Source organism: Bos indicus, chromosome 12 (genome assembly GCF_029378745.1).
Source record: "Bos indicus isolate NIAB-ARS_2022 breed Sahiwal x Tharparkar chromosome 12, NIAB-ARS_B.indTharparkar_mat_pri_1.0, whole genome shotgun sequence".
Classification (NCBI taxonomy): domain Eukaryota; kingdom Metazoa; phylum Chordata; class Mammalia; order Artiodactyla; family Bovidae; genus Bos; species Bos indicus.
In genome coordinates this window covers 18,641,011-19,094,388 of record NC_091771.1, presented here as the reverse complement: position 1 = coordinate 19,094,388, position 453,378 = coordinate 18,641,011, and the positions used below count along the sequence as shown (strand labels likewise).

Genomic DNA, 453,378 nt, shown 5'->3' with positions numbered 1-453,378 from the left:
AAATTCCATATATATGCGTTAGTATACTGTATTGGTGTTTTTCTTTCTGGCTTACTTCACTCTGTATAATAGGCTCCAGTTTCATCCACCTCACGAGACAGCAAAAGAGACACTGATGTATAGAACAGTCTTTTGGACTCTGTGGGAGAGGGAGAGGGTGCTATGATTTGGGAGAATGGCATTGAAATATGTATAATATCATATATGAAACGAGTCGCCAGTCCAGGTTCGATCCACGATACTGGATGCTTGGGGCTGGTGCACTGGGATGACCCAGAGGGATGGTATGGGGAGGGAGGAGGGAGGAGGGTTCAGGATGGGGAACACATTTATACCTGTGGCAGATTCATTTTGATATATGGCAAAACCAATACAATATTGTAAAGTTAAAATAAAATTTAAAAAATAAATTAATTAAAAAATAGGTCTAAAGTGTTGAAAGTAAACCTATATATATATAATATATATATTTAAATATATAAAATATAAAATATACCTATAATTTATATAGTTATTATAGATATATAATTTTATGGTTTACCTTATATGTGAAAGTGTTTAGTCACTTAGTTGTGTCTGACTCTTTGCAACCCCATGGACTGTAGCCCACCAGGCTCCTCTGTCCATGAAATTCTCCAGGCAAGGATCCTGGAGTGGGTTGCCATTCCCTTCTCCAGGTTTAACCCAGGGGTTAAACCCGAGTCTCCTGCATTAGGGGCAGATTCTTTACTATCTGGGCCACCATATATATATGCATATATATATATAAATGAGTTTGAGCAAGCTTCAGGGGTTGGTGACGGACAGGGAAGCCTGGTGTGCTGCAGTCCATAGGGTTGCAAAGAGTTAGACATGACTCAGTTACTGAACTACTTACTACTATATTAAAGTTAGAAGTTTAAAATTTTATTTAAAAATTATAAAGTTAAAATTAAGGACGATTAAGCAGCTTTGGAGAAGGTGATGGCACCCCACTCCAGTACTCTTGCCTGGAAAATCCCATGGACGGAGGAGCTGGTAGGCTGCAGTCCATGGGGTCGTGAAGAGTCAGACATGACTGAGCGACTTCACTTTCACTTTTCACTTTCATGCATTGGAGAAGGAAATGGCAACCCACTCCAGTGTTCTTGCCTGGAGAATCCCAGGGACAGGGGAGCCTGGTGGGCTGCTGTCTATGGGGTCGCACAGAGTCAGACACGACTGAAGCGACTTAGCAGCAGCAGCAAGCAGCTTTCTTTTTTTCCTGAACAGTGTCACTATATTTTTCCCAGTAGAAATGATGCCCCCAGAAAATAGAATTTTCAAAACATTGGCCGGTCAGAAGCCCTTGCTTCTGTAGCAGATCCTGATTTGGATCTGGAGCATCAGTGATTTGGCTCTCATAATGGGTGACAACTCTGCTTTCCGGCACATTCTTTCATTAAAATGTCAGGAACCAAGCTGGGGGTTGTGATTCTCTCATCTTACCAATGAAGAAACAGGCTCAGACGGGATAAATAATTTGCTCATGATCTTGCTGAGGTTTATAATTCATCTCTTTCTTTTTTATCACATCGTGTTACTCACCAAGGAAGTGCTTTGTAAATGGCAAGCATCTTATTGTGATGACTGATATCATCAGGCTGCTATATTTAATAGGAGGAAGCAACTGGGAAAAATCAGAAAGCTAGGCAGCACTGTGTTGTTGAGGTTACTGTTGTTTTGTTCGTTTGTGAGTCTGTGGTGTGGCTACCGTGGTCTTGCAAGGGCTGTTTGTGTGTGGTAAGGGGTACCACACCTTCCTTGTATCAGGAAGGAAATACTCCCCCAAAGCCTCCCAGTCAGTTCTAACATCTCATTGTCCGAGAGGATGAAATGACTTGGTTTGGCCAGGCAGGGTTCACCTCTGAACACACTGTCTCTGTTTCTCAATAGCTGAATAAAGTTGCACTAGTCTAAGCAAGAAGGAAGTGAGAATAGTGTTCAGTGAGCAGCAGTGTCTGCTGTATTTCCCCAGCATTCCATGGTAGAAGGTTGTCTTCTTACAGCACATGCTTTGTTCCAAGATTGTCTTTAACAAGAATTATCAGTGTGTGTGTACGGGGGTGGGGGGAGGGCATGTCCCAGGTGCTCATACTTGGTTGCTTAGATAGCTCAGTCGTCAAGTCCAAAGAAAAGAAATCAAAGGAAATGCTGCAGTAATTCTTGCTTGCTGTCTAGCAAATGAGAGACAGCAGAAGAGTGAGCCTGGAATCGTGAGGCACCATCATATAGCAGGAAGAAGGCAGATTGACGAACTAGAGATCTGAATTCGAGGCCCAGATCTGCTACTTCTATCTATGTTGCCTTGGGTCAGTTATTTAATCTTTCTGAACCCCATTTTCTAATCTGTAAAGCAAAAAGGTAGGACTAGGTCATCTCTAAATTTCATTCTGCTCTAATATTCTATAAATACAATGCGATTTTTTGAACTTTTTTACATTGGCGTGTAGGTGGTTAACAATGTTGTGACATTTTCAGGTGGACGGCAAAGGAACTCAGCCATATATATACATGTATCCATTCTCCCCCAAATTCCTCTCCCATCCCGGCTGCCACAAAACAGATTCAATGCAACACTTTATTGAGCAGCTATGAGCAGTGCTCTGTATACTCTATCAGGTTTTTTTTGTTGTTGGTTTTTTGACTGTACTGTTCAGCATGTGGAATCTTGGTTTCCTGACCAGGGATCAAATCCAGGCCCTTGGGAGTGAAAGCATCCTAACCACTGGACTGCCAGAGAATTCCCCAATTAAAAAAAGTAAATCTTTCAAAATGCATCTGCATGCTTTATGAATGGGAGAGGTCAATGTTACTCATGCTTATGGAGACTAGGATATCATGTAATAGAATTAGATACAGAGTATAATATTGTAGACTCTTTAAGTGTCTGTATTTAGCATCACAAAGTGTACTTTGAGTTATTATCACTTTGGCTGACTTGTGTTTTACATTTACAGCACAGCTCATCTTCCAGACCTTTTCCATGTTTCTAGTTTCCATTTTACTGAAAACACCATCTCTCCACCATGGTGGAGCTGGGGGAAATTTTTGTGCCTGTCTCTCTTTGCTCTCTCTCGCTGGCTCTGAACAGAAATAGTATCTTGGCAGTGGATCTTTGTCACTTAAAAAACACACAGGAAAAGGAAACAGCAGTGGGTGGTCTGCTCTTTGAAACTGAGAAAGATCTGAAGAATGTTAGCTTCGCACTCAAGCTCCTTCAGCTTCTGCTTTTACAATATTTGCAGGAAGTTTCCTGACACCGTGGCCAGAGGCTGTCTTGTGAAAATACACAGGAAGGCTAATGTGGAGGCCAAGAGAGACATGTGTGATGAGCTTCAGCCTTGGTCCAAACAGGAACTGATGGCAGGGAGGTTTTGCTACTTTTCTTCTAAGGTTGTTTTAATATGCAAAGTAGGCCGTTGGCAGCAGCTGCTATTCAATCAGCCACATTTCCTGAACTGGAGAGTGTATTTTTAGTTGGCAAGAAAAAAATCACTTGATTAGGAAGGAGTGTGGAAGGTCACTTCTCAGAAACTCCAATCAGCACTTGAGACTTTTCTCCATTTCCCAGATGACTTCCTGTCACTCTGGGCAGCAAGCAGCAAAGTGTTTACTTCGATTTTCTTCTTTTTATTAAAAAGCATTACATAAGTGATGATGAATATATTCTTCTGTATGAGAGTCAAACAATATAAAAGTCTACAAGGTGTAGCTCCTAAGTTCAACCCCCAAATCACTACTCCCCTTCTCAGAGATCATTAGAATCCACAGTTCAATGTATATTTTTGCAGTTATCCTTCTATGATAGGCTTATGTATTTTGGAACACATGTCTATTTTATTACTTATTTTTGTTTGGTTGGGCCTTTTGTTAAATGTAATTGTGATGTCTGCAACTTATTTATTTCATCTAACAGTGTGTCTGTGATTTCTTCATGTTGGTACATGTACCTAATTATCTGCTAGTTAGTCTATATACCTAGTTGTCTACCTAATTATCTTCTGTTATTATTTTAAATAAGAATTTGTTAAATAATGAGAAGGCTGTAAGAAGTATAAGACTAAAATGCAGGAGAAATTATGTGACTCTGAGATTTGCTTGTCAAAGGAGAATAAGTGGCTTGGAATATAAATATAACAAGATTGGCCATAAATTGAAAATTGTGAAGCTAGGTAGATCAGGGGTATATGGTATTAGTCTTTGCATTTTACATACATTTGAACTTCTCCATAGTAAAATATTAAAAAAATAGAAGAGGTATAAATTATATATAAAATTATATAAGAGATATAAAACCTCTGATTCTGCCATAGCTCAGAAGCTTCTGGGACCTTGTCAGTCTCACAGTTTTTTTCTGCAAGAATTTGAAAGTTGCCCTCTCTGGAAGCCTCTGTTACCTGGGCAGATGCACATTGCCCTTGCTTTTCCCTCATTGTGCTTTGTATGTACACCCCTGAACACACACAGCATAGTCACTCATATACTCACACCTCAAAGGAAACATCGTCCTAAACTGAAGTTTTTTTAAAAAAGAGGTATCACTGATTAAGCCCCTCACCTGTATCATACATGACATCTACATTAGTTTATGAAACAAGTGCAGATCTCACTAAGAAGGAACATAGATGAGGGCTCCCAGGGAAAGATGAGCCATGGAGTTTCTGAACCTGACTTTAGCTCCCTTGGGAGTTTTGTAAGAGCCCCTTCTGGGGCAGCTGGTGGGCACAGCCCTTCTTGGGAAGCATACAGCTCACTGTGGTTGGGGTAGCTGGCAGGCCTTAAGTGTGGGTCAGTACTGGTTATCCGTGGTCACTGGGAATGGACTGCTCTGTAGTTTTAGTTCTCAGGAGCTGGCGAATCAGAATACCTCTTGGGGTGCATCCTCAGGGAGTGTCCTCAGCTGATCCTGGCTTCGGGGCGTAGAGAGAAGAGGGAGAGACTTCATCAGCACACATTCAAGGCCTAGCAGCTACAGACGCGAATCTGAGCCAGGGTGGCCTGGGAGCGTTTTCCTCCAGGTAAAGAGAGTGTGATGACTGCAGAGAGCTTGATGGAAACAGCCCTCACTGAGCCTCTAAGAAACGCCACCTCGGTTGAAACTGGTCACTCTCCACATGGTCCGCACATCCTCTGTGAGATCCCCTTGAACTCACTCCCGTGTTCGTCCTCTGCTTTGGATTCCAGGTTTTCCCCTTTCTTGGGTCAAGTCACTCTGTTGTCTTGATGGAGCATGTTTTCTTGGATGTGTGGGAGGTACCATTTTATGAGACCTTGAATCTCTGAAACTATTTTACTCTAGCAACCAATTTGACAGTGTCGATGGGTATGAAAGTCTAGGATGGAATTATTTCCTCTCAGGACTTTTTGTTTTGTTTTGGTTTTGGCCACATTGTATGGCATGTGGAATCTTAGTTCCCTGACCAGGGATCAAACCTGCGCCCCTTGCATTGGAAGCACAGAGTCTTAACCACTGGACCACCAGGGAAGTCCCCCTCTTGAAGGCGTTGCTTCTTTATGTTCCAGCATCCACTGTCACTGTTGAGAATCTGAAACCAGACTGACTCTCGATCCATTAAGTGTGACCAAGATCCATTAAATGTGACTTTTTTTTCTCTCTGGAGATTCATAAAATCTTTTCTTTGTTCCAGGAATTCTAAGATTTCATAATCACGTGTGTTGATATGAGTCTCTTTTCATCCATTACACTGGAAACTTAGCAGGTCCTTCACTCCGCTACCTACTCCTAGAAGTGAGTTACTCTCAGTTCTGGGACGTCTTCTTGATTCTCCTCTCCAGTTTTTATGTCTCTTGCTGGAAATCCTATTATTTAGTTGTTGAGCTCTGACTTATTCTCTAATTAAAAAACATATTTCCTTTTCCACACCTTTGCTCTTTTTTTGGCCATACCACGTGGCATTGGGAATCTTAGTTCCCTGACCAGGGATGGAACCCGTGCTCCCTGAAGGGGAAGCTCGGAGTCTTAACCACTGGGCCACCAGGACAGTCCCTTACACCACTGCCTTTCCGTTCTACTTCCAGGAAGATTTCTTCAACATTATCTTTTAACCCTTCTGTTATATTTTCTGGTTTTATCTATGATTTTTTTTGTTTTTGTTTTTTTTTTTATGAGTGACTTCACTTTCACTTTTCACTTTCCACTTTCATGCATTGGAGAAGGAAATGGCAACCCACTCCAGTGTTCTTGCCTGGAGAATCCCAGGGACGGGGGAGCCTATTGGGCTGCCGTCTATGGGGTCGCATAGAGTCGGACACGACTGAGGTGACTTAGCAGCAGCAGGAGGTTAGAGATATGCCTTGGGGAAAAGGATCAGATAGGGGGTTGGGGGCGTGGGGGAACAAGTTTCTAGGTTCTGAGGGAGGGTGATCCCGGGTCCTGGAATGTTTGGTCCTAGGGAAGAAAGGATCATGGCGGGGGCGGCGGTGGGGGGGTAGGTTCCTGGGTCTTCTCAAGGCACTGACTTGCATCCAGTCCCGCATGTGGCTCTCCCAGACTCATGGGGATGCGAAACCCGGCCTGGTCTTCCTCCAGCATATGAAGCAGCTCATCCTCAGTCAAGTCAGCTGGTGGAGGGATGGAGGGAGAGTGACAGATGTTGATGAAAACCTTCCCTTCAGCTGAGTTGGTCTTGATGCAGAAACCAGGTTGAGGCTGTATCTGTGTGGATTCCGGTCTGCTTGTCTGGGCTTGCTGGAGCTCCTTGGAGGCCTGCAGCAGCAGCTTCTCAAAACGCCATGTCTCAGCGCCCATCGTCTCTGCATCGTTCAGCTCCGGCACCAGCATCTTCGAGTCGGCCATGGCCCTGCAACAGACCTAGGCGTCCTCAGCAACCCTGAAGTGGGGGAACCTTCACCGGGAACCGAACTCTGAGGCCTGCTTCCCGGCCCTCAGCCGACTCCTGACACCCACAATTCTGTACGAAGATCTGCGAACCTGGCCTGAGACTAATTTCACTCAGACCAGATACTGCGTCAAACCTCTCGGGAGCCAGTATCTCTAGACTAAGTCTTTATCTATGATTTTTAAAAATATTTTCAAGGGCTCATTTTTGTTTTCTGACTTTTTGAAAATAGCGTGCTCATTTTGCATCATCTCTCTGAGTTTCCATGGAACCAAGCAGAATGAAAACAGGAGACCCTGAATCAGAAGACAAATGGGGTAACAAGCAGAGGGGTCATGTTCTTATTTTTTGAGTTGGGGTCTGATTCCTTTAAGGGAGCATGCAGTCTGTTTCCTAGCAGGGAGCCTGCTTCTACCTGGATCCTGTTTGCCACTTTGGAGCAGAATGCTGTCTTGTCAGTATGCACAATAATTGCATGGGGACCAAGTGAAGGAGCACAGAGCGCTCACCAACGTAGCCTGTACGGTGGGCTATTAGAAAAGTCTCAATAATTATAAAAGAACGGGGGGCTTCACTGGAGGTCCAGTGGTTAGGAGTCTGCACTTTCACTGCCGAGGGCCTGGGTTCAATCCCTGCTCTGGGAACTAAGATCCCACAAGTTGTGCCTTGTGGCCAAGAAAAAGATGATAAAAGAATTGAAATCACACTGAGTATACTCCTTAGTGTGACCACAGGGGAAATAAGGTAGCATTCCAGGTGGCTTAGTGGTAAAGAATCCACCAGCCATCGTTCGATCCCTGGGTCGGGAAGATCCCCTGGAGAATGAAATGGTAACCCACCCCGGTACTCTTGCCTGGGAAACCCCATGGACAGAGGAGCCTGTCAGGGCTACAGTCCACGGGGTCACAGAAGAGTTGGACACAACATAGTGATTGAACAACAATAAGAAAGTAATGGACTGATACGTAGAAAAGCGCCCCCCGCCCCGACATTTTTGGAAATTAAATAACACACTTCTGGGACTTTCCTGGTAGTGCAGTGGCTAGGAATCAGCTTGCCAGTGCAGGAGACACGAGTCTGCTCCCAGATCTAGGAAGTTCCCACATGCCGAGGAGTAACTAAGCCCCAGCACCACTACTTCTGGGCCTGTGCTTGTGAGCCTGCAAGCCGCAACTACAGAAGGCCACGAGCCCCAGTCTGCTCAGCAACAAGAGAAGCCACCGAAATGAGAAGCCCACGCACTACAACGAAGAGTAGCCCCTGCTTGCTGCAACTAGAGAAAAGTCCGCGCAGCAGTGAAGACCCAGTGCAGCCAAAAATCAGTAAATGATTTTTTAAATGGAAAATAAATAAATAACATACTTCTAAAACACCCATGGACCACCTAAGAAATTGCAAAAGAAATTAAAAAATATCTTGAGCCAAATGAAATACAGTATATCAGGATTTGTGGGTTACTGCAAAAGCCTTGGAAAACTCTTACACTTAAATGCTTATATGAGAAAAGAAAGAAAGATGTACAAATCAGTGATCTGAGTGCCAATCTCGAGAGAAAAAAATAAAAGCAAGCTAAATACAAAATAAGTAGGAGGAATAATAAAATAGAATGGAAATCAATTAAATGGAAAAAACAGAAAATTGAGAAAGTTGAAAATATTAATAAAGTCAATAAATTGCCGATAAGACTGATGAAGAAAAACAAAATTATGAGGAACGAAAAAAGAGACATCATTGTAGATTTTAGACATTAAGAGAAATGATGAGAATTTTTTCTAATTTATTTTTAATTGAAGGATAATCCCTTAGACTGCAAGGAGATCCAACCAGTCCATTCTGAAGGAGATCAGCCCTGGGATTTCTTTGGAAGGAATGATGCTGAAGCTGAAACTCCAGTACTTTGGCCACCTCATGTGAAGAGTTGACTCATTGGAAAAGACTCTGATGCTGGGAGGGATTGGGGGCAGGAGGAGAAGGGGATGACAGAGGATGAGATGGCTGGATGGCATCACTGACTCGATGGATGTGAGTCTGAGTGAACTCTGGGAGTTGGTGATGGACAGGGAGGCCTGGCATGCTGCGATTCATGGGGTTGCAAAGAGTCGGACACGACTGAGCGACTGAACTGAACTGAATTGCTTTACAATGTTGCGTTGGTTTCTGCCACACATCAACATGAATCGGCCATTGGTATACATATGTCCCTTCCCTCTTGAAGCTCCCTCCCACCCCATCCCACCCCTCTAAGTTGTTACAGAGCCCTGGTTTGAGTTCCCTGAGTCATAGAGCAAATTCCCACTGGCTGTCTATTTACACGTGGTACTGTATATGTTTCCACGCTTCTTTCTCCACTCGTCTCACTCTCTCCTTCCCTGCCGTGTCCACAAGTCTGTTTTCTATGTCTGCATCTCCATTGCTGCCCTGCAAATGGGTTCATCAGTACTGTCTTTCTAGATTCCATAGATCTGTGTTAATATACGATATTTGTCTTTCTCTTCTGACTTACTTCACCCTGTATAATAGGCTCTTGGTGCGTCCACCTCATTAGAACGGACTCAAATGTTTTGATGAGGAGAATATTATGGACAACCTTATGCCAATAAAACCAACAACTTAGATGAGTTGAATAAATACTATTTAATGAATAAGCTCTCTTTTTTTCCTGGCTAACTTAAGTATCACCTTTGCTGCTGCTGCTGCTGCTAACTCACTTCAGTCGTGTCCGACTCTGTGCGACCCCATAGACGGCAGCCCGCCAGGCTCCTCCGTCCATGGGATTTTCCAGGCAAGAGTACTGGAGTGGGTTGCCATTGCCTTCTCCGAAAGTCTCTATCGTATTCTAATTCATATATTGACATGGAAACCTGGGTTTGGATGTTTCTGCCTTCTGTATTCCATTCCATCATTTGACTTCTTCCAAGAGCCAGAGTTCCAGGGAACAAGTAGGGAGCTGTATCACCCTTTCTATCCCAGCCTGAGAAGTCACATTAGGCCACTTCTGCTTTTTATTGGTTACAAGCAAATCATAAGCCTACCCAGTTTCCAAGTGAGGATACACAAACTCCATCTGTCCATAGGAGAGGTGCAAAAACATTTGTAGCTTTTTTTTTAAATCCATGCTATCTTTAGTGGTAATACATCTAATGTTTTCATTCAGTATAATATTTTCTGTCAGTTTTGCACAAATATCCTTTTAGTAAAAAATGGAGGACCTCTCAGATTAGATTATGGTCAAATATATACATAAAAATGGTTATCATTTGTTTTTCTCATAGAGAATTTAGCGTAATTCACAGAGAATAGGTTTTTTTAACCATCTTATTTATTTATTTATTTATTTATTTTTGGCTGTGCTGGGTCTTTCCTTAGCTGTGGCACGTGGGGGCTACTTGCCAACTCTGGTGCTCAGGCTTCTCGTTTTGGTGGCTTCTTTTGTTGCGGAACACATGCTCTAGGTACACAGGCTTCCGAAGTCGCAGCTCGTGGGCTCAGTGGTTGGCGCTCCCTGGCTCCAGAGCATGCAGGCTTCAGTATTTGTGATATATGGGCTTAGTTGCTCCGAGGCATGTGGATCTTCCCAGAGTGAGTGAAGTCGCTCAGTCGTGTCCGACTCCTTGTGACCCCATGGACACCAGGCTCCTCTGTCCATGGGATTTTCTAGGCAAGAGTACTGGAGTGGGTTGCCATTTCCTTCTCCAGGGAATCTTCCCGACCCAGGGATCGAACCCAGGTCTCTCACATTGTAGACAGACGCTTTACAGTCTGAGCCACGAGGATCTTCCCAGACCCTGGATCAAACCCAGTTCTTACCCACTCTACCACCAAGGAAGTCCTAAACAACTTTAGGACTTTTTTTAGATATCACTTTTATTTTGATAAATGCAGGGACAGGGCAGGGAAATGTCTGCTTGGCGAGTTACAACATATAAAGCTTGTATATTGCTAAAACTCTAGGAAATGGTGAACTCTGTCTAAATTCTGGCATTCCTTCTTCCTAGGGATGTGTTATCCATATTCAAAGAGTCTTTAGAAATCTCCATTGCATGATCGGGAATTCTGTCTTCTAATCTGGCTCATTGATTCACTTCTGAGTTGTTGTTGTTCCCTTGCTAAATCGTGTCTGACTCTTTGCGACCCCATGGACTGTAGCACACCTGGCTTCCCTGTCCTTCACCATCTCCCAGAGTTTGCTCAAACCCAAGTCCATAGAGTTGGTGATGCCATCCAACCATCTCATCCTCTTGTCATCCGTCCCCTTCTCCTCCTGCCTTCACTGTTTCCCAGCATCAGTGTCTTTTCCAATGAGCTGGCTCTTTGCCTCAGATGGAGTAGACTGAGATTAATCTTCCTAGTTGTTAAATTTGTTTCTTTGTTTGTGAACACCAAAGTAAGTAATCCTCTTGTGAGAATGCCTAGGCCACGTTTTAAAAGTTGGTCACCCCTGTAGTAGGATCAGAAATATTGCAGTGGTTTTTAGAATTGGGTGAAGAAATGTATCCTGAAATTAAAAAGTACTTAAACCTATAGCATTGACAGAGCTGAGTGTGAATTTCTTATCAAAAGCATTATCAAATCTAGGTTGGTTAAATAAACTAGAAGCAAACACAGTAAATGGGAATAAAGCATTTAACAAACGTTGAGTTTTGGCCCATGCCACACGGTGGCAGGCTTACTTTGTGTTATGCTTCCTGTTCATGAAGCAAATCTCAATGTTTGGATTTAAGTCCAGGAAACCACATCTTCCGGAGAAGGCAATGGCACCCTACTCCAGTACTTTTGCCTAGAAAATCCCATGGACGGAGGAGACTGGTAGGCTGCAGTCCATGGGGTCGCTAGAGTCGGACACAACTGAGCGACTTCACTTTCACTTTTCACTTTCATGCATTGGAGAAGGAAATGGCAACCCACTCCAGTGTTCTTGCCTGGAGAATCCCAGGGACGGGGGAGCCTGGTGGGCTGCTGTCTATGGGGTCACACAGAGTCAGACACGACTGAAGCGATGCAGCAGCGTAGCAACCACATCTTCTAGGAAGTTAACTTTTAGAAAGAATGGCATAAGTTATTGATTTGTCAAGACTATGTTTTCTTATAAAATGTTCTTTACAACCTTCCACAGGACATTCCACCTCTAGACCTCAGTTTCTTCATCACTAAAAGTATGGGTTTGGATTACTTACAGTTCTAAAATCATCCTTTTCTTTTCTTTTTTGTTAAGTCTTCGTTGGATTTATTCAATATGGCTTCTGTTTAATGTTTTCGGGGTTTTTTTGGCCACTAGGCATGTAGAATCTTAGCTCCCTGACCAGGGATCCAACCTGCACACCCTTGGAAGGCGAAGTCTTAACTGCAGGACCACTAGGGAGGTTCTAATCAATTGCCTTTTAAACAAATTTAGATACCTTTTTTATTTTGATAAATGCAGGGAGAGGGCAGGGAAATGTCTGCCCTTTTATAACCTCTCTTAAAACTAAAAATAGCCTAAACATTCTTAATTTCATCCATACTGCAGTTAACTTGATAAGGAATATAGCTTTTCAGTTAGATTGCCTAGATTTGGATTTGAGTTTGTCATTTATACTGTTCATGGGGTTCTCAAGGCAAGAATACTGAAGTAGTTTGCCATTCTGGAAACAGTGACAGACTTTCTTTTCTTCGGCTCCAAATCACTGCAGATGGTGACTGTAGCCATGAAGTTAAAAGATGCTTGCTCCTTGGAAGAAAAGCTGTGACCATTTTAGACAGCATATTAAAAAGCAGAGACATTACTTTGCCAACAAAGGTCCATCTAGTCAAAGCTATGGTTTTTCCAGTAGTCATGTATGGATGTGAGAGTTGGACTATAAAGAAAGCTGAGCACTGAAGAATTGATGCTTTTGAACCGTGGTGTTGGAGAAAACTCTTGAGAGTCCCTTGAACTGCAAGGAGATCAAACCTGTCACTGCTAAAGGAAATCAGTCCTGAATATTCATTGGAAGGACTGATGCTGAAGCTGAAGCTCCAAAACTTTCACCACCTGACACAGAGAACTGACTCATTGGAAAAGACCCTGATCTGGGAAAGACTGAGGTGAGAGCAGAAGGGGACGACAGATGGTTGGATGGTATCACCGACTTGATGGACATGAGTTTGAGCAAACTCCGGAGTTGGTTATGGACAGGGAGGCCTGGGGTGCTGCAGTCCATGGGGTCGCAAAGAGTCGGACACGACTGAGTGACTGAACTGACTGAACTATGTCATTTATTAACTGTGAGATAAGGGACCTGGCCTATCAAATTCCAGCTTCCTCATCTTTAAAGGACTATAAATTATACTCCTTTCGGGTGGATTTGTTAGGATTATATGGGGGGAAATGTATGTATGGCAGAGACTGGGCAAACTATTCATTAAATCATTCTTTTTGTTCCTGGGCAACCAGCTAAACCACATTTCACATCATCACCTGCAGTTAATTGTGGTTGTATGACCACATTCTGGCTAATGGAATGTAAGAGGAAGAGGTTCCTGCTACTTCTAGGCTCAGCTCACAAAACCTCCCATTGTGATCTTCACTGTTCTTTCAACTTCTGCAGTTTCCAGGAAGCTACTTCTTAGATGGCAGAGCCATCACCTTTAGGAAACGGAAGGGAACTTGGTCCTGAAATGGCGTGGAGGAGCGCTTCATGCCTATTACCAACACTCATTAAGGACTTTACGTGACTGAGAAATAAACCTCGATTTTGCTCAGCCACTGATATTTCTCTAATCTGGCAGCTGTCATTAACTAAAATAGCACTTAAAGCACTTATCACAATACACCTGCTTAATTAATATTCAGTTCAGTTCAGTCACTCAGTCGTGTCCGACTCTTTGCAACCCCATGAACCACAGCATGCCAGGCCTCCTGTCCATCACCAACTCCCAGAGTCCACCCAAACCCATGTCCATCGAGTTGGTGATGCCATCCAACCATCTCATCCTCTGTTGTCCCCTTCTCCTCCTGCCCTCAATCTTTCCCAGCATCAGGGTCTTTTCCAATGAGTCCGCTCTTCGCATCAGGTGGCCAAAGTATTGGAGTTTCAGCTTCAACATCAGTCCTTCCAGTGAACACCCAGGACTGATCTCCTTTAGGATGGACTGGTTGGATCTCCTTGCACTCCAAGGGACTCTCAAGACTCTTCTCCAACACCACAGTTCAAAAGCATCAATTCTTCGGCAGTCAGCTTTCTTTATGGTCCAACTCCCACATCCATACATGACCACTGGAAAAACCATAGCCTTGACTAGACAGACCTTTGTTGGCAAAGTAATGTCTCTGCTTTTTAATATGCTGTCTAGGTTGGTTATAACTTTCCTTCCAAGGAGTAAGCGTCATTTAATTTCCTGGCTGCAATCACCATCTGCAGTGATTTTAGAGCCCAAAAAAGTAAAGTCTCACACTGTTTCCACTGTTTCCCCATCTATTTCCCATGAAGTGATGGGACCAGATGCAATGATCTTCGTTTTCTGAATGTTGAGCTTTAAGCCAACTTTTTCACTCTCCTTTTTCACCTTCATCAAGAGGCTCTTTAGTTCTTCTTCTCTTTCTGCCATAGGGTGGTGTCATCTGCATATCTGAGGTTATTGATATTTCTCCTGGCAATATTGATTCCAGCTTGTGCTTCTTCCAGCCCATCGTTTCTCATGATGTACTCTGCATATAACTTAAGCAGGGTGACAATAGACAGCCTTGACATACTCCTTTTCCTATTTGGAACCAGTCTGTTGTTCCATGTCCAGTTCTAACTGTTGCTTCCTGACCTGCATATAGGTTTCTCAAGAGGCAGGTCAGGTGGTCTGGTATTCCCATCTCTTTCAGAATTTTCCACAGTTTATTGTGATTCACACATTCAAAGTCTTTGGCATAGTCAATAAAGCAGAAATAGATGTTTTTCTGGAACTCTCTTGCTCTTTCGATGATGCAGTGGATGTTAGCAATTTGATCTCTGGTTCCTCTGCCTTTTCTAAAACCAGCTTGAACATCTGGAAGTTCATGGTTCATGTATTGCTGAAGCCTGGCTTGGAGAATTTTAAGCATTACTTTATTAGCGTGTGAGATGAGTGCAATTGTGCAGTAGTTTGAGCATTCTTTGGCATTGCCTTTCTTTGGGGTTGGAATGAAAACTCATCTTTTTCCAGTCCTGTGGCCACTGCTGAGTTTTCTAAATTTGCTGGCATATTGAATGCAGCACTTTCAGAGCATCATCTTTCAGGGTTTGAAATAGCTCAACTGGAATTCCATCACGTCCACTAGCTTTGTTCCTAAGGCCACTTGACTTCACATTCCAGAATGTCTTGCTCTAGGTGAGTGATCACACCATCGTGATTATCTGGGTCATGAAGATCTTTTTTGTACAGCTCTTCTGTGTATTCTTGCCACCTCTTCTTAATATCTTCTGCTTCTGTTAGGTCCATACCATTTCTGTCCTTTATCGAGCCCATCTTTGCATGAAATGTTCCCTTGGTATCTCTCATTTTCTTGAATAGATCTCTAGTCTTTCCCATTCTATTGTTTTCCTCTTTGTCTTTGCATTGATCTCTGAGGAAGGCTTTCTTATCTCTCCTTACTATTCTTTGGAACTCTGCATTCAAATGGGTAGCTTTTCACAGCTATTTGTAAGGCCTCCTCAGACAGCCATTTTGCTTTTTTGCATTTCTTTTTCTTGGGAATGGTCTTGATCCCTGTCTCCTGTACAGTGTCACTTACCTCCATCCATAGTTCATCAGGCACTCTATCAGATCTAGTCCCTTAAATCTATTTCTCACTTCCACTGTATAATCATAAGGGATTTGATTTAGGTCATACCTGAATGGTCTAGTGGTTTTCCCTACTTTCTTCAATTTAAGTCTGAATTTGGCAATAAGGAGTTCATGATCCGAGCCACAGTCAGCTCCTGGTCTTGTTTTCGCTGACTGTATCGAGCTTTTCCATCTTTGGCTGCAAAGAATATAATCAATCTGATTTCGGTGTCGACCATCTGGTGATGTCCATGTGTAGAGTCTTCTCTTGTGTTGTTGGAAGAGGGTGTTTGCTATGACCAGTGCGTTCTCTTGGCAAAACTCTATTAGCCTTTGCCCTGCTTCCTTCTGTACTCCAAGGCCAAACCTGCCTGTTACTCCAGGTGTTTCTTGACTTCCTACTTTTATTAATTAATTTTACTATTTTTAATTTATTTTATTAATTAATATTAGATATTATTAATATCATGACTCTTAATAATCGACCAGGTGGATTCAGGGGAGGAAGGGGAAGGTTATTCTGGAAAATGTCTTTTCTTGGCTCCAACACTTTGTGATATTTGAATGCTTTTGCTCATGCCTATTCCCAGTTTTCTCTAATGAAATGCTATCTATCTTAAAGTCTCGATTAAATGTTGCATATTCAGTCAAAGACTTCCAAGGCATCCTGGTTGGAAATGATCCTAGTTACACTGAACTGTAACATTTATACAATACAAGCCTCTTCACCTTTGCTGTCTTCTACAGTAGGATGGCATCACCGACTCGATGGACGTGAGTTTGAGTAAACCCTGGGAGTTGGTGATGGACAGGGAGGCCTGGCATGCTGCAGTTCATTGGGTCGCAAAGAGTCAGACACGACTGAGCGACTGAACTGAACAGTAGGGTTTGGCATCCCTGGTGGTCCAGTCAGTAAAGAATCCACCTGCCAATGCTGGAAACATGGGTTCCATCCCTGGGTCAGGAGATCCCCTGGAGAAGGAAATGGCAACCCACTCCAGTATTCTTGCCTGGGAAATCCCATGGACAGAGAATCCTGGCAGGCTACAATCCATGGGGTCGCACAAAGTCAGACACGATGTACTCACTGAACCTCTACCACCACAGTAGAGTTTATTTTCAGGTGGATTTATATAGCTTCAGTTCAGTTCAGTTCAGTCGCTCAGTCGTGTCCGACTCTTTGCAACCCGATGAATCGCAGCACGCCAGGCCTCCCTGTCCAACACCAACTCTCGGAGTTCACTCAGACTCACATCCATTGAGTCAGTGATGCCATCCAGCCATCTCGTCCTCTGTCGTCCCCTTCTCCTACTACCCCCAATCCCTCCCAGCATCAGAGTCTTTTCCAATGAGTCAACTCTTCATATGAGGTGGCCAAAGTACTGGAGTTTCAGCTTCAGCATCATTCCTTCCAAAGAAATCCCAGGGCTGATCTCCTTCAGAATGGACTGGTTAGATCTCCTTGGAGTCCAAGGGACTCTCAAGAGTCTTCTCCAACACCACAGTTCAAAGGCATCAATTCTTTGGCACTCAGCTTTCTTCACAGTCCAACTCTCACATACATACATGACTACTGGAAAACCATAGCCTTGACTAGACAGACCTTTGTTGGCAAAGTAATGTCCCTGCTCTTCAATATGCTTTCTAGGTTGGTCATAACTTTTCTTCCAAGGAGTAAGCGTCTTTTAATTTCATGGCTGCAGTCACCATCTACAGTGATTTTGGAGCCCCCAAAAATAAAGTCTGACAATGTTTCCACTGTTTCCCCATCTATTTCCCATGAAGTGATGGGACCAGATGCCATGATCTTCGTTTTCTGAATGTTGAGCTTTAAGCCAACTTTTTCACTCTCCTCTTTCACCTTCATCAAGAGGCTTTTTAGTTCCTCTTCACTTTCTGCCATAAGGGTGGTGTCATCTGCATATCTGAGGTTACTGATATTTCTCCCGGCAATCTTGATTCCAGCTTGTGCTTCTTCCAGCCCAGTGTTTCTCATGATGTACTCTGCATGTAAGTTAAATAAGCAAGGTGACAATATACAGCCTTGACGTACTCCTTTTCTTATTTGGAACAAGTCTGTTGTTCCATGTCCAGTTCTAACTGCTTGCTTCTCCCTAATTAGACTATAAACTACCTGGTAAGAGAGACTGTGTTTTTCTTTTTTCTTTTTTTTTATTTTGTATTGCCACCAGGAAAGAGTAGAGTATTGTGCAAATAATTATTGATACTTGACTCATTGGTGAAAAAAAAAGCCCCAAGTAGTAAATGAGATTCCTTCTAGCATTTTTTTTTTCTTTTGGCCACTGTGCAGCATGTGGGATCTTAGTTCCTGGACCAGGGATGGAACCTGTGCCCCCTGCATGGGGAGCATGGAGTCTTAACCAGGACCACTAGGGAAGCACCCCTCCCCAACATGTTGGTATATATCTTTCATGGAGTTTTATAAGAATGAAGAACAACAACTGAGCACTAATTCATTGTTGAGGGACAAGAGTGGCAGATGTGGGTATTTTATGGTCAGTGGTTTTGGTTAGAGGAAATTTATAAAGAATAAATTAGTACCTGATTTTCCATTTTGAAACAAGGATGATTTTATATATACTAGTTAAACTTATTTTGGTTATTTGTGGGGGTTTTTTGGTCATTTTTTCTTTTTTTCATATTTGCTTAAGATGTTTTCCTTAAAATTTTTTAAAGTTATAGGTGAAATTAACATTGTATATGCATCATAAGGAACTTAGAATATTTAATTCTGAATCGGCCTTTCATCTTCAATTTGATTGCTGTGTAGTATTCTAGTTTCACCCTGTGCTTTATCCTCTAAAAATTAGTAATTTTCTATAAGTATTGTTTACTTAGATTTACCAATGTAATCTACTAATTTCTTTACTCATTATTGATTCTTGTATTCGAATCCGTCCTCCTTGATTTATTTTTCTTCTTTTTGCAAGGGTCTGTGAGTGGAAAATTTGCTTAGTCTTAATTTGAATGCGTCTGTAGTTTTTTATCTTTATTATCTCCCTCCTCACTGTCAATTATCACCTGTGACGGTTTAGGTGACTTACCCAGTGGAGGGACTCAGACTCTCAAAACTCATGAGTTCCCGTTACTGTTTATCACGCCCTTCTCAGGCTGTACCCACTGCTCTTGTCCATTTGTCGTCAGAATTTCCCAGGACAGTAGTAAGAGAGGTTCAAGTTGATTATCTGGGTGCCCCAGTACAGGCTTCCCTGGTGGCTCAGACAGTTAAGAATCCGCCTGCAACGTGAGACAGCTGGGTTCGATCTCTGGGTTGGGAAGATCTCCTGGAGAAGGGAATGGCAACCCACTCCAGTATTCTTGCCTGGGAAAACCCACGGACAGAGAAGCCTGGCGGGCTATAGACCATGAGTCGTAAAGAGCGACTGAGCAACTAAGCACAGCACAGCACATTGTGTAACAGCAGAACATAGCTCCACTGCCTCTTGGTGATTAGTTACCCTCACCAGGACCTTACTCTTGCCTGGTGGTCCCTGACACAGGGGCCCAAAGTGCCTGAGCGGTGGTGTAGCTTAAAGATCAGTGAAGACTCTTGCTGTGTTCCCTGGTAGAAATGTTCCCCCTCTGGGAACCAAGACCTGGGAACCAAGCCTGTAGTTACAGTTGTGAGGATGAGAAAGCAGAAATTCCCCACATGGGTCACCAGAATCAATGGTAAATAGGGCCACTCCCTATTGGATCTCATTGGATCTCATTTCCAGGTTTCCTATTGAGGATAACAGCACCACATAATGGTGATCGATTTAGAGCATTTTACATCCTGGAGGGGGTAGCACCCTGTCCTCATAGGGTATCATCTCCAAGATGGCAATTCAGCCAAGCTTTTGGCCGGCTGTTCTGTTGTTGACCAGGCCAGTCGCTTCAGGGTGCTATACCATGGGATAGGTCCACTGGATTCCATGCCCTTGTGCCCACTGGCCCGCCTCCTTGGCTATAAAGTGGTTCCTGGATTGGATTTCATATTTAAGAAGCTCTTTCATCTGACTAGGGACAAGGAAGCAATTCTAAACAGTGTGTTGGGTCACTTGTATACGCAAAGGTGATCTTGTGTGGGAGTGGTGTTGACACCACGAGAGCAGCAGTCTCACGCCTGGTCTCATGGCTGGTCCAGGGAGCGAAGCAGGTTTTATCTTTTTATGCCACCTGTTCAGCAAAGCATCTGCTTCAGCGCAGGGGAAGATATGAATCAGGGGAGCCATCTCCTTCAGCCAGGGCTAAGGTGCTTGTTTATTTAACGTGTTTGCGTGAGGGTCACAGGGAATTCGTCTGGTTCCTGGGGTGAGGGTGAAAGGGAATTAGAATTAAAATTCTTTTCCAGGTCTCCATTACCACTTCTTTCAAGCTTTTCTCCCCATTGTTTGCCATGTTTTTTCATCCCAACTGTAAGAGCAGAAATTATCCCCAAGGTAGTTTGATAATAAGGACTAAGGTTGTAGAGCTTGTTGTCACTGATCACATTCACCTGCTTGGTTAAGCTCATTGAAGAATCTCCCTCTAGATAAATTCTACCTTTTATTACATTTGCACAATCCTAGAAATTATGTCATCTCAAGTCTCAAAAACAATGATGTTGTTTTGAGAATGCCAGACAGATTTTCTGACTGTGTATTATATAAACAGGTAAGCAATCTTATATAGTGATCTAAATGTTCCCTAGTTAACCTTTATAAGAGTTGGTGGTTCTCTGGTTTATTTCTCTGAATCTTGACTAACCACGAGAAGAGAGAGGCAGAGAAGAAAAGGCGGAGACTATCTGAGTGCTCCCAGCTGTTTTCATTCTCTCAGGAGAAATAATATTCAAGTATTTAAGGAAGTAAGTGAAATCCCTTTTAATTTTGCTTGCTGAATATCAAGAACTTCCCAGTGACCTGTGAAAGACACGCGTCCACCTAGGGAACCTTTAGAAGACTTCCTTGGCCAAGAAAATTGTGTAAGAGGTGCATTTAGTCATGCATTAGATAGCCCAGCTGAAGGAAGTGGGGCTGGTTTGGCTGACCCACGCCTGACCCAAATGACACTTGGAGTAGAGGAGCACAGTGGAGGGGGAGGGGGTAAACAAAAGATGGTGTTCGGAGTTTGCATTTACCGAGAGATTAACTTTTGAAACGAAATTCTGCAGCCTCCGAGAGTGCTTAGAATGGCTCTCCTACGTCCCATCCCACCTTAACCTTACATTAACTATATTTCATTAGTTTACTGACAGACACTTCTTATCAGCATAGTCCTATATTAGCACAAACACCGGGATGGGGTATTCCCTGCTGCCCCCACCTCTGGAGATAAGTGCCCAGTTTCTTCCTTAAAGAACTACTGGTAAATGGAGTTCTTTTGCCCTGCAGGCAAATTTAGAGGGCCCTAAGATAATTTCTTTTGGAACAAGTAATTTTGCTGTTTTTAGGTAACAGTTACAGAGAGCTTTTGGAGCTGGAAAAAAAGAAATCACCCAGCAACAGGGCACAGGCTAATTTTAGGTGAAAAGACTATAATTTGTCTGATGGTAACTTACTAAATCCAATAAATAGTCCTAATAAATATCTGATTCTTTCAAGTACCTTAACGTTAACCTAATTAGGTGTCCTTTGTTCCGGGTGTAAACAAGGTCATCGAGTCCAGCTATGCAGGGTGACTCCCTTTTCTTAAATAAATAACACAGTTTCAGGCCTCCCTATCTTTGAACACATTGCTCTCTCTTCTGGAAGGGCTTTCCTTCCCTTCTTCATCTAACTACTTCCTGTCCACCTGAATTTGGTCAAACTTTTTTCTTAACCCCCTGTCTAATTCTTGGTGCCTCATTTGTGTTCATTTAGCATTCCGTATCACACTTTCATCTTGGACTGGAATAACCAAACTACACCTTCTTTGAGATCCACAAGCGGTCTTACTAAACTTTTCATTCTCTCCACAAGCGGTCTTACTAAACTTTTCATTCTCCAAGATTCTGCAAACACAGCATCTGGCCCATGATAAGCAGTGAGTGCTCAGGAAATATTGATAACCCAAACCCCAAACTCCCATTTTTTTCTCAAACACGTTTTACAGAGAAACTGACTTCAGGGTCTTTGAGGAAAGTAGACCTCTTTTAGAATACTCAATGAGTGGCTGCTACCTTGGGGTCAAGCCACTTCATTCAGTGCAGATTGAGGGTCTTTATATAAACCTTCACTCCGTGGTATTGAGGAGCTACCACACTGATCATCACTCAGGGGATACTGAGGGCATCAAAGTAAGCCCAGAAGTCTTGTTTTAAAAGAGTTTATAATCTAGGAAAGAAGACAGGGATAATTTACTTCTTACCAGAATTGAATGGAACCTTCCTGAGCAATGTGAGATTTACGTATCAGAATAGGTACACTGTCCTAGAAACTACAGCTGACACCTCTGCGTGAACTTCAGTTGCTGCTTCATCAGGGGGAGGATGCAGGGTAGGAAGACAAGAGTGGGTTTTGACCTGGATTTTGAAAGATGAGTAGGAGACTGATACATACTGATACGGGTTGTTAAAGATAACAAGAACTGGACCGTGGTTAAGGAAGTAAGAACAATAGTTTATTCAGCAACTACTGCAAAGCGGAAAACAAACCTCACTATAGAACTGGACTCAATTCCCTTGTGGCAATAGCTTGTGATCAAAATCTGTTTTTACTTCTTTAACTACTGCTGGGCTCTGGTTTTCTTTATGGGAGAAGAGGGCATTCAGGGAATCTCAGACTGAGGCCAAAGAATGAACAAAGAGGAGTAAAGCAACTTGGGGAAAACAGTAAGTAATCCAAAGAAAATTGAGCAGTCAAGGGAAGCAGGAATTCTCTGCAGCCAGAGCATCGAGTCGTGTTGAGTTAGCTCTGGAAGATGAGGAAAAGTAGGCATCTTTTAGTAGATTAGCTGAGCTGTTTGGTGATGCTTAAAAAATGGTATGTTTTCCTATTTAAACGGGAAAAGTAAGTTTGAACAAAATTGCTTGGAAAGTTATGTTGTGCCAAGAAGTTGGGACTTTATATTGTGGAGCCAGAGAGTTTCCCCAGAGCTGCGCAGTACTTTATAAAGGTGACTGCAGTCTCCATGCCTTTCCAGGTGGCTCGGTGGTAAAGAATCCGCCTGCCAATGTAGGAGATACGAGTTTCGGATACCTGGGTGGGGAAGATTCCCTGGAGAAGGAAATGGCAACCCACTCCAGTATTCTTGCCTGGAAAATTCCATGGACGTGGCAGGGGTGGGGTGGGGGCTACAGTCCAGGGGGTCACAAAGAGTTGGACAGTCTGGACTACTGAGCATGCACGCGCGCACACAAACCACAGACCTGGTCACAACGGATGACAGACTGGATGGAGCAGCAGATCGCATACTCACTTTCGGCCTCAGTTTTTTTTTTTTCATTTATAACAAAAATAAACAAAGAGACTTTTGCCATCTTAGGTCCCTTCCCATCCTGACAGCCTGCATCCGAGGTACCTCTGCCTTCCTTCCATTACCCGGGCCCTGTACCTCCTCCCTCCCTGCTTCCTTCTGATCTTGGTGCAGGGGCTACTTTCTCTATTCCTGGGCCTTAGGTGCTTGTCCACCGGTAGATTAAATGAGAGACGGATGTTCGGGTTTGGGGGGGGCGGGGGATAGACTTCTCTGGCCTTTTGCCCCTGGCAGCACCCCTAAGTAATGCCCCCGTGGGCAGACGCGCTTTGGGGCCGGGAGAAGGGTTTCCAGCCGAATATGCCCTTCCTAGGTCCCTTTCGGGTGGCTGGACGGCCCCCTCCCCACGGCCAATATCCAGAGCGAGGGCGGCGGGAGCAGAAAGGCAGGACAAAGCCGCTGACAGTGCCGGCAGTCCCCGAGCGCGACAGGGACTCTCCGCAGAGCCTGGGGGCCCCACTCGGCTTCTCGGGGAGCCCCCTGCCCGCTGGCCCGGGCCGAGAGCCTCGGGGCTCCCGGCCCGCCCGGATCGCGGATTTGCCCGAGGCCGGCGGGCGGCGACGTCACGTGAGGCGGCCCGGGCCGCGTGACCCGGCGGCCCGGCCCCCGGCGCCCCCTCCAGCTCCGCCCCTTCGCCCGCCACTCGGTAGAGGTTCTCGGGCCCCGACGTCTCCGAGGTCCTGGCGGCTGGGCCTGGTGGGACGGCGCGCGGCCGCGGCTGGCTTCCCAGGTACCCCGGCGTGGCGGGGAGGCTGGGCGCGGGCCCGAGCGCACGGAGGCCCCTTCTCCTCGCTTCGCCTTCCCCGAGGGCCCGGCCGGCGCGCCCCGTTCCTCCTGCGCGCTCCCCCCGGCCCGGGTCCCCAGACCCCCGGTCCATCCGGCGCTGCGGCCAGGCGGGTGATGGGGCGGCCGGCTCCGCGCCGTTAGCGCCTCTGCTAGCGTTTCATCCGAGGAGGAGGAGGGACGGGGTGGGGGAGAAGCTCTGGAAAGTTTTCCCGGGTCCCTCTCTTTCGGGAGCTGCGGAGACGACGTTTTGCTCGGAGCTGAAGTCTGGCACTGCTCTGGGCGCTGGTCTGCGCGCAGGAGACCTCCCCTCTGACTCTCCCGGTCCTCCCTCGGCCCTTGCCAAGATCTTCGCATCTGCTTCTAAGCCTCAGTAGGTCGCCATACTCTGCACCGTCTCCCTTTCCTCCGCAACACGGAGTCCACCAAAGGGGTTTTATTTAATAGGGACTTTGGTCCAGCAGTGCGATGAACTGAGTGAAAAGACATTTCTCTAGTCCTGCCTCGGTTAAGCTGCCTGCTTTATTTAAGATGACCGTCTAGGCACTCTCTATTCTGCTCTTGTAAGTGACTTTTTATGTTTATTTGCACGTGAGACACTCCGAAATCATCTGCTGCAGAACTCTGCATCTGAGGATTATAGTTTTATAAAGCAGTTTCATAACACTTAAGAAAACCCAGATTCATAGTCTTATTTGGTTTGGGCTTATTCTTTTTGGAGGGAGGATTATAGCTCTCGGAGGCAAAAACTGAGTTTCTGAAGCTGGTGTGTGTTGTAGACTAGAACATGAAGGTATCGAGGTGTATAATGCTGAAAGGAATGGGGAAAATGATTTGAACCTGACAACAGTGTGTGATGTGCTTTAAATTTTAGCAAGTATCTATTTGTAGTGAGCACAGGTGAATTTCATCTCTTTGGACTGCCTTCAGGGTTGAATAGGTATATTTAGAGTCTGTTAATATGGCAGTTAATCTGTGGAATGGATATCTTTTAATCCATTGTGCAAATACCAGTCCATTTATTAATACTTCTAGACTAGTCCTTTTTTCCTACCCTCCCTCCTTTCTGTTGAAGAGGAAGGGTATTCATCTTTAAAGAGATTTCTTCTGCAGTGATTTTTATGTGATCCAAACCATCAAGTTCTGAGAACTTCAGAAAGCAGGTAGCTATAAAAATCAGTGCTATCAAGTTTGCGGCTTAAAAAAAAATTCTTTAAAATTGTTTAAAGAGTTGCCTCTGTGTTCTATGTCCAACAAAAGCTTGGCTTCATTTTAATAATCAGCAGTTCAAGCTGGGAAGTCCAAGACAGTGTCCTCTTTTATCTGAAAGTCAGAGTGGGGAAAATGAAACAAGGGAAGTGAAAGACCTTCATTATCATGATTACGCTGCTCGTTCTGTGTGTACTGCATTAAATAGTAAGACAGGCAGGGAAAACAGGGTTTGGACCCTCAAGGAATGTCGAGTGCAGACAGACATTGAAGAAGAATGTACATCACCTGTAATTCATATCATCTAAAGAGAACAAGTTAATATTTGGGGTGTAAGTCCTTTTAAAAAAAAATTTTTTTTTGAAGTCTAGTTGCTTTATAATGTGGTGTTAGTTTCTACCATACAGCAAAGTGAATCAGCTATATGTGTACATATATACCCTTGTAAGTTCTTCTTACAAAAGAGGTATACTGGATTGCTCTGTTCAGATAGTGAGATTTCATATTGTAAAAGGTACTGTGATACTCAAATTGAGTCCATTCCTGAGCCTAGAAGAGCCAGTAGCAAAGTTGAGTAGCCAGATCTATTTGATTCTTAAGTTTGGATAGAAAGAGTTAAAATAGCTGAGGTGATCTCTCTTCATATATATATATATATTTAGTATAGATATGTTTTTAAAAAATGAGATTGTACCCATGCATACGTAATATATTGTAAGTTGTGAAATGACTTCAGAAAATGATGAATCCCATCCAGGGAAGGTTATACTCAGACCATTCCTGAAGTCTGATGGTCTGTCTCCATCCCACAGTCCCAGAAGAGAAGATTCCATGGCTTTTGTGAGCTTAGCATCCCAACGGGGAGAAAAGAATATTTTTGCCCCAATATTCTTTTTGATGCTTAAGACAAAGTTTGAGTTTTGGAAATAAATAAAGTCTGTACCCTGTCTGGTGCTTCAATCCTGAATTCAAGTGGTATCTTGAAAACATTCAGAAATACTGTCTACAGCTGTGGAAGAGTGTTGCAGAGGTGACTGCCAGCAATTTCTCCCATCCCTCCACTACTGTCCCTCCTCCCCTCAAGAGATGGAGTCTGTTTCTGCTCCCTCTGAACCTAGGCTTTCCATGTCACTTGCTTTGACCAGTAAATGTGGTAGAAGTGCTGTGAGTCAGTTCTGGACCTAGTCCTTAAGAGCCTGGCAGCTTGAGCATTTATTCTCTTGGGGGCCAACAGCTGGTATAGAGGCTTGAACTAGACTGGGTGGAGAAAGACCACCTGAGGAGGTTTATGTGAACGAGGCCTGGCCTGTTTCAACCCTGGTTAAGTGCCCAGTGCCTGCAATCCCAGCTCAGCCCACTTAAAACACAGAATTGAGTGAAATAACAAATGGCTGTTGTTTTAAGTCACCGAGTTTTGGGATGGCACGTTACTCAGCAACAGATAACTGAAACAGCGTAGCACCTCGTGCAGTGAAACCCTGGGTATGGATCCGGTTCACGTGTAAGGCCGTCCCAAGATGGGATCCACGAGCACACTATTGTGGTCAACATACGCAGTGGCATGCTTTAAAGATAAGTCTCTCAGTTAATTACATCTTTATTTCATATTACATAGGGATGCACTAGTTGAATTAAGTACAGTTTAATGAAGACTGTGGCTATGTCTGGTTGCTCAGCTGGTAAAGAATCTGCCTGCAGTACAGGAGACCTGGTTCAATTCCTTGGTTGGGAAGATCCCCTGGAGAAGGGATAGGCTACCCACTCCAGTATTCTTGCCTGGAGGATTCCACAGACAGAGGAGCCTGGTGGGCCACAGTCCATGGGGTCGAAAAGAGTCGGACACGACTGAGCCACAAAGCACAGCACGGCACCTGGCTGGCTATGTCTTGTACTCTCCTAGATGATGGTTAAGTCAAAAGACAGTTTCTTTTGTGTAATTGGTTGTTATTTGTATATATGATTGTTATTATCAGTCTTAACACTTGGTGATAGCAGTGTCTGACATGTTTCAGAGGAACTGCCCATTGCTGAGATGTCGGATGTGTGGTGTTCCTTGAAGTTTGCCACTTGATGAATGTAGCATCATCATCATGATTGTAGTCCTAAGTGCAGATGTAAGATCTGCCGCAGTGAACACAAGTCTGGAAAGTGTTTTGCTTTCAAGGGTCAAGGAGAGTGAATTGTATGCAAGCTGTCATTTCTAATGAATATGATATAGGACTTCAAAAAAGCACTGATGGATTTTACAGGGGCAGTTCTTACTGCCTTTTAAAAAAATTATTTATTTATTTGGCTATGCAAGTTCGTAGTCTTGGCATACAGGGTCTTAGCTGTGGCACATGGAATCTGTTAATAGTCCCCTGACCAAGGATGGAACCCCAGCCCTCTGCACTGGGATTGGGAAGTCTTAGCCACTGGACCACCAGGGAAATCCCATTATTGTCTTAAAAAAAAATCATCTGAGCAGCTTTTCATTCCAATTCTGATTCAGTTAAAAACAAAAAAAATCCGAAAAACCCTCTTTTCTGGAGAAGAAAATCTCATTGGAGATCAGATGAGTGCTTTTATAGACTTATAGCCTCCACCTCCACTGGACTCTGTATAGCATCTTTTTAGGTTTCCCTGGGCAGTGTTCTTTTCCATCCTCCCCCCCTCCCCTGCCCCTTTTTAAAACATTTTTTTAATTTTTTTGATGTAGACCTTTTTTCAGAGAAGGCAGTGGCACCCCACTCCAGTACTCTTGCATGGAAAATCCTATGAATGGAGGAGCCTGGTGGGCTGCAGTCCATGGGATTGCTAAGAGTTGGATACAACTGAGTGACTTCACTTTCACTTTTCACTTTCATGCATTGGAGAAGGAAATGGCAACCCACTCCAGTGTTCTTGCCTGGAGAATCCCAGGGACGGGGGAGCCTGGTGGGCTGCCGTCTCTGGGGTTGCACAGAGTTGGACACATCTGAAGCAACTTAGCAGTAGACCTTTTTTTTCCCCTTAAGTCTTTATTGAATTTGTTACAATATTGATTCTGTTTTATGTTTTGGTTTTTTGGCGATGAGGCATGTGGGTCCCTGGCCAAGGATCAAATCTGCACTCCCTGCATTGGAAGGTGGGGTCTTAAGCACTGGACCTCCAGGGAGGTCCTACCCTTATTTTTTATAGGTTTGCTCCATCTTCTGTTGCTACCTCCCCTCTTACTTTCAACAGAAAGCCTTCCCTCTTCGTTCACAGGGAGAATTTATGAAAGAGAATGCGCTTAGATAAATATCAAACCCACAATGAGATACCACCTCACACCCACTAGGGTGATTATGATGACAAAGACAGACAATAAGATGGAGAAACTGGAACCCCCTACATTGCTGGTGGAACTGGAAAATGTAGACTCTCAGTAGCCAAGAGAGAACAGTAAAGAAGGAAATTACCTCCAACTTTTTAAATTCCTTTTCATCAGATCTGTCCTTCACTTTTCACATGCTCTCAAACCGTTGCAGCCTGGCCTTATTCACTCACGGCCTCCCTGAGGCTTCTTCTTCTTAGAGTTGCCACTAATTTTTGGTAAATGGAACAGACGTTTCTCAGTCCTCACCTTGTTTGGCCTCGCAGCAGCATTTGACCCAGACACTGCCTCCGTTGTGTTCCTAGGCTCCTGTGCCTCTTCCTGTGGTTTTCCTCCTGCTCTGCCTCTTCCTCCCGCCTCTGTCACGAAACCCTGCTTCTCCCTTTGCTTTTGGAGTTCCTTTGAGTTCTGTCCAAGACGCTCTTCTCTTCTCACTCCACACGCTTTTTCCTGAGTGATCTCGTGCCAGATTTCCAAGTCTCCAATCCAGATCTCTTGCTTTTTAAAATTATTATTGTTATTTTTTGAAGTAGAGTTGATCTGCAGTGTTAGTTTCAGGTGTACAGCAAAGTGATGTGGTTATACATTTGTGTACCTGTCTATACAGCTCTCTTTCTTGATCTTTAGATTTATGAATCTGTCTATTCTACATACCCACTTTGATATCCCACAGGTAGCTTAAATGCCCAGAGTAGAATTCCTCATCTCCCCCTGAAACTTGCTGTGTTCTCTCCCATCGTGAGTGGTTGTTAAGGATCCCTCACTGCCTGAGCCGAGTGCCAGAGTGTGAGCCTTGGCTCCGCCTTTCCCTGATGTAGCTTCCTCCTCCCATTCAGTCAGTTGCAGAATGCTTTTGAATCTGTCTCTGGGTTGTTTTCTCCACTTCTGTTTACCTGGCATAGACTTCCATTCTTTCTTCCCTGGTTACCGCAGCCACCTTAGGCCCTGGGTGTGTCTCCTCCGTCATCCCCATCTAGTCTCTGCATTCTGTCGAAATTTCCTTCACAGACACACATCTAATCATGCCACTTCCATGCTTAAGTTCCTTTGGTGGTTACTTGTTGCTCTTTGGATGGACTAAGCTTTTTGGACACACTATACGAAGAGCCGACTCATTGGAAAAGACACTGATGCCTGGAAAGATTGAGGGCAGGAGGAGAAAGGGATGACAGAGGATGAGATGGTTGGATGGCATCACCAACTTGATGGATATGAGTTCAAGCAAGCTCTGGGAGATGGTGAAGGACAGGGAAGCCTGGCCTGCTGCAGTCCATGGGGTAGCAAAGAGTTGGACACGACTGAGTGACTCAGTAGCAACAAGCTTTTTGCAGCAAGCATGGCCACGCTGTGGTTAGCATCTATTTCTGTGCCTTGAAACCACCCCCCGCCGCCCTGATTCCATGAAGTTCTGCTGGGGGCGAGATTGGCTCTGTGTCTTGTTTACCTAGAGGACATCCAGTAAACACTTACAGAGTGAATATAGTGTGCTTCTGCCCATCCATTGCTGGGATTGTAGTTTGGCTTTAGGCCATCACAGGGCACAGGGATACTCTTCACGCAGTGGAGAGTAGTAGGTGAAATCATTTTAGAGATGTCCCCGGAGGAGGGGTTCATGACACCAGAAATAGATTTGAACTTGGGCCCATCCATTTTTTTTAACTATTCACTTGTCTATTTTTATGCAGCCTATTTTGCTAAGTCTGCATGCTTGGTGCAACAAAGAATAGAAGCATAGAAAAAAATTATTTGTAGTCATGGAGATTTCTGGTTTCCTTTTGAAAATAAAAGTATGTCATAAAAGCAGCATAACTTCAGAACCCTAAAGTTATCCTCTTTTGTTGCTAGTGCTGTGTCCACTTGGGTGGTTTGCTTTGCTAACCTGAGTATGTGGCTTCTGTAAAATGATTTCTTCACTTACAATGAAGGGGCTGTCAGATTGCCAGGTGTCCTAGAAATGCCTCAAGCTTCTGTGCAATAACATGATTGCAGCCTCTTGGAGGATGAAGCTTAAGAATCGCTTCCTGAGGCCATTATTGCACATTGAGCTTCAAATCAGGTAACCTGTTGGTGGGTGAGAAGTAACAGTTGTCTTCTTCAATGAGTAATGGACTTGAATGAAGCTGATGAGGCCAAAAGGAATCGCAGTAAGTGTTAGGAAATTATAAGAGAGCAGTCATGCGGCCTTTCAGTGAAGGTAGGAGGATTACCGTGTCACCTGCACAGAGGCGTCTTGATGAGGGCTGGCAGAAACCCCTTTGGAGAACACTTCATTCTTAGGGTCCCATAATCTTTGTGGAATTTGTCAAGTATTTGGGGCATTCTTTCTTACTCTCATTCTTGAGTGAGTGAGAGTCATTCAGTTGTGTCCGACTCTTTCAGACGCCATGGACTGTAACCCACCAGGCTCCTCTGTCCATGGGCTTTCCCAGCCAAGGATACTGGAGTAGGTTGCCATTTCTGTCTCCAATTTTCATTCTTGCCACACAGCAATACTGCAGAGAAGAGAAGGAACAACAGTTGTTCCAGCTGTTTCAGTATCAGTGTCTCAGCCAGTCTCTGAAACTTTGCTGTTTTGCAAGACTTATGTCAGAGAATAGACGAAATAGTTTTAAAGTGTATTTTTTAAAGGGTGAAGTAGTGAAAAGAATACCAATTTATCATTCTATAATTGTTTTTAATTTCTTATTAATTTGACTTGAATTTTTTAGCCAGTGCCCTTTCTTTCCCAGGATCAAGGCACCTGGGAAAGGTAATTATTAGTGTTTCTTATGTGTATTATTTTGTTGTATAAGAGTTTTGTGTGCAAATAAATTTGTGAAAGTGTGGGTTAAATGATTTTAAGTAACTTTTTTTTCACAGAAGTAAAAGATACTTACCAGTTTTCATCAATTAATAGCCAGACAAAAAAATAAAAGGTAATTACAATTGCAAGCCATGATGGAAACATGATTAACCTAACAGTATAAAATAATTACATAACAAAAGTGTTTTTTTATTTAAAAGATTTTTGAGCTCATTCTCTGGAGGCTTGTCTGGACCTGGGAAATACGTTTGGTGTCGAGATCAGTGTTGTAGCATCTGCTGGGTCTCAAAAAGCTCATCAGAATAAGTGCAGAAGAGAACAGTAAGAGTATCATGTGGCTCTTCTGTAACTTCAGAGGTTTTTTGAATTGCTTGTGTTGTAGCATAGCTACAAGACACAACAAGTTACAATAAAATTGTGCTTCAGAAAACTTTACCCCAAGCCCTAGAATTCCTCTGTTGGAAAGTCTTCCTAGAGTTGAAATACAATGTACTCCAAAATGGGGAAAGATGGCCACGCCCTAAATCTTCTGTGTTCAAATGGGAACTTACACCGATGACAAAAGGAGGCTATAAAAAAACACTTGTTCCTGCAGGAAACCTGGATGAGCTTCACTGAGGAAATGCTTTCATGTTGTCATATGCTGGAGAGAATTTGACTTTTGGAACTTCATATAACTGGTTTCTCGGAGATGTAATTTTTATATAGTTGTAACTGTTGTGCGCATAATTTTTTTCCATTTACAGGTATCACCTGGCCTGTGTGTTGGCATGTTTGTCTCATTGCTTACTTACTTCTTCCACTTATATTTGCATTTTAGTTTTCCACTTACTAGGATTGACTTTCCGTTAGTCCTAGAGTTTCTCAGAGGCAGGGGTCATAATTGTATTGCTTTATGATTTTCCCCAGAATTATTGGTATGTGGGGTCAGAAGAATGAATATATATTATCATTTTGTTGACATTATCAAATGGTAGTGCTTTTTTGTAAGACATCGTGGACTTTATCAATATCTCATTAACTATAAATAAAACCCTATTTTAAGATGGCCTAACAGCTAAACTTGGAGAAGGAAATGGCAACCCACTCCAGTGTTCTTGCCTGGAAAATCCCAGGGATGGTGGAGCCTAGTGGGCTGCCATCTCTAGGGTCACACAGAGTTGGACACGACTGAAGTGACTTAGCAGCAGCAGCAGCTAAACTGATAATTAAAATCATTACCCATCCAGTTTATGAAAATAGAGAAACCTTTACTTGGGATCTTCAGTTTGTATTATAAGTGCTCTAAAGTTTTTTCAATTAAAAAATCATTTTTCATATTTGCCATGACTGTTTCTGGATGTCGTCTAAACCTGGCTATGGCTGGTATGCTGAGGAACACATAGGGCATTTTAGATGGATTGTTCCAACACTCAGAGTCCTTCCTGTTTCCTGTGAGGATATCAGCTTCCGTGATAAAGAGTGATACAGTCTCACTTCATGCCCCGAGGATGACACCAGCCAGAGGAGTCAGAGTCTGGGAGCTAACCAGTTCTGCTGGGTGTCTCACTCTGTTATAATCTCTTTTCCTTAGCAAGCTTTCGGGTGAGCAGAAGACAGGTTGCGGGGGTGAAGTCCCATCTGTGACATCAGTCTCTTTTGTGCCAAATACATCTGGGTAGAGTTCGGGGGGTGAGGTCTTTGTGGACGCCGAGGGCTGGCTTACAAGGCGACCCTAAATTTCTGGTATCGTTTAGTATTGAGACCATTATTTGATCAGCAACTTTCAGTATGAAAGTTTTCCTGTATTATTTTCCTCCATTTCCTGTTTTTTAAAAAAACTCTAAACATTTTCAAATATATTTTTGCTAGATCAGTAAAACAGTGCCTTCCCCGTACCTTCCCTTAACACTCGGTTCTTAGGGGGATCAGAAGATTGGCTGCTGCATACTCCTCAGTCTCCAGGTCTAATGCAGGTTTCTATAATTGGAAGGTCTGTGTCTCTCCTCTTGATTGAATTTGCTTTCAGAGAGTGCAATGAAACAACCTTTTCTTCCCCATGCCACCAACTCTGAGGGACAGTGCCAGTTGCTAGGAGAAGCCAGCCCAGGGAATGTGATACAGGTCTGTGGTCCTAGTGCATACAGAGTCAGTCTGTGGCAACACAGGATGTATATTCGTGTTTTTTTAGGATGTATTTTCTAGTGGCAGAGATAATACAGAGATCTGAGTGGGTTGGCATTTTATCCTTTGAGAGTGTGAAAGTCGCTCAGTCGTGTCCGATTCTTTGCGACCCTAGGGACTGTACAGTCCTTGGAATTCTCCAGGCCAGAATACTGGAGTGGGCAGCCTTTCCCTTCTCCAGGGGATCTTCCCAACCCAGGGATCAAACCCAGGTGTTCCGCATTGCCGGCAGATTCTTTACCAGCTGAACCATAGAGGAAGCCCTTGAGAGGGTTAAACTCTTTAATAATCTCTGTTTCCATTTGTCTTTTTTGTTCTTTCATGTTTATTTTATATCCATATAGCCAAAAAAAAAACACAAAACATTGATTCACCTATTAATGTACAATGAATGATAATTCATGCTGAACATATCAGTGCTATTTATGAGAAAGTATTTCCTAAAGAAAATAATGGCTAAAAATAATGTTGCAAAAAAAAAATCACTATCTTGTTGAACTTCACGAGTAACTATTTAGCGTAAAGGGCATGCTAATTACAACTCATTCTTTATGATTATCAGTCAAGTCCTGGAAGGACCCGTTCATCATAGCATTTAGTTTGGTCTAGTTTGAATTGCTGTAAGTACTGGAAAGTTCTAAGGTTATATTTCTTTTATGAGTAGAAATGTTCCATTCACAATTTCCCTAACCTGAGCTTGCTTTCCCGAGACAGAATTATGACTATACTTTTCCTAAATTATTTTTTAGTTCTGAAACTCTTCTACATTTAACTTTTAAAAATAACATGCTTGAGTTTATTAATACAGGCTTGGTAGAAGCCCGTGGGACCTTTCTTTGATTTTTGAAAATTGTGGTTAAAATATGCATGACATTAAATTTAGCATTTTAAAACCATTTCTGAGTATACAGTTGAATGACATTAAGGCCATTCACGTGGTCATGCCAGTGTCACCACTCTCAGTCTCCAGAAGTTTCTCGTCATCTCTCCTGAAATTCTGTATCCTATTTACTAACACCCCATACCCACCTCCGCCAGGCCCTGGCAACCTCTTTCTACTTTCTGTCTCTGTCAATTTGAGTACTCTAGGTATCTCATGTAAGTGGACACATACAGTATTTATCCTTTTGTGTCTAGCATATTTTACTCAGCATAATGTCTTAAGGGTTCATCCTTATTGTGTGTTAGTATTTCATTCCGAGGCTGCATAACATCCCACTGTATACATGTTTATTCATTCCAGTGGGAACATATTTTGTCTGTCCGTTCATCTGTTGATAGACATTTGAATTTTCTATCTTTTGGTTGTTGTGAATAATGTTGCTTTGAACATTAGTGTACAGCTGCCTGCGACCCTGCTTTCAAATCTTTGGGGTATACCCTAGAAGTGGGGTTGCTAAATCATATGGTAATTCTGTGTTTGATTTTTTGAGAAACTTCCATAATGTTTTCCATGTTGGCTGTTTAGTTCAGTCGCTCATTTGTGTCCGACTCTGCGACCCCATGGCCTGCAGCACGCCAGGCCTCCCTGTCCACCACCAACTCCTGGAGCCTATTCAAACTCACGTTGGCTGTAGCATTTCATATTCACACCTTCTACACTTAAGTTTATATTAAAAATTCATTTTACAGATTTGCCAGAAGCATTCTGTCCCCCTAGGTAGTGAATTGAAGGTACAAATACCTCTTAAAACTTGTAACAGATTAGGATAAACATAGTTAAGATAACTAAATTTTTATTTTCATTTAAAATGCTTGTTTATTTTTTATCACAAAATATGTATTACAGAAATTTGGAATATAGTTAAGCAAAAAAAAAAAATCACCTCTATCTTTCTAGAGAAGTACATTATACATGATACTTAAAAAATTGTATTCTTGTTCTATATACATTATACTTAAAATTGTATTCACATAGTACATATTGTTTTATTATAGAAGTCTTCCAGAGTACTTCTGGGTTTTGTGGGTCTCTTGGTTTGTTTTTGTTTTTCTCTTGGAAATAAGCACATAATGTAGCTTTTGGTCAGCATCTTGCCTTGTAGTGCCCACTAACGTAGGATGGAAAAGCACTGGACTGTCGGCCTTAAGACACCTGGTTGTCACGGTTGTTCAGTCGCTGAGTTGTGTCCAACTCTTCTGAGACCTCCTGGACTGCAGCACACCAGGCTCCTCCGCTGTCCCAGAGTTTGCTCAGATTCATGTCCACTGAGTCAGTGATGCTATCTAACCATCTTATCCTGTCATCCCCTTCTCCTTTTGTCTTCAGTCTTTCCCAGCATCAGGGTCTTTTCCAATGAGTCGGTTCTTCGCGCATCAGGTGGCCAAAGTGTTGGCACTGCAGCGTCAGTCCTTCCAATGAATATTCATGGTTGATTTCCTTTAGGATTGACTGGTTTGCTGTCCTTGCAGTCCAAGGGACTCAAGAGTCTTCTCCAGCACCACAGTTCGAAAGCATCAGTTCTTCAGTGCTCAGCCTTCTTTATGGTCCAGCTGTCACATCTGTACATGATTACTGAAAAAAACGATAGCTTTGACTAGACGGACCTTTGTCAGCAAAGTGATATTTCTGATTTTTAATATGCTGTCTAGGTTTGTCATAGACAAGGAGGAGGTAATGGCAACCCACTCCAATATTCTTGCCTGGAGAATCCCACGGACAGTATGAAAAGGCAAAAAGGACAGCCTGGCTAATCACCGCTGAATACTTTACTAAGGTACATACTATCCAGGGTGGCTTAGGTTGAGTGGACCTAGTGAACCTAATGTGTGTGAAAATTCTTCCCTGTTAGTGTCACATCTTCAGTACATTCATTGGTAGAATAACTTCACAAGTTGCTATTTGAAGCATTTAATTTGTTTTTGAAAACTCCAGAGTGATGATTTAAATGAAACATAGTTAAACTGTTTATGTTCCTCTACAGTGACATCCATACAGTTAGATGAAAACTGTTAGTACCTCTGCTTCACATTTAGGCACAGTTAGTAGATGTCATAGGACATCAGCATTGTCCTAACTAATGCCGCTTTTCCTGTGATGGATCCTTGTATTTCCCAGTCATTGAAAGTCACAGGGTTCTTCATTCTGGTAAGTGCATGGGTGCTAAGTTGCTTCAGTGATGTCTGACTCTTTGTGACCCTATGGATTGTAGCCCATCAGGCTCCTCTGTCCATGGGATTCTACAGGCAAGAATACTGGCGTGGGTTGCCTTGCCCTCCTCCAGGGGGTCTTCTGACCCAGGGATCGAACCCGTGTCTCTTAGTCTCCTGCATTGACAGGCAGGTTCTTTACCACTAGCGCCATCTGGTATGTCTGATACAGATTTCATAAAAAGTTAAGTGGTTAATTTTTAGTGATTCTGCCTGCTTTGGCTTTTTTGATTAACACTTTATAGTTTTGTGATAGAGGGTGGAATGTTAAGTCTTTGAAGTTGATAGAATTATGCTTCTTAGTATGATTTTCTTAATAACCAGTGAAGATACCACTGCCCCCAGGAAGAAGAGTAATTAAATGTCTCACCACAGTAATCTAACTAATGATGACGATGGTCATTCTGAGCTAATCAGAAAATTCTAGTGGTATTTATATTTGCATTGCACTGCCTCACTAAAGACACACCTCGAGCCCAAGCTCAGGACTGATTTGTGTCATGGGCAGCACAGGACAAGTGCTGGGTTTTGATAGCTCCACAGAGCTCTTAGAAAACCTTGTTTCGGTTCTGAAGATTCCCTGTTCATGTTATCAGTTGGCCAGGTTGAGTCTAGTCTGATGAAGACCCACTCCGTGCCTTGGTCCACAACCCAAGGGTATTCTTTGTGTCACATGCTCTTATGACCTCTCTGAGGATGAAGGACACATGTAGTCTTCAGGGCCTGCCTTCTCAGTGGTTTTTGGGGGAATGAAGGTTCCAGTGACATTCCCAAGGTTTAACCAGGTAAATCCAGACAGAGGCATTTTGGGGAGTTGGGGGATGGATTTTTATTTTTATTTTTTTGGAGGTAAATTTCTTTTATATTTGAGGCATTTTGAAAAGATGCTGGTGTACATGTCTGAGACAAGGTAGTCAGAAGGAAGCCGTGTTGGGAGCAGTTCAGCCTTTGAAGGACTGATTGATGTTCTCTGTAAGAAGAGTCTCAGGAGTGGGTGTTGAATCCTGACTGCCCCGTAACCTGGGGAAGTCATTTCACCTTTGAACCTCTTTCATTACCTGGTGAGCGTGGATTATGGTCTCTTCCTTGTGAGGATATTGTGAAGATTAAATGAAATAATGCCTGTGAAGCTACCTAGCACAGAGCAGGTCCTTGATCCTTATTAGTTTCTGACTCCCTGCTCTTGCTGGTTTCGTTACCAGGAGTAAATTGCTTGCTTGGCTAGTGTCACTGCCTTTGTTTTCTCATGTGTTCAGAAATCCCTGGAGCTTATTCTTTGCATCTTGAACTGTAGATTTTTACAGAGCAGCTTTTTGGAAAACCCAGGCTTAGGAAGGTTATCACATCCCATGGATTGATTAAAAGTAAACCTGGGACTAGAACCCAGGCCTCAGGGCTCCAGTCCTTTGCACCAGGCCAGGGTTATTGGTAATGCTTTCTGCTTTTCTGAGGAGTGTGGGCATGGAAGATATATGCTTTGACTTTTTTATTGACTCTCAAGTTACCAGCATTTGGAGCAGTATCTCATAAAGCTTCAAGTCATTTAGCATGCATAAACTCAGTTCGTATAATGAGCTATCATTATGCACGTTAGCTTGATTTTTTTTTTTTTTTTTAGCAGATCACCAAACCCTTAGGGCAGAGCTGCCTGTAAACTGATTAATGACTTCAGAATAATTGCACTGCTGTCAGGAAATTGTATGACTTTGAATGGTAATATCCTTTTGTGTTATAATTTTAAAGGTGGTGAATCATATTTTTGGCTGATATAATTCCCCATTTAAAATGTAATTGTATGTTACCATAAAGTATTAAATTTTGACACAGTTTGATATAGGTTTTGATTTAGTTCATATTCTAGAAGAATGGTGTTTGGATTTTCTTGGAATTTATGTACCTGCTTGTAGATATCCCCACTGTTTCATTTCTTGTGTTTTTCTCCCCTTATTTTGTAAGAGGCACAAGGCAGACCATTTGGGGGGGCATCCTTCTGTTACTTCTAAAAGCCTTTAAGACTGTCTTCTTAACATGCAAAGAACACTTCTAAATCAGGAACTAAGAAAAGAATGACAGTCCAGTGGAAAAAATAGTGACTTTATGTAATAGGATGACACCTGGTCTCTTAATCATATGAGACCGAGAGGTGAAGGGTGCACACGCTGGCTCCAGGTGGCATGATTTCAGGTCCTGAATCTTCCACTTACTAGTTTGAGCAAACTCTTAAAATCCCTTTGTCTCCATTTCCTCGTCTGTCAAGTGAGGATTAAATGAATTAATAAATGTAAAATAACTTGGGACAGTATTTGGCACACAATACTCAAGAAGTGTTAGCTGTTGCTATGATTGTGATTATTTAAAAAAAAATTATCCCAACCTCACTCATCCTATGAGAAATTCAAGTTTAAACAAAGCTGAGACACGTGAAAACACACTGTGAGCAAGGGTGCAGGTGAAGGGTGGTGCCGTACGTGGATGATTCTTTTATATTAATATATTGGTAGTGCTTTCAGTTCAGTCGCTCAGTCGTGTCCGACTCTTTGCAACCCCATGAATTGCAGCACGCCAGGCCTCCCCGTCTATCACCAACTCCTGGAGTTCACTCAAACTCACATCCATCGAGTTGGTGACGCCATCCAGCCATCTCATCCTCTGTCGTCCCCTTCTCCTCCTCCCCCCAATCCCTCCCAGCATCAGAGTCTTTTCCAATGAGTCAACTCTTCGCCTGAGGTGGCCAAAGTACTGGAGTTTCAGCTTTAGCATCATTCCTTCCAAAGAAATCCCAGGGCTGATCTCCTTCAGAATGGACTGGTTGGATCTCCTTGCAGTCCAAGGGACTCTCAAGAATCTTCTCCAACACCGCAGTTCAGAAGCATCAATTCTTTGGCGCTCAGCTTTCTTCACAGTCCAACTCTCACATCCATACATGACTACTGGAAAAACCATAGCCTTGACTAGACGGACATTTGTTGGCAAAGTAATGTCTCTGCTTTTGAATATGCTATCTAGGTTGGTCATAACTTTCCTTCCAAGGAGTAAGCAAGCGTCTTTTAATTTCATGGCTGCAGTCACCATCTGCAGTGATTTTGGAGCCCCCCAAAATAAAGTCTGACACTGTTTCCACTGTTTCCCCATCTATTTCCCATGAAGTGATGAGACCTGATGCCATGATCTTCGTTTTCTGAATGTTGAGCTTTTAAGCCAACTTTTTCACTCTCCACTTTCACTTTCATCAAGAGGCTTTTGAGTTCCCCTTCACTTTCTGCCATAAGGGTGGTGTCATCTGCATATCTGAGGTTATTGATATTTCTCCTGGCAGTCTTGATTCCAGCTTGTGCTTCTTCCAGCCCAGCGTTTCTCATGATGTACTCTGCATAGAAGTTAAATAAGCAGGGTGACAACATACAGCCTTGATGTACTCCTTTTCCTATTTGGAACCACCATATCTACTACTGCGGGCAGGAATACCTTAGAAGAAATGGAGTAGCCATCATGGTCAACAAAAGAGTCCGAATTGCAGTACTTGGATGCAATCTCAAAAACGACAGAATGATCTCTGTTCGTTTCCAAGGCAAACCATTCAATATCATGGTAATTCAAGTCTATGCCCCAATCAGTAATGCTGAAGAAGCTGAACGGTTCTATGAAGACCTACAAGACCTTTTAGAACTAACACCCAGAAAAGATGTCCTTTTCATTATAGGGGACTGGAATGCAAAAGTAGGAAATCAAGAAACACCTGGAGTAACAGGCAAATTTGGCCTTGGAATACGGAATGAAGCAGGGCAAAGGCTAATAGAGTTTTGCCAAGAGAACACACTGGTCATAGCAAACACCCTCTTCCAACAACACAAGAGAAGACTCTACACATGGACATCACCAGATGGTCTACATTGAAATCAGATTGATTATATTCTTTGCAGCCAAAGATGGAGAAGCTATATACAGTCAACAAAAACAAGAATGGGAGCTGACTGTGGCTCAGATCATGAACTCCTTATTGCCAAATTCAGACTTAAATTGAAGAAAGTAGGGAAAACCACTGGACCATTCAGGTATGACCTAAATCAAATCCCTTATGATTATACAGTGGAAGTGAGAAATAGATTCAAGGCACTAGATCTGATAGATAGAGTGCCTGATGAACTATCGATGGAAGTTCGTGACAGCGTACAGGAGACAGGGATCAAGACCATCCCCATGGAAAAGAAATGCAAAAAAAGCAAAAATGGCTGTCTGGGGAGGGCTTACAAATAGCTGTGAAAAGGAAGAGAAGCGAAAAGCAAAGGAGAAAAGGAAAGATATAAGCATCTGAATGCAGAGTTCCAAAGAATAGCAAGAAGAGATAAGAAAGCCTTCCTCATCTATCAATGCAAAGGAACAGAGGTACTGGTTTAGCAGAGGACGATTTAAAATAGCTGTTAAAGGTAAAAGAGCTATTAGATTTTGACCCTGCTGTTCCACTTTTAGGAATTTATCTTAGAAACATACATTAAAAAGACATGTATGTATGCAAGCAGTAGTTTTCAGTGTTGTTTATGTTAGCAACAGACTGGTAGTGACTTATTTCTGGTGGGAGACATTTAAATTGTTAAATTCATATAATGAAATGTGCTTTTGGAACCACTGAAGAGAGATGACGTACATGTGTTAATGATTCCAAAGATGTACTCTTAAGGGGAAGGGGGAAGCTTTTACCCCCACACCCCCACACCTGCCATGTAAGTCTGCACTGTCTCTGGAAGGAATTAGAATCAACTGTGGTAGCAGTTGCCTTTGAAGAGAGGGTCAGGGAGGGGTGGTAGGGAGATTGACTTTCCTGTATCCTTTGGTACCATCTGGAACAGAAAAATGTTAACATGCCTAAGTGTTAGTTTTTCCCCTCTCTGAAGTCCTTTATGTGCTCCCACCAACACACACACACACACACACACACACACACACACGCACACACGTGTGTGTGTGTGCATGTATATATACCCTCATGCACACTTTTCAGAACAAATGTTAGTCCAGGGGTCCGACTGTGCAGTGATAAAAACCAGCCTGTGCTGGTGGTGGTTAATGCTTACTGAATATGCACTGTGATCCTTGGGGCATTGCAAGCATCTTACTCTTCTCATCCAAGCAGGTGCTGATGAGAAAAACCTCCCTGGGTGGTGGAAACTGAGGCCCTGGCTAAGTAAGCCCAAGACCCAGGGCTCTCCTATAGTTGCTCGCAGAGGTGCTGGTGCCAAAAAGACCTTGACTCATGAATCTGTTTTTAGAGATCTAAGAGAGTGAGTTGGAAGGACCATCAAGAGTTCTGAAAACTCATTAGAAAACCCTGGATGTGTCTGTCAACTCTTTGATTCTATTTCAGTTTCCAGAGGTGAGAGCCAGAATGGAAACTCACCTGGCTTGATAGATTTTTGTGCTTCGTGCAGCCCCCTGGAATCTCTAGAAATACTTTTGAACCCTCAGAGAATTGGAGCTATGACCAAGATTCTTTGTGTGAAACTTCTTGAACAGATCAAATGTGTTTTACGGAAATTGGTAGATATCTCTACCTTGTATAGGATGCTCTTTAAGCTGATTGCTACTTGCCTGAAGGCTGTAGTTATCAACTCTGACACCATGATGAGGGTGAATTGGCTTATCCTTGTGCGTATAACATTTCTCAGTGTGAAATGCAATGTGGTCTGTATATATGTAGAAAAGGTAGTCATATAAATTATGCATCGAATATGGTACTTTTCTTTTATGGTTTCATCCAGTAAATCTTAGGCTACTGCTTCTTCATATTTTTGCCACTCCAGGCTGTTGAGGGATGTTCCATTTCTATCAGTAAACAGTGCCTCATTGGGGCAGTGGTTTTTCTACAAGGGACCCAGGGGTCTTTTAGGGTATGCTGGGGGCAGTAGTGGAGAGTGGGAAGGTAGAGATAAATGATCCTGATTTTTATAACACACACACACACACACACACACTCTCACACTCTCCTAGTTGAGGTGAGAATTAACTCTCTTAGATGAATATTGTAAGCTTTAACTTTATCTCATCACCCTGGAGGCAGAAATCCCTGATGAGACCTTGATTTCGCTGGTTGGCATGTCTTCTCTTCGTTTATCTGCTGTCAGATTGCACGTAAAACATGCCCGTGACCAGTGAGCCCTGACTTGTAAGCAGACACGACAGACAGCCGGTTCTAGCCCGTGGTTCTTCTCGTTTCAGGAAAAGGCACAGCTTCGAAGGTGGAGGAAGGATTGGACACGGTGCTGGGGAACGTGAGCCGTCCACTTAACCGAAAGTAGGTGGTTTATTCCGAAATCAGCTTCTGTTTCCTCTTTATCAACGTGGTCTTTTTCTGTTTCAGTGAGTGGCTGTTTAATCTCTTCTGGAACCCTCTTTGTTTGTTACAGCAGAGATGTCGGCTCCTTTGTAGGAATTACTTGAAGCCAGAGTCATGGTGGACGTGGGAAAGTGGCCCATCTTCACTCTGCTGTCGCCTCATGAGATCGCGTCCATCCGGAAAGCTTGTGTCTTCGGCACCTCAGCCAACGAAGCGCTGTACGTCACTGACAGCGATGAGGTGGGCCTCTCCCAAACCCCAGAGCTTCCTTCTAGGGCTTTCCGGGAGGTTGAGTCTGCCATGTGCAGACTGAGAAAAGGAGGGCAGAAGGAGAACCTGAAATCCAAAAAGATGCTGTGTCTTTGATGTAATTTGTGTTTTCCTTCAGTTTCTTGATTTAATACCCCTCATCCCTGCTGCCCTTCGAGTTTCATTGCTTGTTGTTGCCCAGTAGCTTAGTCACGTCTGACCCCCTGACTGCCACATGCCAGGCTTCCCTGTCCTTCACCATCTCCCAGAGTTTGCTCATACTCATCTCTATTGAGTCAGTGATGCCAACCAACCATTGAGTTTCACGGTACAGCCAAATATTATAAAACTTAAGTAGGCAGCAGCAGTTGCATTTTAACAGCCGTATCAGTCTCTACCTATCTGCTGAGCGGTCAAGCTGAGCTGAAGCGCGTCTTATGTTCAGGGTGGAGAAGGGACCCTTTGTGTAGCTGAAGGCCAAGTGACTCAGACAGAACTGTTTGTCTCCCAGGTCTTTGTATTTGGACTGAACTACAGTAGCTGTTTAGGAACTGGAGATAACCACAGTACACTTGTACCCAAAAAGCTGGAAGCCTTATGTGGAAAGAAGATTAAGAGTCTTAGTTATGGGAGTGGACCCCATGTTCTTCTCAGCACCGAAGGTAAGTGGCAACAAGTTCAGCTTCTTCTGTTTGTGGGAAATCGAGTGGTTAATTCTAACCTAAGAGGAGGTAGGGCTGTGCCACATACTGAGTTTCGAATGCTTTGTTTCTTAATTTCTGAGAGGAGGTACATAAAACACGTGAAAGTTATTAAACACTTCAGGCTCCCCCTTGGAACAGCCGTCGGATGACTTTGATTTTAAGCAAACATCTGAGGTTTTAGACGACTTCTGTAAAGTTGTGGAAGATGACCCGCAGCAGACGAAGTGGTCCGTCAGCCCAGTTTTTCAGTGAGTTTTATTGTAGCATGGCAACGTCCAGGTTTTACTTGGTACGTTTTTAAAAACACAGGTGATACTGGTTTTACTTTACTAGTGTCATTTCCGTATCTTGAATTCAAGAAGCCTCAGTTCATTTCCTGGCATTCATGTGGCCGCCATATAGAAAAAAGCTGGGGTAGATTCTTCCTGCCTCCCTGAGACCACCAGAGAGGCCTCTGTGTTCTTCCCAGGCTGTTGATCTGCACCGTGGGTGCCCGGAACTCCCTGAGTCTGTCATGCATAACCCAGCTTCTTCCCTTCACGTTTTAGGCGCATGAGTTCCTGCTCTCTAGCTTTTTGTTGGGTAAACTAGGGTGCACGCGGGTGCGTTTGCGTCTCTGCCTTTCTGTCTCTAGCCTGGGGAATCACGGCTTCCTTGGGTGTAACCACCGGTCTTAGTATTGAGCTTTTTAGTTGCCTTTGACTGCCGTTGGAATCCAGCCGGGTTCTCGGCATCTTCCTCAGGCTGTGAGGTCCAGATGTGAGCATGACTAGTAAGAGTGTAACTGGCGTGGAGCATAATGAGGTGATTATTCCGCCTCTGAGTTGTGTGATCCTGCCTTCTGGCATCACGTGGGCCCTTTCAAGCAGCTGCTGCTTTGCTGGCTGGCTCAGCTTGTCATCCATTGTGACCTAATGGTTTAATGTTTTCCTAACGCATTAATTTTTTAACACGGCAGTTGACTTCCTACCATAAAGTACTGAAGCTTTTTTTTTTTTTTTTTCCCCAAGAGCAAGCATATTAAAACATATGCATGACCTTGGGAGACTTAACTTTTGGAATTATTTTTAGAGTTCAGATCCTGCAGTTTTAAATATCTTGAATGTTATAATTAAGATATAAATAAGCAGAAAGCACAAATATAAGTAACTGATTTTCTTGTGGGAGTAGTCTTCTTTTTGTTTTTAATTCAGTTTTGATTGTTGTAATACATTGTACGTATATATGATACATGATATATAGCATGTCTAATGTATGTATAATATATACATTTGTGTGTATTTTGTATCTATTTCAAGTAGTCATATAGTTCAAAAACAATTTAACACTTTAAACCATCAAACGTTGTATGACTTTTAGTAAAAACCAGCACGCAGCTTCATCCATCCTTACTCTTAAAAACCACTCCTTTTTAACTCCTTCAGGTGTGTTTTTCTGACTTTTAATCTCATGTTTTTAAGTTAATATGCTTATGCTGTTGGTTTTGAATGTTCATTTTAGGCCTTCTCCTGTGACTTTTTGTAGCAGCAGAAGGAATTGGCACTCTCTCTGATGAGCCTGATTAGCCTTCCGTCTGCTTTCCCTGTCAGCATAGTGATGTCACCACGTGTCCACGTTCAGTTTTCATATTCCCAGGACTCGAACAGTGTTATTTACAGCTGAGCCATTCTCCTTTCTTCCACAGCTGTCTGCTTTCCTGGGCTTACTTTTCTCCCCATCTGTCATTAGCACGAGCTGGAAGTCCGCTGTGTCGCCGCATTGCTTCTGGGCACCTCTGAGCCCGTCAGGCCACTCTAGGTCACCCCGTCCCCCGGCTCCAGCCTGGACTGGTCACTCTAAGCTGCTGCACACCTTTCGTCCTAGATCTTCATTTCACCATCATCCTTGGAAGTCTCTTCACCTTTGTCCTTACTGAATCGCTACGTTTTGTTTACCATGTCTTCCTCCTCAGATTATACCCTCATGTGGGTGAGACACATTTTCTCGTAGCTTCCCAGAAAGGGATATGAGAGAAGTCTTTGAGACACCGTCTTAAAATGCCTTTATCTTCCCCAGGCAATTGATCCCTGACTTGTCTGCACAAAAAAGACAAAACAACAACAAAACAGCATTTTCCATGCCAATCCTTTAATAGTGTTTTGAGCATTTGCCTTTACTACCTGGTAGGCAGAGCTCAGTCCAGAGTAAAGGGTCTCTTCCTGGTAGGACCCATTTATAGCCCCCGAGGCTGCTGGCATTGTTCCAGTGTAATCCCCTTGCCAGCTCTGTTCGGGGGAATTTTCCCCATAGCCTTGTAGTCTCTCTTGTTGACAGAATGGTTCTTGTGCCTGCATTTTGTGGCTCTCAGGTGCAAGAGGAAGATGTCTAGATTCAACCTGTCTCTTCATCTCTGCAGGCCCCAACACCCATTCAGTTCATGGCCCCAGGAGGCCATTCCAAGAGAGTGCACCAGACGGTCACTTGGTGGTTCCCATCACCTTCTCGTGATGGGCGTGGACACGTCCTACTGTAATGTGCCTCTTTAATTCCCAGAGTGATCGCATAGGGCCATGCCCCACGTGGGCATCCCTTTTCCAGTCCAGTTTCCATTGCCCATCCACCTGACCACACAGCCAGGCCATTGGTTGCAGCCGGTGAGTTGGTAAAGACCCAACCACAGGGGCTTTTCCGATTGCTCAGTTTTTGCATCACTGCTGGGAAAACAGCCTGCAGTTCAGCCACTGAGCTGATTGTTCTTGCCTCCTTCAGTCAGTCTTGCCATCCACTGGTTTTAATGTGGCCACTTTCCAAATGGGAGAGTGTCCATTTGCCTTGGAACTGCGTCTGTAAGGCCAGCAGCTCTTGGTTGCTTGGTTAGAGCTTCACAGGGCACGTCCATAAGGTAGTGGGTTCTAGCAGCTTCTCAGCCGGCTCCAGAGTTGGTCCTCGATGAACAGAGGCTGCCTGCTTCATGATACAGCAGGCACCTCCCCACCTTACCCCAGCAGTATGCCCCCTCCGGGTAAAACATTTCTGTAACCCTCTGGGCGCTGCCTTCCTTACTAGAGTGCTTCTCCAACGCCACCCAAGATGATGTGGGTATCTCAAGTTTCATGATTATTTTATGTCCTTCAGTCATTGAGGAATCTCATTTACCACCCAGGCAACTGATTTCCTCTCAAATGGTGAGCAGCATCTGGGAAATTTCTGGTCTGAAATCCCAGTGGTCACTGCTGGGAGGTGCTCCAGGTTGGCTGTAAGCTCCTGGTGCAGAGTGCAGGTGGCAGATACTCTCAAGGTCATGTCTGAGTCAGTGCCTTTCCACCTTTCAGCAATGGGAGAGCTGCCACCCTCTGCTAACTCAGACATACCTGCTCTCATGCAGGACCCCACTTGGATCCAGCTGTCTTTTGGGCAGTCTTACAGATGGGGCTTCCCTGCTGGCTTAGTAGCGAAGAATCCACCTGCCAAGCAGGAGATGCAGGTTCAGTCCCTGGGTCGGGAAGATCCCGTGGAGAAGAGAATGGCAACCCACTCCAATATTCTTGCCTTGGAAATCCCATGGACTGAGGATCCTGGTGGGCTACAGTCCATGAGGTTGCATAGCATCGTACACGACCGAAGTGATTTTAAAAAGCCTGCTGTTAGTCCCCAGAAACCATCTGCCTTTCCCGCAGGCCACTGGGCAATCTTCAGTCGTTCAGCGAGTACATTGGTCCCAGCGCCCCAGCTTGAATTACAGTGGTGAGCTCTTCTTGTCCACCGTGTGTTCTCTCTTTAAACACCTGTTTGGGCTCAGGCAGTTCTAGGGGTTCCCAGCCAGTGCCCAGTTAAAACTGGCCTGAGGGTGGATTTCCACACCTCATGTTTTAGGTAGGGGAAGCAGTCCCCAGTCAGAACTAATATCCATCCAGTAATACCTTCAGGTAAGAGAGACAGGACCACCTCACTCGGAGTCTGTTCCAAAACCCCACTTTCCATCCAGACTGTCACTTGACTCCTGTCCGCTGTTGCCCGTCCGCATCCTCCCATTCTAAGCTTGGCTGTTAAGACTTTACCCGCAGGCTGTGGAAGCACAGTGCGCTGGTCCTCTCTCCCCCTGGCTGTTTCACCCACACAGGGGCTTATGCCTTTGGGTGCCTGGCCAGCGGTGGGGCCAGAAGATCCTGGCCTTTAGGTCAGTTTTTATCGTGATCATCTTTCTTATCCTCGCCCCAGGGCATTCCGGATCAATTTTCTTATCTTAATCATTACCTTCTAGCTTTTTGAAAAGTGAAAAGTTGCTCAGTCGTGTCTGACTCTTTGTGACCCCATGGACTGTAGCTCACCAGGCTCCTCTGTCCATGGGATTCTCCAGGCAAGAATACTGGAGTGGGTTGCCATTTCCTTCTCCAGGGGATCTTTCCGACCCAGGCATTGAGCCCATTGGGATTGAATACAGGTGTCTCCTGTATTATGGACAGATTCTTTACCATCTGAGCCACCAGGGAAGCCCTTCTAGCTTTTTAAATGCCTTTAAAACTGGGATAAATAGAGTCGACTTGTTTGGGGCCCTTCGGTGTTAGAGACCAACATGGGGTCCCTTTGGTCTACCAGACTGTGACAGTGCCATGGGCATCCCTTGGCTTCAGTTCCATCAACATCCCTCGTCTGGCACGGCTTAGGCTCAGCCCAGGAGAGCACGACCACACCACATCGATCAGTTGAGCCAAGGTGGAGCAGGGGGGAGGCACGGCGAGGACAGTCACCAGAGGGGCCGATTTAAGCCTCACCGGCAACCTCTGCCCCCCACCTCGCCTCAGGCGAGAGCGGCCCATGACCCCAGGAGGAGAACGCCTGACACGTGGAACGGAGCCCACAGGGCGGGGGTCGCGTCTCAGCCTTCACTGGGTGCCTGCAGCGGGGAGCGCACAGGGTAGAAGACGCATGGCGCCTCGCCCCGCCGCCCTCGGGTCGCCCGGAAACTGGAAGTGGCACCACAAGTCGGGTCAGCCAGACACACCACACAGGAGCTGGCACACAGGCCCAGGCGGGTGGCTCCAGTGGCAAGGGCCGAACCGGGCACCAGCTGGCGGCCCGAAGGCCCAGAGCCCCGCGTACATCCAGAGACCCAAAGTCCTTGGCGGCGGACACCGAAGGAGACCATGTCAGCAAATGCCTTTAAAACTGGGATAAATAGAGTCGACTTGTTTGGGGCCCTTCGGTGTTAGAGACCAACATGGGGTCCCTTTGGTCCACCAGACTGTGACAGTGCCATGGGCATCCCTTGGCTTCAGTTCCATCAACATCCCTTTTATTGATCCCACTCGGTAATTGAAGACTTTTATTCTGCTGGGTTGGGTCCCTTGTTGCTCTCCCTTTGTCTTTCTCCATTTTCATAATTCCTTTCATGTTCTCTGTAAGATCCATATGAGGAAGTTGAGATAGCATATTGGATAAGGCATCTCAAACAATTTGATTTTGTATTCAGAGGTGAATACCCCAGGTATCGTAAAGCCAGTCCCACACGGCTTGCATATCAGCTGCTTCATCTGGGATGTTCCATTTGCCATTAGTAGGGGAGTTGGGAAATCCGTCTTCTCAGGATAAACACACTACTGTGGCTTTTATCCAGTCCACCACCTTGGCAGTCTCCTTGGGAATAACCTCCTGGGTCACGCACAGCCACGTGTGATGGTTCAGTAGAGAGCAGTGGGTCCTGCCTCAACCCACACATGCTCCTCCAGCCTGCAGCCTTGAAAACCACAGACACAGCCCTTATGTCAGTTGCACACACAGCCTGTGTCAGTAAAGGTTCCTCAGGAAGCCCATGACATCAGCCCTCAGAATGAGCCAGTTCCTGCACGCTGTACCCCCTGCCTTCGGTTGTTTCTTGGTTTCCCCTTCCCCTGCTGCTGCTGCTAAGTCGCTTCAGTCGTATCCGACTCTGTGCGACCCCATAGACGGCAGCCCACCAGGCTCCCCCGACCCTGGGATTCTCCAGGTAAGAACACGAGTGGGTTGCCATTTCCTTCTCCAATGCATGAAAGTGAAAAGTGAAAGTGAAGTCGCTCAGTTGTGTCCGACTCTTCACGACCCCATGGACTGCAGCCTACCAGGCTTCTCCGTCCATGGGATTTTCCAGGCAAGAGTACTGGAGTGGGGTGCCATCGCCTTCTCCACCGCTTCCCCTACGTTAACTATTTTCTCAGTTGACTCAGAGGTAGTAGAAGTAGTTTCTGTTAATCCTACATAATTTTCTCGGCAGCTTTGAGGCAAATGGCTGAAGCTCAGATTGACCCAAATCTGAGTTTGAACCAACATCAGGGGCCCAACCCAGCACTTACTTTTATTTTCATTTTGGCTGTTATATATGAAATAAGCAGGGAATTGTTCATTTAGCGTGCTGCTTATTTTGCATTTCCTTATGTATCTGTTGAGCCAGTTCCTTAGGAGTTGGCTCTACTCCCATTTCTAAATTGCGTTGGTAACTTTGACCTTTAGTAACTGATCACAGCATGGCTGCAGTTTCATACCATGGTGACTAGGTAGCTCTCCGGGAGTCAGAGTTTCCTCATTCTTTGCTCTTTAATCTCTTTGTCTTCAAAAAGCAAATGTCTGTGAGCCATTTGCAGGCTATCCCATTCCTGATATCAACTAAATAGAGAGTTCTTGGTTGCAGTGTGTGTGTGTGAGAGAGAGACAGAGAGAGAGAGAGAGACAGAAGGTGTTAATTAATTCCTAGACCCAATCTGTGTGTACATGTATGTATATAGGCATTCCCACACCAAGAAGTTCAGTTCAGTTCAGTTCAGTTCAGTCGCTCAGTCGTGTCCGACTCTTTGCGACCCCATGAATCGCAGCACACCAGGCCTCCCTGTCCATCACCAACTCCTGGAGTTCACCCAAACTCGTGTGCATCGAGTCGGTGGTGCCATCCAGCCATCTCATCCTCTGTCGTCCCCTTCTCCTCCTGCCCCCAATCCCTCCCAGCATCAGAGTCTTTTCCAATGAGTCAACTCTTTGCATGAGGTGGCTAAAGTACTGGAGTTTCAGCTTCAGCATCATTCCTTCCAAAGAAATCCCAGGGCTGATCTCCTTCAGAATGGACTGGTTGGATCTCCTTGCAGTCCAAGGGACTCTCAAGACTCTTCTCCAACACCACAATTCAAAAGCATCAATTCTTCAGCGCTCAGCCTTCTTCACAGTCCAACTCTCACATCCATACATGACCACTGGAAAAACCATAGCCTTGACTAGACGGACCTTTGTTGGCAAAGTAATGTCTCTGCTTTTGAATATGCTATCTAGGTTGGTCATAACTTTCCTTCCAAGGAGTAAGCATCTTTTAATTTCATGGCTGCAGTCACCATCTGCAGTGATTTTGGAGCCCAAAAAAATAAAGTCTGACACTGTTTCCCCATCTATTTCCCGTGAAGTGATGGGACCGGATGCCATGATCTTTGTTTTCTGAATGTTGAGCTTTAAGCCAACTTTTTCACTCTCCACTTGGACTTTCATCAAGAGGCTTTTTAGTTCCTCTTCACTTTCTGCCATAAGGGTGGTGTCATCTGCATATCTGAGGTTATTGATATTTCTCCCGGCAATCTTGATTCCAGCTTGTGTTTTTTCCAGTCCAGTGTTTCTCATGATGTACTCTGCATATAAGTTAAATAAGCAGGGTGATAATATACAGCCTTGACGTACTCCTTTTCCTATTTGGAACACCAAGAAGTAGTGCTTGGATATTATCAGGGTGTCTAGGAATTGCACACAATTCTGATGCTATCTACGCAGAGATAGAATCAGATTGCACAGGTAAGAGGCTCAGTCCCACAACACCACCCTCCACATGAGATGCTGGTCTTGAGCCCAGGTTGTTACCTGTGCTTCTGATTAACCTGCTGCAAATCCCAGGTTCCCTCCATCTCTCCTCGGGCTTTGTGGGTTTTTGTTTTTGTTTTTGTTCTCCACCATGCCATGTAGCATGTGGGATCTTAGTCCCCGACCCAGGGGTCAAACTCAGGTCCCCTGCAGTGGAAGCGCAGATTCCCAACCACTGGACCACCGGGGAATTCGTGCTTTGGGTTGGATTAATTTGCCGGAATGACTCAAGGAACTCCAGAAAATCGATTTACTCACTAGATGACTGATTATTATAAAAGGATATGAATCAACAGCGTGAATAAAGGAGCCTCCATCCTTGTAAGGCTTGGTGTCTAACACAGTGGCATGTGTAAGTGTTCTGGTTCTCCAACATGGAAACCCTCTGAAAAGGGGCCAGACAACTGTCCCCTGAGGTTCTTACGGAGGCTTCCTTATATAGTCATGATGGCTAAGCCATCGGCATTGGCAGTTGATTCAGCCTCCAGCCCTCTCCCCTCCGACCCACTTACCTGGTGGTTGGTTCTCCTGGCAACAGAGATGCCAGGAGATAATGTTCTTGTTATCAAAAGACACCCTCATCATTGTCAGCTCTAAGGAGATTCCTCCGGTTTGGGGAGCTGTGAGCCAGGGACTGTGGATGATGACCAAGTATACAAGAGCAATGTATTTTTGTAATCTGGATGACCAAATACATATTTCTTACAAATCACAATGTCACTAAAAGAAGTAAAGGTTAACACGAGTTGTACAGAGTCTGGGAGGAAAGTTCCGGGTCGGCTGTCTCTTCTCTGAGCTGACTGTGTGTGTGTGGCCCTCCTTGTGTAGATGGAGTCGTGTATGCCTGGGGCCACAATGGCTACAGCCAGCTTGGGAATGGGACGACCAACCAAGGCCTGGCACCCATCCAGGTCTGCACCAACCTCTTGATCAAGCAAGTGGTTGAAGTAGCTTGTGGCTCGCATCATTCAATGGCTCTGGCAGCTGATGGAGAGGTAAGTGCCCTGCTCTTATGCTTTATTGTTACTTTTATTTATTTTTAATTTTGGGGGGCCATTCCTCAAGGTGTGGGAGATCTTAGTTCCCTGACTGGGTATCATGCTCCCTGTAATGGAGGTGCGAAGTCTCAGCCACTGGACTGCCAGGGGAGTCCCTCGTTCACTTCCCTGTAGCTCGAAGGGTAAAGAATCTGCCTGCAATGCAGGAGACTTGGGTTTGATTCCTGTATTGGGAAGATTCTCTGGAGAAGGAAATGGCAACCCATTCCAGTATCCTTGCCTGGAGAATCCATAGACAGAGGAGCATGGTGAGCTACAGTCCATGGGGTTGCAGAAAGTTGGACATGACTGAGCAACTAACACACACAAAAGACATATAAAAGTTACCGTCTTAACCATTTTTAAGTGTTCAGTTCAGTGACATGATGTATACTCACGTTGTTTTGCAGCCATCACCACCATCCATCCACAGCACTTTCATCTTGCAGAACTGACCTCTGTGCCCATTAAACATGAACTCTCTCCTTTTAGTTCCAGCCCCTGGCAACCCCCATTCTGCTTTCTAAGAATTTAACCCCTCTAGGTACCTCATATGAGTGGAATCACACAGTACTTGTTCACTGTGACCGCCTTATCTCACCTAATATCCTCAAGGTTCATCCATGTGGCCGCATGTGGTGGATTTTCATCCCTTTTTAAGGCTGACACTGTTTCATTGTTTATCTGTTTTGTTTATCCATTTGTCTGTTGATGAACATTTGGATCATTTGTACCTTTGGCCATGTGAAAGTGCCTTGCCTTTTTTTTTTTTTTTAAAGACCATATTTGTACTTGAACTGAATATCATGTGAACATAGCTGCCCTGGATACATAGCTAAAACCACCGTGAGAACAAGCTCCTTCTCTAACACAGCCTACGTTGTGTGGTCTGGAGCACTCTTTTGAAGACAGTAGACTGAATTCTTAAGGCAGTTAAGTCTCTTGCTTTTTGCTCAGATTACAAATCAGATGTGTATGACAGTGTTCTATACTGTCGTTTTTTTAATGACCTCTCCCCGCACCCTACCCCCAGGTCTATTTTGTTTTTCAGTAAATGTAGTGATGTCATAGCATCACTACCAACATTCCAGTAGGTTCTGTACAGCTTGATTTCCTGTCCCCCCCCAGCCAAGTTCCATGCATATCTTAAATGTCACTCATCCCGCTGGTTCTATCGTCTGGTGTCTTGTGTCATTTCGTTCCTCTCCATCTCTATCACCTTAGGTCAGGCTTGGCCATCTCCTGGACTGTTGCCATGGGCTCTTCTGTTTCATAGCTTTTTTTTTCTTTTTTAAAATATTTACTTATTTATTTGGCTGTGCCGGATCTTAGTTGCAGCATGCAAGGACTTTAGCTGTGGGATGTGGGATCTAGTTCCCTGACCAGGGATCAAAGTCAGGCCCCCTGCACTGGGAGTGCAGAGTCTTAGCCACTGGCCCCCCAGGGCAGTCCCGATCCCATAGCTTTTACATTGGTGTACACTGTGCAGTATAACTTCTCTGTCCACTGTGTCTTCGGAAATAAAAGTCAGATTCTGTTGTTCCCTGTTTAGTCCTTCAGAGACTTTAGAGTGATTTCACTAAGTGGGGTGAGCAGCTCGGTGAGATAAAGGTTTCGTGGCTGTGATGTGCTGGAGCCAGGCCTTGCACACAGCCCTGCTGCATGGAATCTACTGTTCCCAACCTGTTTCTTGGTCAGTGGAACCCCAGTCCCCATTTTTTTAAAAAACAAACGGCAACTGCATTGGTAGAGAACTTGGGCTATTTGAAAAGAAGTGCAAAAGAATGACGGTTGAAATTAGAACTTGCTAATTGTGCAGCGTGCATTCCTGGTTTATTGTAACCTTAAGCATATGCTACTCTGGGAAACTGGTAAATATAAATATTTACACTAGCTAGTCCTGTGAATCCAGTTAGTGAAGTGAAGTGAAGTCGCTCAGTCGTGTCCGACTCTTTTCGACTCCATGGGCTGTAGCTTATCAGGCTCCTCCGTCCATGGGATTTTCCAAGCAAGAGTGCTGCAGTGGATTGCCATTTCCTTTTCCAGGGGATCTTCCCGACCCAGGAATTGAACCCAGGTCTCCCGCATTGCAGGCAGACGCTTTACCGTCTGAGCCACCAGGGAAGCCACTTAACAGGAAGTAATTACTTTGAGGGTTTTTTCTTTCTGTGCCTGTGAAATTAACCTGTGCCACATGTACTTTTTAAAATATCAGTGTGAGTTTCAAGACAGTCCATGGGCAGCCTCAGACATGTGATCTTAGGTAGAAAATGCTGACAGAGGAGAGAGAACAGAGACTCATGGAAGCCAGAACTCAGGATGTGTGAGGACCGCTTGCCACAGGCAAGTGATGGGGTGAGAGGGGTCCTCACAGATCTTCCTAGTGATGGAGGAAGTTATCTCCTCTGCTGCCAGCATCTGCCCTTGGCTCATTCTCTCTGGCCACACTCTTGTTTGACAGGCTCAGTTAATAATTAACTTGAAGGGATTTTTCATTTTGTTTTTCACCTTTAGCTTAGAGATCCATTTGTGTCTCTCTCCATTAGAAATATGGTTTTCAGGCTGTGGCTGATCACAGGCAAAAAGTAAACAGGATGCAGTTGAGGAGGGGAGCTGCTTGGAGATGACAGCCAGTGAGGACTCAGAAAACATTATCAAGCACAACTCAACATTCTAGAGCAGCAGTTCTACAGTTAAAAATAATTAAAAAAAAAAAAAGAATTTCTTAACAACCCCATGTCATTCCTGTAGGGACAGGCATCTCCTTAATACTTGTGAGTGTGACTGTGTTAAGGAAGTGGAACTGTGATTAATAATTGTAATGATGGTGGGCTTGTGTCATCAGGAAGGGTCTATAGTATTGCCCACTGGTGATTAATGAGATAGAGGAAAGTAAGTATTGTTTGAAGGATTTCCATGAGGAAAAAAAAAAAAGACTACACCCAAAGAGTTAGGCTGATTTTTGTTCATATCACTGATACTTACGTGGCACATACCTCATTTCCTTTGGATGCCAGATTTAAAAACCATGAAGAGCTACTAAAATTGTAGTGGCTGTGTAACAGTGTGGAGAGCGCCGCTAGACTGCTTGGGTTCATATTAGTAGTAAATCGTATTTACTAGCTGTGGAATCTCAAGCAAGTCACTTGACCTCTCTGTGTTCCCGTCTACACGTATACAATGGGGATGATAATAGTATTAATACCGACCCCAGGGTCATCTTTCAGGCTTCCTGTGAGGGTTCCTGTGTGTGAAGCACTTAGGACCATTGGCACGCTGTAAGGACTCATTCAGTGGGTTTGTTTTGTTTTATGATGATTATCGTGTGTTAGAATTTTCACCCTTACTCTTCTTTCTTCCTCTTTTATCCTTCTCTTGTGTAGGTATTTGCTTGGGGCTATAACAACTGCGGCCAGGTGGGGTCAGGGTCCACCGCAAACCAGCCAACTCCTCGGAAAGTGACAAACTGTTTACATATTAAGAGGGTGGTGGGCATCGCCTGTGGTCAGACCTCGTCCATGGCTGTTCTGGACAATGGTGAGGTGAGCGGTCTTCGCACCCCCCTTTCTCCTGTCCTTTTCTTTATGAGGTACGGGCTTAGATCATGGAAGGAAGAGTGCTCTGATTTGATGGCTCCATGGATAGTTAACTGATAGAGGTGCAACCACAGGCTGTTCACTCCTCATTATGAATTTTTAAGTTCCAAGGTTTATCTGCAAGTAGAAGTTGAATGTGTTTTTGCCAGATTCACATAGCCCGATGCTTACAGGCATTTGTTTGTGATTTAATGTAGTAGATGAAAGAAGTTGACGTTACCGCTTTCTTCTAATGAAAGAGGACTCTTTTTTTTTTTTTTTTAAGTGAAAGCTGGTTTATTTAGAGAGATAGACATTCCATAGACAGAATACAGCCTGTCTCATCGAAACACTCTGCAGACCGAGTGCGGGCCACCTCAGAAGGTGAGAGGCCCTGTGCGCTCTTTAAAGTTAGCTGACGGTGTTTATAAACACTGATGCTAATGGGCATGAAGGCTCTGTGCCTGCTGGTGTCTGCAATGCTTGCCCCTAGGAAGAAGCAACTTGCAAATGCAGAATTTTTCATCCTGATGGTTATTAGCTACTTTTAAAAAACCCACCTTTCAGTGATCCTTGACCACAGTCACCTTTGAGCTGATGGTTATTTCTATAAAATTGTTCTGGTTGCAGCTTCTACTTAAATGGACCTTTTACCACTTGTATGTGTCCCAGTGCACAAACTTTACTCCAGGATACTTCTCTGAACGCGAATGTACGGCATCCTGCATCGGGGTGTGAGGGTGCTATAGAGTTTACTGAGTGCTCAGCTCTGTTAGCTGACTTTCTGAATCAAGCCTGATATTATGCTGGATGACTTCTGAATTCCTTGGGATAGTCATCTAACATCCTCCATCCCAGTATTTTCCACTTCTTTCTTTATTTATTTTTTGAAAAACTTTTTTAATTTTTAAAAGTAAATTTAATTTAAAAATTATTATGTGATTAATTCAACAAAGGAAAACAAATAAGACATATGAAATAAAAAGTGAATGCCTTTCCCTCAGTTTTTTAATGGCTTGATGTATATCCTTTTGGACCTTTCTCTATAAATAGTTACATATGGGTGAGTATAATTACCTACCGCTTTTCTCTGCCAGTCTGCACCTTTTCTGCTTTAACAGCATAGATGTTTTACCTGGATCCATTGGCAGACCATTTATAGTTGCTTCCATTATAACCATTATAACAGTTGCTTAATTTTCTTTGTATGGATGTTGGTTTTCCATGACCCATATCCAGAACTCTTCTGATGGGCATTTCAACTTTTTTTTTTTTTTTTCATATTTGGCTATTAAAAACACTGTTGCACTGATTTTCTCTGTTACTGTTTGTGTGTATATCTTTGTACACACAAGTATTTCTATAGAATAATTTTCCAGAAATAGGGTACATTTTTTGATAGCTCTTGCCAAATTTCTCCCCAGAAGGTTCAAACCTGTTAGACTTCCGACACTAAACGTGCTTTTGGCAATATCTTGCTAGCACCCTGAACTCCTTGTCTCCTTTTCCCCTTGTCACAGGGATGTGGAAGGCCCTCACCCACGCCCATTTGCCCTGCGTTGCCCTGGGGTGTGTTGCCACCACACCTCGTGTTTCTGATCTGAGCCAGGCCTTCTGTCTGTTCCTGGCCAGGACTTCACCCTTTGCACACTGGCTGTTCTCAGCCTTCAACAGTCACTGTCAGACCTGTGCCCGGCTCTGCTGCTTTGAGCAGAGTGAGGGAGAGGCAGGTTCAGGAGATAAGCAGGTGGGCTGGCTGGACCCACCTTGGGTGGTGGTGGGGAAAAGACCAGAAGGAAAAGTAAAGGCCAAGGGATGAAGGGCCCAAACACAGACCAAGGAACGTGAAATGCATCCATGGATCTGCCACTGAAATATTCCAAAGCAGAGATTTGAGCAGCGTGACCCCTCTTGCTGCAGGCGTCTGAGGGGTCCCCACATCCTCCTGTGTCCCCTCCTTACACCTCTTTCCTCTGTCCCCTCTCCTGTGCTCCTGCCGTCACTGCCTTTGCTGGACCCCCATCAGAGCTCACTATCTGCCAACGGGAGATGAGTTTATGTCTTTGAGGTCTTTCTGCCTCTGGTCTTGCTCACCACAGTCACCCTTCATGTTGCTGCCTGCAAGATAGCTCCAGAATACAACTTTAATCATGTTTATCTCTGCTTTGGAATATTTCAGTGGCAAATCCATGGATGCATTTCACGTTCCTTGGTCTATGTTTGGGCACTTCTTCCCTTGGCCTTTACTTTTCCTTCTGGTCTTTTCCCCACCACCACCCAAGGTGGGACCAGCCAGCCCACCTGCTTATCTCCTGAACCTGCCTCTCCCTGGGATGAAGGTATACCTTCATCCGCATCTACCCTTTAGCCAGATCTGAGCATCTACCCTGCTCAGATTTCTGCTATCTAAAAAAATCTTTGCTTAACTTTCTTCCTATGGCTAAGTCCTTTCTCCTCTCTACCTGTAGTGCCTTGATTATATCTCTACCCCAGCACTTGCTGTCTGGCTGCAGAAGAATTGCGTATGTCCATCTCCCCTGTTCACCTGCTTCCAAAGACTTAATTCCTAGTACTTCTCAAAAAATCCTGAAATACAGTCAGTGGTTAATAGTTGTTAATGAGCCTTAGGTTCCTCTTATAGCAAGCAAGAATTAATGACTCGCCCAAGGCTATCCAGCTAGTAAGCTCTGGAGTAGAAGCTGCCGGATTCTGTCATCCCCATGCCTGAAACATCTGTTTGGAGATCAGTTGTAGGACCTCATTCACTAGAATAAGAGTGTTGGAAGTGAAAGAAATCTCTCATTTGTTTAGACGGATTTCATTTTTATCTCTTTCCTCCTACCAGCAGTTTTAAAACCCTCTTCTCCCCCTTTCTCTAAGGTGTATGGCTGGGGCTACAACGGCAATGGTCAGCTCGGCTTGGGAAACAATGGCAATCAGCTGACCCCCGTGAGAGTGGCAGCTTTGCACAGTGTGTGTGTCAACCAGGTATGTGTGGTGGGCTCCTAGCTGCTGCTCCCCGTCTGTCTTCCCTGCTCTGACTTGGAACATTGTGAGAATTTAGATCCCGGACCAGGGATTGAACTTGTTCCTCCTGTAATAGAAGCATGGAGTCCCAATCATTGGACCAATAGGGAAGTCCCAGAGATTCACTCTTTTAACCAGACTTGTTGAACAGTACCCTGTGCCTTCATCTGCCACATTTATATTCTCCCTAAATTCCCATGATGAGAAGCAAGACCATGGTGCTGGCACATTGGTCTTGATAATTTGAAAAGCTACTGGGAAAAAGCCAGTAGTCTCAGGTATAGGCTTTTCGAATGCTTTTTTAATGTTCCAGAGAATGTCAGTCCACATCTGATGATGAATTGGCATTCTGCAGGAGCTGGCTGTAATCTTTAAGTAGATGTTTCCCCTGCCCTTCCTGTTCTCCTGTTGATGGTAACCATGTAAATTTACTTGCAGATTGTCTGCGGCTATGCACATACTCTAGCACTAACCGATGAGGGCTTGCTCTATGCCTGGGGAGCTAACACGTATGGGCAGCTGGGAACTGGCAATAAAAATAACCTGCTAAGCCCAGCACACATCATGGTGGAGAAAGAAAGGTAACTTGGCGGTACCATGTCTTGGGATTGTGTGTGCATGGGGACTTGGGCCTGTGTGCTGGAGCGCTGGTGTTTGGCTTTGTAGCTCTTCCGTTCGTTAACGTTCTCATTGTGAACGAGAGTGCTGTACCAGTCAGCGTGAAGGTGAAGTTGACATGATTCTCTTGCAGCTTTCTCAGATGACCACCCGACATAACCACCGAAAGGCATTCATGCATTTTGGTGTATTGCCTGCAGACTTCCCAGTAGGGTCTGTCACCATGTTGAAATTTAAAACCTATTATTTTCCCTTTGAGCCAACTAAACTTTTAAATAAAAAAAATCTGCCCTTGAAAGGCCATTATCTGTTTTAATATTGATTTGATTTAATGTGTGTTACTGGAATAGATGCTTAAGTGTTTGTTGAGCCATATTGTGAGTTCTTGCCCACTAAAGCTTTAGGATGTTGACTTCTAATTCTGGGACGCCACTTAAGAAGCATGCAGAGAAATGTAGTAAGTTTGGCTTGATGTCCCTTTGGATTGGGATATTCAGAGTCCATGACCCCTGGACCACTGCTTAGTCAGCCTAATGAGCGTTCTGAGCCCCGATTGGGGGAAAGAGAGAAAGTTGTATGTGTAAGGAAATGGTTTATTGAATACAGGATTTTTTGCTACTGGGTAAGCCCCCAGAACTGCCAGGACATTTTTTTCAGTGTCTACTTTCCTCATTTACTGTGGTTGCTAGTCCGTTTTCCCAGGTTTTCCTCAACAGTATGCATTACTTGTCCTAACTCAGAATGAGCTTTGGGTGAGAACAGGGCACCAGGATGAGTGTAACCCAGAGCTGTTGCTCCAGTCTTTTGGTTTTGTCCGTATGACCTGACAGCTAACTTTCCTGGATCCTGGGCTCTTTGAGATGTTCGGAGCACAAAACTTTTACTTACCCTGTGTGGTGCGCTTGGGCTTCTGCAAAGCAAACATAACGTGCGTTTTTCTTAAAACTCTCCAGGGTGATAGAGATCGCGGCCTGCCACTCAGCGCACACGTCGGCCGCCAAGACGCAGGGCGGCCATGTGTACATGTGGGGCCAGTGCCGCGGCCAGTCGGTGACCCTGCCGCACCTCACGCACTTATCCTCCACCGACGACGTGTTCGCCTGCTTTGCCACGCCCGCCGTCACGTGGCGCCTCCTGTCTGTGGGTGAGAGAGAGCTCCGGCTGCCCGCCCGGACGAAGGGCACCGTCAGCGGAGCGCTGTGCCTGTGCGTCTGCTGGCTGTGGGCTCCGTCCGCTTCAGAATGCTTTATCCTCCTTTAGCTTTAAAACCCTTCCCCAAATTAGACTTGCATGATACTGTTTATTAAAATGCTATGGAATATTATATGAATTTATTATTTCCTCCTCTTGGGTGTTTTCAGTTTGAGGTGAAATTCACATACAAAAATGAACCATTTTTAAAGTATACAATTCAGAGGCATTTACTGCCTTCACCATGTTGCTGAGCCAGCATTTCCATCAAGCTCTGCAGCATTTCATCACCTTAGAAGAAACCCCTATACCCATTACGCAGTCACTCCCCATTCTTTCTCCCCCCCAACCACTGGCAGCTACCAATTTGTTTGTTTTGTTTTGTTTCTATCTATGGATTTACCGGTTCTGGATGTTTGCCTTAGGTGGAATCTTACCATGTACAACCTTTTGTGTCTGACTTCTTTCACTCAGTGCTTTTGAGACCCATCCAGGTTGTAACATAATACGTGTCAGTGCTTCTTTTTATGACTGAGTAGGAGAAGGACATGGCAACCCACTCCAGTGTTCTTGCCTGGAGAATCCCAGGGACGGCGGAGCCTGGTGGGCTGCCGTCTATGGGGTCGCACAGAGTCGGACACGACTGAAGCGACTCAGCAGCAGCAGCAGCAGTGTTGTGTTATATATATAGACCACAGTTTGTCATCTATCTGTTGATGGACATTTGGATGGTTTCCACTTTTTGGCTATTGTGAATACTGTTGTCTTGAACATTCATGTACAGATATTTGAGTGTGTACAAATGTTCTTAAGTGCTTTTGTAATACTGAATTTATCATATAATTTAACGTGAACTTAAAAAAAAATGAAGAACTTGTTAACTTTGTGGAGTTAATTCCACTTTTTTTTCTCCTTTTTTCCTTTCAACCAACCTCAAACTTTTTTTTTCCTTGGAGGAGAGCTAAGGAGAGATATTATGAAGGATAGTGGGGGACTTACCTGGTAGTTAAAGACTCTGTGCTCCCACTGCAGGGGGCCCAGGTTCGATCCCTAGTCAAGGAACTAAGATTCCACCTGCTGCACAGTGTGGCCTGAAAAAGAATAAAAGGATAGTGGAATTCAGGGTGATCTTTGGTTACGTCAGCTGTCCCTTTTCTGAATACTGTCTTCCTTCATGGGCCTGTTGTTGATCGAAAATGTGAAGCTGTCATCAAGCTGAGTAGCCATTAGCAGGATAATCTTGGTCTCTTTTTATTTCTTTTTTGTACCTTTTAGCCAGTGTATTTCTTTTTTTTTTTTTTTTAGTGTATTCTAAATGTATTTTTTCTAAATTGTTCTTTTGTTTATAATGCAGAGGGAATAAAGTGAGCCAGGAAACCCTGTGCTTGAAAATTAATACAGCTGTGACAGCATGGGGTTTGGTTGCTCAGCAGTTGATACTGAAGGTCTTGTAAGACACGTCCAGCTCAGGTGCGTCAGGCAGCTGGGGCTGTCCCATCAACAGGTGACCAGTCTTTGTGGTCATGGGGAAAGATGTTTAGGAAAAGTAAAGCTGCTGCTCAACTTAAAGAAATGGAACCTTTCCAGATTCTCTAACTGTAATTCAGTGATTGTTTGCAGTGAATGTTGTGATTAGAGAAAATTTAGTTCATAGGACGGGACTCCTTGGCCATACTCACACATATGTATAGACCTGTACACATTTTCAGAGTCTCATATACCTGCCTAACCTGGACCTGTTTATGAAAGGGTTCTTGCATCTTAAAATCCTCATCTTGAAAAGACATTCTTTTCAGACCAAATGTCCTACCATTTTCTATTAAGTTTGGAAAAAGTACAGTCACTAAGTATATCTCCAGGTGACCTCTTTTCCTGTCCACCCTCTAAACGTCAGAAGTGTTTGCTTACTCACAGTTTCTGATCTCAGCAGAGTGCTGGGAAGAAAGTCAGAGGATGAATGGGTACCTCTGAAGAACAGTTTCTTCTCTGGAGGGTGATACTAGTTGCCAGAAACCAAGGTGGTCCAGCCCTTAGGACGAGATGCAGGAGTTGAGGCTCTGAGAAGAACTGTGTTCTGGGTGGGGAGGGTGGGTAACAATCTAGGCTCTTGGACTCTTTGCCCATCTTAGTTATTTCCCATCTTTTCATTCACTGGGGATTCAGATTACAGGGTCAGGTTTTTGAAAGAATATCCATCTTTCCTCCACAGCCAAGAGAGCTCTGCGTCGTCAGGATCGGAGGGGAGGCTGTAGGTTAGAGTAACAGGGCTTAGGCACATGGTATTTCCTTAGGAGAGTCTGATAACAGAGCTCATGGAAAGCTCGTTGTTAGGTTTCAGCCTAGCTTTTAGCAGTTGCCCCTCTGTAAGAGTTGCCCTGGTGACAGCAGCTGCTGCGTCCTGGGGGAAGTCCTCATTTTGGGGAATTGGAAATGGGTCTCCTGCCTCAGTAGTACCTTCATTCAGCAGTGCCAGTGAAGGTCTCTGGAATTTTTAAGTTTCCCTGTTAGCCAGCTGCTTCTCCTCTTTTCCTTTGTTCACACATGTAAAGCACAAGAAAGTGTTGCATGAGTTTGTACACACGCCTTTAGTTTTCATGATAACACAGTTCTACTTACATGTAAGAATTAAATGTCCTTGCACCTTTTTATCAGGCAGTGTGACCACGGTTTAGTAAAGCCACTCCTCTTTTTTTTTTTTTTTTTGCCACTCCTCTTAAGTACACATTCCTACTAAGTAAATTTGCTCTGCTTTCAGATAGTGTGTGAGGATTATTGTTTGTGCTGCATTGATTTTTAATGTTAAGAACGATGTTTAGATGCCAGGTAGGGAGGGAAAAGGGTCACCCTGGGAAGGAACACTGCTCTAGCGTGACCACTCAAGTGAGGAATGTGTTTCTTAGGACTCCTTGAATTGAATTTACCAACTCCTTGAAACTACCCTAAAAGCAGAGCAGAGGTGTCCAAAAGTGCTTCAGTGAAGGAAAACTGATCAATTCTCACCCTTAGATGAACACTACTCAAACTTTCGAGAGAAGAGTTTAGGTAAAATGACAATCTATAACCTTTTCTTTTCAAAAAGATTTTTTTTTTATGTGGACCATGTTTTTAAAGTCTTGATTGAATTTGTTACAACAGTGTTTCAGATTTATGTTTTGTTTTGTTTTGTTTTGTTTTTTGATTTTAGTTTCCTGACTAGGGATCAGACCCACACCCCCTGAGCTAGAAGGTGAAGTCTTAACTTCTGGACCAGGGAAGTCCGCAGAATACACATTTTTAATGTCTAGCTTAGTTTGGAAGACCGGTTTTTGGCCTTTCCAAATATACTTTTTTTTTTAATTAATTTATTTTTTTATTGAAGGATAATTGCTTTACAGAATCCAAATATACATTTTTTTTCTTATAGTTTAGAAGGCAATGGCACCCCACTCCAGTACTCTTGCCTGGAAAATCCCATGGACGGAGGACCCTGGTGGGCTACAGTCCATGGGGTCGCTTAGAGTCGGATACAACTGAGCGACTTCACTTTGACTTTTCACTTTCATGCATTGGAGAAGGAAATGGCAACCCACTCCAGTGTTCTTGCCTGGAGAATCCCAGGGACAGGGGAGCCTGGTGGGCTGCCGTCTATGGGGTCGCACAGAGTCGGACACGACTGAAGCGACTTAGCAGCAGCAGCAGCAGCATACACTTAGCGACATTTGGGTATCACCAGCTGCTGAGACCTTCTCATCTTGGGGACATCAAGAGCTATCTCCTGTGTCTGCAGTACCTTCATTCAGTGCTGACGACGGCCCCTGGAATTTTTTGTCTCCCTGTTAGCCTATGAAATTTAATTTAATTTCTATGACATTGATTTTAATACTGGAAAGTTGATTTGTCGAGTAAGGGGTGAACTCTTCTGAGAAAAATCTAATGGAATTATCCATCGTGCTAGTCAGTATCTTTGTGAAGTCTTTCAAAGCTTGAGCACCTGTGTTAATGTGCTTGCTTCCTTCAGAGCATGAAGACTTTCTAACAGTTGCAGAGTCACTGAAGAAAGAATTTGACAGTCCAGAAACTGCCGATCTGAAGTTTCGAATTGATGGGAAATACATCCATGTCCATAAAGCTGTTTTGAAAATCAGGTATTTTCTCTTAGTTTAGAGTCATCAGTAACCTTACTCTTTTGCAGTCTCCATTTCCTTGTTATCCCACACAATGGAGACTAATAAGAACTAATCTTGGGAGTAGAGTGAAACAGCACACTTAATAATTTTGCATGTAGTATCAGTCCACTCGTTATTGAAAAGTTTTGCGTGTATGTTTGTGTGTGTGTGTGTGCGCATGTGTACACTCATGCGCCTTTTAGAAAAAGCATAATGTGGGAGTATTTTTCTGTATTGTTTGTTAAATGAAGTAGCTCATACATAATTATTTCCATCAAAAAAATTGTATATAGCTTTAAGAAAATACAAAGGCCCATCAGTGAAAAGTGTATATGTCTTCTTTTAGTTAAAACTTCCAGAGAAGGCAGTGGCACCCCACTCCAGCACTCTTGCCTGGAAAATCCCATGCACAGAGGAGCCTGGTGGGCTACAGTCCATGGGGTCACAGAGTCAGACATGACTGAGCGACTTCACTCTCACTTTTCACTTTCATACATTGGAGAAGGAAATGGCAATCCACTCCAGTGTTCTTGCCTGGAGAATCCCAAGGACAGGGGAGCCTGGTGGGCTGCCGTCTTATGTGGTCGCACAGAGTCAGACACGACTGAAGCAACTTAGCAGCAGCAGCAGCAGTTAAAACTTCATTTTCCACAAGCAGAAAACTTAGGAATACTGGACTTTCTGGTCCTGAGAGACAACTAATTCCCAGTTGAAGAAATGTTCTCTAAATATGGTACATGGCAGGAGTTCTTTGTATAAATGTGAGGGAACTTTGTATTAATTAATAACTGGATGATTGCTCACTGAGGCTGCCATTCGAGAGAGAGGCACATAAAATCTGACCATTGAGAGTTAAACTGGCCATTTACGAGTCTTTTTTCAAAATTTAGTTTAACATCTATTTACAAAATAACATGTTTTTAGGGAACTAAAATGCTATGTCATTCATTGCTTTAAAGGAGTAAGTGTCTACACCAAAGTAGTAATTGAAAAGGTGAAGGGGAATTGTTTCTGTCTGAAGACCTGTGGTCAGCCCGTCGGATTTTCCTGCATAGTGTTCTGACTGAGTTCATCTATTAACCCTTGCCTGCTGCTGCTAAGTCACTTCAGTCGTGTCTGACTCTGTGCGACCCCATAGACAGCAGCCCACCAGGCTCCCCCGTCCCTGGGATTCTCCAGGCAAGAACACTGGAGTGGGTTGCCATTTCCTTCTCCGAAGCATGAAAGTGAAAAGTGAAAGTGAAGTCGCTCAGTCGTGTCCGACTTTGGCGACTGCATGGACTGCAGCCTACCAGGCCCCTCCATCCATGGGATTTTCCAGGCAAGAGTACTGGAGTGGGGTGCCATTGCCTTCCCCAGAACCCTTGCCTAGACAACTGTAACTTTTTCCCTCACAGATGAGGTAATTTCCTTTGTAAGTGGAGCCATTCTTTCAGTATTCTGAATGGATATTGAACATATATTTGTGTTTTTCTACTGTAACTCATTTTAAAAAGGATTTGAAAAGATGATTTAAAAAAAAATCATGAAGTATGTTATACTTTAAGAAAATCAAATATTCAGAAATCAGTTCCTCATTTAGGTGTATCTGTACATGTAAATACAATACAAAAAGACCTGTTTAGTTTTTCTTCAAATATGTGACTATCCTAGTGAGTGTCACAAATAAATTGGTAACAGGCTTGGAAGAAGAAGGGGAGCAGATGAAAGAAAAGGAACAAAGTTGGGATGGTGGCTGTTTTGAGGATGAGTCAGAAAAGAAGGAAAGTTGTCATGTACAGTAATGGAATAAAAATCCTTTTGAACATAATCCAGTTAACTTTTAAAACCATTTTAAGAATGTGCTGATTACAAAAATGGTGATTGCAAGAATGTGCTGGTAACATACAAACACTGAATCATTTGAGTGGTATTGATACATATCACGGAGAAGGCAATGGCAACCCAGTCCAGTACTCTTGCCTGGAAAATCCCACAGGCAGAGGAGCCTGGTAGGCTGCAGTCCATGGGGTCATGAAGAGTTGGACATGACTGAGTGACTTCACTTTCACTTTTGACTTTGATGCATTGGAGAAGGAAATGGCAACCCACTCCAGTGTTCTTGCCTAGAGAATCCCAGGGACGGGGGAGCCTGGTGGGCTGCCGTCTATGGGGTTGCACAGAGTCGGACACGACTGAAGCGACTTAGCAGCAGTTAGCAGCAGCAGATACATATCAAAAGTTTGAACAGTCACTTTTGAATTTCTTTTGAATTTCATTGTTTGAAATGCCCTTCTGTATAACATCTTTTAAACAAAACAGGTAAGCAAAAGCCTTATCTGAATGAGGTCTGTCAGATGCAAACAGTGGTACTTGTTGAAGCGCTGGCTACTTTGAGGCTATGTATAGTTCTTACTGTTTTACTAGGCAATACCTTAAAGAATGAAAGTGAGTGTATGTAAAAGGTGAATATAAAAACCCTTGCATGTGGAATATATTTTGGTTTTTGTACGTGGAATGAATGTACTACTCAAATAGAGTAACCATCCCTGTAATACTTGTTCATGCTTGCTCCCACCGCCTTAAGCAGGTGAGTTTTGCTGTTGTGTTTCAGGTGTGAGCACTTCCGATCCATGTTCCAGTCTTACTGGAATGAGGACATGAAGGAGGTGATAGAGATAGACCAGTTCTCCTACGCCGTATACCGTGCCTTTCTCCAGTACCTCTACACGGACGCAGTGGACCTGCCCCCGGAGGACGCCATAGGTACCAGCCGCGCTGGGACTGGCCACGGCACAGGGTCAAAAACATGTCTCCCAACTCTTTCTGGGCTCACCTTGTGACTCAGCTGGTAAAGAATCGGCCTGCAATGTGGGAGACCTGGGTTCGATTCCTGGGTTGGGAAGATCCTCTGGAGACGGGAAAGGCTACCCACTTCGGTATTCTGGCCTGGAGAACTTCATGGACTGTATAGTCCATGGGGTCGCAAAGAGTCAGACACAACTGAGCCACCTTCCCATACTCTTATAGTTCAATTAGTTGCTCAGTCATGTCCGACTCTTTGCCATCCCATGGACTGCAGCACACCAGGCCTCCCTGTCCATCACCAACTCCCGGAGTTTACTCAAACTCATGTCCATCGAGTCGGTGATGCCATCCAACTATCTAATCCTCTATTGTCCCCTTCTCCTCCTGCCTTCAATCTTTCCCAGCATCAGGGTCTTTTCCAGTGAATCAGTTCTTCGTGTCAGGTGGCCAAAGTATTGGAGCTTCAGATTCAGCATCAGTCCTTCCAATGAATATTCAGGACTGATTTCCTTTAGGATGGACTGGTTGGATCTCCTTGCAGTCCAAGGGACTCTCAAGAGTCACCTCCAACACCACAGTTCAAAAGCATCAGTTCTTTGGTACTCAGCTCTCTTTATAGTCCAACTCTCACATCCATATGTGACTCCTGGAAAAGCTATAGCTTTGACTAGATGGACCTTTGTTGACAAAGGAATGTCTCTGCTTTTTAATATGTTGTCTAGGTTGATCATAACTTTTCTTCCAAGGAGCAAATGTCTTTTAATTTCATGGCTGCAATCACCATCTGCAGTGATTTTGGAGCCCAGAAAAATAAAGTCTGACACTGTTTCCACTGTTTCCCCATCTATTTCCCATTAAGTGATGGGACCGGATGCCATGATCGTGGTTTTCTGAATGTTGAGCTTTAAGCTAACTTTTTCACTCTCCACTTTCACTTTCATCAAGAGGCTTTTGAGTTCCTCTTCACTTTCTGCCATAAGGGTGGTGTCATCTGCATATCTGAGGTTATTGATATTTCTCCTGGCAGTCTTGATTCCAGCTTGTGCTTCTTCCAGCCCAGCGTTTCTCATGATGTACTCTGCATATAAGTTAAATAAACAGGGTGACAATACACAGCCTTGACGAACTCCTTTTCCTATTTGGAACCAGTCTGTTGTTCCATGTCCAGTTCTAACTGTTGCTTCCTGACCTGCATACAGATTTCTCAAGAGGCAGATCAGGTGATCTGGTATTCCCATCTCTTTCAGAATTTTCCACAATTTATTGTGATCCCCACAGTCAAAGGCTTTGGCATAGTCAACAAAGCAGAAATAGATGCTTTTCTGAAACTCTCTTGCTTGTTCCATGATCCAGCAGATGTTGGCAATTTGATCTCTGGTTCCTCTGCCTTTTCTAAAACCAGCTTGAACATCTGGAAGTTCACAATTCACATATTGCTGAAGCCTGGCTTGGAGAATTTTGAGCATTACTTTACTAGCGTGTGAGATGAGTGCAATTGTGTGGTAGTTTGAGCATTCTTTGGCATTGCCTTTCTTTGGGATTGGAATGAAAACTGACTTTTTCCAGTCCTGTGGCCACTGCTGAGTTTTCCAAATTTGCTGGCATATTGAGTGCAGCACTTTCACAGCATCATCTTTCAGGATTTGAAATAGCTCAACTGGAATTCCATCACCTCCACTAGCTTTGTTCGTAGTGATGCTTCCTAAGGCCCACTTGACTTCACATTCCAGGATGTCTGGCTCTAGGTTGGTGATCACACCATCGTGATTATCTGGGTCGTGAAGATCTTTTTTGTACAGTTCTTCTGTGTATTCTTGTCATCTCTTCTTAGTATCTTCTGCTTCTGTTAGGTCCATACCATTTCTGTCCTTTATTGAGCCCATCTTTGCATAACATATTCCTTTGGTATCTGTGATTTTCTTGAAGAGATCCCTAGTGTTTCCCATTCTGTTGTTTTCCTCTATTTCTTTGCATTGATCGCTGAAGAAGGCTTTCTTATCTCTCCTTGGTATTCTTTGTAACTCTGCATTCAGATGCTTATATCTTTCCTTTTCTCCTTTGCTTTTCGCTTCTCTTCTTTTCACAGCTATTTGTAAGGCCTCCCCAGACAGCCATTTTGCTTTTTTGCATTTCTTTTTTCTTGGGAATGGTCTTGATCCCTGTCTCCTGTACAATGTCACGAACCTCATTCCATAGCTCATCAGGCACTCTATCTATCAGATCTAGTCCCTTAAATCTATTTCTCACTTCCACTGTATAATCATAAGGGATTTGATTTAGGTCATACCTGAATGGTCTAGTGGTTTTCCCTACTTTCTTCAATTTAAGTCTGAATTTGGTAATAAGGAGTTCATGGTCTGAGCCACAGTCAGCTCCTGGTCTTGTTTTTGCTGACTGTATAGAGCTTCTCCATCTTTGGCTGCAAAGAATATAATCAATCTGATTTCAGTGTTGACCATCTGGTGATGTCCATGTATAGAGTCTTCTCTTGTGTTGTTGGAAGAGGGTGTTTGCTATGACCAGTGTGTTCTCTTGGCAAAACTCTATTAGTCTTTGCCCTGCTTCATTCCGTATTCCAAGGCCAAATTTGCCTGTTACTCCAGGTGTTTCTTGACTTCCCAGTTTTGCATTCCAGTTCCCTATAATGAAAAGGACATCTTTTTTGGGTGTTAGTTCTAAAAGGTCTTGTAGGTCTTCATAGAACCGTTCAACTTCAGCTTCTTCAGCATTACTGGTTGGGGCATAGACTTGGATTACTGTGATATTGAATGGTTTGCCTTGGAAACGAACAGAGATCATTCTGTCGTTTTTGAGATTGCATCCAAGTACTGCATTTTGGACTCTCTTGTTGACCATGATGGCTACTCCATTTCTTCTGAGGGATTCCTGCCCGCAGTAGTTGATATAATGGTCATCTGAGTTAAATTCACCCATTCCAGTCCATTTCAGTTCGCTGATTCCTAGAATGTCGACATTCACTGTTGCCATCTCCTGTTTAACCACTTCCAATTTGCCTTGATTCATGGACCTGACATTCCAGGTTCCTGTGCAATATTGCTTTTTACAGCATCGGACCTTGCTTCTATCACCAGTCATATCCACAGCTGGGTATTCTTTTTGCTTTGGCTCCATCCCTTCACTCTTTCTGGAGTTGTTTCTCCACTGATCTCCAGTAGCATATTGGGCACCTACTGACCTGGGGAGTTCCTCTTTCAGTATCCTATCATTTTGCCTTTTCATACTGTTTATGGGGTTCTCAAGGCAAGAATACTGAAGTGGTTTGCCATTACATACAGGATGGATAAACAACATCCTACTGTATAGCATGCGGAACCATATTCAATGTCCTGGGATAAATCATAATGGAAAAGAATGTAAAAGAAAATATGTTGTTCAGTCAGCAAGTCGTGTCAGATTGTTTACAACCCCATGGACTGCAGCATGCCAAGCTTCCCTGTCCCTCACAGGGAATATGCATTTGTCTCATGATATGCTCCGGGAGATGGTGAAGGACAGGGAAGCCTGGCATGCTGCAGTCCATGAGGTCGTGAAGAGTCAGACACAACTGAGCAACTGAGAAACAGCATGGTAGAGTATATAAGTGGATAACGGAGTCGCTTTGCTGTGCAGCAGAAATTAGCACAACATTGTAAATCAACTGTACTTCAATTAAAAAAAAATTCAGGAAGTATATATAGATATCACAGTTAATAATTATGGACACAGTTAATTTATGACTGTGGTCTTATTTTACTCTTTTAATCTTGAAGTGTAAGTTGCTAATGAATTAAGCGTATCATTTTGGAAACACAGGACAATTCGATTTTTTCCTCTTCCTTTGTACTATAGAAGAAATTGTATAAATGGAGTATAGGAGAGGTGTGTTTGGGAGGTGGGGAAGGGTCGAACTTAGAGAATTTATTTAGTAAGATTGAGAGTACTGTTCCCTAAGAAGCTCCTGCTGACTTATCTGTATAACTGTCTTCACCAAAATGAAATGTCTGTAGATGGTTGGAAACTATTATGAGCTCCATTAAGCATCCCATACTTTACTTTCAGGTCTTCTGGACTTGGCGACATCCTACTGCGAAAACAGGCTGAAGAAACTTTGTCAGCATATCATCAAGCGAGGAATCACCGTGGAGAACGCCTTCTCGCTGTTCTCCGCTGCGGTCAGATACGACGCAGAGGTAACGTAAACCAGCGTGCGCAAACACGCCGCCCATAACTCCCCGGGGGCACCTTCCCCCCTTTTTTTCTCATGGGACCAGGAACATGATGAGTGACTTCACTTCTGTTTAGGGAATCACTGAATGGACTGACCCCTAAAAAAATGAAATCTGGCTTGCTTTATTCTCTGTTCACAGCTTCAAAAATGGTTGTTTCTCCTGTTTCTACCTAAGATAGGAAACTGGAGTCCCAGCAGCCCCACTGCAGGTTGGAATATAAAGAGCCACATCTCATGGGACTAGCAGACGGCATGTGATATTTCAAGTATTTCTCCAGGCGAGCGTAATACATTTTTTCTCAGGACCCACTGTGCTTTTGCCCCACTGTTGCCCTGTCATAAGCCAGGGCTGCCCTGTGATTTATCCCTGTGTTTGCTCTGAAGTTCTGTCATCATCTAATTGTCACTCACGGTTATTCATGGATGAAGAGCCTGCTCTGGACTCCTTTTTGTTCGGTGGTTTTTTATACAGGATTGATTCATGGATCTCTGGAGAGTCCCTCAGTGAATGGGCTTTGGGAGCCTGCAGTTCTTTGTGTGCATTTTCTGGAAGTGAAGAGCCATAGTACCATCAGAATGTCAGCTCCCTCTGCGTAGGAGCTGTATCCCGTTCATCTGTGTGCCTTGTGCCCAGCACATGGGTGGCCAGTTTTTGAACTGAGTGAACACGGAAAGGATGCATTAAGGATAATTAGGGAACTGAAGGCTGAGATGGTTGGTTTCATGTCTTCATGGAGAATAAAAGTCAAAGAGCAATAGCTTTGGTTGAGGTGTCTAGCTAAGGTTTGCACCCAAAATGACACAGTCAGTCTTTCATTTTATCATCATGTGACCAGGGAGATCACCTGGTGTCAGAGAATTTACCAGACTCATGCAAAGATCTGCAGCCGCGGCCTTGGAGATGTGTTGGAGGACAGACTGCATCTTTGCTGCATTTGGGGATCAAAATGGACCATTATGTCTTGGGTTTTCAAAATGCATCCTATTTTTATTTCAGATTATATTATGATTATAAATATTTGATGAGGTCAGATATAGCTGATTTTCTCTGTGGCCTTTTCAACAGATGGGATGATGATCAAAGTAAATCATTTCTAATAGGAAATGGATGTCTAGTTTTTTTCCTACCCTTTCTTTGTCATCATGAACATCTCTATTAGCAATGCTGTTTCTTCAGATTTTATTTCCTCCCAGTGATACAATTTTAAATTGGTCCATGACTTTTCACTTCATTTGGCAATTGACTTTGAACCTTCTGTGTCTCTCCATACTCCTTCTCAGTGCTCATGAGGTCTGTGTTCTTGGGATAAGGAGCTTGCTGACCAAAACCAGTCAGGACCACCTGTACTGTGCTGCGTTGCTTCTGTTGTGTCCGATTCTGTGCGACGCCATGGACTGTAGCCCCAGGCTCCTCTGTCCATGGGATTCTCCAGGCAAGAATACTGGAGTGGGTTGCCATGCCCTCCTCCAGGGGATCTTCCCCACCCAAGGATCCAACCCGAGTATCTTTTGTCTAACCTGCATTGGCAGGCAGGTTCTTTACCACTAGCGCCACCTGGGAGCCAGGACCACTGGGGCAGCAACTCGACTCTCATTGCTGGAAAGTTCTTTCTGACCTTCAGCTAAAATCTACCCCAGAAAGTTTATGGAAGATGCCGTATGCCTACCCAGGCCAGGTCATTTCCTTCAGTAGTTTTCACTTTTCTGATATAAAGTACATTAGAGCTGTCCCTTGTTTGAGACCACAAACATGCTTCACCAGAGTCTGTCCCATTGGGGGCGTGTAGTTGGCACTCAGAAGTACATGCTGAGTTAAGTGAACGAATGAATGTATTTGAAACATGTCACCATAAAGTTGTACTTTAAAAAAAATTGTTAAACAATAACTCATAATCCTGTAAATTTTATGTATTCAATGTAGAGAAATTAGAAAATAGAAGGCAAAAAGCCTTCTTTTTAGGTTGAATTATTTTTTATTCTGTTGGGAGTTATATAATTGACTAATGTACCTTTACGTTTTATTACCTTAATACTGTAGAATGTAGAAATACATACATTTAGAATATAAAAATGAAGCCCACTTACTATATCTGTTAGTTGATTGGAAGCTGCTGCTAAGGCAGATTGGAAATTAGCTGCAAAATCTGTTATTTTCAGTGATTCAGCTTAGGGACCCTATGTGACTTTTCTTTCATTCTGTGAAAATGGGAGGGTGGAGACTCCCTGCCTCTCATATTTCTTCTTTTTTCTATAAAAATTACTGTGGTTCCTCCAGGCTTCCTTTTGACAAGAGAATTTTGAAGCAAATGTACATATGTTAAAAAAACAAAAATATATTGACTCAATAGTTGTGAAGATTTTTTAAAGTAAGCTAATTGTTGTGGAACCCTTATATTATAGATGCATTGTCAAATTTTCTGCAAATTTTTAAAAAGTAAAGAAGGACTTAGAGAAAGAAGACTTAAATATTCCTATAGTACAAACCTGAATGAGTGTTGATATCAGGGGAGAAAATGTGTATAAAACATTGTCTCGAGATAGTCCTGATCATGTTTTAGGTATAAACATTTTGAAATGCTTCTATTTATACTGTTTCTTTTTAGGAAATTTTTGTTTTCTGTGTCTGGTTGAACATTAGAAGAAACAGTTGGGGAGTTTTTTGTTTGTTTGTTTAATCAGATTAGAGAACTTTCCAGAAAATACTACTTTCTGAGCAGCTATGTCTTAAAATTTTGCTTTTGGTGGGTAGAAATAAATATGAGCCAAGAATCTAATTACAGAATTGATTTGGGGACATGATTTTTTTAAAACTTAGTGCTAATGCCAGATGATCAGCATTTACTTCTTTTCTTAGGAGGTTAATTAAACATTTTTTGTGATCAGTAGACTACAGAATATTTTTTGAGTGTATGTTCAGTCACTCAATCATGTCCGATTCTTTGTGACCTCATGGACTGCAGCTTGCCAGCCTTCCCTGTCCTTCACTATCTCTCAGACTTCGCTCAAACTCTTGTCCATCGAGTTGGTGATGCCATCCAGCCATCTCGTCCTCTGTCGTCCCCTTCTCCTCCTGCCCTCAGTCTTTCCGAGCATCAGGGTCTCCTCCAATGAGTTGGCTCTTCGCATCAGATGCCCAAAGTATTGGAGCTTCAGCATCAGTCCTTCCAGTGAATATTCAGAGTTGATTTTCTTTAGGATTGACTGGTTGGATCTCCTTGCAGTCCAAGAGACTCTCAAGAGTCTTCTCCAACACCACAGTTCCAAAGCATCAATTCTTCGGCCCTCAGCCTTCTTTATGGTCCAACTTGCACATCCATACATGACTACTGGCAAAACCGTAGCTTTGACTCTACAGACCTTTGTCAGCAATGTGATGTCTCTGCTTTTTAAAAATGTTTTCCAATATGGTGAAACACTGAAATACTTTCTAAAAAAGAAAATCAAAACCCACTTTGATATGGAATGTTTTTGTACTTGATGTACAGTTGATCCTTGAACAGTGAAGGGGTTAAAGGTGTATAATTTACAGTCAACCCTCCGTGTATGTGGTTTGTCCAAATCCCTGGAGTCAGTCAACCTTGGATCCTGTAGTGCAGTTAGTACGTGCTGTTGAAAAATATCACCCTGGCCGAGTAGTCCTTCTGCAAAATGTCTTAGCACTCATGTATTTTAGCCTTGGGCTGTTAACACTGGATAAGAACTCCACTGAAAGCTGCAACATCATTTTAAAATGTGGGTTTTAAGACTGTCGATCTTCCATGTTTTGTTACTAAAGAAAATCTGTGGAAAGAAAAACCAAGTTATTTTCAGAGTGTGTACAGTGATTGGAATAACGCGATGTTTAAAGATTGAGAATGAATTTATAAATGTAGATCTTCCTTCCTAATTAGAACAAATCTGCTATTTGATCTGCTTCAGAATCGCTTTATAATAATTCCACCACAGACAGTCATAAACATGGACTTTGCTTTCTGAAACACCAAGACTACCCATATTATGAGATTCCTTGAATTTACACCCTTGCCCACTTTTATATTCCATAGGCTTGAGAAGGTGCTTAGGAACTTTTCTTACCTCCTGGCCAAATACTCCTTGTCCTTCTTAGAATTTTTTTTTTTTTTTTAAGTCCAGCAGTCCTATTATAGTTGACTTATTAGTTGGGTAAGAGTTGCATTTTTTCCCCTAGGTAATTGAAGATCTGATCATTTGCATATTGAGCTGAACAAATCATGTAGGTTCTTATACTATTTAAGAGTTCTCAGAAGGGCATTTTTCTAATTCACATATCACCATCAGCAGCACATGGGCTCAGGTTGCTGATTGAATCTGCTTGACTGTGCAGCTCTCTGGTTCATGGAAGTGAACGTGCAGATTTTAATTCCTCTCTTCAAGTGCGTTCAGCGCTTCCTTTTCCGAAGATCTGCCTAACCACAGTTTAATTAGTTATTTAGACAACTCAGATTTAGATTACTTTCAGTATTCTTTGGAGAAGGCAATGGCACCCCACTCCAGTACTCTTGCCTGGAAAATCCCATGGACGGAGGAACCTGGTGGGCTGCAGTCCATGGGGTCGCTAGGAGTCAGACACGACTGAGCGACTTCACTTTCACTTTTCACTTTCATGCATTGGAGAAGGAAATGGCAACCCACTCCATTGTTCTTGCCTGAAGAATCCCAGGGATGGGGAAGCCTGGTGGGCTGCCGTCTATGGGGTCGCACAGAGTCGGACATGATTGAAGCGACTTAGCAGCAGCGGCTGTATTCTTTAGTTAGCCTTTCGGTGTTTGAAACTATTAAACATTTGTTGAATGCGGTTGACCCTTGATCAACGTGGGTTTGAACTGCATGGGTCTACTTATACGTGGATATTTTTCAATAGTAAATACTACAGTACTGTTAGATCTGTGGTTGGCTGAATCTGCAAATATGGAGGGCCAACTATAAATTATACTTGGGTTAACCCCCATGTCGTTCAAGGATCAACTGCACTGAGAAATCTCACCAAACTAAATGGAGGGGAAGACAAAGCAATTTGATAAAACTATTTTCATAGAGTTGTGAACTGACAATTTAGAAGCCCCATTTGTATACCTGGGGCTTCCCTGGTGGCTCAGATGGTAAAGAATGCCTGCATTGTGGGGGACCCAGGTTTGATCCCTGGGTCTGGAAGATCCCTTGGAGAAGGGATTGGCTACCCACTCCAGTATTCTGGCCTGGAGAATTCCATGCACAGAGGAGCCTGGTGGGCTACAGTTCATGAGGTTGCAAAGAGCTAGACATAACTGAGCAACTAACACTTTTCACTTTGTATGCCTGTGCTATATAAAAAAGTTCTTAACAGTTTATACCCCAGGTAATCTATACAATTAATAAACTGAATAAACTGGCTTTTTCATTATAATACAAATATCTTTAATTCCAAATTAGCAGATACAGGAGTGGTTAAGTTTTTTTTTTTTTTTTTGACTTTTTATTTTGTATGGGGTAATAGTAGAAGGGAGTGGCAGAGGATGACATGGTTAGATGGCATCACCGACTCAGTGGATGTGAATTTGAGCAAACTCCAGGAGATATGAAGAACAGAATAGCCTAGCGTGCTGCAGTTCATGGGGTTGCAGAGAGTTGGACACAATTTAGTGAGTGAACAGCAACAACAAGTAGCCGAGTAACAAGAGATGCTGTGATGGTTTCAGGCGGACAGTGACGGGACTCAGCCATACGTGCACACGTATCCATCTCCCCCAAACTCCCCTCCATCCAGGCTGAGAAGTGGTACGGTTTTGCAGTGCCAGAATTTAATTTCACCTTTGAACTTGAAATTGTATAATTAAAATTTAAATACCTAAAGATCCATATCTGATACATGACATGGTTTGAAGGACTTTTTATGCTGTGACTGGGTCCTTCTTTCTCAGATATATGTAGATAATAAACTAGTTATGTATTTTTGATAAATTAAAATGTGACTTTCATCTTTCTATGGGATGTAATGTAGTCCCTAGAGCTGTTTATTAACCATTGAGTTATAATACCAGGAGTAGTGCTTTCTCCTGAATAACAATGTGAGAGAGAGTGTTTTATGTTGTAGGGCATTCAGCTGTCCATTTAGCTCACCAGGAATCTCTTACTTCAAAACAAAACAAAACAAAGCCATGGATCCAGAGACTGCGCTAACAATCTAAATGTGTTTTCAGTTATCTGAGAATAGAACTCTGGCAGCAGCTGGCTGAGAGACTTCAGATGTGGTTTCTCTCTTCCTGGTTATATGACTGGAGAGGGTGCTTCTTTCAGCAAGGGACAGAGAGACTCGTAGAATGAGGAAGCATTTGTTTGCAGGGGTCTGAAAGGGGCATTTCTGTGTGGAAAGCAGCCCTTCCCCACCCTGCCTGATATTCTCATTTGGTGGGAGCTGGGATGCAGGAAGCCAAGACCCTACAGTTTAACTGTTGTTGGGATCCTGGTCTGGTAGAACCCTGAATATTGACCTTCAGTATTGCTGGCCAGGTTACAGAAAGCGAGCTGTCGGACTTCACCTTTGTGCACGTTCCAGGTTACCTAGTTGATGTAATAAAAGTATGTTCCAACGTTTGAAGGAACAAGGTCACAGTAGCATTTTGCTGGGGTGAAAGCATGTCTTAGCACAGGCACAAGTAGGCTCTTAAACTCTCGGTTTGCCACTTGTGTGTGAGACTTCCGCTGTGAATGTTGGTAGCTGGTGACCCTTCTCCTCTGATTGACCATCTGAGAAATTAGTGTGGTGGGAATTATAGTGTATTACTCCTTGTGGCTTTAAAAATGAAGACATTTTTATATAGGAGAGCATGAAAGTGATTTTAAGGTCTTGGAATTTTTATTTAAAATTTTTTTAATTGTTTTTTTAGAATTTTTATTTTTAATGTGTCACTTTAGGTTGATCATTTCATCATTTTTCTGTTTCTGAAAAGTCTTTTCTTCCCTTGAACCAAATGACCCACATCTTAATGCTTTTCCCTGATGCTTGAATGTAGTAAAACATATTATATGGACTTAAGTTGCTTTCAACTTTTTAAAACCATGTCTTCAAGTGACTGGATTATGTGGTAATTGTGAAGAAACTGCACCCCTACATCCCACAACTCTGTGTGTGTTTTGAAGAGTCAGACCTGAGTAAGGGAACCATTGCTTTTACTGTGTGATGAGAAAATAGTTGGTATTTTTTCTGCCTTGTACCTGTGGTCATGTGTTTGCCTAGTTTGAGGTTTCTGGCCTCAAATCTCTTCTAGGGGAGGGTGAGAGCTTTGGGGTGAGGGATCTGGAGAGAAGGAATTCAATCAAAGTTAATTAAAAAAAGGCCTCTTCTTGTTTTTATTTTTGTTGTGTGTGTCCAGGATTTAGAAGAATTCTGCTTTAAGTTTTGCATCAATCATTTGACAGAAGTCACACAGACTGCAGCATTTTGGCAAATGGATGGCCCTCTCCTAAAGGAATTCATTGCTAAAGCCAGTAAATGTGGAGCCTTTAAGAACTGAAGCCCAAGACTGCTGGGTTTTGTGTGAGTGCTCTGGGGCTGGTGAAGGCGTGTCGTTTGTGCTCTATGAGGGATGTAATTCTGCAGGTAAAAAATAACAAACCATCACATGTCTTGCTCACATTGGGATACAGCTCTCTGTGTAGGGATATGTGAAGAGTGCACAGCTCTTCCTGAACCCATTTTAAACTATTTCCAGATGTGTGTATTTTGAATGTGACCTTAACATTTGGCTGGGACATTGTAAAGGGGTGAAAGTTTTGCTAGTTGGTTGTTTTTTTGTTTTTGTTTGTTTTTGATTAGAGGAACTTCTAAAGTTGGAAGCGGACGTTTGTGGCAACTCTCCTGGCTCATGTATCGGCAGCCCTTTTGCTCCCAGGAGTTGGGATAGTGCACGAATTGTGAGAGGCGTAGAGGCCCCCCCGCCCTCCCCCGCCAGAATGAAAGGTGCTGACTTGGGACTTGGCTGAGAGCTGCATTAGTTGCCAGGTCTGTAGCCTCACTTTGAAGGGATAGTTAAGATCGTTTGAGGTTTTGTTTGTGTTTTTGCATCATTGATGACTTTTTTTAACTTCAAAATGATATTCAATTTAATATAAACCTATTGAAATGGTAATTACACAAAGACGAATTTCTCAGTTAGTCAGGGTTTCTCTTAAGGCTTAAGTACATGCAAGAGTAGTAATGTAGAACTATCTATGAAAAATTAATAATGGAAGAAACTTCACTTGGGTGAAGGTGAATATTTTATAAATCAGAGTCTCCACTTCTAACAGTGTTTTATTAAGGTTAAATTTGAGAACCCAAATTTAAATGCCCCCACCTTTTCCCCTATAAATGCTAATCATGTAAGAGGATAATAGTGATATATTCCTCATTCTCTTGCTTCCTAAATCATGGTTGCTGAATCATCAGATTTGCTATGTCTGACTCAAATAAGTAGTTCTTAAACCCAAGTTTCTTACAGGACTTAACAGAGTTTGTTTTGATTGGTTTTTATCTGTGCCAAATACCACCATACATTTTGCTTATTTGAAATTTCACCAGCTTTCACATTTGACTTTCCTTTTGGTCGTGTTAGGTATAATATTTAGCACAACTTGACTTTGAAGAAGGATCTGAATTAGGGGCGGGTGGTCTGGTTATGAAACGTGGCTCTGGGAGTAAGAGTGTTCAGTGTGTGTCTTTGCAGCTTGCTTCACGTGTCTGTGGAGCTTGCTTGGAGAGCAAGGCTTTGTTTTTCTCTCTGGCCAACAGACTCATTTCTCTCTGTGGAAGCTCCCCTGGTGAACTGTTTGCTGTTTGGAAGGTCTCCCATCTGAATTGAGACTAGATACATTTTCAGACTCAAATGAACAAGAGGGTGAAGAGATGCTGCAGCTACTGTTTTTAGCAAAGTTTCTGTGTGTGTTGGTGGGGGAGGGCCCAAAGATGGGAATTCATTGATGGGGGCAATAAACACAAGCCCAGAAATCCCAGCCCCCTTTCCTTGACCGTGTTGCAAGTGATCAAAGCCCAGTGAGTTACTACATTAGGATTATTACTGCAGCATGATAGAATTTTCTTACTAGGTTGAGAAATGTACATTAATTTGATTATTAGCCATGATGGGTAGTATTTATAACAGTCACTCTCATAGGTTATCCGGGCAAAGCAAGAACTTCAGTGTGTTTACTATTGCTCTTACTTGAAAAAAAACACTTTAACAAAAGCACAAATTAACGTAGTATATCCATTTCCATAGATAGTTCATTCATTCAACAAATATTTGCCGAGTTCCTAATAGGTGAAGAACCACTTCTCAGATTACTGAGTTATTTGTATGAGTATGTATTCAGTGAAGAGAACAGGAAAAAGTCCTTCAGAAAGTACTTGTGTGTATGTGTTTTTTTTTTAATTATGCTCTCTTATTTTTCTACCTGGTTTTGTTAATCACGTCAGGAGATAAAAACTATTCTTTGAGTTGTTTTCTTCATCAGACATAATTATGAAAGCCGAAATATTTGTATTTCTTAAAATAGCCCTAAAATATACTCTTGAACTTCTTACTGGAACATTTGATACTCTAGTTATACAGGTTGTATTTATGCAGTGTTTAGAGTGACATGTTAATAAATAAAGCAGTCTGTTAAAATGGGCATCTAGAGTTATCTTTTCCCTCTCAAAAATCAATAATATGCAGCCTTAAAAAGGAAAGAAATTCTGACACATGCTGCCACTTGGATGAACTTTGAGGGTGTTATGCTCAGTGAAATAAGCCAGTCACAAAATGACAAGCCCTTTATGATCCCACTTACATGAGATCCCTCGAGCAGTCAAGGTAGATGGTTGTTGCCAGGGGCTGGGGGAAGGGGTCCGAGGGGTGATTACATAATAGGTTCAGAGTTTCAGTTTCGTAAGATAAAAAGTGTCCTGTGCGCAGATGGTACACGACAATGTGAATGACTTAATGCTGCTGAACTTAACCATGGTTAATACGCTAATGTGTATTTTGCAATGAAAAATTTTTAAAAAAGCAGTACTCTGATTCTTGGATATTAGGCTAAAAGCAGGTACCACTGTGAGCATTTCCCTGGTGGCTCAAAGGGTAAAGCATCTGCCCGCAGTGCGGGAGACCCAGGTTCGATCCCTGGGTCAGGAACATCTCCTGGAGAAGGAAATGGCAACCCACTCCAGTATTCTTGCCTGGAGAATCCCCATGGACAGAGGAATCTGGTCGGGCTACAGTCCCTGGGGTCGCAAAGAGTCGGACACGACTGAGTGACTTTCAACTTCACCACGAGCATGCTGTGTCTCAGCTATGCCCCAACCCCAGAAAATAGGCTCTAGCTTTATTCCTGCTGAAAGACACTACAGTTGAGCCATCACAGCGAAAAAATATTAATATATCCGGATCCTTTGGGGGACTAATAAATGAGGGGTGAGACATAGTCCCTGTCCTCAAGGAATGTGAAAATTGTTAGGAGAGAAGAGCGAGATTTAGGAGTAAACACCGTAACATTTAGAAACAGCTTCTCGTAAGTCATTGAGAAGAAACCCCGTCAGGTTAGTGTGAGAAGTACTCGTTCTGAAGGCCCTGTTGGTGCGGCACGGGGGCACACACACTGTCCTTTTAGCCCATTTCCAAAACAGGTGAGCGGCCCAAGCAACGGCTTAGAGGTGGGGGCTAACACGCCTTTCAGAACGTTACCGTAAGCAAGCTCGTTTGGTCAGAATGGAAAAAATAATCCAGGGCTCCTCAGGCAGCAGTGTTGGCAAGGGGAGGCCATGTGGACACGTGTGGTGTTTGTGTGTGTGTGACGTGGATGAGAACAGTTATTTCCCACGATGCCAGGCCCTGTGCTTCACAAATATTTTGTTTTTGTTTTCTGGCTGCGCTGAGTCTTCGTTGCTGTTCGAGGGCTTTCTCTAGTTGCGGCACTCGGGAGCCTGTTACTCTTAGGTGCGGTTGCACGGGCTCTCATCGCAGTGGCGTCTCTTGTTGCAGAGCCTGGGCTCCAGGTGTGCGGGCTTAGCAGTTGGGACACTGGCTTAGCCTGGCGTGTGGAATCTTCCCTGGCCAGGGATCGAACCTGTGTCCCCTGAACTGGCTGCTGCTGCTGCTGCTAAGTCACTTCAGTTGTGTCCGACTCCGTGCGACCCCATAGACGGCAGCCCACCAGGCTCCCCCGTCCCTGGGATTCTCCAGGCAAGAACACTGGAGTGGGTTGCCATTTCCTCCTCCAATGCATGAAAGTGAAAAGTGAAAGTGAAGTCACTCAGTCGTGTCCGACTCTTAGCGACCCCATGGACTGCAGCCTACTAGGCTCCTCCATCCATGGGATTTTCCAGGCAAGAGTACTGGAGTGGGGTGCCATTGCCTTACAGCAGGCAGATTCTTATCCAACGCACTACCAGAGAAGGCCCCTATGTTTTCTTTTTTAATGCCCACATTTTTGTACCATAGACTAGGCAGAATTAGGCTCAGATTAAATAATTTTTTCAGCAGTAAGCGACTGCAGAAGTACAAACCCAGGTTCTGTTTTCACTTGTCCAACATTTGCCACCTGATGGCTGCCTCGTTCTTGTTGCTCTGTTGTGCTGAGTTACCACTGTGAGTGACCAGTGAAATCTGAAAGTAAAGTGGAGGCCAGAGGGTTTTTTAGAAATAAACGTCATGACATGAGAACTGTTCCTCAGATAAGCTTTGCTGTAGGATGTAAGATCGGGGAGGCAAGCTGAAGTTACAGCAGCATCTAGACGGGGGCAAATCTTTCTTCAGCAGGTCTAAGGTGGAGCCTTGGCTTTTTTATTCAGGTATAGTTGATTTTAGTTGATTTATTTATTTATTTATTTTTTCCAGTTTCAATGGATTTTTTTTTTTCCAGTTTCAATGGATTTTTTTTTTCCAGTTTCAATGGATTTTTTTTTTTCCAGTTTCAATGGATTTTTTTTTTCCAGTAGTTGATTTATAAGATTAGTTTTAGATATACAGCATATTGATTCAACATTTTTATAGCTTATACTCCATTTATAGCTATTATAAAATCTTGGCTATATTGTGGTACAGTGTATCCTAATAGCTTATTCATTATAAAACATAATAGTTTGTAGCCCTTAATCCCCTAATGCTGTGTTGTGTCCAGCCCCTTCCCTCACCCGACTTGTAATCTCTAGTTTGTTCTCTGTACTTCTGAGTCTCTTTTCTGTTATAGTCACTAGTTTGTTTTAATTTTTAGGTCTCACATGTAACTGAAAACATACAGCATCCGTCTTTTTCTCTGACTGATCTCACTTAGCGTAATACCCCCCAAGTCCATCCACGTTGTTGCAAATGTCAGAATTTCCTTCTTTTTGATGGCTGACTAGGACACACTCACACCCACATCTTCATCTGTTCATCTGTTGATGAACACTTAGGTTTCTTCCATATCGTGGCTAGTGTAAATAATGCTGCTGTGAATACTGGGGCATTGAACCCGGGCCACGGCAGTGAAAGCCCAAGTCCTAAGCACTGGATCACCAGGGAACTCCCCTACTTATGGTCTTTTTGAGGATACCCATTCTGACAGGTGTGAGGTGATACCTCATGATACTTTTTGCATTTCCCTGATGAGTTAGCAGTGTTGAGCATCTTTTCATGCACCTGTTGGCCATCTATCTCTATGTCCTTTTTAAAGAAATGTCCCTTTTGGTCTTCTATTTCAATCAAGTTGGGTTTTTTTTTTATGTTGAATTATATGCGTCATTTACATGTTTTGTATATTAACCCTTTATCACTCATATCATTTGTAAATATTTTCTCCCATTCAGTAGGTTCTTTTTGTTCTGTAGATGGTTAATGTGTCTAGACTGCTGTGTCTAGATCAGTGTTTCCTTATAGATTTCCTGTCTGGATAATCTGTCCATTGATGTAATTGGGCTGTTAAAGTTCTCCACTATTATTGAGTTGCTGTCAATTTTTCCCTTTATGTCTGTTAATATTTGCTTTATAAATTTAGGTGGTCCCGTGTTGGGTGTCTGTATATTTCCATTGTTATATCTTCTTTGATCCCATGATTGTTACGTAATGTCCTTCTTTACCTCTTTAACAATCTTTGTTTTAAAATCTATTTTGTCTGGTACAGTATTGTTTTCTTTTGATTTCCACTTGCATGGAATGCCTCTCCTTCTTTTAACTTTGTCTCCGTGTGTCTTTAGATCTGAAGTGACTCTCTTGTAGGAAGCATGTTTTTATATCCATTCACCTAGTCTCTGTCTTTTGATGAGAGCATTTAATCCATTTATATTTGTAATTATTGGTATGTTTGCAATTATTGCCGTTCATTAATTGTTTTGTAGTTCTATTTGTAGACTGTTTTTGTATTTATTTATTTTTTCCCTTCTTTTGTTCTCTTTCCCTTGTGATTTGATGATTATTTTTAGTTTATGTTTGAATTTCTTTCTCTGTTACTGTTTTTTGGGGTTTTCGTTTATGGGTACCATGAGGTTTTTGTATAGCTGCTGCTGCTGCTAAGTCGCTTCAGTTGTGTCTGACTCTGTACAACCCCATAGATGGCAGCTCGCCGAGCTCCCCGTCCCTGGGATTCTCTAGGCAAGAACACTGGAGTGGGTTGCCATTTCCTTCTCCAATGCATGAAAGTGAAAAGTGAAAGGGAAGTTGCTCAGTCGTGCCCAACTCTTAGCGACCCCATGGACTGCAGCCCACCAGGCTCCTCCACCCATGGGATTTTCCAGGCAAGAGTACTGGAGTGGGGTGCCATCGCCTTCTCCTTTTCTATAAGCAGTCTATGTATATGTATATGTGATTATTTTAAATTGTTGATCTCTTAATTTCAGATGCATTTTAACAGCCCTACAGTTGTACTCTCCTCCCCTCATGATGACTGTTTTTGACATATATTTTGAATCTGTTTGTCTTGTCTGTCCCTTCTTTTTGTAGGCATAAATGATTTTTACTGTTACTTTTGTCTTTTCTGGAGAAGGGCATGGCAACCCACTCCAGTATTCCTGCCTGGAGAATCCCAGGGACAGAGGAGCCCGGCGGGCTACAGTCCACGTGATCACAAAGAGACAGGACTGAGCAGCTAACACTAACGCTTTCACTTTTTGTCTTTTATCCTTCCTGCTAACTTTGTTCATGAATGATTTACTGTCTTTGCTGTATGTTTGCCGTTATCAGTGAGTTTTTTCCTTTTATAATGTTCGTGTTTCTAGTTGTGTGGCCTTTTCTTTTCCACTAAAAAGTTTCCTCCAGCATTTGTCGTAAAGTTGGTTTGGTGGCACTGAACATTTTTAGCTTTTGCTAGTCTGTGAGACTTTGGATTTTCATCAGATCTGAACGAGAGCCATGTCAAGAGGAGTATTCTTGGTTGTAGGCTTTTCCCTCTCATTTCTTTAAATACGATCATGCTACTCCCTTCTGGTCTGCGGAGTTTCTGCTGAAAAGTCAGCTGATGTCCTTACGGGAGTTTCCTTATAAGTAACTTGTTGTTCCCTGTTGCTTTTAATATTCTTTCTTTATCTTCTGTTTTTGCCATTGTAGTTACAGTATGTGTGGTCCTCTTTGGGGTGATCCTGTTTGGGACTCTGTGCTTCCTGGACTTGGGTGACTGTTTTCTTTCCCAGGTTAGGCAAGTCTTTAGCTTCTGTGTCTTCAGGTGTATTCTCGGGCCCTTTCTCTCTTCTCCTTCTGGATTCTCTATAATATGAATGTTAGTGTGATTGTTACTGTCTCAGTGATCTCAACTGCCCTCTTTCCATTCTTCTTTTCTGTTCAGTGGCAGTGATTCATTCCCACTACTGTCTTCAGCCCATGGACCTGTCCATCTGTATCATCTTAGCCTGCCATTGATTCCTTCTAGTGTGTTTTCATTTCAGTTATTGTATTCGTCATCTTTTGGTGGTTCTTTATCTTTTCTCTTTTTTAAGAACTTCTGATTTCTCACTCTGTTCATTTATTCTTATTCTCAGTTCTTTAGTCATCTTTATGATCATGACTTGGAACTCTGCCTCTGCTTCACTCTAGGATTGTATCTTTCATCTGGGATGAAGTGTTCCTCTGTCACCTCATTTTATTTAACTTACTGTGTTTATTGCTGTGTATTGGGGAGGTTGGTTATGTCTCCTGACTTTGGAGAAGTGGCTTTTGGTAGGGGGTGCCCTTCGGTGTGGATCTTTCTGCTGTGGCAGGCTGACCACTGAGGGCTGTCTGGAAGGTGTGGCTGGCCTCTGGTCTGATGGGTTGCCAGGCCCTGCCTTGTACAGAGGCAGCTGACCACTGGTTGGCAGGTGGATCACGAGGCTGTGGAACTCTGCGAGGCTCGCCCAGGGGCTGGTGCTGGCTCATTGGAACCAGGAATTGGGTCCAGGAGATTCTGGAGCTGGTCCTGCCCCCTGGTGGCTGAAGCCAGGTCCTGGAATCTTGCTTCAGGGCCCTGGGGTCCCAGAACTGGTGTCAGACCCCTGGTGCGTATGGTCAGTTCCTGACACAGCTGGCTACAGGGTCTGGGGTGTCTTTTTTTTTTTTTTTTTAAACCTGTGCTGGGTCTTAGTTGCGGCATGAAGGATCTTAGTTGTGGCATGCGAACTCTTAATTGTACCATGCAAACTCTACTTCTCTGACCAGGGATTGAATCCAGGTCCCCTGTATTCGGAGTGTGGAGTCTTAGCCACTGGACCACCTGGGAAGTCCTGGGTTGGGGTGTCTTGAAATTGGGTTTATCTCCTGGTGGGCGGGGCTTGGGCCCATCTGGTCCTGGGACTGGTACTGGCCTGCTGGGGGGTGGGCTGTGGTTGTCCTGAGGCGGGTGAGGCTGGTCCCCAGGCTGGAGCAGGCTCACTGGTGAGTGGGCTGGGGCTCCGGGGAGTCTGGGGCTGATGTCTGCCCACTGGTGGACAGAGCTGGGTCCCAGTGTGATCAGGTCTGCTGTCTCTGCGCCGGGGCCTGGCCCTGTGGCAGGCAGGGCTGTGTCCGGGGAGGCTCTGGGCTCGGGGGTCTTAAGGCGGCAGGTCTGCTGGTGTGTGGGGCTCTGTCTGAGGTATACCAGTTGTTCTGCCTGAGGTATACCAGTTGCTGCTGCTGTTTAGTCGCTGTGTCCAACTCTTGCAGCTCCATGGATTATAGCCCGCCAGGCTCCTCTGACTGTGGAGTTCTCGAGGCAAGAATACTGGTGTGGGTTGCCATGCCCTCCTCCAGGGAATCCTCTCGACCCAAGGATTAAACCACACCTCCTGCATTGGCAGGTGGATTCTTCACCACTACGCCACCTGGGAAGGCCAAGGTCTCCCAGTACTGGTACCTGTAGGCTAGTGAGCAGGGGCACGGCTCTTACTGAGGCTAAAGCTAGAGGATTCCAGAATGGTGTTGGCCACTGGTCTACCAGCAGTGTCCACGTGGTAGAATGAGCTCCCAGAAACGCCGGTTCTGTGTTCCAGGTGAGCTCCAGTCGCCTCCCAGCTCTCAGGGAGACACTTCACGATGAGCAGGCAGGTCTGTCCCAGGCTCTTTTCAAATTCCTGCTTGTGCCCTGGAGCATGAGTTCCTGTGTGCAGCCTTTAAGAGTGAAGTCTCCGTTTCCCCCTGCCCCCTGGGACTCCCAAAGGCAAGCCCCACTGACCTCCAAAGCCGAATGTCCCAGAGGCTCAGACCCATTGTTCCTTGGAGAGAACCTCTCTGTGGGTCACTCACCCCCAAGTCTTGGTCTTGACTATATTGTGTGTTTGCACCACCACGTATCTGGTCATGGTTCTTTCTTTTTATCTTTAGTTGTAGAAAAGACCGTTAGGTACCTTCGGTCTCTTTGATCCATAGCAATACATAGTTGTGTGTGTGTGCGTGTGTTCACTCAGTCTCTCTGATCCATAGTAGTTCTTGGTGTGTGTGTGCACACATGCTCAGTCGTGTCCGATTCTTTGTGACCCCAGGGATTGTGCCCTCCAGGCTCCTCTGTCCATGGAACTTCCCAGGCAAGAATACTGGAGTGGATTGCGACTTCCTTCTCCAGGGGGTCTTCCAATCCAGGGATCCAACCCACATCTCTCGTTTCTCCACCATTGGCAGGCAGATTCTTTACCACTGACTGTACCAGCTGGGCAGCAAGTTGTAATTTTGGTATGCCTGTGAGGTGAGGTGAGCTCAAGAGTCTTTCTGCTCTGCCACCTTGTAATCTAAAGTATATATACATACATATATATTTTTTTGGCTTCTGTAGTTTTTCCTCTGATGATTCTGATGTGTAGCCAAATTTGGAAACCACTAAGATTTTGCCCCCGGTTATTAGTGACTTGGGCTGGGGTTGCCACTACAGCAGGGATGGACATGTTCTTCATTTACGTCCTGCTCTTCAACAGGTATTTTTTGAGTGTGTTATGTGCCAGATACCATGCTAGGGACTCAGATCAAACTCATGCTGAAATGTAGCCCTGCTGGGGATCAGATAGTGTGGTAAAAAGGTAGAAACGTGAATGTGAAGTTTTCAGAGGTCAGACATAGAGGACATAACGTCTGAACTGTATATTGTTAGGTTGAGAAAAACCTCCAGAGAGGCCGGTTTTAAATGTTTATTTTGAAGATGATATTGTACTCACGTGGTGACTGTGGATGAAGAGAAATTTCAAAAGCAGACAGGTTTGGTAATGTATAATATAAAAATTTATTATATCAAAGAGGCATTATGGACTGGAACTAGTCTCAAAAGATAAAAACAGTTTATCCATTTAACGTTTACTGAGCATGCTAGCTGCTGGAAACGTGACAGGGAGAAAAACAGGAATGGGAGTTTCTGCCCACAGGCTGCTTACACTCCAGTGGTCGAGGTGCGATACAGTGGCTTACCCCGAGAAGAGACGTGAGCAGAAAGGACGATCTCGGTGAAGACCTCACAGCAGAGCGTGCAGAGGCCCTGGCGCAGGAGGACCTGGTGTCCACTTGGCTCACCGGAGTGGGGGAGGGGAGGAGGCCACTAAAAGATTTTTAAGAGCCATGGGAAGCATGGTCTAATTTACTCAAGTAGACTCTGAGGAATATCTTACTAGTGGGAGAGAGGTAGAAGATGACAGTAAGGAGGGGGAGGCAGATGTACCCATCAGCAAGAACAGGTAAGAGCGGGCAGGGACCAGAGACTCCCCGGGGGCCTGGTGCTGAAGGTGTGTGGCTTTCACAGGCCAGTCTCCAGCTTTCACCCTGTTTGCAACTGTGCTCGATTCCTGGCTTAGGAAATGGTGCTTCTTAAGAAGACAGGGAAGAATCTGAAGTGGAACTTGACTGAAGCCCAGAGCACAAGGTTTGTTTTAAGTCCTGGAGTAGCTCAATCTCTTCCTTCAGCTGCCGTCGCCTCTCTTCAGATTGATGAATTTGATTCTCTATCGCTGTGAGAAGGAAGGTATTCAGGTTACTCAGTGCTTCTGCACATCATGTACTGCTTCTGGCCGCTTCTGAAAGTGCTCAGTGCACAGCCCTGTGCCCCAGTGAAAAGGGCCCAGTGTCTTGTGAGTTTTCATGCCTTTGCTTCCTCTTCTAGTTCAGGATCGAATTCTAGTATTTATCACACTTAAGGCGGGTCCAGAACTCTTGAAAATTTTGTATACAATTAGAAAAGGTAGCTTCTGTGTATCTTTGAGGACTTGAAAGCAGCACCTGTATAACCTTCATGCTGCACATTATCCATTTATTGGGAGAGGATGTGGTTAGACTACCGAAGGTAAGGCAGATCTTTCAGACAAATGCATCCTAGTTTTAATGTTACATAAAAGCTTCTGGCTTTATTTAGAAATAGGAGTGCTTTTATTGTGGCAACTTAGAAGCTACTTTAGTTAGGCTTTATGAATTTACACTACTACTCAATGGCAATGTCATTTTTTTTAAACGTGAAAATGGAAGAATATTAAAATATATACATACATAATCTTTTCTTAGAGTATCTGTATATCTGTAGTTAACTTTCTGGAACATTGGAAAGGCTGAATTAAGCATGAGAGTTACCCCTTGGAGCGTCAGAAGTTAAATCTTCTAAGTTGGTTCTCATGCAATTCCAAATAGTGTCTGCTCCTAACAGTGTCTCTTCCTGGTGCTCACACCCCGCAAACAATACCCTGTACTGCTCCCAACTGACTCACCTTGGTGCTGACATGTGCTAAACATGTCACTTTAATACGAAAGAAAAATAAACGCAAACGAAAGTCAAAATACAAAATAAAGCAGTGCTTTCAAAAAAAAAAAAGGTACTCCCATTAGAAGTATGCAGACAGTCTCAAGAGACTGGTTAAAAAAAAACAAAAAAACACCATTGTTGGTAAATTAAAAACAACATTTTCCTGCCGATTATAAATGTAACACAAAATTCAAACAGAAATGTGTATTATGAAAACAAAAATGAGAAAGGCTTGTGCATACTGAGAGAGGAGTATGAACTAATATTTTCTTCACAGGGAAAGTATTTTAATATGTTTGCTGAAAAGACAAATACATCTCTGGAAAAGAACAGAGTGTAGGCCATTGTTTGTTTTCAACTTCAGGGGGAGCCCTCTGCCCCAAACCCTGTGCCCTCCGCGCCTGCCTGGGATATGCAGGGCACAGCCTGGCCAGCTGTGTGTGGCAGCCTTGGTGGGGAAGTCAGGCAAGACCCATCAGTGTGGAAACTTAGCCTCTTTCAAAGGCATCTGAAACAGTGGTGAAAGGACCACTGCTCAGTGTTTTATGGGAAAATTATGTCTCTGTTTCCAGCAGGTTTTTTCAAAAATTTCTTGGCGGTTCTTTTTTGATGATGAACTTTAGAATTGATCACAACTTTCCCTCTCCCCCATTAGATTTGAAGATTAATGTTGGCAGAATTGAAATGTATACACATCACACCAAGTGAGAGGGAGACGGTGGCCTCATGATTGATATCACAGCCTCACCCACTCCTGCTGGTGTTCAAACATGGTGCCCAAATACTTCATTCTGCGGTCAATTTTTTTTTGTTGTTTCTACTTTTTTAAATGAGTTTTTTTCTGATTAGGAAAGTATTTTGTGTCTGTATTAAATGTGGAAAGTACAGTGAGCACTAAGACAAAAGAAGTTACTGTAATCCAGCCACTTACGGGTACCTGCTGTTTCCATCATGTGCGGTTCTTCTGTGCACGTGTCTCTGTGTATATGTGTGTTCCTTCTGGGTGAGGGCTCATGTTTGTAATGGGCTTTTTAATTGAATGAAACTGAATTGAACATTCTTCCAGAATAGGACTTTGATCACCTGACTAGTGTTATATTATTTTCAGTATGGAAGTATTTATGAACTCTGCTGCTCAGTTATAACTCACATACCTGCTTGAAAGTTTACAAGTGTGTCTTCAAACAATCTACAGTCAAAAAGTGAAGTCCCGATTTCTTCATAGTCTGGAGGGAGAAAAACATTTTCAGTTTTATATAGACAGAAACACCTCACAGAGTAACCCCAAATAAGGAGCAGCACACAGAGCAGGCACCCCCTGCAGCCTGCAGCAGCAGCCGCCCCAGGGAACTTGCTGGAAATGCAAACTCCTAGCACCTTCACTGGATCAAAAAGGAGCCACCGTGTTAACAAGCCCCCCAGGTGGTCCTAAGGGGCATGCTCAAGTTCACATGTGCTTGATCTAGAGACAAGAATAAGCAAACAGAAGAATTTAGTGCGTGATCTTTGGCAAATGTTTGCTTATAACTTCACTTTTTGGTTTTGTCCTATGGAAAAAAAATCCCTTTCAAATAATCATATATTTTACATTGTTCCCTAAAATACAGTCAGGCTTTTCCTTTTAAGACAGCTATGCTGCTGACCACCTGTGCCGTCAAAAATCCAGGCTAAACTTTATAGCCAGCCCCCCAAATATGCAGTTCCTCGATCTGTGGTTTTGCATCCACAGATTGGGTAGTATTTTATTGTGTAGTATTTACTGAAAAAAAAATCAGGTGTAAGTGGGCCTGTAAAGTTCAAACCTGTTATTTAAGTGTCAGCTTTATTTACTCACTCACTCCTTTAGGCTTTCCCTGATGGTGGATGAGCGTTACTAGATCATACATGCACAGCACTTTGGGCCTCCCTGGTAGCTAACTGGTGAAGAATCTGCCTGCAATCTGAGAGACCTGGGTTGGGAAAATCCCCTGGAGAAGGGCATGGCAATTCAGTCCAGTATCCTTGCCTTTAAGCTCCTAACACAGCTTAGAAGAAGGGTACGTGGCTATATACCTGCGTGTACAGATGGAACTTAAGCCACCAAAAGAGCTGTTTCGGAAAGGCATCTTTAAACCCAAATCAACAAAAACGTTAAAATCTCTTTATGTTTTATAGTTTAAAAAAAAAGGCAACTAGCTTTTTAATGAACAGAATCTGAGTCAAATCAAAACTAACATAATGAATGCCGTTCTCAGATCTTAGTAGTGAACATGCTCAGTTGCGGGGAGGGGGCAAGTGTGTGAATGAATCTAGTTATGAACCTCTGGGAAAAAACATTAAAACTTCCAGGGCACCAGGCTATTTTTTTTTCTTTTACTACATTAATGAGTTTGTGAATTACTTACATCCTGTTGACTTACAGAGATCTGGATGAATAAACTTTATTAAAGAATGAGATAAAGAAGGAAAAGAAGAAACAGCATAGAAAATGTGTACTTCAGGGGGGTGTTTGTTTTGTTCACGATGTAGGTCTGTGAGACATCTCTGTATGTAGAAAATTTGTTATTTCAGTACCTGATTCTGCAGTGGTCTCATCCATGAGTCTTTCCTGAATCAAATGAAGTTTGTCTAATATTTCTTCAAATAAAGCGTCAAGAAGCCCTGCTTCTTTACATTTCTTGAGAAAAGCAGCTTTCACAATTGCATCTAAGAATAAGAAAAGAACTTTAGAAGGACATGGTGCGTCTCGGGGTAGCCATCCCACACACACTCACTCCTTCAGGCTTTCCCTGATGGTGGATGAGCGTTGTTAGGTAATACATACACAGCACTTTGGGCCTCCCTGGTAGCTAACTGGTGAAGAATCTGCCTGCAATCTGAGAGACCTGGGTTCGATCCCTGGGTTGGGAAAATCCCCTGGAGAAGGGCATGGCAATTCAGTCCAGAGGGGCCTGGCGGGCTACAGTCCATGGGGTCACAAAGAGTTGGACATGACTGAGTGACTAAGCACAGCACAGCACCTTTATCTTTTCTTCTAATTTCACCATAGCTCTTTTTTTTTCAAGCTGAAACAATGAAATGTTATAAAAAGGGAAAACAACTTCTCTGCTTAGAATAATGATGTAAATAGAATTTTCTAAAATTTAGCTTCAAATCTTTGAGATAATAGTCTCATTTTTTTTCTGTCACAATTGACTGTTGGTCATTATGGAATATCTATTTCCTTAACTGGATACTGGAGTGGGCAGCCTTTCCCTTCTCCAGGAGATCTTCCTAACTCAGGGATCAAACCCAGGCCTCCCGCATTGCAGGTGGATTCTTTACCAGCTGAGCTGTAAGGGAAGTCCATTTCCTTAACAGAAAGGTAAAATTACTGGCTCAGCCTCCTGGGGTGCAGGGAGGGAGGGGATTACAGGGTGAGGGGCGGCGTGTCACTGGATGAACTCGGGCAACCCTGGGTTCTGTATCCTTTCCTAATCCTGAAGAGCTGTGGACCATCCCACCCTGTTACCTTGATCTGTTGAGATTTTGATGGAGTGGATAGTCATGACAGAAGATTTCTACTCTCACAGTTCACTACTACAAGTCCAGAAGAATAAAGTAGGATACCAACTCTAAAATTCACAGTAATAAGTACTGTAAGCCATATTTGTTACTGAAAACTTATAGCAAACCTGTGTGTCTGCCGTCCTTTTCCTTCTTCAATGCCATTCTCTCAGGTGGCTAGGAGAGAAGAATCAAAACTACTTTACACTGATTTTTTACTGTTGATACTTAATACAGTAAGTCCTCTACATATGAACAAGTTCCAGTCTGAGAGCGCATTTGGAAGTCCAATTTGTTTGTGATTCCAACAGTTAACCTAGGTACCCAACTAACACAATCAGCTATACGGTACTGTAATAGGTGTAGAATACTTTTCACAAAAATAATAAAAACATTTTTAGTGTTACAGTACCTTGAAAAGTACAGTAGTACAGTATAACAGCTGGCACACAGGGGCTGGCTGAGTGGAAGGAGGAGCTACTGACTGGAGAAGGGAGAGGAGGTGGGAGATGGTCTAGAGCTGAAGGGTCGGCAGTGGTAGGAGGTGGAGGGCAAGCCGCAGCTTCACTCACGCCTGAGGTTGAGGGCACAGGTTCTGGTTCCTTGCTGGATTCAATTCTATCTACCCTCTTGAAAAAGCGATCCAGTGTTGTCTGGATGGGAGCTCTCTTTTTCTCGTCACAGGTGACGGGGCAGCACGGGACTGCGTTCTGAACGGCTGCTGCAGCCTTCGCGTGCCGTTCTACGTTCGGGTCCTGTGCTTGAAATAAAGATACTGTACTACTGTAGTCTCTGTACTGTAAAGTGCACAGCAGAACCACCCCCTGTAGAGGGTGCACACAGGTGACAGTGTACGCCAGACAAGTAACCGGCTTATGTGACTGGACGTGCCAACACACGTCCTCGTCTTTGAAAGGGTGCAACCTGAAGGTTCATATGGAGGGGACTTACTGTATTGCATAAAATGAGAAGTTTTATCAAATTCAGTGATATGCCTACGGTGAAAGTCACGTCTATAGGCATAAATATCAAATGTATTTTTGTGTTGTCTAACAAAACCTTAAGAGGTGTAATAAGCCCCTCTTGTATAAAGGGTGAGAGGTGAAGGCTACTGGCTGATATTAATTTAGCTTATATGAGCTACTGCAAATCCCCAAAACATTTTCATATGCTTTACCCATAACAGGAATCCAGAAAATTATGAGTCACGTATTAGGGCAAATATGGATCCTGTAGCTGGGAAATACTTGGCTAGGTAAGGATGTTCCATGTACCATGTGCGCTCAGATCCTCACTGATTTGGTACCAGGGCACGTATTACAGGAGCCACGGGATGGTCACCTGGAGGTTATGTGCTTGCACACCCAAGACACATCCGACTTCTCTTTTGTATTCATCTTACCATCTATCATTGTGTCACCCAAAATTCAGAATGGTTTAAAAGACTGTATGGAGAAAATTAAAGCTGTAATAAAATGAAGTCAAATTACCTGTACATGATGACGTTTACTTCTTCCTCTTTTTCTTTTCACTCCTGAAAAGCAGGCTGAAAAACAAATTATGTAGACACTGGAATTTGTAAAGGAAAAGACTAATGCTTGACTGCATAAAGTGTACAAAGTCAAACTTGGATATGTCAGACTTAAGACTAAATGTCTGCAAAACAAATGACAAAAGGGCAAATTTTTAAATATAAAAAGACCATGTGAATCAATATGAAAAAGGGCAGCGTGGGCAGAAAAGTGGGCAAATGGGGGGCTCTGGAGAGGAGGGTTCATTAAACAGAAAAACAACTTGGGTCACAGGACTGATCAGAAGACAGAGAAACACACTCAATTTCACCCAAAGTAAAGATATTCAGAGGAAGACAATTTTTCACTGGACAGATTAAGATGAAGATGTTTAATATATAAAGTTTGCAAGGATTTGGGTCATCGTGTGTACTGCTGGTGTGGCCTCTAGAAGATAACTAGCCAACAGTTAACCCAGAGTTTCACTCTGCATACGCTTTGACCCAGCTATCTACTTACAGGAAGTCAAACAGTATGGTTACATACCTGCACAAGGATGATTCCAGAAGAATACTACAGTATTTAATGTGATAGAAAAAGCTGGAAACAAGTGGTTCAGCTATACAACTGAGTAAGATACACAGTGGAAGACTATGAAGCCTATTTTAAAAAATGAGGTAAGATCTACTCACAGCCACTGACAGGGAAGAATCTCTAAGATACATGAAGTGAAAAAAGCGAAGGACAGTAGTAGATATGTTTGTATACACAGAACACTTTTGGAAGAATTAAAAAAAAAAAAAAAGGTTTCATCCAGGGAAAGGATTCATTACAAATGGTATTACAATTTGCTTTTGGAAACACATTATGGTCATCTTTTCCTGTCAGTAAACATTGATTGACAGTATTTTTTATAGTATATCTGATAAGTTGAAAGGCTAATGGTTGAAGAATGAGGGTAACTCATAGGTTTAGAGAGCATTGTTTAACACCGCACAATGCAGCTGGCAGGACAGGGAACTAAGCCTTTACCCAAGGGCTGACTCCCATGAACAGACAGCATTCCGGTTAAGTGTCGGCAAGACGGCTGTTCCAGCAGAACACAAAGGCTACCTAACTCTAAGCAGCCAGGACCCACTGTCCTCAGAACAGAAATGCTAATCATGCATTCTTAGGAAAATCGCATTCAGGGAACATACAGCAATTGATACTCATTTTAGAAGACGAATAGTCACAAAAGCCACAGCTTTTTACCATGTCTTGGTTTGGTCTGCTCACTGTAGTGAGAATGGAAGACACCAGACAAAGGCTTCACCGATGGTAGATCTAGTTACAGAGAGAAATTTAGTCCATTATATACTGCACAGGGACCAACAGCTTAATTTTAAAAGTATTAAACATGTTAACTCAAAAACTTGTATTTTAACTTACTGAGGCCAGTACATCAGATTATTCCATGTCTTACCTAAATGTTTACCTTTTTTAAACCCACAACACTGAATTTTAGATACTTACCATTTTGAGGGTCAGCATGTTGTTGGCAAAACACTCTGAAAACATGAAATTTCAGAGAGTCAGATATTTTGATTTATATTTTTAAAGTATTACGCCTATTGCTTTGTAACTTAAAAGGGAACTAACCTGTTTTTCATGAGGGCTTAACCCTAAGTATTTATTTTAAAAACAAAATTGCTGGGCTTCCCTGGTGACTCGGTGGTAAAGAATCTGCCTGCCAATCCAGGAGACACAGGTTTGATTCCTGATCCAGGAGGATCCCACGTGGCCTTGGAACAACTAAGCCTGTGTGCGCCACAACTACTAAGCCTGTGCTGTAGAGCCTGGGAGCCGCAGTTACTGAGGCCATGTGCCCCAACTGCTGCAGCCTGCTTACCCTACAGCCTGTGCTCTGCAACAAGAGAAGCCATCACAGTGAGAAGCCCCCGCTTGCCACAACTGGAGAAAAGCCTTTGCGGCAAAGACGACGCAGCACAGCCATAAATAAATAAAATCATTAAAAACAAAACTGCTGGGATTTCCCTGGGTTGTTGAGTGGTTAGGACTCTGTGCTCCCAATGCAGGAGGTGAGGGTTTGATCCCTGGTCAGGAAACTCAGATTCCACATGCTACATTAGCATGGCCAAGGGAAAAAACCCCAAAACAAACAAAAAATCGCTGCTCAAGCCTGCATTCGTGATTGACACACATCAAGTGCAGATGGAGCCCATACCAGCGTCCCTGGTGCTCTTGAACCACGTGGACCATCAACATGGTCTCTGCAGGGGTGAGTGCTGATGACATATTTTAAACAATATGTTTATTACATAGGGGTCAGTGGGATTTTACTGTATAAAGATCCTGAGCAATCCAACAGCTAAGGCACAAATTTTCATCAGACTATACAAAGTTGCTTTTGCACAATAAGCACAAAATTGGACTTCCCTGGTGGTCCAGTGTTTAAGAACCCACCTGCCATAGCAGGGGACACGGGTTATTAATTCCTGGTCCAGGAAGATCCCACGTGCCACAGGACATCTAAGCCAGCATGCCACAACTACTGATCCTGTGCTACCCCAGCCCACGTGCTCCAACTGCTGAGCCCATGCGCCCAGAGCCCGTGCTCTGCAACAAGAGGAGTCACCGCGATGAGAAGCCCGTGCACCGCAATGAAGAGCGGCCCCTGCTCTCCACAACCAGAGAAAAGCCTATGCAGCAACAAAGGCCAGGCGCAGCCAAAAAGAAACAAGAAACTGAAACTGCAAGTTGCATGCATTAATCTGCGGGGCGAGTAGTTCTCTAACTCCACAGACATCGCCCCCAGATCTTTGATCTTCACAAGCCTGGAACTGATCAGCCATAGAAGAGAAGGAAGAAGTGCAGCTGCAGCAGAGGGGTGCTCTGAGTGAAGGAGCTGCCCTGGCCCCGGTTTTTTCTGCAGCCTCTGTTCCTCCTCTGCCCCCAGATCTTTAAGGTGCTGACCCCCAGATGCAGGGTCCCCCGCGCCTAGGAGAATGTATGAATTCTTCCCATCTTATACCAGTGCCCGCCTCCTCCATGCAGTTCTCCCAGCAAACCACCCCCCATCCCCAATCAATATTAATCTCCTCATCCTTCGGATTCTGGTATCTCTGAGCACTTTTGTTTGCCAGGTATACTTAATTTTTTATGGAAAATTTCAAACAGAGAGAAGTGGAGATGTGATGAACTCCCATGCCCCCACCCATTTTCAACAATTATCAACTGAAGGCCAAGCCAGCTTCACGCAAGTCCCCTCCTGCTCCCATCCTGCCACAGGCTGATAGTTCTGACCTTCTGGTTCTCCCATGAGGTAATGGGTTTAGTCCACATCTTGTTCCTCTTTATATCACAGCACATAACAACGGGTCTTGTGCGTGACAGGCACTCTGAATGTTTCAATTCAATAAAAAATCAATGAAAGTTCACCTGGTACTTGATAGTGTCAGTCGCTCAGTCGTGTCCGACTCTTTGCGACCCCAGGGACCATAGCCCGCCAGGCTCCTCTGTCCATGGGATTCTCCAGGCAAGAGTACTGGAGCAGGTAGCCATTCCATTCTCCAGGGGATCTTACTGACCCAGGGATCAGACCTGGGTCTCCTGCATTGCAGGCAGATTCTTTACTGTCTGAGCCACCAGGGAAGCCTGATACTTGATAAAAACTATGACAAAAAAGGATTATTTTATGGAGTCTCTCTTCAGTGGTTCTAATATATGATCAGTATTTTTTCAGACTTTAAGGTATAGCAGGAACTTCTTTTTGTTTGACCTTGTAGCTCTGCTAATAATAGTCTTTCACAGTGGGTGTTTCAGGACTTTGGAGAAGTCATAATAAAACAAGCTCTTTGGGAAGGTAAGTAATAAAAGTGAAAGAATATTACAACCCATGGGTTTCTCTGTAAATCAAATATAAAAAATATAAAATTAACATATTCATACATTTCCTGTCTAGTCTCAAGCAAGAAAATACCTATGGAACTTGTAAAATCAGAAGTCAAATTATTTTATAAATTACTTTAGACTTTTTGGAATGTTAGGTTTGCCCATATTTTGGCATATATGGCCCCTAAGCTTAAAGAGGATGTGGTGGCAAAGAGCAAAGCCTCTGGAGCCCTTTAGCCCAGCTCTGCTACTTACCAAAAGTGTGGCCTGGGTACAAATCACTGTCCCTCAGGGCCTCAGTCTCCTCATAATAGTATGGGAATAACAGTATCTACCTTACTGGGCTATTATATGAGTTTTAAATGAATTAATCTTTGCAAAGTACTTTGAAGTATTCCTGGCATAAAGTAAGTGGGTTATAAAGTTAGTGTTGGAAGATTTTGATAAAATTGGGGGGGGGGGGGGGAGTCTACCCTCCATATGGAATTTTAAAATATCATTTAGGAATGTAATAGATCTTAAAAAATCGTATTAAAAGTAACCCTCTGGGAGGGATAAATTAGGAGTTTGGGATTAGCATATATATACTACTATATATACAACAGATAGCCATCAGGACCTACTGTAGAGCTCAGGGAACCCTGCTTAGTATTCTGTAACAACCTGTAATGGAAAAGAGTCTGAGAAAGCCTGAGCTGAATCACTTCTGTACACCTCACACTAACACAACACTGTAAATCAGCTATACTCCCAACTATAAAATAATAATCCTCTTAACACTGATCCTATTATTCAGATACTGTGACTGAAAAAAATGTATATATTTCACTGAACTTTAAAATGTCCAGGACTTCCTTGGTGGTCCAGTGGTAAAGAATTCACCCACCAGTGCAGGGAACACAGGTTCGATCCCTGGTCTGGGAAGAGTCCGCATGCTGAGGGGCAGCTAAGCCTATATGCCACGACTACTGAGCCTGTGCCCTAGAGCCCGTGTACCCGGGGCCCGAGCTCTGCAACGAGAGAGGCCACCGCAAAGAGCAGCTGTCTCAGCAACTCGAGAGTGGCCCCCCATCGTCACAGCTAGAGAACGCCCGTGCGCAGCAACGAAGACCCAGCACAGCGAAAATAAATAAAATGTCCGGTTCAATCAGAATCTATTCACATGCCCCCGAAGAAGTGACAGGTGTCTCCCTGGCTTGTCCACGCTAGACCACCAGTCTCTGTTTTACTCCATCTCATAACATTAAAAAGGTCAAAACTGTTAAGACCATTATATAACTTTCTTCACCTTTATATAACATATTCTACACTGCATCTATATATGAAAGAGTTCACTTACAATGACCTGAATCAATTAACAACTGGCTTACTGATTTCCTCTGACTAAACTGTATAATGACTTAACTGACATCTTTCATCAGAAGGAAGATCAAGTTTCTCCGGGTAAAACAAATACACTTGTAGTAGATTTGAAATACACCTCACTGTGTAAAAATTAACACGACAGAATAACTGAAAGACAAGGAGCAGGATCTCAAAGCCAAAACAAGTTTTTCTTCAAGGACTTGATGTCTGATAACTGTACTTGCTGCCTAGTTTGTCATTTTCAGAGGCTATAGTGAAGAGGGTGGTGACATTAGTGGGAAAATGCATCCATTTGGAGACAAGATGGTATAGTGGGGACCTGTGACTAAGAAGGCTCCTTCCTGTTTGCAGACAAGAGCGAGTGTGGACTGGTTCCCAGCCTTGTGGCCACCTGTTAGGTCACTTGCGCCCCTAAGACAAGCAGCACTTTCTACCAGGAAAGACACGGTGCAGGAAGAGCAAACTCCAGACAAAACCAACCCTGCTTTCCTTCTTACAACTATTGTTACTGTTTAGTCGCTAAGTTGTGTTCAGCTCTTGGTGACTCTGTGGACTGTAGCCCGCCAGGCCCTCTTGTCTGTGGGATTCTTTCTCCAGGCAAGAATACTGGAGTGGCTGCCCTGCCCTCCTTCGGGATCTTTCTGACCCAGAGACTGAACCCACTTTCACGCACTGGCAGGTGGGTTCTTTACCACTGAGCCACCTGGGAAGCCAGGGATGGTCTTTTGAAGTCAGGTTCCTAACCGGGCATCTCCCAAACCACATTCCTACTTGGAAAGAATTTGTATAAAACTAGCTTTAAAAAGTCTTCTCTTAATCTAACCATTCCATATTCCAATCCACCCCTCCCCCAAATGTGGCTTTACAACAGTTTTATTAAATACTTATAAATTCCTGTACGTCCATCAGCTTGCAGAACTGCGTGGTCATTCTTGGCACAGAAAAAGTGGTAATTCTTGAAACAGGATTTTAAGTCACATCCCACGGTGGCTCCTTTTTTCCCGCAAAACGTGCATTTCTACAGAAGAGGAGATTTACTGAGTAAGCACCTGCTTTTTCAGAGTTTTTGTTGAAAATTAAAAGGCAAGAGGTCATCAAGTGCTATTTTTAAGCTGGCTGCCCTCATGTCCTCAGTTACAAACACTGGGTCCTGACATCTGGCTGCTCGTTTTGGAATTTCAGCACAACCTCAGCTAACTGGAATGTTTTATAATGATCTGATTCTGTCCCCTCTCTTTAAGAGATTTCTAAAAAGCAGGGCTAGCAACACTGCCTGGCTCTAGGCAAGAGGTTCTGTAGGTGACACTGAGCCTGTGGCCAAGGGCAGCTCCAGGGGGTGCCCAAACAGCTGTGCCATCTCGAGCAGGCTCCTTCCCCTCTCCTGGACCTGCATTCTTCCCTGGGGATAACAGCGCGTGTCTTATAGACGCTTGACTGAGGAGACATGAGAGAAAGGAAGGGAAACCTCTTTGGCATCTATGCAGAAAGGCCAAAAATGTAAAAAAAACAAACATAAAAAACCTTCTGAAGAGTAAGTTTTTTCCTTACTTCAATTCATTTGATCTCTTGCCTCTGTATTAGTCTATTGGCCTGATAGGAAGGTGGGGTAGAGATGGCTAGAAGGACAGAAACCTAACCGTTTGGGGGAATCTGAGCCATGACCAAGGCTGGTTTATATCACGCTCTGGCTGCACGAAGTACAAGCGCAAGGTAACCACCTAGCAAAACAGGAGAAAGCTCACACAGTATCCCAAGAGCAGCACAAACAACTCTAAATAAACAAAATGCAAATATGGGAGAGCAATTAGATTGTGCGGAAGGCAGGATATGAAGTCAGAGTACAAAGAATGATCGTTTAACGTTGGGGGGGCATCTAACTAGATGCACAGAAAAGAAGTAAGAGTAAGATCCCTACCTCACAATATATTTCTCAATAAATTTCATGTGGAATAAGGCTTTATATAAAAAATAGGTTATTTTTAAAAACCTACTGAAATCTGGAAAATATGAGAAAAGAAAAAAAGTATAGTACTGAAGTGAGGAAGGCTGTCTAAGCAAGGCAGGAAACTCAGAAGCCACAAAGAAAAAGACTGATCTGACTACATAAGAAAATGTAAGCGCCACCTTTAAGGTAATAAGATACCATAAAAAGAAAAAAGGAAGACTGTTTGCTGCATAGTTGAAAATGGGTTAAGAATCTACCAACCCACAGAAAAACGGGAAGAGGCAAATCACACCAGAAATACAAACAGCTAATAAACATCAAATCAGAAGACGCTTGCTCCTTGGAAGGAAAGCTATGACAAACCTAGACAGCGTTTTAGAAAGCAGAGACATCACTTTGCCGACAAAGGTCCACACAGTCAAAACCATGGTTTTTTCCAGTAGTCATGTACAGATGTGACCGCTGGACCAAAAAGAAGGCTGAGTGCTGAAGAACTGATGATTTCTAATTGTGGTGCTGGAGAGGATTCTTGAGGGTCCCTGGGACAGCAAGGAGATCAAACCAGTCAATCCTAAAGGAAATCAACCCTGAATATTCATTGGAAGGACTAATGCTGAAGCGCCAATACTTTGGCCACCTGATGCGAAGAGTTGACTCATTGGAAACGACCCTGATGCTGGGAAAGACTGAGGCCAGGAGAAGGGGGCGACAGAGGATGAGGTGGTTGGATGGCATCATCAACTTAATGGACATGAGCAAACTCCAGGAGATAGTGGAGGACAGAGGAGCCTGGTGTGCAATTCATGGGGTCACAGAGTCAGACACATCTTAGCAACTGAACAATAAACACTGCCTCACTGAAAGACCACGGAGTCCCTGTTGACCTGGCAGGCTCTCTTCTAGGACAAGGGAAACAGGAGTGGATAAGGTACCTGCCATTATGAAGTAAACTTTGTGGTGGAGACAGACAATGATCAAATAAAGCCAACTTTAAAACAATGACATATGCTTTGTAGAGAATTAAGGCCAAGTGATAGAGTGTCTCTGGTTCCCTATTTCAAACTGGGTGGTCAGTGATACACAGGGCCTCCCTAAAGGGGTGACATTATAAGGGCTCCTAGTCTACATCAAAGCAGAGGTAAGGACATCGTCAGCAGAAGGCCTGTGTTCTTGTGACAGAAATGAGCTTCCGTACTGGCCAGCTTACAAGAGGGACGGGTAGTGTTGCTGGAACAGAGGGGACGCAAGGGGGAGAGTCTGAGCTAAGATCCAGGGGGCAACTGAGGGCTTGGACATATGGGCCTTATGAACCACAGTGATGAGCTGCAGTTTTATCTTCGTGCAAGGGGAGCATAAACACGCGTAAAGACGCTGTTCTGGCAGCTGTATGGAGGATGGGCTGGGAGGGGTGGGTGGGAGAGAAAAGCGGGACAGGTATCCACAGTGTTCAACAACCATCTGAGAGAGTGGGGTCAGACCCCACCCTGGTGGATAGGTGGTGGTGAGAGAGAAGAGGAGGGCGCAAGATCTATAGGGTGATGCTAATGGGCTTGATGCTGGGCTGGGGCTGCGGAGCAGATGATGGCGGACAAGCGATATGCTATTTGCAGAGGAGAAGCAGACAGCTGTGGATGGACTGTGTGCAGGTATGTGCAGGGGATGGAACTAGTTTTTTTCTGGGCCAGTTTAACGGGAGATGCAATTAGACATCCAGGTTAAGTATGTCAGGCTGGTCTTCAGGGCTGGAGATAAAAAGCGTCCAGGGATAAGAGTGGTCCTGAAGCCACAGGAACTGGATGAGGTCATGGAGGAAGGCCGTTCAGATTGATGAAGGAACCCAGCACAGGGCCTTGGGCACTCCAAACCTCACAGAGGGTGAGCAGAGGAGGAAAAACAGCCCAGGCACCTGGGAAGCAGCCTGAAAGGTAAGACATCCCAGCAGAGTATGTCCGGGACGTGAGAAGAAGGAAGTGCTGCAAGATGCAGGGCAGGGACCGGTGTGAGGGTCCTGCCGGAAGGTCACCTAAGTCAGACAAGTGACCCTGTAACTGACCAGCTTTTGGTGTATGAGGGAGGATTTTTTTTTAAAAGAAGACATGATCAGTTGATCATGTTTATATGCTGATGGGAATAATCAAGTAGAAAGAGGGGACGCTGATATGAAGGGACAGGGGAGGAAAATGCAAGAGCCTAGTCCTCAGGGAGCGGGTGGGGGGCAGCGGCTCCAAAGCCCAGGTGCAGGGTTAGCTTTGACAGGCTGGAGGTCTGGGGACAGCGGGGTGGAGTATTTGGGAGGAGTTCTTGACTAATCGCTTCCACCTTCTAGGTAAGAATCAGGCAAAGAAATGTATACCACCAGGAGGGTACCCTAACTTCAGTGATGGCCTCCAGGTGTTTCTGATGTATCAGTGTTGTTCATCAGTTGTAACAAATGTCCCCTCTCGAGGTGGGTGGTGTTGATAAAGGGTGGGGCGGGATATGGGAACTCTCTGTACTGTCCCCTCAGGTTTTTTTGTGAACCTAAAACTAAAGTCTTATCAAAAAGAAAAACAGAACCAGGACTTCCCTGGTGGTCCAGTGGCTAAGACTCCAAGCTCCCAAAGCAGGGGGCCCTAGTTTGATCTCTGGCTGGGGAACTAGATCCCACATGCTCTAACAGTTCACACGGTGCAAATAAGACCCGGTGCAGCCAAATAAATAAATAATAAATATTAAAAAAAAAAACAAAACACCAAAACCCAACAGGCAGAGTCATCACCTTGGGAATGAGAAGTTGGGGTGGGGCAAGACTTAAAAGACAGATGAGAGGACATGAATCAGTTCGTGCGGAGGGTGAAGTGCTGACGGTCTGTTTGAAGTTTATGGCTGTGAATCTAAGATCAGTGAGAACGTCTGTGGGTTTTCTCGGGTTAACTGCTGGGCTGCCAGCACTACTGAGCTCCTGCAGACATCATACAGACGTGCTTCCCCAGGGAGGGGTTCTGCTCCGTGAGCACGGAGGGCGCCCGGTGGGGCGGGGAGGGCCGCAGGGGAGTGACGGCTGTGCTGGACTGTGGCCAGAGATCACGGAAGAGCCGCTGCAGCTGGGCTAGCCGGGAGGCCAGGACAATGACTTAGGAGGGGAAATGGTCAACTTCTCCAGGGGTCGGGGAAACGCAATGTAGAACTTGGTGAGACTGGCAAAAATCAACAAGGTCTGTGACACTCATTTTTGTCTAGGGCTGGGAGAAGCGCTCTTTCATCCACGAAGAACAGATGTATAAAGTGGTATAGTCTTCCTGGGGGTCATTTTGTCAGAACGTTTCAAAGATTTTAAAGGGAATTCTCTCTGACTCAGCTGTTTCTGGGACTGTGCCGCACAGTACCGCTCACACCAGCACATAAGGGTAATGCACAAAGACGTTTACTGAGGCTTTGCTGTTCCAGTGGAAACCGGAGTCAACTCACCATCTAAGGGCAAGGGAGTGGCCTCACACCTTCTATTACATCTATATAATTCTGTGAGGTCAGTAAAGAGAATGCCAGGGAGAGTCCTATGCTTGTGGTTCTATGAACACACCGCATCTTCTTTCCGGCCTTCCATAAGCTTTTGCACGCCCTGTCCCCTCTCTCTGGAATTCCCCGTCTTCATTTTCACCCCCACCCCCAGCGCAGAAGGCTTCCTGAGCCCCAGCTGTGCTGAGCTGCCTGCTCACTGAGCGCCCAGAGCAGGCACATCTCAAAGTGCATCGGGTGCTGCGGAAACTGCCCCCGTATATGCTGACATCGCACAAGGACTCAAAGAATGTTTTCTGGATCACTAACCTGACTGTGGGTTGTGGTGGTGCTGAGCGTGTCAGTGCTTATGCTTACTGTACTGCTGTCTAAGCTGTGAAGGGTGCTGTCACTGGGGGAGTCTCCTGCAGCAGCCCCGGGAGGGTAACTGCCCGGGGTGCTTCCTTCCCAGGGAGCTGACCCCAGCTCCAAGGGTAGATCCTGTTACGAACGGTCGCCTCTAGCAATTGGTGCAGAAAGAGAAATGCGGCCTAACTCAGCTTTCAGGAGGGCTGTTAGGCCATGCTTGGGGAAGAACTTTTTATAGACAGGAAGACGAAAGCCTGATGCTTCAGCAGCTGCCTGTGGCCACCCTAAGATCACAAAGGGACCAGCTGATGCTGTGGACAGCAGGGTGAAAAGGATGATGGGCCCTTGATGACATCATTGAGCCCCTGAATCAACCAACGGTGAAGCCAATTTTTCCTCTGGCTAAGTGAGAAAATGAGCCTTCTTTTTTTAAAAGCCAGTCTCAGCTAGAGTTCCTTCTACTTTTAGCCAAAGCATTCTGACTTGTTATCTATTGATACTTTGCTGATGAAATACATTGTAGCTTATTTTAAAATATTAATATATTCAATTGAATGTAAGTTTCCAATACAGATCCTACTTCTTTCAGCTTTCCAAGATACATCTGTATCCCTGGTTTATTAATCAAATAGACTTTCTTTTGAAGGCATCCCCAAGGGTTTGTTCATCTTTCTAAGAAAATCATTCATACTTACCAACTTCCTTCCTCTCTTGATTTCTTTCTTTACTGATTCCACATCAAAATTTCTATCATTATTAGATGGATCATAGTCCTCACATTCCACAAGTGCCGAGGAATACAGCTGCAGATTGGGAAAAGAAAAACAATCCAGATTATGTACAAAGAAATGTTGAGAGCTACAAGTCAGAAAATGGTACCAAAAAAGTGTTCGCCAGGAATGGAAGCTGACAAACTTTCGGGGTGTGAGAGCAGACCTCAAGCCACCCAGCTTTTCTCTGGGAAAAGTCCTGATGCCCGGGCATGTTTCACACTGCCTAACCCTGACCCTCAGTGGCTAACTGGATTTGGTCAAGGCCCAGATCCCAAGCTGGGCCAACCAAAGTTCCTATTCTAGGAAAGTTAAATAGGCTCTGAGGCACACAGTCAGAGAAGAGAAAGCCAGTCTACTGAGAGAGGGAAAACAAAAAATGAGGGCTAGACAGGACACCCCAGGTTCCTAAGGGCTTCTCAGCTCCTGTTTCTTGGCCCTGCCTCTGGAGCTGCCTTTAGGAGCCGCAGAGTGGCTCTGCAACTCTTCACAAAGCCTCTTATGTATTCAGGTTGGCTTGAGTTTCTAAGAGCTTTTGGATCCAAAAGAATCCAAACTACTTCCTAATGAAAGACCAACATTACAGTATTTAATTTATAAAGCGCATGAAAAACATAAGAAAAACATTCTGACCTGACATAGGCAAAGATTTCTAATAAAAGCAGAAACTATAAAAAAGTTGTCAAGCTGGTCGGGACTTCCCTGGTGGTCCAGTGGTTAAGAATCCACCTTCCAATGCAGAGGACATGAGTTTGATCCCTGGTCAGGGAACTAAGATACCACATGCCATGGAGCAACTAAGCCCATGCGCTGCAAAAAGAGACTCCACATGTTGCAACCAAGACTCAAAACAGCCAAATAAATAGATAAATATTTTTAAAAGTTAAAAAGTTGGAATTCATCAAAATTAAAAGTTTTTGCTCTTTGAAAGACATTGCTAAGAAAAAAGAAAGGCAAGCCAGAAATTGGGAGAAAATATTTGCAATTCATATACCTGACAAAAAACGTATATCTAGGGTACAGGAAAAACTGTTGCCACTCAATAAGACAATACAATTAAAAATGGCCAAAAGATCTGGACAGACACTTCAGAGAAGAAGAGTTACAAATGGTGAATAAGCACATGGAAAGATGCTCAAAATCGGTAACCCGCAGCCACAGCCACAATGAGATACCAGTACACACTCACCAGATCGGTTAGAATTAAAAAGACTGAAAAATAACCAAGTGTCAATGCCGGTATGGAGCAAATGAAATGCTTACACATTGTTGGTAGAAGTATAAAATAATGCAGTCACCTTTAAAGTTAAACATACACTTACTTTATGACCTAGCATTCCTCTTCTAGGTATTCACTCAAGAAATAAAAGTGTATGTCCACATTTAAAGAAGGCAAGAATATACAATGGAGAAAAGACAGTCTCTTCAATAAGCAGTGATGGGAAAATTGGACAGCAACATGTTAAAAAATGAAATTTGAACATCTTCTCATCATACACAAAAATAAATTCAAAATGGATTAAAGACCTAAGTGTAAGATGGGGCACCATAAAACTCCTAGAAGAAAACACAGGCAGGACACTCTTTGACAAAAAGCAATATTCTTTTTTATCTCCAAATGCAAGGAAAATATAAGCAAAAATAAACAAATGGGACCTAATTAAACTTAAAAGCTTTTGCATCAACAAACCATCAATAAGACAGAAAGACAACCTATTGAGTGGGAGAAAATATTTGCATATGATATGACCAGTAAGGGGTTAAAATACAAACAGCTCATAAAACTGAAGATCAAAAAACAACCTGATTAAAAGATGGGCAGAAGATCTGAATGGATATTTTTCCAAAGAAGACATGCAGATGGCCAAAAGGCACATGAAAAGATGCTCAGTATCACTGATCATCAGAGAAGGGCAAATGAAAACCTGAAAGAGATGTCACCTCACACCTGTCAGAATGGCTGTCATCAAGAAGACTGCACATAAATGGTGGTGAGGATGTTGAGAAAAGGGAACCCTGTGCATGGATGGTGGGAATGTAAGTTGGTACAGCTGCTATGGAAAACAATATGGAGGTTCCTCAAAAAAAACTAAAAACAGAACTATCATATGATCCAGCAATTCCACTCCTGGGTATGCATCCAAGGAAAATGAAAACACAAATTCAAGAAGATGCACATACCACAATGTTCATAACAGTGTTATTTACAATAGCCAAAGTGTGGAAGCAGACTAAGTGTCCATCAACAGATGGACGGAAAATAAAGATGTGCGGTGTGTGACTCTTTGTGACCCCGTGGACTGTAGCCCGCCAGGCTTCTCTGTCCGGGAATTCTCCAAGCAAGAATACTGGAGTGGGTAGCCACTTCAGAAGATTCCTTCTCCAGGGGATCTTCCAGATCCATGGATCAAACTCGAGTCTCTCTCACTGCAGGCAGATTCTTTACTATCTGAGCCACTAGGGAAGCTCCTATATGTATATATAATATATACACACACACATATCTATGTATGTATGTATGTGTATATTTAGTATGCACACACACAAACGCACAATGGAATACTCTTCAGCCATAAAAAAGAATGAAATTTTGCCATCTGCAACAACATGGATGGATGTGGAAGGTATTATGCTTAGTGAAAGAAGTCAAAGACAGTACTTGTCATCACTTATATGTGGAATCTAAAAAAATAAACTAGTGATATAATACACAAAAAACACACCTACATGAAGACACACAGTCAGATGTGCACAGCAGAGTTATCTTAAAATTCCCAGGTGGTGCTGGTGGTAAAGGACCCACCCTAATGAAGGAGACACAAGAGAAGCAGGTACCATCCCTGGGTTGGTAAGATTCCCTGAGGAGGGCATGGCAACCCACTCCAGTATGCTTGCCTGGAGAATCCCATGGACAGAGGAGCCTGGCGGGCCACAGTCCATAGAGTTGCAAAGAGATGGACACGACTGAACCAACTGAGCACAGCACACAGCATAGCCCCACAATGAAAATAATACATATGTCTATCAACAGACGAATGAATAAACAGATTAGGACAGATCCATACAATGGAATACTATGCAGAACTAAAAAGGAACAAAATACAGATACAAGAAACACCATGGAAGAATCTCCAAAGACTGTTAATGAGCAAAAGATGCCAGACACAAAGCATACATACTGGTTCCTTTCATATGAGATGAGAAAGACAGGTTCAACCTAGAGGTGCTGGGGCTGGGGGGGAAGTGGTTACAAGGAGGCATGAGAGAACCTTCTTGGGTAACGGAAATGTTCTACATCTTGATGGTGGTAGCGGTTACATTGGCAAATACGTGAATTCATACTCTCTGAACTGTACACTTAAAATGAGTGCTTTTTAATGTAAATTGTACCAACAGGGTTAACTGAACATACAAAATGAACATTAAGAGTATATTAGGATAAACATCACAATCAAATAGTGTTATTCTCAGAATGGCTTAACAGCAGAAAATAAACAAGCACATATCTTATAGTAACAAATTAAAAGGAGAAAACTTGAGACATGAAAACCAAACATATCAGAATCTTCTGCTATAAAGAAAGTTATTGGGACACTTGAACCTGAAACCTGAGTGGTCTGAGGATCAGGTGATAGTAATATATTAATGCTGAATCCCTGATTTTGATGGTTACATTGTGATTATGTAAATATCCTTGTTTGTAAAAAAGACACACTAAGTGTTCAGGAAAGATAATATATCGTGTCTCAATTTCCAATGGTTCTGTCAATGAAAATAATCAACAAACAATCTATAATAAGAATGGATTTGAGCCAAATGAAGGCCTAGCCCGGAAGTCCATTTCCCAGATTACTCTAAGAAACTGCTCCGCAGAAACACTGTTTCTAGTACAGTTTTATACCTTGTTAGAACAAAGAACATTAAACAAGTCAGCGTTACATTTCTTCAAAATTATTTTTAAAAAAAAGAAGAAGAAAAAGAACAGACCAGCACATACGCAGTGAGTCAGTATGACCTTGGTACCTGGGAAGGGAGGTTTATCATCAGCGAAGGACCTGTGTTGGCATGCCAGGAAGAGAGGCATTTAATCTTTATTTTTAACATGGACTTTTTTTACTTCTGGTCAATGTCCCCTTATCTCTAACAAATAAAGCAGATGTACAATGTATATTTGATAGGCCACAGAAAGACTATTTTAGTTAGCATAAAATTCAAGTTAACTCATGTATAAGCCAGAATGACTTTCCTGTATCTCAATATGTGAATAGTTCTTTGATCCGTTCCAACAAAAAAGATTCTTTGTACTGTATGTGCAACTTTTCTGTAAGTTTGAGATTTAAGAAAGTCAAAGTATGTATATAAAAAAAGAAAGCATCTAGCATTGTGCATGCCCAGAGAAAGAGAGGGAAAGAACCCAGAAGATCATTACAATAGATGCAGAAAAAAGCGATTCATAATATTCAATACTTTAACTTGTAGAAAACTAAAAACAAAAGGGAGCTATCTAATTTTAATAAATTGGAAGTATTAAAAACTTAAATACAAATTTAATGATAAAACCTAGAAGCATCCCAGTAATATAAGAACAATCAAGGCTCACTAAAATGCTTCTAATCACCAGTATAACAAATGTTCTAGAAAAATGTGGTAAAATAAGAAAAAGAAATTAAGAGGCCCAAAAATTTATAGGAAAAAAAAGTCTTCATTTATAGATGAGGACTGCCCAAATAAAATATCCAAGTAAATCTGATTTTTAGATGCAAGAATTTGGCAAGATTTTTGGATGAGTTAAAAAAAAATCAATAGTGTTTGTGTATATCAATTATGTTGTCTAGTTGCTAAGTCACATCCGACTCTTGCAACCCTGTGGACTATAGCCTCCTCTGTTCATGGGATTCTCCAAGCAAGCATACACTGCAGCAGGCTGTCATTTCCTCTCCAGGAGATCTTTCTGACCCCCAGATTGAACCTGCATCTCCTGTATTGGCACGTGGGTTCTTTACCACTGAGCCACCCGGGAAGCCAGTATACCAATAATAGTCCATTTTAAAAATGTATTAACAAAAACAAAACAAAAACCAACGCAGGAATAGACCTGACCCAAAGTTCTGACAAAAATTGTTGGGCATTTTTGAAATTCATAAAAGATGTGGCTAATTGGAGAGACAGCCCTGTTAATGGAAAGACATATTGTGAGGGTGTCTATTTTTCCCAAATTTATCTATAAATTCCATAGAATTCCAGTTAAAATTCCAATAGAAATTTCTGTGAAACCTGATAAGCTGATCTCAAATTCAAAGTGCAAAAAAAATAACTAAGGCTTATCGTAAAATCATAGTAATTAAGAGCATTGTACCAGCTCAGGGATACATAAGTGACCAATGGAACAGAATGGACAGCCAAGAAAGATATCTGTGCCCATATGACAATACTGTTAAGAGCAACAGGTAAGGATGAAGGTTCAAGAACTAGACATCTAGGTGAGAGTCCTGGCTCAGTCACTTACAGCCCTGCGACCTTGGGCAAGTCACTTAATCTCTCTGTGCCTCAGTTGTTCCACCTTTAGTTTGAGCGTAATTACAAAACCTCCGTCTTAGGGTAGTGGTGAGGGTGAATAGTTAAGCACAGGTAAGCTCCCAGAGTATCACCTTACACACAGTGGACACCAAATCATAATAACAATAACCATTATTATCACTACAGATCAGTAAGGAAAGGATAGTTTGTTTTTTAATAACAGTGCAGGAAAGTGAAAGTGTTAGTTGCTCAGTTGTGTCCGATTCTTTGCCATCCCATGGACTGTAGCCCACCAGGCTCCTCTGTCCATGGGATTCTCCAGCGAAGACTGGAGTGGGTAGCCATTTCCTTCTCCAGGGGACCTTCCCAACCCAGGGATCGAACCTGGGTCTCCCACACTGCAGGCGAGATAGAGCTGGGGGAAGTAGTTAATCACATGGAAAAAACAAAAAAAGTGAGAGAGTCAATTCCTAGGTAGGTTGATAAGAAGTCCAGGTTACTCAAGGAGGAAAGAGGGGGCTGGAGTGCCCAAAGAGGAGAAAAGGACAAATGTTTTTTTCTACACTGCTTTGTCTTAGTCAATATAACAATGAATCTTGCTCAAAGACATGTTTCTCCTTAACAAGAACCTTCTGACTAATCTTGTTATCTTAAGATGTATGTTGTGGGAGTGCATCTGTAAGACCCTTTATTATAATAAGGTATATAGCGCCCTTGCAAAGACCAGTGAGTGGGGTACTCTCCACCCCCCTTCTGATGTCTGTGTCAGAAGCTTTCTCTGTCCCTTTTTCACTTTAATAAAACTGCTACACAAAAGCTCTTGAGTGATCAAGCCTGGCTTCTGGTCCCAAAGCTAAACCATCTTCAGATACCAAGAATCTGGCATTGTTCACCATAAGCTGTCAAAAGTAGATCCCTGTTTTATATGGTAATCTAGATAAATTCAGTTGCATCAAAAATATCACTTCCCTTAATTATTTCAATCTTTCCTTTAGCTTTCTAATTTGTTGTTGTTTAGTAGCTAAGTTGTATCCAACTCGTTTGTGACCCACAGACTCTAACCCAACAGGCTCCTCAGTCCATGGGGTTTCCCAGGCAAAAGAGGGAGTTGCCATTTCCTTCTCCAGGGGATCTTCTCAACTAGGGATCAAACCCACATCTCCTGCATTGTCAGATGGATTCTTTACCAGTGAGCCACCTGGGAAGCCCATAGCTTTCTAATTTACCTCAGTCCTAAATGAGCTGTTTCTAAATCCAAAGGCATTCTTATTATCAACAATAAACTGATTAGCATAAGTTAAAAAAGAAACTAAATGAGAACAACACAATTTTTAAACTTTTTGGGAAACAGAACCTTAATATGGAAAAGAAATTTTTAGGGTGAAAATCCTACAAATTATAAAGGAAAATGATGAATGTTAATTACATTACAAGCTTCCATGCAACAGGAAGCACCATAAATAAAATCAAAAGCCAAATATATGATAAAGCATTGAATGTATTTTTATGTAAATATATGTAAGTGAAATTAAGATCTCAAAAATAAAATGTAGTCTCTGAACAGAAGTCACAGAATCAACAAACAGAACTGCAAAAAGAAAGCAAATAGAACCACATAGAAGAAGCACAGCAAGGGAGGTGCAAGCCCACTATGTCATCCAGGAACTGCAAATACAAACAAGAGACTATCTCACACCCATCTGAAAGGAAAACATTAAATTTCATAGCATCATGACAGACACCAAACCACAGACCCAAGGAGGAACTGTGAAGAGAAAGAAAAGAAAAGCTACAGGCTGGGAGAAAATACATAAAATATATCTGTCAAAGGACTTCTATCCAAAATACAAAGAGCTCTTAAAACTTAACAACAACAAGCTAATTAAAAACTGGACAAAAGATCTGAACAGACAACACCAAAGAAGATACACAGATGGCAAATAAATACATGAAAAGATGTTCAAAATCTCGTGTCATCAGGCCACTAATGATTCAGATACAAACAACATGAGCTCACTCATTTCGGGTGGGGATGTAAAGTGGCACAGCCACCGTGGAGGACAGTTCGGCAATTTTGTACACAATTACGCACACTTTTACCAGATCTAAATAAATAAATAGATCACACAGCACTAAGTGTTGACAAAGAAGAACAGTGGAAGTCGAACTTGGCGCAATCCCTTTGGAGAGCAGTTTGGCACATTTCTCGAGGCGCAGAATGCACTCTTCCTGAGCCCAGCAGTTCTGCTTTTTGCTAAGTGCCCCCCAGATCAGAGGAAAGCTCCCATGAATTAGGAGACCTATCCAGGGATATTCATGGCAGCTGGTCAGTCACATAAAAAACTGGAAAACCCCAAATGATCATTCACTTTAATAGTGATTATACGGACTTCCCTGGGGGTCCAGTGACTAAGAATGTGCCTGCCAATGCAGGGGACTTGGGCTCGATCCCTGATCCAGGAAGATCCCACACGTCTTGCAACTAAGCCTGTGCATCACAACGGCTGAGCCTGCGCCCTGCGGAGCCTCTGCTCTGCAACAAGAGAAGCCCCAGCGCTGAGAAGCCCATGTACCGCCAACTAGAGAGTGGCCCCTGCCTGCTGCAACTAGAGAAAGCCCAGGCGCAGCAACGAAGACCCAGCACAGTCAAAAGATAAGTAAATACTAAAGAAAAACAAAATCATTTTAAAAAGACTAATTACAGTCATAAAATGGAATACTGTAACATTTAAAATTAAAGATTAGAGCTACTATCAACATGGATAAGTCTCACTAATCCACAGAATTTGATAGAAATTCTGTAAAGTCCAAGAACATATAAAACAATATCATATTATTGTTTAGAAATACTTAAATATGTGGTGGAAGCATAAAATTAAAAACACAACATAATAATAAGTACCAAATTTGTGTTGGTGAAGGAATGCCACGAATGGGACAGAGAAGGGAGAGTCCTTAACTATCTACGTTGTTTTTCCTTAAAAAAAAAAAAAAGCTGAAGTGAGTATCATATAATATCATTTAATAAATCTGGGGTAGACATTTTATAAATGTCTATGGGTATCTGTTACATTTGAAATATTTAAAGTATCTTTAAAGAAGCTTCTTCACCATAATTCCTTATGTTTGATCAGTTATAAATAAAACCAAAAGTAATCAAAAAATATTACTATCTGAAACTTTAAAACGAGAAAAATATGCTCCCCAAATCCCCACTTAAAAGCCCAAACCATGGGCAGCCAATGTGTTGTTCTTTGTTGTATTCAAAGTACATTTATCTATTTCAGGATGTCCTTCCCTGAAGGACTCATGTGTGTTCAAACTTACCAAACAGTTTTCATGAGCAGCTATATTCTCTGACTGTGCAAAGTACAGGACACTACACTCGAGGTCTTTGGGGCAGAGCGCGCATATCCTTTTTTGCAACCTTTCTGCAACCTGGAAGACACCTACAAAGTAACATCCCTCATGAGAAATGGAAAAGTGGAATTCCTTGGTCTGTAACTCCTCCACCCATCTGAAAGGAGAGGGCTGGGCACTTGTTTTTAGAAGAGAGTCTTAGCTCCCAGGGAGAGAAAATTCGGGACCCAAGTAGAAAAGCACCTTTGCAATTATTTAAATTTTACTTTTGCATTTTTTTAATGGCTTAATGGAAAAAAAAAAAAGAAAATATTTTATTTAAAATGTCCAGGGACTTTCTAAAAACTAAATAAATAAAAGATCTAAACATAAGGGACAATGGGGTTCCCAGATGGCGCTAGTGGTAAAGAACCCGCCTGCCAATGCAGGAGACATAAGAGACGCGTTTGACTCCTGGGTCAGAAAGATTCCCATGGAGGAGGGAATGACAACCCACTCCAGTCTTCCTGCCAGGAGAATCCCATAGACAGAGGAGCCTGGTGAGCTAACAGTCCACAGGGTTACAAAGAGTCAGACATGACTGGAGACACTGAGCACACACAGACATGAGGAAACCCTTTGCCTGACAAACTTTAGTAGGAATTTAAATACAAAGTTCTCACATCATTTTCCTGCCCATAGGAAGTTCTCAATTATAATCATTGACATTATAAATCAATTGTATTCAAGAAATAATGCTCTAACCACCTATAAAAAAGAATTTAGATTCTTATATTCAAAAATTTGGGATGAATTAAAGAAGTAAATGAACAATGTACTTAAATGTGATGTAATCTAGCATTATAATAAATTAGGAGAGAAAGATACATGATAGGAAGCAGATTTTTTTTTTTAAGAGAAGAATGAAGAAGGGAAAGAAACAGAGAGAGAGCTAGGAAGAACAGGGAAGAGTCAGAGACGGAGAAAAAAGCCAGCTGTTCCCAACAGCCCACTTGGACGTACCAGTGGGAGACAACCTTTACTCTCTAATCTATTAGTTTGCTGTTAATTTGGCCACAAGCATCCATGTAGTATTTCTTCGCCCTTTCCAATGCTCATCCTCTTTATTCATCTGGTTTTCCATAGCAGAAAGCACTTTCAATTTTACCTTCAAATTTTAGTTCTGAAACAAAACTTCATTTAACGGTGAAAGGGTTTAATTTAGATGAGGTTAAACTGCTTAAGCACTTCTTAAAAGTCTTTTTGGTTACTCCAAAGTGGAAGATCTCGCGGCACCTCTCTTAAATCAGACTTGGCATCTCACACTGTCCAAAGACCTCACTTTGGAGCTAGCCTTTGTTTCACGTTCAGATGAGTTTCTTCTTTAATTATCATGTTTCCTGGATTGGAGTTCTGCTTAGTGGGGCTACAGATGAGTGATCCTCCTGCTCCTATCAACCAAGAAAACAGGAGTGGGCGAGACCGAGAGAAAATGCCTCAGATGAAACGCAACCAGCGAACTGCTGCTTTTCATTCCTCTCCAACTACCACCGAGTTGGGAGCACCTCTTTGTACAAGAGTCACTGTGTTGAGGGCTCTAGACCAGCGCTGACTGTAGAAACACCATGTGAGCCACAGGTGCAAATGAAGAATTTCTAGAAGCCTCATTTAAAAAAGCAAAGGAGGGACTTCCCTGGAGGTCCCATGGTTAACACTCTGTGCTCTCCATGCAGGGGCATGGGTTTGATCCCATTGGGGATCTAAGATTCCACATGCTACATGGCAGGTCCCCCTCAAAAGGAAATTGGTGAAATTAATTTTAATAGGCTTTATTCCATCAAATATATCCAAAATACTACCCTTTCAACATTTAATCAATAAAACAATTAATTCATCCTTTGTACCGAGTTTTGAAGTCCAGTGTGTTTAGTGCTTACTGCACGTCTCAACTGGACAACCCACATTTTCAATGCTCAAGAGGCAGAGGCAGACGGTGGCTACTATATGGAAGATATGGTACAGATGGAAGAAGGTACAGCAGAGAATATAAAAGAAACATAAGACAGAACTGTTGCCTGCAAGAAGCTTACAAGGTAAACAAGGAGACGCAGTAGCAACTAGGAAAGTAAAATAACAGAATACCTGGCACAGAGTAAAGTAGCTGTTGAGTAGGAAAGAGCTCACTTTGGAGCTAGCATAAAATATGTGCTATGGTAAGAGGAGGAAATGCTCCCTATAGGATGGGGTGCTGGCAAGGACACGGATTTGAGCCGGTACAACCTGGAGATGAAAAGGGGAGTCAAGGTGGGAGGGACGTTGCAGACAGAAGCACAGACGGGGGAAGAGGCCAAGAGGTCTGACTGGGAGACAGCCGATCAGCGGGACTGAAGAGGAGAGTTCGTGCAAAGGAAGCTGGAAAAGAATTTGAGGAACAGATGGTGAAAGGCTGCCAGGAAGGATTTTTGAGGAGGGGAATAACATGATGAAAGAGTTGTCTTAAGCTCCATTTCAGTACAAGGAGAGAAATACAGTGCACCTGGACAGAAGGCTGGATGTCATAATGCTGTCTGTTCTATCTCAAGTAAGGGCAAACAAAAACATGCTGCCTGCCATCAAGCCATCAGCCACTGCAGCAATACCCCCCCCCCAAAAATGGGGTGCCCTCAGGGGAATTCAGGATGGTGAAACCAGAATACTTGCTCTAAATACCTACAATGCATTTCTAAGGAATAATTTCCATGAGCCCAGATTCTTGCCTCTTCCCATACTTAGAAAAGCTCTAAAATCATTAACTTGAGATTTTGTTATTAGCAGTAGTCTTCTGATGTTCAACCACATGTTTGTTTTCAGCAAAATCTACATATCCTGGCTCCTCCCTCACCTCTTCAAAGCAGTTCCTGACTCTGGCTCCCAGGCTACAGTCCTGAGTAAGGTCCCCACATGAAACAAAACTTGCAATTTTTAGGTTGTGTTTTTCTTTGGTTGGCATAAGTTTTAGATTTAATACCATTTCAAGTTAAATCTCAAGAAGGTTATTTTAAAGAGGTTTAAAAATGTATTATTTGGAAGAATAAATGATTATGGGCAGTGAACAAAACTTAGGGAAAAATGAGAGAGTGTCTGTCTGATTTTAAGACATACTATAAAGGTACAGCTGGGACAGAAAGTTAGATGACTGAGTCAAAAAAGAATACAAAGTGCAGAGAGAGATGAATCATCATCTCTAATTATGAATATAGGATATCACAAGGTGGCATTTGCGTTTCTTCTCTGGCACTGACATCCTTAGCCCATTCTTCTACTGGGTTAGTCACTATTTCCTTCCTCTTTCCTGACTTATAAGAGCTGTACTGTCTCCTGGTTTATCCAGGCTCACCATCACACATAGGAATGACTCCCAGCAGACATGTTTGTACTATGTGACTCTTTCCCTATGCAGCTGACAGTCCTAGAGGACCTACCTGCCCGTCCCAGATATACAGAATTCAGAATAGAAGATTTTAGTTCAGACTGGGCTGGCTTCTTGAAGAAGGAGATGTAAAAAACTGAGAAGCTGTGAGTGTGGCCATCTTCTATCCCATTAGCAGGAAAACTGGACCAAAGAAAGAGAAGAACAAAGCAGATATGCTGAGTGCTGTCAAAGTTTATGAAGACTTTTCAGGCCCTGGTTCCTGGCTCTTTCTGGAAAACACAACAGCATCCATGCTCCTGGGATGAGTCTGGTCTCCCTGCTTTCCAGTTATAAGCATCCCTTTTGCTTAAATGGTATCAGGTTGATTTTGCACTATTTGTAGCCAGCAGGCCCTAGTGAACACTGCCACTACCATGGCCTGATCTGTGTGTGCAGGCACATGTGCACCTGAGAGTGAGCTCTGGCAGCAGTGTGGAAAAGTGGACTGCCTTGCCCTCACTGTCTTTTATCTGGTCCATTCTGATAAGCTCATGTCCCTCCTCCTGCTTTCCCTTGTCACACCTCCACTTCCTTCTTCACATTGCTGCCAGAGAGGGCTATCTACAATGTCCACTGTCCATGTTTCTTTCTTGCTAAAAACCCTTCTCTATCACCTGGAGAATAGAAACCAAGCTCTTTACATGCAGACTCACTGGCTTCTTCAGTACGTGATGAGCACCTATTATGCATCCTTTTAGGCACTAGAAATAAAGCAGGGAATAAGATGTGAATTTCAACACTCATGAAACTTACATCCTAGTAGTAGAGACAGACCCTCAAACACATTATTTTCAGGTAGTAGTAAGTGCTATGAAGAAAAGCCGAGCAAGGGAAGGAGGGTGAGATTGATGAGGGACGGGGGACGGCTCTTCTAAACAGGGTGGGCAGGCAAGGCTGTCTGTGGAGGTCACCGCTGAGCAGAGATTTGAATATGGTGGGGGTTTAGAGGACTCACAAGGCAGAGAGGGGTGGCAGGCATCAAGATGGGTAGGGACGGGATCAGATCAGGACACGGGGTACACGGTAGCCACAGTAAGATTATTCTGGAAGCAATGAGACTACTGGAGGGCTTTGAGCAGGAGAATCATATTTGCTTTTTGTTTTATAAGGTCCTTTTGGCTACCGTGCAGTCCTGTCTGTACGAGAGGCTAGAGTGGAAGCCAGGAAACCCACAGTCTAGGCCTGAGATGATGGTGGCTTGGATGGTAGTGAGAGAAGTGGCAAGAAGAGGTCAAGCTTGAGATACATTTTGTTGACAGAACTGACTGGTCTGCCTAACACGTGAGGTGGGAGGCAAGGAGGAAAGAGCGGCACTGAGTGTGGCACTAGGGTCTTGGTCTGAGCACCTGGGTGAACGGAAGGGGGAAGGCTGCTAGTGGTTGAGTAGGTCTGGAGAATGTGGGTGTGTGCAGGCAAACAGGAGTTTGAGATCACTCCAGGCATTGATTAAATTGGTTATAGGAGTCTGGAGTTTGGGGGAAAGGTCGAGAAACAACCTCATCTCCAGTAACTCATCTTGCATTCTGTATGATCACTAGTGCTAGTGTTAAGTCACTCAGCTGTGTCCAACTCTTTGCGACCTCATGGACTGTATGTAGCCCACCAAGCTCCTCTGTCTATGGGATTCTCCAGGCAAGAATACTGGAGTGGGCAGCCATTCTCTTCTCCAGGGGATCTTCCCGACCAGGGATCAAACCCAGGTCTCCTGCATTGCTGAAAGAGTCTTTACCGTTTGAGCCACCAGGGAAGCCCACTAGCTAAATGCTCGCTGGCTAAAATGAAATAGTCAACATGTTGCTTCACTTGTGGCTGCCACACTTGATGTTTTGTGGCTGGCGCCTTTATTCGAGTCTTCATCTCTGGACTGCCCTTTCACCCTTTCTACCCCTGGGTGACTGACTCTTGCCTTTTAAAACGAAGACAGGGTGTCCCCTGAACACCAGGCTGAGCTGAAGGAGCCCCTCATTTGCGCCTCTGTGGTTCTCAGCAGCTCACACACGAGTTGCCTATTAGATTCTCTAGGGCAGGGTCTGCCTAGCTCATCACTGTATTCCTGGCACCTGGTCCTGAGCCTGCACTGGGAAGAAGGTCTACACGGGTTAGAAGACCCACACCTGTTGAACTGCAAGAAAGCTGCCCCCTCAAGAGGCTGCTGTCTCACTTAAAGACAGGGCCACAGACTTGAACTACTAAATGGAAAGGAGGGCATGGTTCCAAAACATTACATTCTCTGTGAAGTTTCCAAACTGCTTCCTGAAACCCAGCCAGCCCCACCCCCTCTCCCCGCCCGGCTTCTCCGGTGGCTCAGCGGTTTAAAAATAAATAAATAAATAAATCCGCCTGCCAATGATCCGCCTGCCAAGATACCCTGGAGGAGGGCATGGCTACCTACTCCAGTATTCCTGCCTGGGGAATCCCTTAGACAGAGGAGCCTGGCGGGCTACAGTCCATGGGATCACAAAGAGTCGGACGCGATTTAGCGACTAAACAACTGATCCTGAGACCCAACTGACCAATCCCTTCAAAAGGGGTCCACCTCCAACCTAGCTCCCCCTTCCCCCGGGCACTTCTCCGACCGCATTGTTTTAAAAGCGGGTGGAGCCGCGCTGGGAAAGGAAACCCACAGGCTTTTCTTTCGCTTTTCCCAGCTGGCTGCATTCCTAGCGCTGTAGGACCGCAGTAATGGGCTGTCCCATCTGCAGTGGGGGAGGCAAGGCACACGGTAAACGGAGGCAAACGATCGCCCCTCCGAGAGGCCCCGGGTAGTGGTCTGGGCGCGGGGCCGCCGGCGGTGGACGCCCGGGGGCCGCGGGGCAAAGACTTCAGCGCGGTCTCGGAGTGGGGGCTGGCGACTCCCGTAAGGCGGCGACCGGAGAGCTGCCCTGGGCCCCCACCGAGCCCCATCCGACCGCCCCCGGCGCCGTACTCACCGGTCGGGAGCGGGACTATGTCCCGCGCGGCCTGGGCCTCGGACCAGCTGGCGCCGCGGGTCGACTCGGGCGCGGAAGGCCCCGCCGTGTCCATGTCTGCGCGCTGCGTCCCCGCCGCCGGAAGTCCGCTTTGGCGAAATCAAGCTGATGGATTTCCCCTACCGGGGAAGCGCACCGAGGCTTTGCAGACGGCTTCTCTACCTCCGAGTCTGAATTCGAACTGCTTTTAAAAAAAAAAACGAATCACGCCAGGCGCTCCCCACCCTGTGCCCACTTATCCGATGGTCGGAGGAAAGGTGGCCGAAGCCCCTGGACTCAGCTGGAGAACTGATGGGTCTTCCTGAGGGATTACCCGTTATTTTCAAAAAGCCGTTATCACGTGGGGCTTCCCTGGCGGTCCAGTGATTGAGACTCCACACTTCCACTGCAGGGGGCCCGGATTCAATCCCTGATTGGGGAACTAAAATCCCACATGCCATGCGGCACAATCAAAACTAACACTCCCCCCCCCCTCCCCCCCCCCCCAAATATTAACAGTGCAATGCCAGTTTCCAGTGGTCAGCCATTATTTCACTCACACACACCCCAAGTTTGGGCTGAATAGGTCTATCACAAGCGGAGGCAGAATTAACAGTACAATGCCAGTTTCCAGTGGTAAGCCTTTATTTAGCACCCATAATGTACACAGCACCATACAAGATGAGGTTTCTGGCGCACGGAACAAATACACAAAAGAACATAGACGCGGGTAATTAAATCTCAGTTACAAAATAAGTTGCTCTGTAAAAAAGAAACATGTAATAGCTGGTGGTTTGCTGAGGCAATCAAAGGAAAAACTTCTTGAAGTCTTGTTTTTTTGAGCAGGTTTTGAAGAGAGGAAAGGAGGCAAATTGGGGATAGAAAAGAGAAAGTGGTAAAAAGGATAACTTAGTCTTGACCAACACACATGAATTACAAAAGCAGGTGTGTGCAGCAGCAAAACGAGAGAAAAGGGCAGGCTCTGGCAGCAGTGCTTTGCCTTCAAGCGGTAAGACTGACTCATTGCCAGGCCAAAAAGTCCTAAAGAGACTGAAAAAGAGATTGAATAGCTCAGCTGGGCCAAGTGAAGCAGGTGAAGGGCCCCTTCCCCCATTCTCAGATCATAATCTCAGCTTTTCAGTGTTCCACTCTTGAGGAGGAGCAGACTGCCAAGATCACTAAGGAGAGCCTAAAACCTGAAAGACAAAGACCAAAGGAAAAAGAAAAACAGAAACCTTGCAGGTCACAGAATATTCAGGAAGAAAATATAGGCATGAATGCCTGTGTGTGATGTACTATATAAATAGTATTTTCCAAGAGATAAGATACTGCAACCATGAACCAAAAATAGGATACTATTGAAAAACAAAATGTTCAGAGAGCTCTAGAAATAAAAAAATGAGACCCCCCCCCCCTTCAAATAAACTAAGAAACCAAAAAACCCACCACAATAGACAAATTGGAAGATTACGTTGAGGAAATCTCCCAGAAAGTAGAGCAAGAAGACAAAGCTGGAAATTAACAGAGAAGGTAAGAAAATCAGAGAACCAATCCTGGAGGTCTACTGTCTGGGTAACAGGAATTCTAGAAAGAGAGAACAGATAAGTTGTCATTAAAGAAACACTTCAAAAAAAGGACCCTAAGAACAAAGTTTTCAGATTGAAAGATCCCACCAAGCACCTAGTATCAGGTATAATAATAGACCTTTACTGGGAACAGAACGCTGGGTCAGAGAGATTGCTGTAAGGTTCGAGAGAGAGAAAGACTGGTCACAAATATAAGAGAGAAAGAATGGCCTCTGACTTCAAACAGTCACTCTGAAGGCCAGAGGTGAGAACATTTTCAGATTTCAAAGCAGCAACACTGGAATGTAGTAGGTATGTTCAAAATTGGGTATGAAAGCTACTCACGAACTCTCTGCCCTGCCAAAACAGCAATCAAGTGTAAGGGCAAAAGAACATGTTGAAACATATAGTCTCATTTTTTCCCTTTCAAAAGGTATTGGACGATGTGCTTCACCCATAAAGTGAGAGTCATTCAGTTGTGTCCAACTCTTTGTGACCCCATGCCCATATGTGGCAGTAAATTAATGAAAGGAGAAATAAGGGGATTTAACTAGAAATAGACCTGACGTTGGAAAGACAAAGGGAATCTCTAGGATGCTGACGGGAGATGACAACTGGGAACAAGTACAGATGAAGGAGATCAAGATGTCAGATCTCTGTACAAATCTCCCATACTTTTCAAGTGTCATTTCATTTCAGTGCGTTGCCTAAAATTCGTGTATCTTTACTGTGACTAAATTAACTTCTCAGCTTTCCCCATTTGTCTATGGCTGTCGGGTTACAATTTCTTGCTCACTTTCCTAGCTCTTTGGTTTTCCACTCTCTAAACTACCTTCAAGTTAAATTTTTATTTATTTCAGTATTTTTAAGAAATTAAATCCGGTACAAACTTAGATTCTTGTTTGAAAGGTGCTGCTGCTGCTAAGTCACATCAGTCGTGTCCGACTCTGTGCAACCCCACAGATGGCAGCCCACCAGGCTCCTCTATCCCTGGGATTCTCCAGGCAAGAATACTGGAGTGGGTTGCCATTTCCTTCTCCATTGTCTGAAAGGTAACCAAAGGTAATTAAACCCAGAAGCAAGCTGAGAAAAAAGAAAAAAACAAACCCTAAAAAACCCAGAACTACTTCAATTACTCCTTTTTGAGCTAGTATTCCTATGCTGGTTCCAAGGGTGGGGAGAACTTCCTGACAGCCAAATGTACATCTTTGTTATAGATAAAGTTAGTTTTAACTCTTGGAGGCTCTCACCCCCTTTTCACTAGATGATCATGGTCAGGAAACCTACAGCAGAGTAAATCTTTCCCTTTTTCTCTAGGAAAATAATTTGCACATTATGCCCAGGAAACTCCAACGGTCTGTTTCAGACTTTTTCAACAGAATTGTTTACAACAATTCTTGCCCAGCACCATCTCTTCTGGCAATAAATAAGCCACATCTGACTATTCTCTCAAGTTTCCTTTTCTTACGGTTCTACTCTGTTTAGAACAAAAATATTTCAGCTCCTCCAAGTTTGTATTCCCTCTTTTCCTGTGTTTGTATAGAAGGAGTGAAGAGAATCTGTGGAAAAGAGGTTTCATTTCAAAAAATGTGCCAAAACTTTCCCCTAGGAGAGTTTTCTCTTCTTTCTCACTCAAGTGGACTGACGGGACATTATTTCATGGAGCTTATCCAATTAATTTAAAATACTTGGAAGTAATTTGCATAATATTAATATTCTTCAGGTTCTGATGCCCAGCTTATGGCTCACAATGGTAAATTATTTGCCAGGAATTAAACATAAATAAATTTTGCAGGTAAAGAGGTGAAATTTGGCCCTGTGGGGCCCTGAAAGTCAAAGATAATAATTACAAAAGCAGTAAGAAGTGCTGAAATTAACTATGACATTTGTTCTTTTGAATACATAATTTACAAATAAGTTACAAATTATATAGTGGTATTTCATATAAAATATATACATCCATTCTACTCATGTATAGTTGAAGAGCAGTAAGAATAAAGAGATAGACTATGCGTATGAAAATGTCCCTATTTTGTTCCAAGCATTTCTAAGTAATGAAAATAAACTCTCCCAATAAGGGTAAACTGAGAGGAATTCTCTTGACAGATCGTAATGTAAATTAATTCCACTGACCACAGGGGGTTCTTTTGCATGGCCCTAGGTTCAGCTTGATCAGCTGATTTCATGAGCAGGTATTAACTACAGATTTATAATATTTTTCTTCTGCATTTATTAACCCCACATTGGCAGAGGATTTCTTTCTCAGGCATAGTCCCAGCTTCATAACCATAATCCCATGTTAGTTCTGTTCTTGCTTTCACATACCTAGAAAGTAGAAATTTTAAAAATAATCATAAATTATCCTGAATGAACCACATTTGATTATAATCAATTTTCATATTAACATCATTAACCCTCCTCAACAATATGGTTTTCTCTCTCCAACATCCACTACTTAGGAATGCTCTTTTTATTTGAGTTTTATTTCAAATCTACTAAAATCCCAAATAAGAAGAAACTTGTCAATATCCACAAGGGAGGAAGTGTGTTTTTAAAAAGAGTGGGCCCCAGCAATGCACTGAGGCCCGGGGAAGTAATCGGGGGTAGTTTTGACTTAAAAGATGTAGCATTCTGCATCATTTATTCTCTGAACTGAACTGGCTGAGACCTGCCATTTTTAGCCTTTTTGGACATTAATTCTAAGAGGAAATAAGAATTAAAATTTCAACTATTTAAAATTTTATCGCCTCTAAACAGTTTGGGATGACTGAGTATTCTAGGGTACCAGAGAGTTGGGGCTATAGCATATATCTTCTTTTAATATTTTTGTACTGTTATTTTTATAGTCACAATTTCAAAATTAATCATATTAAAAAAATTTTCAAACCTGTTGGTGAAGAACGCCACCAAGGGAAAATTTCTGTCATGTGTTTCTACAAAAACATTCTGTACCAAAAGATTTGGGCAACAACTATGCTGTCAACAAAAATAGACAAATACATGTTAGATATAGCATAAAGCCTGATACATTGTTCTTTGAAGCATTAGAATACCATTCTGTTTCCAACACATCTTTTTTTTTTTTTTTCTGACTAGTATGCGAAATATCATAGCTCATTACAATTTTGATGGTAGGAATTCATTCAGAAAGCCGTTTTGACATTCTTACATCTTGCCAGTAGAAATGCAAAATAGTAAAAACTCCTATTTATCATTATTATAAATGCATTTATCTTTTGATTCAACAATCCAGTATCTGGGAGTGTATTCAACAGATATATCTGCATATGTATCCGCATAAGATAATTTACTGAACATTGTTTTCAACAGTAGAGGTTTTGAAGCAATGCAAATGTTTATCTAAAGAGGATTATTTAAACTTCTGGATAGCCACACATTGGAATCATATGCGCCTATAAGCAAAAAAAAACGAGGAGCTCTGTGTACTCATACAGAAAGATCTCCAGGGTATATTGTTAACTTAAAACACAAGGTGTAGGACACTGAATGTAATATGCTCTTTTAGGTAAGGGGTAGGAATAAGAACACATCCTTACATTTACTTGTATTTGCATAAAGAAAAACTATAAGAATATACCAAAAAGTAATAAAAAATGATTTTACTATAGAGGGTGAACAAGGGCAGAGTACATTATTTTTAAAACAAAACAAAAAGTTTAATATGAAGAATATGTTATGACCTGAATTTTACATCAAACAGATCCTTTGGAAAGGGTATCTATGTAAGTAATTGATTTCTCTGCTGAACACAACCATTATTTATTGTTTTTCCAAGGCTTCTAACATGGTGATAACTATCTCCTATCACCACCATTTCAGTGTTATTTTGCTGCACATGAGCTGTTATTGCTACACAGTCATCTATCACCAGATTCATAAAAGGATCGAATCCCAGGAATATTCCTCAGACACATTGACCACTGTTAGATTTCAATGGTAACTTCCCATCATCCATACATTTTTTTTCAGTTTGAGCCTGGTAAGCTTTACTCAGGGTACCTACTTGGCAGCGTCAGAGCTGCTGTGAAACAATTCTGTTTGTATTTTCTAAGGTGTTTTATTTAAGTTTTTAAATCATGAGAATGGATTATCTATGTAGAAAATTAAATTTAAAAAGACAGAAAAGCCTTTTTTTCTCCTCCTATAAACAAGGGGGGATCCAGCTCGTGAGACCAACCATATCATTCCAGTGCAGCCACTATTCAATGTAACTGACTGGAAAGAAAGCCACCACCAGTCCTTTGCTAGGGATCATTCTTTACTCATCTCCTGGCTCTCCTGGCATGTTTAGTAGCTTCCAGCATGTTTGGCAATAGTGTAGAAGTAGTGAAAGTGCAGGAGACCCAGGTTCGATCCCTAGGTCAGGAAGATACCATGGAGAAGGGAATGGCAACCCACTCCAGTATTCAGAGAGGATTCTCTTGTTAACCAAGTGTCCTTCTAACTGGGAGAGAGAAAAAGAAAAAGGCCAAACAGATTTCTCTAGCAAGGAAAAAAAGTTCTTTGGTTTCAAAGATTTTCTAACTTGAGAGTACTTTTTCTTCTGATGGCACATGAATTACATGTAAGATTATCATGAAACATCAAACCATTCAAATGTCACATTTTAAAGAGGTGTTGAGGGAATTCCCTGGTGGTTCAGTTCTTATGTCTCTACTTTCACTGAGAGGGCACAGGTTTGATCCCTGGTCAGTGAACTAAGATCCTGTGAGCCAAGTAGTACAGCCACAAATAAATAAATAGGTCTTGGGTTTAGCAAAGGAAATACATAAAGGAATCTTGGGCTATGCATGCTTCCCATTATTTTAAGGGAAAAGTCAAAGCTGCCCATCCCACTAACTGAACCCCACAGAGAGTAAGAAGAGCTCTGATACAGAGCAAAGAGAAAAATTAAGGCCATATCCAGAGATCAGTGAACCTGAATGGACCTTTCCAAAGGATATGCGGAGGCTATCATAAAGTTCCCATCCTGCTTCCACGACTCCTTGTCACCCTCCTGGGTAGGATAAGTCAGAACAAAGTGGAGCCCAGAGAGGAGGAGGAATGCAGGTGGCTTCTGCACGGTCCAGCTGGCCAAAGACAGGACAGTCTATACAGACACTGAGACTAGTGGTGAAGGTATTTTTCTTTTTTCCCCTGGAAAATTTCTGGGACTATACATTCTTTGAAAAGCATGTATGATGGTAGGAGGCAGGAGAGATGAGACTGGCAGTCTGATGGGAAAATCTAACTCCAATTCCACCCTACACAGTAGTTATGGCCAATAATACAAAGTTTCCCTCTCATCATGAAGATGCCAGGAGTCTTAAGTGTCAATGAACCTTGTGAAGTGAAAGTTGCTCAGTCGTGTCTGACTCTTTGTGACCTCACTGACTATACAGTTCATGGAATTCTCCAGGCCAGAATACTTAAGAGTGGGTAGCCTTTCCCTTCTCCAGGGGGATCTTCCCCACCCAGGGATCGAACCCAGGTCTCCCGCATTGCAGGCAGATTCTTTATCAGCTGGGCCACAAGGGAAGCCGAAGAATGCTCAAGTGGGTAGCCTATCCCTTCTCCAGCAGATCTTCTCGACCCAGGAATAGAACCGGGGTTTCCTGCACTGCAGGCAGATTTTTTTCCAACTGAGCTATCAGGGAAGCCCAATGAACCTTAAATCAGAGAAATCATAAATATTCCTCTATATAAATGAAAATAAGTCTCATTACATATATCCCAAACATATACAGAAACAGCAAATGACTATGGCTTAGGAATAAAAAAAGAGTAAGATAGTAAAATGCAATATTCTGATAAATAGTTTTCTGTACTAAGCCACTGCTGCTGCTGCTAAGTCGCTTCAGTCGTGTCTGACTCTGTGCGACCCCAGAGACGGCAGCCCACCAGGCTCCTCCGTCCCTGGGATTCTCCAGGCAAGAACACTGGAGTGGGTTGCCATTTCCTTCTCCAATGCATGAAAGTGAAAAGTGAAAGTGAAGTCGCTCAGTCGCGTGCGACTCCTAGCGACCCCATGGACTGCAGCCCACCAGGCTCCTCCGTCCATGGGATTTTCCAGGCAAGAGTACCGGAGTGGGTTGCCATTGCATTCTCCAGTACTAAGCCACTAAATCAATCAAAATTTAGTGAGAGCAGTAAAACATAAGTGCTCCCAACTAAATTTTTTTAATAGAGGCATTTCTGAATAAGACATTCTATTATATGACACAAAAGAAAAACTTATTCTATGTGCCCCATTGTTTTTTTTTTTTTGAAGGAATGCATCTTAAAAGCCTTTCAATAAATATATATATATTCTTACTTATAATTTCTTACAGTTTCTTTAAGCAAATGTTTACTGTGTGCTAGATACCGTTTAAGCACTTTATATATAATACATTTAATCTTCACAACACTCTAGACAGTTATTAACTCCATATTATTGAAATGGGAAATACAGCCTGGAGAGGGCAAGTAAGACGTCCAAGGCCATGTAAGTAGAGGCCTGGGATTCTAATCCAGGTAGTGTGGCTTTGGAACCCGTCAGTCACATTTTCCTCATGATTTTGTGAAGAAGCCTAGGGAAAAAATGTGTTTAGATATAAGAATCTCAGCCCACATACTCACATTAAGGAAGCGGCCCACATTTCCTTCTTTTGTGGCATCCAATAGAAAAACATTCCCTTTATTGAACTTCTCTAGAGAATCAGATGAAGCATCCTTGGTTTCATTCGGTAACTCTTTACCACAAAAGACCTGCTGGTTTTGACATGCTGGAGATTTTTCCTCTTGGGGCTTTTGTATTTGAACCTCATTCTTGTTATCCAGTGTGACTGCTTGGTGACATGTGTCCCCTGGCGGAGTGTCTTCTCTACACTTGGTTATATCTATCACATCGGAATCAATCACAGGGTTGTCTTTACAATCTTCAACTTGGTTTGAGCTTGAGTCCTCTAATAAACATTTTGGAAGAATTGTCAGGGAATACAAATGGCTGAGCAATACTGCTGAGAGTAACAATACTAATTAAGTGCAAGTTATGTTAATTATTGCTAATCCATACAATGTATTAAGGTACACAGTACTTCAATTTTACAAATGAAAACTCTGAGCTTCTGAAGGCTTAAGGGATTCACTCAACTAACTAGCAATAATAATGAGAATCAGAAATATCTGATTCTGAAGTCTACCTTCTTTCTACTACCTAACAGTATCTTTTTATGAATCTGTATACATGTTGCTTCCTGTTACTATAGTTAAGCTCTACTCCTTACAAATTGACTTCTCTTCAACTTTGGACTCTGCATTTAAATATATATATATTTTTTAAATATATTCTAAACAGCTGTAACAGAGAGGGTTTAGGGAGCATTTTAGGCCTTTATGATACCAATGAAAGGCTGGGGAAACCCTGATTAAGAGTCAGCCGCTCTAAGGCCCAGTAGCAACAACTACTGCTATGGGTTTTGTATATGTGTTTTTGCTAGATGATCATTCAGTAATTACACTTTTACAAACAACAATACTTTAGAAGATGAACTGCTTATTTTTCTTATACAGTAATGCAAATAATTTTCCAAAATATTCAAAAGTATGAATGCCTGTCAAATGGAATAAGTAAAATTATTTATTGTTAAAAAGTCATTTGTGCCTCCCAATTCAGTGGCAGAAAGAAATTATACTTTTCTAAAATTAATGTTTTTGATGTAATCATCACTGTTTCTGGCTGCTTTTTCCTATCATAGGTTACTTGCAGTAATATTAATAACTGATTTTTTAGTGCCTGCTATATGTACTATAGTGGTCAATGAAAACAACAAAAGAACCAAGAGCAATAGTTCTCAGATGACTTTCATACATTAATGGTGATATATGAGACTGTTGTCCCAAAATACACATCTTTGACATAAGAACTATTTTGAGCTAAGGGCAATTTGAGCTAAGCAGTAATACAGGGAAAGCTCTCAGTCCTCTCCTCTCTCTGCCTAAAAACAGGATATAAATTTACAAAGGTGTCCCTCTTTCTGTTAATACTAGGAAGGTGGGGAGTTGGGGGTGTATATGCCAAGGAAGCCCAAAGGGAGAAGAGGCCACGGTCAGTCAGTTCTTCACAAAGGGCCATGTCTCAGCAACATCTCCCCACTGAGGGGTATACTGAGATGTAAATGAACTCAAGTCCAGTTTCGTCAGGTTTTAATATTAAATTGGCTTCCCTTGTGGCTCAGCTGGTAAAGAATCTGCCTGCAGTGCGGGAGACCTGAGTTTGATCCCTGGGTTGGGAGGATCCTTGGAGAAGGGAAAGGCTACCCACTCCAGTATTCTGGCCTGGAGAATTCCATGGACTGTATAGTCTATACCATGGCAAGACTGGTAACACTGAAAGATGAGCACTCAGGGTAGCAATATTTTCACTTTTTGCTAAGCATCCTCTGGGGCAGCACTGGCTGGAATATTGCAGGAGAATGTCATGTCTTTATTTTTAAAGGAGCCTAAACAAAGAGTCAGGAAATGGCTGCGCTGGGCAGGGCTTCCACAGCCAGAGATGGCCTGTGAGTTGTCCACGCTATTCTCCTGCCCAGCATCAGGTCACGGTTGGCATCTAGACCAGGGGTCAGCAAACGTCTTCTGTAAGGGGACAAACAGTAAACACTGTGGGCCACCATCTCTGTGTGAGTATTCAGCTCTGCCACCATAGTGCGAAAGCAGAGACAATACTAAATCAAGAGTGTGGCTATCTTCCGATACATTTAGCAACACTGAAAATATAATTTCCTGTAAGTTTCGAGTGTCACAAAGTATTATTTATCTTCTCATCTCTTCTCAGTTATTTTAAAAGGTAAAAATTATCTTAGCTTACAGGCCATACATAAACTGGTGGTGAGCTGGATGTGGCCCATAGATCACGGTTTGTCGACCTCTGATCTAGACGTAGAGAAAGCCCTGTGATGAATGCAGCATTTTTGTAATAGTGTCTGAAAAAATGAGCTATGAGTATTGAGCATGAGAGACAAAAAGCAGAAGAGGCAGACAACCACAGAATGAAACAAAGCCTACTTCTCATTTCCTTGGCTTTAGAGTTCAGATGTACTTGAGCTGGATTAAGTTCCCCATTATCTTCTGAGGTGACAGACTCTGAGGAAGTAAATCCCTTAAAAGAAAACAAGGAAGATGTCTTTACTTTCTAGGTTAGGAAAAAGAATTTAAGTTAGCAGTAAGGCCTCTTTCATCAAGTATCAATCTTCATAGGCTGCAGCAATTAGATTAGTTTTCAAAGACTCAAAGCTGATACCCCGAGGAATCTCTGACAGGATGGAGCCCTTTTAGCTGTGTTCTACTCCCAGGCACTTTCATGAGCCACAGCTATGACAATTATAAGGACTGTCAAGACATTCTTGAGGCATTATAAATTCAAAATAAAATACAAATATATCCGTCGGTATACCTCAATTCTGATACCAGATGATAAATTTGGCTTCCACTGTAAGATGTGCAAAGATTAAAAACACTCTTTGGGTAGTTACTTGAAAGAAAAGGCTAAAGGAGCTGCCTATCTCCATGAGTTGAGGACACTGCAATCACTTTATATGGTAATGATAACTTTCAAAAAGGGGTATTAGGTTTAGCACAATGCTTGGCACGGAACACATTTGACCATTATTATTCTTTTCCATGGACTTCAACGTTCAACATGTGTTGAGCACTTAGCTGGGTGTCAAGCATTGTGCTACACTACGTTTCTGACATTATCTCATTTAACCCTCTTAATTCTGACATAGAAATTATTATTCTAATTTTTCAGAAAAAGAATTGTAGACAGAAGACGTTAACCAGCTAGTTAAGGTGCAGTGTTGGAGGGCAAACCAGGTCTATGTGATCTCCTGGCCCAATCTTCGCATAATGATGTGGTATTAAGGAGTTATCTTCTGTATGTTACTAGGCAGAGGGCAAGTATTTGTGTACCACCTACGTTAGAATTTTTTTTTCACCAACAAGCCATGAACTACCATTTTGTCTGCCTGTTCTGTTTCTTGCATCATTCTCTTAAGTTATAGTCTCTGACTAGCTATTCTTCTCAGGACAGACTGCAAAGTGTATCTTCACAAGCTATCATGTAAAGTGCTGCTTTCTGGATGACTCTCTCATTAGACTGCTTCTGTTCTTTCTCCTACATCTCACAACCATATCTCCTCAACCTAAATTACTCCATCCTTCTTTCTTATGTAACACTATCACTTTAGCTTCTTCCATGAATTCTTACACTGTATAGCTCTAAGTCTCAGTAGAATACACTGTCAGATCATGATCAACATTCTCCTTCTGTATCTAAGTTGGGAACATGCCAACCGTTACTTAGGATACAAAGTCATTAAAAAACATAGTCCTAACACTTCAACAGCACCACATTACAAAATAATAAAAGAAATCCTACACATCATTAACTAACACAAACAATTTGAATTAAGTAGTAATGTTCTCAGAAGGGCACCATCTATGTTTTACAGTTTTTACCATATTTTTCCCATTGTGTTGAATAATGACGGTCTTGGTTTTAGGACTTCTTATGACAGAATGATATCGAATTCTTGAAATGCTGTTATATTTCATTCCTCTGAAAAGGAAAACAAAGTTATTCTGTAAATCACTAAAAATGCTCTTTATTGTGCCCCGAAATATAGATAGCATCAGTTATGTAAATATTCATTAGAAATTAATCTAAGTTATAACACCTATGCCTACTCCTCACTAGAATAGTCATATTTTAAAGCCAATCATTCTGGAAGTATATTTAAAAAACGAAGAAAACCTTTGCAAATAAAATGGTTATAGAAAATAAAAAGAACTGCCAAAGTCATGACATCCATAAACAATCTGATTAAAGTCAAAGTTTTTAAAGATGAAGTTCCACAGATGGAAACTGAGAAAATACAGTATGTTGGTTAGATTTTTAAATTTAAGTGCCCTAGATTTCTCAGTGTGAAACTTACAACTGGGAAGCAAACTGATATACAGGAGATACAGAAGTTGGAGTGGAAAACAAGAAAGAAGAAAAAGAACTACTCTTAATTGGTATTAAACAGTATAGGTCAATCTTGACTGGGTTCCTATGATCTCACTCACGTAATAGGCTCTTTGGTATTATTATGGAGCTTAGGTGGATACTCCTGAGTCTCCATACTTCTAGGACGTGCTTCCAGTTCTATTGGGATAACTTCAACCTCACAATCTGCAACTTCTATTTTCCTCTTTCTGGAAAACATATTTTTCATAATATTCTCTTCTTTTCCATTTTCATCAATAGCATCAGGTTTCTCAGTGTCAGATCTGCTTAGTAATCTTCCTAAAAGAAAAAGTAAAAGAGCTAAATATGACAAAAAGTAATACAGTTACTAAGCAACAAAAGGGCACCTCTTCTGCTCTATTAGAACCGTGTATGGAACCTCATTTCTAGAATGAAGAGAAACATTAATTCATCCAAGAAAACTACTGTGAGAAATAATAAAAGACCAAGAAGAGACTTCGTATCTTCCAGTACATGAAAAAACGTAGGAACAAGTATTTGTCTGAAGTGGAGTATCACAGAAGACAAGAGATTCAGCTACAATATAAAACAATACAGATCAGAAAGCACTCTAGAAAATTAGAGAGGTGAACTCTAGTCTTACAATTATAGCTTTTGTGTCTAGTTATGAATGCTTTTTCATTTAAAAACTTTATTTATAAAGTGATGTATTTAAATCTGTGGTGATATGTGCCTGTTCTCTTCTTAAGCCTTAATGTAATCAAAATGTTAGTCTGAAGTTTATGCATTTTCTTTCAAGGAACTTAAAATTACAGTTAATAAGTCAAAATTAACAGCTAGATTAGAGAGATACCCTTAGGTGCATTTTCTAGCAATGCAGATAAAGTCAGTAAATGATACTTCCTGGACACCATCTGGCATTTTATGGTAAGCTAACTTTTATCAAAGAGTTATTTTGAGAAACATGAGAGACAAATGTCCAGGCAAGTTGTGCAGTATTTGTGTCTGTAAGTGCGATGTGGCAGGGATCCAGCCGTGACCGTTCTGAACTCTGAGGATTCTTGCCCTCACTAAAGTGAACCTGGAATTCCAGATGAGGAGGACTGCTCTGGTCCCTGCTGCCTGGCACATCTCCTTCAGACTGCCTTGATAGCCACATTTCACCAACCTTTCTCACTTCGTGGTACACACACAAAGTGAGGACTTTTGCCTAACACTCTGGGGTAAAAGGAAAAGACTACTAGAGATGGACCTGTCTGGGCTGTGGGCTATAGCCTGAAAGAATCAGTAATTTGCATAACCGTTAACACACAGAGAATTGATGCTTTTGAACTGTGGTGTTGGAGAAGACTCTTGAGAGTCCCTTGGACTGCAAGGAGATCCAACCAGTCCATTCTGAAGGAGATCAGTCCTGGGTGTTCTTTGGAAGAAATGATGCTAAAGCTGAAACTCCAGTACTTTGGCCACCTCATGTAAAGAGCTGACTCACTGGAAAAGACTCTGATGCTGGGAGGGATTGAAGGCAGGAGGAGAAGGGGATGACAGAGGATGAGATGGCTAGATGGCATCTCCGACTCGATGGACGTGAGTTTGAGTGAACTCCGGGTGTTGGTGATGGACAGGGAGGCCTGGCGTGCTGCGATTCATGGGGTCGCAGAGTCAGACACAACTGAGCGACCGAACTGAACTGAACTGAACACATGGTGGGGAGGCTTTGCTCAGAACATGGGCAACTCTCTATAGAATCCCTGAAATGGAGTGAACTGCCTTGACTGATTTGGAGAAGGCAGTGGGGTAACCCACTCCAATACTCTTGCTTGGAAAATCCCAGGGACAGAGGAGCCTGGTGGGCTGCCGTCTACAGGATCGCACAAAGTCGGACACGACTGAAGCGACTTGGTAGCAGCAGCAGCAGCAGCCTTGACTGAATCATCACCTAAAGGTATTCATTATAACATTAACTTTTGTTAAATTCTAATAGCTCAAGATGTTGACGAAGACAGTCTCTGACCAATAATCTTTACCTTAGTAAATCATTTATTTTTCTATTTAAAAGTTTTCTTACTTTACCCCGAAGCATCTGCAGCCACAGAGACCAAAAACACATCTCATGCAGTAACCCAAGTTTTATCCTTTAGCCTTTCTTTTCTGGAACACCTGGTACCTCTTAACGCATGTCATCCCTTCAGTGCTCAATTTCCCAGTCACTTGCCTTCCTCTGATACTCCTCCTATATTGTTGCTCTTATCCTTGCTATAAGATCTCAGTAGCCTTGACTAGTAAAATGGAGATTCAGAAATGTAGATCTTACCACAGCGTAATGTGAAAGTAAACCTTTGCTTTACCTGAATAAATGCAAACAAACGTCCCTCTGTCAATGTCATCTAGACAGCGCACTCCCCATCCCTTCTTCTCAGTTTTGAACACTTGTAGCCTCACTTGAGGTCCATGCTGGACAACTCGGTTTTGACATATTCGTCGATCACACTTGCATAATAGGCTGCATTCATAAATGCTTGTCAATAAAATATACAAGAGAAAATCAATTAGACAAATTAAAAGCAAAAGCACTTTCTATTGCTACCTCGCTAATAATCACTGAGGGAAAGAGACTAAGTGTGAAGGCTCCCAGGGCTAGACTGCCTAGTTCCCATCACAGCTCCAGCACTCACTAGCTGTGTGCCCATGGATTTAATCTCTTTGTGCTTCAATCTTCCATTTTTAAAATGGGGATTATATGGTACTACCATACAATATGGATTATATGGCATAAGGTGGTTTTGTGAAGATTAAATGAATTGGGTAAGTCAGACAGAGAAAGACAAGTATCACCTGATATTGTTTACATGTGGAATCGAAGAAAATGGTATAAATGAACTTATTTACAAAGTAGAAATAGAGTCAGAGATGTAGAAAACAGACTTAAGGTTACCACAGGGGAAATTTGAGGGGGGAAGGGGATAAATCGTTAATCAGGGTTGACATATACACACTGCTATATATAAAATAGACAACTAATAAGGACCTATTGTATAGCACGGGAACTCTACTCAGTACTCTATAATGGCCTATATGGGAATAGAATCTAAAAACAAGTGGATAGATGTATAACTGAATCACATTGCTGTATAGCCACAACTAACACAACATGGAAATCAACTACATTTCAATAAAATTTAATTTTAAAAAAAGATTAAATAAGTCAGTATTTACAAGGTGCTTGAGACAATGCCTGGCACAGAATAAGGGTTAGCTCTTTTAAAATGTCTCCCAATGTCTAAGAAGGGAAAATCTAGTAAGAATACTTTTCTGTTTGTCTTTTAGCAATAACCACCTTGAAAAGACGAAAATTCCCAATTCTCAGATGACCTCTGCACAGTGTATGTCTTAATGGGGAAATGTCTACCCAAAGTAAGCTAACCCAACAGGGGTAAGAGTCAGAGGAAAAGCAGATGAGTGTCAAGTACAGTCTGCATGTTACCTGTGTGCACTCTGACTTCCATTTCCAAAAATGATATACAGGCTTTAAAAAAAATTCTTTAATTTAGATTTTTGGTATAAGAAATTAATTCCAGCTGAACTATTTAAAATCCTAAAAGATGATGCTGTTAAAGTGCTGCACTTAATATGTCAGCAAATTTGGAAACTTGCCAGTGCCACAGGACTAGAAAAGGTCCGCTTTCATTCCAATCCCAAAGAAGGCCAATACGAAAGAATGTTCAAACTACTGTACAAATGTACTCGTTTCACATGCTAGTAAGGTAACGCTCAAAATCCTTCAAGTCAGGCTTCAGCAGTACAGGAACCAAGAACTTTCAGATGTATAAGCTGGATTTAGAAAAGGCAGAGGAACCAGAGATCAAATTGCCAACATCTGTTGTCGGAAAGCAAGAGAATTCCAGAAAAACATCTACTTCTGCTTCACTGACTGTACCAAAGCCTTTGACTGTGTGGATCACGACAAACTGTGGAAAATTCTTAAAGAGATGCGAATACCAGATCACCTAACCTGTCTCCTGAGAAACCTGTATGCAGATCAAGAAGCAACAGTTAGAACCAGATATGGAACAATGGACTGGTTTCAAATTGGGAAAGGAATACATCAAGGCTGTATATTTTCACCCTGCTTATTTAACTTATATGCGAAGTATATCATGAGAAGTGTCAGGCTGGATGAGTCACCAGCAGGAATTAAGAATGCCAGGTGAAATACCAACCACCTCAGATATGCAGATGATACAACTTTAAAAGCAGAAAGCGAAGAGGAATTAAAGAGCCTCCTGATGAGGGTGAAAGAGGAGAGTAAAAAAAGCTCTCTTGAAACTCAAAACCCAACAAAGATCATGGCATCTGGTCCCATCACTTCATGACAAACAGATGAGGAAAAAGTGGCAACACTGACAGGCTTTATTTTCTTGGGCTCCAAAACCACTGTGGACAGTGACTGCAGTCATGAAATTAAAAGATACTTTCTCCCTCAAAGGAAAGCTGTGAAAAACCTAGACAGTGTATCAAAAAGCAGACATCACTCTGCCGACGAAGTCTGTATAGTCAAAGCTATGGTTTTTCCAGTAGTCATGAATGGATGTGAGAGGTGGACCATAAAGAAGGCTGAGGGCTGAAGAACCGATGCTTTTGAACTGTGGCAAAGAATTGATGCCTTTGAATTGTGGTGTTGGAGAAGACTTGAGAGTCCTTCGGACTGCAAGGAGATCAAACCAGTCAAATCCTAAAGGAAATCAACCCTCAATATTCAATGGGAGGACTGATGCTGAAGTTGAAGCTCCAATACTTTGGCCACCTAATGCAAAGAGCCAACTCAATGGAAAAGATCCTGACGCTGAGAAAGACTGAAAGCAAAAGGAGAAGGGGGCAGCAGAGGTTGAGATGGTTGGATGGCATCACCGACTCAATGGATATGAATTTGAGCAAACTCAGGGAGACAGTGAAGGACAGGGGAGCCTAGTGTGCTGCAGTCCATGGAGTTGCAGAGTCGGGAACAACTTAGCAACTGAACAAGAACAACAAATAAGAAATTAAGCATTCAGTTCAGTTCAGTCGCTCAGTCATGTCCGACTTTTTGCGACCCTATGAATCGCAGCACGCCAGGCCTCCCTGTCCATCACCAACTCCCGGAGTTCACCCAAACCCATGTCCATCGAGTTGGTGATGTCATCCAACCATCTCATCCTCTGTAGTCTCCTTCTTCTCCTGCCCTCAATCTTTCCCAGCATCAGGGTCTTTTCAAATGAGTCAGCGCTTCGCATCAGGTAGCCAAAGTATTGGAGTTTCAGCTTCAACATCAGTCCTTCCAATGAACACCCAGGACTGATCTCATTTAGGATGGACTGGTTGGATCTCCTTGCAGTCCAAGGGACTCTCAAGAGTCTTCTTCAGCACCACAGTTCAAAAGCATCAATTCTTCGGCAGTCAACTTTCTTTATAGTCCAACTCTCACATCAACAATATTTATAAGACTAAATAGGCCACAATGATAAAGCACCCTCCTTCAAAGATATAAACACCCTGCAACAAATCCACAGCGTATCTTACCCAGTAGGTATCTGTCTCTCTAGTCTTTTATATTTATATCCAGTGGTTATTTTATTATTTGACAAGGGGCAAGTCTTGGCATTCCTTGCTGTCAGTTGAAGACATGCACATTTTGTTCTAGGAGGAAGACAATGTATGGAGAAGTCAGAATAAAAAAGCATCAAGTTAAGAGACTCTCTTGACAAAAGTATAAAGACTATAATTGTATTTAAAACAGTTGTTTGGCGCATGGACAGTCGAGACTTCTTCCCTAAATAAAATACACCTCTTTGAAAGACAACATTTACCAGAAGTTCATAAATAATTATAAACTGCCCTGTACCTCGACTTGCTCATGAAATAGTTAACTATGAGTTTTAACATTTCAAAATGAATTCCTTTCATTTCCTATTCAGCAGAAGCTTCATTGTGAGAATTTTCCCAGGTCTGCCCTCCTACAATGGATAAACTTAAACATGTCAAGCTCAGAAGAACTTACATAGTTTTGTGTATGTTTTATATTATCTCTGTCTCCAATGACATAAAAATAGATTGAGGAGACTGATGCCATGCATCCGGCTATTTTTCATAGCACTGCTAAGCAGTAAACATGAAAACCTAAAAACAAATTTCCTCTCTAACTACTGAGATGACTATCTAACATGACAGGGACTTAACACTCTATAGGCGTAAAGAACCTGGGCGTCTCAGTTACAAACCTGATGTGTGACTACTGGTTAAAAATCTCTGACTCTCATCTCCTGTGTTAAACGGCAAGTGACTTAGATTGTTTCGTCTATGATTCATTTCAGTATTTTTCTGTATATATACAATACATGTCAGAGTGGTAACTACCGTTTGCAACAGAAAAAATAAGCAATATATTGACTGACTTGAATTCTATTTACAGATGTAGAAATCTATTGTTGCTTTTTCAATATAAGTTTGTTTGCAAAGTTTACAAAGTACAGACAACACAAACAATAACAAACACTCATTTTGACCAGACAGAATCAGCTGTCATCGTTTTGTCTAGTCCTTTCTCCGATGTATATACAGCTGACCCTTGATTAGCACGGGTTTGAACTACACAGGTCCACTTATATGTGGATATTTTTCAATAGTAAATAACACAGTACTACCTCATCTACAGTTGGATGAAAACTTGGATGTGGAATTATGGATGCGGAACCACTTATGTGAAGGGCCAATTATGTTACATGTTGTGTTTTCGAGGGCTGGCACCCCTAACCCCTGCATTGTTCAAAGGTCAACTATAATTTACAACATATATACTGTATAAATGATCTTCTTTAAAAAAAAAAAAAGATAAAACTAAGCTCTTAAGAGGTTTGGTGAGGCATCCTTTATACTTTTGCATATATATTTACCCACAAACAATACAATGTATTGTTTTAAAAAATTACCATAGCTATTATCCTACAACTTGTCTTTTCATTCAATATAATGCTTTTGAGATCTACCTTCTTAACTTTTCCACAGCATTTAGAATCACAATTAAACTGCTTCTAGTTTTCAATACAACAATGCTGCAACATCCTTATTCTTATGCCCCTGTCTAAGCATCTTTTGGGTAGCAGCTTTCAAATATTTTTGACTATGACTCATAGCAAGAAATGTCTTACATTTCTAAGAAAAGATCCTACAAGAGGCATGCATATTTATATGTGTGTATATGTAAAGTAAGAAATAGCAGTCACATATAAGTACCTTATCACTGTACTTCCTGTACACATGGTACTTCCTGTACAATTTAATTTTTAAGATTCTAGTTACAGCCCTTTAAGTGATTTTACATCCTACTAAACTTAGAGCTTAATGATGCTAAAGCTGAAACTCCAGTACTTTGGCCACCTCATGCGAAGAGTTGACTCACTGGAAAAGACTGATGCTGGGAGGGATTGGGGGCAGGAGGAGAAGGGGACAACAGAGGATGAGATGGCTGAATGGCATCACTGACTCGATGGATGTGAGTCTGAGTGAACTCTGGGAGTTGGTGATGGACAGGGAGGCCTGGCGTGCCGCGTGCTGGGGTCGCAAAGAGTTGGACACGACTGAGCGACTGAACTGAACTGAACTGAAACTTAGAGCTTGGAAAACAATGCTCTAGGTAGAAAAATACTATTGCTGAAAAACAGGAGTGCATATCTTCAACTGCTGTGTAATTGTTTGAACACCCTCTTAACACCCCCACCCCCTACCATATAACTGGCTTGTTACAGAATTCTAGTTTTATATTTATTTTCCTTCAGCATTTTAAGCTAATATGCCTTTTTGTCTTCTATTTTTGATAAAAACTGCCCTGTCAATGTATTTTTTCTCTTTTCCATCTGCTAGCATATTTATTCTTTGCCCTAGATACTTGCAAAGTTGCATCATGATATATTTAAATGTAAGTTATCTTAAGATTTTTCCCTTCCTAGTACACAGTAGGCTTTTTCACTCTGAGGACTCCTATCTTTCTTCAGTTCTGGAAAATTCTCAGCTATTGTCTCTTTGAATGATGCTCTCTTCTCAGAGGTATGTTGGAATTTCTCACTGACCTTTCATATTTTTTAACCTCTAAGTTTTTTCTCCTCATATTTTTATCTCTTTGCATTCTGGGAGAACTCTTCAGTTTTGCTTTGCTATTCACTGATTGTTTCTCCAGCTATACCAATGCTACCACTTAGTCCCTCTACTTAGTTTTTTATTTCCATAACCATATGCTTTATTTCCCGTATTTCTAAATGGCTCTTTTACTTATACAGTATAGTTAAAAATAATCACCTCCTCATTCCATGGATATTAATATTTTATCTCTTTGGACATTTTAAACATACCTATTTTAAAGTCTCCTTCAGTCACATTCTACATTTATCTCTGATTCCTCAGGTGTGAACTCTGCCATTTGTTGGAACTTAGGCTGCCTTCATGATCCTAAATGCCTCTGTGTGCTCTGACTATGCGAGATTACACTTCTGTACAGGTTACTCCTGGGTGTTCCTCTACACTGGCTGCTCTGGATCCGACCTATGGGTTTCACAGCTCTAAGCCTGGTTGTTATCAATACAATTATACAATTGCAGGCCCTGTTATTAGCCAACCTCCTAGCCTTGGGTAGGTCCCTGTTTCTGCCCCCTTTCCCTGAGAGCTCGGTGCCCACTCTCCACCATGCATGAGACACGTTTAATTCCCATTCCCGTCAGGATTAGAATCCCTGGCCACAGTGCTTGTGTCCAATTCCAGATTCCCGTGAGCCTCAGCTTTTGCTTATTTTGTGACTTCTCTTGTAATTTGTGACCAAAAAAACGAACATATGTATGCTGGTGGTGCACGTTACATGGGGATTAGTTTCTATGGTCTAAGGCAAAAATCACACACCATCAAAATTATTCTTGAAAAACACCTTGTTAAACTAACCATAAAGTTCAGTAAACACTGTCCAACCCAACAGTTAGTTTTTTCCTTTACACTGAAGGAGACTGGGCTTGGCCAGATGTAGACAGGTTAGAGGCAACGCTTAAAAACAACCTGTATTTAAACAGAATAAAACTTGGCACAGTGAGAGGTTTCCTCTATGACAAAACCTAAAGCAACTGAGCCAAACTGTATTTATGTACCTCATCTCACACTCCTAACTGACAGGATGGTTAAAAACTACTATCTATACAATTTAAATTAATTCTGTTTATCTCTCTCATGCATTTTCTTTTTCCTAGTATAGGCAGCTACATTTGCATTAAGTTAAATGTACATATTGCCTAGGAAATCCCATGGACGGAGGAGCCTGGTAGGCTACAGTCCATGGGGCTGCTAAGAGTCAGCACGACTGAGCGACTTCACTTTCACTTTTCACTTTCATGCATTGGAGAAGGAAATGGCAACCCACTCCGGTGTTCTTGCCTAGAGAATCCCAGGGACAGAAGAGCCTGGTGGGCTTCCGTCTGTGGGGTGGCACAGAGTCGGGCACGACTGACTCGACTTAGCAGCAGCAGCAGCAAATGTACATATAATGCAACTCTGTTCTACCGATGCAAACCTACAAATACCAGTAAATTATACACCTTTAAAACAAAATGGTTTTCAAAGTCTTGATATATTAGAACATGTTTTCATTTTTTTATGGAATGTCAATTTTAGGATCAGGACAGGCACCATTAACTGTCTAAAAAAGGAGCAAGGAAAAGATATGTGAAAAGTAAAACATGACATATAACAGTTAAGAGCATAGGAGAAGGAAATGGCAACCCACTCCAGTATTCTTGCCTAGAGAATCCTGTGGCCAGAGGAGCCTGGTGAGCTGTTGTCCACAGGGTAGCATAGAGTCGGACACGACTGAAGCGACTTAGCATGCATGCTTGCACTGGAGAAGGCAATGGCAACCCACTCCAGTGTTCTTGCCTGGATAATCCCAGGGACGGGGGAGCCTGGTGGGCTGCCGTCTGTGGGGTCGCACAGAGTCGGACATGACTCAAGTGACTTAGCAGCAGCAGCAGCAAGCAGCATAGGTTCAAATCCTAGTGCTTAAATTTGTTGACCTTACATTTGGTTTCTCAACTTCCTCATTTGTAACATGGAAATAATATTAACTACTCCATAAGACTTTGTGAGGACTAAACAAGAAAATAGAGGGAAAGCACTTGTCACAATGTTTGGCACAGTTACACAGCATTAGCTCTAATTATTGCTATTAAGAGTTACAGTAACAGATTAAGGGAAAAACTTATCTCTGCAAGAAATAATTCCCAAATAAATAAAATAACAGGTGAAGAGTTTCCTTCCTATTGCTAAAGAGAGAGTGCATCTATTTTCAATTCTTGATGAACTGGTTTTAGATAAGACAGACAAACAAACTGATACACAGCAGCATTTCTTGACAAGTGCCCCTACATTCAGAAGATTTTTTTGAAATGCCATGTTCTTCTACTCACATGTCTATGCAGCCCTCAGAACAGTCACATGAATCAGTAAACATGTTGGAAAAGCTGTTTAGATAATATGCTCGTGGCCACATAGTCTTTCTGTACTTAAACTGTGGAAGTTTTCTATTGTCAATTTCATTACAGAAAGAAATGGGCACCGATTCCACGCCATTGCTAATATCCACATCAGAAACAATTTCTTCTTCCTTTGGGTAATTCCGAGTCAACTGAGCATAGGTATTGAAAGAAAAGTTATCTGTAAATAGAAAGTTACACTCTGTCTCAAGCAGGTAACGAAAAACTTCCTCCATGTTTCGCAGACTCCTTCCACAAGGGGTTTTATAACTCACGTGGAGTGCTGAAGAATGAGAGTTTGTCTTCGCGTGTCGTCTTTGGAAATGGCATTTGATTGGTAGCTGCAGAGGGTTTTCCCCCTTGAAGGTAAATGGCATTTTCATCAGACAGGAGCCAGAGCACTGATGCTTTTGGTAAGATAAATTGAAAGAAGATTCTTTTTCTCTAAAGTCTGCAACTTTATTTTCCATAGGGGGAATTTCCTGGTTTTCTGTAGATCTGTTTAAAATTAATTATTTATTAGAACCTCAAATTTATAGCACAATTCCCCATATTCAAAAAAAAACCACTAAGATGATATTTAATTCCTATATTAGTTTCTTCTCAGACAACATGAAAATAAGCCAGACCCTGAAATAAAACATCTATGTTTTGCAGTTATAGAAAGTTATGTAAGTGTTTTTTTTTAATCTTCTTCTGAGCACCTAATACATGGTATTTTTTTTCTAGCACCACTTCTTCAATGAGTGTCCAATAATTCAGTTCAATTCTGGCATTATCTACCTGGAGTCAGCATCAGATTCCACAAATTAAAGGGTTCAGTCCCATAAAACTGCCCCCAATCCAGATGCGAAATGCAATTTCCAGGTCACCACACTTCTGACCAATCCATGAGTTCCCACAAACTCCTCCTCTTTGTTAATGGGCTGGAAAGACTCACAGACTTCAGGAAAGCACTTTAACTACTATTACCAGTTTATAATAAAAGATGCACTCAGGAACAGCCAAATGGGAGAGAGGCATGGGGCAACGTAGGTAAGAAAGGGCATGGAGTTCCCATATGCCCGCTCCAAATGCACCCCCCTCCCAGCACCTCAAAGTGTCTGCCAACCAGGAACCTCCAAGAGCCCTGTTGCTTTTTATACTGGTTTAACTGCTTAAGCATGAAAGATTACATCACTTGCTACTGGTGATTATCTCCACCTGCAGCCTTTCTCCCCTCCCTGGACGCTGGGAGGTAGGGCTGCAAGGGCATCAAAGATTTCTTGAATGCCTGCTACGTGCCAGGTGCTATGAAAACAAAGATGAGAGCTCTGTGATCAAGGAACTTACATTCGTGGCAGAGAATTAAGTATTTATAATAAAGTATAAATGATTTTATGAATAATGCCATGTTAAATAATGTTATGGAAAGACATCTAATCTTTTATTTTTCTGATTTTAAGGTTTCTAATTTTATAATTAATTTTTTAGGTTTGAGAGTTCAATTTCATCTGGAGTTTATATTGATGTAACATGAATATCTAACTTAAATTCTCCAAATGATATCCAATTGTTCTAGAGTCTTTTACTGAATACTGTAAAGAGTCCTTTCACCTAACTTTGACTTACTAGCTTAATATCTTTAAGTTTTTATAAATACACAAAAATGTTCTCTTATTTTCTAGACTCATTCTGCCTTTCGATTGAATTCTTTTTTTTTCTTTTGGCCATGCTGTATGGAGTGTAGATCTCAGTTCCCCGATCAGGGAAAGAACCCATGTCCCCTGTACTGGGAACATGGAGTCTTAATCACTGGACAATCAGGGAATTCCCTAAGTAACAAATTTTTAAATGAAAAACATGTATTTTCATTTTCTAGTTGCTGGAACCATCCTGAAGCCTAGTTTAGATATTGTGATTTCCTTCACTAGAGCTATGAGCAGCAGCACAGTGGCCCTAACTCTATCATCTTAGCTTGAAACTCTTAACATTTTCTAAAAAAACACTATAACGTATGGATAATCCAGAAAATATTTCTATAGTGTTCATTAAAATCATTGGTTTTCTGGTAATGGCTTCTTTTTAAGAACACTATTCATCATTCTCTTCTTTTTCTCAACCATTTGCCCTTTTCTTCTACATTTTGGGTAATCTTATAGATTCCAGACTAAACCTTTGGGTTCCTTAATAGCAACTTTCACAATGAATACTTTCTTAAAAGAAAGTTTGGGGTAAAACTGATCACTGTACTACTATTTACATTAGGTAATATTTAGAATGATCTATCCATCCTTAAAGGAATGAATAAATAAAATGTATTTTCACATTATGGAAATCCAAACAACAGTTAAAGGGAATGAAACAGATCTATAACACAGCAAGCAACATGATTAGATCTCAAAACTAATGCTGAGTAAAGTAAGAAGGTACATATATGAATATTTACGTAAAATTTAACAACTATAAGTAATAGCACTAAATATTACTTATGGCTATGTAAATATTAAAAAAATGAACTAGAGAAATAACTGATGACAGTGACTGCTCATAAAGGCAGAGAGGAGAACAGAACTTTGTCAGGGTGAGAAGTCAGGTATGGCTCAAAGAGACTACAGTGTTTTGTTTTCTTTTAAAAAAAGACACTGGAAGCAAATACAATGAAATGTTAATAGCTGTTAGTTCTGGCTGGTGTTAGTATAGTTTTTGCTATACTCTTTTATATGTTCTCAATCTTAAAAATTCTCAGAAAGATAGTAAAAAATATTGAATGAGAATGCAGCTAAAAGATCAATGCAAATCTATCATATCCATGGACTACAATGCAATAGCACCTAATACATTAAAAATGAGGGAAGAAACAAAAAAAAAAGAGGTAAGGTTATGATTTTCCTTCAATAACTTCAATCTATCTTAGTAGTTTTTAAATAATACTGGGGGTACATTCCATAGTAAAAATATAGTCTATTATCCATTTTTTGCTTTGTTCTTCCATTTTGCTTTGTTTTTCCATTTAACTTCTATCTTCTTAGCCTAGTCCATTTTAATAAGTTTTTGATTTATTTACTTTGGTATTCAGTATTTCCTTCTTTTTTAAAGACTGTGCCTGGAATTACTCTTTCCTTATTATTAAGTGCCAAGTTCCTTTCTACCACTTTTTCTTATAAAGCATTATAGTATATTCTGAGCTAGGAGCACTACTATTTGTCTACCTGGGATATATATACCTTTGGCTTTATTCCGTACTTACTGAAATAAATTCTCTTAAGCTCTCATAGCTTTGTTCTTTGTTTTGTTCTAGACTAATTTACTCTTGAGTGATTTACATAGCTACGGTGTGGCTCAGAGGGTATAGTGTCTGTCTGCAATGCAGGAGACCTGGATTTGATTCCTGGGTCAGGAAGATCCCCTAGAGAAGGAAACAGCAACCCACTCTAGTACTCTTGCCTGGAAAATTCCATGGATGGAGGAGCCTGGTAGGCTACAGTCTGTGGGGCTGCAAAGAGTCGGACACAACTGAGCAATTCCACTAGGGTTGTATAACCAGTAAACTAAGTGTTTCATTTCCCTTTTCAACTTGATTTTGAACTTTAAAACAAATAAATTATGTTTCAAGCTGGGTTCTGTGGCATTCTTTTCAACAAAATGTCATCAATTTATTTCTCCTATTTTTGGGGAAGGGGAATATGAAATACTGATGATTCAAGAAGTTCTTTGTTATGAAGGGATTAACTCAGCATATTTTCAAGAGAAAAAATTGTATCTGGGGTATCCTTAGTTCTAAAGTTTATTAAAAGATTTTATTACTTACAGATTTAACAAATAACCTATGTAGAGAATTATGAACCTACATAAAATACACAACTTTTAAAACTTTTCCAGAAGGGTAGGGGAAATGGATGGTTAGAGAGTTTGGGATGGACAGGTATACACTGCTATATTTAAAATAGATAACCAACAAGGACCTATTGTAAAGCACAGGGAACTCTGCTTAATGTTATATGGAAGCCTGGATGGCAGGGAGTTTGGGGGAGAATGGATACATATATATGTATGGCTGAGTACCTTTGCCGTCCACCTGAAACTTTCACAGCATTGTTAATCGGCTATACTCCAATACAAAATAAAGAAGATTTTTTAAAAAAAACTTTTCATGGGAAAGAATCCTTTTTTAATATATTTTCCCCTGGTGGCTCAGACAGTAAAGCATCTTGCTTACAATTCGGGAGACGTGGGTTCGATCCCTGGGTCGGGAAGATCCTCTGGAGAAGGTAATGGCAACCCACTCCAGTACTATTGCCTGGAAAATCCCACGGACAGAGGAGCATGGTAGGCTACAGTCCGCAAACAGTCAGACACGACTGAGCAACTTCACTTTATCTACTCTTAGGTCAAATGATTAGCAACAGTAAATCGCTTTCTGGGAGCAAAAGCACTAACAACATAAATAAATTTAACTTCTATACATACAGAGAGGTGCAGTCTTTTGGAAAGAAGTCTTCATATGATGTCGAGGGCAATGAACTTGACTTGTTTTCTTCTGCGTTCTTGGTCACAGATCTATGATCTACATGAAAAAATTACGAACAAGTTAAAAATGAGTCACTGTAATATCTAACTAATAACTCTATTAACTAGAGATATAAGGAGCCCTTAAATCTGAAACCATTAAGGTTTCAAAATTGAGGCAAAAATTAGGTATCAACATTTTCAAAAATATTAAGAAAATAAGATAGGATAAAATAAGACATAGAAGAAATTTCTACTGCAGAAATTCTAATTTGGCCCAAACTTTATCTGAATTTTAATCATCCTTTAAAGCAAACATCAAGTATCCCTATTTCTGCTTGTATTTTACAGAAAAAATAGTGTAACTCTCAGAGACTCTATTAAGGTAGCAAAATAGGAAGCCTTTACGTTTCTCTTGCTTTCTCATTATTCTATTACTTTCTATTTTTGTAGAAGAGGGAAAAGTATTTGGGCTGCTCTTTTTGTCTTTTCATTTGTTCATTCATAGTTCTCTTAGTCTCCCTTGTATCTTTCTGCACTTAATTTCATCTTGAGCCAGGGTGTCCCTGGTTCGTTCTTGTCGCTGTGTTTTCCAACTTCACCTATTCTTACTCTCTAACATGACTTCACTACACAAATAAGCTATGCAGTTAATGGAAAAAAGTCATAGATTTCCTGCTCTTATTTTGGGAAAAAAAAAAAATGAATATGCAGAACAGTCTATGTTTGTTTTTTAAAAAATTGTTTTTAATCATGCTTTTTCCTATGCAGTGGTAGACCTTAATAAAAAAGTGATTCTCTTCCTGCCTTATTATTAACTTGCACTGGTCCTTCAGTGTAGACCAGTCTTATTAAACAGAAAAAAAAAGTTTAAGAAAATAAAAGAATAGTTTAAGTTATAATCCAGGGTCATGTGTGTAGATGCATGTGTCGCTTCAGTCATGTCCAGCTTTTTGTGACCTTAGGCCACCAGGCTCCTCTGTCCATGGCATTCTCCAGGCAAGAATACTGGAGATGAATACAAGAATATTTGCCATGCTCTACTCCAGGGGATATTCCTGACCCAGGGATCGAACCTGCGTCTCATGCTTCCTGCATTGGGAAGCAGGTTCTTTACCACTAGTGCCACATGGGAAGCCCTAATCCAAGGTCATCCTTGGCTAACTGGAAAGCAAATATCCCTCTTTAGTTACTGAGGTAAAAAAAGAAGATTTAAAATCTGATAGATGAAGAGAGCTACAATAACTGATTAATAAATAAGTTTCGGCCAGTGGCTAAGACTCTGTGCTCCCAATGTAGTAGGGGGCAAAAGTTCAATCCCCGCTTGGGGAAGTAATAACCCAATGCCACATGGCACAGCCTTTAAAAAAAAAAGTAAGTTTTTCAAATTAAGAATTTCTGATTTTTCCCAGGAAATTTCTTTGAATGAGCCATATAATGCCATACTAACAGATAACAAATATAACAAAGGTATATAAGCATAGTCAGAAACAACATTTACCAAAAAACATGGAGATTTTATATTAACCATTAGATAAGAGGAGAAAGGAGAAATAATTTCTTTCAAAAAAACAGTATCCAGTTCTTTGTATAGGGATCAGATCAAATCAGATCAGATCAGTCGCTCAGTCGTGTCCAACTCTTTGCGACCCCATGAATCGCAGCACGCCAGGCCTCCCTGTCCATCATCAACTCCTGGAGTTCACCCAGACTCACATCCATCGAGTCAGTGATGCCATCCAGCCATCTCATCCTCTGTCGTCCCCTTCTCCTCTTGCCCCCGATCCCTCCCAGCATCAGTCTTTTCCAATGACTCTGTATAGGGTCATTGTATAGGGACACAGCAAATATTTATAGAATTATACACAAGCAAAGAAAAATCAAACGTAAATTAGTGGTTTGGGGAGTTCAGGCTGGATCTGGGATGGCTTGTTTTGACCTCAACACCAAGTCCTTTTGTTTCTCCCAGTCTTAGTATTCCTTTTAAAATAAATACTAATATGAAACCTAAAGTTTAATAAAGTTACTATGAAGTGTTTAACCCCTACATTTGCTAGTAATGTCACTACATAATTCCCTGATTACTTTAAAAACATTTGCTAGCTCTACCACTAGCAAACATATACTTCTATTTTGATAAATTTATTATACTTCAGATGAACATATAAAAATATGAAACCAGAATACTCTGCATTTCTACTAATGAAATCACTACTTTAAAAGAACCAAGACAAAAACCCAACTTACTTTCTTTTACTGGGGAAGATTATTTAGAAAGAAAAAAGCTGTTTAGAATTATTTCTTCTTACCACCTCTTGCACTTATAGGGTTCTCTCTTAGAAAACTAATCTAACCCCTTAAGGGTATGTTGATTCTAAGTACTACTGTAGGCCACTGGGAGAAAGACTGTTTTCTTGAAAGAATGTACTCTCTTCTGAAACTTTACATTAGCGACTGAAACTGAAAACATTTCTGAATAACAAAACCTTTCTTTAAAATAAACTGATGCATATACACAATGGAGTATTACTCAGCCATTAAAAAGAATAATTTGAATCAGTTCTAATAAGGTGGATGAAACTGGAGCCTATTATACAGAGTGAAGTAAGCCAAAAAGAAAAACACCAATACAGTACTGCATATATATGGAATTTAGAAAGATGGGAACCATAACCCTATATGAGAGACAGCAAAAGAGACCAGTCTTTTGGACTCTGTGGGAGAGGGCGAGGGTGGGCTGATTTGGGAGAATGGCATTGAAACATGTGTAATATCATATGTGAAACAAATTGCCAGTCCAGGCTCGATGCATGATACAGGATACTCGGGGCTGGTGTACTGGGAAGACCCAGAGGGATGGTATGGGGAGGGAGGTGAGAGGGGGGTTCAGGATGGGGAATATGTGTACACCTGTGGCAGATTCACGTTGATGTATGGCAAAACCAAAACAATATTGTAAAGTAATTAGCCTCCAATTAAAATAAATATATATTTTAAAAAATAAAAAATAAACTGATGATGTTAAACCATATTTTCAGAGATTTAAAACTCTAAGGCTCCAAATTATGACAGTTAAAATGATTACAATCTGTTGAAAATATTTAGCAGTATTAAAATTTAGAAAATGTACTTCCTCAACGCTTTAGCAAATTAGTGATAGTCTAAGATTTATAAGCTAGTGATTCTGATAACTTTTTAATTAAAAAGTTTTTAAATTGAAGGATAATTGATAGACAGTGTTGTGTTTGTTATATAGCAATGTGACTCAGTTATACACACACACACACACACACACACACACGTATGTTCTTCTTCATATTCTTCTCCAATATGGACTATTATAGCATATTGAACGCAGATCCCTGTACTACACAGTAGGACCTTGTTTTTTACCTACAATAGCTTCTCAATTTTTCTTTTTCTAATCCTAGTACATCATCTTTGTTCAATTCCTTTAAAGTTGATACACTGATGTTCTAATAATAATCTAGAAATGAAAAAAGTTTCCATCAATTTATCTATACCAAAATATATCTTTCTAGCATTGTTCTTTACACAAAGCAGGTTTACAATGGTTTGGAGTCTTGGATTCTGTTTGTGCTTCTTATAGGAGAAGCTTTTTTGAAGAAGAGATACATTTGTTCTTCCTGAGAGGTTTAATAGAGTGTGCATTTCCTATCTCTGGATGGGCAGGACTTTTCATTGACTAGGAACACATGATTTCCATAACTTACCTATATGGATCCTGCAGTTTTATCTTAAACTGTCTTTGCTTAATGCAACATAATTAAGGCTGGCTTGCTTCAAAGCAAGAAAACAGCAGAGAATATTGTAGGTTAGGATTAGAAATGTACATACCCTTTATCAATGTTGAATTGTGGTTTATAATTGCATCTTTTACTAGAATCATTGCTTGGATGTATTCTGTTAAGGAAGGGAAAAAAGAATGAAAACAATCAGCAGCAGCATCACCTTTATTCAAGATGTCAGCTCCTGTGCTATGCAATTCACTGACACATACTTTATCTCATTCAATCTTTGGAACTCCTCTGAGAGGTTTTTATGAGTATCTACTTTAAAGACAAAGAAATTTAAAAAAAAGAAATTAAAAAAAAATAAATAAAGACAAAGAAATTGAAGCTTAGAGGTTAGTAGCTTACTGTTTACTTCAGGTCAATCAGATAGGAAGAGGTAGAAGTGAATTCAAACCTAGATATATTAGATTCATGAAGGAATGAGAATATTAAAATGAAAGACAGTATTAATTTTGTAGACAAACACACAACAGATTAATGTCATAGAATATCCAAAAAGAATTAAGAACATCCTGGGGAAAACAAAGAATAGGAGGGGGGAAATTTTGCTTGAAAATCATGTATTCTGATGGAATGAAGGAAGTTTCCATATAAAAGTCTATATTCTACAACTACCTGGGCTGAAGACAAACAGAAAAAATAAAAACCTGGATGACTGAACTGACTGCCTACGTAAAATACAAGGTTTGCTCTCTGAAGACTACTAACGCAAATGCTGTTTAAAGCAGGCAAAACATATCCATATATGTCTAAGCTGTCTCTGAAAGATTGGGTGATGGATAATCTGTTGTATTTTTCTGTATGTACCAAATGTTCTACAAGGAGCACATACTAGTTTTGTAATACACCCCTTCCACCCCCGCATAAAGATAAAGTGAGGAAGAGAAAAGTAGCCTGAAATAAAGAGAGATTTATTTATCTATTCATAATTTATTATTCAAAATAATCATCTTCATCCACTTTTACAAGTGTTCATGCTGTGCTATGCTAAGTCACTTCAGTCGTGTCCGACTCTGTGTGACCCCATAGACGGCAGCCCACCAGGCTCCCTCATCCGTGGGATCCTCCAGGCAAGAACACTGGAGTGGGTTGCCATATCCTTCTCCAATGCATGAAAGTGAAAAGTGAAAGTGAAGTCGCTCAGTCGTGTCCAACTCTTAGCGATCCCATGGACTGCAGCCTACCAGGCTCCTCCGTCCATGGGATTTTCCAGGCAAGAGTACTGGAGTGGGGTGCCATTGCCTTCTCCGACAAGTGTTCATAGTATAAAAATGAGTTTTTATAGAAACAGAGCATATACACAAAAAAAGCAAACAGAACTGATGTTAGGTTCTTAGAAAACAAAAGAAAATATTTTGACTTTTAAAAACAAATAGCAATACTGGAATTAGAACTAAACTGTATTACCAGTGGGTAATATTTAGCATTAAATGTGTTGAAAGTTTTTATTGCTTCATACCTTTATTTGTGGCAGACCCATCTTTGATCTTTTGTTTCAGTGACTGCAGCACATTTTGCACTTGTTCAAATATGAAATCCACTTTCCCATCATCTTCCAGCTCCATCCAGAAACTTTTTGCATCACCTAAAGAAAAAACAGGTGAATAGCCTAAGAGCTCAACAGACATAGACTGTAAATTTTCTAAGGCACATGCTATTAAAAATCCACCTGGTTTCTAAATAAAATCAAGATTTAATTGGGCTATTACTTTCCTTCAGGAAAAAGATTTTCGTCACTGTTTCTTCTTTTCTCTTTTGGCCACACGATCTTAGTTCCCTGACCAGGGACGGGACCCGGGTCCTTGGCAGTGGAAGTGTGGAGGCCTAACCACTGGAGTCCTTGGTCACTATCTCTTTAGAAAGAATGAAAAACAAAGAAGATGACCTAGGCATCTCCCTTATTTCTGCTAATGAAAAAAAAAAAAGTGTTGAAAACGTTAGTGAAACTATTTCTTGACTGGAAAACAGAAGGAATGATTTCATTCTGGGGTGGAAGCGGGCGTACTTATGGACAACTATACATTTAAATTTTTTCAAGGATGTAACCTCCAATAAGTATGCGAGTGGATGGTTTCTGAATGAAACATCTCAACAAGTGTTGAAATAATGAAATATCTAACACTGATGCTTTTAAAAATATCTTGGCTATCAACTTTTTAATAGTTATGTTGACTGAAGAAAAACAATCTAAAAGCTGCAAATTATGTTTTATTTGGGGAACTACTGAGGACTACAGTCTGGGAGACAGCCTCTGAGATAGCTCTGAGAAACGGCTCCCAAGAGGTAAGGGAAGAGTCAGAATAAACAGTTTTTGCTGAGAGGTAAAAATAAAACATGCAATTAAAGACTGAATGATTACTGCCAATCACAAAGAACAGACGTCTCAATTTAACGATGTTAGTGCTTTTTTACGTCTAGGGAGATACAAGAGGCTGGGCTCACTGAAATTATTCTTCGGATATGCATCTTAACTATCTACGTCAGTATCTAGTTTTTCTACCTTCTGAATTCTCCTCAGGGAGTGCCACTAGGGCTGCATGTAGATGTTGGCTTGATGGCAGGCAGCACTCATTATCTTCTGAAGTGGCAGGCAATATTTTTTGTTCACAGTGACATGAGGCAAAATAATGTTTAAAGCTTTTATAAAGTTATATAGATAAACCAACATTTCAGATGCTCAGCAAACTAACACTGTAATTAAAAATTTCCATCCTTTCACAGCTGAAAACAGAAATGTGAGAAATGCGATGAAAATAAACTGACAAAAGTCAAATCTCACACCATGTTTAAAAGTAATAAAAATACCCAAAATGTTAAACACAAATTATTTCTAAAATAGATAACATTAATGTATAAAATGCTTAAAATGAATTGGACCTTAAGCAAAGGAGGAAATGCACTGTAGACAGGTCACTTGAGAAGCCACTGGGAGGATTAATGAGCCGACAGCACAGTAAGTTGACCAAAAAATACATTTTCCTTCATAAAATTTAAACCCAGAACCTCCCAGTTAGTAACGGTGGGGAATTCTTCAAAAGAGGCTTAGACTTCAAAGTCCCAACTCTCCCTGGCAGTCATCTTACCCAAAGGGGACCTCTGGCTAATGAGGGCCGCTGCTCTCCAGCAGCCTCAGGAGGAGCACTGCTTCCCTGTTAACTCTCTGGCCTATTGTGTACTACACAAGACTAAGCCTACTTTTAATTCCCCAAAGCACAGTTCAGACAAAGGTTTCAACACTTAAAAAAAGAAACACAATGTGAAAAGGCAAAAGGGATGAGAAATGATGTTTTAGAGAAAGGTAGGGGCTGTTACAAGGAGGGCCTTGTGTGCCATACTAAGCAACCTTATTTTTACATGGAAGGCAATGGGGAGCCACTTAAGAGGCTTAAGCATCTTATCATTATGTCATTAATTTGTTTTTAAAAATCTCACTCACGGGGCAGTGGGAAAAGGGAGTCAAGATTGATTTCTCTGTTTCTGATTTGGTCAACCATATGTATAATACTGGTATTATTTGCAATAGTGAATAAAGGTAGAGCAACAAGTGAGAAATTCAAGCAGCGTAGGTAAAGTGGATATGTAGGTTCCAGAGTAAGATCTGGTCCAGCTATACAAATTAATTTTGGAGTCAATAATACAAAAATTCTTGATTGAAGCCACAAAGGAGATGTGATTAGAGAGAATGCGTAGAACGAGAAGGGTTTTCTGTAAAACATCAACATGTAAGTGATGAGAATAAGAAAAAGGAATCATGGAGACTGAGAAGAAATATAGGAGCAGATACTTGAGTTGAAACTCAAATCAGCAAACTAATACTGCTGCTACTCGCCTCTAGAAATGAAGAATATCATCTTACAACTCCACTGTCTATCCAAGCTTGCTCCATTATTCAGCTAGATATTAAGATTTATTGCAAGAACATAATCATGAAGAGGTATGCACCACTGCAAAGAAGGAAGACAAGCAAACTATACAGTTATACTGTATGTCTTCTAATCTCACATGAGCTAGAAAGTCTTTGTAAATAGGCAACACTTATGAATCACATTGACCTGAGCTCATTTAGCAGATGAATATTTATGAACTGCTTACTAAACACATTGATAATGACCTAGGTACATGTATATGTATGTATTTATATTTCTCCATCCATTCCTTGAAGAGCTTCAGGGCAGTGGTCCAGAGAATCTCTAAGACACCTTCGAGCCTGTTATTAGCAAAGAATAGTTTATGAATTCTTGGATATTGGGGCTTCCTTGGTGGCTCAGATGGTAAAGAATCCACCTGTGATGTGGGACACCTGGGTTTGATCCCTGGGTGGGGAAGATCCCTTGGAGAAGGGAATGGCAACCCACTCCAGTATTCTTGCCTAGAGAATCCCCATGAATAGAGAAGCCTGGCAGACTATAGTCCATGGGTCAAAAGAGTCGGGACATGACTGAGCGACTAAGCACAGCATAGCACAAATCCTTTCAGACAATACACTAGGTCAAACTATTTTAATAGTAATACATTATTTGCCTTTTTCTTCCCTATACTGACATTAGCTGATGGTTCAAAAGCTCTGGTGAATAAAAGTGCTGGAGCCTTAGTGTGAATCAAGGCAGTTGCACCAAACTACCAGTAAGCCATTGTATTGTTTACCACCAACTTCACTCAGGGTCCTTGATCAGATCAGATCAGATCAGATCAGTCACTCAGTCGTGTCCGACTCTTTGCGACCCCGTGAATCGCAGCACGCAGGGCCTCCCTGTCCATCACCAACTCCCAGAGTTCACCCAAACCCATGTCCGTTGAGTCAGTGATGCCATCCAACCATCTCATCCTCTGTTGTCCCCTTCTCCTCCTGCCCTCAATCTTTCCCAGCATCAGGGTCTTTTCAAATGAGTCGGCTCTTCACATCAGGTGGCCAAAATATTGGAGTTTCAGCTTCAACATCAGTCCTTCCAAGGAACACCCAGGACTGATCTCCTTTAGGATGGACTGGTTGGATCTCCTTGCAGTCCAAGGGACTCTCAAGAGTCTTCTCCAACACCACAGTTCAAAAGCATCAATTCTTCGGTGCTCAGCTTTCTTTATAGTCCAACTCTCACATCCATACATGACCACTGGAAAAACCATAGCCTTGACTAGGTGGACCTTTGTTGGCAAAGTAATGTCTCTGCTTTTTAATATGCTGTCTAGGTTGGTCATAACTTTCCTTCCAAGGAGCAAGTGTCTTTTAATTTTATGGCTGCAATCACCATCTGCAGTGATTTTGGAGCCCAGAAAAGCAAAGTCAGCCACTGATTCCCCATCTATTTGCCATGAAGTGATGGGACCAGATGCCATGATCTTCGTTTTCTGAATGTTGAGCTTTAAGCCAACTTTTTCACTCTCTTCTTTCACTTTCATCAATAGGCTCTTTAGTTCTTCACTTTCTGCCATAAGGGTGGTGTCATCTGCAGATCTGAGGTTATTGATATTTCTCCCGGCAATCTTGATTCCAGCTTGTGCTTCCTCCAGCCCAGCATTTCTCATGACCATGGAAAACCATTTTTACTTAAAAGAAACACTAATAAAAATTATGGTTTTCTGACTGGGTGTTTGGTACACATTTTCTCAAACTTGAAGTACAAAAGTAATGGCAGTCATTGCTAATGATAAAATTCAAGCTACCAAATTAAAATTGAAAATTTAGAAAACTTGTATCTGCCATAAGTTTGAAAGGTTCTCACTGATTCATCAATTTTTGATGATTGATAGCAATATTAAGAAATGTAATTTTAAAATATTGTGATTAAATGTGTCAACATTTGGAAAAATCTGCATAATTCATTGCACCAATGCTTTCCAAGTGGCTAATGCATGATGTTATAAAATCATACATGTGTAAGAGACCCATTCAAAGTGCAAGACAAATCCATGGATTTTAGTGTAACAGTGTAAAGAAAGCTCACTGATAGGAATTCAGATTCCACACTATAACTAACCTTGAAGGAATGACTACTTGTTGAGTTTTGTAGTTGTATCAAATAAAAATTTCCATCATCATCTGAGAGGCTATTAAAAACTTGTCTGTGTGAAGCTTCGTTTTCTTTATATATTTACCCCAAAGCCTCATATCACAACAGACTGAAGGCAGAAGCAGATATGAGAATCTCTCTTCTATTAAGCCAACTATCAAAGAGATTTGTAAAAATAAAAAACAGTGGTTTTCTCACTGATTTTTTTGTTTCAGAAAATAGTTCTCTCTCACGTAATTTATATTAACATGTTGGGTTTATTATTTTAAAAACATAGGTCAATTACCATTTTTGAAGCTTCTCAATTTCTTAATATAGTAAATATGAACAGATATGAACCACATAAACAAAAGCTACTGAGGGTTTTAAATACTTTTAAGAGTATAAAGTAGTCCTGAAACCAAAAGAAGGCTTGAAACCACTGGTCTAAATAACTGTCCAGTGAATTAGGTACTACAATCTTTGTAACAATTCACCTATTACACACATGTTAAAGGGTAGTGAAACCATTCTGTACGCTACTGTAACGGTGTATACATGACATTATGCATTCATCAAAACCCACAGTACTTGAAAGCACAACGAGGGAAGCTTAATGTATGCAATATCATTTAAGAGGTCAGGGATCCCAGGAAGGCATGTATACACAACTCTGCTGAAGGGCTGGGTGGAAAAGATGCTGATTGAAACAACTTTGGAAATAAGTGGACTCTAAAACTACCGGCAAAAGGAACTTGCACAAGCACTGAGGTTTCCGACCTCGGAATCAGTATATACTTCTGATACTGCTATACATATATATGGGAATTAAGCAAATAAACAAGTGGATAACAGATAATGGGAATTTACGGATAAGCAAGGAGACTAGGTTAGCATACCCATGTGGTAATGGATTAGAGCCAGAAACATCAGTATAAACTCATGTTTAACTTAGTATAGTTAGAGATGGTTACATACAGAAATATTTATAGATACGTGCAAATACAATTTATATATATCTTGCTCTGTCAGTTGAGAGGGCCTATAATCAAGATACCCCAAGAGCAACAAACACACCTACTGCCCAGATCTTGGTTTGTAATACCATCCTCCAATAAAAGGAACCAGGTAGGCTCATTCAAGAAACAGCTCATTCTAGGAAGATGGCAGGAAATATATGAGATCAACTTGGAGCATCTTTTAGTACCAGAAAATAAGAAAGTGCTAAAAACCAAAAACAAAGAACAAAACAAAAACCAACTGCACTGATGGGGTATGTCAAAGGGGGAGGAGCCTGACTGAAAGAGCTCCAATGCCCAATCCTGGGATAATCTGAATAACAAAATAAAAAAGTACTGGATTATAACCCCAAATATAAAATATGTATCCAAGAATCTATACTGATATAAATACATGACTGAATAAATACATAAATTGGGGAGAGGAGACCAATCTCTCTTGCAGAAGAATTTTGAATAATAGTGTGAGTATCCTGCTCTCAAAGAGGAGGAGTATGACTTTCCACTCCTTAAGTATGGGCTGTACATAGTGATTTCCTGTCAAAAAGTAAGTAGGGAAATGGAAGGAAAAAGAGAGCAGTAATTTACAGTGGAGAAATCACTGAACATGATGTCAGCCAGGCTCAATATCAACAGGTGAGAAATCATGTTGATAACATGCACCCTTGACATTATGTGGTAAAAAATGACACTTTACCTCTATGGTCTTTCTCCCCCAAATAAAACAACCCCAGGTCTAATCATGAGAAAAAGAAATATCACTCAATAATTCTGATAGAGGGGCATCTTATAAAACACTTGGATACAAAATCTTACAAAAACAATATGTCTGAGAAACTGTTGTATCCAAGAGGACCCTAAGGAAACATGACAAGTAAATGTAATGTGGTATCCTGAATGGGACCCTGGAATAGAAATAGACATCATGTAAGGAAATAAGAATAAACTATGAACTTTAGTTAACAATAATGTGTCAGTAACAATAACTGTAACAAATGTTATCAGCCAAATGTTAGATTTTAATCATAGGCAGAACTGGGTGCAGGGAACTCTGTACCAGCCTTTCAATTTTTCTGTAAAGTTTAAAGTTTTCTAAAAAAATAAAGTATAGTTTTTAAAGTACATTAAAGTACTGACTAAGCATTACAGATACATAATTAATTATAAAGTCCAAACTGTTGTTCCACGAGAATAAATCCTTAATTGTAATTCAGGAAAGTCACGTGCAATGAAAAAACTTGAAAATTCGACAATTCAACTTCATTAAGTAGTCTATATACTTTTAAACATAGTTTAACAATGGTTTTTCAACCTACCATTTTTTTCTCCCATCTTTTGGCGCTGCTAACAAACATCAAATTCTTTGAAATTAACTTTATCAAAGAACTGAATCACTTTGATTGTAGAATATAACTGGAATCCAACTGTGGTCTCTGAAATTTGCAGTACTCAAAGAAAATATATTATACTGTTTTAAGCCGAATATTCTTTGACACCTGAATTTTAAACAGTGCTTGAAGAAACTTTCAGAAATGATTACTAGTCCAACTTAATGATCACTCCATGAATCCTTATCAAGTGAATACATACAGTTGTATCAGATCATCAACAGTATCTTTTTAAAAACAAAAATCAACTCCATCTTTTGGTCCATGAATACATGAAACATTCTGTAAGGAAACAATAAGGAATGGTAAATGGCATATTTGAAAATAATAAAATATATCAGAAAAAAAGGGCTGTTGTAACAATAGCTCTATCTTTTAAAATAGCATGAATCATGAAAAAAGAATACATATTAACTGGAAAAACATGCAAAATATCAACATTACAAATATTATAGAAAAATTCAAAACTACCTATTTAAAATATATGTTAATTAACATAAACTATCTCCATTTCATAAACCTTTAAAAACTTTTAAACGGGGCTAATAATGTTAATTACTTCAAAAGACTGTTGTGAGGCTGACTTAATCCCTTAGAATAATACCTGGCACATTACAAAGGACTCAATAAATGCTAACAGTTATTATTATTCTTTCCGTATATATACTTTAAAAACAAAATTTGAATTTTAGTATATATAAATTTTTATAATTTTCATTGATAATATATCTTGCACTTTCTCTCATCATTAATGTTTTCCTATAATATGACCTTTTAAGTGATTGTACAATATACTTTGGTCAATAATCCATTAAGTTAAATCATACTAAAGAATTTTAATAATTAAAATGTAGTAAGTTATTAAGTAAACTTCTATATCAGACATTTAGATTATTTCTATTTTTCCAATACAGTAAATAATGATGGAATATACTTTATGGCTATCCCTGATTATTTCCTTAAGATACACACTTAGAGGCAGAACTAAAGGTCAAAAAGAGGTCAGCACTTTTAGTCTCAGGATGTTAGTCAACACATGGTAAATTCTTCTCCTACTCCCACACCGAATTCACAGAAATCTTAATTTTTTAATTAAAAATATAGAATCATGCTGAAAATAAAAAGGAAATTATCTATAGACTGAGTCTGTGGGACCTCTCTGTGGAAAGGAAACAGATGGGAAGTTGCAAAGATAATGCCAACCACAAACGTACCATGGCAAAATAAAGAGCAGATTCTCTCACAGGAGATGAGTATATACAACCAAGAGTCATCAAACATCTGAAAAAAGTTACACCATGGAAGAGACTTAACAAGCCCACCAAACTGATGAATTGAATTGAATTAAAGAGAATTAACGGAGCATCCTGAAAATAATTTTAAAACAAATATTATTGTATTTAATATAAAAGAGCTAAAGAAATAACATACAATTCCGAAAAATAATTAACTGGATATCTTGGATATAAAAGTAGTTGTTAAATAAACTCAATAATTAACAGTCACAGTAACAGATTCAGATGAAGAGCCAGTTAGTAAGCTAGGAGACAAAGTTGAGTAACTCACTCAGAATACAGAGCAAAGAACTGGCAAAAAAAAAGGGGGGGGGGGGTAAGTAGAAAGAAGACAAGGCAATAATGATCAAAAAATTCTTATAACTGGAAAACACATAGGCCACTAATGGTCCACTGAGTAACAAAATAAACTTATCAATACAAACCACTAGACAAACCATGGGTAAACTTCAGAACATCAAGAATAAAGACAAAGCCTCAGAAACTTTCAGAAAATCTAGATGATTTAAAATGAACGTTTATCAAACTGGTAATCAGACTTCTCATCAGAAATGTCGATGCAAAATGTTAAGGGAAAATAAGTCTGAATCCAGAATACTATTCCAGCCACCTTATGTTTCAATAGCAAGAGTTTAAAAACAAAAAAAGACTCTTACAGACACTCAAAGAGCCATTCAGAGACTCTGAAAGAAATGAAGAAGTACTTCATTAATAAAAACTAACCTAGAAGTACTGAAGTAAAAGAAACAAAAGTGAGCAAATACGTAAATAAAACACATTAATGCTAGATTAAAAACAGATTTAAAGTGGGTTTTAATGACAAATGAAATAATGCTAGAAAATAAAACCACAGGAAACGGTTTTTTTTGGAGGAGGGACGGAAGGGGATTGTAAGATTACAGAAAGTAAAGTAAATCATACTAAGTTCTTTGTAGAGAGGATATCAATACGAACTAAATGTATGAATTGCATTAAAAATATAAAGGTGACACATTGTAAAGCAACTATCCTCCAATAAAAATTTTAAAAAATGTAAAAGTACAGTATGAAAAAGAAAACAGAACAAAGAAAACTTGGGGCTAACCTCATTTAAAAAGAAAAATGGAAAAATACAAAATACAAAAGATAGGAATAGAAACATCGTAAAAAAAGAGGATGTGAAAAAGGCCAATTATGTTAGTAATCACAAAAAAGGTTTTCTTCAGTAAATCTGCAGAATATTGTAAAGCATAGAGAAGAAAATTTAAATCTTTCATAATCTCATCATCCAGAGACTACCAATTTAACTTTAGATTGTAACAGTATTTAAAAATTTGTTCATATTTTCCCTTCTTTTTCATTTTGGCAGGAAAATAGTGTTTCGCTTCGATTTATGGTTCGTTTTCACCAATAGGCTTTTGTGAAACTGTGACCATTTCTTCTGTTATGTTTTAACAGTGATGACAGTAATGAACATTTATTGAGTATAAACCATGTGTCAGGCAGGCCTCTAAACACTTCCCGTGTTCTTACTAACCTGCGTAACCTCACGAGGGACAAACTGCAGCATGCCTGGTTTTTCTCACAAAGAGGCTAAAGCATGTTACACTGTACATGGCAAAGACAAACTAAGGAACCAAGCGGCCTGCTTTCTGAGCCCGTTTTTGATCCTTTTAATCTACCGCCTCATTCTTAACTCACTGCAGGATTTCACTTGCTGATGAGCACAATTACGTATTGTTTATTTTATTTCCTACCTATTGGGGATAACTACCTATTGGGTTGTGGTTAATGAGAGGAGCTCTGAGCATCTGCTCTCAACTCCGTGATCTTGGGGAAACGATTTTATTTATTCAGCGTTTCTGTAGTCTTACCTGTGAAATGGGTCAGTGGTTAAACCACCAAGTTCTGCTTCTGGATTTTGGGCTGCAGTTCATTTTCCGCAGCCCCCATTACAGCTTCAGGTTCCCAGCTGCTTTAGAAATCACCTCTCAAGAATGTGTGCAACCGGATGACAAGAGACTGAAATGCGGGGGGTGAGAACTCAGGGCGCCCGCGGTCCCCCTCTTCAGCTCGGGACTGAACACGCGTCAAAGGGAGAAGGGGGGTCCCAAGGGCTGGGATCCAGGCGGCAGAGAGTTCCGCCGCGTTCCCTGGTCCTGGACCGAAAGAGCCTTCGGGAGGGCCACCCACGGCAGTTACATTAGCTCAGCTAACGCTTTCCACGCAGCCCGCGACAGTCGAAAGCTGCGCTCCGCCCGCCACGCTGGCGAGGCTGAGTTCCCCGCGCGTCGGACTCCTCTCCCACTCCACGCCGCCGAGAACCCGCGGCCTCAGGTGCCCCCTGGCCGGGAAGTACTTCACCGTTTACTAGACCTCACCTCAGCCAACAGTCCCGCCTCGCCTCAGCTGGGTATGGAGGACCGCCCATATTTCTAAGGTCCTTGAACCCAAAATGGGAGGAGTAGGACATCGACCGCTCCCACTTCCCAGCCCCTAGCTCATTGGCTGCACACCCCCACCGGATTCCGAGCGCGTACAGCCTGCAACGCCTTAGAGGTTCCGAGCACGTACAGCCTGCAACGCGGCGGCGCTTCAGCGCGCCGCCTTCCGATTGGCTGTCAGAGTTCTCGGGTTGTCTCGCGCTCTCCGACTGGACCAATGCGGATATCCACAGTCGAGAGGCCGGCATCGCTGGAGTGGTGGTGTCTGTTTCCTCTGGTAGGTGTTTGGCTGCCATCTTGTGTGTGGCTGGGATTGGGCTGCTGGGCCTTTGGAACCTTCCTCAGCGGTTCAAGCTGTAGAGCTGTCCTGAAGAAGCAGTGGAGGAAAGTAGGGGCCTTAGGAAACAGACCTGGAAGCTTCTTACCTCCCTGAAAGGGAAAGGTTTTCCTGGTCTGAGTCTCAGCCTTGACTGGAAAGAGAGATAAATGATGGAGGTGATTAGGATCACAGGCTTTGGTTTGTTATTGTCAGGGCTTGGCGTGGACTCTGATGCTTTAGCAGTGATCCCTTGGGTTCCAGGGAACTATTCTAGTAATCGTTGTCTGCGAAACATTCTGACAGTCAACCCTCTATACTGACAAGGAAGGTTGTCTGATGGACTGCCTGATTGAGAAAGGAACAAGACTGGTGATGGAAGAGGAGAGAGGGAGATACGACTATCTTTACGAGTCGAAAGAGACGTCTTCGTTTGATGTCGTTTGCGAGGGAGTGTTTTGCTCCCTCTAAACAACTCATGTGTTTTGCTTAACCTCTAAGGCCATCCTTTGGAAGCCGTGAGCCCCAGCTTCTGCGTTAGGGCAGTTTTATTCATTAGTGTACAGCCGGCACTCCTGCAGTGGTTGTTTTTTTTAAAGCTAGAATGTGGATGGCCTTTGCAGAAACAGAAAGCGAAGGAAGAATTTTGTCAAATCTTGGTTTTCCTGATTACGATCTGCTGAAGATTTGGGAATCTCAGGGTTAGCTTTGGCATGCTTGGTGGCTTCGTCCTGGGTAGGTAGAGGTTTGTGTAAAAGAAAGCATTTTTAACTCCCAAGCTCTATGAGATGGGAGGACAGAGGCAGGAATTACCTCCTTCTCCTCTTTATTATTTTTAAAAATCAAAGTAGAAAGCTTGCTTGGTTATTCATTTGAGGGGGAAATTATCTCAGATCCGAAAACCTAAAAGGCTAGTATTTTATTATTAACGTTAGCAGTTTTGATACTGAGAAGAAGCGAAGATACTGCCTTGAGTTTAGAAATCATTTATCAAGGCTAACTGGTAACCCAATCAAGTCAACAGTGCCTTGTATTTTGTGGCAGGAGTATCAAGGAGAACAGCAGTAAAATGTAAAATAAACAATTGAAAATTAATTTTCTTTAAAAATTTTACTTTTTATCCATGAATCTTAAAAACTTAAGTTATAAGAGTTCAAGTATCAGTAATTTATTATGGAGTTGATGGCTTAGGTACTAGGTGCCTAAGGAATTTTGGTATCTGTGGGGAGTTTTGGAACCAGTCCTTGGCTCTGGAGAACTATATAGGCTATCAAAGGGACTAGTGGCTAACAAACACCAGTAACAAAGTAGATGCTCAGTAAATGTTTGTGAAAGCCTTTGGATAATGATAACATGGTAATAGTTCTTGGCATATATTCAAAAATTGTTGAATGAATGAATTAAAAAATACAGCAATTGGGAGGTATGGATATACTTTTTTTTTTCAGTTCAGTTCAGTCACTCAGTCGTGTCTGACTGTGTGACCCCATGGACTGCAGCACGTCAGACCTTCCTGTCCATCACCAACTCCCAGAGTTCACTCAAACTCATGTCCATTGAGTTTACTCAAACTCCTGTCCATTTTCTTTTCTTTAGCCTAACTAAAAAATAACTTTTTAGTCTGCTTTCCAGAAAACTTGACCTTCAGTTTGTTTTTCTTTTCCAATTTATACGTTAGAATAATACTAAGGACAGGTTCATAATCCTTTTTTTCTGAGGTCTGTTTTTGAGATCCTACAGTAGAGATAATGAAAATGAACCTTTTAAGTAATAATGCTCTATTTGCCATTTTTTTCTTGAAAGTATCCAGTCTCAGTAAATGATGCCAAACTTATTGCTTTCAGTCTCTTCTGCTGAAGAAAATTTATTACTCTTCTATTTTTCTTTTTAACACAACTTAAAGTCAAAATACTGTGTTTACATTTACTATAGTGCATAAATATGTTCTGTATATAAGTAATTTTAAAATAACAAATTTGGTGAGTATCTGCAGACTTTTGTTTGAAGAATATACTTCTCTAGATTTCATAATATATAATCTGAAGATCCATAGAAATGTTTTAAAATAACACTTTTGCGTGAACAATGTCAAGTGATGTTAAGTAAAAGTGATTTAACTTTGATGTTAGAGGTTATTTTTTAACGCAGTCCCATATACAAATGAGAAGGCAATGGCAACCCACTCCAATACTCTTGCCTGGAAAATCCCATGGACGGAAGAGCCTGGTAGGCTGCAGTTCATGGGATTGCTAAGAGTGGGACACGACTGAGTGACTTCACTTTCATGCATTGGAGAAGGAAATGGCAACCCACTCCAGTGTTCTTGCCTGGAGAATCTCAGGGACGGGGGAGCCTGGTGGGCTGTGTCTATGGGGTCGCACAGAGTCGGACACGACTGAAACCACTTATCAGTAGCAGTAGCAGCAGCATATATACAAATTTAGATTTTTTCCCATTATCAAGTGATACATAGTTTATAAAAGAAAATTTGATGACACCTTTTAAATATGTTTTGTGACTGAATGTGGATTAGAATCTAACACGGCATTTTAAAAAGTCAATAAAAATTGTTTTCAGAACCTGTTTGGAATTCTTGCATTTGGTACTTAAAAATGCCAGAAGGTTTTATGTGTGAAGGTTTTAGAGTGATGATAAGCATTTCTTTTATATTATTATTAGAGTTGACTTAAATATTATATAGTTGCAGGTGTTCGTTGCAATTCAATATTTTTATATATAATACTTAATACAAAGTTAATATAAAATATTGACTATATCTTTTACTGAACCAAACGTGAGTCTGCTCACCTGCCATACAGCAAAGCCAGTTTATTGACAGTGCCTATGGTAAAGAACAGAGAAGGCAATGGCACCCCACTCCAGTACTCTTGCCTGGAAAATCCCATGGACAGAGGAGCCTGGTGGGCTGTAGTCCGTGGGGTCGCTAAGAGTCAGACACGACTGAGCGACTTCACTTTCACTTTTCCCTTTCATGCACTGGAGAAGGAAATGGCAACCCACTCCAATGCTCTTGCCTGGAGAATCCCAGGGATGGGGGAGCCTGGTGGGCTGCTGTCTATGGGGTTGTACAGAGTTGGACACGACTGAAGTGACTTAGCAGCAGCAGCAGCATGGTAAAGAAAAGTGCAGCGATTATTGCAGGCCCTAATAAGAAGTATGGGCAGCTCATGTTAAAAAGAGCCAGACTTCTGGGTGGTTTTCAGGGGATCGGTTTTAAAAACAGCATTTCAAGGTGAGGGCTGCAGAATTCATGACTTTCTTCTGATTGGTTGGTAGTGAGGTAACAGAGTGATGCTTCAGAAGTCTCCATCGTCAGCCTTCCGGCCCTAGCTCATCTGGGGTCTAGTGCTTGAGGATGTAGTCACCATCCTCCACCTGCGTGGGGAGTTGGGCGGGGGGCTTAGTTCCCTGTAAAGATAGCCGTCAGCTTGTTATGTCTGTCCCTTGAGGAGGAACTAAGACTCTGCTTTATCACTGATTTATTGTCATTACTTTTCTAGTTTAACTGCTTTTCCTTTGTTTCTGCATTCCCTCATTTTCATAATTAGTAACTGCCTGTGCCTGCTCTTTGGAACTCAGGGAAAGCCTGGAAGACTAAAGCCTTTTTCTACAAACACAGAAATGGGGAACACAGAGGGGGGCTTTTGTACCAAGGAGGGCCCCCAGGAACCTGCTTTGTTTCAGTACCTCCTTTTCTTTGATACTGCTTAATCTTGAGGGGAACAGGTGGGGACAAGAAAGGAAATAAAGTTCTGGTTGGAGAGATTAATCATAAACTCAGCAGAGGAACTCAGTTTTAGGGGGACTCAGTTTCATATTCTCTGTGCTATGCATTACGTTCTTGTAACTTTTTAGTTTTATACTTAGCAGTTTGTACCTCTCAATCCCCTTCACCTGTTTTGCCGCTTACCCATACCTCTCCTCTTTGGTAACCACTAGTTTGTTCTTTGTATATTATCTGTGAGTCTCTTTCTGCCTTGTTACATTTGTTTTATTTTTCGGATTCCATATATAAGTGAAAATACAAGCACTTTTTTATTTAAAAAAAAAACATTAAAATGTGATAGGTTTTCCTCTCTGTAACTAAATTGCATATAACCATCCTTTTAAAATTTATTTTGAAGTACCAGAAATACTTTGATGGGCTTTGGAATTAGTTTTGACCATGTAGATGTCACTTTAGGGGGAACATTTTGAAATTTTCAGAAATATTTCTGTATTCTTCATTAATTTGATGTGTTTTACCATTATTTTTCTGATATTCAATAAGGTCCATTATGGGAATAAAACAATGTGACTAAAAATAAAAAATTATTTAAAACTTATAAAGATCATTCTATTGTATAGCTCAAAGAGCTATATTCAATATCCTGATATAAACTGTATTGGAAAAGAATATAAAAAATGTATACACATATAGCTGAATCAATTTTCTGTATGACAGAAAAAGACACATCATTGTAAATTAAATATTTCAATTTAAAAAAAGAAAAAAGAAAACCTGTATAAAAATCAAAATGACTACCGCAGTTTGTGCTTTTCAGCTAATCAATGGAACTGATTGGATGTCTGAATCATGAGAATGTCCATTAACTACTGAAAGTGCTTCTGAGGTAAACACATGGTACATTTATACTTCACTTAAAAGAAATGTTTAAATTATTATATATTTAGGGTTTTTTTAAAAGCATAGGGGAATTGAAATACTACTTCCTTTGAAATCTCACTTGTTCCTGCTGTTCATTTTTGTGTAAATGAGCCCTATCTCTTAAGCACTTAACACACATGTCTCACAGCCTTTTGACAATTAGATCTATTCAATTTATGTACTACTCACCCTCTTTCATGTTCCTATCTTGATTAATGGCTTTTCAGTGGCTCAGATGTAGAACAATATTCTTTTTTTTTTTTTTTTTTTTTATGTCTGAGAGTCCAGACTTCTTTAGAAAAAGTGCAGCTTCACTCGCCCCAACTCGCCCTGTGTATGCTGGGTCTACCTGCTTGTAGTAAGACTCATATAATGGATTTCCAGCGGGAATCTGCTGGGAAAGGGGGATGAGCGGGGCCACCATCTTCCCGCGGACTCGGGCTCCGAGCGCCGGCGGGGAATGGGGCGGGGCCGCGCGCGCGCACTGGTGCGAGGGGCGGTGCGCGCGCAGCCGAGCCCTAGAACAATATTCTTTTGTCTCCCTTTTGCCCAATTTTATAATCTGTAACTTCAGCCTCCAAATGGCTTTCTTCATTTTCTACTATCACAGCCACTGTCCTGATTTATTTTAGGTCTTTTCTTTTTCTTAACATTTAATATGCCATGGTAGTATTGCTGCTGCTGCTGCTAAGTCGCTTCAGTCGTGTCCAACTCTGTGCGACCCCATAGACGGCAGCCCACCAGGCGCCCCCGTCCCTGGGATTCTCCAGGCAAGAACACTGGAGTGGGCTGCCATTTCCTTCTCCAATGCATGAAAGTGAAAAGTGAAAGGGAAGTCACTCAGTCATATCTGACTATTCGCGAGCCCATGGACTGCAGCCTACCAGGCTCCTCCATCCATGGGATTTTCCAGGCAAGAGTACTGGAGTGGGGTGCCATCGCCTTCTCCGATGGTAGTATTGACAAAGCCCATACTTCTTAACCTTAAATTTGTATTAGTTAAGACATAAGTTTGACTTCCATGACTGCACGCATGGAGAAAAGACCAAGTAAACTTGGAAAGAAAATCAGATAGGATTAGATTTTTTAGCAGTGACATTTTATGCCAGATGTTAACAAAGCATGGTGGTAGCTCAATGGTAAAGAATCCTCCTGCCAATGCAGGAGATGCAGGTTCGATCCCTGGATTGGGAAGATCTCCTGGAAAAGGAAATGGCGACCCACTCCAGTATTCTTGCCTGGGAAGTCCCATTGACAAAGGAGCCTGGCGGGCTGCAGTTCACGAGGTTGCAAAAGAGTTGGACACAACTTAGCTACTAAACCGTAATAGCCCAACATGTTTTTAAAATTCAAGGAAATAAATATTCCATTTCTCACCAAACTATTAAGAATTCAGGACATCAACAAGCATTTATAAACATGAAACAACTCAAGGAATGTTGTTCCTAGGATCGCTTCTTGAAGAATATCCTGGAGAATTTCATACATAATAGTGATTGGAATCATAATATAGTGATAGGATGGTATGTAAATGTTATATAATCTGATGTTAAAATACTACAACCTACAGAAAAAGGGAGGAGGAGGTGAGTGGAATTGCAAAGTAGAATAGTGGTCACTTGCTTCAAAGGAATGAGCTGTAAGGAAAAGGATAATGCTTGACGCTGACCGATGGGCAGAAACATGTTATAAATAAGTATACGTACTTAGATGTGAAGCACTCATAAAAGTGTTACAATACGAAGTGCAGAAGAGGAAGTTACTAATTTTATTACTGCTAATAGCAGGGTGTCTTAAAAAGGGTGGGGGAAAATGAAGAGTATTGTATAAAGCTATTACTATAGAGTTAACCCCTGATAACAAAATACACAACACTCCCCTAAATGTTAAAAGAAATACCTACCCTAAAAAGAGCAAAGAGAACAGACCATATAATGATGTGAACACATATTCTATATATTTTTATCTGTACACACACAAAATGAATAGAAGGCGAAGCATTATCTCACCGCAAAATATATCAGATGTATTAATAAATGTGTATGGCTCAACTTAATGATTGTTGTATATGAAAGATACAGTTGTAAAAATCATAAATAAAGGGAGTTAGTAAATGAATAATTTAAAAATAATAAGAGTGTAAGACATCAAATATAAATTTTTTAGAAAGCAGGGTTCATCATCTTAGTATTAAGGCAGAATTTAATTGAAAAAGTATTAAGGTGAAGGATATTATAAAATAGCCCTTATAAAGCTAAGGGCTATATTTACAATAAAGATTTTTAAAAATATCTATTTACCAAATGACACATCAATAGATATAAAGTAGAAACTGCTAGAGATGTAAGAAGGAACAGAAGCCTGCTAATAATAGAAGACTTTAACACGTGTCTCGTCGTAAGTCAGGTTAAGTGGACCAGAAAAATCCATAAGGTAGCTCTTACAGATTTGTATCAAAGTCTGAATCCATTAGTAGAGAATATATCTTCTCAAGTGCACAGAGGACAGTTATAAAAATCTATATTAGACCACAAAGAATATCTTGGTTCCAGAATACAAAAAGTCAAAATTTTGATCACACATAGTAAGTCAAGAAAATAATTCAAAAATTAAAAAAAGAAAACCTGGCTCAAGGTTTTTGTAGGATACTGGTAACTTTCTAAATCCAAATCTCTCCATATATCCTTTTAGAAAACCACACAGATCTATAAGGATCGAAAAGTAAATTACCACCACCCTTGCCTAACTATGCTATGCTATGCTAAGTCACTTTAGTCAAGTCCGACTCTGTGCGACCCCATGGATTGCAGCCTAACAGGCTCCTCCGTCCATGGGATTTTCCAAGCAAGAGTACTGGAGTGAGGTGCCATTGCCTTCTCCAGAAGAGTCTATAGATTAATCTATAAGTAGAAGGGATGGTGCCAATGATGGAGAGATTTCTCTATAACTTGTTTGTATAGTTTTGATCTTAGAATCATGTATGTTTACATATTCAAAAATAAAGAGGTAGAAAGAGAAATCTAAAAAGGAAATAAATTTACATAACTATAAAGAATTTTGATGACGTAGCCACTCAAGAAAAGGAACAATTTTAGTAACTTTTTCTTTTAAATTTATTTATGGCTGCACTGGGTCTTCGTTGCTGCTCAAAGGCTTTCTCTAGTTGCGGTGCTCAAGCTTCTCATTGTAGTGGCTTCTCTTGATGCAGAGATGAGCTCTAGGGTGTGCAAGCTGAGTAGTTGCAGCTCATGGGATTAGTTGTCCCACAGCATGTGGGATCTTCCCAGACCGGGGATTGAACCGATATCCCCTGCATTAGCAGGCAGATGCTTAACCACTGGACCACCAGGGAAGCCCTAATTTTAGTGACTTTAGAACATAAATTCTAAACTGTACCTTGGCCCTCTGCATCTGCAGTGTCAACCAACCACAGATCGAGCATGTTCCGGGAAAAAAAAAATTCGAGAAAGTTCCAAAAAGCAAAACTTGAATTTGCCCCAATTTATAGAGCATGTACATTGTTAAATAATATAGAGATGATTTAAATTATATGTGTAATGTGCATATGATATATGCAAACACTATACCATTTTATATAAGGGATCTAAGCATCCATGGATTTTGTTGTCCATGAGGAGATTGGGCTGGAACCAGTCCCCCATGGATAACAAGAGATGACTGTACCTTAGTGGAATATATTCAGTAGTATAATTGTTGTTGCATTGCTATTTTTGAAGTATTTTATGTCTATTGTTGGGTAAAATAAGTGTTGCAAAATAAGTGTTGCTGCTGCTGCTGCTAAGTCATGGCATTCGTGTCCGACTCTGTGTGACCCAATAGACAGCAGCCCACCAGGCTCCCCCGTCCCTGGGATTCTCCAGGCAAGAACACTGGACTGGGTTGCCATTTCCTTCTCCAATGCATGAAAGTGAAAAGTGAAAGTGAAGTTGCTCAGTCATGTCCGACTCTTAGCGACCCCATGGACTGCAGCCCAGCAGGCTCCTCTGTCCATGGGATTTTCCAGGCAAGAGTACTGGAGTGGTGTTACAGAATATTAATTCTTGAACAGAGCCACAGTAGTTTATCAGGGCTGTGACTTAGAAAATTTAGCTTGGAAAGTCCTTTGCTATATTGAGCAAAGTGGAAATGAAGTACAAAATTACACAGAAAGACAGCTAACATAACAGAGTGCAGGTCACAAGGCAGGCTTTGTGCTAGGCACTATATATATATATATATATATATATATATATATATATATATATATATTTGACTCTTAACAGGTGTCCTTTGAGATTTGTGATACTATTTTCATAAGAGGATCAGAGATGTTGAGATTTAAACCCAGATCTATGTGATTCCAAAGCCTGTGTTTTTTCTACTACATTATTGCAGGATATATGCATCAACTATTGAGAAGAAAGAATATCAAGAGCTAAATGTTCTATTTAAACTGTAGTTGCTGCTCAGAAAATAAAGATGCCGACCCAGAGTCAGTGGTTTATACGTTCTTCATGCAAGAGCATTATACTAAAGGAGAGAGTGTAAGTTTTCTCTTATTTCTAATGGGAAAATGTAAACATACACACATGTACACGTGTACACCATCATATGGATATTGAGAGAAAAATTGTATAAAAGTTGCCATTGATGACTGAAATTAGTGAAAGATATGAACTAAAGCTATGGCAAAGCAGAAAAGAAAAAAGAATCTAGTAGTCATGGGTTTTCATGGTGCTTTTATCAGCAAAAAACCTTTCAAAGCTTCCCTTTGTGATATTTCAGAGCTCTTCTAAGCTTTGCACAACCTTTTTGTACATATTGAAGATGTGTAGTTTAGAAAATACTAGTTTAGATAAGGTGGTTTCCTCCTGTGTAAGGTGAAGGCTGATAGGGATTTCAGCCATATTAGAGTTCCTCTCATCCATACCACCCTTTCACATTTCTACTTATTTCCCCCAATGTTGAAATATTTTTATTTGGTTCAATACTACTTTTTAAAATGTCTACCAGTTAATCGGGGTAGGCTATTTTGATTTGATTTATTTCTATTGATCTATGGTGATGATGAAAATTCAATTTATAATTCTATGTACCTAATAACAATAAGAAAAAACTGTTAAAATTTCTATAAAGATTTTTTAAATTAAGTTTTTAGCTTTTCTTTTTGTCAGAACCTGTGTTGATCAGTGACTGTGGTGAAGGCTGAGAAAGTTGAAGCAAAGCTGCAGGTGATACAAACTACTAAGGTAAGCTAACATACTAGATTGGCCAAAAAGTTCATTTGGGTTTCTCCATATCATCTAACAGAAAAGCCTGAATGAACTCTTTGGCCAACCCAATAATAACTCAGTCAAGATTATAGGTGCCCTTGACAGACTTGTAGACTATCCTAACACACTAAAACAAGATTTATCAGGAATAATTATATATCCCAATTTAAATTGTACAAAGCAATTGCAGAAGTATTAAATAGATTTCCATTTCTGAGAATATGATAGAGAAAAGAAAGTGAAGTTGCTTAGTCGTGTCCGACTCTTTGTGACCCCATGGACTGTATGCAGCCTGCCAGGCTCCTCTGCCCATGGGATTTTCCAGGCAAGAATACTGGAGTGGGTTGCCATTTCCTTCTCCAGGGGAATCTTCCCGACCCAGGGATCAAACCCAGGTCTCCTGAATTGCAGGCAGACTCTTTACTGTCTGAGCCACCAGGGAAGATCATGATAGAGAAGACGTCCATAAAATATGTAAAAGAGTAGATTCCATATTAAAAAATCCTTTAAAATAAATGGATGAACCTATAAGAAAACAAAGGAAACTTTCTGGGGCTAGAAACCAAGCAAGTCTATTCTGTGAGGTAAACAAGCGATGAAATCACTGAATACTTTGGCGGCATCCATCAATTTCTGTTGGCATAGAAACTTGTACGTGGAGAAAAATGGAGACTTGGGGAAAATGCCTTGCATTCTGCAAAGTGTAGGGGGCCTGTCAGAGACCATCCTGGAGAAGCATACAACTCTAGGTGGAGTTGAAATCTCCCTGAGCAATTCATGGTTGCTACTGCTAAGTCACTTCAGTCGTGTCTGACTCTGTGTGACTCCATAGACAGCAGCCCACCAGGCTCCGCTGTCCCTGGGATTCTCCAGGCAAGAGTAGTGGAGTGGGGTGCCATCGCCTTCTCCGGAGCAATTCCTGGTTACCAGCTCACATTTACTTGGATTTGAGGCCTTATTTTATACTATTTTCATGGTCTCTTAAACTCTACAAGTAGAGAGTTTTAATTTATAATAGACTTGGGTCTGTGACAGTTTTCAGAAACTGTCACAAATCCTCCATAGTGAGGATTATCAACCTAGTTATCAAATAATCATAGTTAAAATTCTAAAAAATAAGCTCATACACATTTTTTTTAAAATCACAAAACACAACAAGAGAGAAAAAATAAAAATACTTTGAGCTAGAGTCAGCAGAAACCAGAACTAAAACTTATCTACAGATATTTCAGCTATTAGAAGTATCCAATATATAAGATAAATATATTTAATAAAGAAAAGAGGGATTCTAAAATATAAAAAGTAACAGACTATAAAAATGGCCAGGCACACTAAAATAAGAACAAATTAGGATATCAGAAATGATAAACCCCATAATAAAACTAAGAAGTAAAGGTGTTAAACCCAGCATATAAGGCACAGTTAGAAAGAAACTATAGTTGACCTTGTGAATTTTTTTCAAAAAGTACCTACTAGAGTACTACATGATCTGTGGTTGGCTGAACCCACAAATGTGGTTACTGCAAGTACAGAAAGCTAATTGTAAAGTTAAACATAGATTTTTGACTGCATGGTGGTTAGTACCCCTAACCCTCCATTTGTTCCAGGGTCAACTGTGCATAGAAGGCCATACACAAAGAAAAAAGATACAGAAAAAAATAAAAGAAATTGTGAGATGAGTTAATAGAATAACAGGATATAATTTGTGCAAGAAAGTTAATACTAAAGTAGAAAAGATGAACTTCTCTACAGAGAGAGCATCATCCCCTTTGTAAGGAGATAAAAAAAAAAAGAACTAATTTCATTTAGTAAGTTCCCCAACTCATCACATAAAAGTCAGCACTTCCTCCTTGTCTTACTTGTTGATTCAAGACAAAGAACATAGTAGAACAGGAAAGTGATTCGTAATTTTAAAAAAATCAGTTGTAGATTTATTCACAAATATTTGCTGAGAATAAAGCAGGATAAAGCAGTGAACAAAACACACAAATTCCCTCCCTTTAGATTAACTTATGTTCTAGTGTCCTTAAAGTCAGTCAGGAAGTGAACATCAAGACAACAGCATGCTTTTTCCTTTCCTTTTCATTCATAACTTTCCTCAGCATGGGATTATAATGGAAATCCAGGAGTCTGCAGACTGTATCATATTCAGAGGATACAATAGTGTAGAGTGTGTACATTATGTGTATCAGAGCCTACATTTTTTTTAATGCCTATTTAAAGAAAAATATAGCTGCTACTTTTAAAAAATGAAACTTCCTATTTACAAATGCTATGGTAGAAAGCTCAGTGTTTTTCTTTTTAAACTAGAACATTTATTGAGCAACTAATTATCGAAACCCTTAAGACCAACTGGATGCTGCCACAGCTCCTCTTTTGGGATTCAGTTCAGTTCAGTTCAGTCGCTCAGTCGCGTCCGACTCTTTGCGACCCCATAAATCGCAGCACACCAGGCCTCCTTGTCCGTCGCCAACTCCCAGAGTTCACTCAAACTCAGGTCCATCGAGTCGGTGATGCCATCCAGCCATCTCATCCTCTGTCGTCCCCTTTTCCTCCTGCCCCCAATCCCTCCAAGCATCAGTCTTTTCCAATGAGTCAACTCTTCACAAGAGGTGGCCAAAGTACTGGAGTTTCAGCTTTAGCATCATTCCTTCTAAAGAACACCCGGGACTGATCTCCTTTAGAATTAGGTGATGTTATTCAGGAATTCAAGCCTGAATCTGCTGTATACAACTTATAGGTACCTTATTTAACTAGTGCCAGTGGCGTTTCTTTTAGCCTTGGCACTCCAGTTATATTTTCTCTTGCACTTGGCAGGGTAGTCACATTTGCCACAGATCGATTTATGTCAGTAATAGGACTTAGAGCTATGACAGCGGTACAACATGTGTCTTACTGTGACATTTTCCGAACGACGTTCCCTTCCTCATCTCGCTTCTGATTATTACAGAAAAGAAGAGAGAAAAAAAAAGTAATCCTAAAAACAAAGAAAATTACTCTAAAATTTTCACTGTATTTCCTTCTGATTTTATCTGCATAAAAATTATATGTGTATGCTGCTGCTTGGACATGCAAATGGCTGTGTATATTGTGGTTGTTATTGTTCAGTCACTAAGTTGTGTCCAATTCTTTGCGACCCCATGGACTGCAGCCCACCAGGCTCCTCTGTCCGTGGAGTTCTCCAAGCAAGACTGTTGGAGTCAGTTACCATTTCCTTCTCCAGGTTGTATGTATATATGTAATTAAAAGTGAATTTGATGTATGTATATGGGTTTCCCTGGTAGCGCAATCAGTAAAGAAACTGCCTGCAGTGCAGGAGTCCCAGGTTCAATTCCTGGGTCTGGAAGACCCCCTGGAGAAGGAAATGGCAACCCACTCCAGTATTCTTGCCTGGAGAACCCCATGCACAGAGGAGCCTGGCAGGCTCTAGCCCATGGGGTCGCAAGAGTCAGACACAACTTAGTGACTAAACCACCACCACCACCATACTATATGACAGCTGATTCCCTTCATTGTGCAGCAGAAACTAATACCATATTGTCAAACAGTTGTATTCCAATAAAAAATGAATTTGAAATACTCATGTATTTTATCATTTAATTTTTATTTAGCATATTTTTCTTATATGAATATATGAGCCTTTCAAATGTTTTCACATTTGAAAATGTCGAATGTCATTTGTCAAATATCAAATGTCATGTCAAATGTCATATCAATTTGTCATGTCAAATGTCAAATATTTTGACATTCTATTAAATTCTGTAATAAAATGGTATCAGAGCAGAATTTATTCATCCGTTTCTTTTTTGTAGCTATTCCAGGCTTTCCTATCATAAATAACATTGTATTACATCACTGAATATCTGGTCATATTTCTGATTACTTTCTCAGACTAGCTTTCTGTTAGTAGAAATGGTGTGTTAAAGAGCATAAACATTCTGAAAAATTGCTTCCTAGAAATATTCTTAGTGATTTTATTTTGCACAGCAGCATATGAGACTTTGTCTCACCGCATGGCGGTAGTCTATGTTTTAAAAAATCTTTCTTCTATTTCTTAGGAAGATTCTGTTTCTTATAACAGTTATGCTTCTTTTACTAAGGTGAAAACTTTCATCTACATTTTTGATTCTGTGTTGAAATGGAGAAATTGTCCATCTTTTAGTAGTTGGCACAAGAATTAGTTCACATTTTCTTTGTAAAGCAAGAGACCGTTGTGTGTTTATATTTAGTACAGATTTTTTTTCCATGTGGTCAGTAGTTATTAATAGATTGTAATTATTTCTCCTGTTCTAGATCATGTTTTAGAAGTCTTTAGATTTATGGTAAAATGTGTTTTATAAAGAAAATGGAATCCAACTATAGTTACTGAACCAATTCCATAGAGATTTTTCCATTCAGCATGAATGTTTTATTATAAGTTCTATGTATTTGTTTGCTGTCAATGGATTTGTTGGAATCTGAAAATTAAATATCTTGTTTAAAAGGACTTTCCATTATCAACAAGCTTCAAAACATAGAAAGGGACACTTTGAGACAAGTTTCCCTTGACATTTTAAACTGAGTAATTTATAACGGAAGGTTTTCTTTCTCTTCATTCAGCCTTATCTTTCTTTGTCCTTTCTGTGTTCTTTTTAAATCCTGTTTTCTCCTTGAATCCTGTTTCCTCCTTGGCTCTAGAGCACCAGCTTACAAATTGTACTTTTAAAGATTTATAATAGAAATAATATGATTTTCCAACATAGAATTTTTCATGTAGCTCTGATTTCAATAATTTGTAGCAAAGTGAAAGTTTGTAAAAACTTGGAAAATTAGAAGATGACATACTTTATAAAAAGAGCAAACATGGGCTGAGAGTTGTTTAAAAGCTATATTGTGTTCGTAACTGACTCAAGAACTTTTCATTGAAGTATCAACTGTGGAAAAAGTAGAAAATGGCTCCAGCACAGAAGGGCAGAGAAATACGAGACTCATCACCATCTGACCCTAGTTTTATAGCACTCAGCCCATCTTTGTCGGTTATGATGCTATTGTACATTATACCTGAGGGTTCCATGACTTCTTTCTTACGTCATTCTCTGTTAGTCCTTAAACTGGAAGCTGGGAGAACACCACAGCATGTTTCGTGCCTAGATGGTTTTTGTGGTGCAGTTTTAAGTGAAGTGGTAACCATTGCACGTAGAATTGGATGTACGTGAATTACAGCCTTTAGCTTTTCTTCTTACTACATTTATGTGTTTTTGTAACCTCACTTTTCACTCTGCTCCAGTGCACATTCTGTGGCTTCACTCTTACTCTCCTGAGATGATTTTGAGTCCTTCTGAGAAAATGGAAGCAGTCATGTGCTTTGTAACTTCATTCCTCTTTACCTGGACAGTTTCTTTACTCACTTTCTCTTCCTTTTTCATTTTAGAAAGATATATATAATTCTTTGTGGGGGTTAAACTTTCCATTTACAGTCTTGATTCCATCTTCTGTTGTGGGCTTAAGACTCTTGCCTCATTAATTGTCCTCTTCTTATCTTGCATCTTCCTCCTATCTGTTCCACCCACTCAGTCTACTGAGAGTTCAAAGTTAACAACAAAAAAGCAACAAAAATCCCTTCAAGCTCTCCTTCTGTTCCTTATCAAATGCTTGGAAACAGTGTTATATGCTAGTGCCTTCATCAGCTCATCCTTAACCTCTTGCAGTCCTACTTTTGCCCTGGACTTGTTGTTGTGTGTCAGGAACTGCGAAGACTCTGACTTTTCGTTCAGTGTTCTGGGTGAGGCAGCTGAGCCATGCTACCTAGATCTGAAGCACTATTACCAGTTTCCCAGAAGGACTGGCTAGGAGTCCTCTTCCTGCTTTATGCTATGCTATAGTGCCCATATGAGGCTTCCCAGGTGACTAGTGGTAAAGAACCTGCCTGCCAGTGCAGGAGACCAAGGAGATGCAGATTCAAGCCCTAGGTGGTGAGGATCCCCTGGAGGAAGACATGGCAACCCACTCCAGTATTCTTGCCTGGAGAATCCCATGGACTGAGGAGCCTGGCAGGCTACAGTCCATGGACTCGCAGAGTCTGATACGACTGAAGCGACTTAGCACGCATGGTGCCATATGATCTGGTGATCACAACCTGGCTTTGACCTCTCTATCAAGAAAAACACAAAAAGGCAAAATGGTTGTCCGAGGAGGCCTTACAAATAGCTGAGAAAAGAAGAGAAGCTAAAGGCAAAATAGAAAAGGAAAGATATACCGATTTGAATGCAGAGTTCCAAAGAACAGCAAGGAGAGATAAGAAAGCCTTCCTCAGTGATCATGGCAAAGAAATAGAGGAAAACAATAGACTGGGGAACTCTAGAGATCTCTTCAAGAAAATTAGAGATACCAAGATTGCCGGGAGAAATACCAATAACTTCAGATACACAGATGACACCACCCTTATGGCAGAAAGTGAAGAGGAACTAAAAAGCCTCTTGATGAAAGTGAAAGTGGAGAGTGAAAAAGTTGGCTTAAAGCTAAACCTTCAGAAAAGGAAGATCATGGCATCTGGTCCCATCACTTCATGGCAAATAAATGGGGAAACAGTGGAAACAGTGTCAGACTTTATTTTTTTGGGCTCCAAAATCACTGCAGATGGTGACTGCAGCCATGAAATTAAAAGATGCTTACTCCTTGGAAGGAAAGTTATAGTTATGACCAACCTAGATAGCAAATTCAAAAGCAGAGACATTACTTTGCCAACAAAGGTCCGTCTAGTCAAGGCTATGGTTTTTCCAGTAGTCATGTATGGATATGAGAATTGGACTGTAAGGAAAGCTGAATGCCGAAGAATTGATGCTTTTGAACTGTGGTGTTGGAGAAGACTCTTGAGACCCCCTAGGACTACAAGGAGATCCAACCAGTCTGTTCTGAAGGAGATCAGCCCTGGGATTTCTTTGGAAGGAATGATACTAAAGCTGAAATTCCAGTACTTTGGCCACCTCATGCGGAGAGTTGACTCATTGGAAAAGACTCTGATGCTGGGAGGGATTGAGGGCAGGAGGAGAAGGGGACGACAGAGGATGAGATGTCTGGATGGCGTCACTGACTCAATGGACATGAGTCTGAGTGAACTCCGGGAGTTGGTGATAGACAGGGAGGCCTGGTGTGCTGCGATTCATGGGGTCGCAAAGAGTCAGACATGACTGAGCGACTGAACTGAACTGAACTGAAGGGAACATTTCATGCGAAGATTGGCACAATAAAGGACAGAAATGATAAGGACCTAGCAGAAGATATTAAGGAGAGGTGGAAGAATACACAGAAGAGCTATACAAAAAAGATCTTCATGACCCAGATAACCATGATGTTGTGATCAGATACCTAGACCAGACATCCTGGAATGTAAAGTCAAGTGGGCCTTAGGAAGCATCACTACAAACAAAGCTAGTGGACATGATGGCATTCCAGTTGAGTTATTTCAAATCCTAAAAGATGATGCTGTTAAAGTGTTGCACTTAATATGCCAGCAAATTTGGAAAGCTCAGCAGTGGCCACAGGACTGGAAAAGGTCAGTTTTCATACCAATCCCTAAGAAAGAAAATGCCAAAGAATGCTCAAACTACCACACAGTTGCACTCATCTCAACGCTAGTAAAGTAATGCTCAAAATTCTCCAAACCAGGCTTCAAAAGTATGTGAACCATGAACTTCCAGATGTTCAAGCTGGATTTAGAAAAAGCAGAGGAACCAGAGATCAAATTGCCAACATCCGCTGGATTATAGAAAAAGCAAGGGAGTTCCAGAAAAACATCTACTTCTGCTTTATTGACTATGCCAAAGCCTTTGACTGTGTGGATCACAATAAACTGTGGAAGATTCTTAAACAGATGGAATACCAGACCACCTGACCTGCTTCTTGAGAAATCTGTATGCAGGTCAGGAAGTAACAGTTAGAACTGGACATGGAACAACAGACTGGTTCCAAATAGGGAAAGGAGTACGTCAGGGCTTTATATTGTCACCCTAGTTGTTTAACTTATATACAGAGTACATCATGCAAAATACTGGGCTGGATGAAGCACAGGCTGGAATCAAGATTTCTGGGAGAAATATCAATAATCTCAGATACACAGATGACACCACCCTTATGGCAGAAAGCAAAGAAGAGCTAAAAAGCCTCTTGATGAAAGTGAAAGAGGAGAGTGAAAAAGTTGGCTTAAAACTCAACATTCAGAAAACGAAAATCATGGCATCCGGTCCCATCACTTCATGGGAAATAGATGGGGAAACAGTGGAAACAGTATCAGACTTTATTTTTGGGGGGCTCCAAAATCACTGCATATGGTGACTGCAGCCATGAAATTAAAAGATGCTTACTCCTTGGAAGGAAAGTTATGATCAACCTAGATAGCATATTCAAAAGCAGAGACATTACTTTGCCAACAAAGGTCCGTCTAGTCAAGGCTATGGTTTTTCCAGTAGTCATGTATGGATGTGAGAGTTGGACTGTGAAGAAGGCTGAGCGCCGAAGAATTGATGCTTTTGAACTGTAGTGTTGGAGAAGACTCTTGAGAGCCCCTAGGACTACAAGGAGATCCAACCAGTCAATCATAAAGGAAATCAGTCCTGAATATTCATTGGAAGGACTGATGCTGAAGCTGAAACTCCAATACTTTGTCTATCTGATAGGAAGTACTGACTCATTTGAAAAGACCCTGATGCTCAGAAAGATTGAAGGCAGGAGGAGAAGGGGACGAGAGGATGAGATGGCTGGATGGCATCACTGACTCAATGGACATGAGTTTGAGCAAGCTCTGGGAGTTGGTGATGGACAGGGAGGCCTGGCATGCTGCAGTCCATAGGATCGCAAAGAGTCGGACATGACAGAGCGACTGAACTGAACTGATCAGCCTATATTTCAGGATTTTAGGGGAATATGAATACTTAAAAGCCCCCTTCCTTGTCCTACTTCTTTGGATATCACTATTTCCCCTAATACTTTTGGTTTGTAAGAATTGAAAGCGAGCCTTGACAATTAGATTACAGGTGTACGCAGGGTGCTCCTCACTGCTCTACAGTGTTCAATACTGTTATTGCACACTTCATATTCTTGATGCTCTGATTTTTGGTCATAGTGATAGTATACTCTTCTGGTTCTCCTTTCCTTCTCTGACTATGATTTCTTTAGTCACTGTTTTTCTCTACCACCACCTGTAGGTGTTCTTTAAAGGTTTGTTCTTGTCTTTCTTGTTGGTCTCTCATATTGCATTGACTTCCCAGGTGGCACAGTGGTAAAGAATCTGCCTGCCAATGAAGGAGACATAGGAAATGAGGGTTCGATCCCTGAGTCAGAAAGATCCCTTGGAGTAGAAAATGGCAACCCATTCCAGTATTCTTTGCTGGAAAATTCCATGAACAGAGGACCCTAGCTGCTAGCAGTCTATGGTGTTGCAAAGAATTGGACAAGAGTGAGCAGTTGATGAGCACACATTGCATAGGCAGCATGGGCGACCCCCGATGTATATCTCTGGCTCTATTTTCTCTCCTAGTTCTGTGTGTTCAACTGCCTCTGTAAACATCTATATCCAGAAGTCTTGCTGGCATCTCAAACTTGTTACATAAAAGCAAGTTGTTATTGTGTAAAGATTTGTTTTTTCTTCTTTGGCCCTTATTTACTTTGAAGATATTACCCATCTGCTCTCACATAGGCATGAAAACTCATCATCTTGTTTGTTCTCTCCATTACCACCTACATTTATTCAGGTGCCAAATCTATTGTCTCTGACACTCACATAGTCCTTTCCTTCCCACTGTGTAGTTAGTTTCATTGTCATCCTGCTGCTGCTGCTGCTCCTGCTGCTGCTAAGTCGCTTCAGTTGTGGCCGACTCTGTTCAACCCCATGGGCTACAGCCTACCAGGCTCCTCCGCCCACGGGATTCTCCAGGCAAGAGTACTGGAGTGGGGTGCCATTGCCTTCTCCACATTGTCATCCTGCTGCTGCTGCTGCTGCTAAGTCGCTTCAGTCGTGGCCGACTCTGTGCGACCCCATAGACGGCAGCCCACCAGGCTCCCCCGTCCCTGGGATTCTCCAGGCAAGAACACTGGAGTGGGTTGCCATTTCCTTCTCCAATGCATGAAAGTGAAGTTGCTCAGTCGTGTCTGACTCTTAGCGACCCCATGGACTGCAGCCTACCAGGCTCCTCCACCCATGGGATTTTCCAGGCAAGAGTACTGGAGTGGGGTGCCATTGCCTTCTCCACGTTGTCATCCTAGACTAGTGCAATTGCCTTTCATTTCATCTCCACCTATTTCTCTACCTTTTTGATTCTTTTTTACTCTTCTAAATTCATATTCATGAAAGAGTTTGATTACCTCATGGCTCTCCTTTGCCCACAAATTAACAGTTAAACTCATTAGCCTCGTATTACAAACTCTTCATAATCTGGTCCCAATCTGTTTTTCTTTTTACTGTCATTCACATAGCATTTGCTTCTGATAAACTAAATTATTGTTTGTTATTTACATCTTGTACTTCCTAAATCCTCTGTTCCTATCTCCATGTGACCAAATGGTACCCATCGTTCAGAACTGGGGTCAGTGTACCTTTTCTCTGAAACCTTCTGTGATTCCTCAAGATATAAGTATGGTTTGGCTCTCCTGAATGTTTTGGCATTTCATTAGTCTTTTCATTTGTGATTCATAACTTTTTGCCTTACACTGTAGTGATTTTTGGTACATGTATTATACCCCCTAAGAGAATGTGAATTCCTTATTTCACTCTGTATCCCCAAAGAGCATATTTTCCTCAGATGGTTGGATGAATGAATCCTATATATGGACATGATAAGAAAGTTGTAACAGGGCCTTGCGATTGTGTTCAGGGCCATTGCATATTAGTTGTATGGTTTGTCCACTGCTCAAAACTCCTGGCTAGGGAAGTGAGTAGGGCCTGGAATCCAGCTCACATTCCCCCTTCCCTCCAATCAGACTACGTGCCAGGCTGGTGCAGGGGTGCATCTGCCTGAAGAAAAGAATACTTGTTCTTTGCATGATGATGCTATAGTCTGGTTAGTCTGTGCACCTGCTTGATGCAGCTGTCCCTTTTTCTGACTCTTACCAAAGTAAGCTAGTAGCAACCCTGAAAGTACCGACAGTATTGATTGAAGTTCATTATGGGGACTACTTTGAGGACTTCCCTGGTGGTCCAGTGGCTAAGGCTCCCCGCTTCCGGTGCTGGGGGCCCAGGGTCAATCCCTGGTTCAGAAACTACATCCCACATGTGGAAACAAAGAGGAAAGATCCCACGTGTGGCAACTAAGACCTGGTGCAGCCAAATACATAAATAAATATAAAAAAAACTCTGCTTTGTGTCACATAGAAAGTACCCCAGATTTGTTTGTTGAAATGAAAGATGTGGATTAATCAAGTGTAAAATAAAGCATTGTTATAGACAGTCTCCTTGATAATTTGCAATTACTCTCAAATTCATAAATATTCTGGAACCCCTGTGATAGTTCTAGAACCTTTGAGATTTCTTGTACTATTTTACTTAGATCAATTGGCTAATATCCTGTTTCCCTTTCCCCCACCTCAGCTCTATCTTTTGGTTAGAGTAAATTATACTGGACTCCAGAGTGTCTGTACTCCTGTCTTGTGCTTTTTTAAAATGCTGCATCCAGGGAATTTCTTGGTGGTCCAGTGATTAGGAATCCATGCTTTTAATGCCAAGGGCAGGTTCAGTTCCTGATGGGGGAACTAAGATCCCACAGGCCATGTGGTGTGGCAAAAAAAAAAAAAAAAAAAAACTGCATCCAGAATTCTTTTTTTTTTTTTTTTTAATTTTAATTGGAGGCTAATTACTGTACAATATTATAGTTGTTTTTGCCATACATTGACAATAATCAGCCATGGGTGTACATGTGTTCCCCATCTGGAACCCCCCTCCCACCTCCCTCCCCATCCCATCCCTTAGGGTCATCCCAGTGCACCAGCCCTGAGCACCCTGTCTCATGCATCAAACCTGGACTGGCGAGCTACTTCAGAATTCTTTTAATTGAATTATTTTGGCCTGGTTGGTGTATAAGCCTTTTTTTTTTTTTTCTTTTTTGGACTGTGCTATGGCAAACTCAATGGACATGAGTTTGAGAAAACTGCAGGAGATAGTGAAACACAGGGAAGCCTTAGGGTGCTGCAGTTCATCAGGTCACAAAGAGTTGGACCGATCCGAGTGACTGAATAACAAAAGTGTCATACAGGATCTTAGAACCTCAACCCAGGGTCAGACCCACCCTTCCTGCAGTGGAAGCACAGAGTCTTAACCACTGGACCACCAGGGAAGTCTCAAGACAAATTTAAAAGTCCTTAAACACAGAGTTAATGACTTGGTGTGTGGGTTATGTGTATCTCAGGGGCTCTTACTGTAGCACTTTGCATCTACTAAGTATTTCATGAATGAGGTTGACTACAAACTACCTGTGACCCCCTCCAAAGGACCTGCCTCATCTGAGAGTAGTCACAGAGAAACTTCAAGTTGGATGATGTACTTTTAGAATATAAGAGTTTTGTTTTTTTTCTTAATTTTGTGAGTGGATCGGTGTCTAACAGTTAACAGTTAACTAGATGCCAGGCATGTATGTATATTATATTTCACTTGATCCTCATAACTAGTGCTGGAGTGTATACAGTTGTATCCAACTTAAAGATAATATTGCTTATATACAATCTGTTTTCATTCAAGTCCGGGTCAGCCTAATTCCAAAGATTCTGTGGCCTATGAAACTAGCCACTTGATATAAGAAGAATGTTCACAATAGTTTATCACATAAAGCCCTTCAGAGGCTATATAGCTATATTCATTTATTAGTGAATAGATGTATGTAGAGATATATTTTATCCTGGCATTAGGGAAACAAGGTGGTCCTTCCTTAGACTGGCATGGTAGAGCTCACTGCTGAGACCTAAGTATTTTAGCTGCCACTGCAGCGCTGTACCAGCAGGGGGCCAGAGTAGTGCTCCAAATTGAGAAAAGGTCTGATGTTCTCAACTTTGAAAGATTGCTCCAGCATTTAGGAAACACAGCCAGTGGGCAGGATTGTCACCTAAATTCTGTAATCCAAGCTTCCTCCTTCCTAAAAAAAGCAGGAAGAGATGGAAGCAGAATTAGCATGAGAACAAAAACAGACTAATGAAGCTTTGTTATCTTGCTGAAAATCTTTTAAAGCTTTCCAAATTTAGCCAAGGATTAGCAATTAATGGATAATTGGAAATGTGTTTTCATTCTATCAATTAAACCCCATTTCACTGCAGCTTGAACACCTCTAAAGCATTTATCATCTAGCATTTCCTCTATATTCTGCTTTTATGAAAACAATTTGAATATCTTTAAGCAAGTTCCAGGGAATTATGAAAAGAACTTGAGGTATCTGTGGTACGTGGATAGCATGACAAACTCCTAAGGTAGTAAATAGATTCTTTGCTTTGGGGCTTTCTTTTTGGCTTAAAACCATTGAAGAATGTTATTCCTAGGCTACGTGAATGTGTAGCTGTGGTATTAATATTTTGTATCTACACTGTAATCTTTAAGAAGAGAGAAAAATAGAGAAACAAAAGCATAAATGAGAAGCGAGGGGGGGAAACAGAGAGAAGTAAATACCACTTAAAAAAATCTTTAGTTCTCCAAATTAGCAAAATAATAGCAATAAGTTCACAATACTTGTTAGCATATTCAAATATATATATATATATATATTTTATGGTGGTGAAAGTAACAGTCATTTCTGCTTTAACACGTTTTGAAAACACAGATTTGTTCCAATATGATTGATGTATTAGGAAACATTTGAACATAATGCAGATTTCTCATTTGCTTTTGTACAGTTTCATGAATGCAAAAAGCCACCCAGCTGAACCAAGCCATGGAGAAATACACAAAACACAGACATGCACACATCTCAAACACATACCAGCCATCTCTGTATACCTCATATTATGTGAATCACATTCATCCACCTTTGGTGTTATAACTTTTCAGCTGATAACAGACAATCCTCCCATCAAGTACTAACCAGGCCCAACCCTGCTTAGCTTCCAAGATGAGATGAGATCAGGTGCATTCAGGGTGGTATGGCTATCAACAAGATACATCCTATTTCCACTTTTGACATAATTCACAAGCTGTAAGTCTAACATCCACCTCCACAAGCAAATATCAGGTCTTTTTCAAGGAAAAATGCCATATTTATTGTGGTCTTTATTTTATGTATTTGTTTATGCCATATTTATTTTATGTATTTCTTAAACCACTTGCTGTAAAAAAATGTGTTATTTTTATTAGGTTTCTACTTTAAGAGAAATAAGTATGTTTCTGATTACATTATTGAGTATTGAGCTCCAACCCAATTTCCCCCACAGTTTCTGTGGTTCTTACTGCATGATACAGAGCTGTGTAACGTGTTGATTTTTAGGAACACTTACCTTGTTTTGTAGTGAAACTGATTGTACATGTTAATTATAGAATATTTGGAAAACACTGGAATATATGAATGTAATCACCAGTGTTCTAGGACTTCCCTGGTAGTCCAGTGATTAAGACTCCATACTCCAAACGCAGGGGGCCCAAGTTCCATCCCTGGTCAGGGAACTAGATTCCACCTGCTGCAACTGAAAAATCAAAATTCCCACATGCCACAGCTAAAGATCACACATGTGGCAACTAAGACCCGGCACAGCCAAGTTAATATGCAAATAAGTAAATAAAAAGAAATATTAAAAGAAAATTTTTAATATTTTTTTAAAAATTACCAGTGTTCCAACTAACGTTAACATTTGGTATTATTTCCATATCCATATAAAAAGAGATGTTTGTGGAAAAATTAGAACAAAAATTGGGAGCTCATATTCTTTATTAAGCTTAGGATCTTGGATTTTTTAACTTGATATTATACAATAAATATATCCCCATTTCTTTAAATATTCTTAAGCAGTTTGACGATGATATTCTGTATGGATGAATGAACTCCACTCAGTATTCAGCAGGTATGCTGAATGGCCTGGGACTATGCTAATTGTTTGTACACTTGCTTCGATTGATCAATGCCCATGCTACATGGAATCCAATGATTAAATATAGTCAATCACGTAGTTTTGGACTTTCTGGGGAGGGTGTTTGCTATACGTAGTAGTGGTGGCTCAGTGGTAAAGAATCCACCTGCAATGCAGGAGGTGCGGGTTTGAGCCCGGGGTCAGGAAGATCCCCTGGAGGAGGGCATGGCACCCCAGGCCAGTATTCTTGCCTGAGAAATCCAGTTTACAGAGGAGTCCGGCAGGCTGTGTGTCCATGGGGTCACAAAGAGTTGGACACGACTGAAGCAACTGAGCACACACGGTGTAATAAATATCTCTGCATATGCTTCCTTGCATATTTGTTATTCTTAGAATGAATTTGTAGACATTGAATTAGTAAATGAAAGGAATATGAATATTTTAAGCCTTTTACAACTTATTGTTAATATCCCTACAGGGAAAAGTTACGTTAGTTTACACTCTGTGTTGAAGTACTAGAGTTCTTCTTTTATTTTACCATCACCAACCTTAGAAGTATAATTAAAGCAAACGCAAAATAAACTTTCTTATCTGTTTAGGTAACTACAGTGTTATTGATCAGGAGGGAAGATTGTGAGGAAAATAGAGGCTGACCCCTTTCCATAGAGAGTTAAATACAGAAAGATGTGGACCATGGGAAATGGAGTGATGTACAGAACTAATAAATAGGAATTTAATTAAGTAATAAGAGGTCTTTTAAAAAAATGCATACAAGATAAGGTGAAAGGAGGCTGTAAAATTTATGCCTTCTTGCAGTAAAACTTGTTGGCTGACCCAATGATATAAATAAAGTAGAAAAAAAGAGAAAATCTTATTTAAGACCTTCCAGATATCACTTCCAATTGCCAGATTTTAAGCCACCCTCCTCATGATATTGTAAATAAGCAAAGTTGCAGATAAATGAAATGATCATTATCACTGAAGTGGAGTAATATGTGATTTCACAGAGTTCTACCTGGGTAGAATTTGAGTCACAGGATTTTGAGTAAAAGATAATGAACTCATATGAGAAATATGAGCAATTGTTTTGTGTGTGTGTGTGTGTGTTTAAATTTTTGGCCACACGGAGTGACATACAGGTTTTTAGTTCCCTGACCAGGAATCGAAACTGTGCCCCCTGCAGTAGAAGTGAGGAGTCTTAATCACTGGACTTCTGAAGAAGTCCCTGAACAATTGTTTTAGATTTGTCTTATATGTTGTTACAGGGCTTCCCAGGTGGCTCAGTGGTAAAAAAAAATCTGCCTGCCAAGGCAGGAAACATGGTCCCTGGATTGGGAAGATCCCCCCGAGAAGGAAATGTCAACCCACTCCAGTATTCTTGCCTGGGAAATCCCCCAGACAGAAGAGCCTGGCAGGCTACAGTCCATGGGGTCACAAAAGAGTCTGACACAACTGAGCAACTAAACAACAACATATACCATTGCAGATCCTCTGGGACTTGCTTGTCTCATTTCAGCTCCGTGCAAACCCTCATGCAGGTACAATCTCACAGCTTCATCTCTCGTCCTTCTGCAAGCCCTCTGCTACCTGCCCCAAGGCTTCCCTGTGGCCACTGCTATGAGGTCTCCTCAAGGTCCAGACCCACACTTGTGCAACCCAGAAGAACAGAGCAGTTAAACTCAAGGGTAGGGGATTTAATGCCCTTTGGGGAAAGCCTTTGATCAAGAAAAGATGAGAGCCATAGGTAAATTCTTCCTCTTCCTTTTCCACCCTCCCACCCCCAAGCCCTAGGGGTGATCCTGAAATGCACTTTATATGGCTTCTAAGAGGCTCAGTCTGATAGATTTAACAGGTGGCCAGCTTGGTGAGGCGTTGTCACATTGGCTGTCCTTTGCTTTATTTCCCTATTCCCTCACTCCTGCTCACTGTGATTGGATTTCTTATTAAAACAATTTGCATGAGCTTTTTGCTTCAGACCATGCTTTTGGTGGGGGCAAAAACACAGGCTACATGGATAGCAGCCAAAAGAATAGTGCCTGTAATTGACTGAAGCATATTGAATATATGAAAATTTGTGAACCTAATAGCCATAGTCAAAAGAAGAGAAGGAATTCCCCTACCAAAAAAACCCAGTCTCTCATTTGCAACCATTGAAAGTGAATATTAGGAGCCTCCTTCTCTCAAAATTGATGATCAGGACTTTCCTGGTGGTCCAGTATTTAAGACTCCATGCTTCCACTCCAGGGTGTGATCCATGGTCAAGGAACTAGGATCCCACATGCCACACAGCATAGCCAAAAAAAAGATAGTTTGCTCTATAATTATACATGTGTAATAATGAAAAAATGTTTTTTGTAACCTTTAGCTTTTAAAATTCTCACTGAAGGGGTGTTACATATCCTGACCGATAGTGCTTGTTTGTGATGAAGCGGGGAGGGATGGGGAGCATTTGGTTTGCACATTAACGGTATAAACCATTTTGTGTTTGGTGTTGTTTCTCTATGTTCTATGTAATTTCCTTTGTATAACTAATATTGATGCTAAATTTCAAAATATGCCATATTTTAAAAAAATTTTTCACAAAATTACATTGAAATTATGAATACTCATTCTAACACCTCCCTTGCTTTTTAAAGAATCTTCTGAACTATAGTTAGATGCATTATTCATTGCATCACTGACCCCCTATCTCCCTTGCTTTTTAAATCTCAAGATTAAATTGCTAATATTGGTGTATTTACTTCCTACACTTTCTTATTATGACTGAAAATAGCATCTGCCCAGAGGAACTAGCATATTGGCAGATAAATCTGTTATTACTATCAACATGCCTTTGTTATTTACATTTTGAAACAAGATGGTCAGGGCAATTTAATCTTGTTGACAAAACCCCATGCAAGTATAGGACTCAGAGGGGAAAATATGTGATGAGAAAAAAATTTTGTTTATCCCTAGACTTTTTTTTTTTTTCTTGGCCAAGAATTAAATTTGCCTGAACTTAATTGCTTTACGCACATTCTTGTGACATTGCATGATTGGGAGGGAGGGAGAAAAAGATGGAGCTGTGACTGTGTGGTATGTGTCTAAAAGCGTGCATTAGAGGAGAAAGCACAAGCAAGCTGGTTTGACCAGAAACAGAACTGCCTGTGACAGATTAAGAGACAAGCAAGGCTGGGAATCTGAGAGCAAGTAAAGAGAGTGGAAATTTACAGCTGCCCGGTGTGAGTGTTCAGTGAGCATTTTCTGCTAACGTTTTCCGGTGGTAACTGTTACTCTTCAAAGAGAGAGACAGAAAGTCAAGACAGATCGTGGAAAGTCTTTTCTCTGCCATGCTTTGGTAATAGGAGGCACCCTCTGTTAAATGGAAGATAAAGGCTGCTTCATCTAAAGTGCTTTGAGCCCCAGAGAGAGCTGTCTTCAGCACCTCACCATGGGTCTACTTTTCGCTGCTTAGACAAGCCTGGACTTTTCTATAACATTGGGTGAGTTATCAACCAGGTTGCTTATCCTGGTTCACAGAAATGGAATTAATATGATAAACTTTCGTTTAGTTGAGGTTTTACAGTTACTGCTTATAAATTTGTTTTATAAACCAAGCTGTTACCTCGTTTCTTTGTGTATGATGAACTGCTGTTACTAGGAGAGGTTTAAAAAAACAACAACAACTACAAAACAATACTTCTCTGTTGCCTAAGGCACTTGAATCATTACCAACTATTCTGTGTCCATGGAATATCTTATTTTGGAAATGGGTTTTTATTTACAGAGTGTTTCCAAAAATAAAACAGTGGCAGGATACCATTTTTCATGTTTCTCTTTCAACTGAATGAAAATTCCAAAGTTACCTCTATCTGTTTATTGTCAGTAAATTTAATATGATCATTGTGATGTTTGATAGTGTCAATTATTATAAATTGCAGCATTCCCTCATAATTCAATTAGGAATGTTAATGATGCCATTAATTAAAGGGATATGAAATTTGAATGTTGAATGCTTCAGTTAGACTCAAAGTTCTATAGTGAAAACAAAAATTAGATAATTTACATCTCACACTTACCATTTGATACAAAATGAATGCACCTTTCAAATTAAGGAATAAGGAATAAGAACAGTTATTTTGTTCTCACAGATGGTACCAAACTCTCATAAAATATTGTTGTTCTGGTAAAGAACTGTTTTAATCAGTTGCATTTATGTATGTAAGCAGTAGAGCAGAGAAAAAAAGAGGAAACTCTTGAAATATGTATTCACATTCCAATAAACTTCATTTTACAATCTTAACAGAGGAGATTGTATACTAATTTTACACGTCTTTTTAAAGGCATCCATGGAAGGCATGTAATCGTTCTTCTGTGGGAAGAAGGAAGTATATATTGTTAGCTGCTAAAGTGAGTCATCGATTAAAGATGCATCTTTCTAAGCAAAGTTTCTAATCTACTCTGCCAGCCTCGAAAAAGATGTCCTTAGTTACTGATTCAAGTGAGTCCTTTAAGGCAGAACAACTTAGCAGAAGTGAAAACTTAAGCAGAATGTCAGTGAACAATTAAAAGGGTTTGTACTCGAGGTATAATGTAAACTGGCTGTACTTTCTCTAATAGTTCCTGTATGTGTTCAGAAGCCTGTAGAACAGGTTTTGTTTCATGGGTTTGTGTGTGTGTGTGTGTGTGTGTGTGTGTGTGTGTGTGTTTAAACCTGTTGACCTGTGTGTAAGAAAAAACTTAGCTGGTCTGTGGAAACCTTTTCCGAACTAGTATCTTGTTCTTGAAGTCAAAAGTAAATCCAAAGCAATTATATTTATATCACAAACCAAGTTTTACTTCTTTACAGAATTCCCCACACTCAGTGCTTAGACTGATAGAATTGCACATAGCTTCACAATCTTCAGAATAAGCTTTTATTTTAAACTAGTATTTCATTGATATTATCTTAGTAGTGGCACCATTTCTTAAGCCTATAGGATTGTAAATATATAGAAATAGAGAATAAGTCATCCTCAGATTCCAAGTGTTTTGTACCTTAGAAATTTATTTGTGAGTGGGTTGTTGGGAATTTAGGAACCATCTTCCCTGGGAAATGATTTAACAAATGATTGCTTGATTTTATTATAGTCTAAGATTATATTTTATTCACACTATAGAAAAACCATTGCCACCCTGAAAAATATTAGAAAATCAGTTATTGCAAATATTTGGACATGACTTAGCAACTGAACAAAAACAGCAAAAAATGATGAAACTAAATCTAAAAACAATTCAGGGTTGAATAAGACATTTTTGTTTTTCCTAAATATTAATACTTGAAGAAAAGCAATATGTTTATAAATAGCATTTCTGTGTGCTTTTAAGAGCTTCTATTAACTGCACTGTTTATGAGACCTAATCTTTCATTAAAATCCGTGATTTTTCTTTTCCTTGTTACAGAAATATTTCTAGTCATTGCTTTTATACTTACCAGCCATTTCTAAGATCTAGCCCAGTATCTGGCACATAAGTAGGTAGCTAATAAATATTTACCACATGGGGACTGAACTCTTTCTTTGGTTCACAAAAATGGAACTGAGCAGTTTTTCCAACGTACCCCAAAAAGGAAAGGGGTTTAGGGGCACACAGTTTTCATTATGAGAAAGAGATGGCCCGTCAAGAATTGAATTTTAAGAAGCAGACAAAGCAATAGTAGTACAGAATAGGCCTAACTGTTAAAAGAGGAAGAAAAGACCATGGTGTCACTTAGTGACAACCCTGAATAAGTAGGGATGGTGATGAGGGGGGTAATTTACAAGCTTGGTGTCTTGAATACATGGGACATTCTGAAGTAAGGTGTCAACTTCAGACATATTACTTATTACATAAGTATTATATATCACTCTTACTTCAGCTCAGCAGATAATGGCATAATAACAATAATGGTATGCTTTGTAATTTATTATATCTGGGAAGGCAATTCCAAGTTATAATTTTGCAGCAGGGAGAGGCCTATTTGGGGTATAACAAATACAGTAGAATTTTGTGTGAACTTTTTTAGTTTAAAATTTATATTTATTCAAATGTACCCATTTTAAGAGAATGTTTCACTGAATGTTGAGAAATATGTATACTCCTGTAATCTCCATCCCACTGATTTTTTTAAAAAATATTTATTTATTTATTTTTGGCTACATCCGGGTCTTACTTGCTATGCGTGGGATCTTCTCTGTGGCAAGCGAGATCTTTCAATTTGGTCAGGTTTAGTTGCCCCAAGACATGTGACATCTTAGTTTCCTGACCAAGGACCAAACCCATGTCCCCTGCCTTTGAAGGCATATTCTAAACCACTCGACTGCCAGGAAAGTACCCATCCCATTGATTTTTAAAAATGAAACTTATTGGCCCAATTATTTTCCCCCGTAGATGTACTTTTTCATTGCATTATTTCTGTCTGTGAGTTGTATATGGAATAAAAGATAAAAGAATGGGAATTTCTGAACTTTCCTAAAATTTTCTTTAATGTGGTTAATTTTTTTTTTAGTTGAGATAAGGTAACTGTGACTTAAGTTTAAATTAGCAAGCTCTATGGAAGACTTTTGGAAATGTTCCCCTTTTAACTTATCGCTGATTATAAAAGAAACCTATATGAAAGAAAAAAAGGCTCATTTTTTTTTTTAATTACTTTTAACTGGAGGATAATTGCTTTACAGTGCTATGTTGGGTTCTGCTGTACAACAAATTGAATCAGCTATATACTTTTATATATCTATCTATCCCCTCCCTCTTGCGTGTCCCTCCCACACAGCCCCACCCCACCCCTGCATGTCGTCACGGAGTGCCAGGCTGAACCCCTGTGCTGTGCAGCAGCCTCCCACTAGCTGTCTAGTTTACACATGGTGGTGTCTGTCTATACGTCAGTGCTACTCTCTCAGTTCACCCCACCCTCTCCTTCCCCTGCCGTGTCCACAAGTCCACTCTCTACATCTGTGTCTCTATTCCTGCCCTGCAAATAGGTTCATCAGTACCGTTTTTCTTGATTCCATATATATGCATTGATATGTGATCTTCATTTTTATGACTTATTTCACCCTGTATGACAGACTCTGTGTTCATCCACCTTACTACAACTGAATCAGTTTCATTCCTTTTTACATCTGAGTAGTATTCCACTGTATATAGGTACCACAACTTCATTTTTCATTCATCAGTTGATGGACAAAAGATATGGTTTTACCCATGGAAATCCTGAGACTTTTCTTTAGAGATAAATTTCCCACTCCCTTAAGATTTTGTGGAAAACCTTTGAAGTTAGAACTGTTATTGAACAGTACAGTTGGAGATTAGACATAAAGGCCTAGAAATTCTCATTAGCTATTTCAGTTCAGTTCAGTCGTGTCCGACTCTTTGCGACCCCATGGACTGTAGCACGTCAGGCTTCCCTGTCCATCACCAACTCCCGAAGCTTGCTGAAACTCATGTCCATTGAGTCTGTGATGCCATCCAACCATCTCATCCTCTGCCAGCCTCTTCTCTTCCCACCTTCAGTCTTACCTGGTGTCAGGGTCTTTTCCAATAAGTCAGTTCCTCACATCAGGTGGCCAAAGTATTGGAGCTTCAGTTTCATCATCAGTCCTTTAAATGAACACCCAGGACTGATCTCCTTTAGGATTCACTGGTTTGATCTCCTTGCAGTCCAAGGGACTCTCAAGAGTCTTCTCCAATACCACAGTTCAAAAGCATTAATTCTTCAGCGCTCAACTTTCTTTAATGGTCCAACTCTCACAACCATACATGACTACTGGAAAAACTATAGCTTTGACTAGACAGGCATTAGCCATTTATTCCCCTTTAAAATACTTTAAAGGATACCATGAGGGCATTTAAGGCCCCAAATGACCTTTCTCCTAGCTTCTCCTTCCCCCTTTAAATGCAGTCCTCCCCACTTATATCATAAACATGTTTAGATGAGTCATTGGAGTGACTGACATTGGGTCATCTGTAGAGGTGCACACACGTAAGTTAGGAATATGAAATATTTCACTGTGTCTTAGGCAAAGGAATGCTGCCAAAATCTACTAAAAGTCTACAGGGCCTGAATTGCCTGGGAGCAGAGCTGAATAATTTTTTTGGCTTTCTGTCCAGGATCTAAGCCAAGTACAACTCTTTAATGAAATTTCATAGCCAGAGTAACAGAAATCATTTGTTTGACTAATGCTTTGAAAAGACATGATGATCAAATATTCCACAGTTTGAACTTTAAAAAACGGTTATTTAGTCATTAAAATTTTCATTTATGAGAAGGTGTTTCCATTGTAAATGCATTTGCATGATCTATTAAACAAAGTTTGAAGAAAAAAAGAGAGAATTTTAAGGAAGAAGAAAATTAAATATTCATAATCCAGCTACCCAGAGGCAGTCACTGTTAACTTTTTAAAATTATTTGTTTCTGCATAAGTGTTGTGTATTTGTGGTTTTGCTTGCTTTTATGTAGTTGTCATTATACTCTGTATTATGGGATGGTGCTTTTAGCAGCCTGTACATTTTATTTCACATTCTTTGTAAATATTTTCATAGCCATATACTGTATTCCATCAAATCTAAGAAGTCATTGGTTGTAAGGCATACACTTTATGTACCACTAAGAAAGAAAACAAACAAATGAACAAAAATACCCTGCTAGTTAGTATAAGGTTCCATCAATTATTAAGAGACATGCACATTTTAGAGATGTTGAAATGTGAAAAAAAAAAAAGAGTTGTAAAGATAACCATTATTAGTTTATTTTCTTAAGACAAACTGATAGAAACAGAATTACTGAGTCAGAGGTTATGATATTTAAAGGCTCTAGATCCATGTTGCCAAATCCCACCAATAAGAAAAGAGAGCCTGTTGCATCTCACCATCAATAGATAGAATATTCTCAAACCAACAAAGACACTATGTTGCATCATGAGCAAAATAGTCCTTCATTTTTAACTTTGTGTGTTCCCATTATAGAAAATAAACATTTACTATGTGTTTAACTATATTTCCTCCTTTGTGGTTTTCTAATATGTATACATTATTTCTTCATGATTTTCTTATTTGTTTTAGATCTCCTTTTATAATGATTTTAGCCCTCTTTCATAGTCATGTCACAGAATTCACTTATTTGTTGTTTGCCTGTAATGTTATTATTATTATATTCATAAAAATTCAAAAAGTTTTAATTAAATTTGTAGCATATTCATATTAACTGATTTGTCAGTCTTTTTTTTTTTTTTTTTTTGAGATTTACTTCATCACTTGTAAAATTAGAGAAATTATTTTATATCCAGAAGTTTGAAAGTCACTTACAGTCACTTCTGTATCTGGCCTGTTTTGTTCCATTGGTCTGTTTTTCTTGTCTTACTATTTTACTTATAGCACTTTATAACACTTTTAATTTCATTCCCCCGTAAGAAATCTTCCATTGTAAAATTTGTTATCCTTGTTCTTTTATATTCTTTTTTTTTTTTCTTTTATATTCTTGACTGAATTTATTTACTAAAAACTTTCTTGGATTTGTGACTGAAGTTGTATCAAATTATGGACTTTAGGAGTAATTGACATTTTAATGATATTTAAATATTTAATATTTGATTTTTCTGTTCAAAAACAAAATGAGTTTTTCTATTCAGTTCCTTGCTTAGTTAGATGGATTTTTTCCCTCAAAAATCTGTTTATTGTTTCAGAAAAGAAGAAATATGCTCATTATAGGTAATACAGAAAAACATCAAGATGACAAATCTCATTTGGATAATATGAATTAACGTTAATTGAGCCACATTCCGGAAATGATTCTGTGGTTGTATACAGTTAAAAAGGTGGCTTGCTGTAGGATTGACTAGATAAATAGACATACCTTGTACATCTTTAAGTATATCTTTCATTTGTTAGTTTTCTGCCTCAGGAACAGTAACTATCCTTATGTTGGATTATTGCTGTCAATTTTCCATAGTGATAGATTCTTTACTTTTTATTTTGAGATAACTGTAGATAAGAAACGATACCAAGACACCCTGTGTACCTTTCATGTAGTTTCATCCATAGTGACATCTTGCATGCTAATTAGCAGTTAGTGAAAGTGAAGTAAAAGTCGATCAGTCATGTCCGACTCTGCCACTGCATGGACTGGAGTCCGTCAGGCTCCTCTGTTCATGGAATTCTCCAGGCCAGAATACTGGAGTAGGTTGCTGTTCCCTTCTCCAGGGGATCTTCCCAACCCAGGGATCGAACCCAGGTCTCCCACATTGCAGGCAGATTCTTTACCATCTGAGCCACCAAGGAAGCCCAACTAGCAGGTAGTGAATTAATTTAATGGATAATGATCAGGACTCTTTTTTTTTTTTTAATGATGTAGGATAGAACAGATAGAATGGAAACTATCCAGAGTTCAGGTATTGTTTCATGAGACAATTATACAACCATTTATATACTCCTTTGCTCTGAGTCACAATATAAAGTGCATTTTTTACTATATGTCACTATTTTAAAAGGTGAGGGAGTTTCCTGGTGATCCAGTGGCCAAAATTCCTTGCTCCCAAGACAGGGGCCCGGGTTCAATCCCTGGTTGGTAAACTAGATCCCACATGCCGCAGCTAAACATCCCCCAGGCCTCATCTAAGACCTGGAGCAGCCAAGTAAATAGATAAAAATTTAAAAAAATAAACAATTGAAAAAAAACAATTGAAAACAATTAGAACTCAGAGAGTGAGTGAAATTCGCTCAGTTGTGTGTGACTCTTTGCGACCCCATAGTCCAGGGAATTCTCTAGGCCAGAATACTGGAGTGGGTAGCTGTTCCCTTCTCTGGGGGATCTTCCCAACCAAGGGATGGAACCCAGATCTCCCACATTGCAGACAGATTCTTTACCAACTGAGCCACCAGGGAAACCCAAATTGTGATATAGTCATAAGTGCATGCTAAGTCACTTCAGTTGTGTCCAGCTCTTTGTGACCCTATGAACTGCCAGGCTCCTCTGTCCATGGGATTCTCCAGGCAAGAATAATAGAGTGGGTTGCCATGCCCTTCTCGAGGGGATCTTACTGACCCAGGGATCAAACCTGCATCTCTTGCATCTCCTACACTGGGAGACAGGTTTTTTGTTTTTTTTTTTTTACCACTAGCGCCACCTGGGAAGCCAATGGGATGCTCTGTAGCATGTAAGATAAATGTGAGATTTGTATCAATACACAAATCTCATAAACATAATGTTGGTGGGGGAAAGAAACTGACTTGTAGTACCATTTCTATAATGCTTCAAAGCACATGCAACAATATCACATATTATCTGTAATATTAGTAAAAGTGTGAAAGTATGTATAGCTAGGGTACATGATAAATAGATACAGTATGAGCCAGAGGTGAATGGGATCGGAGAACTGAAGCTACCAAGGTGGTAGCTTGGGTTGTTTTAATTTTTGAGCTGGGTGGTAAATACACAGGAACTTGTTACATTGTTCTCTATTTCTTCTTTTAGATGCCCCAAATATTTTATTTAAACTAAATTAAAACACCGAGGGGGAAAAGCCGAGTTGAAGCATATTTTGATTAGCTTGGTGGTGTCTCAATCCGTTTGTGAGCCAACTGCTGGAGCCAGGGCAGTGGAAGAGATACTCGGCCCTGCCTGGGTCATGTTCTCACCCTCTTGCTAGAGTAGGTGGGGTGGTGTGTGTGAGGTGGGGTGGGAAGGAGAGCAGAAAGGTCTATTACCAGAAAAAAACAGGTACCCAAAGTACCAGAGATTTTCTTTTCCTTTTCTGATTCAGTTATTTCTAATTTCATTGTTATTTCCATTCTTCTTTTTCTTTGAGATTTTTGAGGCAATTTCCTTTTTGACTTATTTCTTTTTATTCCCACATGAATAAATTGTAGATTCTCACCCTCCCACACCAAGGCTCCCTTTCAAGAACTATTTCTGGTTTTGTTGAGCTTTTGTGGGTTTGACTCCATCTCAACTTTTGGTAAAAATTTTACAAAGTGTACACAGCCTATTTGCACATAAATATGTTGGCCAGAGATTTAATTATGTGGTTATAGACTTTCCTTTCAGGACTCTAGATTCTCTCCGTGGCTTCATGACATGTAATTTTATGAAAGTCCAAAGACAATTTAATTTTGATCCTTTTTGTTGTTAGTCATTTTGTAGGAATGAGCTTTAAGAGAAAAGTGTTGGTTTCTTCTGAAAGCCACACTGAGTTTTGTTGATGTTGTTCAGTCACTCAGTCATGTCCGACTCTTTGCAACCCCATGGTCGGCAGCACGCTGCAGCACAGTGAGTTTGGGGTCTCATTATTAGTCTCAGCTAGAAAAATCCTTTCAGTGATCACATTTAGATCTCTTTTCTACTTAAGCTGTTCTATCTTTGTTGCTTCTACTCCATGTTTCAGTTCCTTTTGCACTTGTTGGCTTCCTCTGCCTCTTTTCATTGTCATAATACGTGTTTTTATGGGATATAACACTGTATCTTCTCCATATTTCTATAATACTGGGTTGGCCAAAATGTTCATTCAGGTTTTTCCAATGCAGGATACACCACACACACACACACACGAGTACCTTATCTCCATCATTTTAGTTTGAGCTTTTCTGGTGTTCTGGCCAAACCCTTCTGTGTGGCTGTCTCCCACTACATCGAGAACACTCTGAGGCTTACTAACTCTTGGATTTAGTAGTGCAAGGCCTCGAACCTTATGGGAACTCAGTAAATATCTTTTGACTAAATAAATATGGACTAATTGTGTACCTTTCAGTTGTCCTCAGTTGAGTTCTGTGGGGTCACTCCTGCCCTGTGCAGATCTGGATTGCCACGCTACGTCTGGGGGTGTCTCCACATGTGTGTGCGTGTATTATGTGTTGCTCTTTTATCTTGACCAGTTCTCCTCTCTTTCTGTCTAGGTCCTTTCCGTTCCTACCTCCCCACCCCCAGTTATCTCTGTTCTGTCTCCTACAGAGAATGAATTCTGGAAGTAATCTTTCCAATTGGAGTCCACAGGACACTTACCCCTTTTCTTGTACTGTTTTAAAAAAAAAAAAATAGAACCTGTGTTATTTGTTGTTTATTCTGTTTACTTACTTTGTAAATGGGAAAAGTACAGCAGGGCCTGTGTCGGTCATCTGGCATTTGTGTTGCTGCGTGGCTCAGTGTCACCACTAACCTGGAGGGCAAGTTGATTTTCAGTGCCCCAGACAGGGGCATTCGTCTGGGCAGTGTCGGTCTGTTGGACCTAACATGGCATCTTCTCTTGCTCCTGCTTCTTGTGTTGCTGAAATATAATGCATGTTCTAGAAACTCTGAGGTAGAATTTATGGAAAAATTACTAGTACCACGTTATCCCAGGGAGGCACCATTTTCAGAACTCCCCCTTACACCCTTTATCTTTGGCCTTGATAGATACTAAGAATTATACTCAGAATGGGTGTGGGCCAGTGATGAATAAGCAAGAGCTCACTGTATTTGGCCTATCTAATTTGAAAATATGATGCTCTATCTTTCTTTATGAATCAACCTTACAATATAAAGGTTCCTCAAAAAATTAAAAATAGACTGACCATATGGTATAGCAATTCAACTTCTGGGTACTTATCTGAAGAAAATGGAAACACCAATTCATAAAGAACTGTGCATCTTTATTGCAACATTATTTACAATAGCCAAGATAATGGAGACAACCTCAGTGCCCATCTATGGGTGAATGGATAAAGACATGCTCTGTGTGTGTGAGGTGTGTGTGTGTATAGAACAGTATTATTCAGCCATAAAAGAATGAAATCTTGCCATTTGTGACAACAAGGATGGAACTTTGAGGGTATTATGCTAAGTGAAGTAAATCAGAAAAAGACAAATACCATATGATCTCACTTATATGTGGAATCTAAAAAACTAAGAAACAGAAGCCAAGCTTATAGATACACAGAATGGATTGGTGGTTGCCAGAGGCAGAGGGTGGGGTGTGGATGAAATGGTGGAAGGGGGTCAAAAGGTACCAACTTTCAGTCATAAACTAAGGAAGTCATGCTGCTGCTGCTAAGTCGCTTCAGTCGTGTCCAACTCTGTGCGACCCCACAGACGGCAGCCCACCAGGCTCCCCCGTCCCTGGGATTCTCCAGGCAAGAACACTGGAGTGGGTTGCCATTTCCTTCTCCAGTGCATGAAAGTGAAAAGTGAAAGTGAAGTCGCTCAGTTGTGTCTGACTCTTAGTGACCCCATGGCCTGCAGCCCACCAGGCTCCTCCGTCCATGGGATTTTCCAGGCAAGAGTACTGGAGTGGGGTGCCATTGCCTTCTCTGAAGTAAGTCATGGGGATGTATTAAAAAATAAAATAAGGTAACTTACTTGGTACTAACAATATGTATGTGGGCTTTCTCAGAGCCTTTGGCAACATTTGTCCTGATATCTTTGTGAGTGAGATAGAAAAAATATGAGTTAAATGTTATGACAAGGTGAATTCACAGTTAGTTTAAAAAAACACTTATTAAAAACTTAAATGACATGTAAACAAGCATGATAACTTCTGAATCATAGTGGATCAGTTAGCAAGTCAGAACTAGATTAGGATTTAAATACTTCATGTTTGTTTAGCAGATACGTTGAATGCCAGCGTTATAATTCTTGATCACAAACAACAAATACTGAAGAAAATTTTTGGAAGGATTCAGGTAACTCAGAGATTTGACAGAAATCCTAGGGAAGCAGATTTGGGAAGTAGGAATCTAGGGGGTGTAGTGTTTAGAACCGTAACCAAGGTTATGCTGGATCCGTAACTGGTTAGAGTATTGCTATCAGTTGCTGTTATATATTTGTGTGTAATATTCTTCATTGATTAATTGCATTATTGTTAATAAGAAAAATATGAGGAAAAATGGAGTTAACCGAGAAGTCTTTCTATAGAGGTATTGGTAAAATAAAATTTAATAAGAAATTACCAAATACTCCTAGTAATTGTATGTCTGTATAATGGATGTTGTTGTTGTTGTTCAGTCGCTCAGTTGTGTCGGACTCTTTGTGACCCATGGACTGCAGCACGCCAGGCTTTCCTGTCCTTCACTATCTCCTGAGTTTGCTCAAATTCATGTCCTCTGAGTTGGTGATGCCATCCAACCATCTCATCCTCTGTTGTCCCCTTCTCCTCCTTCCCTCAATCTTGCCCAGCATCAGGGTCTTTTCCAGTGAGTTGGCTCTTCGCATCAGGTGGCCAAAGTATTGGAGCTTCAGTTTCAGCATCTGTCTTTCCAATGAATATTCAAGGCTGATTTCCTATAGGATTGACTGGTTTGATTTCCTTGCAGTCCAAGGGACTCTCAAGAGTTTTCTCCAACACTAGAGTTCAAAAGCATCATTCTTTGGTGCTCAGCCTTCTTTATGGTCCAGCTGTCACATCCATACATGACTACTGGAAAACCATAGCTTTGACTAGACAGACCTTTGTCAGCAACGTGGTAACTCTGCTTTTTAATATACTGTCTAGATTTGTCATAGCTTTTCTTCCAAGGAGCAAGCATCTTTTAATTTCATGGCTGCAGTCACCGTCTGCAGTGATTTTGGAGCCCAGGAAAATAATGTCTGTCACTGTTTCCATTGCTTCCCCATCTATTTGCCATGAGGTGATAGGCCCAAATGCCGTGATCTTAGTTTTTTGAATGTTGAGTTTTAAGCCAACATTTTCACTCTCCTCTTTCACCAAGAGGTTCTTTAGTTTCTCTTTGCTTTCTTCCATTAGGGAAAGCCTAAAAAAATACTATAGCCCGAAAAATACTGTTTTTAGTACTCTTATATTTTGGTTTTAAAAATATATTTTTAGATATAGAGAGAAAAGTTAAGGAGGAGTATGTATAAAAGCTGATAACAGTTGTTACCTCTGGATCACTGGTTAATGGCAGCTTTTGATTAATTACATCATATTTCTGTAATGTTTGACATATTTTTGTTAATTCATGTAGAGCAAATGAATATGTTTCTCTTAACTGGAGCCTTTAATTTAGATCTTTTTCCCTAGCACATTTTTAGTATAAACAGGGTGATAATAGCTATATTTGGCTTTTTCTGCTCTATGCAAATAAATGTTCTCAAAAAGAAGAACTGATTTTTCTTTTCCCCTCCTCCTCACCTCCCCAGTCCCAGCCATCATGGTAATCCTCATTTCATCAGTGAGTATGGCCAGCTGAATATTTGAAGAGTAAAAAAAATAAAAATAAACAGATTCTAAATAATTTTACATTGTAATTTTGTTATTGCTATTGAGTGGAATGTTTTAAAATATTGCTTTACCAGAGCTTGTTTATCTTAGTCTGACTTTTGTTTTACATGTTCTATTTTATCATCATTAATATTACCATATTCCTCACTCTCTTTAGTCAAAATATCTAGTTTTAAGTATCAGCTTATTCTCTAAGAATACTCCTTTTCCTATTCTTGCATAAATCTTTAATTTCTCTTATAAGAAAAATATTAAACTCTGAGTAAAAACTTTTAGGTAAACCTTTAAAAATATCTTTCTTGAAATATTTTACACTAACTTAAATTTGGCATGAAACTTAAAAATTGTTTTAGTTTGATCGATTTTAATGTTCCATATTACTGAATTTGTTGGAAATATGACATTTTGGTATAACAATTTAATCATATTAAGAATTAAAATCATAATTTTTGTTGTTTACTTGTTTTTAGTGTTCTATATTGCATGAAGAGATTTCTATAGATGAAAAAATGCCTCTGTTTAGTAAATCACACAAAAATCCAGCAGAAATCGTGAAAATTCTGAGAGACAACTTGGCCATTTTGGAAAAGCAAGACAAAAAGACAGATAAGGTATGAGCTAAAACAATAATGTTATTATTAAAATACATGAATAGACCACAAGCCAATGTAAAAGCTTAATGAAGAATCCTAAACATGGTCTGCGATGCACTCTCAGGGTCTTTGTGAATACATTTAAATTGGTTTCAGGTCTTATGCCATTGATAATTATTGAATATGTTGTCTTGAACTCTTCATTCATTTCTAGAGCCTCAGACCAACCTTGGATCCTCTAGAGTTAAGGAGTAACAGAATATTACTCAGTCATAAAAAGGAAAGGACATCTTGCCATTTGCAACAACTTGGATAGACCTAGAGGTTCACTATGCTAAGTGAAATAAGTCAGAGAAAGACAAACACTGTGCAGTTTCACTTATATGTGGAATCTAAAAAACAAAACAATATTAAGGAGAAACAGTTATTGTCAGAGGGGAGGTGGGGTTGGGGTTGGGGCAAGGAACTGGTGAGGGAGATTAAGAGGTACAGACTTCCAGTTGCGTGGGTAGGAGAGTGTCGAGAATGTAGTCAGTAACCAAGTAGTGTCTCTGTATGGCCACAGATCGTAACTAGACTTACATATTTTAGAAATGTATAGAAATGTAGAATCACTATGTTGTGTAACAGAAACTGACATAGTGTTACAGGTCAATTATACTTCAAAAATATATGAACAAACAAACTCAGAAAAAGAGATCAGATTTGTGGTTACCAGAGGCAGGGGTGTTGGGCAGAAGGAATTAGATGTAGTCAATCTTCCGGTTGAAAGGTAAGAAAGTACTAGAAATATAAGGTGCAGCATGATAAATGTGATTAACACTGCTGTATGTTATATATGGAAGTTGTTAAGAGAATCCTGAGTTCTCATCACAAGGAAAAAAATTTTTTTCTCCTCTGTTTCTTTAATTTTGTATCTGTATGCAGTGATGGAAAAACTTATTGTGATAAACATTTCATGATATATGTAAGTCAAATCATTATGCTGTACACCTGAAACTTACAGGACTTTATGTCAATTATATTTCAATAAAACTAGAAGGAAAAAATTCAGAATGAAAAAAAAAAAAACATTAAAGGGTTTTACAGTTAAACATCTAACGGGTTATACTGTTAATACTTACACTGTGTATAATGTTATACATGAAGAGTAAAAAGTTTGTGTTTAAAGATCATCTGACAGTTTCTACGACGATGCTGCCTTTTTTCTCTTTTCGGCCACACCACAGCGTCATGTGGAATCTTAGTTCCCCAACCAGGGATTGAACCTTGCACTGGAAGCATGGAGTGATAACCACTGGACTGCCAGGAATACCCAGTGCAGCCTCCTTTTAATATTGTTTTAAAGTCCTACTGGGCAGCACTTCCTCATAGGAAGGTCTTTTTAGTATCTTAGATATTCCCTCAAAGGAACATTGAGTCCAACATATTCAGTTTGTCTCTAAAGTGACTGGGGCTTCCCTGGGGTCTCATCGGTAAAGAATCCACCTGCAATGCAAGAGACACAGGAGATGCAGTTTGACCTCTGGGTGGGGAAGATCCTCTGGAGGAGGAAATGGCAACCGACTCCAGCATTCTTGCCTGGAAGATCCCCATGGACAGAGGAGCCTGGCGGGCTGCAGTCTATGGGGTCACAAAGAGTCGGACACGATTGATCACACCTGCACCCCCGCACCGACTGCATGCATGCTCTAAAACCCTTCGGTTCCCTCCTAGTGTAAACTCTAGAGATGTTCTTGCACATGTGCACCAGGATGCGTTGTCAAGATTGTTCCTAGCATTGTTGTTCATAGTAACCCATCAGTGGAAACACCTCGATGTCCATCAACAGTGAAACTGAGAAGTTGCAGTCCAGCTATCAATAGAATACTATACAACAGTGAATTTAAAGAAGTGCTGCGACATAGAGCAGGAAGAACGAGCCTTACAAATACAGTGTTGAGTGAAAGAAACAAATCATAAGAGGGTACAGGTACTATTCCAAGTCAGCAGAACTCAGCTATGTGGTTTTGGGAAACAAACATAGATTTTAAAATAACCTGTAAAGAAAAGTAAATAAGTGATTGTCATCAAAGACGTAGAAGGATTTACTTCTAGACTGAAAAGAGGGCATTCCAGGTGGCTTCTGGGATGCTAAGAATGTTCTCTTTTTTGACCTCTGTTTTGGCCACACAAGTGTTTGCTTTATAATTATTCTGAACTCTATATATGTTTAAAGTAATCTTCTATAGGTATATATCACAATTTAAGAAAACTTCTTACCTTTAATAAATTAAGGATTTCTTCAGTCATATCATGAAATGTATCTGGAAATTAATTTTTTAATTAACAATTACTATGAGGTAGTTTTTTTATTATTTTTGCCTTATTCTATTTCCTTCTTTAATTATAATGATTAGAGTACAATACTTGAAAGTACTAAAACTATACCTACTTTAAAATATTCAGCAAAGTGTTAACTAATTTGCCTGTTTGTTTTGCTTACCTGTTTTTTAAATTTTTTTGCTATAATTTCTTAGTATAATTAAGATACTACACAATCTACCATTTTAAAGTATGCAATTCAGTGGTTATTAGTTTATTCAGAAGGTTGTGTACCCATCACCACCATCTAATTTCAGAATATGTTCAGCACCTCATTCTCCCCTCCCCAGGCCCTACTCACTGATATACTTTCTTCTCTGTAGGTTCTCCTATTCTTCTTCTAATTAATTAGTTTGGCTGCACTGAATCTTAGTTGCAGCACATGGAGTTTTTAGTTGTGGCAAGTGAACTCAGTTTCAGCATGTGGGAGGGCCCCCTGCATTGGAGGGTGGAGTACTAGCCACTGGACCACCAGGGAAGTCCCTCTCGTATTTTTCTTTATAATGTAGTGAGATTTTTTGCTTTTTTTTTTTAAGTTTCATAGATAACAAAGTGATAATGGTTATGTGTGAGGGATCAGTGGATTGACAAAGGTTATGGGTTTTGACAATATATGATTTTGTACCTATTCCATTTAAAAAATAAGAATCATAGGGATTTGTTGAAAATCATTAACAAAAGCTTTAAATAAGACTACTTGCTACTGATAAATCTTCAACATGGATTGAATTTAATTTTCAAGAGTTAAATTTATAATTTATTACTAGCAGAGTTCACTATGAATATGATTTAAAGAAAGATCATTTCAATTATATTAACCAAGTAGAAATACTAAAGATCTCTCTTTTATAAATTAATTTCAGTAATATTTTCAAAAAAAAACAAAAACAGTGCCTACTACATGGCTTTTGTTTGTTTGTAACTGTATTGAGTTCTTTAATCACAAATAAGCAGAAAATAGGTAACCAGTGGGAAGCTGCTGTATCGCACAGGGGGCTCAGCTGAGTGCTCTGTGATGCCCTGGAGGGCAGTGAGGCAATGGGGTTGGCGGGGTGTTGGCGGGTAGAAGGGAGGTTCAGGAGGGAGGGGATATATTGTACAGAAGAGCTCACACAACACTGTAAAACAGTTATCATTCAGTCAATAAAAAATAATAATTATACAGAATTTTAAAAGTAAATAAGCAGGGCTCAAGAAGTGGTTTTTGTTTATTTGTAGCCTGAAATTTTTTTTTTTCACTCTTAACTATTAGCGTATATTTTGGTCCCTAGGCTTCAGAAGAAGTGTCAAAATCACTGCAAGCAATGAAAGAAATTCTGTGTGGGACGAGTGACAAGGAGCCCCCAGTGGAAGCTGTGGCCCAGCTCTCACAGGAGCTCTACAACACCGGGCTGCTGGTGACACTCATAGCCGACCTACAGCTGATAGACTTTGAGGTACACCATCTGCCAAAGGATGACAGTTGTGCTTTTCAATTTTTATACACATGACTACCAATATTTGACTGTCATTTTTTGTTACTGTTGTTGTTGTTCAGTTGCTAAGTTGTGTCCGACTCTTTATGACCCCATGGACTACAGCATCCCAGGCCTCCCTGGCCCTCACTTTCTGCTGGAGTTTGTCCAAGTTCACATCCACGGACTTGGCGATGCCATCCAACCATCCCATCCTGCTGCCCTCTTTTCCTTTTGCCTTCAGTCTTTCAGGGTCTTTTCCAATGAGTTGGCTGTTTGCATCACATGGCCAAATTATTACTATTTATATATTATTTAAAATCCCATTTTCTCCACTAAAACTTCTAAAATCACCTTAATCTTTTTTTTAAAAAAAAGCAAAAGGTATACCATAGTTAAGTTTTATGCAGCTAAGTAGTGAAGTTAATGGTCAATAATAATAAAAGATAACTTGAGTGCTTACTGAATGTTGTACAGTTTTTAAGCTCTCTTCTAGCTTAATTCTTTTCTTTATAAGTTTTAAAAAATATTTATTTATTTGGCTTGCCAGGTTTAATTAGGGCATGTGGGATCTAGTTCCCTGACCAGGGATCAAACCCTGACCAGGTATTGAACCCAGACCCCCTGCATTGGGAACACGGAGTCTTAGCCACTGACCACAAGGGAAGTCTCTCATTTTATTCTTAAAGCAACCTGTATATGATCAGTACTATATTATTAGCCTTGATTTATAAATGAAGACTCTAAAGTTTAAAGATATTAATTTCCCCAAAGTCACTTGGTCACTAAGCGCCTAAGCTGAGATTCAAATGTAGTATCTCCCAGGCCTGTTTCTTTAATTAAAACATTTATACCAACGATTTAAGAATTTTTTTAAATGCTACTAATATAGGATATTTCTCTCATTTTTTGAAAGCAGTTATACCTAATTACTGAAATAATATGTAAAACAATAATCTAGAAACATAAGGGGTGAATGTGTGTAAGCATTTTATTATCTATGGTATGTCTAACTTAGAACAGTGGTTTCTCAATGAAATGTGTGGTTGTAAGACACATTTCATGATGGAAATCTTGGTTTTGATTTGATTGTTGTTTTGCTACTACTATCAGGCTTTAGATACTGTCAGGTAAGCGCTTGGATCTCCATTAATTCTCAGAGATAGAAGAGAATGGAGATTTCTGAAGTAAATTGCTTTAGTTTTGTCACCGAGGAAGTAAAAGGAGACTCATTACAGTGATGGACCAAGATAAGGTCGGGGCTCTGGGGATGTGTGGAAATACTAGCTCACGGTTCTCTGGATGGCTTAGATGGAAGACAATTTTGGCCAACTAGAGCTGAGGAGCGGAGAAGGCAATGGCACCCCACTCCAGTACTCTTGCCTGGAAAATCCCATGGATGGAGCAGCCTGGTAGACTGCAGTCCATGGGGTGGCTAAGAGTCGGACACGACTGAGCGACTTCACTTTGACTTTTCACTTTCATGCATTGGAGAAATGGCAACCCACTCCAGTGTTCTTGCCTGGAGAATCCCAGGGACGTGGGAGCCGCCGTCTATGGGGTCGCACAGAGTCGGACACAACTGAAGCGACTTAGCAGCAGCAGCAGCAGAGCTGAGGAGGAGGAATGCAGGGCAAGACTGCTCTGTGTGTTTGACTAGAAACAAGATTGTCTGAGGGCCCCCCAGGGCCCAGATTTCAATTCAGCCTCCCTTTTAGAAACCTCTGTCTTGTCTATGGCCATACCACTCTGAACGTGCCCAATCTTGTCTGATCTCCAAAGCTAAGCAGGGTTGGGCCTGGTTAATACTTGGATGGGAGAAACGTGTCTTTTTCTTCCTTCCCTGCCTTATCTGTTTCTCTAACTTTGACATTTTCTGCTCAATTATCTCCTTTCTTAGTTTTCCCTCTAGCTTGTCTTGTCTTTCTTCCTCCCCATCTTACTCCCTATTTCCCTTTTTAAAAATATTTTGTTTGGTTATTTATTTTGGCTGCACTGGGTCTTAGTTGCAGCATGTGGGATCTAGTTCCCTGACCAGGGATCAAACAAGGGCCCTGTGCATTGGGAGTGTGGAGTTTTAGCCACTAGACCGCCTAGGAAGCCCCTCCTCATTTCCTTTTTTAAACCAGACTTAATGGAATTAAAGTGTAGTTTTATCTTTGTGTTTATATACTTTCATGTTTCCTTAATTTAGTTTAAAATGAGGTATTATGGACATTTGTAGTAGCTGTGCATAGTGGGAAAACCCTTGACTTAGATTTAGAATTGTTTATGTATGGAGTCCCTGCTCTGCCATTTGGTAGTTAGCAACATAACCTCTTTGAGACTAAACTTTACCATCTATAAAATAGGAATAATATCAACTTACAGCATTGTTTTTAAATATTAAACTAAGTAAAATATATATACATATATGTGTTACGGAAGAACACTTAAATATATATGCAAATATATAGATGCCAAATAGTATATTCTCATCTTCTCTCCTTCTCAAACTTAAGTTAAATATAATCTGGTTTGTTTTTGTTATAACCCTTGATGTCTGTTTCTTTGTTTATTATTTTAGTTTTAAACTTGGTTGGTGAGTGACCGTAAATGGGAAACTCCCCTGCTCTTGGAAGATGGTGTTAGATTTCTGTAAATCTATTGTTTTGTGTGTTTCCCTGAAAGCAGCAGTGTATTAAGCTATTATCATCATTAATTTAGCTTGAGTTAGTGTATGAGATTAACCTAATCTGCAGTGGGATGCTGGAAGGACTATGACCAAGGTTGGTTATGTTTTGAAGACTGAGTCAAGGGTGAAATATTGTCGGGTCCGGTGACCTTGTGAAGCCTTGAGCAACCACAGAATAGATAGGCTTAAAGCGCTGGCCAAGAACTGAGGAGGTGGGAGTAGACCAAAGAAAAACTTGGTATGTTTCACATCTTTGTGTTGCATTGACTTAGGTAACAAAAGAGGAACAGTAAGAAAGTTTACTTCAAAATTATTTGGGAATTAAGTCATTAAGTTGCCTAAAAATGGACTTCTACATTATCAAGTAGAGTAAAATTCTACTCTCCAAAATCCTTGGGGAAAAATATTTATCTTTCTGAATATTTGAATTTTCCATGTAGCTGAAGATTAAGTTAACTCTTCAAATGGAGAGAGATAAGTAGATAAGTAGTATTTTTGTGGCTTACTTTACATTTTCTTTATAAAATGCATTGTAGACGTGCCTGTCCTCCAAAATGATGTACTAGATGTAATAATTTTCCCTGGTGACTCAATACTATCGTTACAAAGGCTTGCTGTAGTGATAATTGCAGGCAGTTTTTTTTTTTTTCCCAGCGTTATTGAGGTGTAGTTAACCAGACAGCTCTTGACTTTGTTCATTCAGTTGTCACCTAGAACATAGTTATAAATGAATGTGATATTCAGTAGGTGAAGCCGTCCTCCTCAATCAAGCCCACAGAAAATAAATACTTATAAATGCTTCTTGGTTGAATGAATGAATGAAAAGCAGTTAAAGTTGAAAACAGTTTAGTTTTAAGCATTCCACCGATTACATACAGTATTTTCAGAAAGAATGCACCATTACGAGCATTATTAGACTACTTGCAGAAATGTACTATCCATTTCTATGGACTAGAAGTGTTAAAGATCAGCCTGCAGGCAGCAACTTTTCTTCTCATGCTTAAAGTATCCACATTAAAAAGTGCGTTTTGCATGTTAAGTCACTTCAATCATGTCTTACTCTGTGCGACCCCATGGACTGTAGCCTCCTCTGTCCATGGGATTCTCCAGGCAAGAATACTGGGGTGGGTCACCATGCCCTTCTCCAGGGAATCTTCCCACCCAGGGATCGAACCTGCATCTCTTCGACTATAAAATCTTTGGTGTATTTTTATAACAGGAAAGGAAAATTATTTCTTTAGGGATGGGCTGCAGCTTTTGCCAGATAGCCTAAAAAGATGGAGCATTGCTTACAGAGAAAAACAGACCTTTTGTTTAGAAGACACCTACATGGGCTTTTTTATTCACTGTGAAAAGTGAGGTCTCCAGGCAGTGTTTGAAAGGAAAAGACTGAAAGAAAAGAGCTTAGATTCCTTTTGCAGAGTAAAATAACAGAAATTTGAGAAATGTCCTCTCATTGGCTAACTTTGATAGTAGAAGGAAATAGGAGATAGGAAAAGGGTATAGAGTAAGGGCAATTGAAGGCTCCAGAACCATGACAGAGGAAGGGGCTTAAGGAAAAAGATAATCAGAAATGCTGAGCAATCTTTAATAATAGTGATATGTGGGGTTCAATTGGAAGTTGTTTCTGCAGTGCGCTGTAATTACCCTTAAACCCTTGATAAAGGAAGTATGTACTAATAATATGTTGAATGAAGGAGAAGAGGCGGTTTTCTACACTTGGGATAAACCATATATAAAACAGCTAGTTGAGGAAATAACTGGTTGTAGAAGGCAAGACAATGGACAAGGGTTGAGAGGAGCTAGGAGCAGGGGTTTGAAATCCAGAGCTGACCGCAGTGCTGGTGGCCCGAGGCGTTGGTTTAGATTGAGCTGCTGCTGCTGCTAAGTCGTTTCGGTTGTGTCCGACTCTGTGCGACCCCATGGACTGCAGCCCACCAGGCTCTTCTGTCCATGGGGTTTTCCAGGCAAGAGTACTGGAGTGGGGTGCCATAGCAGAGACTAACTCAGCAATCTGTGTGACAAACCCACTTCCTTCTTCAGAAACCAGGAGGAAAGTAGTGCAATGGGCTGAGCAAAGTACTGGAAGACCCTGCTGTGATGTGAATAAGGGCTCATTAGAAGACAGACCTTTGGGTTACAGTTGTTTAAAAAGAAAACTCATTACTTTATAACCATAAATTTTTGTCTAATCCTTTAAGCCTTAAAGATGCTGACAGAAAAAAAAATTACTTCAGCATATTCTTATGAGTTCCAAAAAAAAAAAAAGTTATGGCTGAGATTGCAAGCTTTCTGCTTTATGGGCTCAGGATCAAACTCAGAGCTATGGTTTTTGAGGTTTAGCCAGTATTCAAGACACAGCCCTAGACTCTTTGATGTTTTGAAACACAGTGTGATAAGAGATCAAAGGATGAAAACGTGTTGTATGTTAAGAGTCCATGCATTCATTTTAAAGGCAGGTGTGCCTTGCAGAAATAGGGTGGATACAGTCAACTGTTCGGGTTGAATTAGAAGGCAGCTCCAAAATGCAGAAAACTTCCTACTGTGATATTAATCACTAATGATTATTTCTTGCTACAGTAAAAAACTAAAAGCAAAAAAAGCCCTCTAGAATCAGCTTCTCAATAAGCCAGTTTATGGTCCTAAGTTTTTGAAACTTTCTATCCCCTTAAGACCTTTTTCTGTTCCCCAACCCTAATTAAAAAGTGGTCCTTAATCTTTGATTTTATTACTGTAAAAATAGAGATCATAAAGCCTTTAGACACAAGCTTTGACTGTACTTCATGCATTTAATGATATGAAATGCTTACTATGTGTGTAGGGCATTGATTTTATTTGGACTTGACTCTGGTTGTTTGTTTATTTTTGTACCCATCTTTAGACAGATGAAGTCAAAGAATGCACAGGTGGGAAAATATCATATTAAATGGACTGAGTATGTTTGTATACAAACAGCTTTTGAAATAATGTACATGCCATACAATTCACCCATTTAAAATATACAACTTAATGGTTGTTTCTTTAACAGGGAAAAAAGGATGTGACCCAGATATTTAACAACATCCTGAGAAGACAGATAGGCACTCGGATTCCTACCGTGGAGTACATTAGTGCTCATCCTCACATCCTGTTTATGCTCCTCAAAGGGTAGGTGGATGCTTTCCTTTAAAGTAGGTTTGAGTCTGGAAAAGTTGTTAAAAGTAGATAGCGTTAGCATCATTTCAGATATGATCAATTCCCTTTTGGATTCATATTTGCTATGCTTGAAGTCAGCCCTCCAAATCTATGTCTCTGTGATTGTTCAGGCTGCAACAAAATGCTTTCTAAGTAAAATTCCTTCCACCTACTGCCCCTCTTTCCTCCACTTTCCTGTCTTCTCTACCTGTTACATTATAGCTTACACTTCCCAATCCGCCCTCTTTCTGGCTGCCCACTTACCCTCTTTGCTTCACTAGTGGCTCAGATGGTAAAGAATCTTCCTACGAGAGACCCAGCTTCAGTCCCCAGGTTGGGAAGATCCCCTGGAGAAGGGAATGGCTACCCACTCCAGTATTCTTGTCTGGAGAATTCCATGGACAGAAAAACCTGGTGGGATACAGTCCACTGGGTTGCAAAGAGTTGAACACAATTGAGCAGCTAACACTTTCACATTCACACTTTACCCTCTTTACATAAAATTGAATCCCCTCATTACACAAATATACACAGACACGGACGCATACATACAATATCCTTCAATGGTTAGCTTCTATTCAGGTGACATGCTTTCATGTGGGGATAGAATAAATATCACTGTACATATATGGCACCACAGGGCAGCCAAAAACCTAAAGTCTAGTCAGGTAATAAAATCCCCGATTATGACTTTTTTATGTTTGCTCATTTACAAAGGTTTCTTGGGCATTGTGAGGCTACTGTAACTCCTAGGATCAGAAATATGGATGCAGCAAGGCTTGGGGATAGTAGCCTTTTGTCTTTTGTCTCCCCTTCTCTGTCTTTCTACTTTATCATTTTGAACTTCACATGCTATTCCATACCTAGTCCATCTCATCTGTTTTCAGTTCCCAAGTCCTTGTGCATTTTAAAATATTTAATTGTATCAAAATAATACATGCCACATAGTTTAAAAACCAGATACAGGGACTTCCTTGGTGATCTGGTGGCTAAGACTCCGCCTTCCCAATGCAGGGGGCCCAGATTCAATCCTTGGTCAGGGAGCTAGATCCCACATGCCGCAGCTAAGACCCGGTGCAGCCAAATAAATAACCAGACTCAACAAACAGCAGCTCTTTGCTTTTTCCTTCTCCATCCCTCAGTCCCATTTACCAAAGACAACCACTTTGATCTTTTTTATTTGTTCATCTGGTATTTACCTCTATATTATGAATTAGGAGCTTTTACTAAGTTTTGATTTGTCCATTTGAAAAATATATCTGTTAAATTTCTCATGGACTAGGTGACAATTTTGTTTTTCCACCACCATCACTACTCCATTTTCCTTCCCCTCACCCTCCCAATACCCTTTATCACAATTTTTTATTTCATTAAAAAGGCACATTTATATTATTATAGCTATGTAGTATACTATTACTTTGTTTTTCCGTACAAAATATTGTTTTTACTGGAGAATTAAGTCTTTAAATTCTGGAAAGGGCAATATACTTGTATCATGTATTAGGGTAGTTTAAAAGTATAAGAAACCTTAAGCTTTATAAGAAATAGACCCCACAATGTAGTGGCCCCACTACAAGATAAATGTATTTTCACATAATCAAGAAGAACAGATGCTCTAGGTCAGCAGGGGTTCCTTCAAAGAGTGCTTCCTAAGATCACTTTGTTGATTGCCAGGTCAGCCCACAGGAAGGCAAATATACTTGGGAGAATCTATGAGCCAGGCCTGGAAATGGCTTGTATTACTCCCACTCACATTCCATTTGAGAGCACTTAGTCACTTGGCCTCTTAATTCTTAAGGGAACCTGAGAAATGTAGTTAGCGCCCAGGAAGAAGAGGAGAAAGGATTCTGCAGACAGCCTACAGTCTCTGCCCCTTAGTGTTTTTTTGAAAATGTATTCCCTTCCATATTCTCTGTCCTTACTTTCTAGACCTCCTGTTAGTCAAAGCAAAATCTCTGAGGTTGATTTCTTAATTCTTCTCTTTTCTGTTTGTCTTTTTGTCTCACTAGTCAGAAGATATTCTTAATTGTATCTTCCATTGAAGATAAACTCAACTGAACTTTCCTTTCAACTACCCTATTTTTAATTTATAAGAACTCTTTTTTGTTCTCTGATTATTCCTTTTTCTGGTCTCTTGCACTTATCTCTGTGACCTTGGGCAAGCCTCTGCAGCTTTCTACCAAGTCTCAGTTTCCTTATCTGTAAAGTAAGAGTAAAATTTATAATATTACCTTTGCACAAAATAATGTTACATTATATGCATTGTCAGAGAGATTTTCGTGTCCAGACAGGGTTCTGCTATTTACTTGCTAAGACTTTGGGCAAGTTACCTAACTTCCTTAAGTCTTGATTTCCTCACTGCAATCTGAAGACAATAATAATACCTACTTCAGTAGGTCATTATGAGTCTTTTAGTGAGGTAGTTTCTGCAGAGTTTAGCACTGAGCACATGGTACTGTACTTGGTAACTGCTAGTCTAAAAAATTATTATTACTATCCCTCTTAAGAGCTGTAGTTCACACTGAGTAAAATTTTGAACAAATATAATTAAGACCATACATAAGTGTCAGAATAATACTGTAAAGGGAAGTGTTCGTTTTCAGTTCAGGCAGATCTTCAAGATTTAATGGGATATGATCTGCATACCTGGTCATTGGTGGAAAAGGCTGAAATGATCAGTTTGTACCCCCATCTGGAGATTCTAAAATGTTAACCTAAAGCATTTGACATTATCCTATAGGAAACGGGAAGCCATTGGATTGTTTTGGGAGAAAAATATCAGATTTGTGTTTCAGCAAGTGAAGACAAATTAATAGTCATTTGAAGTTGGTTTATAGGACTTCCCTGGTGGTCGAGTGGTTAAATTAATCTCTGGATTAAATTAAATCCAGAGATTAAATTAACTGCCAGTACAGGCAGGCATCTGTCTGCCAGTGCAGGGATCCCTCCGTGTTCGATCCCTGGCCCAGAAAGATTCCACATGCCATGGAGCGACTAAGTCCATGCGGCACAGCTGCTGAGCCCGCACGCCCTAGAGCCTGTGCTCCACAGCAGAAGCCACCGCAACGTGAAGCCTGAGCGCTGCAGAGAGTAGCCCGTGCTTGGCGCAGCTAGAGAACACCCAGGCACAGCAAGGAAGACCCAGTGCAGCCAAAAATAAATAAATTATTTTAAGTTCATCTCCTTTGAAAAAATAAAATGGAGTTAGCTTGTAAATAAGTGATCCCCTGACAATGCTGAAATATGTTGTCCTCCTAAGATATGTTGGAGAGCACATCAGCTGATGTGGAAGAGAAGTGGTGTGGATGGTTTAAAACGGTATCTTCCGCAGTGAGGTCATTATGTGAAAGGAGACATGCAGCTCCACGAACTGCATTCTCGGAGTGGGAATTATTTGCCTGGAGGATCTCCTTTCTGTAGTTGCTGTCACTGAATAGCAGTCAGATGATGGCAACTGTCTCTATTATAATGATTCTTCCTTTATTTTGTAACCCAAAGTTTAAGCTCATTCCTTCACGTCCTGCTTTATAGACACCACTTATTGAATGTTTGCTATGTGCCAGGTACTACATTCAGTGTCTTTACTTATGCTGTTTCATTTAATCCTTCTATCAATACTCTGAGGACTAGGTATTATCCTCACCATTTTACAGATGAGGAAATTTAAACTTAGAGTAAGGCTATTGCTCAAGGTTATATATACAACTGAGTGACAGTCAATTTTTCAGTCAGGCCTGATTCTAAATTCCATCTTAACCATTAATACATCCTTAAAAAGACTTGAAGCCCTTCAGATAGGAAGGAAGAGGGAATTATAGAAGACCCTGAGGACAGAGTAGACAAAAGGAAGCCTCAAATGGAATCACTGCACCTGAATCAACTTTCCCCATCACCATTTTCTAGGTTAGCTTGAAATGCCTGCAGTTTAGCTAGCCATTTGGTATAAAGGTCAGCATTTTTACTGAATTATGTCTTGCAAAGTTGCTCAAAAACTTAGAACATAACTTTACTGGTGCACTCATATATCAAATAATGATGTTATTTAGGGATATGGTAGTAACATGCTATATTGGACCTAAGTTGAACCGTAAAGAATGTAAGACAGAAAGAAGTTGATTCTTGTCTATCAAGGAGAATCATTTGGATATGGGATACAAAACTTGGTAAAAGGATTTGGAGCCCAAAGTTTATGAAAAGATTATTTAAAAGGACTTTCTCACTTTAGACAGACTTTTCTCCTGCCCCATGCAAATGACATTCCAGGATACTGAGAGAATTTGAGAATGAGGTTGCTAAACAGCTCTCAGTGATCCATAAGGAACCACTGCCAGTGGAAGATGTTTCAAGTCCAATATTAAAATAATAAATTTCTCCTAATAATCTTATTTTTAAAAATTTTATTGCAAAACTTTTTTCAACCATATACAAAAGACAGAAGAAAGAAATCCCATGTTCCAACCTTCATAACCATTGATATTTTGCTGTGTTTTTTTTCCTCTATCTTCCCAACACCCCTCCCTTATTTTTTTTTTTTTTTTGTAGTATCATTATGAACTAGTGGACTTAGTATGTTTTCATACATCTTATATAATTGTACTTTTAATCAAGCATCAATTTTTAAGTATATATAAGATGTATAAAAAACACTAGGAAAAGTTTTATAAAGTATCTTTCAGCAAACACTTGGCCTCCTCAATATAATCAAGAAGTTTTGCTTCTAATCTAGAAACATTTGTTAACTTTAAAAATAACAAGCTAACACTGTCCACTGAAAAGGCCTAGAAGCAGTAACAACCCAATGTTAATGAGTATCCCTAGCATTCAGATTGTAGTTTCTAAGAACCATTTCTAACTAAAAGGAGCCAGAGTCCTTTGTTCAGTTCAGTTCAGTCTCTCAGTCGTGTCCGACTCTTTGCGACCCCATGAATCGCAGCACGCCAGGCCTCCCTGTCCATCACCAACTCCCGGAGTTCACCCAAACCCATGTCCATTGAGTCGGTGATGCCATCCAATCATTTCATCCTCTGTCGTCCCCTTCTCCTCCTGCCCCCAATCCCTCCCAGCATCAGAGTCTTTTCCAATGAGTCAGCTCTTCGCATGAGGTGGCCAAAGTACTGGAGTTTCAGCCTCAGCATCAGTCCTTCCAATGAACACCCAGGACTGGTCTCCTTTAGGATGGACTGGTTGGATCTCCTTGCAGTCCAAGGGACTCTCAAGAGTCTTCTCCAACACCACAGTTCAAAAGCATCAATTCTTTTGCACTCAGCTTTCTTCACAGTCCAACTCTCATATCCATACATGACCACAGGAAAAACCATAGCTTTGACTAGACGGACCTTTGTTGGCAAAGTAATATCTCTGCTTTTCAATATGCTATCTAGGTTGGTCATAACTTTCCTTCCAAGGAGTAAGTGTCTTTTAATTTCCTGGCTGCAATCACCATCTGCAGTGATTTTGGAGCCCCCCAAAATAAAGTCTGACACTGTTTTCCACTTTTTCCCCATCTATTTCCCGGGAGAAATATCAATAACCTCAGATATGCAGATGACACCACCCTTATGGCAGAAAGTGAAGAGAAACTAAAAAGCCTCTTGATGAAAATGAAAGAGGAGTGTGAAAAAGTTGGCTTAAAGCTCAACATTCAGAAAACTAAGAGTCCTTTGTAGAAACGGCTAATGCCAGGTCTATGTTAGGAAATGTACAGGATGGCCAGAGAGCAAGGAAATGTTCACAAACTAGTGGGAGCGATATCAAACGGACAGGGGTCATCTGGAAAAGGCCACTTTTGCTTTTGATGCTTTTCCTAGCGCTGGCTGCCCTTGTTTCTTCTATCAGGAGCAAGAAAAGTCATTTTTCTCCTTACACAATATAATCTGCATTCTTAAACTGAGATATTCTTGCACAAGATCTTTGTTCAAATCATTTTATGTGTAATATTAATTTTGCTCACCACCAGATAAGTGTTCTTACACTTTGGCTTTTATTAAATTTGAAACAGATCTTCTGTGCTATTATTTGAATAAGCATGCATATAAAATAGTGTGCCTTCTCCACACTGACACAGTTAACTGTACGGTCCAGACTTCCCTTGTGGTTTCCCAGATAGCTCAGTGGTAAAGAACCTGCCTGCCAATGCAGGAGATGCAGGAGACTTGAGTTCAATCCCTGGGTCAGGAAGATCCCCTGGAGTAGGAAATGGCAACCCATTCCAGTATTCTTGCCTGGAAAATTCCATGGAGAGAGGAGCCTGGTGGGCTATGGTCCATGGGGTTGCAAAGAATTGGATATGTCTGAGCTACTGAGCATGCGTGTGTGCATATGATCTAAACAGCAAATCAGAAGGAGGATATGGTTCAGTTCTATAAAATAATGGTTTACATTCATTGCAATAACTTCTATCAGCAACATGCCACTAGTTAGTTGTTGTGGAGAACATAGTGATTTGTCATGGTCCTTGTCCTTGAGACCCTTATCCACAAGTAGAATAAAATAGATGAGGTAAATATTGATTCTTTAACCAAATCTAAGGATATTAATGTTCTTGGGATTTGAAACTTAAGGTACTTAACTTATGGAGCACTTCTTTATAGAGCAATCAATAAACTATCAAAAGTCAGTATCCTGGAGGATAGTCAGGTTGAAACATGTGAACTACAAGTTCCTTAAAGGGTACTGAGGAGAATTGGAAATTTCTTTATATATCCCAGTATATTCCTAACTGTAAGAAGTTGTCAGCTCAGAGGAATGACCGTTCCACTCTTGGGCGCAAACCACTAGGATGGAATGACCACTGTTCTGACCCAGAGTAGCATTTTGAAAAATACTCTCTTGGTTCTCAAGAATAAATAGTCTCTGCATCACAGATGGTTCCAATAAACTTCACCTAATGAAACAGGGGAAAAAAAGGAACTAATTATACATGAAAGTTGCGAGTAGAAACTTTTTTTCTATAGTTTCCATTTGATTAGTTAAGAAATGAGAATGGCTAGAGATCATACAGTTTTTTCTGTAAGCCAAAGTTTGTGTCTCATTAGAGACCTAGTATTAAGAAGTTTAATCAGAGTTTGAAGTTTACTAAGTTCTTTATACACCTTTGAGAAAGACATTATGCTAAGCACTCTCTGGAGACTAGGGTAAGGACAGAGGCAGGTACCAGTAAGACACAGATACCCCATGGAGATTTGCACAGAGGAGGAGAGAAAGTAACACAATGAGTAAAGCGTATCCTTAGCAATTGAGCTGTTTGTGATGAGGTAAAGAAAACAAACATAACCATTTATTGCAATGGGCCATACTAAAGAATGAGAAACGTGTTAAAGTGGAATTACAGACAAGCTATTTAGGAGTCTGAAGGCGGGGAGGGTGACTCTGAATGGTAGGTGATTGGAAACACTTCAAGGAGGAGGTGGCATTTGAACTAAGTTTTGAAAAATGAGAGAGAATCTTAGAGGTGAAAACTTAATGGAGCAGGGCATTCTAGGTTGAGAGAAGGCCATACCCCAGAGAATTAAGGGAGGTGATGGGAGATGAAATTGAAAGGTTAAGTTTAAAGCAAAATTATGAATGTCCATAAATATCTTACTAATAAGTCATTTTAGGATTTTAATTTTGTGCCCCTTACGTTTTTTTCTTTAGGTCAACAGTCTTTTTTTTTTTTTTAATCACTTCTTCAGTGCTCTATTAGTAAATGACTGTTCTTCTCCTTCACATTTCAGAAAATGTACCCCTCTTTATGAAGGGGTACATCTTTAATAAAACCCACCTTATAACTCTTCCATGCATGCCAATAGGCTGATTTTCAAATTCTTCTGATAAGAGAAATTGCTAATACTATAATTTGGCATTTTTTAATATTCTACAAAGAATTGTACCTATCTGAATATATTAGCATTTAATGTTAACATGAGTTTTTCAGGGAATATTCAGATGATATTTGTGAATATTATTCCACATAAAAATGGGACAAAATGAATAAACACCGCCCTGGTTTAATGACTTCTCTCAGAGACCTTTCTTTGCTGTTTTCCCTACTATAATTATAAATTTGAAGTTGCCAAGTAGCCTGTTGCCTAAATTGTGGGAAAGAGGTTTTATTCTCAAATCTGAAGTTCATGTAAATATTCTTTTGTTATTCTTGAATCCTCAATTTCCCTCAGCCCAAATTTATTCCTCAACCTACCCCAATATCTACAAGCTCTGTTGACTCTTCCTCTGAACAATATCCATGACCTACCCACAGTCCTCTATTCTACTACCAGTGCCCAACCCAAGCCCCCATCGTCTCTAGCTGGGCTGCTGTTCCTCCTCAGTAGCTAGTCTCCCTGATTGTCCTTTAGCTCTGCAGCCCATTCTTTCCTGTTTTACAGAATTCTCCACAGGGAGCCAGAATGATCATTTTTAAAGTATCTGATCAGCTGTGTTAATTGCGTACGTTAAACTCTGCAAAGGCTTCCTCCCACACTGACCTTGGCTTACAAAGCTGCTGGTTCTTTCCTTGGACCCTTGCACTTTCAGTTCCTTCTCCTGGAATGCTCTTCTCCTTCCAGGACCACTTAGTCTAAAGTAAAACAAATTAAGGGGTCACACTGTCTAGCGTACCTATTTTATTTTCTTCAGTTTCATAGCCCTGAAGTATATGAAATTATCTGGTCATTGTTTATAGTCTGCTTCCTCTCCCACCAGACGCATTTTCACTAAATTGTGAATGCTAGGAAGGCAGTGACCTTGTCTGCTGACTGTTGTATCCCCAACAAAAGATACTGTTGTATCTTTTCTAATCGATTCCAAGATTTCTTTAAGTATGTCGAACTGTGAACATTTGATATCGCTTCAGATGCCTTTGCTACTTTTAAGGTATCCCCAGCATCTGAAATAGTGCCAGGCACAGTGTAGATATATAGTGGGTATTCAGTGAGTGGTTTTTGAATGGACTGTGACAGATGGTACCTATGCTTCCATTAACAGCAGTATTGAAATGGTTCTTTTAATACATAGTTCTCTCTCTCTCTTGTTTGTGCTTTAGCTATGAAGTCCCACAGATCGCCTTACGTTGTGGTATTATGCTGAGAGAATGTATTCGACATGAACCACTTGCCAAAATCATCCTCTTTTCTAATCAATTCCAAGATTTCTTTAAGTATGTCGAACTGTCAACATTTGATATCGCTTCAGATGCCTTTGCTACTTTTAAGGTAATTCCCTGTCCACCTCCCCGCCAACCCCTGCCAGAATCAGCAGGGTTATTTAGTTTCAGTACCTAAGTCACTTGGCTCTAAGAGGCAGTTTAATTTTAAAAACCAGAAAATTGTGTTTCTTAGACCTGAGCATAGCCAACCGTGTATGATATGGATCGTAAGAGAATTCAGTAAACAGAATACAATCTACTAGACCCGTCTGTCACATGGTGGAAAGAGCAACTCAACATGCTTGTCATGGGGCTTCCCTGGTGGTCTAGTGAGTAACAACCCACCTTGCAATGCTGGGGACTCTGGTTCAACCCCTGTTTGGGGAAGATCCCACATGACATGAGGCACCTGGGCACATAAAAAGTCTCACCTGGCCAAACAACAGTTGTGCAGTGGCTACAGATGAAGCCCTCAAGAGTCTATCCTAGAACACGTGGTAAGAGGGGCCTTGGTGCGACAAATATGAAGAAGGACATTTAACACAAAGGACCGTTCCATTTCTTTCTAGCAAATATTTGTGCTGAAATAATTAAGAAGGTGTTCTCTATAGTAAATCCTGTAGTGCCTTTTTTTTTTTTTCCCCTTTTCTATCTGATGACCCTTCACCATCATGGAAACAAGTTAGTTCCTTTTTTGAAAAACCATCGATAAGACTTCACAAATAGCTGTACACCTACAGCAGCTCTAATGAAGGGGAGAAAAGCAAATTCAATTCAGCATTTATTTCTGAAAATTTCCCAAAAGATTTTTCAACATTTAATAGAATAAACAAATGTGATAATAATGTCTTGACATCATATGATCAACCCAATTTAACTTTCAGCACAATATTGAAACACAAAGATAAATTATGACAGTTTGTACTTGAGCGTATTTTTTGTTGAACTTAAGTCCCTGATAATCTAAATAACCTTAAAAAAAAAAAACTCCTAGTATGCTACTGATATTGAAAATGCTAATTTTCTACATTTTACCAAAATGCTGTGTTCAGTATAATGTAATGAACACAAGTCCCTTTTTAAAAATCAATTAATTAATTTATTTTTGTCTGCACTGTGTCTTCATTGCTGTGTGTGCAGGCTTTCTGTAGTTGCAGCTAGCGGGGACTATTCTTCCTTGCAGCGTGAGGGCTTCTCATTGGAGTGGCTTCTCTTGTTGAGGAGCACAGTTTCTAGAGCAGGGGCTCAGTAGTTGTGGCACATGGGCTTAGTTACTCTGAGGCATGTGGGATCTTCCTGGACCAGGGGTCGAACCCATGTCCCCTGCATTGGCAGGCAGATTCTTATCCACTAGGCCACTAGGGAAGTCCCACTTTTTTTTTTTAAGTAACTGCTTTCAAAGGGATTTGTTTACTTGATTGGTTGGCTGGTTTGGGCTTTTGTTTTTAACTTCTTAGGCTTAGCCTCTTTTTTTGACCTGTAGGATGACTGTTCTTCAGTTTAATTATTGACATTTTACCATTACTGGATTATATTTCCTCATGGCCTTGTCTGCAAATTTTCCATTCCCCAAAAAGATTCCTTACAAACACAGTCTCTTCCATGCTCCCCCTCTAAGAATTGACATGGTAAAAAGTGGTTTGAATTCCATCTCTGTCTGCACCTGATTTGCTGTACATCTTTGAGCAAGTTAGTTAACCAACCCTTGGGCCTCATTTTCTTCATCTGTGAGATGAGGAACATAATCGCCTTTTTGCAGAGTTGTGCAGATTAGAAATAACCTATGTAAAGTGCGAAGCACACTCCCCAGCACACAGTAAATGCAGCTGCTGCGAGCTGCTGTGATCTTGGGTCCCTGCCATGGAATGTGTGTCTCTGTCATTTCACCCCGAGTTCTTCCAGGCTGTGCAGAATTCACTAAAATACCAACATCGATAATTTTTAGCATAAGACTTAGACCGTGCAGAAGCTAGTCCTGCCAAACAGAATTCTTAGGAGGTGGGATGAAAGAATACACTATTCTGAATACTTTTAAAATTTTTTTTAATTTTTTAAAATTTGAATTTTAGTTTTCTTGGCAATTTCCTGGCTTTTTCCTTTTTTGGGGGGATCCTAGCTATTTTTTTCCCCACTCAGTTCTTTGATCTTTAATAATGCAACAACTGTATTTGTCTATTGTGTATATATACATGTGTGTGTGTGTATATATATACACACAGACACACATATATAAGATATTATAGAAAAATCCAAGTGGACGTTGTGGCCCACCCTATATATATATATGGGGGCTTCCCAGGTGGTGCTAGTGGTAAAGTACCCACCTGCCAGTGCAGGATGTGTAAGAGACACAGGTCTGATCCCTGGGTTGGGAAGATCCCCTGGAGGAGGGCATGGCAACCCACTCCAGTATTCTTGCCTGGAGAATCCCATGGACAGAGGAGCCAGGCAGCCTGCATACAGTCCATGGGGTCACACGGAGTTGGCCACAACCAGTGACTTAGTGCGCATATGTATATATGGGGCTTCCTTGGTGGCTCAGATGGTAAAGAATCTGCCTGCTACGCAGGAGACCCGGGTTCAATCCCTAGGGTGGGAAGATGCCCTGGATATGATACAGTCCCTCCAGTTTTGTGCATGCATTATTATGTGTATAAATATACATAGAGGGTATATCTATGTATATATAATGTGTACACACTCACTTATTGTCTCTATCCACACATATATGTGCTGGAGGAATTTTTCCCTACCCTATTATATATTCTATTGTTGGAGTTTAAAGTTATTTTTTCCCTTAGATTTGAAGGAGCCGCTGCTCACAGAACCCCTCCTTATTTAATCTCTTTCTTTGGTGTAACACTAATGGAGGGTGAATGGAAAACCTTCGCAGGCAGCACTTATCTGCCTGGTACTCTTTCCAGTGTCACCGTCATTGCAGGCGTAGGGCCCGAGGCCACGGCAGATTGTGAGCCTCGTACTCAAGGCTACTGGCATCATAGGTGCAGATGGCATCGTAGGTGCAGATGGCATCGTAGGTGCAGAGCTCCATGGGTGCAGCCATCCAGAGTGCCTGCTGCAGCCCATGCAGAGACCTTTCTAACCTGAGGCAGCTCAGAAAGCCACTAGTAATGCTCAGGTGATTGGAGATGTGAAAACTGGGCATTCCAAATATTCACTTAGAAAAAGACTAAGGACTCCAAAAGTATGCTGTGGAACTAGGGGGTCCCTGATGTAGCAACTAGTTTGAATTTTGACTGGGATGAATTCCTTAGAGGGTTTTCCCATTTTAAAATCCCAGTTCCAGAACTGTACTGTTACATTCTCCTGGGGAAACAAGTACACGTCTCCATTGATAGGTCCAGTGGTCAAACAAGTTGTGATGATAAGTAATAGGAAATGAAGTTAATAGACAGTTTCATTATTTTGGGGCTTGAAAATTATAGTGCTGATGAGGACCTACCGTATATCACAGGGAACTCTACTCAGTACTCTAGTGACCTATGTGGGAAAAGAATCAGAGAGTGGATATATGTGTACATATATAACTGATTCACTCTGCTGTACAGCAGAACCTGACACAGCATTGTAAATCAATTATATGCCAATAAAAATTTTAAAAAAGAAAAAAGAAAACTGTAGTGCAAAGTACTTTAAATATTTAACCTTTTATTGAAATAAAAATAAGTGAGTTTCACAACCCAGGACTCAGTGGCAACCTGGAGGGGTGGGATGGGATGGGAAAATGGAAGGGAGGTTCAGGAGAGAGGGGACATATGTATACTTGTGACTGATTCATGTTGATGTATGGCAGAAACCAGCACAATATTGTAAAGCCATTATCCTCCAATTTAAAAAATTGTTTTAAAAAGAAGTGAGTTTTACCGTTGTGGCTGCCTTCCTTTTCTCTGTGAGGTTATGTTGTGTATCTTGTATATACTGTTAATTAAATTAGAAGTTTTAATTAAATATGTATTAAAGCATAAGAATTTATTTTGGAAAACTTGAAAATTCGTGTTGTTTTTAATTAAATTCTGCATAGTACCTAGGCAAGGCATTTAACCTTTAAGCACATTAAGAGGATTATCTGGGGCTTGTTTTCTTTTGACATCAAGGTGACTTAAGGTTATAATTTAGGTGTGAATTTCCAATCAAACGTTCCTTTATGCTTTTGTTCAGTTTCCTGGGAGTTATGTCTATAATTAGATCAGGCTGCTTGTCCTCAACTTTGAAAGGGTGCGTTGTGCTGCTTAGTAACTGCACAACACTTCACAGCCCACTAACCCAACAGCAGGACTAGGACAGTGCTGAGATAAATGTCACTCTTGTGGGACTTCCCTGGCGGTCCAGTGGCTGAGACTCCATGCTTCCGATGCAGGGGCCCAGATTCCATCCCTGGTCAGGGAAATAGATCCCACATGCCATAACTAAGGGTTTGAATGCTGCAACTAGAGATCCCACGTGCCACAACTAAGACCCAGTACAGCCAAATAAATATGTAAAATAAATATAGTTTTTTAAATGTTGTTCTTGTGCTTCTGAGAATCCTAGGCACCTCCATTTCAAAAGTGATTAAGAAGAAAACTAAAGGTCAATCATTGAAAATCTGTTACCTTGTGAGATACGGTTTTAGTCCATTCAGAGTTTTTTGCTTTTAATAGTTATTAATGACATTTTAAAAGATCATCATAAGCTTTATTTGAATATTTATTGTATCATATTTACAATGTATAATTATGGGCTTGAAGAAATATAATGTAAGCTTGTCTCTTTGGTGGCGTTTGTTTCGCTAGTTAAATTATTTCTGTAATCTAACAATGATACGAATTTAAAGCACTCTGTTGTTTTTACCATGAAACAAATTGTATTTCACACCTTAAACTAAGAAATGGAAATAATTCTGGGATGTAAATGAAACTATTCTGAAATTGTTGTGCTTCAAATTAATTGACTTAGAAAATCTTAGAAGAAAAGAATAGATTTGTAAAATTTATTACCTATAATAATTTTGTTTCATTGACTGCTCTTTTTCTAGGATTTACTAACCAGACATAAAGTGTTGGTAGCAGACTTCTTAGAACAAAATTATGACACTGTAAGTAGAAGTCATTTTTAAGTCTCTATCTCATTCTTCCTTTCTCTCTCTCCTCCTTAGATCTCTTAGCACTTACTTCTATTTATGAGAGAAGTTGAAACCAACCATCCACCCACTTGATTTATTACCCAGAAGTCAGATCATTAAGAAACTATTAAAAATAGAGGATAGCAGGAGATCAGGGCGTCCTTGTTTTTCTTATCTCTTCCTGTTGTGCTCTGGAGCTCCAGAAAACAACCAGCACCAGCTCACTTTGACCTTGACTTAAGAGCATCCTCGTTGCCCTTAAGAGGCAGTGTATATGCATGTGCTAAGTCCCTTCAGTCGTGTCCGACTCTTTGCGACCCCATGGACTGTAGCCCACCAGGCTCCTCTCTCCATGGGATTCTCCAGGCAGGAATACTGGAGTGGGTTGCCATGCCCTTCTCCAGGGGATCTTCCCACTCAGGGATCGAACCCATGTCTCGTACATCTCCTGCATTGGCAGGCGGGTTCTTTACCACTCATGCCACCAGGGAAGACCCAGAATACTGGAGTGGGTTGCCATTCACTTCCCCAGGGGAATCTTCCTGACCCAGGGATCAAACCCAGGTCTCCTGCATTGCACCAGATGCTTTACCATCTAAGCCATATAGGGTACCCCACTGTTAATAAAATGAATCCTTTTACATGGTTGATAACTAGTTTCCCTGACTAGTAGAAATACCAAAATATACATCTGTCTTCCAGCTTCCTTCTCTAAGGGTGAATCCATCTCATCCTTTTGATAATCAGCCATCATTGTTACTGAACCAAACTTACCCGGCATTCAGCAAAGCCAGTCTGCTGACACCGGTTTGTGGTGAAGGAAAGTCCAGCATTTACTGCAAGGCAATAAATGCTCAAAAGACTCAAATCCTGAATAGTTTTCCAAGAAAGGGTGAGGGTTGTGAGTGGACCGTCTTCTGACTGGTTGGTAGTAAGGTGACAAGGTGGAATATCAGGGGTTAACCTCATCAACCCCTTTGTTTCAACCAGTATGAGGTCTCTGTACTTGTGGTCAGTATACAGTTAACTTCTTCCACCTGGTGGGGATTTCAGTCTCTCTTAAACAACTCAAGGATATGACTCAGGATATTATCTATAGATTTTATGGAGGAACTAAAGATCCCTGACTTTATTTTTGGCTAAACTATTACTGTTTTGTCTTGCTTGACTGTTGTCCTTTGTTTCTGCATTTTCTCACTTCTCTGATTAAATTTGCTCTTTGGAACCTGGGCCTTGGAGGGTAAACCTTTCCTAGAAACAAGATGTACTCGGGAGGGTACATCCCTGGGATTGCCCTCAGGGTCCTGCTTGGTTTCATTATGTGACTCTTCTAGGAAGCTTTCCCTAACATACACCCTAACCCCCTCACCCCCAAACACACACACACACTCTCTCTCCCTCCCATTCTTCTTCTTTCTCACACGTTTTCCACATTGTATAATATTATTATGGTGTGTCTTTATATCTTTTTGTCTGGTTCATAAGCTCCCTGGGAGGCAGGAACCTTATCTGTCAAACACAGGGGTTCAGAATGCAGTACAGATTTATGTCTAGTTGCTTTGCTTCAGAATCCTGCTGAATCTCTTACTAATTATGATTCTGAACAAGTTACTGTGCCTACTAAAAAATGAGGATATTAATAATAGCTACTTCACAGGGTTGTTGTAGGAATTTGACAAGACTTAAGGTTTTGGGGATAGCACCATGGATTAATTTTTATCATGATTACTTACATCCCTAATACCTAACTCAGTACCATATATTTGGTGGTGTTAAATGAACATTAAATAAACAGACCCAACCAAGAGCTGCTATGCTTTTGCTAAGTGTATCAGCAATAGAAACAGCATTCAGTTCAGTTCAGTTCAGTCTCTCAGTCGTGTCCGACTCTTTGCGACCCCATGAACTGCAGCACTCCAGGCCTCCCTGTCCATCCCCAACTGCTGGAGTCTACCCAAACCCATGTCCATCGAGTCAGTGATGTCATCCAGCCATCTCATCCTCTGTCGTCCCCTTCTCCTCCTGCCCTCAATCTTTCCCAGCATCGGGGTCTTTTCCACTGAGTCAGCTCTTCGCATCAGGTGGCCAAAGTATTGGAGTTTCAGCTTCAACATCAGTCCTTCCAGTGAACACCCCAGACTGATCTCCTTTGGGATGGGACTGGTTGGATCTCCTTGCAGTTCAAGGGACTCTCAAGAGTCTTCTCCAACACCACAGTTCAAAAGCATCATTTCTTCGGTGCTCAGCTCTCTTTATAGTCCAACTCTCACATCCATACATGACCACTGGAAAAACCATAGCCTTGACTAGATGGACCTTGTTGGCAAAGTAACGTCTCTGCTTTTGAATATGCTGCCTAGGTTGGTCATAACTTCCTTCCAAGGAGTAAGCATCTTTTAATTTCATGGCTGTAGTCACCATCTGCTGTGATTGTGGAGCCGAGAAAAATAAAGTCAGCCACTGTTTCCACTGTTTCCCCATCTATTTGCCATGAATTAAAGTAAAACATAGCACAGGCTTAGAGACAAAACTTTACATGATTTGTTGCAGTGTTAGTTTAGCTGCTCTAGACCAGTACTGTCCAGTTGAAACATAATGCAAGCCACTGTGTAATTTAAAATTTTGTAGTTAGCCACACAAAAAGATAAAAGGAAACAGATAACTCTGGGAAGTTATGGAATACCCTACCCATATCCTGTGTTTTCACATATCCAAATCATAGAAATTAAACTATGGCTTTCTTCTTCATAAATTGTTTGCTGCTCTTCCTTTGAGATTAAGAATTATCAATGTAATCATGAAATCAAAAGTGATTTTCATACCCTAAAATTATCAAGAGAAAATCCATGGAATCAATTAGAGATCTTTGATCAAAGTATAAAATATGAAGGGAGAAAAAGATTACTGCCAGATGTATCCAAAAGCTTCAAGACCAGAAGAGACTCATATATTTTTGAATTTAGGGAACAAACTATTATAGTTTGTTAAGTATTAGGGAACAAACTATTATAGTTTGTTCAGAATTTAGGGAACAAGCTATTATAGTTTGTTCAGTAACTGTAGATGCTGGATGGAGTGTTAAAGACTCATTGTTGTTCAGTCACTAAGTAATGTCCAACTCTTTGTGACCCCATAGAGTGCAGCACACCAGGTTTCCCTGTCCTTCACTATGGAGATAGTGCATAGTTTTCTCAAATTCATTAGATGTAATATTTATAATAAATGAAAATAAGAGGACAAAGATAGCTTATGACAAAACCTGTGTATCAACTATTCATTTTTTGTATAGAATGAGTGGAATAATGTGCTGTGCAATTTGCACTCAAGGATAACAAGCAACAATTTGAGAGACCGTAAGCTCATTCTCTTTGACCCTTGTTTACCTAAATTTGTCTTCATAGTCACCTCTTGTGTAATTTAGTAGTCTCACAGATACTGAGCCTATTGCACCGACCTGAGCATTGGCTTCAAGAACTCATGCTCCTTAAACATTTCCTACTTGTTGAGTTTCTTATTTCTTTAGTAGTAAACCTGAAGCTGGAGAACATGATATATGACCTAAAATAATGAAACTGGTAGCCTACTACTGCTAAGTCGCTTCAGTCGTGTCCGACTCTGTACGACCCCATAGATGGCAGCCCACCAGGCTCCCCCGTCCCTGGAATCCTCCAGGCAAGAACACGGGAGTGGGTTGCCATTTCCTTCTCCAATGCATGAAAGTGAAAAGTGAAAGTGAAGTCACTCAGTCGCATCCAACTCCTAGCGACCCCATGGGTCGCAGCCTACCAGGCTCCTCCGTCCATGGGATTTTCCAGACAAGAGTACTAGAGTGGGGCCAAGGGAGTCGATAATACCTTATATGCATGTATTTACATTTTATGGTTACAAGTAACATTTACCACGATGTTTGTCTGATACATTTAGTGACCCACAAAGTCCTTGTGTTCCATGACAATCAGAATAAATAATAAATCCTTCAAGTAAAAGAAAAAAAAATTACTGTGACTTTAACGTGAGCTCCATGATTTTGTTTTCTCAGTTTCTGAATTCCTCTTGGGCATTCTCATCAGTGTGCACAGCTTGTCCTCATCACTCATACCTGGCATTTGGTCTTCCAAGGACCCTTTGCTACCCTCCCCAGCCCCTAAACTCTCTTGCCTTCAGTTCTCTGCCAGGCTTGCCCTCCCACCCAAGTGGCCTCTGAGTGTGCCTGTGCGTGACCAGAGGCTGACACTGGACTTTCCCAGCTGCCGGAACTCTGTGTTCAACCAAAGGGCCTAGATTGTGTTTGATGACCAATCACACTAGGAAACGGGCCCCCGTCACCAGCGTCCCCCAGCTTCTGGGGAGAGTGGAAGTGCTCCCGAGAGGCCAGTTGGGATTCACATGGCCATCATGTGGCAGAGTGGCCCTGTTCCTCTACCTGTTCATGCTGTGAGTTTGCCAGTTTGATTCTTTATGAGTTGCTAAGTGTCTTCAATCTTTTCTCAAATTATCCAAAGACTAATAGCTACCAGCAAGACTGCATAAATGCATTTCTTTAAAATGGCATAAAATGAGTTATCCTACAGCTCATTAGATGAGTTAATAGATGCTTTCTTCAGGACTTCCCTGGAGTTCTAGAGTTAAGAATCTGCCTGCCCACGCAGGCAGTATGGGTTCCGTCCCTGGTCTGGGAAGATCCCACATCTGAGGGGCAATCAAGCCCCTGCACCAACACTACTGAGCCCATGCACTGCAACTAGAGAAAGCCCATGCACTGCAACTAGAGAAAGCCCATGCACAGCAACGGAGACCCCAAACAGCTAAAAATAAAATAGATGTTTTAGTCAAAGTGATTTATTGGGAGGACTCAATTACTCCATTTTCCTACTCAATTTCTAATTTGCAGAACTAAAATAAAACAGAGGGAAGCATGTCTCTGGTGTCACCCGCCTCCTCATCCCCCAGTATCTCTATGAGTAAGTGAGGATGGAGAAACGGGGAAGCCTCCCCATGGACAAAGGCAATCCGCCCAGAGATACACAGCACAACTGCTGGGCTGGGCTGAAGGACTGGGGATTCACTTCTGAAGCAAACAGACTTAATGCAGAGAAATCACTGCTGGGTTTACATTCTTAATATTTCTTTTTTTTTATTAGATTTTTGAAGACTATGAGAAACTGCTTCAGTCGGAGAATTATGTGACTAAGAGACAATCTTTGAAGGTAATGTCAAATTTCTTTAGGTTAGAGTCTCCAGAAGTTGACATTCTTGTTCCTAAACGACTGGTTTAGTAGTGGACAAGTAGAACTTCCCCGGTGGTCCAGTGGTTAGGACTCTGAGCTTCCACTGCAGGGTGAGGTGTTTGATCTCTGGTCAGGGAGCTAAGATCCCTCAAGCCATTCGGCACCACCAAAAAACAAACCAAAAAATAGTGGGCAAGTAAATACAGAAAAAGTATTCTCTTTTTTTGTAACTTGAGAAGTATTTTCTATGTTATGACCGCATATATTAGTCACTCAGTCGTGTCCACCTCTTTGTGACCCCATGTAGCCCGCCAGGCTCCTCTGTCCATGGAATTCTCCAGGCAAGAATACTGGAGTGGGCTGCCATTTCTTTCTCCATGGGATCTTCATTCAGAGATGGAACCCAGGTCTCCTGTATTGCAGGTGGATTCTTTACCATCTGAGCCACCAGCGAAGCATATGTTATGACAGTTCAGTTCAGTCGCTCAGTCACGTCTGACTCCTTGCGACCCCGTGACTCGCAGCACGCCAGGCCTCCCTGTCCATCACTAACTCCCGGAGTTCACTCAGACTCACATCCATCGAGACGGTGATGCCATCCAGCCATCTCATCCTCTGTCGTCCCCTTCTCCTCCTGCCCCCAATCCCTCCCAGCATCAGAGTCTTTTCCAATGAGTCAACTCTTCGCATGAGGTGGCCAAAGTACTGGAGTTTCAACTTTAGCATCATTCCTTCCAAAGAAATCCCAGGGCAGTACTTTGTAGCAAAACAAGCTAAGTGCCCTGCTTCAAATACTGTTTGAAAGTAACAGTAAAAGTATTAAGTACAGGGTAAGCAGAGGATGAGGAGTGTGTGTTTGTATGTAACCAAACATCATTTGTGATATGAGATTCTGTCTCCAATGAATTGCCTGTAGAAATGCCTGTCCCTCATCAGACAGGGACCCGGCAGAGTGGAGCCACATCCATCCATGAGGGACCTCCCCTTCCTCAGTGGAGAGGTGCCTGGAGGCAGCCATTTTGCCCACATGAGGAGGGGCAGCTCCTGAGGGGGTGGGCATTGGCTGCAGCTGCATCTCTGCCCTTGAGATCCTACTCAGAGCTTCAAAAGAAGGTTTTTGGCAGATAATAATTTGATGTCTTTTGTCAAGCTGTTTATATGATGCTTGAACTTACTAAATATTATTTTATATTATTACATATTATTATTTTATTATTTCTAAAATATATTATTTTTACATGTTGACATTATAGAACAGTGCATTTGTTTCTAAATGTTGGATACAGTTTTAAGCTCAACAGATAAATCTATATATTATTACATATTCATATTCTATATATTATTTCTAAAATATATTATTTTTACATACTGACATTATAGAACAGTACACTTGTTTCTAAATATTGGATGCAGTTTTAAGCTAAAGCAATAAATTAAATCTGTCTCGTAGCACACATTTGTCAGTTCACTGTCCCTGTGACTGTGTCGGCCTTGATCGTGCTCCCCTGTACCTGCGCCCTCGCTGCTCCAGCTTTACCCGTTGAGGGGGAGATCAGTGGACTATTTCCAGCCAGTCATTCAGCACTCTTTACTAACTTTCTCCTTGTGGAGAAACCCATACGGCGTGATCCACATAGGAAAAACATACCATGGGTATGCTGCTCTCTGTACTGGAGGTGAAGTAATGAGACGGAACCTCAGGCAAAGGCCATCAATGCTGTGTTCTCCCATGTCCAGAAAGCTTGTTAAAAGCAGTTGAAGGGGCTTCCCCGGCAGGTCCAGTGGTTAAGAATCCACCTCGAAGTTCAGGGGACATGGGTTCAATCCCTGGTCAGGGAACTAAGATCCCACATGCCGTGGAGCAACTAAGCCTGCACACCGCAAGTACTGAGCCCACACTCCATGCCTAGAGTCAGTGTGCCACAGTGAAAGATCTTGCATGACATAACTAAGACCCTATGCAGCAAATAAATAAACTAATTAAAAGTATTTTTTTAAAAAGAAGCAGTCAAAGGTGAGAGTACATCCTGTTGGGACAGCCGTGTACTGAAAGAGTCAAGCCAGGAAAACTGCATTACAGAGGCAGAGGACTTTGGAACAGGAAACAGAGGTGACAGTGCTCTAAAGGGCCAACGTATAGCTAATCGCTCAGGAATCTTCCAAGTCCTTCCTCTTTTCAGTGGGCATCTGTCAGATACTGGACCAAAGTAGAGAGGTTGATGTGAACTAAGATGCTTGAACAGATTTGGATCAAGAAAGCTGGGGTCATGGGCTTAGAGTTGATCCTCGCACCATTTCCCACAGTGATGAGAATTTGCGGCAGATTTTTCTGAGATTGACAGTCTCTAGGGCCTTCAGATCAGATCAGTGGCTCAGTCGTGTCCGACTCTTTGCGACCCCATGAATCGCAGCACGCCAGGCCTCCCTGTCCATCACCAACTCCCGGAGGTCACTCAGACTCACGTCCATCGAGTCAGTGATGCCATCCAGCCATCTCGTCCTCTGTCGTCCCCTTCTCCTCTTGCCCCCAATCCCTCCCAGCATCAGTCTTTTCCAATGAGTCAGCTCTTCGCATGAGCTGGCCAAAGTACTGGAGTTTCAGCTTTAGCATCATTCCTTCCAAAGAAATCCCAGGGCTGATCTCCTTCAGAATGGACTGGTTGGATCTCCTTGCAGTCCAAGGGACTCTCAAGAGTCTTCTCCAACACCACAGTTCAAAAGCATCAATTCTTCGGTGCTCAGCCTTCTTCACAGTCCAACTCTCACATCCATACATGACCACAGGAAAAATCATAGCCTTGACTAGACGAACCTTTGTTGGCAAAGTAATGTCTCTGCTTTTGAATATGCTATCTAGGTTGGTCATAACTTTCCTTCCAAGGAGTAAGCGTCTTTTAATTTCATGGCTGCAGTCACCATCTGCAGTGATTTTGGAGCCCCCAAAAATAAAGTCTGACACTGTTTCCACTGTTTCCCCATCTATTTCCCATAAAGTGATGGGACCGTATGCCATGATCTTCGTTTTCTGAATGTTGAGTTTTAAGCCAACTTTTTCACTCTCCACTTTCACTTTCATCAAGAGGCTTTTTAGTTCCTCTTCACTTTCTGCCATTAGGGTGGTGTCATCTGCATATCTGAGGTTATTGATATTAGGCAAAGTTATAAAGCTGACATTTTTTTTACCCAGATATCTCCCTTCTTGGACTTTTTCCTGCTTTTCTTTCCCACTGTCCTGTCATCCTGTCCTACGCATGTGCCCTCATTCTCTTCTCAAGATGTTTTCAACCCCACCTGGTCCTGTTCCCTTGTTAATATTTGTAAAAATGGCTAGAGCAGAACCCATCAAATGGTAAGGACTGGATATATTTGCTAAAGAAAATTGAAGTAAATTTCATTAATAAATATTCTTCATCATTGTCCCCAGAGTTCAGTCTCTGGAAGGCACTGATGTACTCTAAATAAATAATTGGGACTAGAGTATGAGTTAGAGGGCTTCCCAGGTGGCTCAGTGGCCAAGACTCTGCCTGCCACAGCAGGATATGCACGAACAAAGCTAATGGAGGTGATGAAATTTCAGTTGAGCTGTTTCAACTCCTAAAAGATGATGCTGTGAAAGTGGTACACTCCATATGCCAGCAAATTTGGAAAGCTCAGCAGTGGCCACAGGACTGGAAAAGGTCAGTTTTCATTCCAGTTCCAAAGAAGGGCAATGCCAAAGAATGTTCCAAGTACCACACAATTGCACTCATCTCACAAGCTAGCAAAGTAATGCTCAAAATTCTCCAAGCCAGGCTTCAACAGTATGTGAACCGTGAACTTCCAGATATTCAAGTTGGAGTTAGAAAAGGCAGAGGAACCAGAGATCAAACTGCCAACATCCATTGGGTCATCGAAAAAGCAACAGAGTTCCAGAAAAACATCTATTTCTGCTTTATTGACTATGCCAAAGCCTTTGACTGTGTGGATCACAACAAACTCTGGAAAATTCTTAAAGAGATGGGAATACCAGACCACTTACCTGCCTCCTGAGAAATCTTTATGCAAGTCAAGAAGCAACAGTTGGAACTGGACATGGAACAACAGACTGGTTCCAAGTTGGAAAAGGAGTATGTCAAGGCTGTATATTGTCACCCTGCTTATTTCACAAGTTGGAATCAAGATTTCCAGGAGAAATATCAATAACCTCAAATATACAGATGACCCCACCCTTACGGCAGAAAGCAAAGAAGAACTAAAGAGCCTCTTGATGAAAGTGAAAGAGGAGAGTGAAAAAGTTGGCTTGAAACTCAACATTCAGAAAACAAAAATCATGGCATCCAGTCCCATCACTTCATGGCAAATAGATGGGGAAACAGTGAGAGACTTTATTTTGCGGGGGAGGGGGGGCCTCCAAAATCATTGCAGATTACATTGAAAGAAGCTTGCTCCTTGGAAGAAAAGCTATGACTAACCTAGACAGCATTTTAAAAAGCAGAAACATTACTTTGCCAACAAAGGTCCATCTAGTCAAGGCTATGATTTTTCCAGTGGTCATGTATGGATGTGAGAGTTGGACTATAAAGAAAGCTGAGTGCCAAAGAATTGATGCTTTTGAACTGTGGGGTGGGAGAAGACTCTTGAGAGCCCCTTGGACTGCAAGGAGATCAAAGCAATCAATCCTAAAGGAAATCAGTCCTGAATATTCACTGGAAGGACTGATGCTGAAGCTGAAACTCCAATACTTTGGCCACATGATGCGAAGAACTGACTCCTTGGAAAAGACCCTGATGCTGGAAAAGATTGAAGGCAGGAGGAGAAGGGGATGATAGAGGATGAGATGGTTGGATGGTGTCACCGACTCAATGGACATGAGTTTGAGCAAGCTGCATGAGTTGGTGATGGACAGGGAGGCCTGGCGTGCTGCAGTCCATGGGGATGCAAACAGTCGGACATGACTGAGCGACTGGATTTGATCCCTGGGTCAGAAAGATCCCCTGGAGAAGGAAATGGCAACCCACTCCAGAGTTCTTGCCTGGGAAATCCCATGGACAGAGGACCCTGGTGGGCTATACTCTGTGGGGCTGCAAAGAGTTGGACACGACTGAGTGACTGATCATACACACGCTCATGTATGAGTTAGACTTTTTCCTACCAGGATGCATTTACATTTACAAATCCAAGCCTCTTTACCCAGTAGATGTATGATTAGTACAACCCGTAATACACATTTGGTGGGTAGCAAAGGTGAGAAAGACACATTTTTCACCACCTGCTCCCCATCATCCAGCTTCTCTTCCTCTTTTTACCTGGTTCTGCAGCTGAAGACCTCAGCACTGTTCCCAGTGACACTCGCAAAGAGCATCTGACTTTGTACAGTATCTGGTATAGAAAGTCTCCTTTAAACTCTCCCCTTTTCGGGACTTCCCTTGCTGTCCAGTGGTTAAGACTTTGCCTTTCAATGCAGGTGGTGCGGGTTCGATCCCTGGGTCAGAGAACTAGTTCCCACATGCTGCAACTAAATACCCCGCACGCTGCACAGAAAGACCTGGCACAGCAAAGAAAGGCATTAAAAAAAAAGCTCTTCCCTTTCAAAATGATTGTTACCTGCTCATTTACAGATGCCCCAGCCCACTCGTAAGGTCTCTTTCTTGTTCATTATTAATCCACCCACACAAACTGCATGAGCCACGATTCCTGCCTAAAATCCTTTACAGTTGACTATCTCACCAATATTTGACTTACAACGTGGTAAAACCAAGCATTGGTCAGACATTGAAAGGCACTAGTAAAAGGCAGAGAAGGCATATCAAGAATGCACGAATTGTTCAAATCATTATTGAAGATGTCCTTTTTGAATGCTAGATTCTAGGCAGAGGTATTGCTTAGATGGTCTTGTATCACTCTATTCAAGGAATGAACTCCTTAAATATTGCTTGCTCTTTTCTTCAACCGAAGAACATGGTTCTGGAGAATTCCCCCATCTGCTGGTGGGTTTTCCTTTGGGAAATTAGATCTGTGGTAGCAGTGTGTCCTGTTTTGATGTAAAAATGTTTATATCAGTGTTTATATTCTGTAGTATTTTGCACATCGATATTTTATGATTTTAGAAAACAAGAGAGGTTATATTATTGTAAGTGTATTTACTCACAGTACTGTGTAAGTAATGGACTGAAAACTAGGCTATTTTCTGATTCCAAAGTATTTGCTACCTGCTGCTTATTGTTAATCATATTCTAAATTTTTTGAACTATCTTGAGGTGCTTAGATTCCCGGTGTCAATAAAAAGTAATTAATAGAGAAATTCCTTTCACTCAGGTGACACAGCTTAGGAATCTATTTCTTATCTTCTTCAGAGGCCTGGTATTTAATTACTAGCAGGAAAGATTATAATTCAAAAGAAGCTTGGTGGAATTTTGGATTTGGGGATGGCTCTGATCAATTTTATTAAAATATAAAGTTTTTATTTTTAAAGCTCTCATTATTTCTACATATGGTACATGGTTTCACTGTGTGCTATTAAGCCTGTAACATGAAATTTAAAGAAACAGAAATATGAATCTTTTGCCATTTACTTAGTACAGTATTTCTTTATAATGCTTTGTATTATTATGAAATGCAACACTTTTACTATCAGTAGTAATGAATAGACTAATATCTAATGACTAAAAGACTCAGTGTTTTTGGCCAAGTGGTCTAACACAATTGCTTCCTTCTGAAAAGCAGTGAAATTATAGATTGATAGAATTTATATGTAGGCATCCCCATGTAATAAAAATTGAAGTGACTTTATCTGAACTTAACTCAAAATATCACTGCAATAAATATTTATTGAATGTGTGTGTGCAAAAATTTTAAATTTTTAAATGAAATTTCTCTGTGGTCAAAAGACCTTTTGATATGTGTAGGAGTATATGATGCTGCTGCTGCTGCTGCTGCTGAGTCACTTCTCGTGTCCGACTGTGTGCGACCCCATAGACAGCAGCCCACCAGGCTCCTCTGTCCCTGGGATTCTCCAGGCAAGAACACTGGAGTGGGTTGCCATTTCCTTCTCCAATGCGTGAAAGTGAAGTCGCTCAGTCATGCCCGACTCTTAGCGACCCCATGGACTGCAGCCTACCAGGCTCTTCCATCCATGGGATTTTCCAAGCAAGAGTACTGGAGTGGGGTGCCATTGCCTTCTCCGGAGTATATTATATATGTGTATATGTTATACATATTATATTAAAAAAATATGTATCTACATAGAATTTATAGTTACACAGAAGCTATATATACATAAGTGTGTGTGTGTGTGTGTGTGTGTGTGTCTGTGTGTGTGTGCGCTCAGTGGCTTCAGTTGTGTCTGACTCTTTGCGACCCCATAGACCGTAGCCCGCCAGGCTCCTCTGTCCATGGAATTTTCCAGCAAGAATACTGGAGTGGGTTGCCATTCCCTCTCCAGAGTATCTTCCCAACCCAGGGATGGAACCTGCATCTCCTGCACTGCAGGCAGATTCTTCACCACTGAGACACCAGGGAAACCCATATGTGTGGGTATATATGCAGATAAATATATATGTATGTATCTGTATGTATATCTTCAGAAGCTTCTTGCCAGTTTTACAACCTAGCATAATTTTTTTGAGAGTCTGGGAGCCATCCCCCTGGAATGTGAACATCTAGGAAGATAGCACTCCTGCCTCTCCATCACCGGAGAATTTAACCTTGGTCCTGCTCTTCAAGCTGTAACCATTTGCTTGTCAGAGCGATTAGAAAAGATTTATTATCCTCTTCATTAGTTGGATAAAAGCAGCTAGGTAAAACAAATGGCTACTTCCATGGCCGGGTGAATTCAGAGTGGACTAGGAAAGAGTGCTGTCAAGCCTTCTTATAGGGGAAAGAAAGGAAAGTGAAGTTGCTCAGTCGTGTCTGACTCTTTGCGACCCTGTGGACTGTATGTAGCCCACCATGCTCCTCTGTCCATGGGATTTTCCAGGCAAGAATACTGGAGCGGGCTGCCATTTCCTACTCCAGGGGAATCTTCCCAACCCAAGGATCGAACTCAGATCTTCTAAATTGCAGGCAGACTCTTTACTGTCTGAGCCACCAGGGAAGGTCTCTTATAGGGGAGTGACCAGTTATCTTTCGTCTTGAGAGTTTATGTATGTACTGGATTATAACAGTTTGCCTGTATAAATGAGACAGGATTGTATGTCTTTTAATGTCTTCTGTGTAGAGTGCCTATAGCGTCATGCTCTGGATACACATATTCAGTGATGAAACTGCTTTCTTTCTTTTCTACACTTTGTGGAGAGGATTCTGTGTTGTTTGGACTTTATTTCCCCAACAGTATCCACACACCTCACACAGGTTGCCAAGGCTACTAACGTGAGCAGGATTTGACACATGCCCTTGTGAAGCTTGTGTTCTAGATAAGTTTACCAGTAACTCTGTTCTGCAAAGCCGAGTAAGTACAACTAGGAAAAAGCAAAGAGCACAAAGGCAGGAGAGGAGATTCAGCTGAGGAGAAAAGTTGAGGTTGAGCTATAGAAATAGCAGGTAGAATGGTGGTTATAAGGTGAGGGGCAGGGGGATGGGAGATGTGGGGCAAAGGGTACACGCTCTGGTTATAAGATGGATGAATTCTGAAGATCTAATGTACAGCATGATGGCCATAGTTATTAATACTGTATTGTAGGACTTCCCTTGTGGTCCAGTGGTTAGGACCCCAAGTTTTCAATGCAAGGGGTGCAGGTTCCATCCCTGGCGAGTAACTGTGATCTCACATGCCACGCTTGCAGCCAAAAAAAAAAAAAAATCATAGTAATATTGTAGTGTATGCTTGAAAGTTGCTGAGAGTGGATCTTAACTAGTCTCACCACAAAAAGAGGAAAGGGTAACTACATGAGGTGATGGATATGTTAACTCAATTGATTGTGGAAAATATTTCACAGTATGTACTCGTATCAAATCTTCATGATGTACACTTTAAATGTATACAGTTTTGTCAATTACACCTTGCTAAAGCTGGGGGGAAATTGGAGCAAGGGGAGTTATGCCACAGAAGCAGAAGAATGAAAAAAAATAAGTGAGGTGGTAGAGGGAGGGATGCAGTAGCAATGAGTCCAGTCACAGTGGGGTTTGTTTTGGATTTTTAAAAAATATTTTTGTTTATTTGGCTGCACTGAGTCTTAGTTTTGCTGTCCCTATGGTGAAAATAAAAGTTCAGCTATTTCCTGCCAGAGGGTCTTCAACTATTCTCGCTTTTGGCATTTGTTTTGAAGTATCTTAGTCTATTTGGAGAAGGCAATGGCTCTCCACTCCAGTGCTATTGCCTGGAAAATCCCATGGACGGGGGAGCCTGGTAGGCTGCAGTCCATGGGGTCGCTAAGAGTCAGACACAACTGAGCGACTTCACTTTCACTTTTCACTTTCATGCATTGGAGAAGGAAATGGCAACCCACTCCAGTGCTCTTGCCTGGAGAATCCCAGGGATGGGGCAGCCTGGTGGGCTGCCGTCTATGGGGTCGCAGAGTTGGACACAACTGAAGCGACTTAGCAGCAGCAGCAGCAGTCTATTTGGGCTGCTGTAACAAAAAATACCATAGACTGGGTGACTTAATGCACATTTATTTCTCACAGTGTGGATGCTAGGAAGTCTGAGATCAAGGGGCCAGCAGCAAGAAAGCTCCCGGGGTCTCTTGTGCAGGAGCACCAAACCCATGCATGGCGGCTCTACCTCATGTCCTGTTGGCCTGCCCAAGGCCCCACCTCCTAATACCATTGCACTGGGGATTATGATTCCAACATACAGATTTACAGGGACAAAAACCTGCAGTTCATAACACGGAGTAGTGCTGCATTTTAGGAATTATTGTCCCCAGAAAATGTTCTGTTTTGCTTTTTGATAAAAACTTGCTATACGTATTAAATTTCATACGGACTCAGGGTCAATGAATTTTTTTTTTCTGGCTCTATATCAGGTTTTGTCATAAGATTTAGGGAGAAGGTAAGAGTCACTTAATATAGTCTGTTTTTCCAGTAAACTACCAAAGTATATTTATTGAGATAAGGGAGGTATCATTGTTGAGTCAGTTTTATTATTCTTTCCTATCTCAGTGCCTAAGGAGCAATACATTAGTGAGAATCACATTAAAGCAAGGGATAAAAATTATAAACTGATTTCTGGCTAAGTCTTGATGAAAGCTGCAGAGAGCGCTTTTGTTTGTCTGCACTGGGTCTTCGTTGCTGTGTTTCTCTAGCTGTGGCGAGTGGGAGCTGCTCTCTAGTTGGGTAGGCGGCCTTCTCATTGCGGTGTCTTCTCTTGATGCAGAGCACAGGCTCTAAGCTGTGAGGACGTAGTTGCCCCTGCGCATGTGGGATCTTCCCCGACCACGGATGGACCTGGTGTCCCCTGCTTTGCAAGGTGGATCCTTAACCACTGGACCACTAGGGAAGCCTGAAAGAGCTTTTTTTTTAAGCTGCAACAATGAATGGCATTAAAGAAAAACAAAAGACTCAGAAATGCATTAAGCACTAACTTTAGCAGGACGGTATGAAAAGTTTAAAAATAACAAGGATAACTACAGCCTCCATGCCTGTGCTTTAAGATGCACTTTAGGACTCTGATTTTTTTTTTTCTCGTCAACATTCATAACTTACATTTTCTTTTCTGGTGAGAAAGGAGTGGGATGTATTTTGAATAAAAGGACTCTCAGATTCTACTTTGATTTTGTGTTTTTCTGTAGCTGCTAGGTGAACTGATCCTGGACCGGCACAACTTTGCCATCATGACCAAGTACATCAGCAAGCCAGAGAACCTCAAACTGACGATGAACCTCCTCCGGGATAAAAGCCCCAACATCCAGTTTGAAGCCTTTCACGTCTTTAAGGTAAACAGCACCCTGCAGAAATAATGTGGACATTCCTTTTCCAGTTTCAAATGGCAAAATCCCTATTTTGGATCTTCCTTTTGACTCGAGAGAACATGAACTAAGCAGTCTGTAGGTTTTGCGTGACTTTAGGTGAAATTGTAGAGTTATTTGAGTGGATGCCTATTTGTTTCAAAAAGATTTGCTGACGAATCTGTATCTCGAAATACTTGCATCTTTTTCAGTAAGAAAATAGGTGGATACTGTTTCCCAGGAGTTACTAAGATAATTAGTGATTGAGCTAAAACCCAAACCCTGAGTGTCAGAATTTGAATGTTTCATTTCCGCCTTAAATGTTCCTTTGAACTTTAAATGAAACCGAAAGAAACACAGTGTACTACTCATTCCTTGCTTAGAAATATTTTAATGCATTTTAAAAGAACACTAGTCTATATAATACCTGCTTTTTCGAATATTTTTTCTGTGGTGTAAGAGTAATAAAATCATCTCCTAGAAACTTTAAGCAGTAGTTTTGTTTAAAAGTAGAGTAGGAGCTTCCCTGGTGGTCCAGTGGTTAAGAATCCACCTGCCAATGCAGGGGCCGTGGGTTCAATCCCAGGTCGGGAAGATCTCACATGCCGTGGAGCAGCTAAGCCTGTGCGCCAGCCAAGATGCCCTAGAGCTCGCGCTCCACAAAAGGAGAAGCCCCTGCAGTGAGAAGGCCGTGCACCGCAGCTAGAGAGTAGCCCCAGCTCACTGCGACTTGCGAAAGCCCATGCGCAGCAGTGAAGACCCAGCACACCCCAAAATAAATAAATAAAATCTTTTTAAAAGAGTGAAAAGAAAGTGACGTCACTCAGTCATGTCCGACTCTTTGTGACCCCATGGACTGTATGTAACCTACCAGGCTCCTCCGTCCATGGGATTCTCCAAGGGAGAGTACTGGAGTGGGTTGCCATTTCCTTTTCCAGAAGATCTTCCCAACCCAGGGATTGAACCTGGATCTCCTGCATTGTAGGCAGATGCTTTACCATCTGAGTCACCAGGGAAGTCAAATCTTTTTAAAAATAAAGTAAAAAAAAATAAAAGTAGGGTAGGTGAGAGAAATCTAATCTATAATGCACTAACCGTGACTTAACTCTTGTAAAGATTTTAGTAACTTTTATTTTCCTGTGCACGTATGTAAACGTTTTTTTCTGCAGCTGAATTCACATTCTACACAGTATTGATACACTAATTTTATCACTTAATACTATACCATATGTGAACACTAATTCATTGTTGTTATATATAGCTTTTTAAAAGAGTCAGTAGTTTTACTGGTATCATAGTTTTTCACTGAGTATATGTAGTTTACTTAAATATTCCCATGTTTATAGTTAGGCTATTTTCAATTTGAGGCTACAATGAGCATTTTATGTTTCGAGCTAATTTGTTTCCAATTTAAGGATTATTTTCTTAGGATCAGTATCTAGAATAGAATTAAGGGTTGAGAGAGTTTCAACCTCTTTTTCTTTTTAAAATCTTTGTAAGGTATATTCTGTGATTGAATTTATATATATAAGTCAGAGACACAGCAATTTTTAAGGTGTGTAATTGTTGCTTTGAAAAGTAAAAAAAAAATTTTAGTTCATTTTTCAAGCCACCAGATCTTTATTGTGCAAAAAACCACTAGAGCCATTCAAATACCATATTAATTTGTAAATTCTATTTAATTGCATTCAGAATCCTAGCAAGTCTTTTTCTGGAACTTGACTAGCTGATTCTAAAATTTGTATGATAGAGCAATGGCCTGGGATTATCTGTGACAATTTTCAAAGAAAACAAGGTAGAGAAATCCATCCTACTATATATTAAGACTTCCTCTGGATTTATCATAAATGGAAATAATACTGTATTGGTATGGAGACAGATAAATAGAGCAACAAAACAGAGTAAACCCCAGAAGTGAACCTGTGCAAATATGAAAATTTGATATTTGGTAGTGGAGAAATTATAAATCATTAAAGAAGGGGTTACTGTTTCTTAGTTCAGTTCAGTCGCTCAGTCATGTTGACTCTTTGTGACCCCACGGACTGCAGCACGCCAGGCTTCCCTGTCCATCACCAACTCCTAGAGCTTACTCAAACTCATGTCTGTTGAGTCAGTGATGCCATCCAACCATCTCATCTTCTGTCGTCCCCTTCTCCTGTCTTCAGTCTTTCCCAGAATCAGGGTTTTTTCAAACGAGTCAGTTCTTCACATCAGGTGGCCAAAGTATTGGAGTTTTAGCTTGAGCATCAGTCCTTCCAGTGAATATTCAGGACTGATTTCCTTTTTTTTTTTTTTTAATTTAATTTTATTTTGATTTCCTTTATGATTGACTGGGTTGATCTTTTTTCAGTCCAAGGGACTCTCAAGAGTCTTTTCCAACACCAAGTTCAAAAGCATAAATTCTTCGGTGCTCAGCTTTCTTTATAGTCCAACTCTTAGATCCATACATGACTACTGGAAAAACCAGAGCTTTGATTAGATGGACCTTTGTTGGCAGAGTAATATCTCTGCTTTTTAATATGCTGTCTAGGTTGGTCATAGCTTTTCTTCCAAGGAACAAGCGTCTTTTAATGTCATGGCTGCACTCACCATCTGCAGTGATTTTGGAGCCCCCCAAAAATAGTCTGTCACTGTTGCCATTGTTTCCCCATGAACTGATGGGACCAGATGCCATGATCTTAGTTTTCTGAATGTTGAGTTTTAAGCCTACTTTTTCACTCTCCTCTTTCTCTTTCATCAAGAGGCTCTTTAGTTCTTCTTTGCTTTCTGCCATAAGGATGGTATAATTTGCATATCTGAGGTTATTGTTATTTCTCCCAGCAATCTTGATCCCAACTTGTGCTTCATCCAGCCCGGCATTTCGCATGATGAACTCTGCATCTAAGTTAAATAAGCAGGGTGACAAGATGTAGCCTTGACGTACTCCTTTCCCAATTTGGAACCAGTCTGTTGTTCCATGTCCAGTTCTAACTGTTGCTTCTTAACCTGTATACAGATTTCTCAGGTCTTAACCTGTATACAGATTTCTCAGGAGGCAGGTCAAGTTGTCTGGTATTCCCATCGCTTTCAGAATTTTCCACAGTTTGTTGTGATCCACACAGTCAAAGGCTTTGGCATAGTCAATAAAGCAGAAGTAGGTGTTTTTCTGGAACTCCTTTGCTTTTATGATGATCCAGTGGATGTTGGCAGTTTGATCTCTGGTTCCTCTGCCTTTTGTAAATCCAGCTTGAACATCTGGAAGTTCACAGTTCATGTACTGCTGAAGCCTGGCTTGGACAATTGAGCATCACTTTACTAGTGTGTGAGATGAGTGCATCTGTGCGGTAGTTTGAGCATTCTTTGGCATTGCCCTTCTTTGGGATTGGAATGAAAACTGACCTTTTCCAGTCTTGTGGCCACTGCTGAGTTTTCCAAATTTGCTGGCATATTAAGTGCAGCACTTTCACAGCATCATCTTTTAGGAGTTGAATCAGCTCAACTGGAATTCTATCACATCCACTAGCTTTGTTCATAGTGATGCTTCCTAAGGCCCACTTGACTTCACACTCCAGGATATCGCGCTCTAGGTGAGTGATCACACTATCATGGTTATCTGAGTCATGAAGACCTTTTTTTTATAGTTCTTCTGTGTATGGTTCTTAGGATAAGGGATTATTAATATAGAAATTCCCATCCACTATATTCAGAAATAAATTATCAGTAGAGAGCTACACTTGAAAAGCAAAACATCTTTTAACTTTTAAAAGAAAAAATAAACCTTTTATGATGTTGGGAAAGGAAGAATTTTTAAAAAGAATTTGAAATCACAAAGCATAAAAGGAAATAATATTTGACATTTAAATTTAACACCTATTTGAAAAGACATCATAAACAAAATGAGAGAACAGGACAGAATGTGACACATAGAGTTGACAAATCATTTAGAAAAAAGCAAACAGTTAAATAGAAAAATGGGCAAAGGATACAAGTTGGTAACTTACAAATGAGGAAACCTGTTTTTGTTGTTTGTTGTTTAGTCAATCAGTCGTGTTCGACACTGTGATCCCATGGCCCGTAGCCTGCCAGGCTCCTCTGTTCGTGGGATTTCCCAGGGAAGAACACTGGAGTGGGTTGCCCTTTCCTTCTCCAGGGGAAACCTGATTGGCCAACAAATAAACGGGAAACCTGATTGGCCAACAAATAAGTAAAGATGCTCATCTCAGTGGCAATCATGGAAATGGCCATTAAAATATCAATGAGATGTCACGTTACATTTTTCATATTGCCAAAAATGTTTAGGTCTGACAATATCAAACTGTGGTAAGGCTGGGGGAACAGTAGGTCTGTACACTGTAAATTAGTGTTAATACAAGCACTTGGGAGAGCAGTTTAGCAAAATAAAGTACTGAAAGTGTCCATACTCTTCATTCCTAAAATCTCATTTCCTGGACAGTCTTGCTCACAGGCATAAGGAATTCTGTACCAAAATGTTTATTGCACATTGTTTAGCATGAAAATGAAAAAAAAATGGGTATCTGCAGAAATTTAGGACAATAAATTGTGATATATTTACATAATAGCATATAGAATGGGTTAAAATTAATAGAGTTATATGGGATCAATGTAGATAAGTCTCAGAAACATTGAGTGGAATTAAGAAAGTATTAAAAGGATTTTATTTATTTAAAGTTTAAAAACATGAAAAACTATACTATGTATAGATTCATACATATGTAGTTAGTGTCTAAAAACCTGTATAGAAATGATAAATACCAAATTCAGGATAGCAGTCACCTCACCGGAGGGAGAATGACATCAAGAAAGAGAATGACATCAAGAAGTGTCTAATGGCCTGGAATTTTATCTGTAATGTTTTATTTTATTCAGATTCTGAAGGCACATATGGCAAAAAGGATAGAGCTGACGGTGGGAACTTGAAATCTGCAGTGTTACTGCTGTGCTCTTCTCTGTGTTTGTATTATTTCATAAGGAATAAGCACAGATTGGATGGAATAAAAATAGGCTCTTGTAGGACAGGAAAACGCCTGCACAGTATAAAATGACAGACCCTCTTAAGATCCTTCCTTTCTGACTGAGCAATTACAGAGGCTTGCCGTTGTTCTGTCATCCCAGCTCCCACAGAGTTTTACTATGCCATTGTAGGTGAAAACATGCTTCATATAATTTTGTTCCAAAATGCAGTATTATAGAAGTATTCAGTGAGTGGCAAAATAGAAATAACCTACTTCCATCCTGTGAGATCAGAATTTGGATCGTCTCATTATTGGACAGAGTAGGCATATTTAAAAATAGTCGGCCACTTGTTTACTTGCATGCGTATAAACTGGACGTGCCCCAGACCCTGACTTTCCTCCTCCCACTGAAGTGCACACTGAATTGTTTACTTGCCAAAAATAATATTTTGTTATTTAGAAGAAGAAAGTTATTTTTCAGTTTTTTTGCAGTTCTTTATTAATAGTCTCTTTCCCCAAGTACCTCCCATAAGATACAGAAAATGTGGTCTAAAAATGTCTTCACCAGATTATTAATGGCCAGTTTTTACTAGCTTGCTTGAATCGTCCAAGGACTCGAATGAGATGCCATTTCACGTTTTCTCTGCTATTGACGAACAAGGTTGTATGATGGGAAAGGACTGGCCGGAACACAAGAGACCTGGGTGTTTGTTGTGGCCCAGTTGCCATCAGTGACTTTGGGCAAATCCATTCGGATCTGTTTCTTCACTTGCAAAATGTTAAATTAAAAAAGCTGAAGTTGGGGACTTGCCTGGTGGTCCAGGGGCTCAGACTGCAGGTTCCCAGTGCCCTGGGCCTGGATTTGATCCCTGGTTGGGGAACTAGATCCCATATGCTGCAACCAAGAGTTCACACGCCACAACTCAAGAACTAAAGGTCCCACGTGCCACAACAAAAATCAAAGATACCACACGCGGCAACTAAGACCCAGCACAACCAAATAAATAAATAAAAATTTAAAAATGTTTAAAAGTTACAGTTAGATTAAAATGAAAAAACTCTGGGAAAGGTGGAAGGGAGGCTCAAGAGTGTGTGGATGGATGGATATATTTATACATAGAGCTGATTCATGAACAGCAGAAATAACAAAATATTGTAAAACAATTATACTCCAAGAAAAAATAAATAAACATGCATTTTTTTTTTTAAGTGTAATTCCAGGATATTAGGTTCAGGAGAAGGCAATGGCATCCCACTCCAGTACTCTTGCCTGGAAAATCCCATGCGCGGAGGAGCCTGGAAGGCTGCAGTCCATGGGGTCGCTGAGGGTCGGACACAACTGGGTGACTTCACTTTCATTTTTCACTTTCATGCATTGGAGAAGGAAATGGCAACCCACTCCAGTGTTCTTGCCTGGAGAATCCCAGGGATGGGGGAGCCTGGTGGGCTGCCGTCTATGGGGTCGCACAGAGTCGGACACGACTGAAGCGACTTAGCAGCAGGTTCAGGAGACCTTTGTCTCTATGATCCTGCCTCTTCCAGACATGCATCCAATATGAATTTAGGAATCCACTATGAGCTGGTATCTCTTTCCTTTCCCTGTTAGCTTCCTTAATAGCAAAGGACCAGACTGCCACTTTCTACTAAGCCATGTAAAGGAAGCGGGTGGTCAGTGCCTATCGGCTCACCACTCTCAGAGCTGCTGGAATTTGAGCATATGTGGTGCGTGAGTGAGAAGTCGCTTCAGTCGTGTCCGACTCTTCGCAACCCTATGGACTGTAGTCCCAGGCTCCTCTGTCCATGGGATTCTCCAGGCAAGAATACAGGGGATCTTGTGGACCCAGGGATTGAACCCCTGTCTCCTGCTTTCCTGCATTGGCAGGTGGGTTCCTTACCAGTAGCACCAGCTGGGAAGCCCAGTTTTGTCTCAATTATTGCATCTAGCCATACGCACAGAAAAAATGGGCTTCCCGGGTGGCTCAGCAGTAGAGAATCTGCCTGTCAATACAGGGGACATGGGTTCGATCCCTGTGTTGGGGAGATACTCTGGAGGAATAAGTGGCAACCCACTCCAGTATTCTTGCTTGGAGAATCCCGTGGACAGAAGAGCCTGGTGGGCTACAGTCCGTGGAGTCACAAAGAGCTGGACACGACTGAGCAACTGAGCACACAGCAAGCACTAGTCTCGTTGCGGTTTCCATTTGTGTTTCCTAGTGACCTAATGATGTTGAACTTTTTTTTCACATGCATATTGATAATTTATATATTTTCTTTGGGGAAATGTCCACTCAAGTCCTTTGCCCCTTTTTAAAAAACTTTGTGTGTATTTTTGTTGTTGCATTGGAAGAATTCTTTATATATTCTGGATAATAGACACTGGTCATATATACGATTTGTAAATATTTTCTAACATTCTTTACATTGTCTTTTCACTTTCTTGATGTATCCTTTGATGCACAAATGTTTTAAATTTTAATGAAGTTCGCTTTACCCATTTTTTTCTTTTCTTGCTCCTGCTTTTGATGTAGCTATGAAACCACTGTTAAATCCAAGGTCATGAAGATGTACCCATGTATTTTCCTCTAAAAGTTTTATTAGCTCTTATATTTAGGTTTTTGATAAATTTTGAGTTAATTTTTGTTTATGGTGTGAAATAAGGGTCCAACTTAATTTTTTTTTTTTTTTGGCATGTGGATTTCCAGCTGTCCCATGTTGAGTGTTTGCTTTTTTTAAATTATTATGAAAAGATGTTGGAGTTTGTCAAATACTTTTTCTGGATGAGTTAAAATGATCATATGGTTTTCTTTCAGTGTAATCATGTGTCATATTGACTTCCTAGAGCTGCTTTAACGAAGTACCATAGGCTAAGTGTCCTAAAACAACAGAAAGTCATTGTCTCTGCATTCTGTCGACTAAAAGTCCAAAATCAAGGTGTCAACAAGCTTGTTTCCTTTGGGAGCTTTCAGGGAAAATCTGTGCCTCTCTCCGAGCTTCTGGTGGTTGCCAGAAGTCCTTGGCACTCCTTGCCTTAGGATGCATAACCCCAGTCTCTGTCTCCATCTTTTTTGTTTTTCTTTTTAATGAAAGTTTATTCATTGTGTCTGAAGTAAAGCTGATTTTGCAGCATTTCTGCCTCCATCTTCACATGGCATTTTCCTCTGCATCTGTGTGTTTCTGTGTCCAAAATTTCCTCTTCCTCTAAGAATACTGGTATTAATAGTGGGGTTCAGGCCCAGCCTAGCCCAGTATGAACTCATCTTAATTTGATTACATCTCTGCTTCCAAATAAGGTCACATTCACAGGTACCAAGGGTTGGGGCTTGAATATTCGTCTTTTGAGAGGATGCAGGTCAGTCCAGTACATGTGGTGGATTACATTGATTGATTTCATTACATTGAGCCATGCTTGTATTTCTGGGATAAATCCCACTTGGTTATAGTGTATAATCCTTTTAATATTATTCTGGACTTCATTTGCTTGTCTTTTGTTGAGGATTTTTGTATCTTCATTCATAAAAGAGACTGGTCTGTAGTTTTCTAGTGGTAGTTTTGTCTGGCTTTGGTAACAGAGTAATGCTAACCTCATATAACGAGTTAGGAATTATTCCCTTCTCTTTTATTTTCTGGAACAATTTGAAGTAGATTGGTGTCGATTTTTCTTTTAAAATGTGTAGAATTTACTGTGAAATCATCTGGTTCTGTCTGGACTTTTGTTGAGAGGTTTTTGGTTCCTGATTCAACCTCCTTATAAAAATAAAAGATCATAAGAGAATACTACAAATAATTGTACATCAATAAATGAGGTGACCTAGATGAAATGGACGAAGTCCAAGGAACATACAATCCACCAAAGAAGAAAGAGAAAATCTGATTCGTGGACTCTCATGTCACCTACACCGTGTTTTCTTCTAAAAGGGAGTAAAATCGCGGGCTTTCTGTGTTCAATAAACCAAGTAACGAATGAGACGCGGGAGGGACCGTGTTCCCAGGTGTGTGTCCCTTGACCTAGGTGTGTTTCTCGTGTCTCAGGTATTTGTGGCCAGTCCTCACAAAACACAGCCTATTGTGGAGATTCTTCTGAAAAACCAACCCAAACTCATCGAGTTTCTGAGCAACTTCCAAAAAGAAAGGACCGACGACGAGCAGTTCACCGATGAGAAGAACTACCTGATTAAACAGATTCGTGACCTGAAGAAGGTGGCCCCTTGAAGTCCCACCAAGTTTCCTGCCACCGTCACCACCTCGTTTATTCAGTTCATGTGACAAGTGTCATTCCAAAAAGTAGCCATTCTTGGGAAGGCTATGGAGGTGCCTGTTTTTCCTCAATCTGTCATTCAGGGTAGGTGGAATATAATCATTTGGATGAAAAAAAATTAATTTAGAATAATATATTCATTTTAACCTGTGATTATTTATATGAAATCAGAGCCATCGTGTTGGGAAATTGATGAAAGCAACTTTAACCCTTTCTTAGTGAAAGGCAGCAAGGCTGTGGGCTTGCAGATGAGCCCTCAGTCACCACAAGCCACCAAGTACTGGGAACTCAAAGGGTGGATGTCACCCAGTCCTCCAAGAGGATTAAATTCTCAGAGGAGAACTGGGAGTTGGGGCAAGATGCACAAAACTGTTTTGCCCATCTGCAGTTGGACCCACAAATTTCTTAAGGCACTAAGAAAATAAGATCCAGTATTTTCAGCCATTCCACATTCTGTTCCCTACCCACATCTTTTAACCATAATCATTCATTCTTAACTTCCTAGGAAACTGATATCCTCCTTTATAATTATGATCTCACATTCCATCTCAATGAGTCTCCTCTGCACACCTGACTCATGGTACACACACACAGACACACACACACCCTACTCTGACCAGGTTAGTATGGAACCAGCTAGGTATAGGCAGGACGGTCTAACAAGGATCACAGGCATGGAGGGCCCACCGGGCAGGACCTGCTCACTTAAAACTTATAACAGACGGTTAAGAACCACAGCTCTAGCAGAAGTAATTGCTGTTTCACAGACTTCTATAGGGTTAGTGAATATTTGGAATATTTCATTCATACTTCTTTTTTTTTTTTTTCCATACTTCTTAATTTGGGAAAGAAGTTTTATGGTGAAAGTGTTTTTCAGAGTAAGAATCATTGCATCGAGATGCCTACTGTGTGTAAAACCACAGGTCCAGAGGGTCACACAGGGCTTTAGACCACTTATACATAAGGGAACACTGCAGTTGGAAGGACAAATGATTACATGCATGAAACATCCTCAAAGAACTAAAAAAAAATTTCACTCTAATTTCTGATCTGTCATTGTCATTTCACATCAGATTCTTCACTGAAAAGGTTTCTGTAAAAATGTTGGTCTCAAATACTCTCTTGCATACTAGGATGATTTAGGAATTAATTTGTGTTTTTTTAAAATAAAGGTCACGGTTTGTTTTCAGACATCAGGTGGACAAAATGGAATTTTAAAGCTATATTTACAAGACATTAAAAGTATAATTGTTAGTCTGTATTTTTTTTTTAATGATTCTGTTTCCAGATCATGAATTAGTGCCTTCCATAGGAATCTTCACTTTTTACAATGTAGGGTACTGTGTTCTTGAACCAGATATTTCTCCAGCCAGAGAGGGGAAGATCCCGCTCCAGGATCCATGCTCTTGTAGATTTAGCATCTGAAGCATCACCTGGCGTGGTTTGATCCTTCTTGGCTACGTTTATCCCCGCCCCCAGCCCCAGCGTTGAATTCTGAGGCAGATGCTCTTGGGTCTGCGGGAGCTTCTTGTAGCAGTACTGACGAGTGCTGGGCCATCTGATGGCCTTCCGTCTTGCATCGCTGAGGTCAGATTATTTTTATAACATTCCCTGACAGTCCAGAGTCTCTTCGAATCTGACTTTTCTGGTTTTGTTTGTTTAAAAGAGATGAGTGTAAATATTAAAAAAAAAAAAAAAGAAAGAAGGCCCAGCACTATTGGAAATGTATTTCTTTGCTTAAATACTGTCCCACACATCATGGGACATGTACTTTCAAGTGGAAAGCAAAGCCGTGTTAGAATTCTTTTTTTGATAAGTAAAACATATTGTATTTCCTCTGAGCTTGAATTAGCTCTTTCCTAGCAAACCCCTATAATAAATGAAGTAGCTGGGGTTTTGCTGTGATACAAATTTGTAAATTATTAACGTGAGAAAGAGGGAGCCAAAAACTCACGGTTAAAGTACGTTTGCATAAAAGTCACTAAATATTGTGAGATTTGAGTTTCGAAAAGGTCATGTTTAATAAGCCATTTCAAAAGCACACATTTAAATAAAGACTGACTAAATGAGAAGGTGCCACATGCTCCTTGGTCGGTTTCATCTCTCTCTGCGTGTCCCGCCCCTGTGTTCTTGTCGCAGCTCCAAACAAGGAAAGCACCAGGCTGCCCGGAGGCCCCACGTCCCCAGCTGTCCCATTCCCCACTGTCCCGCCCCGTGAGGCTCTCTGCCCTTGACCGAGGGCTGCCTGTCAGGCAGCAGGCATTTCACAGCTGCTCCACTACAGCCAGAGTCATCCCCATTTTACATTTGAGGAAACCAGGCGCTGAGGAGTTTATCCCAGACAATGAGGACCAGAGCTGGGGAACAGAGCCACGGTGGCCAGAGGCCAAACTCCTGCTCTTACTCTTACCAGGGCTGTGAACGAAGGGCGGTCCTGGGAGTCTGCACTCATGCTATGCCCTCCCCGACTGCTGCCGGGTAGGCTTCCAGGGGTAAAGGTTCTAGAATGAAGCCAGGATGGATTGAGATCATATTGTGTTTGGATGGGGCTCTGGCTCAAGCCAGGCGTTTGCCCAAATGTTAGGATTATTATCGTGGGAGGAAAGGCCAAGAGGCACGCGGTCCTTGAGCAACCGTTCTGACTGCCAGCCTCTGTGGCTGCCCGTCTTTGGAGGGCTCTGGGGAGCAGTACCTACTGGAGGCGGGTGGGCAGCGAGCTTCCCAGTGCCTCTGTCAGCAACCACACTAGCTGGTCCGTGTGACACACAGCTGCTCTGAGCCACGGTGCGATCTGGAAACAACATACAACCTGAAAGTGACTGGAATCATGTGAAGGAAAATGAAGTTCAAAAATCACTAGGATTTTTAAAATATGAAATGATAGTTATTTTAAAATAACTTGACGGGTCTTTCTAGTCTTAGAGGCACTTAAGATCTATATCTTTTACTTGTTTTTTTCTGTGTTATCCAAAAGAATATTGTATGTATGGATGAATCACCACCATCTTTTCATGCCTGTTCTTTCAGGAACGTTTTGGCTGTTTTAATGAGGGCCCATAATGGAGAAGGCAATGGCACCCCACTCCAGTACTCTGGCCTGGAAAACCCCATGGACAGAGGAGCCTGGTGGGCTGCAGTCCATGGGGTCGCTAAGAGTCGGACACAACTGAGTGACTTCACTTTCACTTTTCACTTTCATGCATTGGAGAAGGAAATGGCAACCCACTCCAGTGTTCTTGCCTGGAGAATCCCAGGGACAGGGGAGCCTGGTGGGCTGCCATCTATGGGGTCGCACAGAGTTGGACACGACTGAAGCAACTTAGCAGCAGCATACTTAGATAAAGCCCGAAACAAAGAGAGACCTGGAAAAGCTAGACTTAGTCTTCCTAAGAAGACTGAAAAGACAGAAGAGGGCTGTGAACAAGGATGTGATTGTGTATTTTGGGTGGTTTTTTTTTTTAAATAATTTTATATATTTTTGGCTGTTCTGCGTCTTCATCGCTGGCGAGCAGGCTTTCCCTAGTTGCCGCGAGCGGGGGCTACTCTAGATGCAGTGCGTGGGCTTCTCACTGCCGTGGCTTCCCTTGTGGACTACCACAGGCTCAACAGTTGGGGCACTCGGCCTAGTTGGTCTGTGGCATGTGGGATCTTCCCAGACCAGGGATCAACTGCATTGGCAGGCTGATTCTTTACCACCCTGAGCCACTAGGGAAGCTCGTGATTTTATTTTTGACGTACAGAAAGTGCTGTTATGGGGCTTCCTTGGCAGTCCAGTAGTTAAGACTGTGCTTCAGTGCAGGGGGCGTGATTTTGACCCCTGGTTGGGGAACTAAGATCCCATATGCCATTTGGGGTGGCCAAAAAATTAAAAAATAAAAATACTAAAAAAATTTATTTTAAAAAGAAAGTGTTATTATATGACTACCTAATTAAAGCAAAGTACAGCAAAATGAGCAGCCTAGCCGGCGCTAAGCCTCTTCAGACACTCCTTTGTATCAGTCCCAGAGTTGACGGAGGAAAGCACTGACTCACAGAAAGGGTGAGTAACTTCACCCGATCAAACGGCTGCAACAGAGCCAGGATTGAGGGCCAGGTCTGACCCCAGAGTCTAGGCTGCACGCCTGGGCCGCCTCCCTCCAAGCCTGCTCTTCAGCTCCACCCCCAGGACAGACACATCCTTCATCATGGCCCCCAGGGAAAAGAGGAAATCCTGCTGAAGGAGAACTCAGCAGGAAGATTTCAAAAGCTAGCTTCATTTCAGGGGGTAGCTTTGTTCCACGTGGTTGTCTGATGTTGGAAGAAGACATTAGACCTACATGTGGGACAAGAGATTCCATCTTGAACTTCTGGATCCTTTTGAGCAATCTCTTGACTCTGAAAAACGAAAGTGAAAGTGTCAGTTGCTCAGTCGTGTCTGACTCTTTGCGACCCACCAGGCTCCTCTGTCCATGGGATTCTCCAGGCAAGAATACTGGCATAGGTTGCCATGCCCTCCTCCAGGGGATCTTCCGACCCAGAGATCAAACCCGTGTCTCCTGTGTTGGGAGGTGGGTTCTTTACCACTGGCACCACCTGGAAGCCTGTGGTCAACTGCAGGATGGCGCAATTCACTGTAGAGCTCCCCTGGCGGAGCCCAGATTTGGAGCAGCTGAAGGAGAGGGTGCCCGGCTGGGGTTGGACCCTGATGACAGGCCCAGCCAGGAAGCCTGAGCTGTCATGGCTCCACCTGCCCAGTGAAAGGGTGGCTGCCACCTCACTTCCATTTGCAACACTGCCAACTTTCTTTTGAGCCCAACCAGGCAGGAGAGGAGACCCTGGAAGCCTGTTGCACTCAGTTAAATGGACATGTTCCAGACTCCCCGTGTAGGTGCTGTACTGGGGGCTGTGTTCTCACATCCTCTTAGCATCTTAACCCCTTGAGGACCTCTGGCTGGTTTTGCCTCTTAAATGACACAACAGGGTTGTGTGGAGTTGCTGGAACAGACAGCAGGGACAACCACACCTGGACGGTATCCCAGCTCCACAACAAGGATTCGATCTTGGGAATCACTCACCTTCATTTTCCTACCCGTAACACGGAGGGGAAAGAGCAGCTGCTTCACAGAGAGTCAGCGAGATTAAATCTGTGATGTGCCAATCCAGGGTCACTCCCATGTTGACCCGCAGCTAGCCCTCGGGTTCACGGCCAGTGGGAGAGGGAGTCACGCTCCAGTGTGGAGTCCGGGTGGAAGGGGCCACGGGCAGGAAACACATGTGGCCAGAGATGACAGGTGTGTGCCCTGAGCACTGAGCGTGTGGACACGGGGAGGGATCTCGGAGGGGAGCCTTCAGTGGTGCCTCAAGGGTTTAGGGCCATCATGGAGGCAGCTGGCGTTTCAGCAGGAAGTGACCTGCATCCTGCCTGTCAGAGCAGTGTCGGTCTGGAGGGCAGTGGCCTGGCCTGGGGAGTGCTGAGCGAAGGGGTGCAAGACAAGGAGGAGCCTCTAAGAGCAACTATGGCCGATCTGAGCCTTCTCTGGGTTGACCTGATTCCAGGTGCTTCACAGATACTAAACTCAAACCTTAGAACTTCCTGTGAGGCAAGAGCTCTTATGATCCAGACTTTACAAATGCGGGAACCAAGGCTGAGAGAGCGTGGGTCACTTGCCGGGCCTTGTCCGGTAAGCACGTGGTGGGGCAAGGTTCAAACCCAGGGGCCAGAGGCAGGAGCCTTGGAACCTGTGAGATAACTTAGGACTTGACATTGACTGGGCTTAGTTCCACATCCCTTCTCAAAGATCAGGGCATTAAGAGCACGTGAAACTTGGCTAAAAGGATTCCTGGGAGGTGGCCTCTCAGGGGACAAATAAGAGACTGCTGTTTGAGGTGACAGCGAAGAGGAGATTCAACTTGCTAGTCCAGGTCCAGGTACTTCTTTCCAGAAAAATATCTCCTCTAAAAAGTCACAGTCACCTGGCCCAGTGTGCCCAGTGCATAGAGATGCCATGTGAAGGACCCCACGACGCCCAGGTCAACTGGCAAACTGCAGCTTTTATGGAAGATGACAAATGACCATCTAGCATCATACGCCTTCAGGTTGGTTGGTTTGCGCTTTGGGACATGCCCACGTGACACAGAACACTTGGATAAACATATAAAAAAACTCCCCGTGAACCAGAGACGCAGGTGTTCAATGTCAAGAAGACAACACGGTCGGATGACTGGCAGCTTCTCTTTCTTCCTGCTTCTCATCCAGTCAGTTCAGTTCAGTCGCTCAGTCGTGTCTGACTCTTTGCGACCCCATGGACTGCAGCACGCCAGGCCTCCCCGTCCATCTCCAACTCTCGGAGCTTGCTCAAGCTCATGTCCATTAAGTCCAGATGCCATCCAACTATCTCATCTGCTTCTCATCCACGGACCTGCTGTATTTAAACCGCACTTACCTTGCTTCAGTGCCCTTCCCCGCCCCCCACCAGCTCACTGGTTTCTATAAAAATAAAAGGAGATCTGGACTCACTGATCATCTGCTGAGAATCACATCAAGTTACATCAGCTCTGATTCGATGACTTGACTCAGTAAAACTTAACAAAGACCATAGAGCATTCAGAGTCAGTGCCTCTGGCTGAACAACGGTGGACCATTTCATACCAAAGGAATGTATCTACCAGGCCTTCTCAGGCCCATTAGACAATATAAAGGATGGGAAAGAGGAGAATTCCAGTCATGAGCCCACTATTAAACACGGTTCTGCTGCTAACATTACAGAAAAGCTGCCAGCACTTGAATCCAATTATCCATTTGCTTCTGTTACTGTTACCCTGATAGCTCAGTTTCTCTACTAGCTCAGCTGGTAAAAAATCTGCCTCCTAATGCGGGAGACCTCAGTTCGATTCCTGGGTCAGGAAGATCCACTGGCGAAGAATAGGCTACCCACTCCAAGGCCCTTCCTTGGGTTTCCCCGGGGGTGGTGTTTGCCCCCAGGAAACCTGAAAGCAAGGCATAGTCACAAACTTTCAGGAACTGTATCATTTTAAAATATTTTTTCGATGTGCGGCATTTATTGAGTTTGTTACAAGATTGCTTCTGTTGTATGTTTTGATTTTTGGGCTTCCAGGCATGTGGGATATTAGCTTGGTGACCGGGGTCAAATCTACACTCCTGCATTGGAAGGCAAAATGTTAACCACTGAATTGCCAGGGAAGCCCCATGAACTGTGACTTCTAAATGCTCTTGGCTGGGATAGAGACTCTTTGGTGACAGTAAAGCCACCACATCTTAGTTCGTCCTGCTTACCTGTTGCTTTTCCTTATCATAAACACACACACATACACACACATGTAAAAAAGGGGGTTCCAGAGCAGGTCAGGCTTATCTTTAGAAAGCCATCATCACTAGAAATACAGGCCAAGGCTTAAAAGAGACCCTCATATTAAAAAAATAATAATAAAGGTTTCTTCATTTTTGATGACTACAAAAGTCATTAAAACAGGTCAGGGCTCAGAATCTAAGAAAGATGTTACTATTTGCAGCCTGGTTTAGTGCAGTGGTTCTCATTTCTAATACAGTAAATATTTTTATTTCTTACACAGTAAACATTGATAAGTGGCTCAGACAGTAAAAGAATCCGCCTGCAATGCAGGAGACCTGGGTTCAATTCCTGGGTTGGGAAGATTCCTTGGAGGAGGGCATGGCAACCCACTCCAGTACTCCTGTCTGGAGAATCCCATGGACAGAGGAGCCTGGTGGGCTACAGTCCACGGGGTCGCAAAGAGTTGGACATGACCGAGCCACTAAGCAGCAAACATTAATAGCTTTAACCCAAATAAATGAATCATTTGGGTCTTTAGTAACTTTTAAAATGGTTTTATTTATTTATTGGCTGTGTTCTGGGTCTTCGTTCCTGCATGGGCTGTTTTCTAGTTGCACAGAGTGGGGGCTGTTCTCTAGTTGCAGTGCTCAGGCTTCTCATCGCCATGGCTTCCACTGTTGCAGAGCACAGGCTCAAGAGTTGAGGCGCACAGACTTAGTTGCTCTGTGGCATGTGGGATCTTCCTGGATCAGAGATCGAACCTGTGTCTCCTGCACTGGCAGGCAGATTCTTTACCACTGAGTCACCAGGGAAGCCCGGGTCTTTAATAATTTTTGAGAGCGTAAAGAGGTCTTGAGACCAAAAATTCGAGAACCTCTGGTTTGGCTGAAAAACGGTACATTTTGGAGTAAAACGATTTTTTAAGTTTGTTTTATCTCCCACTAGCTAGGTAACCTTAGAAATTTAACCTCAGTGGCCTTCCACTTTCTATGGGTCGAACTAATTGCCCTTGCAATTATCTGCTCAAGCATGTTTCCCTGATTACGTCTGTAGGGTTGGTTCCACAACCCCAGAACCTAGCACAGCATGACGCATGATACAGGACAGGGCCTCAGTAAATAACTGAATTGATCCGTTGATTGGTGGGGCAGATATGAGGATTACATGGGGCAATATGTGCAAAGTGCTGCTGAGGCACCTGCCTGTGGGCACGCTAAGTCGTGTCTGACTCTCTGTGACCCCATGGACCATAGTCCACCAGGTTCCTCTATCCATGGGATTCTCCAGGCAGGAGTACTGGAGTGGGTTGCCATTTCCTCCTCCAGGGGATCTTCCCCAGCCAGGGATCGAACCCAGGTCTTCTGCCTTGCAGGCAGATTCTTTACCATCTGAACCACCAGGGAAGCCCCAAGATACCCGGCTCAAAGCAAGGGTCATAGGTATTCAGTAAATGTCAGATCTCTTTCCTCTCCACAAAGCTGTCCTCCGTTAATGCGCAGTTCACCTAAATAAAGTGAATATATAAAGCATTGGGTCTCAAAGTGTGGTTCCTAAACCAGCAACAGCAGTAGCACCTGAGAAATTGTCAGACATACAAATTATTTGACTCTTAACACTAGACTCACCCAGTCAGAAACCCTGGAGGTGGGGGCCCATGGATCTACATTAAATATTGTTGGAAAGTATTGTAAAGGAGGAAGGTGGTTGGTTAGGCGGCTGAGAGGTGGAGTCCCCCTGCAGCAGGCCCTGGGACCGCACAGAGCCTCACCTCTCCCACAAGACGTGGGGGCCAAAGTTCTCCTAGACTAAGACGCTGCCCCCAGCTCTTCATAAAGAGGAAGGCGAGGCAATTGGGGCGGGAGAGTCAGAAGAAATGAAGTAAAGTGAAAGTCGCTCAGTCGTGTCCGACTCTTTGCGACCCCATGGACTTATACAGTCCATGAAATTCTTCAGGCCAGAAGTGTCTGGTAACCAACTCCGCCTCTTTGGGGAGAGGTTCCACCAACCCCATCCCTGAACCTAGAGGTCTGAAACCGCCGGTGCTCTGGCGCCCTCTAGCGACCCATCGCTGTGGGGTCAGCTCTCGCCCTCCCTCCTGCCTCGGTCCTCAGCCCGGGGCCTGCTAGGGCCTTTGAGCACCTGCCAGGCTGATGCTGTTCCTCCTCTCCCTCTAAGTGCAAACAAGCATCCTCCGGAGGTTTAGGATCTCTTGGAAAAGGAAGCTCTTTTGGTCAATACGCGTCAACCCTGAGAAGGTGGATTTCTAGAATGAACCTGCAATACTGTGTTTTCCTCCCGGTGTTTGCAAGAAGAAACAGCCCAGAGTGCAGTGTGCTTGATGGCCCCTCGCTGACAGCAGCCTCTGGAGATCAGGGGCCCAGGAAAGGCCCGTCCCCTCTCTCACGGCAGTGCCCTGGCTTGTTAGGCAGGGAGGCTCCCAGCCACAAGACCTGGGCCTCTCCGAGGGACCCTGACGCATGGGATCACCATGGCGCCTGGGAAGGTGGAGAGAGGGCTGGGCACCTGGCCTGCATCAGCTGTGTGACCTGGAATCATTTCCTGACCACTCGGTGCCTAGCTTTCCAAGCAGGACACAGAGGAGGCCCTGAACCAGAGGGAAGAGTTAGTCTCCCCAAAGAACTCCTTTCCCACGGGCCCCAAGCCAAGCACAGGTGCCACAGGTCATGAGCTGATGTGCAACAAGCCAGGGAACGCAGTCCAGCACCCCGGCCCCCGGCCCTGCCTGAGGGACCCCCTTTCCCTCTTCCGTGACAGCAACTCAGAGCCAGTCCCAGCATCCCGGGATGTCTGAACTGCGCTGGTGTGGCCTTTTCCACACAGCTCGGTTTCCAGGTCATTCCGACAGGGAACAAGAGCACCTGCCCGGTGTTACAGCTGCAAGGTCCCCACTTTACAAACTGCCCCATGACTTTTACAGTTGGGAGAAGTGAACATCAAAGCCCAAGACCAGCAATCTTATGCATTGATGATGCAAGTAGAAACTGGGGTAACCTCTTTGAGGGTACTTGATAATATTCAAATTTCCTCAGAATTTTAACTTCTGGATATTATTCCACAGATATCCCTGTGAAATTATTTTGACACACAAGATACTTGTGCAGACGGCGAAGGTACAAGACTGGAAATGACTCACATTTCCATCAACAGAGACTGATTCAGTGAATTATGACAGGGCCATAAATTCAAATACACGGTTGTATTACATATGTGTATGTGTAAAATATAAACACATATGTATATATTTTAGTTTTGCACCATGTGAATGTACTACAGATTCTAGATATTAGTTTTCAAAGTACAAAGCATCACATCTACCCTTTTAGAATGGAAATTCTAAAACTGAGGAAAAAGAGATAAATTATCTGCTAGTCTTAAATAGTAGGATATGTGCACAGAACTCAAAAACTGTGTGTGTGTGTGTGTGTGTGTGTGTGTGTGTGTGTGTGTGTGTGTGTGTGAACCTGCCTAAATAGAACTGCTCTTGGGAACACTTCCTGGTACTTTCCTGTGAAATGAAAACTGTTATCTTGCTGATTGAGCTCATGGGGGTCATGGGATTTAAGATGGCTGATTTAATCAAAAGGGTCACTTTGATTTAAGGGGGCTGATTGATCGAACGAATTTTGTGAAGAAAAATTGCTCATGCGCAGTTTTAGCTTTCTCTTTCAAATGTCACAGCTGAATCAACCAAGTCCACAGAGAAATTGCATATATTTACATTTCAAAGGATCTATAGGGGAATCTTTTATTCTATCTTCAATGAAAGATCCATTCAAAAGGAACAAACTTTCTAAAGTGTTAATTTTACAGTCCTGGCTCAGAACATCAAAAATACATTATAACTTTGTATTTTTAACTGTGCATTTATTTGGCTCTATTGGGTTGCGGCACGGGGCCTCCTCACTGGGTAATGTGGGAATCTCTCATAGCTGCCCAGAACTCTCTAGTGGCACGCAGGCTCAGTAGTCCCGTGGCATGAAGGATCTTTTTTTTTTTTTTTTTTCTGGACCCTTACCACATCCTTCCTTCCTTGAACTCTCTGATTTAAGCAATCCTTATAAGGAGCTGGCGTGCACAGGTGTGGTTATTGCCTTACCTATTCTTTCACAGTTGGATTTAAGCAAAGGGGCAAAGGGCAAAGTTCCAAGTCTCACGGCTAAGAGCGAGAACAGCAAGGGTGGTGTCCTGATCTGTGAATACACAGTTCTAAAGCGCAGAGAAGGTTGAGGGAGTTGACTAGCAGTGAAACCTCAAGCCTGGACAACATGGGAGCCTATGTTTCTTTAGCTTCAAAGGTGACCCCAGGCCCCCGCCTCTCATAACCGTGCCAGCAGGATGTGGGCTACTGAAGAAGTTCAGACTCTAATAGGGATCTTTTTGATGACTCTCTTCTAGTCCCCTCTCAGCCAGCCATGGAGAGCAGTGGACAAAAGAGGTCTTTGAGTGGGCGGGACAATGGGCAGTGATACTGGCTGACTAATAAACTCCCCCCATTGCCAAGATAAGACCTCCATCCTACCGCTTCCCAGAAATATATACTTTTTTTTTTTTTTGCACTTTATTTTTTTTTTATTTGATAAATTTAACGCCTTTTATTGCCATACCTCATTTTACTGTGCTTTGCTTTAGTGAGCTTTATAGATACATGTTTTTGTTCTTGTTTTTTTTTCCTTGTTAATTTTCTGTTTAGTTGATCTATCCATAAGTGTGAGGGGGGTATTAAAGTCTCCCACTATTATTGTGTTATTGTTAATTTCTCCTTTCATACTTGTTAGGGTTTGTCTTACATACTACGGTGCTCCCATGTTGGGTGGATATATATTTATAATTGTTATATCTTCTTCTTGGATTGATCCTTTAATCATTATGTAGTGACCTTCTTTGTCTCTTTTCACAGCCTTTGTTTTAAAGTCTAATTTATCTGATACGAGTATTGTGACTCCTGCTTTCTTTTGGTCCCAATTTGCATGGAAAATCTTTTTCCAGCCCTTCACTTTCAGTCTGTATGTGTCCCCTGTTTTGAGGTGGGTCTCTTGTAGACAACATATGTAGGGGTCTTGTTTTTGTATCCATTCAGCCAGTCTTTGTCTTTTGGTTGGGGCATTCAACCCATTTACGTTTAAGCATGAAGGATCTTAAATCCCCGACCAGAGAGCAAACCTTCATCTCTTGCATTGCAAGGCGGATTCTTAACCACTGGACAACCAGGGACGTCCCTAACTTTATATTTCTTATAACTTGGAAAAGTAGAGCTCTTTCTCCTTGGAAATACATGGAGAAAAATAATATTTCAGGCTCATGCTTGAAACCACCTTCGCAGGGTAAAGGTGTATTGACAAAAAGAGCTTCCTTCTCCAAGAGATCCTAAACGTCTGTAGGGCACTTCACGGCGCTTAGAGGGAGCGGAGGAGCGCAATCAGGCTGGCAGACGCCCAAGTGCTGGGGATGGAAGGCAGGAGGAAGGGCCGAGCGTCGGCTTTAGAGAGGACGGCCTCTAGAGGGCGCAGGGCACCAGCGGAGCCCACCTGCTTCTCCTCAGCCAGACCTCCAGGCTGCGAGATGCGGCTGGTGGAAGCCCAAGGATGTGCCCAGAGAGCGGAGGTTGGTTCCCGGGCGCCTCTGACTCTCCGGCCCAAACTGCTTGGCCTCACAGAGGCCCCTTCGGCGTCCGATGGGTCACTTCCCCTCTGATCGGGTGGCTCAGGGGCTAGACGGGCTGACGGGCTGTTTCTGAAGAGGCAGGGCGCTGGACCCAGAACTACCTGGCTTGACTCTGGGACTTGCGGCTTGCCGGCGTGGGTGTTGGCATTTGAAAAAGGGGGGATGGGGGGGTGGCGGTCCTGAACGGGCAGCCTGTAAAGGCGGCGGTATTTTGGCGGGTAGGCTGTGCTCATCCCTGCGCCCTTTCTCTCGAGAGATCCCCCCCCTCAAACTTCTTTCTTTTCCATCTGAGCCTCTCTCCTGTCCCCACACCCCTTCTTCCCTCAGCAGAAGGGTCTCATGTATCCATCTGTTGCCCAGTCACTGATCCTAGACTTGGCGTCAAAAGCCATGTGAGGTGCTGGGATCAAGGAAGAGTTCCCAACTTTTGAAGTTGCAGGCTTAAGGGGCAGACGGAGCGGTGGAGCTGGGTTAGGTGACTAAAAGCCTCCCACCTGCCCTCCATCCCGGACACCTGGCGTTTAGCGCCCGGGGCGGGGCGGGGCCTGACAACAGACCCTGCAAGTGACTGGGGGCCCAGCGCCCCGCCGCCCGGAGTGGAGCTGGGGGTCACTGCGGAGCCCGAACTCCTCGCGCCGCGACTCTGCCATCCGCCCCCGCTGAAGCCCAGACCACACCTGGGGCCGCCCTCCAGGTGCGCTGGCCCGGACCCTGCACGGCGTGGATCGGGGTGGGGGTGGGGGGCGCGAGGCCGACTTTTGAGGCGCAGGGGGTTCGCTCCGAGCTGCGGCTGCTCCTTCGGAAGAGCGGCCCCGCAGCACCTTCCGTTCAGTTCAGTTCAGTCGCTCAGTAGTGTCCGACTCCTTGCGACCCCGTGGACCGCAGCACGCCAAGCTTCCCTGTCCATCACCAACTCCCGGAGTTTACTCAAACTTGTGTCCATTGAATCGGTGATGCCATCCCACCAACTCATCCTGTGTCGTCCCCTTCTCCTCCAGCACCTTAGTCCAGGGGAATGTGGGTCTCTCTTTTCGCCCCTTTGCCCTCTGCCCGACTGGCTCGGCCCCGCGTGGAATCGGGGAGCGGGCGGGACAGAGTCCGGGCTGGAGTCAAAGAGCCCCTCCTCCTGTGGGCCGGGAGTGTGTGCGGGTGGGTGCGGGGGTCCTGGGTCTGCACCCCCGGGGGCGGGATTCAGCCTCCTAACCTGCCCCCACCTTACAGTGGAATTTCCAGTAATACTTAATTGCCTCTCGAGTTCTCGGGCTTAAAATTGATCCATAGATTCGCAAGTCCCTTGATTTAGCCAAGTGGCTCTGTGCTCCTTCCGCTGTTAGATCAAGTACCAGCGGGGAGGGGCCAGCGGATGCGACTGGAGGAGCCCCCGAAGCCCTGGGCTCAGCAGACTAAGGGCCGAGCCGCGCGGTCACAGAGGGCCTAGGGGTGGTCGAGGATGATAGTTAATTGTAAATGGAATTATTTTATTTCTTCCTAATATTTGGTCACTATTGTACTGTGATGCTGGGCAAGACTGAGGGCAGAAGGAGAAAGGGGCGACAGAGGATGAGATGATTGGATGGCATCATCCACTCTGGACCTGAGTTTGAGCAAACTCCAGGAGATGGTGAAGGACAAGGAAGCCTGGTGTGCTGCAGTCCATGGGGTCGCAGAGAGTCAGACACCACTTAGCGACTGAATGATAAAAGATTGTATTAATATGTAATGCAGCTGACTTTTGTATGTTGATTCTGACCCTACAACCTTATTGTACTTACGACTACTATTAATACCATTGGGGGCGGGGAGCCATATATAAGGTCACGTTTTCTGAAAACAGAAGAAGAAGCTTTACTTTTTCCTGTCCATTTTGGATGCCTTTCTATTTCTTATTTTCTGTCAGATTCCTCTGCTTAGGACTTCAGTATTGTCTGTAATAGGAGTCGTGAGTGTGGATAGCCTTATCTTGTTCCTGATTTTACAGGAAAAGCTCTGAATTTTTCACTTGGGATGGAACCCGGGTCTCTTGCATCTCCTCCGTTTGGCAGGCAGATTCTTTACCACTGCACGACCTGGGAAGCCCATATATCTGTTAGGTTTACTTTTCTAAGGCTTCCCTGATGGTTCAGTTGGTAAGGAGTCTGCCTGCAAGGTGGGAGACCCGGGTTCGATCCCTGGTTGAGGAAGATCTGTGGGAGAAGGAAATGGCTAACCCACTCCAGTATTCTTGCCTGGAGAATCCCATGGACCGAGGGGTCACAAAGAGTTGGACATGACTGAGTGACTGACACTTTTTACTTTTCGAAAGCGTTATGCAGGTCAGTGTTTTTCATTAACTTTCTGCCTGGAGATCTATCCGTGTTTACAGATGGGATATTGAAGTACCTTGCTATTCATTACTGCTCCTTTGTAGGTAGTTTTGTTCATATTTGCTCTAAGTATCTACATGTTCCTGTGCTGGGTGCACATATATTTGTAATAGTCTCTTGATAATTTGACCCCTTTCTCACTGTAGGGAAACATTCTTTGCTTCTTGTGACTGATTTGGATGGAAAACATGTACTAAGTACAGTTATTCCCACTGTCTTTTGGGCTGCTATATGCATGGAATATATTTTCACATCCTCTCACTTTAATCTATATATGTCCTTATGTTGAATTAAGTCTCTTGTAAACAGCATATTGCACGTTCTTTTTAAAATTACTGTTTTATTTTGGACATGCCGCTTGGCCTGCAGGATCCTTGTTCCCCTACCAGGGATAGTACCCAGGTTCCCATCAGTGAAAGTACAGGAACTTAACCTCTAGATCTCCGGGGGAATTCCCTGTAGGTTCCTTTCTTAAATTAATTCAGTCACTTTGTGTCATTTAATTGGAGAATTCCAGCCATTAATGTTTAAGCTGTTGATAAGGATTTTCATTGTTTTCTGTTTGTTGTTGTTGTTCTGAAGGAGGAAACAACAGGCTCTGTCTTGAAAGCAGTCCACCTAGGGCCGGACTGTGGACTTTGAGCTACATGCACAGTATCTATGGAAACGACATACCAACTGGAAAACCAGGCCCCCAGAAGGAAGCACCCCAGGGCTCTCCATTGCCTAAAAGAATACCCTAATTATCTGTGTAACCAAAGAGAATCATACATTCTATTATGCTTACTGGGGTATGACCACAGGCCTACTGATAATTGTCTACTGTTAACTACCTAGGCTTAAGGCATATGAATCACGGGTTAACTTTGATTTTATCTTTCTTTTTCCTTTGTTCAGACTAGTTTCAGGGAATTTGGGGTATATAAAGTTTTCACAAAAACTGGTCGGGGTCTTTGCCTAAGAGGAGACTCTGCCTTGGGCCTGCAGGTGTAATAAACTGCACTCTACTATCTGCATTGTCCTGAGTGAGTTTGTTTTCCGGAAAGCTGGCTACAACAGTTCCTTTAGGGTTGTTTTTTTTTTTTGGATATGGTATGAATTAATTCTTTGTCTTTTGTGTAGCTATCGTAGATTTTTCCTTTGTAGTTTCCATGAAATGTATGTAAAGTATCTTGTATGTAAAATATATTTAAGTTAATAACTAACCTTTAATTTCATAAAATATTTCATGTAAACCATAAATTATCCTCAGAAAAATACTTATATATGTGTTTGTATATATATACACACACACAGACATACACAAATATCCATTACACATTTGGATATTGGTATATTTTTCTTTACATGTAAGATTTCTTATTATATTTAAGGAAGTTGTTTTTTCCTTTTCTTCAGTTATTTTTTCCTGTTTTATCTATATGAGGAGTTCATGATAATTTTATTCATATGAGCACTTTCCACATGTGCTTTAGATTTATTTTTATTTTCTTTTATACCTTTAAAATTGCAGCCTCCCTTTTAATATACCTTTTAACTGATGTGTCTATGTGAACTGTGTACGAAATACTTATGCTATAGTCTTTAAAATATTTTGTCTTATTTTCTGTAATGAATTTCCATCTGTTATTCGGACTTATTAGATATAGATCCACATGCTCTACAAATGGAGATGACTTTAATTCTTCTTTTCCAGTAGTAATTCCTTTACTACTCAAACTGTTGTTAGGGGTTCCTGTCTACTAGTAATCTTTCTGACAATTACAGGAAATTAATGTATAGGTGAACTCGTGGGTATTGGAGATTTCTTTGGGTACATAAGCGTTAATATCTTTTTTATTTTTATAATTGTTCCCTGTAATATTCTACCATGCTACTTTGTGTCTATCAAGTTGATCACATGCTTTTCCTAAATTTATAAGTCAATTAGTTATATTAATATATTTCCTAACAACCGAAACATTGGATTCTTTGGTGTTAGACTCACTTAATCTTGGTATAAAGTTTTTTCCTAAGTTAGCTTTGAAAGTGAATGTCAAAGTCACTCACTAGTGTCCAACTCTTCGTGACCTCCATGGACTGTAGCCCACCAGGCTCCTCTGTCCATGGGATTCTCCAGGCAACAATACTGGAGTGGGTTGCCATGCCCTTCTCTGGGGAATCTTTCCAACCCAGGGATCGAAGCTGGGTCTCCCTTATTGCAGGCAGATGCTTTACCATTTGAGCTACCCGGGAAGCCAAAAGTTAGCTTTATTAAGGCATTATTCATTTCTTCAAGTCTAATTGAGATATCAGCATACCACATTGTGTAAGTTTAAGGTCTACAACACAGAAGAACTGTACAAAAAGATCTTAATGACCCAGATAATCACGATGGTGTGATCACTCACCTAGAGCCAGACATCCTGGAATGTGAAGTCAAGTGGGCCTTAGGAAGCATCACTACAAACAAAGCTAGTGGAAGTGATGGAATTCCAGTTGAGCTATTTCAAATCCTGAAAGATGATGCTGTGAAAATGCTGCGCTCAATATGCCAGCAAATTTGGAAAATTCAGCAGTGGCCACAGGACTGGAAAAGGTCAGTTTTCATTCCAATCCCAAAGAAGGGCAATGTCAAAGAATGCTCAAACTACCACACAATTGCACTCATCTCACATGCTAGTAAAGTAATGCTCAAAATTCTCCAAGCCAGGTTTCAGCAACAAGTGAACCGTGAACTTCCAGATGTTCAAGCTGGTTTTAGAAAAGGCAGAGGAACCAGAGATCAAATTGCCAACATTCGCTGGATCATGGAAAAAGCAAGAGAGTTCCAGAAAAACATCTACTTCTGCTTCATTGACCATGCCAAAGCCTTTGACTGTGTGGATCACAATAAACTGTGGAAAATTCTGAAAAAGATGGGCATACCAGACCACCTGATCTGCCTCTTGAGAAACCTGTATGCAGGTCAGGAAGCAACAGTTAGAACTGGACATGGAACAACAGACTGGTTCTAAATAGGAAAAGGAGTATGTCAAGGCTATATATTGTCACCCTAGTTATTTAACTTATATGCAGAGTACATCATGAGAAACGTTGGGCTGGACGAAGCACAAGCTGGAATCAAGATTCCCGGGAGAAATATCAATAACCTCAGATATGCGGATGACACCACCCTTATGGCAGAAAGTGAGGAAGAACTAAAGAGCCTCTTGATGAAAGTGAAAGAGGAGAGTGAAAAAGTTGGCTTAAAACTCAACATTCAGAAAACGAAGATCATGGCATCTGGTCCCATCACTTCATTGCAAATAGATGGGGAAACAGTGTCAGACTTTATTTTTGGGGGCTCCAAAATCACTGCAGATGGTGACTGCAGCCATGAAATTAAAAGACGCTTACTCCTTGGAAGGAAAGTTATGACCAACCTAGACAGCATATTAAAAAGCAGAGACGTTACTTTGCCAACAAAGGTCCGTCTAGTCAAGGCTATGTATGGATGTGAGAGTTGGACTATAAAGAAAGTTGAGCACCGAAGAATTGAACTGTGGTGTTGGAGAAGACTTTTGAGAGTCCCTTGGACGGCAAGGAGATCCAACCAGTCCATCCTAAAGGAGATCAGTCCTGGGTGTTCATTGGAAGGACTGATGTTGAAGCTGAAACTACAGTATTTTGGCCACCCGATGCGAAGAGCTGACTCATTAGAAAAGACCCTGATGCTGGGAAAGATTGAGAGCAGGAGGAGAAGGGGACGACAGAGGATGAGATGGCTGGATGGCATCACTGACTCGATGGACATGGGTCTGGGTGGACTCCGGGAGTTGGTGATGGACAGGGAGGCCTGGCGTGCTGCGGTTCATGGGATTGCAAAGAGTCAGACACGATTGAGCGACTGAACTGAACTGAACTGAAGGTTGACAGCATAATGATTTGATGAACATATATCAGGATTATCCCAATCAGTTTAGTGAAGAACATTCACCACCTCATATAGGTATAAAATTCAAGAAATAGCAAAAAAATTTTGAGATAACTCTTATGTACTCTCTTAACAACTTTCATGTATAACATAAAGGGGTGTTAATTATATTAGTCGTGTTGTACCTTAAATCCCTAGCACTTATTAATTTTATAACTGGAAGTTTGTAACTTTGGCTGCATTCATCCAGTTCCTTCTCCACCCATACATTGCATCGGTCAGTCAGTTCGGTCACTCAGTCATGTCTGACTTGGCGACCCCATGGACCGCAGCATGCCAGGCCTCCCTGTCCATCACCAACTCCCAGTTTACTCAAACTCGTCCATTGAGTTGGTGATAACCATTCAACTATCTCATCCTCTGTTGTCCCCTTCTCCTCCTGCCTTCAATCTTTCCCAGCATCAGGGTCTTTTCCAATGATTCAGTTCTTTGCATCAGGTGGCCAAAGTGTTGGAGTATCAGCTTCAGTATCAGTCCTTCCAATGAATATTCAGGACTGATTTCCTTTAGGATGGACTGGCTGGATCTCCTTGCACTCCAAGGGACTCTCAAGAGTCTTCTCCTACACCACAGCTCAAAAGCATCAATTCCTCGGCACTCAGCTTTCTTTATAGTCCAACTCTCATATCCATACATAACTGGTGGAAAAACCATAGCTTTGACTACATGGACCTTTTTGGCAAAATAATGTCTCTTCTTTTTAATATGCTGTCTAGGTTGGTCATAACTTTTCTTCCAAGGAGTAAGCATCTTTTAATTTCATGGCTGCAGTCACCATCTGCAGTGATTTTGGAGCCCCCCAAAATAAAGTCTGTCACTGTTTCCACTGTTTCCCCATGTAATTGCCATGAAGAGATGGGACCAGATGCCATGATATTAGTTTTCTGACTGTTGCATTTTAAGCCAACTTTTTCACTGTCCTCTTTCACTTTCATCAAGAGGCTCTTTAGTTCTTCACTTTCTGCCATAACGGTGGTGTCATCTGCATATCTGAGGTTATTGATATTTCTCCCGGCAATCTTAATTCCAGTAGTTTGAACATTCTTTGAGATTGGAATGAAAACTGACCTTTTCCAGTCCTGTGGCCACTGCTGACTTTTCCAAATTTGCTGGCATATTGAGTGCAGCACTTTCACAGCATCATCTTTCAGGATTTGAAATAACTCAGCTGGAATTCCATCACCTCCTCTAGCTTTGTTCGTAGTGATGTTTTCTAAGGCCCACTTGACTTCATATTCCAGAATGTCTGACTCTAGGTGAGTGATCATACCATTATGATTATCTGTGTTGTGAATATCTTTTCTGTACAGTTTTCTATGTATTCTTGCCTTCTCTTCTTAATACCATCTGCTTCTGTTAGGTCCATATTATTTCTGTTCTTTATATGCTCATCTTTGCATGAAATGTTCCCTTGGTATCTCTAATTTTCTTGAAGAGATCTCTAGTCTTTCCCATTCTATTGTTTTCTTCTATTTCTTTGCATTGATCGCTGAGGAAGCCTTTCTTATCTCTACTTGCTATTCTTTGGAATCTGCATTCAAATGGATATATCTTTCCTTTTCTCCTTTGCTTTTTGCTTCTCTTCTTTTCACAGCTATTTGTAAGGCCTCCTCAGACAGCCATTTTGGTTTTTTGCATTTCTTTTTCTTGGGGATGGTCTTGATTCCTGTCTCCTGTACAATGTCATGAACCCCTGTCCATAGTTCATCTGGCACTCTATCAGATAATTCCTTGATTCTATTGCTCACTTCTGTATAATCGTAAGAGATTTAATTTAGGTCATACCTGAATGGTCCAGTGGTTTTCCCTACTTTCTTCAATTTAAGTCTGAATTTGGCAATAAGGAGTTCATGATCTGAGCCACAGTCAGCTCCTAGTCTTGTTTTTGCTGACTGTGTAGAGCTTCTCCATCTTTGGCTGCAAAGAATATAATCAATCTGATTTTGGTGTCAACCATCTGGTGATGTCCATGTGCAGAGTCTTCTCTTGTGTTACTGGAAGAGGGTGTTTGCTGTGACCAGCGCATTCTCTTGGCAAAATTCTGTTAGCCTTTTCCCTGCTGCATTCTGTATTCCAAGGCCAAATTTGCCTGTAACCTGGAGTACACTGCGTCTGGTAACCACAAGTTTCTCTTACTCTGAGTTTGTTTGTTGAACTATAATTGACCTATGACACTGGTAGTTCTGGTTGCCCAACGTAGCAATTAGGTATTTCTGGACATTTCAAAATGATCAAGTAAAAGTCTGTGTATGTCATCTTATATAGGTAAGTATTCCGTAACTATTAACTACATTTCTCAAGTCTCATACCCAAGACTGTTGATTTGTTTGCAAGTCTGTACCTCCTGATCTCCCTCACCTGTTTCTTCCCTCCTCCCACTCCCCTCCCTGGTGACTACCTACTTTTTCCTCTGTATTTACAAATCTGTTTAGTTTTGTTATCTGTTCATTTGCTTTGTTTTTTAGATTACACCAATAATTGAAGTCATACAATAATTGTTTTTCTAAGTCTTATTCACTTAGCATAGTACCCTCTAGGTCTATTCACGCTGTCTCAACTAGCAAGATTTCATTCTTTTCTATGGCCGAGTAATATCCTGTTGTGTATATGTATGTATGTATAATATTTATCCATTAATGGGCTCTTGGCTTGGCTATTATAAATAATGCTGCTGTGATTGTAGAGGTGCATATATATTTTCTTATAATTGTTTTGATTCTTTTCAGATAAATAACCAGAACTGGAATTCCTAAAATATATGGTAGATCTATTTTTAATTTCTTTTGAGAAATAGCCATACTTTTTTTCCAATTTTTTCCACAGTGACTATACCAATTTCCTTCCCACCAAGAGTGAACAATGGTTACCTTTTCTCTGTTGTTATCTGTCATTGTGTTTTTGATAACAAAATATTCTGACAGCTGTGAGATGGTATCTTCTTGTGATTTTGATTTGCATTTCTCTGATGAGTGATGCTGAGCATCTTTTCATGTGCCCGTTGATCATCCGTATATTTTCTTTGGAAAATTTGTCTCTTCAGATCCCCTGCTCATTTTTTTAAACTGGGTGCTTTGTTCTATTAAAGTTGACTTTTATGAGTTCTTTGTATATTTGAGGCATCAACTCTATCAGATAATATACTGTGCAAGTAAACTTGAGCCTGAAGCCACCTAGTGGACCAATTCCAGCAGACATTTAATATGAACCAAAATACATGTGTTTTCTGTTTTCAAGCCTTTTTAAATATATAATCAGAAATAACAAATAGAAAGACACCCAAATGCTGTAGTGATGTTGAATAGATTTTAATTCTTTATCCCCAAAGATTGTGTTTTAGAAAATCTGTATTTCTCAGGTATGCCTTCCTCACCTTCATCATCTAAAAAATAGCCCTCAGCAGAAGAACACATACTCCTCTGACACAATATCTTTGGGGCTTATCCCCAGGGGAAAGATACATAATATTAGGGGGTGGCTATTTGTACTAAATGGGCTTCCCCGGTGGTTCAGCGATAAAGAATCTGCCTGCAATGCAGGACACATGGGTTCGATCCCTGGGTTGGGAAGGTCCACTGGACAAGGGCATGGCAACCCACTCCCATGGAGAGAGGAACCTCAAGAATCCCATGGACAGAGGAGCCTGGCAGGCTACAGTCCATAGGGTCGCAAAGAGTCAGACACGACTCAAGCAACTGAGCCCATTTATACTAAATACATTACTTTTTTTAAATGACTGCAGGAATTTCATGCTTAAGGCCAAAACATTACAGAAAATATGAAAGCAGAGAAGTGAACAAACATATTACCTCTGTTTATGCCCCCGAAATCAAAACATGAGAGTGAAGTTTTGGCTTTCTCTGTTTTAAACATAAGCTCAGGACAGACAGAACAGAGGACTCAGTGAGGACAGTCAGAGGCTCTGCCCGGGAACGCGCTGCGTTGCACGAGGCTGTGCTCTGCTCTATACTGTACTGAAAGACGTTGCCCAGCAGCCCTCGTTGAATCTCGTGAGTCTGATTGACAGCCCAAACCTTGAAACTCATTCCAGTAGTGTAACCAGGATCATGAAACAAGGCCTTCAGAATTGTGAGGTGGGGTGCGGGGCCGGGCGGGGGTGGTGCTTATTCCCAATCTAGAATTCTACACCCAACAAACTATCTAAATTGAGGGCAGAATAAAGACATTCACAGATACTCACAGCATTGAAACTGTTCCCCAGCAACGTCTGTTCTGACAGTCATCTCACCATCATGTACCTTTTCTCAGGGACCTTCTGAAAGATATGCCCGCCCAACTGAGAAAAATCTGGATTCTGGGGGTTCCAGTTCAAGAAGGTGGAGGATGCCTCCGTCCCTGCCCTCCCCCACCCCAGGAGCGCTGCGGAGGGAGAACCCGGGAAGACAGCAGTGCGGAAGCTCCAGTGACTGATCAGCCAGGTGGGAGGCGGTCAGAGGCTCTGGGAGGCACTTCTTCAACAAGAAAAGCTTTTTAGGACACCCAGTGTGCTTGAGTAGGGAGAGAAGGTTACACAGCTGGGAGAAGGGTTTGGTTACAGGTTAGCAATAAAATATACAAAATCAAGGTCCCTGCAGCCCCACACAGAAAAAACAAACTTGAAATGCACGAAAATACATTTTATACAGAAAGTCATCACAGTACATAACGTGATAAAGCTGTGCGTAGCACTTAGAGTCATAATACCAAACAATGAACACTGATGCAACCAAATTGAAAGAATATTAGGAGGATGGAGAGATGGGAAGTGTGTGCTGAGGAGAGGGAGGTGAAAGAAAGCCCTTCCATGATGGAAATTCAAAAGAAAATACCTAAAACTGAAACACTATTAAGAAACATGTGATTTGGAGACAAATACAAAGTCAATCAGCTAAAATCCTTGAGCCTGGTGGCCTCTAGGGAGGGGTGATACAGAAGACAGAGTGGGTCTTACTGTTTCAAAGAAAGGTTCATAGATCTGTTTTGCTCATTTTAAATTTGTAGGTGTAATTTTACTTAAAAAATGACTTAATTTACAACGATAGAAGTCTTTTATTACTGTCACATACATGTTAAAATCAGCTAATACGTCAACAGGTACAGGGCAAATAAGCACGGACATTAAAAACAAAACTGAAAATGTAAAGAGAGAAAAAAACCAAAGCTGATATGATTTTAGGCCCTTGTGACATCCTGAGCTAGACTTTAAGAAATCATTCACCTTCTGGACGCTTGTGCTTCCAGTTCTGCAGAGTTCTCATCTAAATAGATGAGATCTAAGTTCCTTTGAAATCTGAGTCTGTTTAAGTGCAGTAGTTGAATAGGGTAAACACATTTTATGGACGCATTTCTAAAGGGTATTCCATTTAAACAGGCCTTGTTTTCAACTGGTACTGATTATTAGGGCTTTTCACTTTTCTTATATGTAAAAAATATGTAATAATTTTAAATGATCACAGAAAAACCCCTTAATATAACACATGAAATGGAGGTTCTAAACTGTTCCTTGACTTAATAAGCAGTAGTAACAGCCGCAGCTCAATGCTAAGCGGCCACTCTTGGCAATACCAGAACTTCAAAACATAGCTCTAAAGTGGGTTAAAAGCAGACTGCTGTGGTAGATCTGAAAGCTCAACTGTTCGTGCATAAACCGAGGAAGATTTATGAGAAGGTATATTCTCAAACTCATTAAGTAACTGAGGAAGAGAAACCCATGGAAAAGCCGAATAAAAGAAAAAGCGCTGGCAGTGATTAGATACAGGTAAATCCTCACATACCCCACCTAACAGCCGAGCGCCGAGCCAGGCCTGCGCTCACCCCACCTCCAGTCGGCAAAGCTGCTGTCCTTGGCAGTAAACAAATGTAGAGCTCTTTTTCAAATTATACATTTACTACGTCTTCCCAATCTTTGAAATTAATGGTGATGTATTTTTAAGGGCAAGTTCCGATTTCTCAGCCTGAGGGGTGACCCCTGTTGACTGTGGGTGACTAGATTTTAGGCTGCACTGTTGCTGCCCCAGGGGGCTCCTGGTGCAGGTTAGCAATCTCTGCATGAGTTCCCAATCGCTTCCCTTTCCTACTTCCCGGGGTGACCACCCATCTTCATTACTTTCTCAGATGTTCATCTCACCCCCACTGTTTGCCGGCCCACTCCCTGCAGCCCCTTCAGGGCCTCCACTGCTACGCGGCCTCCACTCCTACAGGCCCTGCTTCCGTGACTCACCCGAGTGTCTGCCTGTCCTCCTATGTGTTCCTTCCACCACTGTTCCTTCAGTTACATCCACAGGGCAGTTCTCAACCTTGAAGGTCGTCAGTCACCTTCAGGGAATGCTGGCCGCAGCCCCGGAGTTTGATTCAACAGGTCTGGGTTAGGGCTTAACAATGTGCACTTCTAACAAGTCCCCAGATGAGGCTAACGCTGTTGGTCCAGGGACCCCACTCTGAGAAGCACTATTATTAATACGTGACTTTACGCTTACATCTGTCACTAGACTGCAAGTTTCTTGAGGTCAGGGAGCATTTCTTACACGTCTCATCTCCAGGGTCTAGACAGTGTCCAGCAGTCATTCAGTCAACAAATATTTATTGAATGCCTGTCACATGCCAGACACTGTTGCAGGCACTAGATTCAGCAGTTAAAAAAAAAAATTTACACACACAACAGAGGCTAAGTGAGCTGCTGTCCAAACAGGGGCACCGGCCCACGTGCAGGGTGGCCTGTGCACTCTCCTGAGACTGGTAGGAGGCCCTGTGAGGATACGAGAGGCCCCGGGGAGAAAGTGGGCGACAGCCCAGGTGAAGCTGACTCCCCACACAGAGCCCGTCACACCCCAGGGCTGCCTGCGGGCCACTGGCCAAGTGGCTCCCTCCCTATCTCCAGGAAAGTACAAAGCCTGTGCCTTCATCTTTGGGCTAATTTTCTGAAAGTTTCCTCAACAAATAAAAAATGAGAGGACTCATGAAGAACCATCTGGAAAATAACTGAATTGACCATCATGTTCACTGTCAAGGCTTTCAGTATTCTTAAGGTTTGCAAATGTTTTTATAAGGCCTTCCATTCAGAGCCCTGAAACGCTCTCTGCTAATTATATGGAGGGGATAATGGGCAGCATTTATGAATGAATTCCAGACTAAAATATTTCTTCTCTTGTTAGTGGTTTCAAGAGTCAGTGAGATCAGAGAATAATATTGTCCGAGAATAATGCTATCTTCCTATTGCTGCCCTGAATCAGTCCAACAAGTGATCATGATTTTTACACACTGAAAGACTGAAAAAAAAAAAGAATAACCTTGTTAGGAACACACTTTTATAATGGAGAGCAGGTCCACCAAATTCATTTTTATGACTCCAGGCTAATCAAGTAAATTCTGATTACCAGAAAGCTTTGGGTATAAATGGGGCCTTTTGGTGAATCACACATTGACTTAAAAATGGTCAGGTTGCTGTTTATTTCCCTGGAGTAGATTACTAATTATCACCTTCATAATCCAAAGGGATTAATATTTCTGAAAAGGTGTGTACTTCTCTGCTGAGATGTGACATCCAATGAACCAGCCCCTGTGACTGGATCCCCTAAAGCTAAGACCAGGAGAAATCAATCCCTGTAGCCGACTGAATGGTCTCTTGAAATGATTGACACCTGCTTCAGTGTAAGAAAAGAACACATCACTATACTCTGGAAAACATACAAATAAATCTAAATAAAAATATTCTCCTTAGTATCATTCGTATGCTAATAATAAATTAGCTTCCTTTAAAAATTTTTTTCAACTATTTACAAAATCCATTCTTATTTTATGAGTTAACAAGGCTGGATTTTAAAAGTGCAATAAAAATTCTCGAGGCCTTCACTCCTTGTTCAGACACGACTTCTTAGTGGTTTGCAAGACGCAGCTTCTTGTTCTGGTGTGGTTCTTCATCCAGGGCTACGGATCCCAGCACGCCATCTGATGGTCAAGAATAACTTAGCGTCAGGAAAATGTCACTTCAAAGAAACGAGCATTTGTTAAAGTCAGAAGCTGTAAGATCAAAACAATGCTTAAGCTAAAGAGGAATATTTAAAAAATAAAAATAAAAAAGGGCATACTGATTTTATCTTTAAAATTCTCAACTGTTAAAGAACAGATTCTAGATAAGTCACTCACAGCTGACACAATGTACCTGACCTTTTACAAACTGGATTCATCGACAGTGTATAGACAACAATTCACAAAACTTTTTGGGAGGCAAAGTTATTACTGTTAGGCTGGAGGAGACAAAATGACCCGTCTGTTGTCCAAGGAGAGAAGGGAGTCGTCTGTGGGGCAGTGAGGTGTGAGCGGATACACCCCCCGCCGGAAGCCAAGTGGACTCATCACCTTGGTCATGTGGGAGACGGGCCTGGCTTCCACCTCGCCCCATGACCTGATTTCCCTGGCTTTCCTGGGACCACACTGTGTGCGTGTGAAGTGCACAATGTGATGGGTTTCAACACAAGCACACATCTGAGAAACCACCACCACCCTTAGGATGGTAAGTATACCCACCACCTCTGAGAGTCTCCTTTTATCCTGCTGCTTTCTGTCTTTCCAGGGATCTGCCTGCCCTCCAAGCCTCTGTGCTCACCTCGCTCTTCCTAGTCTTAAGGACACCTGCATCAGGGTGCAGGGAGAATAGATCTGGAAAGCTTTCTCTCTTATTATGTAATATTGGAAACATTAAAAAAAGGAAGACTGTGTGTGATACAGATGGGAGTCCTAAAGCCTAATAATAAATTAACACTCAAGAACCTACTTTGTTGGTGTTCAGTCGCTAAGCCGTGTCCAACTCTTTCACCCCATGCTCCTCTGTCCTCCACTCTTTCCCAGAGTTTGCTCAAGAACCTACTACCCAACCCCAAAACTAGAATGTTACTACCTCTCGGGTGCCCCCCAGTCTAATCCCATCCCTCTATCCCCCTTATTCAGAGGTAACCACTGCGCTGAATCATTGCGTTGATCATTCCATTGCTTCTTAAAAATAATTTTGCCACATGTACTAACCAATACACTGCCTTCCTGTTGAACTTTACATAGAAGTTGCCTTATAATGTATTTAGTCTTCTGAAACTTGATTTTTTCATTCAGCATTATATTTCTAAGATCCACCCATGTTTAAGAATGTAGCTGTAGTTCATTTTACTTTCACTGCTTTATAATATTCCACTGTAATATTTTAATTTCCAGAGATAAATTTTTGTGCTAGTTCCAGTTTTTGCTTTTAAGAACAATGTTGCAATGAATTATCTATCTCTGTCTTTTCTACGAAACATGTAAGAATTTTCCTAGGGCATATGCTTAGAGGTCAGATTGCTGGGTCATGGAATAGACACATCTTCAGTTTTACAAAGATGACATTAAACTGCTTTCCCAAGGTGGCTGTATGCATTTTCAGTCCAACCAGCAATATACAAGTTTCTAAGGATCCACCTCCTCACGAGCACTCAGTGTCCTCAACTTGAATTCCGCAACTCTAGTAGGCACAGCAGTAGGGGTGTAAACGTTGCGGTGATTTTAATTTGCATTTCCATGACTGCTAATGAGCTTAAGCACTTTTTCATGTGCTTATTAGATGTCTGTGTTTCTTCTGTTGTGAAATACCTGAAACTATCCCGTACCCATTCTCAAATGAACTCAACCACTAATCAACTGTATATAACTGACAACCATGGACTACCTCAGCCAACAGTAGAATCCACATTATGCTTAACTCACATGGAGTGTTCACCAAGAGACCACATGCCAGGCCATAAAACACACCCTAATAAATTCAAAAGAATAGAAAGCATACAGTGTCTGCTCTCGGACCACAATATAATTAAATGACTAGTAGAAACATAACTGGAAAATCCCAAAATATATGTGGAAGTTAAATAATACATTGCTAAATAACAAATGAGTAAAAAAAAAAAAAAAAAAAAAAAACTCAAGATAAATTTTTAAATATTTTGAACTAAATAAAACACGACTTATCAAAATTTGTAGCATTCAGTGGAAGAAATGCTAGAGAGAAATATACAGCAGTGAATGTATATATGAGAAAAGAGGAACGATCTAAAATCAATGGCCAGAATATATGAATCCAAATAACCAAAGTAGATTCGTGGTAGCCTGGGGCTGGAGGTAGGAGGAAACAGGGATGACTAATAAACGGGTAAGAGGAGTCTTTTTGAGCTGATGGAAAATTCTGAAATTAGGCAGTGGTGATGGTTACACAACTCTGAATCTACCAAAACCCACCCAATTCAGTACTTTAAAAGGGTAAATTTATGGTATATAGATTATACCTCAATCAAGCTCTTATAAAATTGAAAAACAGATAAGGATATTATTTACTGATATAAAAATACACACAAAAATACATTATATATTAACAAATTTTTTTAACAAATATGTATTTGTTAAAAAATACATACAGAACACAAACCTGCAGTTCAGTGGACAGTCATAAAGCAAACACATTTAACCATCACCCGGGTCAAGAAATAAAGCACTCCCAGCAAAATGAAAGCTCTCCTCTCACCCCCTCACCACCACGACCCCTCCTCATCTCAGGACACCCCCCGACAGCACGTCTCCCCTTCCTTAGTGATCTAGGGACAGGGAATCCTGGCTACAAGACTCTTGATTGTAAGTGGCAAAAATCTCCTCTTTCATGGCTTGCCTTTGTACTCTTTTAATGCTATCTTTTGACAAACAGACGTTCTTTATTTTAACACAGATAAATGAATTCATTTTTTACGTTTAATGCTTTTTTGTGTCTTCTCCCTAACAACAGGGAATTATTAACTCACCCCCCTCGAACACTATTATTGAATACATATTCTTTAATCAGATCCGTATTTTTTCATTTCCTTTTATCTTTAACCACTTTTTTCCCCCTGATAAATTTTTAAAAAGAAAGATGGAGTGGATATGTACTTTTTTTCCTGACTGCAAATTAAAATTTCACTACTTGAATAAAATAAAGCTAAGTTAGAACACAGAAAATCAGGATATTCACATAGACATTATTTTCATAAAGACTTTTATATTTACTGATTTTTCAGAGTGATCAAATCATTGTTATTATCAAGAAAATTTTACTTATTGAATTTCTACTTACCTTGAATCCAAACAGAAAGATAACTAATATTTTAAAATAATATTGTACAGTAATAATTAATATTCAAAATAATATGCATGAAGAATTGCAAGGTCTCCTAAAGACTATATTGCATTAAAAATATGTGTTAATATATAAACAGTAAAACTCTGAAGACTAGTAATTCATTTATGGTAACTGTGATGACTCTTAATTAGATTATTAAAATAACCAGGATATTTCCATTCTCTGGCCAATCTGAGCTAATGTGGCTTTACTCTAACAAGAATGTACATAGCCTCATAATTTGGCCCTGGTTCCATCTGTATTAATTAGATGTATTTTTTCTTTCTAACTGCCCAAAAGGCTTTTGTTTTGGTATAGAAGAGCACTGTTGCCTATAGTCTCATATAAATTTAATTTATAAATTCAATTTGTGCATGATTATTTGTATTAAACTGCAGAGTCCATAGGACTACTCATTCATCAGCACTTCCCATGACATCTAGCATATAGTCGATACACAAGTGTTTGTGCACAAACTGAATGGCAAAAATCTAATCTGCAAAAAGAATATGCTCCACCTCCAACCACAGCAATTTCCAACACCTGATCATTATAAGTCACTATTTTTCTTTTCTTAGCAACAAAGTCAACCTCAATAAAGGACTTGTAGATACTTACTCTCTCTGCTTTCAGGCTCATTTTGCTCAAGAACACCAGGTCTTGATGGATTCAGTTGCCACTATAAAAGGACACAAACATTTTATGTATATGTTTAAGAAGGTTTTAATAAGTAGCATTTCAGCATTGTGCTTTCAAATATCAAAACAGCTTAAAACAGCAAGAAAAGTTAGTGTGTCACACCACCCAAGCCCTAATAACAACTCTGGACGACCCTGAATGATATGACTGCTGGATAAAGGATCAATATTCTTAGAGAATCTTATATATATGGTTTAGTGAGTATTTTTTAGGTGCTTTATATATTCCAGGCACTCTGGACACAAACAGAAAAGTCAAGTTGAAATCTATAAACAGTACTATTATATCTTTTGTACTTACTGCAAACTATAGCATATAAAAGTTATATTAAGTGCCAGAATTATCATTAAAAAGTAACACATGATTCTGGACAGGATCCTTTTGCTATAAAGAACTTTATTGGGACAACTGGTAGACCCTGACTGAATTCTGTGGATTAAATGGTAGCAACATATCAATGAAAATTTCCTGAGTTCTGTGGTTGTATTGTGGTTATGTAGGATAATCTACTATTTCAGGAAATACACAAGAAAGTATTTAAGAGTGACTTGGCATCATGGCAACAACTTAACTCTCAAGTATTTCTGGAAAAAAATTCTTCGTAGTATTTTTGTAACTTTTCTGCATGCTTGAGATTATTTCTAAAAAGAGAAAGGTTTTTAGGAACCAGAGTAGTTAAAAATAACCATGAGGAATTAAAGTTCTGAGTTTTCCACAAAACAATTACCACCTCAGCAGTTCTTTGGAAATATCAAATACTAGGCTAGGCTAAGTCACTTCAGTCGTGTCCGACTCTGTGAGACCCCATAGACGGCAGCCTACCAGGCTCCCCCGTCCCTGGGATTCTCCAGGCAAGAACACTGGAGTGGGTTGCCATTTCCTTCTCCAATGCGTGAAAGTGAAAAGTGAAAGTGAAGTCGCTCAAATCGCTTCTAATTTTTTCCTGATTTTTCTCATGAGAAATGCATGTGTATGTGTGTGCGCACGCACGTGTGTATGTGCCCCCTTCTTTTGTGTAATCTTAAACTATGTTCACCTCTATCTACTACTATCTACTACTGAATTTAAGTTGGCTTAAAGCTCAACATTCAGAAAACTAAGATCATGGCATCTGGCCCCATCACTTCATGGCAAGTAGATGGGGAAACAGTGGAAACAGTGGCAGACTTTATTTTGGGGGGCTCCAAAATCACTGTAGATGGTGACTACAGCCATGAAACTAAAAGACACTTACTCCTTGGAAGAAAAGTTATGATCAATCTAGACAGCATATTAAAAAGCAGAGACATTACTTTGCCAACAAAGGTCCATCTAGATAAGGCTATGGTTTTTCCAGTAGTCATGTACAGATGTGAGAGTTGGACTATAAAGAAAGCTGAATGCCAAAGAATTGATGCTTTTGAACTGTGGTGTTGGAGAAGACTCTTGAGAGTCCCTTGGACTGCAAGGAGATCCAACCAGTCCATCCTAAAGGAAATCAGTCCTGAATATTCATTGGAAGGACTGATACTAAAGCTGAAACTCCAATACTTTGGCTACCTGATGCGAAGAACTGACTCATTTGAAAAGACCTTGATGCTGGGAAAGACTGAAGGTGGGACAAGGGGACGGACGACAGAGGATGGGATGGTTGGATGGCATCACCGGCTCAATGGACATGAGTTTGAGTAAACTCTGGGAGTTGGTGATGGATAGGGAGGCCTGGCGTGCTGCAGTCCACAGCGTCGCAGAGAGTCAGACACAACTGAGCGACTGAACTGAACTACTGAATTTTAAAAAAAGGCTGCAGGAAGAGGTGGGTCAGGTACTTTCTTTTGTTAGCCACCAGATGGCACTATAGAACCAACTAATTCAAGGTCTGTAAGGTCAAGTTCTTCCCTGGTAGCTCAGCTGGTAAAGAATCCACCTGCAATGTGAGACTTGGGTTGGATCCCTGGATTGGGAAGATCTCCTGGAGGAGGGCATGGCAACCCACTCTAGTATTCTTGCCTGGAGAATCCCCATGGACAGAAGAGCCTGGCACAGTACAGCACAAGGTCAAGGTAAAATTCTCTCTTTAGAGATATATATTCATAAGGCAGATCCCAAGCTGAACATCTGTGACTAGGCAAGTGCTTGCACATAAAAATAAACTCAATGATAATATTTTGTTGAAACTCTTTAAAAGGGCAAGAATCACTAATTTAAAATATGCAGCAGAGTAACTTAACAACATGGGCTTCCCAGGTGGCTCAGTGGTAAAGAATTTGCCTGCCAATGCAGGAGACACGGGTTCGATCCCTTGGTCGAGAAGATTCCCTGGAGGAGGAAATGACAACCTACTCCAGTATTCTTGCCTAGAAAATCCCATGGACAGAGGAGCCTGGTGGGCTACAGCCCATGGGGTCACAAAACAGTCGGATATGACTTAGCGACTAAACAACAGCTATCAACATAATACAAAGTATATTTGAAAAAAATGTGTATCTACTTACTGTAAATTTGCTGACACCTTCAACTTCCCCAAATCTCATGTAAGAGATGTCTGCCTTCTTTTTTCCAACATCTACATCCCCTGCATAGATTTGTTTTATGCCTGCACCTTTAATTAAAGGTACACATTCATCACAAGGGCACTTGGTCACAAAAATCATACTTCTTTCTTCTGGCTTTATTTCTTGACACCTACAAAAATATATATACATATGAAAAAATTAGGAAGGTAGTTTCTAAAAGGGTAAGTTATGTTTTAGAAAAATCTTTGAACATTAAAATTGAGCCGTTTTGGAAAGATTTACAACATTATACACAATAATGATCAAGCCTTATTCTTGCTGAATTAGTCAATGCCAAGATTTTCAGTATTTAGACAACAAAGGAAATGAAAACAGAGGGAATAATGCTTTCTAAGTAGGAAACTCTTTATAAAGCCAGAATTATGGGCCAGAACTAACGCCTTCCCTGAGAATGTGCCACATGTGATGAGACATTAAGTCATCGTGGTAGCCCGAAGGTCTATCTCTCATCTGGTGCCTGAGAGATATTTAATAAATGCTTACTAAATGGATTAATGTTAGAGTTCTGTTTTGAGTTATAGTTCCCTTACTGCTTTTACCTCACGTAGGGTAATTTAACAAACACTTGGATTTGACAAAATGAAGCAAGTAAATCTGTAATGAAGAGTTCAAGGGAAAAAAACCTGTGTAGTGAAATTTTGCACGCCGGGGTAGTTTAGGACCTAGGATAGACGAGTTGTACTTCCGGGTTCTGTGGTTTACAAAGCTCTCATTTGTATGCTCCCCAACCAGCCTTCCGCACCCATATCCTCAGTTTAGAGTCTCATTCTCTTCCCCTGGACCAGGGAAGCAGAATTGTATGCATCTAGCCTGTTCAAACCGTACACCTGCAACCTAAGTAATCATTACTGTAGCTCTGTCAGTGTCTTTCCATTTGTCCACTACTTCCAAAGGAAGACTAAACTCCAAGTCTCCCTTGTCAGTCCCACGCTGGCCCGCGGTCCAGCCTAACTGGAACATCTATGTTGCTAAACACTCAAGCATTTTCTGTCTTCTAGCCCACTGCTATGCCTCAGGCAAGAATGGTTTCCCTTCAAGTAAGCATCTTCAATTGCCACAATCCTACCAAAGCTTTAAAGCTCAGCTCAAATGCCAGTTTCTCCATAAAGGTTTTCCCTCACACTCCCTCTCCATTTATTGCAGCCCCTGAATTTCCACCCACTTTGTGTTGGCCCTTCCCACACAACTGACCATGTTAGGTTGAGTACAGTCTTATATCCCACACTGGACTATAAACTCCTCAGGACAGAAACCATGACTCATACAGATTTGAATCTCCCAAGAGCACCCACTAAAAGGTATATGCTGAGGAATATTTGTGGAAATTATCTAAATTAACATTAGAAGGAGGTAATGCCAGCGATAAGCTCTAACAAAAACTATGTTAAAGCAATTTGGTTCATAATAAAATCTATATATTCATAAATATATGCTCAGAATTTAGAAAACAAAGGTGATCTTATAATGCAGAAATATGCAAGACCCTAAGGACACACTTGAAGCAGTTTTATCCTGGAGAGAGAAGGAAGAAAGGAAAAAAGATTTGCTCTGAAGGCCTGGAGGATCCCTGACAATGGCCTCTGTCATGTAGCAAAAACCAAGTACAACCAGAGGTATACTTCTGAAAAGAATATTTCTTGGAATTTTTAAAAAGGCAATAAATTACAGCAAAATGAAAGCTAATTTCAACTAACCCTTGCTACATTTTATACAAAATACAGGCAAACGGATTTCATACCTAAATGTTAAGGCATTCTGTTCAGCATGTACGATGTATCTGAATTTCCTTATTTCTCTGTCTTTCTGTTTGTCATCCATGTGCGGAAAGTCAGCATACTCGGATCCAACAGGAAAAGCGTTATAACCGCATCCTATGAAGTACATGGCGCCTGTGCCATCACAACTTCTCTATGGAAAGTGAGCAAACCAACAAAGCTGTGTTCAACATTCTGAAAAGGCATCTTACATTGTATCTTTAAAGCCTAGCATCACACTTTGTAGAATGGATTCACTTTTCCATAATACACAATAAAGTTATGGCAAACCTAGACAGCATATTAAAAAGCAGAGACCTGGCTGACAAAGGTCCATATAGTCAAAGCTATGGATTTTCCAGTAGTCATGTACGGATGTGAGAGCTGGACCATAAAGAAGGCTGAGTGCTGAAGAACTGATGCTTTCAAACTGTGGTGCTGGAGAAGACTCTCGAGAGTCCCGTGGACAGCAAGGAGCTCAAACCAGTCAATCCTATAGGAAATCAATCTTGAATATTCATTGGAAGGACTGAAGCTGAAGTGCCAATACTGTGGCCACCTGATGCAAAGAGCTGATTCATTTGAAAAGACCCTCATGCTGGGAAGAGTTGAGGGCAGGAGAAGGGGACGACAGAGGATGAGATGGCTGGGTGGCATCACTGACTTGATGGACGTGGGTTTGAGCAAACTCTGGGAGACAGGGAAGGGCAGGGAAGCCCGGAGTGCTATAGTCTGTGGGGTTGCAAAGAGTCGGACACGACTTAGTGACTCAACAATAAACAACAGTGATAAACTGAGCCATCAGAAAAATATAGTATTGGATTTTCCTTCAGCAGGGTGATCTTGTCAAAGTTAAATTTCAAGCAGGCTGATCATCTCTAGTATATAATATCAAGACAGTCCTTCATTTTAGCAGTTAGTGAAATACCAGCTTAATTCACAAACTGTTTCACTTGACTCAGACATCCCTCCCTGATTGGTTATAAGACCCTAGAGAACAGAAACCATGTTTTATACCGTCTTTCTGGCCCTTAAAGCATACCTATTATAGTGGTCCATACAGAGCAGGTACTCTATATTATTATAAATTATTGTTAAGTTATTATATGCTCTGTGCTGTGCTAGTTGTTAGCAAATCAGAAATTCCAAAAATATTTTGAACAATTTCTGTTTGGGGTTAAAAATGTGCTATTATATATATAGTTGGAAAATCTATAATGTATTTTCCTTTCATCTTTATGTTTACTGAGCCTCTATTGTGTATATATGTGTGTGTGTGTGTGTGTGTATAAATAATAGAACTTCCTACATTAAGTGGCATTTTTCTTTATCCTGGTCAGTGGCATATTAGGTGTTAATATGAATGCTTTATCAACTCTAAGAGTAAAATATTTAATAAACCAAACCTGTTTATAATAGTTTGGAAAATGCTATAAACCTCACTAAAATTTCAATATATTAATATTATAATTACTCATATGATAGTATCAACAGTATCATATTTACTGTCTCCTAGCTCCATTCCTTCTCAACACATCCCCATAATTTCAAGTCCTCATCATCTTTTTTCTTAATCTCCCTACTTCCTGTCTAGCCCCACTTTATTTTTAAAATGCAAATCTGATCATTTTCCCACTTAAGATGTTCTTAGACTGCACTGTCCAATACAGTGGCCATTGGGCACACGTGGTCAGTGCAAACTGAGAGCGGCCAGAAGATGCCCCTGAGAAGGAAACAGCAACTCACTCCAGGGTTCCTGCCTGGGAGACTCACGGACAGAGGGGCCTGGGGGCCACGGTCCATGGGGTCGCAGAAGAGCCTGACACGACTGAAGTGACTGCTACTGCTGCTGCTGCTAAGTCACGGCAGTCGTGTCCGACTCTGTGTGACCCCAGAGACGGCAGCCCACCAGGCGCCCCCGTCCCTGGGATTCTCCAGGCTAGAACACTGGAGTGGGCTGCCATTTCCTTCTCCAATGCATGAAAGTGAAAAGTGAAAAGTTAAAGGGAAGTCGCTCAGTCGTGTCCGACTCTTAGCGACCCCATGGACTGCAGCCTACCAGGCTCCTCTGTCCATGGGATTTTCCAGGCAAGAGTATGGGAGTGGGGTGCCATTGCCTTCTCCAACTGAAGTGACTAAACAACAACAAATAAGTATAAAACACACACAGAATTATAAAGACTCAATACTCCTCTCAAATGCAAAATATTGTATTAAAAATATTAACCAATATTTTTATATTGGTTACATGCTGAAATGGTAATATTTCTCAACAGGTGATTAAGTATATTTCTAAAATTAATTCACCTGTTCCTTATTTTTTTTAATGTGGCTCCTAAGAACTTTTAAATCATGTATGTGGCTTGCTTTTTATTTCTGCTGGTTAGTGCGATGCTAGGGCATCCCCACTGTCTAAAAGATAAAGTCTAAACTCTCCATGGTATATGAAGTTCTTCACGGTGCAGCCTAATGTTTTTGCTATTCTACTAGACATAGGACTCTGGACTCCAATGTGCCAAATCACTTGCATTTCCCCATATTCCACGCACTACCTCTTCGTGTTGCCCTCCGAGTCCCACTAACTTGCTGTGCTGATGAACTCCTCCTCATTATTCAAGACTAATAGCAGCCGACCTCCTCCAAGAATGCTTTCCTTATTTCTCCAAGCAGAGTAAGAGGCCTCCTCTGTGCTCTCACAGCGTCATGTTATGATTACAGCTATATGCCCGTCTCCTTTTCACCTCCGTCTCCATCACTAGACTGTAAGGCCGTGAAGGGTGGGATATGTGGCCTGTAACTCCCCACTGTTCACGGGGGCACAGGGTCTACCCTGTCCTGTGGAAGTTGAATGAAGGTTTATTAAATGAATGTATCTATCTAGAAAACTGCTGAAAGAAAGCGCAAATGTTTTTAGAACTTAATAAATAAATACCCTAATAAATATTAATCCCCATGGGGCAACAAAATGTCATGCACTTAAGATCAAAATATGTTAAACAAAATCAAGTTTAAATGATTATAAAGAATTAATTTCACACTTACAGATTTTCCTTCCGCCCAGATGACTGCCCCGACTCCTGTTTTATGATCCTCTGAAAGATACATGGCATGTGACTCAGTGAAAACCAATGATCTGTTAGTTTCAGAAATAGATTTGTTTTTCCAAAAATAATAAACATGTATTTATTGAAATACACTTCATAAATGTAGCGGCAATCCTTGACAACCTCACTAATTATGGAAAAGTATGAGAATACTGTCAAGCATAGACTATGGGAGCTAGGGATGAACTAATTAAAGACAGTGTCACTGCCAACCCAGTCATAGACGATGCGTGTGCAGAGATCACTGCAGTAGCAGTGCCCACACTCGGGTGACTTCAAAGCTGTAACCAGACTTTAGGGTAACTTTACTCAATCTCCACCAAGTCAGGTTTTAAATACCTATTTCTAATAGATGATGAAAGTAAGACAGAAGTTCCTGAACTAATGGATTTGGTGTAATAAACCATTCACAACAATCAAATCTGTCTTCTCCTAGTATTTTTTGCACTCTATCAAGGAAAACACATTTCATGGATGTGTTCTTACTATGAAAAAAGTTCAAACTCATAAACATATACCCTTATGGGCCTTCACATATATATATATATATTGCTGGTAGGTACATGAAAGGAATTTTAATTTACACAAAATGATGTCCTTTCCCTGACCTTCAGAGTTTACCTTGTGGGGAGAAGAATGCCAAGTTGTTGACGTGATGCTCGTTTCTAAATCAAGTGGTCAAGTTATAAATATTAGATTAAAATTTCCCTGCAGAACCAATTGAATTACTCTGCAACAAGCAAAGCTGTATTTCTTTAAACTATTAACCTTAAACAGAAAATACAAAACCAAAATAGAAATTCTACATATTCAAAGTAAGTGATTAAGATTTAGGTCTCTTCACCCAACCTGCTTGCCTTCCTCTGACATGAAGAATTTCGTAACCAAGACTTCCGTTCCCTGCATGCCTGAGTCCCTGCACTCATGAAGCTCATGTCTGGTGTGGGAGGAAGGTGGTAACAAGAAAGAGTCTAAAAGCAAAGGCAGTGTGCTGGGCTATAAAGGAAAGGAGTGTGATGCCAAGGAACAGGGTGGCAGGAATGCAATTTAGAGGTGGAGACTGTCAGCAAAGGGATTTGGGGATAAACAAAGTCTTGTGCCTTCCAAGATCTTCAGAATATAACATGGTGAGAAAAGAACATAATTATGGCTTTATGCTCATTTCTAAGGCAAGTTGCAGAAGCTAAAAATGAAAACCTCTAAGTAAAACTGTACTTAATACATGCATAAATCTGGAACAAAAAATGAAAAACTCATAGAAATTCTTCAAATCCCAAGTTTTTAGTTTTAAAAGTTAAAAATATTAACTTTATCTAGAGAGCTCAGGGCAGTGACTAACATATGGTAAAAGCTCAAAAAGGGTTTGCTGAATGAAAAAAAAAAAGTAATATGATTTTAATGAAATAAGAATATCTATTTGCTGGGTGGGGGGGGGGAGAAATTCTTCATATCAAGTCTACTTTTCCTACCACTGACACTAAGCATTCTTCATATTATTATTTTTTAGTCCAGGAGCCACCTTTTCTGTTTCAGTCTAAGGACAGACTAAATCTTGTCAAGAGGGGGAAAAAATGTGATTAAAAATTTTTTTTTCTTCTTCTTTTTTTTTTTAGAATTTTATTTATGGCTGTGCTGGGTCTTTGTTGCTGTCCAAGCTTTTCTCTAACTGCGGTGAGCGGGGGCTATTCTCTAGTTGCTGTGCGAGAGCTTCTCATTGAGGTGGCTTCTCGTTGCAGAGCATGGGCTCTCCTCTTGGCCGCCCAGGCTTCAGCAGCTGGGGCACACGGGCTCAGCAGCTGCAGCTCCCGGGCTCTACAGCACAGGTTCAATAGTTGTAGCATATGGGCTTAGTTGTCCCAAGGCATGTGGATCTTCCTGAATCAGGGATTGAAGTCGTGTCTCCTGCATTGGCAGGCAGGTTCTTTCCACTGAGCCACTAGGGAAGCCTCCCAAAACATGATCTTTAAACTAAGCTCCACTGTTTAGCTAAGGATAGTTTCACCAAGAGAATATACTTTACTACATGTCTTTTGAAATCGGAATAAAATTTCATCCATATACAATGGAGTAGGTTTCACCCAGCCCTCAAGGTTGGATGACAGATGAGGTAATTTCTCAAAAATCTTTTCACATCTGTAATTTTTATGTAAAACTTCTTTAAAAAAATTCTTTCATGTCTATAAATTGCTACCCAGGATCTGCTCATTCACAGGGTTTTCTCTGTATACCCTTGAAGGAAAGGTCAACTTGTAATCACTGAGCCAAACTCCTCGGACCCTTTGATCACCGAAAGTCAGAGGACTCTATGCTATTATTCTGGAACACAAGTGTGGTTATTTTCACTTCCAATACTGTGGTCACATCAGGGTTTGTCCAAGTGTTGTCCACAGACCAACTGCATCAGAACCATTGGATGCTTGTTCAAAAAGCAGACTCCTGACTCCCATGGAAACTCCCTGAATTAACCTCTCCAAGGGAGGCAGCAGAGTTGGGAACGTAGACTTCTCATGTGCATCGCCTCAACTGAAAGTTGAGAACCGCTGAGTTATGATTTGAAACAGTTAAGCCTTCTTGGCCATGTCACCCTACTTTCATCATCAACATTGTGTGGTTCAGGAGGAAGGCATGATTGTCAGCTTTGGAAAACACCTAGTCTAACGGAAAACAGGACATAAAAAGAAATCAAAACTCACACTTAAACCAGATAGTTAAGATTAGACCCTTCAGTTGTTTGGCATCATACAGTTTGTGCCTGTAGCAGAATCAAATTCTTTTAAGGTGATGATTAACCCTGTTGAATGTTGGAATCCCTTGCAGAATTTTAAAAATTCACAGGCCTAGGACACACCCACAGGGACCAGGCTTAGTGTGTCTGGGTTAGAATTTGAGCATTTGTACTGAGAACTTCCCTGGTGGCTCAGATGGTAAAGCATCTGCCTACAATGTGGGAGACCTGGCTTCAACCCCTGAGTCAGGAAGATCCTCTGGAGAAGGAAATGGCAACCCACTCTAGTATTCTTGCCTGGAAAATCCCATGGGCAGAGGAGCCTGGTGGGCTACAGTCTATGGGGTCGCAAAGAGTCGGACACGACTGTGACTAAACTTTCACTTTAAGTTTCTATGGTGACCCTGACAAGCTGCCTTTTGCAAACCTCCATTTTACTGAAATTACTTCAACCCGTGGTCTCTGTTGAGCATGTACTGCAGACCAGTGCGTCTGTATGGACTTTTTCTGAAGATTTTCTCTATCCTCCTTCTCTTCTTGGAATAAATTTTAAAATTCCTACTATAGCCCACTCACCAGGCATTCCTCTGCTGCTCCTTCTGCCGGAATTTTCTTTTCCCTATTCCAAAGTCGCATTTTAAAAAGTGATCATCATTCTACTTTCAAAAATGTTATGTCTGGTAAGATGTAAAAACACTATTCTGTAACTGGAAATATAGATACCACCCTTTATCATGGTAAGGTAAAATTCCCAAGTAGTATTTTCCTTCTTCACATACATACTCATGTACAACTTAATAAAGTTAAAAATGTTTGATTTCTCCCCTTGCTGTTTGAAAACATATCAGAAATTGGAAGAATCTGCCAATTTTCTTAGATTCTACTGGTTATTTGAAATTCATATTTTAAAGATTTTTCTAAGTTTTTACTAAATATTGAATAGATATAGAATATTGAGTAGTTAAAAAAAGAGGAATAATTCTGGTTCTCTCTCTTTTTGTCCTTTCTCTAGTGGAGGGCTCATTCAACTGGGAAATGATAAAAGCAAGCAGCAGAAAGGGCTGAATTAGATCCTGATTTATAAATGCAGCATCCAATATAGGCCACAAGAAATCCTAAAACTGCTCTAAGAAAGAGTTGTCTACTCAAGGGTCTCACTAACTTCTCTATATTGGTATGAGCAGCAACACTTTAGTATCTAAGAGTCAATAAACGCTACCAGAAGTGAAATGAACACTTTATGTCTGACACAAATACGACCCCATCAACCCCGATTTAGGAACTAAGCGTGTAACTCACCAGTTCGATATGCCAGTAACCTGGCCTGAATCATGCAGTGCCTTGCAATTTCTTGTGGCAAACTTTGATTGTGAATTTCATTACTGTGTTCGGTGTTGCCACAATAAAATCCGTAGTGTTTAAAGTTGGGCACGCTGGAAGCTACTGCGGCCAGAAGAAGGACAAGGTCTTTCATGTTCTGCCTTAGATTGCTAAAGTACGGATTCTCACACAAGTTCTCCAAACCTATAGTCATCAGTATTTGCTTATGCATTTCTTCATTGGAAACCAAAAATATCATTTCATATTCTTTTATTCTCTCTTGTTTACATTCAGAATAAAAATCAAAGTTAGTGTCTGGCAATGTTTTGGAAATTTTTTGAATAAAGTCACATTTGTAAGAGGTCTCTTCTACAAACTGCACCATGTAACAGACCAAAGGCTGAAGTAAGACACACACGTGGGCCCGACTGTTTGACTTCAGTCTTTCCACTGCTTTGGCATCTAACTTTGCGTCTTCGAAACCAGAAGCCTCAGTGAGCAAACTTATTTCTGGGTCAGCAGGCCAATATGAAATTCGATTAACTCCAGCTGAAATAAAAAATATGAAAGTTAGTTAGCAGATGCCTGCCGAAATTAAGGGTTTTCTTGATAAATCCATCATATCATTGCAGTTGATCCTGAGGTCCCAGTGTAATAAATGTCTACTACCAAATCACCAGTAATATAGCCTGAGTGTTGGCAAACTGTGGCCACAGGCCAAATCTGTCCCGTTGCCTACTTTTGTACAGCTTGCGGGTCAAGAATGGCTTTCACAGTTTTTAAATAGTTGAGGAAAAAAAATACTTGTAACACAATGAAAATTATATAAAATCCAATTTTCAGTGCCCGTAAAGATTAGTGGGAACACAGACATAACTAATCACTGACATATTCTCATTGTTTCTGTACTACAATGGATTAGCTGAGAGCTGAATAGCTGTATGAATACGATACAGCCTGCAAAGCCTAAAATACTCACTATGTGGCCCTTTATAGGAAATGTTTGCTGACAACAAAGCCCGTGGGAAGCATCTATGCAATCAATGGTTTTGCTAAGTGTGGTCCCAAAGCCCAGAGCTAGGAAGATGTACCAGAGTCCTCCAAGTAATGAAATGGCTGCTTCCAGAAATAGTACAGCATAACTGATATTGACTAGAGTTTTGAACCTAAAATAAACAATTCATCCATGCATGAAAAATGTACTGGTACTTTAAACTCTTTCTCTGGGAAGCTCGTCTAAGAAAATATTTGAAGTAAAGACAAAAAATAAAAATTCATGTACGTATATGTTTAGTGCAGCATTGTTTAAAACCGTAAAAATAGAAAAAATCTAAATGGCCAAAACAGGGGAACAGTTTAACACATGACAGTCCTCCTCATAATAAAATATACAGTTATCCAAAACATCCACAAAGAATTTATAACGTGACGGGAGCAGGGAAGCAGGGGGAGAGGAAGAAGTGTGAACTGCTTTTACGAATACAAAATTAAAGACAAAACAACAAACTAGAAGGAACATTGTTCAGTCAACGTAGCAGAGGAATAGTTAGTCATTTTAACATGGGCTGCTGTGCTTCGTGGCTCAGTCATGTCTGACACTTTGCGATCTGATGGGCTGTAGCCCGCCAGGCTCCTCTGTCCATGGGATTCTCCAGGCAAGAATACTGGAGGGGGTTGCCATGCCCTCTTCCAGGGGGATCTTTCTGACCCGCATCAAACCCAGAAGCAGGATCAAACCCAGCAGTACTACAGGTGGATTCTTTACCACTGAGCCACCAAGGAGTCCCATCTTTAACATACAGAGATCGAAATTCTTGAGAGCACATGTGAATTGACAAGAGAGAAAGTAAATTTACAAAAGAGAAAGCAAAACTGAATAACAAACATGAAAACAGTTTTAAATTTGTGTTTGGAACTGAACAACAAGATGCCAGATACAGAAACACATAAATGTTCATCAATTAATTAGTATTTAAAACAAAGAAACCCCTTTGCTCATGTCTCATATAATTTCCATTAGAAAAGGCATTTATTTTTTTATCATTGTGCCCAGAGGTGAATAGCCAGATGGCCCACAGGTTTTCTATATTCAAAATAATAAACATCTGAGTTGAACAAATGCACATTTCTATCTACTCCTTGCTACTACAGACTCTTACTGTGGCTTGGGCTGGAAGGTAACTGTGAAGGCCTCCTTTGAAGGAGGCTCTAGCATGTGACCACTTCTTCTGGAAGTGCCTATAGCTCAAGGGAACTCCCCTTACCACCAATCTGATCTTTACTCTCCTGCACTGGCAGGCAGATTCCTTACCACTAGCCACTTGGGAAGCCCATGTAAAAGATGCACCATTTTTTAAATAGGTAAATGGTCTGGATACATACCTAGGTACAGAACAGAATCATAAACACAAAGATTAGAGAGGAGCCCAGTGTGTATAGATAGCTATATATTAATTCTTTGTGCTCCTCCTTCCAAGGGGTAGAGTAGTCACTGGAAGGCAGCCACCCAGCCAGGAATACAGTTCCCACAATGCACGCGAACAAAAATGATGTCTGTGACTTCCAGGCCAGGGTTTTTAAAAAACAGGTATGCTTTCTCTTGCTTTCCCTAGTGGCTCGATGGTAAAGAATACGCCTGCCAACACAGGAGACTCGGGTTTGATCCCTGAGGTGGGAAGATTCCCTGGAGAAGTAAATGGCAACCCACTCCAGTATTCATGCCTGGGAAATCCCATGGACAGAGAAGCCTGGTGGGCTACAGTCCCACGAGGTCGCAAAAGAAGCAGACAAGACTTAGAGGCTAAACAACAATAACAAAGCAACATTTTTTAAACATTCAAAGAGTCGGACACTACTTAATGACTAAACAAAAACATGCCTGCTCTCCTCTGTCTCTAGATACAGGAGAGGCCAGTAGGGATTCCAGGAGCTTACGACAGAAGATGCTGAGGCCCACACATCAACCACAGAATAGCTGGCTGCTGTTTGATAACACCTGCACTGGACTATTACATGCATGATGAGTGTCTAATATATTAAGCCACTGAAATGTTGTTGGTGTTTGTTAAAGTAGCTAGTATTAGTCTACCAGTACACTGAGGGTCACCTAACTAGTGACACAGCTGAGACCAGAATACATCTTTTCCGATTCTTCTTCTTACAGTATATCAAACTGTCTTCAGATACATATGTATATTTTAAAATTATATTAGGCAATTTGACTTGTTCTCAGATAAATGCTATTAATCCCCAACAAAGCCTTATCTACACTTACCATTTACAATCATTTTCAAACAAGCAGAACATGGCTTTCTGGAAAAATAGAGATCACAGTTTTTCAGCTTTGACCCATGTTTTATCAGAGCAATTTTCCCAGCATGTAAATCTTCACTTGAACAGTGGAGACCAACAATTTTCATATTTTTCACCACCACAAGACCAGTTCTCTTCACCTATATTAAGATATAAAATAGTAATTTATTTTATAATATCTAATGATCATCTCATGGATTATACTTGATGTATGAATAAAATGAAAGTTTAATTCTTCATCTGAACATAGTTTGAACAAATACACATTTCTCATTAGGTCCAAAAAATTTTCTGAAGGTTTAAAATGTTGACTTTACACCAGAAGTCTTCTAAATCTAGGCTTTCTTAACCAAACAAGCATTCAATTATCACAAATTTATCCTAGTAAAAAATGAATTACTTTTTACCCTAGTAAAGGGCAATAATGAAGTTGATTTGACTTGTTTCTTATAACATCTAGCCTAAGACTACTTAGTATTAAGGTTCTAGATAGTAAGAAGGAAAATTTTGGCAAACCTGTGATTTTACACATGGGTAAGTGAAGCCCAGAAAATTTACATGACTTTCTGAAAGACTCACAGATGGTAAAAGCCAGAACTAAATCAGAGGTCATCTTAAATTAAAAAAAATTTTTTTAATTGAAATATAGTTGATTTACAATGCTGTATTAGTTACTGCTGTAAAGCAAAGTGATTCAGTTATACATATATACATTCATTTTTTTATATACACTCTTTTCCATTATGGTTTACAATAGGATACTGAATATAGTTTTCTATGCCAATTAATAGGACCTTGCTGTTTATCCATTCTATATAGATAAAAGTTTACATCTACTAACTAAAAAATTTTTAACTTATCATATTTTACTTTTTATTCTTATTTATTTACTTATTTGGCTTCGGCATGTGGGATTTTAGTTCCCTGACCGGCGGCTGAACCTGTGCCCTCTGCATTGGGAGCACAGTGTCTTAACCACTGGACCATGAGGGCAGTCCCTAAAATATTTTAAATGCTGACTAAAATAAGATAATTCTCAACTTCTTTCTAACAAATGATTCTACTAATTTTTAAGACTATGGCAGTCTAGACTAACGTGGTTAGGATTCACCTTCCACAAAAATATAGGTTATTTATAATTTTTAAAATGTTTAAAAACATATATTCAAGCTCAAGGAAAGGAAGACATAACCTCGGGTGTTAGAAAGGAGAGAGAACTCAAAGCGAGAGCAGTCAGCCACAGCCGTCTCAGCAGTCTCCCGCCCACAGTAAGGGCTGGGCTGACTTTTATTTTTCAGTCCCAAAAGCTGGGCATGGGCTGGAGGGCTAAAGAGTGGTTCCTTTAAACCTAAGGTGACCTAATTTGTACAGATACTAATCAAAAAGGCAGCTGTAACAATATTACATCAGATAAAACACATTAAGGTTAAAAATTAGTTCTGCGTGTGCCACAAAATAGCTGTTTTCACAGCAAAAGATTCTGAAGGAAGGGACATAAAACTAATCCTTGGGTTCATAAGGGATTTCACAATATGAGGGGGACTTGGGCTGAGAACACAGTGTCCATTATTCCCTATTCCCTTTCAAAAGATTTTACTCTAAAGTTATTCCCAAGAGGACACGTTTGAACTCACTTTCAAGACGAGACCAAACTAAAAGAGCCAAGTTTCGGTTTCAGTTATGAGTATAAATTTCTGTAACAGTGGAAAATGAGACTCAGTGGAATATCTAAAAATCATTCTTAAAAAATGAAGCATTACTCATCACTTAATTTTTTTATTGGAACAATCTTTCAGGCCACATTTATCACTTTTTTGTTGAGAGTACTTTTTACTTTCGAAAATATCTTTTTTTCTTCCCATTTTGTTTCTAGCCAGGGCCAAAACCTCAAGTTTGAGACCAGGATTCTTCCATCCCAAATTTAAAGCCAATAAAGGCCTCTGTTGCATTCCATTCTGGGACTTCTGCTTACTCCGACTCCCAGAACTAAATCTTTGCAGTGAGTCACTGTTCTGGATCCTGATTTTGCTTCACTTCTCTAACATCTTGACAAGTCATCTATGTAAACCTAATCACAGAGTTTTACAGTAAAACAGAAGTGAAAGAGGACAGTCTGTTTTGTATACATTCACTACTTTTTTCCTTTTTTCTTTCTTATAACTAAAAACATCTACATATTCTAAAACAAATAATTTCTATATTCTTGTTGGGCATTTTCGAGACTCACTCTCAGAAATAACCAGAAGTCTCCAGGAATGTACATCAAGGTAACTTTTTTGAACAACCCAAATGTACAACAAGGTAACTTTTTTCAAAATGTGAATGTTTTGTCTCTACTCCACACCCGATGAATCACAGAGTCTCTCTGGAAAACCCAAAAGATTAAGATGGCAAGGAAATACTAGGCATATTAAAAAGAACGAGGCTCATCTGGTCAGGTCTGGGCTTTGATGTTACTCTACTTATAAGCCAGTAAGTTGGCCTGGTGCTGTCCCATAGATGCTAGCAGAAGACATCCTATGTCAGAAATGATGACTATGGTTCATGTACAGCAAGCAGGGCGAGCCTCATGTCTGCAACGGTCCCCTTGCCCACAAGGGGTCATGCGGACAGGCCTATATGGATTTCTAGACACAGAGTGAGCTAGCTGCGTCACAGGACAGGAGTACTGCGCTTGGGAATTCTGCTGTGTTTTATTGAGAATAGTGCAAACCTGTTCTATGTCCCAGAGAGAGACATTACTTCAACCCTCAAGGTTACCTGCTGCAAACTCAACTCCTGAGAAATGGCCTAGGCAAAGCGAGCGAGGGCCTTGCATTCTTGCCAAGACCAGCAGGATGTGTTGGAGTTTGAGAGAATATGGAAGAGTGTTTCTCAACACATTCTATATGAACTCACATGGGAAGGTGACGAGAGTGAAATTTGAAAATGTTAAAAAAAAAAAAAAGAGCAAGATATAGGAACAGATTATAGATTATATAATCCTATCTGGTCTCACCTCCCCACCCCCAGCCTTTGGAGAAACATACATAGTCTTGTAAATGTATGATTTTTAGAAAGATACACAAAAACTCTCCCGGAAATGGGAATGGGGAACTTGAATATAAAAGAAACTTTTATTCTACTTTGTATCATCCCTTTTGCTTTGTTATTATGAATATGTCTTTTTTTTAAATCATAAAAATGCACCTGTTTTTTGTCAGCAGATACTCTGGCCATCTCTTCATTGTCTCCTAAGGGTCCATGCTTTCCTTCCTCCTTTTCCTAATTAAAAGCAGATTAAGGGGCGGGGGAAGGATTAGTACATAAAATGTGATTAATTCAATATTTCCTATGTAAAGAACAGGAAGTGGAGGAAGCAGTGATGTTGGTAATGAAATGATGGAGGTGTGGGGGGTGGTAGTGGTAATGCTGACTGTATGTACGACGATAATAATAATACCTAACAGTTACCATGTGTCTGGTCCTAAATCACCTTCTTTAATTTTCCCAGCTTTTACAAAGTAGCTATGATTATTCTCATTTTCCAGATGAAGAAACTGTGGATAGAGATAAAATATCTCAACCATGGTCACAGAGCTAATAAATGGGTAAGCAGGGATCCGAGCCCCTAATCCATTGTCTTCATCATTATGCTACATTACTTCTGTCCTGGAAAGGTACGTGAGGTCTTTCAGCATAAAGATAAGGTCCCAGAGGACACCATGGGAACAGCTGGGAGAGAAAGACAATACATGATATATACAGAAACATGAGGGAACAATGCAGTTATTCTAAAGTCTTAATGAAGTAATATTCGGGAAATTTTAGATAAGTCTTACTTAACTGAAATTTAAAACTATGAACCAGTAGGAGAGATAACTATTTTTAAATGACAGCCATGTTCAATAGTATTCTATTTCTATTCCAAATTTTTTTTTCCAAATTTATTTAATTGGAGGCTAATTACTTTATAATACTGTAGTGGTTTTTGCCATACATTGACATGAATCCGCCCCGGGTGTACATGTGTCCCCCATCCTGAACCCCCCTCACCTCCCTCCCCAGCCCATCCCTCTGGGTCATCCCAGTGCACCGGCCCTGAGCACCCTGTCTCATGCATCGAACCTGGACTGGCAATCTGTTTCACATATGGTAATATACATGTTTCAATGCCATTCTCCCAAATCATCCCACCCTCGCCCTCTCCCACAGAGTCCAAAAGACTGTTCTTTACATCTGTGTCTCTTTTGCTGTCTCACATACAGGGTCATTGTTGCCATCTTTCTAAATTCCATATATATGTGTTAGTATACTGTATTGGTGTTTTTCTTTCTGGCTTACTTCATTCTGTATAATAGGCTCCAGCTTCATCCACCTCATTAGAACTGATTCAGATATATTCTTTTTAATGGCTGAGTAATACTCCATTGTGTATTATTCTAAAAGTTTTAAGTACTTATGGTGTTTTTTTATTTTTTTCCTCCGAAGTCCCACTCATTTATCTAGTTTTAGACTGGATAACTAAAAATTCTTACTCTTTATACTATGTATACTTTGCTGAACAAACCTCAAGACACATTCATACAGTGTAAATATTTGACAACACAGAAAACTCAGATAACAGTTATATTCAGAAATGGTTGTAGTTAATAATTCCCTAAGGTTGGCAAAAATTATAATTTAAATGTCCAATAATAAGGAAATAGACATGTTACACTGATAGAATGGATTGTTATGCAATCATTAAGATGACAATAAAATGATAAAAACCTCGAAGAAAACAGGTGGTAAGCTTCTTGACATAGGTTTTGGTAATTTTTTGAATCTGACACCAAAAGCAAAAGAGCAAAAGCAAAAATAAACAACTGGAAATACAACAAACTAAAAAGCCTGTTGAGTTGGAGAAAATATTTGCAAATCACATATCTGACAAAAGGCTAATATTCAAAATATATAAAGAACTCACACAACTCAACAGCAAAAAAAAAAAAAAAATCAACAAATCCAATTAAAAATGGGCAGAAGCTGAATAGACATTTTTCCAAAGATATACAGATGGTCAACAGGTAAACAAAAAGCTACTCTACATCGTTAATTATCAGAGAAGTGCAAATCAAAACCACAATGAGATATCACCTCACACCTGTTAGAATGGCTGTCGTCAAAGAAGCCAGAATTGACAAGTGTTAGGGAGGGTGTGGGAAAAGGGAACTCTCATCCACCATTGCTGAGAGTGTAAATTGGTTCCGGCACTATGGAAAATAGTATGGCGCTTCTTCTAAAAATTAAAAATAGAACTATAGCATGAACCAGCAATTTCACTTCTGGGTATTTATCGAGAGAAGATGAAAACACTAACTTGAAGAGATATATACACTCCCGTGTTCACTGCAGCATTATTTACTTACAATAGCCCAAATATGAAGACAACCTCAGCGTCCATCAACAGATGAATGGAGAAGAAACATTGTGTGAGTATTCAATACACACAATGGAATATTATTTAGCCATAGAACAGAATGGAATCTTGCCATCTACAACATAAAGGGATCTCAAGGGCAATATGCTAACTGAAGTGAGTCAGACAGAGAAAGACAAAGACCATAAGACCTCTCTTATATGGGATCACAAAAGAAACAAACAAAAATCCCCAAGTTTTCAGAGACACAGAGAATAGGATGATGGTTGGCAAAGATAGGGGTGAGGGCGGGAGAAATTGCTGAACCACTGGCTACTCTGAAAGCATCAGACTAAGTCGCCACTCCAGTGCTTATAACAGTATTATAACATGAGCATTTTCAATATTGTTAAGTCAAAAGGGCAGCATCCAGAATTAAATGATATCCAAGTAATAAAGGAAATAGAGCAAAAATATTGTGAAACAGCACAAAAATGTTAGTAGTCTCCAAGTGGTGCAATTATGAGGCATATTTTCCCTTCTATTTTGTAAATAATAAACATGTATTATTTTTGTAACACATAAAAATATTTTATTTTTAAAAAGACAAAGATTTTTAGAGTGTCAAAAGCAGTGTTTCCAATACAAGTACATATGAAATTGCATCTTAGAGTTTCTGTGGCTTACTATCTATAGCAAAAGCAAGATAAAGAATTTAATAAGTGAAACGACTTTATTACTTTAGCTTAGAGAACATTTTTCTTAATAGGAAAAAGATCTTATCAACTTTGTGAACATCATGCAATTAATAGTGGAATTATTTATATAAATTAATGTGCCTGTCTGATGAAAAAGAACAAGATATATTTTGGGGTGTGTGTGTGTGTGTGTGTGGTGTGGTGTGTATGAATGAATTAAAATGATACCAAATCTTTATATTAAAAAAGGTTCTTCAAAATTATTACTCAATTTGTAAAAAGCCCCACTTTTAATTAATGTTTAACTGAAATACATTTGACATATAACATTGTAGAAAATTAAGGTGTGCATTAATTGGATAAATTTGTATATTATAATATGACTGCCATTATAGCAATAACTAGCACCTCAATCATGTTACACAACTATTCACTTCTTTCTAGTACTTGGAATAATTAAGTCCTAGTCTCTTAGAATGTTTGATGATTATAAAATAGTATTGTTTTCTGCATTCCCTGCGACTGTGCACTAGATCTCCAGGGCGTATTTACTACTCATAAGCCCGTACCCTTAAACAACATCTCTCCTGTCCCCTCAGCCCCCAGTAGCCACCATTCTACTGTCTCCGAGCCTGGCCGTACAGGACTTGTCTTTCTCTGTCTGACTTCCTCATTTTGCATAATGTGCTCAAGGTCCATTTACTGTGCTGCAAATAGGAGGACGTCCTTCCTTCTCACAGCTGAATAACACGGCAACGTAAAGTCCAGCTTTTAAACGCACTTTAAAAGGCTTAAATCTTAAACATTTGCTTCTGTCTTTTTAAGACAAATTTCATCAGCAAAAAAACCCCAAAACCAAAAAAACCAACAGCTTGGCAATCTTCTATTTTTATAAAATAATACTAAGCTATTAACAACTAGGAAGAATAAAGGACTTCAAAATCCATGAAGAAAATGAAGAACTTTCTCAAAGCCAATAATAGTAAGTGGTTGAAAAATAGGAAATAAAAATGCACAACATCTTAAATAATGTTTTATTTATAAAACATTTCACATAGGTATTGGGAGAAAACCACTCCGAGAACTATCATTTTATCATAAAAATTCCCTATCTACACATAGACCTTACACTCTTCACAAAAACTAACTTAAAATGAGTCACAGACCAAAACTATAACACTCCTAGAAAATAAACATAGGAGAAAACCTAGATCATTTTGAGTATGGCAATGACTTTTTAAATACAACACCAAAGGCATGATGCCTGAAAGAAATCAATGGTAAGTTGGACTTCATTAAAATTAAAAACCGCTCTGCAAAAGACAATGTCTCAAGAGAATGAGAAGACAAGTCGCAGACTAGGAGAAAATATTTATAATAGACACATCTGATAAAAGACTGCTCTCCAAAATATACAAAGAACTCTTAAAACTCAACAATAAGAAAACAGACAACCTGATTAAAACGTGGGCCAAAGACCTTGACAGCCAGCTGACCAAAGAAAACACAGATGGCAGTTTGAGAGGGTAACTGTTAATATTCTATTTTTAGTCTGGAAAGCGAAACCATCACAGCTATGAACTACAAGCATCACACTAAACCATGAGAGTGTTTTGCAATTTGAAGGCTTGGTGAGTTTGTTTTTAAGTGTGAAGGAAACTAGAGCAATAAAATCAGATTTCAGACCACCGCTTGTCTACAGGTTGAAAAACCATCTATGAAAAAAATTATACCTGAGATTTCTGTCTTTGGGTTTTCACTGCTGGGAAGAGTTCCATCCAGAGACTGAGCAGAGTGAAAAGGTTGACTTTAGAAAGCCTTGGTATTTCACCTACAAAAATAGAGGGCAAACACTTAAAACTTTTACTGATGATGAAAATAAGAACTAAGCTCACTGCCACCTGGGTGCTGCAGCCTGGGCTTCGCTGTTTTAGCAAGAGGCAGTGAAAAAGGCAATGGCACCCCACTCCAGTACTCTTGCCTGGAAAATCCCCTGGACGGAGGAGCCTGGTAGGCTGCAGTCCATGGGGTCGCTAAGGGTCGGACACGACTGAGCGACTTCACTTTCGCTTTTCACTTTCCTGCATTGGAGTGGCAACTCACTCCAGTGTTCTCGCCAGGAGAATCCCAGGGACGGGGGAGCCTGGTGGGCTACCGTCTATGGGGTTGCACAGAGTCGGACACGACTGAAGCAACTTAGCAGCAGTAGCAGCAGAGAAAAAGGATTCGTGTGCAAAAGAATCAAAGCACTTTCTTATCAGAAAGTTTCAGCCTCAGCACCTTCCGAAGTTGGGCCCTCTTTCAACCCAGCAGAAAAAAAAAAAAGTACAAGTGATGCACGTAGCTATGGGAATTTTATATTTATATTTATATATATATATATATATATATATATATATATATATATATATATATATAAAGTTATGAAACATCCTTGCATCAGACATCACGGTGGAGCAACCTTTACTCTGAACTGTGATGAGGCGCTGCAACAAGGGCAGGGATTAGAACATAGAACTAAAAATACGGTGACCTTAAAAGGTAAGGGGGATGAAATACAGGAAAGCGCCGCGTGCGGTTAATTTTGGAATCAAATTTTAAAACCAAAACAAAACAAAACACGGTTTAGGGAATTTTCAGGCTCGCCGATCCCCAGAAATCCCAGCTCCAGGTCCTGGGAGGAAAAAGTAAAGGGGAGTGAGGAGTGACCTCAACTTCAGAAGCCAGTGCAGCCGGGCCAGGAGATCCCGGTGACGGAGGGGGTGACGCGCCCCGGGCAGGGATGGGACACCCAGGAGCAGAAACGCAGAAGAGCAAGCAGGAAACCCGGAGTGAAACGGCAGGAGACGCGCAGAGCCAAGCGAGAGGCTGACGGCGGGAGCAGGATTCCGGGCACTCACCGGTCATACTGCCCGTCTGGGTGCTGACTGACCGTCCGGCCCCCGCGCTCTCCAGATTTTGCATCTGCCCCGCTTCTCTCATCCCCAGCCTAGCGGCCTCTGCTGCCCAGGAAACCTCTCGCAGTCCTGCATGATCTTTGCCCCAACAACCCCACCTCTCGCCTCCTCCCAGCAACAGACAGGACGGTGACGGCTATCTCGGCGCGGTCAGATGACGCACGGGCTCGGCTGGCATTTCCGGGCGCCCTGTGTGACGTCACGGCGAGGCGCGGCAGCCGTGGCTTAGGGGCTATTCCTCCCTCGGCAACCCGGCGAGTAGAAGGGACACGGGGCCGTGAATCATTTGACGCTCGTGTTTGAGTTCTTAGGGCTTGCTGAATGAAGTTTGGTCGCTTGAGGATGTCTTGGCTCGAAGTCCCAAGTTGCGCACACTCGGCGAGGGCGATGAGGGTTTCGCATACATGAGGGTAGGCCCGAGAGTGAAGGAGAATTGAAGTGGAAGTCAGTGTTAATCACTCAGTCGTCTCCCACTCTGCAACCCCATGGACTGTAGCCCGCCAGGTTGCTCTGTCCGCGGGATTCTCCAGGCAGGAATACTGGAGTGGGTTGCCACTTCCTCCTCCAGGAGATCTTCCCGACCGAGCGATCGAACCCAGGTCTCCTGCATTACAGGCAGATTCTTAACTGCCTGAGCCATTAAGATGGAAACTAGCCCCTATACAGTTAGTGGTCAGGGTCTCAGAGAGTTTGAGAGGCGAATGAGGTGGGAGCTGGGCGGTCCCAGGTGGTTATCCTCTAAGATTGGCCAGTCTGGGGCAACTTAGTACCAGGGACCGCCACAAGAACATTCTGCTGCTTCTTAAACACATGAAGACATTGAGGGTAGAACTGTCCTCAGGAAATTGATGGAGGAAGTGGCCCTTGGAAAATCTGAGAGGTATCAGACATTGTGGATTTGTGCTCAGTGCAATTTAGTTGTATTGTTTTATGTGTCCTAGGCATGACTCAGAATGAAGCTCCTCCCTCCCCCCAGTGACTCAGCCCATTTTCCGTCACCAACCTAAGCTGTTATCATAATTTGAAATACTTAAAAAATAGGCACAAGACCCGCTCCAAGACTGAAAGCAAAAGCCAGCGTTATGAAAGTACATTGTTTTGTAAAAGACCGAAGAGAATTTTCAGTGTTGATGGATATGACGGTGGTTCATTGATTGTCACTGTTGTATAGTATTTCATTGTAGGTATATACCACAATTTATTTATCCATATTTGAGTCAAGAGACGTTTGCTCTATCTCCAGCTTTTTGCTATTGCAAGCAATGCTGCTTTAAACTTCTTTGTGTATATTTTCTTATGTTCATATGGATGCACTTCTTCAGAGACTACACTTAGGAGTAGAATTATTCTTGAGTTGTCAAGTTTTCCAGATACTGCTGAAAAGTTTTCCGGAGAGATTGGACCAATTTACATAGCTCTGTATCCCCACTAATTTGGGGGTATTGTCAAACTTTTAATGTTTACCAATCTGGTTGGCATAAAATGATACCCTGTGGTTATGATTTTCCCTGATTTCTACTTAGGTGCATTGGCCATACATGTGTCCTCTCTATGAAATCCCTGTTAACCATTTTTCTATTTGGTAGTTATTTCTTATTCATTTGTAAGCATTCTTTATACATCCTCGATACTCATTCTTGGGTGGGAATGTGTATGGTAAATATCTTCTCCCCATTTGTCACTTGCTTTTTCACTCAATTATTTTTTCAGTGCATAGTTCTTTATTTTAATGTGCCAAATATATGAATAATTTTCTTAGGTGGGTTTTGTATCTTTTCAAAAAGCATTTTTATACATTTATAAAGATATCTTTTATTTGTCTGTCAATTATATCTCAGTTTTTTAACAGTAACTTTTATATTTCCTCTAAAAACCATAAGTTTTTCCTTTCATGTTTATATCATCATTCATCTAGAATTTAGTTCAGTGTATGATGTTAGGTCGGGATCCACTTTCTTTTCCACTTGGATAATCAGTTAGCCCAGCATTATCTCCTTACTGATCTGCAGTGTCACCTCTGACATGTATCAAGTTTCCATATATACGTGTTTCTGGGTTCTATATTGTATATTATTGGTTTATTATACCTCTGCCCCTTAACTCCCCCCACCCCCCCAAAAAAAAGCCACCTTATTTTCTTCACGAGTATCTTGGTTAATCTTGACCCTTTAATCTTCCATGTAAGTTTTACTTATTTGTAAAATATTTATATATTTCTTTGGCTGTGCCGGGTCTTAGTTGTGGCATGCGGGATCTTCAGTTACACATACAAAATATTAGTTGTGGCAAGTGGGATCTTAGCTTCCCGACCAGGGATCAAACCACACCCCCTGCATTGGAAGGGCGGAGTCTTAACCACTGGGCCGCCAGGGAAGTCCTGGCAAATGACTTTTTGACCAACTTATTCAGAGAATGGGGAGAGAAGGAGGGAGACACAGATGGAGGGGATGGAGGAAAGGAGGGAGGGTTATTATGTTTATCACAAATTTTCTTAAAAACTCAATGATCCCAGGTAGTGCGGTGCCTGTAAAGAATAGGTGCTCAACATCACTAATGAGTATCCTTCCCCGCTTTGTGTTTCATTTACTTATTCTTTGTAGATAACCCGGATCTCTTCCTTTTATTCTAGGTCCTGTTGATTGGGAACATTGGTCCCAGCAGTGTGTGTATTTGGATAGAATCCTCTTACAATAAAACATGCTGAGGTGTCTGTGCTGGATTTGTTGGTACTGGTGAAGTTTGGCAGAGACTGAATACCTGGCTTGTAGAAGAAAACCTACCTCACCCTCAGTCTTGCTCTGGTATGTGGAAGGCATACCATGACCAAGGACCATGCCTCCTGCACGCCTGGAGATAAGGTCACCGCAGGACTGACAGGGACCCTTGCTGGCCAGTGTGCCCTTGTACAGATTGGCCCTCATGTGGTCATTTTAGGCAAGGATGTAACCATAAGCACCACCCTGAATCCAGAAATTGAGGTTTCCTAAAGAGTTCTTGGAAGGCAATTCCTGGCAGCACTTCAACCTCAAAGAAGCAAAGAGAAGCCAAAGCAAAGTCCAGACGCCCTTCATGGCACATTTGCTTTGTTATGGAGGGCAGAGCTGCCAGAGGGAAATCACTTCTCAAGTTTTCCATATGTTGTCCCTACTGGTGTCCTCAGAAAAGTAAACTTGGTGCCACGTAGATCAATGTGCTACAAAGTAAGACTGTCCAGGGACCCTGAGGACGTCTGTGCCTCACGAGGTGGACAGGACCGGCAGGCGTGCCTCACGAGGTGGGAAGGACCGGCAGGCCCGCCCCCTGTGATGTCCACGACCATGCTTCGTGAGGGTCCCCATGTGTGCAGCACCGTCTGGACTGGGTTTGGGCGTTTCTGAATCAGCAGCTGAAGAGGTTCTCTGATGATTCATGTTAGAAGTCCAAGGACTGGAGGGAGGGGTAGGAAGGAGAGGACAGGTAAGGCAGGGAATAGGGAACTAATGCTGGGGGAATAGCTACTTGAATCAACTGTATAACAATGACAGTGGTAATAATAATGGTATCTTACAGTACAGAGCGTTTTCTACGTTCCAGACTGTTCTAGCCACTTTGCATGTGTTCAGTGCTCAGTCGCTCAGTCATGTCCAACTCTTTTGCGACCCCATGGACTGTAGCCCGCCAGGCTCCTCTGTCCATGGATATCCCAGGCAAGGATACTGGGAATCGGTTGCCATTTCCTTCTCCAGGGGATCTTCCTGATCCAGAGATTGAACCCACGTCTACTTCGTTGGCAGGCAGGTTCTTTACCACTGAGCCAATTGGGAAGCCCAGTCCCTTTTACACATTCATTCACTCCTTCCAACAACCGTATGAAGTATGTATTTTTATTTTTATCCCTACTGATAGGAACTGAGACATTGAGTACCTTGATCAAGCAGACTCAGCTTGAGGGGTGGGAGAAAGATATAAATGCTCATCACTTCATTTAATACAACATCTATGATGCAGATTTTCATCATCTCCGTTTTACAGGCAAGGAAGCTAAGGCCCTTGGACCAGCAACATCAGCATCATTTAGGAGCTTATTAGGAATGCAGAACCTTGGGCCCTACTTCAGACCTACCAAAGCAGAATCTGTACAGAACCACCTTTTTTTTCTTTTAAATCACCTGAAATTCTGCAGGCCTTTCTGATGTCAGTGCTTTTATTGGCCTGTGAGCTGAATCTGTGGTTCAGATATATGACTGTAGATGATACAGTCATAAATTTCAAGGCCAAAAAGGCCATTCAAAAGTTGAGATGATTTCAACCCCATAACATGAACTAATGTTTCTAGAGTATTTTGTCATATACTTTGCTCAGTGAGTATTTGTGGAGTCAATTAATGAAACACAAACCCTTCCCCAAGGTTGGTGCCTCACTTGAAAAAAGCTGGGGGGCTCAAAGAGAGCTCTTTCTGGGGTCAGCGAGAGTTCCCAGTCAGGGCATCCAGGACACCATCTGCAGGGTAGAGGGAGGCCCAGGACTGAAATCACAGCCACCCATCGCTCTCCAGTGACCCTTGACTTGAGACCTGTGAGGCCACTCCTCACGTCTTCCCATGATGCCTCTCCCTTTTACAGCTAGTGGTCAACTCAAGAGGACACTTTCTGCTGTGCTAGAGAACACTTTGGGGATTCCCAGGTGGTGCTAGTAGTAAAGAATCCACCTGCCAATGCAGGGGACATGGGTTTGATCTCTGGGTCAGGAAGATCCCCCTGAAGAAGGAGATAGCAACCCACTCCAGGATTCTTGCCTGGAAAATCCCATGGACAGAGGATTTGATGGGCTACAATCCATGGGGTTGCAAAAGGTTAGACATGACTGCTGCTGCTGCTAAGTTGCTTCAGTCGTGTCCGACTCTGCGACCCCATAGATAGCAGCCCACCAGGCTCCCCTGTCCCTGGGATTCTCCAGGCAAGAACACTGGAGTGGGTTGCCATTTCCCTCTCCAATGCATGAAAGTGAAAAGTGAAAGTGAAGTCGCTCAGTCATGTCTGACTCTTAGCAGCCCTGTGGACAGCAGCCCTCCTCCATCCATGGGATTTTCCAGGCAAGAGTACTAGAGTGGGGTGTCAGTGCCTTCTCTGTAGACATGACTAAACACAGAACAATTTTAGACCTTAGAACAACTTTTCAAATATTTTTGACTATGACCCACAATGAGAATACATTTTATGAACCATGAAAGATACCAACCGATATATAATTGCAAAAAAATTTTCACAACATAACAGTTGGCCTTACTACACATGATACACTGATTATTCTATTCACATTCCAATAAACGTGTCAGACTGCACTTATCTCACAGTCTGCCAAGGGATGAGGTGGGCATTTTGAAAGCAGGTGCCCAGCCATCCACAGGAGTGATGGAGTTCAGAGACTCCATCTCAGGGACCCAGTGCTAAGGAAGGGTGATGCTCCTTGTGACACCTGGAAACACACGTCTGTCACAGGAAAGTGTGATGCAGATCCCTCTTTTCTAGAATCTGAACAAGAAAGCTCAAAGGAGAGCTCTTTGCTTCTAAACTTTATACCATAAATAAAACATTATAAATAAAAACATAAAAGCATTATACTGTAAATTTTCCACAGGGAAGAAGCCACTTCTGACCACCCCAGAGAAACTCCCATGAGAAGAAAGACTGTGTGGTTGCAGCTCCAGCATGTGTCCACTTAGTGCCACCAAACAAACGAGGGGCAGAGGCACAAGGCTGCACCAAGAGCACGGTGAGCTCCCCCAAGCAGTGTCCCCAGCAATAACTCAGAGCCTCCGACATGAACTTTTGTGATGTGTGACTCTTGGGGAGGTTGGTACAGCATGCAGTGTTTTTCTATCATAGCTGACCACAGAATCCTTTTTTCAAATGCTCTCTGAAAATCCGCAGAACACAGTTTAGGGACTGCTGCCCCAAGTGACCAGTATGCCTCCTCCACTAGTTGGATGAAACCCAATGTAGACAGGAGGCTTCCTCACTGCTGCATGAGGGCAGGGCCAGGGCGTTAGGATGCTTCAAGGGGACTTGAAGGCATCACGTATATAGCTAATCACATGAAAAAGCATGAAAAAGGACCTGGTCAGCATGTGGAGCAGACCCTTGTTTATGGAGTCACCATTTGTAGCTCACAGCTGAGCTAGTTGTATCCTGCCTACCTCCAGGGGCCACCATTCACAAGACCCTGGCAGTGGCTGAGGCCCTTTGGAGTTCCCAGAGGCAGCAGCAGCCCTCTAAAAACAGGTTTATGTTTCAAACTGTAAAAAACGTTACACAGTTGTTGGCCAGAATATCCAGTACAGTCTCACCCTGACTGCATCCATTGTTGTTGTTCAGTCACCCAGTCGAGTCCGACTCTTTGCGACCCCGTGGACTGCAGCACACCAGGCTCCCCTGTCCTTCACTGTCTCCTGGAGCTTGCTCAAACTCCTGCCCATTGAGTCTGTGAAGCCATCCAACCATCTCATCCTCTGTCGCCCCCTGTCTTTCCCTTGACTTATGTTTTTCTGTAAGTGTAGCTTCTCAGGGTGGGAGTGGGTAAGGCTCTTAAGAGATCAGACTCAGACCTGAGACTTGAATCCATCACTACTTATCCCACCAAGCCAAGGCCAATAAGGCATATTAAAGCTCTAATCAATGTGATCAGCAGTCTCTGTGGAAGCCAAGTCCTGCTGCAGCTCCCTGCCCTCAGGCTTCAGTGACTAGGTTCTGAACAGAGGGTACTGTGCCTACAGTAAATGATTTTCTCCGAGCCTGAGAGAGGTGAGACCCCTGATCACTCGACTCTACCCAGAATTCCTTTCACTTGTTTCTAAACATTTTTGCTGCCATATGTAAACATTAAGTAATTTCTTGAATCAAACCCTCATTATCCTGGATTCCTTGTAGATGCACCATCACATTTATCTAAACATAAAACAAAAATAACACATAACACATATATCTAAAACAAAATACACCTCTGACCTCACAGGTGACAGTTTTTATGGCAGCGTCTGTCTGGATTACTTGTTAACTGGAAAATGAGTGTCATATCCCGAGAATAGGAGAGTGAGGACTTAGAAAACCTCCCCAGAGCACATATGTGTGATGTGGGATTTTAGGAGGATGAAATGAACTTCCCCAAGGAGGTACATGAAAAGAAAGCCAGAGAGATTGGTACAGAATCATCCCACACCTTTGTTTAAAAAAAAAAAATTCATGCTAAGTTGCTGACAAACAACCATTCTTTCTTGTTGTTTAGTTGCTAAGTTGTGTCCAACTCTTTGCAGCCCCATGGACTGCAGCATGCCAGGCTTCCTGTCCTTTACCATCTCCTTGAGCTTGCTCAAACTTATGTCCATTGAGTCAATGATGCCATCCAACCATCTCATCCTCTGCGGCCCCCGTCTCCTCCTTTCCCCAATCTTTCCCAGCATCAGGATCTTTAACAGTGAGTCGGCTCTTCCCATCAGGTGGCCAAAGTATTGGAGCGTCAGCTTCAACATCAGTCTTTCCAATGAGTATTTAGGGTTGATTTCCTTATATTGCAAAATGTCAACTACTCTTTCCAGTTCTCCCTAACAGCGTCCGTTCCTCCCTCCCGATTCTTTTCTCCTACAGACCTGTTTTCCCTTAAGTCCCAGAGCCATGGGACAGGGCGCCGGGTTTGGCAGTGCTGGTTGCTGACGTCTGCATGTTGGCGCTGTTCTCTGTGCAGCCAGCCCTGTCTCCGGCGGGGTTCCCTTCAGCCTCCCTGCTTCTGCAGAAACCTCTCTGTCTGGACCGTCTGGCCAGCAGCAGTTTCCAGGCCGCTGCTCTATACTTCTTGGAAATGAGGTTGTAGAGGATGGGGTTGATGGAGGCGCTCAGATAGAAAAGTTGCAGAGCAACGATGTTAAAGTACTGAGAGAAGTACATCATCTGGGAATCTTTGGTATTTATGTAAATGATTCTGCCAACGTGGAAAGGCAACCAGCACACTATAAACGCCAGAACCACCACCACTGCAAAACAAAACACAGGCACCAGAATTAGCTAAAGCATCCGAAAACAAGAGTTCCCACTAAAGCAGTAATTAACAGCGAAATAAATAAAACTCTTGCCTAGCCAGATCCCCACCCCAGAAAAACTACCAGGTTACAGACAGCATCGATGTTTGCTTTGAAATTGAATATTTGAGAACAACCAACAACAACTGAATATTCGCCTCATACATGCACTAGCAAGGCCGGACATAAACTAGAGTGATTTCTACTAACAAGTAGAAATCGTTTCTTTCCACAAACCTATTTCAGAAACATGTTCTCTATTTTCCGTTGAAAAGAAGTATGCAACGTCTGCACGATCTTTATTTATTTATTTATTTTTTGATACGGGCACGATTCACTTTAGTCTTCAGAATAACATAACATTTAGTAAAGAAACTTTATCTTAACGTGAGGTATCCCGTCTTCTCCAGGGTTCTGTGAATAATTCCACATTTGTGGCATCTAAAGGACACAGCCAGTGGGCTTAAGAGCCTGCAATCATTCATCTTCGATCAGTCTAGCTCTCTGCTCACAGAAGCTTTGGAAAATAATAGTTATTTACCAGACCTGGCTATCCCACCGTCAGGGGGCTCCCTGGGTGACACAGAGCTCCTAGAAGACGGGAGATGGTTTTCTACGGAGACTGGAGGGACAAGCAGGTGGAGGCTGGGGTCGAACCACAAAAGGAAGCGTGGCCAGAAGGGGCGCCGAGGGCTGGGAGATCCGGGGAAGGGGCACCGGGCGGTTGGGGTGTTTGGAGCAGAGGCGGCGCCACTTACGCAGGACGCGGACCGTCTGCCGGTGGCCCTTCTCCCGGCCGGAGGTGGCCGGGCCTCGCAGCTGCCCGCGGCTCCTCCACAGCTCGCGCCCGATGAGCCCGTAGAGGACGCTGAGGCATAGGAAGGGCAGGAAGAAGTAGGCGGTGGTGACCCACAGCATTACGCGCAGCGCGCCCAGCTGCGCCGGGCTCGGCCGGCACTCCCGGCTGAACAGCGCGGCGGCGTCTGCTTCGGGCCCCGACGGCGGGGATCGCGGGGAAGCCAGAGAGGACCCCAGGAAGGGCGGCGGCAAGGCGGAGGGCTGCGCAGTGCCGTTTAGGTCCCGGAGCGCATCGTGGCCGGCGTCCTGCTCGACGCCCACCAGAAAGAAGAAGGGCCCGGCGGAGAGCAGCGCCACGGCCCAGAGCGCAGCGATGAGCGCGCGGACGCGGCGCCGGGTGACCAGGACGCGCGCCCGGAGCGGGCGGCAGACGGCCAGGTAGCGCTCCACGGCGAGCGCCGTCATGTGCAGCAGCGTGGCATAGGTGCAGCCCTCGCCCACGTAGAGTGAGAGGCGGCAGAGAAGCTGCCCAAACACCCAGGGCCGCGAGCGCCACAGGCGGTACAAGTCGAAGGGAAGCCCGAGCAGGATGAGCAGGTCGGACACGGCCATGCTGCCCAGGTATAAGTTGGTGGTGGTCCGCATGTCCCGGTAGCGCCCGATCAGCAGCACAGTCACCACGTTGCCGCTCACTCCGACGGCGAACAGCCCCAGGCACACGGCGGTCACGGGCACCAGCGCCCCCAGGGGGAAGGGCGAGCAGCGGCGCTCGTCGCACGGCAGCAGGGCGGCCCACGGCGGCTCCCCGGAGCCACGCGAAGCGTGGCTGCGGTTCCCGGGGCTGCTCATGGGCGCGGCGCGCGGGGCGGACGCACGGGTGTCCCCGGGGCAGGGCCGGGTGCCTAGCGCCTGGCCCCGCTGCGAAAGCGCTTCCTTCGGCGGTCGGGGCGCGAAGTGCGCGCGGAGCTCCCGCCGCCGGAACGGCTCGAGCTCCGCTGCACCGCGCGCCGGAACGCGACTCCGCGGGGTCCGCTTTGAAGGCTGAAGAGCGGGTGGCGCGCAGTCCCCGCCCCCGGCCGCCGCCCGGCCCGCCCCGGCCCCTCGGGCGCTCCCTCTCCCTGGCCCGTCGTGTTCCAGGCTCTTCCCTCCCCAACTGAACGCGGGAGGCGGCCACCCCGGACGACGCCTGCCCCGACGGGGGAAAGCGATTTCTGAGCCCCCAACCACGTAGGTTACTGCACCCAGCGGAGTGCGGGCGCTTTTTGGGGGGTTGGGTTCTGAGAGGGACCTTCTGAGGGACCTCGGCTGGTGGCTGCGTCTTGACGGCTTGGGAGGGAGCCGCAGGACTAATAGCGGGAGGGGAGCTTAGACCAGAATCTAGAGCCCCTCCTGGGTTCTGGTAGTGGCTCGACAGCCGAGTCATCTCAGGTCAGCCCCAGCCTGAGGGGGCAACAGCCAGTTCTCCTCATCTGAAAATTTTCAAATGGTGATGGAGTTGACCAAGTAATTTGAACGATCTCTTATGACTGAAATGTATGGACATGACTATGTCTGGTCATTTTAAGGGGCTTCCCTGGTGGCTTAGACGGTTAAGAATCCGCCTGCAATGCGGGACCCCTGGGTTTCATCCCTGGGTCCGAAAGATCCCCTGCAGAAGGGAATGACAACCCACTCCGGTATTCTTGCCTGGGGAATTCCATGGACAGAGGAGCCTGGCGGGCTGCAGTCTATGGGGTTGCAAAGAGTCGGACCCCACTGAGCGACGGTCACACAGGAAGAACTAAAATCCTGGGGGAAAGACTGAAAACAGTCATGAGTCCATTCATTGTGGTCTTGATGACAGTAGCTGACGCTGAGAGCTCAGGATGTGTCCGGTGCTGTGCTTTCCATTTAATTTTCAAGTCATTGAAACTGAGTTCTTTGTGGATGGACACCGTCTAGCGATTTTTTCCATCCATCCTACCGTGGTTTAAATGCTCAACTTCTTTTCCCGAGTTCCCTTCCTCTTCCTGGAACTGAAAGCAGGCTTTGCTCTAGCCTGGCTCACCCTGCTCCGCTCAGCCCTTCAGAGGAGGGGTACCAGTCACCGCCCTCATCATCACTGTCCTCGTTGTCCTAAGCCTATCTTTAAATCTAACCTCCTCACACTGTGCCCTCTCCAGCCCCTCCCCTCATTCATCCTCATTCTTGAGAATTTTGGTGCCAAACCTTCATTTTCTCAAGAGCTCCTGATATTAATAAAATACACACCCCTACACAATTCCTCTGCCTCTGCTTTCTATCTGTCGTCTTGTCCTCCACCTGGCCTCAGGCAGTGGCCCCTGTGAACACATCCCTTACGCCTTATCATTCCCAGGACCTGGGGGCTTGCCTTCATCTCAGTTTCAGCCACCCCAGATTCTGACCTCCACCCCCTGTCTTTCTAGTTCACTTTCTCTGATAACTTCTGCAGTCCTCCAACTGCAGGAGTTCAGTGGGACCTCCATTCAGTCTCTCCTCCACCCTATCCCTCACGAGCCTCAAGTCCACACTTACCAACTGTAACGAATTTAAACTCCAAGAGCAATATTAATGGCTTCCAGGAAAACACTCTCAATGCCTGTGTTCTTTTATTTCTGGTCTCCTTGGCCAGAGTAACCCTGGTGAAGCTGAACCCTCTGCTTACTTTGTGCAGGCTTCCAAGTATCTTGAGTAGAGTGGCATGTCTTGAAATTCACAACCTTTAGCTGGGGGCTTAGTTTTCTCCCACCATCCTCATCCTTATCCTATTTCATTTGCTTTTCCCACCCTCCAGACCACTCTGTACATCCTCCTCTCTTCTTGATCCTCAAGACTTCCTTCCCATCCTCACGCTCAGGTGGTGACCTTGTACTTTAATTCCTGGGAAGAATATAAACAGTTGGAATAGAACTACATGCTCCCATCACCACAGCCACCATCCCCCCAATCCCCAGACAGATGAATGAGTGGATGTTGTTGTTCAGTCACCCAGTCTGCCTCTTTGAGACCCAATGGACTGCAGCATGCCAGGCCTCCCTGTCCCTCACTATCTCCCAAAGTTTGCCCAAGTTCTCTTCCAATGCATCGGTGATGCCATCCGGCCGTCTCATCCTCTAATGCCCTCTTCTCCTTCTGCCCTCAATCTTTCCCAGTATCAGGGACTTTTCCAGTGAGTCAGCTGTTCACATCAGGTGACCAAAATACTTGAGCTTCAGCTTCAGCATCAGTCCTTCCAATGAGTATTCAGGATTGATTTCCCTTAAGACTGACTGGTTTGATCTCCTTGCTGTCCAAAGGACTCTCAGGAGTGTTCTCCAACATTACCGTTTGAAGGCATCAATTCTTTGACACTCTGCCTTCTTTATGGTTCAGCTCTCATAACGGTATGTGACCACTGGGAAGACCATAGCCTTGACTGTACGGACCTTTGTTGGCAGAGTAATGTCTCTGCTTTTCAATCTGTCCACTCCCTGGACAGATGAATGACCTGAACTGAACTCTGCCCCTCAGCACTTCATTCACCTCCTCGAAATCCTAGAAATCACTCTGGAAGTTCTCTCTCACATGCATCATCAGATTTTCCTCCCTCTTCTGGATTGTTTCCATGTTTTCAGCAAAACTCAAAAGAGTTTCTGCATCCACTGTCTGCCCTTTTCCTCCCTTCCCCCTCCCTCTCTGCCTAAGCAGCAGAAATGTAATTTCTCCATCTCTAGTTGATCTGAACTCTCCCTACTCCCTCGGGTAGCAAGAAACAATTATCTAGCCTGCGTAAAGCATTGTCTGGTTGAATGAATTAGACAGCTCCTCTCAGCAGTGCTCGGCCCTCTTCTCTCTGATGGCTTCCTCCTTCTGCCCCGTCTTTCCCTAAGACGGTCCAGGTGGGCGGGAAGCGAAGGTCAGGTGGCTTAAAGGGCCTTAGGAAACCAGGAGGGAGGGGGGTGCCTAGCTTTGTGTTGGTTCCTGGGGGACTGGCACTTGCTGGACTCCAGCTCAGGGTCCTCGTCCCCCTTGGTCACCAGGTGCTCTGCTGACCTGAAGGCAGAGGTCTGTGGCTCATGAACCTGTGGTCTTTTTCTTCGACTCCTGTGATGCTCCCAGGAACATGTAGGTACCAGCTGGTAGGTACCAGCTCTTGGCTGTCACAGGCTGCAGCCCCCACAAGTCTCTTTCCTTGGGTCCTTTCTGCTCCTTAGCCTCGTGGTCTGCCCACGTCTGCTGAAAGGCTCCCTCACCCATCTCCGCCACATGACAACTCTGAGAAAGACCCACTGGGGCTCAGCGCGTGTGTGCACATCAGGCTCACAAAAGCCAACTCCATCTCGTCTGTACTGCACACCTCCGTTCAGACCCTCCCTTGCCTGCTGTATTTTCTCTATGGAGCTTATGACCAACTGACCTGCTATTGAATCTACTTAGCTGTTTGTTATCTGGCCCCCTCCATCTCCCGACATCACATGCTCCGGAAGACAGGATTTCATCTTTCCCTAGTGCCCAGTACCAAGTGAGAATTCAATAAATATTTCTTAATCTCAGAGCATGAATAAGCCTCTCCAGAACAGGGCACCAGCTATTTTCTTTACAATTCCCTGCAGTTGAGAACAGTACTCTGATTACAGGGGCTGTTCAGCAAGCACTCCTTGATAATCTGGTTGGAGATAGAATACTGATACGGAGAATTTGATTCATGGACAGGTTTTTATTATGTTTTGGCTCAAGTATGACTTGGCCCCTGGGGCAGATCTGAACCCTATTATGATGGCTTGGCCTTCCATGTTTTAGGAAGAAATGGGGCCAGATATCTGAAGAATGACTAAACCCTCTTTCTGCTTTGTATTTCTAAGTCATCCACCAGCTCATGACGTTGTATTGCATTGGAGGAGAGGGAGAATTTTCAGTAGTCCAGGTGTCTGGCTCGGAGAAGGCAATGGCACCCCACTCCAGTACTCTTGCCTAGAAAATCCCATGGATGGAGGAGCCTGGTGGGCTGCAGTCCATGGGGTCTCGAAGAGTCGGACACAACTGAGCAACTTCCCTTTCACTTTTCACTTTCATGCATTGGAGAAGGAAATGGCAACCCACTCCAGTGTTCTTGCCTGGAGAATCCCAGGGACCGGGGAGCCTGGTGGGCTGCCGTCTATGGGGTCACATAGAGTCGGACACGACTGAAGCCACTTAGCAGCAGCAGCAGCAGCAGCAGGTGTCTGGCTACCCTCCTCCTCTACCAAATGTGAAGTATCCACCTTCACATTTGCTGCTTGTTGTGGCGGGGCGGGGGGTGGGGGGCAAAACTGAGCCTAGGTCTGACCCAGATCTCCCCTTGCTTCCCTGGAACCAAGGGCTGATGTCCTTAATAGGCATTTCACCCCTGGCTGGAAGCCTCATAGGCTGGAATATTCTGGGAAAAAAAAAAAATAGGGCGCATTTTCAAGTACCTGCATATGGTAACTCATTGCGTCTTTAACCACAGCCTTTTGAGCGGGTGCTTTCAGTATGTCCATTTTATAGATGAGGAGACCAAGGCACAGAGAAGCTGCCTTAGGTCACGCAGCGGGTGAGTGTCAGCTTCCCAAGGCCGGAGGCACGACCTCTGTGCCAGGGCCTCTCGCTTGGTAGGCCATAGCACAACCAGTCTTAGGAATGGTTCGTGTGATCAGCTTCTGCTCAGAAGGTATCTTTTAGTTTGTATTCTATAAACCAGATTTTTGTGGACAAATGGAAACAGAAGTTTTTTTTTCAATTGAAGTATAGTTGATTTGGGGTTTCCCTGGTGGTTCAGCACTAAAAAATCTGCAATGCAAAAGACTTGAGTTCGATCTCTGGACGGGGACAATCCCCTGGAGAAGGAAATGGCAACCCGCTTCAGCATTCTTGCCTGGGAAATCCCATGGACAGAGGAGCCTGGCAGGCTATAGTGCAGGGGGTCACAAGAGTCGAACATGACTCAGGACTAAACAACCACCGTAGCTGATTTACCATGCTGTGTTAGTCTCATATTTACAGTGCCATCTCCCATGCTCCTGGAGCCCTTGTAGGGTTGAGTCATCACTGAGCAGGCTCCTGCCACTCAGCTTCACTTCACTCGGGAGCTGCCCTTGGGCTGCAGCCTCTCCCATCTGCACAGGTGCCTGGAGACTGGGCCACAGGAACCCAGCCTGGTCCTCAGGCAGAGTGAGGGGTCAGTGTGGAGGTTCTCCGCCCAGCTGTAACAGAGTAGAACCTTTGTATTCTATTACAGGTTAATCACTAAAGAGATGTTGCCTGTAAACGTAAATGGCCCACCTCTAAGGAGCCCTGCCTCCCAGGTAATGAGCGTTAAGCTAAAACACCTTTGGGTAGCTGAACCATCCTGACCAGGCCCACCTGTGAATGACTGCAGGGAGGAAGAAATGAACACATCCCCTTTGGAGGCTGACCTGGAACTGGACGTGTTTGTCTTTACTTCCTACACTTTTAGCAAAGGAGAAGCCTGAATTCTGACTCGGGCAAGATGGCTCCTCAGCTTCTTGGTCAGCTGGCTTCCTGAATAAAGTTGCTTGATTGATTTGGCCTGTCGTGTGGCGAGTGGTACCAGCTTGGATTTCATAACAAATTTTGGTGCAGTCAGCCAGGAGCCTTGCTACTCATGGCTAGCTGGTCCCCTTTGGGGAATTTTCGGGTAAGGCCCTAGCAACTGCTGGGACCACTTGTCTTGAAAAATCTTCCCCAGAATGGCTCTGGCTGCCCCAGCGCTTGGCAGTTGGAGCAAGGAATCAGCATTTGGAGGCTGACAGGCTCCATATGGTAGGGTAAGTTGCTCTGGTGTGTACAGCCAGAAAATTTATTTCCTCTCCGTTTGGGGCTTTTCTCCAGAATAAGCCAGTTTGTTTTGTATTTGAGTGGGGAACGCTGTTGGAGAAAGGAAAGAGCTGTTGGGCTTTTACCTGATTTGTGAGCCCGTTCGTTTGTTTCTTTGGGTGCTAGTGTTCATAAGTGCCGTTTGTGCTTTGTCTTTTTTTTAAAAAGTTACTCACCTTTTAATTGAAGGATAATTGCTTTACAGAATGCTTTGTTTGTCTTGAATTTCTGTCTTTCAAAACGGAGAAATGTTTCAACTATCCCCGAAGAAAGTCCTCTGCAGTGCATTTTGGATCAGTGATCTGATTACAGCTGTGAACCCATGAGTGACAGGAAGATATTTTACTGAAACAAGGTGTGGCCACAGTGCCTGTTAGGATCTCCAGGAGGGGTTGAGGCAGGGTTATCTGGGGACCCTGGGCGCCTTGTACTGCTATCCTTGTGTTAATTAGGTCATTTAGGGTCTCCTACGTCATTGGCATATGTAAAGCCCCCAAGACCAAAATTGAGGGTTTATTTAGATTTTCTGATTGTCCTTTGGGTTTTTTCTTTTAATTTTGCTTGATACTCTTTCCCCATTTATAGCCAGCCCGCTTTTGTGATATTTAAAATTTTTTTACTGATGTCAAGTGGAGGTAAGGAAAAGGAAAAAAAAAGCAAAGAGAAAACAAAGTCTTTTTTTTGTCCAAGAGTGGGATATTCCCAGGAAGAAGAGAAATCTTCCACTTGGTTCCTAAAATTACCGAAAGCTACAAATAGAAATAGATGTGTCTTTTCCATGAATATTAGTAAGGAGTTTTGCCATCTAGACTGCTGCTGCTGCTGCTGCTAAGTCGCTTCAGTTGTGTCTGACTCTGTGCAACCCCATAGACGGTGGCCCACCAGGCTCCCCCGTCCCTGGGATTCTCCAGGCAAGAACACTGGAGTGGGGTGCCATTTCCTTCTCCAATGCATGAAAGTAAAAAGTGAAAGTGAAGTCGCTCAGTCGTGTCCGACTCTTTGCAACCCCATGGACTGCAGCCTACCAGGCTCCTCCGTCCATGGGATTTTCCAGGCAAGAGTACTGGAGTGGGGTGCCATTGCCTTCTCAGGATTTGTTCTGACAGAAACCCAATTTGTATCCACTCTCTTTTGTAACTGATGGGTTATACAATGTTATACCTGATTCATGACTGAAATTTTGGAATGGGAGCTGTGTTTGTTTGTCCATGTTACAGATGTCTGGCATTGCCAGAATTAATTTGTAAAAGAATTTAATTGACCCAAAGGAATTTAGGCTTCCCTGGTAGCTCAGCTGGTAAAGAATCCATCTGCAATGCGAGAGGCCCTGATTCGATTCCTGGGTCAGAAAGATCCCCTGGAGAAGGGATAGGCTACCCACCCCAGTATTCTTGGGCTTCCGTGATGGCTCAGAAGGTAAAGAATTTGCAATGTGGTAGACCTGAGTTTGATCCCTTCATTGGGAAGATCCCCTGGAGAAGGGAATGGCTACCCACTCCAGTATTCTGGCCTGGAGAATCCCCAGGGACAGAGGAGCCTGGTGAGCTACAATCCATGGGGTCGCAAAGAGTCAGACATGATTGAGTGACTTTCTCTTTCAAAGGAATTTAAGTGCTTAAATAAATACTCAAATATTTTTTAAAACACTGGCCAGAAGGAATTTCAGGTTCATGTGACCTAGGAAATATTCAGTATTGAATTAATGTCTGGTATTAAAGTTAGCTTAAGCTTGTTGGTTTGATTAATACAGACATGTTTTAGGTCATCAACATCAAGTATAATACTTTCATAGTGCCTAGGTTTGCTAGAAATCAAATACTGTAAGACCTTATTATTCCTATTACAGCAAGAAAAATAACAATATGACAAAGCTTTTAAGTAAATAGAGATAAATGAGGTAAGAGTTTTAGGTAAACACTGTAGAAATAGCTGGGGCTTCCCTGGTGGCTCAGCTGGGAATCAGCCGGCCAATGCAGGAGACATAGGTTCTATCCCTGGGTTGGGAAGATCCACTGGAGAAAGAACTGGTAAACCGCTCCAGTATTCTTGCCTGGGAAATCCCATAGACAGGAGCATGGAGGCTCTATAGTCCATAGGGTCCCAAGAGTCAGACATGACTTAGTCCCCAAACAACAAATAGGAATAATTATGTTTGGGGAATATCTATCTCAAGTAGTTTCTCTAGATTTATGTAACTTGAAATTCAACAAAGTTCAATGAAGAGGATCCATTGAATATCTGGGTCATTTCAAATGGGATAAAATATTAGGACATTAATTGCTGGGCATGTCTAAGTTTACCTCCCTTTGCCTTCTCAGGAGAGGAAGACTAAAGCTCAAGTTTGTCAGTTAGGAAATGCGGTATGACAGTTTCCAATTCCTTGCTTCTTGGTTTTTCACTAGAGGTGAAGGTTTTAAGGTTCAGAATTGCAAGCTAACATTTCAGCATGCGAAGATACAGGACATGTGTTTTCAGCAAAGAAGGTATGAGGAATGAAAATGCGTTTTGCTAAAGTAAAAAAGGTGGTTTTGTCTTAGAGATGACTGTTTCTTTTTAATACATAAGTTTATTTTTAAAATTTTGGCTGCACTGGGCCTTCATTGTAGCATGTGGGCATCTCTTGTTACAGAGTGTGGGTTTAGTTGCCTTGTGGCACTGACCAGGGATTGAACCTACCTCCCTTGCATTTGAAGGTGGATTCTTAACCACTGGACCATAGGAAAGTCCTGAGCTGATTGTGTCTGAATGGAAAAGAAAGTGAGGGATAGATTAATACAGATACAGAAATTGTAGAAGGTTCTTAGAGCAGGAGCACTGAAATAGTTTTGTGCGTGGTCAGGACTGGCTAAGATAACACTGAACTGAGTTAAGAAAATGAATTTTAAAATTAATGTACAATACCTGAATTTCGTTCTCTAAAGAGAACAAGATTTTCTTAACATATTGAACTGCTTTTGATAATTGTGCGTTTCCTTAGGTGTTCTGTATTTGTCATTGAGATACTTTTTTATCACTGGTTAAAACTTTTGATATTTCTGACAAACTGCCCAAAGATCAAATTCTAAATCAAGTTCATGTGACCTCAAGCTAAGTTTGAGGCTTTCCAAAGGGTCCCTGGAATACCTCAAATTATTGTCTCCACCTCAGAGGAATGTCAAGCTAATTAGGCTTGTTTGGTATGTTAAACTACATAAGAAGCATTGTCAAATAAATGGTGATGAAATAGATTGTATCATAGAACTTCTTAGATTGTATGTATCGGTAAATGTTAATATACACATTTTAGAAAGTATGTGAGATTCCTAAAATTCTGATATATCCTGGTAAATTATAATGTTATAATTTTAGTAATTATTTTAAATTGTATGTCACAGAAGTAGCCAAGTGTCTTTTCATCCGCTTTGTAATCCTAATTGGTTGATGCCAAAGCAAAAAAACATCTTTTTAATAGTTCAGTTCAGTTCAGTCGCTCAGTCATGTCAGACTCTTTGCGACCCCATGAATCGCAGCACACCAGGCCTCCCTGTCCATCACCAACTCCTGGAGTTCACTCAGACTCACGTCCATCGAGTCAGTGATGCCATCCAGCCATCTCATCCTCTGTCGTTCCCTTCTCCTCCTGCCCCCAATCCCTCCTAGCATCAAAGTCTTTTCCAATGAGTCAACTCTTCGCATGAGGTGGCCAAAGTACTGGAGTTTCAGCTTTAGCATCATTCCTTTCAAAGAAATCCCAGGGCTGATCTCCTTCAGAATGGACTGGCTGGATCTCCTTGCAGTCCAAGGGACTCTCAAGAGTCTTCTCCAACACCACAGTTCAAAAGTGTCAATTCTTTGGCGCTCAGCCTTCTTCACAGTCCAACTCTCACATCCATACATGACCACAGGAAAAACCATAGCCTTGACTAGATGGACCTTTGTTGGCAAAGTAATGTAATAGTTAGAGATGAGCAGTTGCTATTTATGGCTTTACAGTGGCTTTTGAATGACTCTGTAGCTATATTGGGGCTTCCCTGATAACTAGCTGGTAAAGAATCCGCCTGCAATGCAGGAGACCCCGGTTTGATTCCTGGGTCAGGCAGATCCCCTGGAGAAGGGGTAGGCTACCCACTCCAGTATTCTTGGGCTTCCCTGGTGACTCAGTCATTAAAGAATCTGCCTGCAATGCAGAGACCTGGGTTTGATCCCTGGGTTGGGAAGATCCCCCAGAGGAGGGCACGGCAACCCAATCCAGTATTCTTGCCTGGAGAATCCCCATGGACAGAGGAGCCTGGAGGGCTACATACAGTCCATGGGGGTCGCAAAGAGTTGGACATGACTGAGCGACTGAGCACAGCACATATACCTATTTTGTGAAGAAGCAGGATTTCATCAGATTCAAATAGTTGTAGATAAAAAAAAAAAAAAGAATTGATTAGAGATTCTAAGAATATTCATCACCTCCATTCAGTAATAAGTAGCCTGAACCATCTTCATCCTTTTTCCCACAAGATTCTGGAACTGACATTGACACTGGGGAATTGTAATAGGGAAGAACCTTTGTATTCTATTACAAATTAATCACTAAAGGGATGTTGCCTATAGGCTTAAATTATACATAAATGGCTCATTTCTGGGAACCCTGCCTCCCAGCTAATGAGTATTGAGGTAAATACCTTTGTTCAGCTCACAGGAAACATCCTGACCAGGCCCACCTGTGAATGAATGCAGGCAGGAAGTAAGAAACACGTTCTCTCCAGCAGCTGGCCGGAACCAGGCAAGGTTTGACTTTATTCCCTTCCCTTTTAGTATAAGAGAAGCCTGAATCGCAACTCAGGCAAGATGGTTCTTTGGGACCCTAATCTGCTATCTTCTTTCTCGGTCTGCTGGCTTTCCAACTAAAGTCGCCGTTACTTGCCCCAACAACTGGTCTCTCAGTTTACTGACCTGTCGTGCAGCAAGCACTGTGAGCTTGCACTCGGTAACACAATCAACAGGCTGACACCCCAAAGGCTGGGAGATACCTGGGGAATGGCATCGCGGAAAGCTCATTCTCTCATTGTCTGGCCTGGATCCAGGAAATTTGAGGACAAGGGCACCTGACTGGAGTGCCTGCATTATTCTGCACTTTGTCGTTTAGCTTAACGACTTATCTTGGCGCTCTTTCCAGATCAGTCAATGGGAGGCTACCTTAACTTCTTTTGCTATAGCTGCATATGGTATTCCATTGCGTTGGGTGTGCAGTGTATTTAACTAGTCTCGCATGTTGCTCATTTAGGTCATTTCTGGTCTTTTGCTGGTACAAACGGGTCTGCAATGAATGGTGCTGTCCAGTGTGTCATGTCTGTAGATAAATATTTGTTAGTGGACGGCCTGCTCAAAGAGTGTAAACAGAAGTTTAATTTCCCTTCATATGGAGTGTATAGCTTAAGCTCCACCAGCACGATCTTGTTTTTCTACAGTTATCAATGAATGGTGTGTAATCAAAGCTTTGCATTTTTGCCAGTGAGAATGAAAATGGTTTTTCTGGGTTTTTATTTTATGTTTCTTATTTCATTTCCATATTTCAGAACTTACATTTTCCTTATTAGAAAGATTAGCCCTTTTCTGGGATATTAGTGCAGATATTTCCTGGTTGGCTATTTGCTATAACTATTTTTGTTTACTGCTATACAGAAGTCTTTATTTTTATGGCATTAAAATGATCAGTTTTTGTGACTTCTATGTCTTGAGGCACAATTTGAAAGGCCACCACAACTCCAAGATTATAAAGGAATTCTCCCATATCTTCTCATTTATTTAGTTTCATCATTTATATTTATAATCATTTGGAATTCATCCTGGTATAAGGTGTGAGATATGGCTCCAACTTTAATTTCTAGGTGGCTACCCAGTTTTACCAATATCATTTGTTTTGGTGGTTTAGTCGCTAAGCTGTGTCTGACTCCTTGGGACCCCATGGACTGTAGCCTGCCAGGCTTCTCTGTCCAAAGAATTCTCCAGTCAAGACTACTGGAGTGGATTGCCATTTCTTCCTCCAGGGAGGAGTTGGATCTTCCCAACCCAGGGATTGAACCCATGTTTTCTGCTTGGCAGGCAGATTCTTTACCCATCATTTGTTGACTTGTTCATTTTTACTCTACTGATTTGAGGTGCCAGCTTTATTAAGCACTAAATTCTTCTATGTACTTGGGTCTGTGGGCTTTCCAGTCAGTTCCAAACAAATCTTTTCTGCTGGTATTACTAAGGCTTTATAATTTAGTGCAGCTAGTCCCCTCTCAGTGCTCTTTTTCAGCATTTTTCTATTTTTGTTTTCCCAAATGAATGACAGTGTACTTATTTACAGTAGATTTATACTATCTTTTAAAATTTGGTGTCCCTTTAAAATGTTATTGATGACAGTCATAACTGTGTGTGTTCTTTCTAGAATAATGTGTACTCCCTGGATCCTTTGTAGTTTTATACTTGTCACCCCTCGGAGGTAATTTTTAAAAAATTTTTTGGTTAATTCATTAGACTGCTTCACATCTCAGTTGCGGTACTCTGATCTTCATTGTCAAGTGGGCTCTAAAGTTGTGGCATGCGGGCTGTGACTCCTTGGCATGTGGAATCCTAGTTCCCCGACCAGGGATTGAACCCGTGTCCCCTGCATTGCAAGGTGGATTCTCAACCACTGGATCACCGTGGAAGTCCCCCTCTGAGGTCATTTTGAGCCAGATTTACAATGATTGGAATCCACGTTGTTCATAGCATGACTGGATACTAGATTTCATGCTGGTTTTAAAGGTCTGAATCACATTTAGAGAATCATAAATTAATTCTATTAGTACTTGAAAAAAGTGGAAGTTGCTCAGTCATGTCTGACTCTTTATGACCCCATGGACTGTAGCCTACCAGGTTCCTCTGTCCATGGAATTCTCCAGGCCAGAATACTGGAGTGGGTAGCCGTTCCCTTCTCCAGGAGATCTTCCCAACCCAGGGATCGAACCTGGGTCTCCTGCATTGCAGGCAGGTTCTTCACCATCTGAGCCACCAGGGAAGCATTAATGCATGAATTTTCCTCACGATTTTTAGGTTGCTTTTCAGAATACAGGCTGTAAGGAAAAAGGTCTTATGCTACCCTATATGAACTTCTTACCGCACAGCTACTGTCATCGGTAAACTGAAACTGTAAAATGTAACTTCCTCTCCAACATCATGGGGTCATCCTAGAAACGGAGCTGGTAACTAGTGGGCAGGCCAAATCATTTAATAGCTATTAATGACATCCATAAAAGACTCCATTTTGCCAGGTACAACCCACCAACTAGAGGGGATGGGAACACCCAAGGACATCATAGAAGTTGGAAAAGGAAGTGAGAAGTTGGTCTCTGTTCTTAAAAACGTGGACTTAATGACTAGGTCAAGTTATTTTATTGACTCAATGTCCAGGATTTTCTAGTCATGTGCTATCTGTATATCAGTCTTTAGGAATGTCTTATAGTCCTTTCTAGAAATTGAGGTTAAAAAAGTCACTGAAAATGAACCATCTTAAAGTGAGCATTTCAGGGGTTTTTATTTATTTGACTGTGCCGGGTCTCAGTTGCAGCATGTGGGATCTAGTTCCCTGACCAGGGATCGAACCCAGGCCCCCTGCAATGGGGGCATGGAGTTTTAGCCACTGGACTGCCAGGGACTTTTAGCATAGTCACAATGCTGCACAACACCCACCTACTTCTGTCAAGTTCCAAACATTTCCCCAGTAAAACATCATACACGTTAAGCAGTTACTCTCCATCTCCTCCTTCCAGCTCCTGGCAACCACTCATCTTTCTATCTATATGGATTTATGTAGTCTTGATGTTTCCAATGAATAGAATCACACACGTGATCTGCTGTGTCTAGTTTCTTTCACTCAGCCTGTTTTCAAGTTTCACCCACGTTGTACTGAGTTGATCAAAAAGTTCGTTTTTCTGTTGGCACGGAGAAACCCAGATGAACTTTTTGGCCAACCCGATAGCTATATTTCCTTTTTGAACAAGTGAGCTTGTCTCACCTGTGGATGAATGAGTGTTTAAGAGAATGAGTTAAACCTAGGGCAGAGTGGGGGCTCAAAATGGGAATCAGTGTATCCAAGGATGAAATTTTGGAGGAAAGAAATTAGAGCTTTATGTTTGGTCTGAAATGCCTGTACCAGATTCTCTATGTACTTGGGACTACGGGCTTTCTATTCTTTTCTGTGTATGTGTGTGCTGGTATTATAAGTTCTTAAGGCTTTATAATTTAGTGCAGCTAATCCCCTCTCATTGCTCTTTTTCAGGGTTTTTCTGTTTTTGTTTTGTACCAGATTCTCCTAGTCTAATTTCCTTCTGTTCAGTTTTAAGAGGACTGTGAGCTGCTTTGGATGTGGTGAGGTGTTCAGCTTGACATTCAAGAAGTACTCAATAAATGCTATCATAAATGCAATTCAGTTCAGTTCAGTTGCTCAGTCGTGTCCGACTCTGTGACCCCATGAATCGCAGCACACCAGGCCTCCCTGTCCATCACCAACTCCCGGAGTTCACTCAGACTCATGTCCATCGAGTCAGTGATGCCATCCAGCCATCTCATCCTCTGTCGTCCCCTTCTCCTCCTGCCCCCAATCCCTCCCAGCATCAGAGTCTTTTCCAGTGAGTCAACTCTTCACATGAGGTGGCCAAAGTACTGGAGTTTCAGCTTTAGCATCATTCCTTCCAAAGAACACCCAGGGTTGATCTCCTTTAGAATGGACTGGTTGGATCTCCTTGCAGTCCAAGGGATTCTCAAGAGTCTTCTCCAACACCACAGTTCAAAAGCATCAATTCTTTGGCGCTCAGCCTTCTTCACAGTCCAACTCTCACATCCATACATGACCACAGGAGAAACCATAGCCTTGACTGGACGGACCTTTGTTGGCAAAGTAATGTCTCTGCTTTTGAATATGCTATCTAGGTTGGTCGTAACTTTCCCTCCAAGGAGTAAGCATCTTTTAATTTCTTGGCTGCAATCACCATCTGAAGTGATTTTGGAGCCCCCCAAAATAAAGTCTGACACTGTTTCCCCATCTACTTCCCATGAAGTGATGGGACCAGATGCCATGATCTTTGTTTTCTGAATGTTGAGCTTTAAGCCAACTTTTTCACTCTCCTCTTTCACTTTCATCAAGAGGCTTTATAGTTCCTCTTCACTTTCTGCCATAAGGGTGGTGTCATCTGCATAGCTGAGGTTATTGATATTTCTCCCGGTAATCTTGATTCCAGCTTGTGCTTCCTCCAGCCCAGCGTTTCTCATGATGTACTCTGCATATAAGTTAAATAAGCAGGGTGACAATATACAGCCTTGACGGACTCCTTTTCCTATTTGGAACCAGTCTGTTATTCCATGTCCAGTTCTAACTGTTGCTTCCTGACCTGCATATAGGTTTCTCAAGAGGCAGGTCAGGTGGTCAGGTATTCCCATCTCTTTCAGAATTTTTTAATTAAAGTCAATTATTATCTTGATTTCCTTGAGTTTAGGGCTTCTCTGGGAGACAGCAGAGGATAGTGGTCAAGTTTGGGGGCGCTAGACCAGTCACACGGATTCAAATATCTAATCTCGGGTTTCTCACTTATTAGCCATGTGCTCTTTAGCGGATAATGCTCTGTGCCTGTTTATTATACTTAATGGAGCAATTAAGAGGACTGTGAAATAACTAAGGTAAAACACTGAATACAACATCTTTAACACACTAAGTGGTCAATAGATGCTATTATGATTTCAATGGGTCATGTGGCTTTAAACTGTTTTTGAAACTTTCCTCTTGGCAAATTTCCCACAGCATCCTGTTATATATAGGATGAAAAATAGTCCTTATAACATCTAAACATCTGAAGGCACCACTGCAGACACTGAAGGTCTGCTGACCCCAACTATTAAAATCTTAGTTCTTCTTTCAACTTCTCCTTTAAGAGAGTCAGGGAGAAAACAAATGAGTAGAGGGACACGTACAGATTATTCTCAACCTGTAGTATTTAAAGCCTTTCCTGGTGGCTCAGACAATAAAGAATCTACCTGCAATGTGGGAGACCCAGGCGTTTAAAAAACACAAAGCACTACCTATGGTCACCTATGTTGATGGTAGGTGTTTAGATTCTAGGATGACAAGTGTTGGGTTTAGGAGACCCATTTCCTTTTTGCAGTCTGTTTGCGTAACTGAGCCACCATAGACATGGGATCTTCCTGCAGAGAATCTGTTGATGATGTTAAGGTAGATACACGTGTTGGAAACCAACCCACAAAATGCTTAAGCACAACATGCAACATTCCTATTTCCAATCTATAGGGGGGAAAAAAAAAGCGAGGTGCCGTGGAACCGTGAATCCAGCATCCTATTCTTCTCAAGGGTGGATTCCAACTCAGTGGCTTCCATGCAGCAATGCCCCTACGTCGTTTCTCCTCTTCCCCAGCCCAACATTTTAAACTTTCTCATGGTGCCTACCATTGCAGCAATTATAGATCCTCTTGGATTTTAAAAAGCCATGTATCCCTGGATGAGGTCTGTGGGATGGAAATTTTGAGATAAATGAGAAGGGATGTTGAATGTCCTGGTACCTGTGAGAACTTTATAGTATTAAGTAGGAGGGAATGTTGAACCTTCTGGTGGCAAGCAGACCTAGTTCTGGGCCCCTGTAGGTGGGAAAGAAGGCAAAGAATGCAGGATAGGTGAGGAGAGGTCCGACTTTCTTTCCAATGGGAAGTTTACCTCAGACCCATCTTTATTCATTAGATATCTTGTTTTCTTTATATATAGATATATAATGAATTGCACAAAATCAGCTCACTAGGATAAAACTTGACCTTCTTGAATACGGATCCTCTCCTGTTGAAGATTTAATTATTTTGGGAAAACTGTTGTAAGCCAATTGCAAGAAGGGAGACCTTAACATTTCATTCTCCAAAAGAGGCAGCAAATAATGTTTATGAATACAATAAACATATCTCAAAAAAAGAATGATACAACTTTTATTTTCCATGGATTTTAAAGATATTTTTGCTACATAGTTTATGTATTTTTATGAGATTATATTTTTTCATCTGTATGAAGTCCATCCTTACACAATTTTAAGGTGATATGTTTGGTAGTGTATCTATAATCTTTAAAAAGTTTAGAGTTTTTGGAATGTACAGTATATGAGGTAAAATCAAGATTACATTAAAAATTGTTTCTCCTCTGCACTCATTTTACAGTGAGGCTCAAATGGCAAGTACACTATTAAATGACATTTACTATCAAAAATAGGAGTTCATTTGAGATACTATGAAAAACATAAGCCACTGTAACTGCCACAGTGGCACATTTTACCATTTTAGACATTCAACTATATAGAAATCTCTGGGCTATTACACTCAAACTCATTTGTACTGCCACATGTGGCACTTTTAAGAAGTTTCTAGAAAACAATCACTGTTTCGGGGGACGTTATCAGCCTACATATAAGAGATTAAATTTAAATAAAATGTAAACATACAGTATTTTATAGTGACAGATCATTCTTACCACTTGGGAAGGCCAAGTTTATCCATTTCTTTTTTGAACAAAAGTTAATGTTTTTTTTCTACAGCACAGATCATTTGACATAAAACAATTACAATACATGCCCATTCTAATAGAAGAAATTCTTCAGAGATCTTCAAAGCACAAGACATACGTCCTTTTTTACAAAGACTGACAGAAGTGCTTAGTAATCACTAAAATGCTAACCTCAGCAACTAAAAATTAGTGATTCACTATCCTAAAATTCAAATAATAAATTAAAAAGGCTAGTTACAAGTGTTTTACAGATAACAGATGTGATAAAACAAGAATTTTAGATAGTTTCATTACAAACTGTATTATTACTGGCAGTCATGGACATCTATGCAAGATGTACAATGTGATACTTGACAAGATTCAATCTGATCATCCAATAACTCACAAATGCAAGCTCACAAAACATTAATGAATTATGTAACTGCAAAGTGCTCTAATGCAACATTAACCACATGCAATCAACAACTGGAACAGTATCCAAACAGACATTACATTAAACATTAGTTTTTCAAGAAAGAAAGCAGCTTGAAGTTTACTGGTGCAAATTAATTTTGTCTTCAGATTTGGTGCCCCAAACAAAAAGGTTAGGTTTGATTATGAATTCTGATGGTGATGGCAGTAGTTATGGGAGAAGCAGCAAAACTTACGGGAGTTCTTCAAAATTAGCCTCTACCAGATAGATGGAGTGAGAGTGTATGTGTGTGTGTGTATATATTATATATATATATTTCTACACTTGGTATATATAAAGCCATATGTACGTGCATGTCCTTATACACACACGTATAGTTCAAAGGCTCAAAAATAAGTCTGAAATTCAGGATTGATTATGAATTACTTTTAAAAAGTTAACTATCTAAAAGCCCTCTGTTCTTTTCCATGTTTTCAAGACCTGAAGATGTGTTTCTGAGTAAACGTTAAAATATTTTTAGGCCAAGTAAACTGTCTGTGCTTTCTTCAAGTGACTTATCTGTGAATTCATGAATATATACTTGTAATGAAGAACTCCACATTTATCAAACAAGAAGCTTTTTTCCATGCATATTCTTTCATCCAGTTTTTGTCTGCTAAGCCCCTCCAGTTATTCATCATAATCCCACTTACCAAATTAAGACAAATGAGGAGGTAGAAATATAGCACTAGATTGCTTTCACAGCATCATCATACTTTAACATTTTTATATAGCATGTTAGTGTGAATTTTAACCATTCTGAATTTTTCACTAGGTAATAATCTTTAGAACAAACAGATCAGGATGTCACTGTTACACTCATGCCGACTGGTCAAAATATCAATTATATATTGTATTGTTGCCTCTCAGAAATTTTGTTTCACAAGAAGGCATGTCAAAAAAAAAAAAGAAAACAAGAAAGAAAGAAAAAAAAGAGCCCCAACCAAACAAAAAGCCAAAAATTGCTATTTCTGTGGCTTGCATTCTAATAAGGTGCCAGCCTCTACCTAGCAATATAAAGCATTAAAAATGGCCAAAATGATGTACTAGAGTCTCAATGCCAGTGCTTAATGCCACTGTTTTTGTAAAAGCAATACAGAAATAATTTTAGTACATGACAAAATAAAAGGTAATATTAAAAATAAAGTTATATTTTCACTTGATTACAAAGTACTGAATGATAAAGGCAATCAAAATGGAAAAGAACGCGAAGAGCACAAGAATGACGGCTGCGCACTGCTCGTCGCTGAGCGCCCGCCCGGGGCTCGTGCTTTCCACAGTGTCTCTGCTGGCGCTGGCTGGTGGTTCAGTCCTCTGAGAGATGAAGAGCACTGTCGTGCTGTAGGGACCGACGAGGTCCTGATGCCCCGCGGGGTCTTGGCACTGGCGAATGGCACACACGCGGAAACGATATTCACAGTTCAGCTGAAGGCTTGAATACCGGAATGCAGAGTCAGGACCTCTGTAAATCTGATAGCAAGGCATGAGGAAAAGAAGAACTGTATGTGAAGGCTGGGTAGAAAATCTGTGTTAAAACTGGCTAGGTTTAGAGTTATTTTTGACATGGAAGCTTGTGAGAGCCACTGCCTGGCTCTTTTAAACGAGATTTTAAAATACCTACATATTAAAGAACTCAGCTGTTTGCTGTATAATGGCAGGGGAAATCTGAAGAGTCAGGGTGTGCTGTCTGCCCTCGCAGAGCTTACAGACCAGCTGAGAGGGAAGCTGTGCCCCCAGAGTAGCTACAGAATAAGCACAGTCAGTCCACAGCATTTCTCTGGTTTCACCAGATGTAAGAAGTCAAACTTGTGTGAAACCATTCCATGAAAAGAGGAAGTGTCTGATCTTCCTCTCCCATGGTATCTTGGTAAAACTGGTTTTCTGTAATGTTTCCATCAGATGTGATGAATGAAACAATAAATGAAAAAGGAGAGCTCCCTACAGGTGTCTGTGGCAAATCATTTTCTTTAAAGTGAGAGACCACTTAGAACCAAAGAATTAGATCTTAAAACCCAAATCCTCTGCTCAATCCCCCAGAAGGGCAATAAGAAGAATGGAATTCCACAGATTTTCAAGGCAGAGTGCCAGGGGCTGCAGGGACTGGGCTCCGAGCTCTGCTCTACCCTGCACACGCCGTGATGGTGTGACAGCAGTCACCCTGTAATTACGAGAATGAGGTCAACTAACATGTTACAGCATAGTGCCCAGCATATAGCGAGTGCTCAGTATACGGAAGCTCTCACTTCCATTACTGAATCCCTTCACTCATTCGCTAAATGAAAAGACCAAGACTCAGTGCTTTCCCAGTTGAGATTCCCCAGCTAGTTGGTGGGTTACAAGTAAGGTCAAGCAATTTTAGCTGCCTTGTTTGTATCTGTGTTATAAATCTAAATTTCTACATACTGGTTTGCTCCCAAAGGAGCGAGGTACGATCTTTCCCTCAATTTTGTGCCTCTAGCATATAATAGGTACTTATTAATAAAAGGCCACTATAATAGTACTGACTATGTATATATCAAATGTATATTGGTAGACACTAAAAAGATATATAAATGAATTTTTATTGAAAAATGAATCTTTAAAAAATGCTGAATATGCCTTAGTCCTGAAGATGCAGATGAGCATTTCAGGGAGTGGGAACATAGAAATGATTTATGTCTCAGTGATGGTAAAAGGATGAAGTTAAGTAAATCAGAACACTGTATTAGAAAGCAGTGTGAAACAATATACATACAGTGGGTCAATTTAGTAAAAGTTAAAAAATATGCATTTGTCCTATAGGTACAGTGAATGATACTCATTTTTGCCTTTGAAGTTTTCTTTACTTTCCATTTGTCTCCAAATGATCACGGTAAAATGATTTGGGAAAAAGCCTCAACAAATGGCATGAGGGTGACAGGTGAGGCGATTTGACACCGAGAAGAGGACCATGTTAAGACACTAACTGGAAACTTAGGGCCACTTTACTGTGTGTATTTAAACAGTGTTTAAGGAATCCTGATCATAAGGCTGAGTGAGGGATTGAGGGAACTGGGCATGACAGGGGCTCTTGGTGATAAAAGCACAAGCTTTCAAGTGAAAGTGTTAGTTGCTCAGTTGTGTCTGACTCTGCGACCCCATGGACTGTAACCTGCCAGGCTCCTCTGCCCATAGAATTCTCCAGGCAAGAGTACTGGAGTGGGCAGCCATTCCCTTGTCCAGGGGATCTTCCCGACCCAGGAATTGAACCAGGGTCTCCTGCATTGCGGGCGGATTCTGTACCAGCTATCAGGGAAGTGTTTACGGATACCGAAGAGTTTATGATAGTGATAAATTAGGAGGAAGCTGGAGAGAAGAGACTGGGAAGGAAGATGATAAGATCGTTTTGTTTTAGATGTTGGGAAGATGTCTAAACAGGGAGACATCCTATAGGTAACTGCAGATACAGGACTTCGCTGAATGTGAATAAGCAAGAGTTCCCCGTGGCAGGCAATGACCACTGAGAGAAACTATGTCCCTGATGACTGCATTAAGCTCCTGGATCAACCTGTCTACCTACAGGGTTCTCTGTAAGAGGATTTATACTTTATACGCCAATTTGAATTAATTTTCCTGGTACTTGTAACATTAATGAGCTTGGACACAAGAACTGTCTCAGGTATAGACTCCCAAATGGGAATTATCTACTTTGAAGGTGGTTCTACTGTCCCCCAATATTTTTACTTCACCCTGTTATGCCACTTGAAATGCTGCTTTGGTTAAAAAGCACTTGCTTTAAAAAATGTATACACTGCTGGGAGGATCAAAGAGCCAGCAGACACTTGACTTTTGATATGAATTTTCCCAAGCAAAAAGTTTTTCTCCTAATGCCCATAAGGTCAGTTATACTGTGGAGATGAGAGTTACAATATATGTGAGGGAGGAAGGCAAGAGTCAGGGCAAGAGTGTAATTTTAGAGAACTAGGCCAAGCCTTGGTGAGGTGCTACCGAGTGGGAAGTCTGGTCAAAGCCAATGACTGACCAAACAGGGCAGAAAAGGAAGAAGATAAACAACTCTAAGTGCGGTCTAGGGTCAGAAGTACTAGTTGCTGCCACACTAATTTGCTTTCAGACCCCTCAAACCAGCAACATTACAGGTTAAATAGGTTTTTATAGGCTCGCCTAGAAAGTCAACCACCAACTTTTAAAAAACTAATCCCCTTCTTAAAAACATCAACAGTTCCTACTGCTGTAGAATAAAGACCCACCAAGACCTGGCCTCCTCCACTCCACACTCCATTCTTGAGCCTTATTCAACTCACACTTGAGAGGTAACCAGCCCCCTCAAGAGTCCCTTCAGTGATAATCCTTTTGGAAAACATTCTAAAGTCCCGGGGTGGGGGGCGGGGAAATCATTCCTTTTTATAAAGTTATGTTTTATCTTTATTATGACCTTTTATTTGTTTGCTTACACAAAATGTCAATTATAGTATTTCTGCTTGCTTGCTAATGTGTAATAAATGGAAAATAAGAACAGTAATATTAATAATGTAGCCTCCTCAATTTCTTCATATGTAGTATTTAATACATATGTGTTGAAAATCAAGTAAATTTTAAGTAAAGTATTAAATTCCATGAATGAGATCAAACTCTTAAAAAATGACCTTCAAACTTTTGGTATTTGTCAGTAAATTATAAAATTATATAAACATTTAAAAGATTTAGATGAGCATATGTACATGCATATATATGATGAAGTTCTAAGGAAATCAGTTTTACAGTATGCTTACAATCTAAAGAGTGTTGATGGGGATAATTTAGCTTTTAAATTAGAATTAGCACTGCTGTTTCATGTAGTGATGTGTTCACATACTACTCAATATGGGATCCCTATTTCCTTTAAACATGTAGTGCAATTACATTTTCTTTAGTATTAATTTGATTTCTTCCTTGGAAGGAAACCTGCTTATCTGTAAATTATATTCAAATCCAATTATCATGTCAATTTGCAGATGACTTAATAAAGAAAACAACCACATTCCAAATTTAATCTGACCCTTTGGGGCCTTCTGTAATTTTGGTTAAGAAATTATGCTTCCATATTTAGCAAAACTTGAAAGGAAAAAATTATACCTATATTGAGAAGTAATCTATTATTAATAATTATAACAGCACAAGAATGAAATAAAATAGATGAATGACTGGTTTTTCTCCTGGGAAAAGAAAATACAAGGTAAGATACTAAATTGAAAACAACCCAGTTTAAAAGCCCTCAAAAATCACGAAGTTTGACAGCAAAAAGGGAGAAGCAGATGAAATGCCTAAAAGAAATAAGGCCTTTGAGCTGCATAAAGACTTCTTTTATAAGTTATAATGAACACTGACAGCTCCTCACTTCATCGGCTATTCACTCTCTACCAGGAATCCGTCTTTGAAATTTCTTGGCTGGGAAGGGGACAGTTCCTCTAGGCTTCCATACGGCAACTCTGCACTCTAACTATGACTATTACCAACACTGTCCAAGCCTCCTCAGTGGTGTCTCTGCATCTGTCCTCATCCTACTCTAGTCACACTGACTTTGTGTCTGATCGTGTAACTATTCTGGTCACAACCCTCCACTGGCTTCTCATTTCACGTGGAGTAAATGCAGAAGCGTGGCCTGTAACACCCTGCATGACCTCCATGCCACTCACAGACCCTCTCTGATTAACTCCCTGACCTCATCTATTATTCCTCCCTTTGGTCACACTGCCCCAGCCACAGTGACTTTCTTCTTGTCCATTAAATGTAACAAGCATGCTCCTACCTCAGGGCCTTTGCACCTACTGTTCCTGCTTTTTGGAACACTCTTCTCCCCATATTCACTTCCTTTGAGTCTCTGTTCAAATGTTACCTGCTGTCCTGTATGAAACAGCACTAGCTGTCCCTTACCCTAGTTCTCCCTACTCCTTTTATCCCGTTTTTTTTTCTCCATTGTGCTCATCACTATCTAACACTGATACAGTGATGTGTTTATCTGCTTTTAGTATCTCTTTTTTTCTGCTAGAATGTAAGCTGCATGAAGGCAAGGACTTTCTGTTCCGTGCATGTCCTGAGTGCCTGGCACAGAGTTCAATAAAGCCTATCAAATGAATGAATACTCTGTTTAAGTTCAGCTCATACCTAAAAGATTTTGCATCCTGATATACTGTGTAGTTACTAATCTTTGGAACACAGTAAGCACTGAACAAATGTCTTTGAATTAGGAAGATAAAGGTTAGTCAAATCTTGTACTGAAAACACGTTAAAGTGAAAAACGGTAAAAACATGTATCTATAGAATTATATTTTGACACATACCTGTTTGAACTCTGAATCTTTTCCCACCATAACCTGGAGACTGTAAATAACTGGATCACCTTTCATTGGCTGTAAACACTCCCATGTAATATCACAAATGTGATCATTTACTTTCTCTATTTTGGGGGCTGTAGAGAAGAAATATAAATAAAATCTGCTTGACTTTTCACTTGGCACGTCACACAGACATTTGTTTTAGTCAAAATCAACAGACTTTAAAACCTAGTTATAAACTTGAAGTAAGCATCAGTGAATGTTTGAAATTTGCCGAGAAATGGTCAATGGCTAACTCTTACTATCCTCCAGGCCACGCAATCTATAAGCATTACAATGCAGACTGATTAAAAGATCTGTCAAGAGAAGTACTGTTTTCACTGAGCTAAAAAGCTAGAGGTAGTTCTACAACATCTTTCATGGTACTTCAAAGAGCATAACTAGAACATGAAATTTTATAATTTAAGAAATTTCCTAAGAGAATGAGTTGAAAAACACCCCCAAATTCTTGACCACACATATGACTACCTCACTCAGTAGTAGGGTAGGTGGTGTTAAAACCAGCAATCTTCTTAAGGTTAAGAGACAACTAAACCAGATGAAGGAACGGAAAAATAACTTTGTGAAATCCATCCACATTATTAGAAGGCGTATTCAAGAACAATCTTGCTATTATGGGTCCAGTTAACAGATGGTGCTTTCAAGTATATGATCCAGGACACTGTACTAGAAGTGTTTGTGATTTGTCCTCAGAGGGAAAGGAATTTTAGTTTTTTCTTGGCTAAATGCACAAAGTACGATACTTGTCAGGGTCATTTTAAAATAAGAACTCTGCTGAAATTAATCTTAAATATATAATACATGCACAAATGTGTGAATGTGTATGTAAATTTGACTTAAAAATTCAAATTAACTGAGTATTAGGTTTTACTAAAACAGATGACCTCTCCCCCTGAAATTCAAATGAATGAAATAGCAATGACTCAAAACAACAAGAATTGTGATTTTTTAAAAATAATAATAGTGAAAATGGTAAATGGCCCTATTAGAAAACCAGCCTATCTATTCAATTTAGTACTTATGTTTATTTAAAAGATGAGTGACAAAAAACAGCACTCATTATTACTATGCCAGATAAAATAGCTTTTATTATTAAGTGAAGCTCCCAGTAAGTAGGCTTGTCTAGCTCATTTCCTTTTTATAATTTAAATTTAGACACATACTAGATGATAAATTTTAATTGTACAAAAAGTACATTATGAAAGAGCATTTAAAATTAATTTACTATTAAAAGAAAGTAACTTGAGGATGGAGAACTTACCTTTCAGGGCAGCTGGGACAGATTTTGGAGTAGTGAAAATATATTCTTGGGAAAGAGGACCTTCCCCTGCTTCATTACAAGCTTGAATACAGAATTTATAGGACGTCGACTCGTTAAGTCTTTGTACTTTGTATGTATGACATGGACCTCTGTATAAGGATACAAACCTAAAATGGAAATGACTTATGAAAAATAAACCTTGACTACCTTATGAAAAATGTTTAAAAACCACTAAAGAAGAACAGTCCGGACACTATTTAGCAGCAGTAAGTTACCCCTAGAATTTAACGCCACAGTGTTTTGCCACTCAATAAATCCTTATTTTTCATCAGATGGAAATCACAGAATTAGTTAATTTCCCAATTTGCCATAGTTTCCTGAAAATTTATTGCAAAATTTCATATCCAATCACAGTAACTGTTTCTTTTTAGGCTTCTGGTATCGCTTTGCTTCTGACTGCTGTTTTTTAATGTATACATCTTAAAAGATACTCAGAACATCACAATTTTCATTATCAATTATTTCTAACTAGAGTTACAGGCATACAGTTTGTCACATAAAAAAGGTAATTCCCTTTCCTAGGCATAATTTTAATTGATTTAGTGAGGTTTTCTTAATATTTACCTAACAGTATGAGATAATATTGTATATAATTTCCCATAAATTATCCACTTGAACTGTTCAATGCAAAGCTTAGTGTCATATATGACATACATATGCTGAATGTTCTCCAAAATTTTAATTGGCTGTTTTAAAAATTTTTGGAAATTGAGGAATGAGTTCTACATTAGAACTTACGTAGTTCTAATAGTCTGAAAATTGTAGTTAGTTTAAAATGAAGGAATACTTAATGATCGTTAGTAACACTGTTTCCAAGAATTGGATAAGCCTTGCCTTTTGAATCTCCATTTTTTTTTTTTTTAAACTGAGAGGATTAAAAAACCAGTGGCAAAGCCACTGTTGTAAAAAGCTGAACCACAATAAAAAACCTGTGGTCAGGGCACAGATGAGGTAGCATTCTGACACAATCCCACACAAATGTGAAGAGCTGTGAAAAATCAAAGGAAAGTAACTAAAGAAAGATATTAAATTGATTTATGAAACCTATGTGGTAAATTTACAATATCATAAAACACTTTAATTTCTTTATTTTCCACGAAGACCATAAAGCCATACCCCACACCCTGCAACAGTTCTCTAGATGCCAGCTAAACATTAATCATGCTTAAAGTTCTACAATATAGAATAATATCTACAATAATATCTACAATATAGACTAATATCATCTATACTTCATAGAATCTTTGTTCTATTATTTTTCAACCAAATACCAATTAAATCTGTTTCTAGTAAATCTTGCACAACCCTAAATATGAATTAATTAATTCACCTAACAATAACAACATATATTAAAGATAAATGGCTATACCAAAAACGTGCAGCAAGGCAAAAATCTTCCTTCCAAATATAAGGTTACAAAGAGTACACAAATTCTGCCAGGAGCAAAGGCTAACATTCAGAGAGGCACAGATTTCAGGAAATAAATGATCAATACTATTTGCTCTGTGTAATGCTCTTATGATTGATACAGGATGTTTAATTCTGTACGCTATTTTAAATGTATAATTATTTCTGATAGGGAGTACTGATATACAAGTACCCTGAGTATTCCATTATTGAATATTTGGCTGACATACAAACCCAATGCAAAAAAACAGAATAACCTAGGGAAAAATTGTCATTAGTACTCTGAATCTATCAGACATACAAATTTATTTCTAACAAATTGAGTGAAACATAAAAAACAAAAACAAAACAGAATTCTTAAAAGATTAAAGTATCAACTGAGGAAGATATATGGCATTGTTTATTTTGGATTTAATATCAATATACTGCCCTGGATTGGATTTTGAATAATTTACACTAATTACTTTGAGTAACACTATAATTCAAATGCATGATTTAGTCGAATAAAACAGCACGCATTTAATGAGATGGCAAAGGACAGAACAGAGAAGAACCTGAGTAGCCAGGGGACTGGACTATTTATCAGAGGGTCTAAGATCTGATGGTGAGGAAGTGAACTCCTGCATTCACATGGTGTTCACGCCGTGAGTGTGTGGAGGTGAGACATAACCCTCAAGGATTTCAAAAATCTTATGCCAATCAACTGTTTACTGTAAAAACTACCTCTTGCTGGAAATCAGCATTGATGAACTTATTTTGCAGTAAAGATCGCTCCTTTCACTAGCCTGAAGACAGTGAATGGGTTAGAGAGCCAAAGAACAGATCCCCTATTTTCTTTCTTCACTATGTCTTCTGATGTTTCAAAAATGGCATACTTAAAAATTATTTATGAGAATTGTTTTTGAAAACAATTTATTTCTAGTGTTAAAAAAATTTATATACTTGAGACCTAAGAAACAATATAAAGAAGCAATTAGAAACACCCACCTTCCATTCTTATCCTCCATCTGAAGGTGGTACTGAACCGAATCTGTCGACAATGTCTTTGGGGTTCCTTCTCCCCACTTCAGTTTAAGGTTTTGGTGGCTGAAGGCAACGCATTCCAGACGAGGTGGGTCAGGAGGGAAGGGTTTTGTTTTTAATTTTATCATGTGGCTGAAAGGACCAGCTCCAAGGCTATTCAAGGCTTGAATTCGTATTCTAAGTGCCATGTTAAAAAAAAAAAAGGTTTAGTTTATGATTATTCTATTTAAAGTGTCTCTCTGGTCTAGGCAAAAATTAAGATAGTTTTTACTGTGTACCTGTATGTTGTATCTGGCTGCAGATTGTCTAGAATGTAGTTTGTAACCTTTCCCACTGTCAAGGGCTGTTTATCTCCAAAGTCTATGCTGTAGGCAAGGATTTCTGAACCATGATCACAAGGCTTTTCCCAGCTTATTGCAAGGCATGTAGATGGTGAATAATTGGGATTTTCTATATCATCATCACTTATTTCTTGAAGACAAGTCACAATAGCAGGAACTGATGGTGGAGTCATACAGGCTACTACTTCACTAAAAGGGCCTGCACCCACAATGCTCAGAGCCTACAAATTAATAGAGCCCCAAAGTTAAAGACATAATTATGCAAATGCTCACAAAACACAAAACTCTAGAGTGACAAAACCCTGACCACCTTTACCTGGACTCTGCAATAATAGGTGGTTGCTGGTGAAAGTCCTTTTAATTCGTAACTGAGACCGGGTCCGCAGTAACATATCTGCATACTTCCTTCAACTCCTCCCCATTCCAATCGATATTCAGTGACATCAGTTCCATTACTCAAAGGGACCTTTAAGTTAAGAAAAGGGGATAAAGTCTTTTGTCTTAAGTTCTGATAGTGATTACATAGTTTGGGGGCAAAAATGTTATTTACCCAAGCACATAAAAAAGTGAACTGTTTTTGGATTTCTAAAAAAATGTTTAACAGAACATAAACTGTTTAATATTACATTTTTATTCATTAAGGCCACCTGAATTAAAGATCTGTCAAAAAATATAGCTGTTTTCAATCAGACACAGAAATATGATTCAATCACTTTAAAGAGTATCTTAAGGTAAATACACTTTAAATAATTCTATTAAGTAATATAAATGTTAAATCATACAAGGATATTTTGTTAAATTTAAAGGAAACAGAAAATGTAATTATCATTATTGATTACTACTATATGCAGTAAGTATACTGGAGATAATAAACATGAGAGAAATAGTATACACTAATTCCTATGAATGTCTGTTCTGAACATTAAGTGCACCATGGGTAAATATCTCAGTACTGAGACGGGGCACCACCATGAACAAGAATCTAAACACTTGTAAACATATACCTTATTTAAATACTTCAAAGAGAGAAAAGACTTTACTTTTTACCAAGTGGATTTAACTAGGACTTTACTCTTTGTATAATCTATGGAGATGAAATGAATAGTATCTTCATTCTCTTTTTTAATCATTTAAAGCAAATATAAGTGAAGGAAATGACAATACCTCCCAATTCACTTGTGCACAAGTTGCAGATCTGCATGTCACTTGAGGGGGCTTACACTGATCTGGTGGTCCAGGGGCTGTAGTAATATCATGTTTTTCTGAAAATGGCCCAAACTAGAAAAACAAATATTAATATCAGTGTTTTCATTTTTCACCTACCAATTGCACAGCTCTCCATAAATATTCACAGATAATTAAAATCATCATCCCTTTCCTTTAAGACTAATTAGTCATAATAAAATTCTCCTAAAAGAAATCACAGAAAGTAAAGATTTAATTAATGATCATGGAAGTAAATATGTGAGGTATTTTAAAGTTTCCTTTACTATAGTTTCTTCTCTTGCCCCTTATTCTTTCATCAATTGGTTTTTTGTAAGAACGGAGGGGAATTTAGGAATTAGGTCGAATAAAAAGAAGAAATCATGTCAAGAGTGAAGAAATGAATACCAATTAAAAGCACGAGAGATTGCAGGCATAAATTATAACTTAAACTTAAGTAACAGCTTTAATAGGGTGTAAAAATGCATTCTGTGAAAATATAGGGAACAAATATTTACTTGAGATGATTCTGACAAGTTATCACAAACCTGAAAACACAGATTAAAGACACTAGTATTAAAGATGCTACCCCGTGTCCTACAGCCTTGAGGGGCTGCCAAGATCATCAGAGTTTACTGAAGTCTGAAGTAATGGGGAAAGACTTGTCAGTTTAATTTCATGAAATTTTAATTATATTGTAGTTTTAAGAAACACAGTGCTAACTCAAAGTCAGAAGTGACTGGTTGGTCCTCAGAGAACTTTTAATTCAGAGAGATGAGAGATGTCCCAGTTGAGCGGAAAGGGTTTTGGCTCCAGAGTTGGACAGAGTGACTGATGTCTCCCACTTTTTAGTGTGTGTGAGTGCTGGGACAAGGAGTTTAGCTTTCCTGAGCCCCAGGTTCCTCAGCTGTAAAATGGAGATATCACCTATTCTGTCCATTTTATGGAGTTACACAGGTACAGAGATAATTAAAAACAAAAACAAAAAAATACACAAAACCAGAAATGCTTAGAATGTTAAGTTTTTTCCCTTTGGTAAAAAAAATGAATCACGAGTAGTTGTCAACTGGAAATAAACACTGCGTACAACCAGCCTCAAAACACTTACTTATTTCATCTTATGATCATGTTTCTCCTCTTCTTACTAAGTAAACTCTATTAGTACTGCCTGAAAGGCTCAGCTCAAGGTCAAAGTGTCACATATTAGTAATTGGAGTTTTAAAGTACTGCTATTCTGTAACTGTTAAGCTATGGTATATACTGAATTCTCATTTATCAACAGAGGCTTATTAAAAATTATAAAATTTGGAGTCACATGTTGAAAGCAAAATGGTCAAATAATGGGCACAATGACATGTTATATAAAATACCACTGGGATTTATAATTCAGTCAGCTCAGTTTTCCTACCCCCATTTTGTTAGCTGCACGTAGTCTGAAGCTGTAAGTCTTTCCAGGAAGAAGGTTGCTCACTGTACATTCTACTTCAGGACCTTGGTAAACTTCTCTGGGTTCATCTCTTTCTACAGGAGACATTTCCACCCCATAGCAAGAAATGGGTGATCCACCATTGACCTGAGGGGGTCCTAAAGGTGGAAAGATTCACACAGTTAAACAAGAGGAATATATTTAGTACCAACTTAATTATAATTTATTACCAAAATGAAAATTACCCCATCGTAACTGTATTTCTTTTGCTTTGGGTCTACCCTGTAATCTGGGAGGGAGGCATGGGCCAGGAGGCACAGCTGGAGTCTGCACAAGTAAAGATTCAGATACCTGCCAAAACAAAAGCAAAAACAAAACAAAAATGCCCCAAGCCAAATAATCAGACTGCTTTGGTTAAAGGAAAATAAGACAAACACAAAGACTGCACCAATAATTTGCATCTGAGTATCAAAAGAAAAGGAATAAAGTTCTGAATAAAATCAAATCTAATCAAATCATTAAAACACAAATTTTATATAGGCAAGTAAAATAAGGACAAGTATTACGTGCCTACTGGATATAAAGTTACCAGAAAAAAAAAAAAAAAAAAAAAAACCAACAAAGAACTCTTTTCTTCTTTTCATAATTAAAAAAAAAAAAACTTTCCTCATAACCTAATGGACATTATTTTTGGTGTCCAAATGGATCTACAAATCTCTTCTAAAGAATGTTCTAACATTCTATAAATGCTATTTGCTGTATTTTTAGGAGGTTTAGACTATTTTGACCACTTGACTGTATTTTTCAACCTAAACGCTAATTTAATATTAACAAAAAATTCTTTTCTTTCATCCTAAAAATAATTTAAAAATCAGATAAGTGTTCTCAAGTATTTAGCATCTTTCCAGGTATTTGGTATTACTTTTCATTTCTATGCTACTAAAAAAAACTTTTAGTTTTATTTTAAAAGACATTCTCTTAAAAGCACTGACACAAACTCAGTGCTATATTCATTATCTGCACAGTATTAAGGTTTATACTTAACATTTTATAAACAGTAAGGTTCACACTTAAGATTTCATATTAAAGAAAATGAAGCAATTGGATCCAAAGCCTGTTGCACAGGACTTGCAACTCAACTTCACTGTACTCCTATTTTCAACAAAATGCTCCTAATTCATTAAAAAAAATTACTTTCATTGCATTAAATCTCATTTGAAAAAAATAACAATTATGAATGCTCTAAGATACATTATTGGTTGGATTCATTAAAAATCACTCCTATTAAAAAACATTATACTTTTCCAGAACATTACAAATGTCTCATATATAATCAATGGCACATTTAAGTCCATTTCTGTCTCTAGTAAGAAATAAAATAATTGCCAAACTTTTCTGAAATAAGTATATATTTAGAATTTGTGTTTAAATAATGATTTTGTTTCTATTTCTGTTAGGTAGGGTTAATTGAGCATCATCCTAAAATTTATCTTTATAAAATTTTCTGCAATGTTTTTGTATACCTATTTTTTCCAAAGCTAAACAGCAACCAGACAACAGATATTCATTACAAGCTAAATACTACATTGGTCCAGTCTGGTCACTAAAAATTTAACCATCTGGGTTATACATTTTATGGATGTACTTCAATATTTGAGGTGGCATCTGATGATTTCATCTCATTTGACCAAACTTGAGAAAAGAGATCTACACTAAGTATTACCGCACTCTGTCCTCCATCACTGATGCAGTAAACTCGAAAACGATAGAAACAGCCTGGATTCAGTCGATCACAAAGATGTTCCCTAGTAGCGCCACTGTATATCATATCCCATTTGCTTCCTGTAAGATGGAAGAATTATGCTCCATCAGCGACAAGGTAATGTTTAACATTTTGGTATCAAGGACATGGCAGGTATCCTAGCTTCACTTCACTAAGTAAGCATTTATGTAATTTGTCAGAAATGATTTAAGCCTGTTTTTTGAGTTTCCTGGAAATGATATAATTTTCTTTATGTGTATAGCTTCCTAGACAAATTTGCATGGCTTTGTTGAAGTGAAATCTCTCTGTAACTCTGTACAGACTCTGACTTAGATCGGTAATTTGCTTTTAATTAAACATTTTAAATGTGCTTACTGGCCCAGTAATAACATTATAACACACAAAGAATAGAAAGAACCAATACCATAGGAAGTTAAGTCTTAATTAAAAGACATCTTAATTTTTTGCAAGGAAATAGGCCATTTGATATAAAGATAAAAATGTGTGATTCAAGAATAAAGATCACTAGACAGAGAACTTATTACTAAAACTATTATAAGTTAAATTTTACAAGATTTTTCTGATACATCTGGGTATAAATCTGAGTGAGCTAACCTTCCGAAGACTTTAGGTATACTAGAATTGAGCGATGCAAACCAATGAGGAAAAAATAAGAAAATGTAATAATGTAAGTATACAGCAGTCTTACATTTGAGTCACTGTATATCTGGAGATTACAACTTAGAGTGGGTCATAACAGGCAAAATCTTATCTGCTACAAACAAAGGAAAAAAATCAAGAGGAAAGAAAAGACATCATGTAAAATTTAGAACCATGAAGACTAAAGTTTTAATAGTTATTCTTACCGTTAGAACCTTCTGCCATTTCCACTACATATTTATTGATGGCTGCCCCTCCATTGTCTTTTGGTGGGTCTATCCAAAGAAGCAAAAGTGGCATTAGGCAGAGTATATACAATTCAAAAAATGACATAAACTCATAATAAACGGAACACCAAACTCAGGATTGCTCTAAAAGAAAGAAGAATCACCTGTAATGACTTTTTAAAAATTAATACCAGCACCTTATTTACTCCTGTTTTTACAGAAGCAGATTCTCAATAAATTTTTGTTTTAAATGAGTAAGTGATTTTAATTTCTCATGAAAACCAGAATGAGCCATGAAAACTTTAGCTATGAATTCAATACTCTTTCATCTCACACAGGCGGCCCCTGTTCAGAGTTCTACAGGTGACCCGAAGTTCTTCCTCCATCAAACCTGAACTTAGTATGTATCAGTACAATGCTCTCCATAAAGCAGATCATCAAACAGTGAGTCTTACATTTCTCACTGAGCTAAAAAATCTACTCAAGTATCTTTAAAATGATCTAAATATTCAAATCATTTAAATCAAATATAAAAGTAATGACATACAAATATGCATAATATCTTACCCCAAGTTATTTTAAAACTATGTGAATGTATCTTTCCTTTAACTGAAGGCTTTACAGGGACTCCGGGTTTATCAGGACAGGTCGTAAACTCTACGACTTCACTTGGACTACTTTTACCTTCTGAGTTATAAGCAATAACCTATGATGAGAACACAAAGACATAATTAATGTCTGATACTTAATGATACTGGCTTAATGAACAAAGTGATGGGAGACAAAAAGGGTGAATCAAATGATTTATGTGAGAACTGCTTGTCTGCAAAAGGAACTCAGCACATATGAAGAGAATTCAGGTATAATCCCCTTTCGGTCAGTCCTGAAAATACAAGCGAGTCTAACATTTTGACACTAAACAAGAGTCATCACTGGAACAAGCTATATAATCTGATGATACTTGGCGAGGCTTGATTTAACTTATTTTTTTAACAGTCTTCAGGGATTTAAAAAAATGTCAGATTCTCTGAATTTCCTCTCTTTAAAAGATAAAGGTTAACTCCTCCTCCTTTTGAATTGTCCTTAATAACTTGCTTCTAACAAAGTGTGTAGCAGAAACGATGATGTATGTAGCTTCCCTATGGAGAAGCCCATGTGGTGAGGTTTTATAATTGTTAACTGAAGCAAAAATGCAATCCAACATCGTAAGAGGAAAACTGGAATAAATGTACATCTTCCTTAGATACTTTGTAAATTGTGTCAACGTAAAAACTGTATTTGAAAATTAAAATGACCCAGTGCTATCAGAAGTTTTGAAAATGAAGCTAGTATACAAAATAAGTATTGCAGGCATACTGCTTACTGTCTGAGCCACCAGGGAAGCCCCAAATAAAACATAACAGATATAATTATGCACTACATAAACAAATTTCCTGATATCACTAAAATTTTCTTTCTTAGGTTCTCAAGGAGTAATAAAACTTTTCTTTTTAATAGTGAAAACACTTTACAGTGGCTTCTATCATTTATTTGGAATAATGTGTTTAAACAAACAATGGTAGGAAAATTCAAATGTTGAATTTGTCAACTAGTAAGCATCCTGTTACCTTTTTGGGAAAACCCCTGTACGAAAATGAAGGCTGGCTTATATTAAATTGTATATTAGCTAATTCAAGGCCCTGTCTGCCAAGCAATAGCAATGTGTATCACTGACCAAGTCAAAGATGGACTATATCCTAGAATGGATGCTTGGAAAGATTCAGGATTTCAGAAGAATCCTAAAGATTCTCACAGGAGAATTTTCAAAGCTTGCTATTGCTTCAAGTGAGCAAGAATGATATGTAGAGTCTCCAGGCCTCCAATGAGCAAGAATGACATATAGAGTATCTCTACTTTCCTAAAATAATTAAGTCTGAAGGCCATCAGATGGGATAGTGAGACAAGCACGTGTGCTGGGGGATGGACGAAGGTTGGGCAGAGGCAGCAGCATTCACCCTGCACAAACTCAAGTGCTCTGGATACGACTTTCGGGAAGGCTATGAGGGCAAGAGGGGTTTCATCCAGTAAGTAAAATACCGTGAACATAAATAGGGAAGAGTTTCTCACTGATGATGATGGGAGTTAGAAATAAGGAAAGTGAGAAAATCAGAATTAATCCGTGGCACTAGATCAAATGGAGGTATAGGGTGCAAACTCATGATTTTTAAAAACAGATATATATGTAGAAATATGTGTTCCTGCATGTAAAGGGTCTATGTGTGTCTACACACACACACACACAAAACATACACATGTACATCTAGTTCTTGGCTTTGTCCACTGAGAGGAGGCCTAGGAGTGGCAAAAATCCTATAGCATTAAGTATACTTACTACCCAGATCCTGACTTCTAAACGCCACTGTCTGCTTAAAGGACCCAGGTGCTCTGAGAAATGGTCAATGTCAAATTTGAAGAAGAGAAAGTAAATGATGAGAATGTAGTATGTGCCAGAAAGGAGGGGCTCAAAGAATGATGGGGTGGGGACATGTCAAAAAAATCAGAAGTCAGCTTGACAAGGGCTCCCAAAATCTAAGACAATTTGAACCTCATAACTGATAAGTACAGTAACAAAATATAACCCACTCAGTAAACAGGAATCCATGAGTTCATACTAATATAAATGAGAAAGCTTTTCCTTTTAGTATAATGCCAACTAATCAATGTAGAAGAAATTTTAAAAACCACCACTTGGCAACCATTAATTATAGTTACTGAATGATTCAGGGCAAGAACAATCAATGGATGTTACAACTAGTGGGTGAGACTTTGATGAGGAACAAGATATCTATACAGTATTTACAAAATACTTATTACAAAGGGAGAAATAACAACTTTAGAGCAAAGAAATATGGTAGATATCACCTTAAGTAGCTACTAGTAAGTGGACCACCACTTCAAAGAGCAGAATAGCATTACTTTTTTCAGATATACCTGCCAAAAAAGCATATTCTGACTATGTTCAATGACACCCACATTTTAAAAGATGTTTTGTTCACATTTTACAGAGTCTTGTTAAACATTAAGACTGCTTTGAATTTAAATACATAAAGTTTGAGAAGCATTATTATATAGTAAGAGAGTAAAACAATAAAGCTCACTAGAAAAGGCCAAAATATTTTAAGATTTAAAATTTTGAGAATGAGGCATATACTTGGTTTTAAAACAGAACAGTAAGAACATTAAACCTTTCAAGGGCTTTCAAAGCTTACCTTAAATTTATACTTTGTACTGCGTCGGAGATTTTTCACTGTGTAAGCAAGGTCTTCCCCATCATATTTAGGCTTAAAACCATATCCCTGGAAAGGGAAAAAAAGTCTTCATTAGATGGCTAACAGCAGAAATATGGGGAATAAGCAATATGTGAAAAGATTCAGGCCCTCTTCATCTTCTGCTGTGTGCAATGTGAGTAATGCCTGGTTGACTGTAATCTTCTCCTTGGTGTTTCTATCTTGAGAAGACAGATCAAGAAATGCTGCCGACCATTTGTAGGAGGATGAAGACCAGCACTTATCCTCAGTAAATACAGTAACCAAGGGAAGATCTTTGTGTTGAGGGAAAATCAGAGGCAGTGGTAACATCACCATCGGTAAGCTTATCCCTAAAACTAAGGTGAATTTCCCAGATGGACGTTGCAAGAATTAAACAAAACTGTAACTATTTAACATATTTAACTCTCCCTGAACACACACTTGTGTTTCGGTGAAAGATGAGTGATTGGTTGGGCTGGCAGGTTGAGATGTTATTTAGATTTGGCATTATTATTTCTAGCCCTAGGGACAATGCTTCACTTCTTTCACAATATTATTTTTAAAAGTTAAAAAAAAAAACAAAAAACTGATATAATTCACAAACCATGAAATTCCCATTTTAAAGTATAAAAAACAATGGTTTACAGTATATTCATAAGCTTGTAAAACCATCATTTAATTCCTAGTTCCAGAATAAAGCCTAAATAAAGTACTTTGACTTTCTGGTTAGCAGTCACTTCCTCTCTTTTCTTATACACTAATACACTTTCTGTCTCTACGAATTTGCCAATACCTATATAAATGGAATCACATGATGTGTGGGTCTTTTGTGACTGTGCTCTTTTATTTAGCATGACGTTTTTAAGGCTCATTCATGTGTGGCATATGTCAGTACTCTATCCCTTTATATGGCTGAATGATATTCTACTACATGGATATAGTACATTTTGTTTATCCAATTATTAACATTAGTTGACGGATATTTCAGTTATTCCCACTTTTTGGTTATTATGATTAATGCTGCTATGAACAATGGGGTACAGAGTTTTGTACAAACATACTTTCAATTCTTCTGGGTATATATCTAGGATGGACCTTTTCAAAGTAACTCTGAAAAGCTATGGAGCTATAGGTAACTAACAGAGGACAGTCTAACACTTGTTCAGCTCAGTGCTGTCTCACAGGAGATGAGACACTGTAACTGGGTAGTATCATGTGAGGCTCTTCAAAGTCTCTGTGGCACTCGGGGAGGCAGCGTTTGCACACAGTTGGAGAATGCAGACACGCTCTTTTCTTATCTTTTACAGTTGCTTGGTCTAAGGCTGTGATGATCTTGCCCTCTCTTTATTCTCCCTAAAACATATATACTTACATGGGGTCTGTGTTGTTCCCAGGCACAAAATGCATATATACATACACACATAAAAAACAAACCCCCCTCCAACATGTTGAGAAAGCAAAAGACTGAGCTGTTCCTCACTTCCAGTCCTTTCCAAACAGTAACCAACCAAGGTTTCAAAGGGTCCGGGGAAGGAGCTAGCTATTGTGGCAGTATTTACTGTATCAGGATTAATGTCACACTAAAATGTTCTAAATATCCCATTTAAAATACATATACTTACTGAAGTTTCTTCCTCCATCTCTAAAATGTAAGAAATTCCTTCATCTGATGGCGTTCCTGAGGGTTTACTCCATTGTAAGGATAACCAAGTAACCCCAGCTTTAGTTAATACAGGACTTGCTGGCATAGATGGGGCACAGCCTGAGGTGTAATATAAGACTTCTTCACTAAAACCGCTGTTGAAACAAATGGTTTTTAAGAAGGAATGAAGAAAAGTTAATTTTCTAAAGCCAAAGAACACAGTTTTGATAAATGACATTTTTGGTGAAAATGATAAATTTGATAATGAATTATAATCCAATAATGTATCTTTGATGTGATAATATCTTTATGGTAACTAGGTCAGATACCTAACGATGAATTATTCTTTTAAAACTGCCATTTACATAATTAATTTTCTCTTATAGCTTTTGCTAGGTTAGTAACACATCTTAACCGTATCAACAAAGTAATAATACACTAAGGCAGAATTTTTAGTGGTTAATTTGGACTGTAAATAATTTATACAAATGAACAGTCTAAAATACCTATATTAAAATGTATCTTACCTTGTACCATAGTCATTTTTGGCTGACAGTCTAAATTTACAACCCATTGCTGGTGACAGTTTAGTAATTTTAAATTGCTTCTGTAAGCCCATATAACACTGACAAAATTCTCCATTTCCTTTTCCCTAAAAGAAAGTTTTTATACATCACTGTACATTAATGTAAAAAGAAATCCACATTAATTCCTGACAGTAACATATTAGCTAGTATACATTTAAAGTCATCTTTGTTACACACATGTCATGAATCTCAAGAGAAGGTTGAGATAACACATCCTTTATACGATACTCATTGTTCATTAATGCAAATTAGAAAACCAAAGAGTAGGCATCTCTGTATAGCTTCTTGAACTAAACATACGATTTTAGAGCTGATGCTAAACCTCTGGCTTTTAATAAAAGAAACTCTTTCTGAGTATGGACCCCACAACTCTATGGGGTAGTGGCAGAAATTGGTTGATCTTCAATGTGAGTATCTGGCTGCTCTCCTTAACCTATGAAAAGTTTTATGCAAACAGTTTTAAAAAAGGTCCCTCCTGTGCATCTTCAAACCACCTGGATAGCTGCTAAACGTCCCTAAAGTAAACGCTGATGCTACTACTGATTAGATTTAACACTGAAAAAATATAAATAGATAGAAAAACTCCATTATATGTATTAAGATGGGAGAGAGAAAAGCTTGCAGTTCAGGACAAATGAAGAGTTTCAGAAATTTAAGTGTTATATAAAATCGACAAATTTCTCATTTTCTACCCATTTCTCTTTATTGTGTGGTAGAGTGAAAGGATAGGGCTTCCCAGGTGGTGCTAGTGGTGAAGAACCCGCCTGCCAATGAAGGAGACATAAGAGACCCGAGTTCAATCCCTGGGTCGGGAAGGTCCCCTGGAGAAGGGCGTGGCAACCCTCTCCAGTATTCTTACCTGGACAGTCTCCTCAGAGGACCCCTGCGGGTGGGCTACAGTCCATAGGGTCACAAAAAGTCTGAAGTGACTTACACACACACACACACACACACACACACACACGTGAAGGGTGGTTACAGTGACCTCTGTCAGAGAAAATCTTTAGTCTGAATTTGGTTGCTTTAACTCTCATGTTAGTTTTAATAATGTTTATAGTTTATTCTATTGAGTTATCTAAACAGAAACTCATATCATCTCTAAACAATGATAATTTTGTCCCCCAGGCCAGCCACCATAGCTCTACCTCCTTTTTTTGATACTGTTTAGCTATAATTTCCTGAGTAATGTCAAATAAAGGTAGGAAAAACTGGTAACTTTGACTTATTTTTGTTTGGCTGGAAATGCTTTTATTGTTTACTGATAGTACTTCACTTAATACAAAACTATCAAATAAGGGATTACCCTTTTATTCCTAATTTGAGTTTTAAATGAAACTGGTAATAAATTTTATCAAATACTTGTCATAATTTATCAAGATGATATGGTTTTTCTTATCAAGTACTCTGATACTGCAATAGATTGCCTAATTCTGTATTCACTTAGAACTTCTGGAATAAAACTTCCTTGGGTTGCGCCTCATTACTGTTTTAATATATGGCTGGAATTTCTTCTACTCCCTCTGGCCCCTCCTCTTTGCTGCAGTGAAGCAGCAGGGCAAAAGAGAGCATGACAAATGACAGTAAAACAAAGTACTAAATAGCAAAGCCCAGGATGCTTGCTGTGGTAGGCCCCCAAAGATACCCAGATCCTGACCCCTGGGACCCATGAATATGACCTCAGATGGCAGCAGAGGATGTATAAATGTGGTGAAGGTCAGGCTCCTGAGACTGGAGAGATTATGCTGGGTCATCTGGGTGCATCCTCAATGGAATTACAAGTATCTTTTCTAGAGGAAGGCAGAGAAGGACCAGAAGATGGTCATGTGATAAGGGCAGTAGGGGGAGAAAAGGCAATCTGATGTGGCCATGAACCAAGTAATGAGGACGCCTCCAGGAGCTGGAAAAGGCAAGGCAATGGGTTCTCCTCTAGAGTCCCTGGAGTAAGCAGGGCTCAGGTGCCACCCTGATTCTGGCCCAGTGAAAGCCAGTTTGGATTTCTGATTTCCAGAATTATAAGAATAAAAGTGTTGTTCTGAGGCACCCAGTTTGTGGTAATTTGTTAAAGCAGTGACAGTAAACAAACATGCTTGCCTTTAAGGCTGATGTGAAAGAAAATATTCCATCAAGTTAATTAACCAAGTGATTGCTTTGCGGTTGGTTTAGTTGGAAAAAACTAAAACAACAGGAGGTCTGGTCAGTAACATTTTCTAAGAACACCATCAACTGACTCAAGCACCACATGAAATGAGGAAAAAATTATTAAACAGAAAGGTATTTCTGCCTGAAGGTATACATACATTTTAGGCTAATTTTAAAAGTTCAAATATACTTACCTCATCCCATTCTAAAATAAAACTTTGGATTTTAGAGCCATTGTCACTAGGTGCCTAAAACAAACAACAAAAAAACCCCAAATGAGTACAAGTTAGTACGTTTATAAAAGGTATTGGTGATGATCTAATCTAAGGCATCTATTGTGCTATAGATGTTCTCTGGGATTTAGCCCTGAAAAATCTGCACAGAGAATACAGATATAGATGTACATCCTATAATCCTTTTAACTGCCAGAAAAGAAAGCAAAGCAGGAGGCTACTCAGATTTCTCTCAACTCTGAACAATCTCTTTTATCAAGAACTATCTTTTATCAGAAGGTTTTTTATCATCTTTAAGCTTCTGGGACAGATCCTGTCATTTTCATTAAAACTCAACTTATCAATACAATCTGCAAGTGATACCATGTAATACACTAAAAAGTAAAAGAGCAAGAGGAACTTCAAGGGTGCATACTATCTGGATCTCCACTTCTGGGCTCCATGTGTTGATTGCCTAAGACTGTTAATTCATCAATCTGTTACATTTTCAATGGTGAAAATTTCAGTTCTAGTCTTTCTCCCAGGATTTGGTCACTCTAGAACTAAAGAAGTTCACCTTTCAGAACAATGAAAAATTTTATTTTTTTTTCCAGGACATTTTTTTTTGAGAGCCTATGATAATTTAAGTTTTTTCTATTTCTTTTTCCATCCTCTTTTTGGTAATTCCTTTAAATTTTATTTATTTTTAATTGGAGGATAATTGGTTTACAATATTGTGTTGGTTTCTTCCTCCAGGACTTTTGAATGTATTCCTGGATACCCATATAGATGAATACCTGTTTACAATTATTATAGCCTAGAACTTGATTCCATTTTCCAAGGTATCAGTGGTATAATTTTAACAGTGTATTCCCTTAAATGCAACTACTATGCAATCTGGGAAAGACTGTACTTAATTTTCGGAGAAGGCAATGGCAACCCACTCCAGGACTCTTGCCTGGAAAATCCCATGGATGGAGGGGCCTGGTAGGCTGCAGTCCATGGGGTCGCTAGGAGTCGGGTATGACTGAGCGACTTCACTTTCACTTTTCCCTTTCATGCATTGGAGAAGGAAATGGCAACCCACTCCAGTGTTCTTGCCTGGAGAATCCCAGGGACGGGGGAGCGCACAGAGTCGGACACGACTGAAGCGACTTAGCAGCAGCAGCGGTACTTAATTTTATTCAGAAATTTACCAAGACCTATGTTAGGATTTCAGAAAATCATGTCACCAATGACAACAATGCCTGTTGTATCTAGGATCCAATTCTATCTAGTGTCTATCCACTTTATTACATCTTCTTGTGTAATATTGGGTCCAAATATTTATACACTAAAAAAAATATAAAGAAACTGCCTGTTGATGCAGGAAATGTAAGAAATGTGGGTTTGATCCCTGGGTTGGTTAGATCCCCTGGAGGAGGGCATGGCAAACCACTCACTCCAGTATTCTTGCCTGGAGAATCCCATAGACAGTTCATGGGGTTGCAAAGAGTCAGACATGACTGAAATGACACAGCATGCATTCCATTAGAAATAATTTTATTCCTCCTTTATGGCATCATATTAATATTTGGGTTAAGTTATTATGAATCTCATTTTAGGATAAAATTCAGGATACAAAGGCGTTATTACAAAATATAGAAAGCAGTTAGTTTGAGAAACACACATTGCAGTGTCATCACACATTCAGTATAAGGACTGCTAATTATAAGCCAATCTTTTCTGTTATATTTATGTTACGTAAATGTTATATTTTTATGTTTCTGTTTATTTTTATGTTTCTGTTATACATGTTATATATAACATATATTTTATGTTTCTGTCATAAAAATGTGTCATAAATATTTATTTTTCATAAAAATATGTCATAAAAACATATTTTATGTTTCTGTTATATATATGTTACATATAACATATATATAATTTATAACAATGTTTCTGTTACATTTATGTTACGTTTATATTTGTGTTATATAAGAAAAACTGATAAGAGTGTTATTTTAGGATATAAGGAACAAATGCCTATTTAATATATGTGAAGAGCAAGAGCAAGTTAGCTTAAACCTCCTTTTGTCTCCGAAAACAAATGAAGTTTAATAGTAAAGGGAAAAAAAAAAGGGAAACAAATGTCCAGTTGGAAACACTCTAGTCTTACCTTCCACTGCAAAGTAAGTGAATTTTTGGTCCGGTTGGCTATCCTTGGTGGATTAGGTATGTCAGGTTCACAGCTCAAGGTGGTAAAGGTTTCAGCTACGGAAGGAGTTCCCTTTATAGAATTGTATTCTGCCTGGACTCTGTGGTGATAAAATAAACTGTGGTTTTATCCTGCAGAATCACTGTATCCTACCATTCTATAACATCACCTTTAAGTATGTGCAAGTCAGTAAAGTGCCCTCTAAATGTTCTATCGAGAAATACGCATATCAGAAATAAAGGGTAACCTTTAAAAAAAAAAGAAAAATAGAATAAACAAGTGGCTTTCATATTTTTTCTAACTGCTCAAAGAAATACATTTTAAACTATGACTGTCTCTGCAATATGTATTTATACATACGCACACATATACATCATACACACACATACACAACAAAAGTAGTATTCTGAAACAATATCCTTAATTGGGTAATATACTGATATTTTCTACTCCATTTGATTATATTAAAACAATTCTGACTATAACCCACAAAATTAATTTCATGATTCAACAGTGGTTACAATCCACAGTTTGAAAAATATTAGGTTGGATAATACTTAGGGTTCCTCCACAGGGAGTATAATTGAAGACAGTTTAATAGGATAATCTCAAGTACAAGTGTTCTTTTTAAAAATAGGTGACTGAATAAACTGTTATACGAGTCCCAGCTGGGGAGGCCCTATAGTCTAAAAAATAATTTTGTGAAATCATAATAGAAGAACTGTGCAGAGTAAAACAGTAGTATCTAAGCTATCCCAATTAAATGTTACCAAATTCTAGGAGTTTTAATATTCCAAACTCTTACAAAATAGGATGGAATAAATATACATAAGTGGAAATTATTATTTATGATTTTGCTTTGTAAAAATTTCAAAAGCTGGCACAGTCTTCCAGTGCTAAATCAGGTATTACAGATATAGTATACATATTATCTGTCAGTTCAGTTCAGTTGCTCAGTCGTGTCCGACTCTTTGTGACACCATGGACTGCAGCATGCCAGGCCTCCCTGTCCATCACCAACTCCCTGAGTTTACTCAAACTCATGTCCATTGAGTCGGTGATATATATTCATTCTAATCCCTAAGTCGTACAAACCAGGCCATTTACCCTTCAATATAACATTTGAGATAAATGTTTTTTGGGGGAATGTGTTGATAATTATAGCAAAATAAAAATCAAAATCCACAAACTCCATGTTTTTAATCCAAAATTAATATTGAAATTATAGTCTAGACTTTTAAGGAAATCATTAAAAACAAACCCTATGCTACAATACATCACATAAAAGTAGCATATAGGAATTCCTTACTTTGCATGGTAATCTGTAGCTGGTTTGAGATCATTTAAAGTGACACTGGTTTCTTCTCCTCTGGGGGGAAAAAAGTAACATATCATTATTTGATAAATATAGCATTTTTAGAGAATGTGTTATGTATACTACAGTTTGTGGAATTTTATGAAATTATACTGCTTTTTACTTTCTTACTTGAAATTATACTTGCTTCTTACTTCGTGGTTCCCAACTGTAACCACATTCAGACTGTATCAATAAGCAATTTGCGTATTTAGGTTATATGCCACACTTAGGTATGTACCTGCATAACACTTGAAAACAAAAAAGTGTGCTAAGTAAATGGACTGTATAAGCAAGACTTTGTGTGTGTATGTGTGTGTGTGTAGTTAGGATAGCTATTCAGCTTAACTGAAGAAATAGAACCATTTTCAATTACTGGCATATAGTTAAAATACTAAGTAACACATGAAATCAAAACTGAAGTCAAAACTATCAATTTTTACAAGGAGTCTGCCACTATTGGATTTTATTTAAAATATAAGGTGGAACTTTATTTAAAATGTTAGAATTTAATGAGTAGGTTTCTAAAAAGTGAGTCACAATTTAAGGTAAAGCATTTTTCATAGCCATTATTACATTTTCAAATATAATAGCACATATTTTCCTAATTATCTGCTACAACTATTATTTGGGCATGTAGCCAACAAGTTAGCCTGTTTTCTCTTCCTTTTCTTTTAAATCACTGTGCTCTGTTTCATTTCCTTCAGTCAAGTTTCGCTCCTCTCCACTTAATGGACTTCTTCCTCCCGACCCCCTCCCACTTTCCTTCCAGGTATCCTGTTTCTCAAATCAAAGCCAGTGAACAGTATGAAAAAGGAAACATGTCTCACTGATGGAAGGACACCTTACTGAATCGGGGCAGTTGTAGTAGCAGCCTCAGAAAGAGACTTTAATTGGTGCAGGATAACGAGATGACTGAGGTTGACTAATGTCCCTCTTGTGTTCTCTGGTCAGGCTGCAAATGGAGATAAATTCTTTCCCTTAGGAAGCAGTCATATCAAACTAGAACAGCCATTAACACAAAAAAGAAACCTTTATGTTGATGGTCCTTTATTTAGCCCATAGGTACGTTTGCTCTTTTAAGAAAATGAAACAAAATACACACAAGGGAGTCTCAACAAAGAGGAGGAGACCTTGTTACTAGATGGCAGTCACTGAAGCAGTTTCACTTTCCTTTCTTCCCCATACTAGCTTTTTTTTTTAAATACACCAAGAAGTTTGATTTATCCAGTGTTTTGTTAGTAACGATCATTCAAATGGCTAACCACGTCCTCCTTTACAATCTTCCTGGTGAAGTTATACAAGTTATCAATTTTACTCTTTTTCACCAGAATAAACAATTTCTATATGAACAAGAACAGAAAAATAATTTATTTTACAGCTGTCAATCAAAAAGTCACAATTTTAGCCACTGAGAGTTTCTAAGGTTTGTTGGAGTATAATACACTTTTGAACCAAGGAAAGAGAACTATGGCATTTTCAACACACAAATGAGGAACAAGGATACTAAATTCATTTCACAATAGGACATGAGGTTGTATATGTAGGAATGAAATCCAACTCCCTAGAGGAGCAACACTGCATGAGTTCACAATGTAAGAGTTCTCCATTTCTGGTCCTGGCTTCTACATACTACAATTTATATTTATGTCTCAGGAATATGTGGATAGTGAAATATCTATTAGGGAGCCTATTGAAAAATAAAAAAGCTGAATGTGGCCAATGAAAGTGAATTATTCCAAGGGAGTTGGAGACAGAAATGTGAACCAGCTGGCATGTGGACTATTTACATTGAAATGAGAATCACCGGTCAACTTATAGATTCAAAACAAAAGCATGAAGAGGGAAAACAGCACAGAATTAGTATTAAGCTCTTTGTGATAAACCATTAACTTATATAACAGGAAGGAGTAAAACAAAACAAATACCTACGCAAAAACACTTTTGTATTTCCCATCTTTTCCAGTGCTTGAGACCAGAATTTCATAACCAAAGAGCTCTGGTACAGTGGTCTCATCTGTTTCACCATTTATGAGGCTGGAAGGTGGTGACCAGGTAAGAACCACTGTCCTTGCCTGGATGTCTGAGGCCTGCAAAAACATAACATTTAAAAGCTCTCTGAAACAACTGTAATGTGCACAACAAACAGCACAAAATCTAATAGGGTTTCAAGATTAAATAAAATTTATCTGTAGTTACTTACATAAAATGACTCACCAATAGAAACCTGCCCATTTGTAAATGAGATACAATCTGCCATGAAAGGGTAGATGGGTTCAACAAAGTTCAAAGACCATTTTTTTGGCTGTTTAAAACGATTACTGTAAACATCATATACAGTTGAAAGAATGGCAGAAAAAAATCACTTGTAACATACTTGAAAGGATTCATTTCCTCACTTTAGAAAGTGTCTAACAATAAGAAAAAGATCAAAACCTTAAAAGAAAAATTAGCAAAAGACTGGGACTGTCCAAAGAAATATAATTGAATCGTATTTAAAAAACAAAAATGTATCTAACTACCTTCATAATTAAACACTCTGTACAGAGCATAACTTTCTCTTCTTTTCATTTGTGTAAGTTTTTTACTGAAAAATAAGACCTCATCATTTGAGAAAAGTTATTATATTTCTTTTAATTACTAGTGAAGAACACTTTGGGGTCTTAATGGGTCTAAAAATTTAGTTTGTATGAGCATTTTACTTAATATTAATCTTTTATCTGATGGAAATATTTTTCCTATCAGAATGATAGCCTTTATTTAGGCTATTTTAAAACACACAGAAGCTTTCCAGATGGCGCTAGTGATAAAGAACCCGCCTGCCAATGCAGGGATGCAGGTTCGACCCCTGGGCCAGGACGATCCCCTGGAGGAGGGCATGGCAACCCACTCCAGTATTCTTGCCTGGAGAATCCCATGGACAGAGAAGCCTGGTAGGCTATAGCCATAGGGTTGCAGAGTTGTACACGACTGAAGCAACTTAGCATGCATGCATGCAAAATACACAGAAAATTTTATGTAGCCAGTTTTGCTGTCATACATTTTTCTGACTTTTTCTATTACATCTGCACACAAATAGTATTGGGGACTATTAACTTTCCTCTATGGTTTGATTTTAACTCTTTTTGCAACTGGAGTTAATTGGATGTATTTTATATGGAAATAACAATTTTTTAAAAAAATGATAATCAGTTGTACCTACACTCTTCATTAGATCTTTGCCTGGTCCAGTGATTTTGAATGTCATTGAGCATGTACTAAAACCTTGTTTAAAAAATGAACTGCTGGTTGAGTATTCTGCCACACTGATTAACAGCTTCGCTCTCCTTATGTCAGATCTGTATTGATCTATTATTACTGATCTCACATTCCTGACATATAGTTAAATTTTAAGTAAGCCCTGAACCTACCAAAATCCTTTGTGAATATACTAAATGTAAATGTCAAGAAAATACATGTGATACTTACCACTGGTTTGACAATGTTGGAAAGAAGTGCTTCAAAAGCTTTAGTTTCTTCATCTTTTTCTTAAAAAAAAAAAAAAAAAAAAATTTTGGAATAATAAAAAAAAAAACTTAAATGCAATCATTCTGCTCCCTTCACAATATGTCTTCTAAAACATGTAACAAGAGGTTGGTATTTGAGAATTTTATTTTCTAGTTTTTACTCCTTTAGTTCATATTCAGCAGTTTGTGGCTTTTTATAGAGTTGTTCTGCCTCAGTTTCTATTTCCCTTTTAACCATAATAACTACTTATAGTACTACTATATATAATCCCTTTAAAAAAATAAAGTACTCTCTCTTAAAAGTCCTTATTTGCCAATCTCATACCTCTTAATGACAAGTTAACTAAGCACTTGTTTCATATATGCCTTAATTGTGGTTCCCAAATAGGAATATAATTGACTTGACCATAACTTAAAACCACCATTGAAGTATCTGAAACTTTAGCTTAACTCCTCTGAAACATCAGTGCTGAAAAGAATGATCAGAAGGTCTCAAAAATATGGGAGAACATTTTAATAAATGTTTATATTACAAGCCAAGAGGCTGTGAAAGCACTAAATTGATGGGAAATAGAAATTTTAAAGAAAAGAAGTAGTGCTCAGAGTCCGTATAGTGGAAGTCACAGGTTAGAGGAAGGATCTAAGGGAAACAGAAAAGAACTTTTGAACAAAGAAATGGACAAGACTCTATCCTAACTATAACATTTACAGAGTACATAAATGGATTGGTGAACTACATAACTAGTTGCTATCAGGGAGTTGTATAAGAAGCTGAGAAGAGTAAGAGTTTTGATTAAAAACCAGTTTAGCCTTATTTAGGTTCAGAAAGAAGGAATCTGGATGAACTCTGAGTTTTCCTATCAAACAGAAATTTCCCGTGGTTAGTAAAATTTATGATATAGGTGTAAGTGTTAATTGAGCTTTCCCAAAATGTAAAAAGAAATACCCTAGTAACAATTCAGGTTCTAAAACTTACCCCTCACATTTAGACCGTGTTATGCTATTAACCTACAGTTTATGTGAAGCATGATGAATGACTGAAAGGTCAGACTATATACTTTTAGTAGGTTAAATGATGATAAAAAGACAATTAGAACATATAAATAGTTACCTTCTATTTCTGTATCAACTTGTGCACCCCCTTTCCCCTTTCCTGACTTGTTCTTCACTGATCCTGTGTTCGTACCACTAGCATTCTGCCCTTTTGTAAGCCCATTATGTTCACTTATAGGAGAAGGGCATTTCTGGGGTGATGATGGTGGACTGCTCATCTTATCTTTCTGTGTTCCTTGGCGATCCTTTAATTTTTTCTGCAAACGTTCGTATGTTTTACTAGATCTTTCATCTCTAAAGTTGGACCTTCCATGTGAAGAGTGAGCATCTAAGAAGAAATAAAGTAAAAATCATTTAGAAAAGGTTGCTTTCTCCAAACACATTTATGGCAGGGGAAAAGAGTAGGAAATAAATCTGTCATTATATAAAACTTATAAAATACTTCAAAGAAAAATCTTGCACAACACAAAGCTATTTCTGTGTCTCCACTAACTGAAGAGAACCAAGCTTTATGACTTGATTAGAATTATAATCTTACAGATATTTATTTTCTTCTTCTTTTCTCAAGTATTAATCTCCATAGAAACAGCTTGGTCCTAAGCTATGACTGTCACAGGAGCGGAATAAGACCTGAACTGAGCTGTGTAGAGTTCTTTTATTCTACATTAATTTTAGCATCTCTTTCAACTTCAAACATCTCCTCTGACTAACAGTGGCTTTTAACAATGTAAAATAGTAGTATACTGTAATGGCTAAGATTTTTCTTTTAATTTTCTCACATTAAAAAAAACTAGGTCAATAATTAGGAGTAAAAAAATTTAAAGAGACTGATTTGTAGTATAAACTCATGCTATCAGAAGTATGTTTACTGGGCTACCGCACGAGACTTATCTGGGAATTTGTTAGAAATGCAGAAAAACAAACCACACTCAAACCACACTCAGATCTACAGAATTAATACGCATTACTTGGGCAATAGAAATAAGTTTGAAAAAAAAGTAATATATGACATAATATGTAATATATCTACTACTTACAGGGTGTGTTGCATAATTTAAAATTTGTATTTAGAGTTATTTCTTCTACAAATTTACTAAGCTTGAATGAACAAGTACTGATTAAGTGCAAGGAAAACAGTGATGAAAAAAACAGATATAGTTCTTCAGGGGTTTACAGTTACATAAGGGAAAAAGACTTCTAAATAAACAAAAATAATCAAGTTGTGTTCAGTTCTGTGAAAGAAACAGGTTTTAGAGATTGACAAGGAAAGGTTATGGGAAGATCTCTGAAAGCTAACATCTAAAGCAAAAAAAAAACAAAAAACAAAAAAACCCAAAGCAGCAGCAGCCTGCATGTAAAGGGGGGAAGAGCACTTCTGGGAGAGAGACCACCATGTGTACAGGCACTGAGGCAAGAAAGAGCTTGGTTCTGAAAAACCGAAGGTGGGGTGTGTGCATGGGAACAAGTAAGACAAGGCAGACTGAGGCCACAGAACAGGATCTTGTCCAAGGCAGTGGTTGGCAACCAGGCCCAAATGTGGCCCCCAGGAGTCATCTGGCAGTGTCTGGAGATACTTCTAGTTGTCACAGCTGAGTTGGAGGAGGGTGAGGGTGGAGTTGTGTGCTATTGGCATCTAGTGGGTAGAGGGCAGGGATCCTTCTAAACATCCTACAAAGCCAGTTCTGTCCTCCACAGTAAAGACTCATCCTTCTTCAAACAGTGCTGAAGTTGAGAAATTCTGGTCAAGGGGAAGGGTTTAGGATTTTTTTCTAAATGTAGTGGAAAGTCACTGAACTCTATTAACTAGAAGAATGGTCTGATTTATATTTTAAAATGATTACTCTGGCTGAGTGTGGATGGTTGCGGGCAGGAATGACAGCGGAAAACCCACGGGAAGGCTGTTGCTCCAGGCGTCCTGACCAGAGGTGACGGGGGACTAAGTCTGAGTAGCAGTGGAGAAAAGCAGTCACATCTGGGAATCTTCTGAAAGTAAGATATCAACTGATGTGGGGGTTGAAAGAGGAGGAATCAAATTTGGTCATCTGGTTTTTAACTGTGCAAACTGAGTGGACAGCGGTACCATTCATGGAGATGAAGATGACACAGAAAATCAAGTTCCATAACTATGTTTAAAAATACTATAACTGAGATGTATGAGACACTTCAGTGGAGTTATCAAGAAGGCAGTTAGAGGAGTAACCTGGTGGCCTAGTGGTTAGGATTCCAGAGTCCAGGCTTTTAATTCCATGGCCTGGATTTAATCCCTGGCTTGGGAATGCAGCACAGTCCAAAAAAAACACCACAGACAGAAATAAAAACCTGGGGCTCAGAGGACAGGTTTTTGACTGAAGATACAAATTAAAAAAAAAAACTGTCAGTCTATGGATGGTATTTAAAGCCACAGGAAAGAGTAAGATGATTATTTTGTGTATATGTAGCTGTCTAGTCTTCCCAACAATTTATTAACTCCCTGAGGGCAGAGATTGTTTCGTTTTTTTCCCCCAGTATCTTATAGAACCTAGCAATGTTAGTTAGTGGCATCAGAGGCTTAAAAATTAAACAGCAGCATGATCACCCCTAACTAAAAAATTTCCTCAGAGAGCAGCAGGACAGACAAGTAGACCTCTTGTTTGAGTGTGTCCCCACTGAATGTTGCTGCACGATGTAAGTTACTTTCCCTTTCTGATTTTCTGTTTACTCACCTGCTTTGAAGGCTGGGCATGAAGATGACACATTTAACATGTTTTTTAAAGTTAATTTTTACTGGAGCATAGTTGATTTACAATGTTGTGTTAGTTTCTGCTGTATAACAAAGTGAATGGGTTACACATACACATATATCCACTCTTTTTTAGATTCTTTTCCCATATAGGTCATTACAGAGTACTGACTAGAATTCCCTTAACACAGTGTTTGAGTGACAGAAAATTATTGTGATAGTTACCATTTTTTGGTTTCTTTTATATAATGTGATAATAGCACCTATTACATCCAAGCAAAGACCAGCCAACTCCATAAAACAAGAATGCTTTCTAGATGTCTTACCTACATCTCCATATACTTGTGAAGACTGATACGGTGCCATATACTGCGTTGCCATGTCTCCGGCTCCAGTAACCGGTGAGTACATGTGGCGTGGTGGGGGGGGCATCATGGTTGGGACAGGAATGAAACCAGGTAGAGGAGGGTGTGGAGAGCGGTGGATGACTGTGTGACCACCAGGATGAAACTCTGGTGCCTGAGGAACCACAACAACTCTTCGAACACCATTGTCTTCAATAACCTATAAAATGAACAACAGATTAAAAGTTTCTTCCATAGAACGTAAGCAGTTTTTTCCAGATATGTGAGAGTAAAAATTATTACATCGATCAGAAGTTAATTAACAAATTTTACAGAACCAACATGAAAAGATTTTATTAAATACATTACATACATATGAATTAGCACCGAACAACATGAAGTAGTTTTTGTTATACAATGCAATATAAACCTTAAAACACTGACAAGATTGGCTAAATAATAATATACACAGTGAGTTAGGATATTTGGTATTTAGGTGTGACATGCATTTAGTGATACAGTTAAAATGTAGCAATGGGACCAAATGTCTCAAGGGACCTTCTGGTTTCAATATAACAGGGTCAGGAATTTCTTTCTTTTTGTGAGGTAGGGGAAAAATAAGATATGGAAAGAACAGAAATTGTGAAACAGCAATGGGGAAAAAAACTGGATCCAAACTCCCCAGATCAACTGTATATTGAATTTAGACATAAAACTCTTAGGACCACGACCAGAACAATTTTAATAGTTGAAGATCATGTCAAGGGAGGCAAAAACACTCCCAGTTAAGGAAAATCTCTGTGGCTCTAAGTCTTAGAAATTACACATTTCTACAAAGGGGTCACACTGTGGGAAAATATTTTTTAAAATGACAGATTTCCCTTTGAACCTCACTGGGACAAGAACAAACAGGAAGGACTAAAAAGATACAAGATTTTACCTCAAGATTAGAAATACTTCTACAAGAAGAGTTCTTTATCTTTTAGACTTAAATAATTACTACTGAAGTATAACAAACAGCTAATAACAGAAAATGATTAAAATGTAAAGTAGTAACTTAAAGGCAAATCCTAATATTTTCGCATTTTACTATCGAAGAGTAAGTTTTACTACGCCTAAACGAATAGCAAATTTTGTTTATAAACAAATGTGCTTGGTAAGGATATTAGAAAACACAGTTACTTGGATACAGATAAGCCTAACTTACAAATTAATTACTGCTTTAGGAAGAATATAGTTGCTATTAAATAGGTTATTAAACTTTCCCTGATGAAGTGTGAGATGACTTGTGAGATAACACGGAACCAGAAAAGCAAATGAGTCACTGTCTTGATACACTCGGTGAAGACTACAACGTTTGTTTCCAGCACAATGGAGACCTCATATCCCATGTCTCCCTATTTAACCCAGTTCTGGATTCAAGCCTGGACAACTGCCTATGACTGGTGGAAACAACGTCCTATCTGGAACCCTAGCTGAAGATAATCTGGAATCTGTTTACCATTTTTCAGCCTCTAACCTATAGGAAGGGACCTGAGAGGAAGTCTGAAATGGATTCTGAGTGAGCCAAACCACAATGTCTGCCATTAACATACCACTTTCACCTTTATCAACTGTCTGACTCACAAATCTTAAATGACCTCCACTGCTGACAGGACTGCATGGTACACACTCTTCAACCTAGCGTTCCATCTGGTTCCAACCTCTCATTATAGCTGTCATCTTTCTTCCACACCAAGCTCTGAACCCTTCATTCCAGCCAGGCTGGTTTACTAAAACACCTATCTTCATACTTACCTGCATATTTCTTTATCTTGTACCTTGGCTTATGCCATCTTCTCTTCATTTTACTTTCCCCCAGTCTGTACCTATGAGAGTCTCATCTATCCTTCCAAAGCTAGCACTAACCACCTCCATTCATTAAAACAAAATTTGTTTTTGAACAAGAAGATAGTGCTAAGTTAGGAGAGAAAAAACCAGTGACATGTTTGTGTGGGCACACACACTAACAGGGGCAGACGAACATGACAGCAAGTTAGTCATTTAGCACGCTGCACGGCAATGAACACGATGGGAAAAAACCACACACCAGGTGAGGGGGATCAGAAGTACCGCAAAAGGGGGACGGTCATAATAGAAAAGAACGATCAGGATAGGCCTTATTGGCAAAGTGAAATTTGAGCAGAGATGTGAAGGAATTGAAGGAATTAGCCAGGCAAAAATCTGAAAGACTGTTCTGGGAAGAGGGAACAGTCAGAACAAAGCCTTTAAAGTAGGACTGGTTAGGAGGAAGCCAGTGTGACTGGATCAGCGTAAAGGAGGAGAAAAGACAGAAGCAGATAAGATCAACAGATACAAAATGGTAGAGATGATGGCCATGTCAGGCAAGTTGTACTGTACAGGCTATTAAAGACTATATGTACTCAGTGAGGTGGAGGACCATCACAGAAACAAGTAGTTTTCATTGAGGGGTGATTTTACTCCCTAGAGCAACAGTCTCCAACTTTTAGGAGGACTGGTTTTACGGAAGACAGTTTTTCCATGGACTTAGGGTAAGGATGGGTTTGGAATGATTCAAGCGTATTACATTTATTGTGCACTTTATTTCTATTATTATTACATCAGCTCCACCTCAGATCATCAGGCATTAGATCCTGGAGGTTGGTGACCCTTGCTGTAAAGGACATTTGGCAGTATCTGGAGTCATTTTTAGGGCTTCCCAGGTGGTGCTAGTGGTAAAGAAGCTGCCTGCCAACGCAGGAGACATAAGAGACGCAGGTTCAATCCCTGAGTTGGGACGATCCCCTGGAAAAGGGTATGGCAACCCACTCCAGTATTCTCGCCTGGAGAATCCCCATGGACAGAGGAGCCTGGTGGGCTACAGTCCATAGAGTTGAGTGTGAATGAAGCGACTGAGCATGCTTGGAGTCTTTGGTTGTCACACCTGGAACTGGAGGTACTATTTAGTGAGTAGAGGTCAGGGATGGCGCTAAATGCCCTACAACACAGAGGACAACCCCCCCCCCCCACCCCCCCATAACAAAAAATTATTGGCTTACACTGTTTATTGTACCAAGATTGAGAAATCCTGATATATCTTTACATTTACTAGGGTTACTCTGGCTGCTGAGTTGAGGATAGATTGTAGGGCAAAGCCAAAAATGGGGAGATCATTCAGGAAGTCATTGTAGAAATCTAGGCAAGAGATGGTGGTGCAGGGTGCAAGGAGTGCAGGGAGTGAGAAGCTGCCCACAGTTAGCATATCTTTAAAGGCAGAACAACAAGCTCAGCTGATAATTCCACTGGAGAAGTGTGAAAAAGTTTTGGAATCATGGTATTTCACAAACAGTGAAAGGGAAAGCTATAGGTTAGAACAAGTTACTTCAGCAGAGTAGGGAGAAGATCTGGAGTTTTAGGTTTTGCATGTGTAAGTTTGGTAAGTCTGTAAGTGGAAATGTTGAGTAGGCAGTTAGATAATAGTGGCCTGCAGTTCCAGAAAGATAGGAAAGGACAAACGGGTAAGGGAGGAAGAAAACTTAAGAGTGTCGAGTTTGGTTATAGGTGGCTCCGTAGCGCAATGGATAGCGCATTGGACTTCTAGAGTTTGGTTAAGTATATCAGGGAGAATGGATCGATTTTGTTAAGTGTCGATGATAGGTTCAATAAGATGAAGACTAAGGACTGACCATTGGATTTAGCAATTTGGAAGTCATAGGGACCTTGATGAGAGCAGTTTTAGCATAATCATAGGGGCAAAGCCTGAGTGGAGCGGATTGAAGAGACAAAGTGGGGAGGAGAATTAGAGAGCTAAATTTTCTCACAATTTTAGAAAGTTTTCCTATAGAAGGGAATATGTAGGGTGGTAACTGACAGTAGAAGAGTCAAGCAGCTTAAAAAATCTGTTGCTGTTTTTAGTGGGAGCAATTACAACATGCTGATATACTAATGAGCATGATCCATCAGAGAGTAAGAAACTGTGATGTAGGGGAGAGAGAGAGAGCTAGAGTAATGTCCTTGAGCAGGCAAAAGGAGAGGACAGTCAGGACTCCAGCTGGGGCACAGGATTTAGATAGGAGCAGAAAAGTCTGATCTAGATGAAAGAGAAGTACAGACTGATGAGATGAGAAGGTAAAGAATGTAACTTCAGATGCTGAAAGAGATGTGGGGTTAGCAGTCTGTAGTTTCCTTGACTGCTCTCTGTGAACCCTTTCCTAGATACCAGAATCTCAGTGTTCTCTCTTTCCTATCACTTCTACTACATTTATTCTCTATCATCTGTTTGGTATCCCTAACACTGTAGTATTTGTTAATTTTCCAACATGTCTTACTCTATAATTTAACTGTAAGTTTCTCAAGGGACATGTGTTAACTATTTAATCCTCAAAACAATGCTAAAATAGGTAGCATTATTATTTCCATTTTTTTTAGACAGGGAAACTGAGGCATAGAGATGTTAAATAACTTGCAATGTCACACAGGCAGTAAGTGGGGGAACTAGTAACTGAGCTCAGATAAACTGACTTCAATTCCATGTTCTTATTCACTTAGTTAGCACAAAATCAACAAATACTTGCCTCCTAGTGCCTTTTTAAGTTTCACAAACACAAGTGAGATCTCATCAGTTAAAAAAGAAATGGCTAAATTGCTTATGAAATTAAAACCACTTTTCTGCTGAATAAGAACATTTCAAATATACAGATAAGCTGAGGGAAGGGAGACTGGGGAGTTAATTGTTTTAAAAGGTTGTGAAATGAGATTTCAACAAGAAACCTGACTTAAAATAGTCTGGAAGCCCTGAAGAGGGGAAACTCTCATGCACTACTGTTTGCTGTCCCTTGCAGACTCTAGCGGGAATCACATACCTTGCATTTCCCAACCGGAAGGAAGCTTACTTTACATACCCCAGCTGGAGGAAGGAAAAATTTTCTCCTTGCTTAGTATGGCCAATGAGAAACTACCACAACTAGCCTAATCAGAAGCAGCCATAACCCTCAACTCTCTTTCCTCCAATGGACTTTGCTCAAAAACCACCCCTTCCCAACTCCCCTCTTTTCGTTAAGAACGGTCCTCTTCTTTATTTTGGGAACTTGCCTATGGTCTGCCATAGTTTGCATGTCCTGCACTGCAATTTCTCTGCTATTCATGAATAACATCATTTTGCTGTTAACTATGTATTTTATTTTTAAGGTTGATAAGGTACAGAGTTCAGTTTTGCAAGAAGAGTTCTGGGGATGGATGGTAGTGCAACAGTGTGAATGTACTTAATACCACTGAACTGAACCTTTAAAACAGTTATATTTTTAATGTGTATTTTACAATTAAAAAAAAAAAAAAAAAAACTAAGATACAGAGATTAAAAAAAAAAAAGAGCCAGATCAGGATCAAGAGGGTGTGGAGAACTCCACCACTTCAAGAAATCATCTGAGCAGCCAGTAATGTCAGAGTGAAGCCGGAGACCTCAAACTATCCGCCTAGTCTCTAGCTGCCGAGAAATAGCCAAGACAATGAATTTTACACCAACAGGGTACAATGATGGCAGAGGTTAAGATAAAATCAACAAGTTCTGAGAAGGAAAAAAAGGTAAAATATAATCCATAGTCTATGTTAAAAAAATTAAAGACGATGAGATAAATGGAAATATCAACACAGTTTGACCACCTAACCACATACACCATGCAATATCTAATTTTAGACAAAAGCCCTGTTTTGTTTCCTTCACTGAACACAGACGTAATTGAGAGGGGCTGCAGAGAAAGGAGGTTGTGTTTGCTATCTGATATTTTATATTGTGCTCCAGAATGGACATTCCATGACAGATCTGTTCTGTATCCTGTTTTCTCCCCAATAACTGGTACGGTACATGTAGTGTATGACAGATGCTCAAAAAATGTTTGATGACTGATATGACCGGAAATAAATGCTATTGGTTCTACTCAAATCTTCCACCCGCCTTAACAATAGCTAACTACTAGGGTTTTGTGACTTCTTCAATTCCTACAACCTTTGCTTCCCTGCTACTTCTAGCAACCTACTTCTATCGCATCATTCTGAACAACTCCAAATTTAAGCTATTGAACAGTATTACAGATATTTCTGGCCATTCATCTAACAGATTCATCCAACATCTAACCAAGCACACAGCAACGTAAGCGACTACAACCTTTCTGTCCAGCTCTTACTGTGTCTTTTCATCCTCATCTAAACCTCTAAATCCCCTTTCAGTCTCTTACACTGCTGTCCATCTGTTTTAGTTGTTCTTTCCAGGAGAGACAAAGACTGAGATGAGACTTGTTTGTACAATCTTTGAAAGATTTACTAACCTCATTGCTGTGTGCTGACATAAAGGCTCAGTGAAATACCAAGTCCAGCTCAAAGGAGTAATCTGAAACTTTTCATGACGCTGACACAGGCCCTTTCCCCATATTATGAGATCTACAATCCCCTCCCTGTTAGGTACCCTCTCATCACCATAACAACCCACATTCCATAAAAAACAAGGAGCCATTACAGAAAGGCAGAAGGAAGGAACTTTTGGTATTACCTTTCAGGAGTCCCATTCAGGTTAAGTCTACATTATTTTCTTGATAATTCATTAACTTCATCACTAAAATATCAAGTGTTATTCTGAGCTGCAATGCCCTTAGGGACTACAAGTTGTTATTATTTGCCAGGAAACTAAGTTCCTTCTACACCTGTCACCATATGCTTTCTGTGTCATCATTTGTTTTCACTGTTTTTGTTTACTGTACTGTTTCTCCCTTTGGTGTCTGAGTTCAGCTGGCACATATTTCTGTCTCTATGCAGTATGTCAAATCACTCATAAATTTCCCTTTCTTATTTGTTAAACTGTAATAATCAAGTTCCTTAAGGTTATGTCTAAAATTATGTCTGTAATTAGAGAAAAGGCTAAGGGGAAACATACTAAATGTTTACAGAGAGTGTCTCTGGGTTATAACACTCAATGGAATTTTTCCCCTACCCTTTTACATGTTTTCCAAGTTTTCCATATAATAATGATCAGAAAATGTACAACTCTATTTGTTCTTTATCGCTAAATACATTTCCCATTGGCTTGCTTGCAAAATTAATATTCCTTGACATTTAAGCTTCTGGTGAACAATTACATTTTCAGTTCAGTTCAGTCGCTGTCATGTCTGATTCTTTGTGACCCCATGAACTGCAGCACACCAGGCCTCCCTGTCCATCACCAACTCCTGGAGTCCACCCAAACCCATGTCGATCGAGTCAGTGATGCCATCCAACTATCTCATCCTCTGTCGTCCCCTTCTCCTCCTGCTCTCAATCTTTCCCAGCATCAGGGTCTTTTCCAATGAGTCAGCTCTTCACATCAGGTGGCCAAAGTATTGGAGTTTCAGCTTCAACATCAGTCCTTCCAATGAACACCCAGGACTACTTTATGCATAAAATTTTAATTAACTTTAGGCTTCCCCATCATATTGCAAGTACCTGATGGTTAATAAAAATTTTTTAAAAATGATGATCCATTTTTCTGATCCAATAACAAAAGATATGCAACTAAAAAATTAAGACTGACTATTTTCATTACAGCTACATAGAATGCTGAAGTATCAGAGAAATAAGGTACAAATATAAATTAACAATATTATAGAACTCTTAGATAAAAGAAGCAAAGAAAGTATAACAAAATTGGCAATTTTAACAGCAACTTTGGGCTTTGCAAATTGCAAATGAGAAAAACAAAACCAATGAATCCCCAAATTACCTAACATATAATACCCTGTCTGTTATTCTCAAAAATCAAGTTAAAATATATGTGAATTATTGATAAGTGCTTCTAAACTTGATGGCATTCATACAAACAAAAAATTTGAAGGTTGATTTATCCTGGGTAAATCATGATTTCTTCATTTCTACTTAAGTACTTTGTTAAATCTTGATCTTCATCTAAGATTATTATCTTTTGAATCTTTAATTTTTCGGCCTCAATATGCTCTTTGGTTTGTAGCATGATTACTTCCTCAGTGGTAGAGCTAGAGAGTCCCAACATTGGATTTCATTTTTTAAAATTATTTATTTTTAATTGGAGGATAACTGCCTTACAACATTGTGTTAGTTTCTGCCATACTGGATTTTAGTTTTTGCAGTCCTTGCTTGTCTGACCAAATGTTTTAGGATATTTACATTTGCTGAATCCTGTTAGTGTATGTACTGAATTACATGATGGTATAGCAAAAAACATTGCTGGGAGAGATTGGGGGCAGGAGGAGAAGGGGACGACAGAGGATGAGATGGCTGGATGGCATCACTGACTCGATGGACGTGAGTCTGAGTGAACTCCGGGAGTTGGTGATGGACAGGGAGGCCTGGCGTGCTGCGATTCATGGGGTCGCAAAGAGTCGGACACGACTGAGCAACTGATCTGATCTGATAGCAAAAACATTACTTGACCCTCCTTCGACCACTGGCCTTCAGCAACAGATACACAGAAGGCAGGGATGGAGTTGATTAAACTGCTGCCCCAAGGGGAGAACAGTGTACAGAAGTCTAGAAAGAGACTGCAGATGACAGCTATTCCTGGATTTAGTGTGTGTGCTCCTTAGTTCCCACTGAGCCGAATACAACATGCACCTTATAACAGCCATCCATATGTCTTAATGTTTGGTTCAACTCCCAGCTTTATTTTTGCTAATATAATTATGTTTGCTTATGCATCAAATTTTGGACAATTACCAAGCTCTTAGCTGTGCCGAGAACTTGGCTCTTGGTAAGTATTTTCTAACATGAGAAATTGTGTATGTCAGGCAATAGGGGTTGTACTTCAAAGGTGATGTCAAAATGTTAGAATTCATTCTTACACACTAGGTACTTAAATTATTTCAATAATGATGAGAATAGATTTTTGTCTTTGGATTACCACTGTGTGCTTAAAAATGGTACATTTCCTAGAGACAATGATTACTGTTAAAGTTCATTCACTTATTTGACAAATATTTATGAAATACATACTGTATTTGAGTTACTACAGAACAAAAATAATAAAAGGTACCTCCATACACTCAAGGAAATTAAAATCCCATTTAAGGAGAATATATAGACACACAATTATAGTATCAGGTACGTATATGTAACTAAAGAATGGTACAAATAACTTGATCTAGGTTCTCAAAGATGGGTAGAATTTCAAAAGGCAGAAATGAGGGAATGAATAACATTTCCCAGATAACAGCATTAAGAAAGTCATGGAGAAAGAAGAACATCAAGTGAGCATATGAGTAGTCATGTTTGGCTGAAAAAATAGATAGGTGATTACATTTATCAAAAGAAGGGTACAGAGACAAACCAGAACAGAACCATGTTAAGGCCTTATGTGTCAAGAAATCTAGACCGCACTGAGTGGACAAGCCAACTAATGAGCACAGAAGTGAACAAATTCAAGAAGTTATATAGGAAGATTATTTTAGTGGCTCTTGCCCTAAAAATACAGCACTTCAGACTTCCCTGGTGGTCCAGGGGTTAACACTGTGCTTCCAATGCAGGGGGTGTAGGTTTAATCCCTGGTTGGAGAACCAAGATTCCACATGTTGTGTGGCATGGCAAAATAAATTTTAAAAAAGATACAGAATCTTAACTTGGATGACCATTTGATTGATTTACTAGTATTTATTGAGCCCTTAATACATGACAGGCACTGTACTCAGCACTGAGGAAATAAAGATGAATGAGAATTCTGTATGATCTAGTCTTACTATCTCTCTGACCTCATGTTTACTATAATTGTGCCTTAAGGACTCAGTCCAGCCGCAACGGCCCCCTTGTTCCCAAGCATGCTCTCATCTTAGGCCTTTTGCACCAGCTGTTTCTGTTCCCAGAATCCTCTTTCCCTGAATAAATGCATGGCTAACTCCCAAATGTCCTTCAGGACTTAGTTCAAAGGCATCTTTCCAATGATGCCTAGTCTGACAACCCTATCTTAAAATGTAACTAGCTCCGTTTTATTTCTTTTCCCCCCATTTTACTCACCACCTAATACATTATACAATTTACCCATTTATTATGCTTATTGTTTCCTTTTTCCCACAGAATGTAAACTACAGAAGTACAGAGGTCCTTGCCTCTTTTTATTCAAGCACTGAGAGTCCCTAACATGTAAGAGCACTCAATGCATATCTGTTGACTACTGTTAAATACAGGAACTGTATGAATTCATAATCTTCTCTTCTCAGGAAAGAGAATTTATTAACTAAACAATGTGAAAAATTTGTTAAAAGAGGGATATACATAATGTGCTATGAGAACCCAAACAGAAAGGCATGTGAAAAGGTTCAAGGAAAGTTAATTCTAGAAGGTCATAACTGAGTGAATTGAGAAGAGTAGAAATTTGCCATAAAAATGAAAGGTACTGTTAGCTGAGAGAACAGCAGAATTCCTACAACTGCCTTTGAATAATGTCTTAATCATCTTTATGTCACTAGCACCCAATACAGAGCTTGGCACATGATGCCATTCAACATGTTTGTTAAACTGAGCTATGCTAGAGAGAAAAAACTATGTAATCCTCTTTAGGGAGATGGAGAAAGGTCTGAAAAGGAGTAAACAGAGAAGTAGGAAGAATCAGGATAGCATTACTTCAAGAAAATCTGGGGTAATCCGGGGTAAATCATATGAATGTTGTTTAGTTGCTAAGTAGTGTACAATTCCTTGTGACCCTACAGACTGTAGCCCGCCAGGCTCCTCTGTCCATGGGATTTCCCAGGCAAGAATATTGGAGTGGGTTGCCATTTCCTTCTCCAGGGGATCTTCCTGACCCAGGGATCAAACCCAAGGCTCTTGCATTGGCAGGCGTACTCTTTTACCACTGAGCCACCAGGGAAGAGTCAAATGTTCAGAGGTCAAAGAGGACTGTTGCTGTTCACTCACTCAGTCGTGTTGGACTCTTTGCAACCCCATGGACTGCAGCACACCAGGCCTCCCTATCCTTCACCATCTCCCAGAGCTTGCTCAAACTCGTGTCCATTGAGTTAGTGATGCCATCCAACCATCTCATCCTCTGTCGTCCCCTTCTCCTCCTGCCTTCAATCTTTCTCAGCATCAGGGTCTTTTCTAATGAGTCAGTTCTTCACATCAGGTGGCCAAAGTATTGGAGCTTCAGCATCAGTCCTTCCAATGAATATTCAGGATTGATTTCCTTTAGGATTGACTGGTTGGATCTCCTTGCAGTCCAAGGGACTTTCAAGAGTCTTCTTCAACAACACAGTTCAAAAGCATCAATTCTTGAGTGCTCAGTCTTCTTTTTGGTCCAACTCTCCCATCTATACATGACTATGTTTTTAACAAATGTTTAGAGGTCAAAGAGGATTATGCTGGAAGAAGGCTTTGGTGTAGTGTATACCAGAGAGTAGATTTAGTAGGATAAAAAAGGCAGGCAGGCTAAGGAGTCAGTGTGCTAAACAAAAGCAGAAATAATGAGCGGATTATTCTTCTGGAAAGCTTACAAAGTACTTTCAAATATGAAAGAAAGTGAAAGTATCAGTTACTCAGTTGTGCCTGACTCTGCGAACCCATGGACTGTAGACCGCCAGGCTCCTCTGTCCATGGGATTTTCCAGGCAAGAATACTGGAGTGAGCTGCCATTTCTTTCTTCACTTTCAACTATGTTATCTCATATATGTTATCATCTTATCTTACAGTGAGGACACTGAGGCTCAAGGAAGTTAATCTGTCCAAGGCCATGCAGCCAGCAAGGGTTTTAAACATGATATGGATCCAGCTTTTTGACTCTAATTCTCATACTATTTTCATTCTCCCCAGCATCATGGTCCTCTTTTGCTGTCATTCATATAGTGGGGTAGGCGTCACATAGTGGCCAGTGAAACTACCACAATAGCCCACCAGTATTTTGGCATAATCAGGGAGGATATAAGAGAGGAATTTTCTGAAGAAAAGTCCAAGTATAGGGGCTTCGCTGGTGGCTCAGTGGTTAAGAATCTGTCTTATTATATTAAGATATATCTTAATATAATTATTATATATTTAATATAATCATATATACATTATTTAATATATTAATATATTCTACTAAGATTCTGCCTTATTATAATGCAGGGAACATGGGTTCAATCCCTGGTCTGGGAAGATCCCACATGCTGCGGGACAGCGCATGCAGCCTGTGTGCTGCAACTACTGAAGCCTGTGCCCCTGGAGCCCGGGAGCGGCACCAGGAGAAGCCACTGCAAGGAGAAGCCCGCACATGGCAGCGAGCAGCAGCCCCACTCACCGCAACTCGAGAAAGCCTGCGTGCAGCAACGAGGACCCAGCACAGCCATAATTTAAATAAATAAATACATCTTAAAAAAATTTTCAAGTATAAATTCAGTGCTAGGATAAGAAACTGGCTATTTCCAAAAAGCTTTTGAAGCAATGAGTGCTGACTACGTAGGATCTCAGTAGCAGATATTGACATCTATAGACTTTACAGTTTTACTAAGTTTGCCTGTGCAAATAAGTAAGCTAAGTCAGAGCTTTTCAACTTGTATGTAAGAAAGAGCTACAGGTGTGTGGTAATACTGATCCCCTTAGCCCTTAGGGTTGTAGGTCTACAGGTCTAAATTCTCTTGTACAGACCAGAATGTGCCATGCAATGATCATGGGCACCTGTGAACAAGTGTAAAAAAGAAGTTGGACGCACTGGCTTGGATTACTTTTAAGTAAATGGTTAATTTTAAAATGTTAGCATGGGTGCCTTTAAACCTTATGATATTAATTATATTATTCATATATCCAAGGAGAAAAAACTCTAAAATTAATTCTTTATTATAATTCAACACCCAAAGACAAGGCCAAATGATGAGTGCTATTAACTTAATTTTTCCTCCTTTCCAAATAGCACTGAATGTGCTAAAATATTTGAAATAGATTTACCAAAGATATACTATACTGGGTAATAAGCTTTGGCACCTAAATTTTGTTTGCATTAAATAGTAACGTTACAATCACTCACACACACACATATAGACAAAAGTAACACAAAACATACCTGTGGGGCATAGCCAGGAGGCACATAAATCGGAGGCACAGAACCATTTGGGGACATCATTGGAACCTGAGCAGGACCTGAACAGATCACAGAAATCATGTATTAATCCTGGGTTACTTAACAAGCAAAAATGGAAAGCAATTTGAATTACATTTTGAATTCTTCATTTTAAACTAAACCCTTAAACTAATAGTGTATAACCATGAAAGGAAATTCAGATGATTCGCCTGCTAAAATAGAAATGTTTATCTTGTAAAGGGCACTGACTGCTCTTTACCTACAGTTGTGTTTTTCAAACCTGCCTGGTGATCATAACAGTCACCTGGGGAGATTTTTAAAGCACACCTTCTCTGGCAGTCTAGTGGTTAGGACTCTGCACTTCCATTGCAGGGGCTGCGGGTTCAATCCCTGGTCAGGGAGCTAGAGATTCTTGTTTAGTATGCTTGCAGTGTGGATCTTGAATCAGTGTACTTACAAATGTCCCAGGTAATTCCTGTGCAAATTGTGCAAATTAAGAAACAATGACCCACTGGAAAATCAAACCAAACTTTGCATATAAAATCAATGAAAAATACAAAAGGCAAAATTTGAAAAAACAATACGAAAAATCAAGAAAAAGTCAAGAGGAAGCAGCAGTAAGAGGAAATAGTTAGAAATTTGGAACTTGTTTTCTTAGGGTTAAAAATCTCTTTTAACCCTGTAATGCGTTAAGTCATGCCTTTAGGGGCTTGAGAACGTTACAAAAATGGAATATACGAGTATTTACCCAAAGACACCTTTTTTGTTTCTTACACTGAAAAGTCCTTTTAAAAAAAAGAAAACTCAGCTTGTCTTATTCTACATTTCATTTTTATAGTAATATCCTTTCCCAACAACTTTTTAAAAAGTTGTTTCATATCTAAGGATATATTTCTACTATGTATTTAGTAAACACTGAAGTATTATGTATTTTTTAGCAACTGATGTAATGAGCTTTAAGAAATATGCTCTGATGCTTCTAAGAACAAGTAAGGCCTTCTTTATTTTCATATCCTTGGAAAACAAAAACAAAATTTTTCTACATCTAAGTCAACATTACCTGTAAATTTACTAAACAATACTTGGGAAGTGCTTTACACCTCTAGGCAAGAGAGGCTTCATCCAAAACTCACCTTTCAACTTCTATATGCTGGACTCAAGAAATGACAGCAGTTTTAAAGTTATGCTAGTTTACTTCTGTTAGCTAATTTATAGAAACTATAGCAAGCTAGCTTTCTGAATCCTGAGGTCTGGCTTAGAGATTATTCACAATGTGTGAAATTTAGCTGAGAACCAGAAACAGAATTCACTGAAAACTATTATCTATAATCTTAATAAAGGAAATTACTTTATTGTGTTTCTACTGTATGTGCCAGAGACTGGTTCCTTGCATATGTGGTCAAGTTTAATCCCTATTTCAAGTTATCAGAACAAGCTTTTGTTTTTTAGCCATCAGAGTAAAAAATAAATTATTACCAATTACATTTAAACTTATAAAACTACATAACTGCTTTGGGTTGCTCTTCTTTCACGAAAGATATGAATATATAAACACTAAGTAGTTGCAATTCAAACCATAATATACTTTGAAAGCTGCTAAGTGTTTATAATTTAGTAGTACAAAATTCTACTTTATTCTTTAATTATATCTAAGTGTGATTACTGAACAGAGCTCAAAACAAACCTAATCTCAAATAAACCAGCAGTAAACCCATAACTAGTTGCAGTCCAGGAATAATCATTAACTCATATCCCTATGAAGTAATCTTTTCACTTTAGCAAGTGAATTTTCTAACCCTGAGGGAAAATGGTACAAGGTTATATTTTTTTCTTAAAAAAATAAAACAAAACACAACAAAAAACACACACACTTCATGTATAGCATTATTTAATATCTAAAATACTGGTGTGAAGTAACATGCAACACAACCTATAAAACTCCCATTGTATGAACAAAATAAATGCAGGTATTTATTTTGTTGCTTAGAACTACAATATTTACAGCACCATTTCTGTTGCTATTCCTGTCTATAGCAGCAAAACTTCAAAACCTACTTGATGATGCAGTTCCATCACCTCCTTAGTTCCAACAATACTTTTTAATTTAGGAGGTATGAAAAGATTAACTACAAACTCTTGATTAAGGGCAGTGACGGAGCTCCTGTCCCAGAGAAGCTAAGTCTGTTACAGACTGTACCATTAAACACACATCTGGCAGGAGAGTAGCTGTATCTGAACCACTGTAGATCCATCAAGGAACTCCTTAATAATATATACGATTTGAGCAAAATCTACCACAAATCATATACCTATTGATTTTTAAGGGCATATTTCCTTTTCTAAAATCTTGCATAAGAGTAAACAACTCTATTTACCAATTGCCTTAAGAAATTTGAGAAGCCTCAATTCCTTAAAAATTGCCATCAATGATTTAGTAAAGACGGTATTTCATCTAGTAAAATGTCAACTCTTTTTAAATTTTTTCTTTATTAGCAGACATTAGCAGACATTTGATTAAAAAACAAAACAAAACGACAGATCTGTCTGGGTTCAAATTCTTAACATGCAACGGGCTGCTGACGTGCCACACATTCTCTCACAAGCAAGCTTTCACAATGGCTTCCAAATAATCTGATGCCAATTTGCAGATTTTAGTTGTAAAAAGAAAATCCTAGTAAAGGCTCTGGAAAGGAATATTCTGTGGAATATAAAATCAACCCAGCTCTAAACAGAGTCTAATCTTTTTATAACTACATGGCCACAATGTAAAATTTTTACAGAGACAGATCTGGCATCTATTGAAAAAACACACGGCATGACTTCAGAGTAATACAATACTTGCTACGTTTTTAAATAAAAGCAGAAGGTTCAAAACCAGTAAATCTTACCACTCATTTTGTTTTTACAGTAGCAGCAGAGAACAAGAAAATCCAACAAGGAAACAGCGTAGTACACGTTAACAGCTTTAATTGGAGAACCGCGGCTGCTGCTTTTTTTTTTTTTTTGCAAAGCTACGAGGAAAAGATCCTTTGACCGAGTCACGTGACACTGACCACGTGACCTGCAGTGACCCGCGGAAAAGGAAGGGGGGGGGGGGGAAAGCAAGCGTTCCCTCTGGCAGTGTTTGGCATACAGTAAATGATTAAAAGATTTCTACTGATTCTGCCCCGAATTTGAAATTTTTCAGACTGCTTTATGAACCAACTCAAAAGCTCATCAAGATATTCATGGAAACATAGATATCTGATGTAAAATAATTCCCTTTGTTCTCAGTTTCCTCTTATAACTAATAGGCCTGTGTGCTAAGTCGCTTCTGCCATGTCCGACTCTGCGACCCTATGGATTGCAGCCTGTTCTGCTCCTCTGTCCATGGGATTCTACCGGCAAGAATACTGGAGTGGGTTGCCACGCCCTTCTCCCGGGGATCCTCCCAACCCAGGGATCGAACTAGCGTCTCATTAGTCTACCTGCATTGGCAGATGGGTTCTTTACCATTAGAGCCACCTGGAAAGCCCTACACACTATCTACTAATTCAAATTTTATTACCCCAGCCGGCTGCTTTTCATTTATAAATTTTAGGACACATATAACACTTATTTAGAAGATTCACTCCTAAATGTCCTTGTGTAACTTGATGCACTCTCCATACTCATCCCTTAAAATTCTTGTGTGTATTGTGGGCAACCCTTAAGGAAAGCCCACAGTACACAAAAGAATTATATACAGAATACAGGCTTGATCAACTTGTTCCTTAAGCATGGGATTTCTACTTCAGACTGGCATTTAACATCTCAAGTTAATAAACACTACCTTTTTTTTTTTTTTATTACTGGTTTTACTTTCTTTTCTTCTGATTTTTTCTTGTTGTTTCTAAAGGTTTAACCTGGACACTAATACAGATACTTGGTAGATGGTATTCTCACTCATGCTCATGAAATCTGAAAAGACAGGTCATGATTGGGGCTTACTTTACTCAAGCATGTGTAGAGACCAGGAAGAAGACTAAATGTTCAGTTATAAGAGAGGGGAATAAGACTGTAAGAACTTTGGAGGGCTTTTCATTACTTTATGGTGCTGTGTAGTTAAGGAAATTTATTTATAGCTAATACAAATATACAGGTAATGATAATGAATGTGATTTGTAATAAATTGAACAGTGGAAAGAAAGTGGATTTTGGCATCAAAAGATGTAAGTTTTAGTAACAGCATCAATGTTTATTAGCAAGGCAATTTACTGCTCTTCTCTGAGACTCAGTTTCCTTCTATAAAATGGTTAAAACAATCAACTTCATAGCATTGTTGTGAGAATCAAACTAGATAAATTTAAAGTACCAAGTACACTGGCTGGCACCACTTAATAAATGATAGTTATTATTATAAGAATGGTCACTATGGGGCTTCCCAGGTGGCTCAGTGATAAAGAATCTGCCTGCTAATGCAGGAGACAAATGAGACATGGGTTCAATCCCTGGGTCAGGAAGACACCCTGAAGTAGGAAATGGCAACCTGCTCCAGTATTCTTGCCTGGAAAATTCCATAGACAGAGGAGCCTGGCGGGCTACAGTCCACAGGGTCGCAGTCAGACATGACTGAACACACACACACACGTTTGAGAAAGTAATAATGGACAGGGTACTATTCAATGTTCTACATGTGTTAACTCAATCCTCACAATAATTGAAATAGGCATCACTTATAGGTAAGGGAATTGAAGCAGAATGCAATTAAGTAACTTGCCAAGAGCACACAATGAGGCAAAGCCACGATCATTTTAACAATAAGGCAATATTTTAAACATATATAAACCATGTTCAAAGACTCAGTCTTCCAAAAAGCTGGAAAAGAACTGGCAAGGGATAGCCTGGAGGTTTCAATAAATAGATGCCAGACATTTCAGAGGAGATAAGACACTGAAGTATCATTCTCACTAGTGGGGAAGGATAATTATTACCTTCTAAGTCTCACTAAAAGGCAAAGCTGCCCTGAAGAGCATAGCTTAATACCTAAAAGTCTTCTGGTCTCAACAGAATCTTCTCATAAATGTTGGATTCAGGCTCCCAGTAAATCCAACCATGCCTCTGATCTTTAGCCCCTAAACAAAAAGCAAGTCCCGGCAGCCCACTTCCTCATTTTGGCTCATGTTCTCACACAGCTGTGTTTCCGTTTCTTGACTCTTTCTTTAACGGATGATCTTCTCATTTCTTCCCATTGTGCTCACTGGAACATCTTCCTTGTTATAAATTCCCCTAGATCCTCAACCTTTTCACAGAACACCTGCTCATGGGCTTTCTTTAAATGAAACCCAGCTCGCCTCCAGGACAGCTTTTCCAGTAGCTGGTGGGAGCAGTGGCTTCTCATTCTCTCCTGAGGCAGGCTCCAGACACCCGGAGGGCTGCTTCCCAGCGCCACTGCTGTTACTGTTTCATGCTTCAGTTTCTTTTCCCTTGAGATCATGCCATAGTAATACAGGGTAACACACCACCCTCTGCCCCTTCTCACTGCTGTCATTTATTGAGAACTTCCGCACCATGTTCACAGTGTTTTTCCCAGCTCTTGCCCATGAGCAAGACGACTTCCGTGTCCAAGAAAACCTAACTTATACCTTTCTTGAACTCTTCTGTTTTGAGTAATGCATGTTCAATGATATATCTTAGAATTTATCACTTAGAGTTCCACTACAGGATCTCATCTTTGAAATGTTAAAACTTTCATGTTTCAGTCTCTGGTCACTGTATCTATCACCTCACAAGTTGTCTTTCTTCTACGACATCAGGTCTTCCTCATAGTGATCTCCTGTTTCTCCTGATCCACCTGTGTCTTCATGGCCTGATCTTTTTTCCCATCCATGTCTTCCTTTTACCTTGCCTTCACCAATTTTAATAAACCAGATTTAATTATTTTCTCATAGACCTGAACTATAGAAATCAAATGTTATGTGGGCTGGCATGTTTATGAATTTAATTATATCCAACCTTAACTCAGCCATCAGCACTGCTCAGGAATCCTTTCATGAATTTATTCCTGGCTAATAAACTTATATGCTGTTTTCTACAGGGATTATCAGAGATCCCCACCACTCTTTAAGGATGTCCCCCAATTCAACCTCAACTACATACCTCAGCATAAAATTGAACTCTTTCAATGTTGTTTACAAACTCTTCTCACCTCTTCTATTTTCAGAAGAATCATTGTCCTTTCACACTGTATTAAAGCTATCTCCCCCCTTCTAGTCTTGATCTGATCTCCACTTCCTCCTCTACTGGGGTCTGCTTCAGTTCAGTTCAGTTCAGTCGCTCAGTCGTGTCCGACTCTTTGCGACCCCATGAACCGCAGCACACCAGGCCTCCCTGTCCATCACCAACTCCCAGAGTCCACCCAAACTCATGTCCATTGAGTTGGTGATACCATCCAGCCATCTCATCCTCTGTCGTCCCCTTCTCCTCCTGCCCTCAATCTTTCCCAGCATCAGGGTCTTTTCAAATGAGTCAGTTTTTTGCATCAGGTGGCCAAAGTATTGGAGTTTCAGCTTCAACATCAGTCCTGCCAATGAACACCCAGGACTCGTCTCCTTTAGGATGGACTGGTTGGATCTCCTTGCAGTCCAAGGGACTCTCAAGAGTCTTCTCCAACACCACAGTTCAAAAGCATCAATTCTTCAGCGCTCAGCTTTCTTTATAGTCCAATTCTCACATCCATACATGACTATTGGAAAAACCACAGCCTTGACTAGATAGACCTTTGTTGACAAAGTAATGTCTCTGCTTTTTAATATGCTGTCTAGGCTGATCATAACTTTTCTTACAAGGAGTAAGCATCTTTTAATTTCACGGCTGCAATCAAAATCTGCAGTGATTTTGGAGCCCCCCAAAATAAAGTCAGCCACTGTTTCCCCATCTATCTGCCATGAAGTGATGTGACCGGATTCCATGATCTTACTTTTCTGAATGTTGAGCTTTAAGTCAACTTTTTCATTCTCCTCTTTCACTTTCATCAAGAGGCTCTTTAGTTCTTCTTCACTTTCTGCTGTAAGGGTGGTGTTATCTGCATATCTGAGGTTACTGATATTTCTCCCAGCAATCTTGATTCTAGCTTGTGCTTCCTCCAGCCCAGCGTTTCTCATGATGTACTCTGCATGTAAGTTAAATAAGCAGGGTGACAATATGCAGCCTTGACGTACTTCTTTTCCTGTCTGGTTTACCACCAGCGCCACCTGGGAAGCATGAGGTCTGTCTTCAGTACCCTCCTAACAAGATTTGGCTCTATCCCCTCACTATCCTCAACTACAGGTGCAGTGGTGAATACATTTTTCATTTTCCCTTTTGTACCTGATTATATGACAATTTTAACAAACAAAAGGCTCATGGTTTTTATTTTCTCAACACTGCCTCAATGTTTGCAGAGGGTTACTGGAGGCCTGGTGACACCAAGTGGCCATCAGGGGCATGAGCAACACATACTGCTGTGGCCACCGGCAGGAGACTGGAAGGAGTTCTGTCCTTAGCCCTCCTTATCAAAGACCACTCTGCTCTACTACTAGGTACCTTAACTGCCATGCTTCACCTGCTTCTGACAGGGGTCACGAAAAGAAAAATGGTTTATTCTAGTTGCCTTTAAGTATAATCACAGGTTAAAGTAAAAACAAGAGATAGACAAGCTGCTTAGAGGAGATCATGGCAGAAACTGGCAACACAAAATGATGGCCGATCATATACATCAGAGCTTATTTTAATGCAACTATTAATTATACTCTGTTAAAAAATGAAAAGTCTGGAACAAATGTTAAACCAGTTAGACATCAAGATGAGAGGAATAAACTGGGATTGTCCTAGACAAAATGGGACATAAGGTCACCCTATTAATAAGCGATGCTTATTTGTTAAGGTTACAAAACACCTGATAATTTTTATTCACATGAGGCTGGCAATCAACACAAGCCTATACAGTCTTGGAACTGAACTGAGTTAGTCGACTGTAATTTGATTGTATGTGTTTTTTTAATCATATATTTTTCTTAGTGTAACTGAAAGGTCCTTGAAAGTATGGACTCTAACACTAATCCTGGGCATTAGAAGTGTGTGACAACTGTAATTTGGGAAAAGAATGAAGTAGGAGATTAAAGAAAAAAGATCAAGGTAATTATTATTCACTGCTTTAGGGGCCTTTCTTTTCCTTGAAAATTTATTATTCCTTTTTAAGGCTGGATGAAGTAGACTATTAAAATCAGGGGTCTAAGGATGATTCAGAATTACGGGTAATTTCATTTATCTGTGTACAGGTAACTAAAAATTTCTATAATCAGACTTGCTAAGCATTCAGATGTATCAGTGACAAGCATATCAAGTAGGAAAAGGATGAAGAATGACTATCATACTATGGTTAGAATCTATCTTTAGCACTAAATCAAGCTGTATATAGATAGAAAACAGTAGATATGTTTACCAAGCAAGCACCTGCTTCTAAACAAGAGTTATTTTTAGGGCTCTTGTTTAGAAAGCTACTAAGGCTCTGATATTAATGTGCGTGGATGCAGCAGGTTGTGAACATCACTATTTTTAGCACCAGTCCAATGTGAACAACCCTGAATCATTCTTTGTTATCCTAGTAGGAAACAGCGCTTGGGATTTACTACAGCACATGAGGTTAACTAGGTCTCACTAACTGCACACCCACATGCTGACATCACACAGGCAGTGATATGGATCAGTGACGCAAATCCTGTCAGGATCAAACATTAAGGCCACAGAGGTAAAAAAAAAATAGTGCCTGCATGGCAGGGCAGACCCGTCATCCAACATGTACAGACTGCATTAAATCAGGACTGCTGCCGATGAAGAGGCTTGTGTTAGTCCTTTTTACAACAGTTTAACTTTTTTATTTTAATTATAGATTTCCCACATATAGACTCTATATTTATCTTTAAGTTTCCTCACAGCTTCTGTGGTTTAAGGTCTGGACCTTTAAAACATATGTTAAGGCTCCGACAGCCACATGAGTTATCTCGAAAATGGCCTCCGTAGCCAGGCTCTTTAGACCAATCTTTTGAAGACTACACCACCACTAAGTATTTTATATAACGCATGCCTAACAAACAACACTCAGATTTAGATCTGAAGCACTACACCGTGGCCTCAGAGTTTGCTGCTCCCTCAGTCTTCTTCCCACCGTCACCTTCCTCTTTGAGCAGTTACTGTTTTCAGTTTTATTGGCATCAAAATATTAATTTCTTATAGTTACAGATAGATTGGAAAACATAGCTTATTAAGAATAACCATGTATCAGGTTTCAAAATACCTTCTCTTTGAATTATGCGTACCCACCTGGAATTAGAGATTTCATCTCCTGTAACAGGAACAGAACCTACCCCTGGAGATGTGCCACATTCCAACGTTCAGTTCTTCTGAAAAGGAACTTGGTCTCTACACGTAAAGCATCACCCTTCCTTCTCATTTCTCATGTTCTCCTCAAGGACTGTCACTTCCCAGGAGAACTGGTAGGCCGGAAGGAGATGAGAGCTGGAGGTGTTTCCTTCTATCACTGTTTGACATAATCAGGCTAACATGAAACCATGTCTTTCCCAAGCTTTCAGGCACCTGTTTTTATGTTGTTTCCTCAACTAATGGTGCTTTTTATGAGAACGTAAAAAAGGCTGGTGAGTTGTTGTTGTTGTTTTAGTGTTTGTTGGAGTATAACTGATTTACACTGTTGTGTTAGTTTTGCGTTTATTGCTGTATAGTTGATTAACCATGCTGTGTTAGTTTCGAGTGTATAAATCTTAATAGAGGTATTTAATGCATACAAAAGCAATTATGTGTCTACTCTTTTAAAAACACAAGTGACAGTACACTACACACATTGTTCTGCACCTTAATAATATAGTTTGCTCGGAAAGCTTTCCATGTGGGCATATGCACAGGCTGCTCCAGTCTCTTAATGGCTGCATAGTACTCCACCATAACAATGTCCCATAATTTAACTATTTCCCTACTGATACTCAACTTATTTTCAATATTTTGCTATTACAAACAATGGTGTAATGAACATCTCTGCACAAACATAATTAATAGATGTTTCAGTATGTCAACAGGATAAATTACTAGACGTGAAATAGCTATATCAAAGAGAATTTGTTTTTCAAGTTATCAAATCTCAGCGTTTGTATTTACATTCTTATCAACACACCCTTACCAACAGTTATCAAACTGGGACTTCCTGGAGAGCCCTAAGACACATTACAAACCTTTCTTATGAGAAAGAGCTATAAAACCAAAAAGCATTTTGAACCTAACATGCTCAATAATAAATTAATCATCCCTATCCTTCTACCCAAACCTTTTTCTCTTCCTTGTATATGTTGCAGCACAGTGAAAGACACTGTCATTTATCTTTATGCTCAACTGACTATGAAATCTGTAAATCATTCTAGTTTCTTCTTACCCTCCACACTGAGTGCCTAGGTCTTATCCTTATTACTTATTTGCTTTTGTTGTTGCTATTTTCCTGCTTAAAATGAATCCTTCAGTGGCTCTTTGTTCCTTTCAGGATAACACCTGAACTCTTTAGCATGCTATAAAGGTATTTGTAACACACCCTATGGGGCTTCCCAGGTGGCACATTGGTCAAGAATTCAGCTGCCAATGCAGGAAATGCAAGAGACGTGGGTTTGACTTCAGGTTGACTGAGCACCTATTCCATTTTTAGTCTCATTTTCAGATACTCCTCAGTGTATTCTGTTTTCCATGATATTTCTTTTTTTTTTTCTTTTTCATGATATTTCTTTATTCATACCTTTTCAGTCTCCTCTAATTTCTCTGTGCTATGCATTTGCACATGCTATTCCTTCTACTTCTAAGATATTTCTCAGTTATTTTTCCTCTTGGCTAAACAACTATTTCTTTAATCATCATCTTTTCCTGCACGTGCCTGTCTGTGTCCTCAGTCACTCAGTCGTGTCTGATTCTTTGTGGCCCTAAGGACTGTAGCCTGCCAGGCTCCCCTGTACATGGAATTATCCTGGCAAGAATACTGGAGCGGGTTGCCGTTTCCTCCTCCAGATCTTCCCTATCCAGGGATCAAACCCGCATCTCTTGCGTCTCCTACACTGGTAGGTAGATTCTTTACCATTGTGCCACCTGGGAAGCTTTTTCCTGCACATGTGTGTGCCCAGCCGCTCAGTCATGTCCGACTCCGTGCAACCCTTTGAACTGTACTCAACAAATATTCCTAGCTGGGTTAGGTATGTCTCCTCTGGCCTCCAATATGTATCTGAGGATACTGAATTCCATCATAGTACATATCACCCTCTCGGTTTTAACTGTAGATTACTTGCCTTTCTTCCCCACTATGCTGTGAGGCAGGGTCTAAGTCTTTCAAATGGCTGTCAAGAATGAGCTGTTCTTCAGAATAGTTAGAGATTTGGGCAAATTCTCTTTCCAGGAAGAGAGCATGCACACACTTTTAGGTATCATGTCTTCTGTATTCTGGCAACACCCAAGCATGGGAGACTGAGTACAGGATGGTGAGAAATTCCAACATATTAAGACTAAAAATTAAGTAAAATATTGAAATATGATCTTTCATTGTAATGATAAAGAGTTTTCCCCCCAAAATTGAGGGATTGTATGATAAAATGAAGCAGAAGAGGATGTCAAAGACAAGAGAACTTTGCTGATCCATAAATAATGGGAACAGGATTTGACTAAAGTTCACCTTCTAAAAGTGAATCAACATCCTTAAATAATGTTACTGCACATATTTTGAGATCAGAGTCGTATGTTAAAATTATGACTCTGGCAGACAGTAACTTTGCCTCTGGAGCCTTAGAGAAACTAATACAGACTTGCAAGGAAAACTTCTCCCACCACCCTTATTATGTTGTTGCCTGACTCTTACGGTTAATGGCAGCATGTTTGGATGTGCCTTAATATAACACCATAACCACAGTCAGAGGCAAAGTCATACTTTTATAAATATAAGAAGGGTCTGTACTAGATATGAAATTATGCCTCGTGTTAGCTGCTGTGACACAGGAAAATGAGAATTGTGAAAGAATGATTTTATCCAGCCCTTTATTATCTAGGTAGGTACTAAAAATCACATTCAATATTGTTGCCATATAAAGAAAGGAACCAGAAAAGATCTTTTCTTTTTCCTGGGACAGTCTCTGCAATAGGTAAAAGGATATATAAATCAGATTATATAATTAATTCATGGTAGTCTCTTTATAACTTTATATAAACGTTCATTGAAGATTGTAGCCTTGTGTTGTCCCAGCTACGCTTTGGGGGCAAAAAACCAGAAATGTTTATGCCTAAGTTAGACTGCTTAATTAACACTTTCCTGAGTCCAAATTCATGGTTGCAGTCACTACAGGGCTAAAATAAGATAACTCTCTGTATCAGTTTGTATTCAGTTGCTCTTCTCACCAGGAGATCCTTCCAGTGATGCTAACTTTAGAGAGTCTGGTCTTTATTTTTAATAAGGAAAGTGATCTTTCTAGACATTCTGACATAAGGTTAAGAAAAAGAATGCAAAGCACAAAGTAGGTCTGTAGTAAATGCGTGTTCCTTTTCTAGCATCCCTTCACAGAATGATTTGGTTAAATAGAGGGGATCCAAACAAACACTTCTCCTTTCATAAATACGGACTAGCTTACTTATACTGGTACTTTTTTGGGGCTGACAAAAATCCTCAACATTTAATGGTTTTTGCCCTGGGTTCACATCTGTCCATTTGAATGTCAGAATTCTTTAAGCCAGTTCTAAATTATGGTATCAAATTTACACATTTCTTTTTTCCACCCCCTTGATTTCAAAAATTGTCAGACTATTACTAATATTATATACTTGTAAGCTTGGTATGTCCCATATTTTTAGCTTTCACTAGTTAAAAAATCACTTATCTGCACCAAAATGGTCCACCATTTTCCTTAATAAGCTCAGGGTCTCAGCTTAAAAAAAACCCAAACTCTAAATTTTATAAAATAAAATCAGGACTAAATTTTAAAAGAGTTACAACATTTATATGGTTATTTAAGCAATTAATATTCATCAAAATTATCAAGTTATACAGAAAACATAAACAAGGAAAGACATTCCTATAATCCTACCACAGAGGGGCAGGCACTTGAAGGAAATGTGCTCAAATTACTTTTGATGCATATGTACTTATTAAAAGTAATATTTTTCCTTATTACAAAAAAGCTAATTATGTTGACACCCTCAGTAATGTATAATCAATAAAGAGACTTCAAGATTCAAGTCCTGATTAAACAAAACTACTAATTAATAATCTTTTTAATCTTCCATTTTGGGGAAATAAAAAGCAAAACCAGAGCTTATCCTTGTGTGTCCCTCAGGAAGTCTTTCCTAGTCGCTGGGCTGGTTTGGATGTTCCTACCAGAGCTTCTATAGCACCCTTCCTGTTTTCCTCCACCACAGCCCTTGTCTCATGTTACTGACAATCTCCCTATGAGATCACAAACTTTGTGGAGGGCAGGGATAGGGTCTATCTTACTCACCAGTAAATCCCCAGAGTTTTGGAATAGTAACTGTTCATATTGAGTTCATAATAATTTGCTAAATAAAAGAATGGCTTTTAAATGAAACCTAATATCCTAATCTAGACTCAGCAATTTACTCAGCAACTCAATCTTCTAAATAATCTACGCTCTACCACCATACAGTTTTAATGCTTATAATGATTTAGGGCACTGGAAGATTCTAAATTATTTTCAGTACATTCTGTTCACTAAGGCTAAATTTAAGTGTTTATTTTGTAAATATTTTCAGTTACACGATTTGGAAAAAGATTTTCTGGTTTTCAGTTAATCAGAAAGGTATTTTAACAAGAACACCTTGCCCCAGGTTAAAGTTTAAGGCATATACCTTACACCATACTAAGTTAGACTGCTTAATCAACACTCTAATAATATCATCTTTAGCAAAAATACTTAAATCCAACTGATGAAAATTTCTTCCCCAAAAGATGAGAAGGTAGAATTGAAAGATACAAATCTTCCTGTCAACCATCCCCATCATTTTAGGGTAATAAAAATTAAGATCTTTCTCAAGTATAAATGAAAAAGAACCTTTTCAAATTCTAGTATTTAGAGAGTTTGAATTCGCTCAGTCATGTCTGACTCTTTGCGACCCCATGGATTATAGCCCACCAAGCTCCTCCATTCATGGAATTTTCTAGGCAAGAGTACTGGAGTGGGTTGCCATTTCCTTCTCCAGGGGATCTTCCCAACCCAGGGATCAAACCTGGGTCTCCCTCATTATAGGCAGACACTTTACTGTCTGAGCCACCAGGGAATCCCAATATATAAAATACGGTACTATTTACTCCTTAAATTTCTTATGGTAGATTCTCTCCTCGAAGATCAATAAATGAAATGAAACATGCTTTCTCAGTGCTCTGAGGAAAAAATTATATCTTACAATGAAAAGTAAGAGGGTTTTTTTCCCCCTAGCATCATGTAGTACAACATACATAAAGCTATGTTGTACTTTTTGATAGGGTTGGTCTTAGGGTTCAGAGATGAATCTATAAAGTCCTTAGGGTATAGTAATTTGGTTTTGGATCTTTTGAAATAAGACACTCCCGTTTCTAGAATAGAATTTTGAATGACTTGTAGTAAATATATGAAAATATTTCGGAAAAAAGTATGTGGTTGAGAGAAGCTAACTATTGTTAAGTCATGAGTAGAGTGCCATCTCAGATACTTATGTTTGAGAAATGGCTGTAAAGTGTGGATTTTGCAGCCAGACTACCAGAGTTCAGGTCCCAGCTCAGCTGTTCAGTCACCCGAAACTGGCCAAGTTATTAACCTAGGTCTCAGTCTTCTTGTCCATAAAATGAAGGCAGTAATAGCTATCTCACAGGGGTGATAGGAGAATTAAATAGATTAATTACATTCAGAATGTTTACAAAAGTAACTGGTACAGTAATTGTTCAATAACCATTAGATAGTATCATACATGCTAATTAAATTATAAGTCACTTTCTGCCCTTTTAACCATTACTTGCAGTTCTATAGAGCATTGGTTTTGCAGTTAGAAATAAGTGCGGAAATAAAGACAACTTTGTTGCTTATTCCTAAAATAAGTCAAATAACATTTACAGTTTCTATAAATGCAAGGGACAGTTCCAGGTACTAACGGGGAAGGAAAGGAGATCTAGACACAATATAGTCTGTACCATAATCATTTGAGAAAGGCTAATGTGGGTCTAGACACCTGCATGTTTAAACTTCCCTGTTGAGTCTGATCCCTTGGTGAAGGGATGAAAATTTTAATCTTTACAGCCAGAAAGACCTTCCTTTGAGTCCCAGATCTTTCAGTAACTAGCTATGAGACTAACGAACCCCAAGTTTCTCACTCTGTTAAGGTTTAAGTAAGATTAATTGTACACACCACAATGCTGTCAGACAATGAGAACTCAATTACATGATTAGTGGTGGACTCTAAAACAGAAAAAAGACAAAAACCAGTAAGTGACATATAAATCAATAAAAGACATATGCCAAGTTAGAGATATAGGCCAGACAATGAATGGAAAAGGAAACTGAGGAGTACTTTTTAACCCTGGGGTGGTCAGAAAGAATCTCAAGAGATGGGGAACTAGTTTGTACTGCGTTTTGAAGAACTGCAAAAAATTCAGAAAGCTCTTGTGTGTACACATGTGAATGCACACTCTTATGTAATTTTCAATGAAGGGGCAATGTAAACAAAGGTATGAGAGGGGTCTCTGTAAGAAATATATGGAGACTGGTGCTGTGCTTAGTCGTTCAGTTGTGTCCAACTCTTTGCGACCCCATGGACTGAAGTCCACCAGGCTCCTCTGTCCATGGGGATTCTCCGAGCAAGAATACTGAAATGGGTGGCCATGCTCTTCTCCAGGGGTAGAAACTGGAGTATCTACTAATTCTAGTATATCTGGAGTAGAAATTTCTGAAACTAAAACTAGAAAGAAAGACTGGAATGAGTTGGTGGAGTGCCTAGAAAATAAGGCTAAGAGTCCTATGCTGTATGAAATGAAAGAAGGCAAGGTTTTTTAGTTTGTTTTTAGCATAGTAATAAAAAAAAGTCATGCTTTAGGAAGGCCAAACTTGTAGTTACAGAAACAAATATGGAAAATAACATTTCTGTAAAGAAATTTGAATCCAAATCAATGTGGGACTAATGTGCTTATTAAAAGACCTCCCTTGTGGCTCTGCTGGTAAAGAATCTGCCTGCAATGCAGGAGACCTGAGTTTGATCCCTGGGTTGGGAAGATCCTCTGGAGAAGGGAAAGGCTACGCACTCCAGTATTCTGGCCTGGAGAATTCCATACACTCTATGGTCCATGGGGTTACAAAGAGTTGGACACGACTGAGCGACTTTCACAGTAACGTGCTCAAAAGGGCATGAAACTACTCAATTAGGTATGCTGCAGCTAAGTCGCTTCAGTCGTGTCTGACTCTGTGCGATCCCATAGACGGCAGCCCACGAGGCTCACCCGTCCCTGGGATTCTCCAGGCAAGAACACTGGAGTGGGTTGCCATTTCCTTCTCCAGTGCATGAAAGTGAAAAGTGAAAGTGAAGTCACTCAGTTGTGTCCAACTCTTCTCGACCCCATGGACTACAGCCCACCAGGCCCTCCGTCCATGGGATTTTCCAGGCAAGAGTGCTGGAGTGCCATTGCCTTCTCCGTCAGTTAGGTATAATACATACTTAAACAGATTTCTGTGACAAGTTTTAATCAAATCCAGTTAGAAAGTATAGCTCTCTAATGTGGCTATTTGTGAAAATTTCTCCAGTTTTTCAAGGGCTTTCCTGGTGGCTCGGATAGTAAAGAATCTGCCTGCAATACAGGAGACCCGAGTTCGATCTCTGGGGGAGGAAGATCCCCTGGAAAGGGAATGGCAACCCCACTCCAGTATTCCTGCCTGGAGAATTCCACAGACAGATGAGCCTGGCGGTTACAGTCCATGGGTTTGCAAAGTGTTGGACACAACCGAGCAACTAACATTTTCACTTTCCCCAATTTATACAGCTAGTCAGATTCATTTGATAAATTACAGTATCATCAGCCTTGGTTTCCTCATTTAGGAAGAAGCTGCTTCATACAAACAGTACTCAACTTATTAGAAAGTCAACTGGCAAAATAGGTATTTCAAATCCAGAATGTACTACTCCATGCTTTCAACTTTATAAATGGTAGTAAGGCTCTGCTATAATTAAAAACTCACAAAATAAGTACTGATATGGCCTAAAAAGTAGTTAAAATATTGTGCATGTGCGATGACAACAGAGTAGAATGACCTTTTTCTATTACTGTAAAATATATCAGAATGTATCAAATACTTAAAAATACCTTATACACTTAAGGTATATATATATATGTATATGCAGTGTATATACATATATATATGTGTGTGTGTGTATATATATATTTGACATGGCCTCCACTGGGCTGAGGTCACTGACTAAACAAACTCCAAATGATGAAAATCTCAAGAGGGACAAGGAGGAACAGTGGAGAAATACTAATCACATTGGGACAGGTAAAATGTGGCTGAGGGAAGGTAGACAAGTATCTTTTGGGTAAAAATAAAGGGGGGCGGTTCTTATATACAATTCTTATATTTTACAAGATTCAAAAATGAAAAAGTATAAAAAAGAAGAGAAGAAAAACTTTCCCTTCATCCCTGTTCCCAATTTTATGCACCACCACTCCGTAAGCAAACACTGTAATTATTTTTTGGAGGATCTTTGAAGATTTTCAGTTATTATTATTATTTAAAATAGCCTGTGGCATCTATCAGTTGTTTTCTGGTATTTGTTCTTCACTTCTTCCATAGTAATAATCTTCTGAGTGTTAGCTGGATCCATGGGCACCTCATCCAAAGGCAACTTTTAGTTTTCTTATTTAGTTAGACGTGAGCAGCTAAGCTATGGCCAGTGAGCATAAGTTACCTGTATAATCTCCAAAGTATGTCCTTAAAGAAAGAGGGCATATCTTTTATCTCTTCTTCTCTTCCTCTTTTCCATTCTGTCTGGGCCATGAACATTGGTGGTGAGCCACCATGGATCATGCAGACGAGTGTAATATTCTAGGGATGGCAGATCAAGATGGAAGTAACCTGAGTTCCTTCACTACCTATAGGGCAAAGAACTCCATACAAATACTAACAGACCTCTGAACATGACGCATGAGAGAAAAAATGTTCACATTATAATTGTCATAGTTTTCTATTGCTCTTTTAACATTAGCACAAACTTAGTGGTTTTAAGAAACACCCATTTATTAGCCCACAGTTCTGTAGTTCATAAATCCGTGTGTTGTATAAACTGGGTTTTCTACTCAGGGTCTCACAAAGTGAAAATCAAAGTACTGGCTAGGGTGTGTTCTCATTTAGAGGCTGGAGTCCTTTTACAATCTCATGAGGCTGTGGTGGAATTGAGATTCTTATGGCTCTAGGACTAAGATTCTCATTTCCTTGCTAGCTATTTTACGCAATTATATTTCTAGGTCTTACATTCCTTTTGCCATCACCACTCATTAAAGTTTTTTTAATTGAAATTTTTATCACTTAAAAAAAAACAGAACTCACTGAACTGGTTGAGATTTCCTATTTTCAAGAGAACAACTTTAACAATAATATTTTATTCATTAGGAACATAAAGAATTGAAGACAACTTAATTTGCCTGAATTTTCCTTTTTTAGCATAAACATTGCAGTGTTCTCTTAACCAAGTCATATATAACACAGTTTCTCTTGAAAAGTAACATTTAATAGCATTTAGGGACAATCTGGGACTATTACACAAAGTACTCAGGATGAATCATTCACTTAACCTAAAATGGGCTGAATTTATGAATGGATGATCCATTATGTTTCATTTTAAAAAACAAGACTCATTAATATTTCAAAATGAGTCTTTTGAGCCTCTCTAGGCAATGGCACCCCACTCCAGCACTCTTGCCTGGAAAATCCCATGGACGGAGGAGCCTGGTGGGCCGCAGTCCATGGGGGTCGCTAAGAGTCGGACACGACTGAGCGACTTCACTTTCACTTTTCACTTTCATGCATCGGAGAAGGAAATGGCAACCCACTCCAATGTTCTTGCCTGGAGAATCCCAGGGATGGGGTCGCACAGAGTCAGACACGACTGAAGCGACAGTAGCAGCAGCAGCAGCAGCGAAACTGATATTTTCATTTTAGAAGGAAAAATGTAGAGGACAAATTTTTTAATAGTGGATTTCCACCACATAGTTACTTATACTTTTAGAGTATTTCCTAAGGGTAGTTAAGCTTTCCTAAGTAATGTATAAAAGATATAACTTCTCCATGATTTAGTTTGTTAAATTATGAAAAAAGTAAATAACAGCTAATCATATGGTAAAGAGACTACTACATATGGTTTGGACTTGAGTTAATTATAATTTCCATATACCTTAAAACTTCATGTAGTTCAGTCATATTTGTAGTAAAAAAAAAGCCCTTAGTCCAAAGATAATCAGTGGTCTTTTAAAAAATTCTTGGAATACTGATCTGAGTTTAGTTCAGTCGCTCAGTCATGTTCGACTCTTTGCAACCCCATGAATCACAGCACGCCAGTCCCCCCTGTCCATCACCAACTCCCAGAGTTTACTCAAACTCATGTCCATTGAGTCGGTGACACCATTTAGCCATCTCATGCTCTGTTGTCTCCTTCTCCTCCTGCCTCCAATCCCTCCCAGCATCAGAGTCTTTTCCAATGAGTCAACTCTTCCCATGAGGTGGCCAAAGTATTGGAGTTTCAGCTTCAACATCAGTCCTTCCAATGAACACCCAGGCCTGATCTCCTTTAGAATGGACTGGTTGAATCTCCTTGCAGTCCAAGGGACTCTCAAGAGTCTTCTCCAACACCACAGTTCAAAAGCATCAATTCTTTGGCACTCAGCTTTCTTCACAGTCCAACTCTCATATCCATACATGACGGCTGGAAAAACCACAGCCTTGACTAGACGGACCTTTGTTGGCAAAGTAATGTCTCTGCTTTTGAATATGCTATCTAGGTTGGTCATAATTTTCCTTCGAAGGAGTGTCTTTTAATTTCATGGCTGCAATCACCAGCTGCAGTGATTGTGGAGGCCCCCAAAATAAAGTCTGACACTGTTTCCACTGTTTCCCCATCTATTTCCCATGAAGTGATGCCATGATCTTCATTTTCTGAATGTTGAGCTTTAAGCCAACTTTTTCACTCTCCATTTTCACTTTCATCAAGAGGCTTTTTAGTTCCTCTTCACTTTCTGCCATAAGGGTGGTATCATCTGCATAGCTGAGGTTAATGATATTTCTCCCGGCAATCTTGATTCCAGCTTGTGCTTCTTCCACTCCAGCGTTTCTCATGATGTAATCTGCATATAAGTTAAATAACTAGGGTGACAATATACAGCCTTGATATACTCCTTTTCCTATTTGGAACCAGTCTGTTGTTCCATGCCCAGTTCTAACTGTTGCTTCCTGACCTGCATACAGGTTTCTCAAGAGGCAGGTCAGGTGGTCTGGTATTCCCATCTCTTTCAGACTTTTCCACAGTTTATTGTGATCTACACAGTCAAAGGCTTTAGCATAGTCAATAAAGCAGAAATAGATGTTTTTCTGGAACTCTCTTGCTTTTCTGATGATCCAGTGGATGCTGGCAATTTGATCTCTGGTTCCTCTGCCTTTTCTAGAACCAGCTTGAACATCTGGAAGTTCACAGTTCATATATTGCTGAAGCCTGATCTACTTATTATTAAAATAAATTTAAGATATGGCATAAGATATTACCATAATTATGAATATCTAAAAAATTGAGAGCTGGTAGAAAAATTGTTGAATCTAATTCACATTAGTGCATCCTCATTTCACAGATGTGCAAAATAATGGGCAGAATTTAAGTAATCTACTGAAGGATATAGAATCAGAACATTTTAGACTTGTGAAGAACCTTTAAAGGCATTAACTCCAACCATCCACTGAAGAGAAATTAAACCTGCTAATGGCCCCATCAAGTGAAGACTCAGTAGATGCATTACCACCTACAAAGGCAGATGGGAAACTGATTGCTCCTGAGTCTCTCTGACAGCTCTGTTTATTACAAAGTTGTTCCTCATATTAAGCTAAATCTGTTTTCCTTTAACTCCCACCCACTAGTCCCAGAACCCAGGCTGACCTACTCCCAGACTTGTACCTTTAAAAATACACCATTAAGTAATTCATACATTTTGTTATTAATATTTCTTTAAAGTTTTATTGTGAATTTAGTAAGAAAAATTATATTTCATTCTGTGAGTTACAGTAATATAGCAAACAATATAGTGACCATGATATATAAAACAGACACTTAACTTCTAATAAATTTCAGGCATTTTTAATATCAAAGATCTGACAAATCTAACAAGATTCACGGGGCCTAAGGTGTAGTTTGTACACATGTCTCAGGGATTCTAGATTATCATAGCAGGTCACTAGGGGTCCTCCTTGGATGAAATCTTCCTCTCCCATCCCCAACAAACATCCTGGGAGAAAACGGCCCTTATTTAAAACACGAATATTCGCAACCATTTAGTTTATGTTAGCCAAAATCTGGAAACAACTCAAAGGTCCCTCAACAAATGACTAAACAGACACAATATGTGGGTGTTCATGCAATGTAACACAACTCAGCAATAAAAATGAGCGAACTAATGATGCAAGAACAACATGGACGGACCTCAAACTTGTTATACTAAGTGAAAAGAAGCCAAAAGGAAAATTCTGTATATGCTTTCATTTATGAGCTACTACTAGCAAAGGTAAAACTATAAAGACAAAAGCATTCTGAACAGACCTAATGAGCACAAGGATTCAGACTAGAACACAGAGGCCAGAAGTGCCAACATCTGGAGTGCAGAGAACTCACTCTAGGGTAACAGAGTTGGGATAATTGGGATACAGAGCTTGTAACTATTTAACAAAATGTTGTTTTACTAAGGACCTAAATGTCATGTGGCTCAGTTTAGGAGAGACTTACTAACAAAATGCTCTGCAAAGGAGATGGCAAATACCAAAGAGCTGACTACGTGTGTGCTTATCCTCACCATAATCCCAAAACACATGGAGAACAGAGTGGTACTTCCTGGTGGGGACAAACGTTCCCTAACATCAGAAGCCCCTATAAAGGCAGGAAGAGTCAAGATCAGGTGTATGAGGAGAGAATGTGAGAGCAGAAAAGCAGTAATCAAGAGCAGCAGCAGTAAAGGGAAGACAAACAGGAACAGCGGTGCTGACAATAACTGCCCCAGGAGCAACAGTGCGGGTCACTCTCTGAGTTAGATGCAGCAGAAGCACCAAGAGTCCAGTAACCTCCCACCGGCAGACTAGAAAGTGACACCAGCAGCAACAGTGGTGAAACACACATCAGTAACTACTGAGAAGCTGGTCAGAGCTACCTGGAAACGAAAAGGAAAGCAGGGAGATTTAGAGGCAGAGGTAGCATCAATGGCATACTAACTCTAGTGGGTGAAGGGGCGCGGAATCAACACACCGGGGAACTGTCGATTAGCTCCTGACTTCTTGAGGTAAGGTGCGCTACTGCTTTCAACAAACCTGAATTCACTTTAACAATTTTTTTTACACGTGAGAGTCAAATCATAAAAAAATAGCCAGAAATCCAGGATTTGGCTAAATGATTAACATCTAGGCATTATTTATGGCTCACTACATTTATATTTTTACATTAAAATTTCCATATTACCATGCAATCTTAATTGGTGCTCATATTGAAAACTCTAAGGCACTAAAATATCTCTGAGTATAAAAATATATTTTCAGTACATAGTAGTTACCAAGGCAAACAAGCATACCAATATACTTAAAAATATTTTAGCAGTTAGTTTTAATAAATATCAACAGCACACCTACTAAGCAAAAGGCATTATTTTAGCACAGAGAATCAAAAGTAAAAATGACACAGTTTTTGTTGTTAAGAAATCAAAACAGAAGGAAGCGAATACTCCTTGAACATTTTTATTAAATAAGGTTTTATGTACCAAGCTAAAGACAGCATCATTATTTCTATAAATTTTGAAGTTTAGTGGAAGTTTCTCTTACAAGTGTTTATTTCATTAGGAATTTGAATTAGTAAATTAGCTAGTGGGCATCCTATTTATACAGGTCTATTAGGAGCAATAACTATTCACTAGCTCAATTACTCTTTGAAATGTGCCTCTGCACAGGTATATTTGTTAAATTTAGGACTCTCATTCAGAGTACTCACTTCCAAAATTAACTAAGATTTTAGTTTAATTAACAGGTTACTTTGGAATCAAGGACTCTTCAGTTAGAATGAATGCTGGAACTTACACAACCAAAATTCTTTTACTACACAAGAATTATGTAGTAATTCATCCAAGCAGTACATGAGTACACATAATGATGGGTCTTTATAAAAAAACCTTTTAAAGATAAGATCTGAGCTCAGTCTGGAAGCACTTGGATAGGCTGGAGGTAGTGGTGATATGGATAAATTGTAGATAAGAACAGTACAGAAAGTATTCAATATAAAAAGGGTTCAGAGAGAGCAGATAAGCCAACTTAGCAGGACTAAAGGAAAACAGTATTGAAAGGAAAGTGGGAAAAAAGCAAGCAAGGATGATGAAATGATCTTTCAAAAAGACTAAGGAAACTGAACTGGATTCACCAAAGATTTTTGAGCAGGGGAGTGACATGAAGACCATTACAGTATATTAACCAAGAAACCCTGGGAAAGAGACAAATTAGGATGCTACTACAATAGTTAAGCCATAAAGTCTGCAAAGTTCATGCCTTGGTGTGGTGGCAGTCAGAAAGAAAGGAAGAAACCACAAGCATATGACACTTTTATGTTATCATAAACTTTAGTCTTGTCTCAAAAGATAATAAATTACCATTCTTACCTGTAATGCACTGAAACTGTCCATCTTCTCTTCTTATTGTAAATGCTTCCCCTGGGTTAACTTGTACCAGAATAACCTTAAAATGAGGGGAAGAAGTATTAATTATAAGAACAGCAGATCAAATCTGCATATCAAGATATTAAACGTTGCAAGAGAGTAGATGTATGCTATTTAACAGGGAAGGAAAATGGGGACTACACATTTGCTGAAAAAATTAATTACTTCACTTTTCTGGAGATCAGACTTAAGCCAAAAGTAAGGGAATAAAAAAAGACACTGCACTGCTGACCTTCCAATTCCTAAACCCCTTTAAAAAACCAGAGTTCGGATCTGACAGTTACACTACTCTCTGTCAAATTACCGAATAGGTTCCCTTCTCCACTCAGCTTCTTCCATTTCTTACATCCCCGTATCCATGCTGCCATTCTTGAGACCTCACTCAGTTCTCAGGACAGATCAGCCGGGCAGTTTTCTTTTGTCATTCTTTAGAGAAAATGCTTTTAATGCCTGGTTTCAGTTAATACTGTCAACAGGGGGTGAGTGGACAACTGATAAAAGTAACTGCCTGAATATTTGCCAATAGTTAACTTCTAGCTCTCTTACCATTTTGAACAGAGATACATACAGCTATTGAGCATTAAGTATTCTGAACTTAAATACTACTAATATTTATATTACTTCCTGAATAACAGAAAAAACATAGGCTTGAAACATATGTTTTGGATAAGATGGCTACCACCAAAGGGCAGATTAAAGTTGACAATGACTGTAAATAATGCCATATCATGGAGACTTTACAAGTAGGCTATGACGATACATGGGCTTCCCGGGTAGCTCAGAGGTAACAAATCCATCTGCCAATGCAGGAGATGTGGGTTCAATTCCTGGGTTGGGAAGATCCCTGGAATAGGAAATGGCAACCTACTCCAGTATTCTTACCTGGGAAACCCCATGGACAGAGGAGCCTGGAGGGCTACAGTCCATGGGGTTGAAAAAGAGTCAGATACAACTTAGCGACTTAACAACAACATGATGATACATGCAAATACTAATACAAAATGGTACATAAATGTAACACAAAAAAGTGTAATGAAAATGTCCCTGATTAAAGTTATAACCATGCTTAGTATATACACTAATGAAGACCAGAAAAATCTAGAAAAATGTAATTAACATTGAACATTTCTTAAATTTCCTAATTAATAATAAAAAAAATACAGTGGCTTGGTGAAATTATGGAAGAAAACAGATAAAATTTAAGAGGATCAAATGTAAAATTATTTTCTTAAAGAAAGAAATAATTTTCAAAAAAAGCAAGACAGCAGAAAAAGACATCTCTGGAGTGAGAAAGAAAGAGAAGGACCAAGATGAATTGACAGATAACAGAAATCTGGAAGCCTGACATGAATACCTCTAAACAAACAGGGCATACAGCCTGGGGAAAGTCAGAGCTAAGGAAACCTGAGGTATCATTTAGTCCAACGCAGATTTATTTTTTTTTTAAGTAAAATAAGAGATTATTGTTGTTACTGAAAAGTTACTTCATCTTACAAGACCATTCAAACAAACTTTCTCTTAAGGTAAACTCCCAATGCAGTGGACTTAAAACTTATCAACTAACTACTTAAAGTGAGGCAATTTCAAATGGACATTTACCACCTTGGAATCTGAACTACTACATAAAAGTGCCAAACTGTATCCAAATGTCAGGGCACAGTCATTTATTAGTAATATCTACATGTATTTTAAAGGAAACACAATAATGAGTGAACAATTTTTTATTATTTTTATCAGCACAGATCTGTTGCTTTAAGGATATGCCCTCTAGCATAGGAGAAACGCACAAATTTACAGGACAGAGAAAGAACATACACTGGACACAATGTTTATAAGATTTCTCCTGAACTGATGCTGGACACCTGCCTGCCTCTTACTTTCCATATTTTCCTGTACTGACCGCCCTATAGCTTTTCAGCTATCCGTCTGCTCTATTCCGTTCAATCTAGTATTCCATAGTCAGAAGTTTCATCATCTTCATTTCCTGGCCTATGATTTATTTACTATTCTCCAGCACTATCTGATACACACTTGACTTCTGCTGACATTTTCCTATGAGGAACTACTTCCTTCTTTAGGAAACACTACTCTTCCTTCAACAAGTTGACACCCTAAAGCAGAGTTAGGTAATTCCTGTATTAGAGACATAGCACTTTGTATATCCTTCTATTAAAATACTTGGTACATGACTGTATTCACTTGTTTGCATGTTGTCAACTCTGCTACAATACACATGAGCCCTTTACTTCAGTCTACTTATTTTTATACGCAGAGACTACAGAAGATGAAGAAATGTTTGCTGAATTAACTACTGTTCAGTCTCTAAATAGCTCCTAAATCTTTTCTTCTGGCTTTGAGAACAGGGCTAGCTGATAAAACTTTCTGTGATGATGAAAGTATTCTATAATGGTGCTGTCTGATAATAGCCTGTAGCTATATTTGGCTATACATGGCCTGAAAATGTACACAAGCGCTACTGAGCATTTGGAATGTGACCAGTGAGAATGAAGAACTCATCTTCTTTAATCTTCTTCATTTTAATTAAATAGCCACATGTAGTTAATGGCTACTGAGTATAGCTCTAGATTCCCCAAACTCCAAAATTATATTTCCAACTAATTTCTGGATTTATTTACCTTGATAAAATGCAGATACCCAATCTTATTATGTCTAAATTTAAATTCATTATATGATTTTCCTAAGAAATTAAGCCAGGAAATTGATTTCACAAACAAGTATGAACTACTTAAACATCAAAATGTTATTAAGCTGACTTCACTATTAAGAACTTTGAATCATGCTTTGTTCTTCACTGGATCCTGTCAATCTGTAGAGGGGCTGGCTGATGTAACACATTTCAGCTGAAGTCTACAAAGAGATTAATAACTGTAAATAAAAGGGCAGCTATCAAACTAATGAATTTGAGTTTAATTCTTAGTCCTATGAAGGACTTTTTAAACTCAGGTAAGAATACCAGCATATAGAGAAACAATTGAGATCTGTTAACCATTCACTCTTTTAACTGACAAGTAATTAATGAGCAAATACTAAACATCAGGCACGTTTTGCAGAGCTGAGAATATACAGATGAATCATTAAGGGAAATCAGTTACAGCCAATTACAATGCTAAGCTAGAATACAAGGTATGCAATATAATATGTGATAAACAGAAAATACTTTCTATTAGGGCCATCTGTCTTCACAATTGCTTTTTTAGAAATAAAGCACTATAATAGAAAAAATATGAATTTGGAATCAGACAATTCTATACTGAAATTCTGCTCTATTGCTTAATAAATGTGGTTTTTAGACAAATTATTTAAACTCCATGAACTTTAGTGTCCTCTTCTAAAATGTAGTGTTTTTGAAGGATTAACAGAAACACTGTATGTAAAATGCCAGCACAGTGCCTGACATACAGCAGACCCTCAAAAACAATTAACTTTTCCTTTAATTAGGGTTGTTTTGCATTTAATCTTTTATCTAGACTGTGGAATACTTCATTACAGTTTATGGCAGAATAACATTTCACTGTATCACATTTTGTTTATTCATTTGTTGATGGACATTTGGATTGTTACCACCTTTGGGCTATTAATAAAAAAGCTGTACAAATTTTTATATGGACATGTTTTCATTTCTCTTGAGTAAATACCTAGAAGAACTGCTGGGTCATAGCATAGCTGCATGTTTGATTGGGGAATTGCCATATTGTTTTCAAAGTGGATACACCAGTTTACATTCTCACCAGCAGGGTATGAATGTTCCAATTTTTCCAGGTTTTTGTTAACACTTGCTACTATTTGACTTTTATTCTAGCCATTTTACTGGGTATGGTTTCATTTGCATTTTTCTAAACATTAATGACATCATTAATTAAATTAACTGAACGTTAATGCCAACAAAGGTCCATCTAATCAAAGCTATGGTTTTCCACTAGTCATGCATGGATGTGAAAGCTGGACTATAAAGAAAGCTGAGCGCCGAAGAACTGATGCTTTTGAACTGTGGTGTTGGAGAAGACTCTTGCGAGTCCCTTGGACTGCAAGGAGATCCAACCAGTCCATTCTAAAGGCAATCAGTCCTGAATATTCATTGGAAGGAGTGATGCTGAAGCTGAAACTCCAATACTTTGGCCACCTGATGCAAAGAACTGACTGTTTTGAAGAGACCCTGATGCTGGGAAAGATTGAGGGCAGGAGGAGAAGGGGACGACAGAGGATGAGATGGTTGGATGGCATCACTGACTGAATGGACATGAGTTTGAGTAAGCTCCGGGAGTTGGTGATGGACAGGGAGGCTTGCCATGCTGCAGTCCATGGGGTCGCCAAGAGTCGGACACGACCGAGTGACTGAACTGAACATTAATGAAACATTACTGAAACATTAATGATGTTGAACAACTTTTAATGTACTTATTGGTCATGTACATACCTTCTTTGAAGAAATGAGCATTCAAAACCTTTGCCCAGTTTTTATTTGGGTTAATTGTCTTTTCATTGCTGAGTTCTAAGAGTTCTGTAAATATTCTGAATACAAGATCTGACAGATTTACAATGTTGCATCAGAAGCTCTTTTGAAAGAAGAAACGTGTTTATAGTTAATTTTTCCCTAAACTTGTGGTGTATCTTTTTCATTTTTGTTCAATATTCATGTTTGTATATATCTAATATTAGTACTGATACATACCTATTGATTTGTAAGGCTTTTTTTTTCCAGTTTATGTCAGCGGCATCATTATATTAATATAATGATCATATATAATATCCCTCCTCTAATTTGCTGTTTTATGCACCTTTTTACTTTTTAAGATTTATCCATAGTAGAGGCTCATACAATGGAATACTGGTAATCATATTCTAGCATTCCATTGTATGAGGGCTTCCCAGGTGGCACTAATGGTAAAGAACCCACATGCCAATGCGGGAGACATAAGAGACACATGTTTGATCCCTGGGTTGTGAAGATCCCTTGCAGGAGGGCACAGCAACCCAATCCAGTACTCCTGCCTGGCTAAACCCATGGACAGAGGAGCCTGGTGGGTTACAGTCCATGGGGTATCAAGAGTCAGACACGATTGAAGTGACAGCATGCACACAGGCATTCTATCATATGAATCCTCTAAATCCTATTCATTTCTCTGTTAGATATTTATATTACTTCTTGTTTTCTTGTTATTACAAAGCAATGAACAGGCACGCACATGTGCCCTTGTATACATGTATAAGATTTTCTGTAAGATAACTACCTAGAAGAATATTATATTAGGTCTGCACTTTTTCAGTTTTATTAAATATTGCCAGGCCACTTCCAAAAATAGTTGCGCCAGCAGTGTATGAAGGATTCCACTGCTCCACAGACTTACTATATTTCAGGTTTCTTAATATTTACATTATCACTAAGGTTTTAATTAGCATTTCCCTTCTTCAAAACAGTTCCAAACTCCTTTTTCTCCCAAAACCCTTAATTAGTCCAGTGAATCATCCCCAAGAAGATAGGGTACTTTGTTACATACAGGCACTTTGTTGCCAACTTTGCAGCTAACATGAAATTCTTTCCTTATACTCTAAGCACTCATTAATGTGCCAGTTAAGTTTACCAATGGTTTTAGTTTTAAAAGATGAGTTTTTATATTACATAGGCATGTGTTAAGTCGCTCAGTCGTGTCCAACTCTTTGTGACTGCATGGACCATAGCCCACCAGGCTCCTCTGTCCATGGGATTCTCCAGGAAAGAATACTAGAGTGGGATGCCATGCCCTTTTCCAGGGGATCTTCCCGACCCAGGGATCAAACCTGGTTCTCCTGCACTTCAGGCAGATTCTTTACCGACTGAGCCATTAGGGAAGCATACATAGGTACACAGACCAATACGCGGTCAATTATATGTTTACAGATCCTTAGGAGACACTGGAATTGATGTTTACTAATAATAGGTATTTTATTTAGATATTCCCCAAGTAGAGGCATATCTATTTTTGTTCACACAAGAGGCATGTGGATATTTCCTTTAAAATTCAAATAGTATATATATCTATCATGATAATAGATAAAATGAAACAGACAGACAATTCCAAATGTTGATCTGACTGCAGAGCAAATGCCAAAAACATGCTGCTTGTGGAACTGGTGCTGCCTCTTTGGAAACCTTTTTTTTTGCCAATAGCAGGACAGGAAAAAATAATCTTACCCTAGAGGGAAGCAGCAGCTATTTGGGGAAAATAATAGTACTCTACAATTAGGAAAAACTGAAGCAGTAATAAAAGCTTGGTGTTTGAGGGAATATGAGAGGAGTTCAATTGTATTTGAGGTATTGGGGATATATAAGTAGAAACAAACAAACAAAAAAAATAGCAGTTACTACTTGAACATGTATTAATATATTCCCTATGACCCATGCACTCCATTGCATACTCATGTGCAGAAGTTGTGTACAGGAATGTTCTTGAAGAATCACTTGTGGTAAGCAAAAACTGGAAACAACCCAATTTTCCATCAACAATAAATTGAAGCAACTAAGGCATATTTATAGGATGGAATATTATACAGCAAATACTATATATAGCTATGAATGGTAACAGGAATGAATGTCATATGTTGACCAAAATAATGCATACTGTATAATTCTACTTATGTAAAATTCAAAGACAGGGAAAACTAATCTTTGGTTTGGGGAAGTAAAAAGGGATAGATATTCTTTGGGAGAGAGGGAATACTTCTAGGAAGGATTAAAAGCATAATCCTTCCCAAGAGACTTCTTGGGATTACCTTTCAAATCCTTCCCAAGAAGCCTCTTGGGGGTGCTGGTAAAGTTCTATTGCTTGACCTGAGGATGGTTACAGGGGTTATGCTCCTTTCAGTTTTTTTAATTGGCCTGTACAGAAATGATTTGTGCACTTCTCTGACTTATGTTGGTTTTAAATAAAGACATTCTTAAAATCTTAAACAGTTCAGATAAAGCAAAATTTTAACCTCTTGCCAACAAGCTCCTCTTTCCTAAGAAGAACTACTGTTAATAAATGGATATATATGTGTACAGAGCTTTTCTTCCTGTGATATATGTGTATGTATACTTGGAACTGCATGGCTTTTTTCCTTTTTTAAATTGTTAGAACTTTTTTTTTAAGTTTAAAAAGTAATAAATCCACAAGATTAAAAAAATACTCAAACAGTACAAAATGTTGTATAAAATGTAAACTCTTTTTCTGGGGTCAGTCCCTGCTTATAATTTCTTGTATAATTTTCTGTCATGTGTTTATATATGTGTGCATATTTGTCTGATTTTCAAAATGTTCTTTTTTGAAATATCACATAAATGCATTTCAGGAATTTGACTCCTGGGCATTTTATCTGGCGGTTAAGTAGATATACAACAGTACTTGAATATAAAACAACCATAAGTATATTATTGAAAGGGAAACATTATGAGAACTGAAAAAGCAGAATTCAACTTCTAGTTCTACAAACATCTGTATAGTTTTTGACAAAAAAAATCTTGCTTTGTATTAAGCTAACGTAAGAACATACAAAAGATCATGGGAAAAATCATCTTTGTAAAAAGTCTTTTCGTTTAGTGTCTCTTATTACAGAAGTTTATAATCAGATTCACTTTAAAGAATTTTCAGTATCCCATGGATAAATTTCAGTTGAATGCATTTCCTTATTTATTTAGTGCTGCTTACCAGTTACTCTTTATTTCTTCCTCACTTCAGTCCAACTTACATTTCTTAAAAGTCAACAATTCTTACATGATTCTGGGGCACAGGAGCTGACTAAGTACAGAATTCCTTAACTAGAGAATTAGGAATTATTCTAACTGTATACTATCCAGGAGTTAATTTAATAGAATATCTATTGTTTTTAGATCAGAGTCCATCAAAATTCCATGACCATTATGCTTTATTTCACTAAGATGCTGTTCCCTTTAGATTTGATGATTCTGTCTTCCACAACAGGTTTAAGTGTGTGTATATACTCATAAATATTTCACTAAAATAATGTAAAAATTTTAATGTTTTAAGTTATAGAAACAGCTAAGTGTCAATACATTGCAGGGCTGCGGCAAGGTTTCCTAGGAGGTGGCATATGCTCTAAATTGGTGTCCAATATATGTTGCTGTTTCTCTCATAGCCAGTCCAAGTCCAAGAATCAAGGGATAAAAACGAGAGGGATACCACTCTCTTGCAATAAAAATATAATAAGAGATTATTATCCTGCAAGGTTGCTAGATATTAAAGCAATATACAAAAATAAGCTGTGTTTCTATTTACCAACAACAGAACATGAAATTTTATACACATGGATACAATTTATAACAGCTTAGATATACCAACTTGAACTTTAAGGACTGAAAAATTCAATACTGTAAAGATGTCAATTCTCTCCTAAGTTGATCTACAGATGCAAAGTAATCCAAATCCGAATCTCAGAAGGTTGTATCTGTGTATACTGAGAGGCTATTTCTAAAATTTGTATGTAACGCGAAGGCCAAGCATGTCAAAACACTCTCAAAGAACAACAAAGTGAGACAGTTTGCCCTACCAGATTTCAAGACGTTATTTAAAGTATCGGTGTGTTCTTGGCATAGGGATAATCAAAACAGATCAACAGAATAGAATTAATAAATCAGAAAAGATTCCACAGATTTATGGTAACTTAATTTATGGCATAAATATCACTGTGAAGCAACAGGAAAATGACAGTTGTTTCAATAAATGGTATGAGATAATTTGATATACCTATGGAAAAATAATCAGATTAACACAATTCACAGAAGAAAACTCCAGTGGATTTTTGAATAAAATGTTCAAAGTGAAACCATACTTTTTAGAAGATAATGTAGAAAAACATTTTTATTACCTCAGTGTAGGGAAGAATTTTTTAAACAAACAAAAAATACAAACTCTAGATAAAAGAACTGATAAATGTGACTACATTAAAATTAAGAATTGTTCATCAAGATACTGAAAAGTATGGTTATAAGGATAAGAGAAAATATTCACTACACTGCTGCTGCTAAGTCGCTTCAGTCATGTCTGACTCTGTGCGACCCCATAGACGGCAGCCCACCAGGCTCCCCCGTTCCTGGGATTCTCCAGGCAAGAACACTGGAGTGGGTTACCATTTCCTTCTCCAATGCATGAAAGTGAAAAGTGAAAGTGAAGTTGCTCAGTTGTGTCCAACTCTTAGTGACCCCATGGACTGCAGCCCACCAGGCTCCTCCATCCATGGGATTTTCCAGGCAAGAGTACTGGAGTTGGGTGCCATTGCCTTCTCCAATTCATTACACTGGTGCCTGATAAAAGGTTTATATCCAGAATATATACAAAGGGTTTTGACAAATCGAAAGAAAAAAACAGCAACAAACTAGGAACTGCCTAGATGTCCATTAAGAATAGAAGAGATAAATCAATATACTGTTGTAAATTCATACATGGAATCCTGTACAGCAAGGAAAAGAACACATTTCAGCAACATACAACAAAAAATGAATCACAATGTTGGATAAAACCAGGAAGACACAAAAGATCAGTTATAGTAAAGATTACTTTAAAGATCAAGAATAGGCAAATCTAAACCGTTATTGCTTAGTGATAGATATATACATAAAACTATAAAGAACAGTCTGGCAGTAATTCCCATAAAAGTAAAGGTAATGGTAACCTCCAAAAATGGGTATTGTGATGTAGAAGGAATACACAGGGGATTTCTAGGATGTTGGCAGTTAGTCTGGCTGGCAGTTATAAGAATTTATGTTTTATAGTCATGTGCTATATCTTTGTTTTATGTACTTTTCTATATATATAGGTTGTAACTTACAATTTAAACAGGTTTTGAAAAAAGTAAGCTGAGGGTATGTTCCCTGTTTTCTTAGATTCTCTTTCTGGCATCTGTTCATCACAGGACCAATTACTTTAACCATATTTTCTTATTTTCTGTGTTCTTGATGCTTTGGCATTTATGGTTGAGCTGGCTAGGGAAGAGACTGCCCATCCCAGGGCTAACCAATTCTTAGAAGAGGCAAAGGGCTCAGTCAGAAGCACACCCCTCACATGCAAACCAACCAATTACAAGTCTACAGATTCAACTAACCCCCTTACTGAACTCTTACAAGCCAGTATTTCTGCTGCTCTAAGTCACCCCAGGGCCAAGTAACAGGCAACTAAAGACCACCTGTATAGCCCCAAATCTGCCAGAATCATTTTTTTATTTTCTTGAGATTTAATTGACAAAACATTGTATTGGTAGTTTTAAGTGTACAGCATGATTTGATATGAATATATTACAAGATAATTACCACAGTAAGTTTAGTTAACATCTACCACCACACAGTTACAAGTTTTTTCTTGTGATGAGAACTTTTAAGATCTACTCCCTTAGCAACTTTAAAATATGGTGCTGCTAACTACAGTCATTCTGCTGTACATTACATTCCTAGGATTTATTTATCTTATAACTGGAAGTTTGTACATTTTGGCCATCTTTACCCTGTTTGCCCAGCACCCTAATTTCCCACTCTGCAATAACCAATCTGTTCTCTGTATCTACGAGCTCATTTAAAAATATATTCTATATAAATATTACTCAACTATTAGAAAGAATGCATTTACATCAGTTCTAATGAGGTGGATGAAACTGGAGCCTATTATACAGTGAAGTAAGTCAGAAAGAAAAACACCAACACAGTATATTAACGCATATATATGGAATGTAGAAAGATGGTAATGACAACCCTCCCAGTCCATCCTAAAGGAAATCAGTCCTGAATATTCATTTGAAGAACTGATGCTGAGGCTGAAACTCCAATACTTTGGCCACCTGATGTGAAGAACTGACTCATTTGAAAAGACTCTGATGCTGGGAAAGATTGAAAGCAGGAGGAGAAGGGGAAGACAGAGGATGAGATGGTTGCATGGCATCACCAACTTGACAGACATAAGTTTGGGTAAACTCTGGGAGTTGGTGATGGACAGGGAGGCCTGGTGCGCTGCAGTCCATGGGGTTTCAAAGAGTCAGACACAACTGAGCAACTGAACTGAACTGAATGACCCTACACATGAGACAGCAAAAGAGACACAGATATAAATAACAGACTTTTGGGCTCAGTGGGAGAAGGTGAGGGTGGGATGATTTGAGAGAACAGCACTGAAACACGTATATTACCATATGTGAAATAGATGGCCAGTCCAAGTTCAATGTGTGAAACAGGGCACTCAAAGCCGGTGCACTGGGACCACCCAGAGGGATGGGATGGGGAGGGGAGTTCAGGATGGGGAACACATGTACACCCGAGGCTGATTCATGTCAATGTATGGCAAAAACAACCACAATACTGTAAAGTAATTACCCTCCAATTAAAATAAATTAATAAAAAAATGTATATTCCATATATAAGTGAGACCATACCATGTCTTTGCTATTGCAAACAATGCTGTAACAAACACAACACAAGGGTACATATATCTTCTTTGAGACATGATTTCACCTACTTCAGATAAATACCAGAAGTAAAATTGCAGGATCATGTGGTAGTTCTATTTTTAATTTTTTGAGGAATCTCCATATTGTTTTCCACAATGTCTGCAACAATTTACATTCCCATCAACAGTGAACAAGGGTGCCCTGTTCTCCACATCCTTGTCAATACTGATTTCTTCCCTGCCACAATTAATGAACAGCCAATCCAAAGCTGTTTACCCTGTTGTGTCTTTCCTGAGAAAACACTAATTAATGGCTTTGGTCTAGGCTTTCTGCCTGTTTCTGCTTCCGCTTCCAGACCAAAATCTGGTATTTTCCCTGTGGTCCAGAGTGGCATGGCATGCTCTCTTCTTTCAGGAAATGTAAGTAACACAAATTTAGTCTATGTCATTACTCAAGTCACCTCCATGAATTAAAATCCTGCAGGGACAAGTGAGATAAAATAGTAATGGAGATTTGTAAAATAACAATTAAAAAATTAATGAAATGGAGAAGATTCTGATAAAAACACTAGACAGGCACTGAGTTTTGAAAGACCTTAACCAAAAGTGTCAGTTTAGTTCAGTCATTCAGTCGCGTCCAACTCTTTGCGACCCCATGAACTGCAGCACGCCAGGCCTCCCAGGCCACCAACTCCCGGAGTCACCCAAACCCATGTCCATCGAGTTGGTGATGCCATCCAACCATCTCATCCTCTGTTGTCCCCCCTTCTCCTCCTGCCCTCAATCTTTCCCAGCATCAGGGTCTTTTCAAATGAGTCAGCTCTTTGCATCAGGTGGCGAAAGTATTGGAGTTTCAGCTTCAACATCAGTCCTTCCAATGAACATCCAGGACTGATCTCCTTTAGGATGGACTGCTTGGATCTCCTTGCAGTCCAAGGGACTCTCAAGAGTCTTCTCCAACACCACAGTTCAAAAGCATCAATTCTTCGGCCCTCAACTTTCTTTATAGTCCAACGCTTGTATCCATACATGACTAATGGAAAAACCATAGCCTTGACTAGACGGACCTTTGTTGACAAAGAAATGTCTCTGCTTTTTAATATGCTGTCTAGGTTGGTCATAAATTTCCTTCGAAGGAGTAAGCATGTTTTAATTTCATGGCTGCAATCACCATCTGCAGTGATTTTGGAGCCCCAAAAAATAAAGTCAGCCACTGTTTCCATTGTTTCCCCATCTATTTGCCATGAGGTGATGGGACCAGATGCCATGATCTTAGTTTTCTGAATGTTGAGCCTTAAGCCAACTTTTTCTCTCCTCTTTCACTTTCATCAAGAGGCTCTTTAGTTCTTCTTCACTTTCTGCCCTAAGGGTGGTGTCATCTGCATATCTAAGGTTATTGATATTTCTTCCGGCAATCTTGATTCCAGCTTGTGCTTCTTCCACTCCAGCGTTTCTCATGATGACTCTGCATATAAGTTAAATAAGCAGGGTGACAATATACAGCCTTGACGTACTCCTTTTCTTATTTGGAACCAGTCTGTTTTTCCATGTCCAGTTCTAACTGTTGCTTCCTGACCTGCATACAGGTTTCTCAAGAGGCAGGTCAGGTGGTCTGGTATTCCCATCTCTTTCAGAATTTTCCACAATGTATTGTGATCCACACAGTCAAAGGCTTTGGCATAGTCAATAAAGCAGAAATAGATGTTTTTCTGGAACTCTCTTGCTTTTTCGATGATCCAGTGGATGCTGGCAATTTGATCTCTGGTTCCTCTGCCTTTTCTAAATCCAGCTTGAACATGTGGAAGTTCACGGTTCACGTATTGCTGAAGCCTGGCTTTGAGAATTTTGAGCAGTACTTTACTAGCGTGTGAGATGAGTGCAATTGTGCGGTAGTTTGAGCATTCTTTGGCATTGCCTTTCTTTGGGATTGGAATGAAAACTGACCTTTTCCAGTCCTGTGGCCACTGCTGAGTTCTCCAAATTTGCTGCCATATTGAGTGCAGCACTTTCATAGCATCATCTTTCAGGATTTGAAATAGCTCAATGGAATTCCATCACCTCCCCTAGCTTTGTTCGTAGTGATGCTTTCTAAGGCCCACTTGACTTCACATTCCAGGATGTCTGGCTCTAGGTCAGTGATCACACCATCATGATTATCTGGGTCATGAAGATCTTTTTTGTACAGTTCTTCTGTGTATTCTTGCCACCTCTTCTTAATATCTTCTGTTTCTGTTAGGTCCATACCATTTCTGTCCTTTATTGAGCCCATCTTTGCATGAAATGTTCCCTTGGTATCTCTAATTTTCTTGAAGAGATCTCTAGTCTTTCCCATTCTATTGTTTTCCTCTATTTTATTGCATTGATCGCTGAGGAAGGCTTTCTTATCTCTCCTTGCTATGCTTTGGAACTCTGCATTCATATCTTTCCTTTCTCCTTTGCTTTTTGCTTCTCTTCTTTTCACAGCTATTTGTAAGGCCTCCTCAGACAGCCATTTTGCTTTTTTGCATTTCTTTTTCTTGGGGATGGTCTTGATTCCTGTCTCCTGTACAATGACATAAACCTCCGTCCATAGTTCATAAGGCACTCTGTCTATCAGATCTAGTCCCTTAAATCTATTTCTCACTTCCACTGTATAGTCATAAGGGATTTGATTTAGGTCATACCTGCATGGTCTAGGGAAATTTCTTCAATTTAAGTCTGAATTTGGCATAAGGAGCTCATGATCTGAGCCACAGTCAGCTCCTAGTCTTGTTTTTGCCATTGACATTCACTCTTACCATCTCCTGTTTGACCACTTCCAATTTGCCTTGATTCATGGACCTAACATTCCATGTTCCTATGCAATATTGCTCTTCACAGCATCAGACCTTGCTTCTATCACCAGTCCCATCTACAACTGGGTGTTGTTTTTGCTTTAACTCCATCCCTCATTCTTTCTGGAGTTATTTCTCCACTGATCTCCAGCAGCATATTGGGCAGCTGCCGACCTGGGGAGTTCCTCTTTCAGTGTCCTATCATTTCGCCTTTTCATACTGTTCATGGGGTTCTCAAGGCAAGAATACTGAAGTGGTTTGCCATTCCCTTCTCCAGTGGACCACATTCTGTCAGATCTCTCCACCATGACTCGTCCGTCTTAGGTGGCCCCACACGGCATGGCTTAGTTTCATGGAGTTAGACAAGGCTGTGGTCCGTGTGATCAGATTACCAAAAGTTTACATGCATTCAATATTTTTGGAAGGTAAATGAACAGAAATTAGAGAAGGTAAAGTTAAAATAGGAAAGTGCTGAACCACACAAGAAACCAAAATATCTGAACTTTCCTTTTGTTGGTACCAATAGTGACTAGAACTAAGAGCATTTCATGTACTTTAAAGCTCAAATTCCCTAAAGCACACGTGGGGGTTCTAACAGGGTAGGAGGAACACTCATAAGGGCTTTACCAAGAAAAGATACAATCTCAGATCAAGCACGTGCCTGAAGATGTGAAATGACACGGCCACTCTGGAAAACAGCTTGTCAGTTTCTTATAAAGCTAAACACAGATCGAGCAATGATGTTCCTAGATATTTATCCAACTAGTTGAAAACTTATGTCTAACCAAAAACCTACATACAAATGTTTAAAGCACTTTTACTTATAATTGCCAGAAACTATTAACAACCAAGCTGTCCTTTAATAGGTAAATGAATAAAGCAGTACATTCATACAATGAAGTATCATTCATATAATGTATTATTCATACAATACAATCATATAATGAATGATACAACAGCATCATTCATACAATAAAGAGAAATGAGCTACTGAAACAGCCACAAAAAGAAATTTTCTAGATCATATTGCTAAGCGAAAGAAGTTGGTCTGAAAGGCTACATACTGCATGATTCAAACTATAAGATATTCCGGAAAAAGATAAAAACTATAGCGACAGTAAAAATACAGCTATTTGCCAAAGTTCCAAGGGGTGGGGAGTGAGGGAGGAATAATGGAGCGTTGGGGAGTTTTAAGGAAGTTAAACTGTTCTTTATAATACTATAATAATGATACATAGTATTACACATTTCTCAAAACCCACAGAATTGTACAATGCCAAAAATGGCACCCCACTCCAGTACTCCTGCCTGGAAAATCCCATGGATGGAGGAGCCTGGTAGGCTGCAGTCCATGGGGTCGGGAAGAGTCGGACACGACTGAGCAACTTCACTTTCACTTTTCCCTTTCATGCATTGGAGAAGGAAATGGCAACCCACTCCAGTGTTCTTGCCTGGAGAATCCCAGGGACGGGGGAGCCTGGTGGGCTGCCGTCTATGGGGTTGCACAGAGTCGGACACAACTGAAGCGACTTAGCAGCAAGAATGAACCCTAATGTAAACTGTGGAACTTAATAATGTATCAACATTGGTTTATTGATACAATAATGTATCAATATTGGTTTTTATTGGTTTATTTATTGGGCTTCCCCGGTGGCTCAGATGGAAAAGAATCTGCCTGCAATGTGGGAGACCTGGGTTTGACACCTGGATTGGGAAGATACTCTGGAGAAGGGAAAGGCTAACCACTCCAGTATTCTGGCCTGGAGAATCCCTGTGGACAGAGGAGCCTGGCAAGCTACAGTCCATGGGGTCACAAAGAGTCAGACACAACTGAGCAATTAAGCACATTGGTTTATTAATTGCAACAACTGTACCTATAAGATGTTAATAACAGGGGAAACTGTGGGTAAGATGTAAATGAGAAAACCTCTCAGCTCAATTTTTCTGTAAACCTAAAACACTCCAAGAATACAAAAAAGATGAATAAAATTTTTCAAACACAAAAAACAGTAAAGGTGCTGCCAGTCAAAATTAAAGATAAATGTCTATCACAGCTTCCCTAAAAGCAACACTAGCAGTAATGATGTCAGGAGTGATTCCTTCCAGTTTAATTCATAAGCCAAAAGACCCACTATGTATGTGACATTGTATAAAATGCATTTGCTATAAAAAAGTGAGAAAATATTGATGAGTATTTTAGATAATCTGGATGGTCAACCATAAGAAAATTAATTTGATCTCAAGAGGTAGAACAGAAATCATCTCATATTCCCAAGAGGAAACAGAATGATATTCCCAAGACAGTAAAGACAAAGCACAACCTATCTGTTATCCTAAACTGTTAACATCATGCATGTACACGAGACTTCCTTCTGTCAGGAACTGTCTTCAGCTTGCCTCTTTACTCTGGGCACCAACCCAGTGGTGTCATATCACCAGAGGCAAGCTCTTAATTTGGCCATGCTTGGCACAGCAGTAAGTTCCTGAGTTAAGACAGAGGGGTGTGTTGTCAACTGTTACCTACTTATTGCTAGCTTCAGCTCCTTACAGTCTACCATAGCTATGGGCCTATTTTGTTACACCTATACTCAGCATCAGTTGTAATTATTTCTCAGCTTACTATATCTGTTGACTTAAGTCCTGACTGACATACCTATAGAGTTTCTTCAGTCTTTTAAGCATTCATCGAGTGCTTCAATTCAAATTCAGCAAATATTTACTGAAGCTCATTTCACCCTCAAAGGTACACCTACTGTAAGCAGTTATTATTACCTCTCTCTCAGAGAGAAGTGAAGTAATTTGTCTTAAGTCACCCAAATCAAATTTATCGACCAATCCTATGCTCGTTCCATTCACTGATATCTCTCCCCTAACTAGCAAAGAGTGCTAGTTAGAATTTAAGGCTTTATTCCACCTCTTGACACCTGACTTTTCAAAGCCTACATAAAAACCTGTCTTCTAGAACTACTGACTCCACCCGATCCTTCAAATCTTGCTCTAGTAAGCTCTTCTATTCCCAGCTCCTTTCTCTGTATCCGTCTACACAATCACTACTATATGCTAGCCATGGTGCTCGTAAGATCTCAAGAAAAATTCTGCCAAAAGAATCTCCTTTTGAAAGAAAAGAAAGAAATAAATCTTAAGAGGGCATTCTGGTCTTGATTCAGCCTTTTGTCTTCCCTTTAACAGACTATACACTATAGGAGCTACATCAGTGTACTGTAATTAACTGCTTCAGAGATTCTTTCTTGTATTACACTATAAACAACTTGAAGCCAGTGATTTGCCTAAGGCAACAATGATAAAAGGCACTCCCAGAGCCTTAAAGTAAACGAATATCTGCCACATCTATTATTTTTAAGGGAGAAAAAAACCTGTTTAACAGACTTGAATTTTATCATAAAAAGCAACTTTAGTGACATGAAGTTGCTGCTAAAAGCTATCAGAGCACATGTGAAAATAAAAACCAGTGTATACTTTTCATACCACGTTTATTCAAAACAGAAAAGCTCATCACTCAATTTTTCAATAGCAAAGTGAACAGAGTAGTTCGTTATCTGGTAAGCAAATAATTGCCCACTGTAGATACTAAGTTTATAAAGTAACAAAATACAATTATATTTCTCTTAGTTTCCCAAGGAAGCAATATGAATAATGGAGCAAAAAAGCTTTGTGTGATCTTGGGCCTTTCTGAAACTCATTTCGTTTCATCTGCAATAGGGACAGGATTGCTGAAAAAATTAAATAAGATCATAAAGTTCTTAGCACATGTTTTTTCCCATAGTGAGAACTCAAATTGTTCCTTCTCTTCTCTCATTATTATTTATTATGTCCTTAATCTTTGTTTCCTTACTCACAACATTAAAATCCAGACCATACAAGGTAGCCGTGAGAATTAAGTACATCGCTTGGCACATCACAGGTACTTATGAAAGCCCATCATTCTCATCCCTTTAGGACTGCTGAGGGAATGAGGCATCAACGAAATAACAGAACTTTATTTATAAAGCCCTGGGAGAAAAACACACCAGGAATTGTGTGTTTGCTTTTAGAGGGGAGGGGGATTCTGGTGAGAAGAAAAGATTTTAATATAATGCAGGCAGTCATTTAATCATATAATTAAATCATGATTTCATAGTGATTTGAAGTAATGATCTATAATAACCATTGAGGCACAAGGTTAAACTTAGTTAAAAAACGTTCAGGGACTAGTACACTGTTTGCCTAAAGTAAAATGTTAAAAACAAGTTCAGTGGCAACTAAATAGAAACACAAGAAATTGAACGATTAATTAGTGAGACATTTTAGAAGCAGCTTCAAAAACAGTCTCATTTCATTTTCCTATGAAACCAGAACAACAGTGTGAACTGGATTTTAAAACATTAACAGGAACCCATTGTTGTGATGCCTCATTCCGTTCTAAATTTTGCATTCTTCTGAAAGAAATACATGTGTACTAGACATCAGAAATAAACATTTCAGTTTCCTTACCTGTTGTGTTCCATCTGCACTTACAATAGGGGCAGACAGAAGAGAAATATCACTACTTAAAATCTGAGTTGTATCCAGTAGTGGTGGATGTTCTGCCATTATCAGTAAGACATTAATATACCGGATAACTCTCCAACTCTGAAAAACAAAAATATATAGCCATTTGTATGTACATCCTTAAAAATACACTAAAATACAACGCATTCAAGATAAAGAGATATTCTGACTCTTTTTTCTGTCAACAGATCATTTAAGGAAACACATTTCTTGTTTACCAAACATCTGTCAATGTAGACAGCAAATCAAGATACGTTATCAGGAGCTTCTATTTAAATGCCATGTCTGTCTTGTCTGTCTCTCTATTCCTTCCATCTCTACATACCATTTATTTAATTTAACTGCCACTACTTTAGCTAAACCCTGGAATAAGAATTAAAATGCATGACTGAGTGAGGCAACTCTATCACTGATTCTTTTTAATTTGAGCCGAGAAGGTGTTTATGAAGAAACAATTAACTCTCATCACCCTATCAGTCTCTAGGAACTACACAAGAACTACAATCTTTTATTGATTCCTCAGAGCACAACGGTAGAAAAATTTCTTCAGGATTAGAAAAAGAAACTTCAAGTGTTAAGTTCTGGCTTTGGTCTTCTGTCATTCTGGTTTTATTGTTTCTTCCTAAGAACCTTATAATAAGCCAAATCATTTCAGTGATGAAAGCTCATACATTTAGAACACTTTAACTGTGTACACAGAATCACCTGTTATATATTTTAATAAAAAGTAAAAGATTTGAGGTAGTATCAATCTACCATGTATAACATCAACCAATGTCAGCAAATTACATGTCAAAATGAGCACAACTGAGGTCAATCATAAATTTTATCAAATCTATACTGAAAGGTAAAATAAACATTGTTGGATGCTTGTAGTAGTCTACAATTCAGTAGGGTCAAAATGTTTAGCTTTCTTAAATGGAATTTTGTTTTTACTTATCCATCACGGCTGTGCTGCACGTCATGTGGAATCTCAGTTCCATGACCGGTATCAAACCCTCGCCCCCCGCCCCCTGCAGTTTTCTTGGATTGCTTTCTTGTATGGCCATATTCACACTACATGCAAAGCAGTTGGTTTTATTTCAGCTTGCAAACTGGAAACTTCAGTAATGCAACTAAAATGTTGCATTTGGAAACCTAAAAGTTCCTTTCATTCCTGCCCTGTCAGCTTCTTTCAATCAATTTCTTTTAATTTTGCTACTACTCAGTTCCTATGTTCTCATTTTGTGACCACAAATACCCATTTGTTTTAAATTATGCATCTATTTTCACTTGTTTTTTTTTTTAAATAAATTTGATATGTGAAAAAAAAGAGAAGTGATTTGTCACACTTGCTAATTTCTATGGAATGAATACACATTCCCCCACGGTCCATTCCAAGCCACCATGGTTTAAAAACTGACCTGAAAATGCCTGAATTTTTAATAATCACTTTTGTACATAAGTACAAGATGGCTCCAACATATCACTCTCTTTATCTATATGTCAATATTTGACCGTCTATGTGATAGTAATTTAATGTCTAGCAGTACTACTGCAAATTTTTTTTTCTAACTACTGTCAAATTAAACAATGTTTAAAAAATTGATGCCAGATACATTGCATATCTGAATGCAAAAGGTAAGACAAAAAGCTCCTAAAGGTAACACAAAAGAAAATCTCATAACTGTGAGACAGAGAAAGGTTTTTTAAACAGGGTATAAATTATGTTTCTTAAATCATAAAGTAAAAGAATGACATACTGAACTTCATTAAGTACTATGATTCATTAAAAAAAATCTTTAAGAGAATGAGAAAGCAAGCCACAGAATGAAAGATATTTACAACATATATAACTGTAAAAGAGCACATATTTAGCAAATTCAGGCCTCCTAACAAATTGAGTTTTTTAAAAAAAAAGAAAAATGAAATGAGACCTGAATACACTCTTCATAAAAATGGAAATTCAAGATACCAATAAACATATGAGAAGATTCTCAAGTTCATTATTGAGAAAAAGTTAATTAAAATCACAATGAAATGCCTACCACATACTAGGATGATAAAAATGGAAAAGACTGATGATATCAAGTATTAGTGAAGCTACAGAGCAACTGACACAATCATAAGGAATGTGAATGAAAACTCATAAAAATCACTCTGGAAACCAGTTTGATATTATCTACCAAAATTGAACATGAATATGAATATTCTATAACCTGGCTATGATTCAGCTATTAGACTCCTGCTGCTAAGTCACTTCAGTCGTGTCCGACTCTGTGCAACCCCATAGACGGCAGCCCACCAGGCTCCCCCGTCCCTAGGATTCTCCAGGCAAGAACACTGGAGTGGGTTGCCATTTCCTTCTCCAGTGCATGAAAGGGAAAAGTGAAAGTGAAGTCGCTCAGTCGTGTCCGACTCTTAGCGACCTCATGGACTGCAGCCTACCAGGCTCCTCCGTCCATGGGATTTTCCAGGCAAGAGTACTGGAGTGGGGTGCCATTGCCTTTTCCAATTAGACTCCTAGTATACACCAAAAAGAAATGCATGAGCATGTGTATCAAAAGATAAGTACATGAAGGTATATACAGCAGCATTCATCTTTAATAGCCCCAAACTGTAAATAATCTAAATGTCCCTCAACAGTAAATGGAACACTGTATCTGATTCATCCAACTCACTACTATACAGCAATAAAAATTTAATGGACTAGTGATACAGAGAACAACAAAAATGAATTTTACAAATACAATGTGAATGAAAAATAGACACAGAAGAGTACATACTGAACAATTTATAGAAAGTTTAAAAACCAATTAAATTTGTCTGGTATTAAAAATCAGGTAGTGATTGCCTTTGGAAAGGAAGAAAGGATGGGGACCGGGAGGGGCAGGAAGGCAGTTTTGGGGGTGCTGCTACTGTTCTACATCTTGACCTGGGAGGCTGTTACATGGTAATTACTAGTGTGTTATAAGCTTCCCTGGTGGCTCAGAGGTTAAAGAATCTGCCTGCAATGTGGGAGACCTGGGTTCAATCTCTGGGTGGAGAACATATTCTTACCTGGAGAATACTCATGAACAGAGGAGCCTGGCGGGTTACAGTCGATGGGGTCACAAAGAGTAGGACGTGACTGAGCGACTTCACGTTCAGTGTATTATAAATTTAGCTGTATGCTATGTATGTACTTCTCTGCATATACTTCAATACAATTATTTTTTAAAGTTAAAATGAACACATGATCACCTCCATTGACGCAGAAAAAAAACACTTGATAAGATTCAACACACTTTCATGATAAAAATACTCAACAAACTAGGAACAGAAAGAAACTACTTCAACGTATTAAAGGCCATGTGTGAAAACCTCAGAGCTAACATTACACTCTGTGGTGAAAGGCTGAAAGCTTTCTTCTAGTCAGGAAAAAGGTTAGAATGCCCACTCTCACCACACCTATTCATAGTATTGGACACAGTACTAGAAGTCATAGGCAAAGCAACTGGGCATGAAAAAGAAATAAGAGACATACAAATTGGGGATAAATAAGTAAAACTATCTTTGTTCACAGATGACAGGATCTTACATGTAGAAAACCCTAAAGATTTTTTTTAAAAACTTAGAACAAATAAATTTGGTAAAAATACACAATGCAAAAATTAATGCACAAAGATCAGCTGCATTTCTATACACTAACTGAAACAATCTGATATGTTTCAGGTACTTTTAAAAAGACTAATTAGGAATAAATCTAACCAAGGAGAACAAAGATTTGTATTCTGAAACCATGAAATACTGCTAAAAGAAATTAAAGAAGACACAAATAAATGGAAAGATACCCTGTGTTCAGAGTTAGAAGGCTTAATATTGTTAAGATGTCCGTAATACCCAAAGCAATCTACAGACCAAATGTGAAAGTGAAAAGTGAAAGTGAAAGTGAAGTGGCTCAGTCGTGTCTGACTCTTTGCGACCCGTGGACTGTAGCCTACCAGGCTACTCCATCCATGGGATTCTCCAGCAAGAATACTGGAATGGGTTACCATTTCCTTCTTCAGGGGATCTTCCCCACCCAGGAATTGAACCTCGGTCTCCTGCATTGGAGGCAGACGCTTTAACCTCTGAGCCACCAGGGAAGATCACAGAGCAAATGTAATCTCTATCAAAATCTCAATGGCTTTTTTTTTTCCCAGAAAAATTCATTCTAAAATTCCTATGGAATCTCAAGGAATCCAAAACAGAAAAATAATTTCGAAAAGTACAAAGTTGGACGACTCAAACTTTCTGATTTCAAAAAACATACTACAAAGCCATAGTAATCAAACAGTGTGATAATGGCATAAAGACAAATACACCAATGGAATAAAACAGAGAGCCCAGGAACAAACTGTCACATATATGGTCAAATGATCTTTGACAACGATGCCAAGACCAGTCAACAAGGAAGGGCGGTCTCTTCAACAGTGATGGGAAAACTGCATATTCACATGCCAAAAAAAAAAAAAAAAAAGTTAAACCCTTGTCTTGTACACCACATTCAAAAATTAACTCAAAATGAATTAAAGACCCAAATGTGAAACCCATAACTCTCCAAGAAGATAACAGGGGGAAAGCTTCAAGACACTGGACTTGGCAATTGTTTCTTAGATATAACACCAAGAGTAAAGGCTACAAAAACAAAAATAGACAAATAGGACATCAACCTCAAATACTTTTTGTGCATCAGAGGACACACTGAATAGAGAGAAAAGGCAACCTATGGAAATGGAAAAAAACACTTGCAAACTTAGCTCCAGTTGCTACAAAATACCACAGATTGGGAGGCTTGAACAACAGACATTTATTTCTCATAGTTCTAGAGGGTAGGAAGTCTAAGATCTGGATGCCAGCATGGTCAGGTTTTTGGTGAGGGCCCTTCCCCCAGCCTGCAAAAGGACTATCTTCTTTCTGTACCCTCACATGGCCGAGAGAGAGAAAGCTCTGGTCTCTCTTCCTCTTCCTGGATTTAAAGGGCACTAATCCCATCATAGGGGCTCCACCCTCATGAATCACCTACCTCACAAAGGCCCTACTCCTTAATATCAACACATAATGGTACAGGGTTATGACATATGAATTTTGGAAGGACACAAACATTTAGTCCATACTAAATTCTGCCCCTGGGCCCCCCATCCCCCCGGCTCTTTTCATGTAAATTTAAACACACACACACACACACACACAAACAACACATTCATTCCATCCCAATAGCCACAAAAGGCTTAACTCATTTCAACACAGAGTCTAAAATTGCACCTAAATCAGATTTGGGTGAGACCTGAGGTACAATTCATCCTGAGACAAAATTCCTCTCCCACTGTGAACCTGTGAAACCTGTTAAGTTTCATGCTTCCAAACTCCAACAGTAAAATAGGCCTAACATAGACAGTCTCATTACAAAAGGAAGAAATCAGAAGGAAAGGGTGACAGGTCCCGAGGAAGTTCAAAATCTAGCAAGGCAAATACCATTAGATTTTTCAGACCAGAGAATAAGAATATCTTTGGTTTCAGGCTCTGCCCTCTGGACCCTAAGGGGTGTGCTATCACTTCCAAAGACATTCCTTTCGCTTGGCAGAGTCTTGCCCATGTGGCTCTGCAAGGCAGAAGTTCCATTCTGTGAAATCAAAGTGGAGGTACCCTGCCCTTCAGGCCTGTGCACTCTGCCCTGATGACCCTGATCCTTTGGGATACTTCTCTATTCTTGAAGAGTAACACATGTTTAAAGCCTTCCTTCATTGCATTCTCCTTGCTTCCTTGAGTCTCACACCTGGCCCATTAGCCCCACCTGGCAGTGTTTTTAATGGTATAATTCCATCTCTTCCTAGCTTCTGTTGAGATGCTGATTAAGTCCTTGGCTCAGGTCCACACTAATATCCTTATTAAATGGTTGGTGAGCCACACTCTTGGTGTTTTCTTCTGAAGGTGCTTTCTCATTTTTGCAACCTGGATAGGCTGAGAATGTTCCAAATACTTTTTAACTTCTGGTTCTTTTCTGCTTCACAAACCCTTCTTCAATTCATTTCTCTCTTTTCACATTTTGCTATACAGTCTGAAGGAATCAAGCCACTCCTTCAACACTTTGGTTAGAAACCTCCTCAGTTAAATATCTAGTTTTATCACTCACAAGTTTCACTTTCCACAAAATGTTAGAACATGAACACAACACCGCCTAGTTCTCCACTCCTTTATAACAGGGATCACCATTTCTCCATTGTCCAATAACAAGTTCCTCATTCTCATCTGAGACCTCATGAGAATGGCCATTACAGTCTATATTTCTACCAACATTCTGTTCATGATCATTTATGAATTCTCTAAAATAATGGAGCTTTTCTCCTCCAGCTCTCCTCTCTTCTTTCTAAGCTTTCACTATTTGCCTTTAGCAGTCCCTTAATGACAATTCTGGGCTTCCCTGGTGGCTCAATCGGTAAAGAATTTGCCTGCAAAACTTAGGCAACGCTCCACGAACCTGGGAGTAACTAGTTAGTGCAGTAGCTCTCGGGGTGCTCAGACTCAGAGGCTACCTTCATATAATCACATGTTTTGAGATATCCCTTTCCTATTCTGAAATGAAATTCACAGGTAATGCAATCTAACTATACAGATAAAAAATAAATGTGAAATACCACCTGTCACATGAAAGAGAAATCTAAAGAATATAACCTGATATGTATGTCAACACGTACATGGTTAAACCGGCAGATAAATTCTACAGATTTCCAAAACACTTCATGGGGAGAACTAAGCTGGGTGAGACCACTTAGTGCTCTATTCTCGCCGGTGCTGGATGGTGCAACAAGTGATTGACAAGTAAGTTCTTTGTGACTTAGAGCAGGTTACTTTTTTCTCTGAGCTGGAGTGTCCTCATATTGAAATGAGAACACTGCTTATTTCACAGGAATGCTGCCTGTATCACTTACCATCACATACGAAGCACTTAGGACCACATCTAGCCCATAGTAGGATCTCAGTGAATGTTGATTCTCATCATTTCTTTCTTGGAGGGGTCAAAGTTACTGTGGGTCCATGGGTTATTTGTCCTCTTTGCAAGGTATACCTGATTGGGCTTAGTGTTCTCCTACTGGGGGAAATGAGAAGTGGGAGTAATTCAAAGACCAAAATGTTAAAGAAACAGTGACTTTTACTGCTCTCCACTGCTCCCGCCCCTTCTCCAAGTAGGTGAAATTAACATGGGTCAAATTGCCCTTCCTTCTCCCCAGCTCAGTCTTTTCATGTTAGGGACCTTAGTTCCATTCAGTTGCGTCCAACTTTTTGCAACCCCATGGACTGCAGCACAACTTTTTCTGGCACATACGTCAAAAGTTTGTCCAGCCTCTACCCATTCAGTTCAGTTGTTCAGTCGTGTCCGACTCTTTGCGACCCCATGAATTGTAGCACACCAGGCCTCCTTGTCCATCACCAACTCCTGGAGTTCACTCAAATTCACATCCATTGAGTCGGTGATGCCATCCAGCCATCTCATCCTCTGTTCTCCCCTTCTCCACCTGCCCCCAATCCCTCCCAGCATCAGTCTTTTCCAATGAGTCAACTCTTCGTATGAGGTGGCCAAACTCTACCCATTACCCAGTTCCAAAGCCACTTGTACATTTTTAGATAAATATGTTACCATTGCACTCTACTTATCATACCAATTACTGTCTTAGCTTGTGCTACTGGAACAAAATACCATAGACTGGGTGGCTTAAACACCACACATTTATTTCTCACAGTTCTTGGAGGCTGAGAGTCCAAGATTAGGTGCCAGCACAGATTCTTGGTGAGGGCCCTCTTCCTGGCCTGCGAATGGCTACTCTCTTGCTGTATCTTCACATGGCCGAGAGAGAGAAAGCTCTGCCCTCTTCTGTGTCTTATAAGAATTAGTGAATCCATCATGAGAGCTCCAGCTTCACGACCCCATCTAAGCTTAATAATCTCCCAAAGACTCCACCTCCAAAAACAATCACACTGAGGTTTAGGGCTTCGAGATATGAGTTTGTGTGGGTGGGTGGGGGGAGGAGACATTCAGTGACAACACTACTAGGTTTAGAAACAGTACTGTTTTCTCACTCAGCCCCTGTCATAATTCTGAAGCTGTACTAGTTTCCTTGTGCATACACTTTATTTCCTAACCTTATTAACAGCCATCCATTCGACATGAATTTGTTCTATTTTAATGATGCTGCTGTCATAATGGTAACAGTCGAGACCTAGAAGCCAAGGTAGATAACTCATGGAAATAAGCTTGGCTGGGGGTTTGAAACTTCAGCTCTACTTGTTCAAAAAGTATGTGGGAAAATACAAAGAAAGATCCTACTTGGATTACAGCCAGAGTGTAACTGACAGACACATAGGAAAATTATGTACATTTATTAATATATTGAGAAATCCAATATGTTTTTTTGGTCTTTTGCCTTGTCTAAATCAATGAAACTAAAAATTATAGGATTCCAAGGCTACACATGAAATCACAAGACTTTTATACACTCCAAGGTAGATTTAGTACATTTAAATCTACATTTTAGGATTACTTGAAAATATACATATGAAAAAACATTAGGTAAAAGTATTAAAATTACAGTAGCAACTATATTAAGATAGTGGAATTACAGTATAACTGTTTTGTAATGTGGCTATGGTTATATCACTTTTATCAAAATTCTGATTTAAAAATGAACAGTCTCAAGAAGCCACAACTTCTCAAGGCAACTACAGAGTCACATCCAGCTGTAATAAACTATCTAAATACCCTTTCAGGGAAATTTCAAGAAATTCTGCTTGAACTTGGACTTTTATCCAAATTACTAATTCATCTGAACTGATATCCTAAAATGTTACTTTTCCAATTTAGATCCTATTTTTTTTCCAATGTCTGGACTTTTTACTTTCTAAACTTGACTGCTGCTGCTGCTGCTGCTGCTGCTAAGTTGCTTCAGTTGTGTCCGACTCTGTGCTACCTCATAGTACATTAGATTAAAAAAGAGGAGGGGGAGCATTTTAAAATTCCCCTGCAGTGAAACTTACCAAGATGAAAGTCACAGAAATCACTATGCAAAATCTTATTATTTCTTATCAGAACCCCAAAACAAACATTTCACAGATCTAACAATAAGTACATGATGTTAGATTATATTTTTCCTAAGACTAATTAACTAAATTACCCTGTTTGATGTTAATGGTACTCCAGAAAAATGACTCTAAAAAATATATGTAATTTGGGACTTCCCTGGTGGTCCAGTGGTTGAGAATCCACCTTGCAACACAGAGGATGCAGATTCAATCCCTGGTCAGGGAACTAAGATCCCACATATCGCAGGGCAACTGAGCCTACACATGGCAACTAGAGAGTCTGTGCACCACAAGTAAAGATCCTGCAAGATGCAACTAAGACCTGACACAGCCAGGGCTTCCCTGGTGCTCAGTGAATGCAGGAGACACAAGTTCGATCCCTGGTCTGGAAAGATACCACATGCCACGGAGCAGCTAAGCTCATGTTTCATAACTATCAGGGCTGTGGTTTAGAGCCTGGGAACGCAACCACTGAAGCCTGTGCACCAGTGTCTCCTGCTTGGCAAGCAGATTCTTTACTGCTGAACCACCTGGGAAGCCTGGATGAGGTTTAGGGGAGTGGTTTAAATATAACTGTACAGACTGGTAAGTGTCTTGCTTTTTCACGTAAAATGTCTTAAGAGTTTTCTAAAGAAGTGTATCTGTATCTACTCCATCCTTTTTCATGACTATCTAATATTCTACCAGGGGGTACGCTGTAATTTATTCCAGTGATGAGCACGACATGCTTTCATCTTTCTTCATGTATTTCCCTTTCTTCAAGGAAAAATCATGTAATAGTCTCTATGAACCTATGATATTATTTCTGTATTATAGATACACAGAAATGAAACTTTTGGTTTAGAAGTATACACTTTCAAAATTGATAGATACAACTAAACTTCTACCCTAAAAAGATAAAACTGTTCATACTCTGTTCAACAGTTTGAGTGGCTACTTTCCAATTTGATACTTAGCTAAGGTTTTCCAATTTTTGCCAATTAACAAAGATTTAAAAATATCTTATCTCATCGATGTTTTACATTTCTCTTATTATTGCTGTTTGAGTATCTCTTCAAAACTGTATAGGCTACATTTCTACTCCTATGAATTTCCTACTTACATCCTTTCTCATTTTCTACCAGGTTGATTTGTAGGCACACCTTGTATACCTTGACTATTAACTTTGTCTATTACATGTCAAATATTTTAGCCCAGGCCGTCACTGCTTGTCTTTTTTAATGCCATTTAAGTTTGACATCTCATTTGAAATGGCTTTCACTGCCCTGAAATTTTTTTTAAATTCATGTCTTCCAAAATTTTTGCCATTTTATTTTTTACTTACTGAATGTATTTAGTCCAACTGGAACTTAGTTTTGAGAGTGCCACAAAGTGAGTACTTAATTATCTTTACCTCAACAGGATAGCCAATTGTCTAACATCATTTATAGACTAGCTCTTCCATTACTCACTTGTTTATCATATAATAAATTCTTCTGTAACCATGGAGCTCCTCCTGAATTCCTTATTCTGTTCCTTTGATCAACATGCTCATTCCTACTCCAAACTCTTAATAATTATAATTTTACAGTATGTTTTTTTATCTTTTTTTAATTTTTTAATATAAATTTATTTATTTTAATTGGAGGTTAATTACTTTACACTATTGTATTGGTTTTGCCATACGTCAACATGAATCCGCCATGGGTATACACATGTTCCCCATCCTGAACCCTCCTCCCACCTCCCTCCCCATACCATCCCTCTGGGTCATCCCAGTGCACCAGCCCCAAGCATTCTGTATCATGCATCGAACCTGGACTGGTGATTCGTTTCATATATGATATTATACATGTTTCAATGCCTGTTTTTTATCTTTGAAAACAAAAGGTAAATTCCCTTTTGTTATGCTTCATGTTGAAACTTAACTGTCCATTCTGGTGCACTTTCTTTCTCAAAACTTGAAACATCAGTTGGTCAAATCCCATTTTAAAAATTCTGTTGGATTTCTAATTAGGATTACACTGTCTTTACTGAATAATTTGGTAATTAAGTTCTCACATTCAGAAATATACTATTCTATCAATTTAAGATCTTCTTGTACTTTTTTTCTTCAGATACAACATATTTCTAAAAATTTCTTAAGTATTTTATAATTTAGGCTTCTACTTTTCTTACTGTTTTTCACAATTGGTTATTGCTGGTTTATAAGAAAGCTAATGAATCTAAGTTTATCCGATAGCAACTTGATTTACTGAAATCTCTTTTTGATTCAAATAATTTTCTGTTGCCTGTCTTATATTTTCTAAGTAGATAATCATATCAATTGCAAACCGTAACCATAATATATTCCACCTTACTCCTCTTCCCCGTTATTTAGAGGTTATTTTTCTTGTTTCTTAATGTACTAGCTACTTTGACCAATGTTCCTTTCTTTTAATGAAAGTACTCTAATAGTTCACTACGACATTTAATACAGGTTTCTGGTACTCTCTTTACAAGATTATTTTTGGTTGATAAAAAGTTGTCAGGGATAACTGAATTTTAGAAAATGATTTCTTTTTTTTAACATCAAAGAGAGAAACATACTTTCCCCCATTAACCTATTAATATAGTGAATTACATTAATATATTTCCTAATACTGAATCAATATTACACTCCTGGAATTCTACATATCAGAACTGGTGTGATTCAAAGCTAGGCTCTTGAGTCAGATGCTGGGTTCAAATCCCAAATCTTTCACTAACTAGTTATATGATTTTAAGCAAAAATGCTTATATGATTTAACTTCTTTGTGCTTCAGTTTCTTCATTTTAAAAATGATGACAATAATATCTACCTCAAAGAATCGCTTTAAGGATTAAGTAAACTAATATATATAAAGTTGTTTACAATAGTATACAGAATACAGAAATCATTTAATACATAAATAATTATTATCATTTACTGAGTGCCTTACATTTGCCAGCCAAAAGGTATGCCGCATTATAGGGGTCAGCAAACGAAGACCTGTGCACTGAATCTGGCCTCCTGCCAGCTTTTATTGGCATGCGGTTATATCTAATATTTACAATTTATCTCTGGCTATTTTTAAGGCTCCTAAACCACAGTTAAGTAGTTGCAACAAAGTTCATATGGCCACAAAGCCTAAAATACTTGCTATCTGCTCCTTTACAAGAAAAAAACAAAACAAAATTGCCAACCTGTGAAGTACGCTTCAAACTCACAGAGTTCAGTCTAACAGATGAGACAGGCAAGTTAAAATATATATATACATGCTACAGTATGTTACGTACACATTCATGATATTCTGAGCATACTGGGGAAGCATACAGCAGTTCAGTACTAAACTACAGAAAGGATTCACACAAGAAAAGAGAGATAAGAGAAGAGGTATTTTATTTACTTTTCATTTTAAAATATTTTTATATGCCTTTCCCTTTTATCCAAGTGTGTGAATTGCTACACAAAAGGAATACAATGTTGATTTCTGTGACATTCATATTCTAAGTATCCAAAACATTTAAACTTTTTAACAAATGATAGATATATAAGTAAATGGTGAAAACAAGAATTTGGATACCTAACAATGACTAGAAATGCCTATCAAAGGTCTAGATATATGTATCCCATGGCAAGTATTTTACTTGCCATGTTTAATAGGCTCTTTCTTTTTTAATCCCTATAACAGCTAATTCTAGGAGACAGATCCCTGTATTACCCCTCTTTAACATAAGAAACTAAGGTAAAGTAATATGTTCATGTTCATAACAGCCAGTAAGGTATAACAACCTATACCTGCCTAACATAAAACACAGGCTGTTTATACTACAAAGCTGGCAAGTGATGGGAAATAGATATAGTCAAATAATTTGTTATTGTTTAGTTGCTAAGTCATGTCCGACTCTTTGAGACCTCATGGACTGTAACCGGCCAGGCTCCTCTGTTCATGGGATTTCCCAAGCAAGAATACTAGAGTGGGTGGCCATTTCCTTCTCCAGGAGATCTTCCCGACCCAGGGACCAAACCTGCATCTCCCGCACTGCAGGCAGATTCTTTACCACTGTACCACCCGGGAAGCCCAGCTACGGGATATCATCAGAGTACAAACTCTGAAGATAAAGACAGAATACATTATAATTGACACAGCAGGAAATGTAGTGTAGTTTAATTTCTAAAACTGAGCAATGATTTAAATAAATTTGTATTTTTGAAGGAACAGTCTGGAAGCAGCCTGAAGATGAACTAGGTAGAGGGACAGCTGCCCACACATTCTACCCAAACTCTACTCTGTCACACACATTAGACCAGTTTTGGCCAGGTTCAAGTAATCGATAAAAAAATATAATTCTAGGACACTATGGCATTTGAGGAATAATGATCTGAAGTATTGGAAAGAGCTAGTCCTAATACAGAAGAAACAAAGATATATTTCATAAACTACTAACTAAAATGTAAGGGAAAATATATATTGCAAATGAAAATATGACATAGAAAAAAATCAAGTCTAAGAATGAAACTGTGATTGAGAATGGCTGTCACAAAAAAGACTCATAGACTTAAGAGAATGAATTTATGGTTACTGAGGGGAAGGGTGGGAGGGAGAGATACAATGGAAGTTTGGGATTGACATGTATACACTGCTATATATAAAATAGATAACCACCGAGGACCTACTGTACAGCAAGGGAACACTGCTCAATACTCTGTAACAACCTAAATGAGAAAAGAATTTGAAAAAGAATAGATCCATGTATAATTGATCTCCGGAGAAGGCAATGGCACCCCACTCCAGTTCTTTTGCCTGGAAAACCCCATGGACGGAGGAGCCTGGTAGGCTGCAGTCCATGGGGTCGCTAGAGTCAGACACAACTGAGCGACTTCACTTTCACTTTTCACTTTCATGCATTGGAGAAGGAAATGGCAACCCACTCCAGTGTTCTTGCCTGGAGAATCCCAGGGACGGGGAAGCCTGGTGCGTTGCCGTCTCTGGGGTTGCACAGAGTCGGACACGACTGAAGTGACTTAGCATAACATAGCATAGCATAGCATAATTGATCTCTCTGCTGTATACCCGAAACTAACAATGCATTGTCAATCAACTATACTCTAATAAAAAAAAAGAAATCTTTGGAAAACAAAAAAGAATGGCTATCACAAGCCAACCAAAAAATTTAGAGAATGAAAACATAATAAAAATCACAAAAAATTATGTCTTCACTTTTATTTTTATTTAAGCCAATCTTAAGACAAATGGATTTTGAAGTAAATGAAATCATTACTCCCTTCAAGCTAGATCTCAACAAAAGAACACAGTTGTATTTGACATCTATTCCTGCAAAGAAAGCATATAATTACTTTTTAAAGAAAAGTCTTAACTGTGCTTTAAAATGTACTTAAACATCTGTTTAGAACTGCCAGAGAAGTAGGCAGATTTTTTTTTCCTCCTCACTAGGGAATTGGATTTCACTAAGATATTACTTAAATTGTTCAAATTATTCTGTTCAAATACATGTTAAAATGTGGATTCTGAAGAAGGAAAGCAGAACACGGTGACTTTCAGACATTTTTGATAGAGGCTGATTAACAATCTGTCAAATTTAGAGATCTTTTACACCAAGGTTTATTTCAAAGCACATATCATACTTACTTTGTATTTCTAACAACTAGCACATAAGCAATCTCAAGAAGTGAGGCAGGAAGAGATGGAAGTCAATCAGAATAGTTTCATCTGTAAAATCAGAGTACCACCACATATCTGGCAGTCTATATAGGATTTTAAAAAATATAATCAACTTTCCAGTCAGAGTTCAAGTGTATCTTATTACTATACATACAGAAATAGTCATCTACTTGGAAAAAAAAAAAAAAAACATAAGGAATTCACTTTTGCATATTTCTATCCCACTGTGGAAAGACTAGCTGAATTTCCTTTGAGTAGATCAGTATTCTCCTGCAAAGAGGAACACAGGCGTTGGATAGGGACAATGAAAGATTAATAAGAATGGAAAGAAAGCTTTTAAAATGTGCACCGTCTATGCCAAGAAGGCAGTTAAAAGTTTTGAGTAAACCAAATGTTTACTGGAATACTATTATTTACAGAACTTTGGAGGATAAAGCTTGAACTCGTGATTTCTGGTCTTACTAAAAAAAGGTTGCACTGCTTCCAATGTAGTAGTATTAATGTAAAAACATATGGTACATTAATACCACCATGGTTTCCAACATCCCTTTGGATGCTCACAATATTTCTGTGGGGAAAACAGGATATATATTACTCTCCATTTTAAGAACTGGGAACCCGAGACTGAAAAAAAAAACACCTAATCTGAAATCATATGGCTAATAAGGGTAAGTTGGAACTAAAATCCAAAGTACTTTATCTCCTATCTAGGAAACGGAAACAGCTGGAATAATGAAGCTGTTTCAAATTCTGACAAAAGTGGGGTGGCAAAGTGAATTGTTAATTTCTCCTTAAAGTGAAATTTAAAAAGCTGAACTTTTATTATGTAGCAATTCACGAAGGCTTGAAATTTAGTTCAAAAGGTCTATAATGCCTTAAAACCGAAAACAGTACACACATACACAAAGCATGGAAAACGCTAGTACAAGTAAAAGGGCAAGAGTTAACTTCAGTTTGGGGGTTTTGTTGCTTTGTCTGCTTTTAATGTCTTTAAGAGGAAAAAAAGAAACTCTACTGATTTTACCCAGACAGCTCTCCATCTTATATATCTTTACTTTTCCCAACACCTAATGCTATCTCTGACATACAGAATGTACTGATTCAAAGAAACCTCTCACGCTATATTCTTACTTTCTTGATAAGACAAAATACAGAGTAACCCTAGCCAATTTTATTCATGCAACCATAACCTGAAGCACCACTATTTAGCTGGTAATGGTACATGAAACACAATGTGCTGAAGGAAACAGAACTGCCGAAACATACACCTATAAATTTAGAAACTTCAAAAGAGGTATTTCATGTAGAGGAATCTTCAAAATAACCGATACTTACCCTTTAAATCACTGTAACTTATCTCTAAACAATCATAATGAAAATATTTTAAAAGAGACGTCTAGGTCTTTTTTCTCTGCCTCAATCTACACGTGATACAATCTTTTCTTGATGACTCAAGCTCATCAATGTGAATGTCAATTATGTGACTCTTGGAGTTACTGAGGGATGTTGCAACTGCTCTACTCTTTACTAACTCCTCATCAACTACTTTTATAGACGCTGTTTCCTGCTGCCTGCTCCCCAATTGTCATTTGCAGGCCACCAGCATCCTAGCCAAGGCTTCTACAATGACAGCTGTAGTTTAAAATATGTACAACCTGAATAGGCAGTTGATATACTTAGTCTTATACAGATTCTAAATCAAGCCCTGGAGTAGCTATTTTCACTGCTCTAAGGACTAGCTCAAAGGCTTTTCTTCTTTCACTTCCTAGTTGTGAAACTCAGTCTAGGCAGTTGCTAGAAGTCTGGTCACAAAATAACAATTACAATAGAAGTTATTTCTGCATGTTCTCTTTATTTTTATCTTAACATATGGAAAAAGATAAATGATACTCAAAACACAAAACAACCATGTAGACAAATGATGTAAGGCAGCTCACATTATGTGCTATATGGACAATTAACTAGCCAATTATTAGCCAACAATCAGCAAAGTAGGCCCGCTGGTCAAATTCTGCGATTGGAAGAAACAAATAAAAAAGGATATTCAATAGAGACTATAAGTGGCCCACAAGGCCTAAAGTATTAGCTATCTGGCACTCTACAGAAAGTCCGCTGATCCCTGATCTAAGCTATAAACACACACATATAAAATATATAAGCTATTCTTCAAACATAAAGCTTAAGTTATTAATATGTCAAAGTAGATGCAGCACTCTTCCAGTGATGGCTTCACAATGATACGGGCAAACTGTCCTGTCCAGCCCTGCCTGTTCCTTTCTTGACCATGTCTTGGCACTTGGCCAAAATCTTGTCTTTAACCTTCTTTTCATCTTCCTCCTGATACTTACCCTCTCAGACTGGTCTCCTTGAATGTCCTTCCTTTTGCTTGATCCCGAAATCCTTCCTAAGATTCAAGTCTGACTTCTTCTGAATGCCTTCCAGGATCATTCCTGCCTTCAGTAGCCTCACTTTCCTTTAAATTCCAGTCCTTACCACATAATTTAATAAGGCCATCTTGTATTTTTTGTTAAGGATTTCTTGTGTGTTAGTCTAGTATCCCCAACTAGTCTGTAAACTACTTGAAGGAAGGAAACACATCCCATTGCTTTTGTATCCCCACTCTAATAGCTCACCATCGTCTGAGCATGTCATCTCCCCAGAGATGACACATGCAACTCTCTATCTTGAGAAAAAAAAGCCTGAGGCCTGGTAATGGATGATAAGTGATTGGAAATATCAAAGGAAGACACATACAAAGGAACTTGATGTAAGACCATAGATTACACCACAAACTTATAAAGTATATGTGAAAGGTAAAGCAAAACTACCACAGTGGGAGGATGGAGATAAGATCAAGGGATAAGGAGGCCACAGCATAACACTCTGAAATAAAATGAGGCCAAAATATTAAGAAAATACTAAAAGCTCTCAAAACAGGTGAAAAAAAATTGTCTTTCACCATTATTGGTCATTCATTTCTTTCAAGCAAGCAGCTCTCGACACTGATATCCACAGGGGCCATTTTTCTTTTTCTTTTTGCAATGTGATAAACAGAAGCACTGAAAAAGACTCAGTGGAATTGCAGGCAGAGCATTCTAAACCTTTGGATTTACAATATTGTGAATTTATTTGAAATCTGCTAGAGACTGCTCGAGGGAAAAAAAGCAATCATTTATCTTTTGATCACCTGGCTAATAAAACTGGAAATCATATGCATAGCCCTACATCATTCTCAAAGACATCATCTAGACTCATTTTCATAGAAAAATGCAACAAGAACATTAAAAAAAAAAAACCCTTAGATTACCTCATCAAACTGTACTTTAAAAATACAGGCAAAATAGAAGATGCACAAGCCTTGGGTATATACACATTAAAATATACAAATATTTTTTAAACAGACATAACTATTAACCATCAATCTAAACTAAAAACATAAATTAAATGCTCTTTACCCAAGTAAAGCTACTAAAGATGATGAGAATATTAATCATGCATCCCTGTTCTTTTCTGCGTTTTGTAGCCTCTCAATCCTGACCTCTGCCTGGCTGGTCAGAGAAGAGGAAGAAATTTTTTCTTAACCAGTAATAAAATATGCTCAATATTATACCATAGAACTTAAAAAATTAGAACATAATTATTAAATGCAGGAGAAAATAAATCAGCTTTCAGTTACTCATATAAAGGGGGAAAGTGATGACACAGATGACATCAAAAGATAATCCTAAATCTGTTTTTTTGAATGCATACCATTAATTTGGGAGAAGTAAATTACCCCTATGTTTGATTGAAACCAATGTTAACTAGCAGTTAATTTTTCCTAAACAGTCAATGATTTTTGAGGGTTCAGACAAAATGGAAAAAGAGGGAGTTCATTCAGAAGCATACAGGTGGTTAAAAGCAGCCAGCCTGAGATAAAAAAATTTTCAGTTAACCTACCCAAGAAAACTGAGACATGTTCTCTGAAAGGAAAAAAGAAAATTTCATAAAATTTACTATGATAGTGCTAAAATTCAGAAACAAAATTACTTATAAAAATTTTAACAAAAATTTTTTTTTCCTGTCAAGTCAGTACCCTCTCTTCCCACTAACTGGTATAAGTGGTGATGGCAAGAATTATCAGTGGGTTAAGAAGCTGAAAGCAAAATTTTAGGCACTACATTATAGAAGATGTGTTACAACCAATCCTTTTTATCACTGTTTTAAGTCCACCATCTGTCTCAGTGTGCACTTTTATCTCATTACTTGAGCAAAATCAAATCAACCGAGAAAATATCAAAAAGGCAGGAGATTCATTTCTCTGGACTATTTTTAGGTGATTTAAAAGCTTACACGATGGCAAGAACTACAGATTTAGCAAATACACAAAAACTAAATATTTATCCAAATACAAGATCATAGCCATAAGACTCAATTAGTTTCTGCCTAACATATGGCTCCAACTCCTGGGTGGCATATGTTTAGCACTAGTGCTGGTACTATCGTGGTGATAAAATATTATAGTAACAGTTCAACTTTTCATTCTTATAGTACAGAAAAAAACCAATTTTGCTTTCAAGAACTAAAAACACGGAAAGCAGCAAAATTGTTTTGCCGCTCAATTTCGAGTCCACAAATTACATGCACATGAGCTTTACAGAGTCAAAAAAAATCCTGTCAGCCTGGTATTCTTAGTTAACAGATGCTCAGACGCAAAGGTGTCCAAAGGAACTTACATGAAATTTCACAAAAGAAAATCCCGAATTTACGATTCCTAGCACCCCCACTATCCATTATCCACCCCCTACCCCTACAAAAAAAATCCCAAGGTTTTTTTTTTTAACGCTAACAGTTTAATAAAAGAACGACTTACATTAATTAAAATAGCCCCTTTTCTGCCCGCGATTTTACGGCTAAATTATGAGTTCATTTTCCTTTACCTAACACATGACGTCCTTCCACCGCCGTGTCAAAAGTTCAAAGATCCAGGTTGTTAAACAGGGCGAGGACTGCAGCCTGGAGTCCAACCCCCCCGCGACTGAACAGGTGGTTAACTCAGCCCGCTGAAGGAACGGCCAGGTACCGGGACCAGCCAAACAAGATCAAACACACCGGGGCGGGTTTTCGAGGTTTGAACCCCAACAGGCGCGGGGGTCTCTTCAGAGGGGCGTTCAAGTTCGGCGGCCGCCGGGCGGCCACAAGCCCGGGCGCTGCGGACGCTCGGCGATCCTCTCCTGGAGGGCTCCGGCACTCGACCCCCGCGCCGCCAGGAGCGGCGCTGCTCGCCGCGGGCCGCCGGCCAGGGGGGGCGGAGGGCGGACCGCCCGCGCCCCCGCGCCGCCTCCGCGGGCTGGTGGCGGGGCCGTGGCCGCGCCCCCGCGAGCGCCTCCCGGAGAGACTGGGGCCCGGCAGGTGCCCGACAAGCGGATGCGTCCCGCCCGCGGCCCGCTCCCCCCGCTCGGCAGAGCGCGCGCCCCCAGGACGGGGTGGGCCGCGCCCCTCGACGGGCCCGAACCCCCTCTCGGCGCCCCGGCCCTTCACACTCAGCCTAACGGATTCCGTGACGCCTGCTCCGGGGCGCGACGCCCGCCTTTCCCGAAGGGAGCGCCCGCGCTCTCACCTCCGAGTCACGCCGCTCTGAGGCGGAGGAAGGCGGCTACCCCGGTGCCTCTTCTTCGGGTTCCTGATCGTCCTCGCTCCACCTCAGCGGCAGAGCCAGCTCTCGGGGCCGCCGCAGCCGCCGGCGCACTGACTGTTGGGGTGGTTTCCCGGCAGTGACGGCGCCGCCTCAGCCCCGCTCCTCGCTCCCTCTCCGCGTAGCTCCCGCTTTCTGTTTCACCCGAGGGACCGCGAACGCCGCCGCCGCCATGCTTACTACGGAGCCGGGAGGAGGAGCCCGGAGTCGGCTCGCCGAGTGCGGCTGCGCGAGCCCCGCCGACGGCGCCCCCGGCCGGCCCGGACCCCGCGTCCCCGCCCCGTGCCCGCCGCCCCGCGGGTCTTTCCCCGGAGCGCCGGGCGGCCGAGTAACCCCACCACGCCGCAAGCCCGGACGCCCACCGCCCTCCCGGGCTCCGGGCTCTTTCCCGAGGCCCGACTGCGCCCGAGTCGTCGTAGCCGCCGCGGCGGCCAGGCTGCTGGCGACACTAGGGAAATGAGGAGTTAATAATGGACGTTCCTGGGACCACTCACACAATTTCTCAGTCCAAACTCTAAAAGGCTCCCTGTGAGGCGCACCGGGTCTGCCTCTTTCCGAAAGCGCAAAACTTAATGCCGGCAGGTGCTTTTAAAGACACTCCCCCGAGGAACAGGAAGCCAACCGAAGTGGGCTTGGATGTTTTCAATTCCAAACGCTTTAGTGCCCGGGATCTCCTCAGCAAGCAAAAATACTTAGATATTTACTGCAGTTGAAAATGTGGGGGTTAGTTTTTTAGTCTCTTCCCCAATCAAATCGCGTGGAATCCCATTACCTTAATTTGTGCTGCAGCCCGAAGACCTGGAAGGGAACGCAGTCGAGATTTCCCTGAACCTCCAGCGACTGGGGGCGCTGCAATAATGCCTGAGGGCTGCCCTGGGCTGCTTCCTTTTGCGGGTTCTACTAGAAGACTTGGGATGGGGGTAGTCCTTGGGACGGGGAGTCTAACCCAGGAACTGTCCCTTCAGAAACAATGGTGATGTAACCAGGCTTCTTTGTCTGGCTTTATTTCGGTTTTTTAATTGTGCTGCCTTTCAAAAATAGCAGTGCTTTTTTCTTCCACCTTTTAACAGGAATTCTCTGAAAATGTATTTATTCCCTACCTTCTTAAGGAATACAGTGGTTAATGAAATCCTTTGTTGATGACTGGCCATCAGATGCCATACCTTGGCCATAACCTAAAGTCCCAAAAGATTGCTGAGGTATATAGGGTCTCTACTTAGGTGATCTCTCTTTTTTTTTTCTCTCTCTTTGGAATGTTCTCATCACCTTTTCTAATATCTGTTACTGCTGCTCCTCTTCTCATCTGCCTCTTGAACCACTCAGATCCTTCTTCTCATCCTTTCTACTTTACTGTTTATTTTTTACTCTTTTCTCCTTTCTTGTGTTCTTTATGGCGCCAGGTAATGATTGATGAGGTGTTTATATCCACAATCAGCCAATGAGAGATTTGGTTTCTTCCTCTTCTTCCCATCAGTAAATAGGACAGTGACTCTATATAAAATGGTATCTTGAGATATTTT

The 453,378-nt window shown here is 40.6% G+C and overlaps 6 protein-coding genes, 1 long non-coding RNA gene and 1 other non-coding gene across 45 annotated transcripts; 3 read left to right on the top strand and 5 right to left on the bottom strand.

The window, feature by feature from the left end:
* Positions 1-22,408: 22,408 nt before the first annotated feature.
* RCBTB1 (RCC1 and BTB domain containing protein 1) lies at positions 22,409-96,399 on the top strand. Of its 13 annotated transcripts, none has more exons than XM_070800108.1 (14): positions 23,667-23,802; positions 42,728-42,803; positions 42,916-43,085; positions 43,606-43,756; positions 52,469-52,635; positions 56,061-56,219; positions 59,133-59,240; positions 59,718-59,860; positions 60,851-61,041; positions 65,086-65,212; positions 67,827-67,978; positions 72,080-72,210; positions 79,616-79,779; positions 92,041-96,399. In XM_070800108.1, the coding sequence occupies exons 3-13, from the start codon at positions 42,960-42,962 to the stop codon at positions 79,754-79,756; spliced, it is 1,596 nt and encodes a 531-aa protein (XP_070656209.1). In that variant the 5' UTR covers positions 23,667-23,802; positions 42,728-42,803; positions 42,916-42,959; the 3' UTR covers positions 79,757-79,779; positions 92,041-96,399. The 13 variants fall into 13 exon arrangements, 12 of the variants coding, with proteins under 12 accessions (XP_019826861.1, XP_070656213.1, XP_070656214.1 ...); XM_070800107.1 differs by lacking the exon at positions 92,041-96,399 and adding an exon at positions 80,059-81,893; XM_019971302.2 differs by lacking the exons at positions 23,667-23,802; positions 92,041-96,399 and adding an exon at positions 22,409-22,428 and having other exon boundaries at positions 79,616-81,893.
* SETDB2 (SET domain bifurcated histone lysine methyltransferase 2) lies at positions 89,865-167,076 on the bottom strand. 15 transcript variants are annotated; one of them, XM_070800105.1, is made up of 22 exons: positions 166,447-167,048; positions 163,227-163,580; positions 156,367-156,492; positions 154,951-155,016; positions 151,054-151,150; positions 146,539-147,102; positions 141,626-141,742; positions 138,418-138,587; positions 136,171-136,390; positions 135,562-135,661; positions 134,107-134,200; positions 117,083-117,204; positions 108,164-108,271; positions 102,565-102,698; positions 97,937-97,971; positions 97,676-97,747; positions 96,401-96,456; positions 95,483-95,665; positions 95,039-95,087; positions 93,939-94,070; positions 92,540-92,611; positions 89,865-90,603 (listed from the first exon to the last, which is right to left on the bottom strand). In XM_070800105.1, exons 2-22 carry the CDS (start codon positions 163,240-163,242, stop codon positions 90,464-90,466), a joined length of 2,673 nt encoding a protein of 890 aa, XP_070656206.1. In that variant the 5' UTR covers positions 163,243-163,580; positions 166,447-167,048; the 3' UTR covers positions 89,865-90,463. The 15 variants fall into 15 exon arrangements, 6 of the variants coding, with proteins under 6 accessions (XP_070656206.1, XP_070656203.1, XP_070656204.1 ...); XR_011569695.1 differs by lacking the exons at positions 89,865-90,603; positions 92,540-92,611; positions 93,939-94,070; ... (4 more) ...; positions 97,937-97,971; positions 117,083-117,204 and adding exons at positions 123,476-123,698; positions 127,946-128,034; positions 131,680-132,005; positions 164,513-164,665 and having other exon boundaries at positions 99,299-102,698; XR_011569701.1 differs by lacking the exons at positions 89,865-90,603; positions 92,540-92,611; positions 93,939-94,070; ... (4 more) ...; positions 97,937-97,971; positions 117,083-117,204 and adding exons at positions 123,476-123,698; positions 127,946-128,034; positions 131,680-132,005; positions 157,408-157,628 and having other exon boundaries at positions 99,299-102,698.
* Positions 167,077-167,160: 84 nt separating this feature from the next.
* On the top strand, positions 167,161-260,336 carry CAB39L (calcium binding protein 39 like). 4 transcript variants are annotated; one of them, XM_019971305.2, is made up of 12 exons: positions 167,161-167,293; positions 176,397-176,545; positions 177,176-177,250; positions 195,622-195,759; positions 208,929-209,069; positions 212,687-212,851; positions 218,572-218,690; positions 227,740-227,908; positions 232,877-232,936; positions 238,105-238,170; positions 248,898-249,041; positions 258,035-260,336. In XM_019971305.2, exons 5-12 carry the CDS (start codon positions 208,968-208,970, stop codon positions 258,212-258,214), a joined length of 1,005 nt encoding a protein of 334 aa, XP_019826864.1. In that variant the 5' UTR covers positions 167,161-167,293; positions 176,397-176,545; positions 177,176-177,250; positions 195,622-195,759; positions 208,929-208,967; the 3' UTR covers positions 258,215-260,336. The 4 variants fall into 4 exon arrangements, with proteins under 4 accessions (XP_019826864.1, XP_019826866.1, XP_070656216.1 ...); XM_019971306.2 differs by lacking the exon at positions 167,161-167,293 and adding an exon at positions 171,949-171,966; XM_019971307.2 differs by lacking the exon at positions 195,622-195,759.
* A 17,580-nt stretch (positions 260,337-277,916) lies between these two features.
* Positions 277,917-282,683, top strand: LOC139186186 (uncharacterized). Its single transcript, XR_011569693.1, has 2 exons — positions 277,917-281,556; positions 281,816-282,683. It is a non-coding gene; the product is annotated as an uncharacterized lncRNA (long non-coding RNA).
* On the bottom strand, positions 282,576-313,369 carry CDADC1 (cytidine and dCMP deaminase domain containing 1). Of its 2 annotated transcripts, XM_070800099.1 has the most exons (10): positions 313,158-313,368; positions 311,991-312,088; positions 307,369-307,443; positions 304,142-304,319; positions 300,847-301,416; positions 296,761-296,810; positions 293,703-293,872; positions 291,884-292,073; positions 289,329-289,389; positions 282,576-285,490 (listed from the first exon to the last, which is right to left on the bottom strand). In XM_070800099.1, the coding sequence occupies exons 1-10, from the start codon at positions 313,237-313,239 to the stop codon at positions 285,417-285,419; spliced, it is 1,548 nt and encodes a 515-aa protein (XP_070656200.1). In that variant the 5' UTR covers positions 313,240-313,368; the 3' UTR covers positions 282,576-285,416. The 2 variants fall into 2 exon arrangements, with proteins under 2 accessions (XP_070656200.1, XP_070656201.1); XM_070800100.1 differs by lacking the exon at positions 307,369-307,443 and having other exon boundaries at positions 313,158-313,369.
* A 6,703-nt stretch (positions 313,370-320,072) lies between these two features.
* MLNR (motilin receptor) lies at positions 320,073-326,295 on the bottom strand. The gene is made up of 3 exons (XM_019971727.2): positions 326,121-326,295; positions 322,020-323,405; positions 320,073-321,216 (listed from the first exon to the last, which is right to left on the bottom strand). The coding sequence occupies exons 1-3, from the start codon at positions 326,293-326,295 to the stop codon at positions 320,846-320,848; spliced, it is 1,932 nt and encodes a 643-aa protein (XP_019827286.2). The 3' UTR covers positions 320,073-320,845.
* Positions 326,296-339,844: 13,549 nt separating this feature from the next.
* FNDC3A (fibronectin type III domain containing 3A) lies at positions 339,845-452,750 on the bottom strand. 8 transcript variants are annotated; one of them, XM_070800093.1, is made up of 27 exons: positions 451,784-451,923; positions 438,376-438,536; positions 431,390-431,527; positions 412,609-412,684; positions 388,662-388,738; positions 375,629-375,866; positions 372,642-372,911; positions 371,493-371,551; positions 369,957-370,114; positions 367,980-368,039; positions 366,632-366,770; positions 364,456-364,509; positions 362,063-362,187; positions 361,516-361,690; positions 359,855-359,941; positions 357,174-357,312; positions 356,586-356,654; positions 355,681-355,799; positions 354,203-354,308; positions 353,940-354,115; positions 352,493-352,606; positions 351,645-351,794; positions 351,266-351,549; positions 350,952-351,164; positions 348,498-348,664; positions 347,183-347,310; positions 339,845-342,356 (listed from the first exon to the last, which is right to left on the bottom strand). In XM_070800093.1, exons 2-27 carry the CDS (start codon positions 438,376-438,378, stop codon positions 342,042-342,044), a joined length of 3,639 nt encoding a protein of 1,212 aa, XP_070656194.1. In that variant the 5' UTR covers positions 438,379-438,536; positions 451,784-451,923; the 3' UTR covers positions 339,845-342,041. The 8 variants fall into 8 exon arrangements, with proteins under 8 accessions (XP_070656194.1, XP_070656196.1, XP_070656195.1 ...); XM_070800095.1 differs by having other exon boundaries at positions 438,376-438,533; positions 451,784-451,916; XM_070800094.1 differs by lacking the exon at positions 451,784-451,923 and adding an exon at positions 451,104-451,259.
* TRNAW-CCA (transfer RNA tryptophan (anticodon CCA)) lies at positions 435,481-435,552 on the bottom strand. Its single transcript has one exon. It is a non-coding gene; the product is annotated as a tRNA-Trp (tRNA).
* Positions 452,751-453,378: the final 628 nt, after the last annotated feature.

Excerpts from the sequence above, each read along its gene's own strand:
- RCBTB1 (XM_070800108.1), top strand. The coding sequence starts at position 42,960 with ATGGTGGACGTGGGAAAGTGGCCCATCTTCACTCTGCTGTCGCCTCAT. Across the intron at positions 56,220-59,132 it reads CTGTTCTGGACAATGGTGAG|GTGTATGGCTGGGGCTACAA; the intron begins GTGAGCGGTCTT and ends CCTTTCTCTAAG. Across the intron at positions 59,861-60,850 it reads ATCATGGTGGAGAAAGAAAG|GGTGATAGAGATCGCGGCCT; the intron begins GTAACTTGGCGG and ends AAAACTCTCCAG.
- SETDB2 (XM_070800105.1), bottom strand. Across the intron at positions 151,151-154,950 it reads CAATTCAACATTGATAAAGG|ATCATAGATCTGTGACCAAG; the intron begins GTATGTACATTT and ends TTTTTCATGTAG. Across the intron at positions 117,205-134,106 it reads TAAAGCCAAGGAAATGAGAA|GTGTCTTCCAGGTTGCAGAA; the intron begins GTAGGCTTTGTT and ends GTTACTTTGTAG.
- CAB39L (XM_019971307.2), top strand. The coding sequence starts at position 208,968 with ATGCCTCTGTTTAGTAAATCACACAAAAATCCAGCAGAAATCGTGAAA. Across the intron at positions 218,691-227,739 it reads CTGTTTATGCTCCTCAAAGG|CTATGAAGTCCCACAGATCG; the intron begins GTAGGTGGATGC and ends TTTGTGCTTTAG. Across the intron at positions 249,042-258,034 it reads AAGCCTTTCACGTCTTTAAG|GTATTTGTGGCCAGTCCTCA; the intron begins GTAAACAGCACC and ends CTCGTGTCTCAG.
- CDADC1 (XM_070800099.1), bottom strand. The coding sequence starts at position 313,239 with ATGAGAGAAGCGGGGCAGATGCAAAATCTGGAGAGCGCGGGGGCCGGA. Across the intron at positions 301,417-304,141 it reads TTTGAAAATGATTGTAAATG|CTGGAGTTAATCGAATTTCA; the intron begins GTAAGTGTAGAT and ends TTTTTATTTCAG. Across the intron at positions 285,491-289,328 it reads TGAGCCTGAAAGCAGAGAGA|ATGGCGTGCTGGGATCCGTA; the intron begins GTAAGTATCTAC and ends CTTGACCATCAG.
- MLNR (XM_019971727.2), bottom strand. The coding sequence starts at position 326,295 with ATGGGTGAGGGAGCCTTTCAGCAGACGTGGGCAGACCACGAGGCTAAG. Across the intron at positions 323,406-326,120 it reads GTCGAAGAAAAAGACCACAG|TCCTGCGGCTCCCTCCCAAG; the intron begins GTTCATGAGCCA and ends TCCCGCTATTAG. Across the intron at positions 321,217-322,019 it reads GCAGACGGTCCGCGTCCTGC|TGGTGGTGGTTCTGGCGTTT; the intron begins GTAAGTGGCGCC and ends TTTGTTTTGCAG.
- FNDC3A (XM_070800093.1), bottom strand. Across the intron at positions 371,552-372,641 it reads AGTTGATACAGAAATAGAAG|AAAAAGATGAAGAAACTAAA; the intron begins GTAACTATTTAT and ends TTTTTTTTTAAG. Across the intron at positions 351,795-352,492 it reads GTGCACAAGTGAATTGGGAG|GTCCCTTTGAGTAATGGAAC; the intron begins GTATTGTCATTT and ends CTTAACTTAAAG.